At 47.3% G+C, this 576,716-nt stretch overlaps 2 protein-coding genes and 1 pseudogene across 7 annotated transcripts; 2 read left to right on the top strand and 1 right to left on the bottom strand.

The window, feature by feature from the left end:
* Positions 1 to 117,002: 117,002 nt before the first annotated feature.
* On the top strand, positions 117,003 to 425,056 carry LOC138447719 (zinc finger protein 271-like). Of its 6 annotated transcripts, XM_069604028.1 has the most exons (5): positions 117,003 to 117,143; positions 127,032 to 127,086; positions 152,673 to 153,777; positions 376,357 to 377,286; positions 412,284 to 425,056. In XM_069604028.1, the coding sequence occupies exons 3-5, from the start codon at positions 152,868 to 152,870 to the stop codon at positions 413,891 to 413,893; spliced, it is 3,450 nt and encodes a 1,149-aa protein (XP_069460129.1). In that variant the 5' UTR covers positions 117,003 to 117,143; positions 127,032 to 127,086; positions 152,673 to 152,867; the 3' UTR covers positions 413,894 to 425,056. The 6 variants fall into 6 exon arrangements, with proteins under 6 accessions (XP_069460129.1, XP_069460135.1, XP_069460160.1 ...); XM_069604034.1 differs by lacking the exon at positions 127,032 to 127,086 and having other exon boundaries at positions 117,003 to 117,052; XM_069604059.1 differs by lacking the exon at positions 127,032 to 127,086 and having other exon boundaries at positions 421,355 to 425,056.
* A 70,506-nt stretch (positions 425,057 to 495,562) lies between these two features.
* LOC138520301 (chymotrypsin A-like) lies at positions 495,563 to 548,086 on the bottom strand (annotated as a pseudogene).
* Positions 548,087 to 561,482: 13,396 nt separating this feature from the next.
* LOC138567748 (chymotrypsinogen 2-like) lies at positions 561,483 to 576,455 on the top strand. Its single transcript, XM_069646237.1, has 7 exons — positions 561,483 to 561,544; positions 568,843 to 568,946; positions 569,191 to 569,270; positions 570,635 to 570,713; positions 573,140 to 573,320; positions 575,155 to 575,288; positions 576,199 to 576,455. The coding sequence occupies exons 1-7, from the start codon at positions 561,493 to 561,495 to the stop codon at positions 576,358 to 576,360; spliced, it is 792 nt and encodes a 263-aa protein (XP_069502338.1). The 5' UTR covers positions 561,483 to 561,492; the 3' UTR covers positions 576,361 to 576,455.
* The last annotated feature ends 261 nt before the right edge of the window (positions 576,456 to 576,716 follow it).

The following is a 576,716-nucleotide window of genomic DNA, read 5'->3' as shown; positions in this document are numbered from 1 at the left end:
TTTGGCAGGGGACCCCGGTACTCCTTTGTCCCAACGTCCATTTAGTCCGTCCTCGAAAATTGATGTGTCATCATCGGGATAGCCCCACATCCCAGGCTCCAATTTGTAAATCCGAATACTTGTACTGCAAATAAAGTAAGAACCATCAGTCACGAGTTATATATTAATACCAGTTTATTCTCTTCAAGCGGACCCAGGTTCATCTATGTCTGAGAACAGCCATAGAGAAACTGGGCAATTTACATTGTGGCTTGCTTGTCTTATATACAGTTCTGATTAGCTGAAGTTGTCAATTTACAGACAATAAATAGTTGCTTCCTGCAATGTATACATTTTCTGTGAAAACTATACATATCTCATCCGTGCCATGTTCGAACAAATTAACCATTCACAAAGTTCAAACTGTTACCAGCGCAAGGAAACATTCTTGCGTACCTAATCTATGTTTGGATCGACCAAAGGTCACTGTGCATCTGTGGCTCAGCAGCTTATTTAAAATACCTCTTCCTGAAATTTACAGAACATGTCATGATTTTGTTAATTATTGGTACATATATTAGTAAGCCTGTGCAATTAGCTATGGGAAACGGGGGACGGGAAGGCATATATTATCTCTTATCTTACTCGTGCCTGGCTGTTCAAGGTCTGAGGCCTGCATGAAAACTGAGCTAATCATTGCTTGCAAAAACGTGTTTTTCTGAAGCTTAGCAGCTTTCAGTCTGCGATCATTCTAAGCTGTAAATTGGAAATACAAATATGGAGCCTGATACACAAAATGGCGTCGGATGGTGGGCAACAATGTGAGAGCTTAGACTAACAAAAAATGGATGCTGTTTCACAAACCCTACTTTTAGCCTAAGCTAACACATTTAGCTAAAACATTATCATACTCCTCTATATCAATGACCATAAATTGTTTGATCTCAACATCCTGCATAATCAGTGCATTAGTCACTTTGACAGGGGGACAGTGTTGAGGTTGTAAGTTTCCAGGGCCCCAGAACAGCAGTTACACAGCATGAAACCTAAAACTGGTAGACATTGTATGCAGCAGCAACAAAATAAAACAACCCCAACAAATATTGCAAGTGCCAATAATGTTTTCCAGCCCCAGGCTGTAAACAGATTCCAAGCCCAGGTCCCAATGTCCCACCTACGCTCATCAATGTGAATTTCGAATCCCAGTGTGTGTAACCTTTTGATAGCCTGAAACACAGTAGGGGAGGAGTCAGCTATGTATATGTAGCAAGCTGATCCGACCATTTTGCAAACTGCTCCTCTCTCAGCAAGCATGGTGTCTAGCACCATTCTATTTTGAAGGCCAACCAGTCCAATAGCTCTCTGTTCTAACATCATATTGAACAATATATTATTATTATTACGAAATGTGTAAAGCGCAGAACTAAGGCTCAAGGGCATCTAGGCACTAAGCGAAAGGGGAGGCCAGGCTCATACAGACTCATAAAGGCCAAAAAAACTCTAACAAAGAGGAAGAAAGAGATTAAACAAATGTGTCTTCAGGGCTTTCCCGAAGGGAAGATAATCCCCCCAGAGTTCTCAGGCTCAGCAGCAGGGCATGTCACAGGGTGGGCGCAAGAATGGAACAGGAGTGACCCCCTAGCCGCTTCTGCCGACATTTGGGAATCCTGAGAAACTGATGGGAATCAGACCGCAGGTTTCTCGTTGAGCAGTATCTCTCGTGCTTCTGTTTCAGAAAGTGGGGGCCGACTTTATGCACGGCTCGGTGGACAATACATATAACATTGAACTCAATATATGAGCCGCTACCGATAACCAGTGCAAATAATGTAACAAAACGTGGGAGGGAAACAACTGAGGTGCCTTACACGCCAGAGGAGCGGCAGCATTTTGGAGGACCTGCAGTCGCTGGATCTGATATTTGGGTTGTTGTAAATAAATACCATACAATAATCCAGCGAACCGATTATGGTCAATGTCACAAAGGTGGTCCGACTTTCAGGGCAGAAAAGGGTGAATTTTTCTTAAGGCCTTTAATTTTCCAAACCCAGCGCTACATATGGAGGAAATATGTGCCTCTCGTGACCCGTTAGGTAGTAATTTAACTCTGAGGCTTTTCACAGAGGAGCACAGGGATGGACACGGGCCAAGTGACTCCAGCCAGTACTATATCAGTGGTCTCATTAATTGTTTTCTCCAATACTCGGGCAAACCTTGTAATATCTCTAGAGTTTATTGCTGGGCCCCAGAAAATAACTATTGCTTTTGACACATCCCCTAATATTTGGCCAGGTGTGTCGTCATCGATGCCCCTCCTAGGGCGATGCTTTCAAATTTCTGCAGTTGATGTCAAGTAAACCCCTGGCTACAGTATCCCTAAGTAACATGTTCCCCTCCAGTTTTGGGTAACCATGGATACATTTGTTTCCCACAGACAAAGTAAATGGATACCCCAATGTATAAGGGCCTTGTCTCATTCACCAAAACCGCAGTGTGCATACAGTTGTCATATGTACCCATATACCGAGAACCTTCTTTTCTTAAACAAAATGGTACTGCATCAGGAATATTGTTGATGGTGTACGCTGGAGGAGTAGCTTCACTATTTCCCACTGGTGACATTTGAAATTATATCATTCATTGGTATGGCTTAGAATTTCTGTTTGTATGTTTGGTAGAGGAAGTGTTGGTAGTGCTCTTATTAGCAAAGACAGAGCATCCCAGAGGCAATAACACCTGTTGATGAAATGCATTTATATATGTCCCATCAAAGTTACCAGCGGTGCTTTCATTCCATCTACCAAAGAACATAGCCCTAAAGGAAGCATAGCAAGCAGTTGATAATGGGAGAGGATATATGTACCAACCTAAACCTTTCTCACTGTGTTGTGGGAGGTGAGAACATATCCAACAATTTGTCTTGTTTAGGAACGCATGAGTATCATTCATTATTCTGATGAGGGTGTTATTGAGATACCCTTCTATGTGCTCAAGATCAAGGAGACGAAGTGTATGGGAGTGCACATAAAAGGGAGACAGGGTAGTTGAGCTAACCGTGGGCAATAGTGAGCTAAGGGGTTGGGAGCTCTCCAAAAACCATAACACAGGTATTAATATGAGTACAATACATGCCACAATAGTTATAATTATACATGAGTCCCTTGTCGACCATAATCCGTTAGATCTGGTCTCTCCAGTGGCAATACTTTCAATGTCCTCGCTCCTATGTGCCCCAAACAGAGGCATAGTCTTTCAGTTTCTGTTAAGAAGCCTCACTGAAACAGACTCTACAAGTTCATTCGTGGGTGTCACCTGACCACGTGGCCAATCTTGCTTGTAGTCTTCCTTTCCCTGCCCCCCTCTACCTCTAGGCGTCTTTGGGGGATATTGAGGAAATATAGTTGGTTTCTTGTGGGTGCAGTATTTTACCACACTTTCCTACTCGCAAAAGGTCCTTCCCTAGCTATTTCCATGGTTGAAGTTTCTATTTGGACATGCCGGGCACAGAGAGATCCGCGAACAGGGTGTCAGTATCCGGGGGAGGGGAGGAGGTGAGCAATCCGGATGCTCAAACTCAGGATCAGTGTATTTACCGTCACTAAAAGGCATGCACTTGGGGACATACTCGTGTTCGGAATCTCCTACACCCTCCTTTACCCAATTGTCATAGGGAAAAGGCAAGGGCACTCATTTTAGGCATGCTGCATGGATCCAGTAGTTCTTTCCGTCCACTCGAACAGCCGCCTGAGTGGCTAGTTGCACCAGATAGGGTCCTTTCTAGCGAGCTGCAAGACTGGATTTTCTCTCGAAGTCTTTAATCAAAACGTAGTCCCCAGGTCGATTGCGGTGACCACAACCCACATATCTATCAGGCAGTGCTGCACGAACCTGTTGGTGAATCAAATGCACATTTTGAGTCAACTGGTCACAATAATCATCCAATAACGGGTATTCAATGTCAGACAGTTTCTTAAGTCTGGGTGCGTTCCATACGTTAGTATGTCTCCCCATCATTATCTCATAAGGAGAAAGGCCTGTTTTTTGCTTGAGCTGTGGTTTTCATGGAGCTAGGTATAGGGCATCGGGCCATTTCAGTTTACTGCGGGCACACACCTTCGCTAGCTTGTTCTTAAGGATTCCATTGTTATGTTCTACCAGCCCCGCACTCTGAGGGTGCCTGGACGAATGGAATTTCTTTTTGATCTGTATCCCATCACACACCTGTTGTAATATGGCAGCAATGAAATGAGGTCCGTTGTCGGACCATATTACTCTAGGTAACCCAAATCTAAGGAAGTACTCCTTGATCATGGCTTTTGCTGTCAACATAGCAGTATTTTCCTTCACAGGGAAGGCCTCGACCCATTTGCTAAATGCACATATTACTACTAACGCATATTTGTAATGTTGGCATCATTCCATTTCAATGAAATCAAAATGTATTACTTCGAATGGCGTGGAAGGTGGTCCAAAACTACCCTTAGGTGCTGGCATTCCCTTCCCAATGTTATGCTGCAGACAGATCATACAGTTTTGAACTAGTTCTGCATTTTTGGGAATGTTGTCATTTCTCCGTACTGGACCTAAATGTTTACAAATGCCTTTCACACTAATATGAGCTGGCCCATGTGCCATAGTAGATACAGCTGGTATATAAGCGTTGGGCAACATCCAGCTTTTTTTGTCATGATCAACCCAGCATCCCTCATCATCCAGTCCTGCTGGTCTAGAACCCCATTGTTCAATTTCATCTACTGTGGCCTCAGCCTGAATTTCTTTCACACTGCTAATGCCCTCTTCCATCATCCCACTCTCAGTGACCCACCTGGCAGGTCCCAATACATACATTCTTGATTGTGAATCGGTGGCAGTTTGCTTAGGTATTTTGTCTGCAAATGCATTTCCTTTCCCAATATCGTCAGTAATTCACTGGTGTGCTGTGCATTCCATTATGGCCAGTTGTTTAGGAAAAGCCAATGCTGACAATAGTTGGACTATCAAAGGACTGTGTTGAATCTTAGTAAAATTGGATGTTAAAAATCCCCCCTCAGCCCACAATCTCCCAAAGTTGTGAGCTACTCCAAAGGCGTACTGACTGTCAGTATAGATATTTACTTTGAGCCCCTGGGATATCTCACAATCTCTAGTCAAAGTGATTATTTCTGCAGCCTGGGCAGAATTATGAGGAATACTCCTGTTTTCGACAATAGTGTCTAAGGTGGTGATTACATAGGGAGCGGTAGAAGTGCCGTCTGGGAGTTTAAAACAAGAACCATCACACAATACTTCTCCATCCAGGGAACGGCAAGGGTGTGTCATTCAAATCAATCCTCCCTTTTGTGTCTTGTTCAGTGACATAGAGACAATCATGATTGAGTCACTAGTACTGTCCTCAATTAGAGGAGGTAAAAGCTAAGGCGGATTCAAAGAGCTGCATCTCTTAATTTTGATGTGGGGTGCAAATAGAATGAGCTTGTATCTCGTGAGCGGGGCAGATGTGAGATGCTGAGTTTGCGTTCTATTCAGCAGTACATCTACCGATTGAGGCACCATCACGGTTAAAGAGTGACCCAAAATCATGCCTTCACTTTGTTTTACTGAGGCTGCAGTAGCAGCTGCAGCCTTGACACATTTCGGCAAAGCACATGCAACAGTGTCTTACGTGGAGAAAAAATAGCAGCATGGCCTGTTCTTTCTCCCATGTTCCTGCATCAAAACAGCCAACGCGCAACCATCCTTTTCATGCACAAATAACACACATTTGTCAGCATAATTTGGTGTGACCAATACTGGCGTGGAGCATAAAGTAGTTTTGAGCAGATCAAAAGCATCCCGACAAACTGTATCACAAGGTAGAGGTAGAGCTACATCTTTATTTGTTAGTGCTAACAAAGGCTTAATTAAAAGGGAAACATTCGGAATCCATTGCCTGCAATAGAAGCCATCCAGATAAAAGCCCTAACCTGTATCTGAGTATTTGGTACCGCCATGTCAGAGATAGTTTGCACCCTTTCAGGGTGCAAGGCGCCTACCCTCCTTCGGAAGGAGGTAACCTAAATAGGCAACCTCCTGTTGACAACACTGGAATTTCTTTAAAGATGCTTTATGACAGTTGCCAGCTAGATGTTTCAGCAACAAAATGGTACCCTCCTTACAAGCGCTCTCTGAATCTGCAGCCATAAGCAGGTCATCTATGTATTGTATTAGCGTGCAAGAGGGAGGTAATTCAAGCACATCTAGTTGTTCCTTGATGGCCCTACTGTAAATACTAGGGCTTTCTGTGTACTCCTGCGGTATTCTAGTTAAAGTGAAGGAACGTCCTCCAAGGGTAAAGGCAAACAAATATCTGCTGTTTGGGTGTATGGGTATGCTAAAAAATGCATTTTTCAAGTCAATCACTGAAAAATGTGTAGCCTGCGCGGGACTCATGGTTAGACTGGTAGTGATGTCAGGAACAATGGGAAACTGTGACGAAGCAACCTTATTAATAACTCTCAAATCAATAACAAAATGGTAGGGTAATGCATGGTGCCCTTTCTTGTAAAGAGGGAAAATCGGGCCATTGCATGTGCTACCAGAAATTACTTCTATCACACCTTGATGTACGAGGTCAGAGACAATACTTTTAAGTGCTTGTTCTCCATCAACTGGAATCTTATTTTGGGGAATGCGAGGCAATGTGACACAGGTTTTTAAATCTATGCACACTGGTTCGACATCTAAAATTCCAACATCATTGTCATTAATTGCCCACAGATGTGTAGGTACTTGGTGCAGCTTACTGGGTAAGGGCAGAGCCATGATATGATGTGGTATGATAGGTTATTTATATCGCACTTAATATCTTGAGGTTTCTAAGGCGTCGACACAGGGCTCAAACCTGTGGCGCTCCGTGTCGTCTTGCTTCCAAGGCGAGCACGTTGCTCCTGAGCTATCTTCCCAAGACAATTGAGGGGTGGAATTCTGCTGGGGAGAAATGGCCAAGTAAACTCTGCCTGGAGAGCAGTAAATTACTGCGTGCATTTTTTTCAATAAATTCAGTCCCATCAGATTTTTACTGCAGTTGCTCGTTAACAGAAAGGGATATGAGTAAGTGAAAGACCCTAGAGAAATTGGCACCAGTTTGGAGACCGGGCTTACCACCAGAGTACCAGAGAAACCTACTGATACATTTTGTTGCCCTGACAGGGGGATGTCGGGGACCTTTAAGCGGTCAATAGAACATTTTTGAGCTCCGGTGTCCACTAGAAAAGTGTGCGCCCTATCCCCAACTTTCATTTGTACATAGGGTGCTTTCTTATCTATGGGGATAAGGGTGGGTTCCAGACCCTGCTTCGGGCTGTCCTAGTGAAATAAAATATTGACGGATGTATAATCCTCAGAAAAATAAGTGTGGGTAGTGTTGTCCAAAATGTTTGCGGCCCTAGTATTCCGTTGTCCATCTTGATTCCCTGCATTACTGTTGTATTGCTGGTTCTGGGAGAACTGACTTCTGTTTGGCCCCTGCATGCCATTGCTACATGCTCTCGACCTTCTACCGGACATCCCATTCGCTTTCTGCTGGAGGATCGGACACTGTGCCCTCCAATGGCCTTCTTGTTTACAATAGGCACACTGGTTCACATTCACAGTTCCCATGTGTGGGGTGAACTGTCCTCTAGGTTGGGCATTCCCTCCCCTTGGCCCCCATACAATTTGCTGCAAGAGCACCCTAGTTTTTAAATCAACATTTTTCTTTTCAATCTTCTCCTTCTCATTGTTCATTCTATTCTCATAATACTGGGCCATATGTAGGATTTTGGATTGTGACTTCTGAGGCAGTGATTTGAGACTGAATGTCGGGCAACAGTCCGCGTACAAATTTATCAACAATCTTTTCCCTGGTTCAGTACCCAAATCCTGGCCGCTGTAATATGAAAACACTTGCTAGAATCTATTAAAGTATTCTGTGGCCCCCTCTGTCTTCCTTTGCCTGCAGGAGGTCAATTTATCCCAAATAATCCTTTCCTCCAGCACCAATGATTTAAGTTTGTTCACAATTTGGTAGGTAATGTCAGTATGCATTGTGGAGATTTCTCTCTTGCCTTCCTTGTCCTGTTTGTCTGCACAAGGTCAGCCCATGTGTAACCAAATGAAGTTGCATCGTCTACGTTCTGACCTGTTTCCATAAATCTGATGCTAATAAGACAGGGAATAACAAGTCTATGTCCACTGGAGTGAAAACTTAGGAGTTCAAAACAGACTCAATGTCTTTATAAAATCCTGTGTGATTCTTTCTGATGTCGGGGATGGACTGTTTAAGAGGGTTAACTTCCTTCCTCGAGAAGAGGACATGTACAAATTGCGTGATATAATGCACAGCAATAGTCCTTGCAGGTACATTGCCATCGGCCGGTTCCACTTTATGCGGCTGTCACGCTCACCTGGTCTCCTCGGGGGTGTCGCTAGAAGATGCAGGAATTATGTCTGCCCTGGCGTTACACGGCTGGATGGAGAGACTTGCACACGACTTCTCCTTCCCTGTCACTTCCCCGAATGCTTTTGCCTACAAGGTCGAAATAGGAAGTTAGCACCATGATGAGCGGGCTTGAGTTCCCACCTCCCGTAACCTCCTAATGCCCCCTCTCTGCTTCAGCCTCACCTTGGTTTGTTAAGTGGTGGACTCTCCGTCCTGCGATCTCTTGCAGGGGCGCAATATGACAGTCTCTCCCTGGATCAAGTTCCTTCACTGATCCTGTGGGGGTGTAGCAGAGTCTTGAATTGCTTGACTCATCAGGTAAGTCTCTATACCAATAGATGCTTGGATAGTTGCTCAAATGTCTTTAATACCCATGTTTTAACCTTGTATTCGCCTCTCTTTCAGGCGCAGTCTTGAGCAGTTTTTAAATGAAGATTTGACTCGTCCTTCAACGCTGAGCAGATTCTATGCGGGTGAGTATAGCGTTCGTGAGTGGCGCCGAATGTCTCTATAATGGTTTCTTTCCGTGCGCGACTAACCTGCTGTGTTCTTTTCTTTCCTGCAAACAGGTGCAGCATGGCTCTGGAGCGGCGATTGGAGGAACCGCTGCAGAGGAATGCCAAGGGAAGCGGTCTCTGGGTGAGTATCAGCTGTTCTTGCAGCTTCTTTCTTTTCTGCAGGTGCAGCGAAATGAAGAGCAGCTGAAGGAGCGGCCGCTCGGATGGAATCCTTCAGGTAAGGTCGAAAGTTCAATATTAATTCCTGTTTCTTTCTTCTCTCCTTCTGTTCTCAGGTTCCGATGGATGGAAGTTCCAGAACCGGCGTGGCTGCTGGCATTCAGGTACTGGAGATAAGCAGACCCAGTGAGCGTTACGCTGCAGGAGTGCAGAATAACGCGAAGCATGTTCTGTCGGTAGGGTGTGGTTTAAATAGCATTGTAAGTAGTTCCAATAAAATAGTCCCTCCAGCCTGATTCTGCAATCACAGATAAAGTAGTCCCACGGCCACACCCAGGATAAGCCAGAGGATTCAGCCCCTTTTGACTGGGCTGTATGTAGTCCCATGTAGTGCACTACCAGATGGAAAATTATGAGCCTGGTGCCAACGGTGCCAGGACTGAGTCCAGAAAGTCCTTGGACTACCCTTTGGGACTTTGTAAGCCCTGATGGGTGTCAGTGACTGGGAAAGGCCCGCCAGCTCCAAGTGTTTTGGGGCATGCACCATGACAGCGGCACAAGAGTAGAGGGCACTTCCCTCATTGGTAACTGTGCAGTGGGATTCTCAAACCTATCGTTTAGGAGCAAAGCTAGGTCGAGTGACAGTGAAGTCGTCAGGGTGTCATCAACAAACGTGTGTTTGGATATTTTCATAGTATCGGCTGGACAACATGATTTTTTCTTAAGACATTTGTCTTGCAAATATTCAGCCATAACTTGCAACACCTTCCTTTGAATGGGTGGGGAATATTGAGTGAAAGTGTCATGGACCTCCATAGGGGAGAAAGAGGCATCTAAAATCCATATGAGAGTGTCTCTTATGATGACGCGCATTTCTTCGCTATTCCTAATGCATACGGGTAAAAATAAATTCTGGACATAGGATATAGCAAGTGTGTGACCCGTTTCTCTGTCTAATTTTAATTGGTGTAGCTGGTCTAGGTCCTGTTCAAGGAAAATTAGTTTAACATGTGTTCATGTATTTTCAGTGTATCTCGGGGTGTAGGTCAAAAAATTCAAATCCTGCAAATCCTAGGGGACCGCAGTGTCGGTAAGATCGCCCCAAATTTGGGTATTGTCCCATTTGTTCTAGAAATGCTTTCTGTTCAGGGATGTTTTCATGATCATTTATAGAGCTGGACGCGGCTGCTTCATCGCCTTCTTCTATATAAAGTTCTGCTAATTGTCTTAAGGCCTTACTTCGCTCAGGGGTACTGTACTACGAGTCACAGTTCTCTGGTCGCTGAGGGAACGTAAAGATGGTAGAAGAGGGTTACTTCAAGTGGCAGGAGATGTTGTTGGCGAGGACTCAGGTAACTCACGTGCGAGAGGGGGTGGTGGCCAATACGCAGAGCAGGTTTCGGGAGCTGGCAGCTGGGCTGGCACAGGCAGCAGTGGAACATAGGGAGGGGGTGGTGGTGCTGAAGGAGGTGCCCACCTTTCATTAAGCAGTTTGGCCATTAACTCATCAGATGTGTGCAAATCTTTTGATGGGTATATTTTCTGTACTTGTAATTGGAAGTTCCTATCCATGGCCCTAAGAGCCTCATCCTGTTTTTGCGGGTTATGTGCTAAAGCCTTTTCTGCTTGAGCAATGTGTCTCCAAGCACATTTCTCCCTACTTCTGAGGTGCTGTGTGGCTTCTTTACGCCAATCCAGAACAGCATCAAAATCAGCAGGTCTAGCTTTTCTGCAACAGCACTGACTCTAAGTGTTGTATTCTAGTCAGTTCAAAAGACCCTTCCTTCGGCCAATGAAGTTCTGCCACATGTCTGGTCTGGGGGTGCCAAATAGTATTAAAAACTATTGCCCCTAACCCAAACTTAATGTACATATCATTCGCTGGGGAAACCTCAGATGGCGCAGGCTGACCATATTTTAACCCATGGGACAGTTTTCTATTGCAGCAGAGCGCTGCCCAACATGTGTGCATCTTACTAAAACCAGGCATTTGTATTTTATCCAAAATGGTTTTTACCTGGTCAAATATTTAGCAAAATATTTTTATATCCAAATAGTTTGAAACAAACTCAACTGATTCAAAACAAAAAATAATCTCCCACCAAGCGAACCCCGTCGTGGCTGGTGGTCCTCTAATAAAGCAAAAACTCAGTTGCAGCTTGTAGTTCGGGACTCTCGCCATGATGACCTCTGGGTGAAGAGACGGACGTGAATCCACGAGTAGCAGTCTGCAAGAAACTCTGTCTCCAATTTAGCAGGGACCCCCGGTACTCCTTGGTCCCAGTGTCCATTTACTCCGTCCTCAAAAAACGATGGGTCATCATCGGGATAGCCCCTCGTCCTGGGCGCCAATTTGTAAATCCAAATACTGGTACTGCAAATAAAGTAAGAACAATCAATCACAAGTTATATATTAACAACAGTTTATTCACTTCAAGCGGACCCAGGTTCATCTATGTCTGAGAACAGCCATACAGAAACTAAGCAATTTACTTTGTGATTTGCTTGTCTTATATACAGTTCTGATTTGCTGAAGTTGTCAATTTACAGACAGTTTATGGCTTCCTGCAACATATACATTTCTGCAAAAAGCATACATATCTCATCCGTGCAATGTTCGCACAAATTAACCTTTCACAAAGTTCAGACTGTTGCCAGCACAAGGAGACATTCTTGCGTACCAAATCTATGTTTGGCTCGACCAAAGCTCACTGTGCAAATGTGGATCAGCAGCTTGCTTAAAATACCTCTTACTGGAATGTACAGAACATTTCAGGCTTTCATTAAATATTGGTACATATATTTGTAGGCCTAAGCAATTAGCTATGGGAGACAGGGAAGGCATATATTATCTCTTATCTTACTCGTGCCTGGCTGTTCAAGGTCTGAGGCCTACATGAACGCTGAGCTAATCATTGCTTGCAAAAACATGTTTTTCTGAAGTTTAGCAGTTTTCAGGCTGTGATCATTCTAAGCTGTAAATTGGAAACACAAAAATTGGGTCAGATACACAAAATGGCGATGGATGGTGGGCAACAATGTGAGAGTTTAGACTAACGAAAAATGTATGCTGTTTCAAATCCCTCCGCTGGGTTCACTATGGCTTTCCTCTCCTTCCCAAATCTTAATGTCTTTTTAAACAGTTCCCGTGGACATCCCTCTGCTGAGTTCACTTTTGTCAACACACTGTTTCTTGGGACTTGTCATGCGTGCCAGCTCCTGGAGGCAATGGCACAGATATGGGTGGAGCAGCCATTAAATATCCCATCATGTCTGTCCTTCATTGTAAGGTGGCGGTCTAGTCTTTTTCACGGCTCGGTTCGATGTGCGGGCTGCCGGGAAGCATTTAGTTTCCTCGCTCCCAGCATTCCGCGCATTGCAACGTCAGAGTTTTTGCTTGCCGATTGTTCCTGTGCCTTGTGACAGTGCTCTCATACTCTTTAGTACTTTGCACTCTCGGTGCTTCATACCGTTGGGCCACTTTCCACAGCGGTTTTGTCCTATTTCCCTCTCTCTCTTGCCTGCTCTCCATTACTTGGCCATGCGGTATTCCCTTTCCTTCTTCCCTCTCTCGGTTGCATATTGTTTGGTCCTCTCCGAGCCGTCTGCTCCTTTTTGCCTACCTTCCTGCTGTCTGTCTTCAGCGGTCATCAAACTACTTCCTGCTTTCCGCAACAAAGGACTTGTTTACCTTTTTCCCTTGCAAGCTATTGCCGGAGCCAAACATCCTGCTACACTGGAAACCGGAGATTGTCCTGATTCATGATACTGATGCTGGAATCATAACACCTGTTCCTGCTCTTCCACATACTCTTCCAATACCAGACGCATCGGACTTTGGGGTTTTTTGTAGCCTAAGGCTTTTCCCCCGTTTTTCTTACCTGCTTCGGTGGTGGAGTCACAGGTAGCTACAGCTTACAGGTGGCAACTGTGGCTTCACATCGAGGTAGGGTTCAATCACCCTCTTCACTTCAATATCGAGAACCCGTCGGATACAATACAGAGTCCAGTTCCACAGGTGAGGAGTCGGAGGAGGGTAGTGGGTCAGAAGAAATTGAAGTGTACTGTGATAGTTGTGACAGGACTTTAGACTTTGCCCCTCTTTATCGGCATCCCTCCTTCGGGTTCACTCTTGCCACTTCACATTTCCTTTTAAGCTGGATTAGATACCCCTATACTTTTCAAAGGTTTTCTTCTTGATGCAGGATTCACTTCCCTTGCTTTCTTAACAGCTTGTCGTTCAAAGACTTTCAATTGTACAGGAATTTTGCTGGACCTCCTGTATGACCACTTTGACCTGTCTTGGTGGCTCTCCTACAGCCTTCTGGTATCAGTAGTTTCAATCAACACAGAATCAACCAGAGTTTCTCGAGTCAGCACCCAAATGGTGCCGGTCTCCCCTGCAGCTGGTTTCCCCTTAACAATTTTACAGTTCTTTGAACTTTCTTTCAATATGCCACTTGGAGACTTTCATTGAACACAGTTCAGCTTCTTTATCATTTCACTCCTTGACCCACCGGCTGTGATGAACTGCTTTGGCTTTCTTTGTATCTTTGTACTTGTATTTGGGCAATTGTTCGCTGTCTTACGCTTCCTCCTACAGAGGCTCTGCTGGTCTGGGACGGAAAGGGCAAGGTTGCTTCACTCCTTGTCACCCTCTCGGTTTACGCTGCCTTTCTCCTTCTCTTGATCTGTCGGGTCTGTATAGCTGTCTTGTCGTGTGGTCTGCCTTGCTCATAGTGTGCTCTCGGGCTCCACCTTTCATCCCTGTGGGGAAGGGAAAGAGGCATCAGTTGTGTGTGATTCTGGTCAATTGCCTGACTTTGCCTGACCCTTGTATTGGGACATGTCAGGTAAACAGCTCTGGTGTTAGTCTGTTGTCTTTCGTGTTGTGCGAAAGTGTTCTTGTCGGAAAAGGGGGGCCACTGTTTCGAATGTCCTATGTGGTAGGATGGGGAAAAGGTATTGGAAGAAGGGGGATACTGCGTCTCACCTGTCGGTGTCCCACTCCCCAAGAATCCCCATCCAGGTGATCCTCCCTCACAGGTCCACCCCTAGGAACCTGATCCAATCAGAAATGGCTGTGTCCTGGCCACCTGGATTACAGATCCCTGGGGACTAGCTAGGGTGACACCTTCAGGTTTTTCACATACCCTTCTTCCATGCGATGCAGCCACATTTGTTTCACTGGGGAACGAGGGAAAGAAAATGCACTTTTCCCTGGTCTTACCCTTCCGGTATTCCACTGTGAAACAATAGGGTTGTAGGTCTAGAAACCATTGCATGACTCGAGGGTTGGACTCTTTGCGTTGGCTAATCTAAACTAGGGGTGAGTGGTCTGTAATGAGTGTGAACCTTCGTCACAATGGGTAATACCTAATATGGATAATGGCCCATTTGATGGCTAGGGCCTCTAGTTCTACCACTGAGTAATTTTGTTTGTGTGGGAACAACTTGCGACTGGTGTATAGTATGGGATGTTCTAGTCCGTCGCAAACGTGGGGCAGGACGGCTTCTAACCTTGTAAGGGAGACATCCGTTTGCAACACCAACTCCTTTGAGAAGTCAACTACTTTCAGGATTGGGTTCTGGCATAGTGTCTGTTTAGGATGCTAGCGCACACCTCGTCGTTGTCGTTCCAATTAACCTCCTGGTGATCGGCATTTTTATCTGTCAGGCGGGTCGTTTTGTCAGAAAAGTTAGGGATGACCCTGTGGTAGTATCCTATTAACCTGAGGAAAGCTCTAAGGTCTCTTTTGGTTTTAGGAGTTGGTGCATCTATGACAACTTTTACCTTTTCATGTTGGGGCTGTACATTCCCATTCCCTGCGAAGAAGCCAAGATATTTTATGGCTGACTGGGCCAATCTACATTTAGCTTGATTAGCAGTTAGGCTAGCATTTCTGAGGATCTTCATGATGGTATAAAGACGGAAGAGATGGTCCTCGCAGATCTCACTATAAATGACAATATCATCAATATAAGCTCCACAGAAATCAGAGTAGGGTTTTAGGATGTTATCCATAAGGTGTTGGAACGTAGCTGGCGCACCGTGTAGGCTGAAAGGAAGGACTTTAAACTGGAAGGCATTGAGAACGCTGTTTTTTCCTTGTCTGGCCCATGTACGGGTAATTGCCAGTACCCTTTTGTCAAATCTAATGTAGATAGAAAGGTGGCTGTCCCGAGTTTAACAATTAGATAATCACTGCGTGGCATGGGATAGGCATCAAAGTATGAAATGGCATTAACTTGACAGAGTCTATACAGAATCTCCAAGAATGGTCAGGGTTAGTGACCAACACGATAGGAGAGGATCATGGACTTGAGGAGGGCTCAATAATATTAGCTTTTAACATTTTGTTGACTTCCTCGATCACTATCGGTTTACGGGCTTCTGGTAGACAATATGGTTTTAAGTGAACCACTTTACCTTTCAGTGTTTGAATATAACGGTATGTAGCTTTCTCTCTTCTTGATTTTTCTGAGAATACATCTGGAAATGAGACCACTACATCTTTTAGATCTTCTCTCTGTTGGATAGATATCTCAGAAGGAATTAAGTCAAAGTCCTCTATGTCTGCGGGAACCAGGCAGGCTAGTACTTTGGCATGGGTGGTTGATGGTTCTCTTTCGACTCCTTCAGGAGGTTTATGTGATATAAGTGAACTTTCTGTTTTCTGTCTGGTTGTACTATTTTATATGTACAGGTTCCCATCTGTTCTATAATCTCATAAGGTCTGTGCCACTTGGAGACAAGTTTGTTTTCTGAGGTGGGTAGGAGGACCAGTACTTTCTGTCCTATAGAGAATGATCTTAACTCTACTTTTCTATCATAATGGCCTTTTGCTGGCTCTGGGCCTTTCCCTTATGAGTGCAAACTAAGTTTCGAACCGCATTCTAGTGGCGGTTTGTGAGATTGGAATGGGGTCCTCCTCTCCTTCTCCCCAGGTTTCCCAGAGCATGTCCAGGACATCTCTGGGTTCTCTTCCATAGAGTAACTGAAAGGGAGAAAAAGCTGTGGAAGCCTGGGGGTTTTCGTCACTGCAAATAGCGCTCATGGGATCATTTTGTCCCAGTCTTTCCCATCCTTATCTATCAATTTCCGTAAAATTTGTTTCAGGGTCTTATAGAATCTTTCTATAAAGACTATTGGTCTGGGGATGGTACACAGAAGTTCGCAAGGTGGTAATGTGGAGTAGCTCTTTGACTTCGGCCATAAGCTTACTCATAAAATTCGAACCCTGGTCGGTTAGTATTTCCTTGGGAAAGCAAACCCTAGAGAAATACGGTAGAAGATGTTTAAGGATCTGCGGAGTGGTGTTGTTTTCATTGTTAATTCCTCAGGATATCGGGTCGTACAATCCACGATCACCAGGACATATTTATTGCCAAATTTAGATGCCTCTAACGGTCCTATTATATCCATAGCCATTCTTGAAAAGGGGTTTTTTATGATCGGCAACAGGTTCAGAGGGGCAGGCAATGGGATGTGCGTGCTGGTCTTTTGGCAGATTTTGCACGTCTGGATGAAGTTTTTATATCGGCATGGATACCTGGCCAGTAAAACTTCCCACTTATGTGTGCTTGGGCTTTAACGTGTCCTAAATGGCCCCCGGTAAGGTGTGAATGCATGATTTCTAGCACAACCTTTTGGTGGCTCTTGGGTATCACCAACTGTGTTTTTACCAAACTTTCTGTGGAGGTTTCTCTTCTGAAAGGTAACCCTTTCTTTAGGAAGAAAACAGGACCTCCCTTCTCTATGCCTTCTTCTTCTTGAATTGCTTGTAAAAAAGCTTCAGCGGGAGCTGAGTCATTTCGCTGGGCAAAGGTTAGGTCGGGATAGATGGTGGGTTCTTCTCCTTTCCTTTCTTCGATGTAAGAGATTTATCTGCTTCCCCAAAGCCTAAGTTACCTCTTTCTGTTTTATCTGGTTTGCTTTCTTTAAACAGAGGAAATAGAGGTCTTTCCAAAATGCCCTCGGTAATTTTATCTCCCCGACGTACCGCAAAGGGGACTTCGACATGATTCTGTAAAAAAACCTTCACATCTCCCCGAAAGGACATATATCCTGAACTTCTCTGCTAAACCAGATTTTGGGGGTAATCGTATGTAGCACCCCAGAGGGGGTCTCAAAACCAAGTCCATAGGAATCGTTTCTCTTTTCCCAGGGGGGATAATAACTTCCCCGCTGCTACAGATATCAAACCCTATTAATTCCTTGGTTGTCGATGTAAGGGTTAGAGGGTCTCTCACTAAGTATTGAAATTGTAGGGTTCCCCAGTTAGTTTCAATTGAGTCACATCCCTCTCCTGACACCATATGTAAGGTACTCATGGTGGCAACAGTAAAGACAGACACAAGTGATCACAGCTCAAGGGTGTTTATTAAACTGTATGCAAGTTGGAAAAACACCTATTACGACTACGACTTTGGAGGCAGCCATGCCCTTAATAAGGGCATGGCTGCCTCCAAAATCGTGTCCTGGTCCGGGTTCCCTGAATGGGGAAATGGGTTAAACCCATTCTGCACATGTTGTAATGAGGCCCCTAATCTAAACCTAAATCTAAGATGGGAGCAAGCTTCAACCATCAAATTAAAATAAGGCAGTCCCTATGGCGTCTTGTCAAAATAAATGGCCTATACTAAAAAAAACGATTGCCAAATCCCTACAACTAAATGTAGAAAGAGTGTGGGATAGGGTTTCAAAAGAAAGAAGTGTTCACAAATAATATGTCAGGATGTGATTGCCAGCGGTCTCCCTTGCCCCCGTTTTGAGCACGGGATAAGGCGGGTTTCCTGAGTGCAACACACACTCGAGTCTTCCCCACACGAGTCGACAGTTCGGTATCAGCTATCAGGTTTTCAAGGGCCAAGTCTCTTTAGTTTCAAAAGTCTCTTGCCTTCGAGGGCCTGATGTCTCAGCAATAACAAAATAAAAGTTAGGGTCCTTTTGGTACTTAGGGTGTTAATTTCTCACCCTTGGGTCCCTGTCTTTCACGCTCTGAAACACTTTTGTACGAGCGCAATACATATAAAATATCAATATCAATTCCAAGCGCAGACACCTCTTGAATCGCAGCTTCCCTCTGCCGGGTTCACTATGGCTTTCCTCTCCTTCACAAATCTTCATGTCTTTTTAAACAGTTCCTGTGGACATCACTCTGCCAGGTTCACTTTTCTCAACACACTGTTTCTTGGGACTTTAGACTTTTGCCCCTCCTTATCGGCTTCCCTCCTTCGGATTCACTCTTGCCACTTCACATTTCTTTTTAGCGGGATTCGCTCCCCTTTTCTTTTCTCTTCTTGATATAGGATTCACTCCCCTTGCTTTCTTAACAGTTTGTCGGTCAAAGAGTTTCAATTGTACAGGGATTTCGCTAGACCTCCTGTATGACCACTTTGACCTGTCTTGGCAGCTCTCATACGGCCTTCTGGTATCTGTAGTTTCAATCAAAACTGGATCAACCAGAGTTTCTCGAGCCAGCACCGACTTCGTTCTGGTATCCTCTGCAGCTGGTTTCCCTTAACAATTTAACAGATCTTTGAACTTTCTTTCATTATGCTACTTGGCAACTTTCATTCAACACAGTTCGACTTCTTTATCCTTTCACTCCTTGAATCACCGGCTGTGATGAATCGCTTTGTCTTTCTTTTTATCTGGAGTCAAGGCCAGTACCATGGTAAAAGGAGTTAACCTTGCTCCGGCTTATCAGCAAAGACACGCTCAGAGTACTGTTGACATCTGCTGCAACACACTTGGGATAATGCTCACAGTCTTACGTTTCCTCCTACGAAGGTTTCGCGGGTCTGGGACGGAAAGGGTAAGGTTGCTTCACTCCTTGTCACCCTCTCAGTTTCTGCTGTTTTTCTCCTACTCTTGAACTGCCGGGTCTGAATAGATATCTTGTCATGTGGTCTGCCTTGCTCTTAGTGTGCTTTCATATTCCACCTTTTAATGCTGTGGGGAAGGCAAAGGGCCGTCAGGTATGTGTGATTCTGGTCAATTGCCTGACTTTGCCTGACCCTTGTATTGGGTAATGTCAGGTAAATGGCTCTGGTGTTAGTCCGTTGTCTTTCATATTGTGCAAATGTGTTTGTGTCGGAAAAAGGGGGGGCAGTGTTTTTGAATGTCGTACGTGGTAGGATGGGGAAAATGTATTGGAAGAAGGGGAATACCGTGTCTCACCCATCGGTGTCCCACTCCTACTCCCCAAAGACCCCCCCATCCAGGTGATATTCCCTCACTGGTCCACCCCCAGGAACTGGATCCAATAGCGATGGCCATGTCCTGGCCACCTGGATGACAGATCCCTGGGGACTAGCTAGGGTGACACCTTCAGGTTTCTAACACAAGACACTACCACCACAATGACTTTGTCCCCCTTGTGACTCTCCTCTGCAGGTTATGCAGAATACCCCTTGATGCCATGGCTGATGACCATCCTCAGGCAACCGCAACACCAGCACAAGCATGCCTACAACCATGCACACATCCGAACACGGTGCACCATAGAACACACTTTTGGGCTGCTGAAGGCAAGGTTCAGCTGCCTTAGTAGGTCTGGGGGTGCAAGATAGTCCTGGCCTGTGCCATGTTACATAACATGTGCATGAGGTGCAACATTCCCCTTCCCCCTCCCCCAGACATGGATATGCACCCAGTGGAGGTGGAGGACGACACTGACAGCGAGGATGAAATACCATTGACCCATCGCAGAGATACCATGGATGGGCGTGATGCACGCTATGAACTGATCAGCCACTACTTTTGAGTACATCACACATGCACATGCCTAGGCCATCAACCACAATCTACACCGTACACCGAATAAATCACACACTCACATGAAGAATGAATGTCCAGTCATGATTTCAATGCAACACCCAGTGTATTGATATGTATGAGTAGAAATAACAGGTGGACCAACACCCCACTCAAACTATCCCTCCCCACACCCTCTCCCCAACTATCCCTCCCCACCACCCCTCCCCACCTATATCACCCTACACCCCCTCCCTAACTATCCCTCCCGACACCCACTCTCCAACTATCCCTCCCCCTGCCTTGTGTCACGTTGTCCATGTTGTCTCAGCCCAAGACACACCCAGGGCATATGTTAGTGCTTGCCCTATTTATGGGCCCGATTGCCACCTGGTCTGCCCTTGTGTCGTGTGCCTGACAGGCACATCGACCTCCGGCTTGGGCTGCCACAGAGAGAACTGGTGGGTGTGGAGCTTGTGAATGGCGTGTGTGAAGGGTCACTGGCCCGTTGAGCCATGAGTACAGTAGCACGTCCAAGGGTGTGTGCAGTACGCCTCCCAGTGACCAGTTGCTTGCACGCTTTCCCCCATCAACTGGGCCTCAGTGCGTAGCAGGGCTGCCTCCCCAAGCATTAGGTGGGACTCCTCAAGGTGTTGCTTAACCAGGGCAGTTAATCCCTCCTGCCATTCTTCAATGCGGCGCAGACGGCCGTCCAAGTCCCTGACACTGGGGAAGGACGGATGTGGGAGGGCTTGAGAGGTTTGTGGGGCTGAAATTAGGCCACTCATAGATGGTATGGTCGGTGGTGTCCCCTGTGGTGTCTCCTGCATCGTCAGCATGGGCATGTGTATGTGGCTGCTGTGGTGGGTTAGTGTCTGTCCTACTGCTGTTGGCCATGCAGGAAATTGCACCGCCATGGGTGCTGCCAGGGTGGAGGGGGCAGCAGGTGTAGCCACAGCTGGTGCTGCTTGGGAGGAGGAGGCAGCACGTGTAGCCACAGTTGGCGCTGCCAGGGAGGAGGGGGCAGCTGGTGTTGCCACCACAGGTGCTGCCAGGGTAGAGGGGGCAGCAGGTGTAGCCACCACAGGTGCTGCCAGGGTGGAGGGGGCAGCAGGTGTAGCCACCACAAGTGGTGCCAGGGTAGGGGCAGCAGGTGTAGCCACCACAGGTGCTGCCAGGTGTGGAGGGACAGTTGTGACAGTCACAGTGGTTGCAGCAGTGTCCTGGGTGGTGGTGGTGGTCCGCGGAGTTGCCCGCCATCAGCGTCTGGTGACCCTTGAGGTGCCTGGTTGCACTGCATCACGGTCAGATGATATGCTTGAGGGTGGAAGAAAGGCCTGATGTTATGGATCAGTGTGGGTTCATGATGCACTGATACATGCAATGGCCCTCATTCCAACCCAGGTGGTAAGTTCCCTACTGCTAAAAGCAGGCGTTAAGGTGGAAATCAGGCGTTAAGGGTTAACGGCGCCGACGGCGCCGTTAAACCCTTAACGCCTGGGTTGGAATGAGGGCCAATGTGTTGGTTGTGAGGCGTGCTGTAGAGGGGACATGCCATTGAACATGGCATGATGCACACATGGTTCGGTAGTGTGGACTTAGCTGCAGGTTGAGGGATGTTAGTACATGATACACTGCTCTACTGGGACTACTGGCGTGGTGTCTTGGCATTTGCTGGGGATGGTGGTATGGGGCTCTTTCGGAGTTTGGGGTGTTGGGATGTGGAGGAGGGAGTGGGGGGGGGGGGGTTGGATGGGGTAAGGCTGGACCTCATGGCTGACCCAGTTGCAGGGCCAATATGTGTATTGGGGTCTTTGGTAGGTCTGGCAGGGACGTGTGGGTGGAGGTGAGCGACGACATTGTTGTGTCGTGGTGGCAGTGGTGGCACTCCAGGCATGCATGCAGTACGCTTTGGCAGGGTGCTGTGTGTTTGTGTGGGGGAAGATGCCGCTACACTTGGCAGTACAGGGTGCCAGTGCATTATTCAACATGCAATACAGGCATGGGTCACTGTGAGGGGGCCAGGGTTTATGGCCACAACAGCACCCTGGGTGTTGGTTCAGGTGTGGGTGTGTGTGCCTGCAGGGTGTATTCTGGGGCATGGGGACGGTGCAATTCCCATCTCAGTGATGTGGTGGTACGGTGGTGGGGGCAGGGTGGCCATGGGGGTTGTTCAGTATTTTGGGGCTACGTGTACTCACCGGCCTTGTCGAGTGTCCTGGCTCCGGCCTCTGCAAGGCCAACCCCTTCTATGGACTCCATGTGCAGCACACTGCTGCACCTCTCCTCCCAGGGCATGAGTCTGATTGGCGAGGAGGGTCCACCACCTGTGGTCATGTTTTGTCAGCGATGGGCTGACAGGTGGGTCCAGACCCTCAGGCGGAGGTCATCCCACCACTTGTGGCAATCCCTGACAGTGCGTGGGGTTGTCCCCACTGCTGACCCCTTCTGTGCCACTTCTTCCCATATGGACTTTTTCCGCAGCTGTGTTTGGCGGAGCTGGTCTGTTGAGAACAACTCCCCTGCATGTAGGATAATGGTCTTTGCAAACATTTTCAGCTCTGCCTCAGAGAATCGTGGCTTGCGGTCTCATGGATGAGAGTTGACATGGTCCACTATGGATTTCTGCAGTTAGGAGGGGTGGATGGTAACTGGATGCTGCGGATTGCAATGGATTGGGTTTCTATGATGGCAGCCGGACTGTTTCCTTTTCCGGCGATCACTTTATTTCTGGTCATGGTTATTCCGGTGCTGCCGGATCCGGGGCCGGGAATGGGCACACCTGACAACTCGTGATCATCCGCTATTTCCCGGGTTGCGGAAAATGGTGGGACCCGCATCACAGAAACTACAATTTCTTACAGCTAAACCTGTAATGAGGCTCTGTGTCTCTCTTGATACCATGCCTATCTCACAGCAGACAGATCTGCACCCAAACCACACTGTTGCAGGTGGCCTCCATTCCGTGCATTCATAACAAACAATACATACATGCCCAGGGCAGTAATGCTTGTTTGTGAACACTAGCAAACTGCAATGCGTTGTGTACCTGTTCTGCACACAGGGTCGGACAGGGGCATACAATTTTGTCGGTCAGAATGAAGAAGTGGCCCACCTTTGAAAATGGCAAATCATTTATTTTGTAACAGACTTTTTGAACAGTACCCAAATTAAAATTAATTACAAAGAATATTTATTCTGTAACAATGGCCAAAACGAAAAGCCAAATCATTTAGTAACTCTTGTAAATTGCCCACAATGTTCAAAAAAGTGGCACACTGTGATCAACAAAAGTGGCCCACACTAGCATTTTGCGTTTTTTTTTTTTTTTTATGGGATTGCCCTATATGCAAGTCCAACCCTGTATGCAACTCACCTAGGCACATCTGTGAAAGAATCCATTAATGTTGTAGGACCAGACGACTTCTTACCGTTAAAATGGAAGTAAATATTTTGCCATGGGCAAAACTTGAAATATTTCATTGTGTTTCACTGCACAGCTTGCCATTGAAAGCAGATAAAAATATTGGGCATTTTTGAGGCACATCTTCCATAAAGCAAAAGAAAGTGGTGGTTAGCAGTGAACACAGTATAAAGGATCTCATTGTTATTTGTCCTTGAATAAACTGTACTAACAATTTGAAGGATATAATGGGCATCATGACGAGCCGTTGGGTTGCTGCCAACCCTGTAACACCGAATCTGCCGCCTGACTTCCCGGTGCCACCAAGATATTACAAGTTCCGGTGGACCGGGAAGTCAGGCAGCAGATTTTTTTAGTCTCCATTCCCGTGGAGTCCTTTAGGACTCCACGGGAATGGGGACCCGGAAGCATCGGCACCATCACTGACGGTGCCAGTGCTTTAGTGACAAGTCTGCCTGCAGGGGCCGTTTGGCCTGGAAGGGTCAGACCTGTCGGGTGCAACAGCCCCTGCAGGCAGACTCGTAGTGTGGTTGTCCGGAAACAAGGGTGCCGGTAACCTTACCGGCACCATTGTTTCTGGACCTCCACACTCAGAATGAGGCCCTATGTGACGAATATCCAGACAGAATTAATATGATTCACTATAATGAAAGCGGACACAGGACAGTTACATTTGTATTACTGCGATCGGTGGTCCGAAGTGGTTGCTCACCATCACATAGAGAGAATGGAAAATCAAGACATAGGCCCTCTTTACGAGCATGGCGGTCTGGGAAGTACGGTACCGGTAAGCATGCCAGTACCGTACTTCCCGGACCACCATACTACGGGCTCTGCATGTGGGAACCGTTTCACCCACCAGGCTATTCCTGGCAGGTGTAAAGGCACCCGCGAGCAGAGCACGTCGGATGCACCGGCACATGCAGAGTTGTGCCGGTGCATCCAACGTCCCCATCCCCATTCAGCCCTATGGGGCAGAATGGGGATGAGGAGGCCCTTGATTCCGGCACACGAAAATGGGCAAGTACCGGGTGCGCCTAACTCGGCATGAACCGGTTCTTGCCCATTCACGGGTGCCGGAAAAAATGCAACTCCGGCGGCAGCCGTTATGTTTTTAACGGCACAGCTACCGCCAGAGTTGTAATGAGGGCCATAATGTCAGCATACAATTACATAAAATGTAGGCGAGTGAGGATGGCATATGTGCTGTATGCTTGATGATTAACGTTGTGACGTTTGAATGTTCAATTAAATGTAAAGAATAGACATGGTACATGTTAATTTTAACGTAAATTGATAGTTCATATATTTATTTACTGTGTATATTCTATTATAAACTGGGTACTGAAATATTATTTTTGCATTCCCAAATTCAATTAGCTGTATTCTACCGATGTGTGCCTGCCATGGTTTCAATCTTCCTGCTGATGGGTTCTTCGATTAAAATTGGACAATAATCGTCAATAATGCATTTTGATGACCATTATCTGGGACGACCGCAAGACACCAATGTGCCCTTTTGCGGTTGCAGTCATAAGGAGCAACATGGCAGCCTATAGTGTCTGAAAACATGCAGAAACGAAAGTGAGGCATTGGAAAGTTAATGTACTCTATTACTCACACTAACGGAATGCCATGTGCGTTGATCAAACATCGGTGATGGAACTTTCGAACTGTAATCCAACACTACAAATACTGGGATTAATCTATCGATGAATGGAATCGGCATTATAAGATCACTGTTAACAGTTATCCAAAAAATGCAAAGCATACGATGTTTGCTAGCTATAACCGCTATTGGCAGAAGTTATCAATGTTTTTGTGGACATAATCATCTCTTTTGAGCGTTATCTCAAAAATCAAAGTACTTGTCACATTGCTGACTTGCTGTTTTCTTCAAAATATATGTTTTGTTCTCCTAACAAAACTTTTGCATTTTGTGTAAATGTGTGTGTGTTTATGTTCCTGGTTCTGTGTTGGGTAACGTTATGACATGGGTGATGACAGGGTACGTTTGACTATGCTGCCCCTGAACATCATTAAAATAGGTGGAGCATATCATTTTGACTAGTGATGTCAGCTTTAGGGGTTGGTGATCTGAATTACTGCCGCAAGGGCACTTGAACTTAGTATGATGAATCAACGGATAAGATTAGCACAAGATGGCAGTACTCAACGCCTCGTTTTCACGTGTGTAAATGTGAGAAAAACTAAGGGACGGTACATTGGAATTTTCTTTACAATCGATCAATGTATGCTCAGAAATACATGCCCGATCAATTGGGCCAATAGAATTTCTGAGTGAACTTCCTCTTTAACCCCTCTGCCACTGGTTCATTTGCCAGCCTGCTATTTAAAGGCATGGTCTAGTAACATTTTTTATTGTCCCTACGGGTCGGCCATGTTTTTTTAAGCCTAAGTGGCTCGATTTTAGAAAACTTTCCTATGGACCTTACCCGAGTTTTCGTCCATTGAACCCACGCGAAAACAAGCACCAGGGAGCCGCCATTTTCTGATAATCCTATCTTTTCCCCGATCGCCCTGGCTGACCTGCTTTTGCGGCACTAAATCAATTCCCCCGCCCCTGAGCCTGACATTATCAAAACATTCATATTCCCCGCCTCTCCCCGTGACGTTACTGTGCTGCGTAGGCAAACGCGCCCAGTCGTCTTCTGCGCGACTCCACACAGAACCCGGAAACCAACACAGATCAACTCACAACACAGCGCGCCACAATTCGGAATATAAAACTGTACTTTAAAATGAAACAGCAACACGGTACTTTTGGTAAAGTACATTTATTTGACATTAAATGTTTAGAGAATATTCAGCAATTGACATATGAACTCCGGAAGCCATTTATTTTCTTTTATCTGTATCCGCAATAACTGGTCCGTTTCATCTTGAGTCACGCGCTGTTCCTTTATGGTACACAGGGTGTTCATTTTCGTAAAAAGAATCACTTTGGAAGCACGGTGAACCGCAAGGCTGTTCCATCAAGTAGGCACTAGGCCAGCGTAAAGGTTGATATGTTGCTTTAACCACTAGTACAGCGTAAGGGCATGTGGGCCCTTGGCGATCGTCCCATAATATGGTGATCGTGCTCCAGTTGTTGACACGAAGCTGCAGGTGTCTGCTGAAGAATCCATCCGCCGGTGTCTCAAACAGGTGGCAGTGGCAGAAAGGGATCAAATACCTGTTATGAAAACAAAAAAAATGATAATTAGTCTCGCTAGCCGAACTTCATTAATATTACTCATTTTATTTATTACGGCCGATCAGAAACTATTTGCTTGCAAGGATAGTTCAATGGAGTATGTTCGGCTCTAAAATCAATGCGAAAAGTAACGAAATAAATCGAGGCCAACACACAATGATAAACGACAGTTAGTCTACATGCGTGAGGAATGATATGATATATGATATGGCATTTGTAACGCGCCTATACTCAAGTGTTTCTAGGCGTGACGAGGCAGGTGGGGAACAAGGGCAGACAGACAACGATCCTACTAGGCCAGGAGTCTTTCTGATTACGCATGGGGAAGGGCTCTACATGGTTAGTTGAATACAAATTAAATAATAGGGCCAGCTGGTGGCAAGTGCAAGGTAAATGCCGGGAGAAGTGGCTGAAGGATACAGAGACAGTCTCGTAGTGCAGGGAAAAGTGGCTGGGCCAAGGACCGAGATCGGTGAGACCAGTGGACCTGCATGCCCATATGCCCACTACGAACAGTTTTACTTGCTTTTCCTAGCTCTTCATTCATTCATTTATTCATGCATTCATTCATTAAATCTTCATTCCGGTATAAAAGCGTGTAAAGATTTACTTACATTATATTTGAAATTTCCATTGTGTCTCTTCGTAATGCAGTCTGTTAAACGGACTGTGCTCTTGACAATGATTTTTCGTATACTGACCTAAAACTGAAACTCGGTCTAGTTTCTGAATTTTCTGCCTTATCGTCTCTTACGTTATTGCGCACTCCCTTCAAATGTAGTTCTTTCGGCATGGTCCCTGTCTCAAGGTCAAAAAACAATAGACCCTTATTCTTCCAGTGCGACTTGTGGGACTCATCTGGGCGCTGTCCTTCGCATTCTTTATTTGCAACATCACGTAGTATAGGCATCTGTGAGAACTTGAAGTTTAGAATCCGTCTATGTAGTGCGCCTCAATGTGCAAATGCGAACTGGCTTCGCTCCCAAATGCCACGGGCCGCTTGGCTGGCGCGTTCTAAGTGCCCCAATTTTGTCCCCGTTGTCTGCGAGCTTTGCAGCCCAAATTGAGACATTTAATTTTTGGCGGAAGGTCAGGGAAAGTATAAAGTACCGCAGGAGTTGAGTTAAAAGTGAGATTTATTGTTTGTTTGTTTTATTATTTGCAATACGCAAGCCTCCACTCCGTTAACAGTGCGCAGCATTTACATTTACATGAGATGAGACATGCGAAAAATATATACATACACATATATGAGGTGAATAGAGAGAATTCAAAGATGACACCCAGCTTGTTCGCCACCCATGATGGTGAAGGTAGGGGTTAGGGTTACAGGTACACTGTACAATAACATTTATTTACAAAAAGACAATCGTATTGCAATTATTTAAACCGGGATTTGTATTTCACAATCAGCTGTGCTTCGGGTGGGCATGGCACAGTCGCAATGTTCGGTGGCAATGGATCACTGCTCTGCACAGAAACGTCCAAAATTCCATATATGTGCTTCTCTAACACAGCAACAATAAGGCCTTTCACAAAGTCGAACTGCATTTCATCATAGACTGGTTTGATCACCCATTGCTTACTTCATTTTGAAAACACCTTAGTGTAGCGAGGCATCCTTACTTTACCCCTAGTCCTAGATTGTTCACGTCCGACATTGCTGTTATGGGCCAAGACCGCTAGTAGAGTGCGATGTTTCATGCCCCGAAAGCTAAAATGCAAGCGCTTTGGCCTGTACTTTAGGCACATATTGTGGAACACCTCCAAATCTCCTGTGTGACAGAATTCTGTCAGTCCTGTCAAATCTCTTGATAGAGTTTTGTCGAAAACAATCTTCTCAATGGCTTTGTGTGTCGGTGAAGATGGAATCAACCACTTCTTCTTCCGTGCCTCCTCTGGGGACAAAGGGCCATGTTCACATTGGTGCATCAGTGACCGCCATTTTTCAAGTAGTATTTCCACTGACCCCTCACAAGTTTTTGAGCTCCACCAAAGATGGTTGGTGATAGAATGTGACCACTGCAAAATACTTTCAAAACCTTTTTTTTTACCTGCAGCCGAGATTTTCTTATTGATTGATTTAGCAAGATGCCATACGTCAAATTGATGTTTAATATGTGGGAACTGCTCTCTCATTGTCTTGGCAATTGAAACGTGTCTATCCGTGGCTATGAGGTCGATGTGCATTCCCCTCGATTGTAGATATTCCACTGATTTTATAAAACCTAGTTTCTCCATGGCCACTGAGGATGTACATTGTGTTACCTGCACGACCACCGAACTCACAATTTTCTTACTATCCATGTCCTGAAAGTGGTAGGTGCAGTACTTGGCAGAAAATCCAGGGCTGTCGCACTGTCCATCGCCGGCTAGCCTGAATCGTTTGCCTTTGAATGTACTTGCTAGAGACAATTGTTCAATTTTCCAAGCATCACTAATGGCCGGAAACAGATAATCACGTTGGTATGTGTAGTACAGCGCTTTAGAAATGAAATGGAGTCCCACAAACTGAAAGAAAGCCTCTAACTTTCTAAAACTGGAGCCACTAAAAAGTGATGCAGCTGCACACAGTAGATTGCCTGCTGGCAGTTTCCCCAGCATCGGTTGTGCAGACCCTGAGAACCTATGATTTAATCTACAGGCGGCATTTATTTTGACGTTACTGCCTTTTATTTGACGAGTCACATTAATCAATGGCTTCCCACATACTTTCCCTCTAATGGAATGCACACATTTCAGCATACTTATAATTTCCATCAAACAACTGTCGAATACAATGTATTTGCTCTCTTTCATTAGACTGTCATCCTGCGTCAATGTTGTTTCGGCCTTTGACGTTGTGGAGATTTCAACACATTGGTAAGTAATATCGCTGATATCAAGTTCTGATGTGTCTATGGATGCTGCGCCTGGTTCATTCTCTGTCATTTCAACATCTATTACTTCGACATTGATGGGAGAACACAACAATGTCGACAGGTTTTTTGGTGGCAAATTTTTGGCGGGTGTAGATTGTGTAAATTGATCTGCAACTACTTCAGAGCTATCTTCAATACATTCAATAACATCTTCTTGTGGTGGTGCGGTCGCACTGTAGCTATGGCCCAATGCAACTTTGCTGTAGTCTCCAAACACAATTAATTCATGTTCTGGCCATTGGACATGAGCATCTCGAGCCTGAACACGCCTCGCCTCAATTAATAGTTCCTCCATAGTGTACACGGTCTGGCACGCCACATCTCTCATTCGCTTCACTGTCTGTGTGTGTATAGTTCTGACACCCACGGGTAACTGGAGGAGAGATTGGAAAAGGGATGTTCAGTTTAAACACAAGATGGAGTGTAGTAGAATTGACTGGAAAAAAACATAAAACAGTCCCCAGCACAAACATTTTTTTAAAGTTATGAACTGTTTGTAACTAACCTTTTTTTGTTTTTTTTTCTTTGCAACTTTTTTGACTGGACCTTCAACATCTGCACGCTGTAGCTCCGATTCGTTTCCGCATGTCCTCCCTTCCTCTTGCGCTGCAACGACTATATTTTCTGTATCCGCATTGACAGCACAGAATGAGGCTCCATCGTCTCCCTGAAACATAGTACTTTCATTACTATGGGCCTCATTACACGGAAGGCGGTAATCCAGGGTGCTATTAGCACCCTGGACCATGCCGGTAAATTACCGGCACCGCCTTGGCGGAAAGGGGATTTACCGCCCCATTCCAAGGTTGGAGGGGCGGTAAATCCCCCTTCCGCCATTGCCCTTCCCCATTCCCATTTCTGCCCCATAGGGCTCTATGGGAATGGGGAAGGCGCTAATTACGGCACCGCAATTTTGCGGTGCCGTAATTAGCTCCGAGGTCCCTTAGCGGGTTGGTTTTTAACGCCTGCAAGAAGCAGGCGTTAATTCCTCCAACCCGCAAAGGGACCTCGTAGTACGGCGGTAAGGGTTAACGGTCACCGTTGCCATTAACGGTGACCGTTAACCCTTACCGCCGTCCGTGTAATGAGGCCCCATGTATCAAAATATTGATAGCATAAAACACACGTGAGGACGAACACACAGGTACATCTCAATAGCCAAATACGATTTAAACATTGTGTGCAACAATGAAACGACAAGTATTCGACCAGTGATGATCTCTTTCGATGGAACTGTCAGTATCCATACCTCTGGCTCTGCATAGACTGCCATGAATGGTTGGATTGGAGAGGAGGCATCCGCATCTCCCTGAAACACAGTACTTGCATTAGTATGCTTTTCAATATTGGAAACACAACACACACTTGGGGTCGACGGCACAGGTACATATAAAGAGATAACCGCAAATGATGCATTGTCCAAAAGAATCAAGGAAAATCCAAATATGATCACATTTCATCGACTTATTTCAACGATTCCTTTACATCTGCATCATCTAAATGAGATGTTTTGATTGTGGTGGAAGCTTCGTCGTCTCCCTGAAACACAGCACTTGCGCTAATAGGGAAGAAAGTATAGCAAATGGAATCATGTTATATGATCACGCATGATGGAGCTGTCATTATCCATACCTCGTGCTGCTGAAGAATATCTATGGATGTTGCAAATGTAGTGCGCACTTCCGAAAGCTGTTGCGCCGATTCGTATACTTGAATGTCAGGCTCTGCATCAAGTGCAGGGGTTGGCGCTCCATCAACTGCCTGAAACATAGTACTTGCATTAGTGAGGATTACAATTGTGAAAACATAACACACACCTGGAGTCGACAGCACAGGTACATATCAACGGCTAACCACGAATGAAACATTGTGTAGAACAATCAAACAACAAGAATTCCAGCTCTGATGATGACGCTCGATGGAGCTGTCAGTATCCATACCTCCTGATGTTGAAAAACATCTAGAAATGTTGTAGATGTGGCGGACGCTTCAGCATCTCCCTGAAAGACAGTACTTTCATTAGTATGGATAACACTAATTATAACTGAAAAAAACACCAGTGGACGATAACTAAGGTGTATATCAATTGGAAAGCAGTAACCAAACATTCGGTAAAATAATTACACGATAGAATAAAACTATTACTTGACATGCATAAAACAAGTATGTAGCGGATTAGCCTAGTAAGATTACCTGATACGCGCTAGAAGTGGTTGATAACTGCGACCACGTCAAGGATGTAGAATGTTCTTGCTTCAGATTCAAGGGATAGTCAAGAAGTTGTAAAGGTCAATTAATGATTGATAATGAAATGCCAATATTAAAAATAGCCATGTAAGGCGACAGAATACTTGAAAAATGCTCAATACAGCACAGTTCCATGTTCCCATATATATACATTGCGTTTGTGGGTTATGAAATGGAAAAAGAATATATTGGTAAATGTCATTATTCAAAAAACTATACACTCATATCAATATCGAAATTATTACAAGGGATAGAACACCTACAATATCAATTAATCCGTTCGGATACCTACACACTACCGCAAGGCCTAAAGCTAAATCCGGACACTTGACTCACCGGTGGCGGAATGTGGACGAATAGAATGGGAATAGCGTTTTCGAGCAATTTCCGTGTCGTTGGCCGTTTATTCTTCTTTGTTACCCAAGATGTTGTGTACATGTCCAAGGAAAAGTGCCGGCTGCAGATGCGGTATCGATCACCCCTCTTGTCCTCTAAGACTTGTTGGACTCTACTTTCCAGCTCATCCAGTGGATATCCGCAATGTCTGACCCATTCTCTTATTCGATCAACAGTTTTCGGGAATACATGCATTGTAGTTCCTTCAGATTTCGCATGGGTCTTCGAAGGGCAACCGCTAATCGAACAGGCAGGCATTGTTGATAAATCTGAAAAGTAAATATCGACATTATTATACAATCTTCAAGAGTAAAGATTTGATACAAAAGTAAATGAATCATACAATATCAATGCAAGGTTTGTTTTGGTCGCAGGAACTATACCAGTTCATTATGTGCTGCTTAGTATTTGCATAAGTTGCAGAAATGTATAATTGATGTGACTGAAATCTGAACATGTGACTCGTCCGTTGGATGTTCTGTCTTGCACGAGAAGGAAACATGCTAACATTATTGACTGGACCCCCGAAGGATGCAATTCAATCACAATAGTCACAGATGAAAATAAATAGATCTATTGATAGCATAGCAATGGAAACTCAAGTCAATACCAATGAGACCAATGAACATAGCACTATTGTGTACTCTACTCGAAAATAGATAGAAATTTAAAAATCTGCGAAATATGACCAGGATACATGGCCTTACCTTGACCAACAAACAGTTGGATTCAGAAAGCAGAGCAGTATGTTGCGGGAGAATAGGTGGATGGCCACAGGTAGCGCACTGATGGGTATGCTCGAAGCGGTCACAGAAGTTCACGGATAGCACGACGACGAGCAGATTAGCATAGATTTCAGTGGTTCCCAGGTAGCACGTTCAAGAGTTGACTTGCAAAGCACAAAGATGTTCTCATGAGACATATCGAGTGGTTTTTAAAGTATTAGAAACTGGGGTGTGTTTGTGAATGAATGACGTATGTATGTCGTGGTATTAGGGGGGCGGCCTGCTTGAAGGGGAGGCCTGCCTGGAGACACAGGGTCTGAGGAGGCCATGTGACCGATGGCCCCTTGGCGTGGGACACCTTTTTTTTTTTTTAAACTTTTATTTTTTTGACAGAGGCAAAAGGCATACACACACATCCAAGCAATAACCACAAATTCGTTGCATATACAGGTGAATACAGAGCATATAGGCACAATTATGGTAACAGCGGTAGAATAATGACATATCACAGAGCACCAAGAAGCCGAACAGCAATAGGGACGTCAGGGGGATTCATCCACAGAGGAAGTGTCATTTAAGCGAATCAAGTAGCTGTTGAATGCAGTCCATTTGTTTCGAGGACGAGAGCGTACTGGGAGCATACCCAGAAACTCCTCCTCATAGTTTCGGGACCAGGTGAGTAAATTTAACCATTTCTGGAATGCGGGGGGGCTGGGGCTCTTCCAGCTCAGTAGGACACACTTTTTGGCTATGATACAACTCACATTTAAGAATTTAATAATGTCTCCCGCTCCCCCAGCCTGCCACACTCCAAACAAAACCCCCAATGGGTCAGGGTCTACCGCAGTGTCAGTGATCTCAGACAGTGTCTCTATGACTTTACTCCAGAATGTGGCCAGCTCCGGGCAGCTCCAAAACATATGCAAGTGGTCAGTGCCCTCCGCGCCGCAGCGAGGGCACAGCCGAGGATCGGAGCCAGCAAACCTAGACACTCTACCTGGAGTGTAATACAGCCTATTAAGCAGTTTATATTGTATGGTGCGGTAGCAGAAGTTTAGGGACACTTTGCTAGTATGGGAACACATCTTCTCCCACTGTTGGTCAGTAAGTACCAGTTCCATCTCGGTGGCCCAGCCATCACGGGCCCTGGACGGAAATGGAGAGGGCGAGGACAAAAGGAGCTTATATAATGAGGAGACCACCCCGCGGGCGCCACCCGAGTTGGCGATGTAAGCAATCGCAGGAGAGTCCAGAGGTTCGATGGGGAAGATAGGCCATAGATTTCGGAAGGCAGCGCAGAGTCTGTAGAACTGCAGGAGCTCCAGAACAGAACCAGAGTGCCCCGGCCTCCACGTCTGCGGTGTTATGAACTGTCCCTCTGGATAGAAATCGGTGAGGTCGCGGTATCCCAGGGCCTCCCAATGGCGCGCCAGGGCGGTGTCATGTGTGGGTTCCAGCCCGGGAAACCCCCAGACGGGGAGCCATTTGTAGTACGGACATTGCTCGTCGCAAGTTTTGAATATCTGGCCCCAAGCCTGTACCGTGGTCCGGACCGGATCAATGGGAGAGTCCGGTACATACTGCCGGTTGAGGATCAAGGACATGACATCAGTGCCTGCCGCTGCCAGAACCTCAAGTTTGACGTGGGGGCGAGGTGGGGGCCCAGGGTACCAGTAAGATGCGAACTGCACCTGTGAAGCAGTCCAATATCGCAGCAAGTCTGGGGCTGTGAAGCCCCCCCTGTCGTAGGGTAGTGGCATATCCGACCACTTTTTACGCACCGCACCAGAGTGCCACAGGAATTGGGCAAACAATTTATGCAGATTCGTAAAATATTTCCTACCCGGCCAGACAGGAACATTACCAAATATGTACAACAACTTGGGTAGCAGGATCATTTTTACCAGCGAGAGTCTGCCGGCTAGTGATAGTGGAAGGGTACGCCAGCGCATGACTTTAGCCTCGGCTTGCTCGGCTACTGCCTGGTAGTTGTCTGCTATCAGCGATTCTCTGGTGAGGGACACCTGGACTCCCAAGTACTTAATTCCATTCTGGCACCAACGGAGCGGGTACTCGGTGGTGGGCTGTATCGTGGAGCTAGTGAGGGGGAGGATCTCAGATTTCGTATAATTTATTGTGAACCCTGAGTATGTGCCTATGCGGGTGACGTCACGTAGGATCGGGTCCAGATGAACAGCTGGGTCTCTAATAAAGAGTAGCCCATCGTCCGCACACAGCGAGATGATCTCAGGGGAGTCCTTCAACCGCACCCCCCTCCGCGCATGCCGCTTCCTGACGTAGTTGGCCATCGGCTCGATTGCCAAGGCGAAGAAGATCGGGGAAAACGGGCAGCCTTGTCAGGTACCTCTAAAGAGAGGGAACAGACCGGACGTCTGAGAGTTAACTCGCACCCTGGCCACCGGGGAAGTGTACAGTAACCTAATGTATGCTATCATATTGGGCCCTACCCCCATATTTTCCAAGACCAACCATATGTATTTCCAAGACACCATGTCAAATGCCTTTTGGGCATCCAGTGTGACCGCAACCGCACTCGCCCCTTGGTCAATACGTGCCATGATGTTAAGCAGCCTCCTAATGTTGTGGGATGTTGATCTTCCGGGTACAAAGCCTGATTGATCCTCGTGGACCATGTACGACATGACCGGGAGGAAGCGGTTGGCAATCACTTTGGCGAAGATTTTGGTGTCCAAATTCATCAGTGAGAGGGGCCTATATGATCCACATTCGTTAGTGGGTTTACCGGGTTTGAGCAGGACTGTGATGGTGGCCTCGCGCAGCGAAGGGGGAAGAGTGCCCGCCCACCCGAAGTGACTCGTTCCAAACCTCAAGCAGCCTGGGAGCCAAGATGGCCACATGCTCCTGGTAAAACTCAGCTGTCAGCCCGTCGGGACCAGGTGCTTTTCCTTTAGGGAATTTAGATATAGCCTCAACTATTTCATCCAGAAGGATGGGGGAATCCAATCGGTCCCTGGTAGCGGAGGAGACGACAGTTATTGGTATCTGCTCAAGGAGGTCGCGCATTTGGGACTCACTGTGCTCGGGGGGTTGTGTGTACAGCTCTGAGTAGAAGTCCGTGAAGGCCTCCAGAATATGTTGGTCGGACCACCGTTCCGACCCCAGGCTGTCCTTGATACAAGTTATCTGGGTCTGGCCCCACTCACCCCTGGCCAACGTAGCCAGTGTCCTGCCAGGTCTGTCCCCCTCTCCATATCTACGAGCCGCCTGTGGGCGACTGAAGTATTGGACTTCCCTGGTGGCTTGTTCATTGAAAAATTGGAGTTCCTTGCTGATCTGTGATAGAGTCGGAGGGTCGATAGACGTAGGATGAGCGCTCTCAAGTTCGCGTAATTTGGCTTCAGAGCGGGCGAGGGCGGCCCTAATGGCCTTGAGGGTTCCCGCCTCCCTAGATATGGACATTCCCCTTATGAAGACTTTGAAAGCTTCCCACCGGACCCCTGTAGAGGTAGATTGAGGTGTATTAAATTCGAAGTAGGACTGAATGTCGGACAATATATCAGCCTTAAATACTATGTCCTGTAGGGCCAAAGACTTGAAACGCCAAGAGTTAATTGTAGGGGCGGGCACGCCCAAATCCATAGAGAGCCGGATCGGTGAGTGGTCCGACAGGGTGCGCGCCAATATTTGAGTTTCCAACACCCTCCCCAGCAAGGAACTGGACAGGAAGAACATATCAATTCTGGAGGAGCTGTCATGCACCGAGGAATAATGAGTATATTCCCGCGTCTGCGGGTGCATTTCCTGCCAGGGGTCACGAATGTCAAGAGCAATGGTGTGTGCAAGGATCTTACGCGCCGCATTGGAAAGGAGTCTGGGGGCCGAGCCAGTTCTGTCAAGTGTGGTATCTAAGATAAAGTTCATGTCCCCCCCCAAATGATCTGCACCCCTACATATCCCAACAATATGGAAGCAATCCGGTCAATAAAGTCGGGAGAGTCCACGTTGGGGCCATACGTATTAACCAGTAAATAGTCCCTGTTCGCTATTGCGCAGTGTAGAATAATGTACCTTCCCTCTGGATCGATGTAGCTCTTGTGGAGCACAAATTTAAGTGACCTGTGGATCATTGTCAATACCCCTCTGGCGCGGGTCGAATAAGCCGTGAAGTACCTGTGTGGACCCCATGCAGGTGCGATGCACCTAGCTAGCGAGCCCCCACAGTGTGTTTCTTGCAATAATAATATCTTGCAACCATGTCTGTTGGCATGGGCTATGATTTTCCGCGCCTTGGTGAAGTTACTTAAGCCCCGGATATTCCAGGACATCACTGTTGTGGACATTACGGGAGACTAAGGTACATTCCACAACCGCCGGAGAAACTTACACAGTGAATGAGGAGAGCTCCCACGAGGGCGCCCTGATGTTGTGCGCTTTGCCAATCCACCCCTGTCATTTACAATATTGTTACCCCAAGCCCCAAACATACCACCCCCCTCCCTCACTGCCCACCCACAACTTGCAGTGGAAATCACCCCCCCTGGATGCACGCGCCAACAACTAACCCGACCATCACCAGGAAGTAAGGGTCGGTGGGTGAAATCCAACAGGGATATGCCCTTTCCAGGGCCCAACTGGGGCCAACTAGCAGTAGCATCCAATAAAACATAAACATTGCAATTGCAGTGAGGTGCGCTGTTGCCGTGTGGACGGCCATTTAGACATTGCGTAAGACAGCATAAGCTGTCAAGTAATAGGTTCCTGCGGAATACGGAGTTTTTGTAGGGTCCCAACGCTGGTCTCCAACACCCAAGCCGGGCCACGGCCCGTAAGTATATTAAGGGTACCCAGACCACATGGTTGATGATAGAAAATTGCCATTGACCCGTGCACATTGACGGATTACCAGTCAGGTGAAGCAGTGACAAACTAAGCTACATCCGGTCAGTCAGCGGCGGCGCCGGATTGTGGAGTGGTATATGAGCCTCGATGAATTTTGTCGCTTCATCCGGGACAGTGAAAAAGTTTATTGTGAGTAATTTTGAGACGTGCCGGGAACAAAATGGCATACGGGACATTGCGCTCTCTAAGCAGTTTCTTAACCCCAAGGAATTGGCGCCGTTCCTGCTGCACCGCAACTGAAAAGTCCGGGAAGATCCTGATGGTGTTTGACTCATGGCGCAAGTCTCCCTTCTCGCGGGCCAGCCGGAGGATAAGGTCTCTATCCCGATAGTTGAGAATCCTGGCGATGATGGGCCTTGGGATATCCCCCGGCTTGGGCCGCGGAGACAGGGCCCTGTGCGCACGCTCGACAGTAAAGTACGGTGAGAGACTCGGGTTGCCCAGCAGATCCTTGAGTAGAGCTTCGACGGCGTCCTCCATGCGGCCCTTAAGTGTGTTCTCAGGGACCCCAATTATACGCAGGTTGTTCCTACGGGAGCGCGATTCTAGGTCGTCACACTTGGCTCTCACACTCTTCATATCGCGCGACAGGGAGGCGACGGTGTTCTGCAGCACGGCGTGGGACACCTTTTGAAGTGTACATGCAGTTTGGCACCTTGGCCTTTCGCGCCCCTGACAGCCCCCCATGCCAGCGCGCATCCACCGGCGTGAACCGCCTTTGATAGAGGGGGGTGGGATGGATGGGCCTGGGGCGTGCAGATAAGGCACAGGAAGACTGCTGAATGGAGACACACTTATGTGGATTGCAGGGGGCGGCCTGCCTCAGGGGAGGCCTGCCTGGAGACACAGGGTCTGAGGAGGCCATGTGACCGATGGCCCCTTGGCGTGGGACACCTTTTGAAGTGTACATGTAGTTTGGCACCTTGGCCGTTCGCGCCTGTCACAGCCCCCCATGCCAGCGCGCATCAGTATATCGTTGCTTATCATTAACAAATGCCACATACCGGAGATTCTTGTGAGCACAGACCCACACTTCAACCGGTGTATTATAGTGGTCAAGACTGTATAATCCAATGGTAAATGTTAGTATAGATATATGTGTGACTTTTATAGAGACATAACCTACTGAAAGACTTTGAACTAGTGTGTTTTAGTGCATGCATTATCGAGAATATGTTATGTTAGCTTAGATAGATAGTGACCACCCTGCTTCACAGCAACCAGACCTTCACCCATTCGGAGCACAGATGTCTGACGTCCATCCTTGAATGGAGACACACTTGATTCATTTAAAAAATCGAGACAAGCGTTGTTAAAATATATGTGGTGTTTTATTTTGTATCTTATTTTCATGACACAAAAATACAAGACTAGAAAGATTATACAGGTCAGGTTGCAGCACAGCGAGAGAAAATCCCCTGTACTGACCGCTGTCACTCGGGAACGTTTCTCTAATGGCACGAACGGCACAGGCGGGTATAACTCTTCGAACGCGGTGTCCAAGCTTCCTGTGAAGCCACCATGTAAAGGAACGATAGGCCACCAGCCTGTACCACCTGTGAAAAGGAATGAAACAAACTGTTTTTAAATTACCAAGATAAGTTTAATAAACGTTTGTTGTCAATGACAATTCTTGTAACTAATGGCATTTTACACGGACAAATGCTATCTAGACAATGCACACTATTCAACGACTTACATGCGTTACAATGATATGTAGATGTAATTTTGGATATAGTAGAAGACCATGAAATAGGAGTGGCATGACAAGCAGAGTATACTTACTCGTTACTCTGATTACGAGGACGAACAGTTGCTCGAAGTTCGTGCATAAGCACCATCATTATTCTCAACACGGCCCGTGTGAGGCAGGCTGCCCTGAAGTCTGGCAGCTCGGTGATGCATTGCGGTCGTGGCTCGACTTCCGAAATGTAGGCCAGGCATCCCGAGTTTTCTCGGCAGCAGCAGTTCTCGACTTCGGATGGCATTAGCTTGCACCGATTGCATGTGCACCAGGTGGAGACGCCGTCCATTCGACTAGGCCCAGGCTCTTCATCTGTTGATTCGTCCTGCCAACTGCCATCCAAATCCCCATCGTTTTCGCGTGCTTCCCTTTCCAGTAGTTCCTCCTCGGTATACTCGGGCTCGTACATGTAGGGCATTATTGTAGCCATTGTGTTTTATTAAACAAACTAAAATAATTTATAGCGGTGGTACTGGTATCTGTTCACACGGGCTACAAGCGGCGAAGGTAGCTGACCAGAGCACTGAAACGAGTCACAGAATACTCAAAGTAACACAGAGAGAGGAATGGAATCGAAAATCGGCAGCTGTGTGTTGTGAAACGGTCTGTTTATACTTATTGAGGAGAGAGGCATCCTGCCATTTCCATGGCGACACGTCATTAGCTGAAGCGCAGCGAATGTTGACACGAGACGTGCTTTGGAGTTGGGAAATGGGCAGTACGAGTCTGCTGATGACAGGCTCAGGGGCGGGGGAATTGATTTAGTGCCGCAAAAGCAGGTCAGCCAGGGCGATCGGGGAAAAGATAGGATTATCAGAAAATGGCGGCTCCCTGGTGCTTGTTTTCACGTGCGTTCAATGGACGAAAACTCGGGTAAGGTCCATAGGAAAGTTTTCTAAAATCGAGCCACTTAGGCTTAAAAAAACATGGCCGACCCGTAGGGACAATAAAATGTTTTACTAGACCATGCCTTTAACCTCTCACACAGGGTATTCTTCTCCCCGCTTACTCACCATTGTGCAACTCCTTGCTCTACTTGCACCAGCAGCATTCCAGTACTCCCTGTTGGCTCCCTGTGCTACACTTCCTTCACGTGGACAACTTCCACCACTCTCCTATCCCTTGCCGAATACCTAGATCTACCCGGGGACCTCACTGAGCTCACCATTGAAGCTCCCCATTCCCTGTCAGGGGACATGGGTCCACTCCCACCTCTGTAAGCATCTGCCCCTGTGGTGCACTCCTCCCATCTCCCCTCTGCTAGTCTGTTGCCCCCATACTCCCCTGTTCCAAAGCCAACTGCCCTGGTTTGTTCAGTGCTTCACTCCAACCTTCCTTACACTTCCCCTTTTTGCAAAGATCACCCTTTCTTGAGCATTATGGTGCAGGCAAACAATGCATCTGCAACCCCAAGTGAAACTGCCCTACCTCTCCCCATCATTGGGCCAACATCAGCCCTTGCAGCCCACTCTCAGCAGGTGGCCCACCAATCAGACCACAACCTCCCTCGGCTGACCTGGAGGGCTCCACTCCTGTTACCTCTTCGACATTCTCTAGCCTCTGCCTCTAGCCTATTCCGAAACAGTCTATAAAAATCCTGTGTACTCCCATTGCTTAAGAAACCTTCACTTGACCCGCTCTCCCCAAACAACTGTCGCCCAATTACCACAGTACTGTTTCTCCCCAAGATCTTAGATAGGGCAGCTTACTTACAAATTCAAGCTTAGGTTGAACCACACCACAACCTAGGAATTCGTCAATCAGCATTCCGCCCAGGACTTGGCACAGAATCGTCCCTCCTTGAAAAATGCAACTGGACTCCTTTAAAGATGAAGGCAAACCAGCCCTCATCCTTCTCCTGGACCTATCAGCTGCCTTTGACCTGGTAGACCGTGGTACTCTTTGCCACCATCTCACCACCTCCACCAACTTCCATGAGAGTCTTCTCAGACACAGATTGCGCATCCCCCATCCCCATACCCTGCGGGGTCCCACAAGGGTCCTGTGTCTCCCCCTCCTTATAGAATCTCTTTACCAAGCCTCTGTCCGACCTCCTACACTCGGTGCCGGCCTTAGTGGCGGCAGCGCCTGGGCAGAAAAAGAACAATTTGGCTCCAGAGCCCCCCACCCGCCAAATGTTTCTTTTCAGTGGTGGGAGAAGGCTGCGGCGCATTTAAGAAAAATAGGGTGCTGCGGCACCCTATTAAGATGATTATGTCCCCACTCCCGCACCGGAGCATGGAGTTAATCACTGGAATAAGGTGCTGATGCAAGCATCAGCGCCCTATTCTAATGAAAACCGCCCGCTCCTGCATCGCAGCCAGGAGGTAATTATCTCAATAGGGTGTCAGCACCCTATTGTTGTTAAATGCACCCGCTCCCTCAAACGTATTTAATTTCAAAAGGACCCTTCTCCCACCACGCCAGCTCGGGTAGCCCTTAAAAGGTTACCGCGAGCTGGCACGCTGGGGGGGTTAGTGGCGACCTGGGGGGCTATGGCGCCCCGGGTGGTCGCTCGGCCTGTCCTGCCCTAAGGTTGGGCCTGCCTAGACCAGACTGGTGTCTCCTATACTAACTATGCTGACTACACCCAAATCCTCCTGCCCCTATCCGGATACCACTCAACTTACTCCCTTACCATCCACAAAATCTATTCCATGATCCAAACCTGGATGGCAACTAACCACTTATGTCTGAATGACGAGAAAACAGAGATTCTGTTGCCTACCTTGCTCGAGAAACTCGGAGGGGAATTCACTTACTTCCTCATTGACAGTCTACGGATACCAATATCCACTTCTGTGAAGACACTTGGGGTACACTTGGATTCTACCCTCTCTTTCACCAATCAAGTGAATGCAATCGCCTCCTCGACGGCATACATGACGAAACACATCAACGGAGCCAGAAATGTCTTCTCCCCAGCAAGCTGCCTAACCATTGCAAGAGTAATCATTGTAGCAAGACTTGACTATTGTAATGTCCTTTGCGCCGGAACATCACAACACAATGTGAACAAACTCCAAGTCATCCAAAACAATGCTCTTCGAGCAGCTCTGAATATTTCCAAAAGAGACCATACCTAAGACACCAGAAAAAAAAAGTCCATTGGCTACCTATTAGGGAAAGGATCATTTTCAAAACTCTTTCCATCACACACAAATGCGTTTCCAACATGGCTCCACAATACTTATGCCAGAATATTGAAAGATCTACGTCTACCAGACCAGTAAGGACAATCTATGCTAACCATCCAAAAACAAAAAGGGCAAGAGGAGCAGGTTGAAGCTTCCCTTCAAATGCAACTAAACACTGGAACTCCCTACCGCCTGAACTGAGAGCAGAGACTTCCTACTGGCCTTTCCGTAAGGCGTTAAAAACCTGGCTTTTTGCCTAAACAAGACCTCCCGACCTCTAACCACAAACACAATTGAGTGTAACCGGTTTCAACAGCGCCCCGATGCCCTTGGGCTTGGGTACTTTACAAATTTAGAAAATAAATAGATAAATAAATCCTTACATCTTTGAGTGCCTTGAAGTGCTTATTTTGCTATTGAACAATGCCTCACTCATGATTTAAAGAGTATAGAGTGCCTCAATTTATAATAATATTGACCATTCATTTTTTTCAGACAACAGTAGTCTTCTGCCTTACTCATTGCAACTTATTGTAATTTCACTTCCCATGATGCCCTCAAGTGTCAAAGCCCAATGACACTCCTTGTAATAACGTTATTTGTCATATTACTTCTTATGATATGAATATTTATGCATATGTGGATATCTGCATGTCTTTTGCATAGCTGCCAAGCTGCTCTTTGTCATGCACAACACCTCAAGCCAGTCCTGGATTTTTGGCATTGCATGCTGGGATTTGTAGGCCCTTTCTTACAATGGGAAAAACAAAACTACAAGCCCCTGCAGGAAATGGCAATAACCAGGACCGGCTCGAGGTATCACACGTGACACAGGGCAACTTGGGAGCCATGCTTTTGCTGCACAGGGCCTCAGAAATACTGGTAACGGCCCTGTATGCTTCATTGTCCTACAGTTTTTTGGCATTTGCTTGTACTGTGCATGTGTTAAAATGCCATTTCACTCTAATATTACTCTAATCTTCAGAGGCAAAAGAGGGGCATGAATGACGCTGTATGCGCAAAGAAGACTGTTTTTAATGCAACCCTTTCTCTAAAGTCTCCTGCAAAACCATTTTGTGACACCCTAGATGTCATCATAATGGTAATTACTGTTTCCGATACTTGAACGATTCGACCTACAGTTGGTCTTAGTATGTTAACAAGTATGCAGTTGGTATCCAGTCATTTCATTGCAAAAATAAAACAGAGTGGTACATTTCAGAGTTCAGGATGGGGCTAGGGTGGGGTTAAAAGGCTAAAAAAAACAGGGAGCTTGGGGGGGACCCCGCAAACAAAAAAAACAAAAAAGAATTCAGTGTTTTTCAGTGTTTTATCCGCAATGAAATGTACCACTCTGTAATTGTTTGCGGTAAGATCACATATAACCTATGCAGTGTAGAGTGCCCATCCGCCTCCCTAAACAGAATGATCACCAGGGGACTGTGGGAGACTAGATAAACTTTATTCCAACTGCTTCCACCGAATCTCCCCCCACCCGTGGCTCCAGAGCAAGCCCGTTTCTAGGGGTAGGCAAACCGGGCAACCGCTCGGTGCACAGTTGGGGGAAAGGGCACAGCAGAGGTAGCCTGTTATTCTCCCACCTGGGAGAGCGGCTTCAGCCTTTGCATTTACACATGATTAACAGGCAGCAACACTACACAGGGGGAGCCCAGAGACACAAACCTGCCCAGCACATATCAATCTTCCCCATCTTCCCCACGTGATGCAACCAATTGCTGAATACTCTAAGAGTTTTATTTTTTTTAAAGGATCCCATCTTCCGAATTTGCATGTTTTTGTGAAACTAAACATACATAAACTGTCCCACAATTCTGGACAGTGTGTTAATGTGTGCAAAGCACTGGCAGGCAATAATGAGGGTTGGGGGTTTACTGTTGTTTGAAGCGGCTTTTTAGCTGGCCGGAGACTTCCTGCAGGAGTAAGCGGTTGTCGGGGCACATGTGGGATAACAAAGTAAATGGTCATGCGAAGGTATAAATATGAGGAGGGGATGATTCATTTAATGTCTTGTAGCAGTTGACTGGGATAATTTCCTTGATTGTGGGATGTTTAAGGGCATTTAAATGAGTGACTCCAGTTTCTTTTAAGAATTTTTTTCTGGTATGTTAATCGAGTTGAAACAAAAAAGACCAACTCCGAGAATGCATTAATCTTTTACAAATAAGTCAAGGGAATACAGGCTGAGGTGGCATGGAGTCACCTTAACAAACTATGATGTTCACTGGGAGGCAAACATTTCTGAGCAACTAGTGAAAAATAATCAATATTTTTACACATTATGTTTGTTGCTGCCCTTTAAGTTTTGGCAAAGGGACCAGGAGGTGGCAAAAGTGTGTATTGTTGTGTGTGTAGGTTGGTGTTGGATTTTGCTTGTGCCTGCAGCCCAAACCGATGGACGGATTGGTCGGCTTGGTCCCAAAAGCGTGCTTTTAAAAATTGGATGTAAATCCCTCCAGCAGTTTTGTTAAGCAATGGGCTAAAAGTACGTAAAATAAATTAGTGATGTCTGTTTCCTGATTCGGGGTCCATGGACGCCTCTGGACCAATAAGGGTCCGGCGTGATGTCCACAGACATCGTACGTGCCCACTGATTGGATGGTGAAAAACGTGAGCTGCTTCATATTATTGGAAACAGTCATCATGTTGGATCCGCAGACAGCCGCTGGTGTCTGTGGATAGCGTGGTGAGGGAAAAGTGTGGAAAACACAATTGGAGTTATTTGGTGGTTGAAAGAGGGTCTGGAAAGGGTGGGGGAGTAGAATAAAGTAGACATGGAGCTGTTTTATAGGTGAAAAAGGGTTTGCAGGTGCCACCAAGTCTGCGGACATAGCCGCTGACCACAGACAGCGCAGTGAGAAAAAAGGGTGGGATAGTGGAAAAAAGATGGAGCCATTTTTGTTGATGAAAAAAAGTGGTGCAGGTTTAATTCTATTTTGGTGATTGTGGCCAGTATAGGTATAAGGGCTGCCTGATGCTATTTAGTAGTCCGCAAATCTGCACGTGCCATCCAGGTCTTTTAAGGATGCCTAGCATGGAAAGGGGACTATGGCAACCATGGACAGTCGTGGATGTCCGCAGACATCGTGGGGATTAGCCAATCCGGTTCTGTGGTTGTGGTGTACAGGAAGATAGGGTAGCAGGTGTTTTCTTTGGTGGGTGCAGTGAAGATGTCTGTAGCTATGGCTATGAAGAAGCAGAGTGTTTGGATGGTGGGAGATTAATGGATGCATTACACAGAATTTTGTGGCATCTTTGATACTATTGGATTGGAAGAAGTGGAGGTTTTGTGGTATGCAGTTTGTAGGTTAAACTGGGCAACCTTATTGCCATTCTGTAAGAATATGGCTCACTTTAAACGTCCAGATATTATTGTTGTGCTTTGTGGAGGCAACGGTTTGGGCTATGTAAGTCCAGTATCTTTGCAGCTTGCGATAAAGAATATGATGAGAAGCCTAATGGAACTGTTTCCAGCTGCAAAGATTATTTTTTCTCAAATCAATCCAAGTCAAATATGGAGATGTTCACATTTGTTTTCTCCACCAATGGAAGAAGCTAGGCACCTTGTCAATAAAGGTGTATGGCCCTCATTCCGAGGTTGGTGCTAGTCATGGCGCTATTAGCGCCATGACTAGCACCAATACCGGTACCGCCACCGATGTGGTGGTATGGGGACTTACCGGTCCATTCTGCCCTTTGCGGGACCGGTAAATCCCCATTTGAAATGCCATTCCCCATTCCCATTTGAGCCCCCATAGGGCTCAATGGGAAGGCGGCAATAACGGTACCACAAATTGTGGTACCGTTATTGACCCCGGTATTCCTTTGCGGGTCCCGTTCTTAACGCCTGCTAAAACCAGGCGTTAAGGGAAGGACCCGCAAAAGGACCTCGGAATAGGGCGCAAAGGGATTACCGGCACCTGTGTCATTACCGGTGCCCGGTATCCCTTTGCACCCGGATCATAATGATCCCCTATGTGTTTTTCATATGGTTTAGAGATGGCATCTTTTGAGAATGAAAATGTGAAGTTGGATGGTGTAAATACTTTTCAGATTGATGGAGTGCATTTAAGTGATGTTGGCAATCAGATTTTTCTTTGGAATGTTAAAAATGCATTGAAAAGGTTCATGTTAAAAGGGAAGATGTGGTGTGTATACTAAAGCATTTCTTAGTAGGTGTAGAATATAAAAATGAGGAAAAAAAAGAAAAAAAAGAAATTGAACTCCCCCTCCCCAAAAAATGGCTCTTTTAAGAGCCACCGTTGTAAAATAAATGCTTTAAATTGAGTTTAAAGCTCCCACCCTCTTCAATTGGTCATGCTGTCCGCAAACCGTCATGAATATGGTTTTACTGTGAAGGTGGTGACACCGTTTCCGCAACCGCAAGTATGTGGAAGTAAGGTGTGATTACGGTTTGTCGGTCGCGTGCCCCAGGCCATTGCGGAAATGGTCACCGCCGTAACGGAAACACCCGCGGAGAAGGATGCACTGGGTACAATGGTAGAGGTACATCCGTTTCCGCCACGTTCGTACCGGATACGGAAATACCGGTGCCGGAAACACTGTGGTCGCGAAAACCGGAAAGAGAGCGGCGGCCATTACTGAAACCACAATCCACTGCAATCCTCAGTAACCACAAGGCCTACAGCTCCTGTGACTGCTGACTAACCACAACTGAGATGACAGCAAGTATTCCAGCCACCTGCCAGCGCAAACCATGCTTCAGTGAGGCGGAACTGACAGTGCTTGTGGAGCACATTGTGGACAATGCGGCGCTGCTGTTCAGTGCAGATAAAAGGTGCAGCACACAGCAGAAGCGAAAGGAGATCTGGTCAGCCGCTGCACAGATGTGCACAGCAGTTGATGTCACAGTGCGCACAGTGAAGGACTGCCACAAGCGGTGAGACGATCTGCGGCTACGTGTCCGTAACCTGATGGCAGCACACAGGCATCACAGCACTGGCACAGGAGGGGGACCACATTCCCCACTGAAGCTCCAGACCTGGGAGGAGAGGTGCAGCAGCATCATGCACCTTGAGGGGATTGAGGGAGTCGGTCAATCAGAGGTCGGAGCTGGCACACCCGGCGAGGCCGGTAAGTACACAGAGTGCAAAACCATGAGTGCAAATTATGAAAGACCACCCCCCCCAGCCAGGGCCTAGAGGCACACAACACATCCACCATTGACCCCCCCAGCCAGGGCCCAGAGGCACACAACACATCCACCATTGACCCCCCCCAAGCCAGGGCCCAGAGGCACACAACACATCCACCATTGACCCCCCACCCCCAGCCGGGGCCTAGAGGCACACAACACATCCACCATTGACCCCCGACCCCTAGCTGGGGCCTAGAGGCACACAACACATCCATCATTGACCCCACCCCACCAGCCACGGCCAGAGGCACACATCACATCCACCATTGATCCCCCCCAGCCAGGGGCTAGAGGCACACATCACATCCACCAATGACCCCACCACACCCAACACCCCCATGTGACAACACCCCCGGACAGGCAGATGGCATGCATCTGTGTGCAAGCTGTGATCTACACACCTGAGTGCATCACCCATCAATGTGTGGACTTGCAAGTGTATGAAGTATGAGGAGTGCGCTGCATGTGACTGCCCCATTCACATCCTGTCACACGACTAACAGCATGCCCTACATTACCCCACAGGCACATCAACCGACAGTGACTCAGCACAACAGCGAACGGCAAGGGGGACTGCACAAGGCCGTCGGACAAGGCCATCCCAGGATGCCACTGCCAGCACCTCCGCCACGGTGACGGTGCACGATGACACGGACACCACCATCCCCGCTGCGCCTGCAGTCCAGCATGTGGCAACGCCAAATGCACCTGCAGCCCCTCCCATTGCACCCACTAGTGCCTCTGGGCCAAACAGCGACAATGACGCAGCTAGAGTCGAAAGTACGCCAGGAGAACAGGGCGCAGACACACCTGAGAATGCCAATGATGGGGGCAATAACACACCAGAACAGCTGGCCACATTCAGCACCATGGGACTACACAGTCCGATGTGGTCCACCACACCTTCCATCCCGGAAATCTGTGCATGCCTACAGCGCATCGCGGAGCACCAGGCCAGTCTCACAAAACTTTTTCATCAACAGCTCCAGGAGGCAAGGCTGCAACCGGAGAGCACTGCCACCTCTGTGTGCCACCTCTCACGTGCGATCGGGCGGTTTGACACAACAAACATGGTGTTATCACGGCGGGTCAGGGAGGGCAACAACATTCTGTCCAACATTGCTGAGACATTGCTGTTTGCCCAGCAGGCTTTCATGGGTCGTGTGCCAGGAACAAACCCTGCTGTGGCCTCCACCATCAGCACACCCTCAAGTTCTGTGGCCAGCAGCCCTCATAGGAAGTCATCACGGCTGGCAGGTGCCTCTGGGAGGGACAACCATGGGCACAAGTGCAGATGAAAATAGGCTGTGCATTGCGGTACCATTGGTCCACAAGTTGTGATGGGGTCAGTTTGGGCCTGGTTGTTGGGTGGGAACCTTGGGGGAGGTGGGTGTGGTCTTTATTGGGATTTGTCAGTTTGGGCCTGGTTGGTGGGTCAGAATGTTGGGGAAGTGGGGGTGGTATTTAGTGGGGTTTGTCAGTTTGGGCCTGGTTGGTCGGTGGGAACGTTGGGGAGGTGGGTGGGCACGTGTGGTCTACATTGTAATCCCAATCCTGTTTCCCTTGTTAATCCAACAATATAGTGGTGTGCAAATGCAAATGACGAGGGAACATTCTCACTTTGTGTGCATTGAAATCATTTATTGTGGTGGTACAACATGAAGTGCTGAATGTGCATTTTGTGGTACATCAGAAGAAATTGTGTATGAGTGCTCTATGTGCATGTTGTCCATCAATGGCACCCTGGCCTGGTAGTGCACCCATCCCATCACCGTCTTCATCATCATCCTCATCATCATCATCCTCATCATCATCATCCTCATCTGCTTGCTCTATGTCCGGGGGCAGTGGAATGTTCCTGTATATGCACACGTTGTGCAGCATAGCACATGCTACCACTATTTTCCCTGTATTCACTGGGCTGTAATGCAAGGCACTCACATTCTCATGTTGCATTTGCATGTAGTGACACCCCATGGCTAGGGTGTACATGCAGATAGGCAGGGCTTATTTTTGCCTAACATGGCAGGGTGCAATAATCAAGTTGCCGCGGTGAGCTGTGTGGATTCTGGGGCTTGTCTTTGGTGCATGTCTATTCCCTCCCCCCCAATACACAGGGGTCATGCATTGGCGGTTCTGCTGGCCCAGCTGCCTGGGACACTCTGGGCCTTGACTATCCCCCCCCCAATACACAGGGGTCATGTACTGGCAGTTGTACTCACCCAACAGCCATGTGCTCTGTCCCGCATAACGTTCCATGTAGCGTGGCAATGTAGAATCCCGAAACACCATTGAGTCGTGCGTGGACCCCGGGAAATGTGCACATCAATACGTGATGACTTGTTGGGCATCACAGACCATCTGGACGTTCAGTGAGTGGAATTGCTTCCGATTTCGGGACACCACCTCAATTGCCTGTCTTACAGTAAACTCCATGTGTGTGCAATCTAATGCGCCTATGCAACTGGGCATGCCGGCAATGGCATGGAAGGCCACTTTGGTGGCAATGACCTGGGCAGAGGTACGGGGTAGGAAAATGTGCTCTGACGCATGGCGCAGCAGCGCCTCCAGTACCTGGATCAGTATCCTGGAAAAACAGGTTTTTGCTGGCTGCCTGCGGGGTGGTACCTGCTGCACATTGATGTTTTGGATGGCCACCGGGTTCCTGATTTGCCTCCTGCGTCTACGCCGCCTCATCCTCTGCCTCAGTGCTGCTTCAATGTACACTGCTGCTTGCAGGTTCCCTATCCCAATTGCTGCTAGGGTGGTGTTATGCTTGATCTAAAATGGCGCTGGTGCGCAATGCATTCTGGGAGCGCTCGGAGCCATGATGAATATTTACTTCATGCCGCAGTGAAAAGCTGCACACATTTTGCTGAGTGTTAGATTCACGGTGCTGAGAAAAACATGCTTTCCAAACCTGGTATGCGGTCACGGACATTTCTGCTGGGAAAGCTAACTTTGTTATGGTTTGCTACTGTTCTCCGTGGAGCGTGTTTTTAGAGAAGGGAGGCACTACACTTCTTGGGGGGAGCTTTCGATTGACCCAGCTGGCAACCGACGGCTGTTCCTCAACTGTGCAAGTGCAATTTCCAGAAGGTTCGAGAATTGACTGTCCTTTGTGGAGTGTGTATATATGCGGAAGCCCAGAGGTCGTCAGGTGAAACTTCAGCCGGAGAAGGACGCTTACGTCCGGCCCTCCTGTGAGCTGTGGTGCTCTCGGCCTGGCTGTTCCCAGGGTCTTCCAGCCGCTTCTGGGCGAGATGAGGAATCCTGTTACGCTCACAGTGATGTATTTCCTTTTGAATTCTTTACTTCTTCTGTGATTTATGTCCATATTATTTTTGTGAGTTATTTCTATGTATTTCTAAGCTTTGAATAAATAGCCGTATAAGAGCTGATCATCTTCTAAGAGTGCGTGGCTGTGAGTTATTGTGTCTGTCTATGTTCAAAGTATTTGCTCTATAATTGCATTGATGATTTATGTTTGTTCCGTGCACTTTGGGGAGAGCAATACAGGCGGCTGACAGCATGTTTTTGTTGGAAGGTGGCTTGGGTGTGGGTGTGGCCCTTTTGTAGGCTCCCAGTGGCCTATGATCTGCAGCTGGCCTCATTGTGCACAGCTGGGGCCTGTTTCAGCTCATCTGCCACTGTTTAACGCCATGTCCGCGGTGCCAGCGGTACCTGCACAGTGTTCACAGTGTTTCCGCCATGGTTATGGTGGTATTTCCATGTCCGTCCTACTCATAATGTTCCCGGTATTGCGCATTGCCGGTGATTGGGGCTGCGCTGCCGAGTCGTCCCGCTGTTTACGTGCATGGAGCTACCGGGTGCATTGACAACGTGGGCGCTGCTTTGCGGTGATGGTGTTTCCGGCATCACGAGTCAGAATGAGCCGGTCCGGTAAACGGTGCCGGTATGGGTTTACCGGCACTATTAAATCCGGACCGGCTAACTTGTAATGAGGCCCTATATGTTCAATCCGGGTATTTTAAGGATGCTTAGCATGGAAAGGGGACTACTGGTTTTGTGGGTGTGGTGTACAGGAAGACCTGGCAGCAAGAGTTATGTTTGTTGTGTGCAGTGATGATGGCTATGGCGTTGAAGAAGCAGAGTGTCAGGATGATGGCCAATTCGAGGGACCATTGGGTTAAGGTGTACTGTGAGCAGTGTGGATTACCGGAGAATCTTGGATTTCAAGAATTTGCTGTTTCTTGGTTCGGAGTTTGAGGAATAAAGTGAGTGGAAGTGCTCCCATTTCGTGAGGGTATGGTTACTTTAAAGCATTCAGACATCATTGTAATTCACTGTGGTGGCAATAGTTTGGGCTATGTAATTGAAATTGTATTACAGTTTCTAATGAAGCATATATTTTCATAGTTGATGGAACTGTTTCCACATTTGAAGATTGTTTTCTCTCGGATAGCTGAAAGAAAAATGTGGAAGTGTTCTAATTTATTTTGTCCACAAATTGAGAAAGAAAGGCGCAATGTAAACAAAGCTGAATGTGCTTTTTTGCAGGATGTTGGAATTGCATCTTTTCAAAATATCAAGTTTCATATTGTCAACATTTTTTGGGAAGAGATGGAGTGTATTTGACTGATGTTGGCAATCAGATTCTTCTTGAAAATGCTCAAAATGCATTGAAACAGTTTCTGTGAACATACAAAATATGTATTGAAGTATTTTTAGTACTTGCAGTAAACAAAAAGGAAAAGCAGAAGAAAAAATGTCAAGCTCTTTTTGTGAAAGTTAGAACAAATAAAAAGGTTTAGTAGAACATTTGTTACTTAAGTATATAAAACCAAATAATCCCAATAATATATAGAGGTCAGAAAGTAAAAAAAAAAGTTATTTTAAGAACCACCATTTTTTAACAAAAAAAAGGTTAATTGATTTAAATTCCCCAGCACCGCGCCTGGAATTTTTCAGGTGTCCACACACTATAATAGTGTCTGTGGATCTTACAGGCGGAAAAAGGTCCTCTGATTTTTTTTCTTCTATTTTTTAACTGTGAAAGGTGGCTCAAAAAGGAACCTTTTTTTGTCTTTGTGGCTTTTATGTTTTTTTTTAATTTGTTTTTGTTGGAGATGTGAGGAGGCAAAGTGGGGGAGGGATGGGGTAGCAACCACAGATACAGAGGGGCAGGTGGACAGGGGAAGATGTTGGGTGGCCCTTAAATATAAGGTAGGGGGCAGTGTTTCTCATGTTCCTTGACTGTGGCTTCGAAAGCACTTCGAAACGGGTCCCCCTGAAGAGCTGTGTGCCTTTCACTTGGTGGTTGTGGTGGTGGCCCCTGGGAAGGAGGGGCGGCCATGAGAGATGCCACTGTTAAACTTCTGGATTTCTGTTGGAAGTAGCTCTCCTGGAAGATGTTGCCTGCTGGTGTGTCTGATTATGAATGACTAAAAGTAGTGGGTGGGTTCCTTTAGAGGAACCGTCCACGGACTACCGATCCGAAAGTAAGCCTTGGAAAGTTGTACAAAGTTGACAGATCAAGTAAGAATGGGTCCAGGAACTCTGGAGGGGTAAACTTTGGAATTGAAATATTGTAGATTGGCTGAAAATGCAGTTTCAAACTGTCTGCGGTGATGGACACTGTCTATGGACACTCTTGTCACTTTGCACGGGCACGGTTTCATGATGACTTCTGGGGATGTGTGTGGCGACAGGTGTTTACAGACCGCTTTGAGTGGGAGACACCGGGTGCATGCACATGAATGTCCATAAACGGGTGTGCTGTTTGTGGAATAATTAAAAGTGCATTATGTGAGACCGGACATGTGTGGACACAGTGTGATGTGTGCAGACACTCTATTTCGTAAATGGACCCCTGAATAGTTGTGTAGTCTGCGATCTATTAAGTGTGGTTTAAAAAATAAAAAGGAATGTATCACTATCCAGAAGATATTTATATTATAGCAAATAATATAACAAATAAATGCATTTATCAAAGTGATGGGGTATCAGAACGAGAAACATAAATGTGAGAATTTGGAATTTATATAAACTGATGATCGGGTGAGGGAAGGATGTTTATATAATGAATGGTCATAATATTATTGTTTAAGTAGCTGAACCTACAGAACAAGTACTTTTGGGCAGCTTATAACTTTAGTGCCATTCGTCGAATGGTCACAGATCTTTGTAGACAGGCGCACGCTCATTGTTTGAAAATGTGAGGTGCGTCATCATTTTTGAAACGGTGGCCATATTGGATGGGCGGATCATGGGCTTTGTGCATGGACATTGCGGTGAGGAAGAGGAGTCTGGAAAATATATTTGGGGTTATTTTGTGGTTGAGAGAGGGCCTGGAAAGGGTGGTGGGGGTGCAACAAAAGATGATATACAGCTCTTTTTATAGGCTAAAAAGCTTCTGTAGGTGCTGAGGTATGTTCCATGAAATTTTCTGTTCGTGGACATTATTGGGATTGTGGCGGGTGGGTGAGTATTGTTATTTCAATGTGTATTGTCCATACTTGTTATATGGTTTAATTCTATTGTGCTGGTTGTAGCCAGTGGCCAGATTCTTGGGGGCATGGCCGCTGGCCAAATGCACTATAGTAATATGTGTATAGTTAGTATAGGTACTATAAGTAGAGTATATCGTATTTGTAATATGATGGAATGATATCATTGAAGTGTAAATGGTATTTATGATTGTAGTACAATTGAGGATAGTGATCGTCGATCTTTGCTTCGCCTTTCACACAGTCAACCATTCTATCCTTTTTAAATGTCTCCATGATACCTTTGGCATTACGGACCGGCACTGGACTGGCTGGCCTCTTCTGTCATTAACCGCCCTACGCAGCTGCAACTAGACTGTTTCTCCACCGCCACCTCACTCTCTACTTGCAGTCTTTCCCAGGATTGTAGGCTGGACAACTGCAACAGCCTCTTCCTCAACCACCCCCTTGGTTCCCTACACCCCCTTTTGCTAATCCAAAATAGGGCTGCAAGACTTATTCTTCGCCTTAAGCCCATGAATTGTATCTCTACAGCCCTAAAATCTTTACACTGGCTCCTGCTGGCCACAAGGATGAAATCGAAGAACCTGTGCATTATCCAGAAGGCTTTTTGGGGCCTGGGACCACGCTATTTACAACTTTGTCTCCCTAAATACTTCCCTGCTAGTGCCCTCCATTCCTGTAACTTGAATTCTTTGCTTGTTAAATGCGTGTTGAAACAGAGAGCGGGAGGCCGGTTTCGCTGTTCGGCTGGTGCCTCTATTTGGAACAGGTTCTCTGCCTCTCTTAGACTTCAGCCAGATTTCCTGAAGTTCTGGAACCTTCTCAAAACTTTGGTTTTCTCTTCCTCTTTCCCTCTCTCCCTTCCCTATAAACTCCTGCTACTGCCAGTGAACCTGTAGGCCTGGCCCCTCATAAACCTGACAGGTTGCAGGCCCTATACCTAGTCGACATCAGAACCCCACCTTTTCTTCAGCACTGTGCTTGCAGACCCACCCCCTGGCAGATGTGCACCCCGCTCTTGGGACTGCTCTGCCCCAGGACTTAGGCAGTGGCCTCCGACTTTAGTACTCCTTGGCACTTCCTTCCTGTGCTCCATTCAGCACCTGCTCATACCACCTCCCCCTTCTATTCATGCACTTCTCTCACTGCACAATGCATGTGTGCATTTATAGCAGCACTGCGTACAATGTTTTGGTATAAGTAAGGGAAATGTAGAATGAAAATATTTCTAGAACATTGGTAAGTGGCAGCTGGTGTGTAGATGTTTAATATGTTGATATGGTTACATGTAGATTTGTTGGAAGTGATTGCTGGATGGATGTGTGAGTGTTTAAAAGCAGGCAATGAGGGAGTGTTTTAAACATAAAAGTAAAAAGGGAAGAAGGGCTGTCCTCTGTGATGGTGTGCATCTGCCATTCAGGTCTTTTAATGATACATGGCCTAGAAAGGGCAGTGCGGAGACCGTGGATAGTTCTGAAGGTGTATGGATTATGGTCTTTATCGCTAGAGAAAAGTCGTTGTAACAGAAAATTGTTTCTGTCCTTTTTTCCTTTTTCTCCACTATACAATTGTCCATTATTCCCATTAGCATAGTACAAAATGGTAATGGAAATGTTATTGAGTCTAACTACTTGATTCAAAAATGTGAAGTAGATGCAATCTATGCGATTTTTTAACTGTGAGAGATGACTCCAAAAGGAACGTTTCTTTGTGTTTTTTTAATTCGTTTTTTTTTCAGGAGAAGTGAGTAAATAAAGTGGGGAGGGAAATGAGGGGAAGATGCATCAATGGTTCCATGTCATTTCATTGCAGGATGTTTTTTCGCAGGCTTTTTTACCACAGATTTCTTTTTTAAAAAAACTCATCAAATTTTTAATTGTTTTATTTTTGGGGGTGTTCCCCTGCCAACCCGCATCCCTTTAAATTTTTTATATATCCCCGAACACCCACACCCAATATATATTTTTCTAACCCCCCCAAAACAATTCAATGAGTTTTTTTGGCAAAATAATCACAGTAAAAAACACTGCGAAAAAAAACACCCCATGATTAAAGGACGTCGTTCCGCACCAATGCCAGATACAGAGGGGCAGTTGGACTGGGGAAGATGTTCTGTGTGCCTTAAATCTAAGGTAAGGGCGAGTGTTTCTCATGCTCCTTGACTGCAGCCTCAAAAGCACTTTGAAACTACCTCCCGCCCCTGCACAGTGGGGTGCTGCAGTATATACAGAGTACTGTTGTCTTGGAAAAAATTGGATCAACAGCCTCTTTTATGGCTTGCAAGGTAGCTGGTGGGGTCTTCTACCCCACAGAAGTAGCCTGTGTGTTGGCAGTATTGGTTGAGTAAGATGAGTTAGAGGAAGGCAGCCTACTACTTCTGGACAAAGGAACAGCCTTTCTCAGAGCATCCCGGAGATTGGATTTGGTGTGGCGGCACATGGAGGTAGTCCTGTAGGAGTACTGCCCAGGTTGTTCGTGACTGCACTCAGTGCATTTCACTTTGGTAGTATTAGCCTTCAGTACACCCCCAACGGTGGAAAAGAACCGCCACACCCATGATTCTCTCTGGGTGCTGGAGGTAGGCATTTTGTCTCTCATCTTCCTGGTCCTCTTGATTCTTTTCAGCATCATTGTGCTTTTTCTGTTGTCCAGGCCCTCCAGCTGGTGGTGATGTTGGTGGCATCTGAGGAGGAGGGTTGGCCATGGCTGATGCCATTTTTGAAGTAAATAGCAGTTGTGCTAATATTCTTCCAAGTATGTGCTCTCTCCTGGATTGCAGATGGAAAAATCAGTAAGAATAAGTGTAGCAGCTGAGCAAGGGTACATTTGCAGCTTAAAATTGCTAGATCAGCTGAAAATACAATTTCGATCTGTTGGCGAAGCACGGACCCGTTCGCAAAGCATGGACCCGTTCGTGAACACATCATCACGCCGCTCGTGGTCACGTGACACTGTCCGGAAAGTCCGCAAAGACGTCAGACGTTCGTGATAGTCGGCGAACATAAAATGGTGCAAAAAGTTGCAGAAAGTTCATAGAAGTATTACAAATGTTACTAGAAGGTGGGGAATGGCACAGTTTTAAGGTGAAACGTTCTAGATCGGCTGAAAATGCTGCTATATTGGGGTAAGTATAATATTAGGAAGTTGTAGCAAATTACAGTGCAACGGCAAAAACCTGTGAAATTCAGTGAACAAACTTTATTAAAGGGACGTTATGGTTACAAGTAAAACCGAAAGCCCCCAGAAATTCGCTAATTATGGTAAGCTAAGCAACCATAACTTGCGCCATCACCTTGCACTGGTAACACTAACACCCAGGACATCAAAGGTGAAATCACAAATGCCAAAGATGACATCACATATCTGGACCACTTGTTTTTGTTGACTGACAGTCAAAATATGACAATTGAAAAGGTGCTATATATGTACACGTGAACCTTCTTGTATGTTCTTAAAGTACTTTCCTTGGGGTTTCCTCTGAGCTCATGGTGCACATGTATTGAGCAATAAGCAGGCTTCAAACACACAATTCATTTGTATACATGATGATGAACTTTAATGTTATTGACATTTTCTGGTTATGTAATGACCGAGTGACACAGTTATCTTCCTCACAAGTGTCCCAGAAACACGCTTCATGCAAGGAATCGACCTATTTGGAAGAGAGGGGTAGAGGACGAGACGCAACGAAAGGTAATAAAAGGCCCAGGGAGGGGGGAGCCTCGGACTTGGCATGCTCGATGAGCTGTCGGGCGTGCATCCCTGGCATAAGCGTAGAGTAACTTGGCCACCTGTCTCTTTCCCAGTGATCCTAAAGTTACAACAAGGGACTCCCTCAATGCTCACGTCCCAGCGGGTGATTTCTAATTTATGAAACATGGACTTTCCCATTGGATTTTTAATGTCCCAAATCACCACAAAGCGTTGTTGAACTGTTGCCTTAGGTTTTAATGTTTTAACGCTGTGTCTTAAAATGTTGTAATCTTTTATCCTAATTTCTTTCACACTGGTCCACCCCATTTCTTCTCTTTTTCTTTTACTCTCCCAATTGTGAGCATGACCAAACGCAAGGCATATCAACCGATTTCACCTGGTGGGGGGAATAAAAGGGCACATAAATTGTTGGAGCCCATCAAAGATGTTAATATTTTAATAACAGAAATTGAGGGCCTTCTGCATGAAATTGAAGGCCCGGGAAGGGGTGTGTGTGTGGCTTGAGGCCATGGCGTTCGGAGCAGCTTCTTAGGAGCTCCTGGCTTGAGCCACGCAACTAACCAAAATACAGCGGTAAAACAGCTCATCTATACATATAAATTGAGCGAAGCGGCAAGCAAAATGCACAGCATGCATTGACATGCTTCTGACCTGCATGATGTCCTAAAGCGGGAGATCCCCACCACAAGAGCAGCTTGTTGTGCATCTAGCCGAATAAGCAAAATCAAGGCCATGAATCCACCTTCCTAATGCTTCGTGGTGCAAGCGTGGGGCCTGGCAATGAGATCCACCATCTAGGACCCTGCAGCTGAACATGTGACCTCACTACGTTAGCAGCCACGACCCTGGCGATCATGGAGAAGGAGCTGTGTCGGATCAACGCACCGAAATGAGGAATCCCCTCCAGATGATACAGAAGCCGCGTAAGAAGCTCCGGGGTCCCATCTGAAGCCCTGCAGCTACCTGCACGCCGCAAGAGCCATCCCTCATTTCCATCTATCTGGTGTCCGGGGAAGTCAGCCCCACTCCTGATGTGCCGCTGGCGAGTGACATGAAGGTAGGATTGCACACGCTGAGCAAACGAAGCGACGCAGGCTCCCTCTGGCCCCTCTGCTTCCTCACCTAGGGAAAGCGAGCTACACCATGCAGTGGCTCCGTTCCTACTGGGAAGTCACACACTCTCGCCCAGAAGCAATTTCAGTGGCCGGCCAGCCCCAGCACAGGCAATCCTAGCTTCACTACTCTCCTACTCAGCCTGCAAGCCCTGGGATACGTACGAGATAAGCTGCCTCTTTGCCTTGGCTCTCCTCTCAACCGCTTACACCATCAGAGGGTTGGATCCACCGAGCTCAACTGCCCCCCTCTCAGCTACTCCCCTCTTGCATTTGCACGAAGCACAGGGGACAGAGCAACGGAGGACACCCACAACCCCAAGTGAGGGACATAAAGCACACCCAACTGCAAGGAAGCCCAAGCAGGGCCAAGAAGGACAATAACAAATAGGGAAGCCTGAGCTCCACTAACACTCCTCAGCTCCACAGTAGATATTCCAGCAGGGAGGCCAGTACCAGCAAGACCCCCCCGGAGTGCTCCCAAAATCCCTTGTGGGAAAGAGTAACACGCACTCAAGTAAAGGCGACTACAGCACAGCCTCAGCATCCGCTTCTAGGAAGAAAAGCAAGCCAGCAGCTTCCCCTGCGTCTGCACGTCACACCTGAGCGGAGTGAAGTGTGCCACAAGCGCAGGGCTTAGCCTGCACAAGCAAAGAGGGCGGGGGAAGAATGGCAAAAACCCCAAAATCGGCAAAGTAAATGGACATATCCACGCTGCTGACATCTTCCTCCACAGAAAAAGCAAAGAGGGGGGAATGGAGCAAAGTCATGCCTACTGTGGTGAACCCAGAGTCTGTAAGTGGTCCCACTGCGCAAGCAGTGACAAAAACAGATCTTCAAGAACTGCTGGCGGCCATAACCAAAGAGTACCAAAAGGGCACTGAGGAGGTGATGAGCAGAATCACGACCCTCGACAAATGCATAGGTGAAATTGAACGCAGAACAGCGGAGATCGAAACACCCTATATGAGCAAAACTTCGAAATTGGATAGGAAGTAGACAGAATCTCGTGCTGGAGGCCAGATGTGAGGCCCTGGAACTCAAACAGGAAGATGCAGAGAACCGCTCCCGACACAACAACATCCGCCTAGGGGACATCCCAACAACAGTAACAGAAGCAGAACTGGAGCTCTTCACGCCGGACCTATTCTGCGTCATCCTAACTTTACCAGGTGAAGCCCCACTTGAACTTGACAGGGTGCACAGACTAGGTCGAAACAAGGCTCAACTAGTCCTCCGGACATATTAGTGAGAGTGCACTTCTACAAAATCAGGGAGGAAATAACACGAGAAGCAAGAAGCACAGCACGCATCCACTTCAGGGATGCCTCCATTTCCCAATACCAAGATCTAGCAGCGACCACACTTATGAAGAGGAAAGCCCTAAAGGCAATCACAGAATGGCTACAGGAGAATAAAATTACATACCAATGGGTGTTCCCTACTGCCCTGAACTTCTCCTGGGAGGGTAAGGCCTGGCTAACCCGCACCCCGAAGGAGGCTTTGAGATTCCTAAACCCGGAGGGGGATGAGGACAATACCGAAAAGGTAACAGCTTGCTACGAAGGAGCGCGTGAAATCCTGGACCCGAGTGGATCGATGACGCATGATCAAGGGGACTCCATCCAAAAACAAGCAAAACAACAAAGACTGAAAAGGGCGATGCCATTTGAACACACTGCTCCCCAGATCCAAAAGCTGCGAACTTAGAGCTCTGCCAAACCCATTGCTTTTTACTCATAAACCTGACGACCAGTGGCCAAGTTAGCTCCGTAGACCCACTAATAAGTCTCCTCACCAGAACATTACGCCAAAAACAGGACAACAAAAATAGAGGAGCCCAAGGGAAATAGTTGTGCCAAATACTATGCAAATCAGGAACTTAACGCCGGAAGCAAGTATGGAGTTTTACCCAAATTTGCAGGAGGTGCTATTGCCTCTTGGAATGTCGTTTGCGATAGCCCGGCCGGTTACCTTGTTGTTCGAGGGCTGGACTTGAAAACCTGGTTTATATGGGAGGGAGTGGGGGGTGGGAAGTTGGAGCGGGGGGAGTTTTGAGGAGGGGTCGGGAAGGAGGGGCAATAATCAACAGCTGCTCATCATGGGGGACTTAAAGACAACCATGAAAGGTAACTGCATACACACGCTAATCCATAAGCAAAGAACATTTGGGTCAATTAAGCAGGAGCACTCCAGATGACGGACTCAAGCAAAGACCTTGCTATGATAACATGGAACGTGCAAGGGCTGAACTTCCCAGGGAAACGAAAGTCAGTTGAACGCAGACTGTCCCAGCTCTCAGTGGACATTGGGCATCATTACAAGGTTGGCGCTCCGGTAATAACGATACCGGTAAGGCAATACCATTACCAGACCGGTGTATTACGACCCTAGATGCCGGTGCTACCGGCATCGACAGGGACCTGCTGTGGCACTAACACCTGCATGCCGCAATGAAGAGGATATTACGAGTCGCACAGACATGCACATATCGGCATCCAGATGCCAGTAAGAAGGGCCACCATGATGCCGGCAACACCGGCATCGCGGATAATCCGTTAATAGCAAACTGCTGTGTTCCCAACTGCCACAGATGCACACAATCAGCACAGGTGGAGGCAATGGAGTCAGGCACAGCACAAATGGAGCATTCGATTTGGTCAATCACCAAATATTATACAAGCATCTTCACTCTGCCGTCGACTTCTCTCCGTCAGCTACGGACTGGATCAAATCATTCCTGAGCAATAGATCTATGCGGGTCTTTTCTCAATCTGCAGCTGCAGATCCTTCCCCTATTCACTGCGGCATCCCCCAGGGCTCTTGCGTGTCGCCAACACTCTATAATGTTTTTACAAAACCGCTCTTTGATGTACTTGACTATCTTGGTGTCTCTTTTACTAATTACGCTGACGACACTCAGATACTCATTCCCATCCCTGGAGACTACTTGGTTGATACTAAGGCCCTGAATGACGTCTACCTGGTCATCCAAGCTTGGATGGCACAACACCAGTTATGCCTCAACGATGACAAGACTGAGCTCCTCATCTTGGGCACTACGCAACGCCTTAGTAAACTTGAGCCATCCTACCAATCGTTTATCATCGATGGTAACACCATCCAAGTTTCGAAAGACACTAAAACCTTAGGCGTCTACCTTGACGCCACCCTATCCCGACAAACAAATGCAGTCAGATCGGATTCAGCATACACCTGCAAACTCATTGTAGCCTGTCGGCCATTTCTGACCACCCCAAACATGGTCACACTGGCCAGAACCCTCATCATGGCCGACATTGACTATGGTAGCACCCTCTACCTAGGAACCAGCCAAGAGAATCTGAACAAATTGCAAATCTCCTAGAACAACGCCATTAGAGCGGCTCTAAACATCCCGCGAAACCACCACATCTCGGAATCTAGATCCAATCTACACTGGTTACCTGTCAAACAGAGAATTTCACTGAAAGCCTTAGGCCTTACCCACAAATGCCTAGCCAACCAAGACCCCCCGTATCTCTGCAGCCGGCTATCCCGCCACACGCCTATCCGCCCTCAAAGAACCGCCCAGACCCACTGTTTAACTATCCCTAGGTTCAAACTACAAAAAGCGGGTGGATCAAGCTTCCCCATCCTAGATTCCAAGCTTTGGAATGCCCTCCCCCTCACCAACAGATCAGAAGAATGCTTTAGTGCCTTCAAGTCCAAAACGAAAGCCTGGCTCTTCAATCAGCCTTGAAATTCGGATTTCTTATGTACCTGGAATCCCTTGTCCCAGTAAAACGCCTGCTCTAATCTCTACTCTGTAAATGATGTATATTGCTGTATGCTCTGAATACTTTGCACTGTATCTAAAGTTTGAATATATGTATGCGCGTTATGTAACCATGTCTAAAGTTGCGCCCTGATGCCTCCGGCCGGACGGTGCGCGTTACAAATAAAACAAATACAAAATACACACCCCTTCCAAGCACAAAATGATACCACTAGCAGTTGTCATACAAGGGGCTGGAGGACATGCCTGCACTGCCACTACTCCAGCAGGCACTAAACCAGGGGATGCAGGGGGGGCGCAGGAGAAGACGGATGGTGAGACTGGGCCAGCACATACCACCAGTGCGGGCAGTGGTACCCCACAGGCAGCCACCAATCCCTTGCATAAGGGCTAGTCCATTTGACTCAATCCCTGCACACATCCACACCCTGTACCGCCTGGACAGGGACACAATACGCACAATTGTGGATCTCATTCACGATGACCTGGTCAGCCTGATCAACATCCATTCCACCATCCCCGCTTTGCCGAAGGTAGTGTATGTGCTCCACCTCCTTGCAATGGTGATGCACAACTCCACGCTTCCCGGCTACATGGAATGTCACGCTGCATGAGGTGCTTGGCTTCTGGGTAAGTCCAACCACAGGGCCATGGGGGTTGTTGGGGGTGGGGAGGGACCACAAGCATACATAACCTGTCTGCTGGCTGGGCCATGGGGGTTGTTGTTGGGGTGCTGGACCATAAGCATACGTAACCTGTCTGCTGGCTGGGCCATGGAGGTTGTTGTTGACTGGGGGGGCCACAAGCATACGTAACCTGTCTGCTGGCTGGGCCATGGGGGTTGTTGTTGGGGGGGACTACAAGCATACGTAACCTGTCTGCTGACTGGCTCATGGGGGTTGTTGTTGGGGGGGGACACCGTCCTGGGTGCCAACCACTGTGACCCCAATTAATATGACGGGATGCATGAGATTGACAATGGATTGAGACATGCCATGACCGCACAGCCAAGTGTAAATGGTAGCTACAAACACAGCACCCACCACTGCACATGCACAAGGTACATCATCAGACCTCAACCACAGCTATCACAATGCACCAACCTGCAGTCACAATGCATTATTCAAATGAGTGCAGCAAAGTACAGCGCAGGTCATGCAGACATGACTGAGCCTAATCCAACTGCCTCTCAGGGAATCCCCTGTCACTGCCCCTGCCCGACTAGTACACCTCACACCACCATGCCATACACAGCACCTGAAGGGGCACCCAAAAATCCAATGGGACATGGTTGTACAGAATAGATTCCAGCAAGTGGTGAACACCACTGACACATGTGCGACTGCTGCAGGACCAATACACAGCACCTCACTTCCACCATGCCAGTTGATACCCAGCGCCATCACATAATTTTCTCCCTACACTGGCGGACCATACCACCAATTCCATTGTGCCATGGTCACATGGGTGAAGGCGGTGACGGACATGTACATGGCGTCATTATGTATATGGAAGCATGCTTGGCAAAACAACGTGTATAATGTTGCACATCATGGAAAACCATCATCCAGTGCCCTACATGCATACTGGATTTACCACTGCAACACAGCCTTCACATGTGAGCACATCATGGGCCTACTGGCATCATCTGTGTGAGTGCTGTATCGGGTGTCAAGGTCCTTACGACCTGTATGTTACCCATGCTCCCCTACCGTGGACCAACATCGAGTGCACCGACCTGAGTGTTGCTGTAATGAAATGGCAATAGCTGGCAGTGAAGATCCCTTGAATCTGACCATGACAATGTTCAGCCAGTGTACACAAGGAATGGCAAAAACCCTCACAATTAAAATAACAATTGCTCCCATACAGGTGATGCTGGCTATCCCCTGAAGCCGTGGCTCCTCACCTCTGTCAGGCATCCAGTCACCAGGCACGTAGAGGACTACAATTGTGCGCATGCACGCACTTGTGTGATGATTGAGCAGCCATTAGGGCTGTTGAAGGTACGGTTTCGCTGCCTCAGCAGGTCTGGTGGGGCACTCAGATACGGCCCTGGGCCCTGAAAAAGTGGGGAAGACATTATTGGTATGTGCCATGCTGCACAACATGTGCATCCGGCGCAATGTACCCCTGCCACCTGACATGGATGTAAATACACCGGAAGATGAGGAGAATGATGGGGAAGATGCTGCATTTTGGCCACAGCAGAATGTGCCTGAAGGACGTGCAGTACGCCAATGTTTGATTGAACAATATTACTAATTTACTCGTTAACACATGGCACTTTGAATGTTGGACACTGGGCACTGTTGACAAATAAATTGACACACACTCAATGATCAATGTCCAGTCATGGGTTCTTCATGTGCACACCATTTGTATTAAGGAATGTGAACTATGTACATAAAACAGGTATAAATGTGCACCAAACCCCTTTGTTGTTCTACAAAGTGCCCCTCACCCACCACCTCCATCCCTCAACTCCCACGCCCCCCACCCACCAGCCCATCCCTAAACTCCCCCACACATCCAGGTCCCTGCACCCAATACAAGTCCAACCAGATTCCCTCCTGCATGTATGTCCGGCTACTGACGGCCACTTTTGGATGGAGGCTGTTGCTCCTCTGGCCGGCGCATGCTGCATACCGACCTACGCACCGGGCTCGTCTGAGTCGAGCTTTCCGGGGTAGTGCTCGGCGTTGGTGGGGGTTGTGGCTCGGCCGGTGCAGCATGACATTGGGACATGGCGGCAGCCAACTGTGTGAGTGCCTGCGGCACAGATTCCATGCCCTCGCGCACCCATCTGGCCACGCGGTACAGAGCACGGGTGAGTGCCTGGTTGTTGTCACGGTGGGCCTGACGTGTGGCCTCCCCTTCTGCAAGGTATTGTTGCACCATATCGTGCATGGCCTGCTGCCGCTCCTCCATGCGGGTCATGTGGCCCTCTAGGTCCTGTATGTTGTTTCCAGCTGATGGTTGCACGGGAGGTGGAGTTGGACTCCTTTGAGGGCTGAAAACGTCTTCAGGCATCTCCTCCCCAGAGCTGCAACCACCAGACCCATGTCCCGGGGAGTGCTGTGGTGTGGGCGGCAGGGATGGTGTTTGCTCAATGTCCTCTGACATGCAGGGATGGTGTTTGCTCAATGTCCTCTTACATGCATTGGCCTGCTATGTCAGCCTCATTCTGTTGGCCGCCCTCTTGCGCGCTATGTAGGGCGGATTGTGCCGCCTCCCCTAGGTCACTTGTGGCCGCTGACTGCGGCCCCTCAGCATCGCTGCCCGATGGTGAACTCTCCTCGTGCACATGAGGTGGCTACAGTGGGGCAGGGATTGTGTTCTTCGTGGCCTTTGGGGCCGGTGTGCCTTGTGGCATGTGTGCCATGATGGCACCAGTTTTCCCTGTCGGGCACATTGCCAGGTGTCAGACCTGGCTGCTCCTCAGGTCCTGCGGCCTGTGAGACCTGTTTGCCAGGCTGCTGTGTCTTGGGGGTGGTGGTTCGCCTCGGGCCAGCCCTTGACGTGGAGGGGCTGGTGCCGTCGTCATCCCCTCTGCTCCTGCGTGCTGGTGTTTCCTTCGTTTTTGTGGTGGGCCCCGCATCGCAGTCTGATCCTGTGCCTGTGGGGGATGGAGAGGCCGGTCATGAGTCATGGGTGAAGGTACATCCTACATAATTGATGTCTGTACATTTTGGGTCCTGTGCATTGCCATGTGCATGTTGGAGGGGCGGACATGGTGCTTACAGGAGTTGGGGGTGGGGTGCAGTGTCTGGGCATTCGTCTAGTGCAGCCATGTTGTACATGCTGTCTGTTGGGTGGCCTACGCTTGTGTCATGGATTGCGTGCGGTAGGCATGCCTCAGGGTCTGCTTGCCATGTGCTGTGTTGTTGGGGCTCAGGTGTGCACTCGGTGGTGGAGATGTCAGCACCATGCAATGAGATGTCACAGTGGTGAGGCCTGCATCTCTACGGTGATGCATGTGTGTGTCCGCATGCAGATGTTGTTTGTGTTTGCAATTGGGGACTAATGTTGCAGAGTTGGACGAAAACTTCAAAAGACAACAAACCACCAAAGTAGGCAGTGAGCTTAAGAAAGCAAAAGCCTCTCTGGAAATGCACCTGGCAGACATATCAGCACGAGCACTAGCATACACCAGACAGTAGTACTATATAAACAGCAACAAGACAAACCGTCTGCTAGTACACAAATTTAAAAAATGACACACCCGTAATAATATTCATATTCTTCAAGGTCCAAATGGTAGGCCCTGCTTCACAGAGAGAGAAACTAGAGACAATGGTAGAGCACCACAGGGAAATTATGTCTGGAGCACAGCAAACAAGGCAGCACAGACCAGGTACCTGCAATCCACCCAAAAGGAAAATCCCCACCCTCAATTAGAGACCTTGGAGCTCCCAATAACTGCAAATGAAATAGCTGAAATAAAAAAAAAACCTTAAAAATACAGCCTTAGGAAAATATTTGCTTACATTCTAGCCCCCCAGCGTGCATCCCTATTCAACACATTCCTTAGCACATGTAGCATCACGCCCTCAATGGAGGAATTCTTAACAGTACTCATCCCAAAGCCAAGAAAGGGCCCCGAAAAATGTGCATCATACAGACCCATTACACTAATGAATAACGACACTAAGATATTCTCAAAGGTCTTAGCATGCAGACTAGCAATGGTCCTCCGAAAGCTGATCCACCCAGACCAAACGGGATTTATCCCAGGACGGAATACCCACGACAACATTAGACGCACCCTAAACATAATTGAAAACGCAAATAGAGTTGGGGCGGATCTAGCGGTTCTTTCACTTGACGCACACAAAGTGTTCGACATGCTAGACTGGGGATATGTAAAGGAAAAACGAGCCCACTTCGCTTTCGGCCTGAAGTTCGCGAAATGGACCACAGACAACTATCAACATCCTAACACGTCCATCAGAATAAACGGTATTAGATCTCCCAAAATCACCATTACCAGAAGCAAGCGGCAGGGATGCTCCATGTCGCCACTATTTGCCGGCAGAATCCGAAACAATCCACTAATACACGGGGTGGAGGTAAAGGCAATGTTTATAAAGCAGCCATGTATGCAGATGACGCCCTCCTTACCATGACCCAGGCCGACGAATTTATGAAAGCCCTGTGGCAAGAGATTGAAGCATTTGGCGAAGCATCAGGGTTCAAAGTTAATTACACAAAATCAATAGTACTAGGCGTTAACATTCCACAGAAGCTTAGGTAGACACTAGCAACTAAACATCCTATCCTGTGGGCTATATCCCATTTCAGCTACCTGGGAGTCCAGATCACAAATAAAATAAGCATGCATTTTGCATACTTTTTCCACCACAATATAGAGAATCGTGCAACAACCTGTAACACTGGCATAAACAAGAAGTTTCATGGATGGGGAGAATCACGGCTCTGAAAATGAACCTGGTAGCAAGATTAATCTATCACTGCCTAGCACTCCCAATATCCATCCCCAAAAAGGACCTGCAGAAGATGCAAACGAAAATCTTGAAATATGTATGGGGTGGGAAAAAACCACAAATAACTAAACGGGTAATGCTTCGGGGAACAAGTACGGGTGGCATTGGGGTTACAGACATCACCTGATATTGCCTTTCAGCACAGCTCTCGCAGGCTTTCATATGGCAATCGATCATCAACCAACCTCGCTGGAAGAAGCTAGAGGAGGACTGGAGCTGAGTCTCACTAGCATCGCTCCAACATATCACAATGCCCCGGGACCCCCCCAACTCTGGCCCACTAACAGCCACCAGAAACACTGTAGAAAGTTGGAGAAAGGAAGCTTGCAGATGGGGTTGCAACAGCACTGTGGAGCCCCTATCCCCAATCTGAAATAACCCAGACTTCTCCCCGGGAATACTTCCGAATGGATTCGACAAGTGGAGGGAGGGAGGCTTAAAGCAGATAGCAGACTTCTTCCCCAACTAACATTTGAGACTAATCACAGGACTGACAAGACTGACAATCCCATGGGACCCGGGGATAGTCCTGCTGGGGGGCACAGGGGAAGGGAAATTCCCACCTGCTCACAGTGGCAAAAATCTCCATAGCTAGAATGTGGAAACACCCTGAAGGCCCGGAAATCCCCATGTGGTGGACAGAATGATGCGACATAGCAACAGAAACAGGAGCAAATTCCATAATGTCTGGGTGACCTTCATAGATTATGCAGGGCACTTCCCGGGTGCGACCCGGGAACCTCCTGCCCTCCATTGGTTGGCGAAGCACGACTAAATGGCAACCGTGGAACTGGAGTGCTCACAAGGCACCCAATGAGCTAAAAACCCCAGAACAGAGAAGGAACCAGGTCTGCCACATTTCATATTGGCCCCAGCCCTGCAAACATTACAACAGAAACTATTGACTTCCTATTGCCCCAATGTTGAGTAACCATGTATATGTGTACAACTGCCCTTGTCTTGTCCCCCCGGATCCCTCCAACCTCATTTTATTTTCGTTTTCCCATGTTTCAACTCCTTTTTATGTTTTGTTTGTATGTTGAAAACCCTTAATAAAAAGATATGTTGAACAAAAAGAAATTGAGGACCCGAACACTAGGGAAAAAACAATCCCCCACCCCACATGTAATGCCACAGCGGCACCCAATTGCATACTCGCCGCAGATGATAGCGAGATTCTTACCAAAAGTATTGCCCCTGTCCTCAAGACCACACTCCAATTGCAGACACACAGCCTTAGGCTGCAAGAAAGACAAAAAGACCATATTGGTGCCTACAAAGTGGGTATATTTGATGGCTAGGAGGGAGAAATGACGCTTTTCCAATCATCACAATGGGTCAGAAAGGACCACAAGTGATTGAACTGCATACAGCCAACAGAGATCTCCTATCCCTACCTGGCCCATCAAGCCCCAATGAGAAAGGTGGCGTGCTGCCCACCCCCCAAGGGTCTGCCAAGATCCATCGAGAAGGGTGGTCCACCATCTACCAATAAGGGGAATGGTGATAACGTCCCCAGGCCACTCAGGGATGAGAAAGAAGGGGGGATAAAAATCATGGTCCCCACAACAAATCACTACCTGGTTCTGGGTGAAGACCCTCATGGGAAACAAAGCATGGACACCTCTAAACTCTCAGATAGGCCTATGAAGGCAGCAAAAAGATCACAGCAGACAACCCTAGGATTCAAGCATCACAGAATGGGGATAGAAAGGGGGACCCAAACAGAAAGCACTCAATTCAGATAACCCACTTGGGTGGGGGGAAACGATCGGGACCCGACTCGGTTTGCACTGTGGTCTATGGCCATATTGTACAAAAAGTTGGAAAAATGAATGAAGGAACATTTCAAATCACTTGCCTTGGACATAGCATTGATAAAGGAGACGATGCCAGCCTCCCCTACCACGGTGCCCCAGATTCCATCGACCCCACCGAGTGGTGATATATTAATCACCCTCTCATCTAGGCCCTGCCATGTAGCACCAAGGCCCTCTACGGCATCACAGTATAAAATGGGGAGCCAAGACAACAGTGAGGGGGAGCCCTGAAAAAGAAGAACGGCCTAGTCGGCACAACCAGGGTTTCAAACCTTGTCAAGGCATTGTCCCATTCCCAAAATAAACAGTTGCACATTAAATATCCCTCCGGCATGAAATCATTTTCCGTAAGTGTTTACATTACAGGGTTCGAAATTGCTGGGAGCTATTTAGCTCTTGCTTTTAGACTAGGAGAGCTTGGTTAGCTTGAAATCAACAACTACCAGGAGCTACGTCTTACAAACATACATATGTGGCCTTAATGTTTCAGTATTTGAGAATGAATTAGGACATCTCTAGTACACATGACACATGAAGGATCATAAATAATGTGCAAAAAGATAAAATGTGTCTCGTCTACCTTTTAGATTTGCAGTGCGATGTGGACTCTCTCCTGGTTCCCCAGCAGTAGCTCCTGCCTACTGGGTGATGCCAGGTAACCTGGAGCTGGTGTTAGCTTCTGCCCATTGAAGCCTACTTTCAAACCCTGCATTATATGTCCAGGAACTCGGACCATTAGGGTGCTATTGCCATCACTATGCCAATCCATTTTCTAGACACTAACATTCTATCACGAGGTACACTCACTATAATAGGTACTCTCACCAGGTTTTCCTGATAAAGGCTCATGGACCCACACCATTTGGCAGATATTGTTATACTTTGTTCAGGGATTCAGATCATATGATGAAGTCGTTTCAAGACACGCTTTATAACCTAAACTTAGTTAATATGGCTGAGAAATGTCGCCCTTTTTCATCACCGCCTAAATCTTTCAATTTCTTTCACACCCAGTGGCATCTCCAGTGATCAATATGGGGGAGGGGCAAACCCATGGCCACAAATAGAAAGGGTGCAGGGTGGTGCAATATCATATAAGGGTCAACAGGCCCAACTAGTTTAAGTAAAAATATATTTTATCAAGCCTGTTAAAAAAGTGACAGTTTAAAACGTCAGAGTAGGTTTAAGACAGTAAACGTTTTGCAATGAGTTAGTATGCACCCTAAAAAAAGTCAACTCATTTTCAACAGTTTCAATAAGTCCCTTAAAATAAATTCCATATGCATTTAGTGCTACAAGTTTTTTACTCTGTGCTTTTCTTTTAACACAATTCATCATTTGTTCCTCTAACTTTAAAATAATTAAATACACACTACATAACAAAAGCAATTAACAGTCCGCAAATACACCCCGCTCTTCCCCTTCATGATGTACCTTCATGGTTCACCCTACAGCACCCCGAATGGCACCCCAGCCAAACTTACATAGTTGAATTTTCAACAATATAACATTAATAAAAAAACATATTACAACTCCAGCATGACTGTTCAACTGTCTTCCTTAAAGTGCCCACTAAGGAGCTCATTTTCCATGGGGCGAAACATGAATGAAAGGCGTAAAGGTCTTGGGTAAGGCTGTAATGCCTTTCATTCATGTCACACCCCATTTTCAAGCATTTGTATGACAGAGAGTAGGGACGGAACAAAACTTGCATTTCCACCACCTCCCTTCATCTGTGCCATGCAAATGCTCCGGCAGTTGCGTGGGCATGTATTTTCATGCCGGTGCAAATGCCAGAGATCCCCATGGGTTCCACTGGCTGTCAGCATATTGTGACAAATCGACGGAATGTGTCCTTTCTCCCCAAGGGGGAGCCCCCTCCTGTGAAGCTAAGGAGGTGATCCTGCTCCGCAATACCCTGCCTAGGTGTAGAGGCAAGTGGTATCTCACTGGGAGAGAGACCCCCTTAGGGGACAAGGACTCGGGTTCCGGTGAGTAACTCCCTCAATTGGTACATACCATGGCCTACGTGAGATGTTTTACAACACCAGATTCCATTAAGAATAAAGACTGCAATGAGGCAGCTGTAATAATAAATCCTGGGAAAGACTGGGACGAAGAAAGTGCAATACCAGGAACTTTGAATTATCATTAATGCGACGAAGATAATCCTAATGGATATTGTTATCTGAGGAACAATGGACATGTCATTTTAAAACCCAACATCCAATCCACAAAAAGCTGGATGAATGTAACTCCAGTGGGTGATGAACAAGAATGAAAAGGAGAGAGAGAAACCCAAGCCCCCGAGCTATGTGACTCAAGACAGAGAGAAAGAGAACCATGTACGTCAGTTGGGGAAACCCCCTTGCCACGTACACCTTCTCAGAGAGAGAGAGATTCCGAAGTCTGCGAGTTTCAAACTCACGTAACTTTGCAAAGCGGTACATCGAAGTCAGGTCGAACTGAGAGCACGAGAAAGCAGATGGGTTAGTGTCCAACAAAAGGTGGTGGTGAGACCAGGTATGGTAATCCCTGGTGGACCAAGCATCCAGGCAACACCGCTGATACCACTAGCATCAGGAGACCAAAGCACCAAAGCGTGTACGGTCAGCCACAGAAGGACCGCAACGTCATGAAGAGATAGGCAAACACAAGGAGAGAGACAATGGAGCAGGAGAGACGTCCGTGAAATGAAAGAGGGTCTGGAAGAAAGGAAACTCCCACCGATATTCTCCTACCATGAGGAAGGTAAAGGGGAGAAGGGGAGAATGGGGGGCCTGGGCGACTCCCGGGAATCATTATATCAGCTAGTTAACTCGTCCCAGTAGAAAATCTGAAATAGTTTTCATCTTGAACCAAAGGAAGTCCAAGTATTATAATTACGTAGAACACACTGTTGAATACTTAAATGCTGAAAGAAAAGAACAATGGATGAAAATACCCTGGGAAATGAGGAAGATAACTCAACATCCTGTACAAAACCAATGTAAACTTGAAGAGGAAGCAAGATATGAAAAGACTCTAGAGAAAAAAGACAATTGAACCACAAAATATATAAAGGATACCAAAACTTAGTAAAAGGGTACACTGAGAACCATCGACAAGAAAGTAGAACTAATAAGAGAATCCCTAGAGGGATAAAGCAAGAGGAGAGAAAGCCAAGTAACCCAATTAAGGAATTGAATCATTTGATAGAAGAAGTTGCAAGAGACTATTCGCAAGTCGTATATTGAAAGACTGGCACTAGAAATACTCTCTGAAGAGTGGAGTCATCTTCAAGAGACTAATTACAAATCCTATATTAAAAGACTGGTACCAGAAGTACCGTTAGGAGAAGAGAGTCATTTTCCATAATGGAGTTAATTTTCATAGTGGTAGGGTCAGAAAAGGGTACTTTTGGACCGCAGACTTATTCTTTTTTGAACATTCACGACTGACTGATGAGCACCTTAGTTAATAACATTGGTAGGGAACACCCATAGTGTCACGCCTCTTAGAAAGCACTGGTCTTTATGCCACCGTTGGGTTCAGAGACACACAGCGTCCATTTTTACACCCAAGATGGCGGCTGCTACCACCCGCTACAGTCTAGCTGCTTGGCTCCCACACAGCGACTTGGCTCCACCCTCTCGACCAAGCACAGCATATCAACCTCACTTCACAACAAACAGACGCGTTGCTACTCCTACCTACCAACGCTACGTGAGTTCGGATCTAGGGTTTATTCCTATCTGTCCTTAATACGTTCTGTGTTTCTAACATCTCTTCCTGTCTGTCTCCCGTACCAGCTCCCGTTACTTCCAAGTGGTTGCACAAACTGCAGCACCCTTACCGTGGCGCTTCCACTCGCTGTTCGAACCCTTTCTCTCCCAAGGGAAACTTCCGGGTCGCCTTGGAACCTCAATCACGAGCATTCTTCGATCTCATTCGAGGTATGAAGCCGGGGCTGACTTTTTCTTATCTTCCTTCCACTGTAGCACTATCCTGACGTTGTTTCTCCCTTTATCGCAGTCAATCTTACACTTCTGCAAAAACGACGGGACTTCTATTTAAACTACAGTTCAATGGTCAGACCATTCCTACCACAGGTACTCCTTGTTCATTCTCTCTCTCTCTCTCTCTCTCCCGCTCAGCCCTAATTAAATCTATTTCTATATCACAGTGCAGTCTTCCGAGGTTTCCCAGAGACAGAGACTCCGCTGTCCCGTACTCTTTTCCTCTGGTCCGCAACAAGGTGTTTACCCTTACCTTCTCCTTCTTACATGATCCTACTCTACCAGCCACCATTACTTACTGTGTGTTGTCCACTTTCCTTGTAGTCTACAGTACGAGGTAACCTCACCTGGAATCCCCACTGCCACAAGACACCAGAAGCAGACGATCGACTGACACGCATGGTTTTCTTCCCCCCGAGGAACGGGAGAGGAGGGAGGGTTCAGTGGAATCCACACCAGCTTCGTCTTTCCCGAATCCCGGTCACAAGTGGGTGCGAATCCTCAGCTCGTTCGGTGAGTAAGCTCTAAGGTTTCTTTCCTTGTCATGACAACTGTTTAAACATATTGAATGGTACATTTCTAACACATAGTAATAGGGGAAGATAGGCTGTATCCTTTTTATTTTGAATAAATAAGATACACCATGTCTTCAATGTGTCCGTGCCCTCCTTCTGACTCGCAGAGAAATGGTGTCAGAGGTGGGATGTACACCAGCTGATAGAAGTTGGGGACCCATAAGTTTCACAAAAATAAGTTCCAAAGCCAAGAGTCCTACCGCAGCCACGGCAGAGTCCATCGGATCAGATCTGCAGAGTGCAGCAGAACTTGAGATACCACAAGGGAAAAGGTGTCTGTCACACTCACCTGTGTCTCTGCAGGAGTGATGGATGAGCCTCCCTTGACCCCGAGTTCTCACCTCCCCTGTTTCACCCGGAGGGATACCTGTCAAATACAAGATGTACACTCAGACCTGAATTCACCTGATTCCCCTGGGCCCTTCCCTTCTCTTTACTGTGTGCTGTGATGTCCCCTATAGGCTTACCTTGATTTTTAGTAGGGTATGCATTCCGTCCTGCTTTCGCTGGGGCGTGATTCACTCATAGGAATGATGCCAATGTCTGTTGGCTGAGTTCTGATGCCACATGCTGTTATATGCCTTCACAGCGAGGCAGAGTGTTCAATGCGCCAGTTTCTTCACTGGCTAGAAAGTCCTTTCCACAAGTGAACGTTGCGCGGAGGATGTTGAGTGTCCAGAATTGTCCGTATTGTCTTTATTTGCCACAGTATTTTTTGGGTGAGTAGCGCTTCGTGTAGGAGTCAGCCGCTGGTAGGTAAGCGCAGCGTCTTGGATTCAAGCACGCCTGGTAATGTCTCTCCTTTCCCTTGCAGGAGTGGATTATGTGGTATAGTGCCTTGAGTCTGGGTTCAGCGCTACTGGAGACTTGGGGACTGGTAAGTATGCACAGAGGCTTTGGTAAGTATGCACCGCGTTATTAGAGAGAGTGCAGTGAATAATGTCTCTTCTTTCTTTTGCAGGACTTTGAGCACTCGGACTACAGACCTGGATTCCAGCGTTGCGGGAAGATTCGGTGAGTATGCGCAGCATTACTGAAGTGTGCACGCTAACACAGTTCTTCTTTGTGCTTACAGGTGCCAGTGTACAAGTCCCCTCTTGACCGGAGAAAGCTGCGGCGTGGAGAAAGCACAGAGGTTCATCCAGAGCAGGTAAGCAGAAGCAGAATGATCCGGAGCAGGTAAGCAGAAGTAGGATGGTCCGGAACAGGTAAGCAGAAGCAGGATGATCCGGAGCAGGTAAGCAGAAGCTGGCTGATCCGGAGCAAGGCGAGTGTGTTGCTGATGCAGCTCACAGCAAGCAACACGAAGCACTGGAAGAATCTTGGGTGTGGCTTATATAGCCAGCCACAACCGAACACTAGAGAGCTCATGAATTGTCATGCACTTCCTGTTTGGGAACAGGAAGTGGAAAACAGGAAGTTACTACAAATACTAGGAAGGAATTAAAAGAAAGGTATCTGCTGGGGGTCTTTTGTGTGCCTATGCCAGGCCTGCCAATCCTCCACCCAACTTGCCCCAACTACCTGCCTGGTACCCGTGACAGTCTTCCCCCTCAAGACCCCTCCAATTGGTGTGTGTGTGTGGGTTTTGGTTTCTCAGGATGGTCCCGATGGAATTTTCGCACCAATCGGGGGGCATGCCCCTGTGTGCTGGGTTCCCATGATCTTTCCTGGGGTCCGTACCCCTTCCAGCCAATCAAGTAATACAGGGTCTTTCGTACTAGTTTGGAATCTAATATGTTCTTTACCTCATATTCTGGTGCTTCTTCACCCACTTATATGGGCGCGGGAGGTGTGGAAGTTCGGTTTCCTGGGTGTGCTGGTTTTAATAGTGACGCGTGAAATACGGGATTTATACGCATATTTTGAGGTAACACCAGTCTCATGGCTGCTGGATTAATCACTGTCTCAATTGTATACGGGCCAATGTATCTAGGCTGACATTTTTTGTGACCCTTTAGAGCGATGTGTCTAGTTGCCAGCCAGACCTAGTCTCCCACTTGATAATCTGGGGCTTTTCGTTGATGGCGATCAGCGTTTCTTTTCTGTGTTTCTTTGGCTTGCTGTATGTTGTTGCTGGCCTCTCTGGCTGCTTTCATGATGCTGGCATGCAGATTCTTTACTGCGGGCATCTCAATGTTTTCTGGCGGATCGTAGACCAATGTTCTGGGGTTTCGACCATATATGGTAAAGAAGGGTGTTGCTTGGGTTGATGAATGTGTTGAATTGTTGTAGGCATACTCTGCCATCCATAGTATTTCTGTCCACCTTTGGGCTTGTTTGGTGTAATAGACAGCGCAAATACTGTTCCATGGTCTGGTTCATGCACTCGGTTTGGCTGTCCATTTGAGGATGGTGACTAGAAGACAGACGGACTTCTACTCTTCCCAGGGCACAACATTTCTTCCAAAAACGAGATACAAATTGGCAGCCTCTGTCAGAAACAATTACGGTAGGGAATCCGTGTAACTTGACGATTCGGTCTAGAAAAACCTGCGCCAGAGTCTGCGCTGAGGGAATACCTTTTAGAGCTATGAAATGGGCCATTTTGGAGAAGAGGTCCACTACTACGAGGATGGTATTATAACCTGTGCTAGGAGGTAAGTCAGTGACAAAGTCCATTGATACTGTGTGCCAGGGCGCTGGCGGAATGGTGATTGGTTGAAGGAGGCTGGCTGGTTTTTGCCTTGATGTCTTGTATTGTGCACACACCTCACAGGTGCTTATGTAGGTGGCAATATCCTCTCGCCAAGTTGGCCACCAGTAAGATTTTCTTACTTTCTTCATGGTTTTGACTATACCTGGATGGGCTTCTAACAGCGAGTCGTGGTAGTCTGATATAATTGCTTGTTGCATATCCTTAGTTGGAACGTAGAGGCGTTTTTGGTAGTATGGTAGTTTGTCTTGAATGGTGAACTGATCTCCCTTTGTGTCCCAAGCCAGTAGGTCTTCTTCAGACATATTTTCTTTTATTGCTTCCTGCAGTGTGTTTAACTGAGATGGGCCGATGCAGAAGCCGAGAATTTTATGGCTGGGTATGATCTCCACCGGGTTAGGGACATTGTAGACTTCCTCTCCTGTGCCAATGTGGGATAATGCATCCGCCTTCCCGTTCTTAACTTTGGGGCGGTGGGTGATCACAAAGTCGTATTCCATTAAAGATAGGGCCCAACGGAGCTGCCTAGAAGACTGAGCTTTTGCTGAGCGTAAGTATTGCAAGTTCCGATGATCTGTTATTATTGTGATGGTGTGTTTTGCTCCTAGTAAGTAATGTCGCCATTCACTCGGTGCGCTCTGATTGCTAGGAGTCCTTTCTCAGAAATTGCATAGTTTAATTCTGCTGGGGAGAATTTCCTTGACCAAAAGGCAATGGGATGAAGGCATCCGGTTTCGGGATTTTGTTGAGACAATACAGCCCCTTATATGCTAATATGGCAACGCTTGAAGCGTCCGTTTCCACGATGAACGGTAAATCGGGCTGTGGGCGTTACAGTATTGGGGCTGAGGTAAATTTTCCCCTGAGGGCTCGGAAGGTTGCTTCCGCCGCTGGTGTCCATTCGAACTTTCGGTGTTTGTGCAGCATGGACGTAATTGGATGTACGATATGTGAGAATCCTGGTATGACGTTGATAGAAGTTTGCAAAACCTAGGAAACTCTGTACTCCCTTTACAGACGTGGGTGAGGACGAAGTGAGCATTGCCTCCACTTTTCTATTGTCCATCTTGATTCCCTACTGTGTCAGTACATATCCCAGAAACTCCACCTCGGTGACGTGGAAGGAGTATTTTTCTAGTATTGCGTACAGTTGGTTTTCATGCAGTTTGCGGAGTACTGCTTGTACCTGGGTTACGTGTTCTTGGGGAGTGGCTGAGTAAATCAGAATGTCATCGATGTAGACAACTGTGCAGACATCGAGGAGTTTCCGTAACACATCATTCATAAAATGCTGGAACGCAGCCGGGGCATTGCAAAGCCCAAAAGGCATGACCTGGTTTTCATACAAGCCATAGCTGGTACGGAACGCAGTCTTCCACTCATCCCCTTTCTTCATGCGTACCAGGTGATATGCACCGCGTAAGTCTAGCTTTGTGAAAATCTTCGCTTGTCCCACCTGGTCTATGAGTACTGGTATCAGAGTTAATGGGTACTTATTTTTGATGGTGACTTGATTTAGGGCCCGGTAATCAATACATGTTCTTAAGCCCCCCTCTTTCTTCGGTACGAAGGAGAGTGGGGAGGCGGCTGGTGACTCAGATGGCCTAATGAAGCCATTGGCCACGTATTGGTCCAAGCAGGTCCGTAGATGAGTGTTTTCTTCCTCGGTTAATGCATAAATGCGGCTGCATGGTACTTGTGCCCCTGGTTGCAGATCGATCTGGCAGTCATAAACTCGATGCGACGGTAGCGTATTAGCTTGCTCCTTTGCGAACACATTCTGGAACTCCTGGTATTCCGCTGGTAAGGTGCCCACCAAGCCTAAACCTGCTATCTTTTCCTGTGAAGCTAACAATGGGCTTCTTTGGATCCCTTTGTTGTCGTAGCAAGAGGCGCATTCCGTGGAAAAGTGTAAGGTTCGAGCTCGCCAATCTATCTTTGGGTTGTGCGCCTCTAGCCATGGTATCCCAAGAATCAGCTGAAATTGGGGTGCAGCGATAAGGTCGAATCTAATACTTTCCCTATGACCATCTTGGCAGATTAAGGTGAGGGTGGAAGTACACTGTGTTACTGGTCACGAAAGGAGTTGTGTGCCATCCACAGCTATAACGCTTTCAACAGTGTCCTTACGGTGGAATGCCAATCCCAAGGTCTGTGCAGTGTTTATGTCCAAGTAGTTCCCTATAGCCCCACTGTCTAGGAAAGCCTTGAGGGCATGCATTCGGGCTGGCTGTGAAGGATCTACAAGAACCACAGGAATGCTGAAATGTTCGATCTGAGTGCTCCGTTCCTGGCTCGACAGACCAACCTCTACATCTGTCGGGCTTTTGAGTTTTCCGCTTCAGTGTCTTCCCCTGTGTTATCTAGTAGCCCCATTGTCTTCCGTGGAGGTTTAACCATGCAGTTCCGGAGGAATTGACCAGATTGGCCGCAATATAAGCAAAGTTTTTCCTGATGCCTCCGTTCTCTGTCTGCTTTGGTGAGTGGTCCCCTGAGAACACCCAATTGCATGGGTTCTGAGTGTGTTTCTGAGGCCTTTTGATGGGACGCTTCTTTTGGTCGGACATATACTGGTCTATGTTCTGATCTTCTTCAGTGGCCTTGCGATCCTGTAACCGGTGGTCTAGTTGCATAGTTAGATCGATGTATTCACTACAATCTTCGGGACGATTAACTACTTGTGCCAAGACATCTTTTAATTCTCCTGTCAGTCATCGATAAAATAGCGTTATTCGTTTCTCTTCTGGCCAACCTGATTCGGCTATTAGACGATTGAATGTGGCGACATATGAAATAAGATCCTGACCACCCTGTCACAGAGAGAGTAGCTCATCATCCAGGGTCTGACCTTGAATCCGATGGGCTAATAGTTTTTCCTGTTCACGCTGAAAACCTGGGTAATTTCTCAGTAAAGGGTTGTCCCTAAGCACTAACGGGACAGATCAGTCTGCTGCGTGCCCTCCTAAATAGGAGAGGACGAAAGCTACTTTAGCTTGGTCGTTCTGAAAAGTATCTGGGTTACATATGAAGTGTAGGCGACATTGATTCATGAACGCTCCAAATGTCTTCGGACCCCCAGAAAAGCATTCCGGGGGTGCTAAAGGGATATTGCCTGGAAGCAATACCTGAACTGGTGTGACTACAGGTGCCACAGTAGGCTGCCCCTGAGGGACTTCACCTGGTCGGAGTGCTAGACCAGCTTTGGTGGGTAATGCTGTCTTGCCATGTCGTCTGTTTTGTCCCTGTTGACTACCAGTTTGCGCCTTAAGGCATTTTTCTCAGAGCAGGCTGCATGCACCTCGGCCCGTAGTTCGCCTAACAATAGGGAAAGCTGGTCTACCTCAGAGGTTTCCATTGCTCGGGCAGAGGTATTGAGGACGGCTTTGTGTTCTGTCACACTCACCTGTGTCTCTGCAGGAGCAATGGATGAGCCTCCCTTGACCCCAAGTTCTCACTTCCCCTGTTTCACCCAGAGGGATACCTGTCAAATACAAGATGTACACTGAGACCTGAATTCGCCTGATTCCCCTGGGCTCTTCCCTTCTCTTTACTGTGTGCTGTGATGTCCCCAAAGGGCTTACCTTGATTTTTAGTAGGGTGTGCACTCCATCCTGCATTTGCTGGGGCGCAATTCACTCATAGGAATTATGCCAATGTCTGTTGGCTGAGTTCTGATTCCACATGCTGTTATATGCCTTCACAGCGAGGTAGAGTGTTTCTTCACTGGCTAGAAAGTCCTTTCCACAAGTGAAAGTTGCGCGGAGGATGTTGAGTGTCCAGAATTGTCCGTATTGTCTTTATTTGCCATGGTATTTTTTGGGTGAGTAGCGCTGCGTGTAGAAGTCAGCCGCTGGTAGGTATGCGCAGCGTCTTAGATTCGAGCGCCTGGTAATGTCTCTCCTTTCCCTTGCAGGAGTGGATTATGTAGTATAGCGCCTCGAGTCTGGGTTCAGCGCTACTGGAGACTTGGTGGTCTGGTAAGTATGCACAGAGGCTTTGGTAAGTATGCACTGCGTTATTAGAGAGAGCGCAGTGAATAAAGTCTCCGCGTTATTGGAGAGAGCGCAATAAATAATGTCTCTTCTTTCTTTTGCAGGACTTTGAGAGCTCGGACTACAGACCTGGATTCCAGCATCGTGGGAAGATTCGGTGAGTACGCGCAGCGTTACTGAAGTGCGCACGCTAACGCAGTTCTTCTTTGTGCTTACAGGTGCTGGTGTAGAAGTCCCCTCTTGACCGGAGAAAGCTGCGGCGTGGAGAAAGCACAGAGGTTGATCCGGAGCAGGTAAGCAGAAGCAGAATAATCCGGAGCAGGTAAGCAGAAGTAGGATGATCCGGAGCAGGTAAGCAGAAGCAGGATGATCTGGAGCAGGTAAGCAGAAGCAGGATGATCCGGAGCAGGTAAGCAGAAGCTGGCTGATCCGGAGCACGGCGAGTGTGTTGCTGATGCAGCTCACAGTAAGCAACACGAAGCAATGGAAGAATCTTGGGTGTGGCTTATATAGCCAGCCACACCCGAACACTAGAGAGCTCATGATTTGGCAACAGGAAGTGGAAACCAGGAAGTTACTATAAATACTAGGAAGGAATTAAAAGAAAGGTATCTGCTATGGGTCTTTTGTGTGCCTATGCCACGCCTGCCAAGCCTCCACCCAACTTGCCCCAACTATCTACCTGGTACCCATGATAGCGTCTCATTCCCACAGGTTTAAAACTTGCCCCTCCCAAGGGAACTTATATTAGACTCACCTCTAAATCAGGACTAGCCTGGAGACATGGGTTAGATGTCGTGGCCAGAGTCATAGACCCTGGCTTTAGAGGAGGGGGACTTTAAAATTATTTGACATACTCATGGAAAAAAATCCTTATACTGTGAGAGAAGGGGAACAGGTTGCTCAATGCATTCTAGAGAAAGCATTGTTCCCAGTACCCCAAGAAGTGGCAGAACAAGAGGAGAACGAACGAGGTTCAAACAAGTTTGGGGAAGCTAACTTACCCATTGTAGAAACAAAACCTGAAGAACAAGAGGGCATTCCCTTACCTGATTTAGCCTTTATCCAGAGGACTGACCCTATCCCTACAGAAGCCTTTAACAAGGTCATTTTTGAAGATGCTGGACGGAATCAGGATAATCCTTTTCTTCTTCTTACAAAAGGAGCTATTGTATAGAGGCGATGTAACATCTGAGGCACATGCCAAACCCAACTGGTGGTACCCCGAAGTCATAGAACAACAGTGTTAGAGTTAGCCAACTCCCCTCTCACTGCAGCTCACCAAGGGATAGGAAAAACGCAGAATCAAATAGTACCAATGTTCTATTGGCTGGGTGTCATTGTTGACATTAAGAACTTCATCTAAACATGTTAAATCTGTCAGAAGACAAATAGTATTCCTGTGCCACCCACCCCTTTACAAGCCAAACATTGATGTTCCCTTTTCCAGGATTGCTATGGATATAGAAGGACCCTTTGAAACCTCAAAGCTGGGGAATCGCTTTATCCTTGTAAGCGGGTGGCATAATCAAGGATTACAAGGAGAAAAGAGTAATTCTCCATACTTGAGTTAATTTTCATATTATTAGGGTCAGAAAAGGGTTGTTTTAGACAGCGGACTTATTCATTTTGGAACATTCACAACTGACTGACGTGCACCTTAGTTAATATAGGTAGGGAACACTCATAATGATAGGTAAAGATAGGCCTTACCCTTTTTTATTTTTTATTAAATAAGATACACCGGGCCTCATTACACGGTAGGCGGTAACCATGACGCTATTAGCGCCATGGTTGCCGCTGGTATTTTACCGTGCCCGCCTTGGTGGATGGCGGAATTACCGCCCTACTCCAAGGTGAGCGGGGGTGGTAATTACCCATTCACCAAGGCCCTTCCCCATTCCCATTTTTGCCCCCATAGGGCATAATGGGAATGGGGAAGGTGCTAATTACGGTACCGCAAATTGCGGTACCGTAATTAGCACCAAGGTCCCTTTGCGGGTTCGTTTTTTAATGCCTGCTAAAAGCAGGCGTTAAAGTACCAACCCGCAAAAGGACCTCGTAATAAGGCGGAAAGGGTTAACGGTCACCGGTAGCATTACCGTTGACCGTTAACCCTTACCGCCTTCTGTGTAATGAGGCCCTCCATGTTTTAGTAAGTCTGTGTCCTCCTTCTCACTCCCCACAATATACAATTGAAATGAAATGCTGTCTGACATGCTAGCATGTCGGACAGTTTTTATTTTCAATTGTGAAGACTGCTTACAATGTGCGCATGGTAAGCAGTCTTCACAATGCAAATTAAATGCTGTCCGGCATGCGAGCATGTCAGACAGCATTTAATATCAATTGTGAGCGCTGCCTGCCATGTGAGCATGGCAAGCAGCACCCACAATTAAAAGTAAACACTGGCTGGCATGCATGCATGCCAGCCAGCATTTACTCACTTTGCACTACGGATTGCAAATCTGCCGGGCAAAAGGCGTTCTACACGTGTGTACACCACCTTTTGCCCTGCACGTTTGCACCCCGAAGTGCAAATGATGAAAATTTGGCAGTGGGGAGCCGCCTATGTTAAAGTGTTGATGTAACGACTCCCTACTGTCAAATTACATTAAGGAGCAAAATGTGCTCCAAATGGTTTTTTAACAAATAATCAACAGCAATATTTTAACCAGTTCTGTTCTGTTATTTCAAGTTTAACAATAATATGTTTTTATCTAGTGCTCATGCCAGACAACTCCAGTATTTTAGTTCTGTAGTAAGTATTACCTAAATTAATGGTAATGTGATATTATGTAAAGTGATCTTGTATAGCGCATCTCTGAAATTTGTGGTGGCCTTGTGACATGTGGCTCTACAAAACCAACAGAGGGGTGGGTATAAGGGAGAGGCAGGTAGTAAGCATGTGTAGTTGATGAGTGTGGGCCAGACGTACAAAGGTCCTGAGAGCTGGTATAGTTACATGTGGTTTGTGGCCTTGACACTTGGGTATATGTTCTATATAGAAAGAAACACTCAAGATGTATTTTATGACAGCACTGGGACACTGAGAGAGTCTCTGGCAGAGCACAGTATGTGATAGAGTTAAAGATGTAGACGGCTGTGTCACAAGTCTCTCCCCTTCCCACCTGTCTTTCCTGTTTGCTTGTGACCTTCTTAGATGGTTTCTTTCGCACGGTCCGGGATTTGTATAAACCCGTGTGCTGGTCTTCGGTTTCCAGCGTGAGGATAGTAATCCAACTCCAGGATACATTCAGATGTCCAGGACGGGAACCAGGAAGGAACAATGTCCGAGCTCGGAGGCACGGAACGCCGTGACCCGAGTGCAGGCGTAGATCCAGGAAGAAACTCAAAGGTAAGTTTGGGGGAAGGAAAGGAAAGGATTCAAGGAACCGGGAAACAGGATTCGGAAGTAAGCCCAGAGCGATCTCCGGCAACACACGTCCAACTACAGCGAGCGGTAGCATTGAGACGTGCAGAGCCGTGGGGGCGTGTCTGTTTAGTAGAACGTTCAGCATGGCGCGCAAAGACTGGCAAGCTGCGTTCCGTATCAAGCGGCCATGTTGGGAGGATCACGGCAGAGCCGCGGGGGCGTGTCTGTTTAGTAGAACGTTCAGCGTGGCGAGCAACGACTGGCAAGCTGCGTTCCGTATCAAGCGGCCAGTCCTCTATGGGTCAGGGACCTCGAAGTCCAGAATGGACGCAGGCGACGGTTCATGACAGTATGCCTCCTCTGAAGCCCAGCTCCTCCAGGTTTGCGGGATGGATAAAATGGTATCTTCGAATTAGCCTGGGGGCATTCATGTTTGACACGGGTTCCCAAGTGCGCTCACTGGGAGGATTCCCTTTCCACCCAACCAAATATTGTAGTTGACCACGTCGGTACCTAGAGTCACAAATTCTGGAGACCTCGTATTCGAGTTGGTCATTGACAATCACTGGGGTAGATCTTGGAGCAGTTCAAGAGGGCTGGACATATGGTTTTAACAGAGAAGTGTGGAAGACTGGAGGAATCCTTTTCCATGACTCTGGTAGTCGGAGTCGATAGTCCACTGGATTGACGATTTCTTTTATAGAAAAGGGCCCGTAATACTTGGGAGCCAATTTGGTTGGTCGTAGGTGACGAGGACGGAGTTTCGAGGATAACTAGACCTTATCGCCTCTTGAATAGGAAGGCCCAGGACTTCTTTTGGAGTCAGCATAATGTTTAACGTCCCTTTGGGCCTTTTCTAGGGGTTCCTTTGCTTCTTCGTGCACATTGATTAGTGTTTCAATCCAGGAATCAACCGCAGAAACTGGGGTAGGATGTGGAAGAATGGACGGTAGGACTGAAGGATGAAATGCTTGACTACAGAAGAAAGGACTGGTCTTGATAGCAGAATGATCCGAATTGTTGTATGCAAATTTGGCCACAGGTATTAAGAGTGGCCGATCATCCTGGACTTTTGTGGCGAAGCAACGAAGATATTGTTCCAGGGTTTGGTTTACTTGTTCGTTAGCTCCATTGGTCTATGGGTGATAACCCGAAGACAATGCACATTGGATTCCCAGTATATGACATAGCTGTTTCCAGAACTGGGATATGTACTGGGGTCCTCGGTCAGAAATGATTTTGGAAGGTAGCCCATGAAGCCGGGATATGTGTTCCAGGAAAATCCCAGCAAGTTCGGATGAGGATGGTAGTTTGTATAGAGGCGTAAAATGAGCCATATGAGTGAACAAATCAATGGTAATCATTATAGTTGTGTAGCCCCTGGAAGAAGGTAGTTCCATGATAACATCTGTGGCAATGATTTCCCAGGGTCTTGTTGGTAGTGCTGGTTGGAGCAGGAGACCTGCTGGTCTTTTATTGTCATATTTGTTCTGATTGCGGACTGCACAAGTCTGGACATGGATCTTGATATAATCCTTCATCCTTGGCCACCAAAACTGTCTTTGTATTAGATGGAGGGTGTTGGTGATGCCACAGTGTCCTGAATGGAAAGTATCATGACATAGGCTCATGATCTTTTGTCTCAGTCCAGGAGTAGAGATGACCAACCGATTATCCTTGAATAGATTTCCGTTTTTTGTTTTGAGATTCCATTGATTGTTTCTCTTAAACTCCTTCCAAGGTTCAGAGGACTGAGTTTGGATTCGAATATCCTCCAGGAGAGTAATTGCTTGAGCAACAAATATTGTGTTGGGAAACATCTTAGGAAAGGTATGATACTCAAGGGGTTCGTAATCAGGACGTCTGGATAAGGCATTGGCTATAATGTTATTTGTTCCAGGGAAATGATGGATTTGAAATTGGTATTGGGCAAAAAAGAAGGCCCAACCGGCTTGGCGACTGTTTCTACATTCTAGGGATTGTAGGACTTGAAGATTCCGATGGTCCGTGCGGACTTGTACCGGGTGTTTGGCTCCCAGAAGGAGATGACGCCAATCAGTGAAGGCTTGATGAATGGCTAACAATTCCTTCTCCAGGACGGAATAATGAGTTTCACTGGGAGTCAAGGTGCGGGAGAGATAGGCGATGGGGTGTTCTAACTTGTCACCAAGTTCCTGTTTCAGGACTGCCCCAATGGCATATTTAGAGGCATCAGTTTCAACAAGAAAAGGTCGATCAATGTCGGGTTGAGCTAGGATGGGAGCTTGTGTGAACTCCAACTTCAATGGTTGAAACGCTGAATCTTGGGCTGAGTTCCACTGAAAGGGGGCGTCTTTCTTTAATGATGAGACGATAGGGTGCACAATCTCAGAAAATGCTGGTATAAATATTCTGTAGAAGTTAGCAAGCCCCACGAAGGCTTGAATTTGCTTTACAGTGGTTGGACCAGGCCATGATAGAATGGAGTCAACCTTGGAAGAGTCCATTCCAATCCCCTTTGGGCTAAGAACGAATCTGAGATAGTGAACAGTAGATACATGGAAAAGACACTTCTCGGGTTTGGCCAGGAGCTTATGTTCACGTAGACATTGTAAGACTGCCCTTACGTGCTCTTCGTGTTTCAAATGGTCCTTGGAGTAGATCAATATGTCGTCTAGATATACTATGACGAAGAGGAACAGCATATCAGAAAACACCCGATCCATAAAACGTTGGAAGATTGCTGGGGCATTAGCAAGTCCAAAGGGCATGACCAAGTATTCAAAATGGCCGAAGGATGTTCTAAAGGCTGTTTTCTATTCGTCACCTTCTTTTATACGAATAAGATGATAAGCACCCCTGAGATCTAGTTTTGTGAAGATGACTGCACCTCTGACTGCTTCCAGGATGTCCGAGATGAGAGGCAATGGGTAACGGTCCATGAGAGTGCATTGGTTAAAGCCACGGTAATCCAGACATGGCCTAAGCTCCTTGGAATCCTTCTTGGGGATGAAAAAAAGGGAAGCGCCCGCCGGGGACGTGGATGGTTGAATAGTCCTATTTTCCAAGTTGGTATCCAGGTATTCCCAGAGGGCCCTTTTTTCAGGTTCTGACAAAATAAACATTCTTCCGAAAGGAATTACGGCTGAAAGTTCATTGTCGATGGCACAATCCTCAGGTCTGTGGGGTGGTAGAGCTTGAACAATGGCTGTTGAGAATACATCTGTGTAAGCTTGTTAGGCCCTGAGAATCCAGATGATGTTAGAGACGGTGACTGGATTTTGCTGAGTTTCTTCAGAGTCTTCAGAGGACTTTGGTAAGGTGTCTAGGGACAAACAGTGGGACATACAATGTTCTGAACCAAGAAACAAAGAGCCTGCTTCCCAATTGATGTAGGGGTTATGCTTCTGTAACCAGGGCATGCCTAGAACCATTGGATAGTGGGCAGATCTTACAATATCAAATTTAATCCTCTCTTGGTGGTGGTTTATAGAAAGAAGAATCTCTTTGGTTTGAAGGGTTATGGCTCCTGAAGGCAGGGGTCTCCCATCAATAGCTTCAACAGGTTGCATAGTCTCTCGTGTTTCGTGTGGAATGTTGTAGTGACCCAACCATGATCTATGAATATACCCAGGGCTCTGCAATCCACTAATGCCAGGATAGGGTAAGATTCTTTCTTGGAAGGCGATAGGAATACCTGTAGAATCACAAGGTTATTTTGTCCAGGAGAGTTCAAGGAAGGAATTGATGTGGAGCAGACACCTTTCTCCCGAAACTGTGCCCCATCTAGGATCGGGAGCTGGTGTTTCCCGAACGCCATGGAGGAGCGATAGGGCACTCTCTCACGAGGTGTTTATCGGAGGCGCAGTACATGCACAGACCAGTGTGAATCCGGCGCATCCTTTCTTGTGGGGTAATGGGTCCACGGAAGGCCCCCAGTTGCATGGGTTCTGGATCCGAGGTCGGAGAAGCTGCGGTCTCTGGTCTGTAAGGATGGTCTGTGGCAGCCTTTTGGAACGTTGACTTAGACTTCTTTTTCTCCACCTTTCTTTCCAGGATTCGAAAGTCGATTTGTAGGGAACGGTCCATGAGGGCCTGGAAGGAGCTTGGGCGAGCTACCCTGGCTAACTCGTCCTTTATTTCTTCATTCAGGCCTCTTCGAAAGAGGGTGAAGCTGGCTTCTTGGGACCAATTAGCTTCCTTCACAAGTTGTTTAAAGCGGGTCACATAGGTAAGCATATCCTGGGATCCTTGTTGAAATTCAAGTAGTCGTTCTTGAGCACTGTAAACCTGCTCTGGACGATCAAACATGGCTTTTAGGGCTTCCACGAACCATCATAATCATCCAGGAGGGCATCGCCAAAATTGACTAGGGGGGTTGCCCAGGTCAAGGTGTTACCAGTGAGGTTTCAGATCATAAACCTCACCTTTACTCTAGGGGTGGAAAAGTAGTAGGGCTTGAAGGTGAAGTGCACCAAACATGAGTCAAGGAAGGCATGAAGGTTCTTTGAAGAGCCATCATATTTGTCTACTACTCCTCCCAATAACACACTTTCCTTAGTTGCAGAGTCACGAGACAAGACTAGCTGCTTTAAAGCAGCATTCTCTGCCTTAAGGTTCTGGACTTCTGTGGTAAGTTCCTGCATACCTCGCATGAGGTCTTGAACCGCGGCTTCCATCTCTGTATCCGTATCATTTTTTAGGCGTCTCAATATGTCACAAGTCTCTCCCGTTCTCACCTGTCTTTCCTGTTTGCTTCCTTCTTAGATGATTTCTTTCGCACGGTCCGGGATTTGTATAAACCCGTGTGCTGGTCTTCAGTTTCCAGCGTGAGGATAGGAATCCAACTCCAGGATACATTCAGATGTCCAGGACGGGAACCAGGAAGGAACAATGTCTGAGCTCGGAGGCACGGAACACCGTGACCCGAGTGCAGGCGTAGATCCAGGAAGAAACTCGAAGGTAAGTTTGGGGGAAGGAAAGTAAACGATTCAAGGAACCGGGAAACAGGATTCGGAAGAAAGCCCAGAGCGAACTCCGGTAACACACGTCCAACTACAGCGAGCGGTAGCGTTGAGACATGCAGAGCCCGGGGGCGTGTCTGTTTAGTAGAACGTTGAGCGTGGCGCACAAAGACTGGCAAGCTGCGTTCCGTATCAAGCGGCCATGTTGGGAGGATCACGGCATTCAGTCCTCTATGGGTCAGGGACCACAAAGTCCAGAATGGACGCAGGCGACAGTTCATGACAGGCTGTGCTATGGGATGCCCCTCAAGGTTCCTGTGGTTGCGATGGTGCAAGCAGGCATAGATCTTCCATGTGTGTTATCTTCCTTTTGTTTAGTTTAAAGTTACTAGTAGATTGAAATGTTGAGGAAGTGGGAGGTGATTTGGGGTTCCTGGGGAGTCATTTTAGAATTTTAGAGTTATACTGAATCAGTAGACCTCAAACTGTTATTATCATCAATCTGGATGACGTGTTACAGTTCTTGGTTCCGTTTTATGATGACTGCAGGTAGGTGCCAGTGTCTTCTGTGTGTTGGGAAGAGTGACCTGGGTTCCAATCCCCAAGGTGTTCTTGATTTAAGTGTTGCACACTGGCATATTGCACATGTCAGCTGGGCTGACCCAAATGGGTTAGTCTCTATCTCATTTTTATTGTGGGGGTGGTATGACGATAAGTTGTTCTGTCAGATTTGTGATGGCTTTTATCTTGTTAAAATCTGAGTGGTCCAATCCTTGGGAGTTGCAGGACCGTGCTGGTTCATCTGCGTGGCTCTAGTGAGTCTTACAGCCACAACCTGCCATGGATAGAGGTTCGGAATTGTGCCCCGTATGGCCTGTAGAGGGTGTCATGCTAGTCTGAATGTTGCAATCTAGTGAATAGTCAGGTTTTTAAAGATTTTCTGAAGACTATGTGGTTGTCACCTGTGCCGAGTTCCCTGGGCACTGAGTTCCACAGGTTGGTTGATCAGAAATAGAAGGAGGATCTTGAAGCTACACAATGTATCAACTTCTGAAGGATGGAGAGCCATTCGAAGCTTTCAGAATTCATATGTGTGACTTTCGGTTGTACACAGATGTCTGTGGCGATTGTTTAACTTGTCTGAAATCATGATGCCAGGTATCCCTGGTTTATTATTATGGTATTTATTGAGCATAAACATAGCTTTGGAAGCAATGGCATGTTTTACAAGTCATAGGGTGAAGTACACAGCGAGGGAAGCAGATCACAAAGGAACAATACATGGAAGTGTGGAGCTAACAACGGGGGAATGAAGGGGCAGGCAACTTGGCAGCAAGCGACCTACAAGGTGGAAATAGGGGGGAGCTTATCACCCAGTCTCAGCTTAGATGGGGATTGGAGGGTGTGTGGGCCTAAGTGTCAGTGAGGACCCATTTCTTGAAGAGAATGGTCTTGAGATCCCTCCTAGTTTGTAAAAATCTGCCCACTCTACCTCTGCACTGCAATCCCTATATTTGCTCCCTATAAACAGTGAAGGGTCAGCATTCACACTTTGCTCTTGACAAACTTACAGGTTGTCACTGAAGTCCATCTTGGTAGGTAAAATGACGCTGGTATTATTCAAGCATAAATATTTATGAGCCTTATTCTTGTTTGAAGGTGGGTTAGCTGCATGGGAAAAAAGTTGACAAATATTGAAATTACAATAGGGGTGGATGAGGTGATTGAGGTTAGCAGGATTAGAGAGGGGGTGAGAAGAGGAAGGTATAAGTTTAGGTGTAGCCTCTTCTGCATGAGAGAAGCTTTCACTTCTGCTGCCCATGCACTCATTTGCCCTGAGCTGCACCCAACTTCCTTGTTTCTGTTGCGGGTGGGGGGGGGGTTGCAATAAACCTACCTAAGAGGCAATGAATATTATCCTTGGTTAGCTGGGTCCATCTAGCCCCAGACTAACCTTAAAGGTTTGTAGTTGTACGTTAGTGGGGGATGAAGTTGACTAGAGTGACGACATAACTACACATCACTAAAACACCTTTCTTCCAGCTCATTTTTAGTACTGGAAATATCATAACAGTCTGGAGGAATGGATATGGGATGTGATGACTCCTATGGAGTAATCACTGTGAAAAACCAGAGGGTGTTTCACTGCCCAGACCCCGGGGATCCCTTATTGAGGTGGCCAGGGCAAAGCCATTCGCCTTTGGATCCAGACCCTGAGGTGGACAAGTGCGGGAAGATCACCTGGGTGAGGGGTCCTCGGGGAGTGAGGGAGAGACCGCCGATGGTGAGAGGCGGTACCCCCCTTTCCCAATGCCCCTATACAATATGGGATGCTCCAACTTCCCAAACCCCCCTCCTTTCCTACACAAACACTGAGCCGAGGAAGAGGAGGTTTAAGTCTGATAGGATTACCACCTATGCAATACATTGGACATGTCCCTCTAACGAGATCAGGCAGGGCAGGCACTTGGCTTTAATCACGCACACCTAATACCTATTAACTCTCCCCACATGGTTAAAAGGTGGAACAAGGAGACAAACTTTGGACAAGGCGGTGCACGAGAAGGAGAAGTTCCTCCAGGGCTATGGCGAACCAGACGAAGGAGAGCGACAAACCGAGGGTTTAACCGAAGGGACAGGAAGCCAGAGACCCTCCCAGGGAGAGATTATTTCCGAAAGGCTGTGTGGATTGCACACAACAGCCCAGCTGGAAAGGAGAAAGAGTCTTCCGAGTGCTACAAGGTTACAAGCCACTCCCCCCAGGGATAAGAGATGTGGAACTGTAAGGACAAAGCAAGGAGACAGTTGTTGTTTATGATAATGTTTAATGTTTAATGTTAAGTTGAAGTGCATTATACTTTATATGTGTAAGGCACATTTGAGTGTCATGTGGAAGATATTACCAAAAATGCCAAAAAAACAAATTTAAAAATAAAATAAACAAGGTTACCAGCCACCATCCCAGGTTAATGGCAGAGTTGGGGAGGTGCAGAAGTGGCAGTGGTAACAACCTTGACTCCTACATCAAAGGCACGAAAGACAGAAAGCATCTTAACATAACCGGTGAGTTGAGGGAAGCAAAGAAAGCCGGTCTTTGTTTAATTAAAATGCTTGCGACAGTATTTGAGGGATGAAGGTTATGCGAGCACCGATAAGCTGCGAGAGAAAGTGAATACATTATTAAGAACTGTGAATACAAAATCCAAAGTAGCAGAGTGGTCTGGCGAAGTGAGAATGCCTAATCAAAAGTCTATGTGAAATGTATTAAAGCTGAAGAGGCAGCGGGAAGCGAGTGAAAGAAAGTAACCACAAAACCAAATGAAAGAAGAGTTTGAAAGACTTGATCTAGGAGCTGTTGATATTAAAGCAAGTTATGCATAGCAAGTACATTTTCCAACAGACATTGGAACTGAAGGAAAATATGTAAAGTGGAAGTAAAGAAAGAAAGGAGGGTGGGGGGTGGGAGGTGGGAGCAAAAATCCTCCCAGTTTCGAAAGTCTTCGACAGCGAAATCCAAAATATGAAAGGAGGTTTGAGCTCGACTGAGGGAAACCTATAGTGTGGAATGTGAAGAAAACTTGGGAAAGGGAACCCCACTAAGGAGAAAAGGTTTGAGCCCGTTTGAGGGGAACCTATAGTGAACTGTGACCATATACTAAACTTAGAAACCTTTTGTTGAAACTGTGTAGAAGCTTGAAGGGTGACCTGAACGTGGGTGATAGGAATCCGCGAGGATAAAGCTGTGAACTTGTGACTCAGACTTCAATGGCCAAGAAGGCTCTGGAGGGCAGAGCCTGCCACCTAACTGTGTTTGCAAGCCAAAGTGTGTTCATCCATCAAGTGTTCCATCTAACCACGTGCTATATAACGTGGGGACGAGAATTAATACTGATTTATATTGCTATTCTGACATTGATTTTTCCTTTTTTAGAAACATATCCCTATGTCACATTAGCTTATATTAGAGTGAGGGCAGGTGTTAGGTTTTTGTTTGTATAGGCCTTTATTGTTTGACTAAGACTTACTAGGACTGTTTCTTTATTATTTGATGGTCGAGATTACTCTCATCTTAGTCATAGGGCCAGACACAAGTTTTTCCAACCCCCTTGAATCTAACAGTAAAGGTTTTGAATCTTGTGTCAGTTTCTACTTGTGTCTGCTTGCCTCCCTCACATCACTAATCCCCAGCCTAAAATCTCCTCCCATGTGGCAAGGGGACGGCAGCCACTTCCTGATCCTGACACTGGGGGGGGAGGTGATGTGAGGGAGGATCTCATGGGAGGAGGTAGCTGTCAGGGAGTTTTACGCTCACCTGGTTCCCACAGGGGCATCGATCGGACAGATGCGGTCTCCACCAACGTGATGCATAGTGAACAGCTGCGGTCTCCACCAATGTGATGCATAGTGAAGAGATGACAGTCTGGACTGGCCCGCCTAATCCTGTCTGCTGGACTCGTAGAAGTATTCTCCTGCAAGTGGAGAAAGGGATTTGGCCACCCGTGGACTTTAGTGATGCCCCCCCCCCCAACTGTTCTCGTTCTCCCCACTAATCACCTCCGATATCCCCTCTTGGTAACCCCACCTTATGTTTTCAAATGATGAGCTCTCCATCCTGCATGGCATGCAGGGGCGCGTAGATACCAGTTACTTCACTGGTTTGAAGGTACTGCAGGAGTTCCGGAGGAATATTGACTCCAGTGTCTATAAAGTTCAAAGGGTTCAATATGTCCGATGTTCACTCTTGTTCCATTCCCCCGTTAGGTTGCAGCTGGGTCCAAAAGAATATTGCCTGGAGGCAGCTGATGGCATTCAGGTAAGAGTCTGTATTACCAAACAATGTCCGGTAAAAGTTGCATGAGTTTAACTTGCTGTTTTCTCTCCCTTTTATAGGTGCGGCATAGAAAGATGCAGCGAATTAAAGGATAATACCCCTGGTGGTAAAGCAGGTAAGCCTATGGTGGCAAAGAGATTGTCTTTGTCGGTTTTCTCGGCTCACCTTGTTATTCCTTTTGTTTTCCCCCCCAGGTGCTGGGTTTCGACGAAGAAAATGATGGAGGCAGCGCCGAGTTGAAAGATGCGGTGGACTGGTGATTATAATGCGGCGCTGCTGCTGGCGAAGCGACGCGTGCTGAAATAATGTCCTTTCCAGGCTCGGAGATGTGCTGGGTCCGGAATCAGGTAAAGAATCAAATAATGTCAGTGATCTAACCTCTTCTCCTTTCTTTTCCTTTTGTCTAGGAGCTCCGGATTTGAGGTGGGCGTGGCAGACGACTGGATGCTGACTTGCAGACACGGTGAGCGCTACGCTGCTGGATGCAGAATAACACGAAGCATGAGCTGTTGTTCGGGCGTGGTTTAAATAGCCTGCAAAGTAGTCCCAGGTAAGAAGATCCCCAGAACCACACCCGAGTAAAAAATAGTCCCTTTAATAAAATAGTCCCATCCAGGCCTCACGTTGGCTTGGACTCATTTGCAGCATGGTCTGCATAAGGTAAGTAAAGTATATGAGCCTGGCGCCTATGGCGCCAGGACTGATTTCTATGATGAGCCTGGCGCCTAAGGCGCCAGGACTGAATCCAAACAGCCCCCAGCCGGGGCTGTTGGGGTTTTAATGAGTATCTGGATGCCTGCTCCCGGGGCTGATGGACTCGATCCGGATGCCCGGGGGTAGGCATCATGACAGGGAGATGTGGTGATTTCCTCAGGAGAGATATGGTATTCTTCTCTTTCATTTGAGGAAGACTCTATAATTCCAAAATCCCTGATGGCCTATTGTCATTATACACATCGCTCCAACTGTAAAATCCCCAAACCCCTTCTTATCAAATACCCTAGACAGGATATTATTCATACCCCACAGGTACCTTAAATACACATCTCCTATTCATGATAATATTGTGTTAGGCAAGAATCCCAAACATATTCTTCTTAATAACTCTGTTAATCCTACGGATTCCAACTCCCATAGTGCCTCACGTACTGAGAAGAAGAAGTGGGACAAGGAGTTAATGTGGATTGAGAGAAGCACTAAGAACAACATGCAGACTAGTTGTTGTAGGATATATCGGCTGTACTGGACATTTAAAGATGTCTTTCACCAGCAATCAGAAGTTGTGTATGGAGTTGGAGAGAGAAGATGCAGTGCGGGCGAAGCGAAGGGCCGAGCAGCAGGAAAAAGCAGACATGCTGGGGCAGATCGCGCTGAAACAGGCAGGTGCTCCTGGGCTGCAATTCATCAGCCTTTGGCACCGGCATGGCAAGAGACCCAAAGGAACATGGCCGGCTCCAGGGAGAAGACACGAGGAAACCAGCAGCAGCGGAGATGAAGGCAGGAAGCAGCCACGTTACCCTTGAGTGAATGCGAGACTGAGAAAAGAGCTGGAAACAGGTCTGACAAGCAGGGAACGCCATTCTCGCAGTGAGACTTCACCAAAGCAGTGTGCAGGAGGTCGGAGACACAATGAAACACTGGTGAGATGGCCCAAAGATAGTAGGTACTCTGGGGCATACTGACAAGCACATAGACAGTTAAAAGTGACATTTGAATAGCGACCAAGTCAATTTAAAAGACTGAATTAGCTGGAGAAGAAGTGATTATAAGCAACTGAATGTTAATGAAGAAGCTGAAAGACAAGATTTACACAATCTTCACACATGAAGAATTCATATTGGGAAAGATGGAGCAAGCGTTGTCCTAAGCAAATCAGTGTTTATGGAGAAGTTGAGAAGTGCATCTTGAGCAAGTCTTCATATGTGAGAGATCCATATGGGGGAGCTTGAGGTAAGTGACATCTAAAGTCAAGGAAGTATAGACAGTATTAGAGTGCTACTGTGCTATGCTAGAAGAAAAAGAACAGTAAAGATAATATTGAAAGAAGACCTGATGAAGTGGACACATCAGGCAGAGGGCTTTTGGGAAGGTGGGGGGAAGATGCCTGGCAAGAGAGTACACCAGGGGATCAATGAAACCCAGAACGGGATGCATAGCAGGAGAGTATACCAGTGATTCCACCCAAAAGCTAGTTGAATAAAAGAGACACTTTGACATCCATAAAGCAGTTGTGTGGAAAAGACACTTTGCCATCCTTGAAACAACAGTTGTGTGAAAGAGACCATTTTACTAACTTTGAGAAACTGTTACTTGGAAGAGACATTGTAACCCTCTTTAAGGAAACATGAATTGTGTCATCCTTCATGAAGTAATCCAGGGGAAGGGAACCTTCCTCTGGATCTAAGGACTTCTCCTTTGGAGAAACCATTTTTGTTAGAATTCCTTATGTGTTTTCACCTTCTAACATTTTGAGTAAACACACGTCAGGGACACTTTTCCTTACACTTTTTAGTTGTGCATTTTAGTGTAAGGGTCAGATATGTTTAGGACACGAGGACAGTGGTTATAATTTTGATGACAAGACACAGACTGATCTTTAGTTTTAGTTTCCTAGGCAGGGAAACTCTCTTTAGGATAGGCACAGAGAAGCCTTTATCCAAACCTTTTTCTTTAATAAAGTTGTCTGATGTAGAAAATATTACCACTTTGTGTCTGCCTCTCATTTCTGACCCCTCACATGGAGCGCAGGACTAACGCGCTGCTGCCTCTTTACACGATGTATAATATGCAGAAAGAAAGCTCTTGAGTTGTGTCCTTAAGGGTTCCGATGTTCAAGTCCTTGCTTTCAGCACATTTCATTCAGTATTTTTGTCCAGCAATTGTATTTTTAGTTTCAGACTACAAAGACAAGTTTAAAAGTACCCCAATGCAATGAGATTAACTGGTTTATAACCTCACACCTGACATGCTAATTTGAGATATCATTAATCTTCCCACTGGTTTATACATGTGATAGTCACATGCTCTTAGTTGTTGTTTGAAGACATGCAGCTTGTTGTTATACATTATGTGCATACAAGCATGATACAACATACTTTTCATTAGAAGATGTCACTCATAGTTCAATCACAAATAGTATGCACTTAGCAAAAGACTAGGTGCTTTTAACTAAAATAGATACTACTTCCGGTGCAGTTTCAAATAATATATAGTTTTAGATGGCGTTTAGCAGAATAGATATCACCCCCACCTCAGATTCAAATAATCTACCGTCAAAAACAGTAAGTTTAACAGAAGAGATATCACTCATAGCTCACTTTCAAATGATAGGTAGTCAAAGGAAGTCTCTCTAGCAGATGAGATATTACGCATAGGCGCAGAGTATAGGGGAAATGGGGCAACCGTCCCTTGGTTCTTTAGCAAAAAGAGCAAGAACCTTACGTTGCTGCCGTAGAGATGTTTACAGTTTTCGGTTTCTGAATGTTGATACTAATTAAGACTGTGCACAGGATCAGTGTGGATGGAGATGAAACATAAAGTCATGCAACAAAACTGCACTGTTGGTAGTGTAGTAATTTCGAGCACAATCGGGGATCTATATCTAATGCTGACTTCTTCAAAGGTAGAGTGACACGTCCTTAAGTAGACATATACCACGGTAGCTCAGCTGGTTGAGTGACTGTTTTTGAGATGTTGTATGTGTAAAGCTGGCTGTAAATATTGTAGCTTTTTGAAATTCCTTATAAAAAATAGGTGCTGTTAAATGCACCATGCGGCCAGAGGATGGGTTGGGATGTACGTTATATTCAGAGCGGGGGGTGGGTGTCTGCCCCCATAATGAAAATCAAATGTTGTCATTCATGAACACACTGCTCAGTTTGATTGAGCTGTTTGACAAGCACATAACATCTTTAGAAGTATACCCTTTGATAAAACTAAAAGAAAGGGGCCAAAAATCACAGGGTATGTGTGTGGGCAGTCCAACAAAAAATAAACAAAGTGTTAAGAAAACTACACTTTAAAGAAAACTGGTGGATTTATCATCTTTGGACGTTTCTTCTTTGTTGTTTCCACACTTTTAGACAACAATACTTTGTCCAACATGCATGAAGCTTGCTTTTAACATAGATGGCCCCCACCTCAATGATAGTCATGGCCCATCTAATCCTGTGGTGTCTGTTGGGGGCCTGCCTCCGGTCACCGGGGTGGGCCTCAGCAGGCGTCGGGGACACCCAACGCAGATGCTCGGGCTGCGAGCATGCAGCAAGCCAAGACCAGGGATCACCCTGATCAGACCGGATCACCGGACAGCTACTTTCTGCTGGGGGCACTCAGCATGTGTCGGCCTCGGCCAGGGGGCACCCAGGCCGAGCCGACCAACACAGGCCACGATCACGTGGGTAAGGCCTCACAAAGAATTTCACACAGACACGAGTTGCCACTTCCTGGGGCTCTGTTGCACTGCCTTGTGCGTGCCAGCAGAGCCCCTTTCATGACGATGCCAATGGCGCTCTCTCGCAATCAAACACTAGACCCACACACAACATCCCTCCTTTATTATAACAAAAGAAAAATCACCCCCCACTGCAAACAGAGACCCTATACTGGGTCTAACTTGGTGCATTCTAGTCTGCGCACCCATCACTGCAAACACAGGGTGCATTCCAATCCGAGCACCACGTACTAATCAAAACCTTGAACTTTCAACACTGCAAACAAACAAGTGTGTTCCAGTCCGCACACCACGGGGCCCGACAGCGGGCTGTTTGAACTCTGAATATTCCAGGACCAAACTGACCAGTGGCGCTGCAGGACAAGAATACATTTTCTTCATCTTCCTCCTCTCCCGCATCATATTGCGTTCTCCGTCGGTCTTTCGCCACTTGGACCATAGCCACTCTGGGGGGTCTTTCTCCCCTTCGACTCACTCCCCCCCGATGTCCCCACCATGCTGGCTGGTGTCGGGGCGAGGCACACCAGTGCAAAGTGATCCACCTTCCTGCACCTCCCACAGATGCGTCCTTTCGCAGGGCAGTCCTGCGGGTGTGGAAGATTACACGAGACGCTCCATCATCGAAAGCAGCACCTGCAAGGAAAAACAGAAGACAAGGTTAGACATCGAAAAAACAGTCTGTTTAAGGTTGTGCTTAGCCATACTTCGCACTTTTCCTTAAACCATCACTTACCTGCTGTCGAACATTGGGGTAGCATCCATCTTCCATCCAGCCGCGGCCCGCGTCTCACAGATGCATTGAGGCCACATTTCCATCTAAGGGAAGAAAACAGAAGAGAGGCATTATTGCGGGCATAAATAGGAGCAACACATAAAGACATTAAACAGAACGAACAGCATCACAAGAGCTCAAGAAAGACTTACCAATCATAAGGAGAAGCATAGGACTGGACTAATCCTTATCACGGATCAGTGAAGAAACTAGATCCCATTCGACGCGCCCCTGCCAGAAGTAGCAGGACAGAGAGCTTATCTTCTATAATTCACAGGTGAGCTTTATGGGCCGGCGTATGCTCACAGAAACCGTACTCTGGGGTGGAGGGTTCGAGAGGTACAACAATCACAAATTGGCGCACTCACACACTGTTATCTCCACGCAGGAGCAGTATAACCACGTACCATCGCTCACAGCTTTTCTACTGAGGGAGAGGCCTGAGGGGGGTGATTCAAGTTCAGGGGGGGCTGCAGCCATGCCCCAACGCCTTCACAGAGACCAGGTGAGCATAACAGAACGCAAAGCCTCTAATACTCTCTGCCTGGGCGTTATAGAAACTTCAGAAACAGATCAGTTAGCCCTCTTACTAGGGGAATTACGGGCTGAAGTACATGCTTAACGATAGGAAGCCAATGCATTACGGAGGGATTTTATTGTAACTCGAGAAAGAACTGACAAATTGGCAAGACAAATGCTACAAGCACAAGAAGGACAGGTTCCACTGCCTGGAGTGACCCATTCTTCTCATTCTTCCACACCACAACAATCAACACTGGTTCAGATGGTTCTTGCAGGAGCAGTGCCTCTAGCCCCTCCCAAACGCTTCATCGGTGACCTAAACAAGTTTGCTGTATTTATAAACCAATGTCGCCTTCATTTCTTGTGCAGACCAGGAGCCTTTACTAATGACCAAGCCAAAGTGGCATTTGTACTCTCGTATTTAGGAGGTAGTGCGACGGATTGGTCTATACCTTTGGTAAATCAAGATGACCCTTTACTCCAGAACTTTGGAATTTCCAACATGAGATAGAAAAATTGTTTGCCCGTCATACTCAAGCACAAGCTCTGGACAACGAGTTGTTGTCACTCAGACAAGGGAGACACGATCTATTAACCTATATTGCAACCTTCAATCGTCTCATAGCTCAGACCAACTGGCCATAAGAGAAGAGGACTACACTCTTTTACCGAGGGTTACGTGGAGAACTTAATGATGTGTTGGCGCAAGTGCTGAATCCCCCTGAGAGGTGTGCGGACTACATAGACCTGACGGTGCAACTCGATCATAGGTTGCAGAATCGGAAAATGGATCAAGCTAGATCAGAGGGACGGTCAGTTTACGTACGGCCTTGTGAGAATCAGACTAAACCACATGAACAGTCTGAGCCAATGCAAATTGGTGGATTACGAAGTCCCCTTACCAAAGCAGAAAGGGAAAAAAGAAGACAACAGCAACTTTGCTTATATTGTGGACAAGCAGGTCACTTCCTCTGTGACTGCCTGGTAAAACCACCCAAGAAAACGGTTGGGGCAACAGACAAAACTGATGAAGAAGAAGAACAGAAATCGGGAAACGCCAATGCCCGGCAAGTGTAGGGGTCCCCTTGTCGAGCATGAAAAAGGAATCCGTACAGACCTCACATCTAGTCCTTCCAATACTTTTGGTGACTCACAAGCAACCAACAAAAATACATGCCTTGGAGGCATATATTGATTGTGGCGCTGTGGGTAACTACATTCACCAAGATTTTGCTCTCCGAATACGCCTTCCTCTCCGACAGAAGCAGAAATCGGAAAACGTCACTGCTGTGGATGGTTCTCAGCTATCATCCGGCCCGGTGACACAATACACCGAGAAAGTCAAGCTTCTGTGTCAGGACGGGCATCAAGAGGACATTACTTTTGATCTCATCGATGCACCTCAGTTGCAGATGATATTGGGAATGCCCTAGCTGGAGACCCACAATCGTAGGATCGACTGGCAAAAACGAGTTCTGACATTTCCTCATGATTGTGCTGATACATGTTACAAAAAAGATGGCACCAATCTGAAACCGAAAAAAGGAATCGTGTTGGGCCTCATCAGCTTCTTACTGCTTGAATAACAAGATTACCAGGATGTCTTCAAAAAAGAGCAAGCCAACGTTCTGCCCCCGCACAGACCCTATGATTGTCAAATAGATCTTGTACCCGGAGCCCAGATCCCTTGCAGCCGAATTTATGCTCTGAGAGAACAGGAAAATCAGCATCTTAGAACTTACCTGGATCAGTACTTGGTGAACGGTTTCATTTGCCCATCCAAGTCACCTGCCTCCTCGCCCTTATTCTTCATGCCTAAAAATGAGGGGGATTTAAGAACTTGCATTGACTATAGAGCCATCAATCAGATCACAGTAAAAAATCGATATCCTTTACCACTTATACCAGAGCTCCTGGAACAAGTGAAACATGCTCAAATCTACACAAAACTGGATGTAAGAGGAGCATACCATCCTGTAAGAGTAAAAGAGGGAGACAAGTGGAAAACGGCCTTCCGCACAAAGTACGGCCTCTTTGAATACCAGGTCATGACCTTCGGCTATGCAATGCCCCCGCGGCGTTCCAATTCTTTATGAATGATGTACTCCGTGAACTATTGGACGTTTGCGCTCTTGTTTACATTGACGACATTCTTATCTACTCAAATTCCATGGAAGAACATGTAGTCCATGTCTGGGCAGTCTTAGAGAAGCTTCGCCAACACCGATTGTATGCCAAGTTGAAAAAATGTTTTTTCCATGTAACCGAGGTCGAGTTTCTCGGTTTCATGCTCACACCACAAGGCGTACCTATGGATACACGAAAGGTGGATGCAATCCTCCAATGGCACTCACCAACATCCACGAAAGGAGTGCAAAGCGTGCTCATATTCGACAACTTTTACCGTATGTTTATACCTGGGTTTTCACAAATTGTACATCCAATTACCTCCTTGTTAAAGAGAAATCAAAAGTTCCATTGGTCGACAGAAACTGAAGAAGCCTTCCAGAAGTTGAAACTAGCATTCACTACAGCAAATTCAACTGGTGGTGTATGCATCCCACCCGACCCCCACGGAACAACGTTACTCTCATATCGAGAAAGAGATCATTTCCATACGGTGGGGTGCAGGCATTTTCTCCTGTACTTGTACAGACAGATGTTCAGAACATGCACAGATCACATGCCGCTAATTCCCATTTTCACAGCCTCTGCACCTCACCCCCGACAAGGATTGGGAAGTGGTTGTTGCAGTTACAACAATATGATTTTTACCGCATATACCAAGCAGGAACTGACAACCCCGCTGATTTCCTATCCAGACATCCCTGTGCTGCAACAGCGGCCATAGTAATGGAGTAAGCAGAGACAGAGGAGCACAACTGCCAAATTATACAAGCCATGAAACCAAATGCAGTCAGTCTGACTGACATTGTGGAAGCAATGATCCATGCTGTGACTTGGTGAAGAATGCAATACTGGCAGGGGGGTGGAATTCCTTTCTGCAGAATACCCACAACTGCACCAAAGGACTTCCTAGCCGGGGTATTTAGGGTTTGCCAAGAATTGACATCACAATCGAAGGTCTAGTAATGAGGGGCAAATGCATCCTACTACCACTCAGCTTGCAAGACAGGATCGTCACCCTCACACATAAAGGACATGAGTACATCGTCGGAATGAAGGTACAAATATGAAACAGAGTGTGGTTCCCACAAGTGGATGCCAAAGTGGAAGCAATTGTGTCGTTATATCTCCTGTGCCAAGCCACAGGCGCACCTCTGAGAGCTGAGCCAATCAAGTCAACCCCGAGGGGCACCTTGTGATGGGAGGCAGTAAGCATTGATTTCTGCTCCGTGGCCATCGATGATTATTCCCGCTATCTGGAAGTGGAGGTAATCTCATCAACAGTGGCGGAAGTAGTGCTACCGGCACTTGAGAAGATATTCATGACACACGGGCTACCCAGATCCATTAAAAAAAGTATTTGGACGACCTCCACATACACCCTCACCTCATCAGACCTCGATGGCCCCAAGCAAGGGGGGTGACAAGCAGTTCATGCGGACGATCCACAAAGTCCTCAGAGTCGTGAAAGCTCAAAACGCCCCATTGAAATTTGAACTATACTGTTTCCTTAGAAACTACAGGCTAACACTGCATGCATCAACAGACCCCATGCATGGCACCATGGTAAGCTTAAACTCGGCCATACTGCACCATTGCAGGTTATCATATCATGACTATCATAACAGACCAATGCTTCACACCTGTGAAGAGAATCAAAGCAAATTAACAGATGAGTGACAAACGACGAGCCAAGGAATCCCACCATAAAGTCGGGGATCAGGTGTTGGTCCTCCAGAACACATCAAGATCAAAACTAGCTAGCCCATTTGACACCACCCCCTGGACGGTAACCCGACGAAAAGGTACCATGATCAGCGCTGGGTGAGGCAGCGAGTTGATAACAAGGAATGCATCTTGATTCAAGAGAATCCCAACGACACTGTGGGGAGAGAACCAGGATCAAACAGAGGGTAGGGGAACCGAAGAAGAAACCATTGGAGTCTACCAAGGTCAAGAGTAAAGCATGGTACACACGCCAGCCCAGACAACTGGGATGAAGGAGCTTAGCGACCAGACCTAGCCCCAGAGGAAACCCAGGCGCCCAGTGCCCCCATGAGAAGGTGGCACAGCAGCACGACAGTTATCACCTGAAGGCGGCACCGAGGCCCCCACGAAAGTAAAATGACTAAGGGCCTTATCATGAGTTAGCCCTTAAATGCGGTGGTAATGGTATTACCGCAGCATTTAAGGGCTGAACCTATCACGAGTTGGGCGCTAAATGGGCTGTTTTACCTCCAGCCTTTCTCTGGAGGTGAAAATCCCGTTTTTCGGCTGTATCACTGCTGGCTGTATTAGCCCACATAATTAGCCCTGCAAATGCCCCTTGAATCCAATGGACCCAATGGGGAATGGGGCTTTACCATTAAAGGATAGTTCCGGGACTTTTTTTTTATTGTCCCTACGGTTCGGCCATGTGTTTTTAAGCATAAATCGGTAGATCGTAGAAAACTTTCCTATGGACCTTACCCGACTTTTCGTTCATTAACGCACTCGAAATCAGCCGCCATTTACTGATAATCCTATCATTTCCCCCCATCGACCTTGCTCACCTGCTTTTGCAGCACTAAATCAAATCCCCCGCCCCTGAGCCTGACATCAGCAGACGCGTACCGCCCATTTCCCAACGCCAAAGCACGTTTCGTGTCAACAATCGCTGCGCCTCAGCTAATGAAGTGTCGCCATGGAAATGGCAGGACGCCTCTTTCCTCAATAAGTATAAACACACCGTTTCACAACACACAGCAGCAGATTTTCGATTCCATTCCTCTCTCTGTGTTACTTTGAGTATTCTGTGACTCGTTTCTGTGCTCTGGTCAGCTACCTTCGCCGCTTCTAGGCCTTGTGAACACCTGTACCATCTCTGTAAATTATTTTACTTTCTTTACCACACAATGGCTACAATAATGCCGTATATGTACGAGCCCGAGTACACCGAGGAAGAACTACTGGAAAGGCAAGCACGCGAAAACGATGGGGATTCGGACGGCAGTTGGGAGGAACAGTCAAGGGATGAAGAGCCTGGACCATGTCGCATGGACGGCGTCTCCACCTGGTGCACGTGCAATCGGTGCGAGCTAATGCCAACTGAGGAGGAGAACTGCTGCTGCCGTGAAAATTCCGGGTGCTTGGCCTACATTTCGGAAGGCGAGCCAAGTCCGCAATGCATCACCGAGCTGCCAGAGTTCAGGGAAGCCTGCCTCTCACGGACCGTGTTGAGGATGATGATGGTGCTTATGCACAAACTTCGCGGCACTGTTCGTCCGCGTAATCCGAGTAACGAGTAAGTATACTCTGGTTTTGATGTCAGTGATGCCACTACTATTTCATGGTCGTCTCCCACATATAAAATTACATCTACATATCATTCGAATGCATGTAAATTGGTTCCATATTGTGCATTTTCTAGATAGAATTTTTTTCAAAGCAGAATGACATTTTTTACCTGAATCGACAGTGATAAGAAAGTTTTGTCATTTTAATACAGTTTGCATCTTTCTTTTTCACAGGTGGTACAGGCTGGTGGCCTATCGTTGCTTCACTTGGTGGCTTCACGGGAGGCTCGGACACCGCGTTCGGAGAGTAATACCTGCCTGTGCGGTACTTGCCATTAGACAACACATTTCCCCAGCGACAGTGGACAATACCGCGGATTTTCCCTGGATGTGCTGCAACCGGAACTTTACAATGTGTAATGTTTATTATTTATGTTCAATTGAAATTAAGATCTAAAATAAAACCCAACATATATTTTAACAATGGTTGTTTTGATTTTTTAAATGAATCTAGTGTGTCTCCATTGAATAGTCTTCCTGTGCCTTGTCTTGTCACACCACATGTCTCCGGCCAGCATCCTCCCTCACGCTGGCCGCCCACCTTCAATCCACATAACCGTTGAACCCATATGCAGCAGACATACATATGTTATTTTGCGGGTTGGCATCAAGCCTCCCGGCCTTGCCTCCTCCCCCAAAAATACTTACCACACCACTTTGTTCAAGCGTTGGCAATAAAAGGCCGTTGGATTTTATTGATACAAAACATGGTTATAGGTAAATAATCAATATAGTTGATCATAATAAATCATCCTTTTGGGCACCGGGTACAGAGATGACCCCCTCTGGCCCGTGCCGCCTTGCCACCACAGGCCAGCCTGCTGCTGACTAACTGCCTATGCATCCAGGGTCTCCAGGGTGAACTGCACCCATATATTCTCCTGGGAGGGTGAGGTATTTATAAACTCACCCCCCTGCCTTCCATGTACTAGATCCAGCAGCCTGCCTCTTACATGCAGTTAGATGGCCTCTCCTTGGTGAGGCCCTGCGGCAAACGAGTCTTGTCTGCATGACCACCGCCCCAATCCACCCCCCGCCCTATCAAAGGCAGTTCGCACCGGGGTACTTGTGCTGGCAAGTGGAGCTGTCAGGGAGCGATAAAGGCCAAGAGGTGCCAAAGACCATGTACACTTCAAAGTGGTCTATAGAGCATGGGTTGTTGTTCCCATGTCTACCTCCAGACCCCGTGTCTCCTGCCAAGCATCCCCCCTCACGCTGGACGCCCCCCTGCAATCCACATAAGTGTGTCTCCATTCAGGAGTCTTCCTGTGTCTTGTCTGCACGACCACCGCCCCAATCCACCCCCCCGCCCTATCAAAGGCAGTTCGCACCGGGGTACTTGTGCTGGCAAGTGGAGCTGTCAGGGAGCGATAAAGGCCAAGAGGTGCCAAAAACCATGTACACTTCAAAGTGGTCTATAGAGCATGGGTTGTTGTTCCCATGTCTACCTCCAGACCCCGTGTCTCCTGCCAAGCATCCCCCCTCACGCTGGACGCCCCCCTGCAAACCGCATAATGCCACGACATATACACGTCATTCATTCACAAACACACCCCTGTTTCGAATTCTTTATAACTCACTTCATATTTCTAATGAGAACTTCTTTGCGCTTTGCTAGTCAACCCGTGAAGGTGCTGGTTGTCTGCTCTTCGTCTCTGTGAACTTCCGTGACCACTTCGAGGAAACTCGTTAGTTTGCAACCTGTGAACTGCTCCCTGTTCGACGACAAGAAACTACTCTGATCCCTGCATCTAACTGTTTGTTCGTCAAGGTAAGACCATGTACCATAATCATTTTGCGTCCAATTTTTTAATTTATATCTATTTGCTAGTAGTCATCAAATGGCATCCATGTTTTCTTTTCGTTCAAGACAGTACATGCAAGGAACTAGTCACATGTTCTGAGTTTAGTCAAATTATTTTTCTATTTTTTTAAGGTTATTCAAATACTTATCCGCATGTGAATAACGTGTATAGTTCCAAGAACCAAAACGAACCTTGCATTGAACCTTTTATGTGTCATTTAATTTTTTAACACATTGGTATTCATAGAGAATTGTTGATCTTTACTTTTCAGAACTTTCCACAATGCCTGCCTGTTCCATTGGCGGTTGCCCTTCGAAGACCCATAATAAATCTGAAGGTACTATAATGCATGTTTTCCCTAAGACAATAGATCAGATAAGAGAATGGGTCCGATATTGCGGATATCCACCGTCTGAGCTTGAAAGTAGAGTCCTAGAAGTCTTTGCGGACAAGAGGGGTGATCGATACCGCATCTGCAGCAGGCACTTTAGCTCAGACATGTACTCCACATCATTGCTAATAAAGAAGAACACACCGCGAGCGAGGCGAAAATTGCTCCCAACCGCTATTCCCACTCTATTCGTCCACATCCCTCCACTGGTGAGTCAAGTTTACAGATTTAGCTCTCGGCCTTGCGGTAGTGTGTAGCATTAGCTAACAATAATTTCCCCGTTTATGTATCCACTCAATATGAAGACGGAAGATTCTCCATCCGTGTCGTTATTGCAGTCATCAGCCACTTCAAGCGCCTATCGGGTAATCTTACTTAGCTATTATGCCACTGACTTGTTTTAGGCATGTAAATCAATAGTTTTAATTTATCGTGTAATTATTTTACCTAATGGTACACCCTAGTACTCGTCCTCTAGTCTTTGTTTTCAGTTATAATTATTGTTATCCAAAATAATGCAAGTACTGTCTTTCAGGGAGATGCTGAGGAGTCCAACGCATTGACGACAACCGTTGATGTCACTCAGATGCTCGAGGTACGTTTCCGGACAGTTCCATCGATGTAGATCATCAGATCTTGCATTCTTGTAGCGTGATTGTTACACACAATGTTTCTTTCGTTTTTAGCCATTGATATGTCCTTCTGTCGTCGCCCTCCTATGTGTCTTCTTTTTTCTATATTGTGTTCATTACTAATGAAAGTCCTATGTTTCAGGGAGTCGATGGAGCATTAGTCCAAGAAGAAGGGGGAGCATGCAGTTACGGGTCGGCGCAACAGCTTGCAGAAGTGTGCACCACAGTTACATCGTCCCTTGATGTTCTTATGCATTTCGAGGTATGGATACTGACAGTTCGATCAAGCGAAATCATATGACGTGATTACATCCCCTATACTTCCTTCTTTATTAACGCAAGTACTATGTTTCAGGGAGATGACGGAGCTTCTTCTACAAGAACATCACCCCTAGTAGTTGATGCAGATCTCTGGGTGGTGACACTTCCAACGATCGAGCAAATGGAATCATATTTAGATATCCATTATTTATTTTAGACAACTGATCATTTGTGCAGGTCTATTTAGATGCACCGTTGACGCCTGCACAAAGTTTATGTTCTTTTTAACAAAATAGAAAACCATACTAATGCAATTACTGTGTTTCAGGGAGTTACTGAAGCATCATCTTCAATAATATCATCAATGGAAGTCTATGAGGAGCCCGAGGTATGGATCTTGACAGTTCCATCTAAGTAGATCAACAATGCGTGAATAATTGTCGTTTGAATGTTCTACACAAAGCGTTCATTCGTGTTTTGCTATTGAGATGTACGTGGGTATTGGTCCCCAAGTACATTTTGTGTTTTCAATATTATTATTATTATATACTAATGAAAGTTCTATGTTTCAGGGAGTCGATGGAGCGTCAGTGCGTGATGGATGTGCTTATCATGAAAATATAGTCGTTGCAGCGCAAGAGGAAGTGGAGACATGCACACACGAGTCGGAGCAACAGCGTCCTGATGTTGAAGTTCGAGGCAAGAAAGTTTCAAAGAAAAGAAAGCAAAAGAAGGTTAGTGTCCTGGTCACTATATTATGTTGTTTTTCACTGTTAATAGTTCAATACTGTAAGTTGTGTTTAAACTGAACATCCCTTTTCCAATCTGTCCTCTAGTTGCGAGTGGGTGTACGAACTAGATCTACACAGACAGTGAAGCGAACGAGAGATGTTGCTTGTCAAACCTTTTGGCAGGGACTTGAGACTGGAGATGCATCGTGCCAATGGGAAGAATATGAAGTGATTGACAACGGAGCTATGCCACCACCAGCCATTGATAGCGAATGTCCTCCTGGTAGTTCGGATGCAGTCGGAGATCAATTCACAGAATCCACACCCGCAAAAACTAAGACCGCGAGAAAGTTGAAGAAATTGTTTTATTCACCCATCGCCGGAGAAGGAACAGATGTTGCTATGGAAGAGAATGAAGTGGACGACAATGAAACACCATCAATATCACTGAACATAGCGGAAGACGATATCAGAGATTCTACCTTTCATGTGAGTGACATGTCCTCAACGTTACAGGCCGAACCAGCTGGGATGCAGAGTGACAGTATAAGGAAAGAGGCCAAATTCATTGTATTCGATAGTTGTTTGATTGATATTATTATTCGGATGAAATGTGGGCATTCGGTTGGTGGAGAAGTATGTGGGGAGCCATTGATTAATGTGACTCATGCAATTCGAGGCACTAACCTTAAAATACATGCCACCTGTACAAAATATCATCCTTTTTCATGGTCTGCACAACCCATGCTGGGGCAACTGCCAGCAGGCAATCTACTTTGTGCAGCGGATGCACTTTTTAGTGGTTCAAGTTTTAAAAAGTTAGAGTCTTTCTTTCAGTTTGTGGGAATCCATTTCATTGCGAAAACTCAGTTCTACAAATACCAAACCGATTATCTATTTCCAGCCATTAGCGAAGCTTGGAGAATGGAAGAAATGTCTATTGATAGTACATTCGCGGGCAAACGGTTCAGGCTAGCCGGTGATGGACAGTGCGACAGCCCAGGATTTTCAGCCAAGTACTGCACCTACCACTTTCAGGACATGGAAAGTAAGAAAATTGTGAGTTCGGTGGTCGTGCAGGTGTCACAAAGTACATCCTCAGTGGCCATGGAGAAAGTTGGCTTTGTAGCATCATTGCAAGAACTACAATCGCGGGGAATGGTGATGGACCACTAACCAACATTTCCACAATTGTGAACATGGCCATTTGTCCACAGAGGAGGCACGGAAGAAGAAGTGGTTGATTCCTTCATCACCCACTCACAAAGCCATTGAAAAGATTGTATTTGATAAAACTATGACAAGAGATTTGAGGGGACTCACGGAATTCTGCCACACAGGAGATTTGGAGGTGTTCCACAATATGTGCCTAAAGTACAGGCCAAAACGATTGCATTTTGGCATGGAGGGCATGATAAATCGGACTCTTCTAACGGTCTTGGCACATAACCATAATGTTGGCCGTCAACAAAGTAGGACGACCGGAACTTTAGGGACGCTTCGCTACAATAAGGCCTTCACTAAAAGAAGTAATCAATGGGTGATCAAACCAGTGTCTGAGGATATGCAATATGAGTTTATTGAGAGACTTATTGTAGATGTCCTAGATAGGCACATACATGGAGTTGTGAATGAACCTGTGCAGGGGACAACTGCATTGCCACCCAACATTGCCTCTGTTCCATGTCCACCTAAAGCAGAGCTCATTGAGAAATACACATCACGGTTTAAATGATTGTAATTTGATTGTCTGTTCTCTCGAGTCTCCTCATGTTGCAGGCCCATTGAATATGTGTATCTATGTAATGTGTAAATAAAAGTGATTGCTCAGTGTACATGCAATGTGTCTCTCCACCCTTGCCCCTCCCTTCACCGTGCAGTTGTGCGAACCACCCGGGTGTCACCTGTGACTTTGCTCTGGAGTCTCCTCATGTCGCAGGCCCATTGAATATGTGTAGCTATGTATTGTGTAAATAAAAGTGATTGCTCAGTGTACATGCAATGTGTCTATCCAACCTTGTTCATTTGCGCATTAAATTAAACCAAACAGTAATATAAATCCTTTTTCAAAAAATATAGAATGTCTCCGTATTTATGGTTCTCTGGGGCTGCAAATGCACGCAGACAAAATGCAAAGATGGAGTGTAAATTTCAAGTCCTGTGAGATGGCCTTACACTGAATGTAGCTAACTAGGAATGTGTGCTCGTTCAAAGTGAAGGTCAGCTGCTTTGATTTTTTGCTCGGATGCCGGAATGGCCCACGACTCAGTATAAGGTTCTATTGTTATTTGACCTTGACAGGCCGGGACCATCCCGAAAGACTTCTTTTTGGGGGTGTGGTGCAATAACGTAAACGATAATGAATATAATTTCAGAAACGAAAGCCATTTAATGTTCGTTCATTAGAAGAAATAAAGTCGGCATAGAAGGAGTGGTATTTCGGGGCTGCCCTACGCACAGACACAATGGAAAATGCAAATATAATGTAAGTAACTCTTTAGATGAGTTTATACGCAATTTAATTACTATACAGTAGCTTTAAAGACGGGTTAAGTTGTACTTGTTCGTTCTATGTGGCATATTGTTTTGTACAGTGCACTATCTTGAGGAGAACCATCTCCTTTTACGGAAGCACCTCAAAACCTTCCTCTTTGCTTCTGCTTTCTCTCTCCCTCTCCCCTGCTACAACTGGTCCACTGTCTGCGACCTCGGTCCTGGGCCCTTCCACTCTCCACCTGCACTGCCTCCCTGTCAACCCCTGCACTGGGGGACTGTCTCAGTATCCTACAGCCCCCCCTTGACGTATAATACCCAGTTGCACTGTCCTAGCTATGAAATAATTTCCAGACCTAATATATAAAATGAATAATTTTAATAAAGATCTGATGGTGAGACTAATTTCATTTTTTTTGTTTTTAAAACAGGTACATCCTTCATTATTGTATGTGTCACGAGTACCAGACACCGGCGGATGGCTTTTACAACCGCCAGTTGCTTCTCCGCGTGAACAACGTTACCACCCTGACCATTTTATGGGACGATCGCCAAGTACAAGTATGCCCTTACGCGGTACTAACGGCTAGATGCAACATACAGACCGTTGTGGTGGCCTAGTGCCTCGTTGTTGGAACAGCCATGCGATTATCAGTGCGACCGAAGAGCTTATTTTATCGTAAACCAACACCCTGTGTACTGCACATGAACATCGCTTGCCTCAAGACGAACTATTTTGGATCGAGAGCAAAGAAAAATGCAAATCGCTGAATATTCTCTAAACATTTGATGTCCAATAAATGTACTTTGCCAAATGTACAATCTTGCCGTTTGATTTTAAACCACAGTTTCATATTCCGAATTGTGGCGCTGTATTGTGAGATGATCTAAGACCCTGTGTACAGCAAAGGAACATCGCATGCCTCAAAATGAACTTTTTGGAACGTGAGCAAATAAAAATGCAAATCGCTGAATATTCTCTAAACATTTGATGTCAAATAAATGTACTTTACCAAATTTACAATCTTGCGGTTTGATTTAAAAGTACAGTTTCATATTCCGAATTGTGGCGCGCTGTGTTGTGAGCTGATCTGTGTTTGTTTCCGGGTTCTGTGTGGAGTCGCGTAGAAGACGCCTGGGCGCGTTTGCCTACGCAGCACAGTCACGTCACGGATAGAGGCGGGGAATATGAATGTTTTGATAAAGTCTGTTTCAGGGGCGGGGGATTTGATTTAGTGCCGCAAAAGCAGGTGAGCCAGGTCGATGGGGGGAAATGATAGGATTATCAGAAAATGGCGGCTGATTTCGAGTGCGTTAATGGACGAAAAGTCGGGTAAGGTCCATAGGAAAGGTTTCTACGATCTACCGATTTATGCTTAAAAACACATGGCCGAACCATAGGGACAATAAAAAAAAGTCCCGGAACTATCCTTTAACACCCACCCCGTGATCCGGCGGTAATACCGCCGGACCTATCGGTGCTAGGGCTATTACAGTCGGGCTGTATTACAGCCAGGATACAGCCCAACTGGTGATGAGGCCCTATGTGTGCTGATCTGGGACTATATGATATGATATGGCATTTATAACGTGCCTATACACAAGTGTTTCAAGGCGCGACGCGGCAAGGGATGGGGAACAGAGGAAGGACAGACAACGATCCTAATAGGCCAGGTGTCATTCAGATCGCGCAAGTGCAGGGGAAGGTGGGATGGGGAAAGTGCCGGGTGGGAGGGGAGTAGGGACAGTGCAGTACATGGGATAAATAGAATACATAATTAAACAATAAGAGTGAAGATAATGTGGAGATAATGTAATGGTCAGCAACAAGGGCTAATTTGTATATAGTTTGTCATGGGGAAAGGAGAGAGATGTTGTATCTATACCACCTAACCGTGCATGGCGGAACGTGGGATTAAACGGCGTGACATAAGGACTTCCGAGAGGAATCCGGCAGTTACACGCCAACACTAAACCTGGCTGGTGGTGTTTCTTTAGCACTACTGCAGACGCCATTGCTCCATGACCCCACACACACGGGGCAGGAGCCACTAGGAACTTAAGGGTCCAACTTCACATTTATGTTCACACCATGGGCGGCGTCAGGCATGGACTTGGGAGGGCTGAAGCCCCCCCACCCCACTTTGATGCAGCAGGCAACACTCTGCTGTGACGCCCAGCTAGGGCTCATACGGCAAGAACCTGTGACATTTGTCATCTGAGAGAGCGGTGTATTTAGCAAATATACCGCTCTCAGAAGTGAGAAAACAATCAGTGACGTGAACGTAGAGGCAGAGGACAAAAGCCTGGGTAGAGGCAGAGGACAAAAGGCTGCCCTGGCGATATCCGTAGGCACCCTACACACCAATGTTGTAGCTAAAGACTTAACTGCTGGCTCAACCTTTACATGGCCCATGCGTTCAATAATTAGCCTTAACTAAAAAGAAAGTGTATTTGTGTGCAGGCGGGGATTGCATGCATGCATGTATGAATGTATGTGTGCATGCCAGGGAGTGTGTAAGTGGGTGTTTGTATGCTAGGAGGTGTCTGCCAATGCACATATATGAATGAATGCAGTGTGAATGGTGTACATGGGTGTGACTGTGCGTGTTAATGAGAGCAGTGTAAATGTCTAGATGCAAATGTGAATGACAGATCAGCTGTGTGGGGGCGTGATTGGTGGGTGAATGTGTATGAATGTATCTATATCTCTGTGTGTGTGTGTATGTGTGTGTGTGCATGTGTGTGTATGCAAGCTCGGGCCTGGGGATGGGCATTGGAGCATGAACATTGTTTGACAAGAACATGGAATGTTTTACTGCCGTTTTTGGGCAAAGGAAAGCCAACTTGAGTGTTATTATGTTATGGTGGGATTGGAGTGGGGGTGGGGAGAGACCACAGTGGGGCTGGCCTGGCTGTGTCTTACTGTGGCATGGAATTTTGTACTTGCATTAAGGGCAAAGCCAACATTATGAGTGTTCTTACTTGGAGAGGGCTTATTTCCTTATTTTTACGTGGCATTTTTTTTACTGCTGTTAAGGGCAACGGCAACATAAACATTCCTATATGGGGGAATATAACATGATGAGTGCAATATAAGTGTTCTTATATGGGGGCTTTTTTGGGAAATGATAATATGCTATTTATATAGCACTTTCCCCAAAGCGCTGTACAGAGAACATATTTACCTAAAATGGCACGAAAGGCTGCGTTGACCTTGCCGGGATTTGAACCTTTGTATCACACTCAGATTGCAACAGCAAGCGCTCAGCCCGCTGAGCTATCTTACTAGCTAGCCAGCAACAGCAAGTTTTCTTACTGTGGCATTGCAGTTTATTACTGGTGTTAAGGCCAAAGGCAACATAAGTGTTCTTCCATTGGGGTAGGGGCATTCCTGTGGCATGACATTTATACTGCCGTTAGTGAGCAAATACAACATAAGAGTTCTTATATGAGAAGTGGGGTTTTGTGTAGCCAGTAAGGATTTGTTTTCTTACTGTGACATGTTTTTTTTTCATTGGCATTAAGGCAAAGCCAACAGGAGTATGTTCTTACATGGGGATACTGGCATGCCTTGGCAGAGCAGCATAAACATGTTTTGTTCCAGTATCGTTACTGGCATTATGGACAAAGAAAACATGGGTATTTTCCTTTGTGGGAATAGTGGCATATATAGGTGCACCAGAATGGACGTGTGGGGACAATCGATATGAAAATGCTTTTTACACTTGCAGAGTACTGGCATACAGTGGGCAAAGGCATTATGAAAGTGTTTGAAAATGCTCTTGTGCATTGTTGATGACTTGGGATCCAATAGACTTATTATGTCTTACCCTACAAAACCAATTGTAAACTATGTGGCTTTTTACCTGATTTATCACAGAAAGTGTACGGTAAAATGTACTAGTTTAACCAATTATTTAAAATCTTTTCTCAAGGGGACAACCCCCCTTGATTGGTTCGCCCTCCCTCGCTACACCCTGTCACTCCTGTGCATTTGGCTGGGGGCAGAACAAGTGCCCTTCCTTCTGTGGGTTCTTCTTGGTGTGGACCCTACTACATTAGCTCCAGGCCCCACGATTACACGATTGTGGCTACGGCTCTGATGAGTTTGGGGTGAAAGATGGATCTAATGGCCCAAAGGAAGGTGTAATATCTACGCAGCTTCGTGGGCTTGGGAAGCGGGTCAAGAGGACGGATCAATAGAGCAATAGGTTTAATGCCCAGTCTCACTTAAGAGTTTTCAAAACTGCCATCCAGCCCCTCCAAAATGTTGAGGCTGGCTCAGCCCCTGGTTCACACCCATCTTCTATTCTTTCCAAGGAGCATTTGGAACAGGGTCTGAAATCTATTTTCACCAACTGAAGAGAGTTATTGGCACTTGTTACACTTTCAATTGAAAGCAAAACTTTTCGAAAAATTGATTACTCAGCAGCAATAGACGCCTTTGCACCAGCAATATCTAGGAGAGTACCTTTACTTTAGAAGTTGAACATAAACATCGGATAATAAAAAATAATTTGTTTGTAATATTGTTGAATACGTTGTTTAATTATAGTTTTAAGTACAAGTTAAAAAATGGAATTTAATTTGCAACTACAATGAGTTTGCAGAGGGCATGGACCGCGCGATAGTAGTAAAGCGGCGTGTGTGGGGGGGGCGGTGGCGGTTGGGCCAACCATTACAGGGTTCAGAGGGGTTCGCACATTATGGTGTTTCGGAATGGGCGCAGTAATCTCTAGAAACTGCAGTGCTCCGAAGTAAGAGAAATCGAGGAATACAAATAAATGGTATTCAGAAAAATCCAGTTCAGGGTGTTTTAGACTCAAAGTGCAAAGAAGCCACAAAATCGGCAAACTCCGCACTTGGACTTACTCTGTGCCATGGTACAATCGTGCAGGCAGTCGAAGAGGTTATGATTATATACACTGTCATTGAGAAGGCAAGATCTACTTCCGGGGCAGGAAAGGTAGAGCGAGCACAGGCGGCAGTCAGGATTCTTCACTACGAGGTGTGTGGAAATGAGCACCACGGCCTCTGTTCATCTGCACAGCCGAATCGACCCAGGAGGGCTGAACTGGGTAGCCGCCCAAGGATTCCTGGTAAAACAGTTAATAGGGAAAGGTGGCATTGAGACCACAACCTTGCTTTCTCCCTTAATCCAAGCTGCTGATGATATATCTATGTAGGTAGGGCACAGCCAGTCACTGATATGAAGTCCATTTCCCTTGGCCTTTGACCCGCACCGCTCCTTCTCAGTTCTCCTCTTTGTACCCCACTCCGGTTTAGCCACGGATCCTATATCACAAAACCGACACACACAGCAGCAGCTGTCAGCTAGCCCAACATGACATGGCTCACTCCGCGACACGCCACCCGCGCAACTAAACCACAACACCCCCCTCAGTCACATCCCCTGCTTCCTTCCCCGGTCATGCTATATGTTATTGCCCCATCCTCGTAGTTCAGTAGTCTGCATTTGGAATTAAAAACTAGAGACACGCGTTTCGTGGACCAACTAAAAGCGTAATCATGCTAGACTAGAATTCGGTTTAATATTTTTTGTATCCCCAGCAAATAATGAGTTGACGTCTCTTGTTAATAGAAAATGACAACTCGTTTAAAGTACACTGGTTAGTACTTTCTAGGATTTAAATACCACTTTTAGAGATGTTGGGTTCGCTTCTGCTTTTTAAATCCAATTAGTCACTACTCGATGGGCTTTTAATACCCATTACATTGGGGCTTATTTGAGAACTTTACTGGTAAATTGTCCATGTTTAGTTATGTTATTATTATGGTATTTATTGTGCGTGGACCTAGCTTTGAGAAGCAATTGAGCGCTTTACAGAGGTATACAATACAAATGCATAATGGAGCGCTTTTCAGAGGTAACAGAACAGATATACAGTGGGTTGGGGGACAGCTGGTGGGCGGCATGTAGCGAGCAGGTGGTTCTGGATGGTTCCAGCAAAGCTGGATGGGGACTGAGGGTGAGAGAGGTCGGGGGGGGACGACGACTGCCTTTCCATCAGTTTTGCTTTTGCTTCCCCCTCCTCTCACCATGTTATGGGCCTCTCTGTGTCTGCTGTTGGCGGTCCCCAGTACCCCGCCTGGGTCGCACCGACCGCTCCCCGTTGGTGTGCAATCCCCTCAGGCTCCGGCCCTCAGTCTCTGGTGTGCGCTGCGTGGGGGGCGCCCCGGTTCCCCTCCAATGTCTTGAAGAGGGCTGGGGGGGAGGGGTGTGAAAATCCCCCTTCTGATGGGCTCCGGAGTATTGGCGACCAGTGGGGGGGCTCTGCAACCCCCGCGGCTGGGACCCCTCTCCCTGCGTCAGACCCGCGTCCTGCTCTTCATGCCCCCGGCAGGGGCACCTTGACCGTGATGGCCCCGGCAGCTCCCTGCACCCTGCTTCGTCTGCGTCTCCTCTCCCCACACCGGGGGGGAGGGGGCGTCCTCCTGCTCTTCTCTCCGTCTGAAGGTCCAGGACCTCCCCCCCCCCTCTCCGGGTGTCAGGGGTCCTACCGGCAGCAGCCCTGCATCTCTTTAGCTCCTGCTGGGTCTCAGCTCTGCGATTTCCTTGCTCCCACTGGCTGCCACTGTACCGGACCGCCAATGGCCACCAGGCGGATTTGGGCGCCAACCAGTCCGCATCCGTCCAGGAACAGAACTCCTATGGGCGCGCGCGCGCCCGCCCGAACACTTCTCGGATCCCCCCCCTCGTACTCGTCGAGGTCTCTGTGTCCCGCCTGTGCCATAAGGGTGGGAGAACCACTCTGCCCAATGCGTAGTTGTAGGTGCTTTATTTTCGCGGCCCGGCGGGAGACACTCCTACACACGTCTCCTCACTGCGGCCGCCATCTTGGAATCTCCCAATACTTTTCTTTTACAATTCATTTTTAATTATTATTATTATTTTTTTTTAAGTGTGACAGCTGCTGTCACACTTGCATTTCTGTTCCCCAAATGGGATAGAATTTTGTGTTTTTTTTATTGCATTTTACAGTGGCAGGACCCTTAAGGGCCAGTCACAGTGAAATGCACGGGGAGCCTGTAGACCATTGTCGGGAGAGCGCTTCCAACACAAACGTATTCAAGGCGGCTGGCCAGCGCATCATTTGCGCTACAGCTCAGCCCTGTGGAAATGCACAGCTCACCTTTGCGAATAAGATGGCTTGTTCATTTCCAAAAATGAGTTATCTAAAAACGTAACATCCTCTGCTCTATTTTTAAGATGCTCAATTTTTTGAGAATCTGGGCCAAAATCTACAGATTTCAAAAATCGAAAAATTGTCGCAACATGTGAGAGAAAGGAGAGAGAGAGAGGGTGAATGATATGTGAGCTGTGGAGTGGTAGGCAAGAAAGCACCTGGAGATCTGAGGGAGAGCAGTGGGTCAGAGGGGGAAGCATTGGGCAAGAATTAAGGACTGTATTCTGCGGGAGGAATTAGGAAGCATAAGGTGGGAGTTGGGAGTATAGTTTGGCAGGAACCGGGGAGCGCAAATTGTCACTTGGCAGTGTGACAGAGCATGCGAGTATGTGTATTACTGAGCATGAGGTTCGAAAATAGAAGTTGTGATGGGGAATTGGTGAGACGTGTGAGGTGTTGGGTGAGAGAGGTTTGTGTGTTTAGGAGATTGTAGAACATAGTAGGGTAACAAAAGCCGTGGAGGGAGGCCAGGAGAAAAGGCTGTCATCCCTCTTAGCAGCTCCGCTGCGAGGTATCACCAACATTGCAGTCGAGTCGTCGTCCACTCCTGCACTTATCCCGACCCTCCCACCCACCCGATGCGGATTTCATCAACATCAGCTGTTCGTCAACATCAGCTGTTCGTCAACATCAGCTGTTCGTCAACATCAGCTGTTCCTGGCCGGAAAAGCAGCAAAGGGAACCGTTCCCAAGCCAAAATGGCCATCGTGCCTGTGACCGACACAACACCAGCCTCCGGGATGCCGGATTTGCCCCGACACCTCGCCGCAACCTCCTCTCCTGCTTTAAAGGGAGAGGAGGCTCACCGCGAGGCAAAGCCGCGGAGGGAAGTCCAGGAGAAAAGGCCGTCATCCCTCTTAGCAGCTCTTCGCTGCTCGTCGGCGCCCATCGCAATCAGAGAGGTAAGGCTCAGAGCGCACATCCTCGCATGTCGCCTATACTCGTCCATATGTATGGCCAGCGCTGCTATGAGCCCCCCACCCACACATACCCAGCTCTTCTACCTGTCAGGATCCTCTGTCTCCGTGCACGCATCATGCCAGCTCTGATGAGATACTACGTTCGGCCCACTAACGTCCGCAACTTCAGAGTTGCCAGCAGATTTCCACGTGGAGCCACACGCCGGTACACTCATGTACGCAGATCACAGAACTCTCACAGAGTCGCACCCTCCACTGAACATTACTGTATAAAAAGGCTTACTTATAGTGCTTTAAAAGCCGAGACTCGAAAGCATAACAAGGAGGTTACTACTCACACTAGTTACCCTGCTTGCTATCATGGTTCTGCACTCCCTATGCCCATTGAACTGCCTGCACCTATTGATGTTGCCACTGTCCCTATGCCCATTGAACTGCCTGCACCTATTGTTGTTGCCACCGTGCCTATGCCCATTGAACTGCCTGCACCTATTGTTGTTGCCACCGTGCCTATGCCCATTGAACTGCCTGCACCTATTGTTGTTGCCACCGTGCCTATGCCCACTGAACTGCCTGCACCACACCCCACAACCCACCCCACAGCTCTCTGCCCATACCCTAAAGTGTGCACTAGTTAATGCTCGCTCTATTCCTGCGCATCCCCTCGACATTGACGATCTGATCACCAAAGACAATCTAGACATACTTGCAATAACGGAAACCTGGTTAAACGATAGCTCAGGACCAGCACTCTTCCTAGCCATCCCCGCAGACTATGCTATCTTCAGGAGAGACCGCACTAACCAGAGAGGAGGGGGCGTCGCCCTCATAGCCAAGAATTCCAAGCATTAGGGAATCACCAGGACACCAGGGACTAACTGGACTCAACTGTGATTACCTCCCACTTAAAAACAATGTGTCACACACCTGCACCATCAATATGCATATTGTATACCGACCACCTGGCCCCTGCACTGACTTCCAAGATTCCCTTGTCCACGCACTATTGGACAATATTAAAAAAAAAAGTCCCAAACCATCCTCCTAGGTGACCTTAACCTAGGCCTCAATGACCCTAAAGACCAGCATGCCAAAGCGCTTAACAAAGCCCTTACCAATCTCGGCTTCGCTCCCACCATTACTGAACCCACCCACATCAAAGGACACACCCTGGATTGGATTAGCCAGCACAATTGCTCCATCCTGGTCACCGCCAATACCCCCATCCCATGGTCCGACCACCACTATATACAATTTAACCTCACCACTAAAAAAAGACTCTGTACCCACTCAGACCCCCTTCCCAGCCGCACTCCCCAGGAGTTCACGTAGACTTATGGTAGAAAATCTGGCGCCGTTCCTAATGGTCCCCGCGCTACAAACGCCCACCTCCAACAACCCAGAAATTCTCGCAAGTACCTTCAAAAGTATCATCACCAAAGCCATAGACACCATTGCTCCCCTGACCCTCAAGAAAGCCAAGAAAATTAAGCACTCCAATTCTTGGTTCTCCAATGAGCTATTCAAGCAACGCTCAGAAAAAAGATCCGCCCTCTCTACCTGGAAAGCCAACCCGTCAGAAACAAATAGGGAGGCCTTCAAAATCATCTCCAGGTCATATATAAACAGTGTCATCAAAGCCAAAGCCCTTTCAGTTAGCACTAGGATCAATGACGCCAAATCCAACTCCAAAGAAATATTCTCCATCTTCAGACAACTGGAAAAACCCTCTACTCCTCCGCCCACGCTTATCAAGGATGCCAAATGGTGCAACAGCATTCAATCAGCAATGCTAGACAAACTCAACACCCTGCAGGCCAAAATGATTGGCCACCAAAAAATGCTAGAAAAGCTAATAGCTAGCCAGCATAGTAAAGTGCCTACCTCACCAGCACCAAAATCCTCTCCCCCATTTGAATTTAGAGACATCACTGAATCAGAGACCATTACCCTGCTTAAATCTATTAAACCCTCCAATTGCAAAGGTGATGCCTGCCCTGCACAACTTATCAAAGAATCCTCTCACGCCCTGGCTCCCTTCCTCACTGCCTTCATCAAAACCTCCTTCAGATCAGGCCTTGTCCCTAAAGTGGTTAACAACCACTGAACAAGTTATCATGCCTTGTTCTTCCGAGAGAGGGGCGCCTGCTGCCTTTGTGTAATAATACCGTCCAACTGGAGTCTAGTCAAATAAAAGGGCCTAAACTAAGAAACCTATTGCCAATCCTTACCGCTATGTTACAAAATAGTGTGGGATAGTGTTCCTAGGAAAAGAAAGAAGTGTTCACAAAATAGTCAGGATGTTATGGCTGGGTCTCCGTTTCCCCATGTTTTTAGCATGGGCAAGGCGGACCTCTCGAGCCCAGCACACTCCTGGGCTTCGCTGCCACAAGCTTACAGTTACTTTTCTCAATATCTGGGACTTCTGGACCCAAGTCTCTTCTCGTGCAAAGTCTCTTGCTTCAGAGGGCCTGATATGCCAAAACAAGTTCCTTCTGTTAACCTTTACTCGGGTGATTTACCCTTCACCCTTGCATCCTCCCCAGCCGAGCTGCGATCTTCTCTGTCATCAACCTCCCTCAGTCGGGCTCAGAGCAAACATTCACTGTGAACATCCCTCAGTCGGGTTCATACTTACAACAATGTTGCTCTCTTAACCTCTTCACAATTCTATTCTTGATGTCCCTCAGACGGGTTTACTATTGCCTTTCAATCACCATTTCCTTATGTGTAGTATTCACAAGTCTCAATGTCTTTTTAAACAACCCCCGCCTTTTAGTGAGGTCCCCCTCTTCCAGGCTCGGACCTTCCAAAGTTCTTGCCAATCTTAAACTGAGACTTCCAAAAGGAGATCTCGTCTCGCTGGGTCACTCTGGCAAGCACAGGTTTCACACAGTCCCAGTTCTTACAATGTTCACCTTAGCTGGGCGCAAGCGCTTGTTTCCCTATATCAAAACCTCTGCAATGTGTCAAAGACTTTCGATTGTACAAGGCATTTGGCTTGACCCTTGTATGACCACCTTAACACCTTATACCAGCCTTTCCTAAGGCCTCCCGGTACTTGTAGTTTCTTTACTCACAATGTTCAACACAGTCCCTTTCTTCAGGAAAGGGGTACCAGCCAGAGACTTCAGAGCGAACGCCCACGTGGCACCAGACCATTTGATCTCTGGTACCAAGTTTGTTCACAAAAGACTTCTTGTCTGTTTATCTTCTTAATGTTGCCACTGCAATCTTAAGCCTAACGCAGTCCGGTCAACTATCTGGTTCTTCCGACTCACTGGCTGCACTACACTCTTTGGCGGTTCCTTTGCCGCTGGAGTCAAGGACGGTACCACAATGGCAACCGTGTCTCCCCGTCCTGGCTATCAGTGCTGGAGGATTCCATGTACCGCTGACATCCGTCGCACCATTTGCCAGCTGCGATTCCCAGTCTTGGGTTTCTTTCATCAGATGCTTTGTGGGTCTGGGTCGAAAAGGGCAAGGGCAACTCCCTCCTTGACGTCCTTTCAGGTCTGGCCGCCTTTCTCCTCCGTTTGGACTTCCGTCCTGGAATGGCTGCTTCTTCGTGCATTTGGCCTTGCTCACAGTGTGCTCTTGTGCTCTGCCTTTTATCCCTATGGGGAAGGGAAAGGGTAGTTGGGTGTGTGTAGTTGTCGGCAGTTGCCTGACTCTGCCTGACCCTTGTGTTGGGACATGTCAGGTAAACGGGTTTTAGTCTGTTGTTATTCACGCTGTGATAAAGTGTTCATGCTGGAAAAGTGGGGGTGGAGGGCTAGAGTTTCTAAGTATCCTACTAGGCCCGGATGGGAAAATGTCCCACTTCCACTCGCCGAAGACCCCTCATCCAGGTGATCCTCCCGCACTGGTTTACCCCCAGGAACTGGTTCCAATATTGATGGCCATGTCCTGGCCACCTGGATGACAGATTCCTGGGGACTAGTGAGTGAGACACCTTTATGTTTCTCACACCCCGTAAATAGACTTTAAAAAAGGTCCAAGATCAACCACTCATTGTAGGACATTACCACTGCAAAGAGGTTTATCAGACAGTACACACTCATGCACCACAACTTCTGACACAAGTTCAGGTGGCACCAAGGTAAGCTTTCAGAGAGTGGAAAAGGCTATGAAACGGACTCTTCACCAAGTCTAGCATGAGAATTCAGCGGGCTGGTTGCAGACCCGATGGTTGATCCTTATGTTCTCACCACATTCCAGCTGGGTAGTGAAGATGATCCATTATAATTCTGGCTTGTCAAGCAGCCATCGTAGCCATCTGTACTTGTTGAATTAGCTATGGAAACTCTATAATCTGCCCCCCAAGCTAGTGTGCAGTGTGTGAATGGGTTTTTAACACTGATGGCACCATTCTCTGAGACCACAGGAGACACCATGAGCCAAGCTTATGTTCATAAAAACGAATGAGCATTTCTTCGCTAAAGGACTACAGGGGGAGGAAACAGCAGGCCCATCGATTTGAACACCACACAACTTATTCCTCAGATAATAATTTGATTTGTGTGGACCCAGCAACAGTCCTGCAGATGGAGGGCAATGGTGAAAGGTGTTGGAGACATTGACTGTGACTATAGTGTTTGGCTGCATTGCAAAAGCAAATATTTTGTTTTTACTTCATTCTCAATTTATTTACCAGCCAGTTGAACCACTAATGACTCTTTCTGCATTGTCCCTGTTTGTTTCCCCCTTTTTTACTACCTTCTTGGCCTGTCCTATAGCGTGCTCAACGTTTTTGAAATCCTGCCTGACCTACATGTCGAGTAAACTAGTGTACTCAACTTAAGTGGCTTGAACGCTACCCAGGAACATCTGGTTGCATGTTTGTTCTATAACAATAGCATGGTGATCATGCATGAAGAAACATTACCAGGAATGTTAATGTGCCTTTTCAATATTTGCCTCCTCTTGGACATGTTGGAACACAATTTCCTGTGGATTGCAGAGAGGTCAGGATCTGTGTTTTATGCAAAACAGCAGTGGCAGAGGCATGCAAAGGTGGCTACAGGCCACTACCTCCTGTTGGCTCAATATACACGCCTGAAGATTGATGAACAGGGCCATTCATGGATATAAATGAGCCAGGATTCAGCCACCTCCAAACTAAATGAACTTGAAGAGCAAAAATGTACAAATCTATTTTGAGGCACAAATGTGAATAACTTGAATGCCCCCTCCTCAGAGGAGGGTCTGGTTCTGTTGTGGCTGCAACAACCAGGGATGCCACAGGCATTTGGCTCCAAAGCAGCTACCCTATCTCCCCAGCACTCCACCACTGAGCTGCTATTACAAGGTACATTTACAAAATAGAATGAGTTCCATGGAGGCCCGGATAGCGTAGCCAAAAACAGCATCCCACAAGTTGCAATGTGGATATTGCGGTGGAGGTCGAATGTGGAGTATGGTGCCTTACTGACTGATGTAATGTAAGTTCTTGATTGTACCACACCAGTACTGTACTAGGCCACATGATCTTTTTTTTTGTGCTGACTACTTGCACCTGCATAGTGACTGCACCTCCAGAAGCAGGCAGAACCCCTTGGAACCCTGATAGCTCATATGTAGTATACTCTGTAAACATCTACCCAGGAGTTGCTCCAGATACCAGCATCCCAGACTGCTTTAACCAACCGGCTTGAATGGCAGGCTACCCACATTGACCACAGCATGTGCCTACACATGGCATCCCCCACTACCTTGGATCCCAGCTCTATTCTAACTCACAGGTCCAGCAAAACATGCAGTGTATGCCTGCATTCCTCCTCCCTCTTTCTCACCTGTCCTACCCAAATGGCACCACACTCAGAATTCTACCACCCCTAACAGGAGGCAGTGTGGTAATAAAGTTGCATATTACACAATCTGCCATCCCAGGACAGTCTCATGCTCCATCAAGCTGAAGTATGCCCCGCTCTGGACCTGATGGTTGGTGATGTCATGGGTAGGGAAGTCGTCTGACCCAAATTCACCCACTTGAGGAAATCCATACCTTACCCCCTCTGCACAGGCAGGCAATCTTGTAGTGGACCCACTCTCCTTCTCCAGAGCCATCTGGCGAGTGGCAATCTCTGGCTTGTCCATCTTTTGCTTTTCAGTCTCCTACATGGCACCACTGCTACCTCTTCTTACCTTTGTCCCCCTGCACCTCTGGCTACCTCTGCCTGCTGCTTCTACAGCACCATCTCCTCCTTGTTATGTCCAGGTTGAAGGTACTTGCTTGCCTTCTGCATGTACAGGTGTGAGCTTTTGGCTACCGCACTTTCCGCCATGTTGGTAGCAACATCCTCCTCCTCATCCTCGCCTCCCCTTCTTAATCCACCATCTACCCCACCTCCATGTCCTCCCTCACCAGCTCAACCTCTGTCTTCCTTGGGCTCGGTTTTTCACTGCTGACTGACTTCCTCAGTCTCTAACACAGATGTTGGAGTGGTCCAATCCTCATAATTTCTCGCACACATCCTCCACATAAAAGGGTAATATTCAAATGGATGTGTCCAATACAAATTGTCAAAACCTAATCTAATCTATCCTCCTGCTTAGCCTAGGCTTTCAACACAAATGTTAAACACAAATGTTCCCCTATTTGGCCCACCAAAGCAGTTCCCAAAATCGAATCTCAAAATGTACAGCTCAAAACTATAAAGTAAAACAAACAGGTTATTTTGGGAAGGCTCTTCTGGGTTTTATCCAGTTGCTTTACTTTGACAAGCTCTTTTAAGGCAGTCTCAGATGTGATGTTCTTCGGTTCCTTTTATCGGGCTCCTGCTCTTGGGCTTTCCTGCAGCCTTTGGTTTCTTCAATGTGCACTGATCTTCTAATCAATTCTCCTTGCGTATTTCAGGTCTCCTCCTTGCCATGGGTTGCATTGGCCGCTTTTAAGGATCAAGCGACACAAGGTGAGCCATAAAAGGAATTGATATCCTTTATTTGTTGAGCACATGTCCAGGTTCAGACCTCTGGGAGTATAACGCCGACCCCCAGATCCATTCTCTTGGAATCCTTCCTCCAATTGTCCATCTTCAAATGGCCTTCCATATCTATTGTTTAGTTCCAAACATCTGGGGAGCCTTGGCACCGTGGGATGCCCTTACTGGTTCCAGTGACCTCACATGGAACACCTAAATATATAATACAACACTGCTGCACTATAACCCACATCCCTCTTTTTACATAATGCAGCCCCCCCCCTTTTGGAATGTCTCCTTTTTTTTTTCTTTTCCCACAGCAATCTCACAGACTTAGATCCGTAGCAACTTCAGCATCTTAGAATCCTTACACTACAATTTGTGGTTCAACAAATCTCACTCACCCTTTGGGTATGTTCCCTTGCTTCTTTATGAATAACTTTGACCTACCTCAATCACACTTTCCATGGTGCAGTTGACTTTATCATATCTTTCCTTCATCCTTTCAGACTTCTCTTTTACCAACCCTCTCATCTTGCCTTCATCACAATACACATCTTCCCATCCCATCCAATGAAGGGTTGTCATTGAATACAGTTTACTTTTTCTTAGTACTTCAAAAGGAACTAGTGGTGTGTCAAGATAGTCGATATGCCCGTACCTTCTCCTCAATTTCTTGTTCCCAATCCTTACCATAGCTTTTTGCTGTCCTCACTGAGTACATGGGCGTCCTGTTAAATCTTTCAACAACGCTGTTGGTTTGGGCATGGTACAAAGACGTTTTCACATGACAACCACCTATGCGCTTTAGGTAAATGTCCATTTTATGGGATGTCAACTGCCTGCCATTATCGGATGACAATTTCTTTGTGAAGCCCTCCTATAGCATCTTGAAAATGTATAACTGCCTTATACACTTTGGTAACTTCTATCCATTTGGAAAATAGATCCATGATAACAAATACATATTTCTTCCTACCTTTCATGTCATGAAGAGGTCCGATATATCTATAGCAACACACGACCATGGCATCTCAGGAAGTTCTTGTGGTGTCCACGATTGTCCTTGTTCTGATTACTTTACTCTCCCTGCAATTCACACATACTCTCATTAGGTTTTGTACATCACCATCTATTCCTGTCTATCAGTAATCTCCAGACCTCACTTTTCATTTTAGTCATTCCAAATAACGTAGGGACATAACTCCAATATTGTGTCCCTAATTCCCTTTGGAGCTATTACTTTACCTCCTTTAATTACAAACTCAACCTCCAAACTCAATTAATCACAAATCCTATGATCTGATGAAAGTTCATAGTCTCCTTTATAATGTAGCCAATTGTTCATTATCATCTCCTTGAGTTTTCGTATGGTATCATCAACAACCTTCTAATCCCCCTCACTGATAATCTGACCTCTCACCAGAAATACTTGATCTCCTACATCCAGAATGTCCTTCTCATGCTCCTCTTTGTCATTCCTTTGGCTATATCTAGATAGGTAATCTGCTACCACAGTTCCGTTCCCGCAACATGCTCCACAGTCATCTCGTGGCCTTGCAGAGCCGTTACCCACTTCACTATTCTGTGGGAGGTCCCTTCTAATCCCTTGTTGTCAAAAATACCTACCAGTGGTTTGATCTGTTCTAACAACTGAAAGTCTTTGCCCTACCCCTACAGAAACGGTTTGAATTTTCTCACTGCTTAAACAGCACCCAGTGTCTTTTTTTCAATGGCTTTCTTGCTTCTTGCCCTTTTAGGGTCCATGAGGCATACGCAATAACCCTTTCACCTCACCTTTCCTGCAACAGCGCAGCCCCCTGTCCTCCTTACTACACAGTTATCCACATCAAATCATGACGGTGCAGGAGCCCTTACAATGGCATCTTTTATGTCCTTGAATTCGTTTTTCACAACTTTCCATCCATTTGTAGGATTCCCTTTCTTTACAGAGCTCCCTGATGTTTTTGCATCTGTCGGAAAGTTTAGGAAGGAATTGGGGGAATAGTATTCCATTAAACCCTGAAACAACATGACTTCATTTCTTCTGGGAACTGCACCATTCTATAGATTCTATATTTCCTTTCTGGGTTCTATTCACTTGTCACTTATATTCTGCGCTAGATAGTTAATTGAGTCTACTCTTAACCTGCACATTTCCTTTTTTAATTTGAATGTTGCACCTCTTATTATGCAAAGCACTTTCTCTAATCTCTCACTATGTTCTTTAAGATTTCTTCCCCCAATCAAAACGTGATCTTGAAAAAAAGACACACCCTGTAGTCCCCGAAAATATTTGAGCATAGCCCTCTAGAGTAATGAAAGACATAATTGCTCTTGGCTTGGGGTGTAGTCTAATCTGATGGTATGCAGAAGCTAAGTCTAACATGCTGAACACTTTGCCTACCCCACCAGACTCACCAATTTTCCTATATTAGGTAATGGAAAATGATCTACTACTACCACTTTGTTGATTTCCCCAAGTCGACGCAGAGCCTTATCTTATCCGTTGGCCTCCACAACACTACTATTGGGGATATCCACTAAGTGGCCTTTACTCCTTCTGAGTATTGCGGTGGATTGGTGAACAATTTATTAGTAGAAAACAAGCAACAGGATGACAACAAACCAACAACAGTACAAGACTTCGAAGCAAGTGACAACCCCCCCACACTCCACGCACTGTTCTCTGATACCTAAAGGAACACGTGTATTTCAATGGATGGGGAGGTCCAGACAGAGCAACGAATCGTACTGAAACAATGTTAGCAGGAAACAAAGCCCCGCTATACAAGTCTTTGATAGTAGCTGCGCTCCCACACGTTGAGACGGTGTTATCAAGAAGGGCCATTGGTTTTCAACAGGATCATGAAGTACCTTGAGGCTAATGGCCTTTGAGATCCACTTCAATCTGGCTTCTTCTACAAGCCTACAAATTAAATAAATCCTTTTGGACCTTTTTGCCACTTTAGACACTCAACCAAACCACTCTCCACGATATTGGAGTTTCCAAATGTGCTCTTGCCCCTACTTGGAAGATCAATCATTTAAAATCTCTTGGAACTCGCAAGCCTCTAGCCCCCACCCCTCTCCTTATTGATGCACCCAAAGGATCAGTCGTTGGACCTCTGCTCTTCACACTCTATACCTCTGCCCTAGGAAGACTTCTGAGCATTTGGCTTTCACAATCACCTTTTTGCTGACGACGCTCAAATATTTTTCTCTTTTCCCTTCTTCACCACAGCCATCGACTTAACATATTACGAACTGCCTCACTTCAATTCGTCACTGGATGGCTCTCTGCTGCCTCATGCTGAACTCTTCAAAAATGGAAATCTTTTCCCGGCTTCCAATGCCATCCATACCCTTTCCGAACTCCTGGCTCCCTTGCCCAAGGCTCACAATCAAGGGGTCTTCTTTGATGGTGACCTCCGACTTTAACTATTCACTGCCTCTGCTGCTCGCATGAACCTCCTCAACATTCTTACAACGCTACAAAAACTCTAATTTCTACTCTCGTTCTCAGCAAACCTGACTACTGCTCAATCCTATTCCTTGGTCTTGCACTCTTCTCCTTCCTCCCTTTTAGACATAGTCCTCATCTTTGTAACCCACATTCTCTACAACCTACCTAGATCTTCCCCCTACTTCTGCTTACTAACAGCATGCTGTTTAGGGTCTCCATGCACAATTGCTCTCATTTCAAATTCCGTCTCCTTGTCTACAAAGCGATCAACGGTCTTGCTCCTCTGTACCTGTCGGATTGTGCCTCAGTTTACTCGCCATCTCGTTCCCTCCTCTGCACTTAACCTCACTGTCCCATACCTTCTGTGTGCCACTTCCTTGCTTCTGCTCTTTCTACCTACTCGCCTGCACCATTGGAACCCACTGACCATAACAATCAGTCAGCCCATCTTGGATCTTTGGAAAGCTCAGCTTAAACTTCACTTGCTAAAGAGAGAGCTTTTTTTAGTGCAGTCACCTTCATCCTGCCCATCTGATCCCACCACTGCCTCCAGTGGCTCTTAATAATATAATTTTGTATATTTATATGTCACTCCTCTTTAGTTTGAAGCACATGCCTCCTTAGGTTGAGGTTGCCTTTTGTAAGTCACCTGTTTTCTTAAATATATTTCTTTGTTTGTTTTGCCCCTGGCATATGTCCCACTTTTTTACGCCATCGTAAACTGGCTCACCATTTGTTCTCATCCTTCTGCTATTTTACAGACGCACACTTCGTGGGAATGCCTTCACCATCTGTAAATGTGTTGTTGTAAGTAATGTCTTGACAAAATTGACATCCCTGTTCTTTAAATAAATACAAATGCGTACATACCAAAAACACTAGTTGGGACAAGAGAACCAAAAATTTGAAAAAGTAAATTGGTAGCATAAAAAATAAGTAAATGCCTAATTTTCCGATTCTTATAAAACTGACAGTGGTATACCTGTGCCGAAGCTACAATTTGACCCTGAGAGGAAAACTATGTACTAAACAAGCTTGAAAAAAAAGGAAGAGACGGAGGAGGGAAAAGATGGACATAGAAGGAGATTTAGAAGCAGGAAAAAAAAAAATCTGTTTTCTTGGGTTAAGATGAAGAAAATGATTATACATCGAAGAGATAACTGCAAGAAGACATGCTGTTACACGCTGATGAAGCTCGGAAGTAAAAGAAGGAAAAGAAAATGTGGGTATTGTAAGTGTGAAAGTGGTCCAAGAACCCAAACTCACTAAGTGAAGAAGTAGGCAGTTTCAACAGGTGGGGACCTAAAACAGAACCCTTTGTTGCACAGAGTGAAAGAGGTCTAGAATAGGAACATTGCCCCTTCAAAGAAGCTACAATTGAGCGATTTAGATAAATAAAATGACCATAAAATAGCTTAAAGTATTTTATTTTACTTCTTCTGGAAACACAAAGGATTTAAATGTTGTCGAGTCCACAGTGAAAAAATATGTTCCACTGTCTGTGCAAATTCTTGCTCACATTCGTGAGATATTTTAACCTATTTTATTTGTTCATCTTATGCCAGCATCCCTTCTTGACTGTGCTTTTTAATAGCCTTGGTTTGAGCCTATCCTTCTATTGCACGATGGCATCTTCTTCTCTTGCTAATACGTTGTTGCAAAGCGATGATTCTCATAATCAGGATGCCAATGAGGGCTTCGTAAAAGATTGAGGTCTAGGGGAAGAGGATGGCTCTTCTAGTGTCTCTCATCTCTGAGCAATCCATTAGGTTTGAGATGTACAGAAAGCTGGCTAACTGAGATTATAGCATTCTATATAGTGCAGTTATTTGCAAGGACGTAGTGGGAAAAGAAGGTATCGGAAACATTTAAGCAGTATTGTTAAACACAATTAAAAATGTCCATGACAATGTACAGTATTTGTAAAAAAAAAAAAATGTAGCTCCAGTGGATTTATTACAAAATGCAACACGTGCACTTTCTATTAAATGAAAGAAAATTGTCCACGTGCCTTGAGCTGCATCTGCACTCGGGAGCCTAATGGCAAACGGCATGGCTGGGTCTCCTTAAACTGATTTGCCGTAATCTTGCTCTGTACTTTCGAGGACCTTAATGACTGGTTCTTATCCTCTGCGCCGTAACAATGTTTATGGATCTCACAGATAGTAAAGAGCTGCCAGTGCCATATATATGGAGCATCGGCTGAAGGGGCAGTATGGCAGAGAGCAATTAATCTAATGAGAGACTGTTAATGGAACAATAAACGAAGTGAGAAGCAGTAGAGATTCAGACCAATAATAGATGGGAATGAAGGTAACACAAAGCAAAAAACAGTGGCTGTTTCTGCGAGACGGAAGCAAGAAGTGAAATGGAAAGAGCCATGACAGAATGTCTTGACATCAGGAATGGAGCAACCTAATAAGCAGGAGATAGTAAGATGGAGAGACCATAAAAGGACGAGAGATCGCTACAACAGGAAAGGGGTGATAGATTAGCTGCAGACCAACAGAAACTGGTCAACAGGCAGCAGCACAGACAAGGAATGCAGCAACAGGAAACAAGTCTACATGTGCTTCTGTCTTGTTAACTGCCTTACCTACAATTCTATTTGAAACCATGACCATAAACTAGCCTACATCTGTAGAAGTTCTTAATCAAATTGCTGTGCCTCAAGTTATCGTTTGCGAGAATGTTTTTGGTAAGGGAAATCCATCATTCGAAGCCAGATAAGTTTGCAATACAAAACATTTCCTTCCAATTTATTTTTTTTTCTTTTCTTTTGTGTGTGTGTGTGTGTAGTTTTAATTTCATACATGCATTCGATGTTATCAGGTACTTTGTACTCTCCAACGAAGGAGAAAACTAATGTTTACTTTCTTGAAATGGGGTTTACTCTCCAAATCTAAAAATAAATATCCCCACATCAAAATCCTATTTGAAGCACTGACTGGGTCGGATGTGAAACCAGTGGTTGTCCCTGACTGGACAACTACTGGCTGTTTGAATGGTGCAGATCCTTACCATTGGTTGGCTTAGACTTGCTTTCAGGTCTACTTTGGAGCAGCCTGTTGATGATCAGAGGACGACTTCTGCAGTTGACCAGCAACCTCTCCACTGACCGGCCCGGTGAAGTCCTGCTTCTCTGTCTGATCTCCAAAGACGCTATCTAGTCTCGATCCCTTCTCGAGGATCCAGCTCAACGGAGCATTCAGAAGTGTTCCTGTAACTGCCCTCGTACTGACCAGCTCCATCATAGGCTGCTGTGACAAATCAACTTCCGGGGCACCAGTGGTCCAGGGATGAATATCGGTTTCTAAACCATCAATCAACCCCACACCTCTAGTACACCAGAAGCGATCCAAACAGGTTGGAATGAAAGTAAATTATAAGACCACCTTGTCCAATTTTTGGTGATGTGGATGGAACGGCAGGCTTACCTCCACAAGGTCGTGGATCGTTGGTTACTTGCAACACAGTGAAAATACAATTATTACCAAATGATAAAAGGGACTTTCCAGTCAATGTTGTATGAAAATATGTACTTTATTATTACTATTACGGACAGCTCTAACACACTACAATTACAACCCACACTGTAAAGGAACACAGAGGACAGACCGTTTCACAAAGGAAAGGAAAGGCATGCACTCTGGATACTGACAGGAGGGTAGTTGGTAAAGCAATCAGTCTTACTGTTGAGGGTTATTTTTCCCAGCACCAAAGGGGCAACAGGTCTAAACTGTCTCTAGGACCAGTGAAGCAGAACCACAATGTACCTGGTGCTGAAGAAGTTCTTGGTGCGTGACAGCGTCGAGGCGGTTCCAGGGTGCTCCACAGCCCGTGAGACAGTTTAGTGATGGGGGACTGCTGCGGGTACCAGGCGACAGGCAATTTGGCAAGCGAGGCTGGACGGACGTCTGTAGGCTGTCCGGCGCAACAGTTTGGGGCCAAGAATCGTTGTCTCTGTGCTGGTTGGCGGATCTGGAATGCTGGTCGAGGCGTCTCGAACAGCTCCGGTGACTGTGGCGTGACCACAGTCAGTGGTGCAGCCGGATGCCGTTCGAGGACTCGACTGTCTCGAAATTGTCCTTAAAAAGATGGACGCTGGATGATTCTTGCTTCGAAGGGCTTGTGTCCTTTCAAGGCAGACGGCCCAAAGCTCAGGAGGGGGTTAGCAGGCAACAGGTTAGGAGGCAACAGCCTTGTCCTTTTGTCCAGAGTCTCTGGCACTTCCCACCTAGGAAGCTTGCTGTCAGAACCTAGCAGGGCACGCTTCTCCTGTGGATGGTCGAATCCCTCACAGCTACCTCGCCAGAGCCATCGCCATTCCGCTTTCGAGCCCAGAACTTCAGTGGGTGCCAGCTTGTGCCACAAGTCTCCTTCTCCCAAAATTCCAGCTTCCTATCTTCAAAGGAAACCTGTCCTGTAAACAAACTTCTGTCTGTGACAATGACTGAAAGGATGACTGATGTCGCCTGCAAACAGTGATCATCACTGGTAATCTCCTTCCTCCTTCCCTGGAAGTGTCCTGAAGAGGTCTGCATTGTTGGAATCCGCATTTATTCAGCGACTGGTATTGCATCTTGCATTTGCATCCGACTGGAAGAATCATCGAAGCTGCAACCTCAGGCCCCTCTCACTGAAACAAAGGACAGAAGAGCGAGCTCCCAGTGACCCACAGTCAACCCATCGGGATCCCTGGGAAAATCGGGGTAAGTAAGCATAGCAGAGCATGTTTCCCCTCCTCCCCTCATCCCCCGCCCCCACTTGTCCTCCATAGGATAACATTGGGAACAAAGCCCTTTGCCTCCTGTCTCTCTTACTTATGTTTGGTTGTCAAACCTGGGTCAAGTATCCTGCTCCTGGGTTGGGCGGGGAAGAAATGAAAGTGATCTGTCTTCTGGTAAATTGTTGTTAAACCTTTTAAATAAATTTAAACTATTCTGAATCACCACCCCAAGTCCTTTGCATCCTTTTAGGGAATACATACCTGTGAGAAACCTTGTGCTGGAACTAGGCACTAGGCCCCATACATCTTAGTGTTGAACTTCTAAAGAATAGGGAATTGAACTTGAGACTGGTTCTCATCATTTGGACTGGATCTGCATCACTTACCTGTTTCACATGGCTATTTAATGATGTATTGTTAATGGACACAGTGGTGATTGTATATATTTGTATAATTCCAAAGCCAAGTGCAATTCCTGGTATGACTCCGACCTATCTACACTCAAGCGTAAGTGTTGGGCGGCTGAGAGGAAATGGAGGGCTTCTTGTTCATCCTCTGATAAACTTGCCTGTCGCCTGCTACAAAGGCAATACCGACTCTGTCCTCACAAGAAGAAAGTCCACATTCAAGCCTGTGTCTCTGCGGCATCTAACAACTCTTTAAAATCTGCAAGGAGCTCGCCAACCCTGCTGCAGTCTCTACTGCTCCTGTTGCCTCCCAGGCTCTTTGCAGTGCCCTTGCCTCTCACTTTATGTCAAAAGCCCAGGACATCCTGTCCACCCTCTCCTCCCCTCCCCTACCCTCCTCTCCATCTGTGCTTGCTGACCCTCCTTCAGCCACCCCCTCTTCTTTCTCGTCCTTTCCTCTTTTCTCCCCTGATGAGGTCGCTAGACAAGCCCGATCTATGAAAGCCTGATCAAAACAGGTTCATCCCTGTTTCTCTAAAATCCTCAAGGACCACATTGATACCCTCGCTCTGGCCCTTGCTGATTTCTGCAACCCGCCTTTGCCTTGGGATCCTCCCTCCTCCCCTCTGAAGCACACCTTTGTGCATCTTCTTCTCAAGAAACCCACAGCTGATCCTTCTTGTCCGGCTAACTAGCGCCCAATTTCCATTACTCATTTTCTGGGCAAACTCCTGGAAAAGCTGGCCATCTCTTAGCTTAACCTTCATTTCGATTCTGTTGGCTGTATCCACGACCACCAGTCTGGTTTCAGTGCTGCCAGAAGCACGGAAACTGTTCTCCTGAACATCCGTGAAGATCTGGTCTCAAACCTTGACTTTCCCTCTGTCATCATCCTACTCGATCTCTCTTTTCTGCCTTCGACACGGTCAACCATACCATCCTGCTCAACCGTCTCTGTGATAAAGTGGGTATCACCGATCGGGCTCTGGCCTGGCTGACCTCTTAACTCTCTCATTGACCCTCCTAGGTCCAACTTGGGTTCTTCTTCTCATCTATCTCCCTCTCTACCTGTGGTGTTCCCCAGGGGTCTAACCTCTCGCACTGGATTTTCAACCAATACCTGGCAACTTTTGCCCACTGCATTGCCATTTTCTGTCCCAATTTCCAGTGCTATGCTGACAACACTCAACTCATTTTCAGGCTGCCCTCGGCCACCCCCTCTCCTTCTCTCATCTCTGATTTCCTAACTGCCATTTAAGATTGGTGTGCCTCCAACGATCTTTGTCTGAATGCCAGCAAGACGGAGATCCTTCTCATCGGCACAACTTCACCCTCCTTTCCCCTCACTCTCTGGCCTGCCTCCTTTGATCGCCCTCCTACCCCCACCTGCGAGCCTAAGAACCTCGGGGTCCTCTTTGACTCCACACTTTCCTTCTCCGCCCACATTTCTGATGTCTCTAAAAAGTCAAACTTCCTACAGCACCTCCGAAGAGGTACTCTGCCTTTCCTTTCCTTCCCCCAGAAGTTCACTGTCTCCCAGCCTCTGGTTCTCTCTAGCTTGGACTATTGTAACAGCCTCTTTCTAAATCTACCTGCCTCTACTCTCCGCCCTCTGCAACTAATCCAGAACAGGACTGTGAGACTTGTCCTTGGCCTCAAGCCCTGGGATTGTATCTCTCCAGGTCTGAAATCTCTCCCTTAGCTCCCAGTGGATGCAAGGATTACATCAAAACCCTCTGCATTGTCCACAAAGCTTTCTGGGGCCTGGGTCCAAAATTCCTTCAGCTATCCCTCTGCAAATACCTCCCCTCTGGAGCTCTTCGCTCCTCTACCTCCAACTGCCACAGGGTCAGTCGTTTTTCAAAGAAACAAGCTGGGGGTAGATATCTCTTCGGCTGGGGCCTCCTTCTGGAACAGTCTCCCTGCCACTCTGAAACTTGAGCAGAACCATCTCCAGTTCCGGTAGCGCCTCAATACCTTCCTCTTTGCTTCTGCCTTCGCCCCTCCCTCCTCTCCCCTGCTGATCTGTTCTCACTCGGCACCGTGCACCTGGCCTACCCCCTGTCTTCCGGGCCCAGGTACCTGCTCACCCTGCCACCCTCCTGCACTGGGGTCTGTATCTGTACCCATACAGCCCCCCCTTTTCTTCCTGCTCTTATCAGACATACCCTGTCTGCTGCCTTAAACCCAGCACTTGCCGGCTGCACTACCACGGTTTGTTGCCTTTTCTTTTTTATTTATTTATTATTTATTTGACAGAAGGATGACGATCAAGGAATATTAGTTTTTTTTTATTTAACAGGATCATGTAATGTGTATTCAGTTTTTTTGTTTGTTTTTAAACCAATAAAACATTTAAAAAAATATATATTTTTAATTATCTGTTTTTCCTTTGCTCCGCACTTTCCACTTCTCCCCCCCCCCCTTCCATGCACTTTTCCCCTCTCCCATGCACTTGCGCATTCTCAATGTCACTGGGCCTAGTAAGATCGCTGTTTTGTCTCCCCTGTCCCCCCTGCCTTGCCAAGTCGCGCTCTGAAACACTTGTGTACGAGCGCGATAGAAATCAATATCAAAATATTACTGAGTATTGTGTGATAATAGCACCTGCTAGTTTCATTTTTCAGTGTGTTCTAAAGGCCTAAATAACTGTATTTTCATAACTGACTAAGCAGAATTAATGCGTCTTTTTCTGTGCGGGCTCATTAAGGGCCACTGGCCACACTCGCTCTCCTGAGACTAAGCTTGACTGCTCTCCACTCTACCTTGATTGGGTTTTGGCTATACTATCAGAGCTCCCTGTTCACCATAACTAGGATGGCCTCCTAAAATCTGTCCACCAGGCCAGATCTTAGAAATCCATCTTAACAGGTTCACACCTTTTTAAATACAAAAGCAAGGCATCCAGGTTGAGCATTTTAATTAATGCTTTTTCAGTCCATGGGACAGCCTTGCTCAATGTTTTCTGGAAACCCTGCTACGCGAATATTGTTCCTTCTTGAAACATTTTCCTGTTCAGAACATTTGATAGCCAATTTCTCTGTGTGGATCTGCAACTCTTATTTGCTCAGCCATCTTTCTTGAATCGTCATCCATCGTGCCTAATTGACTCTCCACAGTGGTAACTCCCTCTGGAGATAGAGAGGGTTCATAGATCTTTGGGATCGAAACCAACGCTTGGGCAGAGGCCAAGGCATTTTATTATAACATTTCTAAGATTCCCTGTGAGAGAACTGATACTAAAAGAGCCTGTGAAGTGGGTGATTTGGCCTGCGGAGGTAATAAAATTATGATTTCTGGAGATCTGAGTAGGGATGTCCTAGAGAAGAGCCTTCAACACGGCAAAGGAGAAAGCAAGAAGGAAACATTTAAAATATTACATGGTGTATCCAGCTATTTTAAGAGTGATACTAAATGGCCAAGTGCACTCCTTTACAGATCATCGTGGTATAGAAGCGTTTTTTTCAGACTTGGATCTTGAACCTATGGAGGAGACGGCTGTGCAGAGAAGTGGATTAGCGGGAAAGAAGAAAAGATTATATGCTTTTAACAATCTGTAGAGGTTTGTTTATTATTTGTTCTTGCTTTGTTTATCTTATAATGGCAATTAAAATAATAAAAATATGTTCAGATTGTTATAATTTAATATAAGTAGCATTGGTGGTGCCGTTGAAACCGTTTCGGATGTGTATGCATTCGAAATATAACACGCAAGTAGGTTTCATTGAGTAGCGTACAGGACCTGATAATACTGAGCGCAACAAAGTATGACACGCTGACTTGTTGGAGTAGTAATATGTTTATCACTGTTTCTGTTAGAGTCCTAGCGTGCCTCAATATTTAATCATCTTGCTATGCTACGATTTGGGGTGAGAGGATATGCAACGTTAACAAAAGTGGGGTTCCTCAAAGAGTTTGCAACATCGATGGATCCTGCAAGACACAAATTGTGCGTTTCATCCTTGTTGCATGATCCCTTGCCTACATTTGGCAGGTATGTTCCGCGGCGAGTGAATGCTTGGTCGTTGAGCATCGATTTGTACGCGTCTGCTGCGGCTTGTGCTGCAACATCATGTTACTTCTGCTATACTGATCGGAGTCCTCTGGTGAGTGCTGCTTGGTTTATGGACTCAGTCCTCTGCAGCTCCTGTCGGTTACATACCTGCTGCAACAACTGATCGTTGCCGCTTACCCCCTCTCTGCGAGCAAAAGAGGCAGAGCGCAGAGCGTGAACCTATGGGCAATCCAAACTGGCATAAGGCCATGCCACTGCACTTAACTACTGTTGCCAAGTGGGGGCTTTAGAAACTGCCAAACACGTGTTGTGTTAATTGTACTTATTCACGAGTTGTGTTGCATGTTGGACATAAGGGGCTTATCTTGGTGTTGGTAAGTGCCAACCAACTGTTTGAAATTATTAACAGCAAGGCGACCCCAGGTTAGCTGCAGGGACCCACTACGCCATTCCTTGCACCATGCGGCCTCTGACCCCGCCCCGACCCCTCTCGAACCTGCTCCTGTCCCGTTCCCCATGGCTTCCCCCCTCCCTCCGCTGTTATTGGCCATTCGTACCTTGCTGTGGGCCTGGGCCTGCAGCTTCACCGGGGAGAATGCCATTACCAGCACAGCGACCCCAGGTGAGCTTCAGGGACCCACTACCCCATTCCTTGCACCATGCGGCCTCTGAACCCCTCCCCCGGCCACCTTGACCTGTTCTGATCCTGTTCCCCGTAGCTTCCCCTCCCTCTGCCCGCCTCCCGGACCTCCCTCCCCCTGTGATTGGCTGACTGTCTGGTCTTAATTGACCCAACCAAGGCAGCCCTCTGCCTGGCGGCCCTGCGGCTAAGGGCCCTAAGGCAAAGGGTGGCTCCTGCACTGGCGGCTCCAAGATGTCTGCCAGTGTCCGCAGGGGAAGCAAAGGAAGCCAGCAGCTAACAGACACCAACAAAACTAAGTGTGGCATGGGTGGGGGTAGAGCAGTCACTCTACTCCAGAAAGCCCTCACCACTCTGCCTACCCCTGCATAACGTTGACTATCATAAATGTTGCACTACACTATGCACTAAAATACTGTTATGTTATGCTGCTTGGCATTTGTATAGCGCTTTGTATATCATTAGTGGACTAGTCAAATAGTGCCAATGTTTACTAACCTATAGAGAACGGTCAAGATCAGCCTATGTCACCTTTGACAGGTGTAATAATCATTAGCATGCGCCACATCTAGATAGAATTTTGAATGTTAGCATATGCCACACTTAGTTGGAATCCTGAAAGTAGCCTGCGTCGCATCTAGATAGAATTGTGAATGTTAGCATGTTCACACAAAGAATTGTGAATGGTAGCATGTGCAAACATAGAGGGATCTCCTAAGCTTAGCATGCGCCACATCTAAATAGAATTGTAAATGTCAGCATATGCCGCACTTAGTTGGAATCGTCAACGTAGCCTATGTCGCATCTATATAGAGATGTTATTCAATGATTGATATACGACTCTCCTGCCAAGCCTAGACCAAGCGGGCAATCATGAATCAATACCCAACCCACTAACAATTTCACTCCTCTGCATGCACCTCTCAAACTCCAACCAAGCACAACCACAAGCCTTAAACGCAGCAAACCGCACAAACTTCATTACACTGCAACAACAAAACAAACCACACATAGACTTGCACAACAGCACACGATGACTACCAACCGAAAACACCCCAAGCCCAGCCAATGGACCAACTGGGCTGAGGCTGCCAACGGCACATCACTGCTATCTTGCACTTTTCCAGCTCATTCCCACTAACTCACCCCCCCTCCCTTTTTCAGAGCCCCCAGAGCGCCAGGGGACCGCTCCAGTGGTGATAGTGCACGGTACAAATATCCTTTAACATTAACAAAGCAGCGGTTGAACTGCATGCTTAAAATCTAAAATTGAATGCTATGATGTGCATTTAAACTTGAAGTGAGGTATGGGGAATCGGTTGACTGCTGCTATTTATTATAGTCACAGGGGTGAGTGTCAAACACATGTCATAGGAAAATGAGTATGAGTGAAATATATTACAAATATTCTGAGTATCAAACTCATTGGGTCACATACATATGAGCAGCCCTGTTGCAATTCAAGCAATGATCAAAATATAATAGTGTTGGTAGCCTACTTGTAGGGGCAAAGGATTGGCTGGTCTGGTTTCCTTGTGGCAGCTAAATCTTTAAAAGAAATTTGGCACATTCTTATCGCTAGGCCCCTTCCATAAACAAGGGTGACGCAAGTGATACTGCTACCCCTTGTGTGCCGGGTGGTGTGAATTAGTTTTACAATTGCCGTAGGGGGGACGATCATTGTATCTCTTGGTGAGCTTGATTTCTCTTGAAGACCAGATGGCCCTGTGAGGGCCATATACGGTTATGGAATGGTCCGCCTGCAACAACTCTCCAATCACCATGTCACACTGCCCTTTTCTCTTGTACTTGCTAACCCTGTCATGCCCAAAGGAACAGAAGATCCTATGATACCCGCGGCATAGGGTGGTGAATAAAAAGGGGGTACAAAGCAGAGGTGATTTACAGGCATGAGCGTGTGATGTTGTGTTAGTGTGAGTACCTCCGTCATTAACTAGGGGAAGGATAGACAAAAGTCAGTCTTATTTAATTGAGATGGTCATCCAACAACCACAGGGCCCCATTGGAGTTTGATACTGAGTTTGATCTAACGAACTAATATGTTTTAAAACGTGTAAATACCGTTGGCTAAACTCAATCCAGTGGCAACACTATCTGAGCTGGGTTGTCCATCTATTGCTGCTCTTGAGACATCCCTTGATCCTGTAGAGGTTGGATTTAAGAGTAGGAGTCATTGATGGAACTATGGGCAAGTAACAGTAATGAAAAGAGCAAATACCAATGTGATCATATACATATTGAAAGGGAGGGGGAAGTGGCTATAAGGAAGGTTACAGGAGGGGTGTTGGAGTGTGAATAAAGGAAATTAAGTGGGTGAAGAGGGGGGGAAGGATAACGAAGTGAGTGAGGGAGAGGTGACAAGCAGGTAGATCTGGTTGACGGCATACACTAAAGTTTCACCCAACGTATTAAGGTTTTGGCTGCTATGGTTTTCATAGGGTCAGCTCAGGAAGTTTGTGGGGATGTGTTGTTTTCGGCGTAACAACTATATGGCAGTGCAAAATTGGTTTATGCCATGTATAATTAAACTTTGTGGGATATTGTTTGGTTGGCATCTGTATGAGCGAGCATGAGCCTGTGTCCTAGCTGAATTTAAATATTGCTTGCGGATATGCTCTGTCAGCAACAAGATTGATGTTAAGAAGCAGATATATGCACCTCAGATGGAATTATTGATTAAGACGTCTTAATTCTGACAGGATTTAAATCACATGAAAAGCCCCAGCTCTTTAGTTTTAAGGCTATACTGTGAAAATAGTTTGAGAGCGCTAGTGATATTTAAAATAGAAATATGAAAGCAACAGGAAAGTTATGTTTATTTGCAACTGAATAATGTGAAATGTTATTTGGATAAGAGTTTTAATAGCTCATTGAGAAAGGCCCTTTCGATGTATAGTGGGCATGAACGATGATGACCGGAATTAGGGAAGCATGGTCAATGCATAAAAATATTGTAATAAGAGAGGGGGTAATTTCTTTTGTGGAATGTGATTCTGGAGGATATGGTTTGGTATGTCCTATTTATTGGGGAGATTGGTACTCGGTGGAGGCCTGGAAACCTACTCCGGGCTATAAGATTTTTAATATATCACTGTGTTTTGTGTCTTTTTGTTATCTTGTCTGATCAGCGTTTTGTTTATCTGTTTTGTCTACTATCTGGAATTCCAAATGACTGGTTTTATTTTGGCTCGGCGGGGGGGGGGGAATTAAAATTCTTGGATATGTCGCAATGTTAATCACATCTTCTGTACCCACTTGTGTTGGAATTGCATGGTGGTTAGGGTTAGGACTATAGGTTTAGTAAGAAGAGATTAAGGCAGAAGAGAACTGGGTAATGGATTGAGTAGGAAATGAGTGTGCTGACAACAATAACGTGGAACGTAAATGGTTTTTGTCCTCAAAAGCAGAGAAAGATGATGGCAAGCATCTGGAGGACAAAAGCAAATGAGGTGTTTTTACAAGAAACACATTCAACTGACGAGGTTAGGCAACTCCTGACTAACTCTAGATATCATAGGGAACTGTCCAACTGTTTCTCAACGAAATCAAGGGGAGTTAGCATTTTGTTTAGGAAAGGTTGCAAATTTAAGGTTAACAAGGTAACAATGGATGGAGAAGGTCGGATGATTTTTGTAGACCTCATAAACAGTGGGAGGACAATCACGCTAGGATACGTTTATGGGCCGTGTTCACCAGGGAAGGTCTTTTTTGACAAGATTTCAAGGCCACTGCCCCAAATGCATGGAGACACAATTTATTTTAGGAGGTGATTTTAACTGTATCCTCAATTACAGAATGGACCGGGTTAGTTCATGTAGGTACACAAATCTCGGTATATGTAAGCAGTTGGAGTTTTGTCTTCAGAAATGTGACCTGGTAGACCTATAGAGGATGATGCATCCGTCCTCAAGGGAATATACTTTTTACTCTGCATTGCACGACTCATTCTCCAGAATTGATTATATGTTGATCTCAAATAAATTAATAGATGAGACCCTCAGTGTGAATATCAGAGAGTGGGAGATCTCGCGCTTGTTGATCTTCATTTAAACATTGATAGAGGGGTACCTTCCTTTCAAAGATGGTGCCTAAAAATAGGGATACTAGAGGAAAAAAGTGCAGTAAAGGGTGTTCAGATACTTGTGCAAATGTTCTTTGTAGAGAATGAAGGATTTGCAGATTCAAAAATGGTGTGGGACAGCTTCAAGGCCACAGTGAGGGGAGAATTGATTAATAGAACGTCGTATCTTAAGAAGAAACATTTGGGTGAATTGAAAGCAATTTAACAACCCTATCTCACCTACAGCAAAAATATGCAAGATCAGGGAAAGCCAAGGATAGGTTAGAGATGACTCATGTTCAAGAAACTTTATCAAGTAATACCAATTTGTTGGCAGAGCGGGGGGCTCTTTTTCACGAGGCAGACATATTGGGAATGTGGAGACAAGAGTTGGTGGCTGTTAGCCAATAAATTGAATGGGATAGTGGAGAAATCATTTATTCAGGGCTTTGAGAATGAACTTGGCCAACTGATGTCGAGGAATGTCGATTTTTGTACGTGCTTTAAAAGATTTTATGACGCGCTCTATACGGAAGAAGTATCTTCCTCGCATTCTGATCTAGAGGATTTTTTTTTTTTAGTATATAGACATTGCTAAACTAAAGTTGGAGGGTGGCATGTCTCTGGAGATTGAAATTGATGTGAGTGTGTTGGCAATCAAGTAACTCGAGGTAGGGAAATCCCCAGGATTGGATGGCCTACTGGTAGAATTTTATAGAAAATTACGTACATTTCCTGGCTCTTATCTTATGTAGACTATTTAACTCTTTCATACAGAAGGGGGAGATATGTCAATCGATGAGCAAGGCCATGGTTACGCTTATCCCGAAGGAGGGGAGGGACAATAAAAAATGTGGTAACTACAAACCAATATCCTTGCTGAATGTAGACGTGAACATATTTGCTAAAATAATGGCAAATAGATTGGAAAAATGTATTAGGGAAAGTAATCCATGAGTCGCAGTTAGGGTTTATGAAAAATAGATTTGGGTATGACAATATAAGAACGCTTATTGACATAATGAGTCTGCGCCAAAGTGAAATCTCAAATACAACATTAATTTTCATGGACGCCTGAGAAAGCACTTGACAGAGTAAATTGGACCTTTTTGAAATTTACAATGCAAAAAAATTGGATTTGGGAGTAACTTCCTCAGGGTGTTCAATTGTCTTCAAGAGTGCAGGTAAAGCATGCATTTGGGTGAATAATGAATTATCTGATGTATTCAATTTAACGAGGGTAACGAGACAGGGCTACCCCTTATCACCATTCTTATTTAATATTGCTTTGGAGCCATAACTTTTATATGTAATGAGCAAGGAATCAGGGGTTTGAGGTTTGGGCTCAAAGAAGTTATGGTGCTATCTTATGCAGATGATATGGTGGTGATCCTCTCAAACTTAGAGGGAGGTAGTGTGATTCTGAAAAATGCATTTGAAAGCGTGGCTAATCTCTCGGGGCACAAGATTAATTGGGATAAGAAGGAAGTGTTTCTGCTTACCTTGACCTGCAGGAGAGATTTTTCTGATTGGAACTGTAAATGGTTCGAGGCACATGTAAGATATTTAGGATTCTATCTGATTTAAAGATATAAAGTAGATGATTTGTGGAAGTACTAAATAGAGATATAAGGAAATGGGAACAGCTGGATCTGGGGATTTGGGCAACGATCAATTCAATTAAGATTTCCCTCCTACCGAAAGTACTTTGTTATGCAATCCTTGCCTTTAAGCTTCTAAAAATAAATAAAAAGGTTTAAAGAAATCGAGTTTTTCAGAACTTCCTATGGGGTGAGAAGAAAAGAGACGGAAGACCCTGAGATTTGTCCTGTTACGTAGTACTAAAAAGGGGGTTTTTGGGTACCCGGATCTGGAAAAGTATTACAGGGTTCATATTGAAAAAGGCAGCACTTTATATGTCATCAGAGAATGAATGTGAGCAAGTTTGGCTGTCAATAGAAAGGGATAGATTATCTTGATTTTGAAGTTAAATAATATTTATTCAATAGAGAAATTACCTAGAGGAGCTTGCAAATTACCATCTATCGATGTGACTAGGGAAATTATTGTATGATGGTTGATTAATTCTAATGGGAATGTATATTTAAATTATAAGGCATCTATTTGGCTCAATCCTGGCCTAAAGATTGAAAATAAGACCTTAAATTGGCAAAGATGGATTTCTAAAGGGATTTTAAGCATAGGGGATATAGTGCGAGATGGGCGAATGCTAACGTTTGAGGAGCTGTAATAGGTTTTTCATTTAGCTAATAGAGAAAGGAAAAGGCTTATAGAACTGGAATCCCTTTTGAGTCGGAGGCAAGTATGTTATCTCTGCCGTTAGAGAAAGAGCCAACAGGTTATGCTATTTTTCTTACCTCTCCACGTACCTAAATCTTATGCCAATTAGTTGCTTCGTTGCTGAATGTTGGAAAAGGTTACTGGGAAAATGGGAGGAGGAATTGGGATGTAAAATTACAGAAAGGGAATGGGGACAAATGTGGCGGGTGGGATATAAGAGTAAGTTGAACCTTAAGTTAAGAATTATCCATCAAAAAAACCTTAGAACATCTGTATTGGACATCGGTGCCGCTGTGTAAGTTTGGGTTGATTGACAATGGTGTATGTTGGGGATGTGGAAAGGAGAAGGGGACACTTATTCTCATGTTGTGGTACTGCTCTTGAACATTGAAATTCTGGAGTGAAGTGTTGGATAGATTGGATGCGATATTATCGGTAAGCATCCCCAGGACACCTTTACAAGTACTGCTGTTAGCAGGTAAAGGGCGGTGTGAAATTGCTCGACAGTTTGAGCATTGGATTGACAAGGTGCTTGTGATGGCAGCAAAGCAGGTGTTGAGGGTGTGCAAGACAAGGAAAAAGCCGTACATTGAGAGCTGGGTGAATGATGTACTGGTATTGTCAGAGTTTGAGCGAGTTATGTTTCAGGGACAGGGTAGGGAGGAAAGCTATTTGAACCTGTGGACACCTTTTAGTGATGTTTGAATGGTTTAGGAGTATCTTCAGCTATATGGAGTTTGTGAAAAATGGCATTTCCCTCCCTTTTTTTAATTGTTTTTAATTCTTTTTTTTGGTTTTTGTGGTTGTCTGAATGTTTGTCCTGTGTTACTGTTTGATGTACAAGAATGTTTTGTTATTGTGACAACAATGTCTAGGAAGGAAGAATTTTGTCCTGATTGAAAGAATATATAATTGATTTAACGGGGTGAAGATTGATTTGATATAGTTGCCTATCTAGTGATGTATAGCAAACTGGTTATATTGTTCAAAGTGTTGACTGTTGTATTCTTCCACTTGTTTAGCTTGAAAATATTAAATAAAGATGATAAAAAGGAAAACGAGGTGTCTGGAGTGGGCTCAAACCCAGGAGGATGAATCGTGGCTATTGGGGGAGGACAGCCTCCTTTGGAAAGGTACCAAGAGTGGAGTGGAGAGATTTCTGCCAGTAATTCCTTTGAGGCATCCTCTAAGGCCAGGGGAATTCATAAATTCTGGCTGGCAGGGGTGGATTGTGCCTACAACCCGTGAAGCTGAGTGGTGAGTATCCACAAAGCAAGTATCAATACCAAGAAGGGAATCTGCTCGGTTGTTTGAAATACTGTAAGACCGTAAGTGAACTGAAGGAGGCCACAGGACGAGGCATCCCTGGAAGCCTAGGATTTGTATTTGGGAACTGGACATTGGTCTGGGAGACTTTATCCTTTCTTGTATGGAACCGTGCACTTGTTATCTCTTAAAACACTGTTCACCAGAGAGACTTCCTCTTATTTTCTATGTGTTTTGCCCTTTAGACCTTGTAGAATTTTCTCCAACCCCTATCCCACGACCTGGGGGCGAGTTTCACTCCTAGAACCGACACACTGTATCCTTACCAGGCATAAAAGCCTAGGAAATCGCTCGCCATATTGTTTTGTGTTTCCCTCCTAGTTTTCGGTATTCAGCAGAGTTGGCCATCCTTGGGTATTGTATGTCGCCTTTTAGCAGGGGTTACAATTTCAATTTGCAAGCTAATAGCCAGGCAGACCTCTTCATCAAGATCGAACTCCATGACCAAGCCAACATGGTGTTCCGCATGAGCTACAGACCACCTTCCTACAACCCGAACTTCATGACGAAACTGGCAGACTCCATCGCCATACTATCAACCTACCATGGCACCCTAGTCATACTGGGAGACTTCAACATCTGGTTTGAAAAAGAAACCTCAGTGAACTCACTCTGCGCACTCCTGGAAACACTCCACTTCAAGCAAATAGCAAATAGTAAATGGATCCACCCACAACGCCAGATATATCTTGGACGCAATCTCCTGCAGAGGACTATGCGCATCCGCACCACCTACACCAATGGTATGGATCAACCACTACCTGATCCAATTCTACATCAAACTCCAAAACAGCTTACTAGCCGGGAAGGAGATACTGCACGCCACCAAGAAAAGAAACTGGAAGAGCCTAGACCTGGAGTCCTTCACAGATTTGCTATTCGGGTCCTGGATTACCGAGGCCTTAGACCACCTAGCACCAGCAAAACCTTTCAAAAATCAGACGAAAAAATCTTGCTGCTAAATGGAGCTGAAAGAACTAAAAGGAAACAACCGCAAAATAGAAAAAAATATTAGAGAACACGCCAACTGACAAGACAAAATCGAATACCAAAGACAACTCGGACCATACAAATCAACAGTACTCAAAGCAACAACAAAAAAATACTACACTACAAGAATTGAGTTGGCAACCAACCCACAAAAATAATTCTTCAGAATGATCAAACTGATGTAAAAAGAAAACCTTCATCCTGCAACAAAGTCGTTCTCCTGACACGAGCACTATGTGGCAGCATCACCAACTACTCATGATAAAGAAGAGAAACAATCCAACAGACCATCAACACAAACCGCTCTAATAGAACCATAACCGCTGAAGCACAGACAAGTGGCAAAACACTGACTTCAGCAAGACTCTCTTGCCTCGAACCAATTACTGAAGAAATCTTCTCCATTATCAAGGACCCCAACCTCGCAGGATCTCCAGAGACCCTTTGCCCCCTCCCCCCTGGACAGCTTCAACCACTAAACCCCAGCGACACACTTCCGGCTCCTAAGGAGTCTGTCGCTTAAAACAGGAATTGTACCAACTTCCCTCAAATCGGCCTGCTTCAAGCCATTGTTAAAAAAAAAAAAAAGTAATCGGAAAGTGCAGAAGATCCAAGCAACTACAGGCATTTATCCAACTTGCCCTACCCAGCAAAAAACAGGTGTACCATGTACACAAAATCCTACTTAAAGAAGTTGAAACAAACAGAATACTCAACCACACGCAAGTTGGTTTCAAACCGATGAGAGGAACAGAATCCGCAGACAGCCCCACCCAATATGCCCTCCTACTACTGGACATATCTGCGGCATTCAGCACAATTAGCCACGCAACCCTAATAAAAGGACTGTTGGAATGTGGCATACAGGAATCCACCCTAAGGTGGCTTAACCTCATTCTTCACAAATCAAACTGAAAGAACCTACTTTTTTCCTTTCACATCAAATACCAAAAACATCTCCTGCAAAGTGCCACAGGGATCCAGCCTCCCCCACACACTCTTCAACAACTACATGTCCCCCCTGATGAAAATCATTGGATCCCACGGACTGACTGCCTAACTATGCAGATGAGGCACAACTGATTGTGAAGGGTCTCATAACCCTACGGAAAACCACTGACCTGCTGCAACTTTGACAGATCAAGCATTCAAGCGCTCATTCCAAAGGGTCGGTGCAAATTGAGCCTGACACCAATTGGACAAAAAGTTAGATAAAGAATGGCAAGGACATGCCTATAAAAGGCCCAAGCAAGCCACGGAATGGCCGTCTGTCCTTCAGGAACCAGTGGGTCACAAGAAAGTGGAGGGAGGGATCCAGACTCAAGGATGTCGGAAGAAATGTCTTTATCCAGACCACAGAAGCAGACTAAGGAATACTGGCAGACTGGGCTAGCTGCTGTGCTCAGGAAGCTGAAAAGTCAGAGGAGCTGGAAGGCCTGGGAATTCTTAAGAGATTTGGATTGCTTACAAGTGAGAAGGGCACCATATCTGCTAGAAGAACAATGGGCAAGAGATCCCTTGCAAGTTAACTGCGGCACTCTAATCCTCCTGGATAGATTACAAACAGTAAGCTGGGTTCTACATCTATGTTAAAGTTAATTGTTGTGAAGAAGCATGTAGGTGCTATTTCTCTTTTACTTTGAATCGAGCAAAGGCCTAGTCACTATATCTTTGATTTCCTGCTGGAGAATACAGAAGCAGGTGAGTGCTTTATCTCTGAGACTATATTAAGCATAGTGATCCTGAGGGAAACTAGTATCTCTAGTAGTAGAGGGAATCCTGATACCAGTTTATTTGGCCCAGCCTGATACATTTGTGCTTCGATCATTCCAAAAGAGTTTAGTTGGAGGTAAACACCTAGTCCCTCATACACCTTTATCCCAACCACCTCCTGATTTTTAATAAACCAACTTTGAAACTGCACTTCTTTTGTCATGTGTTTTTATTGGCCCCACACGCACCAGGTATATGTGGAGTGTTTAAGTTTATGACCGTTTTGGTTTCTGTCTGCGCTGCTAAAATCTAGCCATATTCTTGTGGAAACACTGTGAAGACTGTGTTTTAAGAACCTTTTCTAACTTTCTATTTGGCATGATTGTCTGTATAAATCAGTTCTACATTGAGTGCTATATCATTGCAATATTGTTTCAAGTCATATGCCACTATTTATAACAGTCTTGGCAGGTTTAAAGGTAGCCTAATACAGTTTAAAGATGGATAGAACTACCTGGAAGGCATTGTTAAGATCAGTAAAATGTACCTTTCTTTCTCTGTTCATTTCTTTGCCTGTTATTGTGTGATGACAATATTAACATTGTACTCTTCTAGTCATACTACACAAACACCGCAGACACTTGGAGTAATAATTATCTGTGCTTTTGCCCTAAATCTCCAGCCCATTTAGAAAGCAATGTGGAAGTGATGAAGTTGAGAAACTGAAAGATGAATTGTTTCTAACTGATAAAAATCAGGAATGCTTACTGTTTTTTTAAAAATTATTTAGTGCCACGATAAAGGTCAGTTTGTATTGCAAAGGGACCACGAGCTGCGGTCCTGTGCACACCCAGTCAAGGGCTGTCTTAGTCTTGCTCTGCTTGGGGAAAGGTCCTTGCCTCCCAGTTCCCACATAGTGTGTGGGGGAGTCCTTGAGGCTGGCCCGAATAGGGTTTGATGTTGAGTTAGCTTGGCTCTTCTTTGTGGGAGGGAGGTGGAATATTGGCATTCCAAGCAGAAGGGGGAGCTCTTCTATTGTCCCACCTGGGACAAAGGGAATATGTGGCCTTGTAAAGATTTGTGTTCTTGGAGTATTATTCTCCTTCAGCCCCCAACCCCCTTTTTCAATCCTTCTTCTCCAGCCCCTCTAAGGGCTTTTCATTGAGATTATATACTTCCTGGATTTCACACTTTACTTTTTTATTTTACCCTAACCTCTGGCCTCTAACCCCTAACTCCCCCCACCACCTAATCACTAGCTGTTTAGGCTATGAAAAACCACTATTAACATACAACTCAAGGGGGAAGGCACTCAAAGAAATCACTTATCAAAAGGCTCAAGGGGGAAAAACACTGAATAATTGCTGTTCCGCCCTTACATAGGCATCTTGTACCATGACAGCTCGGATGTGCTCAGCACAGGGGAGAGGTAACACTGGGCTGCGGGCTCCAATACTGGGTGTGCCCAAACCAGGGCTTGGTGGAGCTGAAAGCTATCCATGGCACCTGATTACTGCACAGTCTGGTAGAGTGGACAATTTAGTTTCTGGGAGGATGTCGCTGTCCTTTCATCAGTGGGGGTGAGTTGAATCAGAAAGGAGAGCCCTTTCCTGCTGTACTGCCTGGGACACAGGGCCATACTCCTTTTATATTCGCCCCAGATCTCTGAAGGATTGGAGTAGAAGTGGCTTGACGTCTTTTGCATGGCTCCACTAACAATTTAAGTTGCATAGGAGAGGGGGGAGGGAGGGGTTAAGGTAATTGCCGGTAGGAGACTAATACAATTAGCCTACATCAACCAACCATGAAGCATAGGAGAGTGAGTGAGTGAGGGAGGGAGGGAATAAAAGGGGATATATGTACTGCTGAAAGTGGGGATGGTGATTATAACTCTCCTTTATCTGCACAGGAGTCTGAAAGAACAGGAACCGCTGCTACCCAGAATACCTTACAAACCACAGGAGAGGGACCTGATGGAGCCCAGAAGAGAACCCTACAGCGCCAACTCCGTAAATCTGTTTGAATCTCCATATACTACTTCTTACACCCGTTGTTACAGATCAGAAGCAGAGCCGGAGGTCATATCGTAAAGACCTCACCATCCATGATGGAGCAGCTGCTGCAAAGCCTCGTTGAGGGACAGCGACTTCTCCAAGAACAAGCCCGGGCTGATCGGGAGCTAATGATTAAAGCGTATGAAGCGGCTCAAACCCAGCAAGCAGAGGCATTGGAAAAGGTGGCCATGGCTTTTTCTGAGGCCCGAATTAATCCTCCAGCCCCTGCCCATCATTTGGCCAAGTTTCAAGAGGGGGAGGATCCCGCAATTTTTTTTACGAACTTCGAGAGTGTGGCAACTCAAGCTGGCTGGCCGCAGGAGCAATGGGGTATTTACATTGCTCCATTATTGTCTGGCAAACTCCAAATAGCTTGTCAGTCAGCTAATCTGACTGGGGATACTCCTTACCTAAAGTTTAAAAAGTCCATTTTGGAAAGACTTGGCCTTAATCCTGAATTCTATCGGCTAAAGGCCAGGGCAGAGAAGCTGCAACCAGGTGATACCCCTCAGGCCCTGTATTCTAGAATCAAGGATGCCTGTGATCGTTGGTTGCAGCCTAATGAACAGTCCAAGCAAGGTATCATGGACTTGATATATCTTGAACAATTCATTGAAGCTTTACCACCCTGGATGCAGGTATGTATAAGAGAACATCCTGCTGTTTCCATACATGAAGCTGTCGACATGGCCACAGCCTATCAAAGAATTCAAGTGGGAAATCCATCCCCCCTTCTCAACCAGAAACCTGGTCCATCAACCCCACCCACTGGGGAAGGAAGAACAATACCTAAAGCACCTTTACAATCCCTGGTGTTTGGCGAGGAGAGAGGCCAACGATCGCATGAGGGCCACATTAAGCCTCAATGTTTTGAGTGTGGGCAATGGAACCACACTGCCATTTTCTGCCCGCATAAGCCAACAGAAGAGAAGGTGGAGAAAACGAACATCGAAGGAGCAGGTAATATCTGTGTACAAAATCCATAAAGCACAGCACTATTTATAATGTTATCTCTGAATGCAGATGGTGTGACTGTCCTTGCTGACCCAGAGGTTGATGAGAAAGTTCAATGCAAGGCACATAATATATATAACTGCAAGATCTAGAAGTGGGAATGTAATGTTTGTACCCTGTCAGTCCCTTCTGCACACACCACATGGTGATTACCCCATCCATTGATCATTTGAACTCTTTTTACTTAAAGGGCCATCCTCTTCCAAAGCCAACAGTCTCACTCAGGTGGTAGGGGAATAAACTCAATTTCTTTCAGTGGTTTTGGTAAGGATGATATGAGAACAAAGCAAGGCTATATATCAGTTGAGGGTAAACATTTTATTATTTTATTTGGAGATTTTGTGGAGCAGTACATTCCCGTTGCAGATCACTTTGTGAGAGGAGTTAGAATAGTTTGCAGAGGAGCTCAACTAATCCTAATGTCTTGGTCATACATCAGCTGCTGATAAGAATAGCTTTGGCTCTACGAGCAATGCTTGTAGGTTGGGGGATTGATGAGTAGACCTTTGGGTCCAAAGATCCTTATGACTTGCTTTGAATGGCTGGTGTCTAGGTGTTTGCTCATAACAGCAAAACATCCCATTGGTTATGGTTCCTCCAGTCTCTGTCATTTTGTGTTAGTCGACCACATCCACTGTAGTGCATTCATGAAGTAATGAGCTGATTGATAATTAAATGTATCTTCTTGCCAGGGATCCACATTGATGTAAAGTGCCACTGTGCTACGTCTTCAGTCTGTCGGAAATATGAATCTGCTGTAACCCTTTTTCAACTCAAACTGGTAGTTAGCATACCCCTGGCTGTTGCTCAAAGGAAGTACTATCAAAATCTGCACCTCAATATTTTGCAGATTAGCGTCTCAAGGGTTTGAGCTAGTGTCTTTCCACAAGGATAACTTGCTTTTTGGACTGGAGGTGAAGCACATAAAGCAAAGCAGCGGATGCTTTATTGCAGCAGGGAGAGTAGGGGGAGAGTGAAAAAAGCAGATTTAATGGTTACTTTTAAAAAGGTCTGTGCCTTTTGCCTGGTGCTTTCCTCTTTTTGTTATTTTTTTGAGAGCCATCTCTTTGGATGTTTGTATCTGGAAGCCTTTTGTTTTTAATTCCCATGGGATGACTGCAGGGGATCTAAATCGCTCAGCCTTTTCTACATTGTGATGCTGATATTGCCACAAATGGATCTTATTCAGAAAATAGCCCCTTTAGCACGTCTGATCTGCATTTGTTTAAAATTACCAGCAACTCTGCCTATATGTAGCCATCTAAGCTGCTAGTGCTTTTATTAACAATGTAGGTACTTATTCAGGATTGCATGCGCCCTTATTTTTTTGACTTTTCTGAGTTTCTCCTTAACAGAATTAAAATCTGTATTCTGCATGCCTCTTCATGATTACTTGTAAGGGATTGGGTAAATGAAGCCATGCTATAATCGATTTGAATAACAAAAACACAATATGTAAACTATCCCATACACACTAGACCAGATTGGACATATTACTACTCTTCCCACCGGCACCGCCATCTTTTTCTTCCCCCTAAACCACCCCCCCTCCGCACATATGCTCCTGTACACAAACCATGTGCCCCATTAAAGCTGGCCCTACTGTTATCGATGATCTGGACCATGATCAGCCACTTCAAAAAGAAGTAGAAGGAAATCAGTCTGATCCTTCTCTATCACAACACAAGACTCTCATATCAAGTACTTGGCCTTCTTCCAAAACTGCCAAAATGAATACAACTCTCTTGTTCTACAGATCGGGCACTTCTATTTGCGCCAAAACTCAGCCACACTTAATTTGCCACCTTCATCCCAAATGGCTGCAAACTGGCTATCACATCAACCACCATGTAACCCACATATATTACCATACTCATCTACAAGAATAATCAGATTATGCTTCATTAACCCAACAATAACCTGAATGCATTCGACAAATGTTTTAGCTGATTAAAGGAATTTGCACTCCGGCTGAAGGCCAAGTCACTCCTCCCACTGCTACAGAATGATCACATATTTACCTAACAGCTGCCCAAGTTAATGACCTCACACTTGCCCTATAACCTCCTCTGCAACACTTCCCTATCAGCCTGTCCTGAAGCCATCCCTGAATCTCCCATCAATAGTGATGTCAAGGTACCTTTTGCCTTGAGCCCACCATTTGTGAATCCATCAAACCCTCGGCAGTGACCCCTTCTTATAAGTACAGTATAATATGGCCCCAACCTTCCCTGTGGTAGCATCCCCAATATGCAAACCCAATTTGCCTCACTACCTCCTCTGCAAGGTAGGTCCCACTCTGCCTTTGCAACAGTGACCCTGGCGAGATTCATAAGCAAATCCTTATACCAGAATTGCAGGCACAGTCAAGACTCAAACCCTCTTACCACCACAGGAGATACCATATTGCCTAATTCAACTGGAAAAGCTAGTTCCTCTTTACGCACCCTTTTTCCATTCACCACCTACCAGGAACAAAATCTAACCTTGGACCTGCTCTTAAAAATGTATTTGGCATCTACAGTTGGATCACTGGCCACAGCCCTAAGCTCTCAGCTATTGGCCATTGCAAAAAATATATCATAGCAATGCTCCAAATATATTGCAATATCAGGCAGAGGGGTCCAGGGCCCAGAGATTTCTCTTTTGAGTACCACTTTATCAGTGTGGAAAGGTATAACAAGAATCTGATGGCACTAACAAGCATCATTTCAAAGTAACAGTTAAAAATGTTTTAGACCAGATAAATTGCGCTTATTCAAATTAAATTTTAATCCAGCAAATAAATCATATAAGTCCTTAAACCATAAAGAACACAAATCAAGAAAAAATGTTTTCTTGCGCGTCTTGTATTCCATTTTCTAATGTGCCCCATCGACACGTGTTTCGACTCATTCTGTCTTTATCAAGGCAAACAATGGCCTCGAAATTACTGTAATTATCACACATAACATCCCTAAACAAAATACATTTTACAGAATATATCCAAACACAAGGATGCAAATCCATCATGAAATGTACACAAGGTACATTATTGGTATTTCTCAATGTAAATCAAATAATAAAGAATCCAGACAGAAATACAAACAAGAAAACAAAAAACTAAAATTAACATTTAGCACATTTGTTTAAATGCATGTATCTATTTGACATATACATTCTCAAGATTAGTGGTCATGCGGTTTTGAGATCATGTTATACCCTATATAGTGGCATTTTAATAAAATGTGTGTCCCACAGTCTGGAACATAAGTACTTTGATATAAACAAGTCCAATCTCTCATTGAGTACAGCCACATGCCCCCACTCCTAATTATTCCAAAATAAGCGGTTAAATCCAGTGTGTGATGACCTAAAGCAGACAAAAAAGTGTGCCGCATTCCACCCAGTGTGCTGGTGGTGTGTATCTGTCCATGCAACATGCTACCCGCTGGTGCGTGATTTAGTTTAAACTCGCCGAAAGGGACTAGTGGTATTTGTCTTCCAATAGTACATTTTTCCAAATAAAAGTCCTCATACATGGAAGTGCTACTGTCTGTATGGATGAATGAGCTATAATTGGCTCATTTGAAGATTAGATCAACCAGTCAAATTGAAATACATAACTCACCAGTATCACTTACACCTTATGTTCACAGAATATAAAGATTATGTGGATTCCACTTCTTAAATATCATGAAGGCGTTGTGTTCTCAATCAAAATTCAAAGATCCATCTGCAAAAAACCTTTTGGATGGGTAAGCTCTTGTTAATGTAGGTAATCCATTATGTATGCACAATCTTTGTATCTTTGTGGTTATCATCTCCAACTAATGAGTCATTCAATGAGAAATCATATCCTTGCCAAATGTTTAGAATTACCACCCAAGCTTGTAGTAGCCATAAAGGTGTCCCTTACCATTTTTAAGTCTTTTCCTCTGAGAAAATTGAGGATGCCCTGTTAGGGTGCATCCTACTGGTGCCATTTTGGATGATCTATTTATGCCACGACTGACGGCATGCGTATGTGACGCGTGATGTCATAGCCGCAACACGAAAAAAGAAAAATCAACAAATGCCTGCCGCATTTTATTGTGGGCATACGATATTATATACAGTTTATAAAATAACGACTATTGTACGATGATCCACCATTGTCAGATGTATCCAAAAATACTGCAGAATAAGTCTGGCACAAGTACTACCATTGTTTGAAAAAGTGTCCCTGTTGCGTATTAAATAGTCTGTCTCTGTGCACTGTTAATATTGGTACATTCTACCCCTGAATTTACTCAAAGAGCGGTGGATCCTCTATTCAATTAATTAAATTGGATATTACCAACTCGCTAGTGTATATGAACAGAATTTGGATTGTAGTCTATTCCCCGTAATTGTCTTGCACAAATAAAACCCTTGAAAGTATCACGAAGCTGGTAATTAAGTCTCCACATTGGTGGTTACTCTTTGCAGTCCGGGATTGTGGCTGTACTCTTAGAGTGTATGTGCAAATCAATCCTGGCACGACCATAAAGTAACTGGATGACATATCTTTAATCCATGACGCCACCAATGTCCCGATAAAGATAAATTGATCAGTTTGTATATAATATTTGAACCAATTAACATATATTTCCTGGCTACACCTTCCCCTACTTAACCTGGTATCTACTGGCTCCAGTCCCAAACAAATAAAAAGTTATCATTTGAGTAGAATGTATATTATATAAAAACAAGGGTCATCATATGCACACTTGATGTACATTACAGTCTTGGTTTTACACATTATTAAAATGAGTCGGGTAGCTCACCCATGTCAGGGGTGCAACTGGAATATTGACACACTTATGTATCATGCCCATTAACATCAAGACCAAATACATAGTGCAATTAATACATGCATATATATTGGTATCACAGCTTGAACTTAAAATATTGAGTCACCTGTGTATCATGTCTACTATCACAATATGCAAATACTTTGATTCAGTTAACAAATACAGACTACAAAGGAGCATCTACAAAAACATACTGACCTCATGTTCTTTGAAAACCATGATGGTTCATTGTAGTTCACAGCTTATTGCCGATTACAATTGCCTGTGTAACAGTCATTGCCGAATACATATTGTGTCTTAAATACGTATATTGAACAAAGATCTAGCGAAACACATTAAGCTCATGTTCTTTATTGAGACACATGTGGTAGATTGTAGATTACAGATTCGTCTTGATTCCAGTTATCTGAGGGTAAGTTTCTGATCTCCAACCCTTTTACCACCCCTTGCTTTCTGTAATCCAATAAAATGTATGTCGGCTTTGTTCCCCATCTGGTGTATTTCTTGCTAGTGAGTGGCCAATGGTAACCTCTGGTCCTGACTGTTCCAAGCTAGAAAGATGTTTGCGTATGCTTACACTCAACTTTCTAATAGTACTGCCCACATATATTTTCTGATCGATACACATGATGGCATTTACTATATATTTTGACTGGCAGTTAATACAATTCTTAAACTTAATTTCTATTCCTCCTTTGCCTAATGAAATTCTCAGTATCCAGGTCTGCATACCTGCACATGCTACAGCTTCCACACTTAATAAAACCCCTGTGTGTAGATGTCAACCATTGGCTAACAGTTGGTAAAAACTTGGTTTTTAAAAATTATGGGCTCACCTTCCTCTTAATCATCGGAGGTCTAGTATATATAAACAATGGTTTCTCATCAATATATTGCTTAAGATATGTATCCAACATTCAAATGTGCCAATGTTTCTGAACCATTTTTATAGAGCAAGTTGCTTTCCCTTGAATACTTGGTTATAAAATGAACATTGGATTTTGGCTGTTTCTTTGTTGCCTGTGTGCGATTTATCATAACCTTTCTCTCAACATGTTGGATTTGATCATGTGTCTTTTGGACACATCTCCTTGAGTACCCTTGCTCACAAAACTTGTCGGTGAGTAGCTTACATTCCTCCTCATATACAGAGTAATTGCTGTAGTTTCTACGTGCCCTGTAGAATTCTCCCACAGGGATGTGGTCAATAGTGAATCTCTTATGGCAACTTGCAGCATGCAACATAGAATTCACCACTGTTGGTTTTCTAACGGTTCTCGTCTGCAATTTCCCATTAGCTACATATATTCTGAGATCCAAAAAGTCCATAGTTGTATCGTCAATGCTACCTGTGAACTCAATCCCAAATCTGTTGTTTGAGTAGTCTATAAACCCTTGAAAATTCTTCTTAGTGCCCTCCCAAATCAAGACGACTTCATCTATAAAAGGCTTCAACAGGTGGATGTTATGCCTGTGGGTATTGTCATTCTGCACATGCATGTTCTTAAAGCACCCCATGAATAAGTTAGCTAGCGAGGGGGCATATTTAACTCCCAACCCATTGCTACTCCTTTCTTCTGGAGATAATAGTCATTATTGAATAGAAAGTTGTTCTTTTCCTGAGTAAATCTAAGAAATTCTTTAATCATTACTATATGATCTCTGAGCGGCCGAGAAATCCTTAAATGTAAATTCTATTGATTCAATTGCTAAAGAGTGTTCAAATGACGTGTAAAGCGATTTTCTAATGTCTAACATTGCTAGCATGTATCCTGATCGCCACTCGATTCCCTCGAGAATTTGTAGTATCTGAGTTGAATCCCTGATGTAAGAGGATAAAGCATAAACCTGTTGTTTAATAGCGTTCTCAATGTATTCAGAAAGCCCCTCTGTGGCCTATCCAATGCCACTAATTATGGGGCACACTTCTGGGAGTCTCACATTTCTTGTGCACTTTAGGTAAGGAGAACATCGTTGTCATAGTTGGTTGCATTCTAGTAAGAAATATTTTCTCTTCATTTGTAAGGAGCCAACTCATGTGCCAAATCTTAGTTAATTTAGTCAACTCCTTCACAACTTCCTTTGTCGGGTTCCGTGTGAGTTTAGTGTAGCAACCCGGTGTCACTAGCTGGACTTCCCCCCGTGTGAATGTAGTCTTGTCTGTTAAGAACAACTACACTCTCGCCTTTGTCTGCTTCTTTAATAATTATTTGTTCATCCTTTGATAATCATTTCAAAGCATTTTCATGTATGCACAATTTCTTAAAGTTGGATATTTTTTTCAGCTGTTTTAGGGCACATATATTGAAAATAATCGGCATCGTGGTAAATGAATAATGCATTGGCTCTAATTTGTGAAACATTTTCCCTATTTGTGTAATCTAACTGTACATACAAGAAGGAAAACCGAACACATTTATCATTGGGGCCAATTCAAGATCAGAAACGAACGCATGTTGCATTTACGAATAACTGCACGTTCAGCTTGGCTCCTGCACACAGCTAGCTGGTGTTTTGGACATGCCTGGACCCACAGACCATGCATCCCAGAGTTGCTTGCTGATTTACCGGGAGGGACTCTCGCTGTGATACACTTCCACTGGGTCTAGTCAGCCCTGTTGATTTCCTGGTGCACAGAAATGCCCAAAACGGTGACGGTTTGGTTTGTACAACAACAGCATTTCAGGTTATGGGGCCCTTTTCAGACTTATCACTCGTAATAGTTGTCTGCACCATGTGAGTTCAGGGCTGGCCCCAGCTGTCCTCACTTGCCCATGTAGGATGGTGGGCACCGATTTCTATCTGGTTGTTGACTGGTAATAGCCGAGCTGCAAGATACTAGCATTTGCAGTCTGGCTTTCCTTCTGTGTGCAGACTGTCTTTGTGTATAGAAGGATTGCAGGTAGTTTCTGCTGGTCACTGAATAAGATTGGCCGGTCCTGCTTCCCCAGGTTTGAGGATTGAAGTTTAATGCGTTTGCTCTTTTCTTGTATTCATTGTATCATAATGGTGTTTTTTTTTATTCTTATTTCTACAACCTTTCTGACCTTTTTTTTTAAACGCATGTTAAAAAAAAATGTATCCGTTTAAAATATATATATTTATCCGCGATAAGAGGTTATGCAAATATACCGTGGTTGTTGTGGATTTAGTGGTGCATTATCCATCAGTAAACATTCAAGGCATAAATTAGTCTTGCAAAACTGATTAGTCGAGACTGCTAAATAAAAATATTTTGATTAGCAATTCAAGGTATATGATTAGCAAATTTGTATATCCTTACTTTCAATCGGGGCCAATGCAAGACATGTTTCACCTGTGCGGCAGCAGTGCCTATGGACCTCACAGGCTTGTTTCACCACTGGTGCTATAATTAGGATGCCTTCTGTTGGACATGTGACTGGACACTGCTACCTTTGCAAATTCAACAGGGCTTCCCATTAGTGCCTCGCAAATAGTCAACAATAGTCAACAATTCCCAGAGCTGCTTACGCCAACCACATCACTCTGCCTAAATTCAAGAGGACCAAAGCTGGAGGCTCTAGTTTCCCAGCCACAGCTCCCAAACACTGGAACCTCCTCCCTCCCACCCTATGTGATGATCTTTCCTATTGGACTTTCCGAAGAACTCTGAAAACACTACTGTTTGCCTGAATGCTTGACACAGGCCCTTACCTGTTCTGGTCTGATCTTTGAAACTACAGTAACATTTACTGAACAACTACTACACTGTGCTTATCCCAATGTCTGTACATTTCTGAGTAGCTGGTCATGCAACAGTGCCTTGAAGCTCTTGGGTTTAGTGTGCTATACAAATGTAAAAATAAACACACACATATCTATCGGCAGAGCCTTTAAATGGCACGCTCCTTATTAGTGGTGGTTCATTGATGAAACATTGTTTCTGACAAGTGTTGACTTTCCCAGTAGCAAGCTTGATTCTGTCAAACAATGACTAGAAGAAGGTGACCGTATCATACAATATATTTCATGTTTGTGTCTAAGTCTGAAACGTACATTTACCAAACTCCTAGGATGTTTCTAGCTTAAAATTACTTTGCATTCTTGTAGATTTCCATTCTAGAATTAGTAACTGAAGCTACAACCATAGTGTTTGTTCGCAACATGGATTTATATATTTTTCAGCATGGATGACAATTTTTTTGTAAGTTTTCTAAACATCTCTGCAATACAGAGTGTTATTTAAAACCAAAGTACTACTTATACCAACTAAAGCTGGGAAGATATTTGGTTATGGGCCTTATGTTGCAGACTGGTCTCAAATTGCGGCTTCACAATTAACAAACGTGTCTGATCTTTGGCAAATAATTTTATCTCACAGACGTGCCCACGAGCCGAGCCATTCAGTTAACATGTGTATGCTACACAAAAAAGGATAATGCCTCTTAATCTGAACAGAAATGTGTCTCTTGGCTTACTAATAAAAACGTTTTGTAATGTAACTTACCATCATCACATTTAGTATCCAAGGCTACATATGATGGTATCGATTCCAGCGATGTCAATACATATGCATATTATGGGAGGCTTCATGTATTGCACAGCAACTTAAATTATAAACCTGGAAACTTTCAGTGGAGAGGAAAGTTATGTTTGTCATGAGTTTAATGCCAGCATGCATTACAAGTTCCCATCACATGGCATGTGTATTCATTAAAAAAAGAATAGTCTACGCTTCGCATGCTTGGCTGGGACTATAGAACCTGTTAATAGATGGGTTAACTATAATGTTAGCTTTTGGTGCCGTCATTGAATTAAGATGGTCTCCAAATGGTAACATGTAAAATGCACACAGCAACACATACCATGGCACTGCAGCTTCGCATGAGCAATGCAGACTTTCACATGCACACAGACCTCCGCCTTACATGTGCACACCTAGCCTTTTATATGCAGCATAGCTTTTTAGGCACAAACAACTGTAGCCTTTCACATGCATGCACACGAAAAATGCACATGTGTACACTCCGCCTTTCACATCCTTTCAAATGCATGACAAAATAGCCTTTTGCATGCGCACATGAAGGCCTATCATGTTTAAGGCCATTGCAGTCTGAGTGGAATATAGAGCTTAGCAAAGGTGGACAGGCAAGAGAGGGGGATTAGACAATTGATGTAGGAAGCAAGATGTGTGAGAAAGGAATAGATGAAAGAAGAGCCTCTCAGAAGTGATGAGGGGAGATGGGCAAGAGAGAAAGTTATAGGGGCGGTGGATACAGGAGAGCAAAGTGAACATAAAAAAGGGGTACACCTTTTAAGGGTTTAAAATTAAGCAAACAAATGATGAAATAGAAAAATGCTGGGGTACAGAGGTGGAAGCAATGATGATCAGAGAGAAAGGGTTAACTTGTTTAGTGCCATCCTGCATCCCTCCTAATATTTACAGTGGAAGACAGACACACTCCCACATAGTCACTCTTATCTCCAGTTTCCATCAGCCAAAGTGCTCTTTAAAAGTGAACTCTTGGGTCAGCCTGGATCTCAGCTTTCCTTTGTATAGGCCCTGTAATGTCCTGGAGCTTGGTACAAAGAATAATAAACATGCTCACCTTCTCTGAAATTACATCGCAGTTAGTGCGACATGATTTATAAAATGAAAAGCAATTGATCATTCTTGTCCAGTGAATTGCGATGTGATACCGGTTATTTTATGCCTTGACATTAAACATCCTTGAGTAAGCTACTAGATTGCCTTCGTCCACCCATTTGCACAACAGCATGGGCAACCCTATTTGCAATGCAGTTTTCTTTATCTGGTTGGATTCCTGAAGGAGGTGTTAGCTGATTTTGAAAAATCATGAACACAACATACAGAAGGGTATGCTGATTTGAGCTCTCCATACCACTATCTATCATCCCCAGATGAATGGCCTCATTGAACAATTTAATTACATCCTAAAGTCCCTTCTAAAAAAGATGTTAATCGGCAAGGGTGGTATTGGTTAGAGCTCTTACATTTGTGGCCTTCTCTGCCATCTGGCTTTAGTCCATTCTGCTTGTTTTGGGAAGGCATTCCTGATATGGCATAGATATCCTGAAAGATGACAGAGAAACAACAACAAATGAGTAATGGTTCGCTCCTGAGTCCAAGCAAAAAGGAAGCAGGTGGTTAAAGGCAACAAGTCAGTAAATAACAGTTGTCTAAAAGCCCAACAGAAATCAAAATCCAATCACTATCAAGGATTCTGGCTTTTACAGGACAGTGACCAAGCTGTGGCCTTGTTACCAAGTAGCAACACTAAGCTTTGAGCTGAATGGAGGGTGCATATGTGATCTCAGAGTTACAAAATGATCAGAGGTTTTGAGTAGATCAGTCCGATAGTCGTAAAACCGAGGAACTACTCAACATCAATTACCTCAAATAGCGGAACAATCAACAGGAACCACATATGATTTGGACCTCAATCAAGACACGTCTTGATCTGAATCCTAATTCATCCACAGTGTGATGAATCCTGTGGAGTCCTCACCAAACCCCAGCCTAAAGTCTTCTCCCATGTGGCCAGGGAAAGGCAGCTGCTACTGTGAAGGAATCTTGGAGTAAGGCACAGACTCAAAGTTTAAAGTAATCACTGTTATTAACTTGAATGTCAGGAGTGAAAAACCTATCTTGCCCTATGCTATGGTGGGATTGCCCTACCAAAACCAAGGAAATTCACATTAAGGAATATGTCTGTGTCCAAAACCTTTACTTGCCCTCATAGCTAACCTCCTACAATGTGTAGGGATGTCCACAATCAACAAAAATAGTGTTCAGCATAAAGTTCAGAGCTTTGTCCAGCTTGCAGTTTTCTTGCAGCTCCCTTCGCCAAGTATAAAGTTGTTTTAACAAACGTTTCAGTATTGCCTTAAGTTCCAAAATGATATAGGATTATCCAGAACTTCTGGGTTCCCTTTCCCAAGTTCCAAAACCCGGTTCAAAACACAAAATATTCAGAAGCTCTGTCCTCCAGTCAATAAATAGTTCAAACCTCTGGGTTCCCTTCCCCAAGACTTACTTTCAATTATGTGTTGATTTTTTGATTTTTTCCCAATTTTCTTAACGTTCTGCACCACACTTGCACCCTCTGCATTTGGCTAGTCTTTGCACCAAAAAATTGTCTTCGTTGAAAATGGCAGTTCGTATTAATTTACTTTTTAAAGTTCGCCTCCAAAGTTCCATTCACTTTGGATTATTAGACACATTGGATTTGGTGGCTTTGTTAAAGTTCTGTTAATCTTTAAAGTTCAATATATTATTATTTGATTTATCACTTTATTGATTTGTAGATTCAACATTGCTTGCAATTTAAGTTTCATTCACTTTTGGATTTGGCATACGGTGTATTTATTTAAATAATAAAGCTTAATTTCTTTAAAATCTTCATAAGTAATCTTCTTTTAGTGAGGTATTCAGAATGTGAAGATATATTTGTTAAGCTTTATTTTCTGTTTGGCATTCAATAATGTTGAAGGGTTTTCATGTAAATTACGCTGTTATTTTCAATTCACTTTGTTTCGTATGCTTTGTAGTTTGCCTTTAAATATGCCCAGCACTCAGACTTTCGAAAATGTGCTTTCATGTGCATGCAACCAGTCCGCAACAAAACTCGTTCAAGGATTAACATGTCTTATTGCTTGCTGGTTTGCAAGGATTTGGATCGTAGACCTTTTAGAAAATGTGTATCACCATTCACGCAACCACTCCGATACACAATAGCCTTGCGCGTAAGATCAAACACTTGCATACTGGGTTTCTGTTTGCTTATAACTGGTTGCTTTTGATGCGAGTTCATGCAGCGCAGATCTCTCGGCTTCTGATCGTTGCCTCAGGGCTCCTCATCCTGTCCCTTATGCACTCCTGGGTCGGCTTCTGGCCCCAGGAGAATGAGTACTTCCAGCAATAGAAAAAGGGGCATCCTTGCGGCACGGCTCTCCTTTCAAGGCTCCTTCGGTTCCACAGAGCCCCACCTCCCAGGCTGCTCTTCTCTGAACCGTATGTCTGCTCCACATGGGCAGCTTCCTGCTGTGTCTCTTGGCCTCTCTGCTGCTGCTGTACTTTTACTGCCACTGCTCCTGTCACTGCTTCCTCTCACTCATTTGATGGGGCTTTTTATACACCTGCAGCCCCTTAACGGGCTGCAGGTGCGCATTTACAATACGCCTTGCCTGACCATCATTAAGGGGGCATGCAGGACCTCTACTGCTCTCAGCAGGCCTCTTCCTCTTCCAGTACAGTAATGGTAAAAGCAACTAGTCCTCTTTACTCCCGGTTGCCTCTTCCTCGTCATAGTACTTTTTGTTGTTGTTATATGAGGAAGTCAGGGGAGTCGGTTTATAATACTCCATGAAGACTGGGAAAGGGTTGGGCTGGTCATTAGTAGGAAAGGGGGATACAATGTCTCTCCCAAGGGCATCCCATTCCCAGTCCCCACATATACACTCCACCCAGGCGATCCTCTCTCGCTTTTCCACCCCCGGGCTTGGGATCCAAGAGCGATGGCCTTTTCCTGGCCACCTGAGCAGAGGATAAAAAAAAGAGTGGTTGGAGGCACAACAGAGTAAGTATTCTTCAGTACATACAAGAGTGAATACTTTTTAAAGAACAATAATTAAGCACAATTTCAGGGGCAGCAGGGCAAATCTCGAGTCCACTCGAGATCTGGACACTGGCTACCGGTTGGCTACCTGCGCAGAGGACCCACAGGGAATAGGGGGGGGGGGGGAGAATAACCTCAGTTTGCTCACACTACCTGATCCTATCCCTGGGGGTGGTATCCGGGGGAAGGGACCACATGGGAGGAGACAGCTATCAAGGGGAAGTGATGACACCACTAGGAGGGACACAGTATTCATCTTCTGAGGATGAAAATGAAATAATTGTCATTACCCTACCTTACCCTTGGCCCTCACTGGCAAGTCAGCCTTCCAGTTAGGGCCAGGTCAAAGGCCTTAAAACCTCATCCAAGACACTCTTGGAGTCAGTCCTGGCGCCAGGCTCATCACCATCATGTAGACCAACAGAATGGGACTATTTACTTGGGACTATTTAACTTGGGGGGGGTGGGGGTGAGGGAGTGGGGGGGAGGTTCCGCCAACATGGAGGCACACACATAGCTCAGTTACAATGAACTGAGCTATGCGGTCTAGTCTTTTGGGTGTGGCAGGCCTGGGACTACTTTACCTGGACTACTTTGCATGTGGCAGACCTGGGACTATTTTACCTGAAGCTATTTAAACCGCAAACTGCACCCAAACAGCAGAACATGCTTTGCTTCATTCTGCTGTGGGCAGCGTAACGCTCAACGTGTCCAGTTCTTTGATGCCAGATTACCTGAAACCAAGGACCTGCAGAGAGAGAAAGAACACTACAAAACTTACCTGGAACAGTATCCTGTCTTCAATCCATCGCCGACCACACAATTCTTACCTGGGTAGTCATCTCCTGGTCAGTATCATTGCTGGAACATTACGGCGCTCGGCGAGTAACATCGCGACCTGCAAGGAGAGAAAAGACACAGGTTAGCAATATAAAAGGCGAAACAGCGCTGCGCATCGCGCATTACTCGCCGGACAGCATCGCGCACACACCGCTTTCACCTACCAGCCCATGCTCGTCTTCAAACTGCATGACAACACCAAAATACCTTTCCATACCTAAAAGGAAAGAAGCAAGACATTATTATTCAAACTAAGAGGAACATAAGAACTGCATATAAAGACTGTAAAGCAGCAAACCTACAGAGTCACAGCAGGCCTGGATTCCCACAGGGGGGCTTGCACCAGTGAAGTAACATGGTCGCTGCTTGCCCCCCACATCTAAGCGCCTCTGCCACGAGGAGCAGGACGGAGAATCCACCTTTTACAATATTAAGACCTATCTTTAACCAGAGAACTTACGAAGGGACCGGGAGAGGGTTCGAGAGTGCAAATCATCCAACCAGGGCTGGGTGGCGTCCCCGTGGATACCAGGTGAGCGTAACAATAATTCCAAGATATTCAATGGCATGTTATTAATGTACCAATCCTTCAAATATAAATGTCCAAAGAGTCTTATAAAAAGTTTGCTAAACAAAACAGAGTTGGTGCCTCAAATGTTCAGGAATTAAAGATAAAAACCTTGAATTGTCATAATTCTGCCTTAGTGAGAAGTTCTCACTCTAATGTGGAAATGCAATTTCCACAATCTCCCCTTACTCTAATAACTCTCAGTTCATCGAACAGTTTAACATGTTTAAAAATAACAGTAAACCACTTAATGTTATAAATTCTGCTATGGACTTCAATTCCCATAATTCTAAAAGTACTGGGACCAAGAAAAGAAGGTCCGAGGTCATAAGGACTCACAGTGGTGAATATTCAAAGGTGTGGTCTAGTTGCTAAGCACCTGAGTGAGATATTTATAACCCAAGATGAGGCCCAGCTGGGGAATGAAGGATATGAAGATGAAGCAGAGGAAGAAGACCAATGAGCAGTGATGGCCATGCGGGAGGCACAGCCGGAGATGATGCAGCCATCCGAGGTGCAGGAGCAGCCGCGGAGAGAAGCCTGCCAGCAGGAGTCACCCCAAAAGGTGAAAGCAAGCAGAACTGCAGAGTACGTGCAGCAGAAAAAGTGGCGTACTAAGACGAAGCACAGCTGAAAAGGAGACTTGCTCCTAGAGCAGCGTGTGGCAGACTGGTGAGGACGCGGAAGATCAACTGAGCCATCAACACTCCCAAAGACCGGAGCGCAATTTACCAGAGGCTCACAGAAGCATAAGAGAAAGCAGAATGGATCCTGAAGGACCGCTGCGAAGCCTCATGGCATGAGGTAGCTGCCGCAGAGAACTGTTGTGTAGGCAGAGAGTGAATGCTGACCTTAGGGTGCTCCGTACTCGCAAGCTGTTACAAAGAAATAATTTTGAATAACTAACAATTGAGAAATCAAACAAAAACATATTTACTGAATGCCGAATAGTTAAAGGAAACAAAACTAAGTGGCAAAGAAGAATTATACAAGAGGGACGAGTTTATAACCACTACTACCCACAGCCAAGAGGCTGTCAAAAGACTTTGGAAGAGATATCCGTGTGCAAAGCCTCTCACCAATACTGCACTAGCCAAGATGCTACTGGCATACCATAGCAAAGCAACCACTATGAAAAGCTCATAACCAGTATTACCATCAGCCAAGAAGTTGTGAGAAAGCCTTATTAAAGCAACCAAAGCATAAGTCCCCTTTTCAGAGATATTCTTTTGGGAAAGATTGTATCTCCCATTGCCAACAGCCAAGTGACTGTAAAACCATTTGAAGGCGACAAGGGCACAGCTCTTCCTTTTGGGGATTTCAACCGGAGGAAGCTTGTAACCCAAACTGCTATCAGTAAAAAAGCTGTCTAGAAGTCACTGCTAGCCCTTTGGAGAATAATTCATGTACATTCCGTTCTCAGTTTAGAGACAACTGGAACACACAATGTCAAGACTATATGAAAAGGCAGTTATTGGCCAAACCTCCTCCCAATGGAGATTGGGGCGGAGAACATTAGAATACATATTTTCATCAATCTTGAAGTTAGTTGTAGGAGTTCTCTTCATGGCAGGTGAGTATACCAGGAAGGAAGATGATGGTTTGATATCTTTATGCCAGAAAGATACATGGAAAGAACATTGGTTGAATTAAGAGAATACATGTGCTGTATCATTTGTTTGACAAGCCGCAGCATCACAAGTTGCTTTTTGCTATCCTGACAAGTGTTTTATTTCAAAACTAAGTGTTTAGAAAGATTTAAGTGCTATTGTGACAAGAAGTGGTTTCTTTGAAGAAAGTGTTAAATAAATAATAACAGAATAATTGCATTTGGTTTTGAACCTGTGTTTTGCGGAAAAAAATCAATCCTCTTTCAAGAGGGATATTGTGAAAGATATTAGGCCTCATTCCAAGTGTGGCAGTCTGGAAACAGTGTGCAGGTAAGCTTCCTGGCACCCTTGTTTCCGGACGGCCACACTACGAGTCTGTCTGCAGGGGCCGTAGCGGCCAGCAGGTCTGACCCTGCCGGGCGTTTTGGCCCCGGTAGGCAGAGTCGTCACGGAAGCACTGACACTGTTAGCAACAGTGCCAGTGCTTCCATCTCCCCCCCCCCCTCCTATGGGACTACACGAGAATGGGGAATTACCAAATCTGCCACCTGACTTCACATGCTTCCAGGACTTATAATGTCCTGTGGCACAGGGAAGTCAGGCGGTGGATTCGGTGTTTCCGGTCGGCGGCAACCCGCCGGCGGATTACCGCCGACCTCGGAATGAGGCCCATTGACTTGCTTTAAGTTATCAACAAACTGTGGTGAAAAGGACATTTGTGGTATCTCTGAGAAAGACACAGTGGTTGAAAAAGACTTTTCTATTTCTTTGGACAGATCTTTGTTAAATCGAAACTGTAAGCTAAGTATTCCTTTCTTGTACCAAAAGTCAGCCTTACTTTCCTTGTATAATTTTATTGTATGTATTAGTGTGAGGGACAGATATTCTGGACACTAGGTCTAGGTTTCTTTAGTTTTAGTTGGCTAGGCAGGGTCTCTTTATTAGGGTAGGGAAAGTGAGGCATTTTTCAAACCCCTTTTGATTTTGAATAAATGGAAAACTTTGAGAAAACATGTTCATCTCGCATTTCTGACCCCTCACATAAGCCAGAACACCAACCCTCATTTTGAAAGTATCCTGGGACTTTGAAGGCTGGATAAAGCAGTTCTTTTATTCTCACCAACCAGTATGGTCATGAAAATAAAAATGAAAAAAGGGATCAGTCTTTTAACAAAGCCTGATTATCCAGTCCAAGAAGCTAAAAGTATGGGGCTTAAAGTATAGAGAATGTGCAATCCTGTACAGATGAATATATTTGACGAATCCTCCAGTGAATAGAAATCGCCAATTATGCGCAGACTGAAACCTGATTGAGATTTATGATTTAGCGTACATTTCTCGAAATGTACCATCTCTCAATGTCTGATATTGAGGGTTCATGACCCGATTGATTACCTGTGTCAGGCCACGTATATCAGTAGTCAATGTGACCCTTAATCATGCTCATGGAGAGTAGGCTGTGTTTTCTACACCTGAAAGCCTTTATCTGTTTGAAGGAATTAATGAGGTACGCCACAGAGCCCCAGACATGTTGTAATGGCTGGTAAACAGGATTCTCTGTTCATTCCAGTAGTAAGCTAGAGCCTTCCTAGTTGTATTGTGATCGCTGTTCTACCTGTGAGAAACACATCCATAATCTTCCAACACTTTGTTTGACTCGTCATCTAATTTACTTCAACCCAGGCAAATGCACTGTTGAGATGGATTTTCCTGTGGAAAGATTCTGGGTTGGGAACAACATACACAGCCTTTTAAAATAAGGCACTACACATTGAAAGTCCCTCCCTAGCTAGAAAAGATGGGGCTTAGTGCCCTTAGAGTCGCAAGTCCCAATACAACTCTTTTCAGAAGGCTATCCGTCTTTAAAGTGTTGGCAAAGCCAAAAGGCAGTTTGTAGGTGTTTCAAAAGTTGTAGAACAAATACAGGAGCATTCTTGGGAGACTCGCTCCCACTCCAACCACCTTAGGGGAAGCCCAGGAGAGGACTCTTGACCAGAACTTCGGCGATCGAAGGACATTATTCCTGTTAAACCCAGTTGAGGTAGGTGAGTAGGCACAGGTATGTTTACTCACCCCCTGTACTCTGATTCTCTATGGGACCACTGATGGGGTTCCTGAAATTACTGTGCCCCCATGTCCTGTTCCGGGGGTCTGGGGTCAGTGGTGCAGAGGTCCCTTTTGCCGTCTGGGAGTTAGGTCCAGCTAGTCGGCAGTACCAGGATCTGGTGAGACGGTTGCTGACACTGGAAAGCCCTGGAATGATGAAGAAAGGACCACCATGTTGGGGACCACCTCATAGGACCCCAGGACACAACACAGGCGAAGAGCAGTGATGACCACTAGAAGTAGACCCTTGTGGTGAAACAAGGAAGCTGGTCCTGCAAGCCCCCTCTTCACACTGGAGAGCTGCAACTGCTGGGGGGAGGCCTCTTGTTGCACAAGTCAATGGTTTCACAAGTCAACGGTCTGGTCTGTGGAGTCCCAGGTCTGAGATCGGAAATGGTGACTGATGCAGCAAAGTTGCTTATGTTGAACCTGGTCATCCTACATGAAGGTTCTGGCACAGTTGCAAATGCTTACAAGGGAAAGGTTCTTTAGCAGGGGTCAGAACTATTGTTCCCAGCAGTCCAACGGTTGGAGCACCGATTTAAGACCTTCTACAGATCAGCAAAGGAGCTGAGATGCACCTGAATGGTGGAAGAAGACAATGTGGGATGACTGCACAGAGGAGTTCTGGGTCTTCAGCAGGGTGCTCCTCTTTGTAAGGGTCTTGCTCCAATGGCGATCTGAAGAATGGGTGAAAGAAATCCTCCTTTTACCCAAGGTTCAAGCTAGAGACGCCCCAAGCCCACCAGTGGCAAGAATCTACACCAAAACTGGGAAGGGCTGTCCATTCATGAACAGCCTCCGGCGACTATATTTGCCCAGCAACGGACACACTTTGGCATGGATTTGGACGGGAAAGGGCTTATCATTTATGGCAAATCTAGCCCTTAGAGGTTTGGCAAGTCTGACCTAGAGAGACGAGAAAACATGGTTCCATACGTTTTATTGAAGAAAAAAAGGCCTCAACTATCCTTATAGCTACCATGACGGGTTTCCCTAACTTCATAGAAAACAACAAACTGTTGCTTGCCAGGATGTCTCGCACAAATTCTTTCTTCAGTCCAAATCTGGTCTATTCTATGCTCCAGCCCTACTACTAATAAACTAAGCAACATAATCTTAGCGTAAGTATGTTTTCTCCCACTCTACTTGGTTTCTGGTGGCTAGTTTCTGACCCAAACCAAAGTGAGTCTTTGGTTCCCTCTCTCTCACTCCCTCAGGCTATGGCCTGCTGTTACAGTTCAAAGTTGCGTCCTTTAAGTCTTCCTCTCTACTTAGAGAGAAGGTGGCTTGGGACCACCATGCAAGCATTCTTATTTCAAAAAGTTAATCTACACATTGGAGTAGTATCTGGTTCTCTAAACCTGTTTCTTGTTTGCTTTTTCAGATTTTATATAGAGTCTCTTGTTCACCCCTATTGGGTCTTTTAACCTTGTCTGGCATTTCACATCTTTTAGCCCGGTATGGAGTATCTGACCCTTTAGGTCGTCTGGACATACTATGGAGTTCACCTCCTCGTGAGGTATTCTTTGGCTCAACCCCTCGTGGGCTATCCAGCGTCTCTGGTTATGGTATGGCTGTAACCCCCTCGTGGGGTATTTTCTGAGTCACCTTCTCATGGGTTTTACGACCTCGCAGGTAATTTAGTTCTCGTGATGCATTCACTGCCCTTGTGGTTTATTCTTTGGGTCAACCCCTTGTGAGCTGTCTGGCCTCTCAGGCTGTCAAATTCTCTGGCTACATTCACCCCCTCGTGGGGTATTCTGAGGGTGAGACACAGATTTTCGCGGCAAGTGCACCCCGCTGCGACCTCCATCTCCTTGAGATTTCCCGGTGGCCTCACCACCTCCGGCACTTCTGATAACCACCACGTTCCTGGGCCAGCTCCTCCTGCTCACCTGGCTTATGGCAAGCGCAGAGGCTGCTTTCAAACAGCGGTTCCATGCATCTAACTTCTATGGGGGCTGACGGCCTGTTTACATGCTTGAGTGCGGCCCCTCCTCTTAATGCTCCCTGGCCCTGGTCTCGGGTTTGTGTGGCTTTTTGTGCTGTGGAGCTGAGAAGCGTCATGCCGGCAGTGGCCTTCACACGCTGCTGTGACAAGGGATTCATTCCACTGAGCGACTAGCCCGGAGCCCTCCACTGAGGTGGTTCTTCCCCTGAAGGGTTGGGATACTGCCTCTTGGCTCCTTGTGGGCCCATTGTGAATCTGAGGGGGCCTGCTGGAGTGCCCTGTTCGTTTGCTTGCAAAGATGTCTGGGTGCCTCCCCTCCCCTTGTGGTGGAGATAGCTGGGTCCTCGGCTGGGTTTTATTATGAGCTTAGCAAGTGGCAATATATTTGTGTGTAGTTTGACACTCTGCATAGACAAAACACTCTGGGCCTCATTCTAAGTTTGCCGGTCCAGAAACAGCTTTGCTGGTAAGCTTACCGGCACCGTTGTTTTCCGGACCGGCAATCTATGGGTTTGCCTGCCGGAGCCGCTGTGCCCGACAGGTCTCACCCTGCCGGGCATAGCAGTCACGGCAGGCAAAGCCTTCACGGAAGCACTAGCACCGTTATCAATGGTGCTGGTTCTTGGTATTATTTATAAAGGGCCTTTACACAGTCAGTGTTTCAAACCGCTCAAGGAGGGTGGGAATATGGAGGGGCACGGGGGAGAAACAGTCGCTCAGAACCCTTGAAATTCTGAGACGATAATAGTCGGCACAGGCAGAGTAAGTACGTAGAAAAGGTTTAACAGTCTGAGATACAGCAAATTGGCCTGACAACGATTCTGCAGTTTTACCAGTGCAATTATGGGGTGAAGACTAGGGAGGACAGGTCTATCTTCAGGCACAGTGCGTACAGATCGTGCAAGTGCACAGGCGGTCACGGGGAGGGGATGGTTGAAGTGCACCTGGTCGGTGGGGACTGGGATAAGTGCAGAGAGAACCACTCTCACAGGTTATTTCTCAATGCAGTGAGTGAGTGTGGGTGGGGTGTAGGGTCCCGAGGCAAGTGCGAAAGAGGACTGGCGGGGTGCCAAGCACCTGTGAGACACTGAGGTACACCAGGCAGGCAGTCAGTGAGCTGTAAGGAAAGAGGAAGGAGAGATTGAAAGAGCAGAGAACTAGTTTAGCAGGTTAGAGGGAGAGAGAAGGAAGAGAAGAGGAAGGTCTTGAGGAGTTTTCAGAACTGAAAATGATCAGGCTGAAGACGGAGGCCGGCAGGGAGGCTATTCCAGAGGGAAGCGCCTGCTGAGGCCAAGGATCTCCTTCCTAATCTCTGCTTGGAAAACTGGGTTACTCTCAGAAGGTTGGAGGTAGATGAGCGGAGGGCTCGTGAGGGACAGGATTTAGATGGGCAGTGTTGCAGGTAGGTAGGTCCCAGGCCCCAGGCCCCAGAAAGCCTTGTGAACCATGCATAGGGTATTCAACTTGATACTTGCAGCCACAGGGAACCAGTGAAGGGATTTCAATGCCAGAGAGATGTGGTCCCTGGGCTTGAGGCCAAGTATAAATCTTGCGGTTCTGTTCTGGATGAGTTGCAGAGGGCACAGGGCAGAAGAAGGGAGGTCGAGGAAGAGGCTGTTGCAATAGTCTAGCCTAGAGAGAACCAGCGCTCTGGAGACAGTGAGCCACCGGGGGAAAGTGAGAAAAGGTAGAGTACCTATGAGGAGGTGTCGCTGATAGTTGGATTTTTTAGAGATGTCCGAGATGTGAGTGGAGAAAGAGAGTGTGGAGTCAAAACTGACCCCAAGGTTTCTTGTCTCGCAAGTGGGTGCGGGTGCACGGCCAAGGGAGGCGGCCAGAGTGAAAGCGGGAGCAAGGGTCCCAATGCAAACGATGTCAGTCTTCCTGGCGTTGAGGCAGAGGTTGTTTGCAGCACACCATGACTGAATAGCAATCAGTCGGGTATGAGAGAGGAGGAGGCGGCTGAGGGATGCCTGAAAGATAGCTGCGTGTCATCCTCATAACACTGGAAGTTGGAGGTGAAAGTTCCCATCGCAATTGCCATGGCAGTCATATAGATGTTAATGAACCATGGAGATAGGTTAGATCCCTGGGGAACGCCACAGGATGAGAGCTATAGTTGAGAGCAAGGCTCCAAGCTCCACTTGGGATGGGCGGTCGGAGAAAAAGGAGGTTAACTACGCCAGAGTCTGACCTGTGATTCCGAGGGTGTTTGCGAAAAGATGTGCGATCAGGATATTGTGGTTGACTGTGTCAAAGGCAGAGGAGAGGTCAAGGAGAATGAGGACCGAGGGAGTGTTGGTGTCAAGATTTGAGAGTAGGTTTTCACGGGTGTTCAGAAGAGCAGTTTCTGTGCCTCTGGATGCTCTAAAGCCAGACTGACTGTTATGAAAGCAGCCAATAGATTCAGTGCGGAGGGTCAGCTGAGAGATAGCCAGCTTCTCTAGGAGTTTGCCCAGGAAAGAATTGATGGAGATAGGGCGGTAGTTTGCCGGAATGGAGGGGTTGGCAGAGGGTATTTTGAGCATAGGGTGTACAAGGGAGTGCTTAAGGGTAGTTGGGGGAGGGAGGGGTGGAACTCCAGTGGAAAAAGGTGAGATTGCAGCGATCAGCCAAGGCTGGAGCGAGGGAGTCAATATTGTCCACCTACTTGCATGAAGCCTTCATAGATGGGACTTGTCTGGTGACCTCATCAGGAGTCACGGGTGAGAGAGAAGAGAGGGGAAGTGGAGGGGGTGGGGGAAGGGAGGCTGCGGTGTTGTATGCTGTGGTGTGGAAGAGAGGATGGAAAGGATGTCTTGGGTTTTTGTGGTGAAGTGGGCAGCCATGGCCGGGGCAGAGGTCCTGGGTGGGTGTAACAGAAGAGGCTGCTACAGCATTGGCCAGTTCCTTGCAGACTTTGAAAAGTTCGGCCCTGTTTGTAGCCATGGAGATGCAGGTTTGGAGCGGATGCAAAGTCGATATTGCCATTTGAAGGAGGCGGCAGGCCATGGTACGCCCGACTCGTTCCATTTCCGCTCAGCTGCCCGACACTTGGGTTTAAGGGCAGCCAGGTCAGAGTTGTAGCAAATGTTGCACTTTTTGGAAGGCTTCAGTCGGACCCTCATGACAGGGGCAAGAGTGTCAAGAGTGTCGGAGATGGGGGGGCGTGGCCAACGGCGCGATGAGGACATAGGGTTTCATCGCTCCTGCAACCGATGCAGAAATCCTGCTGAAATTGCCAGATGCCGCCAACTACGGGGGGAAAAATTAACCCCTGCCGATAGCGGACTTCACCGGGTCCATCTGGACGGAGGGACGGAGGAAATCGGCAACCCGGTGCGGAGGAGGGCCGGGGAGAAATCCGGTCCCGAGTTCGCCGTGGTGCTCCCAAGATGGCTGCCTAGATACGCCGATCCCGTATTGGCGCCGGCAGTGTGTAGCGGCGTTGCCTTGGCCCTCAAGGGGCCCCGCTGAACATCCGCGGAGGGGAGCGTCCTTGTGCCCGGGGGCTGCTCTGGCTGCTGGCTGCGACCCCGCTGGGGGGGATCGAGCCGGAGCTGTCGGCGACGCTGCAGCGAACCTCTGGCGGCTGCCGACTGCAAGGAAGATCCTGCCCTGGCATCCGGGACTTTGTAACGGCTCCGACCGGAGCTCAAGACAGTGAGCGGAGGTTCTGCGGCTAGGAAGTCCCTGCTGGCACGTGTGTCCATTGCTGGCGGGGGCTGCCCCCACCTCCTGCTGGGACTTGGGAGGTCCTCGACGAACGGCTCTCCCATCCTCCGGCGGGGTTGGGACCGGGCGGGGCGCTGTGATTCCCCGGCCCTCGGACTCCACGACCTGAGGCACAGCTGAGACCTGAGACCTGGAGGGTCCAGAAGTACGGCGACAACCTGTTGTGGTGTCAATAACAATACAGACCCGCCGGGACAATCTTGGGAGATCCCTGAGCCCCCTTCTGAGGACACATCGACCTGCCTGGTGCCCCGTGGACTGCTCTACCTGAGACACATTATAACTTGTGCCGGTGAGGGATCGCCACGGTGCTGGCCCTCGACCAGGGTGACTGGAAGGGCCGTGACACCCGCAACACTGGCCCCATACCGTGCGCTTGGACTAATGCAATTGCTGCGGGTACCCGTAGAGAGGGTCCCATTACCCTTCTGATACGCAGGAGCGGGCCTTCGGGTCGGTGGATCGGCGAGTGCCCAGGTGAGACCGTGGAGGGACAGCCGGGTGTGCCCAGGCCCCGGCAGACATACGGCTGGCCGGACACGACGCCGCGGGCACTCCGGGGCTCCTGAGCACTGTGCTGCCCTGTGGACCCCGTGGCCTGAATGAGTGGTGGTGTATACCGCCACCTGTATAATCAACAAACTCGGCCCTTTCCCCTTCCTTCCCTCTGCTTACATCTTTGGTCCGGTGAAAGCAAACAAAAGCGAGAGAGCCCCAACGACAGGAGCCGGGCTTGGCGCTTCGGACCAACTACCACCTGAGTGCCCAGGGACGGTGGGCACACTGCAAACTACAACTCACCAGACACAGGAGACAACACAGCACAAGATCCACGCCAGGCCACGAGCAGAAACAGGCTTATTGAAAGTGCTCACAGGTCTCTGACATGGGAAAAGAAAAACCCAGGAAAACCGGAACACAAAGCAAAATCAACCAATTCACAACAACCACGTCAAATCCACCGGTGAAACAAGATCACAGGGAGGCAATGGAAGAGGAAAGAGAAGCTATATCCCTGAAAGACATTATGGCGGCAATCGCTGATTCACGTGCCTCCATGGAACAAAAAATAGATGGCATAAGTGTGGACGTTTCTTTATTACGCAATGATCTCCAAAAGTTAACGTCCCGTACTGGGGAAGCCGAACAGCGCATATCCGGGACAGAGGATGGACCGAGGAACCTGGAGCTGCAACTGAATAGAACCACAGCCCGCCTAAAGGTACTAGAAGCAAGAGTGGACGAAGGAGAAGGCAGATCACGGCGGAATAATGTGCGGATCCTAGGCCTGCCCGAAGAGGCTGAAGGTGACTGCATGGAATTGTTCCTCGAGCAATGGCTCATTGACTTGTTCGACAAGAAAAGATTCTCAAAGTTTTTCTCGATAGAAAGGGCCCATCGAGTGCCCCCCGGTCAACCACCGCCTGGGTCCCCGCCACGCACAGTGGTAGCAAAGTTTTTAAACGATAGAGACCGGGACACTTTACTACATATGGCACGTATCAAAGGCACAATAACACATAACAGCTCCAGGATTGCCTTCTTCCCAGACTATACAAGAGAAGTTCAGAAGGCAAGACAATCGTTTCAGCAAATCAAAAAACAGCTGCGCTCTTTGAACGTTAAATATGGGCTAATCTTCCCGACCCAACTGAAAATCTTCCATAAAGGAACAACGGTCCACTTCACCGACCCTAAAGAGGCTTGGAGATGGGCGGAATCACACATAGAGCGCGATTGGAGTCTGAACCGAAGGAACAGAAACGTGCACCTTGGCAACCCACCAGCCGGGAACTCCCCCCGGCCGACCTCCGATCCGGGATGACAACCTCCCGCTGGCCGAGGAGGAGGGCTAAGATAATCGAAACAACAGCAGCCATCTAGACAGCGGCATCGACTTGGTGTGGAACCAACTTCAGACGAGAACCAGGCATCAAGGTAACTGACATAGCTGAAAAGTTATACAGCGGCTGTTTCAGATGAACACACGCCCACCCCAGTTTCGTGGAAACAGTTGTAGAAGCTGTAGAAACAGTAAGAATTGTTAAGGGCAACTTGAGCGGACACTAGTTGAGCTTGGGTTGATGTTAGGGCGACAGGTACTTATGTTGGGGCGGAGTATGGGGAGGGAGCAAGGGAGTTTGAAGTTGTACTAGAAATTGTCTACACAGTTCATTGTTTTAGGTTGGCCCGTGGTTTCAATCGGGCTCAAATGTTTATGCACACTGTGGGTCAGGGTCTTGCTCCCTCCGGGGGTACTATGTTCAATGTTGCAAGACACACACATCAGAATCTTCTACTGCCAACTCCCAACCGGCATGATGGAGTCCATTAATAAAGATAATACGAAATCCATCAAGCTGATGACATGGAATGTGAACGGGCTGGGTAATAGCATTAAGAGACGCCTTGTATTACAGCATTTGAATCGACATACGCCAGATGTAGCATTCTTAACCGAAACACACTTAGCAGGAACTAACTGCAACCTCTTCAGGCATTCCAATTACTGAAAAGCATTATACGCTGGCTTCTCTATGGGGGCCCGTGGTGTATAAATCTTAATACACAAACGCCTGCCACTTGATCTTCTCACTGTCACACAAGATTCAGGGGTAGATATGTGCACATGACCGGGAATCTCTGGGAACACACGTGTACATGCTAGCCATCTACGCACCACCAACGTTACTTACCGCCCTAATTGAAGACCTAACTCCCATAATCACTGTAGAGCCCTCGAATTTGGTGATAGTGGGGGGAGACTTCAATGAAGTCATGAGTCTGGAACTCGACCGCACGCCTTTTCGTGCAAGAAATCCCTCCACTCGGACTAAACTCGCTACTTTCGTTGATGCAATGGGGCTAAAAGATGTGTGGAGACACTTCCACCCCAATACGAGAGAATACTCGTTCCTCTCGGGGGCACATGCCTCCATGTCACGGCTGGGCTATTTCTTTCTCCCAGCATCCGAACTACACCTAGCTAACGCTAGACAGCTTCTGCCCAGAGGCATATCAGACCACTCTCCGCTCATATTAGAACTTTGCACTAACAGACTGGTCCCTCCGCCCACTTGGAGACTAAATAGTTATTATCTGGGCTTCCCCGAACTAATAGAACAGGCCCAAAATGTTACAGAATCGTACTTTGAATTAAATGCAATGTCCGTGGGAAGCCCGATAACCGTATGGGAGGCATATAAACCGGTCCTAAGAGGGGAACTCATCTCCTGGATCTCCGCCCATAAAAAAAGCAGAGGTAATCACTCCGAGAAGCTGAGACGCGAGTGCAAAGGGCAGAGGCGGAACACCTATCCCAAAGCACACCAGTAACACACCGTGCATTACAACTAGCACAGAAACAGCTACACAATGTTGCTCTGGATAACGCTAAGCAGGCGCATGCGGCGATGCCTGCCAGAGTGTATGAAACTGGAGACAAAGCGGGTAAATTACTGGCATGGCTGGAGAAGCGAGACGAGGGGCTCAGGCACGTCAGAGTGATTAAGACACAGGAGGACATACTGAAAACGACAGACAGAGACATAGCGCAAGGGTTCGCATCCTACTATAGGGAGCTTTATAAAGCACCAACTACCTCCATGGATACCACAGCCCTATCCGGAATTACCCTCCCGGCACTAACACCCAACCAAAGTGCCCTGCTAGAGACTGACATCTCGGAGGAAGAGTTGTCCGCAGCCATGGCGGATCTCCAATCCGGTAAAACCCCGGGACCCAATGGCTTCCCCGTAGAGATGTGGAAGAAAATGGGACCTAACTTAATCACCCCACACTTACTAAAAATGTACGAAACCTGCCGGAGTGAGGGATCCCTCCCATTGGACCCGAGACTGGTTACTATAGTAGTAATACCCAAAGCAGATAAGCCCCCAGATAGATGCTGTTCTTACAGACCTATCTCCCTTATCAACACTGAAACCAAAATCCTAGCCAAAGCATTAGCCAACCGGCTTCAACAAATCATACCCTCTTTAATTCACCCGGATCAGTGTGGATTTATGCCGCAGAGATCCACCCGTATGAACATACATCGGCTGCATACAGCAATAGAAAATGCGGGCACTATTCGGGGCCCACTAGCCCTATTGGCTGTGGACTTCGAAAAAGCGTTCGATTCAATTAACTGGGAGGCGATCTGGGAAATAATGTATGGAATGGGATTTGGAGCCCAATTTATGAGCTGGGTTAAGCTACTCTATAAATCACGTTAGCAGTCACAAAAGTAAACGGTCACATATCAAAACCCTTTGAGATCGGAAAGGGAACCAGACAGGGATGCCCACTATCTGCTATGATATTTGCAATAGCAATCGAACCACTCGCGATAATATTGAGAGATAATGAAACTTGGCAGGGCTTCCGCTTGTCAGAAAACTGGGAAGACAAAGTGTCCCTGTACGCGGATGATTTGTTAATATATCTGCATGATCCAGTAAGGTCCTGCCCCATAGTGACTACCTTACTGCAGAAATACGGTGCTTTCAGTGGACTGCGGGTTAACTGGGCGAAATCCACCCTGTTCCCACTAACGCAGGTAGAGGGAGCAATACCACCCCGATGCCCCTATCAGGTGGTGAGGGAACAGTTTAAATATCTAGGTATACTAATAACAAATAACCTGAATGATTATACCCCCAGAAACTTGCAACCGCTGTTGACAAGGCTTATAGAGGACACCCGACACTGGTCGTCCCTTCCGTTGACACTATTTGGTAGAGCAGCCCTCTTCAAAATGATGTCCCTGCCCCGACTATTATATGTACTACAGAACGCCCCACTATATATTCCCCCCAAATATATTTAGAAAGATAGACCAATCACTCCGAAAGTTGCTGTGGAATAACGGCCACCCACGCATAGCCCTGGCCACGCTTCAAAGATCCGTTTGGGAAGGCGGAATAGGACTCCCCACCCCACCCCCCCCGAATGCAGACGTACTACTGGGCCAGCCAACTGACAATAGTAAATGACCAATTGCACGGGGACACAGCTGCGCCACGCAACAAATTACTAGAAGATGGCACTCCCGAGAGGACGGTCATGCAATATCTCTATGGGAGGAGAGCCCGAATCCTCACCTCCAACATGCGTACACACATAACGCAAATATGGGCAGAGGCACACAGGTTTGTGGGGTGGGGAGATAAGCTATCACAGGCCCAGCCAGTATGGAATAACAGAAACCTCCCGGGTGTATACACGCTTCCGAAATGGCCGAATTGGGGTCAGCAAGGAACATGCACATTGGGTGACATTGTGAGAGAAGGTAGCATAATTCCATTCATGGAACTGGCGGCCCGCCTCGCACTCCCCCAAACTGAACAATATCACTATATCCAACTACAGCATGCACTACAGGGCATTCTCCCTGAGGTGACCGCCCTACCGGAATACACCCCGATAGAAAGAAACCTCTTCCCTGAACCAATTACTCATAAAGTGACATCGACCCTGTGCAGTGCCATAACTTCTTTTGGCACGACAGAATTGCTGGCGTTACAAACCAAATGGGAGGCCGATGTGGGTGCAATATTACCGGAGGAATGGGTCATGGCGCTGATGTTCCCAAGGGAAGTAGCTATATCGTCAAGACTCAGACTGATCCAGTTAAAGATATTGCACAGAATATACTACCCTAGGGTTGCCCTCTACAAATGGGGAAAGATAAATGATCCGACTTGTTTGCGATGTGAAACAGAAGAGGGTTCCTTTTTTCCATATCTTGTGGGACTGTGCACGCATTCGACAATTTTGGGGGGCATGCTGTAATGAACTGTCTAGAGTCATGGGCAAGACGATCCCTATGGACCCTAAGCTTTTACTACCGGGAATGGACGATGAAATCGAGTTGTCAAGATACGAAAAACTGCTGTTCTCTACCACAACCGCTCTGATTAAACAAAATATTGCTCAAAAATGGGGGTCGGACCTGACACCGAGCTATGAACAATGGGTAACAGACGTCGATATATGTGTTGCAATGGAGCACAGGGTATACTCGGCCAGAGGATGCCCAGCCAAGGCGCAGAAAATATGGCAAAAATGGGAGGACGCCCACTGAAGCTCCCAACAGACAATTGGTCATCAGGACAAAGATGAGATAAATCGGGTGCCCCATGGCGCTCACAGAAAATGGGGAAAAAGGAGATGACCCCCGACGTCGGGGTGAATATATCCTGCTCCAAACTTCTGTGTATAATGAGGGATATGATTTATGATGTATGATTGTTTGCTTCTTTTCCAGGGCCTCTATCAGCAGTGTGCATGTACTGTATTGTTTTGTTTGTTTGTGTTTTAAAAATCAATAAAATATGTGATTAAAAAAAGAGTGTCGGAGATGGAGAGATTGAGGTTAGCGAGGGCTGTGTCAGGGTGGGAGTCGGCCGAAGGAATGGGTGGAGGAGAGTAGGTGGAGCTAAAGGCAGCCACTGTCACTTTTTACATGGGTCTGGTGACTTTGAAGCCGAGTGGCTGTGCCGGGTGTGTTGCTGCGAGAGGAGAGCTTCAAGTGTGTTGAGACAAGAGAGTGGTCCATCCAAGAGAGTGTCCCCATTCCCATAGAGTCCTTTAGAACTCTATGGAAATGGGGATCAACGTAATTGCTGGTGCCCGACTTCCCGGCCGCCAATAGCACTGGCACGGTTACTGCCGGACACGCAATGAGGCCCTCTGACTCACCTCTGTCTGCCCTACACGTGAAAGGAAATCTAACCATCTTGAATGCACCATAGACTTCAAACCTAAAACCTATCCCCCTATGGATCTGTGCCTCTGTCCAATTGGAGGCGATGCCTATTGACCAGTGGTGGCCCTGAATAGTCTGGAGAGGACACGGTCTGCACCTGACTTTCTGCAACTGTGTGCTGATAGGCCGCCTGGTGAGTTTGTTCTGCCTTGTGCAGTTCTGTGTCTCTCCCCCCCCCCTCTCCCTTTTGCATCTTTCTGCTCTCTCCTTGCCATGGTGCTTTCCATCTCTCCTATGTATTCGAACTGCTACTCTATCACCCATCCGATCTCTCTTGAAGGCTGGAAGGAAAAAGTTCAAAAGGATCTCCTGGTCTCCAATGCATGTCTGCCCATTGCCGAAACCTATGTCATTGCTTCCTTCAGGAGACTGTCACTGACCTTCTCTTTGTCGCTCCCTCTCCTGACCTATGGACTCTTCAGAGGGTCTCTGTCCTCTCTCCCTTCTAAACGTTGCCCATTAATGGTGGCACCAGATGGGAAGTACTCTTGCCAGGCTTCTCATCCTCTAAGTGCATCATTAATTTCTATCAGAATGGCACTGTCATGGCACAGGGCCCTCAGCCCAACCTTCTCCTTCTTGATGGGCGTCTTCTGTCTCTCATCAACTTCCTCTCTTCTCCCTCCTCTCCTCCTTCTGCCTCCCCTCTTGCCCCTTCTGCACCACCAACTGTGTACCATATCCTTGTACATCCTTGAACTTCAAAGGTGGCAACCAGCTGCACCTAGCTACCCTGAACTCTCGCTCTGCTGTTACACACTCTTCTGATCTCTCTCTCTCCTTTTTGAAGACTTTGACCTTGACCTTTTCACCATCACCAAGATGTGGTTCGCTGACAGCTCTGTCACGGCTTTTGACACACTCCCTGAGGGCTACAAGATCTTCTCTATGCCCAGACCTAACCGGTCTGGCGGGGGAGTTGCTTTCATCTTCCCTGAGTGGATCCCTGTTACTGTCATTCCCCTCAGACCTATTCTTCAATTGAATGCCTCGTCTGCAGGCTTGGTGTCTCTCCTACCCTCTCTTTGACACTCGCCACCATTTACAAGACCCCAAGTCCTGTCTCCCTCTTCCTCTTGGAGTGTTCTCACCTCACTCCTCTCTTCTTGCCGCCACCTCCAAATTTCTCCTCTGAGACTTCAATATCCACCTTAATTCTCCCGAGTCGGCCACTGGGCTCTTCCATAATCTGTTTTTTCCCTCACCATTCATCCCTCCTGTCCGACGCACTCTGCCGGAAATACCTTTGTGCCTTGGGTGCTATCGTTTCCTCAGATATCCCAATCGCCAACCCTCTCAATACACCTCTTTCCTTGTCGGACCATGCTCTTCTGTCTTCTCATCTGGATCTCTTATGTCCCCCGGCTAAGCCACTGCCTGTCTATTTCTCCGTCATTCGACCAATGAAGCGTGTCAGTTGCTGCCTTTGCCGCCATTTTCATTCCCCCACTGACTCCCACACTGACTCTGCCCTCGCTAATCTTCACCTCTCTATTATCAACACCCTGGACATCCTTGCCCCTGTTATGAGGATCCAAATGAAGCCTGCAACACCTGGTATAACTCAGAGCTAGCCTCCCTCAAATGCAAGTGCAGAGTGGCTGAGCAGAAGGGGCAGGCATCAGGCACATCCTCTGACAGACTGGCCTGCCGCCTGCTCCAAGGGCAATACAGACTCCATCTGATTGAAGAAGAGGGTCCATATCGAAACCTGCATCTCTGGGACCACTAACAACACTGGCAAACTATTTAAAATCTGCAAGGAACTCGCCAATCCTACTGCAGTCTCCACTTCTCCCCTGTCATCCCTTTGTACTTCATTGGCCTCCCACTTCTTAACAAAAACTCCGAACATTCTATCCGCACTCTCCTCTGCTCCTCTTCCTCCTCACCCCCATCTCCCAGGCCTCCATTGGTCTCCCTCTCCCCTTCCCTTCTAGTCTCCTTTTTCTTGCCTATAGCACCGCATGAGGTCTCTAGACAAGTCGGCTCTATGTAAGTCCCCTCCAAACAGGTGCTTCCCTGTTCCTCCAGAACTTTCAAGGACAACATTGTCTCCCTTGCGCCATCCCTGGCCAATTTCTGTAATCACTCCTTTGTCTCCTGCTCCTTTCCGCTACCCCTCAAGCGCTCCCTTGTGCATCCTCTACTCCAAAAGCCCTCTGCCAACCCCTCTTGCCCTGCTAACCTCCGGCCTGTCTCCATTACCCCCTTCCTGGGCAAACTCCTGGAGAAGCACTGATCCATCTGATCTGTTGGTTGTGTTCATGACCACCAGTCTTGCTTCAGAGCTGCCAGAGGCACACAAACTGCTCTACTGTACACCTGTGGAGGCTTGTTCTCAAATCCTGATTCCAACTTTCCTTCTGTTCTTATCCTTCTGGATCTTTCCGCTGCCTTCGATGCGGTCAATCATACCATCCTGACAAATCTGCTCTGTGACACGCTTGGCATCACAGGCCTGGCACTGGACTGGTTGACCTCCTTCCTCTCAGACTGTTCTTCCCAGGTCCTTTTCTTTCCCCTATCACTCTCGCCACCTGCAGTGTCTCTCAAGGCTCTAGCCTCTCGCTGTGGCTTTTCAACATCTACCTTGCCCCTTTTGACCCTGCTTATTTCCTCCTTCTCTGCTCACTTCCAGTGTTAAGCAGACGACGCACAGCTCTCCTTCAAGATTCCCTCTGCTGCCTCCTCTTCCTCCTCTCTTATTCCTGACTGTCTCCTCGAGACTCTTCTTTTCTCCCCTTCCTTCCCTCTGCCCCCTCCCCTGTTAACTTCTCCTTCTGCCACAGTGACTGTCTGCCTGGTTCCCCCTGAGTTCTACAATGTTCCAGCCCCCCCACCCAGTCCTCCCTTCCCCACACTTAGCATGTGGATCCGCACCACCGCAACCCCTGGCACTTGCCTTCCTGGCCTCCCCTGAGCACTGCACCTGTTCCTCTTTTTAACCTGCTTTCCCTTCCCACTCCAGCACTTCACTTAGTGCGTAGACCGGCACACCCCACGCCCCCCTCTCCCTCTCACTTCTTGTTCTGCATTTGCACAATCCGAATGTCACAAGGGCTATTAGGACCGTTTTTATATCTTTCTCCCATGTTCCTCCTCCCCTTTTTTTGTCTTGTGGTGCCTTGAAACCCCATTTGTTGTATAGGCACCTTACAAATATCCAATAAATAAAATAAAGACCCTTGTGGACTGTCTGGCTGCTCAGGCTGTCGAATTCCCCGGTTACATTCACCCCCTTTTTGGGCTTCTTTGGTGTCTCACCACCCACCTCTGGCATCTTCCCACCTTCCGTGTTCCTGTTCTCCTTGGACGGTGCTAGTAGGGGAAGGTGCGCTTCTCTGTTGGTTGCAGAACCATGATCCCCCTATTGTAGTCGATTTTGAAGGGAGGGATCATAAGGAGTAGTGCAGTGCCTGAACGCAGTTTCTATTGGGTTGGTAACGGGTGAATTTCTGTTGACTGTATTCTTGACTTGTGAAGGGCACAGTGGGTGATACAGGGAGAGGAGAGAAGGAGGAGAGCAGGAGGGGGGGAGGATAGCAGGAGGGGGGGAGGAGAGCAGGAGGGGGGAGGAGGAGGAGGAGGAGGAGGAGGAGGACTTTGGGATCTTAAAGCTGATTTGGGCATCGGCAGTGTAGTTCAAGCAGGTTAGGTTATGTGAGCGAAAAAGGGCAGGAAGGGGCACATGATGTTGAAGAGTACAGGAAATGGGGAGGCACCCTGTGTGACCCCGTTGGTGGCAGGGCGGGGGGGTGAGGTGTAGGGAGGGAGGACGACGACTTGGGGATCTGTCGGCGAGGAATGAAGAAATTCACCTTAGTGCCGTGTCCCTTATGCCGAGTGAGGGGGGGGGGTCTGTCGGTGACGATGTTGTGATCGATGGTATCTAAGGCCGCTGAGAGGTCGATGGGTATAAGTGCTGCACCACCTTCTGTGCTTGCAGTGCTTTGGAGGTCATCCCAGATGGAGACTAGGGATGATTCGGTTCCACAGAGGGGTCTGAAGCCGGACTGGGCGTGGTCAAGGAGGTGTTTGGTTTCAGTGAAGAAGCAAAGGTGGGAGTAGGCCCGTACGGTCAGTAAGTTTGGCTAAGAAGCAGTTGTTAGAAATGGTCTGTAATTAGAAGCAGGGGGTCAAGGGAGGAATTTCTGAGGAGGTGTTTTAATGTTTGATGTCTTAAAGGCTGCTTGTAATATTCCTGCATAGGTTGAAGTAAAGATTTCTGTGAGGAGGGTGTGAGGCCATGGATCTCTGAGATTGGGACGGGTGGCTGCTACCAAGCAGCTTAAGGAATTTGGGTCTAGAGATCGGAGAGAAGGAGGAGAAGATAGGGCAGAGGGTGGGAGGGATAGAGGGTGAGGTGTGGGTGCAGGTGATCGTGGTGGGAGTGCTGTTAGTTTCATGCCGGTGGTGCGGCTTCTTTCTACCAAAATGTTGTGGAAATGGTCCAATGGCATGAGAGTGCTTGGCTGATTTGGGGGGTGGGTAAGTGCAGCGGGGGGGGGGAGGTCCTTGAATTCAGAGATGATCTTGTGGAGTTCCTTGCTGCTTTTACAGGCGTTAGAGATTCTGTTCCAGTAGAAGGATTTTGTTGGGCCTTTCTGGATTTGTGCCTTGTAGACCTGGATCTGATGGCTGTAGGCAGCTCTATTAAGGGGAGAATGGACCGCCACCATCTGCATTCTAGTGTGTGGTTGAGTGTTTTGAGGGATTTGAGGAAAGGGGTGAACCTTCTAGGTGAAGGGCCTTGTCTGTGGGGGGGGGGGGGGGGAGAGAGATGTTCAGGGCTTCCAGGTTGTCCTGGAGGGGTCATGTTGTGGGGTTTTGTGGGGCATTCATCCATATGTTGAGATCTAGCATGGTGAGGGAGGGATGGGCTACCAGAGCATTAGCGAAGTTGAGTAAGAAGCTGTGGGTAAGAGAGGGGCTGATAACAAATTTCACTAGGAGAGATTCACAGTCTGTCTCTGTTCCATGGGAGTGTGATTTGTGGAGGATGGCGATCCCGCCTGCTCTGCTAGTTCTGTTGTGAGCGATTTGAGTGTGTAACATGGGTGGAATGCCTTCGGTCTGATGGTTCGGATGTCATCAGATACCCAGGCCTCTGTGACAAAATGATGTCTGCGTTTTCTGAGGAAATAAGGCCGTATATGTTGTGTCTGTTTTTGGTTACCGATATGCCGTTAATGAGGATGCAAGAGAGTAGGCTGGAAGAGCGTGGGTTGTTAGCCCCCAAAGAAGCGAGCAGAGGAAGTTCGGTAAGAGTGGTGAGGGATGGCATGCGAGGGAATCTCGTGATAGCCCAGCAGGGTGTGCAGTGTGAATAAGGGGGAAGGTAGGGAGGGGAGAGAGGAGGAGGTAGGGAATGGGGAAAGTGGGTATGTAGGGGAAGGCTGAGTGTCTTTGTTATGGTGGAAGGGGGAGGCTCAGAGCATTCTTTGAGCGTGTGAAAAGAGTGTTTGTGATGTGTGGTTTCTGGGGGGAGGGGGGTCTGCAGTGGTGGAAGGGAGAGTGTGCAAAGGAATTGCAGGTGTTGAGTTAGAGGAGAGTATGTGGGCCGGCAAAGGTGCAGGGTGGTGGCTCAGGTCACCAAGAGAGCTTTTTGATGAATGGAGGTGGAAAGGAGGAAAGGGTGTGACATCAGATGCTGGGTTGCTGATTTCCAGGGGTGTGCTGAGGGGGGGGGTTAGTGCCGGCTCTGTTGAAGAGGGATTTCACTGGACTGGGAGAGATGGAGGATGTCGTAATGGTGTAAGTTAAGGGTGCAGGCAGGGATCCGGGGCGGTGATAGGGTAATGTGTGCAGAGATGAGGTGGTCCGGGTGTTGCGGATTCTGTGTTGGAGGGGGATTCTTGGGTGCCTGTGGCGTGTGTGTGCCGGTTGGCGGTCTGCCGAGGAAGGGGTGTTGGCGAGGGAAACCCGATGGATGTTAAGAAGGAGGCGAGAGGGGGTCGGGGCAGGCGAGGGTTTGGAGAGGGCAGTGTGGGGAAGATTAGGGGAAGGTCGATTGGGGGAATCAGAGGGAGGTGTTTGAGGAGAGGAGTGCTCCCCCTGAGGACTGGATGTGTGGAGGGGAGGGGGGAGTGGCGGAGGGGTTGGGCGTGTTTCTGGTGCACATATGTGCCTCTCGGGTCTGGGAGTTAACTGTCATGATGTATAGACTGTTTCTTCTGCTCTGGTTGCTAAAAAGCGTTCATGGGGGGCCTGCAACACTATCGGTGCATTCAAAAGGAAACTAGGTTGGAGAAACGCAGCTAAAATGAAACCGTGGCTACACTCGGAATGCAGCTAGTTTCAATGCAGCACAGAAACATAGGTTCAGCACAGTGTCAGGATTCAAGTGTGCAGTGGCTACACTTAGAGCGCAACTAGAAGTAATGCAGTGGCAATAGTCAAAGCGCGGCTAAATGCAATACAGTGGCTATACGCAAAAATGCAGCTTTATTCAAAACAGTGGCTATATTAAATAATGCAGCAACTGGATTCAAAACAGTGACTTTACTAAAACATGTAACTAAATTCTAAAAGTGGCTTTACTCAAATATGCTGTTGGATTGAATACAAAGGCAAAGTTCAAGCACAACAAATTCTACAGAGAAGAAGTACTCAAACTGCAGCTATACTAAAAGCTGATGCAAAAATGAAAGTGCAGCTAGATTATTATGCAGTGGCTCTACTCCGATGCAGCTAAATTTAACACAGTGTCTATACTTGAAGTTCAACAAAGTGATGAAAAGCAAGTAGAGCAGCGATAGTAGTTAAAAACGTAGTAACTATATAGTTCAGGTAGTATACAGGACAGTGTCAAGTTTCGCACCTACAGCACTGGCTATGTAGACAAATGGTTGTCTCTTACATTGAAGTCGCCGATGGCTTTAGAGGCCTGGCTGGGGTGTCCCAGGCAAACAGGCGATGGAGGGTGCCCTAGGGAGGTGCCTTTTGCCTTGGCCCTTATCCAGCTGCCTGTGCAAGGCTGCCCTGGGAGAGCCTCTGAAGTTGAGAAGTACTAGCCACGTGCTCGAGGCACAGACTAATCCGAAGCAAGATGGGTGGGCAGGAGGGAGAGGAGGGAGAGGAGAAGGCGGGCCTGGGAAAAGGTGCTGGTGCACCGAGGGAAATGGAGAGAGACCATGGGATGAAAATGCCACAAAATCATAAAAATGCTTACCCAAGAGAGACGATTGCACTCCCAACAAGAGTGTAAATAAGCAGGAGCTCCGGGCACAGAGAGGAGGTCTCCAAGCCTCTTTCTTATTTTGGTCAAATGCTCGAGGCACGGACCAATCCGAAGCAAGGTGGGCGGGCAGGGTATATAGTGGAAGGCAGGCTGGAAAAGGTGCCTGTGCACTGACGGTAATGGAGAGAGAGACCATAGCCCCTAAGCCCTTGCCCAAGACACTTTAGCTTCATTTTGTACAGATTTTATCATTGTAATATTTGTTTTAAAGCAAGACCATTCTGTGTTGATCATATGTGAATGCACTTTAGCCCAACAAGGCTTTTATTTTCATTTATTAGTACACGGCGTGGGCGGGGGGGTGGGGCGGGTGGCAGCCTCTCAGCCAATGAGAAGGATCGAAACGGGGGAATTACCAGCAGTAATCCCCTGCTCCAATCCGCCGCACGGCTGGAGGCTGCCATCTTCCCCCGCTGGGGAACGAGGTAAGTGTGGTCCCCCTGCCCCTATCCCCTTCCCCCTCCCCCTATCCACAGCATTCCCTCCCCACCCCTTACCCCCACTTACCTTCTTTATAGTCCATTTCGGGAGCGGATGCACTGTGAACACTTCTGTCCCCAGCATGTCTGCTCCTGATCTGAGACAGGCCGTCATGTAGTCCCTTCTCTCCTTTCCAAGGTGGCAACTTTTTGTTTACTTTTTGTGATGGGCACCATGGAAAGAGAAAAGGGACAGTCCCTTTTCCCGTTTCCCTGGTGGCATTTTTTTGTTTACTTTTTTCAATGGCTGCCATGGAAAGGGAAATTGGACTTCGTTTTCCCTTCCCCGGTGGCCATTTTTAATTTATTTATTTATTTTGTTCCGAAATGCCAGAGCGTTTTGGAATAGAAAAAAAAATGCTTTTAGTATCCCGGTTTTAAGGGCCGGGGTACTAAGCAATAAACCGCTCACACGGGGGGGGCATTACCACTTCAGGTAATGCCCCGGGGCCTTCGTTAAGGGCTCGGGGTATTACCTGAAGTGATAATGGCCCCCTGCTCAGGGTTTATTGATTAAGTAAACCACCAGTTAGTTCTTATTGCAGGATTTATTGATCCAAAGTTTCTAGCTTTGATTGTTTATGTGCTGCCTTTTTGCACATACGTTTTGCGCAATGAGAGCTACAATACCCTAGTGTATTGTAATCCTCCCACTCATTTGTTTGGACCACAGGCGCGTTGTGCCTGGGACGTTTGAGCTCAGCCGGTTAGTGCCGGTTTGTGACGGAGTGAGACGAAACACCGCCGTTTGTAAAGTAAGTATTACTCCATCATCTGTTTTTTTTTTTTCTCCAGACCGCATACTTTTTCTCCAATACTTTATAACGCCCTTTCCATTGCAAAGTTGAACTTATTCACACAACATGGCACTTTCTGCAGCTCTTGTGCTGCTTTTAGCAGCTGAAAAAGCATCTTCGGAAGCCATTGTTCAAAAATAGTTAGATGAATTTAGGACAAGTATAACAGATCTAGACACTAATCGTCTTGCTCCTAATGCAGACACAGGAAAATCGTTTTTGGAAGGCACCCCAGGTACCGCCTATCAAGAAATTGATGTACCTAACCCACAAAGGAACAAAATCATACCAGATACATGTACATCTATCGTGGTAGAAAATAGTTCTGTGCCTTGTTTCAGTGGAAACAAACCAAGATAAACCTAGGGTAGCACTGGATAACCAACAGGTTGTTAATACAAATGATACCTGTGACCAAATGAAATCGCCACATAAAATAAAGAGCTCTTACCAATATTGTATTAAGTATGCATTTCTAAATACCAGATCTATAAATGTGCATGCATTGGACACACATGACTATATATTAGATAATGATCTGGATATGTTCTGCTTAACAGAAATTTGCTCCAAGAACCTTGTGGCCCTATAATGGAACTAGCTGTGCCAGATAAATATACATTCTTCATGCATAATCGTCCAAATATGAAAGGTGGGGTGGCGAAGGCGTGGCTATCATTATGAAAGAACAGTTACAATTTGATAAGGTCCAAATAACATGTGCAGGTTGTGAGATTTTACACCTTACGTTAAGATTAGATGCAACAAATTGCAATGCAATTTTATTTTATCAACCATCCAAGGACATGCCAGAATGCACCCATTAAATAATCCTGGAAGTACAAACTTGTTGTTTGAAGATTTTAATCGTTGGTTTTAGAACAAAGCAGAAAAGGATGTAATCTTGTTAGAACGCAATCTTAGAAATACAGATTTCTCTATTAGTAACAACGAGCCCACAAACTCTAAAGGCAAGATTCTGGATTGGGTTGCGTGCAGAAACCTGTAAGTAGATATTGGTGAGCCAAACACTTGCATTTGGTCAGACCCTTGTACTATCCAATTCCAAGTTCTTCATTTACAAAAACCAATAATAAAACCGGCACCTGTTAAGAAAATCCAAACCCGAAATTTTAAGACTATTACTCCATCAGACTTGAGTAAATGGATGACTCTAGTGATGGAAAATACCTTAGATGAAAGCGATCCTGAAACCTTCATGAAAATCTATAAATTGTACATGTACCAAATGCTGGATCAGATGGCTCCGCTCAGAACATCTGTTAGAGAAAAGGCCCAAAACAATGATTGTTTCAATAATGAACTAAAGGAATTAAGTAAGCTCAAAAGGAAAGCTGAATGCCTCTGACATAAAACAAATAAAGATTAATATGAACTAGCTTGAAAAGAACATAAGAAAATCTATAAATGTTTAATACTAGACACAAAGAAAGTTCTTTGAGCAGCAAATAACAAATGCTAAAAATGAAACCAAGCAACTTTTTCAGTATTCTAAAGAAACAACACGCCAACAAAAACTATTTTGCCCCGTCAACAGAGGACTGCAATAGAGCTCAAAAGGCCTTCTGTGACAAAGTTTTAAATGCTTTCGAGAAAATCATATTGTCATCTTCTAACGACTCAATTGATTTTCACATTTTAACCCCTTAAATGCCAAGGACGAGGTATCTCGTCCTTTTTTGGCAATTCTGTTGTGCGATCGCTGAAAGCAGGGAAAAGCTGTAACGCAGGCCGTCAGAATTCCAGGATCGTCGGGGGCGATTTCTCCGGCCTTGGGCACCTGTCTCCCATGTGGGTCGACATATCCAAGTCCCAGTGGCAGTTCTGGGTAGCCCCGGCAGGGTCCCCATTCTTCCCCAGAGGGAAAAGCTGTAACGTGGCCCAGCCAGAGCTCCAGGCTGGGCTTAGGGATGGTCGTCCCACATGGGAGACGGGTACCCATGGTCCAGGACATCTGACCCCCCGACCCCCGACTATCCTGGAGCATTGGCTGGGCTGCATTACAGAATGTACCCATGGGAAGGGAGGGGGACCCTGCCGGGGCTCCCTAGGACTGCCGCTGCGCTTGGGGATACTCAATCCACATGGGAGATGGGTGCCCAAGGCCAGTGACATCACCCCTGACCATCCTGGAGCTCTGGCTGGTCTGCATTACAGCTTCTCCCTTCGGGAAAGGACGGCGAATATGCCAGGCCTCCCTGGAACCACCGCTGCCTTGGGAACCTTCAACCCACATGGGAGTCAGCCGCCCATGGCCAAGGACATCACCCCTGACCATCCTGGAGCTCTGGCTGGTCTGCATTACAGAATTACGCTCCAGGAAGGGATGGGGAACCCTGCTGGGGCTCACTGTGACTGCTGTTATACTTGGGGATGGTAAACCCACATGGAAGACAACCACCCAAGGCCGGGCATGTCACCAACCCCCCCCCTCAACTAGCCCCCCTCCCCCAACTGATTCCCCCCCCCCACGACTATCCTGGAGCTCTCTCTGGCCTACAGTACAGCTTCTTCCTCTGGGAAAGGATGGAGACCCTGCTGGGGCTCCCTGGGACTACCGCTGTGCTTGGAGACGGTAGATCCACATAGGAAACAAATGCTCAAGGCTGGGGACATCACCCCTAACAATCCTGGAGTTCTGGCTGGGCTGCGTCATAGCTTTTCCCTCCGGGGAAGGATTGGCACACTGCCGGGCCTACCTGGTGGGGAAAAGCTGTAACGCAGCCCAGCCAGAACTCCAGGATGGTTGGGGGTGATGTCCCCAGCCTTGAGCATTTGTTTCCTATGTGGGTCTACCATCCCAAGCGCCCCAGCAGGGTCTGCATCCCATCCCGGAGGGAAATCCTATAACGCAGCCCAACCAGAGCTCCAGGATGGTCGGGGCTGTCTCCCATGTGGGCTTCCTGGGACTGCCATTGGACTTGTGGACAGTTGACACTTTTTATCTTTTCGGTGAGGTACTGTGTTCATACTGGGAATGTGGGAAGGTAGGGCATGTTTCAGTATTTCCTGGTGGGAAATGTCTGAAAATTGTGGGGGGGGGGGGGATTTCCCTCTAAATTTCGGATTTGCAGGGGATTGTGGGTAATACATTCTAAGGTGATCACCCAAGTCAGACCTCTGTGGATTCCCACAGCTGTCTTATTTTCAGAAATGCATGGGGTTCCCGGTTTTCCTTGGTGGCTGTGACACCCCAGGCCAAATCTGTAGGTTGTGCACAATAGCAAATTCCTGCAAAATCTGCTCCCCCGAAACACTTGGGGTTACCAGTGGTTTAGCCTTTTCCCTTTCCGCCCGGGTAGATGCACCCACACATGTGAGGTACCGTTTTCGTCGGACACTGTGCGAATGTGGGAAGGTAGGAGATGTGGTGTTGGCAGCGTGTTGTGGTGGTTTCCAGGTGGGAAATGTCTGAAAATTGGGGGGGAGGGGGTTTCCAAAATTTGTGGGTAATACATTCTAGTGCGATTTGCACTAGTCAGACCTCTGTGGATTCCCAAGGGAGTATTCTTTTCAGAAATGCATGGGGTTCCTTGTTTTCCTGCGTGGCTGGAAATCTGTAGGTTGTTCACGAAAGCAAATTCCTGCAAAAATCTGCTCTCCCGACACAATTGGGGTTACCAGTGGTTTAACCTTTTCCCTTTGCACCCAGGTAGGTGCACCCACACACGTCGGGTACCTTTTTTGTCGGGACACCTGTGGGAACACAGGACATGTGGTGTTGGCGGCGTGTTTCGGTGGTTTCCAGGTGGCAAATGTCTAAAAATTGTGCTTTTTCTCCTTCTAAATTTCGGACTTTGCCGGGGCTTGTGGGTAATAAATTCTAAGGCAATTCGCGCAAGTCAGACCTCTGTGGATTCCGACGGGTGTCGTCTTTTCAGAAATGCATGGGGATTCCCATTTTCCTTGGTGGCTGCGGCACCCCAAGCCCAAACCTGTGCTCTTTCAAAAAATGTATGCTTGCCATTCCTCACCACATTTGTTTTCTTTATTTACAGATGCTAGGTTTGTCTCTTTAGGCTCTCAGCATATACATCCTGTGTACCATGTCTCAGTTTTTTGCTTGTGGTATTGCTTGTTTTAGGAAACATTGCAAAAACTTTTGTCTAGGTTTCAGAAATCTATGCCATTTGTACCCTCCTCTTCCATTCAGTCCACACATGTCCTATTGGAAAAAAAGGGTAAAATCGCCTACCTCTCTCAAAACTGATGGTAACGTTATAAAAGTATGTATTTTTTTATTTTTTTTGGTTTCCACTCAACCTGTTCTTGAAAGCTTGGAAAATGAGTATTCAGAACAGCAAACCATTTGTTCCTAGCTCTTACAAGGAAAAAAAACACAGGCTTCTCTGTACATCATTGTATTGGCATTTTCTGAAAAACGCACAAGTTGCTCCCTTTTTGGTTCTTTTCTCTCACCCCCATACAGCAAACTAGGATTCGTTGGTGGTGTTATGACCGCCTACATGTGAGGAGAAAAGGGGCCAAATTTGGTAGAGAAATCACATGTAACAATAATGTTACAAGGGATTGAAATGGCGACAAACCGAAATCGCCAAAAAAGGGCTTGGCACTGGGAGGGAAAACCATTAGCAGTTAAGGGGTTAAAGAAAACATAGAGGAGGTGAAAACAGCTTTCTCATTTGGAAATATAAATTTAGTGGATCTGATAGAATCTTTGCACTCTATGCATCCAATCTCCTGTTTAGGAGACAGCCTTCCCTCCAAGCTTATGCTTGATCATAAGAACATCTTTGGCACGTTTCTGGTCCAATTATTTTTGTAATGTCTTTTTTCAGCACAAACCAGTACCTAAAAGCGTTAAAAAGTGACCCCTCGTTAAAAAAACAGACAAAAGCCCAGAAGATAGTGCCAATTTACATCCAATTACCAATACTTTATTCCTATTAAAAGTATTGGACAAAGTAGCTACCAGACAACTGCAGAATTTCTTGGAGCCAAATAAATTCCTCCTTTCTAAACAATCTGATTTTAGAACACAACACATCACTGAAAGTCCTCTAGTTAGATGTACAATCAAACATGTTGGATTTGATGGATTCCGGTAGATGTGGTATGCTGGTATTATTGGACCTATCAGCGGCCTTTGATTTATTGGATCATGATATACTATTAGCCGCCTTGGAGAGAGTTAGAAACTTCTCACCTAAAGCTACAGAGTGGATGTGTTCCTTCTGATGGATTGAGTATCTGCCATTCTTTGGGGGGGGGATATGACTTCGGACTGTATGCCCATTACATGTGGAGCGCCACAGGGAGCCTGCCTATCTCTAGTCCTTTTCAATTTATACATGAAACCGCTGTGTGACTTGTTAGAAGAGACAAACGTCACCTTTGCGAATTATGCTGACGATACCCCGCTGATGGTAGAACTGACTGGAGAGTACGTGCAGGATAGCTCCAAGCTAAATGCTGTTTTTGATAGTAATGCGATGGATGCAGAAGCACTGGATGTGTCTAAGCGATGCTAAAACGGAGCTGCTGATTTTCGGCTCCAACCACTTGAGATCTAAATTTGATCCGAAGTATGATAACTTTCAGTTAGACGAAAATATCATAAAAATACAATTAAAAGTAAAAACAATGGGCACTTACTTGGATTGCTCAGTCAGCTCGGAGGCCCAAGTAAATAAAGCTCTCAATATTACTTAACACTTCTAAGGAAAATCGGACCCCTGTATCGGATAAAAATTGAGAAACCCTGGCTAGAGCCACCAAACTATCTAGGATGGATTACTGTAACGCCCTGTTGGCCGGGGCTTCAAAGAGATCTGCAAGCTCTGCAAACAATGCAAAATAATTCATTCGAGGGGATTGGGTCCTCCGACGTATTCCATATCTATGACAGTAATCACCACAGCTGTGCTGCTTTGGAAAATCCTTCTGCTTCAATACGCTGTCCTCGAGGACCTCCGTCGAGCCGATGTCACCGGATGTTATAAGTAGGACGCACGACGCCCGTAGCCTCAGTTCCGTTTTTTCCGCAAACGGGTTCACTTCGGAGATCTCGGCGCGCCTCGATTCTACTGAATCCTGTTCTTTCGGTTCTTCGAACCTGTTTCTTCGTTGCTACTTGTAAGCATGATGTCTTCGGCTTCTTCCACCCTGTGGTCCGGTTTAAGAAGTGTCTGGTGTGCGGGTCAAAGATGTCGCTGACGGATACGGAGGACCATAATACAGACGACTGTGTCGACTGCCAATCGCTCACATCGAAGGCCTTGCGGGAGCGTAAGAAGAAGCTGTCGGTCGGTAAGGTGGCCAAGCCCCAGAAGTCGCGTTCCACTGGTCTTTCGACGGACGATTCGAGGGGCGACTCTCCGCATCGTCGTCGTGAGTCCAGGGGGTTCTCGGTCTGGGAGTCGGTCCCGCCATTCCTCTGCCTCTTCGAGGCATTCCAGGAAGCGCCGTCACAGGTCGCCTTCCCTGTCCTCTTCCAACGACTCTGCCCGTCGGCGGGTTGCTTGTCCCAACAAGCATTCCACTCCTGAGGAATGGGATTCCTTCCGAAAGGAGATGCTGGCGATTTTTCAATCGCAGGGCTCCGGTTCGTCCGCGCCGCCTGAGGATGCCGGTCATGGCCGTGCTAGAGACACCGCTCGTATGCCTTCGGGCTCGAGCAGTCGTCGTGACCACGGGGCGCCTTTGAGGTCCCGGTCGGACAAGGATGGTCGCTCTAGACATGCCTGTTCCAGGTCCCGGTCCTCGACGCCCTCGAGACAGCGTGAACCTGTGAAGTCTTTGAGGAAGACATCGGCAGCGCCAAGGTCGTCGACGGACTCTCTCGAGGCCCCGCCTCCGAGGAAGTCATCAGCGCCCAGGCTGTCGAGAGACACGCTCGGGGCTCTGCCCTCGAGGCCTGTGTCGAAGCTGTCGATGCCGCGCTCGTCGTCTACGCCTTTCGAGGTGGCTTTGTCGGGGATGCCTCGTGGTACAGGGGAACCCCCTAGAAAGGCTCGGACTAAAGCAAAACATATCTTTGTTCCTTTTTCGGCTCCCTCTTTCCAGCCTCTGGATTATAGTTCTGAGGTAGATGAGGGGTCTGAGGAAGGTGTGGTTCCTGCAGAGGTCCCTGATGACATTGTTTCTGGTCATAGCCAGCGTGAGGACCTGTGCCAGTCATTGCATGACGCCAGTGGGCTCGACACCTCTCCGGAGGTGGAATTTGGTAGGCCTGAGCCTGGCACGCATGCCGACTCCTCTTATCGGCGCCTGATGTCGAGGGTCATGGATTACCTGGGGTGGTCTGCCCCCCCCTGGGGATTTTCAGCAGGATGACCTGAGGAAATATCACCCAGCCAGTGACGACCCCTGCTACTTGACCACACACCCTACTCCAGAGAGTTTGGTGGTGCAGACGGCTACAGCCCCAGCAAAGCAGGCATCGTACCCTACCATCCCTCCTGATGGGGACGACATGCGTTTTGATGGCTGGGAGAAGAAGGTATTTTCTTCTGGTGGTATGGCGCTTCAGGCTGCCAACTCCGTTTGTGCCTTGTCTCGTTTCATGCACACTCTGTGGAACTGTATTTCCCTAGCGGCTGATCATATTCCCGAAGGGGAGGAACGGGGTGGTTCCCTTGCTATCGTGCAGGTTGGCAAGGATGCAATGTGTGAATCCGTTCAGTCGGGTTTGGACATGGTTGATTACGTCAGCTGGTCCATGGCGGCGAGCACCGTAATACGCAGGTTTGGGTGGTTGCGGAAGTCGGGTTTTGCTCCTGATGTGCTAGCCCGGCTCCTCAACATGCCCTTTGATGGTGACCATCTTTTTGGCAGAAAGGCTGACGAGAATCTTGAGAGGTTGCAGCAATGGAGAGGGACAGCAATGGAGGGGAGGTTCCTTTCGATATTACTCATCCTTTAGTAAATCGAGAGGGGCTACAAGTCAAAGGGGCAACCGTAGGAGTGCCAGAGGTGGAAAACAAGGTACTCGAGGTGCCAAGGCCGCGTGTGCAGTTGCCTCTTTGCCCTCAGGCACTGCTGCAGCCGCTTCAGCTCAGTCATGAGACCCATGCTTCTCCGGTTGGGGGAAGGCTGGCACAGCATCTGGTAGAATGGCGTGCCATTACTTCAGATGTGTGGGTTCTGGAGATCATAGCCCACGGCTACTGTCTTCCTTTCCAGCAGAGGCCTCACGACAATCCACCAGGGAACCTCTCTTTGAAGAGTCCGGACCCGCTCCTTGCGCAGGAAATTCAATCCATGCTGGAGAAAGGCGCCATAGAACTGGTGCCTGTAGCGGAGAGGAACAAGGGATGGTATTCCCCTTATTTTTTGATTGCGAAGTAAGACGGAGGATTGAGACCCGTCATGGACTTGCGCGGTTTGAACAAGCTCCTCAGGAAGGACAAGTTCAAGATGGTTACTCTTTCTCAAGTCCTCCAGGCCCTTCAACTTGAGGACTGGTTGGTGTCTCTCGACCTCAAGGACGCTTATTTTCATGCGCTGATCCATCCAAAGCACAAGAAGTACCTGAGGTTTGCGGTTGGCGACTCGCACTTTCAGTTTAGGGTCCTGCCGTTCGGATTGACCTCCGCCCCGAGGGTCTTCACCAAGCTCATGGTGGTTGTGGCAGCGCATCTCAGGAACAGGGGGATTCACATCTACCCCTACCTAGATGATTGGTTGATCAGGGCGCGCTCTCCCTAGCAAGTCCTGGATCATCTGTCAGTCACCTGCCAGTCCCTTCACAAGCTGGGCTTCTCCCTCAACTTAAAGAAGTCCCACTTGACGCCACACAGCAGCTCCAGTACATCGGAGCGGTGCTCGACACATCACTGGGGCAGAGTTTCCCTCCCAGGTAAGGGATTTTCACATTCAGCAGATGGTGCACAAGTTTCAACTTGCCCAGGCGCTCCCGGCGTTCGAGTTCTTGAGGTTGCTCGGCCTCGTGGCGTCCTGCATTCTTCTGGTGCCAGAGGCCAGGTTGCGGATGAGATCTCTGCAATGGGCCCTCAAGCTTCAATGGTCCCAGTCCTCCGGCAGGTTGTCGGACCCTGTTCAGGTGCCGCCCTCGTTCGCCCAGGACCTTGTGTGGTGGGCCGTCGAAGGCAATCTGATGAGGGGGGCTCCATTTTGGCTGCCCTGGCCGGAGGTGACGATCGTGACGGACGCATCCCTCACGGGATGGGGAGCTCATGCCAACGAGTTGACAGTGGTCGTTGGTCTCTGTCGGAGTCCAGACTCCATATCAATCTGTTGGAGCTGAGGGCCGTCAGGCTTGCCCTGAAGGCTTTTCTGCCGACTGTGCGAGGGAAGAATGTACTGATTCTGACGGACAACACAGTGTCCATGCACTACCTCAACAAAAAGGGTTGGGGGGGCAGGGTCACTTCCTCTGTGCAGGGAGGCGATGCAGCTCTGGTTCTGGGCCATCCAGCAGGAAATTTCAATCTCAGCAGTTCATCTGGCCGGAGACGAAAACGAGACGGCGGACGCTCTGAGCAGGCAGAGCGCAATCTCACGAGTGGGAGTTGGCTCAGGAGAGTCTCCTGGAGATCTTCGCCCTTTGGGGGACCCCTCAAGTGGATCTCTTCGACTCCAATGTCAACCGGAAGTGCGAAAGGTTCTGCTCGCAGGAATTTCCTCCAAGAGGAGCCTTGGGAGACGCTTTCGTGGTGGAGTGGTCCTTCCCACTGCTGTACGCGTTTCCTCCAGTCCCCGTCATCCTGCAAGTGCTGCGGAGGTTACAGAGGTTTGGTTCCCAGATGATCCTCATTGCTCCGGCATGGGCCCGGAGGACGTGGTACCCGGACCTTCTCGACTTGTCCATCTTCCCTCCATGTCATCTTCCCTACCAAGATGATCTGCTCTCGCGGGAGCGGGGTCAGGTTCTCCATCCAGAGGTCAGATCCCTCAACCTTCACGCTTGGCTTCTGAAAGGTTGAGGTATAAGGATTGGGACCTCCCTGAAGACGTGATGGAGGTGTTGCTTTCGGCCAGACAGCCGGCATTAAAGTCCCTGCACCGTTGCCGTTGGAGAAAGTTCTGCGACTGGTGCATAGTTAAGAATGTGGATCCTTTTGCATGTGACATTCCTGTGGTTCTGTCTTTTTTGCTTTCTTTAGCCCACAGGGGCTTGCAAGTGGGTACCATTAAAGGTTACCTGGCGGCACTGTCCGTATTTATGCGCTCGTCTGAGGAGTGTTCTTATTTTAAAATCCCTTTAATTTCTGTTTCTGAAAGGGTTCATTAATGTGTTCCCTCTGTCACCTTTCCAGGTGCCCGGGTGGGATTTGAATCTTGCTCTCAAGTTTCTAATGGGCCTTTACATTCTTGTCCTTTGAGACTGTTAACCCTGAAAACTGTGTTTTTAGTTGCGGTCACTTCCGCGCGCAGAGTGAGTGAGTTACAGGCACTGTCTGTTAAGCACCCTTCACTGTGTTTCATAAGGACAGGATTGTCCTTCGAGTTTGTCTTTCTTTTCTTCCGAAAGTTGTCGGATTTTCATTTGAGCCAGAAGGTCATTCTTCCGGCATTTTATCCTCCTCCGCATCCTGGTAAGGACGAGGAGAGGCTCCATAGGTTCGATCCTAGGAGGGCTTTAAGTTTCTACATTTCACGCATGTCCCGGGTCAGAGTGAACAATCAGCTCTTTATTGGTTACGCTCGAAGGCGTTTGGGACAAGCTGTGACTAAGCAGACTTTGTCTAGATGGATTATCTTGTCAATTTCTGAATGTTACCGCCTGGCGGGCAAGGACCCTCCAGTAGGCTTATGGGCCCATTCGACTAGGGGGTATGGCTGCCTCTACTGCCCTACAGAGGGGTGTTCCTATTCGTAACATCTGTGAAGCAGCCACTTGGGCTTCAGTCCATACATTTGTACGTCACTACTCCCTAGATTCAATCCATGGGCAGGATCTGGCCTTTGGCAAGGCGGTCCTTTACTCTGAATTTGATTGGGCATTCTAAAATGTGTATATTCTAAATTCTTTTCCCACCTCCTTACTTTGGTACTGCTTTGGGAGTAGTCTGTCATAGATATGGAATACGTCGGAGGACCCAATCCCCTCAAAGAACAAGTTACTCTCTTACCTGATAACGTTCTTTCGATGGGATGGTCCGACGACGTATTCCATATTGCTCCCTCCCTCCCTGCCTTCCCCGCTACAGAATTTCTTATGCGATTGCAGTTTACGTTTCCGCAAGGCTTTCTCTGGTCATACTGGCAGAAGATTGGTGCCACACGTTCTGGGAAACAACTACAACTGAGGCTACCGGCGTCATGCGTCCTACTTATAACATCCGGTGACGTTGGCTCGATTGAGGTCCTCGAGGACAGCGTATCAACGTCATCGACGCAGGACGCAGACGCAGAAAGATTTCCCGGAGCAGCACAGCTGTGGTGATTACTATCATAGATATGGAATACGTTGTCGGACCATCCCATCGAAAGAACGTTACCAGGTAAGAGAGTATCTTGTTCGCCTGTATCATAAAGCAAGTACCACGAGGAGAACATATCTCTGAACATCGAAGATCACTCCATTGGCTGCCAATCAGTGCCAGAATTCTGTTCAAGACCGTAGTCTATGTGCACAAAACAACGTATGGCTCTGCCCCAGACTACCTAAAAGAAAGTATCAATGTCTATTTGCCAACTCGAACATTGAGATCTAGTAATACAATGCTACTAACTTGCTCTCATCCCAACAAAATGAAAGCAAATGGAAAATCCTTTGTTTATAGGGCTCTTTTGCATGGAATGCTCTTCCACTTGACCTGGTCTTGAAAGCAACCTTTTATCTTTTCAAAAAAGTCTGAAAACCGACCTATTTGAATATACACTGGATAATCTTGCTCGGAATTCATGCCCTCTTGACTTCTTTTACCTTTTTGTTTCTGTCCTGCATATACATGTGACCACGCCCTGATGATTGTCGAGTTACTGGCGTGTAATAAAATAAAAAGAGATCAGAGGGTGAGAATACCACAAAATCAGAAAAATGCTTACCGTAGAAAGACGATCCACGCTCTCAGTAAGAGTGGAAAAATGTAATGTAGTGTAAGAAAAACTGAGAATTCGACAATGCAATGTAGAACAGTGTTCTCCTGCACTGTTAGCCATTTGGATTGATCAGTGGCCCAAAACAAATGAGCTTAGCAAGACAAGTGAAGAAAAAAAGGCTTCCCTTGCCTCCAAAAGTAAGGACGGGTACAAAACAGCAAAAGGTTGGCGGGTTACATAGATGTGTATAGAGGGAAAGCAGCAAAAAGAAAATCTGAACGTGCACCATATCCAGTAAACACTTCTGTGGGAATAGGTGGTTGGCGATGGGCAAACAGAGTATCATTAACCCTGGGTGGTGGAGATGGAGAAGGCATTGATACCCAGAACCAGAAAGGACTTATTCAGTATTGTTGATGGTTGCTTCCCCCCTCTCCCTAGAGGGGCCACAGCCTTGATATCTCTGCTTCTAAAAAGGAACTCTCACTATGGTTGTGAGGAATAAAGAATATTTGAAGATAGGAAGTGGACCATATGTGCAGGGTGCAAAATGTGCACTTTCCACTAGCCGTTGGCTAGTGAAATTTGACTCATGGCAAGTAAGAAATGGTATGATGTGTGTATGTTGTGAAGACATTGTGAAGCAAGAAGCAACCAGATTCAAAGTTCAAGATAAATGATTTATTAAATAAATAGTCAGGATGGTAGAAGGACTACCTTGCTCTTTGCTACGGTAGGATTTCCCTCCCTGGGCGAAACTAAGTAAAGTTGGAGTAAAAGAGTTCAACATAAGTCTGTCTGTGTCCAAAACCTATCCTTGCCCTCCCAACTGAAGCTAAACAATGTGTAGGGATGGCAATAATAAAAGGAATGATGATCAACATAACGTTCTGAGCTTCTTCCAGCTCCTGGTTTCCTTTTCAGCTTCTCTTCCCCCAAGTTAAAGAAAGTTCCACAAAAGTCTCAAGATTACCTTCCTAAGTTCAAGACAATATTTTTCCACACAATCCTCTGGGTTCCCTTCCCCAAGGTCAAGGCAGTGCAGTTCAAAAGAAAAGGGGTCTTGAGGTTCTGTGCTCAAGATGGCATTTATTAGGTCAAGTCTCAGGGTTCTCTTTCCCAAGCTTTCAACGTAGTAAATGATACTGGTCTCAGTCTTTCAATATTTAACACAACTCCAGGCCAACTTGACACTCCTTCTGGATTGCATTAACAGTTAATTCAGAGTGTGTCTCCTTGGTTTGTTTTACAATGTCTTTGGCTTTCACAAATCAGTGCTCCCTGGTCTAGGCTCAGTTGTCAGACCAGACGGTCCACCCATCGCAGGTCGCGCAACCAAGAACCCTAGGCTCTTCAGCCCACACAGGTTTTCCTGTATCTACCCCTTTGTACAAATTCACGTTCACTTTGCTTCTCTTTGGCAGCCTCTTGGCTTTATATGCAGGTTCACACTCTCCTGCCTTCTCCTGGTTAGCCTTTTGGCTTTGCCATCATGCGTCACACATCTTGTGCCATTCTTTGGCCTTGCCACATTGTTTCCATTCATAATGTTCACTTTGAGGTAGTCTTATGTCTTCCCCTCCTTTCTGTCACACTCTTTCACACTTGCACTCTTTTCCGTAGGTTGCTTTATAATGGGCACTTTCCCCTTTGGCTTTCATCAGCTATTAGTTTTGCGCATAAAGTTTCATTCAGACCTGTATTCAATATGTGTAATTTAGGGCTCGGACAAGATGATTAAGATCAGATCACTTAATGTAAGGGGGCCCAACTCCCACGCAAAAACGAAAAACAGCATGGCATTTTCTTACATAGGAAGGCCCCAATGCTTTCACGCTCCAAGAGATGCACCTATTGGGGCGGAATCAAGCTAGATTTTGACACAAATGGTACCCGCAGATCTACCAGGCCTCTGCCAAATCCAAAATAGGAGGGGTATTATAGGCCCTTTATAAGGGCTGTGTTTTTGAGGTGGAGAATCAACTCTTTAAGAAGGGGAGATATATTTGGATCGGGGAAGCTGAGCGAGTACTTTGACAATTCTTGTGGACCTTTTATACATGTTACCTACAACAAGAAACCTTAATTAGCCTTGCTTTTGGTAGGATAACCAGATTTGCCAAGGGAGAGATTATTAAGGTAGACTTCAATGTGGTACCAGACCCTGCATGGGATAGATCAAGCTGGAGTTTTGCCCATATCAGAGCTGCCCTGAGGACGATCAGAGACAGGCTGGAAGGGGTGGACTGGTGGACACTTGGAGGAAAGCTCGCTCTGACACAATTGACATTTTACTTCATTGTCCATCACTTTTACTCCAGGATAAACTTCGTACTGATGAGTACCCCCTTGCTGGGGACATTTATAGATGCACAAAAGAAGCGGCAGTGCACCCTGCTGGTCAACGAGGCACTGTTTAGCTCCTGGGTCAAACCCCTCTAGGTTGCCAAAAATGTAGTTGTGCACCTTATCATTTTTAAAAATGTCGTTTTATATAACTTGCAATGAACCCTGGGTACGCCCACTCATAAAGAAACCATTGCTTGACCCAACTAACCCACGGAACTATAGACCCATCGCCACAGTGCCTTTTTATTAAAGATCTTGGACCAAGCCGCATATCATGAAATACAAAAGTTCCTAGAAGCTAATAAACTTCTCGGACTCAGCCAACTGGATATGTCTAAATGGTGACAAAACAGAACTACTCCTAATTGGCTCCCCGGAAATCCTAAGGAAACTCAATGACCAATACAACGCCTTCACCATCGACAATGTTCGAATCTCTGTCTCCCAAACTGTAAAAATACTCGGAGTATACCCTGACTCTAACCGATCTATGTCAAGACTGGTCAGGGCCATAGTATCCGCAGCTGTCTACCACTCCGAACTACTTACCGCAGCCATACCCTTCCTCTCAGAGCAAAACTGCCTAACCATAGACAGAGCCATAATCGGATCCCTCCTTGATTATTGTAACGCCTTCCTTGCCGTCACTTCCACTAAAAACATTGAAAAACTCCAGGTTGTCCTAAACAACGCGCTCGGGGCGGCCATTGGCATCCCCAGAAGAGACCACATATCAGCCGCTAGGAAAAGAGCCCACTGGCTACCTATCAAAGAAAGGGTCATCTTCAAAACCCTGACCCTCACTCACAAATGCCTACACAACACAGCCCGCCTATATCTCTCTCAGAAAATCTCAAAACCACACACTGCCCAACCCACCCGAACTCCCTATACCAACCGAATTACAGTACCCAAGATCCCTGGAACATGCGCCAGAGGCTCCAGTTTCCCCTTCATTGATGCCTCCCATTGGAACTTGCTACCACCTCACCTCAGAGGAATAACATCCCACATAGCCTTCCGTAAAGCGATCAAGACCATGCTTTTCGTGAGAACTTACCATCAGTTCCTATGAACTTACCATCAGTTCCTATGACCGGGTGCTCATTGTCTGCTAACTGTAGCCATAATCAACCATGTAACTAAACAAACTATGTACTGTTTGCTTGCAACTGCTACGCCTTCTGTAACTAGTAGCTTTCTTTGTACCGTGTAACCATTACATTTCCTTGGACCAGCGCCTCGATGCCTCCGGGCTGTTAGTGCGCTTTATAAATTTTAAAAAAAGAATGGGAGTTTTTGAATTTTCACTTCATTCAATTTCAAGGGCCAATGGTCGCATGTTTTACATATTCATTGTGATGACAAATCCAAATTTCAACAGCAATTCCACATGTCACAGCCAACAGCAAAACTGTGGCCCTCATTAGAAGTATGGCGGTCCAGAAATAAGGGTGCTGCTAGCAACGTCCCGGCTCCCTTTCCGAACTGCTATACTACGAGAATGTCGGTAGAGTCCACGTATCCCCGGCAGGCCTGACCTGCCGGATTTTCAGGCCCCTACCAGCATGTCTCTCACTGAAGCATCGGCACCGTTCACAACGGTGCCGGTGCTTCAGTGACCCCATTTCCATGGATTCCTACTGGACTCGATGGAAATGGGGATTAAACGTTGCCGGCGCTGCTTGTGATATCCCTGTGGCACTGGGATAGCAGGCGACAGTAAGGGTGTTGCAGGGTTGCTGGTAACCCGCCACCTCCCGGTGGGTTTTACCAGCAACCCTGTAATGACCAAGTCTCATTGGCCAGTATGGTGCCCTGCTGTTTCTTTTGCACATAACATATCCCAGACCGGGAGAAACAATTGAGACACCAACTGAATGTGATGAAAACCGGTGTGCTTTTACCTTGAACTACTACAAAAATGTATAGATGCCCAAATCGGTACAATAATTTTGTCGACAATGCGCTAGTCCTACTCACAATACTCATTGAACTCTATCAAGATGTTGAGGAAACAGACCATTTTCTCACTATAAATATTCTGGGGGTTACTTCTGAAGCCAATGACTGGGACTCTTAACACGGTTCTCAAAGGCGAATGAATAGTCATGACAGCAGAGAAACAAAGATTAGCACATGTCACAGAAAATTAATTGTCAAAGGAGGTTCGAGATTGGGAAGCTGCTCATAAGGCCAATCTGACAGGCAAGTCCTCAGATAGCTGAGGGCATACAGAGGTCTTTTGGGGTTGTTTCAAATCAAAAAAGCTGAAAATTCCCTTCTAGATTACACTTCTGGCAATGCGACAGAAGGTCCTGGGTCTTAGAACACATAAATAGGATAAAAAATAGCTGGGGTAATCTAATAATGAAGAGTGACGGTATATGTGCGGAATTGCTGACATTTTGTTAAAGGCTATATGCTTCTGAGCCCACCTTCTGGCAGGGACCAATAGGCATATATAGCCTGATCTCACTTCCATAGTTGACACCTGCACAGAAAGGTGTTCTAGACAGCCCAACCTACCTTGACGAAGTGCAGGCCTCAGTCAAGTCACACAAAGTGCTGGGACAGCAACGGTTGATGGGTATGTTTCAGAGGGTTTACTGGACCTGCTTGGCCCCAAACTCATTAAACCTGTTCAACTCATTTACAAATTTGGGGTCTGTGTCCCAATCCATGGCAGACGCTAAGATTACGCTAATTCTAAAACCCAGGAAATGTGCATCCTACTACCCGATTGCACTCGTTCGCACGGAAGACTTACACCTATGTGGCTAGGGGACGACAGCTGCTACCTTATCTGACCCTGGAGTTGGTATTATGAGGGAGGATCATGTGGGAAGAGATGACTGCCTGGGGGGAGGTGGTGACCCATCAGGTGAGACTCATTATTCTTCCCTTTCCAGAGGGGAAGACCCCATAATCCTTACATTATTGATGACTTGTCACTACACTAGTTCCCCCATTGTAAAACCCCAAAACCCCTTTCTGCAAAACACTACAGACAGAATGCCATTCATACCTCATATGTACATAACACATAACACCTTAGGTTTTGTTTTAAATAGAAATCTTAAACAAAATCTCTCAAAGTCCCAGCAGTCTTATGGACTCCAACTCCCATAAAGCCTCAAGTACTGAGACGAAGAGGAAAAATGAGTTAATATGGATTGAAGAAAAAAACAGGCTAAACATGCAGACTAGTTGTTGCACTGAAGTATGAGCGTGCAGGACATTTCATAATGGTGTCTGTAATGCCAGAAAGGGAGGATAAGGACGCAGATCCGAGGGAGAAGGCAGTGGCACTGGAGTGAGCCGTGCTGGAGAAGGCAGGCACTTTCACACTGCCACTCGGAAGTATCACCTATTGGGGTTGGGAGAGGCCACAAGAGACACAGCAGGCAGTGTGGGAGAACCTCAGAGGATCCGGCAGCACCATAGCTAATGGGATTGCGGTAGTGCTGAGAAGCGGCAGTCCCACCGGCAGGTGAACACAGAGCTGGCATGAGGTCTGCAGAGCGGGAAACACCATCCCAGAATTAACGCTTCACCTCGGCAACATGCCATGGGTCGGGGATGCTACGAGACACAGGTGAGTCTGCCCAGACTTGTTGGGGACCCCCGGGGCACACCAACAGGCATGTGAGCAATTAAGAATTTCGTTTGAATACTGACCAAGTAGAATACAAAGACCGAATTTGCACAAATCCTCATGTATGAGCTGCCAGTACAGGGAATGTTGGAGCAAATATAACCAAACGTCAAGGAATCCTAATGAAGACGTTAAGACAGAACTTGAACAAGTCTCCATATATGAGATATCAATGTGGGGCAAGTTGGAACAAGTAGTGCCTCGAGCCAAAAGGGTATAGATCCAGTGAAGGAAAACAGTGTTATACTGAAGGACAGTACACTCTGAGAATTCTTGGTGGAAGAAGCACATCGGGCAGTGAACTTTTGGGGGGACGATACCTGGCAGAAGAGCATACCATGGGATCTGCGATACCCTAGAAGGGGATTCCTGGCAGGGGAGTATTACAGGCAATCCTTTTTGAAATACACAGAGGAATGAGACATTGTAGCAAGATACCTGGCAGGAGAGTATACCAGGGGATCTAAGAACCAGATGAAGGGAAGTCCTGGCAGTCAAAACACCAGGCAAGCTGAAGTTAAATAAGTTTGTGAAAATTGTGGAAAGATACCTGGCAGGAGAGTATACCAGGGGATCTGATGACCTACTACAGGACTAATGGCTGGGGAGTATACCAGAAAGTCAATTAAAGTCAGAGAAAGAAATGTACTTACTTTTGCAGAATACATCGTAAAATAAGTATACCAGAGACTTTTAAGAAAACAGACAAGTGGAAGTTGTGAAATTGAACAAAGATCTTTCCCTGTTAAAATCAAACTAGCTGGCGGAAGGGTATAAGCAGAGACCTAAAGAACTTGCAGGATGATTTCTGTTAGACCAGTACATTAGGTGGTCCGCTAACATACTAAAGAGGTTTACAAGAGAACTCTATATGGAAAATCTCATTGTCAATAATACCCCATTGGTTAATGAACTCAGTGCAAAGAAACCTAGAAAGCGCTGAATGGTGGACATCTTGTTTGCACAAAAACTTCCTGCAACAGGTATAAGGAATCAAAGAAGCTATTGCTTGGAAGAGATACCTTTGCCATCCTGAAGGGACTATTGTTTGAAAAAGACACTTTTGCCATTATACCTGAGAACTCCAGGAGAAGAGGAAACACCCCCTGGATCCAAGGATGTCTCCTTGGAAAATACTGTTTTGTTGGATTCACCTTTTCCCAAGCCTAAGTCATAGCTATTTCCTTTACACCCTTAGTTTATGTCTAGCGTGAGCATCAGATTATTATACTTTGGACATAAGGGCAGTTCATACAATTAACGACGAGGCACAGACTGATCCTTTGTTTTAGTTTCCTAGGTAGGGAAACTCTCTTTTGGATGGGGACAGAGAACTCTTTATCCAACCCTTTGATTTGAATAAAGATGTCTGACAGTGTACACATTACAACTTTGTGCCCGCCTCTCATTTCTGATCGCTCCCACCTACTACTACCAGATTGCACTCATTAGCACAGACGTGAAGATCTACAGCTTGGATTCAAACAGGATTTCCAGACTAATATCAGGAGAATTGCTCATTTAATAGAGAAAGTAAATCAAAGGGATTCCTGCCCTCTTGCGCTACCTCAATGAATAAAAGGCTTTCAACCTCATGGATGGGCGTGTTCTTTTTAGGAAAATGCAAGCAAATGCTTTTGTAGATGTGTTTATGAACGTGCTATGGGTTGGAGTCAATGGAATGTTCTCATGACTAGTCTCAAGGGTCTAATCGGGGATGGTCCCTTCCCCAATGCATTTTGTCCTTGCCATGGAACACTATGTGGCTAGAAGAAGACAACTAAATATTAGAGGGATCCCTTCTGGTGAAGAAGATCATAATGTGAACAGGGGCAACAATTAGTTGTAAGCTTTACAACCAGCCATAAGTCTCTTGCCACCTCGATTCTGTACATACACACAGCACACAATTTCTTACTCGCCAAGCATCAAATATCACTAACTAATGGCTAGTGGGGAGTGCAAATTTTGCACCCTGTGAACATGTTCACTGATGACCTTGCCATCACAGCCCCCCTCTCTTTCACTGCCATGTCTTTGGAGGAACTGGCCCAATACCAGGGAGTAGCAGGGCTTAATGTCCATATGAGAGAATCTGAACTGATACATCTACACACTCGGCTGACCCAGTGAAAAACACAAAGCAGCAATTACTGTTTCAATGGGGAAAACAGAAGATAAAGTATCAGAGGGTCTTCCTTATGAAATGTATGGACCCATTATGTGCAGCAAACTATTCAAGGGTTCTCAGAACGATTTCAGTTGTCCTGGATAGGTGGCGATCACTCGAGATTTTGTGGCATGGGAGGATGGGCTCTATCAAGTTGAACATTCTCCTCCTCCTCTTTGTCTTTTCCAGGCACTCTCAGTGGAAATCCCAAGATCCCTTTTCTCCCAACTGAATGAGATGATCTAGAACTACATATTGAGGGGGGAAAATGCCACAGCCCCCTAATAAGTTTCTAAAAGCATCTTGCAATGGGAGTGGGGGGAATTGGCTATACCATATTTTAACAAGAGCTACAATGCAGCTCAACTGCGAATCATTTTCAAGTGGTTTAAAAGGTGTGTGTGTGTGTGTGTGTGTGTGTGTGTGTGTGTGTGTGTGTGTGTGTGTGTGTGTTTGTGTTTGTGTTTGTTTTAGATCACATGCTGTGCATAGGCCGATGTCTATTGGAAGCTGCAGAGTATTACAGTTGTTGTTTTTGAAACCCGAAAAGGGACTTTGCCAGTAATACTATCCCTAGGTTGACGTCCCTGTACCCATGATCCCTCACGCATCGGGATCCCTCAGATTGTTTTTTCCCGGCATTCTAGACGGACGCGTATAGAGGAGTTCCTTTTGGCGTAAACCCATTGACTATTTATAATTAGCGATAATATTTCTTTCTATCCTTTCACTGACCTCCGAAACACCACGCCGGAGAAGACAGAAGAACTGCCAGTCGAAGACTACCGGGCCTCGGGCCAGAGAGTAAGGAGAGGGGGGGGGGGGGGGGGGCATTTTAGGAATGCATATACTCCCCTTCCTACACTTTGTTCGCCCAGCTTCCATAACCTAGAATTATGGAAAATACACCTTTTCAATTTTGTCCCAAGTGCAATCACAAAATAGTTTGTAACTTGTGTCTTCCAAGAGACCACGGCCCTAATTCATGGATTATTTGCGCCGAAATAAACGGGATTTGTGCGCCATTATGGCCGCAAATCCCCATTTTGTTAAACGGGGATTTGCGGGCAGAATGGCGCACAAATCCCGTTTTTCTTTTTTTTTTTCGGCGCAAATAATCCATGAATCACGGCCCACGTCGAAACGTTGAGCGTGCAGGCTCTTCAAGTCAAAGACGTTAAAGGACCGATCCAAGAAACGCTGGGCCCACTACGCCAGGCAACTCGAGGCCATGGACGTAGAGGGCGCCTTCAGCAATGGCAGCGATGCCGTCCTTTTGGACGGCGAGGGCGCCTCAGTAGCTGGAGCTACTCAAGCGCGGGCCCCGACCCCATAGGACAGGCCGGCGGCCATGTTGTGGGGACTACACCTGGCGGCGGTAGCGCTACAAAGACACACACCACTAAGCGCATAAGCCCAGGTCGAGACTCGACACATGGGTCGAGTGATCGACAACGTTCGACACCCAGGGAAAGGTCCACTGAGTCCCGGTCCACTGGGAAATCTTGCTCGAGATCGCCACACAAGGCCCAACCGTCGAAAGACGGCAAGGGTGTTGCACGCAAAACTCCCTCCGAAGGTCGATCGTCTGCGGACGAGGCCAAGGCCCTACCCGCATATGAAATTTGACGATTGCCGTCAGATAAGGTGGCAGGCCCCAAGAAGTGGGCCCCAGAGGGTGGGGAAACATCACAAAAAGACAACAACCCCTCATAGGGACAAGAGCCCTCCTAGGGAAAAGACACCAAAGAAGGAAAAGCCTGAACAATCCAGGCCCATAGAGAAACCTAAGGATTCTAGGCCTAAGGTGGTACCTCCCACTGATGCGGATTTAGGACTTTTCCCTCAATCTGTAGTGATCCCAAGTTCCAAAGAATGGTCTTCTCAAGATATTGACAGTGACCTTTATGGCCAATTCTTTCGAAAAGAACCCCGATGACCTTCAGAGCTGACCGGGAGAGTCATTGCATAAGGCACCGTTATTAAAAGACATGCATGGCTGCGCCAGTCAGGTTTTAGACCTGAAACACAAGCCACTTTAATAAACATGCCGGTTGAACCTAATGTGCTTTTCGGTAAGGCTGTAGAAGACACCCTTAAAACTGCAAAGGAAGAATATGACACGCTGAAATCTATCGGTCAACTCACCAACAAGCCTGCAGGACAAAGGGGTAATTGCAATTTTTGCATTTTTCGAGGCCAAAACTCTCAACGAGGATCCAGCAATAATCAAGGTCAAGGTTCCTCCTGGGGAAGTAATCCAAACCAATCCTCCCAGGGCTATCCCAGAGGCCAACGCAGAGGTCGTGGTCGGGTCAGAGACCCTGCTCGAAGTGGCTCACCACCTCAGAGCAAGTGACATTCTGCTTCATATTCATTGCAAAAACTTTGTTAAAGGGACATTATGGTTACAAGTAAAACCGAAAAACCTCAGAAAATCGGCAGTTATGGTAAGCTAAGCAACCATAACTCGCGCCACCACCGTGCACTTCTAAGACTAACACCCAGAACATCAAAGATTCCATCACAGATGACATCACATATCTGGCCCACTTGTTTTTGTTCACTGACATATATAGGCCAGGTGTTTTTTTTCACTAACAGTCAGAATATTAAAATTGAAATGGTGTTAAATGCCATATATCTAGACGTTAACCTTATCAGATGTTCTTAAAGTACGTTCCTTAGGGTTTAGTCTCATCTATAGTACACATACATGGGGAAATAAGCAGGCCTCAAACACACAATTCCTTTGTAAACATGAAGATACATTTTAATGTTATTAACATTTTCTGATGATGCTGTATCTTTCTTCCTTACTTTAGTTTCCCTATATGTGCCTCTGATTTTATGCATTGTGGTTCTTCATATGTACTAGCACAAGTGTAGTAAGTCTTGAATTGTTAGCTAGTTATTACACGTTTAACAATACTCAAAACTTACATATGGTAGCATTCATTATTGTACTTTCCAAAATTACAAGATTATAAATATTATACTTCTATGGTGCGTGCTGCAGCCATTGCCTATGTTTAATGTATGATTAGGTTCCTGTGTTAACAACACTCCAGTACAATGTTGTTTAGATGAGTACATTCTTTAATACATTAAGTAGTTCATGATGGGTCTCCCGATCACCCCTGACATCTTGTTACCAACATTATAAACACAACCCTTTGTAGGGACTTTTCATCAAAATGAATTTCACATGTGATGTCATCAGTGATGTAATCAATGACATTTGTGATGTCATTTTTGATGTCCTGGGCAATCTAAGTGATTTTACCGAACCCAAAGGTTCGACTTCTCAAAAGTTTTTTCTATACTTTACCCCATCCCCCCCCTATATATATGGGAAATTGGGGGTCGAACTTTTGGGGTTAGGTAAAATTGTTCGAAACCGTCCTGAGTGTTAGTCTTAGCATTGCACGGTGGTTGCGTGAGTTATGGTTGCTTAGCTTACCATAACTGGCGAGTTTCTGAGATTTTTCAGTTTTACGTGTAACCATAACGTCCCTTTTAACAAAGTTTTTTTCATTGAATTTTATAGGTTTTTATTAGTGCAACTTAACCATAACGTCCCTTTAGCAAAGTTCTGCAGCCATCTCCCATCCCATCCTCATCACCCCATACCTCCCCAGAGATTAACAGATAGGTTTAACAAGTGCAATGTTGTGTTATTTTCATATGTTTTTACCGCGATGTCCGCGTACACCGGCCGCTCTCCGCAAAGCCAAGAAGGCGGCCGTTTCCAAAATCAGACATACTTCACGCTTTTCACCATCCAGTCAGTGGGCGCGTCTGATGTCCGCGGACACCACGTTGCCGTCTAAGCCAGTCGGAGCCGAACAGGGAAATTGGTCCGCAGACCGAACCCAGATATCACTAATTTTTTTGGACCTACTTTGTGGTCGTTTCAAAAAAAAAAAAAAACGAATGGACGGATTTCCACCAAATTTACAAAAGGGACCAAGTCGCCGCTCCTGCCGCAAATTTGGTGAAAATCCGTCCAGCGGTTTGGGCTGTAGGCATGAGCAAAGTTTTTCTCCATTCAGTCTATGGAAAAAAAAAAATAACATTGGGACACCCGCCCTATAACTGTGCCCCCCCTTGAAAAAACCTCACCAAACTTTGCAAATATATTCAGAGCGGGCCATATACTTCTTTTGCAAAGTTTGGTGAGGATTCGTCCAGGGGGAGCGAAGTTATAAGCCGACGGAAAGTGCTCTTCCTATGGGTTTAGCAACTTAACCATAACTACACGGCTGCTACCGCGGGCTGTGTTTTATTATTTATTTTATTTTTTTTTAATATATATTTTCTGAGGCTTATGTTATGCATAGGCCGACATCTAGTGGTAGCTGCAGAGTATTACATTACTTGTTTTCGAAACCCGAAAAGGGACATCGGCTGGGCGTGCCAATAATACTATCCCTGGTGTGACGTCCACAGTACCCATGGTCCTTCACGCGTCGAGGTCCCTCAGATTTTTTTTTTTCCCCCCATCATAGTCCGACACAAGTTGCAAAGTTCCTTCTGGCTAATGCCTTTTTATTATCTAAGTTTAATTGTAGGCTTTCTCTTTCCTTTTGATCACTGTCGTCACCGCAAGATCTTCAGCGGCTTTCGAGGACGGAATCGTCGTCGACGATGACTGCATTATCGTTTTGACAGACTTTGACTGCGGCCTGCACAGGCCTCACCGGGCCTCTGCCCTTCACAGTATGGACAGTGGTGGGGGTCTTCTAGAGTATGCCTAATCTTTCCCCCTCATTTCCTTTCCATCCTGTGCTGCCATCACCCTGTATCATGGAAAATGCACCTTTTTAAATTGTGACCTTCCTGCAACAGGAAGTATCCCTGGAAAGACCCACACAAGATGTGTAATCACTGTCTTCCTAAAGACCACCCTGAAAAACAATGCAAATCCTGCAAATGGTTTCGGCCTAAAACATTAAAGGAAGTAAAACAAAACGCTGGGCACATCACGCTATGCAGGCCGAAGCTGCCATTGACGTGGAGTGAGCTTCCAGCGATGGCAGCGTTGGTGTCCTAAGTAACGCTGAGTGCGATCGGGACTCCATTAAGCATTAAAAGGGCGAGGCGGTCCTGTTAGAGTGACTACACCTGGCGGCTCAGGCACTGACGCTCTACGGCATACCAAACTCACACCCCACGGCCGACAGTCGACCGCATTGAAGCCAACGCTGTATCAAAGAGAAGTTCTTCCCAATCATCCCTGTCCTCTAGGCCATCGCGCTCGCCACATGACAGGCCCCCGAAACAACCGACGTCTGAGTTTGTTTCTGACACCGCGTCTAAAGCAGACCACCTTTCGGACGCAGAAGGATGTATGTCCAAAAACGCTTTGACGGCTCCTTCCACTACCTCCAAGATGAGAAACGCGTTCCGGAGACGCTCTTAAAGCCCAAGGCATCAAAATGTTCTAAATCTTCGGTGCCCCTACCGTCACTAGCCTCTACTTCCCATAGTAAAAGCCATTCTCTTCCCAAAGACACTCTTTCAGGGGCCATGCAACGCATACAGGCTGCACCAATAGAGGGTATCCCTAATACTCATCTACAGGACACCTCTGTTCCCTCAGTGTTTCCTAGTTCCACTTGATGGATTCCAGAGAGTGTTGACAGGTTAATGCAGCGAATGTTCTGCTTTGTGGACTTCTTTGACTGCCACCCTGATGCACGTACTAGCCTCAAAGGGCCCTCTCAAGGGGCTGCAGCTAAGGATCAACCAGCTGCCAAAAGACCACGTTTAGAGCCCAGCACCGCACAGGAAACCTCTCGGGATCTATATTTCATAGACACCTCAGGTTCTCAAGATCCTGTGTCGCAAGGGGACCAATACGATGCTGACCAATATTACGATGATGTCGGTCATCTAATCGCTGGACCATCGGGAGCAGCCAGTGGCTGACTCCCCGCTAGATAGCCAGCTACAGTACAATGGGCTCCTTCTCAAGGCTGCAGAACATTTTAGAACGGACACACAGGAGACGCAGGTGGATAAAGACTTTGTGTAAGACATTCTTGGGGACAAAAAGTCTGCAACACAATTCATTTTCCACCTGCAATCAGTATAGAGACGTATTCAGCCTTCCTTACTCACTCCTAACCTTGTGAGGGACGTTGGCCCCTGCATTGAAAAAACATTCTGACCGGCCCCTTCTGACCCTCTTTACATCAGGGGTCAATCAAAACGTGACTTTCTTGTTGTTACTACCACAAGGAAGAGGGCGGGTACACTCCTAGCCTCTGCGGAGGCCCCTACTGATCAGGAGAGCAAACAAATGTACACTCTGGGCAGAAAAGTGGCTTCCTCGGCTGCCTACCAGGCAAGAATTTCCAATAATGCCACCCTTTTGGCTAGCTACAATTGCCATACCAAGTACCACAGCAAACTGCAACAGTCCGAGAACCGTTTAAATCACAGCTCCTAAACATGGTGTCTGAGGATACGCAAGTGGCCAACTGCATCCTAAAGAACAACCTGGATGCCGCTGATAATGCAGGCTGGATAACAGCAGAAGGCACTTTAATTAAACGCCACACCTGGTTAAGACAATCTGTCTTCAAGCATGAAACGCAAGCCACCTTGCTAAACATGCCTATTGAGCCTAATGCCCTGTTTGGTAAAGCAGTCGAGGATGCCCTTAAAAGTGCAAAGGAGGAGTGCCATACCCTAAAATCCCTTGGCCAACTAACAAACAAGCCCTTTGTGCAAAGAGACACTTTTAACATAAGGCGGTTTCATGGGCAAAACTGACAACGCTCCTCTAATTACAATCAACAAGGCCAATCGTCGTCATGGGATTCCTCACAGGGACAATCCCACTCTCAGAACTTTCAAAGGGACCTTAAAAGGTCTAGAAGCAGAGGTAGGGCCTCCTCAGTCACAGGCCCCACCCCACCAAAACAATGGTGCCCCGGTCCAGGTCCCCTCCCATTTCACTCCAACAGGAGGTCACATTTCACAATTTACCCACGCATGAGAGGGGGATCACATCAGACAAGTGGGTACTATCCACCGTAGAGGGTGGGTATTGTATGGAGCTTATACAAAGACCACCCGCCCAACCCTCCGCCAAGACAAAAGAAAACGGCGCAAAGGGAACAGCGCATGTTGCTAGAGGAGGTCAAGTCTCTGCTGGAGAAGAACGCCATAGAAATTGTCCCAGCAAACCAAGTAAACAAGGGTATCTATTCAACACACTTCCTTGTGCCAAAGAAAGATCTAACAATACGCCCGGTCCTAGACCTGCGACTAGCAAACACATATGTCAAGCCACAAAAGTTTTGCATGACAACGCTGCAGGAAGTAATCCCCCTACTGAAACAAGGGGACTACATGGCCACATTGGATATAAAAGATGCGTACTTTCATATTTCAATGTTCCCAGCGCACATAAAATGCCTGCGCTTCAAAATAGTGAAACACTACCGGTTCAATGTGCTCCCATTCGGCATAGCCTTAGCTCCAAGGGTATTCACCAAAGTGCTGGCAGTAGTAGTGGCGTAGTTATGCAGAGAATCGATCCCAGTGTACCCTTATCTGTATGACTGGCTAATAACGGGGGAATCCCTGCAAATTTGCAAGCACAACACCCAGAGAACTATCAACCTTCTGTTCCAATTGGGGTTCTCTAGCAATGAGAAAAAAAATAAAGTTTCGCCCTCAACCAAACATCAATTTCTGGGAACTATCATAAGGACAAGGGATGGGCTAGTCTTCCCCTCAAGCGGAAGAGTTCAAAATATGCTGTTGAAAATACCTCCCTTCCTAGCGTTTCGCCAAATAACCTTGCGCAAGGTAATGAGCCTGTTTGGGATGATGGCTTCATGCTTTTATCTAGTTCCACATGCATGGTTGCGCATGCACCCAATGCAGGAGTGGTTACCGAAACAATGGTCTCAGGCAAGCGGTCAGTGTGACGATTGTGGTTGTTTTTCTAACCCTAGTACACGCTCTTTGCTGGTGGTCCAAGGAAAATGTGTTAAAAGGAAAACCCTTTCACAATCCACCAGTTCAAGCGATACTTGCTACAGACACCTCACTCTCCAGATGGCTAGCCCATTTCCTTCACCACACAGCTATGGACAGTGGACCCACACCACAGCCCAAAACCACATCAGCCTTCTGGAGCGACTAGCAGTACTCTAGGCACTACAAGCTTTCAACTGCATCCAGTAAGTCAGGGTTCCATGTGTTAATATCCCCGCAGAAATATTGCCATACAAATATATCGCCATAGTTTTGCGCCGATATTAAGGCATGGAACCTGCTGGGCACACCCCCGCAACCCACACTCCCAAAACCCCCAAAAATAATCCCCCCCCCCAAAAAATATCGCCAATGGCAGTTCCAGACAATATTTTTGGTGAGGATAATATGTAGTGATACCGTAAATCAGGCAGTACACGTCACCCGAGATGGCACTATTGCCATGTTTTACATAAACAAGCAGGGAGGATCACACTCTCCAAGTCTGTCTAGGCTATCCCAGGAAGTTGGAAGCGGGCACTGAAGCGGAACATGTTCCTAGTCTCTCAACACGTTCCAGAGGAACGCCATACTCTGGCGGAAACTCTGAGCAGAAACCCTCTACCCGAGTGGCAAATCAACAAATAAATTCACAACAAAATCTTCTTCCTATGGGGTTATGCTCCGTTAGACTTGTTCGCTACAAACCAAAACGCCCAATGCCTAGACTTTGCATCCAGGTTTCTCCAACCTCAATCAAAGGGGAACACCCTGTGGATAAGCTGGTCTGGGAAATGTGCCTACGTTTACTCCCCTCCGCCCCCCACATCTGCTCAAACTGCCGATGTGTGAACCAATCAAACTCCCGTGCTCCTACAACATGCTGTCCAAGCACGGGGGGGGGGGGACTATACTCCATCCTCATCATATGAAGTCATAGAGTTTGGACACTTAAAACTATCTCAAAGGTGTCTGGATATCCTAAAGGAGGCATCCCCATGCACTGCTACTTCAACAATTGGAAACGATTAGTGATATGGTGTCAATCAAAAGCCTTGCATCCAATTGAATGTTCTCCAGCAAACATTCTTCACTACATGCTTTACCTACCAGACTCTGGCCTAGTTTTTAACTCCATCAAGGTTCACCTACCGGCTCTGTCCGCGCACACCACTTCGCAAAACAATGTGTCTTGGTGGAAAGTTCTGTTATCAAGGCTTTCATGACGGGAGTAAAGAGACTTTACCCTCCCATTTCCAACCCTCCACCAGGTTGGGATCTTAATATGGTACTCTCAACACCCTTTGAGCTTATGCACAAGTCCATCCTCAAACACCTAACCTACAAAACCGCTTTCTTAGCAGCCATCACCTCCATAAAACAGGTCAGTGAGCTACAAGCATTGTCAGTACAAGACCCTTTCTTTGTTATCCAAAAGGACAAGGTATTACTTGGATCACATCCTAGGTTTTCACCTAAATTCATATCCAAGTTCCATGTGAACCAATCCATGTAACTATCCACTTTTTTCAAAAATCCATGTAACTCAGATAAAAAGTGCCTTCATACACTAGATGTAAGGAGGGCAGTTATGTACTATGTGAATAAGACAAAGTCTCTAAGAAAAATGTATCAGCTTTTTGTCTCCATAGACTATGGCATGGAGGGCAATCCCGTTTCTAAATACACCATCTCCAAATGGATAGTAAGTGCATACAACTTGGCTATTCTCTATCAAAAAAACCCTGCCTTTCACACCAGAGCTCACTCTACCAGAGGTACAGGAGCTACTTCAGCATTTATTGCAAACGTCCCTCTAATGCTATTTGCAAGGCAGCTACACGAAATTCCATACATACCGTTTCTCAGCATTACTGCATTGACACACATTATAAAGCCGATTCACAGGTGGGACAAGCAGTGATAAGATATATATCTGCTGCTGTACCTTCTCACAACCCACCTCCTTCTCTAGATAATGCTCGCTAGTTTGTGCATAGCATGTGATCTAGGCAGATCCACAAGCCTTGGAAGGGATACACTACTCATCGTAAGTGTATTTCCGATGCTAGTATCTGCTTAGATTCACATGCGTCCACTCTTCCTCCCCTCCTGTAGTCAAAGGTGCATAAATGTCTTTCTTGCTTTATCTCTATTTATCTGCTTTATTACATCTGTACACACGCTATACTTCATGCAACCTCATATCAGAAACAAAACAATCTGAAGGACCATCGACGCGTGAAGGCCCATGGGTACAGTGGACGTCACACTTGAGGTAGTATTACTGACACGTCCAGTCGACGTCCCTTTTCGGGTTTTGAAAAAAATAATGTAATACTCTGCGACTACCACTAGATATCGGCCTATGCATAGCTGTGAATCTAAGCAGATACAAGCATCAAAAATACGATTACGGTGAGTAATGTATCATAGAGTTGCGTGACTGGTACAGTAGTTAGAAATTGGGAACAGGTGGTGCTTTCCTCTTCCTCCTTAACTACTATCCTCTGGAACCCAGGCTTCACCCCATGTTTCTCTGTGCAGGCATTTGAACCGTGGACTTGGGAGGACTTCGGCTTATTGACGATTTGTTTATGGGAGGAGAGCCGCAATGCTTTCAGAGTTGTAATGTAGTTTCTCAACTGGGAGAACAGGTGAGGCTAGCATATTGTCAGCTGTGACACTGGATCACGCAACGCCATATTAGGCTAGTGGCTGCTAGAAGCCTCAGTGTTTGGAAAAAAGTTACAAATGACACACATGTATCAAACCCCTCTTCTCAGTGATACAGAAATACTGCAATTGACCGAGAGATGGCCGCACTAGGGCTTCATAGGAGCTGAGGAGCTTATGGCAGGAGATCCTGATCTACATGGGGGAGATCAAAGGATTTCCTATCCTTGAGGTTCCAGTGCTGCTTATTTTGGGGCTTAGAGTGGAGGCAATGTCAGAAATGGTGAATACTGACTGGAGACAACTAACCAACCACTCTGGCCCTCATGGCACAATTGGTAATTGTCTCTTGGTGGGAGGCCTACCATATACAATATGGATACAAATGTTATGGGATGTTGTGGCCGTTGAATCCTTGATGTGCTCTTTGCTACATCCAATCAGACTTTGTAAAGTTGTGGGGACTGGCAGTCTCTTTTCTGGCCAAGTACAGTGTGGCCCTCACCTGCCCACAGATACCGAGGGCGCAATCTGTTTCAACATGTCTACAAAATTGTGGGGGGGGGTTCTTGCGGCCACCATTAAATCACTTACTGTGTGTTGGGCCAACCTCCCACAGAAGTGTAGAAGTCGCTTTATGGACCTGAACTTTATCGAAATACGATAGTGTCATGTTCTGGAAGAGGGTACGGGGTGTTGGTGTTTTACTTTTCTTTTTAGATTATGGATTTAGGTCTTAATGCATTAGGTCTTAATGTATTAGTTTATGGAAGTGGGATGATTTGTAATTGAGAAAAGGGTTTAAAATCCCAATTTGATGCTTTTGATATGATCATTTGATTGGTGAAAAACATGCACTGCTGTTGGTAAACTAATTAAAAAAAAAAGACATTACAAAAATATCCTAAAATAAGCCGTATGACTGATTTTTATATTTTCATAAAATATATTTTATGATACCTTCCGGGGCGAGATCTTAAATAGCCGCCTTAACTGCCATTCCCCATTTTTATCCTCTAACCACGTCATTGTAATATCCAAGTAATGATGCCTACCATTTTGGGAATCATGAAACTGGGAAAAGAAAAATTTCGAATAGTATGCAGAGAATTGTGTGTTCATGGATCAGTTGTCCACAAGAGTTGCCCCAGATTCATCACTGATGAGATCTATAGGGGTTCTATCCTTTTCATGTCTGAGTAACCATGGAAAAAATGTCTCTGGTCTTTCAGCCTCTACCCATCATATAGCCATAATTGGATGTGACATAAGTATAATCTGTCAGCCAGGCACTGAAATTAATTGAGGGATGTTTCCATTCAGGCAATACACCAAAGTCATAGGTAGCGGAACACTTTTAATGACACCTGATTAATTTGCAAAGGAGATGTCCCAATGTATGCCTTAAAGGCTTCTCAATCTATACCGGAATCAACAAATGTTCTTGTTCAGTTCAAAGAGTTTCGCAATTCACTCGCTACTTTGTCCCTAAAGGCAAGGTCCTGGAGGGCCTCAGATTTGAAGTGCTAAATCTAGCGGCCCATAATAATCTAGTGTAATCTAGTGTAAGTAACACTGGAGAATGATCGCAGAGTGTGAATGGATATATTTCACATTTTATCACAGCAATTCAAGGGATACCAACCAGTTATCAAATCTAACATAACCATCGTTTGGGGCATAGCAAAGTGTGTATTGTCGATCATCTCCTCTGAACTCCAGGCATCTCTCAAGAAACAAATGTATGTACCCTGATTAATTATAGAAAGCCCTGTCCTCCTTGCAGAATCTATCTTGGGAAACCTCTAATATTGTATTAAAATTGCCACTGGGAAGTATATCATTCTGGGCATATTTGGCTCATACATCAAAGATGGATTCAAAGAATTGAGTAGTCTTGTTATTGGGTTTGTGTATATTAAGGTGATGGGTCTTGTGAGAAACCTGAAGGTGTTCTCACTCCTACTCCACTTAAATCCTCTGTGCAGGTGGCCAGGGAAATGCCATCACTATTGGATCCGTACCATGGAGGTGGAGTAGCGAGGGAGGATCACCTGGTGGAGGGTCCTTGCGGATTGGAAATGGGGTGCCCTTGGATGAGGCATGGTATCCTGCTTTCCCTACTGGCAACCACCGCAACCCTCGCCAAACTTATGTAGGCTATTGTAGGCCAGTTCCCCTCAAATCTTCACATATAACATTTGACAGTACTGAGACAAAGAATGATGAAAATTACCCATTTACACCACTCTGGTACAGGGACAAAGAAGATGCCTGTAGGGAACTGTGAGGGTCAGGCATGTCCCTGTAATTGTGGTCAGGCAGGACTAATCCGAGTTCAAAACCTGCAGCCCGTCAAGGAGATGCAGGTTTATAAAGGGAGACCAGCCCAGCAGTGCAACGCGTGACCGCTGAAGCAGCAGGAGACCCCTGAAAGGTGGCAGCCGTAGTGGCCCAATAGGAAGAACTAGGGCACCCTGCAGGAGTCCCAGTGGACTTGTGGCACCCTAAGTAAGTGAGCTTTTGTATCCCCCACAAGCCTTGGAGCCTCCAGACTAAAGCCCGCGTGCAGCCGGGTCTGAGAAGGAGCCCAAAATGCCAAGTACGCTGTCCGCATCCTGAGACCAGCACCAAAGATGCCGGTGTGAAACAGGGAGCGCACCGCGAACCAGCAGAGACTGCAACAATAGGTTTTCCTGACCTCCAACTTCAGGAGTTGACAGGAAGCCGTGGGAAACCACTGGGTGAGAGCGGAGAAGACTGGCAAGTGTCGTAGAGGTGCTCCAGCACCGAACAGACCACAATTGAGTAACGTTCCAGAAGAATACATAATCACTTGCCTATTGAATACTGAATTAAATGGAAATTCGATATGTGAAAATCCAATGCATATTGAATACCTAACTAAATGGGAACTAAGCATTATGATAAAAACCAGCAAGCATTGAATATCAAATTAAATAACAATGTACTATTTAAAGTGAACAACTATACATTGAATACCAAACTTAGCCAATTAAATCGCATACATTGAACTTGTGAATTTTAAACATATGTGGCACAACGAATCAATTAAAACCTGGAAGCCTAATATATTAAAAGCTCAGCGAAGCCAAGCATTGAACATTAATTAATGAATGCATTGTGACAAGGCTACAATTTGACAAGGGGGGGTGTGATACATGGTGGCAGAGCCACAAGGTGACCAAAGAGAAGCCAGAGGAGAATAAGAATATACCCTAAACCAAGAGCCCATTCAAAGTAATTAAGTGTCAGTGACATGGGGCTAAGGAGCTAAGTACCAAGTAACCTGGGTGTGAAGGCTCAGGAGCCCAGGGTCCTGGTTGCATGACCTGTGATGGGTGGACTGTGTGGCCTGACAACTGCACCTAGACCAGAGGACCCTGAATGGTGAAAGCTAAAGTCACCAGCCAAACGAAACCACTGCAGAAGAGCTGGCGAAGCAAGCCAGAAAGAGGGTCTGGCTGCCCCGGTGTTAGTTTAAGACTTCTAGAAAACTGAAAAGTATAATTAAAGACACTGAAGACTTAATAAACTACATTTGTTGTCTTGGGATTGGAGTCTCAAGACCCCTCTTGTTTTGAACTGCGTTACTTGAAACTTGAGAAAGGGAACCACAAGGACTGGTGTTGAACTATTTCACCTTAAACTGGAGAAAGGTAATCTTTGAGCCTTTTTTTTCATGGAACTTTCTTGTGCTTGGGGAAGGGGAGCGAAATGAAAGCTGGAAGAAGCTCAGAACTTTGAGTTAAACACAGTTTCTTTTGACTTTGACATCGCTACACATGGGTTAATTGTAGTTGGAGTGCAAGGATAGGTGTTGGACACAGACGTTTAAGTTGAACTCTTTGACTCACTGTCCCTATGTTCATTCAGGTAGGGAATTCCACCTTAGCGTAGGGCAAGTTAGGTTTTCAACCATCCTGAAATTTAAGTTGATATCTTTTTGTTTGAACTTGAAGTCTGTTGTCTGTGTCTAACTTTATGATGCCTTCACAATGTTTCTGAAAGAGAATCATGTACCAGGAGAAAGCTGACTTTGGGCTCAGCAATTACTCTTTCTATTTTAATACAGTCTAATTTGTGAAAACTAATAGCCACATTCCCTGGACTTGTGTGGGAATGAAGCATACATGCGATTAGCTCCTCAATCTTTAGATATTGTGGCATGTAAATGCTGTGATCAATTGGTCCCCTGTCGGAAAACATTGCATCGGTAAGAGGTTTTGCTAGACCTGGTCATTCAAGCCTCTGGAGTTCCATGGTACACATCAATTTATTGGTGGATATGTAGAGGATTAAAGCTTTGCTAGCATTAAAATAATAGGCCATATCAGTGTGTACAGGCGAAATCTTTCCCAGATCAACCAGGAGGGCTGTGGTGCATTCATCAAGTGATGTATGTTTAATATGAACACACTCGTCACCCCCTCGCCCACCTACAGTGGCCATTGCGAAGGCATCATGACGTAGATGCAGACAACTGAGTAACGTTTGGGCTATAAACATTTATTAAAAGCCGGATTGGAAAAAAATGCCTAACTTGCCCTATGCTAAGGTGGGATTTCCCTACCTAAATAAAACCAAGCATTGTCTGTGTCAGGAAGTCTTTAACATCTGTGTTCAAAACGTCCACTTGCCCTCGCTTCTATTGTATACAATGTGTAGGGATGTCGGCTCCAAAATAAGTAGTGTTTAAATAATAGTTCAGAGCTTCTTCAAGCTCTTAGTTTGTTAGGGGTTTCCCTTTCCCAAGTTCAAAATAGTTCAGGATGCAAAGGGGTACCCTTCCCCAAGCTTACAAGTGTTCCACCTTTTCAATGCAACACAATTGCCTGGGACACTTCCCAGCTCTTCTCATCTGGTTACTTTTCACCAATTCCGTATAGTTCAGTTTCTTAATGTCAAATCATACAGTATTTCCTTTTTATTCAAGCACAAGCTACTTTGTGAGTGACTTCAGTAGCTTTTCGATAGATGGGTGCACTCGGTCTAGGCACAGTTGTCTGACCTCACGTTCCACCCATTACAGGGCACGCCCCCGACACACCTTACTTGCTTCTTTCACATACTCTGCTGGTTCTTGCCAATGCTTGTTCATTCAAGTTACACAGTTCCCTATGCTCTTGTGGATCTTGCCAATGCTTGTTTTCTCCAAAGTACACACTTCCTTATATTGGGAAATTCCACAAACTGCTTTCAACCAGAACTGTTCTCAAAAACTGCTTGCATTCAATTTCAATTTCGTTCGGCATTCAAAAAACAGTTTCTTTAATTCAAATCAGCATTCATTAAATGCGTAAAATGTTTGCCTGCGGACCCGGTGTCCCCTTTCCCAGGTTGACTCTCCCTTTTCTGGCAGGTGTTCTGGCAGGGCTTCCAGCCACCACAAGCTCTCTCTCTCTCTTGCTCGTGTGGGGCCCCGCTCTGGTTCCCCAGAGGCTCTCAATGCTTTGCTTGCACCTCCGATGCTACTCTTGCAGCTTGGGCCTCACACTGCTGCTTTGCCTGGTTACGCCAGTTCCTTTTCCCCGGTCCGCTGCCGGCAACCAGCCTCCTTTTAGCATCTCTTCCCATTGCATACACTCTGCGTTGTGAAAGTGGTCTTGAGCACTCTGTCTGCCATGCCGCCTTTATGGGGAGATCTGCTCTTGCATGGCAGTCCTTAGACCTGCTTCCACAGCCGACTCAGCTGCCACAGCTGACTCCATTCTCAACATACTTCTTGCCTTCAAATCTCCCACCATGCTGATTGGTCCAAAAAGGACTAGATTGCTCATTGCCAATTCGGGAGTCCTACATTTCTCCTGCTGGACTCCTCCTCGTCCCAGTACCTAACTGGTGTTTGTATGCGTCAATAAAGAGAGGATGTATTTCTCTAGTTGGTCTCTTTCAGGTTATTGCAGGCTCTATTGTTGTCATCAGCCATCATGTTAATATGGAAGCTATGCTAGTACGCTTATCCTTTTCCTCCAAATTTTGGGTTCACTTACTGGTGGTCTATCGCCCTTCAGGCCGTGATGCTCTATTTCTGGATGTCTTTCTTGATTTTGCCGCAGATCTGCTTTTGAGACATACGCATCTTATTATTTTGGTGACTTTAATTAAGGTCAATGTGGTCGAGAACTTTAAGGTTCAAGACTTTGTCCTCCTATGAAAGAACTCTCCCTTTTCCAACAGGTTCATGAACAGACCCACTCTTTAGGTAATACCCTGGACCTGACCTTCTCATCAGATGCCAAGGTCACTCCTTTTGCATCCTTTCAAATCCTGTGGTGGGACCATTTCGTTGTTACCTTTACCTGGGGTGTTAAGGGTCCACCAGCTGCCCGTCAGCCAACTAGTTCAGCGTTGTGGATGGCGTTCAGTATCTCAATCTGATAATACCTCTCTTATACTTGCTCAACTTTCAGGGCTGCCCCCTGTGGATATGAGCTCTTTAGCTAGTACTCTGACCGCAGTGGCAGACCGCCTTGCTCCACTTAAGCCATCTAGGCTATCTTCCCGTCCCTCTTAGCAGTGGTTCACAGATGAGCTGCGTGCCCTTCGCCTACAACGAAAGTGGAGGCGTTCCTATACTTCCAGGGACAAGCTTGCCTTGTCCCTGATCACCTCCAACTATCTCCTTGCTATTTCAAGTGCTAAACATGTCCACTTTGCATCTCTTATTGAAACCTCTGTGAATCATTCCAGGAAGCTGTTTAAATTGGTTCGTAATCATTTGACTACTTAACCGGTCCCTGTTCCCTCCTCTCAGGCCCTCTGTAATTCCCTGTCTGAATTTTGTAGGGATAAAATCGGCTCTATTATATCGAATATTGCCATTGACAATCTTCCTTCTGAGGCTGATATTGGGGAATCTGAGGATCTGCCGGCTGCTTCTTGGCCCAATTCCTACTTTTTCTGTCTGAGGTGACCACTACTGTGAATAAGCTTAAGTCATCATCCTCCCCCTTTGATCCTATTCTGCTTCATCTCATTAAAGATATCCTTCCCTACGTTGCCTCCCTTAAACTGGCCTCTGTGATCCCACCTTTAAAGAAACACTTGCTGGAAACTATGATCCCTGCTAATTTCCGTGCTTTTTCTCTTTTACCTTTCCCGGTGAATGTTCTTGAATCTTTGGTCTGTACTCTACTCTCTACTTTTCTTGAGGAAGCTTCCTTTTTCCATCCTTCACATTCGGGGTTCCATCCAGGGCGCGAGACCAAGTGTCCTGGTCTCTGTCATGGATGACCTGTCACAGGCTCATGACGGAGGCAGCGTCAGTGCTCTGATTTTATTGGACCTGTCAGCCGCCTTTGATACCATCGGTCGTGGAGCAATGCTAGGCTGCCTGGCAGGGGCAGGCCTCGCGGGCACGGCCCTGGATTGGTTTTCTTCCTTTCTCTCCGACCGTTGTCAAATTCTATGGGAACCCCAGGGGTCCGCCATCTCCCCCGTCATATTCAACATCTACGTTCAGCCTCTGACCAAACTGATATTCTTTTGCAGCTTCCTCTGATATTCCTATGCTGATGACAAGCAGATCCTGGTTCGTCTGGATCCCTCCAACCCTGAGTCAGTTGCCAGATTCAGTGCCTGTCTGGAGGCCGTGGGAGAGTGGATGAATTCCAACTGGCTCAAGCTGAACGGGGATAAAACCGAGGTTCTGGTGGTGGGCCCTCTAGCTGCTGCCTGTTTGGATGCCGGCCTTCTGGGCCCCTTTCTTCAGCCAGTCTCAATTGTTAAGGGACCTTGGGGTTAAACTCACTGCATCCTTGTCCCTGGAATCGCAAGCCATCTCTGTGTGCCAGCAGGGCTATTTTCAGCAGAGGCTTGTGCCGGGTTATCCCCTATATTCCAGAGCATCTCTGGGCCTCTGTCATTTCTGCTCTGGTTACATCCTCTTTGGACTATTGTAATTCTTTGTATCTAGGCCAACCTGCTTATATACTTCATCACCTGCAAGTCCTCCAGAATGCTGCTGCGCGGCTAGCAACTTCTACCCCTCGTGGCTGTCACATTTCCCACATTCTCCGCCAACTTCATTGGCTGCCAGTTGCCGAACCTATTCAGTTCAAGGCCCTTTGCTTGGCCCATCGAGCTTTCTATGGCCAGGGGTTGGAATACCTCATGGTGAAATTTTCACCTTGCATCCCGAGCCAAGCTCTGTGGTCAGCTAACGCTTTTTTGCTTGCCGTTTGATTGGTCAGGTACAGGCGCATTGGTGGCCGCCTTTCTCAGTGGATGCGACAGTTCTCTGGAATTCTTTACCTCTGTCTCTCAGAGCTACTCCCATTGGTTTTTCGTAAAGCTTTGAAAATGTTTCTTTTCTAGGTTATTTCTTTACTGCTCTGTAGGGAGCGCCAAGATGCCCTTGGGCGAATGTTGCGCTATACAAAAAACCATTCCAATCCATGTCTCATTACCAAACTGGTGTTTTGTGGGGAATGTTTTAGGGGAGAAAGGGGGATGGGATTGACAATTGCCTATAAAGGCTTGGGGTGCATTGGACTGATGGTGAAAGGGGATTGGGGGAATACTGCATTTGAACGAAGGATGCCTCATCCCCGCTCTCCAAGTCTCCTCCACCCAGGTGATCCTCTCTCGCACATCCACCCCCAGGGTCAAGATCCGATGGCGACGGCCTTTCCCTGGCCACCTGGGAGGAGGATATAGACATGATCTTCCCAAGTCCTACTGTGTATCACAATGCCTTCTATATAGGGCCCACAGAAATCGGAGTAGGGTTGTAAGATTTTATCCATCAAACATTGAATGTTGCAGGGGCCCCATGTAGTCCAAATGGGAGGACTTTAAAGTAGAACAAACCTAGGGTTTGGCAAAGGCATTTTTTTCTTTGTCAGGACCGTACAATGGAACCTGCCAATAGCCTTTTGTAGAGTCTATGGTAGAGTGATAGACGTCGTTGCCAAGCCGATCAATCCGATCCTCAATACGGGGCATCGGGTAGGCATCAAAGGCAGAGATGACATTGACTTTCCTGAAGTCAATACAGAATCTCCATCTCCCATTGTTCAATAATATTAGCCTCAAGCATCTGCTTGGCTTCATGGCTGATGTTTGACTTCCTTGCCTCGGGTAGCCTACTATGCCCTCGGGTGCGGATATGGTGGTAGATTCCTTTCTCTCCCTGGCTCCTCTTTAAATACATCAAAAAATTGGAGGAGTAGGTCAGAAAGAGCTTGTTTCTGGTTATTACTAAGTTCAGGAGGGATAAGTGCCGTTCTATCAGAATCATCCGATAATAAACACAATAGAATGGTGGTAGTGGACTCTGTAGGGTTTCCTTTCCACTCTTTTAAATGGTTTATATGATAAATCTGTGTTTCCAGTTGGTCATGTTGGGAAATGTTGTAGTTATATGGTCCTGTCTAACACCTCATAAGGCCCATGCAATTTGGATATTTGTTTATTTTTGGAAGTTGGTAACACTAACACCATTTGTCCTATGTTAAGGCATCATGAAGTAGAGACAGACAAAAGATTGGATATCAAAAACTCTATCAACTTAAAAATCAGGATGGAGTAAGGCCTAACGTGCCTTATACCAAGGCGGGGATTTCCCTTCCTAAAGAAAACAAAGAATAGTCAGTGTAAGGAAGTCCAAATAAACAGTCTGTCTCACAAACCTATTATTGCCCTCACAACTAACTGCATACAATGTGTAGGGATGTCTGCATCAAAATAGTGTTCAAAAGAAAACTCAGAGCTTCTTCCAGCTTTTGGCTGGTAATCCGCTTCCCCTTCCCCAAGTTCACAACAGTTCTCAAGGTATCGGGGCTTCCTTCCTCAGGAGTTCAAATTTTCTGGCTTTTCAGAACACAATTCTTTGGGACACTCCCGTTGATAAGTCTGTTTCTTGACTTCAAAATCACATAGGCAGCTATTAAATAACACTAGCTTCTTTCTTGGTTTTTTCATTAGGTTTTTCATATATGGCCCTCTCGGTCTAGGTGCAGTTGTTGGACCACATAGTTCACCCATTACAGGACACACACCTAATTCCCCATCTTGTCGGTTTTTCATCAACAATTGTCCACTGCTTTCCTTTGACAGTGAATCTCGCCTCTTTCATCAGTGTCACGCTCATTTAACACTTTACCGTGGCTTAGTTGGCCACTGTGCACTTGGTTACACTTTCTGTATTCTTCTGGCTCTTGCCAATACAGGTTTGCTCTTAACCTGCAGTTCCTTGAACTCTCTTGACTTTTGTCCTTACTTGGTTTCTCCTTGTATACCCTTCTTAGCATTCTCTCGGCTTTGCCAATACTCGTATTTCCAACAATTCATTCAGTGGTATCTGTTACATGCACCACCTTGCTTTATCTTGGTTCGCTAATGCTCATAACTTGATTTTTCGAAGGGATTGTGTCCTCCGACCTATTCCTCATCTTAGATATCTCCTTCCAGCTCTGCTGGCCTCGGAAAATTTTTTCTCTAGAGGGCGCTGCGCGTCGATGTCCCTCGACAGCCGCCGTATCGACGTCGACGTCATCCTGCCGATAAAGGCCGCGCGCAGCGTCCGTTGCTCAGTTCCGTTTTTCCGCGCTTACTCAGTGCCTCGGAATACCGTTGCTCAGTTCTTAGTCAGATTAATCCTATTTACCTCGAGTTATTCGATCCGTACTCGATGGCTTCCTCGTCGGAACCGACAACTCCTCGATCCGGCTTCAAGAAATGTCGAGATTGTGGGAAAAAGATGTCGTTGACCGATCCTCACAGAATTTGTCTGTGGTGTTTGGGAGCTGAACACCATTGTTCGGAGTGCGAGGACTGTATGTCCATGACAGCTAAGGCCCTGAAGGAGCGTAGGGGGAAGCTGGAGAAAGGTAAGACTTTTAAAGCTTCTTCTTCGTCGACGAAGTCGAGACATTCGTCTCCTCGTCACCATTCGCGCTCCAGGTCTCGGAGTGGGTCTCATCACTCCTCGAGATCGAAGCACTCGAAGAGGAGACGTCGAAGATCCCCTTCTCCGTCTTCCTCTTCCTCTGTTTCGCCAAAAAGAATCCCTTGCCCCACGAAACATAGTTCCCGGGCTGAATGGGAGGAATTCCGAAAAAATATGATGAGCGTCTTCGAGAAAGCGGCCTCGACCCCCTCGAAGACTGCCGAGAGCGATGCTCTGGTTGAAAGACCCGAAGGTCAAAAACGCCGCGAGTCGCAGTACCCGGCGAAATAAACCTCTCGAGCGCGTCTCGAACCCTCGAGCAGGACTATGACCTCCAAACCTTCCTCGAAGGTTCCGTCGACGCCGTCGACGAGGGTTCCGTCGACGTCGATGTCTTCGACGCCGTTGTCGAAGGGACCTTCGACACACGGGTCTGTCGACTCGATGCCGGCTTCGACACCGGCGTCGACGCCAAGAAAAGTCACGGTTACCACACATCCAGTGACTATCCCCAGGCCCTCGACGTCGATGGCTTCGATATTGTCGAGTAGAATTCCAATTCTGTCGAGGTCTTCGAGGCCTCCGCCTCTGTTTTCGACGCCACGCTCGAAGCCTTCGGCGTCGACGACATCGACGTTTTCGAGGCCAATAATGACAAGTTCGGCACCCTCTGCCTTGGAAATGGGATTTACTCCCTTTTATGAGTTCAGAACAATTGAGAACTATATCCTCAATTTTAGAAGAGGGTGATTTGTCTGTACAGGAAGACACATTTGAGTTACAGGGACCTGTAACCCCAGTTAGAGAGGAATTTTCCTCTGAAGAGCGCAGATTAAAGGATCTTCATGATTCTTTACATGAGGCAAGTGGGTTAGACACTTACCCTGAGGTGGAGTTTGCTAAGCCAGACCCGGGGGAGCATGCTGAAACCCCCTACAGAGCCTTAATGGCCAGGATTACAGAGTTCATGGGGTGGTCTGCACCTTCACAATCTTTCCAACAAGATGACCTCACGGATATTCTTGACAAAGGCCCACAGGAGGATCCTGTGGTGCCTTTTCATAAAGCTCTTCAGAGAAAGATCATGACAAACTGGGAAACCCCAGATGTAGTACCAGCAGTAAATAAAAAACTGTCTACAAAGTACAGGGTATCTTCTACAGACCCAGAGTTTTTGTCTGAACACCCATCCCCAGAAAGTCTGGTGGTACAGGCAGCATCCTCTACTGATGTCAAGACGGCTTATCCTACCGTCCCACAGGACAGGGACGATAAAAAATATGATGCTATGGCAAAGAAAGTCTTTTCAGCATGTAGCATGGCGTTAAAATCTGTTAATGCTACTTGCACCCTTGCTAGGTTCAGCCATACACTTTGGGAGTGTGCTTCTACAGCGGCTGACTACATCCCTGAGGGAGAAGACAGGGATGCGTTCCTGAATATTATACAGGACGGTAAAGACGCTATGTGCGAATCCCTCCAGACGGGCATTGATTCGGCTGACGGTATCAGCAGAGCAATGGCGGCAAGTACATCAACCAGGAGATTCGCTTGGTTGAGAAAGTCGGGTTTTGCCCCAGATGTGCAAGCCAGGCTCTTGAACATGCCATTCGATGGCTCTTCTTTGTTTGGGAAAAAGGCGGATGACAGTTTAGAGAAACTGCAAACTTCAAAAGCAGCAGCAAAATCCCTAGGAGCTGCAATCCGTCAGACTCCTTTTCGTCCCACAGGAACCTCTGCGAGGGGCAAGTCCTTTCGCTTCTACTCCGCATTCGGAAGAGGTAGAGGACGACCGCTCAAAGGGGTCAAAGAAGATCTACCCGAGGTGGACGGGGTAGATATTCAAAAGCCGCAGCAACAGCAGGTGCCTCTTTACCATCGGCATCTGCATAAGCCGCCCCAAAACCACTCTGAGGACTTCCCTCACAGGACACCTGTAGGAGGCAGGTTGACTCAACATCTGGCGGTATGGCAGGCTATCACGTCAGATGCTTGGGCATTGGAAACAGTTGCCCAAGGTTACTGCCTGCCTTTCCTACGTATACCTCAGAGTCATCCACCGGGGATCAGCTCTCAGAAAGCTCCAGATCCGCTCCTCTTGCAGGAAATTTGGGACCTGCTAGAGAAAGGTGCCATAGAACCGGTACCTGTAGCGGAGAGGAACAAGGGCTGGTACTCCCCTTACTTTCTCATTCCAAAGAAAGACGGAGGAATGAGACCCATTTAGGACTTGCGAGAATTGAACAAATTCCTCAGAAAAGACAAATTCAAGATGGTCACTCTTTCTCAGATCCTCCAGGCCCTTCAGTTCCAGGACTGGTTGGTATCTCTGGACCTTCAGGACGCTTATTTCCATGTGCCTATCCATCTCAAACACAGGAAATACCTGAGGTTCGCAATTGGCAACTCTCACTATCAATTTTGAGTGCTGCCATTTGGGCTGACCTCCGCCCCGAGGGTCTTCACCAAGTTAATGTCGGTAGTGGCGGCAAGTCTAAGGAGGGAAGGGATTCACGTCTACCCCTACCTGGACGATTGGTTGATCAGGGCTGTTTCTCCGGAACAAGCTCAGATCCAGCTAAATCACGTGTGCCACTTCCTTCACAGACTGGGCTTCTCCCTCAATTTAAAGAAGTCACAAATGATACCATCGCAGAGACTCCAGTTCATAGGAGCGTTCCTGGATACTTCCCTGGGAAAAGCCTCGCCACCAGAGGTGAGGGCTCAAGATATTCTACAGATGGTTACCAAGTTCCAGCATGCCCAACGTCTCCGAGCCTTCGACTTTTTAAGGTTGCTAGGCCTCATGGCATCCTGCATTTTCCTAGTGCCAGAGGCTCGCCTGAGAATGAGATCCCTCCAGTGGGCACTGAGGACTTTCAGTGGTGGGCCTGTCAGGAGAACATTCTGAAAGGAGAACAGTTTTGGCAACCCTGGCCGGAGATAACAGTAGTCACGGATGCCTCACTCACGGGGTGGGGAGCCCACGCCAACGACTTGACCATCAGCGGTCGTTGGTCTCCATCGGAATCCAGACTACACATCAACCTGTTAGAGCTGAGAGCCATCAGACTTGCGCTGAAGGCGTTTCTGCCAGCTGTACAAGGGAAGAACGTCCTGATAATGACGGACAACACAGTGGCCATGCATTACCTCAACAAAAGAGGAGGCGTAGGATCACTACCCCTGTGCAGAGAGGCGATGCAGCTCTGGTTTTGGGCAATCCAAGAAGGAATCTCTCTATCGGCAGTTCACCTAGCCGGAGAGAAGAACTTGACAGCGGACGCTCTGAGCAGGCAGAACACAGTCTCCCACGAGTGGGAGCTAGCTCAGGAAGTCCTTCAAGAGATCTTCACCCTTTGGGGAACCCCTCAGGTAGATCTGTTCGCCACCAGCGTCAACAGGAAGTGCGACCTGTTCTGCTCAAGGGAATTTCCCCCGAGAGGAGCTCTGGGAGACGCGTTCATAGTGGACTGGGAGTTTCCGCTTCTGTACGCGTTCCCACCAGTCCCTGTCATTCCTCAAATGATCAGGAGGTTGAGAAGATTCCGGCGAACCATGATCCTAATTGCCCCGGATTGGGCCAGGAGAACGTGGTACCCGGACCTTCTAGACTTGTCCATCTGCCCTCCAATTCGACTTGCACTCAGAGAGAACCTACTCTCACAGAAGGGAGGTCAGGTTCTCCATCCAGACATCAAAACCCTCAACCTTCACGCTTGGCTTCTGAAAGGCTGAGGTACAAGGATTGGGACCTCCCTGATGATGTTATGGAGGTGTTGCTTTCGGCAAGAAGGCCAGCAACAAAATCTTTATACCGCTGCCGTTGGAACAGATTTTGCAGCTGGTGTAGAGAACAGAATATCAACCCTTTTTCATGTGGTACATCAATGGTTTTGTCCTTCCTACTATATTTGGCAAATTCAGGCCTTCAAGTTGGCACCATTAAGGGCTATCTCGCAGCGCTATCCATCTTTAAGCGTACTGCGGAAGAACCATCCTATTTCAAATTACCCTTGGTAATACAGTTTCTAAAGGGGTTAACCAATGTTTATCCCCCAAGACCATTCCAAGTTCCCCTATGGGATTTAAACTTAGTACTAACTTTCCTGATGGGTACACCTTTCGAACCTCTCCATTCTTGTTAGTTAAGATTCCTTACCCTTAAAACTGTTTTATTAATAGCACTTACATCTGCTAGAAGGGTGAGTGAATTACAAGCTCTTTCTTGTAAACCCCCTCATACTATATTTCACAAAGACAAAGTTGTCCTGCAAGTGAAGCCTAATTTCCTCCCAAAGGTGGTTTCTGAATTCCATATCACTCAGAAGATTACCCTACCATCTTTCTATCCTCCTCCTCACCCGGGGAAAGAGGAAGAGAGGTTACACAGGCTAGACCCTAGGAGGGCTTTAAGTTTTTACATTAGTAGACTAGCCAGGATAAGACAGGCAGACCAGCTGTTTGTAGGTTACACAGGTCACAAGCTGGGGTTACCAATAACTAAGCAGACCATTTCCAGATGGATCATTGTAGCCATTCTGGAATGTTATAAACTGGCAGGGAAGGAGCCCCCTCAAAACCTTAGGGCTCATTCGACCAGAGGTATTGCAGCTTCATCGGCCCTCAAAAGAGGCGTGCCGGTTAAAGACATATGTGCGGCCGCCACATGGTCGTCTGTCCATACCTTTACACGTTTTTACAATCTGGATTCCTCCTCCAGTCAAGAGACTAGGTTTGGAAGGGCTGTACTGCATTCTATTCATCAAAAGAAGACAGCGTGAAGTCAGTACTCCCTCCTCCGATAATAGAATACTGCTATGGGAGCCTATCTAAGATGAGGAATACGTCGGAGGACACAATCCCTTCGAAGAACAAGTTACTTCTTACCTTGTAACGTTCTTTCGATGGGATGTTCCTCCGACATATTCGGAGGACCATCCCATCCTACTCTCAAAAAGGAGGGGAGTGGGTGTTTCAGGATCATCTGGGTGCTTTTGGCTTTTGGATATAGTGTGGCATAATCGACTATTACCAAGATGTACTTGTTCCTTAACTTAGATGTTTCCAGGGGTCCTAAATTATCCTTGCTAATTCTAGAAAATGGCACTACAATGATTGGGAGTGGTTGTCTGCGTGGATTCCTGGCCAGTAGAATTTAAGTATTACTAACTGTGTCCTCGCCAGGCCCTCTGAAGTGGTGTCTCCCAAATACATCAACCTATGATTCAGAAAGAAAAAGGATCCTCCTTTCTCATGACCCTCTTGTTCGAGTATAATTTGTCACAAGGCTTCAGCCAACAATGGGTCTTTCCTTTGGGCAAAGGTGAGGTCAGGAAGGGTTTCTTCTTCTTTTCCTTCTTCTTTTTCTTTTTCTTCTTCCTCCTCCCTGACTTTTCTGGGCTCGGGTGTCATGTGGGTCATCAGCCTCCCCGAAGCCTCGGGTACCTCTGTCTGTTAATGCCTTCCCGGCCTCTTCCTGTATCCTAGGAAACCTTGCTCTTTCGAGTATCTCCTGTACAATTGTATCCCCCTGACAGATCTGGAAGGGATCTTTCCCATGACTCTGTAGTAACACCTTTACATCTCACCTGAAGTCTGGACCTATAACCACTGCTAACGCATCAATCCCAAACCTCCAAGCTAACCCTGACTTGGGAGGAAATCTGATGTAGGTATTTGGAGATGGAATCAAAACCAGATCAGTGGGTATTAGTCTTCTTTCTCCTGGGGAATGATTTCTTCCCTACTGCTGCAGATATCAAAACCAATAGAGCCTTCTGTGGCTACTGGGGGTATGACGATTTGGGACTCTGCTTATCAAACTTTAGGGTTCCCCAACTTGTCGGTTGAGCCGCATCCCCCTGCTGACACCATTTATGACATCATGAGGTAGACACAGAAAACCGAGTACAGTTTGGGCTAAATGCTTTTATTAAATCAATACAAGGTTGGAAAAAATGCCTAACGTGCCCTATGCTAAGGTGCGATTTCCCTACCCAAATAAAACTAAGGATGAAAAAAAGGGGGTGGCGAGGCGCGCACTCCAGTTCCCAGTCAAAATATACCTAAAACAAAAAATAGCTGGGTTAAATCCCACACAAATGAACATGTATTAACAGAGCTGAATCCCCTCCGCTGCAGTTCATTTTCTCTGTTGGTCTTCTCCTCCTAGCGCTTTCTTGTCACAATCAGGCAGGCTGTACTTATATTCAGGTGTTACTAATTAGTTGCTCTTTCAGTCTCTTAAGGATTCTGGTAGCTGTAGTGTTAATATGTTACCAAATCAGGTGACCAGGAACCAACACCCCTCCTAATGCTCAAGTCTTTCCCAAATTTGGGGGAGGGGAGAAAACCATCAATATGGCTCTCTAAAGTGGGGCACAGTAACCCCGGTGCTGCTGCCTCTGGAGTCCGGGACTCCCACAACATTGTAAGAAAAAAAGGGGATGGTGAGGTGTGCACTCCAGTTACCAGTCAAAATATACCTGATACAAAAAAAAATGTTTTTCTAAAACTAAGGATGGTTTGTTTCAGGAAGTCCGAAACAAATCTATGTGTCCAAAACCTATACTGTCCTCACATCTAATTGCATGTAATGTGTAGGGATGTCTGCTCCAAAATAAGTAGTGTTCAAGTAAAAGTTCGTAGCTTCTTCCAGCTCCTGGTTTGTTACGAGTTTCCCTTCCCCAAGTTCAAAATAGTTCTCAATGCAAACAGGTTCCCTTCCCCAAGCTTTCTTGTCTTCCACCTTTTCAAAACAACACAATTACTTGGACACTGCCAAGCTCCTCTCATCTGGTTGCGTTTCACCAATTTCATATAGTTTAGCTCCTAAATGTCAAATCATATAAGATTTCCTCTTTATTCAAACACAAACTTCTTTGCGAGTGCCTACAATGACTTTTCCATAGATGGGTGCAATCGGTCTAGGTGCAGTTGTCGGGCCTGCACGGTCCACCCACTACAGGTCATGCAACCCACACAGCTTACTTGCTTCTTTCACATGCTGTGCTCACTCTTGCCAATGCTTGTTCATTCAAGTTACAAAGTTCCTTCTGCTCTTGTGGCTCTTGCCAATGTTTGTGTTCTCCAAAGTCCACAGTTCCTTACATCGAGAAGTTCCACAAACTTGCTCTGAACCAGATTGGTTCTCAAAAAGTGCTTCAATTCAATTACATTTGGTTCGGTATTATAAAAACAGTTCCTTTCATTCAAATCGCATTCATTAAATGTCGACCCGGTGTCCCCCTTTCCAGCTTGACTCACCGGTTGGAGCTTACGGCATTCTTGCAGGGCTTCCAGCTGCCACAAGCTCTCTTGCTCATGCAGCGCCCGCTCTGTTCCCCAGCGGCTCTCGTGACTTTGCTTGCAACTCAGGTCTCACACTACTGCTGCTCTGCCTTATTACACCGGATCCTTTTCCATGGTCCACCGCCGGCAACCAGCTTCCTTTTAGCCATGCTTCCCGCTGCGTACACGCTGCATCTTCCAAGGGGTCTTCAGCACTCGTCTGCCATGCCGCCTTCGAGGTGAGGTCTGCTCTTGCACCGCAGTCATTGGACCTGCTTCCACAGCCGACTGCTGCCACTGCTGACTTGGCTGCCACAGCTGACTCCATTCTCACCGTACTTCCTGCTTTTAAATCTCCTGACATACTGATTGGTCCAAAAAGGATTAGACCACTCATTGCTGATGTGGGAGGCCTGTATTGCTCTTGCTGGCCTCCTACTCGTCCCAGTGCCTAGCTGGTGTTTGTATGTGTCAATAAAGCGAGGATGTATTTCTCTAGTTGGTCTCTTCCTCGTCTCAGTACAAAACTGGTGTTTTGTGGGGAATGTGTTAGGGGTGATATGGGGAAGGAATTGGCAATAGCCTTTCAGGGACATTGGACTCATGGTGAAAGGGGAATGGGGGGATACTGTGTCTCACCCAAGGGTGCCTCATCCCTGCGCCCCAAGTCTCCTGCACCCAGGTGATCCTCCCTTGCATATACCCCCCCGCCCCTTAGGTTCAGGATCCGATGGCGACAGCCTTTCCCTGGCTACCTGGGAGGAGGATATAGGGGGGAAAAGAAGTGAGGATTTCCCTCGGATTCCTCCCACCTTCCAACCTAGAAATTAAACTATCCATCCCACTCAAGAAACTTAACATCCCATATTCATCATAGTAAAACCTTGTGCATCTTGTTCAGGGGTATCTTGGGAACCAATACTACCAAACATCAAACATGCATGAAATAGCACTCCTGTAGGAGAGCTGCAGCATCCTACTTTAGTGCTGTTGAGGATGGGACGTGGAGAGTGACAAGCGAGCCAAGAAACCCTTGCAAACAACAAGTATGATCCCTCACAGGAGATCTATGAGTAGGGAGATTTCTAATGAGTCATGTCCTTCAATTGGATTGGTGAAAAATAAATATATATTTTTATTATGAAGTATATTCAACTTTACTGGATATGGCATCTGTTAACGTATGTTCTTATTCCAGAGTACTTTCTCAAGCCCCAGAAAGGTATTTCAGGGAGATTGAACTGTCGGGCAATATTTGGTTTCTGGCATTCTAATAATGTAATTCCCTTTTTCTCTGGCTGGTCTCTGTACTTGAAGATGCATGCAATAACAGGCCTTAGTGGTTGTCCAGGTGCTGGATGGGGGACCTGGAATTGGTGAGTGGGCTCTACAAGAAGGTCATTAGAAATATTGGTTTGCCAAGGATATCTGGGAGAGAGGTGAGGTGTTTCTCCAGAAACTGTTTAATGGAAATCTTTTGTCACTGATTCTGGTAGGTCCAAAATACAGAGGATCCATCTAAAACAGGATTCCAAGTCCTCCGTTTTTTCGACTTTACCAGAGAAATCTCCTTCAGACCTGTCCCTTAAGCAGATATATTGCAAATCATATCTTCTGCGTCTCCTATCCTCTTCTCAGCACCCCCACTATGCCACAAAGCTGCTCAGTTTTGTGCTGCGACGCCTCGACCCTTGAGGTTTAGAGTGGACATCTTCAGGTCCACATTGTTAGCTGTATTTCACAGTTCCAGCAATATGTCTTTCAATTCAAAATATTGGCTTGAGGTTTCACCTCTCAAGGACTCAGCAACAGTGTCTTTCATGCTGGCGGTGATAGATGATTTATTTGTGAACGTATACAGTTGGATTTCTTTTTAGCTTTGCTTGCTAGTAGCTTGCTGCACACCCAGATCAAACACAGTTAGACAAAACTGTTTCTCTGCCAGTGTTTGGCCATCAGATTAGCCATTGGCCCTGAAAGGAGGCATGCACCAGGGCAATTTGAACATCTAGAATATGTGACTACGGGGCAAATCCGATCGGACAAGGGCGCAGTTGACCAGACTATTAGAACAAGCAGTGATGAGGCTACTAATCGGAGGAGGTGTATTGATGCGGAGGTGTCAGTCTGCCTTTCATCATTCGTCAAGTTTCTGTTGGCAATATTAACTGGTATACCTTTTATTTGTATTTGTAGAGCACACTAAGCCCACGGGCATCGAGGTGCTGAGAACCTGGAGAATAAGAGGGTTTAAAGGGTTACAGTGAAGCCTCCCAACAAGGATATTCATAGCTACGGTACATGATTACACAGATAGATACTTGGCCACCCAAAGAGTGACTACAGGTACAGGCAGGTTACACAAACAGGCTGGTTTTGATGGCCTTGCGAAAGGAAGCATGGGAGTCAATTTGCCTGATGTGGGGTGGAAGGGCGTGGTGGCAGCCACGGCAGGAAAGCTAGAACCACCAGAGCGCACTCTGTGTGTTCTGGGTACGATTAACGTGTTGGACTATGCAGATATAGAAGGTCTGGAAGCAGCAGGCTTGGAGAATTTATTGGCAAGGTATGGGGGGGCTAGGTCGTGGAGGCACTTGTGGGTCATGGCAAGAGTTTTGATGTCGCTGGGTACCTCATTCCGATGGCAGATAAAATCAAGAGTAGGCAACCCTTTGGTGGGTGAAGGCATTAAGACCACACCAAATATTCCAAACTAAAATAAGCCCCACACAAACGGTAGATACATGACTACTATGGGAGCAGTGTCTGGTTTCTTTCCCCGCTACCTAGATATGGCTACACTCCAATCTAACCCCTATAAACCGGGTATTTAGACATGACACTCTGCCAACTCTTCGGAGCACAGGCTGAAAACCAGCTCATTTTAGGAAGTAGTAACAGCTGACTGGGCATTTGCTAACTGCTTGGACCACAGCGGTCTAGTCTCAATGGACATGCCTAGGTATTCCCACAAAAGATTAGTGTTTAGAGTCTGTGAGGGATCAGTAGTAAACCTCGGAACACAGCGCCATTTTTGGTGATTTTCAAGGACTTTTATTAAAGAAAAATGAGTGGTTTGGGAAATCCTACCTGTCCCTAACTCTTAGGGGTTTCCATGCCTCAAAACGTCTGTGTCAGGATGTCTAAATCAAGAGTTCTCTGTCCTGTGTCCAAAATCCTAAGCGGACCCTCGCACACTAAACTTGGTAACGTGACAGGGGAGTGTCTTTGAAAAGAAGCTGTTGATGTACAGCTCAAAGTTCTGAACAGAAAAACTTGAAGGAGAAGAAAAGTAAAAACAAGGTTCCAGCAGAGAAGGCATCTTCCTTTCCCCCATAGTCTTTCTGGTTATTCACAATGTTATTTGTCTATGATCCCCAAGGAGGAGGGTTCTTCTCTTGGGCTTTCTCCGTTTTCACACATTTTCACAACGTCACTTAGATATATTTCACAGATCTTTCTTTGGCTCTGTGATATGTTGTTACCGAAAAAAGGGGTATGGCTCTTCCCTTATGATACACAAAGAAAACAAGGTGGGGGCATCTCTTCCCCAGTTCTTTCAACTTTCCACAATATCAAAAAAAGTGGGGTCTCTGCCCAGATTCTCCAGTTCCTGGTTTGCTCTCCATTTGTTCTTTGCTTACTTGGGTGCGAGAATTGCAGTGTGCCTGGTTTACTCTCCTGCTAGGGCCTTTTACTGCTTTACTTGGCTGCTATTCCCAGACTCGCTGCGTGCCTGGTTTACTCTCCTGCAGGGGCTTTTTCAATCCATTTAATATTTGCCAGAAAATGCTAGGTTTCCTCTCTCTACTGGCATTTGCTCATTCTTTTATACAAGTAATTGTACTTCTTATATTTTGGGTCATCGACCCTTCTCCAGTTAAGCTTAATGTCCCAATTCCCCTGCAAGGGCTTCTGTTTGCTGCTAATGGTATGCTGCATTTAGCCTGAATCGCCAGGTAACCCATTCTCCTTCTCTGGGCTTACCAGTCATCATTGGCAGCGTTGGCATCCCTCACGTCTCTCTGGTTTCTTTGCGCTCCGTTTGCTGTATGCAAACAGCATCTCACCAGCCTCTCTGTGCTCGCTTCGCCTTCGCTCTGCGGTTCCTGCTGCTCCTCCTGGCAACACAGTGAACACTTCTTGGCTCAACCTCTCTGGATGCTGTCGTTTTCTGTTTCCTTGATTTGGACTACCTCGCTTCCGCCTATGTCCCAATCGGCATTGGGAGGCTCTGATCTCTCTTGTTGCTCAGGTGTTCTGCTTTTGAATGTCCTGGCACTTGTTGGTAACTTCCAATGACTAGACCTAGACGTAGGTTTGCCGCTCTTGATGATCTTCATTACGCCACTCCTTTTCCTCGTCTCAGAGTGGTGAAAAGGGGGGGAGGGAGTACAAAAGTCCCAGTACTGATTGTTTCAGCGTTGTTGAAGTGAGAAGAACAGATATAAGATTGGTGGTCAACAATTATTGGAGGTTCTTCATCCACATCACAATAGGTCATATAAGAATGGTGAGAATGTAACTGAGTACTATGTAGAAATATGGGTAAAGACTTTTCCTAATCCCCTGGTCTCAACTGCCCAAGGATTGTCCTCCCCCATGTGGTCCTCCCACAGATAGCCACCCCGAGGGTTAGAATCAGGTAGCTTCTGCCTTTCTCAAGCCACATGAGGGCGGATTTCCCTTGGAGAACCAGTGACGATTTCCCTAGATTTGTCCTAGGTCCCAGAAGATTGTACCATTGAGTAGATGGGAGCACCTTCACGGTGCAATCCTGTTAAACATTCAATACTCGGGCGAGCAGGCAGGTTGTTTCACCTTAAAACAAATTGCAGCCTCCAGTTGCGCTGAAGAAACTGTGTGGGCCAGTGACAGTCACGGTGCATGCAGGAGCAGTTTCATTGAAGCACCCTGTGTCTGCATATACCACAACAGCCTCCAGTGTCGAGAAAAGATAGTTGTCTTTTTAGGCCAGTAGCTCAGTTTCCCCAGGAACCACTGTTTTCCCAGCAGTACTATGACTATGATCAGATTCGCCCAACGATCCATAATCAATCCAGCCATGGGCCCCATATTCAGCTATCAAGGATTTATTGCCGGCTTGCAAGAGCCAGTATCAGGAGTTCTTCAATTAGGGAGCCATGATGTTTGCTGCTGAACCACAAAAAAAAGGGAGATTGTGATAGGAATTTCTACAGAGGAGTCCCAAATGTAAGGAAATCAAAGTGGCTAGACCAGAATGAGGGAGAATGCCTAGACCAAGTGACCAGGAGGAGAAAAAGTAAGCGAAGAAATGCAGCCTTGGTGTTAAAAAGACCTTCGATTATGCAGAAGGGCAGACATGGACCTCGAGATTGATACAGGAACACACAATCTTGGGTTGGTTAAGCTATATATAAAATAGCACAATTTTCTGGAGCATAAGCCTTGCCTTTGGGCTACTTTGCATACCCTCAATGTCTTGCTCATGAGGCTCTGAACTGGAGGTGAACTTCCACTGATGGCTATTAATTGACGCTGTGGCATGTGCCGCTTGTTTTCTTTTTTTAAAACAGTTTTATTAATTTTACAACAAACACATAACTTGCACTCCCGACATTTACCATTACATGTGTATCAGTCTGCATTACATGTTTCTCTCCATAATGTCTCCCCTCCCTCCCACCCATAAACTCGAGCACTCCCCCCTCATACCTCTGGCTTCTGTTCTTCGGGATCGGTTCTCCTCCTGGTTCTCGGGCAGGTCCTCGTCACTGGAGTCACTTTGGATGCACTCATGTAGCGAGGCTATCATTTGTCTCCATTCTATCAATGGTCCCACTTCTTCTCCTTCCCCCTTGCTGGCCGCCTCATACCATGCCATTGTCTCTGCATCTGCCCATTTAAGGAGGTCTTCCCACTACCTCTCCACTCTAGGTCTGTGAGCGGCTTTCCAGCTCATGGCGATTCTCCTCCTGCCCAGGATGTATGCCAGGTCTTTAAGTTTACATACATGTTTTAAGTTACGTGGCCTGGTGAATCCCTCTAGCATGCATGCCCATATGGATTCTGCGTCTAATTTAATCCCCTTCTCAGACAGCTTGAGTTTAATTTTCCCCCAAAACTTCCCCACCTCTGGGCATGCCCAGAACATGTGGATCATCCCGTCTCTCTCTTCCCCACACTTGGGACATTTTTGTGCCTCTGCATTTCCAAATTTTGCTATCATTCGGGGGGGGTCATATATGCTCTCTGGGTGACATACAGTTGGATTTGTTGCAATCTGGCATCCCTCAACACCTTCTTGTGATATATTTGAGCCCTCTCCCATTGTCCGTCTTGCATAGCTTCACCTGCTTCCTCCTCCCAGTCTCGCCTAAGTTCGAGCAGCTCTTTCCCCACTCTCGACATAACTAATTCGTATATGCTGGATATCTCATGCCCCCATTCCGAGATGTCATACATTGTTTCAGTGGCCATATCCGGTTGCTCCGCTAGCGCTATTTCGGACCATGTTCCTTTCACTCTTTTGTCTATTCTATTATATGTGATAATGCTGTCCTATCTGTACCCCAGTTCCGTCCACTAATGTTCGGAAATCCATGGCTTCTCCCTCCTGCCAGACGTCCCCCGAGGGTGGCTAGGCCCACTGGCTGCCAGTATTTCCGGATCATTTTCCTTAATTGGACATCTGCTCCGCATAGCGCCGCAAGTGGCGCCTGCGGGGAGCACGGGGTCGGGCCTCCCATGAGCCGGCACGCCTTGTGCCAAACCTCCCAGCCCAGTGACAACAATCTCGGTCTCGCCCGCATCTCTGGTTTAGATAGCCATATTAGTTCTCGTAAGAAGTATGGGGCGCTCTCTTCCTTCAGCAGCCTGGGCTCTGCCGTCTCGTCCTCCGCCAGCCACCCGGCTACATATTGTAGTTGCGCCGCCAGGTAGTATATCTCGAAATTTGGTTAGTTTATCCCCCCTCTGTCGTATGCATTTTGTAGTTTCCGCACGGCCACTCTGTTTCTTGCGTTGTGCCACAGAAAGCCCCTGCACAGGCTATGCAGCCTAGTAAAAAAGCGCTTGGGCACCATGTTTGGAATGTTAGTAAAATAAATGCAGTAGCCTGGGCAGGACCACCATCTTCAGCAGGGCCGCCCTCCCTACCATAGCCAGGGGTAGTTTGGCCCAGAATTCCATGCTATTCTTTACTCCCTCCATTGCTTTCACTGTGTTGTATTTGTGCTCCACCACCACTGTATTATAAATGTTAATCCCCAGTTATCTGAACGTTTCGGTTTGCCAGGCTATCTGCAGGTCCGTTCACGCCTTTGTATCTGCCCAGGGGAAAAACAATAGATTTTTTGGGGTTGACCGTTATCCCGGAGAAGACCGCATAGCGTTCCATCACTTCTAAAATGTATTGCAGGTTCTCCTCTGGGTAACGCAGGTATATGAGCATATCGTCTGCATATATTGATATTAGATGCAGTCCCCCTTTGATTTGCACCCCTATCTCGCTATACTGTTGTCTGAGGTAGATGGCTAGTGGCTCGAGTGCAAGTATGTACAGCATTGGTGACCACGTGCAGCCCTGCCTCGTGCCTCTGCTTAGTTGCCAACTCTCAGATATGATCTTCCCCGTTCATACCCTGGCGGTGGGGGAACTGTATAGCATTTTCACCCATCGCAAGTATCCAGGTCCCATCCCGAATCCCTTTAGCGCCATCAGCCATGGCCATCGGACTGAGTCAAATGCCTTGACTGCATCCAGTGAGACTACTGCTATTTCGCCTGAGACCACCTGTGTCTGCTCTATGACGTGGTGGAGCCTCCTATGGTTATCGGATACCCGGGACATATCCTGTTTGGTCTGGGTGTTTTAGTTTATGTATTATCGGCTTAAGTCTGTTTGCGAGTATTGCCATAAGGATCTTGCTGTCTTGGTTCAGCATGGACAATGGCCTGTACGACCCGCAGTCCCTGCTGGGCTTACCTGCCTTAAGGAGGGGTATGATCACCGACTCCCTCGGGCATTCAGGCAGCCTCCCTTTCTCATATGCCTCATTCAGCATGGTCAGCATCGGAGGAAGGATCTCCTGTCTGTATGTTTTATAAAACTCGCTGGGGAGCCCATCCGCACCGGGGGCCTTACACGTGGGTAGATGCCTCACCACTGCCTCTAGCTCCTCCAGCGTAACTGGGGCTTCTAAGTTCTCTCTGTCTTCTGCTTTTAATTGGGGCAATCCTATGTCTTCCAGGACCTCTTGTGTTTTTCTCTCCAAGTCCTCTCCCACATCTGCATAGAGGTGTTTTGTAAAATTCAAAGAATCTCTCATTCACCATTTCTTGGGTATTCCATACCTGTCCCACCTCTCCCACTATCTCTCTAATTGCAGGCCTTTGTTCCTCATTTTTATATAGCCATGCTATCAGCCCCTCTGGTTTGTCCCCACCTGCATGTTGTCGTTCGATATACTTCTTGTAATTCAGGTTGCTAAGCCTGTCCCATAGCTCTCCGCCCGCAAATTGCAGCTGGCTCGCCCCTTCCGCCTGTTCCTGCGAGGTCCCCTGTTTCTCCATTATTATTTCCAATCTCTTTTCAATATCCTGCAACTCCCGCTCTATGTCCCTCTTAAGCCCTCTAGATTTGGAAATGGTCGCCCCCCTGATTACCACCTTGAAGGCCTCCCACAGAGTCCCTTCTGATTCCACGCTCCCTGTGTTATGTTCAAAATAACTCTTTGCGTAGGTCCTCTGGGAATGTGGCGTCTCTCAGGGCCTCGGCTCTAAGTCTCCATGTGGGGATTCTGGCTCTTGGGGGCTGATGCTGCCATTCCAGCACCAGAGGGGAATGGTCCGATAATATCCTGGCTTTGTACTCTGAGCCCACCACCTCCCTAGCCACTCCGGGGGTGGTGAACATATAATCTAACCTTGTGTACAGATCATGTGGGGCTGCGTAGTGGGAATATTGTCTTGCTGTTGGGTGCTGCTGCCTCCTTGTGTCTTCAAGCCCGAAATCCATCAGGAGGGCCCTCTGTGCCCTTGCTGCGGGTGTGGGTCTATCAAATTTCGTGTCCAATCTGTCTAGTTTAGGGTCTAGCGTACAGTAAAAATCCCCCCCATATAATCATCTCGCTCGCGAGGGGACTGAGTGTCCTGTATAGCGTTTTATATTGGGGGCGTATGTATTTATGATGTTTATTTCCCTATTTTCCAAGAGCCCCCGGAGCGCCACCATCCTCCCATCTGGCTCCACGATAAAGTATCTGCAGAGGCACCTGAGGTGCGATCCATATGATCACCCCCCTAGCATATGCTGAGTAAGTGGCACCGACGGTAGTGCCCTTCCACTTTTTCTTGATAACCTCCTGTTTCTCCTTTGTGAGGTGGGTCTCTTGCAACAGGGCTATATCTATTCTTTGCCTCCTTAAGTACATCATCACTTTGTTTCTCTTCAGGTAGGTGTTAAGCCACCTGACATTCAGGTTATCAATCGAAGGTCACGCATCGCCGTTCTGGTCTAATCTACTTTACCCGCCTTCCGATATTTCCAACACGAGAATGCTCATCTTGGATTGCGCACAGAGGTGCGTAGGTACATGCTTGTTCCTTAACCACTATCACTCAGGCGCTCCTGCATTTGGTCCTGTCCAGTCTACACCCATACCAAGCACCCAGCGAGGGTTACCGCTCTACTGGTAACCGGACTAACCTGTCCAAGGGGGTGTGAGGTTGGGTGCTCTTATCCCTTTTATGCCTTCCCGTATGCTGCCTTCCCATTATCTAGCACAAATATAATCCAGTCCCATTGTTACATCTTTATACAGCACCTCACTAGCCGGATCAGTGTGTCATTTCTCTGCACTGCTTTCTTTCTGATCTTCCCTTTCTTCCGGGCAATTTTGGGCGTCCAACCAGTCAGAGGCCGCTTCTGGGGTCTGTCCGTCCAGCGATCTGTTCTTGTGGAAAACCTTAGGTCTCGCTGGGTACATCAACATGTACCTATGACCCGATTCCCATAGCCTCCTCTTTACTGCGCCAAAGTTGAGCCTCCTTTGTTGTACCTGGAGAGTATAGTTGGGGTATGCTGTTATCGAGGCGGATGCCCTCTGGATTGTGCCTACCTTTACGAATGTGTTCCAGTATCTTTTCTCTGTCGGGTTAGTTTAATATTTTGGCAATGATGGGTCTCGAGAGGGTGGGGGGGGTGGGAAGGCTCCTGGGGAGGTCTCCTCGGGAGGTCTCCTTGCCAGGGCTCTGTGTGCCCTCTCCACAGCGAACCTCTGGGTCAGTGTGCCCCCATCTATCTCTTGCAGTGACATGGATTCCACATACTCTGTGGGGTTCGCTCCCTCCTCTCCTTCGGGAAGCCCCACAATGCGTATATTGTTCCTTCATGCTCTTCCCTCTGCTTCTTCAGCTCTGCTCTCCAGGTTGCCCACTTGCTGTCGCAACGCGTGGATCTCTGAGGTGTGTGAGGCGCAGGCCGCCTTATTGGCCTCTGCTCCCTTTTCCAGTTCTCCTGTGCGGTCCGCTATTGCTCTTACATCTTGTCTGAGGAGGTTCAGATCTATTTGCACTGCGTCTATTTTTGTTTCCAGCTCCACCTTCAGTGTGGTCCTGGCGGCCTCCAATTACATCTCCCATGTCGCTTTCAGGTCTGCAATAGCCTCCAGGATGTGCCGATCATCCCTTGCTGGTGATACGTCCTGTCGAGTGCTTCCGTCCTTGCTTCTAATGCACTCCGTTGATTGCAGGGTCTTGGTGTAGTTGTCCATCGTGGGCTGTTTCCCCTTAGTTTTGTTGAGCTTGGTCGCCAGGTCTAGTGCTCCGCTGGGCAAACAAGCCTCCTGCTCCGGACGCTGCGGTTGTGATGCCACCGTCAGGGGACCAACCTTGTGAGTATGGGCAGGCAGGTAGTCCACTTCCAGAGCAGTGATCTTCTTCGAGTGCGTGCAGCCTAGTGCCCCCAAGGGCAGTCTCGCTGCCTCGCAGTATCCGGAGTGGGTGGTGTCAAGCTGTTTGGCATCCCCTGCGCCACCTCCTCTCGCTTCAGTTGGTGTCCGCCCCGGTGGTGTCACTCTGTGGGGCAACCCAGTGCAGTGCCCATGTGATCTGCATGCGTCCGGCCTCTCCCCTCCCTGTCTGCATGGGAGGGGGCTCTGGACCGTATAGGCGCAGGGTCTGTCCGTCCAATGATCCCAGCCCGGTTGGCCCAGATTGTGGCATGTCTGGCCGTGCTTCAGTCCCCCAGTTCCTTCCGCCTTCTGGTCCTTTTGGACTACTCGAGCTTCCTGGCTGCCAACTCCTGATGGGCTTCCTTGCGCCAGCTCCTGCGTGCCCGCAGCCAGTGCTACAGTGTCACTAGTCCTGCTTGCCTTTGCCTGTCATAGTAGCCCATTGTGGGGGTTGAATATTCCCTAACGGGCTAGAGTGTTGCTGCACTCGGCCCTTGTGTAGCACTGTCGGTGATGACCCGGGGGCGCCATCTGTCGAGAGAGACATCCCCTCTTCTACTACTTCTGTGGTGACCCGCACCGCTGGGATGCCCGGGGCCGCACCAGAGGCACCTCAAATCTCGCCCCGCTCTCCAGCAGGGGGGTCTCCTCGGGCCCCGTGCAACGCCTCAGACTGGGGCCCCGTGTCCTGTGTTGCGCAGGTAGTCCGCGGCCCACCTTTGCCTCGGCTGGCCGCTGGTAATGCCCCACGCCGCTCCTCCCTCTGGTGTCCGCTTCTCCCTCCGGCGTCCGCTCGCCCTACCAGGCATGGCAGCAAGCTTCCTGGACGCCCCCAGCCAAAGTCAGGGGACACGTGCGGCGAGCAGCAGAGTCCCGACAGCGTCCCGGTCCGCACACTCCTGGGAGGTCTGGCTGCAGGGGGGGTGGGCCGCTTCTGCCGCCCTCACAATGGCATCGCCTGCCTCCGCCACCCCCTCCCCTGTCGACGTTCCGGGCATGAAAGTGTCACAGGTGCCCGCTCACCATCCTTCGTGCGCGCTGCCTCTGTCGTGCAGTGCAGTCCCGGTGCGGGAGTCTTCCTTCTCGTCGGGTCCTTAGTTTGTAGCTGCAGGGCACCTCCACAACCTCACCACCGTGCCCCACTCCCAGAGCCTTTGTTAGGGGGCACAGCGGCCATTTTAAGTGGCGCTCCTCGGGTCCGCCAAAAGTGGAATCCCAGAATATCTTCTCCAATCATATACCATCTATGTTCTTGATGCATGCTTTGCGCGCCGCTTGTCTTCCCCTGCACAGTCCTACGTTTTGGGCCAGGATTTTGCGGCAGGGAAGGCAGGTTTCAGCAGGATGTATGCCGGATCATCAGGAGCTCCGGAGTCCCCTAGCCGCCTACATGGCCGGCTAGCCACGCCGCCACTGTGCTGCTTGGTTCTATTGGATTATTCTACTTTCAGATTTCAGGTGAAGGGTTTTTTCCAAGCCCTTTCAAAGCCACCAGGTTGTACCAGCCAAACACCTTAAATTTCTGCATACCTGTGTGGATTGAGGTATCTGGGAGACCCTTACCTGGCTTAATCCACACACAAGTTTTAAAAAGGGTATCTTGTAGACTGTTAAAAGCCCACAAAGGTAGAGTGGACATTTCTTCTTTAAAAAAAAGGCATTGGTAGTCCAATTTGAGTAGTGGAATTTGAGACAATATGCAAGGGGGCGTGGCTTGCAGCCGATGGAGTAGGTTGCCTCTATAGACTGCTCCTGCCCGATTCTGGAGGAGCCGTATAATTAGCAAGTGCAAAACCATAGAGGTTGGCTGGAAACAAGCAAAGACGTGGGGAACACTGCTAGAGTGTCCTGCTGCAGAGCAGTGAATGAAATCAGCGACGTGAAGGGCTGCTGCATCCGACAGCAACGGTCAACTGGAGGCGCCTGTGTCAAAAATGGCAGCAGTCAGGACGGAGTGAAGGAGGAAAGAATGCTGAAACTGGGAGTCTGCGTGGAGTCTGTGATACTTTTGCAGAGCAGCGGGGGGACGAGGTCGCTGAGGCGAGCTACAGAAGGAAGCTGACGCAGCAGCAGTGCAGCGGGGGGACGAGGTCGCTGTGGTGAGCAACTGAAGAGCTCCTACAGAGGGCGATGGTCGCCAGAGACCTGGAGCGCCAGGCCCGAAGAAGCGGTTGGAGGAGGAGCACTGCCGGACCCACCCCACCATTGCCGACCGGGATCTGCACAATCAGGCAAGTGCAGCGCTACGCCCTCCGACGGTCTCAATGCTATGTGGGGAGGAGGGGGGGGCGGTGGGTGCAAGTTTACACATCGGTCGGCCCGGGCCATGCAGCAGTGGAAAGGGGTGGAATCTTAAGCCCCCGGCACGAAGACCAGCACCGCAGGGGCTTTGCAGTCATAGACTATGGACAATGTGGAATCCTCAAGTTAAGAGGACCAGATGGGACCCAGGCCGCATGGCGAAAGAATGGAATGCAGCACTCGGGCTTCCAGAGCACTGAGGTTTCCTCAAGCATAGAGGATTGGTAAAGGCCCTTAGCATAAGGAACCGGGCCGTGCGGTGAAAGTGAAGCACAGCTTTTCAGACCCCCAGGCGACTGGGTCTGGCCCCAGGCTATATTCTGCCATAATATTAGTGGTACAAGCAGTAACACACTGGTAACTCTCCTCCCACAGCACATTGACTGGGGCACAGCAGCCGCGCTGAGTGCAACATCAGGACAGGCGTAGATGAATTTCGAATGGATTGTGTCCTCCAACGTATTTCACATCTTTGACATGTAATGTCCACAGCTGTGGTGCTTTGGAAATGTTTCGGCAGAGGGCATCCTGCGTCAATGGTGTCGGGCCGATGTTCCTCGAAGGCCTCCGTCGTGGGTGACGTCATCGGATGTTATAAGTAGCACGCACGGTGCCCGTAGCCTCAGTTCCATTTTTTTCTGCAAACGTGTTTGCTTCAAGAACTCGGCGCGCCTCGTGTTATCTACTTCGATAATGTCTTCTTCTTATACCCCGCCGACCCTGCGGTTTGGCTTCAAAAAGTGCTGGGACTGTGTAAGTCCATGATGTCCATCACGGACCCGCACCATATCTGCTTGTGCTGTCTGGGCGAGAGCCACGACACGGACGACTGCTCGAAGTGCCAGTCATTGACTGCCAAGGCCTTGTGTGAACGTAAGGGGAAGTTGCAGGTAGTTCGGGTATCCAAACTTTGTAAATCCCCAAAAACTTCTGTTCTTTCCACCGACGACTCGAGGGGTGACGCTCCCCATCGGAGGGAGTCCAGGGGATCTTGGTCCCGGAGTGGTTCTCGCCACTCGTCATCCTCATTGAGGCGCTCCCGGAAGCGGTGTCACTGGTCGCCTTCCTTGTCTGATGATGGCTCAGTGAGGAAAGTGGCTTGCCCCACTAAATCCTGTACTCCGGAGGAATGGAAGACATTAAGGGGGGAAAATGCTGACGATTTTTCAATCTCAGGGCACTGTTCCTTCGGTTGAAGGTGGCAGCAAACTGTCTCGGTCCAATGCTCGCACGCCTTCGGGCCCAGGTAGTCGGCGCGATAAACATCAGCAACCGTCGAGATGCCATTCGGACAAAGCTCCGGTAGATCGCCAGAGACGTGCCAGATCCAGGTCTTCGTCCCCCACAAAACCGTTGACGTCTGGGAAGGTGTTGAGGAAGGCATCGAAACCGTCGGCACAGTGTCCGAGTGTGGCTGTCCGGGCCTTGCCCTCGGTCAGGCCCTCAGAACCTTCGGTGCCTGTGTCGATGCCAAAGCCGTCGGCGCCCTCGACGTCATCGGGGCCTAAAGGTCAAAATGTGCCTGTGGAGGCCCCTGGGGCTGTGGATCCTCTGAGAAAGGCTCTCTCTAAGACTTTGAGGCCTATTCTTGACTCCAGGTCTGCTCCTGTACCTAGGAAGGAGTTCTTTCATTCTCTACAGAACATATGAGGCTGAGGAGAGGTCTGATGTGGAGTTGGAGCCTTTTGATATTCCTGGTGAAACTCCTGAAGCTGCTGACATGGTCTTTTCTGAGGACAGTCATATGGAGGATCTGTATCAGTCTTTACATGATGCTAGTGGCCTGGACACATTTCCTGAAATGGAGTTTGGTAGGCCAGAGCCTGGGTCTCCTGCTGAATCCTCCTATAGGAGGTTGATGTCGAGAGTTACGGACTACCTGGGGTGGTCCGGCCCTCCAGTTGAATTCAATCAGGATGACCTGACTGACATTTTAGATCAAGGTCCGTCCACTGACCCAGTGTTGCCTTTTTACATGGCATTGCAGAAAAGGGTGACTGCTACTTGCAACACCCCAGAGGCTCCTCCGGCGGTCAACAAGTTGTTGACTAAGAAATACTGCCCATCCAGTAGCGACCCCAGCTACCTATCCACACACCCCACTCCTGAGAGTTTGGTGGTTTCAGCGGCCACGTCCACCTCGAGGCAGGCAGCGTACTCTACCATCTCTCCAGATAGGGACGACAAGCGCTTCGATGGATGGTCACGCAAGGGATTTTTGGCTGGGAGTATGGCATTGAAATCGGCCAACTCCACCTGTGCCTTAGCAACATTTTCACCCACTCTGTGGAATTCCCTCTCTGGCAGCAGAGCATTTTCCCGAAGGGGAAGAAAGAGATGGGTTTCTTGCTGTTATGCAGGATGGCAAGGATGCCATGTGTGAATCCCTTCAGTGTGGGTTGGACACGGCTGATAGTGTCAGCCAGTCCATGGCTGCGAGCACTGTGATGCGCAGGTTTGCGTGGTTGCGGAAGTCGGGGTTTGCACCGAATGTGCAGGCCAGTCTTCTCAACTTGCCCTTTGATGGTTCTCATTTGTTTGGCAGCAAGGCTGACGAGAGCCTTGAGAGGTTGCAGACCTCCAAAGCAGCTGCTAAATCTTTGGGCGCAGCTGTGCATCAACCTACGCCTTTACATCCTAGGGAACAGCAGTGGAGGAGTGGTTCCTTTCGTTACTACTCCTCTTTTGGTAGAGCGAGAGGAGCGGCCAGTCAAAAGGGCCACCATAAAGTTCTTTGTGGTGGACGGGTAAGAGGTGCCAGAGCCGCTGAAGCAGCTGCCTCTTAGCCTTCAGGCGCTGCCACAGCTGCTCCAAAAAGCTAGGATGCCAGGTCTCGTTGTTCGAGGGTTGGGCACAGACTGTTTCAGCATCTCGAAGAGTGGCAATCCATTACTTCAGATGCGTGGGTTCTGGAAACAATAGCCCACGACTGCTGCCTACCCTTCCTAACGCTGCCTCACGACAATCCACCGGGGAAACTCTCTTTGAAGATTCTGGATCCGCTGTTTGTGCAGGAAATCTTGAACCTGCTGGAGAAAGGCGCTATAGAGAACTAGTTGCTGTGGCGAAGAGAAACAAGGGCTGGTATTCCCCATATTTTTTTATCAAGAAAGACTGAGGACTGAGACCCATCTTAGACTTGCGTTGCTTGAACAAGTTCCTCAGGAAGGACAAGTTCAAGATGGTCAGTCTTTCTCAGGTCTTTCAGGCCCTTCGATTTCAGGATTGGTTGGTGTCATTGGACCTACAGAATGCTTATTTTCATGTGCCGATCCATCTTAAGCACAGAAGATACCTGAGGTTCGCAGTTGGCAGCTTGCACTTTGTTTCGGGTCCTGCCATTCGGGTTGACCTCTACCCTGAGGGTCTTCACCAAGCTCGTGGTGGTGGCAGCATTTCTCGGGAGTGGGGAGGTTTATATCTACCCCTACCTGGATGACTGGCTGATCCGAGCACATTCTCCCGATCAAGCCTTGGATCATGTCAGCCTCACCTGCCACTCCCTTCACAAGCTGGGCTTTTCCTTCAATTTCAAGAAGTCGTATATGACACCTTCCCAACAGCTCCAGTACATCGGGGCTGTGTTGGACACATCCTTGGGTAAGTGCTCGCCACCCAAGTTGAGGGCTCATCACGTTGTTCAGATGGTTAACAAATTTCAACATGCACAGAGTCTCCCGGCTTTCGAATTCTTAAGGTTGCTCGGCCTGATGGCATCCTGCATTTTTCTGGTACTGGAGGCCAGACTGAGGATGAGATCCCTTCAATGGACTAAACACCAAAAAACACTTGCACACCAATTTTCAATCAGAATTCTACAAAGCATGGGTAGTAGTCCTTCTTAAAGTAGGTTAGTGATATTTAAGGGGCAGGGGAGAAAGGCTCAACCTTGGTATCTAGGCCGGAGTACAATAGAGAACAAGAAGAAATCCAAAATTTGGAGAACTGCGATCCCTGCACACTTTCAAAAAGGCCAAAGGCCTAAATGGATTAAATGAAAAAATAAATTTCAAAAAAATTACTCAGCAATGCAATTTAGTGTCTCTTTAGGATTCAGAGTTTCAGTGTGTAAAGGTTCAAGAAAGAAGGAAACATTCCAGAAGTCGGTTTCTTTAGAGAAAGATGGTCTTCTCTTATTTATTGATTTTTTTTCTAGTTGCCCAACGCGTTTCGAGATATCATTCTCTCTTCATCAGGGGCTTATGTTTCAAAATCAAATGTCACAAGCATCTACAAAAAACATATATAGAAAATAAATCATATTCAATCATTTTATCCAAAACATTTTTTTACACCTAAATGGTAGAAAAAACTCATTATGCCTCAAACAGTTTAACTTGTCCAAGCAGAGCTTAATTTTAAACAGTGTTTCTATTTTCAAAACCTAGGATTATTACAAAATGACACCAGGAATGTCGGCTTGAGGTGAATGCAAGAAGTGGCCACACCTGAGCAACGAGAACGCATCTGGGCGGATGTTTGTAGTTTGGGATGTTGGGAGTGTTTTGTTTGGGGGTTGGGGCTTGGCAGTATGTTATTTGATGGAGATTGGTAATGTTGCACTTTTGCTTGAGACACCTTATAAGGAAAAGGTAATGTGAGGGGCTTGAACGCCTATGTGAAAAGGAATAGTGTCCACTCATACCTCAAGAGATGTAAAGTGGGTGTTGCCAGGCTCCAGGAGACGCACCTCACGGCTGAGAAACAAACACTGCTGGCAAGCAAATTGGTGGGGACGGGTATTAGGTTCCACATACTCTGCTTATGCACGGTGGTCCTGATATAGATCGCACCCTCAGTACCCTTTAAGGTCACTCATGTTAAAACGGATAATGAGGGCAGAACGGTGGTAGTACAGGGCCTTCTTGAACAGGTGGACACTCGTTTGGTCAATACTTATGCCCCCAACAATGGAGCAGCTTTGTTGTTCCAAACCCTATACCCCAGGCTAGGTCCTCATAGGAATAGTAACATAATATGGGCAGGCGACTTCAACTGCACTCAACTGCACTCTAAACCCTCTCCTTGATGGATCACATACTAAAGGTGTCCGGTCAAATGTTCGACACCAAAATGGTCAAATGACCAAAGGGTCGAGTCAAAATGACCGAAAACCAAATGGTTGAATTTTTTTTTTTAAATATATATATATTTTTTGGGGGTTTTCGGATAGTAAAAATAAGTGTTTTTTTTTCTTTTTGCACCAAAAACAGGGGTTTGGGGGGGAACCCACCAAAAAAAAAAAAAAAAAATTCAACCATTTAGTTTTCGACATTTTGACTCGACCCTTTTGTCATTCGATCATTTTGATTCGAACATTTGACCTAGAACGGATACTAAATACTAGACCTTTGCCACCTGCTAAGGTGCTTCAAAAACTTATAGATTCCTTTGCCCTAGTGGACACCTGGAGAGCCCTGCATATGGATACCAGACACTACTCTCATTACTCGGCACCACATGCAGTGCATACAAGAATAGACTACTTCTCGTGGGAAGAGAGAGACTTCATCTCTTCAAGAACCTTAACATCCGTTCCTATTGAGATATCTGATTTATGAATGTAATTGTTTTGATATAGTGGCACAATGTTAGTTTGTTCAAAGACAATTTATTACTAAGTCGGCCATTAATCCAGTGGCGACCCCACTTTCAAACTGTATTACACTGTAAGAAAACATGTCCTTTATATGCAATTTATGTTCCTCACTCCAACAATGTGAGATGTAGTGTGAGATGAGTTTCTTTATGTACAAATCAGTAAAATTTTCCTTTTTGGAACTTAATATATTTATGGTGAAAATTAATTGACAGTTAAATTGTCTTATTTGTGCCCTGAATTTTGCCCTTGAATGTCTTCGAAGGACCTTTTCTCTATACCTTTGTGTGATCTTGTAGCTAAGATCTGACTGGGAGCACCAACATCTTCTGGAATTTAATCAGAGTAGTTGAACCCTCTCATCCACTGAGTGCACCTCTACCTCATATCCTGTATATCACAAAAGGGTGAACGCAAGGCTGCAGCTTATACAGTTGTTGGTGACACACAGGGCATATATGACTCCTTTGAGGATCCCACAGTTCCCAGGCGCGACAGTACAGGCATGTACTGGCAGAGGGTGGTGGATGGATTACATAGAGAGGGGCTGAATCTAGATGTGCTCTCCCTGTGAGCATGCTTGTTGGACGGTTTTTCATGCTCTAAAGGCACACGATATGCCCATAAAATGAAAGATTTGGCGTGCATTTTAGCCAAACTTAGAATAGCTATGGCATGGAAATCCCCCAGAGGCCTGGCAGTGGAGGATTGGTGGTGGGACCTGAAGCGGTGGGCGGTAGTGGAAACTGTGGCATGGAAACGAGCTGTGGGGGGTTGCCAAGGCGAGGCCACAGCTGGCATCGCAGAATGGGAGACCTTGTTGCACACTTTGTTGGCGGCAGCAGTTACGGAAGGAGGGGCGGTGGATCAAGTTTAATAACAGAGTGAGGTGCCTCACGTGATAGAAGATATTCTTAGTAGACATGGTACCAGGGTTTTTTTGCGAGTGGGAAGGGAAGGGATTTAGAGGAGGGGGAGGTTCAGGGTAGTGTTTAGAGAAATGTTTAAAGTAGTCAGACGTTGGCATTGTTTGTTGATATGTTGCTGTTTTTGTATAAGTCAAAACAAATAAAACAAAATAAATACAAGGGTGCAAGTCTTTGTAAATGGCCAGGTCCTCTAGAATGTCAGCTCCAGATCGGTGCTAGACAAGGCTGCCCGCTGTCTTCGCTCTATGGCATATCCCCGTAGCCTTTACTGAGGTCCCTTTGCCAAAATGGTGTAAAAAGGACCATTCATAGGGACAAATGCTGTAAAGTACTAGCCTGCGCAGATGACCTCTTAGTGGTAATGGATTTCAATGTCTCGAAAGCAGTACTTTTGGAAAACATCTATGCAGAAGAGGATGCATTGGTTCATGAAGTGAATGCAGACAAATCAAAATGGTGCTCATTTCCAGTACTTGCCACCAAGGCCACTTAGGTGGTTGTAGTTTTGGGTGGTTTAAGGATGGGTTAGGAACCCTGAGATTTGATCTTGAACACAAGGTGTTAAAACGCAACTTTCTAGAGATGCTGAACAGGTGAAGGCAGGCCTGGTCAGGTGGTCTGTATTTAAATTTGGTCTATGAGCGAAGGTGAACATCATAAAGATGAATGTCCTCCTGACGGTGCTTTTACATACATGTTCAGGTGTCTGCTACAAAGGTAGCAGGAACCTTCTGAAAATCTTACACAGAGAACTGGGATAAGGGAAGAAGGGCCAAATTCTTATGGACAAAGGTGAGAGTTGACGATGCAGGGCTAAGTTGGGGGTGCAGAAAATGTAATTGAATTGGAGATTGTGGGTCTTCTGTGGCATTACCTCTATGGACCAATAGTGATAGGTCTGAGGTATGGTGAGATTTTAGTTCTTTTAAGTATCAACATAGCAGAGGGCAGGTGAGGCATTATGACGCAGTCAGGGGCTGCTTAGAGATGGGCTCTGCACTGGGCTTAGGTCTAGAGCAGGGATGTCCATCCCTGCTCTCCCTCCTTGGTTTGGAAAACGGTATTTGGTGCACTTTTATAGGGTGCTGTTAGTGACAGAGGAAACAATATTCAGGGAAGGATCGTGTGGAGAGAAAGGCCTGGGAGCAGGACGATCTGGAGAATATACTGGGAATAAACCTTCGGTTCATCATGGACCAATTGCTGGTCTACATCCAGCTGAGAACCATTTTTTGAAAACGTTGGACACCATGTTTGAGCAAGGACTGAAGCACATGACTTGGTGAGGCGCCAATTTTGCCACTATCCTATGCCTTTGGAGTTGCTGAAGGGCTGTGGAGTTCAGGGAAGACCTAAATCATAGTTACAATATATTCCATCTTTTCAGGACCAGCCGTGACCCTTTTGTGGGATGAGGGCATCCAAAGGATGGGCTTGGGCATGAGGACATTTTATAACCTATTCAATAGTCATTGGGAATAAGCTAATATTAAGGGTTTTGAACGGGAAGACTTGTCCAGTGATAAGGGATTGCTATGTGGGCATGTTACAGCTATCTACACACGGAAAAGTGATGTTCAACAGAAGGGCTGATAATACATTTGAGAAGATTTGGGGTCTATTTCCGAGTGCGTTGAATGGCTGCTTCATGTGTGTCAGAGGTAGCTGAAATTAACTCTGATAGATGGTGATGTGGGAGTGCCGAGTCTGTTTTTTACTCTTCTTTTCTGCCTTGCTTTCATACTCTCTAGCCTAGACGTTGTGAATCAATTAGAATGTTGCCTCCATCCCACTATTTGGGAACAGAACATTTGAGTTTGGTTTGTGGTTAGCATTGTTTTTGTTTTTGACCTCTTATTGACTGATCTCATGTTGTTCTGTTATATATTTCTCTAAACCAAAATAAAAGAATTCCATAGTAGCACAATTGCCATGATACATGGGCATTTGGCTGCCAAATCAATAAAAAGACTACAGGATGGTGCAGCCAAAAATGTAACGTTATAGCTGCTACCAATATACTCATCAACACAATTTGGAGTGAGAAATCGCAACCAAGGGAAAATGGGGTGATGGTGTCATGGCCACCATAGCTCGCCTTTTCCTGCCCGGGGGGTTCGTTGAAAGGACAGTGGGGGACTTGGGGTGCACTAGTATCATCAAAGGCAGCAACAAATGATAACCCCTAGCATGCCCAGCCAGATTGAAGTACTTGCTTCATCCCGGGTCCCGGGAGATTACCCTAGAGATTGGAAATTTCCACAAGATCTTCTTAGCAGGAGCCTATAAATGACGCTGCTCGCAGAGCCTGCGTGCCAGTTGTTTTAAGGAGCTATCTGAAAGAGCATCCTGACTTCATCTACTTCTTTCCGCATGGAAACTTTTAGGGAATAAGATACCAGGACATTGGAACAATTAAATACTTGCAGGAACAGATTTGAAGAGGATCTGGAACCGCTTTCCTGAACATTATCCACACCACCTATTTTACATTTAGTGGGAAGTACTCTGATGGTGGTGGCTACAGCAGAAGACCAAGGTGTTAACCTGATACCAACATCATCCAGCACAATTCCAGGTATCCTGGACTACTGTAGGAATTTTGAGTGGAGGTGGTGGGGGGGATTTTAGGTGGGGAAGGATTGTTTGTTGGGTAGAACATTGAAGGTTTCTTGCTTCTCGTTTCAGGCCATCCCTGAGAATTCATGGGGGAGAAATGCTCACCAAACATAGCCATCAATCCTACGATACAGATGCCACTTCCCCATCACAACTCCCTGTCCCTTTTTGGACACTACTGAGGCTGTAACAACCAGTTGCAAGTGGATCTGATAAGGAACTATCATCAGTACACCAGAGGGATCACAACAACGCTCCTGGGAGGTTGCTGACCAGGCAGGTCGCTGCGGCGTGACTGACCTACAAATAGCCTCCACTGGGGCCAGGGACTACCTGACAGTTACGGTTCATACTTCAGGCCACTAGTGTAGATACCAATACCCTTAGGCAGGATGTGGTAGCAAAGAGGGAAACTACCTCTGAACCCAGTTACTGCTGGTCCTCTGATACTGAATGTTGCCATACCTAGTCAACCACCTCTGGTGCCAATTCAGAAATTGACACCTAGCCCAGTTCTGTTTGCCCCATCACAAAGATGTATATGTGACCCTCTGAAATGCGCACAGTTCGAAAATCAATGTGAATTTTACTTCAAGTGCCGAAACAAGTATTCCAGAATTTTTCAACTAAGGTAGCATTTATGCTGTCGTCCCTGGAGGGAATTGCCACCACATGGTCATTCCCACTGATCAAGAGCCAAGACCAAATATTTAGAGACTCTAGGGCAGTGGCCACCAAATGTTTGAATTCCAAGATCACCTTTTCATTCAAAACTAGAGATATTTTCATATTAAAAACAATCGCCATATATTTCTGTCTGTATGCATAAACAGTGACAGACTTAATTGAAATGCATGACACACAAGAGAGTAAGTGCAACAACAGTATTACCAAACTAAGCTCACTAACTGGCTCAAAAACACACACACCATCACACACACACCAACACACACACACCAACACACATTACACACACTTATATACATTACACACTACACACACCCCACTGTACACACACACCTGTTACTCAATGTGATGGATGTGACTGTACACAATCTGCAAGTTTGTTTTAGTCTGGCTCGTAGTTTGACATGGCAAATCTAATGCAGTCTGCATCAGTAAGGCGCGAACGGTATTTGGGCTTGATTATTTTCATCTGGGTAAAAGCCATCTCACAGAGGTGTGTAGATCCAAAGAAGGCCTTTACCTTAATCGTGCAGGTTGGAAGGAGTGCATACTTCTCTCTGCTCACAAGCCCCCAAAAGTCCTTGTCTCTCGATCTAATCGCTGGTTGAATTCATTCATTAGCTTGTTAATATGGGTACAGAATTTTTCAGAGACCAAAGCGTTTTTGTCTTTGGTGTTTTGTAAGGTTTGGGAAATGTCTGCCCCCTGTACCTTATCAGGATATTCCACAAACCCAGTTTCACCTTCAATGCATTCACTACCTTATGATGTGGACAAAGTCTTGGTCTTTACCTTGGAACTCACAGTTGAGCTTGTTCAGCTTTGCTGTTAGATCTGTAAGAAACCCCGAATCCAAAAACCATACATTAGCTGACAACAGCTCATAATCTTCATTTCGCGATTCTAGAAATGATATCTCCAGCAGCAAATCAACAAAACACTGAGCACCTTTCCGCGACCCAACAACCGCACATCTGCGTGGAGAATCAGATCTCCATATGCAGAATCAAGTTCATCTAACAATGACTTGAATAATCAGTGTTGAAGTGCCTTTGTGCGTATTGAGTTAACAATGTTTTATGACCACGGTCATCACTTTGGATAAGTCAAATACTTTACCAGCTAGTGCTTGTTGGTGGATAACACTGTGGTAATTCACAAACGGCGGGAAATCAGGATCTTCTTTACACAGTGTGCAAAATCCTGAAGGCGCACCACGCATTGCTGGTGCCCCATCAGTTGTTAAGGACACAAATTTCTGAATTGCAATGTTTTTGTCACGCAAGTATTTTTTGAATTCGTTGTTAAACATCCTGGCCCCTTGTTCTCTCTTTCATTGGAATCAGTGTGAGAAAGTCATCCTTTGTTGTGGAATCCTGGAAAGCCATCCGAACAAACACAATCAGCTGGGCTGTGTCTGTAAAATCTATGGACTAGTCAAATTCACATAGCGTCAAGTCTTCAAACACTTGTTGGGAAATATCCTCAGACAGAATCAAAACTCTTCTGGCTACAATAGATGCTCTGAGAGGCAAATCCTGTATTGCTGCTTTAATGTCTTCTTTGTTTTTGAAGTCATTGAATAAAGTTTTGGCGGTGCCAGTCATAGCTTCTTTGAACAACTCACTGTCAGTAAAAATAAATTGTGCTTAACAATGATGTGGCAAACACGGAACAATGCTTCTGTTGCAGCCTTGGTTTTAGCTGTAGGCTTCGTAAGAATTGTCTGCTGTGCTTTTAATAGGCCTTTCAGTTCCTCCACCCGCTTTCTTCGTAGGTCGCTTTCAGGTGGGTAGGTGTCTTTGAATTTCGGATGAGCACTGCTATGATGGCACTCCAAAATGACCTCTCTTAGATAAGGTTATAGCCTGCTGACATATCGGGCATATTGTCTTTCCCTTCACTGTGGTGAACAGAAATTCATGTTCCCATTCCACATGGAAATTATGTTTTGCTCGCTTTTTCAGAGGTTTCTCGACCATGTTGCTTGTCAAGCAGCTAGCAATCTAGTTAACTAACATCTGTGATTGTGCTCTACAATACAAGTGCTATTAGGCACGTTGCTAGAAACTACCTTCTGATTTGGCGTGATTATATTTCCCTCGCAGACTACCCCACTCACAGCCAATTACAGAAGTAATAGTGATTATAATTAAATCAGTTAGGGGGGGGAGGAATATTTTTTTACAAAACGCCTTGCGACATACTAGAAATGGCTTGAAGATCGAGCCGTTGATCGCGATCGACTGTTTGGTGACCAATGCTCTAGGGAATTTAAGGAAGACATGAACAATCCTTTTGCCAGAAAGCATTATGCTCAAGTACTGGACAGTGAACCTCTGTGGTTGAAGCAAGGAAATCTAGATGATCATGCATATATCGTCACCTTCAACAGGCTAGTTGTGGAAACTGGGTTGTGTGAAGAGAAGCAGGCACCTCTCTTGTACTGAGTTCTGCGGGCAAAGTTAAGACGTCTTGGCCCAAGTGGTCAATCCACCGGAAACATGCACAGAGTACATTGAGTTGGTGCAGCTAGATCACGACTGGTGGAATGAATGATCACTCAGGAGAAGTTAATCGCCCTATGGTAAATTGGCCTAAAACCTTGCAACAAACCAGCCTACCAGTTCAAGGAACTTGCTTACTAATGTAGATTGGAAGACTCTGAGGCTCATTACCATGAGAAGAAAGAGAAAAGGGGGGAGCACATCCTTTTTGTCTCTGTTGTGGGTGACAAAGACACTTTATTAGGGAATGCCCATTGTGACCAAAGTGGTTGGGGGCAACTGAAAATGTGTTGGAATTCTTTTGGTTAATAGAAAACTAATTCACCCAGTGATTATGGAGGCCAAAATGTCATTGCTTGCCCAGGAGAGCCTACCCTCATAACTAATAAAGTGCACAGACAATCAAATGGCAGGTAGTACTAACCACAGTCACAGGAAAGCCTCAGCGATGGTGTTTGACTGCGGGCAAAAGGTAATTAAATGGACCAGACCTATGCAAACAGTCTGTGAGTCACGTTCATCGCCATGGATACACTACAAGACTAATTTGCCATTCATGGAACCAGTTTAACTTCAATCCTAGTTGGGTAATCCACTGACGGCCACATGGAGTGGATGACCTTTGACTTCATTGATTCTCCACATTTCAAGGTAATTCTGGTAATACCATGGCTTGCTGTGAATGATCTGCAAATCTCTTGGAAGGGCCGGACCCTTTGGTTTACCTCGAACTGTTTCATAGTTGGTCATCCACAAGAACATTGCTTATTAGGCCCTGGCGATTCAGAACATCCTGAACTGTGAACAATAGATAATCTTCCAAAATAATATTCAAACTTTGTTAATGTTTTCAGTAAAGATATAGCGAATATGTTGCCGCCGCATCAGCCAGATGATTGTTAGATTGACCTTGTGCCTGGAGCACAGGTACCATGCAGCCGTGTCTAAGCTCAGACCTAACCAGAAGACATTTATGTACGTATCTGCAATAGTGCTTTACCAACAATTTTATTCAGCCCTCCGGGTCACTGGGAGCTTTTCCTCTCTTCTTCATGTCAAAGAAGGAGGGAGATTTACCTACCTGTATAGATTATAGGGCACTAAATAAGATCACAATGAAAAATGGGTACCCCATACCACTGATAGCAGTGCTTCTGAATCAGTTGAAGGAATTTTGTCAAAGTAGATCTAAGAGGTGCATTTTACCTTTTTCCTGTGAAGATCAGGGAGGAGTAGAAGACTGCCTTTCGGAACAAGTCCAACTTGTTTGAGTACCAGGTGATGCTGTTCTGACTATGTAATGCCCCAACAGCATTCCAGTATTTTATAAATGAGAGGCTCCGAGAGCTGTTGGACATCTGTGTCATGCTATTTATCAATGACATACAAGTGTATTCCAAAACCTGAGAGGAACATGTACAACATACCCAAGCAGTCCTTGCCTAGCTCTAGAAATGTAGGCTTTTTGGAAAACAGGGAAAATTTAGCTTTCACACGCCAAGGGTTCCTTGGCTTTGTTCTAACACTCATGGTAACCATGGATCCGAAAAAGGTGGAAGCACTAGAACGTTGGACGTCTTCTACCTCAGTGAAGGAAAGAAGTTTTTTCGGCTGTTCACATTTCTAGCAGTGTTTTTATCTCGGATTTCTCCACAATTGCAGGCCCCATAACTGACCTCCTAGGGAAAAGGAAGACATTTGCCTGGACCTCATACATGTAACCGGCATCCTCATCATGGATCCTGAAGCATGCTAAGCTGGAGAAACATTTAATAATAAAAGCTCTGATACGCTTATTCTAGGCCCCAGGAGTTAATGCAAAAACAATGTCTGTTGCATTTTGACTTAACCGCATATATAAACCAAATTTCAAATTACTAAAACATACACATTATATTCATAGAAAAGTCAAAAGGTTTGAGAAAACATAAACTCATCAATTTATACATCAACAATTCCTACTCTGGCAGCAGAGCAATGTGCAAGCAATGCATGAAAAGTGCATAAGGTGTATCAGGGTTAGTAATAAAGTGCAGAGCATATGATAAAACACATTATAAACACATTTTCTATTTTTCACTAGAGACAGAAAAAATCTCATCACTCCACTTTTTTGTCCAGATTGCCATTTGTTTGTGGTAACAAAGATGCTACCACTGTTTTTTATAAGGGACTAGGAACAAATCTCATCACTAAAACAAGGGGTGATGCAACAAAGGTTCTCCCTGCCGGTATTTAGACAAATATCCTGCATACATAGGATGGAAATGTGAAAGAAGGTTGTTGACACAACGTTCTTTAGCCCATCTATGGAGATATGCCCATCCCAACATGTTCTTCTCAGATGAACCCGACATGCTTCATCAGGAAAAAAACTTTTTTATACACAGATTATTTTCTCCAAACTACACTTTAGCATTCTGTGAACATCCACTTTGTGGGAGGAAACAAAAAGATCTATGTGCCGTGAAACAACACATTTACTCGAAACCAAATGCCTCTGATCTGTGTTCACAAATCCTTATTGGGGCCTGGCATATCGTCACCATCTTAACGGAACCTGCAGTTCGTGAAAGTCACCAGGGCAATTGCGGCTTGTCAGTTAGGTGAATGCTATTCTTCGCTGAATTTGACTTCATAATCAGCTACAGGCTTGGAGTTAAGAATGGGAAGGCAGATATTCTCTTAAGACTGAATATGGACATAGAAGATGCTAAGGCAGCAGAACTCATTGCCTTTGTCGGGTTTCTTTGGAACATTAGATGAAGCCAGTTCCCTCTTTGTATGCCATATGGGAACATTTTACAGCACAAACCCTGTAAGAGTGAGCAACACAAGACCGGGCAGATCCTACCAGAACGCACTCAATTTTATATGAAGTCACTTTACTTACCAACCAAGGAGCTACAGTTATTAGCCACCCAACAGCAAATTGATACCCTGCTAGCTGTGCACCTCAAGTACCAACATAGTGTTACTCAATTGTTGGTAGCCATTAATGTCCACAAGGTTTATTACAACCATTCTCTATTCCACCAGCTCTGTGGCACGCGGTTTCTTCAGACTTCATCACAGACCAGTGCTCTAGCAACTTGAAGCATCTCTTGTCCTAGATGGAATTACCAATAAAGATCTCAGACCAAATAACCGGACAGAATCAAATAATATGGCAAAGTACTACTTTATTCTAATTTTAAAAAAGCAGGGTACACTGACAAACATCGGACTGATGTTTGCGCCACACAGACTTGATTACACAGAGGTTTTATAACCCAATATGCGTCATTTATGACATCCTACGTGGAAAAATGTAAAAGCTAATTGCGGGAAGGGATTGGTTAAGGGAACATGTCTACTTTATAGAAAGTATACGGGTTAGTACTTCATTGGTGGTCTCTTATCTGTAAGACACACCTCAGACTACCTCTAAATACGTATAATGCGGATTATAGCAAACAAAATGGCAGTTGATTGGTCTGTGCAACATTGTATAGCAGGTTGCCCCATAGACCCACTGATTTGGTTGGCATACCATCCAACCCTGGACTTTCGGATCGCTAGCAGCATGTAAAGAAATCGAAACCCAGGTGATTGAGTGACATCAGATTGCTCACCACTTACCGAATTAGTCCATCATCTCTCATCAGTTTGACCATAAGCCAAAGTTTCCCGTCTTTAGTTGACCTTGCCATTGCTCTCTGTTCTAGGACAATCGAGGGAGTATGAGCACATAATTTTTTATCTTTAACCGCAGCTTAATCAAAAGCCCTTGTTTTCGTCTTCTGCATCACGTGTGAGGAGATTGCAAATGTGTCAGTTTTGACCACCTATTTATGGTCTTAGGTGAAAAAATAGCTTTCACCAGACCGAAAGATCGATTTAGAAACACAGAATAAAATCGATAATTTGGTCTTTCTAAATCGATCCTAAAACCCCTCTCGCCAACACTTTATCTCCACGTGGAAGCAAGGTAAGTGTTTGGGTGTGTGCATCTGTGTACATGTATGTGAGGGAGAGGTGTGTGAATGTATGTAGTGGGAATGGGAGGGGGTGTTGGCGCGAGTTACAAAAATAAATGTAATGAATGGTGTGAGTGTGACAGGAAAGTGTGGTGTGGGACAGGAGTTGGAGGGTGCGTGAAAGGAGGACTCGTGCGGGGAAAGGGCTGAAAACTGCCAAATACCATAAAAACCAAGGGTTGGGCCCAACGTGATGGTACATCATTTTGAAAACGCCACCAAAAACAACCGAAATAAATCCGTAATTTTGGTGTTTGAGTTTCAAAATGCAGTAATCTCACATAGAACCCTATTTACTGCTATTTGACTCAATTTAGCTGGGTGTTATTGCCCCTTTGGCCTCTAGAGACTTGCTTACTCCATCTTGTATGAGCCCCATTCACTGTTAATTGTCCAATACTTAGCTCTTGCACATGCTTTCCTCTTCGTTAATCTAAGAGAATGTGTCTCGCGTTCATGGCTTTATCGGTCTGCCTCCCTTTGTGCTTTGCAGTTATTTCTTGAAATCGCATCCTTGATCCCAGGCCAATATTTGTCAGCATCGCCTCACTCTTCAGCCTGATCTCTTTCTGCGGTAGTTGGAATGGACCTTCACACGAGCCAGTGTCCATTTTCCAATCAGGGCCGTCCTAGCCATGTTATATTTTCCACTATAGCAAGCTTCTGTACGTCTCCTCTACCTTGTGTTACTGCGTATTTACACTTATTGGTCCACAGGTTACTTCATCTTCATTTTGCATACATGATTACTTTATCATTTTGTACATGTTTCTCTTGCAGCTTCAGTTACATCATCATCATTATTAAGTATTTTCATATTGTTTCAGCATGTTCTCGTATATCTTCTTCATGACATCACTCTGCCCTTGTCAGATGTCACCCAACGTTCCATGATGTCTAATGGTGCATGCAGACATCCATCCAATCTCTCAATGTGAGGGTATATTTGGTATGGTTACCTGAGTGCATATCATCTCTCATACACCTGATGTGGTATAGGGAGAACACTCGGGGGTCCCACATGCAGCTCTTATTCTTCTGTTCCAATATGACGGCAGTGAGGGGGGGTGCGAGTTAGGGTGTATGCATCTACCTGCTCCTCAACAGACCTACCAAAGAACAAGGGCTATACTGTGATTCTAGTGGTAGCTGACCAGTTCACCAAGATGACTCCCTTCCTTCACCTCAAGAAACTTCCATCTGCATCAGAGCTAGCAATAACCTTCCTAGAACCCATAGTCCGCCTGCACGGTGTACCCTCAGGGCTAATCTCTGATCGACAAAACCAATTCTTATCCCGCTTTTGGAAGGATTTCTATTCCACATTAGGAGTACACAAATTTGTCCACAGCATACCACCCACAAACAGATTGTAAGACAGAGAGAACTAACCAAGCCCTAGAACAATACTTGCACCATCGAGTTTCTCAACAAAGCCAAGATTGGGTGGATCCCATTTGGGCAGCTGAATTTTCCTGCATCAATTCAAATCCTGGCTCAACAGGGTACTTCCCTTTCTTTTGTTTATGGAGTTTCCACCCAACAGCCACCAAATTTGATGAAAGATAATCTGGTCCTGTACCTGCAGTAGACAAGAACCATGCACACCTCCGGGTGGTCCTATGTCCGCTCAAAGTGAATATAGAGAAAGCCAAGGCAATTGTAAGAAACAGGCCGCTGACTTCTGGAACCAATAGCACCAGGAGATAATGTTTGGCACTCCACCAAGAACCTACACTTGAAGGGACTCCACAGATTACATCCTCATTACTTCAATCCATTTGTAGTAATAAAGAGGTTGGCTACGGTAGCTGTCCAATTAACCTTGTCTATATCACTCAGCACACACCCAGTTTTTCATATTTCCTTGATTAAAGACACAACCTGACATATGACCTTGAACTGTTCTACTACCAGACCTAATTCAGGGACAGCCACAATACAAAGTCAAACAGGCGTAGATTACAAGAGTGCTGGGGTGAGTTTGCTACCTCCAAATCTGGAAACATTACGGCCCAGAGTTCCTTTCCTGGGAACTTGCTTCCTTATTACTGTCTTTACTTCAAACACCCAGAAAAGCCAAGGGCATGATACGGAAGTATTCACCTGGGTGGTGAAGGGGGGTTGTTACTGTCATGGCCACCTTAGCTGACTAATTCATGCCTCTGGGTTTGGTGAGTGGAAAGTGGGGGGCTAAGGAGCACCAGTATCACCAAAGCAGGCAACAAACTACAAATCTACCGAAAGAGAAGATTCCAGAAGACGTGAAGCCAATATGAAAACTAACCTAACATGATGATGAAACGGACCCAATGGAACATAACCTGCACCCGAATTACAATAATGTACGTCATCAACAAGACCACCAGAAGACGCAACCAAAGACCAAACCGGCCACAATAAAGGAACCAACACACTGCAACCCTAATCAACGCCAGATCTATGTCCAAACGCACAACAGTGATCTATGATCTACTTTGCGAGGGGGGAGGTAGACATCCTATTTATCACGGAAACCTGGCTAGCTCAAAACTACAAAGTCATACTAAACAGCCGTCTGTCTGACAACTCTAAGTCCATAAAGGCAAACGGGAAAGGAAAGAGAGGAGGAGGACTTGGTGTGGCATACAAGGAACATCTACAAATAAGAAGAGCCGATCCGCTGAACATCCCGAACTACAAATCCCTTGTCTTGCACCTGACCTCAGACCTGCAAACAAACCTTACATTTATACTCGTCTACAGTCCCATGACCTACAACGTAGACCCTTTTGTAGAAGTTGTCACTAACATGTCCATTAAACAGGACCACCTGATTATTCTCGGCGACATCATCATGTAGTTGGAAGAAAAGAACGCAAACTTGCAGAAAGCACCAACTAAACAACTTGAGACAATGCAACTATGACAAATGGTGAAAGGAGTCAAGCACACAGTGGGCCACATCCTAGTTGTGATCTTCCCCAATATAAATCTGATCACAACGGCACCACCAATTCAAAGACTTTGGAGAAGCCACCTAATTTTACCCTTTTTGGTCCAAATACCATCAAAAGCATCCAAAAAGCCCTGAAATAACCCACAGATCTGGAAAAGAAACTGGAGAATTGTCAAAAGAAGTGACCTGGAGGACAAACTAGAATCTTCAAAAGCATTGATCACCACCCTGAACACAACTGACATAGATGAAAGAACAGACCTAATCCTGAACTGGATAAAAGCAACAATAGATAACATCTCACTGGGAAAAACCCACCACCCCATCGAAATAATTGGTGGCTAAATGGTTCACATCCTACCTCCAAATCAATGGAAAAAAACAAACCGGAAACTAGAACACGAATGGAGGAAAAACTGCAACCAAGACAAAAGAAGAGCATATCAAAGTCTGATCATACAAGGCAGAAATTCTCAAAGCAAAAAAGAATATTCCAATGAACGGATCATGAAAGACTACAATACTCAGAGAATTGTTCAACATCATAAACAAGATAAGAAACCCTCTCGGGTGCAATAAAATACCAATCCCTTGCAAAAACTATGCAGCGATCTCGCAGATCACCTTAAGAATAAAATCCTCAACCTACAACGGGTCATGGAAAGTAGACCAACCCACCCGACCGCTCACCTTAACCAACCAACCAACCGCCGACCCACAGACAAGGTTGAAGCTCTTTCCCTAAATCACAAGGGAAAAAATCAGCCTGGTGAACAAAAGCAACAAGGTAGGCACCCCTGCTGATCCTGGTCCACCAGACATCTACAAAGCGATCCTTGCAAAGTGAAGACCATCAGAATACTACCTAAACCTTTTCAACGTGTCACTTTCAATGGGAAATGTACTGCAAGTCTTCAAATCGGCCTACATTAAACCGCTCCTCAAAGATACAGCGGGCAGTATTGAAGACCTCTCAAAATACAGACCCATCTCAAACATTGCATACCTGGCAAAACTAATAGAGACCTATGTTTTAAAAACAAATACTGGAATATGTCCAACAACCAGCTATTAGATAAAGCACAAGTAGGCTTTAGACCCATAAGAGAAACGGGAGATGGCACTACTCTCTATATGGAATGACCTAAAGACCAATGCAGATTCCAAAATAAAATCTCCACTGATACTACTCGATCTCCCGGCAGCCTTTGTCAACCAGAACACCCTTATCAAAAGACTTGAAAAAGTAGGGACCAGCAAAACGGCACTCCTTTGGATTAAATGGTTCCTGTGTGGAAGAACTGAAACAATATGGCTAAAACCATTCAAATCCGCCCCGCGGAACACCACTTGTGTGGAGTGTGTAAGGAACTCATGGTGGCAACAGTAAAGATGGACACAAGTGATCACAGTTCAAGAGTTTTTATTAAACGGTGAATGCATGGTGGAAAAAACGCCTAACCTAAACCCAACTGACAAGGGGTACAATTCACTTCCCATGGTCTTCCAATACTTCTTGCATTCATTAATCTTCATGTATTTTTAAGCAGTTCTTCGTGCTTTGCCCCCGATTGTCGGCTTCCCTCTGCCACGTTCAGTTTTGCCAGTTTTTTACAATGAGTTCACTTTGGGACTTTAGACTTGGTCCCTTCTCAGTAGCATCCCCCCACCAGGTTCACACTTGCCAACCTTTAAACGCACAGTTCATATACTGATTTCGCGGTATACACGCATTTCGCCGAATGAAATGTCATCGTGGGACATTTCATCGCCGGAATTCTCATCGCCAGAAACCCTTTTTTTTTTAAATAAATCGTTTTTGGGGGGTGTTTTGTGCGGGTTGGGGTATGATTATTAAAGTAGGGGGGGGCTGGGGTGGGAACCCCTGGGAACCCCCCCCAGAAATAAAAATAAAAAAATACAGGGTTTCTGGCGATGAGATTTCGGCGGCGAAATGTCCCACGGTGACATTTCATTTGGCGCAATCGGATTTTACAAGACCGCTGTATGACCATTTTTACCTCTCTTCACCTCTTCCCAAGGCCTTCTGGTTATGGTAGTCTCTACCATAGGATAATCGCCCAGAGTTTCTTGCATAGCTTTCTTCTCCTTCGAGTCAAAGTTGGAACCTCCGAGACAAGCGTCTCTCCCCAACTTGGTAATCGGCAGAGGAGGGTCTTGTGTACCATTGGCATCTGTTGCCGTACACGCTGGCTATTGTTCTCAGCCTTAGATTTCCATCTGCAGCGGTTTCATTGGCCTTGGTCAGAAGGGGCAAGGTCGCTTCTCTCCTTGTAACCCCCTGGGTATGCGCCATCTTTCGCCTCCTTTTGAACAGCCGTGCTGAGTTAGCTCTGGCATTGTGCAGTCTGCCTTGCTCTCTTGCTCAGCCTTTTATCCCTGTGGGGGAAAGTCGAGCGCTCTCAGGTGTGTGTGATTTTGGTAAATTGCCTGACTTTGCCTGACCCTTAGGTTGGGACATGTCAGGTGAACAGCTTTAGAAATAGTCTGTCTTCTGTGTTGTGCGAAGGTGTTCGTGTCGGGAAGGAGGGTGGCGGGGATCATAGTGTTCGAGCATCCTACGGGTATAGAAAGGACGAGGTGTTATATGGGATTATAGTTCTCATGCTAGGGGTTTGGGTACATTTCGGAAGTGAGAGATTTGTAGGGTATGTGGAACAAACAAGAATGACCAGGATTATTGTTGGAAAATAAACATGGGGAATTGTGGGAGTTGTGGTTTTTAAGGGTGACAGGGTTTGGGCTCCTAGGGGATTTGCCAGAAATGGAGGGGTAGTTTCATTTTGGTAAGGGAAATTCTTTGGGTGGAAGAGTTGTAGATGTGGAACAACCTATAAAGGATTTGAGGATCTTATTCTCCTCCCCTTCCTCTGTGTAATACAGTGTCGCACCTGGGGCTTTCTCCCGAGTACAACCTCAGGCTCCCCTACCCAGGTTATCCTCCCTCGCTTGTCCACCTCCAGGGTTGGGGTCTGAGAGCGCCAGCCCTCCACTGGCCACCTGAATAAGGGATTCCTGAGGTCTACTTGGGAGTATACCCTCAAGTTTCTCACAAGTGCCGCTATTGTTCTACATCTACTTGATGTGCTCACTAGAAAACACTTTGAATCTGCACACCTGACAAGTGAAACGAAATCTAATTTGTGCCAGGTTCCCCTTTACTTTTAAAATTTGTGACTGCACAGAGCACGGCATGTTTGGCTGCAAATGCTTCTGGCTGCATAGCAAAGAGAGGGATTCCCAGGCTATTTCACATGTCAGGTGTGCACATTCAAAGTGTTTTCCATTGTGCATGTCTTTTGTTACTGAATCCTTCTGAATTATCTTTGTTTTTACAGGGCATCCACTGGTATTTAGTTCTGTTAATTCCCAAAATGTATGTTGCAGTTGAAATATTAGAAACTGATTATTGTTTATTTTAGGATTCTGTCCCACTGTCAGGCAAAAATGTTATAACTGAAAAGTGATTGTGGACACACGACACTGAGGCACTGGGTGTCATCAATCAAAATAAAACACTAACTCGTATTCTGCAGCTCTGAAGCTGCTGTCACTGTGTCCGGGCTCTGAGGCAGCAGCCTGTCGAGCTGTAAATAAACTTGATCATATAAAAATAGCAGTAGGATTAAACGCCTAAATCTGTAGGTGGTAAGAATGCCTAAAAAGCAGTAGCTTGCCACCTAAATCGGTAGGGTTGGCAAGTATGTGAACATAGCGGAATATGAAGCCTCTGCCCCATTTCTGGTGCTGGTTTTTGCTGACAACGTGGAACAACATGATGTTTTGAGATGTGTGTTGGGGAAATTGATTGAGTCTGACTTGACAGTACAGCGGAGTAATTGGTTTGTGTGAGGTAGAATATTTGGGGCACAGTGTCTCGGCGCGAGAGATTTCTCCCAAGCACAGTTTGGTGGAGAGTATTAGTAATACTCCATCCCCACGTGATGAGGATCAATTAAGGTCATTTATGGGAATGGTGGAGTTCTATCATAAATTTGTTGATCATTTAGCGCTTATTTCGACGCCATTAAGGGAATATTTAAAGAAGGTAGTTACCTTCCTGGGGGGGGAGGGGAAGGGTCCATTTGTGAGTGGTCGAAGGACGGTGTTGACGGTGGATGCCAATTTGCTGGGGCTGGGGGGGTGTCTTTGTTGTAATTGGACTCCGGAAAGGAAAAGTATGTGATTGCATTTGCTTCCAGACCATTAAGGGGTGCAGAGAAGAATCATTCAGTGGTGGAAAGGGAGGCATTACCAGTGTTTTGGGCTGTTATGCACTTTACATTTTTCCTGTGGGGCCAACGATTTATGGTTAAGACGGACCACAGACCATTGGTGCAAATGTTAGCTGGAGGGAATTGGGTCAAGGGGTCGCCCAGGATTTCGAAATGGATGTTAGGTTTACAGAACTATGATTTCCAGATGTGTTCTGTTCCTGGCAAGGAAATGTGGTGGCAGACTTTCTCTCGCGACTGCCAGTGGAAGGGGGCAGTGGAATTGAGGGGAAAGTGCAGGAAGATGAGATGGTTGTGGCCAATATTGAGCGAGGGGCTTTAAGTGAAGAGGCTTGGATGGTAGCTGGGAGAGGGGACTTCGTACTTGGTAAAGTGAAGGAGTGGACTGTGGAAGGTTGGCCCTGTAAGGATGCAATGGAGAAGAAATGTGATCGATTCTATGAGGTTAGCAATGAGTTGTGTTTATCGAGGGCTGGGGGGAGGCTCAAGAGGGGGCAAAAGTGATTCCCCCTGAGGGGATCAGGGACAAGCTAATTGAGATTGCTCATCAGGGATATTGTGGTATGAATAATACCAAAAGGGTGTTAAGACAAAGTTACTGGTGGCCAGCTATGGATAGCAATGTGTATAAGGTCAGGAAATGTGATGCAAGTGACAAAGGTAATGTAGTGAAGGAGACACCACTTTGTACAGTGCGTAGATTTGATGGGTCCCATCCAAGGTTTGGGGGATGGTATCAGATTTGTTGTGGTTTTGGTGGATTATCATTCGAAGTGGGTGGAGTGGAAAGGATTAAGAGGCCACGACAGCAGTGTTAGTAACATATTTTGAGGAAGTATTTTTCCGGTAAGGGTTTCCCACAGAAATTGTGACTGATAATGGTGTGCAGTTTTGCTTTGATACCGTGAGGACATTTTTGTTACGGTTTGGCATTAGGCACACATGCACTGTGTTGTATCATCCCAGGGCCAATGGTCTGGTAGAGCGAGTAAATAGATTCCTGAAAGGAGGTATTCAACTGGCTTTGCGGTCAGTGCTGCCATGGGATAATGTTTTGAGAGAGATGTGTGGAGATATTGTCTTTCACCTCACTCAGTTACAAGTGTGTCTCCTTTTATCTTGTTAAAAAGAAGGCAACGTAGGACCAAACTATGCCCAGGTTGGGTGGGTTTGGCTTGCAGTGTGAATGTGGATCGCAAGGCAGTGATGAGATTAGTGGAGGAGGCTCAGTGTAAATACAAGAGAACATTTGTTGAGACCTCCAAGATAAAGGAAAACGGGATTGGGTGGTCGGTGACTGGGTGTTTATAAAGAATCCCATATATGGTCTCACATGTTTGTAAAGTACATTTTTGAGTCCAAAAAGGATTGCGGCAGTGGGGGGAGAGTGTGGCAATTGTGGATGGTGGAGAAGTGTGGTCGAAAGGTAGGTTGGCGTTGAGCAAGGAACAAGGTCAAGAAGGGGGGGGTGATGTTGAAGGTGGTACGGTGATGGAGGGTGGTGTTGTGAGCATTGAATGTGATGGTGGAAGTAGTATAGTGGTGGATGTGGAACGTGTTGGTGTAAGAATCAGGAGATTTCCTGTCAAGTTTAAAGATTGCCTTTGCACTTAATTGTGCTCCTTCGGAGCTGTTAATTCATGCTTTACTTCTTGGGGTTTGTGCTTTGTTAGTGGGCTGATTTGGGAGGGGGGTATTTTGTCTTGTTTACTGTTAAGGGGGAGATGTGTTGTGTTCTACTTTGGGTGTGTTTCAGAACCATGGTGGTGCTTGAACACAGGGCAGTTGGTGTGAGAGCTCGGGCTGGGTGCCTGCTGTGTTCCGTGCTTAGTTAAACATTTTAACCATACCTCTGTGTGTCCGTGTCATCCTCGTATCACATTTCATTGTTAGCACCTGTATTTGAAAGCTTACATTTTAAGGCAATTGAAGTTATGATTGGATGTTAGTAGGTGTATGGGGAGTGATTTGAAAGGGTAGAGGGGGACATGCGATCTCATTCTCACAACAGTTCTTAAGAGTGTCGTCACATCGCCGCATTTTAGGTCAGCAGCGGTCATAACCTACTTGAACCCTGTGTATTTATACTTGCACGATTCTGAAGATGCATGTGGCTGCACGCTCGTGAAGAAAGCTTTCGGTGACTGCTCTTCAATTCCTTGACCCACTGCGATACATGCCCATGGTCTAGGACGCCCCCTAGTGGTTCTGTCTGATATTCCATAGTAGGAGGTGGTCAAGGGATCTGATATCCGAGTCTACTGCACTGGCGGTCTAAGAGTTCATATCGCCCGACCTCCTGCCTTCCTGGTTACCCAAGTGCAGCCACCGGCAGCTGCTCTGGACATTTCACCAGTCCATCGTTTTCAGCCCTCTCTGCCATTACAGAGCATCATGAGCAAATCGGTGCTGCCCCGATGGGTAGCAACTTCTGGTTTTCGCTACGGGCAGAACCACATTTTGATTTTCGTTATGGGGCAATAATTCCCATACCCAGAAAAGGGAGGCAGTTGTACCCTTCTACAGAACCAAACCGATTGTACTGAACATGTTTAGCAGCAGGGACTGGAACAAGCCATAGCATTTGCAGGCAAGTCTAAACATCTCTGCAGTAGTGCCTAACCTGCTGAGTTATCTTTGCAGCTTTCTGCGTTATGATTCCCTACTCCTCCCATGGCCGTAAACCGCTTTGGCATGCCTTCCACCCACCCCTCAATTAAGGATGAGATGACAGTGAGGCAGCCTTACCACTTTGAAAGGAGCAGTACAAACGAATTAATCAAGATGCATGCTGACACTTCACGGAGCCGGAGCCCAGCAGGAGGGGAGTTCTGCCAGCCCCTAGTGATTTAGAAGAGCATGCCAAAGAACCCACATTTTAGTTCGGACTATTAGGTGTCTGCTATAAACCGAAATTATTGCAGTGGAGTACAGATTGGGAGACACATTCCAAACTATTGCCATTACCAATGCTTGTTTGGTATGTGCAGAAGGGGTGGGACGACACAGTAGTGGCTGGTTTCTTAAAGGGTCACTTTTCATCCTATCTGCGGGATTTCGGATAGTGGATTGCTTAAAAAAAAAAGTCCTAACATTTCCCTTCGATGACCGCCTCCTGTGTGCTCTTGCACTGCTTCTCCTGCTTGTGGCCTGTGCCTCCCTCTGTGCTTACTCTTTAATTTTGCTCTGTAACGCTCCTTCTACCTTTACTTTTTTTCTACACGCACTCACGTCCCAGTAACACAAAAGCTTTTAACCATACAAAAGCCTGAATTCTATGGCAGGACAGGAGGCTTCATATTATGTATTATAATCTTTACTTCTGAAACCACAGCAGCAAAGAAAAACTTTTACAAACAAAGTTTAAATAACAGAACTAAATACAGTTCACAGTCAATGTAAGGGCAGCTCCCCAATCCAACATGGAGGACAGGTCGTGCCCTGCAGGTGACCAATGGGCATGGACCCTCCTCTATAAATATCCTTTACTTTAATCCAAACTCCTCTTTCTTTGCTGCTGACACCACAGCTAAGTTACTCCTAATTTAGTTGTGCCTTGCATGTTAGTCAGTAGTAGGCCTTGATCGTATATTAGCCTTATATTGTGTAAATGTATTTTGTAATATATATTATGGTACCTTTTTTATTTTGTAAGGGAAGTTTTTCTGGTGTGGTAGTGTATCGAGGCTGCGTGCGGCCGTTGCTTTTTTATTAATGGTGTTAGCGCTCGCGTGGGAACCTCTGGGTATTGAGCGTGTTTTAAATATTTATTGATATCTTTTTAAAAGGGAATTTAGATCGATGCGCACCAGTCTTTCGGAAGCTTCTGCTTCAGACCCGGCGCGCACGGGGCTCAAAGATTTGCACACCTCTTCAGCGCGCATGGGCGCTATTATGTTTAATATATATATATAATTTTTTTTTGAAATTTGCGATTTTAAATTGATATTTTTAGTTTGTTTGGCGATGACCCGCCTGCTCAAGAGCCTGATGCGCTGCCAGTCTGCAGCTTTCTTTTAAGCGCTGCGCATGGCGTGTACTGCTGGTTGATGCACCCTGCTATGGTGAGCAGTTTGAGGTGCACTTGCTCAGTGTATTCCTCTCCTAAAGAATATTTTAAGCTCAATTTTCTTAACGGCAGTAGCCCGTATGGCTCAGTAAGCATCAGCTTTTATATAAGGGTCCAAGGTTCGGCCCCTGTTAGGGCGTAATCCCACTTCCTAGGAAAGGATTACTTTGTTTATTTATTTTTTATTTATTTAGTACTTCAAAGAAAATAGTGTTTGTCCCCATAGATTAGTTATTTACAGGACAACTCAGTCCGTCCACTTCCTTAAGCATTTCTCCTCCCCAAGAAGAAGTCTGGGATTAGCGTGAGCTGTTCCACAGTTCCAGTCTGTTCCTCATTGGCCTGCTGGCTTAAATTTTCTCCGTTACTGCTCCCTCAGTGCCTCTTTTCTTTGCAGATATTTGGAGGGTTCTACTCTACTTGCCTTCATAATGTGCTAAAAAATCTTAGACCTCCTCACTCCCACAGCCCCCTTCCTTCCTCTTTGGATCAAGCAGTCTTGGTATCCTATCTTTGCTCAGGAAAGGGAAAGACCCCCAAGAAGGGGTAGATGAGGACTGGAAGGGTGGTAACTGTGTTTTGAATTTTATTACCCAGTTTCGACTGGCGGAAGAGGGAAATAACCAATAATTTCCCTATTGACGTGCAAGGACTGCAGGGGTTGAGGTACAGATGGGGTTTGCCTGCTCGGCAACACCAATTCCTCCATCCTTTAGAGCGGCGTGCTTTCCCTCAGTCTTTGTCCCAAGATGGCATTAAACAAAGACAATATTAAAAATCTTTGCGGTGGCACGGTCTGCTCAAGGCAACTCTTCAGTCTTGTAAGCAAGACTACGTTGAGCAACCCAGGTTCGGACCCTAATACAGTGTTTAGAAAACACTTGTTGGTATTGGGGGGGAAAGATCACCAAAAAGGCAACATTCTAGACACCGACCTATAACATTTCCTCCCAAGGCTTTGCCTGTCCCCGCAAATACATCTAGCGGTGTATGCAATCTCTCCTCTACTCGAGGAGTACAAACCCAATTTTTTGTCCTCAGGGGAGTTTTGTTTCTCTTCCAAGCCACCATTTTGAAGGGATGGTGGTCCCAGTATCCCTTCACAGCCTTTCAATTGCTGAGCACGAGAATTATCCCAAGGCCCCTGCCCCACCCACTCTTACCCCCCGCCAACCCTTTTCGTTTGCATAATAAAGTTGCACCTCTGGGAGGATCACCTGTCGGTTTCAGTTTTTTTCACATTAGCAGGGTTTTTCTTGTTCATGAGCAGTGCAGAGCTCGCACTAGGCATTTTGCCTCCCGTCGCTTTGCCAATTTCTTGGTATTTCACCAGGTTAGCTGAGCCGCTGCTGGCTCGCTTCAGGTCCTAAGAGGTCCGGATGATATACTTGTTTTGGTCAAGTACTCTGTTTCCAGTCTCCAGTGGAGTTAGTAGGGGCCCCTTCTACAGGGCTCGGGTTTGGTTATAAGTGCAAGAGTTTACATTGAAATGGCGTAAGGTGTTCATTTTCTGCGCTTCAATGTGGACCCCAGGCTTTGCATCCTTCTCCTTCTCCTTCTGGTTTGCAGGTTTTGTCTTCGATAAGTGGAAGAAGTTTTTTCTCCTCCTCTAGGAAGGGAGGATCTCCCTCATAAGGTTAGAGGGGACTGGGAGTGGGGTTCGTCCTCATCCAAGTTATTCCGACCCTCTCTATCATAGAGCGTTACAGCGCCTCCACATTATAATCCCTGCAAGTGCGATTACTCGAGGACAGGGAGACACTTCGTTACTGATTGAGTCGCTTAGCTGCCTGTATGGCTGGTAGACTTTTTTGGTTCCCTCTGGAGATTGTTCTGGAATAAGATGCCAGCACAGTTCAGATTTACTCAGATGGAGGTTAGTCCTCCTCCGGTAAGCAACTTCGTATTAACTGCTTACTGCTCAGTTTCTTTAACGGTCACAAGACTATGGAATTTAATGTGTCCTCTTTTGGTTGGTCTGTTTCCTCTGGGGATATATCGACCATGGGGGAGGGAATAAGGCCCAGGCTCCTAGCACATTTAGCAGGGGAGTTCAAGTGTCACTATGATGGGAGCGACTGGATATAAAACACGTTTTCTCTTTGCAAGTTCTGTCTCTTAAGGGTCAGGTGTATGTGAATATCTCCCTATGGTCATGTTAATAGAGTCCTTGTTCAAGGGCTCAGGATGGCGACAGTGCCAACGTCTGTTGTTTCTCCTTATTTGACCTTTTCAGTTTTTTCTCATCTTCTGGAATTGGTGGTGCTTTGGGTTTGTTTCTCTCCTCCCGGGGCTTCTCTCTGACTTGTCAGGTCCCTCCAACTGGTCATTAAGGGTCTCTGTCTTTATGGCTTGGCGCATTTAGCTCTTCCTGGTGTTTTCAAGGATTTTACGGGAATATCTTTGTCATCAGTGTCCCCTGGTTGGACTCTTCTTATTCCGGATACTATTTAACAGCTAACTGCTGGGTTTCAAGTGTGTGGCTCAACTCTTCCATCCTGCTTCTGCCTCCAGAAGACAGAATACATTTCTGGTAAATTGGTTTAGAAAGGTTTACTGGAATACAGGTGTTACAAATGACATGGGGCAGTTGTGTTGTTAAGGGCAGGCCGCGGGGTAGACACTTCTGGGTGCACAGGGCCCTCATGTATATTTACATTTAAGGTCCACCTAGGATAGGTTTTGTCCTATGACCTGTTAATAAAGTGTCCCCCTTTTTTCTCCCGCTTTGGCCTTCTAATGAAGATTTGTCTTTCCAACAATGTTTCTCAGGGTAGCCATGTGATATATCTTGTTTTTTCTAATACGATTTTCTTTTATCAACACATGAGATCGGGTCAACAAAGCGTTCACCCCTCGCGGGGTAGCTTTCTTTTTCTCCAGGAGGACTAAGTGTTTAACTTACTATTGCTATCTAGGTTTGCCAGGGGATGGTATGACATTAAGGGGGTAATTCATAGAATTCAGCGCACAAGTGGCGCACGCGGCTGGCGCACAGTGTGCGCGTGCGAATCCCTGCGGCAGCCGCGTGTGCTAAAATCCATTTCCGCGCACAGCGTATTCATGGATTCCAGCCACCAAAACCAGCCGTGGCGCACAGTGGCGCAGCGCCAGTTACGCCCCCAAGAACGCCTCTCGCGCAGGGAAAAGCCATCAATATACCCAATCCAGCGCAAAGGGCTGCGCTAACCCTGTACCAGCACGGCAAGCAGGCTACGTGTATCACTGGGGTGCGCGGGAAGTACCTCATGCGATTGGCCCCGTGCGAGCAGGGTATGCGTATTTCAGGGGTGCGCGGGAATTTCCACACGCGATTGGTCAGTGCGAGCAGGGTACGCGTATCTCAGGGGTGCGCAGGAAGTGCCACACGCGATTTCAGCAGTGTACGTGTATTTCAGGGATGCGCGGGAATTTCCACACGCGATTGGGGGTACGCATATCTCAGGGGTGCGCAGGAAGTGCCACGCGTGATTTCAGCAGGGTACGAGTATCTCAGGGGTGCGCGGGAATTTCCACACGCGATTGGGGGTACGCGTATCTCAGGGGTGCGCGGGAAGTGCCACACTCGATTTACGTAGGGGACGCGTATCTCAGGGGTGCGCGGGAATTTCCACACGCGATTGGGCCCGTGCGAGCAGGGTACGCGTATCTCAGGGGTGCGCAGGAAGTGCCACACGCGATTTCAGCAGGGTACGTGTATTCCAGGGGTGCGCGGGAAGTTCCACACGCGATTCCATCAGGGTACGTGTATTACAGGGGTGCGCGGGGAGCACCACACGTGAATTGCACGTGTGGGTCCTCCCAGGTGTTCCCTCTACACCCTCCACGGCCCCTGCAGGTGGCTCACACCACAGGGGCCTACCCTGCACATGTCCTGCAGGCACACCATCCACCATGGCCTTGACCCCCAGCCAACCCACATGTCAACTTGCACTACTGCCCACCAACGCATGTCCCCCTGCACCCCCAGTCACCAGGGGCACCCTCCACCAGGCCCCCACCCATGTCTCCCACCACCCCCAGCCACCAGGGGCACCCTCCACCAGGCCCCCACCCACGTCTCCCACCACCCCCACCCCCCAGCACTGTGGGGCACCTGCCAGCAGGCCCCCACCCATGTCCAACTCATGTTCCCCACCACCCCCACACCCCAGCACTGTGGGGCACCTGCCAGCAGGCCTCCACCCATGTCCAACTCATGTTCCCCACCACCCCCACCCCCCAGCACTGTGGGGCACCTGCCAGCAGGCCCCCACCCATGTCCAACGCATGTTCCCCACCACCCCCACCCCCCAGCAGTGTAGGGACACCCACCACCAGGCCCCCCAACCATGTCTCCCACCCCCCAGCCACCAGGGGCAGCCTCCACCAGGCCCCCACCCATGTCTCCCACCACCCAAACCCCCCAGTCACCAGGGGCAGCCTCCACCAGGCCCCCACCCATGTCTCCCACCACCCCCACCCCCCAGCAGTGCAGGGGCACCCACCACCAGGCCCCCACCCATGTCTCCCACCACCCCCACCCCCCAGCAGTGCAGGGGCAGCCTCCACCAGGCCCCCACCCATGTCTCCCAGCACCCCCACCCCCCAGCACTGTGGGGCACCTGCCAGCAGGCCCCACCCATGTCCAACTCATGTTCCCCACCCCCCAGCACTGTGGGGCACCTGCCAGCAGGCCCCACCCATGTCCAGCGCATGTTCACCACCACCCCCACCCCCAGCAGTGCAGGGGCAGCCACCACCAGGCCCCCACCCATGTCTCCCAGCACCCCCACCCCCCAGCCACCAGGGGCAGCCTCCACCAGGCCCCCACCCATGTCTCCCACCACCCCCACCCCCCCAGTCACCAGGGGCAGCCTCCACCAGGCCCCCACCCATGTCTCCCACCACCCCCACCCCCCAGCACTGTGGGGCACCTGCCAGCAGGCCCCACCCATGTCCAGCGCATGTTCCCCACCCCCCAGCAGTGCAGGGGCAGCCTCCACCAGGCCCCCACCCATGTCTCCCAGCACCCCCAGCCACCAGGGGCAGCCTCCACCAGGCCCCCACCCATGTCTCCCAGCACCCCCACCCCCCCAGCACTGTGGGGCACCTGCCAGCAGGCCCCCACCCATGTCCAACTCATGTTCCCCACCACCCCCACCCCCCAGCACCGTGGGGCACCTACCAGCAGGCCCCTACCCATGTCCAACGCATGTTCCCCACCACCCCCACCCCCCGGCAGTGCAGGGGCAGCCACCACCAGGCCCCCACCCATGTCTCCCAGCACCCCCACCCCCCCAGCCACCAGGGGCAGCCTCCACCAGGCCCCCACCCATGTCTCCCATCACCCCCACCCCCCCAGTCACCAGGGACAGCCTCCACCAGGCCCCCACCCATGTCTCCCACCACCCCCACCCACCAGCACTGTGGGGCACCTGCCAGCAGGCCCCACCCATGTCCAACGCATGTTCCCCACCACCCCCAACCCCCAGCAGTGCAGGGGCAGCCTCCACCAGGCCCCCACCCATGGCTCACACCACCCCCACCCACCAGGGGCAGCCTCCACCAGGCCCCCACCCATGTCTCCCACCACCCTCACCCCCCCGGTCACCAGGGGCAGCCTCCACCAGGCCCCCACCCATGTCTCCCACCACCCCCACCCCCCAGCAGTGCAGGGGCACCCACCACCATGCCCCCACCCATGTCTCCCAGCACCCCCAGCCACCAGGGGCAGCCTCCACCAGGCCCCCACCCATGTCTCCCAGCACCCCCACCCCCCAGCACCGTGGGGCACCTGCCAGCAGGCCCCCACCCATGTCCAACTCATGTTCCCCACCACCCCCACCCCAGCACCGTGGGGCACCTGCCAGCAGGCCCCCACCCATGTCCAACTCATGTTCCCCACCACCCCCACCCCCCAGCACTGTGGGGCACCTGCCAGCAGGCCCCCACCCATGTCCAACTCATGTTCCCCACCACCCCCACCCCCCAGCACTGTGGGGCACCTGCCAGCAGGCCCCCACCCATGTCCAACGCGTGTTCCCCATCACCCCCACCCCCCAGCAGTGCAGGGGCAGCCACCACCAGGCCCCCACCCATGTCTCCCAGCACCCCCACTCCCCAGCCACCAGGGGCAGCCTCCACCAGGCCCCCACCCATGTCTCCCAGCACCACCACCCCCCCAGTCATCAGGGGCAGCCTCCACCAGGCCCCCACCCATGTCTCCCACCACCCCCACCCCCCCAGTCACCAGGGGCAGCCTCCACCAGGCCCCCCCACCCATGTTTCCCACCACCCCCACCCCCCAGTCACCAGGGGCAGCCTCCACCAGGCCCCCAACCATGTCTCCCACCACCCCCACCCCCCAGCAGTGCAGGGGCACCCACCACCAGGCCCCCACCCATGTCTCCCAGCACCCCCACCCCCCAGCCACCAGGGGCAGCCTCCACTAGGCCCCCACCCATGTCTCCCAGCACCCCCACTCCCCAGGGGCAGCCTCCACCAGGCCCCCACCCATGTCTCCCACCACCCCCACCCCCCTAGTCACCAGGGGCAGCCTCCACCAGGCCCCCACCCATGTCTCACACCACCCCCACCCCCTAGCCACCAGGGGCAGCCTCCACCAGGCCCCCACCCATGTCTCCCACCTCCCCCACCCCCCAGTCACCAGGGGCAGCCTCCACCAGGCCCCCACCCATGTCTCCCACCACCCCCACTCCCCAGCAGTGCAGGGGCACCCACCACCAGGCCCCCACCCATGTCTCCCACCACCCCCACCCCCCAGTCACCAGGGGCAGCCTCCACCACGCCCCCACCCATGTCTCCCACCACCCCCACCCCCCAGCACTGTGGGGCACCTGCCAGCAGGCCCCACCCATGTCCAACGCATGTTCCCCACCACCCCCACTCCCCAGCAGTGCAGGGGCAGCCTCCACCAGGCCCCCACCCATGTCTCACACCACCCCCACCCCCCAGCCACCAGGGGCAGCTTCCACCAGGCCCCCACCCATGTCTCCCACCACCCCCACCCCCCCAGTCACCCGGGGCAGCCTCCACCAGGCCCCCACCCATGTCTCCCACCACCCCCACCCCCCAGCAGTGCAGGGGCACCCACCACCAGGCCCCCACCCATGTCTCCCAGCACCCCCACCCCTCAGCCACCAGGGGCAGCCTCCACCAGGCCCCCACCCATGTCTCCCAGCACCCCCACCCCCCAGCACTGTGGGGCACCTGCCAGCAGGCCCCCACCCATGTCCAACTCATGTTCCCCACCCCCCAGCACCGTGGGGCACCTGCCAGCAGGCCCCCACCCATGTCCAACTCATGTTCCCCAGCCAACATGTCATCACAATCTAGATCCCTGGTCCCTATGGTCAGCCTCCAAATGCAAAACACCCACCCGAGTATTGCATCCACCCACTCATAATTTGCAATTACATCACAGAACACCAATTGCAAGTTCCGAAACAAACACATTTCCCTCACATACACCCAATGGGTGTCAGTGAATCTCAAAACACATATCATGAAATGCATGAAACCAATGAGATACCACACATTGAAGTTCACCAAAAAAATATGTATTAAAGGAAACATAAATAGAATAGAAAATGAAGAAACAGAAATGTGAATGTACAAAAATGAAAAGAAGCATGTCCGTTAAAAAAAGCAAAACCAAAAATAAAATTCCAAAGTAATGTTGTCCAAAGTCAATGTCCACAAAACAAAATCCAATGGGAAATAAAAAAGAAAGCCATTGCTCCATGGTTAAAAAGTGAAAAAAAATACAATCCAACTGTGAACTATGTACATGGGAACAAGCCAGGGTCCATTATCCCAACAAAATAAAGGAAACCTATCTAACTACACTAACTAATAAAATAAACTATATACAAAAATGTGGCCAATGTCCGAAAGGTCCAAATAAAATAAAATCAAAAATGAAACCTAACACTACCTACATAACTATGTACAAGGGCAGCGGGCTAGTTTCACGGCTCACTTGTGGATGTCCCGGGCCAGGGCATCATCGAACTCCTCCTCAATGTCCCGGAGGCGGTCCTCCTCCATGGCCCCGAGGGTCCGCAGGGCCGTCGACGTCTCTACCTCCAAACCCCTGCGGATTGCCTCGAGGCACTCGGCCCGCCTCAGGGCCCTCCGCATGGAGTTCTCCGCCCTGACCATTGTGAGCCGTGCCTCTTCCGCCCGCTGCCGCTCCGCATCTATGGCGTGGCCCAACCGCTGCCACACGGAGGACACTCTCTGTCCTGGGTCCTCCTGCCCTCCGGCCGATGCCTGCCCCTCCGATGTGGAAGGCCCCGAGCCTTCATGGCTCCCACCACGTTGCTGCTGCTGCTGTGCCTCTGCCCGTGCACTGCCTCCTGCTGCCTGCACATCCTCCGCCGGCTGGGGTGCAGTCGTTGATGTGGCCACCCCTGCTGGACGTCCGACTCCCGACTGTGGCAGGGATGCCTCCTCCACCAGCCTGGCCGCACCGTCAGAGGCAGCTCCACAGGGCACCCAGGTGACTGATGGGTGGGAAGATGGCACAGAGGACGACTGGCGCGTAGGGGGTCCAGTTGAGGAGGGGGTCGGAGCAAGCCCCATCAGACGGAGGAATCCGGCCTGGGTGACCTGTCCCAGCAGGCTGACGTGGTCAACCAGCCATTCGAGATGACTTGCAGTCTCTTCATGAAAAGACTGCAGGTCACCTTGCATGGCCCGTTGACGCAACGCCACACCAGCCAGGACAGGCTCAACCCGGACCTGGATAGCCACGTCCGCAGGCAGAGGAAGGCCAGTTGACGTGAGCTCATCCCCTTCCTGAAAACGGGTCTGGACGTAGGCATCCCTGCTGGTGCAAGATGATGCAGGGACAGGATCAGGGACAGGATTGCACACAGGCACCTCCGCGGCGGCCTGTGCTTCCTCCTGTCCCTGGTCCTGCACTGCACCACTAGCACCAGTGGGATCCCCACCTCCAGACCCCGTCTCTGGTGCTTGCACGGCCTCCTCCTCCACCAAACCCCCCACCAACCTGGATGACTCCGTGCCATCTTCCCCTATTGGGCCCTGTGGGGGGTCCCAGCTGCCCCTTCTGCTGCCGAGGAGTCCAACTCCAACCTCCGCCTCTTGGACCTCCCCCCGGCAGCTGCGGCCTGGGACGCGGCAACGGACTCCTCACTCCCCGACGAGATGACAACATGGGAGGGGAGCCAGGCCTTGCGTCTCTGGCTGGCGGTGGGATCCCCGCCGCTGTGCTCCACAGCACCTTCTCCGCCCTCTTCATCAGTTGACGCTGCAGACAGGGAGAAACAAAACACAGGCATCAGGGCACTGTACAATGGACACATACATGACAGTTGTACATGAGTGGCATTGGCAAACCTCAGACATGTCATCACAATCCCCAACACGCATGTCATTACAACTCGCACACATGAGTCATACCACAGCCATATCGCAACTGCCACCACCATCCATACACATACAACAGCATGAGCAGCCAAAGGTGAGCCAGACATCACATGCAACACAGAAAGTGCACCACACATGTACACACACCACCACACTTGCATGCATGTGTACACCTCTGCCAAGTGTCGCAGTGTTCAGACGGGCATCCATGTCGCATCTGCCAATCAGGCTTCCACATACCGCTGTCACATGCATCCATGTTGCATCACTGTTGCACCCTTGTCAAATACACACACATGCACATGTACACAGTGCTGATACATGCAGCCAAAAACAACATACATGCGTGACATCACGGACATGTCTACTGACATACACATTCATCCAAACATGTGTGCCCACACAACTGCATTTGGCATGCAAGCCTACACACACAAGCACCATCCATGTCTCACACATTACAGCCCTCGCATGTGTCAGCCCCACGGCCCTGTACACCCCCACCCATACTCGACCCCATACAAACAGATGTGCAACCTGCACACTACTGAATAATCACCACACGCACTGCTCACAATCAGGATGCATGTACACTCGCCGCTCGACTCCAGACGGGTCTGCTTCTCAAGGACCTGGACGTGGAGCGCTGGGGATATGCGTTCCAGGACCCTCATCTGTTCTTCCGACAAGTGGCCCCGGCGCCCCTTGGCATCCGCTGCCTTCAAGAGGCGCCGGGCCTTGTTCAGGGTCTTGGACCTGAAGTCCTCCCAGCGCTTCTTGACATGTTGTAAGTCGCGGACTGCCACCCCCTCCGCGTTGATGGCAGTCACGATGTCAGTCCAGATCCGAGTCTGTCCTTCCTTGTCGGCGCGGGAACTTCCGAAGAGGGCATCATACTGCCCCAGGACGTGCTCTACCAGGACACCAACTTCGGTGGCACTGAAGCTGGTGCCCCTCTGCCTCTCTGGCCGGGGGTTGTCAGTGGTCCCAGATGGTGTTTGCCCCGACATGGCAACCCCAGAGGCAGGAGTGGGTGGGCAACTGGGTCCTGGGGCTGGGCTGTGGAGCGATGGAATCCCAGTCGGGAGTCTTCGGTTCCAGCAGGGGTGGTCACAGCAACAGCACCCCTTGCTGATGTGCAGGCAGCAAATGGCAGGGCACGTGGGCAGCAGGCAGTCAGGCAGCAGCAGATGGCAGGTGGGAGCGTGCTCGGGGCTCTGGGGGGCAGTAGTTCGACCTTCTGGGCAGGAGAGTGGTCTTCCGTGTGCTTACGCGTGGCCAGCTTGATACGGAGTTATTTGGCACGTGAAAAATCTGCACGTCAGCGTGTAATTCGAGGAAAGGGCCCATGCGCGTAAGCGTGCGTGGAAACTGCATGTCCGCGTGTAATACGAGGAAAGGGCCCATGCGCGTAAGCGTGTGTGAAAAACTGCACGTCCGCATGTAATACGAGGAAAGGGCCCATGCGCGTAAGTGACGTGACGCGCGCGTGCGTTTCCCTCAGCACAGGTTAAAGGTGAGCGGGCCCAACAGTTCGCTGTACGTGCCTTTCGTGGAGACCGACGTGTGTTGCTGCTTCCTGTTGTTTCGCACGCCATCACAACTTCACAGCTATCAAGGATGTATCTCTTCTTTTGGCGGGGGTATTGGCTCCGCGTGTTTTTCTGCATTGCGCTAGTCAGACGGTGAGTCGCACACGCTCTTTTTCCCACTGCGGGTGCCCCTGTGTATCGCACCCATTTTCGATGTCATAGTAGCCTGAGTGTCCCACGCGTACGCGTTACTGGGTGCCACCGCGTACTGCGGGAGGTTGAATCCACGCACGTAGGCTGCAGGGTTGCGTGCACGGTTTTACTGCAGTTTTGGGGTGCCTGAGCGTTGCGTGACCCGTCACCACATCACCGGGGTCACATACAGCCTTGCAGGTGCAGGGGGCTGTTAACATCTTGCTTCCCACCCCCTTCATCCCAATTGCCCAGGTCAATTGTGGTGTACACCTCCCATTGGCACCACTCCATCTGTGCCAGCACTACTACATCTGTGCCATGGTTGGGAGGCCACCAAAGGTGAGGGGCGCCTCAGCTGGGCGTACTCCTCATGGCGGGCGTGGTCGGGGACGTGACCGTGGTGACCAGGGAGTAGGGGGACTCCAGGGTGTCCAGGGCAGCCACAGAGGGGGAAGAGGCAGGGGTGCGCCACTTGGGCACAATGTTGTGCCATGTGTCGGTGCAGCCATGCCACCACCCCCTGTGGTTCCGGGGGATGCAGCTCCTGCATCTGGCACTGGCACCCATATGACCCGGCAGTCCGTTCCATCGACTGCCACGGGCCCAAGGGTAGTGGTAGCTGCAGGTGCAGCTGTGGACACCGCCACCCAGGCTCAGGGTCTGCCAGCGCAGGCTGCGTTGGCACTTGAAGAGCCCTTGGTAGATCTCCAACAGGCCAGGGGGGAAACCATAGGGGCAGGCCGGGCTGCTCAGACCAAGACACGTGTCCCTGGGGCAGTCATGTCATCTGCTGCCCCGAACATCCGGGTGTTGGCAAGTGCAGGGGCAGATGCACCCAACAGCACCCCGGTTGTGAGTCTGCCAACCAGGACCGTTGCGGTCAATGACCCTGCCACAGCTGATGTTGCTGCGCAGGGTCCATTAGTGGGCACCCAGCTGCCACTGACACAAGTCAGGCCTTTGGTCATCCCTCCACCTGCCACTCCCTTGGCTCAATCCACCGAACCCACTGGCCATACTGGTCAGGGCGGCATTAGCCAGCCAGGGTCTGCGCCACAGTCCAAGAGGAGGAAGGTTGCACCTGCAGCACAGGCTGGGACCCCACACACAGCCACGACCTCCTGCACGTCGAGGAAGAAGCCTTTCTGTAAGCAGGAACTGGACTTCCTCGTGGACTACGTGCGGGGCCACAGCCGTGACATGCTAGTGGGTGCCAATAAGCAGACTACGGCTGCCCAACTTGACGCCCACTGGGAGCATGTTGCGGAACATGTCAGTTCATTCGGCCATGAGGTGCGCACGGCGCAGGAGTGCAAAAAGCGTTGGAATGACATCAAGCGCAGCACTAAGGCCAAGCGTGCCTCAAATTACAACTTGATTCTGGTGACTGGCGGTGGGCCTGCACCAGAGGAGGAAGAACTCACTCCGCATGAGGCTCTCGTTGCGGAGTTCATACCACCTGAATTGGTAGAAGGAGTGGGAGAGATGCTGGACTTTGATGCCCAGTCCAGTGAGTGTTGATGCTTGTTTGTTGAGGACGTGTGTGTTTCACTTGTGGGATGTGTTGTGCATGATTGCTGCTACATGTGACGTGTACATGGTTCTGATGTGTAAGTAATGCAATGCTACCGTCATGCATGTCTCCTCTGCCTGCATGTGGGACTCCATGTAGGCATGCTCCCTTGCCCCTCCTCCGCCACTTTGCACCCCAGTTCCACCTTTGCACTGGTCTGCTTCAATCTTGCCAATGTGTACTTTCTTGTTCATGTGTCCTGTGTAGATGCTAACTTCCAGCGTAGAATCTGCCAGACATATGCCGTGTGGTACAGCCTTAGTACTCGATGCAGGGTATCTCACTTGTACTGTGCATGGGTCAGATGTCCCGCAGGGACATGAGTGCCCATTCATGCTCCATGTGCATTGCACGCATGCCACTATGTGTCCTTGACTGGATGATCACTGTAATATAAGTCCTTGGTTACATACATTGCCTGCCATCTCATCAGCCTTCCCATGTCAACTGTGGCTCAGTCCTGCGTTCCACACATGTTTAGGCTCTGACAATCTGTGTGGCTCACAGGCCTCAGCCTGTTCAATGGCCAATGACTCTGTCCAACTCTTGTTGTGTCTTCACACGTGGGCAGCCTCCGGAGTTTCCATCATGTGTCCTGCCCACTGTCCCAGCATCATTTGCAGTGTTGTAATTTGAATCACATTAAGCTGTTGATGCCAGTCAACACTGCCTGTCAATACACAGGTGTATGGTCAGCCTTTTGATACCATGCTAGGCATCCCTGCTTTGGTACTGGGGTGGAGGGGTGCTTGGCTTCTAGACATGGTACACATTGAATGCACAATGCACGTGATGTCTGAAGTTGACATTGCACTGCCTTCACATTTCCTGGCACACACCATGTAGTGCTTGTACATGTAGGTAGTGAGTGGCGTACACATTTTCTGCACTGCATAGACCCACTTCCATGGAAACTGCCACCTTTCAACAGGTCTGATCACAGAAGCTATTCGAAGTAGACCCAGCATGCATGCCAGGTCATATGTTGTGTGTCACATGTCTGCCGGATGCCTTTGCTGTCGGTGTGTGTGTGTGTCGTGTGCTTCTGACATGTGTATTGACCTTTTTCTCTCTATTTTTCAGGTGATGACGCATTGGAGGCGGAGGATGGTGTTGTCATGCCAGACACAGGGTTGGTAACACCACATCAACTCGGCACTAGTGGGGGTCGTGGGGTGCTAGGCCACGAAAACCCCCAAGTGCTGCAGTCCATCTTGTCTCTGGCTGCCTATGAGTCCAGCCTTGATGACGACTCTGACGTCCATGTTGAGTTGGATGAGCATCAAGTCCATGTGTCAGGGGTGAGTGATTCTGATGTGGACACTCCTCTGTCTGCGACACCTGCACTGAGGGATCAGACAGTCTTGGTTCCTACACCCGTGGTGGATCGGGACGCAGGGTCACCCTCCACACCAGTCACTGATGTGCCTGGGACATCACGTCGACGGGGGCATGTAGTCGTGCAGCCGCAGGCGGTGCCAACACAGCGAGGACCCTTGGGTCCCGCAGGGGTCAAGCCCGGCAACGCGGTCGCCGCGCGCAACCACTGTATACTGAGTGGGAGCAAGACATGACTGCCAATTCCGAACGGCAGGGGGCAGCAATGGAGAACATCGCTGAGAGCATGGAGCGTGTGGCCCGATCTGTGCTCCCCACTGCTAGGCAGGTGCTTCTCCAGCAGCAGGCGGCACGGTCCACGGCCCGCTCGCTCAGGCTGGGCATGGCGGCCTCAGACAGGGCACGCCAGGCTGAAATGTCGTCTCTGCGTCAAGCAATTGCTGCTCACGCAGAGGCGCACATGGATGCCCTGAGGGAGGAGTATGCTTCCCTCAGATCCACTCTGGGTGTCCTTATGATGTCCCAGAGGCAGCAGGCAGAGGAGAGGTTTGCACAGCTTGAGCGTACCATCTCGGCTGAGCTACAGGCTTGTCGGGAGGTGCAGCGGTTGTCCAGCCAGGCCTTGCAGGAGGAACTCTGTGTTACACGTGCTACCTTGCAAGAGGAAGCACGTGTATCACGTGAGGTTCTGCATGCAGACCTACGTCACATCGCCACACAGAATCAGGCTCACCCGTCCGGCAGGCTTGCTGCCGACGAGGGGCAAGCTGCGGCTAGGCGTGGCCAAGCTACTGTGCCACATCCTCCTTTCCAGGATGAGCCAGACTCGGACGACCATCTATCTCCCACATAGGTCGTGCTGTGCAGGCGTTGAGCCCATGGAGGATTTTTTTTTGGCTCAGCATCATCGCATGTGGATGTTGAGCAGCACCCTGTACCTCCCCCCTACTGGGTGCCTCCCCTCCCCCCCGGGTTGTATGTGGCCATTTATGATTTTTCTTTTAGTTAAGTTTCTGTTTGATAGTTAGTTTAAATAGGTAATGTAGGTTTTCCATAGTTAGTGTAATTAGTTAATAGTTGAGTTAGTTTAAAATTGCTAGTCTATTGTGCTTTCATGTGATGGTGCGGTGCTTTGTGGCTTTTGAAGGCATCCACTGTCTGTTCCAGCTGGGCCCTTCATGGTTGTCTTGTGTATGTGTTTGCTGCTTGGGGTCCTTGACTCACATATGCCACTCCTGCCTCCCTTATCCATGGGCTCGCAAGGATGGTTCGGTGTTACAGCATTTTACACAAGGGCTTTGGACTGTCATATCTGTGGCATGTCTGGTGCTGTGTGACTTGTGTTGACACCCCTAGTGGGGATGATTTAGGTGTCATTGTCCACTGTTCAGCTTTTGCTAGATGGGGTGTGTCATGATTAATGTGGACATTGATTGCTATGCATTGTGTAGTATGTTTCATATCTTTCCTGTACATGTGCTTGTTGCAATTCATGCTGTAGATAGTGTTCCACACTTTGGAGGTGAAAGACAGACTGATGGTGTGATTTGTGATGTGACTCTCTGACAAGGTCAAGTAATGAGATGCCTGATGAGACACACACAGATGACTTTGAAGCATTAATCATGTGTTTCATGCCCTTTCTGCAGGGGGATGAGCCTCCAGAGCACCTTTGCCAGCAGACATGGCCCATTGGACGACGGAATTCTGGACCCGTTTGTTGGTGCCCACATGCACATGTGTGCACAAGCAGAGGCACAGTGATTGCAGACCCACATCCTAGAACTGCTGACATGTTCCAAGGAACTCCAGGCAAGGTGAGCATCACAGGGGGGCCACTACACAGCAAAGCTTGCACCAGGCGAGTTGCACATGCAGGCTTAGTCACAGCACTGAGGTTGAGCTTAGACGAATATTAGTGTTGAAGCACACAATGCAGCTCAGATGTGTTTGTGGACTGATGGCTGTTGATAGTAGGGTTGTCTGGGACACATGCAGGGGCAGTGGCACATACCCTCCGGTACACCAAGGTCCATTGAGGCACTTGTATCAACCATGTAGCCTTCCGAGACATGGAAAGGGGCAGCTCACAGGGACATACAGCAAGGGACATACTCTGGTGCAGTGCATGTCTTTTCCACGTACTTCATGAGTACTGCCAACTTTGTTTCGGTCATGGTGGTACGCAACTTGCTCTGTAGTCATGGCTTGCTATATGGGTCTGCTTACCCAGGGAACATTGCATGTTGTGTGAATTGTGACACATTGGTGTTCCATTTGCCACGCACCCACCAGCGGCTGCCTTACTGCATTGACTGTGTATGACCCGTCACAGGGGTGATGTTATATATGGGTACGAAGCATCAACCACAGATTGTCTGTTTATAGAGTAGTTTGTTGCTATGGGGCATGTTTGGTGTTGTGTTTTTGTGTAATTGGCATGTACAGGTTGTTGACTGTGGCTCTCTTTGCAGCATTGCAGTGCTCCTGTAACCGGACCTGAGAGTGCGCAGGCAGGAGGCCAGCACTCAAAACCAGAGCTAAGTGTCTTGTTGTTTTTCTCACGAACTGCTCTGCATAGGCTTGCTGGGGAGTGTACTGATGCATGGATGTATGTGTGGTTCAATTTGGTATGTTTTTTCTCCCTAATCACCCGTGATCCTATGCAATTTTGAAACCTGTACCCTCTACCCGGTGTTCCTGCTTCCCGTGCCTATCCAAGCAACGTTCCCTGACCCTCTTTCCCCACTGGGGTTGCAGATGCCTGTGTAAGCCCCAAACTTGCAGGCGCCAAAACCCTAGAGGGGGTGGTTGGTTCATACCACTCCTGAGCCTGGACTACAGAAGGCCATGAGAATGATGTCCAAGTTTGTTTGGATTGTGTATGTGTTCATGCAGGTTGTACATTTTCGTGCATTCCCTAGTTTCATGTGTCATTCCTCCTCCCCTCTCCTGCCACTCATTCCAGTCATCCAGTGTGTCAACACCTGTCCCGACTGCATATCCCTGAACCTCATTCCCCACCAGGGTCTGAGAGGCCTGTGTGAGTTTGACCTTGCAGGCACCCGGGACATGGTGGGGGTGGTTGTTTCGTGACACTCCCGCGCCTGTACAGGGGACCTGTGACAGTACACATCCATTCATGGTGCATCATCCTATGTCATGTACCACACATGTCTCACATCCTGTCGTGACATTGTTTTGCTGTGCTACCTTGGTTGTTGCATCATTGTGGTAGTACTTGGCCTTTGTGAGATACTGCTACGTCAAGTCATCTACTGGAGGGTGTTCGGGTTCATTTTTATGCCTTGGATTTTGTGATTTTGGAAATGAGTGTGGATTCTGAGGGTTCAGGCATCTTTTTACACACAAGGTGGGAGATGGTGACAAAGGGTAAAGGTGATCCTGTGGCCAGGTGGAATTGAGGTTTGGAGGCTCCATGACCCAGGTGCAGTTGTTCAGTGGGTCATGGTCATTTGTGAGGGGGGGGTTGTTGTTGATAGTTGCCTTGCCCTGCAGTGTGATGGGAACTCTGACATAGTAATGGTGGTATCCTATGTATATGTTGTGTTCTGCTGATCAATGCCTGTTCATGTGTTGTGTTTTCCTTTCAGGTGCGAGGGGATAGTTGTGGTTTGACATGCTGGGGTGTACACATGGTGGATGTTCACATGTGATGTGTAGGGAACACTGACGGTCACTTGAGTGCACATACATATGTGGAGTGCATGTCCTTGCAGAACCACACACTTGCACTCTGATGCACTACATGTACTCCCATCCTTGCATATCCACGTGTACACTGTTTGCCTTCTGGTGCCCACTGTGTCCCGGCAGCACATGTTCTGTGACCAATCATGGATCCAGTACATGCCTAATTTGATGTTTGACGTGGTCTGTCACTTAGATGTGATGCTCAGGGTGTGCATCACACACAATGGCTTTTCACTGTGCTGTGCGCTGAGCAGTGTGATGCAGGAGTAGGACACTGCACACATGAGCTGCAGTGTTGATTTTGCAATGCATAATGTGCATGTAGACAGGCATTCATTGTGATGTTACGTCTACGACTGTTGTAATGCATTTGGAAATGACTTATTTTGGGTGGGAGATTTTGTTGGTCTGTCATTTCATCTGATTCCGGGTCAGGCAGCAGTGTCCGATGCCACTGTACATTTAGGACATGGCAATGTGTACCTTATTGTTACTGCATTGGTGTATGGGTATTGCTTGCCATGTCATGTTGATGTTTGGGAGGGTTTGAGTGACATGACAGTGATGGCCATGGCCTGTTTTGCAGGTGTGTGTGATGCACACCTTGCATGTCCGGGTCATCCGCTTCTCAGAGCAACTAGCTGGGGGTAGATTTCTCTCCGCAGCAGGGCCCTCCCCCTGGAACAGACCTACGGCCTGACTTGAACTTGAGGGGAACCATCTCCAGTTCTGGAAGCACCTCAAGACCTTCCTCTTTGCTTCTGCTTACTGTCTGCCTCTCCCTTGCAGAATTCTCCACTGGAACTGCACAGGAGCTGCAACTGGGCCACTCTCACCGACCTCGGTCCCTGGCCCAGCCACTCTCCACTTGCACTGCCTCCCTGGCAACCCCTGTACTGCAGTACTGTCTCTCTATCCCTACAGCCCTCCCTTCCCAGCACTTGTCTGTACTTATCTTTGTAGTTGCCACCAGGCGACCTATGTATTATTTTTTTGGGCTACTTCCCCTGTACTGGACTCCCTAACCCCATACCCCCCCCCACCCTTCCCCCATTCCCCCTACCCCTGCACTTGCACGATCTCAATGACACCTGGCCTAGTAGTACCGTTCTCTGTGTTCCCTTGTTCCACCCTCCCTGCCTCATTGCGCCTTGGAATACTTGTGTATGGCCCATATCATGTCATATGTCATATGTGTGCCTTTTGGTCACACAGGATAGCTTGTGTTTAAGTAGCTAGGGATGCAGACGATGTGGCACTTCCATGGCAACTATCTCAGGGTGGTAGGGTTGTGACAGTTGACTGTCTCTTTGTCATCATCGATTGTCACCTGGTATGTGCCAGGCCTGTGTGCACTCCGCAGGGGTGGGAGTTTAGGTGAAAAATGTGGCCACAAGCTGGGTCCGGGCTTCCTCGCCACGTGCCCTGTCCCCTCCCATGGGCAGCGCCTGTGCCTGTGGTTGGGGATGTGGGGGCACCACCATGTCCACCGGGACGCCCTGCCGTGTTGCAACATTGTGCAGGACACATGCTGCCACAATGATCCTGCACACTACTGGTGGTGCATAGAGTAGTTGCCCACCAGAGCGGTCAAGGGAGCGGAAACGTGACTTGAGCACTCCGAATGTGCGCTCCACTATGCCCCTGGTTGCAATATGGGCGGCGTTGTATCTTACCTGGGGTGGTGTGGTGGGGTTCCGGATTGGTATCATCATGTGGTTGCTTAGAGGGTAGGCACTGTCCCCTGGGGAGGTGATAATAGTTGAGATTATTAGGGTTTGGATATTTGTCTGTGTGTGACTTGCATGCATGTGCAAGGGCATTTGTACTGACCTAGGAGCCATGTGTCGCCATGCTGCCCAGCTTCCAGGGCCCGGCTCAGGGCGGACATTCTGTATATGAAACTGTCATGGGTGGAGCCAGGGTAGTTTGCATAGACAGAGGTGATGATTCCCTTTGCATCACATACCACCTGTACATTGATGGAATGCCAGTGCTTGCGGTTTCGGTAGATGTGCTCAATGGCCCTAGGTAGACATAGGGCCACATGGGTGCAATCTATGGCACCGAGCACTTTGGGGAAGTGTGCCACCCTGAAAAAATCCAGGACAACGGCCTGCCTTTCTGCGGGTGTTCTGGGCATGTATATGTGCCTGCGGACTGAGGGGCGCGCTGTCATGATTGCCAGTACCTGGTGTAGGCAGCGTGACTGCGTGGCCTGTGAGACCCCCCCCACTATGGCAGTGGTCCGCTGAAATGACCCAGTGGCCAAAAAATGCAGGACATTGAGCAGCTTCTCCAAGGGGCTCAATGCTTGGGAGCAAAGGGTGGGGGATGTGAGGTCATCTTCCCACTCCCTGACCAGGTCTAGGATGATATGGGGTGGAAACCTATACCTGCCATAGACCTGGTCGTCGGGCATCCCAAAAAGGCTTGTCAGTGGTGCGAAAATGCGTGCCCTGGCTATTCTCCTCCTCCTGCGGTGTCCCACGATCAGTGCAGCGACAAATGGGGCATTCATCGTAGCTGTATATACGCGTTTGTTGTTTGCCCGCACTTTTATGCTGTGCGCAGGGACGGCTCCGCCTGCCTTCGTGTGGGCGGACGCGTTGACGCCTGTGCACGTCTTTTGCCGTGCGCGGGTTTCCCGTATTCGGATACGGTCCGAGTGTCATCGCGTGTGATCGGAGGGGAGTGAGCGTACACTCAACTGGCCTGGGTACGTGTGTTTCGGGGTGCGCGGGAAATTCCACACGCGATTAGCCTGGGTACGTGTGTTCCGGTGTGCCGGGAACTTTCACACGCGATTGGTGGAAATCCACATGTGTTCTGTCATCACGTGCAATGAGGGAAACACCTGCTCACGTCACAGACGCGCTCACGCGCTATGGGCCTTTGGTCCAATGAAATCGCATATGCGTGCTGCCGTGCATACGCGCTAAGGGCCTTTCCTCGTATTACACGCGGACGTGCAGATTTCCACGCGCGCTTACGCGCATGGGCCCATTCCTCGTATTACACGCGGACGTGCCGTTTTTCACACGCGCTGAAATGCCCATGTACATCTGTACGCGTCACGTCACAGGGGCGCTTGCGCTTGAGGGGCCTACTGTCCAATGAAAATGCGTATGCGTGCAGACGCGCTTACGCGCTAAGGGCCTTTCCTCAAATTACACGCTGACGTACAGATTTTTCACGTGCCAAATCACTCCGTATCAAGCTGGCCACGCGTAAGCACACGGAAGACCACTCTCCTGCCCGGAAGGCCGAACTACTGCCCCCCAGAGCCCTGAGCACGCTCCCACCTGCTGCTGCTGCCTGTCTGCCTGCTGCCCACGTGCCCTGCCATTTGCTGCCTGCACATCAGCCAGGGGTGCTGTTGCTGTGACCACCCCTCCTGGAACCGAAGACTCCCGACTGGGATTCCATCGCTCCACAGCCCAGCCCCAGGACCCAGTCGCCCACCCACTCCTGCCTCTGGGGTTGTCATGTCGGTGCAAACATCTGGAACCACTGACAACCCCTGGCCAGAGAGGCAGAGGGGCACCAGCTTCAGTGCCACCGAAGTTGGTGTCCTGGTAGAGCAAGTCCTGGGGCAGTATGATGCCCTCTTCGGAAGTTCCCGCGCCGACAAGGAAGGACTGACTCGGATCTGGACTGACATCGTGACTGCCATCAACGCGGAGGGGGTGGCAGTCCGCGACTTACAACATGTCAAGAAGCGCTGGGAGGACTTCAGGTCCAGGACCCTGAACAAGGCCCGGCGCCTCTTGAAGGCAGCGGATGCCAAGGGGCGCCGGGGCCACTTGTCGGAAGAACAGAAGAGGGTCCTGGAACGCATATCCCCAGCGCTCCACGTCCAGGTCCTTGAGAAGCAGACCCGTCTGGAGTCGAGCGGTGAGTGTACACGCATCCTGATTGTGAGCAGTGCGTGTGGTAATTATTCAGTAGTGTGCAGGTTGCACATCTGTTTGTATGGGGTCAAGTATGGGTAGGGGTGTACAGGGCCGTGGGGCTGACACATGCGAGGGCTGTAATGTGTGAGACATGGATGGTGCTTGTGTGTGTAGGCTTGCATGCCAAATGCAGTTGTGTGGGCACACATGTTTGGATGAATGTGTATGTCAGTAGACATGTCCGTGATGTCACGCATGTATGTTGTTTTTGGCTGCATGTATCAGCACTGTGTACATGTGCATGTGTGTGTATTTGACAAGGGTGCAACAGTGATGCAACATGGATGCATGTGACAGCGGTATGTGGAAGCCTGACTGGCAGATGTGACATGGATGCCCGTCTGAACACTGCGACACTTGGCAGAGGTGTACACATGCATGCAAGTGTGGTGGTGTGTGTACATGTGTGGTGCACTTCCTGTGTTGCATGTGATGTCTGGCTTACCTTTTGGCTGCTCATGCTTTTGTATGTGTATGGATGGTGGTGGCAGTTGCGATATGGCTGTGGTATGGCTCATGTGTGCGAGTTGTAATGACATGTGTGTTGGGGATTGTGATGACATGTCTGAGGTTTACCAATGCCACTCATGTACAACTGTCGTGTGTATGTGTCCATTGTACAGTGCCCTGATGCCTGTGTTCTGTTTCTCCCTGTCTGCAGCGTCAACTGATGAAGAAGGCGGAGAAGGTGCTGTGGAGCACAGCGGCGGGGATCCCACTGCCAGCCGGAGACGCAAGGCCCGGCTCCCCTCCCATGTTGTCATCTCGTCGGGGAGTCCGGTGCCGCGTCCCAGGCCGCAGCTGCCGGGGGGAGGTCCAAGAGGCGGAGGTTGGAGTTGGACTCCTCGGCAGCAGAAGGGGCAGCTGGGACCCCACAGGGCCCAACAGGGGAAGATGGCACGGAGTCATCCAGGTTGGTGGGGGGTTTGATGGAGGAGGAGGCCATGCAAGCACCAGAGACGTCTGGAGGGGTCTGGAGGTGGGGATCCCACTGGTGCTAGTGGTGCAGTGCAGGACCAGGGACAGGAGGCAGCACAGGCCACCGCAGAGGTGCCTGTGTGCAATCCTGTCCCTGCATCATCTTGCACCAGCAGGGATGCCTACGTCCAGACCCGTTTTCAGGCAGGGGGTGAGCTCACGTCAACTGGCCTTCCTCTGCCTGCGGACGTGGCTATCCAGGTCCGGGTTGAGCCTGTCCTGGCTGGTGTGGCGTTGTGTCAACGGGCCATGCGAGGTGACCTGCAGTCTTTTCATGAAGAGACTGCACGTCATCTCGAATGGCTCGTTGACCACGTCAGCCTGCTGGGACAGGTCACCCAGGCCGGATTCCTCCGTCTGATGGGGCTTACTCCGACCCCCTCTTCAACTGGACCCCCTACGCGCCAGTCGTCCTCTGTGCCATCTTCCCACCCATCAGTCACCTGGGTGCCCTGTGGAGCTGCCTCTGACGGTGCGGCCAGGCTGGTGGAGGAGGCATCCCTGCCACAGTCGGGAGTCGGACGTCCAGCAGGGGTGGCCACATCTACGACAGCACCCCAGCCGGCGGAGGATGTGCAGGCAGCAGGAGGCAGTGCACGGGCAGAGGCACAGCAGCAGCAGCAACGTGGTGGGAGCCATGAAGGCTCGGGGTCTTCAACATCGGAGGGGCAGGCATCGGCCGGAGGGCAGGAGGACCCAGGACAGAGAGCGTCTTCCGTGTGGCAGCGGTTGGGCCACACCATAGATGCGGAGCGGCAGCGGGCGGAAGAGGCATGGCTCACAATGGTCAGGGCGGAGAACTCCATGCGGAGGGCCCTGAGGCGGGCCGAGTGCCTCGAGGCAATCCGCAGGGGTTTGGAGGTGGAGACGTCGACGGCCCTGCGGACCCTCGGGGCCATGGAGGAGGACCGCCTCCGGGACATTGAGGAGGAGTTCGATGATGCCCTGGCCCGGGACATCCACAAGTGAGCCGTGAAACTAGCACGCTGCCCTTGTACATAGTTATGTAGGTAGTGTTAGGTTTCATTTTTGTTTTTATTTTATTTGGACCTTTCGGACATTGGCCACATTTTTGTATATAGTTTATTTTATTAGTTAGTGTAGTTAGATAGGTTTCCTTTATTTTGTTGGGATAATGGACCCTGGCTTGTTCCCATGTACATAGTTCACAGTTGGATTGTATTTTTTTTTCACTTTTTAACCATGGAGCAATGGCTTTCTTTTTTATTTCCCATTGGATTTGGTTTTGTGGACATTGATTTTGGACAACATTACTTTGGAATTTTATTTTTGGTTTTGCTTTTTTTAACGGACATGCTTCTTTTCATTTTTGTACATTCACGTTTCTGTTTCTTCATTTTTTATTCTATTTATGTTTCCTTTAATACATATTTTTTTTGGTGAACTTCAATGTGTGGTATCTCATTGGTTTCATGCATTTCATGATATGTGTTTTGAGATTCACTGACACCCATTGGGTGTATGTGAGGGAAATGTGTTTGTTTCGGAACTTGCAATTGGTGTTCTGTGATGTAATTGCAAATTATGAGTGGGTGGATGCAATACTCGGGTGGGTGTTTTGCATTTAGAGGCTGACCATAGGGACCAGGGATCTAGATTGTGATGACATGTTGGCTGGGGAACATGAGTTGCACATGGGTGGGGGCCTGCTGGCAGGTGCCCCACAGTGCTGGGGGTGGGGGTGATGGGGAACATGGGTGGGGGCCTGCTGGCAGGTGCCCCACAGTGCTGGGGGGTGGGGGTGGTGGGGAACATGAGTTGGACATGGGTGGGGGCCTGCTGGCAGGTGCCCCACAGTGCCGGGGGGGTGGGGGTGGTGGGGAACATGAGTTGGACATGGGTGGGGGCCTGCTGGCAGGTGCCCCACAGTGCTGGGCGGTGGGGGTGGTGGGAGACATGGGTGGGGGCCTGCTGGCAGGTGCCCCACAGTGCTGGGGGTGGGGGTGGTAGGGAACATGAGTTGGACATGGGTGGGGGCCTGCTGGCAGGTGCCCCACAGTGCTGGGGGTGGGGGTGGTGGGGAACATGAGTTGGACATGGGTGGGGGCATGCTGGCAGGTGCCCCACAGTGCTGGGGGGTGGGGGTGGTGGGGAACATGAGTTGGACATGGGTGGGGGCCTGCTGGCAGGTGCACCACAGTGCTGGGGGGTGGGGGTGGTGGTGGGTGCCCCTGCACTGCTGGGGGTGGGGGTGGGGGTGGTGGGGAACATGAGTTGGACATGGGTGGGGGCCTGCTGGCAGGTGCCCCACAGTGCTGGTGGTGGGGGTGGTGGGGAACATGAGTTGGACATGGGTGGGGGCCTGCTGGCAGGTGCCCCACAGTGCTGGGGGGGTGGGGGTGGTGGGGAACATGAGTTGGACATGGGTGGGGGCCTGCTGGCAGGTGCCCCACAGTGCTGGGGGGTGGGGGTGGTGGGAGACATGGGTGGGGGCCTGGTGGAGGCTGCCCCTGCACTGCTGGGGGGTGGGGGTGGTGGGAGACATGGGTGGGGGCCTGGTGGAGGCTGCCCCTGGTGGCTGGGTGGTGGGGGTGGTGGGGGTGCTGGGAGACATGGGTGGGGGCCTGGTGGAGGCTGCCCCTGCACTGCTGGGGGGTGGGGGGGTGGGAGACATGGGTGGGGGCCTGGTGGAGGCTGCCCCTGGTGGAGGCTGCCCCTGGTGGCTGGGGGGTGGGGTGGTGGGAGACATGGGTGGGGCCTGCTGGCAGGTGCCCCACAGTGCTGGGGGGTGGGGGTGGTGGGGAACATGAGTTGGACATGGGTGGGGGCCTGCTGGCAGGTGCCCCACAGTGCTGGGGGGTGGGGGTGGTGGGGAACATGAGTTGGACATGGGTGGGGGCCTGGTGGAGGCTGCCCCTGGTGGCTGGGGGGTGGGGGTGCTGGGAGACATGGGTGGGGGCCTGGTGGAGGCTGCCCCTGCACTGCTGGGGGGTGGGGGTGGTGGGAGACATGGGTGGGGGCCTGGTGGAGGCTGCCCCTGGTGGCTGGGGGGTGGGGGTGCTGGGAGACATGGGTGGGGGCCTGGTGGTGGGTGCCCCTGGTGGCTGGGGGTGCAGGGGGACATGCGTTGGTGGACATTAGTGCAAGTTAACATGTGGGTTGGCTGGTGGGCATGGCCATGGTGGATGGGGTGCCTGCAGGACATGTGCTGGGTAGGCCCCTGTGGTGTGTGCCACCTGCAGGGGCCGTGGAGGGTGTAGAGGGTACACCTGGGAGGACCCACACGTGCAATTTACGTGTGGTGCTCCCGGCGCACCCCTGGAATACACGTACCCCGCTCAATCGCGTGTGTAACTTCCCGCGCACCCCCGAAATACACGTACCCCGCTCAATCGCGTGTGTGACTTCCCGCGCACCCCCGAAATACACGTACCCCGCTCAATCGCGTGTGTAACTTCCCGCGCGCCCCCGAAATACACGTACCCCGCTCAATCGCGTGTGTAACTTCCCGCGCGCCCCCGAAATACACGTACCCCGCTCAATCGCGTGTGTAACTTCCCGCGCGCCCCCGAAATACACGTACCCCGCTCAATCGCGTGTGTAACTTCCCGCGCGCCCCCGAAATACACGTACCCCGCTCAATCGCGTGTGTAACTTCCCGCGCGCCCCCGAAATACACGTACCCCGCTCAATCGCGTGTGTAACTTCCCGCGCGCCCCCGAAATACACGTACCCCGCTCAATCGCGTGTGTAACTTCCCGCGCGCCCCCGAAATACACGTACCCCGCTCAGTCGCGTGTGTAACTTCCCACGCGCCCCCGAAATACACGTAGCCCGCTCGCACAGGCCCAGTTGCTGTATGTTGCCACTTTTGTGATGCGCTGGGACTCTACCGCCTGCCTTCGTGTGGCGGACGTGTTTCAGCTTGTGCGTGTCTTTGGCTGTGCGTGGCTTTGCCCTATTCGATTCCATGAATACGTGTGGTTCGAGTGCGTGTGGGCGTTCCGTCTGCTTCCCTGCAGTACATCCCCAGTTACGCCCTTATTTTCGCGCGTTGTTCCCCATTCCGCGCGTTACGCCCCGTGTCCCGCCCACTTTCTGGTGTATGCGCCGAGGTTGTGCGCTTTCACTGTGCGCGTCGCGCACGCCTTTCGGGATGTTGCAGTGACTTGTGCGCCATGCACGGGTTTGGCGCACATCCCGAGGTGTACATGCGCAGGGACTTCCATGAATCGCACGCGTGCGCCTGTTTTTTTCCGCTTGCGCCTGCTTGCGCGAAGATTTTTGGCGCACGTTTGTTCCATGAATCGGCCCCTAAGTGTTTTAAATGTTTTGTGTTGAAAACAGGAGTTATTACTCCTAATGCCTTTTTCTTGTTATTCCTATAGAAAGACCTTTTGTCTGGTATCCCTTTTCCCCACCTTTTTAACCTGGTGGATTTGGCGTCTTGTGAGGAATACTGGAGTTGTCACATCTTCCTCATTTTTTTGCAGCTAAGACTGATATTCCATCAAGGACAGTTCCTGCGGGGGCTTAGCCTAGAGAAACATTTTTGGAATCAGTTGATTGGTCAAAATAGAACTTTTAATGGTAATGTTAAAGGACATTTGTACGGCGTACTATCACCACCTGGCCCACTGGCGACTCTGAAACAAAGAGGAGAAAGGGGGGTGGGGTGAGTTAGTGGGAGGAAGCTGGACAAGTGCAAGAGAGCAGTGATGTGCTGTTGGCAGCCTCAGCCCGGTGGGTCCGTTGGCTGGGCCTGGGGTGTTTGCGGCAGATAGTCGTTGTGTACTGTTGTGTGTCTGTGTTTTTGTTTTGTTGTTGCAATGTAGTGAAGTTTGTGCGGTTTGTGGTGCTGTAGGTTTGTGGTTGTTTGGTTTGGAGTTTAAGAGGAGTATGCAGAGGGAGAAGCTGTTAGTGGATTGGTTAGTTGGCATTTCTGTCTTGAAGTGAGGCGATGGGTTAGCGTACCAGAAAGGGTGTGGGGAGATTTCAGCGCCTCTGTCCTGATCTGGGCTTGTCCAGTATTCGCAGTCCCTTTCCCTTCTGTCCTCCACTTCCATCAACTACCTTCATTAGCTTACCTGGCTTTCTTTTCCACTCATACGGCCAGTGTATCTGATAAAGTCCACAGCTCAGTTTGAATGTGGTGATTGCTAAATTCTCTAACAGTGTGACACCTGGTAGCACTTATGGGCCGAGTGAGGATGTTGGCTGGGATTGTTGATTCTGTCTTAATGGGTGTCGCTCTTGTTCTCTTTGACTTGGTGTTACCTGTCTAGTCGTGGTGGGAGTTTCTTGGTCGGTTCTAGGTGTTGTCAGTGTCCTCTTAAGTTAATTCATTCTTTACTTTCTGTTTCGGTTTTCAGTTTGAGTCTGTGGTGTTGAAGAGCCAGGTTTTTAGTAATTTCCATAATTTTCAGTGGTCTTTGGTGTTTATCGCTTTTGGGATGTTGTTCCAGGTTTTTGCAGCTAGGTGGTAGAAGGAGGTGCCTCCAAGTTTTTTCTTAAGGTATTGTTTTAGTTCCATGAAAAAACAGGGTTATGTCCTGACAGGCATGAGCCTCATGGCTTAGTAGACATTCATATTGATTATTGGTAGTCTCCTCAATATAGACGACATTACACAGGGAGTCTATATATTCCTCAACTGCTGGAATGTCCTGAAATTAACTCTTATTCACTGAAGAGCTCCTAGATATGCATTTGTTATTAACATATCTCCCTATGTCCTTGTTTTTGGTGCCTTGAAATCTAAGGGCCTAAAGACTCTCGATGCTATTGAGTGATTTCAAAAATAACTTATTTCTCCAGCATGGGGTCTGGCATGGATTCACATGCTCATGAATATTCCCCGTCGTCAGGCTGGGAATCCTCGGTAAAGAAAAAACCAGTATCAGTTTCGTTTCTGATCTGTCTTTCGTAGTAATAACCAATCACTGGTCTCTGCGTCATACTGACCACAGCCAATGACTGCCCTCTACCTAAGCACCGCCTCTGGCAGCCATCTTCAGATTTTTACCGCACGTTCATGTGTTGGGATCCTCGTGCTATTGCTCTCGAGCGTTAGTGCTATTTTTTCGCGCTTTTTCACAAAAACTTCGATTCTTTCGGTCAAAAGAGCCTCAAGCTCCACCGATCCTACATCCGATCAACGGGGACCCGTGTCGGATTCATCTGTGCCCCTCAAGGGTGAAGATTTCGTCGAGCTACACTTCGGAGGACTCCAGAAGCTTCTCAGGCCCGGTCTCGGAGATGGCCCAGGAGAAGGGAAGCTCGACGCCCGGAAAGCTGTTCAGGGCCTGCCCTGGATGCCAGCTGCAGAACGTCTTCAAGGAGGACGAACACTCTTTCTGCCTTTACTGCCTTCATGGGGACAAGACGCACGTGGAGAAGGACTGTGCGTTTTGCGGCAACATGTCGGAACGGACCATGAAGGACCGCCATCAACGTCTCGCCAGCTGGCTGGAGGGTAAGAGCCCGTCTGGCGAGAAGAAGAAGAAATCTGAGCGGTCTTCTAAGACCTTTGAGGGCGCCCCGGCGACGGGGGCCCAACATAAGGCCAAGCACCGCGAGTCCGCTGGCACCGGGAGCGCCGAACGGTCGGGCTCTACGGGCGCCAGGCAGGGCGCACCCTCCCCGGCACCATCAACCACGAGCCAACGCTCTGGGTCGGGTAAGAGGAAGGCCGAGCACCCGGCGAAACTCCTGGAGAGACCCCGGTCGAGCTCTAAGGCAGAGGAGGAGCGTGGCAGTGCCCCCTCCCTCAAGGATAAGGCGGTGAGCGCACCTAAGGTGGTGAAGGCCTTGATCCATTCGACCAAGCCCTCTATCGAAACGGTCGCGGCGGCCCTGGCCCAGCCTGTGGAGGCTGCACCAGTGGTGGCGGCCTCGGGGCCCAGAATCTCCCTGCCTCCTCGGAGGGAGTCTTCTTTCGTGCCCATCGATAGGACCCCCGTGAAACCCTCCGTGGGGAAGAAGGGGGGGCAGGGCGTCGTCGTAGATTCGGCCTCAACCTCAGAAGAGGAACTGATCGAGGTCTTAAGCCACGGCCTAGGCGTGGAACAAGACCAGCCCGTCGGAATGGGCCCCGACGCAGGTGACGACGACGACATCGTCGAGGATACCGACGGGGCCCCTGCTCGCCCGTCGGATTCCCCTCTGCCAGCGCCGCAAGACAACTCAGCGGCCATTTTGTTGGCTATACAGTCCTTATGCTCCGAGATAAGGACGAGACTACCGTTACCGACGGAGGAACCTCTCCCGTCGGGGGATCCAGAACCGGGACCTTCTGGTGTTCCCCCTACCAAGAAAAGAAGGATCCATCCACCGCCTCCTTTTCAACCGTCGCGCCCCGTCCAGCCCTCCTCCCCGTCCACCCGAGGGGATGATACGGGGACTGACACGGCAGCGACGGGTACGGACGACGAGGCATACGACGAGGATTTTCCGTCGTCGCCTCCCACCAGGGCTTCTCCGCCCGACGAGGTTGGATCGTTCCACTCAATGATCGCCAGGGCATCCGAGCTTTTCCAACTCTGCCCTGAGGAGAAGAAAAAGGAAGGCTTCCTTTACCAACGGCGCGAGGCCAAGAGGAAGACGGTCCTCGCAGTGCCTCTGTTGGACGACATTTGGGATGAGGGCCTTTCCCTCCTCAAGAACCCTTCCACGACGCCAGCGAAAAGAGACCGGTACGAGAAAAAGTACCGGGTCCCGGACTCGGCCCCCCTATGCCTCCGGGCGCAGCCTACCCCGGACTCCGTCGTCTCCGCGGCAGCCAGGAAGAAAGCGGGGGGGGGTGCGGCCTCCACGTCGACTTCCCCGCCGGACGGCGAGGGAAAGAAATTGGATGCCATGGGACGCAGAGTCATCTCGTCGGCGGCGACGACGATTAAAGCGGCCAACGCCTTGGCTATCGTGGCCCGCTACGACAGGGAACTCTGGTACAAGATAGCTCCCCTGCTGGATTTTCTGCCGGACGACAAGAGGGCGGAGGCCCTTGAGATCCTGCAGGAAGGTGAGGTGGCCTCGGACCACGCCATCACCGTGGCGACGGACATCGCCGACACTGGGTTCCGCCAGATGGGCAACGGCGTTTGCCTTCGACGTCGCGGATGGCTCAAGGCTACGGACTTTCGGCAGGACGTCCAGACCAGGGTCCTGGACATGCCCTTCGACGGGAACAACCTGTTTGGGAAGACAGTGGACGATTCCCTTCAGGCCATCAAGGCGGATACTGAGACGGCCCGGGCCCTTGGAGTACTGCAGCAACGGCGGACGCCCTTTCGGAGCGGTGGAGGCAAGGGCGCCTCCAAAGGTTCCGGCGGCGGTTTCGCTTCCTACCGTCAAGCGGCCCGCTCGTCGTCGCAAGAGGCCTACAGAGGACGAGGCAAGTCTGGCGGACCCCGCCGTCGTCGCCAAGGAGGCCAAGGCGGCAAGGCCGCGTCCAAGCAGGATTGAACCGGCCGTGGGGTCGGGCCCCCACCGAAGCACCCCGGTGGGAGGCCGGCTGGCGGGCTTCGTCAGCGTGTGGGAGTCCATCTCCACCGACCGTTGGGTGCTGGACGCCCTGGCCCGGGGCCACGCGCTCGAGTTTCAAAGAAGGTGCCCGCGCGTCCCCCCCGTGGCCAGGAAAGAACTTCACGTCCCTCAACTTCTCCTGGAGGTAAAGGCGATGCTCAGAAAGGGCGCCATCGAACTCGTCCCAAAGAGGCTTCGGGGCTCCGGAGTCTACTCGCGTTACTTCCTCGTGAAGAAGAAGACGGGAGGATGGCGCCCCATCCTGGACCTGCGACGCCTGAACAAGTTCATCAAGGCGCAGAAGTTCCGGATGGTCACCCTCCAGCACGTCCTGGGTCAGCTGGAGGAAGGAGACTTCCTATCGTCGTTGGATTTGGAGGATGCCTACTTCCACATTCCCATCCTAAAGGGGCACCGAAAATTCCTCAGATTCGTGGTCCAAGGGCGTCATTACCAGTTCAAAGCCCTTCCCTTCGGACTACGGTCGGCACCCAGGGTTTTCACCAAGTGCCTCGCACCGGTGGCGGCGCAGCTGCGCCGCGAGGGGATTCACGTCTACCCCTACCTGGACGACTGGCTCATCCGCGCCAAGACGAGGGAGCTCGCCGTGGTCCACACGGCAAGGACCGTCCAACTCCTCACGGACCTGGGATTCTCCGTGAACTACGCCAAATCCCACCTGGTGCCCGCGCAAGTCGCACTGTTTCTGGGAGCGAGGCTCGACACAGTGTCCCTTCTGGCCTCCCCGTCGGAGGAGAGGACCAGGACCATCTTGGGCAAGGTGCAACGGATGTTGGTGGCCGACGCGGCCAAAGTGAGGTCCATCAAGTCCCTCCTCGGGATGATGTCTTCCTGCATCTACCTCATTCCCATGTGCAGGCTCCGGATGCGCCCGTTGCAAGAGTTCCTGGATGCGCGCTGGATCCAGACGACGGGCAGCTTCGAGGAAAGGATCAAGCTCGACGAGAGTTTCCGACGAGCGATACGGTGGTGGGGCACCCGCGCGCATCTGACGGCGGGCATGGGCTTCCAGACCCCAGCCCACCAGGTGACTGTGACCACGGATGCCTCCCTAGAAGGGTGGGGAGCGCACACCGAAAATCTGCACGCAAGGGGACTCTGGCTCCCGACGGAGAAGTCCCTGCATATCAACGTCCTGGAGCTCCGTGCAGTGTTTTGGGCCCTCAGGTCCTTCCTTCCGTCCCTCAAGGGCAAGGTGGTGAGGATCTTCACCGACAACACCACCACCATGTTTTACATCAGGAAACAGGGCGGAACCAGGTCCCCAGCGCTGTCCAAGGAGGCGCAGGACCTGTGGCATTGGGCCGTCGCCCAAGGGATTCTTCTGGTGCCGTTTCATCTGGCAGGGATAAAAAACACCATCGCCGACTCACTCAGCAGGGAGCTGCGCTCGTGCCACGAGTGGGAACTACGGCAGGATCTGGTGGATCGCCTCTTCCGACGGTGGGGCACACCCCAGATCGACCTGTTCGCGACGGCGACGAACACCAAGTGCCGGAGGTTCGCCAGCAGGTTTCCCCAGACGAGGAGCATGGGCGATGCTTTCTCGTTCCCCTGGGAGGGCCTGTTCCTCTACGCGTTCCCTCCCTTGCCTCTGCTAATCCGGCTCGTCAACCAGCTCAAGAGGTCACGGTGCAGGATGATCCTCGTCGCACCTGCGTGGCCGAGGCAGATATGGTTCCCGGACCTTCTGGACTTGTCGGCGTCCCCGCCAATCAAGCTGCCGGCGGACGCGGATCTACTCTCCAGGGAAGGAGGCGCCATCCTCCACCACGACCCGAAGTCGCTGAACTTGCAGGCCTGGCTCCTGCAGCGCTAGAGTTTGGAGGATACGACATACCGGCCGATTGCAGAGAGGTTCTTGCAAAGGCCAGGGCGTCCTCGACTCTTAAATGCTACGGACACAAATGGAAGAGGTTCTCTGTCTGGTGCCACGCACAGAAGATTAACCCTCTACGGATTACGGCTCCCCAAGTGCTGCCGTACCTGCTGACGCTGGCCAAAGCTGGTCTGGCACACGCGTCCATCAAGATTCATCTTGCTGCGATCTCCCGTTACACCAGAACCACGGGCCGGACGTCCTTGTGGTCTCATCGTCTGGTGAAAGAGTTCATGAAGGGACTGTTCAGATCGTTCCCGCCGGTGAAGGCTCCGGCCCCGGCGTGGGAGCTCAACGTGGTGCTGACCAAACTCATGGGACCTCCGTTCGAGCCTCTGCACTCGGCCCCGTTGAAGTTTCTATCGTGGAAAACAGCTTTTCTCGTGGCCATCACCTCCGCACGACGAGTGGGAGAGATCCAGGCCCTTTCCTGCAAGGCCCCGTACTTGACTTTCCACGACACGAGGGTAGTGCTCAGGACGCACCCCTCCTTCATGCCCAAGGTACCGTCGGACTTTCATCTCAACGAACCCTTGGTGTTACCTGTGTTCTTCCCGTCGCCTTCGTCGCCGGCTGAGAGGACTTTGCACTCGCTGGATGTAGCTAGAGCGCTGAAGTTCTACGTGGACCGCACGAAAGGTTTTCGGAAGACGTCACAACTCTTTGTGAACTTTGGACCTGTCAATCAGGGGAAGGCTCTCTCGAAGGCTTCCATCTCCAGATGGCTCTCCGGCTGTATCATGTACTGTCACCGGTTGGCAAACCGACCGCTGCCTGGCCGTCCGAGAGCCCATTCCACCAGAGCGATCGCAGCTACCACGGCGTTCCTATCTGGTGTGCCCCTGCTGGACATATGCAGGGCTGCTACGTGGAGGTCGACGCACACCTTCACGAAATTCTACTGCGTCGACCGGGATTCCAGGGAGGAGTCCAGGGTCGGCCAAGCAGTGCTGCGCAACCTGTTCGCCTGAGGTGAGCCTGGTGAGGAGGTAAGATGCTTAATGTTGAGTTGATGTGATGCTTAATGTTGAGCCTTTGCCACCTCCCGTGGTTGTGCATGTGTGTACTGCTATGTATTCTTTATTCATGAGCATGTGAATCCATGCCAGACCCCATGCTGGAGAAGGAACAAGTTACTTACCTGTAACTGTTGTTCTCCAGCATGGGTCTGGCATGGATTCACATGCGAACCCTCCCGCCTACCCCTCTGCGGCTCTTCACTTGGTCATACTGCCACTTCACGTGCTTCCAAATCTGAAGATGGCTGCCAGAGGCGGTGCTTAGGTAGAGGGCAGTCATTGGCTGTGGTCAGTATGACGCAGAGACCAGTGATTGGTTATTACTACGAAAGACAGATCAGAAACGAAACTGATACTGGTTTTTTCTTTACCGAGGATTCCCAGCCTGACGACGGGGAATATTCATGAGCATGTGAATCCATGCCAGACCCATGCTGGAGAACAACAGTTACAGGTAAGTAACTTGTTCCTTATTAATACTACACAAGGTTTGTACATTTCAGACATCAATTAAACATTACATACAATACAAATATAAGAAAAAGATTCAAAGAAACACAATATATACAATTTGGACATTACAATAACAAATCCAGTACACAATTTACATGCAAAATAATAGTTCAATAATTCTAGAGTACTAGACAGAAAGTTGTGTCTAGTTAGTAAATACAGTAATTCAAGAGTAATAGACAACAAAATTGTGTCCAGTTAGAATTCCAAAGCGCAAAAAGATTTGCATCCGCTTGGGTGTAAACTATCCCAAGTGTTAACTGAGTAGTGTTTTCAATTGCAGTTATTTTTCAATTTTAACTCAACTGGGTTTTTCAAAACAGTTTTTTCTTTATTAGGTGACTAAACTAGGGGTCTACGTGTGACACCGGAAGGAATCTTGATTGGTGTCGCACTCGTACGTGACTGGATCAATGGGTACGGGTGATCTACGTTTCGGCGGAGTAAGAAGTCCCGCCTTCCTCAGAACCAGTGGTAGTCGTGACCCCTGAGATGAAAAATACAGAAACCAAATGATGCTCACGGAAACAAAAACAATGTGCAGCACATAATGGTGCGACTTCCGTGACTCATTGGGCATGCAAATCTGTCCCAAGCAAGGTAGTCAGCCTTAGTAATATTCATAAACTGAGACCACTTTGTGGCATGTCAGATGTGCTCCCCCTTATGTGTAACTAAGGATTAGGTAGCCTACATTCATTGAAATTAAAAGAAGAAAGGAAAATAGAGAGGATTACTAGTAGTGACTCTTCAGGGGATACCCCGTACTAAATAGGGGAGCAACAAATATACAGATCCAGCGGACAAAGGCCTTTTTTAGTGAGAGGCCAATTCCATGGACTTCCAGGAGAATCTTACAGTCCAGAATCGGAGCCATGACCAGGCAGGAGACGACAACGCCAGTGGAGGAGGAGCTTCTTCCAATAGATGAGACTGTTAGACCTGTGATCCAAGCAACATCAGGGGGACAGTCAGAACCTGATATTCCCATTTTGAATCTCTCGGGTATAGAGTTATGCCCTATCCAGATGACGATACTAGGCATGGGTCTTTCATTCGTCCCTACGAACTGTATGGACTGTTTCATGACAGAGACAAAGATGAAAACATTTTTTAGAAAAATCTGTTTAAGACACTATTTCCTGGATAAAGATTAACAGAATATTCACGATACGAGCCTTAGGATCCCTTCTACCTTTACCCCCACGGACAATCAAGTGGCAAGTGAAATCTTGCTATTTGAGAAATGTGTCATGAGTGACCTCAAAAGACTCAAAGGCAAAACAAAAAACACCAGGAATAATCTTTCTAATAATGAGAAAAAAAGCACTGGCAGAGCTAACATTGGATCCCAGATTAGTGATAAAACCAGTGGATAAGGGAGGGGGCATAGTAGTCTTTTCCCAGACAGCATACAACAGAATGGTGCTGGATCTCCTGCAAGACAGAGTTACCGACCATTAAGAAAGGACCCGTCACCAACTATTCAAGAGCTCATTCGAGAATCTACACAATATGGAGCAGATAGAGGGTGGATCTCACCGGAGGAACTGGAATTTCTTAATAACTCCGAAAAAAGAACTCCCTCTTTCTATGCGCTTCTGAAACTACACAAGCAACCCACTAGACCTTCAGGGTGTGGGTCACTGTTAGAGCCCCTATGCAAATTTGTTGATCTATTTCTGCAACCAGTCAGTCAAAAAACAAGAACATATCTCAAAGACACCACTGCGACCATCAACATTTTTGAAGGCCTTAGTTTTGATAATGAGAAGGAACTCCTGGAGACAATGGACATACAGGCATTATATACCAACATACCGCAGGATGAAGCAATACACTACTCAATACACTACTATATACACTACTCAACAAAGAGTCCCAGCTGCATTTATTGTAGAACTGATGTCCATTGCCCTACAGAAGAATTTCTTCAAATATGCCGATCAATTTGACCTCCAAATCGGATGTACTGCTATGGGGGCTGCATTTGCGCCTAGTCTGGCTATAATGTTTATGGCCGATTTTGAGGACAATTTTGTACTCAATGACACTAACCCTTTCAATACGCAGTTGAACAAATGGTACAGATATATAGACGATGTTATATTCATTTGGGAAGAAAACATCAAATCACTAGGAGACTTTTTGATATACCTGAACAGTCTACATAATACTATTACCTTTACCATGGAGTATGACCATAATTCCATCAATTTTTTGGATCTACAAATTACAACCAATATGGGCCACCTGTCGTGCTCACCACACAAGAAAACCACAGACCGGAACACCATGCTACACTTCTCCAGCTTCCATCCCAGGGCCTTGAAGGAGAATTTGCTCTATAGTCAGTTGCTGAAACTAAGACGGAACTGTACCGAAGTGACGGACTACTACATACATGCCAACAAATTAGCAGAAGACTTGAGAGAGCAGGGATATCCCAAGAAGTTGGTAAAGAATGCCCTTCAAAGGCCCAGGTTCACAACAAGGGAAAGTCTTTTGACACCCAAGACTAACAACTCAGCACAAGACAGAATTTCTTGTGTTACCACATACAGTACAGAATCCTTTGCAGTAAAAAAGGCCCTAATGAAATACTGGCCCATGATCTCTACTTGCCTACCTAACTTAGGGAGGCCTTTGGTCACCTTTAGAAGATCAAGAGACCAGTTGGTCCATGCCAGATCCGACCAAAGGACGAACATAAGCCAGAGAATATTACGTTCTGTTGTGGGACATTTCCCTTGTGGTAATTGCAGGGCGTGCAAATTTACGAGTAAAACACAGTTTCAAATTGGTACAAAAAACTGGGACATAAGATTAATGTCCAACTGTAAAACAAGCAACGTGATTTACTGTATTGAATGCCCTTGTGGACTAAGGTACATAGGCCAAACCACCCGTGCCATCTCCATCAGGATCGGAGAACATCGTTCAAGGATCAAGTGTAGAAATCACGCAGCTCCAATGGTACCACACTTTTTAAAACTACAACACTCCCCAGATTATCTCAAATGGTGGGTGATTGATGTGGTCAAAAGCAGCATGAATATACAAAAAACATTGCTATGTAATGAGGCCAGATGGATTTACTGGCTGGAGACCTTGGACAGAACCAAGGGTCTGAATGAGGAGTTACCATTGAGGTTTATTTGAGGGCTATTGTTCGCTTTCTGTCTTATAGCTACTGATGGATTGCTTTGCATTTATTAGTAACACTGATCTGCAGTTCCACTTACAACATCTTAACAATCATGGCGCTAGAGAGCTTCATAGTCAAGCTCCTGCATCATCTCTAATGCCGGAGAGGTTCTCCATGACACCCACAAGCTAACTTGACAAGTAACTCGCACAGCTGGGAAGCAGAGGAACAACGTTTGTACTTTTTCATGTATTCCAGGTAAAGAACTCTGCGTTTACATTAGCATCTTTTTCCTAGACATGGGGACCAGGGACGTACAGTGTACGTGACAATGCACTCTTTGCAAACTAGATAGGGTCGAGTCACTGCACAATAATATGTACGTGACTATACTTTTTTTATAACTAGATGGGATCTGTTAAGTTCCGAGGAGGTTCGGAACTTCAAGTAATCTGAAGCATTCAAATAAATCAGATTCACGCAATGAGACGCGGGAGCCGGGGTAATACGATGTGCTTTCTTTTATTGTCGGCGCCGAACTGGCTTCGGAGGCGGTAGCCCCGCCTCTTCCCTTTCTCGTGGCTGCGCCACAACCTTTTCCCAAACAAAGAGAACGGACACAAACAGTAACGGTGAACAAACGTGTCCATAGAAATAGGACACAACAAATAGAACACAACATCTCCCCCCCACTTAAATGAGGAGCGCACATTATTTCATTTCTTCTATCCACCGAGTGGGTCGGCGAATAGTTCTTTTGGACGGGCTTCTCCGTGGTGTCTTCTCCCAATGCACGGTTGTGTCGCTGTCGTCCGCATCTCGTGCTTCCATCTGGTACTCTGACTCCACGTCTGATGATTCATAGTCAGTCCTCGAGCGATCAGTGATCGGTTCGGAGTGTCCCTCAAAGTTCTTGAAAAATGACGAGCTTCTCGTAATGGTCCCTTTGGGACTGGCTGCTGTTATCATGGAGCCGTTGACGTGCGTCACTTCTAACGGTTCAGGTCTGAACGCCGGGGTGTCCTTGGTGTTTTGTTCTTGCCTTACCAACACCACGTCGCCCACTTGAATGTGACAAGGCTTGGCCTGTCTCTTTTGATCCGTGTATGCTTTGGTCATTTCTTTGCTCCGCTTGTCTCTTTTGATGGCGTCACCGACGGCGGTTGGCGACGGTTGGACATGGGGATTGTGGGGCAGTTGCGTTCGTATGATGCGCCCGAACATTAACGTGGACGGACACACCCCTGTGGTGCTGTGTGGAGTGTTCCGGTACTCACGTAGGAGGGTGCAGATGGCTTGCATGAATGAACGATTTGTGATAGCGCATACTTGGAGGGTTCTCTTGAGAGAGCTCATGAACTTCTCAGCCATTCCGTTTGCTTGTGGCCACAGTGGTGATTGTTCTATGCTGGAAGCCAAGGTGTTCCGCGAACATTGCGAAGTCATGACCACTGAATGGTGGGCCATTGTCTGACTTTACTATCGATGGTATGCCATAATCAGCAAAGGTCTTGTCCAAGGCAGGTATAACCGCTTGGGCACTTGTTGAGTGAATGAGATGTACCTCCGGGAACCGTGACATTTCGACCACAATTACCAGCACGTATTTCCCGTTTGCCAGGGGTCCAAACATGTCTACGGCCACTCGATCCCACACTTGCGGAGGCATCTCTGATGGTTGTAGGGGTGCTGGGAATGTTCGGGGCCCCACCGCTTGGCAGGTGAGGCAGTTGCCTAGGATCTGTTCCACTTGTTCATCCAGTTTCGGGAACCAGACCTTTGTTCTCAGTTGTCTCTTGGTGGACACTATTCCGCGGTGGCCAGCGTGAGCTATGTCCAGTATTTGTTTCTGCAGGCTGGTGGGGATTACAATTCGGTTCTCTTTGAGAAGCAAACCTTCTGGAGATACGGATAATGTGTGACGTATCAGTTTGAAAACACGAAGTTGAGCCTTTTCTGCTTCTGTCAGTTCTTTGACATGCCACCGGCCCGTTCGCAGGCACTCTTTTATAATGGGCATCAGCTTGTCTGCAGATGTGGCTTCCACGAGTTGAGCGATGGAGACATGCTTTGGGAGTGCATTGTTGACTAAGTTAATGTATTGGTTTGCTTTTATGGATTGTCGTTCCACTTGAGCTGGTAGTGGGTATCTGGAGAGAAAAACAGCAGGGCTGTTCTCTTTCCCTGGACGATGTATGATCTTGAAAGAATATTCTTGTAGACGCAGACCCCATCTGGCAATTCGGGGTGGCATTTTGGCAGTGGGTTTGCCATATATCGTGGTCAGCGCTTGGTGATCGGTCACGACAGTGAATGGGCGGCCATATAGGAAGAGATGGTAGTGCTCACACGCCCATACAACTGTGAGACTTTCCTTTTCAGGTTGCGAGTACGCGCATTCCGCCTTTGATAGACTCCGACTGGCATAGGCTACTATTCGCTTGGGTGCATTGGGTGGTGCTCCCAGTCTGGATTGAGCTAGAATGGCACCCAGGCCTACGGGACTGGCGTCCACTGTGAGTTCCGTGTCGTAATCAGGGTCGTAGTAGGCCATGCAAGACGCGGACGATATGCGTCGTTTGATTTCCTGGAATGCTTTTTCGCATTCTGCTGTCCACTCAAATTCCTGGTCTTTGCCGGTGAGAACCCTTAACGGGGTGCTCACTGACGCAAAGTCTTGAATATATCTCGTGCAATAATTTGCCATGCCCAGGAATGATCGTATGCCCGATGATGAAGTGGGAGTGGGGGCATCCACCAGGGCTTGTACCTTCTCTGGATCTGGACGCATGCCCTTGTTTGAGAATATGTGTCCAAAGAACTTGAGTGTGGTCTTGTTAATTTCACATTTTTCCGGGTTGAGCGTGAGATTGGCATTTTCTAGCGCCATGCAAACCCTTCTTAGCGTGTCATCGTGGCTTTCTTGGGACGTGCCGAAAATGAGAATATCATCACTGTAATTCAAACAGTGTGGAATGTGTTTAATTATTTGATGTATTTCATTCTGAAAAATCTCGGCCGCAGATGACACACCGAAACTTAGTCTCTTGTATCTGAAGAGTCCTAGATGGGTTGAGAAAGTGGTTATATATCGTGATGACGGGTGCAGTTCAAGTTGATGGTAGCCTTTGTTCAGGTCGAGCTTCGAGAAGATGGTGGCCCCATGTAGAAGGTGTATCATGTCAGTCATACGTGGAGCTAGATGTCCTTCTCTTTCAATGGCTACATTTGGAGCACGCATGTCTACGCAGATGCGTATCTTGGAGGTGCCATCTTTCTTGGGTACCGGTACTATTGGTGAGACCCATGGAGTCGGACCTGACGCTGGTTCGATTATGCCTTGTTGGAGTAGTGAGTGAATTTCATCTTCAACTTGCTGTTGTATATTGAGGGGAATGCCCCGATAATGTTGAGCAATGGGTTTTACCTGCTGATTGATGTGTAGTTTGATTTGCTTGTCCTTTAAGCACCCTAGTCCTTTGAAGAGTGACTGAAATATCTTCTGTATCATGTCTTTGGCGCTGGATGTGTATGCAGACATGATCTGATACATGATGCTAATTAGACCCATTTGTATCGCTGTGCGGAAGCTTAGGATGCTTCCCCCCGGAACTTCACCTTTGATTACATATATTTTTACTTTCTGGCTCTGCTCCTTGTAGTGACAGTGTGCGTTGAACATTCCGGTACAGTCTAGCGGTCTGTTGGACCCGTAGGGGTATATTAGCGTGTCGGCTTTCCTTAAGTCTTTCTTGATTTCCAACGATTTGTATATTATGTCATTGATGACATTCACAGTGGCGCCTGTGTCTATCAGAAATTCTAGGTTTTGGCCATTCAATTGGAGTAGCAGGGTCGGACTGTATTCAGCCGCTGTGGCATTTCCGATGGCATGTACGTATGCTCGTTTTCTTTCTCCACTGGATGAAGATGACCTGATTGTCTGTCTGTCCTGAGGCGAATCATCCACATATCTGATCCTCTGTCTTGTTCTGTGGTGTGGGGAGTGACGTCTGCTCTCTCGGTGATTAGACGTTTCTCTCTCTCTCCTTTCTTCTCGCCTCCTCGAGGATGGCGCGTATTCCTTGGCTGAACTGTGAGAGCGCCTCCTCCCATGCGTGGAGCCTCGATGTGAGTATTTGCGCGGGCTTTCCCGCCTGGAACGTCCACCTTCTTGTCTCCCGGCTTCCCTTGTGCTTCCTGAGCCTTGGAGGAATTTGATGTTCTTGCAGACGGACTGGAAGTGGTTTCCCCCCCCCGCATTTATCACACTGATGTCCAATCGCAGGACATGGGCCTACATGGGGAAAGCGGAAACCACATCGATAGCATTTCTTTTGTTCTGACGGGCCAACAGGCGTGCGGATGGGGCAGAGAGAGGCTGACTTGGCATTTTGCATAATGGAGATATTGCCTAGAGACTCAGTTTGTAGGGTTAGTGCAGCGTCTGCTCTTGCAATTTGAAGGATCTCTTCCAGCGTCCTGCTTTTTTGTAGCAATTTTCTGCGAAAGTCAGGGGACCCGCACCCTGCGATGGCTTGTGATTTTAGTGCCTCTTCAGTGGAATATTTGTCGAAGTCGCAGTACTTGGCTCTTTTCCTTAGCCTCATGATAAAATTATCCATGCTTTCATCTTTGTCTTGCGTCGTTGTGTGGAACACGTGTCTCTCGTAGTCGACGTTCCGTAAGGGTGCGAAATACACATTTAATGAGTCAATTATGCCTTGAAAAGAGTTAGTGTTGGCCTCAGGCATTTCGAACACGATGTCCCGGACCACGGGACCCAGGGAGTGAAGCAGGATGCCTCTCAAACGGCGTTCTTCTCTCACACCCGAGGCATCGATGTAAATGTGGAGTTCTTTTAGCCAGCGAGCCCATCTGGGTGCCAGGCTGTTGGTATCAGTCATGTCAAAGTGAGGGACTGCTTGTAGCTGCAGAGATTCAGAGGAATTGTCCTCTCCATTACTGCCTGCTCTCTGAGTGGAGCTGGCTTGGGGGCTCTGTAGGCCGCTGTCAGTATTGTCTGCCGACATGTTGGTGGATATGGCTGGGCTGCGCTGCTCGTGACTGTGTGCGGTGGAGCTGCGCTGCTGTGGCACTCTACTCACTGGAGTGGCGTGTGCTGAGGGTCCACCTCCACTTCCTTCATCAGCACGACCTCGCCGGCTGAACGTAGGGGCTAGCGGTGACCTGGTCTGCATGGGGCGTCATGAACAGCAGGTGGCCCTTAATTATTGGGCTGTGTAGCTTCCTTCCTGGTGCGTGTGTGAGTTGGCGGGAGCTTTCCCTCCACCGCCACTACTGCATGGCGTGGCGCCGACGAAACGAAATGAAAAGCCGCCGTGCCTGAGGCTGCGGCGTTGCTTCGCTGCCCACACGCGACGCTGGAGCTGCCTGCGGGTGGGCGTGGGCGGGTCGATGATGTGCTGCAGAGCCTGAAGCTACGGCGTTGCTCCGCGGCCCACACGCGACGCTGGAACTGCCGGCGGGTGGGTGTGAGTGCGTCGTCCTCGTCGCCAATGTTAAGTTCCGAGGAGGTTCGGAACTTCAAGTAATCTGAAGCATTCAAATAAATCAGATTCACGCAATGAGACGCGGGAGCCGGGGTAATACGATGTGCTTTCCTTTATTGTCGGCGCCGAACTGGCGTCGGAGGCGGTAGCCCCGCCTCTTCCCTTTCTCGTGGCTGCGCCACAACCTTTTCCCAAAGAAAGAGAACGGACACAAACAGTAACGGTGAACAAACATGTCCATAGAAATAGGACACAACAAATAGAACACAACAGGATCCAGCCATCTCACGTTCCAAGACGCCAGTTTTTTTAAGTTGTTGACGAACGAAACCAAGGCGCCGTAGGTGCTTCTTTTTCCGTTCAAGCTGCAGCTACAGCCTCACTCACGGCGGCCGCTTGATACAAACGATTAGGACAGCTTCCATTGCATTTATGAGGTACATGACACCCTATTTTCTTTTTCTCTTTAATGTACCAATTCATGTTAGACTATTATTTTGTGCCCGCATGGATTCTAACATGCCCTGTGCTTTTTTTATTTTTTGTTTATTTGCAATAGAGGCGCTCTTTGATACACATGATCACGCTAGTGCGCTTGGCACTATCAAGCTTTCAGGATTCTATCCACAGATGGCCTTCTTTTTTTCCAGAACATCTTTGTAAGTGTTCACTTGCGATTAAGACAAGTTTATGCATGACACCTGCGAGGATTCCTCTGGGATGTGCATGCACATATGGTGGTCTGTTCTTCCTCTCTCTGGTCTCCATTAGACCCATTATAGTCCGATGTAACTCAGTTTCCACTAGACTCTTTGGCTCAGTGGCTCACTTTCTGCCAGAGATATATATAAACAACTCTTTAGGCACAAACCTCTGTTTTTTTCACATTTTGTGCTCCACATTTCCTGCTTCTCTATTTTTCTTTCTTCTTTTAATTTCAATGAATGTAGGCTACCTAATCCTTAGTTACACCTAAGGGGGAGCGCATCTGACATTCCACACAGAGATCTCAGTTTGTGAATATTACTACGGCTGACTGCCTTGCTTGGGACAGATTTGCATGCCCATTGAGTCACGGAAGCTGCACCATTATGTGCTGCACATTGTTTTTGTTTCCGTGAGCATCATTTGGTTTCTGTCTTTTTTATCTCATGGGTCACGACTACCACTGGTTCTGAGGAAGGCGGGACTTCTTACTCCGCCGAAACGTAGATCACCCGTACCCATTGATCCAGTCACGTACGAGTGCAACACCAATCAAGATTCCTTCCGGTGTCACACGTAGACCCCTAGTTTAATCACCTAATAAAGAAGAAAACTGTTTTGAAAAATCCAGTTGAGTTAAAATTGAAAAATAACTGCAATTGAGAACACTACTCAGTTAACACTTGGGATAGTTTGCACCCAAGCGGATGCAGATCTTTTTGTACTTTGGAATTCTAACTGGACACAATTTTGTTGTCTATTACTCTAGAATGATTGAACTATTATTTTGCATGTAAATTGTGTACTGGATTTTTTATTGTAATGTCCAAATTGTATATATTGTGTTTCTTTGGATCTTTTTCTTATATTTGTATTGTATGTAATGTTTAATTGTTGTCTGAAATTTACAAACCTTGTGTAGTAGTAATAAATAAGTTATTTTTGAAATCCCTCAATAGCATTGAGAGTCTTTAGGCCCTTAATTTTCAAGGGAACAAAAACGAGGGCATAGGGAGATATGTTAATAACAAATGCATATCGAGGAGCTCTTCAGTCAATAAGAGTTAATTTCAGGACATTCCAGCAGTTGAGGAATATATAGACTCCCTGTGTAATGTCCTCTATATTGAGGAGACTACCAATAATCAATATGAATGCCTACTAAGCCATGAGGCTCATGCCTGTCAGGACATAACCCTGTTTTTTCATTCTTTATCCCAGTCCTTGACAGAGTAGGGAACTACCCTCCAGTAGATCATCATAGTTTTAGTTCCAGGCGGGTTTCGTTGCTTGACCTGAGGAGTCTCGTTGGCTTGTAGATTGTTTTAATTTTTTTGTAAGAATTCTGCTCCTTGTCCACTGATTGCCATATGCGTTCTGCTCATTGTTTTGAAGGTGATGCAATGTTTTACTGGGAGCCAGAGTAATGTTTTTAAGGCAGAAGAGATGTGATCTCTTCTGGATAATTTGAGGAGTAGTCTGGCTGCTGTATTTTGGATCTGTTGTAGTTTCTTCGGGAGGTATTCTGGTATTCCTAGGTATCGGCTGTTTGCATAGTCGATTCTTGACATGATGAGGGCGACGATTGTGAGTGTTTTGTGCATAAAGAAGAGGAACGGTAGGATTCTTCTTGTTGTGTGGAGGAGGAAAAAGCCTTTCTTGACTGTTGCATTTATTTGTGATTCTAAGATTAGGGTGTTGTCCATCAGGACTCCCAGATTTTTTACTACTTTCCGGGATGGCGGTTTCGTTCTCTTGGTCTTTGGATATGATCATGATTTCTGTCTTTCCTGGGTTGATTTTCAGGTTGTTAGCATTCATCCAGTTGAAGACTTCTTTTAGACACTCGATTAGGGTTGAGTGATCGGCTTGGGTGTCTTCGATTTTTGTATATGATTTGAGTATCATCTGCATAGTTGTAGCATGTAATTTTGTATTTTTTGAAGATTCTGATAACTGGAGTCTGGTAGATGTTGAAGTACAGTGGTGATAGTGAGGATCCTTGTGGCACTCCACAGTCGTTAACTCATGGGGTGGATTTGAAGGGTTTAATCCATACGGTTTCTGTTCTGTCTGCTAGGAATGATTTGGTCCATAGTAGTGCTATGTCTGTTATGCCTATGGGCCCAATTACAAATCGCCCAGTATGGAAACAACGGTGGCGGTAAACCCGCCGCTAGCGTTGTTTCCATGCCGTGCGATCACAACTCCTGCTGTTTTAACACCGCCCGCCTGCAGGCGGACAAGGAAACACCGGCAGCATTACGAGATGCTGCCGGTGTTTCAATGATCCCCATTCCCATTGAGTCCCAAAGGACTCAATGGGAATGGGGATTAACACCATTCCGCCTCCGTGATTCCCGGGAAACCGGGGTTGTAATGCCCCAGTAATTCTGGGAATCATGGAGGCGGAATGGTAATAAGAGTCCGGCGGTAACCAGGTGGTTTTACCGCTGCGGTTACCGCCGGACTCGTAATGAGGCCCTATGTCTTCTAGTCTTTTGGTTAGGGTGTCATGTGTCGAGGCTACAGAGAGGTCGAGCAGGATGGGGGACTGGGTTGTGTTTCAATCTGCGTTAGTTTTTAGGTCAATCCAGATGGATAGTAGTGCTGTTTCTGTTCCTCTTGCGGGTCTGAAGCCGACTTACGCTTGGTCTAGCAGGTGGTGTTTTTCTACGTGTTCTTGGGTTAGTTTGTATACGTAGGTTTCTAGGAGTTTTGCTGGGTAGGGAATGTTTGAGATCGGCTTGTAGTTGGAGAGGTCTTCTATGTCGCCACTTGTGTTTTTTAAAAAGTGGTTTGATATATGCTGATTTGAAGGTCCTTGTTACAGTTCCTGTTGCTAGAGATAGATTTCGAAGGTTTCTGTAATATTCTGCTGGCGTTCCTTGTGCGAGGATTGATTTGTAGATGTCTGGGGGACAGGGATCCATGGATGATCCTGCTTTCTTACTATGTTTTACTAACAAGTTGAATGCCTCTGCTGATATTTCGGGAAAGTTTCAGAAATTTTAAAACATTTTTTCTCCTGTCTATTGTATTGTCACGATTGTATTAATAATGTTCTAATTAATTCGATTCAAGGGCTTCAAACTTGCATAATATGAAGCTTCCTGTCATGCCATATAATGGCTAATCTCCCTTACTAACTGTTGTAAAGCCTTCATGCTAGACATCCAGAGTGCACGTCTGAATCACAGACCAGCTGTAGTCTAGGTTTGGTTCCAGGTAGGCTTTATTCACATATGTACAATCGGCCAGCTCCTTTATAAGTTAATGTTATACCTTCCCATGTACTGATAAGAGTAACTGGAGTATTGTACAGATTGTACAGATTGTACATATGTGAATAAAGCCTACCTGGAACCAAACCTAGACTATAGCTGGTCTGTGATTCAGAAGTGCACTCTGGATGTCTAGCATGAAGGCTTTACAACACTAACATGAGAGTGGGTTTAGATTCTATCAAAGACAGGAGGCGAGTATTAGCCCACCCCCCCTGCAGAAAGAGGAGTTGGGATTAAAGTAAAGGACATTTATAGAGGAGGGTCCTTGGCACTCCTTGCCCATTGGTCACCAGCAGAGCATGACCTGTCCTCCATGTTGGATTGGGGAGCTCCCCTCATTGACTGTGAATTGTATTTAGTTCTGTTATTTTAAAAACTTTTTTGTTTGTAAAAGTCTTTCTTTGCTGCTGTGGCAAGTTAATCTTTAGGGCGCCTGGCGGGGTCCTGATATACCCAGGTAGGTACAGGTGCTGTGGTTTCAGAAGTAAAGATTATAATGCATAGTACTCTCCTCCTGTCTTTAATAGAATCTAAACCCCCTCTCACGTTAGTGAGGGGGATTAGCCACTCTTGTCAATGTCATCTACTTAAAGTAGTAGCCGTCCCCTTGCTTGCAAGGAATGACTCTTTACCATACTGCACAGTCTGAACATACTTGCCAACTCTACAGATTTAGGCAGTAGGCTACTGCTTTTTAAGGTGTCCTACCGCCTACAGATTTCAGTGACGGATCCTACTGCTTTTTAGAGTGGCAAGTACTTTAAGGCAGGCTGCAGGACAAAGCATGCAACACATTAGTCTTTCTATACAGTGGACTGGTAGGTGATTACTTTGATTGGGCTCAGACCAATCCACTGACCTGACAGCTACTTGACTCTGTCCTACACTCTTACCGGGACAACCCTTAGGTGAACCCCAAGTGAAGGGAATTGGCAGGGTGTAACACCATCACACAGCATCTGCCTATCAGACTGAGGTGGGGTATCAGTCGCCATATAATTCGGTGTTCAACTTGCAATAAATATGTACTGCCCGGGCTGCTGCTACAGAGCAGTGGCAAACTTTGCTTACCAGCTCTGTGTGATTACCTTCTGTGAAGTAAGGTAATTGAATTTGGTGTTAAGTTACCATTCAGAATTATACATTTTTAACATTTCAACATCTTTCAATGTTGTGCTGTTTAAGGGGTTGTGTATTTTAGAATGCTTCAATGGTGCCAACAATGCATGTTTTGTATTTTCCTATGATGTCATTGTTATAGGAATTATTATTTTTGAAACTTGAAAAATCCTACATCTTTTTGGTCACAGAATGTTGGCAACTATGCAGTCACATACGTGACTACGAGATGTTGTTCAGCTGTGCTTTCTCTAGGTACTACATACATGTGCCAGGGGACATTTGTATTGTTTGGAGTGGTTACTGTATCGATCTCTTAAAAGCCTCGTCCTTATTTGTTTATAGTTTTCATCATGTGAAAATATTCACCCTCCAATGAAATCGAGAGGACAAATATTATTTTCCCCAGTGTTGGATAGTGCCGCGTGTTGGCATTTATATTTTATATTAGGCTATTCGTAGCATGTAAATAGCGGTTCGTTTCTATGAGGTGTTTTTTTTGTATTCGTTCTTGGTCTATCCAGTTTATAATCCTAATGATGTATTCGCCAGCTGGTTGGTTGTTAGTGTGGAAGGCTGGTGTGTGAAGTTCAGACCTGTTTCCAGCCCTGTTACTTCCCTCATAGTCCTAATCTGTGACCCTGGCGGTTGGCTCAGAGTTCGTTACGGATACGGCAGCGCAGCGCAGTGATTGAGCGAGCGGCATGCACTTCCGGAGCGGCAGGAGCAGGGCGAGCACAGGCAGTAGTCTCGCCTGTTCTTTTGTGTGGGGCTGTCTGGGGCCTACCTCTGTGCCCATTGGCCTGTGATCCTGTGCTGTTCTTTGTTTATTTATTCCCAGATGGCAGAGCCTGGTGAGCAGCGGACGGCTCCTGGTAAGCGCGCCAATGTGGGAGGGTATTCACTGGATTATCGGCCCTGAATCCATGCCTCTTGTATTGTTCCCGCCATTATGCACCCAAAAGAGAAATGTACTGATAATCTCTATTCTGGCCGCACCCAGTGTCCCCCCCCCCCCAACCCTCCTTCAGCTGACAGTAACCCGCTTTTTGCCGGCGAGCTCTTGTTTCATAGGCTCTTGCTAGCGCCGCTCGACTCCGGACCCTTTAAGCTCATCGGACGTACCCCTCACTCTCTTCTCTGCGGCTGCTTCCAAACCCACAACCAGTGACACATAGCCCCTTTACTTTGCGGCACAGTCCATTACTGCAGGTGATTTTCTACAACCTAGCTAACACTACTCGATCCATTCTCGCGTGTTATCTCATGCGCTGCCCCCTGTGTTTTGCCAGTCTAAGGCACGTTTGTTTCTTTTGATAAGCACACTGTCGTGGCTTCACATAAGACTCAACACAGTGATAGGACTTAATCACCTCACATAAATCTTGCATAACCTGTAGCAGTTTGGTCGCAGCTATAAAAATCTCTCTGGACACATACAGCACTTTCTTCACTGCTGTGAAGATCTATCATTAAGTTTCTAAGTCGGTAGTTTCTTTATGTATGTAGGTAAAATCAATTTGGGTTAAACCAGGAGGAGCGCCAGGGAGCGTCTGCATCTCTCCTTAGTTGCTCTTTTATCGGGCCTTACCCCCCAATGCGCATTGCAGTCTTGTGGTGGTCACAGCAGACACTGTGATCTCGTGAGGCTGTGTTCCCAAATACCTCCTTTTGTCGAGCAGCTTGGTACTACTCCATTATGAGGTCATTGTACCTCATCAGTCTTAGTCTCTCACATCAGGGATGATTCTCGCCAGGCAACCGTCCTGGTGATGTAGTCTCTGCTCCAAATTTTCCTCTGGCCTGTGGTAAAATGCCCCCTTTGCACCTTCCTCTCCTCTTGTGAAATGTCTCCAGTGCAGCTCTCCTCTCGGATCTCCTCCAAACTACTCTCTTCTCCCGGTTTCATGTTCTCTGTATGGTTCTGGGTCCGCTGGCGCTAGTTTTACTACTTCAGTTATGGATGATTCTCTACACTTGGTGGAAGGGGGTGGAGTGCCGTCCCCTGAAAATGGCAACTCTTTCAAGATTCCACTTTTTCCCATCTCTGGTGCATAAGTGATTAGTGCCTTTTTGTACTTATTCTACTGGTTGACTGTATCTGGATCCTTTTTCTTGGTCCTTTTGTGGCAATCTTATCTTCACTGTGTCTCCCTTCATTGACCTCTGTTCTCGGAGCTGCCCTGCAAGTGTCACTTTGTGTTTTCATCTGGTCTTTGCTCTTTTGGATCCTCCAGACCGCATCTTCCATGTTGACAGTGTCATCTTGCCTCACTTTTGATAAACAGGGTGGCACCAATCTGGAATCAGCCGTCCTCCCCCTCAGAAGTTGAAAGGGAGACACATTTATGATGGCGTTGTGGCTTAGACGGTGGGCAGCTAGGTTAACTGTTTTGTAAGGGTCCATCCCTGAGGCTGACGCTAGCTGTAGGACCCCTTTTATAAACCTGTTTTTCCTTTGGACTAATCTATAGAGTAGCCTTGATTTGCTTGATAGTATGAATTTGTAGAAACGTCTCCATTTCCGTCTATCAGCTGAATGCCATTGTCGGTTACTATTTGTTTTTGGTAGGCCTTCCCTCTGGAATACTGTTTTCCAAACTTCTATAACCGTGGCTGTGCTAGTGTTGGGTACAAATTCAGCCTCTAACCATTTGGACAGGTAGTGTATGATTACTACTCCATATCTGTGGTGGGGATCGCCACAGGGATCAACAGCGCTTGCCGCACTTTGAGTTTCTTGTCGTTTATGCATTCATGGCATCTTTCTATCATTACCCTGATGTCTTGGTCCATGCACAGCCACCAGTATGCTTCTCGCGCTCTCCGCCTAGTTGTAACCTTTCAGTTAAACCTTTCAAATCCATCACCATTGAGGGCCACAGTATCCCTGTTGCCCCCATGGTAAAAACATTGGGCTCTACTTGAATGCCACGCTCAACATGTCACAACAGGTCAACCCCATTACCTCAACCTCAGCCTACGACACAAATCTTAACACCAGTAGGCCAAGCCGTTCCTTTCTACAGAAAATCACTTTACTATCACCCGAGCGCTCCAAGTGGAATTACTGTAACTCACTACTTTGTGGCACCTCAGGAAAAAACCTAAAAGAACTACAAGTTACACAGAACAATGCCCTCTGGGCGGCTAAGGAACTGTGTAAACACACCCACATTTTTCGTAGGCCTGGAGATCTCTTCATTGGCTCCCAGTCAGAGAGAGAATACAATTCAAGACACTCCATCACCCAACGGTGCTTATCCATCCATGCGCCAACATCCCTCACCCAGAAGCCGAAAAGACAAGTCCCCACGAGATCTGTGTTCTGCCTACAAACATTGCCTGACTAAACCAAGATACATCCAGAGGCTCCAGCTTCCCAGTCTGTGTGGCTACTATTTTGGAACAGACCTCCCATGACCCATCCACTTGCGTGCTGAACCATCCTACCATGTGTTCATAAAGAAACTTCAAACGTATCTGTTCAACTAACGATTGCACTACCTCTCTACTCTCTCACTTCCTCTGTATTGTAATTAGCGCCTAGATGCCTTATAGGGTATGCACACTGCTATGAATGTATAAATAAATAAATAAATATTGCAGCCTAAATGACCAGAGTGCACCCTGCACAGGATCACTTTCCTCATCCGTAGAAGCACTGGTTCTAAATCCCATCTCATCACCAGACCATTGGCTTTGTAAATGTCTTCACTTTCCAGTGGGGTCTGTGAGAGGTCAGAAATATGAAGCGGACAACTGTGTGAAGGTTTTTCAAAAGATGCCATTTTATTAACTCAAAAGGTTGGATAAACGCCTCACTAGCCCTACCCTGACGAGGCTTTCCCTGCCTAAAATGAACTAAAGGAAACCCTCTAACAAAAGTTTTCTGTCCCTCACAATTGTACAAATACCAGCTCAATAAAACAATATATGGCAAATCATAAGCAAGAAATATAACCGTTAAATTCTCATCATGATAATAGCTTATCCTTACAATCTGGGTGAATTCCCCTTCCCCAGATTTAAGCAGGGTTTTGGTTAGCAGTTCCAAGAGGATAAAGGGAATCCTGTCTAATAACAAAAAGTTCCAAATTGATCATTCAAAGTTTCAACTTGAATCACACCAAATGTTCATACATGTTCAATAAAGGGTTCCTCTTTGCACTTGTACCTGAGGTCTTGAAACACTTCTTTTCATTAGCAAATAATTTTGTACTTCATAAGTTTCAACCAAAATGGTCTTTGTCGGGATATTTCTGCACCCATTTATAAACACCACTTAACAACATTTGCTTTAGTGACAATAATTTGTCAGGCTGCTTCTTTATTGTTCCACAAAACAACTTGGTGGTTGTGTAACTGCTTCTTCAGGAAGTTTAACCATACCACAGTACTTCAATTGACTTCCACCTGGTCTACACGCCTGAACGGCCTACTACGACAAATGTTCTCGAGTACTCTTCTGCCAGAACAGAACAAATTGTTTAAAAGTCTTCTGGCCTGGTGTATTCTCCTGCCAGGCCAGAGCAACTACTAGCTACAAATATTTCTGTCGTAACGGACAACTTCACTTAGAATAATTTAGCAATGTCTCTTGCTTCACATTATCACATATAAAAATGTCTTCAAGGTAAATAAGAACCACACTAGTGCTGTTGATTACACGTAGGTGATTGCCACATGCAATACATGTTATGCTCCTCTCCTCCTGAACATCTTCTATCAGAACGGCAGCCTTCCTGCCACTCTTGTTTCTCCCCTTGCTGCACTAAACAAATGCTGATAATGGTAATGTTTTACTTTCACATTTCTTTAGCAGTGGCAATGTAGTTTTAAGTCGTCACTTCTTATGACTTCCTTTACATATGGGCAACAGTATTTGCAAACCATGAAATCCTCAATTTACTTCTTTTAGCTTGGTCAATACTGGTTGTTCACAAATTGCCTTGATATTATTCTCTTTGGGCTTTGGCAATTGTAGTTTTTAATTTCCTTTCAGTTTATTGCCCTGTCTTTTTGTTGACTTTTTATGTAACCTACTATGTGATAATCACACCCTTCTGGTTTGATTATAAAATGTTTGCTCTGCCGTGTGCTCCCTTTTAAATCAGACTGGTCTTCAACTGAATAATTAACATGCTTTACATTAGTTAGGTATTCAAAAAGCCTCTTCTTTCGAATTTGTTTGTTTATTGCATTTCTCTGAATCAAATCACTGTACTTGGTCAGCGGGCGGTTACAGAGCGCTCTGGGGTCACAATGTAACAGTGAACTCAGTTTCTGGCATGCACGTCAGTTTGCCTCGCTGCCTCCAGGACTTCTGCTTCAGTTTCCATGCGCGTCTTGGCAACTTCTTCGCTGCTTCCTGCGTCTGTCAATTTCAGAGCCCTCCTGGATCCCACAGCTATCCGGTGCTCGTCTGACAGTCGGGAAAACTTTCAAATGGTGCGTTCTCTGCTGCACTACCTCTGCAACTGCATTCTCGAACATTGGAGATCCTCTCAGGACCGGCATTCGTTTCACCCACCCCAATGGGCCCAAGGTCTCTGCTCTTCAGTAACGTCAGCTTCTGCTGCCATGTGGAGTTTACAAAACTACTCCACCTTCTGCGATCACTCCTCCTTCCAAATGGCCTGCAGCCAGGGAGGCCTTCTATGCCTCCCAGTCTCCCTCAGGTGTGGGTCATTATTCTTAATTGACTGAAAATGGCAGTCCTGTGCCTCTGCAGTCCTCTTCTTCATCCCAGTACCTTGGAAATTGTGGCATTTGAAGTCCTCAACATAAAATTCATAGTTTTCAATGAAATTGTCATCACGAAGTTCCTCCTTAAACATATTCTCCAAAGGAGTACCATAAGAATTCCATGAAACATTTGGCTGTACAGACAATTTGTTTTTCAGGGTTTAAATTGGTAACATTTACAGACTCTTCCTTATTTCCCTAGGTCTCATAAGGGCTTTAATGTCTATGACTGTCAGTGACTTTAAAAGTGCTTTTCTTACTCCCAATACACGCTTGGTTATAACTGTCTTCACCCACATTCCTTACAGTTTGAGGGGATACATGCTCTTTTTGGCAACCAGCCCGTCTATATTCCGGAATCACTGATAAACTCTACCTTGAGAAAACAAGTACTGTGTCTCATCTGACGAAGTCCGCCGGTTCCCCTGGGGCCCTGCTCATCCCAGGTGATCCTCCCGGCTAATACCGCCCCCCACCCCCCAGGGTCCGGATTAGGAAGTGTCTGCCTTTCCCTGGCCACCTGGGAGGAGACCTAAAGTATGGTTTTTGTGAAGACTCTGTAGGATTCATCACAGGTCTCAATCCTTCTGGAACAGCCGTTTCACCGGGCCACCCACTCTGAGCCCATTCAGCAACTCTGCTCACAGTTGGATCACTCGCTAACTCTTCCAACCAATGATTTCTGCCCATCTCGAGGAATTTACGGCTTTGAAGGTCAGTTAAAGGCCCTAGCGCACATTTGTCCTTGAGGGACGTGGTGGCTGATCCGCTGTGGTCTGGCAGACCACAAATGTAGGCTGCTTGCGCATTCTTCCAACCCGCTATGTGCATTATGTTGTAGGTGTATTCTTGCAGTTTAGAGACTATGCGGGCCAGTCTCGTAGTGGACTTCTTTATGCCCCCTGGTCTTAACAGGTGAATCAAGGGTTTGTGATCTGTGACCAAGTGAAACCATGTGTCCCATACATAAGTCCTAAAGTACGCCACCGCCCAGGCACATGCAAGCATTTCCTTCTCCACAGTGGAATAATCTGTTTCTGTGTCTTAAAGTGCTTTGGATGCAAACACAACCACTTGCTCCACATCACCTCTCTTCTGGGTTAGATCGTAGTCCATAGGCACTGGCATCAGTGGTTATGTATGTGTGCCACAATGGATTGAACAGCTTCAGAAATGGAGTATTCACTGTTCTCCTTTTGACTTCCTCAATGGCTGCTTTATGCTCTTGACGCCATTTGTCATTAGCCCCTTCTCTTAGTGGGGCTGTAGTCTCCGAGAACTGTGGTACAAATTTTGCATAGTATTCCGCTAATCCAAGGAAGGAACATAGCTCATCCTTCGTATTTGGTGCTGAGGCTTTAACAATAACCTGTAGGGGATTCCACTTGGAACTGACGCCATCCGTTGAAATTTTGTACCCTAGTTATTTTACTTCACTTGCTTTAGTTAAGCACTTTTTATATCTCAGGCATACTCCTGCTTCTCGAAGTATTTCCAGTACCATCCTGAGGACTGCATGTTCTGTTTAGATGAGAATGTTGTCCTGTAAGTAAGACACGCTACCCACATTGCGCTTCAAGGAAATCATCATCATCCTCTGAAATGCTGATGCAGTTGATAACCCAAAGGGCATCTGGATGTATTGATAGTTGCCAAACAGGGTGATGAAAGCTGTGAGTGGTCTGGTTTCTTTGTGTAAACTCATCTGGTGATAAGCGTCTCATGTCCAGTTTTGAGAACAATTTAGCTTCTTTCATCCTGAGGATTAGTTTGTTGATACTTGGTAATGGGTAGCTTTCTGTTATTACTGCAGGGTTCAGACTGCGTAGGTTGATACATACACTGATGTCGTTCAACTGCTGTTTCTTAATGAGTACCATAGTTCTCAACCAATCGAAGGCCTCCACTGTCTCGATGGTGTCATCTGCTCAAGTTGGGCTTGTAACGCGTTTCTGGCAGTTGCGGGTGCGAGTCTCACTTAGTGTTTGATCGGGACAGCGTTTGGCTTCAGACTTATTTTTGCGCACGTCGTTTTTATTTTGCCTGGCATTTCAGAGAACAAGGTGGAAAGGAGTCTTTCGACAATGATGCTCCCCCTGTTTTGATAAAGAGGACCTGATCATTGGTGCTGGGCTCCAGCCTTATGTTCAGTTTGTGCTAGCTGTCCCACCCCAGGACTGCCAGACCTTCTTCAGAAAAGTAGATTCTGTTCATGGTCTGTCTGCCCTTGAACTCGATGCCCACATTGATGTTCCCCAACAGTTTCACCCAAGCGCCACCAAACACTGTGGGCCTGTGTTTGGTCTTTTTCACCTCTACTTCACACTGCCCCACTGTGTTCTTGTATGTTTGGATGGGCACAATGGTTAAATCGGAGCCAGAGTTGGCCATCACTTGTCTTGTTGCCATCCACTTTTAATATGCAATGTGGCTTCTCTCTCCTCACCCTCCAACTGTTGACCATGAGGACTGTTCGTCTATCTTCTTCGCCCTCATCGTCTCAACTCTGATCCGCCTCGCCGTCTATGTAGGTGACTTTCTTTTCCCTCCATTTGCAGTCTATTGCAATGTGGCCATATCTTCTGCAGTTCCAGCATTCGTTTCTCCTGGCGGGAAAGACTGTCATTCGCCAGGTGTTGCGTGCTGGCACATCTGTGGCACTTCAAAGGTTCGCGCTTACCTCCCTTCTCATCATGGAACTCCATTCTGGGCTTGGCCACGTTGCCCTTTCTATAGCACTGCATGCACATCAGCGGCCGGCGCTGTTACCACCATTTCTTTGCACCTGCACAAAGTCTCTTCCTCCGCTCCAACGATCTGGATGGCGTTATCCAAGTACAGCTCCTTTTCAAGAATGAATATATCCTGCGCTTTCCTGCAGTTGGTATGTACAACTAACATGTCACAGATCATGTTTTCGGTATTGTCGCCAAACCCGCACAGCGCAGCCAACTCTCTCATTCTGGGGACGTAGTCCTCGACTGCCTCCCCGCTCTCCTGTTTCGTAGTGTAAAACTTCAATCGGTGTGGACGTTGTTCTCTCCATTTGAGAACCTTTTAACGATTCTGCACTCGGCCTCTTTGAACACATCGCACCCTGGCTTCAAGCCAGCAAATATTCTCGGTCCTTCGACTCCCATTGCATTGAACAACATGGCCTTCTTCCTTCCTGCTGTATAATCCATGCCCACCCACGACCTCCAGATACGTATGAAATAGTGGTTCCCATTGTCCATTGTGGCCGTGGTATTGCAGGTCTACCTGGGTATTTTAGAAAGGCTGGGAGACGCTTTGCGTCCTGCATCTCGGGATTGTTGGGTTCCTTCCGTGGTCCTCTTCACCAGTTATCTAATGGCCTCACATAAGACTCAACACAGTGATTGATGTAATGTATTTAATCACTGCATATAAATCTAGCATAACCTGTAACAGTTAGGTCACAGCTATCATAGTCTCTCTTGACACTCACAGCAGTTGCTTCACTGCTGTGAAGATCTATCCTTAAGCTTCAGTGTCTATAGTTTCTTTATGTGTATGTAGGTAAATTCAGTGTGGCCTTCAACCAGGAGGAGCGTCGGGGAGCGTCTGCTTCTCCCCTCGGTAGCTTTCTTTTCAGACCTTATGCTTAGATTACTTGTCGATGTCTACCACTTTCCATGAGTGGTTTTTATTTCTTTTACGCTACGGGGAGGTAATTATTTCGTATGTAGGCATTGTGACACTGATTCATTTCGTTTGTGGGCTCAGATAGGTATGGGTTTGTGTGCGAGTTGAAGATTTTGGTGAGTCCAGCGAGGAGCCCAACCCTTGGGGGGGAAAAAAAAGCATGGAACTAAGTGGTGCATTTGGACCCTTCAGGCTAGTCGGTTTTAGAAACGAGCCAGCAATGATAGCCAGGGTACAATCTTTACCTAGCCCACCAGAGATCGTCAGCACACTTGCGGTGCATTGTAATAACCATCCCCTCTCTGATCAGAGTTGTTGCACTTGTTGATGGTTTGTAGAGAATATGTGCGATCGTTCAATGGACCAGTAATTTGGTTAATTTTGTCTTTTTCTTGTCTTATAGTCATTTATATAGCGTATTTTACCATTACTGTAGTCTCAACACGCTCATGATAGGAACACCTTTGGGTACCACAGTCCAGAGTATGGGACATTCTCATAGAGGTTTAGAATGCATGTGTACATTTGGCCAAGATTAGAACTTAGGTGGGCTGGCTAGGCTTCAATGAGAAACCCAAGAGGTCAGGCACGTGCCTGGGTGCTGATGGAGGTCACAAGCGGGTGCAAGTGCTAGAGACACGTTATGTCCCAGGAGGATAGCTCAGCGGCAAGGTGCTCGCCTTGGAAACAAGACGACACAAAGCAACACAGGTTCGAACCCCGGGTCCGCGCTTAGAAACCTCCAGGTATTTAGCGCATTATAAATACGCAACTAAGAGACATATTCCTGTAACAGCGCCTCGATGACCCCGGGATGTGTGAGCGCTTTAAAAATGTAAATAAATAAAATGTGTCCAGCTAGACCAAATTTGTCATAGTGTAGCTGCATTCTAATATGTGCAGATGGATAGCCGTGCATCTGGCAGGTGTCCACCGAAGTGGTGTGTTATACGTACCCTAAGCTCAGTTGCAGCTTATATTTGATATCGCTCTTTGATCCGATCATCTGTGTGAAAAGAAAAGGTAACCCTCGTAGGCTCTTCTAGGCACTATTAACAGGCTTCCGTCAAGGTATTCTAAGCTCACTAGACCAGCTATCTTAGTATATCTTCTAGGCGTGACAGACAGGCTTACATCATATCTTGAGCTCATGGGATTCTCTAAACCCAATAGATAGGCTTCCCTTCTAATGTTACTATATATCTTCTAAGTTCGATATTGGGCTACTATTCGGCATCTTCTATGTGCAACATCAAGGATACTTGCATATATCTTTGTGTTATAATGGCTAACCTATAGATCATATAAGTACAATGAATAGGTTATGATCCTAGGTCTTTGAGAACAATGGACAGGCCAACATATAAAATGCAGCACAAGTGCCTACTCCCAAGTGGGTAAACTATATGTTACGAGTCCAGTAACTGCCAGAGAAATGCAACTTTTCCTTAAAAGCTAACGGAAAAAGGATTTATATGGGATAAAGTACCTGCTAACCTACGCAAGGACAGTGTAAGTCACGTGGGGTTCCATGTACAAATCGAGGAAGGAGGCCGAAGGAAGAGTTCCTTTTATGGTCGCGGAACTCTAGTTGCAGTATCTATTTTATTTCCTATAACACATGACCTATTAATAGATCATTCCATAATCAATGTAGAATCTGGATGAAAAAAAAACTAGTAGGCAGCTTGTAATGTGTTGCTGGTTCTTTTTGTTCGCAGTTTCAATAAATGTATTTTTAATCTTTTCTTGGTTTAAATTGAATGATAATATGGTAATGCAAACCGCGCCCTAACACTACCATAAGCAGTTCATTATCAATTGATGGCTGTGCAGTGTCCCAAAAAGCAATTTTAGAAGAAAGGAATTTTAAAAGCTAGACACACCTTTTAGTTGAGCGCTGCAGTGACAGCTGGAATTCTGTTCTGAACTATCTCAAGCAGCAGGCATTGTGATGTCACAATAACTGATTACTGCAATCAGTAGTGAACTCATTTTCCTACTACAGGTCAGTAGTGATGTTACAACTAACCTGTAATAATAACATTATTTACAGGCTTTTGCACAGGTATTCCAGCCTGCCACGTATTATAACATGGGCCGGCAGGATAGCTCGGGGCCAGTGCGTTTGTCTTGGAAACAAGACAACACAACAGCTCAACAAAAGTTCGAACCCCGGTCCCGTGCTTAGAGGTCGGTCTGCGGTACTGAGCGCGTTACCAAAGATTCATTCATTAATAATTTAATAAAGGTAACCTCTCTTTTAGATTGTGTTTTTTTTTGTTTGTTTTTTAAAATAAGTGCATTTGTCGCCTAGCTAACTTAACTGCTTAACCACCATTCAAACGTACAGACATTTCAGCTACATATAAATTGTTATCGGTTTCAACCGTTGTCCAAAGGGTCTTATTTGCATTGCAGTCACATCATTGCTTCAGCAAGCAAGGCGAAACATCAAAGGATAAGTTACAGTATGAATTCCAGCAGCCAAATTCAAAGCGCCTAAAACAATATCTCCCCCGCAAACTAGCTGTGCATAAAATGAAATCCTCACCCAGGGTTTCAAATGCTAATCCACCCAGTCGGCATATTCTCTTTAACCTAGGAATTTTCTTTTAGAAGACATCTAACCACAAATTAACCATTCCAAATTGTAGCAACTTGTTTCATAACACGCGAGTTCTACGTCCCATTATATAGTGTTTGGGTTCTTAAAATGAATGTCCCAATAGGCTTATTCCAGCTTGTTTTATGAGGGCATTTTTTTTTAAAGAATGGGGAGTTCAATAACCCTCTAACTTGATCAGGCTGTGATTTTGACATTGTAGACTTCTCTAAAAAAAAAAAAGTACAATCCCAAATGTGGATACCAAGTAAAGCAGGCGTATGCTTGCCCATGCTCTATAATTTCCACCTACTCTGATTATTTGGAATAGGTTATAGCTGAGCAGCTTTCAAACCATGACAATGTGCAATTGTTTCTACGCCTAATTTAATCTGTTTCCACCTAGGCTGCGTCTTCATCCAGCGTCCTAGTCAATCAATGGGTTCAGAATCCAAGCCAATTGTAGCTTCGACAGACACAGCCATTTTCTCTCCCCTCATGTCATACTTACCTTTCACATGCTGTTGCCGGCCCTCACCTGCCTCATGGCCTCCATGAAAAGTGAGAAGGGACTAGCAGTAGGTCCTTCACCAATTTCATGGTGGCCATCCTTTTGAGCCTTCATAGAGTTGAAACATCGTTGCCATTGTAACACTTAAAGCTGCAACTAGCCTTTTCTGATTCTCTTCTTCTAAAATGGTATTCTGTTACACTTTAAAACAATTTGACAAGGAACTGTGTATGGCAGTATGTTTCATTTGTGCACTGTGGAGTTTTTCACAGAAGGTCAATATTCTATCTGTAAGTTATTGCTCATTTTAAACCACAACACTGCTTTTAAATGCATTGTATTAAACTGCTTTACATATTTTTTGCAACATACTACAAGCTTCTTATTGGGTTGATTTGATTAGATTTCTTACATGGCGCTAACGATCGGACGGGGGAATCCAAGCACACGTCCAACAATAGATGGCCATTCGGTTTTAGTCGGAGGACAAGAGGTCTAACCGACTCTGGAGAATCAGGGCTGTTGTCAGAACAGCCAGGTCTTCATCTCTTTCACAATGTATCGCTCGAACAGTAAAGGAGGCTTCCATGGCAAAACCCTGGGTACGTCAATTTGGAATTTGCTTTGATATATTTTGGGGATCTTTTGGGTGTATATTTTAAACAATGTTTAAAGTATCCTGGCACCAGCCCTACAGGTAAGGGGTGCATTGGCTGCTTTTACTCCCTAGAAATAGCTCCATACTCCCAACAAATCAAAATGTAGAGTAAACATACTCCAAACAAAAAATAGGACACCGGCACATAGGATCTTGTGCTCCTGCTTTCATCCACATAGCTCCATGGTTATGTTTGGAGCAGAAGTGCACGTAGTACCACAGGAAGAAACTAATATTTCTCCCTGATTGGAAGATGTAAACTTGTATCTTTTTGTAATTTGTATGTGTAAGTGGCGCAAAGGAATAATTATTACAAAAACATTTCTATTTTCCAGGTAGAAAAATGTCCTTGCTTATAAAATACTCCCATTGGGTATTTGACTTACTCAAATCATTTCACTCCCAACTTTAAAAAATAGGGAGTAAAATACTCCCACTTCACTCTTATCTGGAGCGCTACGGCTGGCACATTCCAGTAGATAGGTTTGTGGGCAAAGTTGAGGCTTTAAGCTCGACTCTGGATCGCACTGGTAAGCAATACAGATTTCGTGAAATGGGAGCCATATGGTGAGGTCTATGGGTGTTGGTGAGAATTCTTGCAGGGGAGTTGATCAGAATCTGTAGGCAATTGATTACAGATTTGATGTTCCAATATTCTATTCTTGAGCCTATAATGGCTTGGCTACGAATCCACGATGCTCCTGTGATAGAAAAGATTTAACTTTGTCAGACCAGCATGTGATGAACTGTTTTGCATACTATCTGTTTTGCATGTTTTGCCGAGGTTAGCTTGGAGTCATATGTTACTTCCAGATGCTCAGTGGTGTTGCCTTGGATATTCAAAAACCTGAAGGAGGCCGTCGCTGTTTGTAAAGTTATTCTAATTAAGAAGAGAAGGGTTTCAGTCTTGACAGGGTTTAAACAAGCTCTGTCATCCATTTTTCAAAATATAGTAGATCTTTTCTAGGATAATCATTCTGTCTGTGGAGAATGAAGACCAGATGTGTGTAAACAGTGTAGTTTTCAGAGATAGACATGTCCCTTGGGCAACCCCAAACTCCAACTGGGTAACCCTGTACTGGTGGGATCCCAGGCACACACTATCGACTCTTGTTTAACATTTTTTTTAAATCCATTTTACCACCTTGTGTGACAGCAGAGCCACTGCAACCAATCAAGAGGGTGGGGTGATCCAGGGTTTCAAAGGGTTCACATAAATCCAGCAGTAGGAGCCTTCCGCCCGAGACCGTTACCCAAGTGTGCAAGAGGCTTTCCTTTATAGCCAACAAAACCAATTCAGTGCTGCGTTTTGATCTGAACCTTGATCGGGAATCTACCAACAATTTGTTTTTTTTCCCAGATCAGATTGCAGTTGGTTGTTGGCGATTTTATCTAAAAATGTAAACAAGAAGGGAAAAGGTGCAATCTGTGTATAGGTAGAATATTAAAGGCGATCTAGGGACAGCTTTTCAGTGTTTTTTAAACAATGAGGTAATCCAAATGTACTTTAATTTGATGGAAATTATATTGTGGGGAAAAGAGATGAATTAATTGAGAAATGAAAAAAGCCATCAGTTCAATACATTGTTTGGCTAAAAGGTAGAGGCGCCCCAGGGCAGTACGTATGATTCCTTTTTTTAACCACCATTTCTGGTGAGACCATCGAGAATGAAAAGGAGAAGTCTCTTTAAGTTTAAATCCAATAATTAATTTAAATGGTGTATGTCTTTTTTTTCTTTCGCCCAACAGATCATAAATTCTTCATATGCAGGGTTTGAAATTGCTTGGAGCTATTTAGCTCCTGGGTAAAGCCCAGAAAATCTTGGTTGGCTTGAAACCAGCTACCAGGAGCTACATTTGGCTCCACAGGCGGACTGATGCCATACAAATATATCAACATGACAGCAACCCTGTGCATTTGGGAATGTATATAAATGAGCATTCGGATATGTCCAGACATTTAAAGCATAATGGATCACATATTTATTTTATTTATTTACATTTGTATAGCGCCTAGCGGCCCTGGTATAATTGACAAAATGTTTTATGGTTTTCATCTCATGTAGGAGTTACATTTACACCATGCTATATAATAGCTACTGGTTCCCAGCGGTAGCTCCTGCTTACTGGGCAATCTCATTTACCCAGAAGCTGCTTCTTTGCTGCTGCTAATCACATCCTTATTTCGATCCCTGCAATATGTATCGATAACTGACAGATCTGTTGCTTCTGTGAGGGGTCAGAAATGAGAGGCGGACACAAGGTTGTAATATTCTGTCAGACATTTTAATGAACGCAGCATGGGTTGGAATAATGCCTCTCTAACCCTATCCTAAAGAAAGGTTCCCGGCATAGGAAACTAAAACTAAGAATCAGTCTGTCAAGTAGTTGTTAACTTAGAAAATGTCCTTGCATCCAAAACATTCCAAACTGACCCTCACACTAGAAACAAACAATTCTGGGGTATCATATCTCAAACATTCCCTGTTATCCTCTTTGGTGGGTGGTTCCCATAAGGCCTCATACACCATATTTTCCACAATCTTGCCCCTATTGATTTTATAGGCTTTGAGGAGAGATATAAAATAATCCTCAATTCTTCATCCACAAGTAAGAAGGGGTAGCATTTTTAACTTTGCCGCTTTACAGGGTAAAACGTACAGGGAGGGACAAGCTGATCGTGAAATCTAATCGTAAATGCAGAGAAACTATTATTTTGTCTTTCCCAGGTAGCAGACAATTTTGGGGACGAAATAGATGGTAGATATTGCCCACCATGGTTTTCCTAGCTGGTAAAATAGCTTGGTTGGATAATAACTGTAAGACAACCCCTACCTTAGAATGCAAGAGAGTAAAGGCCTCATGGTCTTTTCCCAAAGATCTGAATTTATTGGCAGTAAAGTGAATAGGCCTTGTTTTTTTTCCAGTTACCGATGTGAAGTAAATGGATCCTATCTCAGTTCCTTGGGGATATGATCCATTAGTGGGAGAGGTATTACTGTTCCACTCATCTCCAGATGTAACAAATGTGGGGCTAGTGTTTACTCATGTGGGATTCCCAGTTTGTGTCTACGGAATCCGATCCCACTTCTGACGCCATATGTTAGGGGTCAGAAATGAGAGGTGGACATGAGGTTGTAATATTCTCAGAGTCCAATATTTTAATTAACCCAAAATGGGTTCGGAATAGCACCTCTCTAACCCTATCCCAAAGAAAGGAAACTACAGCCAAGAATCCTTCTGTTTCAAGTAGTTGGCAACTTAGAAACCGTCCTTGTTTCCAAAACATTCTAAACTGACCCTCACACTAGAAACAATTAAGGGCACAAGGAAATATCTCTGACTTATATTCAGTGTAAATTGTTCATAATCAAAACATACGGATACTTTCAAAGGTGCTTTCCAAGGAGAAACCCTTGAATCCAGAGGATGGGTCTCTGCCCCTGGATTAAGTGCCAAGAGTGTCTCTTTATCCAATAATTCCTTGAGGATTTTACACTGGATTCGGAAAGTTCTTGTCCAACCAATACATTATATAATACCCAACAATGTGTTTGTAGCAAAAGTGTTTCTCTTGAGCAACAATTTCTTTATATTGGATTCACAAGGTTCTTGTTCAGTAAACTTGAAGGATTGGTTAGAGTACTCCCCTACCAGAGATCCTTTTATGGGCTTTCTAAACTTTGTGATATACTCTCAGTCCAGGTATTCTTCCAAAATATTAGAGCCCTGATACAACTTTAAAAGCCTGGTGCATTTACATGTCAAAACCTCTTTCATATACTTTCCAGACTCCCTGGTGTACTTCCCTGCCAGGTATTTTGTATCACTGTTAAACCTTTTTACTACTCTGGTGGATTGCCTGCTAAACTTCCTTGCCAGGAATCCTCCCTGGGATCTTCAGATCGCCTGGTGTACTTCCCCACCAAGTATCTTCCCAAAGTTTTCAAAAATGCCTAGTAGATTTAGCTGCTAGGACTTAAAACATCTTCTTTGGATTCCTGATCTACTCCTTTATCAGGAATCCTTTCATGGGCCTGTGCTTTAGCACCTTGAAGTGTCACATGTGCTAGATGGAATTACCAGTAAAGATGTTGGACCCAAATAGCCTGACAGACTCAAAGAATATGGCAAAGCACTACCTTATTATCAACATGAAATAAAGTAGGGCAATCTGGCGAACAACACCACTTGCACCCAATTGTAATCATACAAAGGTTTTATACCTCACTGTACATCAGCATGTTGCTACATAGACCCTCTGATTGGTTGGCATGCTTTCCTTACCTTGGACTTCGGCTTGTTAGCATGTAAGCAAAATGGACCCCAGGTGCCGAGAGCAACGCCGGACTACTCCCCACTTTCCCAATTATTCCATCCCTCATCGGTCCAGCACTAACCCAAGACTTCTCCTTTGTAGTTAACCTTGCAGTCTGTTCTTTATCCTGGGACTTTTAAGGGAGTGTAGTTACACCATTATCTTTGCCAAGAGCTTAATGAATAGACCTTGTTTTTGACTTCTGAGTCACGTTTGAGGAGACTGCTAATTTGTCAATTTCAGGCCTTTTACTGCTATTTGATTAAATTATACTGGGTGTCATTAGCCTTCTCGGCCTCTAGAGACTTGCTCACTCCACCTTGCATAGACTTTTTGCATCTCGATTTGTCCAATACTTGGCTCTTGCAGATGTTTTCCTCTTTGCTTTATCTAAGAGCAATGGGTCTTGCGTACATGGCTTATTCTTTTGACTCACCTTGTGCTTTTCTATTATTCCTAGAAGTAGCATCCTTGATCCCAGGCCAATAGACTCCTCTTTATTCTTCACATAAAGCTGTTTTTCAACACATCCAGACTCTGCAGCCTTGGTCTGTCGCTGAGGTAGCTTGGTTTTAATACAAATCTGATCATCATGGCAGCTCTAGTCATGTTATGTTTTCGTCTGCAGCAAGCTTCTGTATGTCTCGTCTACCTTGCGTTTCTGTGCATATACACTTTTTCATCAGCAGGTTGCTTTGTCTTCTTTGCATATATGATTTCGAATGGATTGTGTCCTCCAACACATTCCACATCTTTGATATGTAATGTCCACAGCTTTGCACTGCCGAAACTTTTTCGGCAGAGAGCGTCCTGCGTCAATGGCGTCAGGTCCATGGCCCTCAAAGGCCTCCGTCGAGCGCGACGTCACAGGATGTTATAAATGGGACGCACGGCGCCCGTAGCCTCAGTTCAATTCTTTTTCCGTGAACGAACTTCATGGACTATGCGCGCCTCGTGTGTTTTCTTCATTAAAGATGTCTTTCTCTTCGACCCCTCCGACTCCGCGGTCTGGCTTTAAGACCTGCCGGGACTCCAATTAGAAGATGTCACTCACCGACCCCCACTACATTTGTTTGTGGTGCCTGGGCGAATCGCACAACACTGACGACTGCTCGAAATGCCAGTCGCTGACTGCCAAGGCCTTGCGGAAGGGGGAAGCTCCAGGTAGGTAGAGGCTCTAAGCCTGTTAAGTCCCTGACTTCCAAGTCCAAGGGGGTTTCCACTGACGACACGAGGGGCGACTCTCCGCGTCGGAAGGATTCCCGGGGATCTTGGTCCCGGAGTGGTTCCTGCCACTTGTCTTCCTCATCCCGGCACTCGAGGAAGCACCGTCACTGGTCGCCTTCCCCGTCCTCCTTGAAGGATGGTCCCTCGAGGAAGGTTACGTGCCCTATGAAGTCCTCGACTCCGGAGGAATGGGCGGCGTTTAAGAAATCCATGATGGCAATTTTTCAATCACAGGTCCGGTCGCGCCTTCTGACGAAGCCACCCATGATCGGTCTCGTTCCGTAGCTCGCATGCCTTCGGGCTCGGTTTTGAGACGCGACACACTTCGGGAGCCGTCGAGGTCCCGTACGGACAAGGAATCGAAAGATCGCAAGAGACGTGTCTCTAGGTCTCGGTCCTCGTCCCCAGTGAGACCATAGCAACCTATTGAGGGATTGGGGCCAGCGTCGACTGTGCTGTGCATTCGGACATCAACGCCTTGCTGTCATATCAGCCCACAGCGCCGTCGGCACCTGTGTCGACGCCAAAGCCTTCGGCGATCACGATGTCGAGGTTGTCGACGCTATTGATGTCAAAGCCTTTGGCGCTATCGGTGCCTTTCGGGATTCTTTCTCGAAATTTGTCATGGGAGTACCCGGATATTGTGGATCCTCGTAGGAAGGCTACGTCGAAGTCTGTGAGGCCGGTTTTGGCCTCCAGGCCCTCCTCTGTCCCCAGACCTGGGTTTCAACTCCCTCCTGAATGATATTCATGAAGAGGAAAGGTCTGAGGTTGAGGGACCTGGGGACCTTGATGATGATCCACCTTTTTCTGGAGACAGTCAGTTGGAGGAGTTGAGGCAGACCCTCCATGATGGCAGTAGGCTAGACACTTCCCCAGAAGTGGAGTTTGGTAGACCTGAACCTGGGGCTCATGCAGAGTCTTCTAATAGGAGACTCATGGCGCGAGTCTCTGAGTATCTGGGCTGGTCTAGTCCTCCTAAAGACTTTGTGCAGGATGATCTGATGGACATCTTGGATCAAGATGTCCTCTAACCCTGTTTTGCCATTTCATCTTACCTTGCAGAAAAGGGTGGCAGCTGCTTGGCGGTCCCTGGAATCTCTTCCGGCCGTTAAGTCTTCGACCAAGAAATACCACCCTTCCGTTAGCGACCTCAGCTAAAGATCTACTCACACCACTCCCGACAGTTTGTTGGTTCAGGCGACTACGGCCACCTCGAGGCAGGCGGCGTACCCTATCTTGTCCAGCATGGGGTCTGGCATGGATTCACATGCTCATGAATATTCCCCGTCGTCAGGCTGGGAATCCTCGGTAAAGAAAAAACCAGTATCAGTTTCGTTTCTGATCTGTCTTTCGTAGTAGTAAGCCTTAATCCATCCGGCCAAGGCCTCTATCGAGACAGTCGCGGCGGCCCTGGCTCAGCCTGTGGAGGCGACTTCGGGGTTCAGAGTCTCCCTGCCACCGCGGAGGGGGTCCTCTTTTATGCCCATCGACAGGACCCCCGTGAAACCTCCGACGGAGAAGAAAAAGGGGGGACAGGAGGTCGCCGTGGATTCGGCCTCAACCTCTGAGGAAGAACTGATCGAGGTCTTAAGCCACGGCGTAGGCGTGGAAGAAGACCAACTCGTCGGGAGGGATCCCGACGCAGGAGACGACGACATCGTCGAGGGTACCGACGGGGCCCCTGACCGCCCGTCGGATTCCCCTCTGCCAGTGCCGCAAGACAACTCGGCGGCCATTTTGTTGGCTATACAGTCCTTAGGCACAGAGATAAGGACGAGACTGCCGTTACCAGTGGAGGAACCACTCCCGTCGGGGGACCCGGAACCAGGCCCTTCGGGCAGCCCCCCTCCTAAGAAAAGAAGGATTCACCCTCCACCTCCTTTTCAGCCGTCGCGCCCCGTTCAGCCCTCCTCCCCGTCCACGATGGGGAGCGCACACCGAAAATCTACACGCGAGAGGCCTTTGGCTCCCGACGGAGAAGTCCCTCCATATCAACGTCCTGGAGCTCCGTGCAGTGTTCTGGGCCCTCAGGTCCTTCCTTCCGTCCCTCAAGGGCAAGGTGGTGAGGATCTTCACTGACAACACCACCACCATGTTTTACATCAGGAAACAGGGCGGAACCAGGTCCCCAGCACTGTCCAAGGAGGCGCAGGACCTGTGGCATTGGGCCGTCACCCAAAGGATGTTTCTGGTGCCGTTTCATCTGGCAGGGATAAAAAACACCATCGCCGACTCACTCAGCAGGGAGCTGCGCTCGTGCCACGAGTGGGAACTACGGCAGGATCTAGTGGATCGCCTCTTCCGACGGTGGGGCACACCTCAGATCGACCTGTTCGCGACGGCGACGAACTCCAAGTGCCGGAGGTTCGCCAGCAGGTTTCCCCAGCCGAGGAGCATGGGCGATGCTTTCTCGTTCCCCTGGGAAGGCCTGTTCCTATACGCGTTCCCTCCACTGCCACTGCTGATCCGGCTCATCAACCAGCTCAAGAGGTCACGGTGCAGGATGATCCTCGTCGCACCTGCGTGGCCGAGGCAGATATGGTTCCCGGACCTTCTGGACTTGTCAGCGTCCCAGTCAATCAAGCTGCCAGTGGACGCGGATCTGCTCTCCAGGGAAGGAGGCGCCATCCTCCACCACGACCCGAAGTCGCTGAACTTGCAGGCCTGGCTCCTGCAGCGCTAGAGTTTGGAGGATACGACATACCGGCCGACTGCAGAGAGGTTCTTGCAAAGGCCAGGGCGTCCTTGACTCTTAAATGCTACGGACACAAATGGAAGAGGTTCTCTGTCTGGTGCCACGCACAGAAGATTAACCCTCTAAGGATTACGGCTCCCCAAGTACTGCCGTACCTGTTGACGCGGGCCAAGGCTGGACTGGCACACGCGTCCATCAAGATTCATCTTGCTGCGATCTCCCGATACACCAGAACCACGGGGCGGACGTCCTTGTGGTCTCATCGTCTGGTGAAAGAGTTCATGAAGGGACTGTTCAGATCGTTCCCGCCGGTGAAGGCTGCGGCCCCAGCGTGGGAGCTCAACGTGGTGCTGACCAAGCTCATGGGACCTCCGTTCGAGCCTCTGCACTCGGCCCTGTTGAAGTTCCTGTCATGGAAAACAGCGTTTCTTGTGGCCATCACCTCCGCACGACGAGTGGGAGAGATCCAGGCCCTATCTTGCAAGCCACCATACTTGACTTTTCACGACACGAGGGTGGTGCTCAGGACGCACCCCTCCTTCATGCCCAAGGTGCCGTCGGAATTCCACCTCAACGAACCCTTGGTGTTGCCTATGTTTTTCCCGTCGCCTTCGTCGCCGGCTGAGAGGACTTTGCACTCGCTTGATGTGGCTAGAGCGCTGAAGTTCTACGTGGACCGCACAAAGTGTTTTCGGAAGACGTCACAACTCTTTGTGAACTTTGGACCTGTCAATCAGGGGAAGGCTCTCTCGAAGGCTTCCATTTCCAGATGGCTCTCCGGCTGTATCATGTACTGTCATCGGTTGGAAAACCGACCGCTGCCTGGCCGTCCGAGAGCCCATTCCACCAGAGCGATCGCAGCTACCACGGCGTTCCTATCTGGTGTGCCCCTGCTGGACATATGCAGGGCTGCTACGTGGAGGTCGACGCACACCTTCACGAAATTCTACTGCGTCGATCGGGATTCCAGGGAGGAGTCCAGGGTCGGCCAAGCAGTGCTGCGCAACCTGTTCGCCTGAGGTGAGCCTGGTGAGGAGGTAAGATTGCTTAATGTTGAGTTTGATGTAATGCTTAATGTTGAGCCTTTGCCACCTCCCGTGGTTGTGCATGTGTGTACTGCTATGTATTCTTTATTCATGAGCATGTGAATCCATGCCAGACCCCATGCTGGAGAAGGAACAAGTTACTTACCTGTAACTGTTGTTCTCCAGCATGGGTCTGGCATGGATTCACATGCGAACCCTCCCGCCTACCCCTCTGCGGCTCTTCACTTGGTCATACTGCCACTTCACGTGCTTCCAAATCTGAAGATGGCTGCCAGAGGCGGGGCTTAGGTAGAGGGCAGTCATTGGCTGTGGTCAGTATGACGCAGAGACCAGTGATTGGTTACTACTACGAAAGACAGATCAGAAACGAAACTGATACTCGTTTTTTCTTTACCGAGGATTCCCAGCCTGACGACGGGGAATATTCATGAGCATGTGAATCCATGCCAGACCCATGCTGGAGAACAACAGTTACAGGTAAGTAACTTGTTCCATCCCTCTGGATAGGGACGACAAGCGATTCAACGGTTGGGCCCGGAAGGTATTTTCTGCTGGGAGCATGCCCTGAAATCGGCCAACCCCAGGTGTGCCTTGGCAAGGTTTTACACACTATGCAATTGTTTCTTTGGCGGCTGAGCATATTCCTGAGGGGGAAGTAAGGGATGGGGGTTCCTTGCTCTCATGCAGGACGCAAGGGTGCCATGTGCGAGTCCCATCAGTCGGGTTTGGATACGTCCGACAGTGTTAGCCGATCCATGGCTGCGAGCACCGTTCTATGCAGATTTGCGTAGTTGCGGAAGTCTGGGTTTGCTCCGGATGTGCAGGCCCGTCTTCTCAACTTGCCCTTTGATGGCACACATTTGTTTGGCAGCAAGGCTGACGAGAGCCTTGAGGTTGCAGACCTCAAAAGCTGCAGTCAAATCTTTAAGCGCTGCTGTGCGCCAACCTCTGCATTTTTGTCCTAGGGGACAGCAGTTGAGGGGGGGGGTTCCTTTTGTTACTAGTCCTTTGGTAGAACGAGAGGGGCCGCTAGTCAAAGTGGACAGCGAAAGAGTACCTGTGGTGGTCGGGGAAATCCTGGTACCAAAGCCGCTCAGGCAGCTCCCTTTTTGCCTTCAGGCACTGCCGAAGCTGCTTCCAAACAGTCATGAGGCCATGTCCCATGGTTCGCTGGTTGGGGGCAGACTGTCTCAGTATCTCGAAGAATGGCGTGCCATTACTTCAAATGCTTGGGTCTGGATACCATCGCCCACGGCTACTGCCTTCCCTTCCTTCAGCGGCCTCACGACAATCCACCGGGGAAACTTTCTTTGAAGCTTCCGGATCCGCTCCTTGCGCAGGAAATTTTGAGCCTGCTGGAGAAAGGCGCTATAGAATTGGTGCCTGTAGCGGAAAGGAACAAGGGATGGCATTCCCCTTATTTTTGTATCCCAAAGATAGACTGGGGTTTGAGACCCATCATGGATTTGCGTTGGCTGAACAAACTTCTCAGGAAAGACAAGTTAAAGATGGTCACTCTTTCTCAAGTCCTCCAGGCCCTTCAACTTCAGGATTGGTTGGTGTCTCTGGACCTCAAGGATGCTTACTTCCATGTGCCGATCGGTCCAGCGCACAGGAAGTACCTGAGGTTTGCGGCTGGCGACTCGCATTTTCAGTTTCGGGTCCTGGCGTTCGGATTGACCCCCCCCCCCCTCCGAGGGTCTTCACCAAGCTAATGGTGGTGGTGGCAGCGTACCTCAGGCGAGGGGGGGATTCACGTCTATCCCTACCTGTACGACTGGCTGATCAGGGCACGCTCTCCCGAGCTAGCGTTGGATCATCTCATTGTCACCTGCCGCACCCTTCACAGGCTGGGCTTCTCCCTGAAAGTCGCACCTGACACCTTCCCAACAGCTCCAGTACATCGGGCTGTATTGGACACGTCCTTGGAAGTAATCACCTCCCAAGGTAAGGGCTCATCACATTGTGCAGATGGTGGACAAGTTTCAACATGCCCAGAGTCTCCCGGCATTCAAATTCTTAAGGTTGCTTGGCCTCAAGGCATCCTGCATTTTTCTGGTTCCAAAAGCACGGCTGCGGATGAGATCCCTGCAGCGGGTGCTCAAGATGCAGTGGTCGCAGTTCTCCGGCAAGATGTCGAATTCCGTTCAGATTCCACTCTCGGTCTCCTAGGATCTTCTGTGGTGGGCCAATGAAGGGAACCATGATGAAGGGGGAACAATTTTGGCAACCGTGGCCGTAGGTAATGGTAGTGACAGAAGCTTCCCTCACAGGACGGGGCGCTCATGTCAAAGACTTGACCACAAGCGGTCGTTGGTCTCCGTCGGAGTCCAGACTCCACTTCAATCTGTCAGAGCTGAGGGCCTTTAGGCTAGCCCTGAAGGCTTTTCTGCCCTCTGTACGGGGGAAAAGTGTCCTAATCATGACGGACAACACAGTGGCTATGCATTACCTCAACAAAAAGGGGGGGGGGGTAGGGTCACTTCCGTTATGCAGAGAGGCAATGCAGCTCTGGTTCTGGGCCATCCAGCAGGAAATTTCGATCTCGGCAGTTCATCTGGCCGAAGACGAAAATGTGGCGGCGGACGCACGAGCAGGCAGAGCACGGTCTCCCACGAGTGGGAGTTGGCTCAGGACGTCCTTCAGGAGATCTTCGCCCTTTGGGGAACCCTGCAAGAGGATCTCTTTGCCCCCAGTATCAACCGGAAGTGCGAGAGATTCTGCTCAAGGGAATTTCCTCGAAGAGGAGCCTTTAGGAGACACGCTCATGGTGGATTGGTCATTCCCACTGCTGTACGCGTTTCCTCCAGTCCCTGTCATTCCTCAAGTGTTGCAGAGGTTCGGTTCCCACATGATCCTCATTGCTCCGGATTGAGCCAGGAGAGCGTGGTACCCAGACCTTCTGGAAATGTCCATCTGCCCTCCACGCCATCTTCCCCACCGAGAGGATCTGCTCTCGCACAAGGGGAACATGGGGGGCGGGGAGGGAGGAGAATCAGGTTCTCCATCCAGAGGTCAAGACTCTCAACCTTCACGCTTTGTATCTGAAAGGTTGAGGTATAAGGATTGGGACCTCCCGGATGAAGTGATGGAGGTGTTGCTTTCGGCCAGGCGGCCTGCAACCAAATCCCTATGACTTTGCCGTTGGCATAAATTCTGTGACTGGTGCACGGATCCCATCATCCTTTTCAGTGCTCCATTCCTATGGTTTTGTCTTTCTTGCTTTCTTGGCCTTCAAGTGGGGTACCATTTAAAGGTTACCTGGCGGCGCTGTCTATCTTTAAGCGCTCGTCTGAAGAATGTTCTTATTTTAAGATTCCTTTGATTTCCCAGTTTCTTAAAGGACTGACTAATGTATTTCCACCGTTACCCTTCCTGGTGCCAGTTTGGGATTTGAATTTGGTTTTGAAATGTCTCATGGGTGCTCCGTTTGAACCTTTGCAGTCTTGTCCTTTGAGGTTACTGTCCTTCAAGTATGTGTTCTTGGTTGTGGTTACTTACACTCGCAGAGTGAGTGAATTTCAGGCATTTTCATCGAAGCCACCCTTTACTGTGTTTCACAAGGACCGGGTTGTACTGCGAGTACGTCCCCCTTTTCTACCTAAGGTAGTCTCTGAATATCATTTGAGTCAAAAGGTGGTTCTTCCATCTTTCTACCCTCCTCCTCATCCTGTTAAGGATGAGGAGCGTCTCCATAGGTTGGATCCTAGGAGAGCTCTTAGCTTTTACATTTCTAGGATGTCCAGGGTCAGAGTGGACGATCAACTCTTTGTAGGATATGCTGGACACTGATTGGGCCAGGCTGTTACTAAACAGACCTTGTCCAGGTGGATTACCTTTACCATTCCGGAGTGTTACCGGTTGGCGGGTCAAGACCCTCCTGATGGGTTGAGAGCTCATTCCACTAGGGGTGTGGCTACTTCCACCGCCCTCCAGTGGGGTGTTCCTATTAGGAATATTTGTGATGCCGCTACTTGGGCTTCCGTTCATACATTTGTAAAACATTATTCCCTGGATACTATCCATGGTCAGGAAATGGCCTTTGGGAAGGCGGTTCTTTGTTCCACAATCTAATTGGGTACTCTAAATTCTTTTGCCTCCTCCATTTACTGGTACTGCTTTGGGAGTTTGTCAAAGATGTGGAAGGTGTTGGAGGATGATCATTCAGAAGGAACGGCCATTGGCAGCAAACAGAACTATACCCATAAATACACCTTTAGAGCAACTTGAGGCTGCCACAAAAGCTAGTGTGCCCAATTTAAAGGCATTACATACCCGATGTATCCAATGGTCAGCATCCCAACATGCTCCAGATGTAAAGTATCATTATAAGGCAGAATTGCAAAGAATGAGTGGATTGACGTGGACACAGAGCCAGACACCGCACTGCCTGACGTGCCATTTTCTTTTTCTTTTCTCTCCTCCCAAATAATTTACTGTGCTGGCTCTGCTATACCAGCAGTGGGGACACATTCCAAATATGCTGCTGCATGTTCAGCAGTGGTAGGACACTTTACACATGCAGAAGCATTTGTACACACTGATATTGCAACAAAGCACATGGGAAACATGTCTGCCCAGACTGCTGAATTGCATGGATTGCTGTTTGAATTGCGCCAAGCAGCCTCTGGGAAGCCCATGCTAGCCGTCTCAGATTCAGATTACGTTGTCAGGGCTTATAACACTGATTTGCATGATGAATTCAAAATGACTTTAGAGACATTAGGTAACTCTGGTATCAAGTTTGGGACCTTAAACAGACTTATCCTTTGTTATGGGTGATGCACACAAGAGCACATTGGCAATGCATTGGCAGATAAATATGTCAAAGAGCACACAGTGAGAAAAACGATAGCAGCCATAACTCGCTCGGCAACTGCAATGGATGAGGAAATAAAAGAAGCTTGTTTAGGTATTGTACCTAGGCTGACAGGTTTCCCAAGTAATTACATTTATGACATTGAGAATAATAAAGCTGTAGTCAACAATTTCTATGAAAAAAGAGGATCCTATTGTTTGCACCCAAGCATGCTGGACTTGCATCTACCTATTTTGGGATTAGTGGAACTGCACAGCTACTCCTTGACCGGTGTTGGTGGCCAGGATTAAGACAACAGGTTAAAGTATACATAGTGAACTGTGACACATGTCTGAAGACAACTGTGGACCACAGCAAAAAACCTAAAGAGGCACCTTTTAAGAAAGGCAACCTCGCCTTTTGAGATTCCATATCTGGATCATATAGGTCCACTACCAGCAATAAATACGTACACATATATTCTAGTAATAGTGGATTCTTGCACTAGCTTCACCTGGATGATTCATCAAAAGAGAGCAGACTGCAAATTAGTCATACAGGCACTCAGGGGTGTAGTAGCCATGACAGCAACTCAAACGTTGCATGCTGATAATGGTGCAGCTTTTGCAGGGTGGGCCCTGAGAAAGGCATTGGAGGCGTCGGGAACAGAGCTGCACTATTCCATCCTTTCCATCCTGAGGCGAACGGGATTATAGAAAGAGACAATCGTGCCTGACAAAGTGCATCCTTTCAATCGGGGGTAACTGGGTGGACCACGTGCCTCTAGTGATCAGAAGTTTAAGTAATTTACCACGCCAGTCTCTATAAAACGGTAAGACTCCATTTGAACTCTTGTTTGGGAGAAAGATGTTTATGCTTGCCCTGCACGCTCTCCCCAACCACCTCTCTAGGCAAGAGCAACTGCTGGCGACAACGCTGCTGGGGGAATCCCTCCAGGTGGAAGCTGCTGAGGCCAGCCCTGAGACCACTCTCAAAGCAGGAGATTGGGTCCTGGAGAAGATTCATGGTAAGATTCCGTTTGGCCCATCTTACAGACCAGCAGTGCAAGTAATCGCAGTGAAAGGTCCCAGAACTGCTGTCCTGCCCGCAATAGCAAGAGGTAGCAGGCAAGTTTCTGTGGATCACCTGAAACCCGCTCCAGATGGTTACTGCAATGTTTGCATGCAATCCTCTTCCAGTTGAGCCCGAAGAAGAAGAGATGGAGATCCCACAAATGTTGATTGGCGTTCAAGATGAGGAAGAATATGCCACTCTTGACTACAATTCCACAATTCGGGGAAGTACTGTAGGTCTGCCAATTTGGAAACAGAAAGCCTTTCTTGTTGCTAAAGTAATGAAACAATTCTTTCGGGCAGACTTTCTGAAAGGGTTTTATATAATGCTGGCAGTATGTTTCCTCCTACTGTGGCTGAGCCTCAGTGTGTTTTTCGTCTCACTGACTTCGTGGCATTTTATGAGCAAGGTTTCCACTCCACCTGCAAGCAAAGATGTTGTTCTTAAGCCTTTAAGTTAGAGAAAAGAGAGCTCCAAGAGCCAATCACTCCAGCCTCAATACAAATGTTTCCTCTAACCATGGGTCAGGTGTGGATGCCATCGTTTAAGCCAAGCAGCTGCAAGTTTACACTTTTTCTGGGATTGATGATTCCAGACTGTTTGCACCTAGTAATCCTGTGTCCAGAACATACAGGGAACTGTTAAGAACTAGACTTCAGACATTTGTGCAAAATGCGTTGTTTGATGTGTGTTTGATGTTTAGCATCTCCATGAAATGGGGTCCCATGTGTGTTATGTGCGATATTACAATGCCTTTTTACTTGTCAAGCCTGAGCCCATCCTGTGGCCCAAATGCACTTTCTTTGCCTTTTCAAACAGTCCTGAATTCCACGCACAGTTCCCATATATTTCACTGAGACCATACCAAGCAGGGAATTACATGTTTGAAAATCAGTATAAATTCCCTCAAGAGCCCCATGTTGCAGATTCAGTCATTTTTGAGAATACTTTTCAAACATGACTGAACAAATATGGCGGGAAACTGTCCCTCCTATTGTCTACTTGTGATCAACAGATATTGCATATTAAAGGTGTTAACACGCTTGCCATGGCTTGTAGATTCCCACATTTGATGTATTTTTTAAATTATTCTCCGTTCCAGACCACTTGCAGTAATAGGAACTTGAGCTTCGACCCATCGTCCTATAGAGAAGAAAAAGAACGCAATGGCACTAAGCATGTTACTTATCCTTCGGGGAGACCTGTGTTATGGGCGGTTCAAGCAAATTAATGCAATAAAAGAAAAGCAGGAACCAGTGTAGACCCATATAGGGCTTGGAATTCCCATAACACTTCCTTGACATAAGCTATATCCATAGGTAAGCTGTGCCAAGGAATGCTTTCGCAGTATCAACTGAGTGAGGTGATACAATTTCTAGATAACATCATACAATAAGAGAATTTGACAGCTATCGTGTAGTCAGCTACTGGTCTGAGGTGCACACGGAGTGGGCATGTCAGGAGAACAGCTACTTCCTTCCCCTCTGACCCTAGAGTACCTTGTGAGGTGAGACTAGCTTCCATAACTGGTAGAACTTGCACTTGGTCATAGGCAATAATGCAAATCTTGCAGACTCCTGATTAAGCGCTAGAGCAGGGTTTCTATGCGCTAAGAGATGTCATTATAGATGTAGTGGGATTGGTTCAAAATGACTTCTCTGTGATTAGAAGCTGCAGTAAGTCTTTCTGTGGTAACAGATTTTCTGGACACTCTTAGCAGAGGGGTCCCAGATTGGAATGTAATTTCATGGCCAGAAAAAATAAATGTACTTAACATGTCCAAGGTTGCAATACTCCAGGCTCTACATTCTTGTTGCTTAGTGTACTTGCAAAGAGTTTTGAAGCTTCATCTGCCTGGGCACCAGGTTTCACTAATTGGATTTTGCATGGTGTGTTCAATTTTCCCATTCAAACACCTTCCATGGTATGTCAGAAACTGCGTTCCTGGGGTAATGGCACCTGGATCAGGGAAGATTATGTTGTGCTGTATTCACATGCATGTGTGTCACCTTCAAGTCCTGAAATGACACTGTCTCATTACGTGAAGGCAGAGGCTCTACACGCATAGGTTGTGCTCATGGTGCGTCAGTAAATTTCTGCGACAGTAACACTAAATGCACACTTTATGTTGCACCAATTGCGTTTTTTCACAGTCATGTACACAGCCTATCTAATGGTTCATATCTGGTACATTTCAATGAGTCCTGTTGTCATGTTCCAATGGGGGTTCCGACCCTGGTTACCGTGAGTACACAAGTTGAGTGCTGTGGGTTTATTCTGAATCCACCTAGTCCATCCCAATTTAAATCCCTACACTGGCCCAGTTTGAAGTTACGCCAATTAGAAAATCCAAAATTGAGCTTGCACATGGCACGACTGCTAAACATGTATCTAAAGGTGTGCAGCAGTGAGTCTTATCTTGAGGTACACTACGCTGTGGTCAGACAGATTGCATCTCTACTAGCCTCTGAGGATAGAATGGAAGAGTCCATGAGGATAGAATGGAAGAGTCCATGCACTTGTTAATTGCCAGCTCAGTTGAGTGGACACAATGCTGGTTTTTCTGTGGTTCCAGTGGCTGCCACAAAAACTCTTCTAAAAGGGCTCGCCACCATGGACACGTTCATTAGAACACTGACTTATTCGCTGAGTGCGTGGGGTTGTGGACTGCTAATAATATTTGGAACTTGTCTCGTGTGTTGATGCAGAAACGGAGTCATGGAGAGTCGCAACATGCAATGCCTTGAAGCAACTCGCTTTTGTTTCGGAGCTGATCTATGCAGGCGCCTGGGGTACCAGCAATGTGCGCAATTTCGAAAACATTTAATTTTGTCATTGATCAGGAAGAATTAAAACAAAAAAGCTCCATACTTTTTAGGAACTGCGCCACATATGATTTTGAAGGTAAAAAAAATATTCATAACAAATAGATATTTATTGAATTGCCCTATGTAGATAACACATGTTTCGACACACAGGTGTCTTTTTCAAATCAGGGCTAATATTGAATGACATGATAAAGCAATAATTTGTGATCATAGGTAATGCATCAATCAACATTGATCAGTCATTGAACATTCATTGTCAGGAAGAGAAAAAAAAACAAAATACATTTGGATGTTTGTCATAAAAGGAGGGGTGTAGGGGGAGGAGGTTTAAGGTAAATATAAAGACCAAAAAAAGAGAAAAAATAAAATAGAAATATAAACAAAACCAGAAAATCATGTTAGTCAAATATGTATATAAAACTATATTGTGTTCATGTAGTGTTTGAAATAGGGTATACAGATTTCTTACCTATCATCCATATCAAAGGTTTTTCAATTCAGTATGGCTACATGATAGTCACGGGTTTAATCCCCCTGTATAGAGTCAGATTAAAGATCAGCATTAGCTGCCAACGGGCGCACTGTTTAGGCTTTCCCATGATAATCAGAACACCCAATATAATATCGCATCTCAGAGCTGATTATATAAATGTCACTGGTTACATGGATGTAATTAGAATAACATATATAAAAACATATATGGACTACTTATTAATCATGTAGCTGCTTACGGCATACGTACCAAATAAGTGTATGTGCGGATGACAAAAAATCAGCAATAAGCACAATTTCTTATAATTCCCGGTTGCTTATGCGGGACACAATTATTATTGTAACTAAGAATATCCGTGTAGGAGAACCAAGGGGCCGCACATCAAACGCGCGGCACTCGAGGGCACCGCGGGTGCGAACGCACAATCAATGCACGGATCTTCCCCTTCGAAACCCCCATTACGTTAGGTATTGTATAGAAAAAAGCACAGGTTAGGTCCGTTGCTAAATATCAGCTCGGGAGAGGTTGGTGTCTCACCTTCGGCTATCTCACAATCTCCTGCCGTCTGAAGCCGCATCTGCAGCCCTGCATCGTGTGTGTATTAGGTTGCCGTAGCAACTGACAGTCCTTCTTTGATTTCCATCAAGTGTTATCTCCTTAGTTTGGTCAACATGGGCGCCATCTTAGAGCTGAGTCCCCTGCACTGTAAAATATATACCATGCAGGATAATAGCTTGAGGTCTCGATTACCAATATGAACGGGGTTTGTCAAAAAGCGATTTAGACAAATACCATCATATGAATTCATGGGTAAGGCCTAAAGCAGAGAGCCATTAACAAATTCTGATTACATTTTCTGATTATATTCTAATTCTATGCAATGGTATTTAATGTCTTCTACATATACTTACCATGACCATACCATATGTATCGTAAGGTAAGTGGCGAACTGTGTGCATGACAGTACTGCGCTGAGTTATTAAATCAGTCAAGCCAAACCAGGCATCTTCGCCATAGTGTTCATAATTAATGACTAGCAAACGAAGAAAAATTCGCAAATTGTAAGCACAAATTAACATGTCACAAGAATACCCATGGTGTGGGGATAAAGTCCTCGTATACACACATCAGTGAATTGAAACATGTTTGCAGCTCCTATCTCTAGCTTCTTTTCAACATCCGTGCTATCGGAAAACATGGTTTAAAGTGGTTCAAGTCAGTAAATGCATAAAATTTACAAATGACAAGTGTATATATCATAATTTATAGAAAGTAGTTCATCTCGTGTTCTTGATTCAATCCAAACTCAGTTGCTCTGAACCGGCAGATGAGACGGGCTTCCAGTTGACGAAGGAGGACTTCTCTGTTTCCTCCTATTTCTCCCAGGCGGGCCTGTTTGAGGCCAATGAATCGCAGATGGGTTTTGTCTTCCTTTTGGTGTTCCTTGTGCCAATGTTGGGCCAGCGGCACAGTTGTAACCAATTTATCCATTCCATGCGAATGTTCTCTGATTCTGAATCTAAGTTCACGTATGGTACTCCCAATGTATAACCGTTTGCATATACATATTATAAAATATACAATAGATTTACTTTGGCAGTTGATAATATCTTTGATTACAGTAGTTGTTCCCCTTATGTCCGTAAAAGCATCTGTGTCAGGGTGCGCATATTTACACATGCTGCAACATCCACATTTCATGAATCCATTTGGTGCACTGGGTAACCAGTGGATTGGTCGTGGCATGGATACTTGTGGGAGTAGGGATGGGCTTAAGCTTGATTTCAGTGTTTTTGCCTTTTTGAAAATTAGTTTGGGTTCATCATCAATGTGGTCTGCGGGATGTTCATCCAATTTGAGTAGATGCCAATTTCTCCAATATTTTCCTTATTTCAAAATTATTATGTGAAAAGGTTGTGATAAAGCTAACTTTTTGCTGTTTTTCTTCACATTGCTGTATCCTGGGAGTTAGTATTGCATCTCTCTGTATTATCTTCACTTTATCAAAAGCAGAATTTATGCAGTTTTTGTTGTAGCCTCTACGAGAAAATCTGTTTAAGTAGCTCACAGTCTTCAAGAAAATCAGTATTATTGGTGCAATTCCTACGAGCTCTCACGAATTCTCCTTTTGGAATATTAGTGATTACTGATTTCTGATGGCAACTTGTGGCGTAGTGGGTGGAGTTAGCTTCTGTTGGCTTACGGAAGGTTTTGATGAACAGTTTCTCTTCCTTCACATAGATTGTGAGATCAAGGAAATCTAGACTGGTACTGCTGTATGGTCCTGCAAGGAAAATCCCTTCATCGTTTGCGTTTAAACAATCCTTGAAGTCTGTAAGTTCCTGTTCAGTTCCATTCCAAATTAATAAAATATCATCGATAAACCTAGTCCACATCACAATCTTGTTTTGTGCTTCTTGGTCTGTGCACACATACTTGTCCTCGAACATACTCATGAAAAGATTGGCAAGTGCTGGTGCATACTTAACGCCCATAGCGACTCCCTGCTTTTGTTTGAAATATCTCTTGTCAAATAAAAAGATATTATTCTCCAGAGTTATGGTCAACATCTCTTTTAACAAAGTTGCATAGTGATAATGCGAGGCTGTTTCCCCACGGAATGTGTACTCAAGAGTTTTAATGGTTGAGTCATGTTTAATTGATGTATATAGAGCACAAACATCCCAGGTGACCAGTTTGTATGTATCGGCCCATCTGATAGTCTGTATCTTCTGAATAACATCTGTTGAATCTTTACAGAATGCTTTAGTAGTAGATACCCGCGAGTTAAGCATGTTGTCAATGTATTCGCTGATTTCTCTGTGGCCCAGCCAATGCCGCTAACAATCGGCCTTCCTTCCGGTATTTTGTCGAAGCTTTTGTGAACTTTAGGTAAAAAATAAATGGTGTGGACCACAGGATAAGGAACAGATATGTATTCTCTTTCTTCTTCTGTAATGAGGCCTTTCCTTTCCCATGTTTGAATCTGCTCTTTTAGTAGGGTCTTAATTTCCATTGTAGGATTGATCAGGAAGAAGTGTACGGTAGTGTCTATTGCCAGATGCAGGGTGTGTGCCAAGGAATCACTTATTGCCAAGATCGTGGGGGGGGGTCAGAATCTCATCATCCAGACTTGCATTGTGGCATACCAGACTTGCCAAAACGTTGTCCATGCACAGAGACATGTGTGGCACCCGGAGATTATTTTCCTCGAGTGTTCTACTGTGATTTCATTGAAATCTCCCTCCTCCCCGAACCTCCGGAAGCCACACCTAGCCATGAGGATATGCCAAGGAAAAGGAAACCGCTCAGAGAACAAAGAAAGTGATGACTATGTCCAGATGGCTTCTGTGAGACCAATACCCCAGCAAAGGAAACAGCTGAGCCTCCAGTCGCAGAGCCTGATTCAAGCCAGACACAAGATGATAAATGCCTACTCGCAAACCCTGAATACCCGGGAGCTTACACAGGTGAGACAAGTGATGGATACCTCTGGTTCTAGGAGTGCATGGCATAAGGAGCCGATGCCCATGCCCTTGCAGAAAGATGACATGCACATTGTGTTCCCTTCACCACTTTGCTTCCTGGCACACATCAAAAGAAGGTTGGCAGCCAATTCTGAGTTCAGAAAGCCTGAAATCCCGCGAAATCTGCCTCTGCGGGCTTCACAGTCAGGGTCCACAGAACTGAAAATATACTGCATTATACATCAAGGTACAAGTTTGGGAACACAGCATGCGTACATATCGGATGACCTCCACTTGCAAATCACTGTGGCACTCACATATTGGTTTTACTTCAAAAGGACACCGATTTAAACTGTGGACGGTTTATACATGTGATCACATGCTCAAGATCACACAGTCTAAGGTGCATTGGGTCAGAAAGGCAGGAGCCAAGCTATTCTGGTTGTTAATTGCTAATTGATTCTCAAAGGATCCCTTGTCTTACCTTGAAACTATTGCCAGTAAAGAGCTTGAATTAACCTAAATACCTCTCATTAAACACATGCATTCATTCATGAATCAATGGCTAAGTCCAGTTACAATATATTGGACTCATCCTGAATACCTAACTGTTTGAAGTGTGATGCAGTAATTTTTTTGATTTTGTGTAGCACCTACAATAGGTTTCTAGGTGCTCATGTATTTATCAAGCAACTCCTTTACTTTTGTATGCAGTAATTAATTGCTAGAACGTGTATGCTTACATTTATTTTTGTTGCCACCGACATAGGCAGCCTATTTTGCAAATGTAGCTCCTAGAAGGTTTAATGACGACTTCACAGTGCTCCAAATCTTTGATTTGTGTCTTGAGGGGGGTGTTGTGAAAGGTCATGAAAACAAGCCTAAGCGAAGACATCCTTTCATATATCGGGCAAGCTGTAGCTAGTGAAACGATAACAAACGTAAATGGCAGCTGTTTTCCACATCATTCAGGCCTGCAGCCATTGATAGCCGAAGAATGGTCCTCAAACATATACAGCACATGCTTTAGACAGAAAGCGAGTGCACACGATTGCTGGACGAATGTGTTTCGCCTTAACCAAAGTCCAGGAAGTTGTGCCTTCCTGTTCTAGCAGATGAGCAAAACCACAAACGGTAGCTTCCCGTGTTCGAGCGTTGACTTCAGACCATTGAGTGTTAACATCTGATAAGGGGTCAAGGATAGGAAGTAGGCAGACACACATAGCACGTCTGCGAGACTAAGAAGAGGCAAAAGACATACCTATCTCTTCGCTAAGCCAAAGCCCATGGAATACTATAGAAGCAGTGAGCAAGTACATAACCCACTTAAAATGAAGTTGTACATAGGAGACCATGTTTCAACAAGCACAGTGACATTCTGAGCTGCAGGGCTTAATTTCCCGATAGCGGATATGATACGCACATGGGCAGGGAAACCATGTTCCTTCTTGCATGTTCCTTCTTGCATATAAGGCGAAAGAAAGAAGATGGGGTGAATTTTCCCATCGAGCAGCAGACTCACTGATTCATCGAGGTCAGCGGGGCTGGGGAAGAGTCAAAGCAGACAAGTCCAGAGCAGCAGCAGGAAGGAGATAGCCAGGCCCAGCTAAGCAAAACTCTTAAAACCCCAGAAGGCGCTGTTTCATTTGAAGCACATTCTGCTCTAAAAACGTGAGTGAAGGATGGGGACTTGCTGGGTGCATTGAGACTGACAACGTATAGCATAGCTCAGCTCCCAAGTTACTCATGCTGTTAAACTAAAACGACCACTTGTCCTATTTTTCATCCATTCAAACATGCTCTGCTCACATAGCAATTTTGTTCATTGGTGTGATGTTCTATTATTTATTTGTTTTTGTGTTGCCTTGTGTGATGAGGATCAGAGCCCTCAAACCGGAGGGGTCATATTAAAAACATTATAATGATAACTCCTGTGTTGAGTGTATTATTCAGAGTAATGTGTCAGAATGGTATCCCTTTGAGTCCACGACCGTCACAATTCCTGGCTGTATATGGTTAAGCATGTTGATAGACACACAAACCTAGGCAGGCCCGTCATGTAGCGCGGAGACAAGCCTAGGGTGAATGTCGGTACAAAACTACTGATGGCAATGTGTCCCTTTTCACAGCCTCAAACAAGGTGGAGATAAGGAGCTTGTGGTGAAGCCTAACTCGTAGGTAATCTTGTCAGCTCTTCCTTTACTTCCAGTCATTCTGTCCGTATTGTCAGACCATCCTTGCTTGAATCCTCACCCACTGCTCCTTGTGCTTATGTGAAATCATTCTGGCCCTGCTGCCCATAGGTCGGACTCCCCTCTGCTGTTCTAGAAACTAAAGTGGCCCCATGCCTTTCTACCTCAACTCTTCTTGGGATTTATTGGGTCACCTCCAGCCAGGGGTGTTGCCAGGTCTGGAAAAGATCAGGGGCTAAACTAATGTTGGGGACTGGCGAGACTTGGGGCTAGGTAGCATTTTGGTTGTAGCACCTGAGCTTCTATCCGGGGCAACAACCAAAAGACCCGGGGCTATAGCCCCCTCAGACCCCACTAGCAACGCCTCTGCCTCCAGCCATAATCTTTGTTTTGGGCAGTTTGATTGTCTTGCTTCCCCTTGGTACTTTCCTGAGCTGCCGGTGATCCCAGGTAGATACAAATGAGTGTCCCTCCTGCTGTTGTCATTGTTGTAATTTTTTCTGCCTGTGTTTTTTTCTTCCTGCATGTTGTCCTCATTGCAATTGCCTAGTCTGTGTGCTGCCTGAAACTGGAGCTCCAGTCACACTGACTGAGACTTCTGACCTCTGTGTGGCCAGACCCAATTCTGTCACCCAAATTTACCTATCCACCCATTGTTCCTGAACTGAATCTGCTGTAGCCCCGCAAGTACTACTCCTCTCCTACCTGAGTACTAAATGTGTAGTTGAATGCCCCATTCAGGGTCTCCTGGCTTAAAGTGCAGTGGTATTGGTCTGCCCCCATTCACCTCTCTGCCTCTGTACTAGTAAACCTGGGCTCACTCTGCAACCCACTCTTGCTGGCCTACTGGTACCCAAACCTTGGGTTCGATCTCTTCTGTGCGGGCCCGTTGGACTCCTCAGCATGCTGGTAGTCCCTCACGCTGCACTTGTGGGTAGTAATAGTTACCCATTTTTTACCAGTAACCGCTGTAGGGCTATTGAGTTTGTTCTGTCGATTCCTATGGGATAATCTTTGGGAACTTTGGAAATTCTCGGATAGTGATAAAAGGAGTTACTTATTTTTCCCTGGCCCACCTCGGGCTCTTGAGATTCATGGACAGTTGGTATATTTATAAAAGTTCCATATGAGTTTATTATTTGTTTTCATTTTTTGTTTTTAGAAGAAATCAATGTTTCTTACTTGTTGGCTACTTTTGATAATGCTAAGTGTTGCTCAGTTTTCAGGGGTGAACCTGGTCTTTCATTGACCCAGGACACTGTAACTTGGTACTTGCCTACATTACTGTGATAACTATTATGGTCTGCCAAATTGTTTACCCTGTCCCTCTGTCCTTTCACCTACATTCTAAAGAGCACATATTTGTCACTTTTGACCACCTAGACTAGGTTTCGAAGGTAGCAGAGCACATTTGTTCAGCTCATGATTTGTTTTATATACTTATTGTTTTGTTTTGTGTATGTCTCTTAATTTGACATGGTTTTAGGCTTTATTTAATTGTTTACAGTACATTGTGTGGTGGTTATTGTTGTACCTGTAAACTAGTCTACTCCCCTTTGAAGAATACAGCCAGATCCCTCTGCCTATGCTACCCTTAATAGTTTAGTAAAACTTGGTTGACACCCTTTTATTTCACTGAGGATGGTTTGTCTTGCACCCCTCCCCAGGGGTGTAGAAAAACGTCCCTAACAGAAATACTTAATCCTAGAGCATTTAGCAATTTTCACTCCATGGCTCCCTTGCGTTTCTGGGCAAGGATAAAAGTGGCTTCTCTGCCAACTCAAGACTGTTATTAGTTGCCCTTGTGTATGCTGCCTCACAGAATTGGCTAATTTCCATTTGTTGAAGCACTTCATAGGTGTTCTTTTCAGGATTATTGTGTTAGGGGGACTTCTAGGCAGGCAGAGCCATGCTAGGAATCCACAGACACCCAGCTCACGGAAGGCCCTAATTCCTTCCCTTGTCCCAAAGATGTCGAGGTCCACACAAGTAGCAAAGGGGTACTGTGGTTCTATTACAGCCAACAAAACACACAGGGGTCGTATACACGGAGGAAGGTCCAGGCACATCTCACTGCATTCTGGCTTGCAGGCCAGTTTTCATGACATGAGACGCCACATTCTGCGTCGCACATTAGGCTTCCTCCCAAAGCTTAACGCCACTATGTATAGGCCCCTGAGTGGTAGTTCCATTATAGGAACCTATAGAGCGGTGATATTGGTGGATGCAGCTGTGTCAGGTGGTGTGCTTGGATCATCCCCCAAAATTGTTACTCAAAAAAATGTTACATTGGGTAAGCCCTGTGATTGGTCAGTAGCCCCGCCATCTGCCCCTAGACTCAAGGGTCCTGATTGGACAGGCCACGGGCCTCCAAGCCTGGGACAAACTCTGTTGCAAGCCGGCAAGACATCTGTTGGTGATACCTGGATACTGTGCATCAGTGAGGTGCAACTATGTGTAAGCGTTCCACAATAGTGTGCAGAAGACTAATGCCATGAGAGCGTTCCTTTGCCATTGTACAAGGTAGCCGGAGAGTAGCTAGTTTGTTGCGAACTGCTGTCTAATCGTGGGACGACTGCTCTTTCCCAGCTTCCGAGCCTTGGCCCAGTAACAGCTTGGCCGAATCCTGTGGTTGGAGACCACTCTTCAGTTCTCAATTGCTTTGAATTAGTCTGTATTTTCCAGGGAATATTATCTGCTGCGGCCGGTGTCACCTTGGCTTTCTGTGTGGAATGTTGTTCGCAACGTTGTCTTGGCTGCCGTTGCTCCTTCCGTGGCTGTTCTGCTTGCACAGCATCTTGTGGCTTGATATTTCTCTGAGACGATCATGGCCGCCTGTTTTTTCCGAAGGCCTGCTCTGGCCTCTGTTATTTATTCTCCATAGTGTCCATAGGTTAGTGTGCGTAATGGCCAGTCGGGTCCCTTGAGTGCTCCTGTCCTTCCATAGGGTTATTTGCATGTAGACATCGGCAAGCATGTACACATCTCTATTGGCTTCTTGCGTTTCTGCATTGCTGTAGCAAGCCTAATGACAAAATAATAAACGTGCCAACAGTATCTATATGTCACTTTCCTCTACATGAAGAACACCCGCGTACACCCCTATGAGTTAGATTGGGTGTGTGAGTGTCCCGGATGTGCGTATTGCACATGTGCTTGCTGTCTAACGTAGCTATGGCTTCTCTGTATATTTAGTCGGTTCTGTCCATGCAATCGTCTCCAGCTCTGTCTTGCCTCTCCTCGTCCACTCTAGGTAGAGTTCGTATTCCTGCAGGGGTGTATGGGCTGCTGGCAGGGTAACGTTCGGAGTAGTTGTCCATGGTGGGAGGGGATTGGTGTGAGCTCATAGGATTGGTGGCAATGATGTCATTGGTGCTTATTCTGGTTGGCGGGGGGGGGTCTTTCAGGACGGAAGGCAGTTTCGGATCTTCCCTCTTCAGTTACCTCAACCGTATTAGATTAATCAGCACACACACAGACTGCAATGGCTTTTTTTCTGGACCAACTGCATTTAATTGTACGGTTTCAGGAAGAATATTCCCATGCAGACAAACCACTGTCAAATGTTCATAAAAAGACCAAAGATATAATAAAGAACACTGAAAACATAAAACCGAGTTAACCAGGGTGAAAAATGTGCACAGTGATATTTGTCTCTTGGCGGTATTATTATTATGGTATTTGATTGAGCACGGACCTAGCTTCGGGACGCAACAAAGCTCTTTACAGAGGGATACAACAGTACTAATGCATAAGAGTGCTTTTCAGAGGTACCGTGAGGGGTGACGTGATGGCCTAGGTGTTGGGGACAGAAGAGGTGGGTCTTGAGTTATTTTCGGACTTGTAGGAGCGTGGGGATGAGTCTGATGCTGACGGGCAGGTGGTTTCTTAGTCATGGAGCATAGGCAGAGAAGGCTTGATTTCTGGTCCTTTTCTTTTTGTAGCGGCAGATTTCAAGTCTGCACATTTCCTGGCTTCTGGTGGTGCGCTGTCTGCCAGAGATGCTGTGTTTCTCAGCGAGGTAGATGGGTGACTTGAGGGCGACTGCCTTATAGATGATGCAGCAAGACTTGAAGGTGATTCGTGTGTGCAGTGGGAGCAAGTGAAGGTCGATGAGGGCCAGGTTGATGTGGTTGTATCTGCATAGACCCTTGATGAGGTGTGCAGCCACGTGTAGGGCACTTCTCAGGAGCACAAGGGAGGACGATGGGATGCTTCCAGGAGTGCATTGCCCCCATCCAGATGGGATAGGACCAATCCTTGAACAGTGGACCTAAAGCTGTCCGGAGGGAGCGCTTGACTTTCTGCAGGAGGTAGAGCTGATTCCAAGTTGTCTGAGTTTTTAGTTTTTTTAGCTATATGTGTCTTGAAGGACAGGTTTATTGTTGATATGGAACCCAAGGGACTTGGTGCAGGTTTTCAGTGTTGTTGGTGAGGAGTAGGAATTCGGTCTTGGAGGGGCTGTGCTTCAAGTATGCACTGGATCAGCGAGAGGCAGGTTTTGAGCATATGGATCTCCTTGATTGAGTCGATCTTGAGGTATAGCTGTGTATTGGTGGATGTGGGTGTTGTGTGTGGCTAGGAGAGCTCCCAGCAGCTCCATGTATAGATGGAAGATCACTGAGCAGAGGATGCAACCCAGTGGGACTCCACAGGTGACGGGTAGCATTGGCGATCTAGAGGAGCCCATCACTGCTGGTGGTTGGCGCGGTAGGACTTGAACCAGCATAGGGCAAGGTTGCTGATCCCCATGCACGATGTAGGGTGTCCATAAGTGCCTGGTAGTCTACTGTGTCGAAAGCGGCTTAGAGGTTGAGTAGAACCAGGAGGCTGTTGTTCCCCTTGTCAAGGATGTTTAGGGCGCCGTCAACCACCTGTATGGTTGCTTTCTCTGTGCTGCATCTCGGCCTGAACCCGGATTGGTAGGTTAGATGAAGATTGTTGGTGTAGATGTGTTGCGGTTGTGTGGCTAACGCTTTAGCGATGATCGAAGGGAAGATGGGTGATGTGGCGATAGTTACCTAGGTTGTCTGGATCCAGAGTGGCTTTCTTTAGTAGAGGGAGGATTTGTCTTGTCTTTAGGGTCGATGGGACGGTGCCTTGATTTAGGGAGCTGTTGATGATCTACAAGTAGAGAAGGTGAGCTTCTGCGGGTCGGGTCTTTAGGATGGATAATGGAAGGATGTTGTCTGTATATGATGTGGCTTTGAGGGCGCCCATGGTTTCTACCAGGCTTTCTGTCGAAAGTGTCGTGAATGTTGTCCAGGGTGTGGAGATTTCACGAGGAGGGACATGAGGTGGGTCTGTGGATGCAGAGCTGGTGTCTATGTACTGGCAAATCTTGCTGATTTTGTCGATGAAGGTGTTGATGGAAGTGGATCTTTCAACGGTGTGTGGTATGGCAGGGTCGGGTAGCAGGTTGACTCTGTGCTTGACTGCTTTGAAGAGGGCTCTGCTTTTGCTGTCGGCTTCTTCTGTGGTATTCTGATAGCAGGAGCCCTTAGCTGTGTTGATTAGTTGTCGGAGGGTTTCTCCGAGTTCCTTGAGGAGCGCCAGGTTGGATGCGATCCTAGATCGGTATCAGGTTTCCTTTGGTTTCCTGAGCTGAAGTTTAGTTGTTGCTTGTACCAGAGTGCTGGCAGCTTCGGTTTGCAGTTGCGTTGTTTCAGAGGCGCGTGTCGGTCGATAGAGACTGAGAGGCTGGCGTTAAGTACTTGTAAGGTGGAGGTTGGTGAGGTCTTCCGTGAGGGCTTCTACGAGGAAGTTCTTGAAGGACATGAAGGTTTATCTGATGGGGTTCTGCTGGGAGTGCTTGACTGGGGCGGTGTGCAAGATGTTGAAAGGCATGGCTAGGTGGTCAGACCAGTCAACGGAGAGGAGAGCTGTAGTGAAGGGAGGACAGTGCAGTGATGATTAGGTTGAAGATGTTACTTGCTCATTGGTTGGGTCTTTCGTGTGCTGTGTGAGGCTGACTGTGTCGAGAAGGCCAAGGAGAGCTTCCTTAATCGGTTTGGTGGTCTTGTTGCTTGGCAAGTTGAAGTTGCCTAGGAAGATGTTGATGGCGTGCTTGAGGGACATGGTCGTGACTAGATCGGTGAAGTCTCTGATCCCATTGCATTTACTGGCAGATCAGTCCTCATCTTAAACTTTTAGAATTTTCATTAACTCACCTTGGAGGCACAGTGAAGTTGAAAGTTGAATGTCTATCTTTCAAGGCAGTAAAAGCGGGATATTTGACCCTTAACCTGAAGGTTAAGAGCTCTTCGAGGTGTGATACTTCTAACTGCACGAAACCGGCTCCATGTGTTAATATCCCCGCAAAAATATCGCAATACAAAATTATCACCATATTTTTGTGGCGATGTTGACCTATGGACCCTGCGGGGACACCCCCGCATTATTTTAAAATGTGCTGGGGACACTCCCGCAGCCCCCGCTCCCACAAATTAACCCCAAAAAATATCGCCTATGGCGAGACAAACGGCCATATTTACGGCGATATTTTTGGTGGGGATATTTTGTAGGGATACCCACGAAACCCTGAATCACCCTTTCTCAGAGCGATCTTTGGCTACTCATTGTGCACTGATGTGTATTTGTGAACGTTTTTCAAGAAAGGATATACCGTTTTTGTACATATATAATTTGCATAGTTAAGGCTGTACTTTACCAGAATATTACTATATCACATTACCCCCCCATATATATAACTGGTGGAAGGGGGGGGTGTTAAAAAATAATTAGAATTAGAATTTCGGCCGTTGGAATTATGAGGGCGACTGGGCAATTTCCCTTTTAGGTCATGATTGATGTATATTGGCAGAACTCTTTGCTGCCTTCCAGCCCTGCAATATGAAGATGCACATTTGCCATAAGTGGGGTGCAAAGAAGTGTATGTGTGTCTTTCAATATTGGAACAGCAGATTGTCTTGCAAGTCATTATTGATGTACATTGGTAGAGCTGTATGCAAGTATTTCATTGTTTTAATCTGAAGGCGGGCTCTCATAGGTCTTGAATAAGGTACATTGACAGACCTGTACCAGCAACGGAATAGGTAACCGGCAGGCAGTTTGTGTGATGTACTGTAGTAGAACTGTAGAATTATGTTCAGTGTTGCTATACTAGCAAAGAGTAGAGCAATCTGTAATTGCTGTGCTTTTTCAGAGATATCCTTTTTTTTTTTGCTGAATTGTTAGGAGTTACAGCTAATTCTAGGTTTACTTGGTAAGTTTGGAGTGTTTTGCATTGGCAGAGCTGCATTTGTATTTACTTAGGTTGATAACTTTATCAGCAAAATTCTCATATCGTGGGCATGAAATGTGCTGTGTTTGACGTATTGTGGGAACATTTTATATAGACCTTGCTAAATTTGTTTTTGTATTTTGTTTTTACCTTTTTTTTTCTTTTTTTTTAGGGTTTGTTTCTGTGAGGCCTGCCGTCATAGTGAGGATTAAAGAAGAGGAGCATTCTGTTTATGACCTCCAGTGCAAGGATGGGACACAAAGCATTACACAGGAGATCGGACCATCTGACAGGGACTCCCAGTTTCCGGAAATTAGACAGAGGATGCAAGAGATGCAACCTGTTAAGGCCCCCCAGGGTTCTGCAAAAAGAAAGATGAAATACACAAGGGGTCTGCGCGGCAGAAACTGTCAGGGACCCATGCAATGGGACATCGTGGTAGAGAAGAGGGACCAGTCTGTTGGACACCACCTTGGCTCAGAAGAGACTGTGTTGGTTAAACGAGAGTGGTCTATGGGAGTATGCCAAAGCTCAGAGGAAAGGGAAGCGATGAAACGTAATGAGGAGGCAGAGACGCCTGTTGAAGACTGCCATGGTTCTACAGAGAGAAAGATGAAAAGTAAACTGGGATCACATGCCAGAAACTGCCAGAGCTCCAAGGAGGAGAGCATGAAAGAGGACAACCAGTCTGTTAGACTCCACCAGGTCTCAAATGAGTCTGTGGTGGTTAAAGAAGAAGTTGAGCCATCTGTCGGAGTCTGCACGTTTTTAGAGGCGAGAGCAGTGATTAAAGATGAGAAAAGGCAGGTTACCAACCACCTGTGCTCAGACGATAGCAAGGTAATTGAGGAGGAGATTCAACAATCGGTTATAGACCCTAAGGAATCTGGGGAGATAGATGCAATTAAAGAGGAGGAGCCACTCCTTGGGAATGTCCAGGAAGAACCCAATAGCATCAAACTAATCAAATCGCCTTTTGAAAGCCAACAGGACTTTGAGGTAAATGGCGGAATAAAAGAAGAGGAGGAAGGTCTGCCTACAGTGTGTGATATGACAGCCAGCGACTTGACAGAAAGAAGAGATGTTGAAAACCCCACTGCAGGTGAGCAGTTAATTTGTAGAAAACAGTAGATGATATTGGGGTGATATGCCCAGAGGCGGTGTGCCGACCCTATCAGTAACGGCAGGGTCAGCCTGCCACCAAGGGGCATATCGCCATTAGCAACGATGTAGTTTTGTACGTGGGTGCTAATGGTTTCATTATTTTTTTTAAAGAAAGAAACTTACCTCCCTGCATGCCCCGGTGACGTGCCATTGTTTCCCCTGCATCCGTTGTCAATGTTGATGGCCCGTGCCATTATCAGCAGTGAAACTGACTTGGGGACAACCTGGCGCGACGCCAGGCTGTGCGGCAAGGTACGTTTCTTTCTTTTTAAAACGTATTAGACACTCTTGGCACCAGCATAGGGAAACTACCCAGGTGCTAAGAGAGGAGGAAGGTGGAGAGGTGCTGGCTTAGCAGCAACCAGTCTGCTAGGGATGTAGGCTTGTACCATACAAAACAGCCGGGCAGCCTGATTAGCCAGCACCCCCTTCCAGGGTGCTAATGAGGCGATATTAACCAAGACAACGGGCCAACCCTGTTGGTAACGGCCCACTGCCCAAGTTAAGGGCCTCAGTGAAGCGATGGTCCCTTAACAAGGGTGCCAATGGTGTTACCGAGGGTTGGCCTGTGGCCGAGGTTAATATTGCCATTCGCACCCATGTAGTTCTCTACACGAGGGCTAATGGTGTATTTCTATTTAAAAAGAAACTTGCGATTGGTGTGCGGCTTGGCGCCGTCCAGTGCTTCTGTCAGGGAAGTCCTTTTCCATTTGACGTTATTGGCATGGAAAACTAACTTGGCTGACAGCAGCACTGTCCAGGCCGCGAAACAAAGGTAAGTTTCTTTTTTTTTTTTGTCAAAGAAAGAAAAAGACACCATTGGCACCTGTGTAAAACTGCATGGGTGCTAAGTGGTGAAGGGTTGTGGGGAAAGGAAGAGGGCGCTTGCTGCCCAGACTGCTCGAAACGTGGGCTTGTACCATACAATACAGCCTGCGTTCCAAGCCTCCTGATTGGCAGCGCCCCCTTCCAGGGTGCTAATGAAGTTTCATGCAGTGCATGCATTCATATTTATGCAGGATGTAATCGCAACTGTGAATGTCACTAAGCAAAGATAGCCTCTTGTTTGTGAAAGACCTTTCTGTTGCTCCATCCTATGAATCTTACTGGTTACTTCTGCAAAGGGGCATTTCTAAACTCATCATCATCTCGCATCCCACCCTCCTACCTCTCTGAATCAATTTCCCCAGGGAATAGATACATAGCTAAAACAGATGTTTACAGCGGCCTTGTGACTGTCTGTCACCATGGTAACTGCCCTTCATCCAACTAAATGTCGAATTAGCGAGTTCCTCCACAAATAAAAGGTTCTCGGGGGCAGGTGAGCTGAGCATGGAGAGATGGCAGTGATACAGAGGAAATCAGTAGAATACAAAGCGAAAGGAAGTAGGGTGGGGATTCATTGTGCAGCCATCACATTTTCCTCAAGCTTTGAAAATGTAGGGTGGCGGAAACATTTTGGATGTCTAGTGTAGCCCCTGGATTCACAACTTACTCTTGGGGTAGTGGGCTTACCACACACCTTCAATGTAACCCTTGAATTTGCAATTTCTCCAGCATTGGATCTTTCATGGATTCACATGCTTAGAATATTCCCCGTCGTCAGACTGGGAACCCTCGGTACACATATAGAGTCGTTTCCAATAGGAAAAAACTTCAGACACTTGTGTGTCCTATCCCCGTCTACGTCCTCTCCGGGGCCGCCCACGCACGCCCCGTTGGACGCAATGGTATACAAGCCACGCCCCCGCGGGACCCGTCAGATTTCAACCGTCTCCAAAGATAGTGGGATCTCCTCGCGTAGTCTCTACTGCTAGATTTTGTCGAATTGTCAAACTCCTGTGAGTTTGTTAATTTTATCGGAATGTCGGGAAAACCTCTATTTCGCCCGTGTGCCACGTGCGGATTGAAGCAGGTTTACGAGGGGGACGGCCATTTAGACTGTATTTATTGCCTCCACCCTCACCACTCGGGAGACCAGTGTGAAATATGTAAAGGTTTTTCCCAAAAAACCCTGAAGGATCGAAATCGACGGCTGGTATCCTGGTTAAATGACGGTGCGGGAGCGTACCCTCAGTCAGAGGTGGGCTCTGTGCGCAGCGTAGCCTTGGCGAAAACATCAGGAGCCCCTCGACGCTCAACTTCGTCGGAACCTCCGGCTAAGAAGTCACGACCTGCGGAAAAGGACATTCCACGAAGTCACTAAGGACTCTTCTAAAGACTCTGCAAGAAAGACATCTTCGTCAACTTCGTCGAAGAAAGGAAAGGAGAGGCCTAAATCCTCCTCGGGCGATCAACACAGATCAGCCACGAGTAGAGATTCGGATAAACGCAGGGAGAGCGCTGTGAAGGCGGGACCGCCTAAACCACCTGCAGGCCCAACGTCGACGACGATGAACCAGTCGGTGTCCTCACTGAGCTGACGCAGTCGATTTCACCCGTCATCACCCCAGCGACGACCTCGGCGACGATGTCCTCGTCGACGGAAGTTCTGGCCTGGAGACCAGAAGTATTTGATATGGGGTTGCCTGACACATTGCTACAGGAACAGGCAGCGTCAATTGCCTCGAAAGATGACGACGGCTTCAGAATTGTGAGCCCGGAGGACCTCGGTCTACGAGCCAGGTTTCCATCAGGAGCAACCTGCTCTCAGGTGTTTATCCAACCTCCAAGCTCTCAGGCGACCCTGTCCATGGAGGTACTGTCCTCCTTACACTCGCTGCTGAAATCGCTGGACGAAAGGCTTCCACCTGTACCGTCGACACCCCCCGTCGACGAGCCCGGCCCTTCACACCGCCCGACCAGATCGATCGGGGTTCCAACTACTCCAGCAGTCCAGGAGGAAGGTGAGCTTTCGGACTCCCTATCTGACCACGGGTCAGCGTCAGATATATCCCTCTCACCATCTAGGGATCCATCCTGGGTGTCGGATGTGGAAATGGAAACACCAAAGAGTCCCACTCACCCGTCACCACCGGACGATATAGGTGCCTTTCATTCTATGATGGAAAAAGCGTGCAAGGAGTTTGGCCTGGTCCAACAGGAGGAGAAAAAGGACTGTTTTCTTTTTGACCATATGGGCAAGAGTAGACGCTCAATATTCTCAATACCCATTTTAGACCATGTCTGGAAAGAAGGTGTTCAAACCATGCGTCACCCATTTTCTGAGCCGGCTTTCAAAGGCCGCATTGAAAAGAAATTTAAAGTACCAGACTCTACACTGAAGTGTCTTTCGGCTCAACCTACACCGGACTCGGTGGTGTCGTCGGCGGCGACGAGAAAAGCAAAGGCCCAACATAAATGCTCTACCCCTCCAGATAATGAGGCGAGGCGCCAAGACGTATTTGGTAAGAAGGTTCTTTCTGTGGGGGCCTCAACGGTGAAAGCAGCTAACTCCTGGCGATTGTGACAAGATATGACAGGGAGATGTGGCACAGACTGGCACCTATCCTGGACCACCTCCCGGAAGAACATAGAAGAACGGCGATGTCCCTGGTTCGAGAAGGCGAAGAAGCATCGAATCATGCTATTAACATAGCGGTGGAACTGGCAGATTCGGGTTTTAAACAAATAAATAACGGAGTTGTTCTAAGACGCCAGGCTTGGCTTAAGTGCACCAACTTCAGACCCGAAGTACAGTATAAAGTTTTGGACATGCCCTTCGAAGGTGATCTTCTTTTCGGAGAAAAGGTGGACGAGGCCTTGAAGGGCATGAAGGAGGACTCAGATACAGCACGCTCGTTGGGTTCTCTCCAGAGTGGTAAGCCCTTTCGTTCTTTTCGTCCCTTTAGAGGAGCATCTGGAAACTCAAGATTCTCAGCAACCAGGGATAGATCTTTTGGTAGATCAGCGTATCCTTCCCAAGGATATAGACGTGCCGCTCAGACCTCAAGCCGGCGCAGAAACTTCCAGTCTTCCAAGAGACGACCAACTTATTCGTCGTCGACGAGCAAACAGAAAGACCAGCAATGACGGGAAGCGTACCGTTCTGGGAGGAAGAGTGTCAAGCTGCATCGAGGAATGGGAGACCATCACAACAGATCAGTGGGTTTTTGACACTGTGAGGTACGGACATTCCCTACTATTCAAATGCAAACCTCCAAAATGTCCACCAATACACCTATCCCAGCCACATCTAAACATCTTGCGGCAGGAAGTAACACTCATGTTACAGAAAGGCGCCATCGAATTAGTCCCTGCATCGCAGAAAGGCCTAGGGGTATACTCACGGTGTTTTGTGGTAAAGAAGCCAAACGGAAAATGGCGCCCTATTCTCGACCTGCGAGACCTCAACAAGACCCTACAGAGTCAAAAATTCAAAATGCTTACACTGCAGGAGGTGATCAGATCCGTCCAAAGGGACGATTTTTTGGCGTCACTAGATCTACAGGACGCGTACTTCCACATTCCGGTGTGTCAAAAACACAGGAGGTTTCTGAGGTTCATGGTAGGTCAGACACACTACCAATTTGCAGTGCTCCCATTTGGTCTAAAGTCCTCCCCAAGAACGTTTACAAAATGTTTGGCACCTGTGGCAGCCTGGCTGCGAAAGGGAGGGCATCATGTATACCCGTACCTCGACGACTGGCTTGTGAGGGGATCCTCCCCAGCGTCGACCAACGACAGCGTACAAGCCACCTTACAACTTCTGCAACGACTGGGGTTCGCAGTGAACTTCGAAAAGTCTTCTCTAAAGCCCTCAAGGAGCTTTAAGTATTTGGGAGCTCAATTCGAAACCCACTCGGGAATAGTGAAACTGTCCCTAGACAAAATATTGAAGATCGAACAACTGACGAGTCAACTTCGCCTACAGAACACATTTTCCGTGAGAAAATATGTGGCAATCCTGGGTTCCATGGCTTCGTGCATCCACCTAGTAGCAAACTGCCGATTGTTCATGAGGCCTCTACAGGAGTTCCTGTCGGACAGATGGAAGCAGGCCACGGGCCGGTGGTCAGACAGGATAACCGTCGACGACGAGGGTGTCATCAGATCCCTCCAATGGTGGAAAATCTTTCACAACCTGGACAGAGGGGTTCCTCTACAAGAGCTGGAATTTCAGAACACCATCATCACGGACGCCTCCCTGACGGGCTGGGGAGCACACATGAACGATCATCAAACCCAGGGCAGATGGTCTTCGACCGAATCGCACCTACACATCAACGTGCTGGAACTGAGGGCAGTGAGATGGGCCTTGAAATCATTCCTTCCACATATCAAAGGATCAAAAGTAAGAGTGCTGACAGACAACACGACAGCCATGTTCTACTTGATAAAGCAAGGCGGCACCAGATCCAGGACCCTTTCGGCGGAAGCTCAAAAGATCTGGCACTGGGCGTTGAAACACAACATATCCTTAGTGGCTTACCAACTCCCGGGTGTGAAGAATGTGCAAGCGGATTCCCTGAGCAGGACAATGGCACAAATACACGAGTGGGAGCTGGACACCGGTCAGCTACAAATAATCTTTGAAAGGTGGGGGACCCCCTCAATCGACCTCTTCGCAACGAAAGAAAACAGGAAATGCGAACAGTTCGCGAGCGGATGGCCTCAAAAAGGATCCCTGGGGGAAGCGTTCTCGTTTCCTTGGACGGACAAATTCCTGTACGCTTTCCCTCCGCTCCCCCTTATACGGAGGACAATCCAGGGGATTCGCAGGTACAAATGCCGGGTCATTCTAGTGGCACCGTGCACTTGGCGGCCATTTCAAGGTTTACGATTGGCCGAGACAACCATGGTTTTCCGACCTCCTACATCTGTCGTTGGAACAGCCTATAACTCTCCAGAAAGTGCCGAACCTACTGTCCAGGGACAAGGGAACGGTGTGGCACCACAATCCGGACAGCCTCAACTTAACAGCATGGCTCCTGACTTTTCAGAGTTTGGCAGCTTGAAAGTCTCGTCGGATTGCCGGAGAATTCTGCAGGCGGCTAGGGCCCCTTCGACTAACAAATCATACATATGCAAATGGCGAAGGTTCTGTACGTGGTGTCAAACACAGCACGAAATTCAGCCTTTAGAAGTAACCCCTGAACAAATTCTTCCGTATCTTCTTCACCTAGCTGAGAGTGGGCTGTCATCATCGTCCATCAAAGTGCACTTGGCGGCCATTTCAAGGTTTACGAGGAGGAGACAGTCTTCACCATTATTCAGTGGCAGACTGGTGAAACATTTAATGAGGGGTCTCTTTAGAACTTTCCCCCTTACGAAACGGTTCCCACCGTCGTGGAGTTTAAATGTGGTGTTGGCTGCCTTAATGAAGCCTCCATTTGAGCCAATGTCCTCTTCATCCATGCAGTTCCTATCTTGGAAACTGGCTTTCTTAATTGCCATTACATCGGCTAGAAGAATGTCGGAATTACAGGCATTGGTCATAGATCCTCCATATATGAGATTCTTTAAGGACAAAGTAATTTTATCAACTAACCCTACTTTCATCCCGAAAGTACCGACAGTCTATCACAAGCACTCGACCCTGGTCCTTCCTACTTTCTTTGCGTCCCCGTCGTCGACGGCGGAAAAAGCCCTTCATACTCTGGACGTCAAAAGGGCGTTAAAATTTTACCTGCAAAGGACGCAAGATATCGGAACTACCAGACAGTTGTTCATTGCCTACGGTCCGTCAACGAGAGGAAGGGCAATCTCCAAGCAAGGCCTGGCTCGTTGGGTCTTTTCGGCAATTACTTTTAGTCACTCCAAGGCTGGGAGACCCCTACAAGGACGCCCTAGAGCCCATTCCACGAGATCGACAGCCTCCTCCGCGGCTCTATGGGCAGGAATTCCTCTGACAGACATCTGCCAGGCGGCGGCATGGTCTGTCCCACACACGTTTACACGCCATTACTGCCTGGAAAGGCAGCACGCGGATGAGGTACAGATGGGACGGGCAGTGCTAAGCCATCTGTTTCAATGAGGTAAGCCAAGTACGGTGAAACTGTTGTCGCTTACTTTGCCTATTATATATATGTGTATATATATATATATATATATATATATATATATATATATATATATATATATATATATATATATGGGTGGATAATTGTGTATAGATGCATAACTATGTATTATGGAAATGCTTATATCAGAAAATAAGTTGCGGCTTACATACATATTTGAACTGGGGGTGTTTTTTGTCTTTGTGAATGTAAATTACATTGCACTCTCACCTCCTTCTTCGATGATACTGCTATACAATCTATTCTAAGCATGTGAATCCATGAAAGATCCAATGCTGGAGAAGGGAGTAGTTTCTTACCTGTAACTCCATTTCTCCAGCGTTGGTATCTTTCATGGATTCACATGCGCCCACCGGCCTCCCCGGAATGCAATGTGCAAGATGTGTATGTAAGCCGCCCCCCAACCCCTCCTTTTCTCTTTGGAGGGGCCGAAATCTGACGGGACCCGCGGGGGCGTGGCTTGTATACCATTGCGTCCAACGGGGCGTGCGTGGGCGGCCCCGGAGAGGACGTAGACGGGGATAGGACACACAAGTGTCGGAAGTTTTTTCCTATTGGAAACGACTATATGTGTACCGAGGGTTCCCAGTCTGACGATGGGGAATATTCTAAGCATGTGAATCCATGAAAGATACCAACGCTGGAGAAATGGAGTTACAGGTAAGAAACTACTCCCTTCTCCCTCCACCTGAGGCATGAACAAGCAACGTTTTGTGAACCTCATTTTATTGGGAACATGTGGGTAGTATCAGGAAGGCTTAGTGCAATGCGCCTGCTCGGAATACTCCTCTCCCCGTTTGGCAAAGGGCAAACTCAATATGTTAATGATGACCATGTGGAATATGTGAAAGCAGTGGGCAACAAAGAAACTGAATAAATACATTATAAGACTTTGAAACAGCTGTAAAAATTGGTGGACATCATATTATGAAGCCAGCATGCTTTTCAGCTGCCATAGTATGAATATGGGCAGACTAGATGACTAGTGGTCTTTCCTGCTGCCATTATCTAAGAGTTTGTGAATATATTTAAACAGTGTAAGCGGGCCCAGGCCTAAAGGTGCAGAGCTGTTCTTCGCCTGCTACAGGACTGGGAAGTGTGGGAATGGATGTTTTGATGCATATAATGCAGAATATTACAGTATGAATTGATTTGGGGAAGACATTTGTTCCCATAATGCAAACAGTTTGAGCTAAAGTGAGCACCTTTAGCCTTGAAAATATATTTCCTTTCCCAAAACATGGATTTGAGTGCATAAGGAAGACCACCTAGATGCTTGCTTCTACTCAGTGCTGTGATCCATGTTGTGTTGTTTGGCTGGAAGACAAGAATAGGATATTTTTTTCACACGAGCTGCCCTTGTAGTAACATATGCCAGTGTTGCTGAATGTGGCTTGTCATGGGCCATAGCATGTTGGAGTCCTCCTAATTGGTTCCTGGTCTGTAGCAACTCTGCAGAATGTGTTTGTTGTAGGGATCTTAGGTGGTGCTGTGACGTGTGTGTCTTGTGTTACCATCCTCTAGTTTGTGTGTGTTGCCATCCTGTTGTGTGCTGCTATCCGGGGTGTGTGTGCCGCCGCGTTCGGTATATGTGTGCCGCCGCGATCAGTATGTGTGTGCGCTGCCATGCTCAGTGTGCGTGCGCACCTCCACTGCTTGGTTATCCTGCTGCCACTGTGTTTGCTGCCATGTTGTGTTTGTGCTCTGCCATGTTGTGTTTGTGCTCTGCCATGTTGTGTTTGTGCTCTACCATGTTGTGTGTGCGCGCATGTGCTCTGCTATGTTGTGTGCAGGGTCGGACTGGGACAAGAAATAGGCCCGGACACCCCCAAAAAAATGGCCCACCCCTCTCAAAAAAGTGGCCCACCCTTCGCCTCAAAAAAAGTGGCCCTCAAACCATCATCCGTGAATCGCGTCAATTCACGACTTTACAGAAAATGGTACTCATGGAGGGTTCATGTGTCTGTTACATTACAACACATTACCACTGTAACACATTTTCATGCTGCCTGCCTCTTGTCCCAGTTCTGCCCCACCCATGTCACTCTTGCTGAAAACTGCTATCCCTGCTCGAATTCCACCTCATGGCTGCCATTGTATTGCCCATATCAAATTCTATCGCAGGGAGAATGAGATGAATTATTAAATTTGAGTGTAATAACATGTTGGCATACAATGACTTGGATTCACCTAGTAGTAGTTAACATTGATGTGTGCAGGGTGGTTGGGATTGACCTAAAATAAGCATGCACTGGCAAAGCCAAGAGTTTTGGCATGGAATAGGCATTTGGCAGGCATTGCCGTAATGGTACTACCTGGGCATTTGATGTCAGTGCCTGGCAAATGCCTCACCAATACACAAGCCAGCACTGTTGGCTTTGGCACTGCTTGTTTTTAGCAGGACTTCAGATCAAGGAACAATTGCAAGGACAAACATTTTACTTATAAATAGCTAAAGGCACACCTGGTTAAGACATTTTTTTTACAACAGGGGCTCTTTTACAGCAGAAATTGAGTCATTAACTCTCAGCAGACTGCTTAGATAACACTAGCCGGCCAACGTTTGATGTTACTGCTTGATAGAGCTAGCTCAGATCCCAGGATTGAGTTTGGTGGGAATATACATTAGCATGGTTTTGTGCAATCAATGGGTGAGTACAGGCCATTATGCGCTGTACCAGAAAATGCAGATCATACAACGCATTACGCATGCAGCTTTCCCACACCCACCCCAGGCACTAATGGGGCACTATTACTCTCCTGGAATGCAACACCCTTGCCACTGAGAGAGAAACTCAGACAGCAGCAGTCGGGGTGGGCAGTACAAAAAAGAGAATTAACAATTCACCTTTGGTTTTGAATCTTCTCTGCTGGCAGGGATCTAAAGTAATGCGCTGGAAATTCGGTGGCTTAAATGTCTAACATTAGCGACAGCCCTGCAGTAATGAAACAAGTGCTTGGCGTCAAGACACATTCATAATGGTGTATTTGTTTATCACAGTGCTATGAAGCAAAACCAGTTGGAGATGTGTGCTATGCAAATGCCAACTAACATATCAACGGTACACAGAGGTAGAGCAACAACTCACCAGGTCCCTATTAATAAAGGTAGTTAGCATTTGCTGTGCATTATTAAACCAGCAAGCGTACATTTTTTTGCACTGCTGCAAACATTTGCATTGCAAGCAACTGTGTAACGTTCTTGTAATATGTGCATCGAAGTGCAGAATAAAGATCACTAAATACACAGTCCTGCAATGTGAAGCATGATAACTATTGGGCATGCAAATGCATGTCAAATGATGCTTCTATAACACACGGATCACATGGCTAGAATTAGCGAATCTCTTAAATGATGTGAACATGGTTTCTGTCACATGGCGCACATGACAGTGTCTATCGAGGACAGGCTATTTCCATACACATCAATTGGGCCTAGTTTACTGTGCCTTCTCCTAACCACCATCACTCACAGAGAAGCGCAGTGGCAACGTTACATTTTCTACTCTGTGTGGGGCGGCGAGAGACATTCCAATAAGCAGGCACTTGGGCAGGGCAAACTTTGGAGGAGTGGCCCACTTTCTAAATACTACAGCAAAAAAAAGGTGTTCTTCCTGCAGCTGGCCGAGGGTAGATGCGCTCGAAACCGGGTGGCATGTTGCATCCTCACATATAGTGCCCAAGGCAAGACACACCATTGGTAGGCAGGATAGCAATAAGGGATCAATAGAACATTGCAGTTTCGGGCTACCATGGTCGCCCAGCAGGTTGAGCGACTGTTGCTGAGAGGTTATATGTTGGGAAATTGGTTAATTCTATGACTTTTGATATTAGAACAAGGGGGTATATTAAAAAGAAAAATGCGTTGTCACAGTCCAGGGGATGGGTTGGGTAGGCACCAGCAGCTTGCTTATATTCTGGGTGGAGGTGGGGGGCGGGGGGTTCTCGTCAGCATAACAGAGGCAACTTTTTTATGGTATGAAGCATTGAGTTGACAAGCAGCATATGAAACATCCGAGAGTATCAAGTTGACACTATCGGATGGATCACCCTGATATGCCTTGCACTGCACAATCACATAGCCTATAGGGTGGCTTAAAGGCAGTGTGACTGCTACTGGCAACTTGGCAAGGGGCATGAGCTTGCGAGATCGGGGCACGCACGGCACAGAGGGCTTATGGGGGTATCTGCTGACTCGATAGCGCACGTTGGGCGCCTCACTGGCACTACCCGCGCAAAGGGCGGTGCTGCTCTGCACCACACACCAACCCTACAGTTCAAAGCATGGGTCCCGTCCAATTACTTTTGCACACCATATGCATAGCACACTTCATTCATGGCCTGACAATATATACAAATGCAGGTTATAACAATAAAATGCTCTACGTTAATAATTGCCACTGGACGCTGACGAGGGAGACTCTCGGGTCAGAGTAGATGTCTGGATGGCTCACGTTCTGCAACATTAAGGTGGTGACTTGCTTTTTCTTAACTCCCAGCCCATCCATCCATACTTTCCTACCAGGAGGTGTGGGGCCAAACTCAGAGGGTGGGAGTCGAGTTCGCAGTCACGCAGATCTGTACATTCTGATGTGATGAGCAGCAGAGATCCCTGGACCATGGGCTGGGCAAGAATAATCGGGGCGCTCTCTGGGGAGGGTTGGAAGGAGGCGGGAGACTAGCGCAATGTGTTTAAGTGGGCGTGGTGATGATAATGTCTGCAGTGCAGCATTGCACATTTATTTTATGATAAACTCGAAGAAATGTTGGTAGATCAGGCCGCCTGCCTATTCACGCGGGATCTAATAAGGAAAAACATGTTAACAGGAACGGCAGGATTGTGTGGCATGGCAGCCTGACTAATTGAATCATTTTCCTTGGACGTTCACTCAACTGTGCAATAAAGGAGCTTAAATGTCCCCAACCCATGGAAAGAAACTATGAGGGTCAGGTGCAGAGCAGATCGCATGCAGAGGACAGATGTGGGTTACAATTACAAACAAAGGGCTGGTTCCTGGCTGGCAATGTATTGCTTCAGGGGGCAGACGCACATGGGGTCAGAGATCATGGGGGCACGATTATCTTACCTAGTAGTGCCAATCCAGACTGCCTCAGGGGGTCTCTCTCCCTCTCTCTACTGCTGTTGCTGGCTGCCTGTGTGCCTGGGGGCCGGGCCAACCTGAGCGGAGGCTGCACTGCACCTCGGACTCAGAGGTGGAGGAGCAAGTGCTGAGCCGGGCGGCTGTCAGGCGGACCGGTAGAGACTGTGCCTGGCTCTGGCTGCCAGGCCAGCCACACTGCGGTGCCCTGTGTGCCCACTACCAGTGGTGCTGCCTAGTCCTTCTGCTGCACACTGCCCAAGGGCCAAGGCCTGCTGCTGCTGTGCTGGACGGCGGGTGTCACAATCATGACTCGTGTCTTGTGGGTGGTCTTCTGGCTCTGTCTGAGAGAGAGAGTCACGTGGTAGTCCACTTGGCGTTGCGTTGGCGGCACAGAGTCTACTCAGCCGTCAGCCGCATCCCTAGCCCCCAGGCACAAGTTGCTTTCAACTTTGTAAAGTGCAAAGTTGAAAGCAACTTGTTATTATATGGCATGAACTTCTTGGTGGGGGAAGGGGGCAGCCCACCCCCAGGGCAGCTCCCAGCCCAGCAGCAGGCACAGGAAGCAGCCAAGCCAAGCCAGTAGATGTTAAATATGTAACACTTGAAGCGGGGCAGCCAGCCAGCCCGAGGCGAGTACGGCATCCCCGGAGTTAAGTGGCTGCAGCCTGAGGCTGCCTGCCACGCCTTAGTCGCGGCCGCCGCCGCCCCCTGCAGTGGCGGCATGGCCGCCGGCCTGGTGGCCCAGGCCCACCGACGCCGTGGCGTGAATGAATTATGCACATGCTTGCATCTGCATCTGCATGCATCATAAATTATGATGCATGCATGATGCAGATACAAATCATCAAAGCAAGGTAACATCTAGTGTTACCTTGCTGCTATGATGATTGTGCTGCAGAGTCAGACAGTGCTGCCGGCGCGCGGCGCCTCCCCCTCCTGGCTCCCTGCCATGCCCTGCTGCGCAGCCCAGCCCTGATCCCAGGTGGCTCAACTACCCCTCCCCCTCCAATTCCCCCTCCCCCCCCCCCCATCCCCATCTGACTTCCCGCCGGCCGCGAATACTCGCAACGCGAGCTCCACACGGCGCAGCTCAGCAGCGCACACACACTAGGCCGGGGCCGCTGGCCCGGCATGCCAAAAAAAAAAAAACGGCCCCAGAGGTGGCTGCCGGAAAACCGGCCCCAGGGGACCCCAAAGTTGATCGGCCACGGGCCGAAAGACCGAAAGGGCCAGTCCGACCTTGGTTGTGTGTGTGCACGCGTATGGTCAGCCATGTTGTGCATGTGCGCTCTACCATGTTGTATGTGTGCGCTCGGCCATGTGTGTGAGCGTGCTCTGCCATGTGTGTGGGTGCGTGCGCTCTGCTGTGTGTCTGTGTGCGTGTATGTTTGCTGCCATGGTCTGTGTGTGCACTGCCATGTTCTGTGTGTTGCCATGTAGTGCATGTGCTCTGCCTTTTTGTGTGCTCTGCCTTTTTGTGCATGTGCACTGCCGTGTTCTGTGTTCCCATGTTGTGTGTGTGTGTGTGTGTGTGTGTGTGTGTGTGTGTGTGTGTGTGTGTGTGTGTGCGCAAGCACTGCCATCTGTTGGTTGTATCTGTGTTTGTGTGTGTGTGTGATGAAATAACATCTGCCCTGAAGGAGTAAAAGGGTGAGCAATGGCTGAAGCAGTTACTCAGCCCTCAAACTGCTACACATTAGGAGTGATCCCATTCATAAAGGTAAAACCGGCACACTTCAGAGATATACCTCCCTTTGTCTTTTTGAGGTAAGGTGGGGCAAGGGAAGGCTCTACAGTTGAGGGATGTGAATGATCCAGTTGCAACCCAAACAGCAAAGTTACAACAGTCCAAAATAAAGGTAATGTCCAATCCAGGTTCTATAGAAATGTATATACTTCAATTAAAAACACCATCTGCAAAAATAACTACATTGAAAAACAGTAGACAAAACCCACCCCTGAGGAAAGAGCACAGATAGGAAAGATAGCAAGATGCAACATTCTGATTGATTAATCGTGGGTGGAAGGCAAGTAAACACTGTTCTTTAAAAGGATATGTTCTTGTGTGCAAAAGGGGATTACAGGTGTTCTAGCCAATCTCTAGGACACCAAGGTGGACCAATGGGAAAGTTGACAGTGAATAATACTTTTATGATGGTTTCATTGCATTGAACCAAGCTTCTCGGTACTGTTTGTGTGGTTCGAGTCAGGCTCCAATGTGTCAGTTGCGTAGTTCCAGGCTGCGAGCAGGTGTCGAGATGAAGTTTGTTGTGGTTCAAAGAAGTGTGAATCATAAGGGCCACCATGGTTGGTTTGACGGCAACAATGCTGATGACTGGATGTGCAATTGAGACTGGCAGTCTGATGTGGCATTGAGTGTCGCAGCTCGATGAAGCCACCAGGGTTGGTTTGACTGACTAATGATTGACAGCGACGATGCAGGTGATTCGAACGGTGGCTCAAGGCAGGATTCAGCAAAGTGCAGATGGTGAGGGCCACCAGGGTCAGTTCAATGATGATGGTGCTGGTGACTGGATGCCCAGTCAGTCGGGTGGCTCCGGTGTGGCGTTCGAATGTCGCGGTTCAAAGGATCTCCCATGGTCTGGTCGACTGTCACTGAAGATCGGCAACAAACATAAGAGGTGGTTCGAAGGTGTTGGGTACAACCATGGGCTTCAACTCCATGCCAGCACAACAACTGTGAGAAACCAGAGGGCTCTCACCCGCTAATCCCCACTGTGCACGCTCTCTTGGCCAGGGAACGGCAATTGCCTTTGGATCCAGACCTTGGGGGTGGACCAGTGCAGGAGGATCACTTGGGTCTTATCTTAACTATACTTATAAAGCGCATTGTTCGCCCAAAGGCATCATGGCGCTACAACTGCAGAGGTGGGAGCCAGCCATGTGAATTAAAAGTCCTAAACAAGAAAGGTTTTAAGAGACCGCCAAAAGGGAAGCTGGGGCCTCAATGTCACGCAGACAAAAAGGGAGCGAATTCCATACTTTTGCTGCAGCCACTGAGTAGGCCCGGCCACCGACCCAAGAGTCTAACCCTAGGGGGTTGAACAGTTTTCAAAGATTGAGAGCGAAGAGACCTGCAGGGTTTATAGGGGCAAAACTTCAATTAAAGATATTCTGCTCCTGTTTTATAGAAGGTTTTGTGAACCAGACACACAGACTTAAATTTAATGCGCTGTTTGACTTGAAGCCAATGGAGCTGGCGAAGAAGCAGCGTCATATGGGCGCCAAATGGGGGGTGGAGCACTGCTCTAGCTGCCATATTGTGCAACAACTCCAGACGATGGAGCAGATGTTGCGGGACAGCTAAATACAAGGCATTACAGTAGTCGATTTTGCTAATTACCAAGGATGATACCACTGGAGCATGGCATTTAGATGGAATACAAGTAAGGACTTTCCGTAGGGACCGCAATTTAAAATGAGCCTTCTGACAGGAAAAGGAGACCTGTTCAGCCATGTATAGCGCGGCCGCAATGTTTACCCCTAGGTCCTTCACTGATAAGACGGGAGAGGGAAAAGGACCAAGGCTCACAGGCCAGAACTCGGGTGTCCAAAACAAGGAGGAGGTAGCTGTGCCAACCACCAGCACCTCCGTTTTCTCACCGTTCAGTTTGAGCCAATGCAAAGCCATCCAATCGGCAACTGCCTTTAAGCAACTCCTCGGATGACCAGCCGTCTCATGCTGAGTTAGATCAAGACGCACACTAATTTGCGTATCGTCAGCATAGGAGTAGCACAAAAAATCATGTGTGTAGATTATGGCGAGAAGAAGCTGAATATACATATTAAACACAGTAGGAGATTGCGAGGAGCCTTGAGGGACTCCACACAGCAGTGGGAGTGAAAAGGAGGTAGAGACCGATTGTGAGCGCCCTGCCAAAAAAGAAGAAAACCAGGCCAAAACTTGACCAGAAAAGGGTGCAGGGTCTTCGGGGAGGGGGGTTCAGACAGCAGATGGGGAGACACGGTATTTCCGCCCATTTTTGTTGATCTACCCCATCCTATTTTGTAGGATTTTCCAAGTCCCCCCGTCTCCCCTCCTTTTGTTTTTTACATAAACACTGGGCCAAGGATTATGGTGACTGAGAGTATCAAGACTAACTCGCTCACATTGTACTGGATATGCCCCGTTAATCAGGTCAGACGAAGTCAGTCACTTTACACTAAGTGCATACACCTGATACCAGTTAGCTCTCCTCACACAAATAAAAGGCAACACCTACAGACACACTCTGAGCAAGGCGGAACACGAGTACGAGCAGAACTTTCGGGACAAAGGCACACCTACTGGAGCAGAGCAACGGACCAAGGGACAAGGGCAGCGGGCTAATAACCCCGGGGGTTCCCTACTGGAGGTCGTTGCCTCTGACAGACCGCGAGAGACAAGTGGAGAAGGCCAGATCCCACAAGTGAAGATTGCATTTTGTTTCAAGGACGCCAGCGACCCTCCAGGGTGAACGGCAGAGTTGGGGAGGTGAGGCCAAGACTGTGTTACTAACCTTGACTCATGAATTGGAAATGGCAAAACAAGAACGTGCATACAGCCGGTGAGTTGACAAGCTCCCTGAGAGACCAGTGTGTGTTACAGCGAATGAAGTAGCAACACGATATCACAAGTGAAGGCTGCACACTTGTGGATGAGATGCAAAGAAGGGCAGACTTGTGAATGAACTTTGAAGTAAAAGGCAGCTGTGAGATCAACGATACAATGTAACCGAGTGGTCCAGCGAAAGGAAGTAGCCCATTCGAAAGTCTCAGTGAAAGGTACATTGTTTGAAGTTATAAAGCAAACAAACGGCAATAGTGAATTAAGCGAGAGTAAATGTTCATGTCGAAGTGGTCTTTTGGTGGGCCGTAAAGAGAGCCACGCACATTTGAAAGTCTACGACATACGAAAGGGGTCCGAGCCTGATTGAGGGAGACCCAAATACAATAAGATTGGGGAAGGGAGTCCCCCCCCCCTATCCTCCTCCCCCCCGGCAAGTCTGTGTTGAACTGTGATAAGCTTGGGGAAGGGAGCCCCGGCAAGTTTGTGTTGAACTGTGACGAGAGAGGACTGAGCACGACAGAGGGGGACCTTGTGAACCTTACGTTGGAATACAATTTTGAAAGTCAAGAAAGAGACTTTAACATGGAACGCCACGATTTGGAATTGCTTAGAGTGTTAGAACACGAGCTTGTCTGTGTCATCCTGCCTACAAGGACAGCCTTACTCTGTGAGGTTTAACGGAAGGAGTAGAGCTGGTTCAACTACCTTCATTCTTTTGAACTTGAACACTGATTTTTCCTTTGAATATTTTACACCTTTTGTACAAGAGATGGGGCAGGGATTAGTATTTTGTTAGGATAGGCCATTTTGATTTGACAGACTTCACTAGGACAGTTTTATCGTTCGATGGTCGAGACTACTCCCATCTTAGTTATAAGGCAAAATAGGAGTTTCTCCGACCCTGACCTATTCAATAAAGGTTTTACAAATTGTATCCATTTGTCAGTGTCATACTTGTGATACCATGGCTTCCCTACACAATGCACTTAGCTGGTGCGGTGCACCGGCAAACTGGTTTGAGATGCAGAACAGTTGCTCAAAGCTTGGTCGAGTGCCAAAGGTTGCACCCGATGGTCCTGGTAGTTTGACTGGGTTGAAAGAGCTCAAATCATGGCTTGAAGCAGTTTGATGGCAAAAACACAGGTCTACTGGTTGTCTTGACTCTCAGATTGCTGAGAGTCCCAATCCAGCGACTCGAGAGTCCTTGATCTCAGGCTCCCACCACGGAGGAGGCTGGCACACACTTCCAGGTGTCCTGCAACACAGTGAGGCCCTGGGCAGCAGTGTGCCTGGCAGAGATGCAGGTCTTGTTCCAGCAATAGGTCATCCCCAATATGCCCTGTGGATGGTTGGGGAGCAGATATCTTGGATACTCAGTCAACACCTCCAGGTGAGGGCTTCGGAAAGAAAACTCTTCCAACAGAGATCCATTGATCTTTTGCTCAGGTTGCTGCTCAGGAGTGAATCGAAGGAGTGGGAGTCCCCCTTCTTTTAAAAACAAAGGTGTACAGGTGATTGGTTAAATGCAAGCCTGCTTTAATGGTCCAATCCCTGCCCTTGGAGCAAGTGAACATTGCTTGCTGACATCACACCCAAAGAGCTTTGTGCTACAGGAAGTGGAGGGGACAGGAAGGAAAGATCGAGGCAGAGAGAAACAAGATGGAGGAACCTTCACCTGGCTATAAAGTACTCCCTCTGTCTACACTAACCCTGCCCCATTCCATTCTCAAAAGAATACAAGTCCATTTTGGTATGAAGCACCCTGATGTGAGTCTATTCCTTTGCTTCCTTTTCACATGAAAGCTTCCTGTGCAGTGGCGATCTCTCTGGGAAGGTTACTTGCCCTCCCAAAGGAACAAAAAGAGGCAACCCCGAAGGCTACTGTTTTGATGGCCGCAGCAGGACAGCGTGAATATGGGGACTACACCGAATGCTTTCACAGCTGAGCTGGGCTCAGAGGGCTGACGTATGCAATACCAATTTGATATGGCTGTAATAATTATGAGAAATACCATCCGCTATACCCTAACAAAGTTAAGGCTTCTATTAAAAGTTTAATGTCTCACCAGGGCAGTAGACCTATAATTATAGGGTGTTGGAACACAGGTGAATACCTTAAGTGCAGCCCCTCTGCTGCAGAGGCTTGGCTGTCAATGCAGCTGTCAAATGAGCACGTGTCCTCTTAACCTGCTCTGTGCTACTGGTAGAGCAATCGCTACGGATTAGGCTAGTGATCCAGCAGAGCAGAGGTGTACATTATCCTTTTAGCGTAGAGCTTATGAAATGGGAATCTGATTAGCCGATGGCCCTTCATGGGATGGACTTACCCATATCATTTTTATCAGTTTAATCAAAATATAAAAAGCCAGGACTGCTACACCAACAGCAGATGGCAATCTGCCACAGTGCTGCCATCTGTTGTGTGTGTCCTTTCATCTGTTGCATGTGTGTACTGCCCTCCAGTGCGGACATCTTGGTGTGTATGCCATCTGAGTCACAAGCCTCAAAAGACACGTTACCCAGTAATTGCCTTTCGAAGGGATTGGGTCCTCGACGTATTCCATATCTATGACAGGTAATCACCACAGCTGTGCTGCTTCGGAAAATATTCGGTGTCTGCGTCCTGCGTCGATGACGTTGATACGCTGTCCTCGAGGGCCTCTGTCGAGCCGATGTCACCGGATGTTATAAGTAGGACGCATGACGCCCGTAGCCTCAGTTCTGTTTTTTCCACGAACGTGTTTGCTTCAGAGATATCGGTGCATCTCGGTTCTTCTGAGTTCTATTCTTTCGGTTCTTCGAACCTGTTCGTTTGTGTAGATTTCCATGATGTCTTCGTCTTCTTCTACCCCGCGTCCGTGTTTCAAGAAGTGTCGGGACTGCGGTTCAAAGATGTTGCTGACGGACCTGCACGACGCCTGCCTCTGGTGCCTCGGTGAGGACCACGCCATGGACGATTGTGACGAGTGCCAGTTTACATCGAAGGCCTTGTGGGAGCGTAAGAAGAAGCTTTCTGTCGGTAAGGTGTCCAATCCCCGGAAGTCGAAATCCACCGGGCTTTCGACTGACGATTCGAGGGGCGACTCTCCGCATCGTCGGTGTAAGTCCAGGGGGTCTCGGTCCCGGAGTGGGTCCCGCCATTCCTCTGCCTCTTTGAGGCACTCGCGCAAGTGCCGTCACTGGCCGCCTTCCTCGTCCAAGGACTCTGCCTGTCGACGGGTTGCTTGTCCCAACAAGCATTCCACTCCTGTGGAATGAGATTCATTTCGTAAGGAGATGATGGTGATTTTTCAGTCGCAGGGCTCCGTTCCGTCCGTGCCGTCGAAAGACCCCGGCAGGGAACATGCTAGAGACACCGTTCGCACGCCTTCGGGCTCGAGCGGTCGTCACGATCACCAGGCACCTTCGAGCTCCCGGTCAGACATGGTGGTTCGCTCTAGCCATGCCTGCTCCATGTCCCGGTCCACGACGCCCTTTAGACCATCGAAGCCTGTGAGGTCTTCGAAGAAGACATCGGCGCCAAGGTCGTCGAAGGACTCTCTCTCGAGGCTACGCCTCCAAGGAAGCCATCGGCGGCCAGGCTGTCTAAGGACACGCTCGGGGCTCCGCCCTTGAGGCCTGTGTCGATGCCGTCGGCGCCACGCTCGACGTCGACGCTGATTCTGTCGACGCCTTTCGAGGAGGCTTTATCGGAGGTGCCCCATAAACTGGTGGAAACTCAGAGAAAAGCCCTGCAGAAGTCAGTGCGGCCTGTATTTGAGCCTTTTTCTGTGCCCTCATCCAGGGATTTATTCTAGCCTCTGGATTACATCTCTGAGGTGGATGAAAGTTCTGATGAAGGTATGGTTCCTGAAGAGGTTCCTGACAAACTCATGTCTGGTCATAGCCAACTAGAAGACCTGCGTCAGTCCTTGCACAACGCCAGTGGTCTGGACACCTCTCCGGAGGTTGAGTTCGGTAGGCCTGAGCCTGGCACGCACGCCGAGTCCTCGTACTGGTGCCTTATGTCGAGGGTGATGGAATACTTGGGGTGGTCTGCGCCACCAGTGGATTTTCTGCAGGGTGACCTGACGGATATCCTTGACCAAGGTCCATCAACTGACCCGGTAATGCCATTCCATATGGCCGTGCAAAGAAGGGTGGTAGTGGCTTGGGCTGCTCCGGAAAGTCTCCTGGTAGTGAGCAAGTCTTTGCCGAAAAAAAATGCCGTCCAGCCAGTAGCGACCCCAACTACTTGACTATGCACCCTACTCCGGAGAGTTTGGTGGTGCAGGCGGCTACGGCCCCGGCAAAAAAGGCGTCGTACCCTACTGTCCCTCCTGATAGGGACGACAAACATTTTGATGGCTGGCCGAAGAAAGTGTTTTCTTCAGGGGGTATGGCGTTACAGGCAGCCAACTCCGTGTGTGCCTTAGCACGCTTCACTCATACTCTGTGGAATTGTCTCTTTGGCGGTTGAACATATTCCCTAACGAACGGGATGGCTTTCTTGCTCTTGTTCAGGATGGCAAGGATGCCATGTGTGAATCCGTTCAGTCGGGTCTGGACATGACAGATTGCATCAGCCGGGCCAATGGCGGCGAGCACCGTAATGCACAGATTTGCGTGGTTGCGGAAGTCGGGGTTTGCTCCTGATGTACAAACCCGGCTTCTCAACATGCCCTTTGATGGTGAACATCTTTTTGGCATCAAGGCTGACGAAACCCTTGAGAGGTTGCAGACCTCCAAAGCTGCAGCGAAGTCATTGAGCCAACCTCCGCCTTTTCGTCCTAGGGGACAGCAATGGAGGGGAGGTTCCTTTCGACATTACTCATCCTTTGGTAGATCGAGAGGAGCTGCAAGTCAAAGAGGCCAGCGTAGGAGTACCAGAGATGGAAAACAAGGTACTCGAGGTGCCAAGGCCGCTCGGGCAGTTGCCTCTTTACCGTCAGGCAATGCTGCAGCCGCTTCAGCTCAGTCATGAGGCCATGTCTCATGGTTCGCCGGTTGGGGGGAAAGCTGGCGCAGCATCTTGTAGAATGGCGTGCCATTACTTCAGATGTGTGGGTTCTGGAGATCATAGCCTACGGCTACTGTCTTCCTTTCCGGCAGAGGCCTCACGACAATCCACTAGGGAATCTTTTTGAAGAGTTTGGATCCGCTCCTTGCGCAGGAAATAAAATCCCTGCTGGAGAAAGGTGCCATAGAACTGGTGCCTGTAGCGGAGAGGAACAAGGGATGGTATTCCCCTTATTTTTTGATTTCGAAGAAAGACTGAGGATTGAGACCCATCATGGACTTGCGTGGTTTGAACAAGCTCCTCAGGAAGGACAAGTTCAAGATGGTTCCTCTCTCTCAAGTCCTCCAGGCCCTTCAACTTTAGGACTGGTTGGTGTCTCTCGACCTCAAGGACGCTTACTTTCATGTGCCGATCCATCCTAAGCACAAGAAGTACCTGAAGTTCGCGGTTGGCGACTAGTTTCGGGTCCTGCCGTTCAGATTGACCTCTGCCCAGAGGGTTTTCACCAAGCTCATGGTGGTGGTGGCAGCGTATCTCATTAAAGGGGGGGGGGGGATTCACGTCTACCTCTACCTGGACGATTGGTTGATTAGGGCGTGTTCTCCCGAGCAAGTCCTGGATCATCTGTCAGTCACCTGCCACTCCCTTCACAAGCTGGGCTTCTCCCTCAACCTAAAGAAGTCCCACTTGACGCCAACGCAGCGGCTCCAGTACATCGGTGCAGTGCTCGACACGTCCCTGGCACGGCATCCCCAGATGAGGGCTCTTCACATTCAGCAGATGGTGCACAAGTTTCAACATGCCCAGAGTCTCCCGGCGTTCGAGGTCTTGAGGTTGCTTGGCCTCATGGCATCCTGCATTCTTCTGGTGCCAGAGGCCAGGTTGCGGATGAGATCTCGGCAAGGGCTCTCAAGATGCAGTGGTCGCAGTCCTCAGGCAGGACGTCGGACGCCGTTCAGGTGCCGCCCTCGTTGGTGGTGGAGTGGTCCTTCCCACTGCTGTAAGCGTTTTCTCCAGTCCCAGTCATCCCACAAGTGCTGCGGAGGTTACGGAGGTTTGGTTCCCGGATGATCCTCATTGCTCCGGCATGGGCCCGGAGAACGTGGTACCCGCACCTTCTCGACTTGTCCATCTGCCCTCCACGCTGTCTTCCCTACCGAGACGATTAGCACCCCGGTCTAACGGGCCAGGTTACTAATGGCGATAAGCCCCTCATCGGCAGGCCATTACTGAATATGGTAATGCCCCCGGGGCCTTCGCTACGCTCGGGTCTGTAACTATGGGCAGCATTATAGCCTGTAACCTTATGCGCTAATGGCCGGCCGGCTTGGGGCTTCTTGCCTGAGTAATCAACCACTGCCTCCATCCAGAACACTGCACAATAAAGTGACATGTTGATTAAGTCCTATGGTCTCCTACAACAAAGGATAAATGTGCGTCCATTCTATTAAAACTTGTCACACTTCTCTCTCCTCCACTGGAAGCTATCCTAGTATGGCTAATGTGGGTATATTCTTTGTTATATTGCCCTCTGGTTTCCCCAACTTTCATTCAGCAAACAGACAACTGTAGACTGTGAGTCCTCTATCAGTGGGCTCAGTATTACCAGGTCTCTTGAGTACTCATAAAAGTACTGTGGCGCATTGGACAGCGTCCTCACGGAGTCCCAGGAAGGAAGCCACTCTTACATGGCCAGGGAAGGGCAGAAGCTTCCTGACACCAACGTTGGGGGTGGCTATCAGTGGGAGGACCACATGGGAGGGGATAAGCTACAGGGAGATGGAAAAAGACTTTAGTCAAGGCAACCCTACAGTCCACACTTTTGGTAATAGCCATTTGCCTTTGCAACACTCCTACATGGCTTATTGTGATATAGACACTGACTTTCCAGGTTTTTCCAGCTCAGAACCTCATTTATTTCCTCCCGCCCACCCTTTTTTGGTACTCCGATGTGGAAGAAGGATGGAGTAATGAGGTTGACTAGACACAGGAAGCTAACGCTGCGTTCTAGTCATTGGAAGCTGCAGAGAAAGCGATTTTAAAAGGTAATTTAAAAGGATCATAGGTTAACCAAATGAGGAACGAGAGAGCCAGAGACTGGAGAGGCCCCTGGCTGGTGCTGTCATGATGCCTGCCCCCAGAGCACCGGGACAGGCCCAGCACCCCCGGAAGCAGGCATCATGCCCTCGGGGGAAAAAACCCAGCGGCCCCTAATAGGGGCTCTTTGGACTTTGTCCTGGCGCCTTTGGTGCCAGGCTCATATTGGACATCAGTCCTGGCGCCAAAGGCGCCAGGCTCATAAAAGAAGGTGTTTGGTGCACTTACCTGATGCAGACCATGCTGCATAAAGCCTCAAGCCAAATAAGGCTTAGGAGGGACTACTTTATTAAAGGAACTATTTTACTTGGGTGGGGACCGTGGAAGAATACTTACCTGGGACTTCTTCCAAGGCTATTTAAACCACACCCGGACTGCCGCACGTGCTTCACGTTGTTCTGCATCTAGCAGCTGGACGCTCACCGTGTCTGCTCCTGCATCCTGACTTCTGCCACGCCTGCCAGCATCCTGAATCCCCTGCAAAGGAAGGGCACAAGAGAACAGAAGAAGGAAAAGGCCTTACCTGCTAAATCTGCATCCCAGAGACATTTCGCCGACGATCCTGAAAAGGAAGACATTTATTTTTAAAAGCACATCGCATCGATCGCTGCCGCGCCTCATTCTACTCACCTTACAGGGCGCTTCCATGTTCTGCAGCGACCATCCGGATCCGCAGTCGCGCCCCAGCGCCTAGGAGAAAAAGACAATAACGAAGGTGAGAGAAAGAAGGGAAAAGGGAAGCTAAATCTCCATGTTAAGACTTACCTGCTGGGTCATTCCCTTTTCATTTTTGCTCCGCGCCGCATCCAGGCATTTTCGGACCCCGGCCCCTAAGGGGAAAAAGACATCAGCGTTAATGAGCGAATGAAAAGACATTACAAAGACGCTCATTAAAGACTTACCTGATTTCCACAAGGATTTCACCTCTCATCTCGGGTCGGTGCCTGTTCCCCGGCATTCCGTACCCCGGCCCCTATGGGGAAAAAGACACTAGCATTAGAACATTAATGCATGGACACAAGGGGAACCACTTATCAAAAACTTACCTGGAAGCCAAGCAAGTTTGGTTCTCACCAATCCGAAAATCCAGTGAAGTAACTGGATACCAACGCGCCCCTGCATCAGAAGCAGGATGGAGAGCTTGTCCTTCCAGACCCTAAGGTGAGATGCCACGGGGAAGCACAGAAGGGTTTTGAGGAGGGTGAGAGGGGTAAGTGGGAGGCCGACGCATTACCCCGCAGACAGCTAATCCCCTATTTCCACCTACAGAAGGATACTTCTGCGAGCCAGACAAGCAAGATTTGGGGGTCCGGTCCAGTCTGTCTTCCGAGTCCTGTGCATCACTTTAGAAGAGGTCACAGCAGCTCAAACCAGGCCGGCGCCTCCGTGGGAGTCAGGTGAGCGTTACAGGTTCGGACACTGTGGAGGATGCCGAGAGCAAGCAGACTGCAGGTTGCAGTGCAGAGGCCAACGGACATGGTAAGAAAAGAAAGTATTGTTTTAAAAGCTTGAACGCTGCCTTTCGTCTCATTAGCCAATAACTGGAGACTGGGGGTCATACTGCACCCATCCAATGATGGTCTTCTCCCTAATTCCTGCACCTGGCGGGCATCTTCAGATTGTTACTGCACGTTTCAGAGCAGGGAGTCCTCTGTTTTTGCTCTACGAGCTACTTTTCAGATTTGTCGACTTTTCGACAAGAAAATATCTAATTTTTGTGAAAAGTCTTATCCGCCGACATGTAGTCTGTACCGGTGACGACGCTCTGTTATCGGTTAAGTTCGACATCTGCATTGTCGGATCTTCGTGTCAACTTGGAAAGGCTTAGTGAGGCCTACTTCTTGACTCGCCATGTCGAAGGAAGGCAAGAGGAGTCTGTTCAGGTTCTGCTCCCGGTGTTGCTTAAGGAACATTTACGTGGAAGATAGGCACACAGGTGCCTCTATTGTCTACAGCCTGACCATGAAGAAGACTAATGCGACATCTGCCAAAGCTTTCCTGCCAAGACCAATAGGGACCACTATTGACGGTTGGTGGCATGGCTAAAGGAAGACCAGGCCTCTGGCATGCTTGGGCTGAGCCCAGATTGGGTAGAACTCTGGAGCGCGCTCCCTCTGGTCCAATTTGAGACTCTTCGGCTTTGGGTCCTAGTTCGGGGCACATACGCTTGCCTGTCCACAGTGAGTTTGCTGGTGGATGTGTCATCGGTGAGACCATCAAAACTTGGCCCTTCGTCAAAGGATAAGCTGAGGAAGCATTCCCAAAAGGAGACTACTTCAGAATCTTCATCCACACCCACGTCCAGGATTACACCGATGGCCACATCTTTGGCCATGACTTTGTCGACCAAAACCCGGTCAATTGCTGCAGTGGCCACATCCTCGTCGCTGGCCACCCCATCGACGACTGCCCTGCCGACTGGCAGGAATCAAACGACGACCAAGATGTCAGTGAGGGGTTTTTCTGCCTCTCAGGCCTACGACCGCTCCAACCGCGACTACTGCTTTGTCGACTACATCTACCAAGTCATTAAAAGCACCAGTCATATCCTCGGCTGTGAGGAACTCTGCAAGACCGAAGGATTTGTTACGACCGGCGGGTTACCTTCGAAAGCAAGTGGTAGGCCAGAGAGCGAGCGCTCAAGTGGTTCCTTGGCCATCTACACAAGCTTTGAGGAGGAAGCATGACAGGAATGCCTGAACACGGGTATGAACAGCTCGATTGACATGGGATCGCCAAGACGCAACAGCTCAGTGAGGTGTTCTAGTCCTCCAGCGGTGCCAGTGGCCCTTCCTCAAGCCTTGAGGGATATGTCCCATGATATCTTCACTGTGCTAAGTTCTCTGGCCTCAGAGATGCAACAGAAGCTGCCACTGATAGCGGGCCTGTGAGGGAACCGCCCTCCAAGACCTGCTCACGGGCATCGCTCGGTCACCCCGAGATGACCACCATCACTGCTGACCCGTTCCGACACCAGGGGAAACGCAGCAGACTGATGCTGTGACAGACACTGATACTAGTACCCCGAGCACGGATGAGTTTGACGACTTCATTCCTGCTGATGGGAACCCTATATGATGCCCTCAGAGCCCCCTCATATGAGGTTGGGTCGTTCCACTACATGATAGCAAGGGCATCTACCCTCTTTAACTTAGTACCTGAGGAAAAGAAAAAGGAAGGGTTTCTATACCAGATGCAGGTATCGGCCAGGAAGACTATATTATCTGTATTGACGAGGTATGGGAGCAAAGCCTCGCTCTTATGAAAACCCTGAGCTCCGCACCAGAGAAGCGAAACAGGCTCAAGAAGAAATACAGGGTGCCAGACTCCGCCCCAAGTGTCTTCGATCACAGCAGTCTCCGGATTCTGTGATCTCGGCCGCAGCAAGCAAACAGTCTGGAAACCTGTCCTCCAAGTCTATGGTGCCACCAGACCAGGAGAGGAATTAAACGGAATGCTTTTTGGAAAAAACATAATATATACCACTGCTTCTACCGTCAAAGCTGCTAACACTGTAGCCATCCTTGCCCCGGTATGATAGAGAGTTATGGTTCAAGATGGGCCCACTCCTAGATTTCTTGCCAGATGACAAGAGGGCAGAAGCTCTCGCTCTTTTCCAGGAAGGAGAGGTGGCCTTTGACCATGCCATCACAGTGGCCATGGATGTCGCAGACTCGTGTTTCCGCCAGATGGGTAATGGCATGGTGCTCAGGTGGCAAAGCTGGCTGAAGGCGACCAACTTTAGACCAGATTTCCAGGCCAAGGTTGTGGATATGTCCTTCGACAAGGACAACCACTTTTGGAAGGTGGTTGATGAGACGCTGCCGGCAATAAAGATGGACACAGAGACGGCAAGATCCCTAGGGACCCTGCAACAGCATTGGTCCTCTTCCTTTCGGTCCTCCAGGGGGAACTTTGGAAGATCTGTCAGAGAATATGACTCTACCTCCTACCGTCAGCCCTCCCACTCCACAACGCAGGAAGCATACAGGGGCCGGTTGCAAGATTTTGGAAGTGGCTCTCGGCGTCACTGACCCCGCAAGGCAAGAAACAAACAACCAAGCAAACCTGACTCGGTCCAGGGCACAGGCCCCCTCTTTCACACCCCAGCGGGAAGTCGTCTGTCAAGTTTTGTCAACACGTGGGAGGACATCACCACTGGTGAATGGGTGCTAGACATTCTTCGGCTGGGGCACACCCTGGAGTTTGAGAAATGATTGGCCCCTGTTGCGGCTCATCTGCGCCTCAAAGGCATACACGTTTACCCATACCTGGACAACTGGCTCATCCGGTCACGTTCTCAAGACCTGGCGCTAGGACACACAGAAGCAGCCATAAACCTACTAACAGATCTCAGATTCTCCATCAATTATTCGAAATCTTGCACCATGCCATCGCAGGACGCCCTGTTTTTGGGGGCCCACCTAGACACAGTGGCGTCCTTGGCGTTTCCCTCCGGGGACAGGGTGAGAGCCATCCTGGGCAAGGTGAATCGGCTATCCGCAATGGAATCTGCAACCAATCAAATCACTAATGGTCTTTCGCATCCATCTGATCCAGTTCTGCAGGCTGCAGATGAGGCGTTCACAGGAGTTTCTAGACGCCCGATGGCACCAGGTCACAGGGAAATGGACAGACCAGTTTGCCTTCAACCCGGAGTTCAGACAATCCATCAGATGGTGGGAGCACGCTCACACCTTGTTCGGGGTTCCCCATTCCAGACTCCACCCTTCCAAGCTACGGTCACCACGGATGACTCTGGACGGATGGGGGGTGCACACCGGTCAGTATCACGCCAGGGGCCTCTGGCTGCCGGAGGAAAAGAATCTGCACATCTATATGCTGGAGCTTCGGGACATGTTCTGGGCCCTCAAGTTATTCCTGCCTCTTCTAAAAGGTCTAGTAGTGAGGATCTTCACAGACAATACCACCACAATGTTCTACATCTGGAAGCAGGGCAGGACCTGATCCCCTGCCCTCTCATTGGAAGCCCAGACCCTGTGGCACTGGGTGATTCTTCAAGATATGTTTCTCATTCCTTTCCACCTGGCAGACATCAAGAACACTATAGCCAATACCCTCAGCATGGAGCTACAGTCCGATCATGAATGGGAGAAGCAGCAGGACCAAGTGTCCTACCTATTCCAACAATGGGGCAGTCCTGAGATCGATCTGTTTGCCACATGTAAGGGAGGCATGGTATCACAAATATGACGCAGACACAAGACACAAGAGTTATACATTTTAAAAATCTTTATTAGATTCTTGGGGTTTGGAGAAACTCTATTTTGCCCTACAGCTATGACGGGAGTAGTCTCTACCATCCAATAATAAAGAAAACCCAGTCCGAGTCCATTTTTGTTAAATCAAAATGGCCTATACTAACAAAAGCTAATAGCTGCCCTATTTCGCATACAAAAAGTGTGTAAAGGGGAATATGTATGCAAAGGAAAATCAGTGTTATAACATGAAGGATCAAGATAGCTGAGTTGGCTGCCCTCCCCACGTTGGACAGCACGGAGAAAGGCACCCCCCCTCCCCGGCCGATAGACAGGATGACACTCTGGCTCAGGTTCTCAAAACAAAGGCAGTTCAAAACGTGGATCGAGGCCTGCCTGGTCTTCCAAGTTAAAGTCACTTATTCCAGCGTTCCAAAAGTTTTCAGGGTGTAACAAAATGTTCACGTAGTTCTCCCTCTGTCATGTAGTTCTCCCTCTGTCGGGCTCGGACCTTGCAATCACAGCACTTCCCCAAGCTTAATACACTTTCTTTAAGGGTTCGCTTCCCCTAACTTATCACACTTCCGGTCTCCCTCAGTCGTGCTCGGACCTTTAAGGATGTCGAAGACTTTCAAATGTGCGAGCCTTTTACCATAGACCTCCGAAGGACCACTTTGACTTTCTCTTCAACACATACTCTTATGTTACTCGCCCCAGTGTCTCTTCGTCTTGGTAGTAAGCACAACAGTTCAAAGAAATCTTTCTCTTAAAGCATTCACCTTTTCACTTCCCCTTTTGCTGGGATTAATCTTGTCCATTATGCATTTCAGATTTCGTTCACTTTGCCACTTTATAACAAAAAATTCACATTTTGCGGAAACATTCGAGTGGGCTACTTCCTTTTGCCGGACCACTCCGCTACTCTGTATCAACTGCTTCAGTTATCAGCCACTTAAAAGTTCATCCCTGATTAGCTTTCTTTCGCGTCTCATCAGCATGTGCATGTGCGCACACTTCACTTGTGAGATACACTGTTGCGGCTTCAATCTTTATTTGACACAAACTGGCCTTTCACCGGTTGAGCGCGTTCCTTTCTGGTCTCTGCGGCTTTCATTTCCGAGTCAAGGTTAATACCACAGGCTTAGCCTCACCCAAACTCTGTTGTTCACCCAGGAGGGTTGCTGGCATCCTTGAAACACAATACAGGTTTCTTCTTGTCTGCGATTTGGTTTTCTTTGCGTCTCCCTCAGTTTCTTGGAAGCAATGACCTTCTGTAGGGATTTTAAGGGTTTCCCTACCCTTTGCTTTAGACCCTTGATCGGTCGTCCTGCTCCAATAAGTTTGCCTTTGCCCCGGAAGTTCTGCTCCTTCTCATGTTCCACCTAGCTCAGAGTGTGTCTCTATGTTCCTCCTTTTATCCATGTGGGGAGAGCTAATGGGTATCAGATGTATGTGATTAAAGTCAAGTGTCTGACTTTGCCTGACCCGATTAGCAGGAAAAGTGCAATGAGATATGTAAGTGTTAGCCTCTTTACTATGTCGCCCTCTTCCTCGGCCCAGTGTTTGTATAGAAGGGGGTGGGGGGTGAGTTGGGATGTTGAAGGATCCTATAAAATAGGACAGGGCATGGGTACGGAAAAGGGGGGGAATACCACGGTTCTCACCATCGGTTACCTCACCCCCATTCCCTGAAACCCCTCACCCAGGTGATCCTCCCGCACTGGTCCACCCTCAGGTTCTGGATCCAAAGGCGATGGGAAAGAGAGATCCCCAGGGACTAGAAATTTAGACACCCTGTGGTTTCTCATACACAGCAGTGAACTCCAAATGCAAACAGTTCGTCAGCAGATTTCCCCAGCCAGGGAGCATGGGGGACACCTTCTCGCTCAGCTCGGAAGGTTGGTTCCTGTACGTTGTACGATTCTGCTTCTGCTGCGTGTCATTGACACTTTGAAACTATGCAATGCTGAATGATTCTCATCGCCCCAGCGTGGCCTCGTCAAATCCGGTAACCAGACATGCTCAGACTGTCCGTGGCCCTGGGCATCAGGCTGCCTCCTCTTTCCGACCTGCTCTCCAGAGAATGCAGGACCATTCTGCATCACAACCCGGTGTCATTGAACCTCACAGCCTGGCTCCTGCAGCCTTGGAGTTTGGCCACTATGACCTTCCTGCAGAATGTAAAACTGTTCTTGCCAAGGCCAGGGCATCATCTACTCTGGCGTGGCATGGCCACAAGTGGAAGCTAATCGCGGTGTGGTGCAGGTCACAAGACATTACACCTCTGCGGGTCACTGCTCTTCAACTTTTGCCGTACCTACTGTCGCTTGTCAAGGCTGGATTTGCACACGTCTCCATCATGGTGCACCTGGCAGCTATCTCTCGATACACCCGCTCACCACGCAGGCCATCCTTGTGGTCCCCCAGACTTGTCAAGAAATTTATGTAAGGTCTCTTTAGGTCTTTCCCTCCAGTAAAAGCCACTGCCCCTGCGTGAGAGCTCAACGTCGTCCTCACCAGGCTTGTGGGGCCTCCATTTGAGCAGTTGCATCAAGCCCCTCTGAAGTTTCTTTGTTGGAAGACAGCGTTTCCGGTAGCTATCACCTCGGCCAGGCGGGTCGGGGGGCTCAAAGCTCTTTCCTGCAAATGCCCAAACGTGTCTTTTTCAGGCTGCTGGGGTGGTTCCTCGTATTCACCCGTCCTTCGTGCCTAAAGTTCCATCGGAGTTTCACCTTAACGAGCCAGTGTTGCTTCCAGTCTTCTTCTGAAATCCTGCCTCAGCTGCTGAACAGGCACTGCAAACGCTGGATGTGGCCAATACCTTGAACTTCTATGTGACCCGCACTGCAGGGTTCTGGAAGACTTCACAACTCTTTGAACTTTGGTCCTGTGAATCAAGGAAAGGCCCTCTCTAAGGCCTCCATATGCAGGTGGATCTCTGGCTGCATCATGCACTGTCCTCATCTGGCCAACAGACCACTCCCGGGTCAGCCTAGAGCTCATTCCACCAGAGCCATCGCTGCTACGACAGCATTTCTGTCTGGGATTCCCCTGCCGGACATTTGCAGGGCTGCTACATGGAAGTGTACGCACACCTTCACGTGTGTATGAGCGCAACACAAATAAAATATCCCATCATATATCACAAGGTTCTACTATGTCGACTGGGATTCCAGGGAGGAGTCCAGAGTCGGCCAAGCTGGGTTGCGCAACCTGTTTGCTTGAGGTGAGTTTGTTCCAGGGGTAAGTGTTGTACTTCTGTTGAGTCTTGCCACCTCCCGTAGTTGTGTATGTGTTTACTGCTGTATAATCGTATGCATGAGCATGTGAATCCACGCCAGACCCCATGCTGGAGAAGGAACCAGTTATTTACCTGTAATTGTTGTTCTCCAGCATGGGTCTGGTATGGATTCACATGCTAACCCTCCCTCCTTCCCCACTGGGGCTCTTCTGGGTTCATATTGGTACCTCACATGCTTCGAATCAGAGAATGGCCTCCAGGGGCGGGACTTGGGGAGGTGATTGTCATTGGATGGGTGCACTATGACCCCCGTCTCCAGTGATTGGATAATGAGACGATAGGCAATGTTCAAGCTTTTAAAGCAATATTGCTTTCTTTTCTTACCGAGGATTCCTGGCCTGCCAACAGGGAATATTCATGAGCATGTGAATCCATACCAGACCTATAATGGAGAACAGTTACAGGTAAGTAACTTGTTCCTAATCCATCAGTGGAGGACAAGCTGGAGAAGTGAAAAGGGGAAGAATCATTTGCCTAAAGATTGTGGGCCTCATTACACGGAAGGCGGTAAGGGTTAACAGTCCCTGGTAAGGGTACCGGTGACCGTTAACCCTTACCGCCTTACTACGAGGTCCCTTTGCGGGACCCGACCTTAACGCCTGGTGTAGACCAGCCGTTAAAGTTCGGTCCCGTAAAGGGATCTTGGTGCTAATTACGGTACCGCAATTTGTGGTACCGTAATTAGCTCATTCCCCATTCCCATTATGCCTTATGGGGCAAATATGGGAATGGGGAAGGGCCATGGAGAAAGGGGGAATTACCACCCCGCCAACCTTGGAATGGGGTGGTAATTCCCCTTTTCTCCGTGGTGGTACCGGCGGCAACCATGGTGCTAATAGCACCATGGTTTACCGCCTTCCGTGTAATGAGGCCCTGTGACTTTATTTTTAAGAGGAACGGAAAGTCTGTGGAGAACCAGGCAAAATATAGGGGAAGGGAAAGACCAGTTTCCCCTTGCAGAACTTTACTTATTTTCTTTGCTACGCTTCAGCAATTGATGTCCCCATTCACATATTGTATTTAGTTTAGCATGTAAGGATCAGTGTAGGGTTTTTGGACATGGGACAGAGGATGCTTTATTTTTACCATCCTGACAAGGACACTCCTTAGTCGTGTTGAGGCAGGGACCCCCCCCCCCCCCTCTTAGGGCTAGGGACCGATAGGACTACTCCAACCCCCTTTTTACTCTTGACCCCTTGCAGTACTAATTACAAATACCTGATTTTGAACTTTAAATACTGCCAACAACATTTTGCACTGCTAACTGACCGGGTAAATTACTTGTTCAATATGGACAGTTGTTTATTCTTTTCATGACCTTTTTTGTCTAAATACCAAACTACCATCCCAGCATTCACTATCACCCAACCTTATGTTATATTTCCCTTGTTTTGTTTTGACTTTCTCCCTCTTGGCCTTTTCCTGCTTAACACCCCCCCCCAATCTTCTGCACCCCCTCGTGCCCCTCCCCGTTTCCTTTCCACCCCACAGACTACGGTCTGGTTTTACGGACAAGGTTGATGCTTTAAGACCACTACGTTGGTGATGTGTGCAGTACAAAAGTCAATTGGCATAACGGTCTAAATACTCTCACCAAAGATAGCAAACAAAAGACAGCTAGTAGGCTTGGCCCCTCATCACCCACCCAACTCAATAGATGTTTTGGAACAATTTTACCAGCAGAGCGTTGTCATAGGAAGGAGTGGCAACATTGCTTGATCTGAAGAGAAACCTCCATAAATTACTAGGTACAAAGAAGTTTGGCTTACAAACGAATATGATTTAGAGTTAAAATATTTTCCTTGCCTAAAAATACCCCAATTGGGAATGGCAATTATTTTTTTTGCTCCCTACAATACGTAATTTTACTCCAAATTTTAAAAAAAGCGCAATAAGTGCTCCCAGGTCAAAATCTTATTTGGAGACTGGCTGCCAGGGATAGATTGATATTTAAACATCAGGTTATGACTTGTTGGACAGAGTCCATCCCATACCGGAGTGTCACATTGTGAAGTCCCGAGGTGCATTGAGTTTGGATCTCTCAGATAAGAATTAAGTCTCATATTTGTCTTCACTGCTTTATTACCAGTAGTTAAGCTAATGAGAATTGAGTGTCTTCATGTCTTTATTACCCAAATCTATAGTGTACATTTTAATGACTACAGAATCACGAAGAGCTGAAACGGCCATATAAATATTTTAACTTGTGATCTAAAGGTTGAGTTTCGAACTCTACAGTGAGTACTTGGCCCTTTGAACTTTCATAGTCACTGAGAGCACTCTAACAGGCAGACTTAAAGCAACCTTCGTGTTTCCCTATCCATGTTATGGTATTTTATTATTTCTTGGCTCTATTAGAGGAGGCCTGTATGATCAAGATGATCTCCCTTGTCTCTTAATGAAAAGTCAATATTTGTTGACCTATCAGTTAACGGCTATACTTTTTCAATTTGGAAGTGAAATCCCTGTTTAACTTAAATTGTGTCCCTTCTGGTAGCATACCTGACATTCTGAGTAATAAATACATTTGAGAACTAGGTTACAGGTAAGTAATCTTTCTTTAAGACTTATCTGTATCAAGTTATGAATATGTTCAAAGAAGCAGATTGCAAAACTAATATTTATGAAATGTATGCTTTTTTTATTCAATTCATGAATAATGTCTGGACTCCTTAAATCCAACAGAGACTAGACCGAGGAAGAAATTAAATAAGAAGAGGAAGGAAGTACCAAAGACATTTTTGTCAAAAGTTAAAACAGAATTTCTTGAGGTTTCGGAGCACAGAGAAGTTGAAAAAACAACGAAAAAGTCACAAAGAAAAAAGAAAAGCCCAGCAAGATATGGGTCTGAGGGTATCTGCCAATTTGAAGATTTTATTGATTCACCAGATTCATTTGAGACACAAACGCCAACGCAAGCAGTAACGTACACACAGGACCAACTAATGCACATATGCAATGAATTTGGGGCTAGTTTTAGCGAGAGCTCAAGTCTGACAGAGCATGAAAACATTCACACTTCAGAGAAACTACCTAATGACCTTGAAGACGGTTTCATACCCGCTTCAGAAATAATCACACATCGCATAGTACACAAAGATGGGAAAATATTCATGTGCAATGAATGTGGGAAAAGTTTTAATCTGTCATCAAACTTTTACAGACACCAACGAATTCACACAGGGGAGAGACCATACGTCTGTGGTATTTGTGGGAAGAGCTTCAAAGCATCATCGCACCTGAACTCTCACAAGCAAGTGCACACTGGAGAGAAACCATATTCATGTAATGAATGTGGAAAACGGTTTGGCCATTCCTCACATTTACTTTATCATAAGAGGACACACACGGGTGAAAGGCCATTTACCTGTGGTGAATGTGGTAAAAGTTTCATCAGACCAGCCCTCCTGATTGCTCATAAACGAATACACACAGGCGAGAAGCCCTTCCCATGCAAAGAATGTGGGAAGAGTTTTAGACGTTCTTCACACCGGCACACCCATCAAGTAACTCATACAGGAGAGAAAATATATACATGTAATTATTGTGGTAGGAAATTCAATAGGTCATCATCCTTGTGCACTCATCGGAGAATACACACCGGAGAGAAACCTTATACTTGCACCGAGTGTGGAAAGACTTTTAGGCACTCATCACATTTAGTCTCACATCAGCGCGTTCACTCTGGAGATAAACCATATAAATGTAGTGTATGTGGGAAAGATTTTGCTCGATCACAAAGCTTGGTTATTCATATGCGAACACATACCGGAGAAAAACCATATTCTTGCAAAGAATGTGGGAAAAGCTTTTGCCGCTCGTCGGATCTTTCAGAGCATCGGCGAGTGCACACAGGAGAAAAACCTTATACATGTAACGAATGTGGTAAAAGCTTTGGCCGGTTATCAACATTAATTCCACATCGACAGGTACACAGGGTACAGAGAGCATACGCGTGTACTCAATGTGATAAGAGTTTTTGTCATTTATCCAAACTAATCATTCACCAACAGGTGCACACTGGTGAGAAACCGTACACCTGTGAATGTGGAAAAAGTTTTTGCCGTGAAATCAATCTGCAAATGCACAAGCGAACTCACACAGGAGAGAGACCATTTGTCTGTAAAGACTGCGGAAAAGGTTTTCTCCGTTCACCTGACCTCATCACACACCAGAGGACACACACAGGAGAGAAGCCATTCTCATGCTTTGAATGTGGGAAATGTTTCACCCGGTCAACAACTCTTACAGGACATCATCAGAGGTTGCATGGGCGAAAAATCATTAAAATGTAGTTATTGTGACGGCACCTTCCCTCTGCTCATCACACACCACAATCAAGAACCTACACAAGAGAAGCTTTGAGCTTGTGATGAAACGTTGGAATTTTTATCATTGTTGGCTTTTTTGTTATCCCCAAAAAAACATGCTGCAACATAAAGAGGTAACAATGCTTTCTGTAACGGAAAACATGTGGAGGACCTAATGAAAAGGGATGAACTACGAGAAAGCTAAAGTGAGGCTTATGTAGACCATGGAAGTACTGGATACTTGGAACATTCTGTATCTTCTACAGAAACCGGGATCAGTACATGAATGCTACACACATGTGGTAAAGTGAACATTGGCTGCAGTAGAATGCTTGGTTATTTAGGAACTCAGCCAAGCTGAATGATTTCAGTTTGCATTGACCTGAACTACCAGCAAAGGCAGATTTAGAAAGCACCACACATAAAATAATGCTGCTGTTTACAAAAAATCTGGACCACCTTGAATCAAATTCGAAACCGTTTAAGAAGCTAGGCTAGAACGGAGTTTGTATGTGTAACATGCTTAAATTGACTAAAATAACTCATTTTACTTGCTCACCTTCACAGTGTATGACCTGGAGACATCCACCGGAAGGAGAAATGCTGTGCTCATTTTAGCCTTTCTGCTTTTAGATTTTACATAACTGTTCCAGTGGGCAGAGGCCTTAGTGCTGAGGAAGTACATAGTGTTATCCTGTGAATGGTTTATCAGTTTATTCCAACTATATGCATCTCCAGGTTTTTAACATATGCATATTTAATGCTTGTGTTTGCTTTTCATCAGAACACTCGAAGCTGCAATGATTGGGTGAACAGAATTACAATCAGTAACTGGCAGGAATTGGGCCTGCCACTTCTCATGCCCTTTTTCACAGATTAACCACACAGCATTTTTCAGGATTCTCAGTTTTAAGAGGAAGCTGTCCTATTTTAAAGTTTGTCTTTACATGTTCTAATTGAGCAAGCAACGTTTTAGAAGATAAGTGCACATTCAGACTTTTCACGAAGGTCCTACCAGCGTTTCTACAGTGAAGCGAGTAGGCTGCACTTGCATAATATTGTACTAATCACACATTTAAGTGGGTTATTATTCTAGGGATAGCAACGTGTCCAGTGATCAAAGGAAAGTGTCGGACTGGTTATTTTAAAATATAGAGTTTATAAATCATACTGTTTGAAAAAAGTAACAGAAAAGAGTACAATGCAGAAAGTTGGGAACCATGATGTCGGCATTAAAAATACCTTACTACCAAATAATAAACTTAAAAAGTGATATTGTTCGACTGTCAGCATTTTTCTGACAGTTGAAGTAGACTATTAATGGTTTCTTGTCGATCTACAATAGGGACGGAGGGCATAACCTAAGTAAGCTGGCCATATCTGTCTCCTTGTGCTCTTCAAAAACATTAAATAATTCAAAAACATGTGAATTATTGCCAGCAGAAATTGGTCTGTCTATAGTGCACTACCAGAAAACGAATCCTGGCAGTCCTGGGTCAAATAGGATTTGCCAATTCGGTCCCTGGTCAGTCCATTGCTCTACTCATCAGAGCAGTTTAGGTGACGTTCCTTTGGTTCCTAATGTGAACAGTACAAACAGTCTCTCCCCAACCAGTGTTAAAAATGTCCCCTTAGGTGTTGTGAATTCAAGGATCCGAAAATATGGTTTCTGGCAATAAGAATGTACAACAGCAGGAGGAGATTTTCCTGATGTGCTGACGATATCTTCATCAAGATCCAAAGTACAAGAAGACTCTAAGGTAATACGTAGGAGGCTAGGGACTGGCTTCATGTCTAGATGGCAGGGCTTTGTGGCACAGAAAGGCACCAGAGAGGCTAATATATTATCCTTGTGTTAAAGCATTGCACTACAGATAGTATTTTTCACAAAGCCTGCCATGACAAGTCAACAAATCCGTACAGCTATCAGTAGAACAATTTGAGGGATTGCAGAATTCCTATCGAGGACTGCCCATCTGTCTGATCCCACCCTATGGATAGTCCAGCGCCGACCTGCTACTCAAGCCCCCTGAACAAGAGTACCAACAGCAACCTCAAACATATGATTCTGCTTTGTTGGATGTCATCATTGGGAAGTAGCAGAAGAGCAGGGTCTCTCTAGCCAATTGAGCAAAGCAGGTATAGAGGAAGCAGTAGCATTGCAAGCTTCTCTCGCACTCGGAGAACATGGCCATCACAGGTAACAGTGCAAGCGCCACTTAAACAGGAGATACATCGCGGTGCATAAGCAGTGCATCCATCACTCGCATTGAAGAGGCAGCTTGTTAGCTTTCTTTCCATATGTCCCTCCAAATGTCTCTTCCATCTACCCTCTTTGTTTTTTTCAGACTCTCCTCTTCTTTCCTAGATCTCCCACCAGATCGATACCAGGCAGGTGTAACCCACCAAGCTCTTTTTTTATTCTTTGTAATGTGGTGGTTATAGATTCTTTCCATTACCAATACAGGAATACAGGTCCAGGAATGCAAAGTAAAAACAGGACTGACTGGTCTACCCCTGCCTAACATTGGTATAGTTGAAAGTTAGGTTTTCCTCATCTTACCTCTCCTCTATTCACTGCGTCTTTGTCTTTCACTCCCTGCTTCTTTTCACTCGCATTTTCTTATTCACTCTGCCACTGCCAGTCATTTTTCTCCCCATTCGTCTGTTTCTCCTCCTGTCTACCCTTCATTTCTGTCTGCCCTTTGCCCCACTGTCTCTCTTCTACCGTTTTATTATTTTCCCTCCCTTTCACTCACACCCTACCTAACTTTGGTTCTTTCTTCTCTTTCTCCTGATTTTCTCAAACACTACCTGTTGGTTTTTGTTTATATTTCCCCTTTCTTCCTCTCATTATACATGACTCTCCTCTTTATGCCTCGGATTTCTTTCACACTCTTTATACTAGCGGTCTCCTAAAGCCCTCAGTGTAGTTGTTATTTTGTCTTACTTTCTCATCTCTCTTTTTCCTTACTTGCTCTCTGTGCTCCCTCTGCTGCCATCAACCCCCAAGATCCTATTCCTGTTGCTACATCTACTGCAATGTCTCACTTTGTCTCTGTCTTGTTTCTTTCTCTTTCCATCTCCCCTCTTTCTCCGTTCACATTTCTCACAACCCAGCTCAAAAGGGACTGTACGATGCAGGCCCCTCTTTTTTTCCCAGTAGGAGTCTGAGGCCCAGACAAACTCTTTGTTTAATTGGCACTGATCACCTGCTGTGCTGTTTAACCTGGGGATCTTGCACCTCATTGATATGCCTTTAGACCCCACTGTTTGAAGACCACTCCTCTAAACGGTACTTTTGCACACCAGGTATCTTTATAAAGCATTTACAGAGCAAACCCCCACAATGTAACCAGTATCTCTTCTTTACTTTGTTAAAGCAAATTGTGATGCCCCACATTTAAGATGCAAAATTAGGCAGGTAGATCTGCATCACTGAAAGAAAAAGCAGCATGGACTGAGTGGGAAGAAAATGTATTATCGGACTATATTATTTTCATGCTACTGTGAGTACATTTGTATACACATTTCATTTAAAAAAGCCTTCTGCCTGCCCGAGGTAGACATATTCTGGTATGCCTGATATGATTTCCTTGTTGATCGTGGTGTGCTTATTAGCTTATGTAATAAGGACGATTAAGGTTAGCACAAAAACATTCTAATAAAGATAATGTCTTATTAAATATCAGCATCTAGCAAAGGACGATTTTGTACAACCTGACACCTGTTAGTTGCTAAGCAATTTTGTATTACTTTACATTACGCATTTCTAAGACTAAACTGCTTCGCTTGAACAGACTGTGGTGATTGATAGTAGTGCATCTGTTCATTAGTAACATTTGATTAAAACACAAAGCAAACTAATGGTTGCAATAACTGCCTTCACTTTTGGTCAACAAATAACTAAAGAAATATATCCAATGAAAGAACAAGAAAATGCATGCCTATGGAGTCACAGGTGATAGAAAAAAGCCACCCTGAATGATGAGGCAATTGGGAGCCAGTAAAAAATGTGCAATTCCAAATGCAGTTCTTCCTCGTTCTTTGTCTACTTCATAAATTGATTCTGTATCCGTGTACAATATGCATCTCACTCGGAAAAAAGTTGTGCGGTGTAAAAAATGTAAACAAAAGAATAAAAGGGACAGAGCATCAACGATTATTAAAGGGAGGCCATCAAGTGGTTTTTTCAGGCAGAGAAGTGAAAACAAGTATGTGAAGAGAAGGTAGGTAATATAAGGGAGAGAAAATACTCGATCTAAAAATGTAAACATTCGTGTCAGTCTTAAAGGAAAATGTATTATTTTGCTACAAAGTTAGAGGTGCTTACAGATATAAAGTATTCCTAAAACATTTACTGAAGCATCAACAGTAGATTTAAAATAGGGTGGTTTGAAGCTAGATTTCAGAGGCCAATCCGAAAATCCTCCAATTGACCAAAAAAACGCATAGTTGCAGGGCATCAATGTCTACAAATTTGTTGTTTTTGTGTCTTAATAAATGCTCATTCAAATCTTCGCCTAGCATGAACAACACTATCGAAGCAAGGGAGGCCATAGTCTCCTTAACCTGTGGAAGAAGTAGTGGCGGGTGGGATCATGCCACCCCCTGCTCGCTAGACAGAATGCCAACACATTTGAAAATGGCAGGACACCACCGCCTTTGCACGTCTGCATAACATGCCCACCTGGTAGGCATTCGTTTTCCCATGCAGGCATTCCACCGATGCTGGCCATCTGACGCGTACAGGAGTTGTTTGTGGTGTAATGGGATGGTGGGATTTGGCAAGGGGAGGATGGTGTTCGGCATGGCCATGTGCAGATGGAATCTGTAAGGGTCAGTGAAGGTAGAAGAGCTCATGACCTGGTACAGACCGAAAGCTAATGGGAAGTGTCAGGCTATCTGTGATTTCATAACCCCTTTGCTGTTTTTGATACAGATGATGAGTTTTGCGGCAGATAACCTGTTACTCTACATTGCTACACACAAAGGTCTTTTGTGGGAGTTTCCAAAAATCAACAGCATCAGGACATCTTGTGAGGTTGTCTTTCGCTTACGTTCTTGCTGCAAGGCAAAAAAACAGACCCGCTTCTTAGGGAGCCAGAATTTCTAAAGGCCCTGCTCCCTCAAGACCCTATTGCCTCTGGAAAAACAAAGCATTTGCCTTTCTCAGCGTCCTTAAAGAAAGAGAGTAATTAAAACTGGATTCTGTGTGGAAAAAGATATTTGCATCTGGAAGCTCAGGGTTTCTGATGGTTTGTGCTTACTATCCAGGTATATGTTATGTTACTCTACTTTTCTACTGCTCCAAATCACCACTTTAGTTTCAGAGAGTCTGACCCTTGTTTGTGGTGGATTTTTGCCCCTACCCGTGGAACTTCAGACCTTAGTTTGCTGGGGGGATAGTGCATAAAAGTGAGGAGGAATGCAAGGGCGGGGAAGTAGAAAGAGGTTATTTGGGTCAATTTACTAATGGGATCTGTTTTGTGTAAGGATTAATTGGAGCCAGTCCATCATATATGGATTGCCATATTCCACACTTTGGTTGATTGTTTGTGTTACAGGGGAGAATAAACAAAGGATGAGTCACAAAGTTTGGAAAACAAATAACTGTTTTATTCACACATTAACCACTTGTCATTGTTCAGAAATAATAACTCCAGGGTCCCAAAGCTATTGGCAGAAAGCCCCACTATAGGAGGGGATCAAGGTGGGTGGAAATGTGACACTGGGTCTGAAGGGAGTACTGTGCTCAGGTTTCTCCTGCTCTCTTTCAGAGGATCACTTTCCTCCCTAGTAAATAGCTTTCTTCAACTGGTTTCATCAGGTCTTGGATTGAATTGAAACATACCTTTAGGTGCTAAGAGTTAATATTTAAAATACAAAAGGCGAAAAACCTTGGAAAGCCATGTCTGGATGGGGGGGGTGCTTAGAAGCCAGCAACGAGTGCTCCTAGGCTCAAAGGACACACACACAGTCTCCTTAGTCCCAAAGTCCTGCTCCTATTCTAATTAACATAATTCCAGGTGTCCACACTGAGGAAAGAATTTAGATAACTCGGTCATGCTGGTTTTAAGTGCCCTGGGGCAATTCTTTATTTGGTCTTTGGGAAATAATTAGACGACACTTGAACACATAATCTATTTGTTAGAAAAATGTAAGTAACACATACATTTTATTATTAAATGTTAATTCTCCAATTATTTGTAGTGACTATACTGATATCCTCAGTGATCTCATGTACATTCAATTTGACAGAAAAGAATGACTATTTTCAATATATTAAAATACATATACACATAATAAAGATACAGCAAACTGTATCAAAATGTTCTTGCTTCTTTTAATAGTATGTGCATTGTTGACTTATCAAGCATGGCCCCTTTTACTAGTATCCAGCCTCTAAATGAATCTAGGTCAGTGGCTTCCCAGGAATGTTTCCTTCCTCGGCAAGGAAGTGCATTCTTTTGTTCAGTTTGATGCCCTTTTTTGGTGACCTTATCACGACAGTTGGATCAATGTACATCTTTTGGGAAGCCCCCTGGTTAATCGGTAGCCCTGAGCAATCTGATTTATGGATTTCCTCTTCCACTACCTTATGAAACAACCAAAATGACACTAAGGATTGAAAAGTGAGAGAGCAATTTTACCTATTTCCAAAACCTGTGGTTGTCTATTTTGTAACAGTTCTATTTTTGGTTATGGCGATCTAAGAGCTAGATCTTAGAACGGAAGCCTCCATGTTCGTTCCTTGAGAGGTACATCAGGTTTTTAGGCTAACTACTGACTATGTACATGGCTCCCATTTAGATTACGCTGTATTGAAATTTATTTATTTTTTTTTATTTTTTTTTAAATCCTGGAAAACGGTGGATTGGACTTTCGTGGACTCGACTTCGAAGAGCCTGCCTTGGCGATGAGCTTAATCCCACTTTGCATCGTTGTCTTGCCTTTTGATTTATCCACCCTCTTCCCCGCCCTTTTGCATCCTCCTTTTCGCAACTCTACTGTACAAATAAAGTATTGGCAGAGCTAATAAGTCAGGCTTTGTAAATGTAGACCATACTTTGCTTTTCCTAATGACCGTCTAGTTTTTTACAGGAGGAAATAATACTGTAAACTTAATTTTCTACTTAACCAGCTCTATTATTGTCTTTTCAATGCCTGCCTAGTTTTGGTTCGTATATTTTTTTCACGTTTAACATCTCAACTATCTGGCTGTTTTCAGATGTTTTAAGACCACTGAAATAAAGTGCACAGTTATAAGGGAAAAAAAGACTCTTAGGAATAACTTATTTTATTGGTTTTCTATTCATCACAACCAGCCAGAACTTTAAGGTTAAAAGGTGTTACTGCGAATTGGAGGTAATTTTTTTACCTCCCCTAAGCCTTTGAGAATATTTAGAATGCAGACATTAACTACTGGTATTGATTCCATTGCAGACAATCTGACCAGAACCAGTGAGGGTAACAAAAGAAAGCATTTCTCTACATTCAAGAAACAGCAAAGCAGTTTCCCCTAAGCCTTTGAGAATATGCAGAATGTAGGCATTAACTACTGGTATTGATTGCATTGCAGACATTCTGACCAGAATCCGTGAGGATAACGAAAGAAAGCATTTCTCTACATTCAAGAAACAGCAATGCAGTTTCCCTCAAGATGCCTTTCAACAAATGACTCCAACCTAATTTAACGCACCAAAGGGAAAGCTAGAATACGGAACAATGATTTTACTTTTGTCAAGAAAACCGGTTTACTCTATTATTGCACCTAAACCAAGCTCATGTTAAAACTGTTCCAGTTCAGCGAAATGTACATTCAAAATGCTTATTGTATATAGAGACAACCTAGTTATTTAAGTTTTACTTAATCAGCACAATTATGAAAACCTTATTGTTTTTACTACTTACTATGAGCTAGTAGCCTTATAAACCTCGAGGAGGGGTCATTTCCACTTGTGATAAGGACCGTTCCCCCAATTTTAGGGACCAATGCAAGCAAGTCATATATATTTACTTACTTACTTGAAGCATGGCGTGTAATTTTATTAAATGGGACCGCCCCTCAGCCGTTTGGAGTGGGCTTGAACCTTTTACCCTTTTATCAATAGTTTCACGTGCATTTAAAGGCGTCAGTCTGACTGTGTTGGTTTATTGGCCAGTTGGGTGGGAATACATTTGGTGTCTGCATAGCATATACTTGCAAAGTAACTGAGAGCACTGTAGCCGTGTTTGCATGCTCTATTTAGAAGCTGACATGCCCTTTCAAGTAAACCTCAACTGGAAGTCCTTCTAGCCCCATCGGTAGCCTGCATGGAAACCCCTTTCTGTCACCATTTCTAATTTCAGTGAATTGCTCCATCTCAGTATTCTGTTACTTTTAAATTCAATGAAAAGGCTAAACGGCAATTTCATGAACCAATGGAAGGGCATGTTAAAAAGGGGAAGCAAGTGAGCATGGCCATGCAAGGGCTGTATTTGTTCTTTTCATCTGGGAGATGTCTGGTTTCAGATGCCTCTCACATAGTAATGAACATATTTGTTTTATTCTGAAATGTCATGGGAGTTCCCTCCTTGCGAGCCTAAAAAGTCATTTATTTTAGAAATGATTTTAACATATTTGGAAAATCTTAATCTTGCCTGTCACTTTCTATGTAATTAGAGATTTTGTTCATGTCTTTTATTTGATAATGTATGTCTGTTTTTGGAAGGTGCGCCCCATTATCGGAATTGTTGTTCAACCAATGCACGTGGTATGATTGAAAGAAAGATTCTGATCTCTTCAGGTGTTCACAAAAGTGTTTTGATGGATATGGCATTGCAGCGCGTCTCGGTCATTGGTGAAACCCTTAAGCATGGATGGACCTCTTTAAAAATTGGCTGCTGTGTCCCTGAAAAATGTCTTCAGTAAAGTCTGACTTTTTGTAAGAACCTGTGAAACAGACTGCTGAAACAGATATGCGAGACTCAGGCAAGATATACGAAATACCCTAAATCCTGAATCTAAGAGTGTAGTTAATGAATTTGGGGCTGCCATTCAAGAAATTCTGTTTCAGAACATTTCGTAGGTATTTGAGGCTGCAGGGTGTAAGAGATAGGTGACTGGAGGGAGGAAGTGTTCAATCGACGGATATAATAGCAATGACCATAATTGTGTTACAAGATAGTTCGATGACCTAATGCCAATGCTATATATGACTTGTGTTAACTGCAGGACAACTCAGAAAGCTGTGGTTCATAAAGTACAGATTTGTAACTGAACCCCTATAAACGAGAATTATATTTTATTTCCACACACGTTTTGTGTGTGGTTAGCTTGGAACAAAGGGAGGGAGAAGCAGTCTAATGCAGGTAAAACTGTTCAGAACATAAAAGGTAAAAAACAAAAGGTACTTGTAGTAGAAACTGAATATTATCAGTGTATCTACCCTCTGAGCACCTGGTCTTAGACTGGGTTTGTGAATCAGAACACATAGCAAATCAGAAGTGCTGCAGTGAATTCTTAATCATATAATTTTATGCAGTGTTCCTTTCAAGCTTAAATTGTAATACCAGGGCATTCTTTGTGATTCAAGTCACTAAAAGAACCAGTTGGACACAAATTGAAAATGTTAAGAAACGGTCGATGCAAATATATAGGTGACTGTGAAATAGCTGTTTCATACATAAAAGGGCTTTAGATGGTGATATATTGTACTTGTTCGAACAAACTCCGAGACCTTCACAGGCTTTTTGAAAGAAAATTTGAGAAATTTGCATTTCCACAATAGAAATATAGGGTTGAGCTTACACTGCTTGTATATATGGTTGTAAATTTTATATATTCAGTCTAATTTGGCAGTTAAGCAGTGCATATATATATTTTTTTAAAAGAGGTTGTTATACAGTCAACCCCTATGCAATGATTTTTTTAATACGTTTTATAGGAACTTGTATAGAGCAGGCATCCCGAGGGGTGATCCCTTGACTGCAGCTGGCAATAAGACAGAGAAGGATACCAGCACCATAAAAAGTTAACACGATGTGGAAAAAGTTGATAAAATCCACGTTTATAGTCTGCAGCATGTCGGCTTCTAGTGACCCCAAAATTGATGTTTCCGTCCCTGCAACTGTGAAGCGCTGCCTCCCTTGCCTTCTCTGATTCTCAGCCCATAGCCTACCTCGCCTCTATACAACGCACACACAGAAGCTCTGTTCCTGATTGACTTTTATTGTACTAATCCTTTTTTCTAAACATTCGTCCTTTGCTAGGTGCTTTGTGAACCAATGTGCACCCATTTTAGCACAATCAAATTCGGGCCCAGCTTGGCCATCACATTTCATGCAGATTGGTTCATTTTTAGCATTGGTATGTGATGTAATCTGTTTTCTAACTTTGACTATGTGACCACTTGAGAAGTGGATACATAATAGTATAATATGTTAACATGTGTATATAAATACTTTTAAAACACACGCAGACATGCATTGCCTCAAGTTAAAGTGGTTATTTCTGCAAATCTATCAAGTTTGATCAGAAGGCCATATTTTCTGTTTATGCACTTCAAACTTGTGAACCCTTCTCGACTAGCTCGACCACAGACTTGTGCAGAATGTGGAGATTGACAGGCTGCTGCACACATCGATTTTTTTCCTTGAAAGTAATACTATTTTTTTAACTCTTCGCCCAATAGTAATAGGATCCCACTTTCGTTCCTTAGCATAAAACAATCAAAATATGTATATCCCCACCAGCAATAAAACATGCATAAATGTTCTTTCGCAGAAAAAGACATGCTTGTTTTGTCAATGTACTTTTGTGGAAGACCCTTTAAACTGCTAAGTGTTGGAAACACATCTGAGTATGGTATGTGAATTGACCCCTGCTCTAAAGCAAATAATTTTTTTCAGATGTCATGCTTGTTGTTGAAATCTAGCATCCAGGGCGTAGAATTCACCATTTCTAAATAAGGACCCCTCCTTTTCCTTCACTACTTGGAACCATGTATGCAAGCCCTTTTTTGTTGTAGGCTATTTATTTTATCACATAGTATCGTTTGTATCAATAACCAGATGATGTATTCTATTACATTAAACATGCCATTTGTTGATGGTTCATATTTTTACGGTTATGTCAACAAATAAAAATACAATATCCTTTTTTAATTTTTTTTTGTGATGTTATCTGTTTCTTATCAAAACCCGAATATTTCATGGATGAGAGACATTGTGGCTTGTTACGAGTTTGTTCGTATCTGAGCAGTAAATACTCTCAGATACCACCAAGCTGTATTACCGCTACCGCCATTTGGTCCGGTGGTGTTACCACCGGATTACAAGTGGTGGTGGCAGTGTAAGTGCCTATTTTGTTTTAGTCCGTAGTACTCTATGGGGGACTTTTGGTGGAATTACTGCAGCTGTAATTCCACCGCAGTAATTTGGCAGAAAGCTGGTGAATTTACTTACAGCTCATAGCTGGAGGCGAATCCACCAACGTTAGGCCAAACTCATAGTTGTGTGGTCCGGTAATGCGGCCGTATACGGTAATACAGCTGCATTTTACCCGCACCGCCCCACTGGTTATGTGGCCCATGGTTTTTAGATGTTCTTCAAAACGTTACACATTTTTGCATTTCTACTGAAGCTTAGAGTAGTGGAATTTGGTAATACTTGTCCCAAAATGAGCAAAATATATTGCTTTCCCGTTTTCTCTCGTTTTTGGAACAGTTCATACATCAAATGGTTTTGCAGCCCTTTAATATTTTAGTGGATTCTGTTGAATGACCTGTGTAATAGTTATGTGCAAATCTAATGGGTAGGAGCCTCGAATGTGTTTGTGACCTATAAATGTCGATATGTGATTTGTGAATACACTTAAGTCGGAGGAGTTCCTTCAGCAGGTTGAATCAGCGGTTATGACGTGTCTGTGACTAAAATATTCCATGCAGCTTTCGGTTCAAATCCTGATGCCAGCGTTACATGTGCATATTGTTTTTCATTTTCATCCATTGAATTCCTAATTTATTTATGCCTTTTTAAAACTTGTTCGTTTTTTTTCTGTACATTTATCTGTGTTTTCGGTTACCTAGAATTTTTTTAAATGTTGGTCACGGGGAGCTATTTCTCTGTGATCACTCACTCTCGCCTACATGCGCTCTCCCTTACTCAACTTTACTTTTTGTACCAACATGCTTTTACCCTCTTTTTTTCTCCCCGCCCCAGATTACTTTTGACCGGGAGTCTCATCATAACTTGGCAACTGTTAATTAGATGACGCGAGTAGGTTTGCTGGTCCGTCTATTCAATTATATTTGGTACCCAACCACATCACACAAAGCACATTATATTTGCACAATTAATTACCACATTTTTCTGAGCATTCATATCTAAAAGGCTGGGATTTTATCATTCTCAGGACTTCCATGGCCTCTCCAAATAAGGGGCATAATTGACTAAGTGTTTCGAAGTTACATGCCTGTGGCAATTAATGCAATTGGTATTAAGGACACCTGAGACAGATAGCAGTGTCAAAAAACGCATCCTGAGAACCACTCTCTTCAAATTAGCACCATGTTGTTGTAATGACTTGCATTTCTTGTACTGTTCCTGTGTCATTTGCTGTGGGCACATTGTCAAAATAGAATATATCTCTTTCAAACCTGCTAGACCATGGCAAATTGGTCTGGCATCAACTTGGGAATCAGTTTCTGAACCCTGTTCTCCATATTTGCATCTATAAAGAGTTTTTGAATTGGGCTTTTTTGTTAGCTGTCTTTTTTTAAAATTTGTATTTCTTTTTTTAAAATGTACTCTTTCCCTTTGGGGGGTCTTACCTCATGCCCTGACCTTGTGCATCATCCAGCCCCACACTCTTATTCACATTCTTAACAGTTGCCTCCATTCCCCTTTTGTGTTTTGGGGCCTTTTCAAAATTCCAATTTTGGAATCCTAGATGTTTTGCTATTTTTTTGTATTTTTTTGTTTGTTTCCTAGTAATCATTTTCTTACTGCATTTAGGGCCGTAAAAGTCACTAAAAACTTTGGTTGTATAATATCAACTAATGATGCATCTCTCCGATTACATAGCACAAATCACAAAAAGGACATTTTAATGTGTTCCTTCTCCCCACAGATTCCTCATCTTTTCAAATGTCATTCAGGCACAAACCGGTTCGGAAAGGTGTCTCTGAGGTACCAGGTGGCCTCGGGCAACTCTGCAAAAATGTCACTGTGTCATAGGGATACTTGCGGCAGGCGGGTCGTCCTTGCTACATGTATGTAGTCACGGGAGTCCTCTAATCCTAGTTCATTTTTTCTGAGGTTACGGACACTAGTTTTTTGATGAACTATTTAATCTTTTTCATACTGGATCATGTCTCTTCCCACTCACCCCCCACGCCCCCACACACGTTCCAGGTTAGGGTTGAAGCCCTGCAACACATTTTGGAGACAGATGTTGGTTTCAAACTCTCGTCGACGCTGTGTGTGATGCTTGCGATTGATCCATAATACAGAAGATTATGGTCCTTGATGACCTAAAGACCCCACGGTCACATAGGAGAGGGAAAAAGAAATCAGACAAAGGTCCAGGAGTGAGCTTGGCTACTTCTATTAAGAGCCAGAGTCCCTACCACAGTTCTCTTTGGGTTTGATTTTACCAATTGGGCCTTTGCTGGGTCTCTTTTCAGCTGCTAATAGCCTATAACACATGTGTGTTGCCTACTTTTTTGTGCGAACATGCTTCCATGCAGCCCCATCATTTTCTCAGAAGGGCTCTCAATGGTCCAGGCCTCCCTTGTTTTAGTGTGCACTTAAATATTTTGGTTTGCCTGCGGACGTTTTTAGAGTTCCTGACTTGACTGTTTGCTCTGGACCCCAATCAAGTGGTCGTCCTAGTTTTATTTTTATTTTTCTGTTATAGTCGTGATTTTACTAGAACACAGTACTTGGTAAGCAGTAATATTTCTTGATCATGACTTTATACCGTTGGTTTTTCTCAACTATGCTTGCCTTTCAATTATCAATAGGTTAAAACTAATTCTTGTCACTGTACACACCTTATCAAATGTTTCTAAATGTTGGCACACATTGTATACTTTCTTTAACAAATGGGTCTCTGTACTAACGAGATCTTATGTAACATTAATTGGGTTTCTGGCACATTTGATGGCTATCATGCCTTTTGCAGCGTGATTAACACTTGTTGGTAAATTATGTTAAGAAGCCAGGTAGGGCCAACATACAGGGTAATTCATAGATTTTCACCCAAAAGTGGTGCACGCGGCTGGCGCACAGGGTGCGCGTGCGAATGTCTGCGCCAGGCGCGTGCGCTAAAATCGATTTCCGGGCACAGTGTATTCATGGATTTTAGCCTCCAAAACCAGCCGTGGTGCAGCGACCCTGCAGCAGCGCCAGTTACGCCCCTAAGAATGCCCTCGCGCAAGGAAAAGCTATCAAAATTCCCAATTCAGCGCAAAGGGCTGCGCTAACCCTGGACCAGTTTCCAGGGCTGCCAAACAGCAAACGCCAAGTGGGGAACGTGTATTACTGGGGTGCGCGGGAAGTTTCACACGCGATTTCAGCAGGGTACGTGTATTACGGGGTTCGCAGGAACTTTCACACGCGAAAGGTCCTGTGCGAGTGGGGTATGTGTATAACGGGGGTGCGCAGGAAGTTTCACACGCGATTGGCCTGGGTATGTGTATTTCAGGGGTGCGCGGGAAGTTTCACACGCGATTGGCCTGGCTACGTGTATTTCAGGGGTGCGCGGGAAGTTTCACACGCGAAAGGGCCTGTGCGAGTGGGGTACATGTATTACAGGGGTGCGTGGGAAGTTTCACACGCGATTCGGCCGAGTACATGTATTACTGGGGTTCGCGGGAAGTTTCACACGCGATTTCAGCAGGGTATGTGTATTACGGGGTTTGCAGGAACTTTCACGCGCGAAAGGGCCTGTGCGAGTGGGGAACGTGTATTACGGGGGTGCGCGGGAAGTTTCTCACGCAATTGGCCTAGGTACGTGTATTTCAGGGGTGCGCAGGAAGTTTCACACGTGAAAGGGCCTGGGTACGTGTATTTCAGGGGTGCACGGGAAGTTTCACATGCGATTGGCCTGGCTATGTGTATTTCAGGGGTCGCGGGAAGTTTCACACGCGATTGGCCTGGGTACGTGTATTTCAGGGGTGCGCGGGAAGTTTCACACGCGATTGGCCTGGGTACATGTATTTTGGGGGTGCGCGGGAAGTTTCACACGCGATTGGGTTGGGTATGTGTATTTCAGAGGTGCGCGGGAAGTTTCACACGCGATTGGCCTGGGGACGTGTATTTCAGGGGTGCGCGGGAAGTTTCACACGCGATTGGCTGGGTACGTGTATTTCAGAGGTGCGCGGGAAGTGTCACACGTGATTGGCCTGGGTACGTGTATTTTAGGGGTGCGCGGGAAGTTTCACACGCGATTGGGCTGGGTACGTGTATTACTGGGCTGCGCATGAAGTTTCACATGCGATTTTGCTGTCAGAGCGGGAACGTGTATTTCGGGGGTGCGCGGGGAGTCCTACACGTGAATTGGCAGTGTGGGTCCTCCCAGGTGTCCCCTCTACCCCCTCCACGGCCCCTGCAGGCAGCCCACACCACAGGGGACTTCCCTGCACCCCTGGTCATGTCCCGCAGGCAGCCCATCCACCATGGGCATGCCCCCCAGCCAAGCCACATGTCACGTTGCAATATGATCACCAACTCATGTCTCCTAGCAGTGAGGGGCACCTGCCAGCAGACCCACACCCCCCAGCAGTGCAGGGCACCTGCCAGCAGGCCCCCACTCATGTCCCCCTGCACCCCCACCCCCCCAGCAGTCAGGGGCACCTGCCAGCAGGCCCCCACACATGTCCCCCTGCAACCCCACCCCCCAGCAGTGCAGGGCACCTGCCAGCAGGCCCCCACTCATGACCCCCAGCAAACCCACCCCCCAGCAGTGCAGGGCACCTGCCAGCAGGCCCCGACTCATGTCCCCCTGCACCCCCACCCCCCAGCAGTGCAGGGCACCTGCCAGCAGGCCCCCACTCATGTCCCCCTGCACCCCCCACCCCCCAGAAGTGCAGGGCACCTGCCAGCAGGCCCCCACATATGTCCTCCAGCACCCCCAACTCCCAGCAGTCAGGGGCACCTGCCAGCAGGCCCCCACACGTCCCCCCTGCACCCCCACCCCCAGCAGTCAGGGGCACCTGCCAGCAGGCCCCCACACATGCCCCCCCAACAGGTCATCACACTCCAGACCCATGCACCTCATGGCTACCCAAATCCCACCCCAGTCCAAACGCCCCACATTGAATTCCCATTGAAAGGAAACCTACAAAAACCCTACCTAATGAAGAACTATATACAAAAAGGTGGGGCATTGTCCAAGCACCCCAAATGAAATGAAAACCAAAAGGAACCCTAACACTAATTAATTATATACAATGGCAGTGGGCTAGTCCGACGGCTCACTTCCCGATTACCCGGGCCAGGGCATCATCTAACTCCTGCTCGATGTCCCGGAGGCGGTCCTCTTCTAAGGCCCAGAGGGTTCGCAGGGACGATGACATCCGGACCTTCAGGTCCCTGCAAATTGCCTCGAGGCACTCGGCCCGCCTCAGAGCCCTTTGCATGGAGTTCTCCGCCCTGACCATCGTGAGCTGTGCCTCTTCCGCCCGCTGCCGCTCTGCATCTATAGCATGGCCTAACAGCTGCCACACGGAAGACACTTCCGGTCCTGGGTCCTCCTGCCCTCCGGCCGATGCCTGCCCCTCCGATGTCAAAGGCACCAAGCCATCATGGCTCCCACCTTGCTGCTGTGCCTGTGCCCTGGCTCCTGCTGCCTACACATCCTCCTCCGGCTGGGGTGCAGTTGTTGAGTAGGCCACCCCTGCTGGACGTCTGACTCCCGACTGTGGCAGGGATGTGTCCTCCACCAGCCTGGCCGCACGGTCAGAGGCAGCTCCACAGGGTCCCCAGGTGATACATGGGTGGGAAGATGACACAGAGGACGACTGGCGCATAGGGGGTTCAGGTGAGGAGGGGGTCGAAGCAAGGTTCAGCAAACGGAGGAATCTGGCCTGGGTGACCTGTCCCAGTAAGCTGACGTGGTCAACGAGCCATTCGAGATGATGTGCAGTCTCCCCATGAAAAGACTGCAGGTCATCTCGCATGTCCTGTTGACACAACCCCACCCAGGACAGGCTCAACCCGGTCCCGGATAGCCACGTCTGCAGGGAGAGGACAGCCAGTTGTTTTAAGTGGATCCCCTCCCTGAAAACGGGTCTGGATGTAGGCATCTCTGCTGGTGCGGGATGATGCAATCACAGGATCGGGGACAGGATTACACACAGGCACCTCCGCGGCGGCCTGTGCTGCCTCCTGTACCTGCCCCTGCACTGCACCACTGGCACCAGTGGAATCCTCACCTCCAGACCCCGTCTCTGTCCCTTGCGCGGCCTCCTCCTCCACCAAACCCCCCACCAACCTGGATGACTCCGTGCCATCTTCCTTCGTCGGACCATGTGGGGTCTCAGCTGCCCCTTCTGCTGCCGAGGAGTCCAACTCCAACCTCCACCTCTTGGACCTACCCTCGGCAGCTGCGGCCTGGGACGCGGCACCGGACTCCTCACTCCCTGATGAGATCACAACCTGGGAGGGGAGCCGGGCCTTGCGTCTTTGGCTGGTGGTGTGATCCCCGCCGCTGTGCTCCACAGCACCCTCTCCACCCTCTTCATCAGTTGACGCTGCAGACAGGGAGAGATAAGAGGCAGGCATCAGGACACTGTACAATGGACTGATACATACATGCCAGTTGCACAGGAGTGGCAGTGTCAAACTTCAGACCTGCCATCACAATCCCCAACACACATGGCATGTCAACTCACACACATGAGCAATTCCACAGCCATATGGCAACAGCCAGCCCCATCCATACACATACAACAGCATGAGCAGCCAAAGGTGAGCCAGACATCACATGAAACACAGGGAGTGCACTAGACATGCACACACGCCACCACACTTACATGCATGTGTACACCGCCACCAACTGTCGCAGTGATGAGATCGGCATCCATGTCACATCTGGCAATCAGTCTTCTGCATATCAGTGTCCCAAGCATCCATGTTGCATCACTGTTGCACCCTTGTGAAATACACACACATGCACATGTACACGGTGCAGATACATGCAGCTGGAACCGACATCCATGTGTGACACCACAACCATGCAAACTTACATACACAGTCCTTCAAGCATGTGTGCTCACACATCTGCATTTGGCATGCAAGCTTACACACACATGCACCATCCATGTGTCTCACACATGAGAGGACTCGCATGTGTTAGCCTCACTGCCCTGTACATACACATCCATACATGGCCCTACAAAACCACATGTGCAACCTGCACACTACTGGCACACCACCACACGCACAGCTTACAATCAGTATGCATGTACACTTACCGCTCGACTCCAGACGGGTCTACCTTTCAAGAACCTGGACGTGGAGCGCTGGGGATATGCGTTCCAGGACCCTCATTTGATGTTCCGACAGGTGGCCCCGGCGCCCCTTAGCATCCGCTGCCTTCAAGAGGCTCCCAGCCTTGTTGAGGGTCCTGGACCTGAAGTCCTCCCAGTGCCTCTTGACATGTTGGAATTTTCGGACTGCCACCCCCTCCGCATTGATGGCAGTCACGATGTCCGTCCAGATCCTGGTCCGTCCTTCCTTGTCGGCGCGCAAACTTCTGAAGAGGGCATCATACTGCCCCAGGACTTGCTCCACCAGGACACCAACTTGGGTGGCAGTGAAGCTGGTGGCCCTCTGCCTCTCTGGCTGGGGGTTGTTGTGGTCTCAGTTGGTGGTGTGCCCGACATGGCAACCCCAGAGGCAGGCGCGTGGGTGGGCAACTGGGTCCTGGGGCTGGGCTGTGGAGCGATGGTATCCCAGTCGGGAGTCTTCAGTTCCAGCAGGGGTGGTCACAGCAACTGCACCCCTGCAGATGGCTGATGTGCAGGCAGCAAATAGCAGGGCACATGGGCAGCAGGCAGGCAGGCAGGCAGCAGCAGATGGCAGGTGGGAGCGTGCTCGGGGCTCTTGGGGGCAGGAAAATGGCCTTCAGGGCAGGAGCGTGGTCTTCCCTTTGTTTTCGCGTGGCTAGCTTGATACGGAGTGATTTGGCACGTGAAAAAATTGCACGTCGGCGTGTAATTCGAGGAAAGGCCCTTAGCGCGTGAGCGCGTCGGCGCACACACGCGATTCCATTGGACCAAAGGCCCTTAGCGCGTAGGCGCGTAAGTTATATTATGTGATGACAGAGCACACGTGGAAAAACTGCACGTCCGAGTGTCATCGCGTGTAATTGGAGGATTGCGCCCGCGTACACGCGTATCTTACGTGTACATGTGGGCCGGTTTAAAAGCTGTGTGTAGGACGCCATTTCCTTGTACGTGCTTTTCGTGGAGAGTGAGTGGGTGAAATCTGTATTTCTTGTCGGTTCACACGCGATTACTTCACAGCGTTTCTAGTTCGTACTCCCTGTTACCTCTGACAGCTCTTTTCTGATTTTTTGGTTGGGCCTGTTTCCTCAAACAGTGTTCACTTCTCCTTTTGTCCTGTCTCCTCAGACAGCGTACAATTCTTCTTTTGGCGGGGGGTTGCCAACGCGCACACGCGTGTATTTTTCACGTTCTTTTTCCAGGCAGACAGTGAGTTCCGCACGTACTTAGCAACTGTGCTTGCCCCGCGTGTCGCGTTCCCCTTCAGAGGTCATTGTAGGCTGCGTGTATTACGCGTACGCTTATTTTTTTGTTTCTGGGTGCCACAGTGTAGTGCGAGTTCATTTTTTCACGCACGTGGTCTATGAGGGGTTGCGTGTATGTTTATTTTTGATTTTGGGTTGCCTGTGCGTTGCGTGACCCGTCATCTTCCCCAGGGGTCACAGACAGCCTTGTTAGAGCACTAGGGTACGAATTCCATCTGGTATCCTACCCCTTTGACCCCCAATTGCCCAGGACAATAGTTTACTGCAACTCCCATACGCACAACAACATCAGTGCCGTGGCTGGGAGGCGACCAAGCGGTAAGGGAGTCAAAGGTGGCCAACCCTCAAAAGGTGGGCGTGGGGGGCGCGGTAGGGGAACGTGGCCGGGATTTGCAGGGTGCCCCTATGCCCACATGTGTGGAGGAACAAACGGGGACACCCATGCCCTCTCCCCCCCCATGGTTGAGGGAAAAGTGGCCGACACCATCCAAGCTCAGCCCCTGTTAGACCAGCCCATTGTGGCACCTGACCTGGCACAGGATGACTCCCTGGCTGACTTTCCGGTCAGCAAGTCTAGGCCACGTGTGGCGGTGCAAGTTGTCACCAACCCACGTGGAACTGGGGCAGCTATGTCATCTGCTGCCCCAAGTATGCAAGGTGGGGAGGCTGCAGGGGAAGCTGCAGCTCCATCCGCCCCAGCTCTGACTCTCCCAGCTAGGACAGTGTCAGTCCCAGTCCATCAAACTGACGTTCTCCCTGCCAACATTACCCAGCATCCAGTGCCTGCATCAAGAACTATGGTCATTGTGCATTCCCACACTCCTATTACCCAGTCCACCGGTGATTCTGCCACTACTGACCAGAGCGGCGTATGCCACTCTGGCTCTGCTCCACCTTTAAAGAAGAGGAAGAAGGGTGCTCTGGCACGACAGGCTGAGACCCCAGACACGGCTACACACTCCGGCACGTCAAGGAAGCCTTGCTTTGATGACGCGGAACTTGATGCACTTGTGCACTATGTGTCGGCACATAGCCACAAAATGTTGGTGACTGCAGGGTGCAAGACCACACCTGGTCAACGTAAGGCACACTGGCAGACCATCGCCGACCGCATAAGTGCCCTTGGATTTGTGAGGCGCTCAGCTGATGATTGCTACAAGCGGTAGAATGGCCTGAAATGCAGAGCAAAGAAGAAGCTCGCCTCAAATCATGCTGCTACTCTGGTGACTGGCGGTGGGTCTCCACAAGAGGACAACAAACTCACTGAACATGAGTCTGTTGCTGGGGCCTTCGTCACAGAGGAACAGATCCAAGATGTGGGAGGACTACTTGATTATGAAACATTGTCCGGTGTGTGCCCATGCATGTGTGTAATGCATGTGTATGTTGTTTGGGTGACTGGTTCTGATTGAGTGCAGGTGAGGGTGTGTGTGCGCCTGAGTGGTATGGGTCACCCATGTGCTTCATCCAAAACATTCAGCAGCCTTGGATTTGGGTGTGACAGTATCCCTTCTGCCCACATTAGTAATTTGGCTCAACATTACGGCAGTTGCCCTTGAAGTGGCATCTTGCAACAACATTGTTTGTATTTTTCAGTGTTCGTTCAGGCTGATTGTTTCAATTCTCCCACTTTGGCTACGCATTCCTCAGCCCTATTGTCACATTTGTGACATGCTTCTGTCATTGATGAACCCCACATTGGACCACATGTGTTACCTTGTTAGATGAATGATTTGACCATTCAGGCTAATGGAGTATTGGCCTGATCACATGAATTTTTGGGGCCTGTTTGAATGTGGAACATGATGGTTGTTTCCGGTCATGTTGAAGTGACAAACCATTGGTGTATACATCGGCCTTCAATCACTGTATTTTTGGACACTGGATGTGTTGCAGTGTGTGGCACATGCCTATTTTGTCATCAAACTATGTAGCATTTTTCATCTCATCATGTCCATCTCACATGGATGGCTGACAGTATTCATTCACTGACATATGGATGTACTTGTGGAATGTACCATGGCTATGGTACATGCCATCTGTGTGATGGCATGTGTCATGTATGTGTATTGGACATGCAACTCACAGGCCAATGTGCGATGGCAGTGCTACCCAGCATGCAGCAAATGTGTTGTTCTTCCATGTAGGTGTCATCAGTGTCTGCCTTTTGGGTCCCCTTCAAACTCAGTGACAGTGCATGCATGGGAGGGTTATAGTCATGTGGGACATGTGTAAATCATGTAGTGGTTCTGTAGCTTGTCAGGCCTATTTGTGTGCTATGGTGCTAATGCCTGTTTCCATTTTTTGTCTTTCATGTTTTTGCAGGGGATGACGCACTTGATGCTGTTGAGGTTGAGGAGATGGTGCAGACCCAGGAGGAATCTTAGGCACGACCGGGCACCAGTGGGGGACGTGGTGTGGTGGTGGGTGAGAACCCAATCTTGCTGCAGAACATTCTATCGAGGGGTGCCTCTGGGTGCACCTCCCCAGACCTCTATTCAGGTTTTGATTCGGATGATGAGACCTATGTGGCGTCGCAGGTAAGTGTTTTTGGCAGGGATTCTGTTCTGTCCAACCCATCTGTACCAGGGGTAGAACCCTCTATGGGGATGTCATTGTTGGTAAGTCCGCCTTTGGCGGTTACGGATGCAGAGTCACACTCCACAACATCTGATCCTGTTCCAGGGCCAGCAGATCAGAGGGGGAATGCAGTCCTGCAGCCTCAGGCAGTGCCGGCACAGCAAGGTGCAGATCGCCTTGCCCCACACAGGTGTGGTGCCCGCCGACGCGGTGGCCGTACGCCACCAGGCAATACCGCATGGGAACAATCCATTTATGGTATGGCAACCCAACAGGCAGCATCAGTTGAGATGATGGCTCAAGCAATGGAGAGGGTTGCCACTTCCATTGTCCCCCCTGACAGGCAGATGGAGCTACTACAGCAGGCAACAGACTCCATTTGCCAATCACACAGGGAGGACATGTTGGCGTACAACAGGGACAGACGGGCGGCACTGGAGACTCTACGCCAATCGATATCAATAGAGTCCCAGGGCCACAGGGAAGCCCTGAGGGTAGAACTCATCACCTCAGGGAGACTCTTGTTGACCTTGAGGCTTCCACTAACTTGAGGACAGAACAGCAGCTGGAGCAGATGCAGGCAACTCGGGAGGAGATCCGTGCATCACGTCAGGTGCTGCATGGGGATCTCCGCACTATAATCCTCCAAAACGAGACCCTCCACACCCGCATGCTTGCTGCCATGGAGGACCATACCAGGGCTTTGCGTGGGCTGCCTCCCATTGCAGCACCACCTCCTGTGGCAGCAGCAGAGGGTGATGATAGCGACAGCAACAGTTCTCCCACATTGGCATAGCCGTGCAGGCCATGAGCCCATGGAGGTGTTTTTTTTTCCCCAACATCCACACAGGTGGGTGTTGGTGCGCACCCTATCCTCGGACCTCCTGGGTGGCCTTCCCCTAGCCCCCACATGGCCATTTTTGATTTTGGGTTTTTTTTTTCTTTTTTCTTTTTTTTGCAGTGTGTTGCCTTGTGTGGCTCCCATGGGCATCCACTGTATTCTGGCTGTGCACATGCAGGCTTGTCCTGAGTTTGGGTTAGATGCTTGGGTTCGTGAGACACACACCCCTCCTGCTTCCCGTTTCCATGGGCTTGCAAAGGGTGTGCCCAAGTGACATTGACTTACACGGTGACGTAGGACTCCCATGAGCTTTGTCGGCAGTCTGTAGTCAATACTGTGTATACATTCCTAGTGGATATTGTTGTTGAATTGTACACTGCATGGTGTATTGCTTTGTGCTTGTGCATCCATGTCTTTCGCCTAATTTGCAGGTTGATTCCTCATGTCTTCACAAGGCCGTCTACTTTGGAGATGGAGTTCATATTGTAAGCAGTGCGCTTGGACATTTGCGTGGCAGCAGCACTGTACAGTTGGAAGTGGCCGATGTGCTGGCATGATCAGGTTGTAAGACTACCACTACTTTAACTTAGTACTGCCATGTTTATGCTGTGTTTGAGGTTGTGTAGCTGCATTGAATTGTTGGTAAGTATTTGGTCATGTGTGTTCTACATTACTGGGAGCATATTGTGTGTGGGCAGTTTCCATTGACGACACTGTACTTTGACACTTGTGTGATGTTTTGGGGATTGCTTTGTTTGCTCTCACATAGCATGACATGCCATGGTGTGTTGGGTGGTGGTGCTGGGGAGGGGTTGGGTGACATGGCACTGTTGTCATGTTGTATTTTGCAAGGGGGTAATGGTTTTTGCAGTATAGAAGTGTGTCTTTTGATGACACACAAGTGGTGGTGTTTGTGTAAGTAGGGCACACAATGTAACACTTCCAGGTGACCAATCTCAGGCTGGTATGGTTGTGACAGTTGACTGTCCCTTATGTCATCATCATTGTCAGCTGGCATGTGTCGGGGCTGTGTGCACTCCACAGGGGTGTGATTTTAGGTGAAGTAACTATCCACCAGCTGTGTACGGGCTGCCTCACCCCGTGCCCTTTACCCTCCCATGCGCAGCAGCCGTGCTTGTGGTTGGGGATGTGGGGGCACCACCATGTCCACCGGCAGGCCCCGGCGTGTTGCAGTGTTGTGCAGGACACATGCTGCCACTATGATCCTGCACACTACTGGGGGAGCGTATAACAGCTGCCCGCCAGAATGGCCAAGGGAGCGAAAGCGTGACTTGCGTACTCCGAATGTGTGCTCCACTATGCCCCGGGTTGCAATATGGGCTGTGTTGTGTCTTACCTCGGGTGGCGTGGTGGGGTTCCGAATTGGTGTCATCATATGGGTGCTCAGATGGTAGGCACTGTCCCCTGGGGAGGTGGTGATGGGTATCATTAGTGGGGTTGTGACATTGCTCAGTATCTGACATGCATGCATGTACTGTGGCATTTATACTCACCGAGCAGCCATGTATCGCCATGCCGCCCAGCTTCTACGTCCCGGTTTAGGGTTGACATTCTGTAAATGAAACTGTCGTGGGTGGACCCTGGATAGTTGACATATACTGAGGTGATGATTCCCTTGGCATCACATACTACCTGGACGTTGATGGAATGCCAGTGCTTGCGGTTTCTGTAGATGTGCTCTGATGCCCTGGGGGACGTAGAGCCACATGGGTGCAGTCAATGGCACCTAGCACTTTGGGGAAGTGTGCCACCCCGTAAAAATCCTGGACGACAGCCTGCCTTTCTGCAGGTGTTCTGGGCAGGTACATGTGCCTGCGGTCTGATGGGCGTGCAGTCATCATGGCCAACACCTGGTGTAGGCAGCCTGACTGCGTGGCCTGTGACAGCCCCCACTCCCCACTATAGCAGTTGTCCGTTGAAATGATCCAGTGGCCAAGAAGTGCACAGTACATTGAGGACCTTCTGCAGGGGGCTGAGTGCTTGGAAGCACAGGATGGGTGATGTGAGGTCATCCTCCCACTCACTGACCAGGTTGAGTATTATGCGAGGTGGAAACCTGTACCTCCCATACACCTGGTCATCCGGCATCCCAAAAAGGCTGGTTCTGGGTATAAAAATTCTGGGCCTGACTATCATCATCCTCCTCCTCCTGCGGTATCCCACGACCACTGCTGCTAGGAACGGTATATTCATCTTGGCGCCTGTGCTGGTTTGTTGTTTGCGCGCACTTTTATGCTGCGCGGGTCCACATACACCTGCTTCCTGCTGGCGTACGTGTTTCCAGATTAGCGCGTCTTTTTTGGCGCACGCATTAGCCCCGTTTGATTCCATGAATACGTGTTTTGAACGTGCGTGTGGGCGTTCCGCGCACTTGCCTCCTGTACTTCCCCCATGACGCCCACATTTTCACAAGTTGTTCCCCATTCCGCGTGTCACGCCCCCTGTTCCTCCTACATTTGTTGTTGTGCGCCGCGCTATGTGCGATTTCGCTGTGCGATTAGCGCACACTGTTTGGAGATGTGTGCGCCACGCAGAATTTTGGCGCACATCCTGGAATTTCCTCGCGCGCGGACTTCCATGAATCGATGTGCGCGGGTTTCGCTGCGATTTTCACACTGGCACTGCGATTCACACGCTTGCGCGGAGAATTTCAGCGCACATTAATTCCATGAATCGGCTCCATAATCTTTGTTTTGTAGCACACAAATACTAAATCTTGAATTTAAGCAAATATTTCTATTTTCGTGTCCCATCCACCCTACTTTTAATGAAAAAAACACAATTGTTTACAATGAGGTTTGATCACATTTGCACCCTAATCAGGGGGGCGCTGTGGTGCACCGATGAAAATGGCCGCCTGAGAGCTGAGCTCTGCAAACAATAGATCCTGGTGAAAGAATCCTGAGGATCCATTGTTGTGCAGAAACATATGCCCAGTTTTCTGAAGACCGCCTGCAACAGCCATCAGCCATTCAAGTTTGGGTGCAATCCGCATCGATGAACATCCGAAGCGTTAGCTGGTGAGCCGGGATGGCCCGGACAGCTCGAAGCGGACTGCGTGCCAAAACTGCTGTGCCTGACAAGAAGATAAGGGTCAAGCGGGCAGACACACGCTGTGTGGTGGTCTCGTCCCCACAGGGTGACACTGCTGCACCCAACGGAACTTGCCTCCAGCAGACGGCCCAACCATCAGGAGACAGCACAAGGGCTGACACTTCATCCACTGAAGGTACGTGCTGGCGCCATCCTGCATGGGGACACCTGATGAGCTGCGGAGCGGCCCGAGCCGGAGACCCCAAGCACAAAAGGCTATTCATTGGGGGGCATGGGGACGGCCGCGCACATACTGACATCCAGCTGGGAATGGCTGCAGACTGTGCGCGCGCCACAGTAATTCGCAGGCTACCAGCACATGCTTGGAGAGACATTAGTGGACCGGAGGGCAGACCGGCTCCGTGACAACGTGCACTTGGGCTGCCCTGTGGAGACTGCGAAACAAAGCATGCTGTGCAACTGGCGGGCAGGGTGGATAAGACAGCGGGCAACTATATAAACAACAACACTGGACCGCCCCGCAGGTCTAAAGCCACACAAGTACAAGAATCGGCGCATTGCCGGTCCAGTAACTGGCCACTTGCTATATCAGCACATGGCCACCACCCCAACAAGGAAGGCGGGTGACCCCCACTTCATCAAGGCACGCGCAGGGCGAGACGCTTAGCATACAATACAGGAAGCCAGACATGAATAACTGGAATGCCTCCGTGCACGCTTGAGCACACATTAATACCCCTGCAATGTGACTAAGTCATGGAACTGCACCACACAGCCCCAAAACATCGGAGTGGCTGCTTGGGGGAGCCCTCCATATCAAGTCACCACTACTATAGTACTGGGGAGAGGGCTCGCCCCCCACAACATTAGGGGCATCAATAAGCAAACAGAGCTTGGAAGACACAATGCTCCAACCCGCCACGCCCTGGCGAGACCACAGCAAGCATAACCTGTGACAAGTTAGCATCACATAATATATTGCCGTGGGGATAACGGCTCACCCCTGCACCTGCAGATCCAGGGCACAGGAGGGGCGTCCGGAGGACACTCATCAGGCTAGGACACAGCAGCTAAAGTACTGTGATGAGGCTCGGATCTCATAACATTAAAGCTCCTAATGAGAGTGCTGCGTGAGGAGGTTGGCGAAATCCTACAAGGTGTCCCCTGGTGACCGGACAGGGAGTGCAACCCTTGACAAACACACACTTCACACCGTAAGAAGGATAGCTGGCCTGCCAAGGCCGATTATGGCTTGTGCTAATAACAATAAGAAGGGCCCCATGGACGCCTATACCAATCAGAGCATGGCAGAGGGCCTCATCAGAACAAGAGACATTGAGGATATTAAGAAGAGTTTAAAGGCTGTGACAGTAAAATGCGATGAGCTGGAGTCTAGGTCCTGCCGTAATAGCATTCGAGTGGTGGGCATGATGGAGAGCTCCACAAACGTGCCGATGGAAGTGTTCCTGGAGGAGGCACTCTGCACAATTTTCCCAGAGGTGCAATTCTCACAGCAATTCCTCCTCGAGAGGGCCCACAGATCATTAGCCCTGCTGGCTAAACTAGGGGCCCCGCCACGCATTGCTTGCCTGCTCAACTACTGCGATTGGGATCTTATTCTTCACCGATCACATTTGCACCCTAATCCATTACTATTGTAATTAATGAAATATTAGGTGATACTGCATTAAGCATTCTCACCAGCTATAACAAACCCAAAGTACTTGGCCTCGGAACAATTGGTCAAAATATCTTTTTTTAACTTTTTTCAGAATGCACCTTGAAAATGCTTGTGTGTAAAATCCACATCTGCATGTACCTTATTTTCATAGAACAACAAAATAAAATTAAAACCCTGTCTAAATTATATTGTTGCAGTTATGACCTACTCCTATCAAGAACCTAAGAATTCTTAAAGTATTTTATTTTTACAGCAAAGGAATTTTTGAGGCGCTAAATTCTGAACAATCGCATGCTACCTGGGCAGGCGTAGGTTTGTACTACCAAAACACCAAAGCCAAAGCCAACAATTAAAGCAGAGCCCTCTTCAACGGCATCAAGCACTGCATCAACTCTATGCTCGACCCACTCGTAGTGCACTCTATCGAAAATTCCACTGCCATCAACTCTTTCTTCTTGAACAAGAACAACATGATCCACCTACACATAGACACCAGCGCCGCAACTGACAGCACACTACACATCCCATCTCGCAAAAACCACAGCTACCTGGATAACTTTCAAGACTCTAAATATGGAAGATATCCCTGCCACCTTAGCATCCCTCAAGGCCACATTGTATGCGGATGACATTCTCCCTGCCTCCATACTCAAGGCCCTTCCGCCTGAAGCAGTCCTCCCTTACCTGACAGTCAACAGCTCCCTAACACGAGGCACCTTCCCCTCGACACTCAAGACCGGACAAATCCTCCCGCTTAAGAAACCAATACTGGACCCTGATGATCTCACCAACTACCGTTCCATTAGCCTTTTTTTCCCTTTCTACTCAAGATCCTTGATAAAACAGTAGCCACACAACTCCTCCAACACATCGAAGCCAATAACCTCCTTCAGACCCAGATGCAGCACGGAAAAGGCTACCATCAAGGTGATCGACGATGCCCTTAAAACCCCCAATAATGGCCATCCTTTCCTCCTAGTTCTCCTTCACCTCTCAGCAGCATTTGGCACAGTAGACTACCAGACACTCAATGACAATCCACATCACTGCATGGGGGTCAGCGAGATCATCCTCGGCTGGTTGAAAGCCTACTTTGAGAACCACCAACAGTCAGTAGAAATTGATTCTTCCAGAACACCAACTCTACCCATCAACTGTGGAGTTAGACAAGGATCTGTCATGTCCCCTGTGGTCTTCAATATTTACATGGAACTCTCCTCTCACAACATTCACATTGACTAATATGCAAATGACATGCAGATCTATCTCAAGATATCGTCCATCTAAGATATCCACAGGCTCAAGGCCTGCCTCACATTGAGCCAGTCCTGGATGTCCAGTACTTATCTGAAGCACTCTTTCCATTGCCCCCGGAGGAGCCGGAGCTCCCCCCCACTGCAGGAGCAGTGGTGTGCCTGGAGGCACACACGGACCACAAGGTAGTGTTACGCTCACCTGGTATCCACATGGACACCACCCAGCTGGGTTACTCGATGGTATGCTTCTCAGCTCTGCCCTGATGTGGTCTGCGGGGAAGGTTCTGCCTTGTGGTAGAATTAGGCGTGCTCTCCGTCCTGCCTTCTTTGCAGGGGCGCGTTGTCTTTCATGGGCGAGTGCGGTCCAGTTACTTCACTGACGCCGGCCCGTTTGATATTGTTCAGGTATGTCTTTATTGCTGTTCTTTAGTTTTGTTGCTATCCTACATGCCTTTCTTTGTTTAAAATGCCTTTTTTTCTCCCTTAGGTATGCAGAGCTTCAGCGCGGCAAACTGGCTTGGGTTAGCCCCGCTGGTAAATGATGGCGCATTAAGAGCGCTATGATGCGGTAAGTAAGCGCTATGCGCAGCGCTGCAAAGTCTTGCCTTTGCTAATCTGTTTTTTCCTTCCTTGTAGGTCGCAGTGTTCTTCAGCGCGAGTGGAATGTCCGGAGTGGTGCTAGCCAAGAGGCGACCAGCCAGGTAAGCCTTTTGAGCAGTTTGTAATTTGTAAATGTCTCTACAGCTTTCTTTAATGTTGCTTCTATCTTCCTCTTTCAGGTCGTTCTGTCCGGGAGGCGTGCAGATTCGAGGAAGCTGTTCTCAGTAGCTGAGAGTTTTTAAAGATGAAGACTGCAGGTAAGATGCTGCTGCTAATGATGTTCCTTTTGTCTCCTTGCAGGTTCTGCTTCTCTGAGGTTCGAGGGAATAGCTGGACACGGTGAGCGTCACGTTGCAAGCGGCAAAGTAACACAAAGCATGTTCCGCAGTCAGGGTGTGGTTTATATAGCCCAGGTAAAGTAGTACCAGGGAAAGTAGGACCAGGCCTGCCACACCAAAAACACTAGACCGCATAGCTTGTAGCTTGGTTCTTAGTAACCAAGCTATGTGGATGCCTCCATGTTTGCTGAAAATACAATACAGTAGTTCCCAAGCACATAGTTGTTCATGGTGTATGAGCCTGGCGCCAGGACTGGCCCCATGAGGGCTTTGAAGAGGATGCCAGGCTCTAGAGGCCCGAGACCTGACTCCACCTGGCCAATGGGTTTGCCATAGGGGGTTTTGGGCGAGGGTCGTGACAGGTAGGCCGTTGTCCGACCTTAGCTGCATTAATACCTGTGCTGTCTTTCAACTCGAAATTTGCTTTTTCACCCATGGACCCCTGCCACAATTAGTTTTATTGTGTGGCGCCTGATAAAGGTGTATGTATGCTACCTATCGCTGACCTCCTTGGTGAATGACTCACACACTGACCTCCTTGGTGAATGACTCACACACTGTATGCTCTGCACCCTGCATTATTGCAGCAACCAAAACTGTCTCTTGCTTGTACTTTTGCTGCTACGTTGTTGTGGCTATGTCTATCATACCTAGTCCAAAGTGACCTACAACAGACCTTTGCATCTAACCTACGCTTCCCTCATAACTGCTGCTTGAGTGAACTTTCGTGATCTCCACCCGACACACACCGCTATTTGGGCTGATGTCATATGCTGCTATTTGTTCTGTTGCACCTAGCCATAGACGGCTCTATATTGATTGTTGCATTTAGCCTACGCTAGATCTACGGATTTGTTGCTCTAGTCCTAGGTGACTTACTCTGATCTGTACCATGCCATATGCTGCTATCTGTGCCGCTGACATATACCGCTATTAGTGTCACTGACACATGCTGCCATTTGTGTTATTGCACCCAGCCTTAGATGGCTCTATTGATTGTCGCATTTAGCCTACACTGATCTACATATCTACTAATCTTCTATCAGTGTTACTGACATATGCTGCCATTTGTGCTATTGCACCCAGCCTTAGATGGCTCTATATTGATTGTTGCATTTAGCCCACACTGATCTACATATCTGCTGCTCTAGTCCTAGATAACGCACTGTGATCTGCACCCTGACACATGCTGCTATTTGTGTTGCTGTACATAGCCTAAGGTGGCTTTATATTGACTATTGTAACTAGCCTACCCTGATCTACATAATTACTGCGCTAGTCTAGACCTACCATGACCTAGCCTTAGGTGGCTCTACACTGGATCGCTACATTTAGCACATTACGTCATCACCTGACCTCTGCACCAACCTTCTAGACTTCGCTATGCTGCTGCACCTCTGCACTATATACCATCTCACTGCATTGTGGGTCCCAGATACACTACCAACCACATCCCTCCCATCACGGCCTTACTCCTTACCTAAGACTCATGTGGATTACCCCTCAACCATGTCTCTAGCACTGAACCTAGTCACCAAGACACTGGCCTCTCATACCACTGCACCCATTTCACCGCCTACACCGAAACACTGCCCCACCCAACAGCCCAACCTCCTGCACGACACCAACCCATACCTTAACGCTCCCACACTTTGCCACTAAACCAACGCCTCATCAACCTTGCCCGTTACATCTGAGAAACATCAGATTAAGATCTAGATTCCTGCATGTACCCAAACTTCAACACATCACACACATGCCCACAAACGCCAGACCTATCCAAACTGCTCATGCACAACCATACAACCTTAAGACATTGCCAAAAAAGCTAGTGAAGGGTGCTCTCATAAATGCGATGTCCCTCCCGGCCCATGCCCTTGACATCGTTGATCTCATTACCACACAAAACCTAGACTTTATTGCCATTACAGAAACGTGGTTACACGCAGCCTCAGGACCCTTACTGGCACTTGCCATTCCTAATGGATACTCCATTATCAGAAATGACCGCAATTCTAACCTCTCCAAAGGAGGAGTCGCCGCTATTATCCACAAAGATGACATCACTATTAGACCGATTCCCAATACACAATTCAGCTCGGCTGAGTCCCTCTCAGTCAAACGCTCTCTCTATCTCACAACAGTACAGCTACTATACACCTCATTTACAGACCTCCTGGTCCACATGCTACCATCCCAAACGACATCTCAACCATTCTGGCTGACAACACTAAGCCGAACTCAAGCCTTACTTCTCGGTGACCTTAATCTTGGACTATTAGATCCCAATGACTCTCACGCCAGCGAGATTGCCAGCAATATCACAAACGTAGGTTTCTCGCACCGCATTCTCAAACCTGCCCACTCCAAAGGGAGGACACTCGACTGGACCAGCTACTAATCCGCACACCAAACTGATTATTGCACCATCCATCCCTACTAGAAACAAAAAGGACATTTCGAGGGGATTGGGTCCTCCGACGTATTCCATATCTATGACATGTAATCACCACAGCTGTGCTGCTTCGGAAACTTTTTTCTGTGTCCTGCGTCGATGCGTCGTCGTCGAGGACCTCCTCCGACGTCATCCGATGTGATAAGTAGGACACACGACGCCCGTAGCCTCAGTTCCGTTTTTTCCGCGAACGTGTTGCTTCATGAATCTCGGTTAACGCCTCGACTCTTTGGAGTTCTGTTCTTCCCGGTTCTTCGAACCTGTTCGTTTTTGTGAAAATCCTTCGTGTGAAGATGTCTTCTACTTCATCTTCGACCCCGCGTCTGGGCTTCAAGAAGTGTGGGGAGTGTGGGTCCAAGATGTCGGTGACAGACTCGCACAACGCCTGCCTCTGGTGTCTCGGGGAGGCCCACGACACGGATGACTGTATCGACTGCCAGTCGCTCACGTCCAAAGCCTTACGCAAACGTAAGAAGAAGTTGTCGGTAGGTCGGGTGTTCAAGCCCCGGAAGTCGAAGTCTGCGGGGCTTTTGACGGATGATTCGAGAGGTGACTCTCCGCGTCATCGTCGGAAGTCTCGTGGGTCTCCTTCTAGGAGTCGGTCTTGCCACTCCTCAGCCTCTTCGAGGCATTCTCGGAAGCGCCGACACCGGTCGTCTTCCAGGTCCTCTTTGGAGGACTCTGCCCGGCACGTCGCTTACCCCACCAGCTTGCGACGCCGGAGGAATGGGCTTCCTTCGGGAAGAAAATGCTGGCGATTCTCGAGTCGCAGGGTACTAAGTTGTCCGCGCCCCCGAGTGGGGTCGCTCGTGAGAGGTCGGGAGACACCGCTCGCAAGAGTGGTCGGCACGAGTCACGGGAGAGGTCCCGTTCGGACAAGGAGACTCGTTCTCGACGTACCCGTTCCAGGTCCCGGTCCTCGACGCATTTGAGACCATGTGCACCTGTGAGGTCTTCGAGGAAGACATCGACGTCTGAGGCGTCGAGGGCGTTGACAGGCTTTCTCGAGGCTCCGGCTCCGAGGAAGTCATCGAAGCCGTCGACACTCAGGTCGTCGAAGGACACGCTCGGGGCTCCGGCTTCGAGGGCTGTGTCGACGCCGCCGATGCTGGCGGCGCTGCATCTGACGTCGACGCCGATTTACTCGACGCCGATCCTCTCGGCGCCGATGCCGGTTCTCTCGACGCCAGCGTCGATCCGCTCGACGCCATAGACGCCTTTCGTGTCGGAGGTACCCAGTGGCATGGGGGAACCCCCTAGGAAGGCTCTGGTTAAGAGCAAGCACTCTCGGGTGCCTTCTTTTCACCACCTGGAATATATTTCAGAGGCGGATGAGGATTCTGATGGCCTGGTTCCTAGTTTACATTCTTGCCCTTTGAGGCTGTTAACTCTGAAAACTGTGTTTTTAGTTGCGGTTACTTCCGCTCGCAGAGTGAGTGAGTTACAGGCACTTTCAGTTAAGCCACCCTTCACTGTATTTCACAAGGACAGGGTTGTCCTTGGAGTTCGTCCTTCTTTTCTTCCGAAGGTAGTGATGGAATTTCATTTGGCCCAGAAGGTTGTTTTTCCGGCATTCTATCCTCCTCTGCATCCTGGTAAGGAAGAGGAGAGGCTCCATAGGCTTGATCCTAGGAGAGCTTTAAGCTTTTATGTTTCACGCATGTCCCGGGTCAGAGCGGACAATCAACTCTTTATTGGTTACGCTGGAAAGCGTTTGGGGAAAGCTGTGACGAAACAGACTTTGTCTCGCTGGATTATTTTGGCCATCTCGGAGTGTTACCGCTTGGTGGGTAAGGACCCACCGGCTGGCTTGCGGGCCCATTCTACCAGGGGTATGGCTGCATCTACTGCCCTGCAGAGGGGTGTTCCTATTCGAAACATCTGTGATGCAGCCACCTGGGCTTCAGTACATACATTTGTACGTCACTATTCCCTCGATTCCATCCGAGGACAGGATCTGGCATTTGGCAAGGCGGTCCTTTGCTCTGCTATTTGATTGGCTATTCTAAATTTTGATTCTAAATTCTTTACCTCCTTGCTCTGGTACTGCTTTAGGAGTCTGTCATAGATATGGAATACGTCGGAGGACCCAATCCCCTCGAAGAACAAGTTACTTTCTTACCTGGTAACGTTCTTTCGATGGGATGGTCCGACGACGTATTCCATATCGCTCCCGCCCTGCCTTCCCCGCTGCAGAATTTCTTTTGCGATTGCACCTTACGTTCCGCAAGGCTTTGTGTCTGACTGGCAGTTGACTAATGTCACACGTTCTGGGGGAAAAAACTACAACTGAGGCTACGGGCGTCGTGCGTCCTACTTATCACATCGGATGACGTCGGACGTCGGAGGAGGTCCTCGACGACGGCGCATCGACGTCATCGACGCAGGACGCAGACGCCGAAAAAAGTTTCCGAAGCAGCACAGCTGTGGTGATTACATGTCATAGATATGGAATACGTCGTCGGACCATCCCATCGAAAGAACGTTACCAGGTAAGAAAGTAACTTGTTCTTCTAAGGGCAACTTCTCCCTCTGATCTTGCCCATACTTAATAATCAGGTTCTCTCACCTAACGACCCTACGGTCTTGGTGGACATCTTCAACCAAACTATGCTCAAAACTATTAATACCATAGCACCTCTTAAAATCAATTAACCTAAACAGTGTGCCCACCTCCACTCCTGGTTCACTCCATACCTTGGAACACGTCACAAAGAAAAGAGGTGTGCCGAAGCACTATGGAAAAGCCTTCCTTCTGGGACTAAGAAAGATCACCTCTTTTTAGCAACTCTTAATTACAAGGAAGCAGTTCTACAAGCCAGAAAAGAGACGTACAACCAACGTATCTCCCAGGCAGAATCTAACACGAAGGAATTATTCAAAATTCTCAAGGAATTAGAATCCCCCTCCTCCACCCCCGATATTTCTAATAAGGACAGCACATGGTGTGAAAACATTCAAAAAGCTCTCTTCGCCAAAATATCCACCTTGCAGGCTAAAATTAATACTAAGCAAAAATGCCTACAAACAACTTTGCCAACAAAACCTAGGAATAATAAATACAGAATCCCCACATTCTCGCACACCCTCTGTAGCGTTGCCCCGCTTACTGTTACGGAGGTAGAAAGCATCATTAGTAAATTGAAACCTTCCAATTATCAAGGTGACTCCTGTCCCGCCCCGATCATCAAGGAATCGGCTCATGAACTTGCCCCGTTCATCACCGCCTTTATCAATTCCTCATTTCACTCTGGCATTGTCCCGGACAACCTCAAGGATGCATGGGTCATCCCTCTACTCAAAAAACACTCGCTGGACCCAAGTATCCCTACCAATTACAGGCTGATCACCACTGTCCCCTTCTTACTGAAAATTCTGGATAGGGCAGCGTACCTACAGATTCAAAAATACCTAGAAAATAATCTGTTTGGCACAAGACAATCTGGATTCCACCCTAAGCACGGGACGGAAACAGCCTTATTAGATCTTAACTCAAATTGAGCACCTAAAAGATAACAGCAAATTGGCCCTACTACTACTTTATCTATCGGCGGCGTTTGATCTTGTTAACCATCAAATCCTCTGTCGACACTTGAAATCAGCTGTCCACTTCTCTGCAAAAGCCACCAAACGGATCAGTTCCTTTCTGGACAACAGGCAGATGAGGGTATTCTCACCCACTGCCTCAGCAGTGCCCACTCCTGTGCCTTGTGGCATCCCTCAGCGCTCTTGCACCTCACCAACGCTCTATAACGTCTTCACTAAACCTCTCTTTTACGTACTTGATTATCTGGGTGTCACATATACTAATTATGCTGACGACACCCAGATACTCATCCCTATCACTGGTGGCTAAACTAAGGACGCAAAAACCTTGAATGACGTTTATCAAGTCATCCAAGCCTGGATGGCCCAGCATGAGTTTTGTCTCAACGATGATAAGACTGAGCTCCTCATCCTGGGCTCCCAACGACGACTGAATAGACTTGACCCTGCTTTTATAACGTTGATGGTAATTCTATTAAAGTCTCCTCGGACACCAAAACTCTACCCCGATTCCACTTTATCACTCAATAGACAAACTAACACAGTTGTCTCGGCATCCGCTTACACTTGTAAGCTCATTACTGCATGCCGCCCTTTCCTAACTGCACAGAATTGCACTATCTTGGTTAGGACATTGTTTATGGCCAAACTGGATTACTGCAATGCCTTATATTTAGGGACCAGCCAACGTAACCTGAACAAACTACAAGTTACCCAAAATAATGCCATCAGAGCGGCCATAAACATCACCAGATCTTCACACATCTCTGAAATAAGGAGAAGTTTACACTGGCTCTCAGTAACACAAAGAATTTCTCTAAAAACGTTTGAACAATCAGGCCCCCACCTATCTTGCCTCTCGCTTCTCTCTATACACGCCCACCCGACTACTTAGATCAGCGCAAGCACACTGCCTGACCATGCCTGGATACAAACTGCAGAAAGGTGGGGGGAAACTGTTTCCCTGTTGTTAAGACGGATTTCTGAACTCTGTCCTGGTGGCGCAGAAGTTCAGAAGGCCAACCTAATTACTTGGAAAAGGGTAACCTCTGTACGAGCCAGACCAATCAAGGTAGCGATCGCGGCGGTCAAGACTAGGTCTCAAGAGGGGGTGAGGGTGACTGAAAGCCCGCAATGAGCACACAAAGCAAGAGCGCTTACAAACTACTCCAAACAGTTGTTATATCAAAAATATATACACATTTATTTTAAGGCCTTTAAAACAACGACCGTAGCGAGAAAATCACAATATCACAATATTAAGCCAACACATACCATATCAACACAATATATATACAAATACGACAGTCTCAAGCATTAGAGGCACGAAATGTGTAGTCCACCTGCAAGGGAAGGAAAACAGGCAGTGCGATAATGCTTTAGACTCAGTTCACCTTCAGAGGCACCTAACTAGATGGAAGTCCGAGCCCTGCGAAGAGTGGAGCCTTGTGCTCAAAGTACCTGCACACGCTGGTGCCAACGGGCAAAAGGAGAAGCTCTTTGGAGGAAGTTAGGCAGTTCGGGTTAGTGCACAACAGAAGAAGAACAGGTTCCGCGACTCAAGCGCAGCCTCCACAGCGAGCAGAAGCAGAGCGCGAGTACGGACAAAAGGGTGCTGTTTTTACACAGCGGGGAAAAGCAATGGGCTACTGCAGGAGGGCGATCCTAGCTATACTACTCACCGGTCCCCGATGCAAGCAGACCCAGGCTTCTCCACGTTAGTTTCAGCAGCTGGCAGGTTCAGAAGAGCCGGGAATGCCTCGTCGTCGTGTAGAGAAAAAAGACGTCCCAATCGAAGAAACCTGCACAGTTTTGTCACCACCGCAGGGCAACGGAATGGCCGTGTGTATCCGAGCCAAATGTACACTACTCACTTCAGACTTGGGAACGCCAAGTGTACTAAGCGTGTGAGAGTGACCAGGACTCGAAATACAACACAACCTGGCGGCGGTTACAGAGAAGGACTCCCGTGTAAGCTGGTCAGTCAACTGGATGGCCCAGAGACGCTTCCGAAGGCTTACTGGCAGGAGATGATGAAGTCGCCGAGAACAGCTGTTCCTGCTATTCCAAAGGTCGAAGCACCAGTACAGGCCTTCTGGTTCGATCAAAGGAGGAAATGGTTTCACAGGACGACAGCAGTGCAAAGGAGGAGTCCTTCAGCGGGTCACCAGCGATTCCTCGGTCCAGCCTCTTGGTTGCAGGATACTTGGCTCCTGTATTCCTTCGTTCGTGAGAACTCAGGAGATCGACATGGTAGTGGTGTTTCCAGCCCCCTCTTATCCACGGTTCCCTTCGCGCCAAAACGGAGGGGAGCCAATGGGAGATCCGCTCATCAACACACACACCATACGTGGACCAATCACGGACCACGGTGGTCCCAGGCATTCACACCACCCTAGACTCTCTGGCACCCAGGATGTGTATTGGGACCAGACATCCCAGCTCACACCCTGGAGGCACACAAAAGACATGTAGAAGCCCGCGAAAGCAACCACGTTTCGCGGGAAAGTACATGCCCAAATAAGGAAGGCCCCGGGTCGCTCGACCTGGGGAAGGTGAAGGGAGCAAGACGGTCAGTGGACAGGACAAAGGAGCCTCGTGGTCTGGCCATTTTGGGAGCCAGGCCACCATTTTGGGTTCAGTGCGAAAAACGCGCTCAGAAAGCCAAAAGGAGCTCAAAATACACAAAACGATCGCTGCCACCATTCCAATCCCTGAATGACTTCCACCGTTCAAATACAATCCTAAACGAGTATCTAGGGCCTGTAGAAGGCTAGAGACCCAAGAGAGCTGTAACTTAGCTTACAGTGCCCTCTTGTGTCATGTTGCACAAAAGCCGCAACATGATAAAAGAAACTACGGGAAACAGCGTTCCCCGGTACTGACTGTCTTAAGGGCATGTCAGTTTCCCCATAAGAAAAGGAGCGAAAGCCCAGAGGAGTGCAGCAGAAGGCTGCACTTCTCTGGCAAAGTCAAGAACAAGGTGAAAAACAACAGCAAAAAGTTTAGGGGTTGCCACATGGAAGGAAAATTACCTACAATTACGAAATCTTTCCTAACACTCGCCCCTCCCAGACTATGGACAGGGGGAACTAATCCACCCCTGGATGAGTCTCTTGTTCAGGTCGGTTAAACATTCTGGACAACCCATCAGCATTGCTATGTTGGACACCTGGCCTATGCTCAATAGTGAAGTCGAAGCCTTGTAGACTTATGGACCACCTAAGCAACTTTGGATTCTCCCCCTTCATGTTCATTAGCCACTTTAACGGCTTATGGTCAGTTTGCACAGTGAAGTGGGTCCCATAGAGGTAGGGCCTCAGCTTCCTTAGGGCCCACACAACAGATAAACATTCTTTCTCTACCGTGGACCATCTGAGCTCTCTGTCCTTAAGCTGGCGACTAATAAAACCAATAGGGTGTTCCTTACCCTTCTCATCTACTTGTGATAGTACAGCTCCTATCCCAGTGTCAGAGGCGTCCGTCTGCACGATAAAAGGTCTTTGATAATCCGGGGCCCTGAGGACAGGGGCCTGGCACAAGGAGTCTTTTAAGCCATTGAAGGTCTTCTCACACTCGTCGGTCCAAGTTAAATTCTTGGGTTTCTTCGGAGTTGTGAGGGCAGTCAGAGGGGCAGCTATGGTGCCATAGTCTGCCACAAAATTGCGGTAATACCCCGTGAGTCCTAAGAAGGCCCTCACTTGGGTTTGCGTAGTGGGGGTAGGCCAGTCTTGTACTGCTTGTACTTTACTGGGTAGAGGCTGTATCCTCCCTCCACCTACTTCATGTCCAAGGTAAACCACTGAGCCTTGTCCAATCTGGCATTTACTAGCCTTTATGATCAAGTGGGCTTTCTGAAGAGCCTGGAGCACAATCCCGAGGTGTTTCACATGGTCTTCCCAGGTGGCACTGAAAACTGCTATATCGTCCAGATATGCAAGACAGAATTCGTCCAACCCATTCAACACATGATTCACAAGCCTCTGGAAAGTGGCAGGTGCATTCTTCAATCCGAACGGCATTACCCGGAATTGGTAAAGGCCGTCTGGAGTAGAAAATGCTGTCTTCTCCTTGGCATGTTCTGCTAAAGCTATTTGCCAATAGCCAGCAGTGAGGTCCAATGTGCTGAGGTACTTGGAGGCACCCAAAGTATCCACCAGCTCATCTGTTCGAGGCAAGGGGTGGGCATCTGTCTTGGTGACAGCTTTCAGAGCCCTGTAATCCACGCAGAACCTCAATTCAGAAGTGCCTGCCTTTGGAACCAAAACCACAGGGCTGGACCAAGGACTACTAGAGGGTTCAATCACCCCAAGGTCTAACATCTTGTTGACCTCGGTCTTAATATAAGACCGTGCTTTGTCTGACATCCTGTATCCCCTACTTTTGGTAGGTACACTGTCTCCTGTGTCAATGTTATGTTTTCACCAAGGTGTCAAACCAGGCGACTGTGAAAACAGGGGGGAAAACTGCCTAAGCAAACTTTTCACCTCAGCCTGCTGATCAGAAGTCAGGTGAGGGGCCACTCGGACACCCTCAAAGGAGCTATCTGAAGGACCGCTTTGGAACAGGTCGGGGAGAGGTTCAGACTCCTCTTCCTCAACGTCTGACGCCAGTAGCAGTGCTGCGATTTCGACTCTTGGGACGAAAGCCTTCAGCCTATTTACGTGAAACACTTTTGGAGCCTGTCCAGGCCTTCCAAGGTCCACTGAATAGTTAACCTCACCCAGGGGCTCCACCAGTGGGTAAGGGCCTGACCATTTGTCCTGTAAAGCTCGAGGCCTTATGGGATTCATGATCAGGACTTGCTGACCAAGTGTAAAGTTGATGAGGGAAGCTTTCTGGTCGTACCAATGTTTCACCAGCGCTTGCCCTGCCTTCAATTTATCACTAGCCAAGCCCATCAGAAGTACCATCCGTTTTCTGAGCCCTAGCACATAATCAACTACATTGGTAGTAACAGGGGGAGTGGGCATCTCCCATCCCTCTTTGACGATGGCTAAGGGTCCCCGTACGGGATGACCGAACAGAAGTTCCCATTTTCTTCTCTGAGGCTCCTCCAGAGCCCCAATCATGCTCTTTAACGTCCTGTTAAAACGCCCCCCAGACCATTGGTCTGGGGGTGGTATGCAGAAGAGAACCTGTAGGTGACCCTACATTCTATCCACATAGCCTGCCTATACTTCGACATAAAGTTGCTGCCATCATCCGGCACAACTTCTTTAGGGAAGCCAACCCTAGTAAACATGCCGAGTAAAGCTTCTGCAACTGGCTTGGCAGTTACAGTTGTAAATGGGACGGCCTCAGGATACCGGGTTGCATGGTCGACCAGCACCAGGATAAATCTATTGCCTGAGGATGTTTGCGGGTCAAGGGGACCAACGATGTCGATCCCTACCCTGTCAAATGGTACCCCCACAACTGGGAGCGGTACCAACGGAGCTTGGATTGTCGTGCCACCTTACCAGACAACTGGCAGGCGGCACAACTCCTGCAGTGACTTTCTACTTGCTCCCCCATCTAGGGCCAGTAGAAGTGCATGGATAACCTTTGCTTGGTCCTCTTCATACCAAGGTGACCAGCAAGGGGAACGTCATGCACCAACTGCAGGAGGAAGGGCCTAATAGCAAGGGGAACCACCAACCTCCTATGGTCTCCTTCTGTAGACTCGGTGGGCTCACTATACAGGAGTCCACCTTCCTGGTAAATCCTATGCATCCCAGGAGGTTCACCCTCAAGCTGGGAGCAGGCCTGTCTCCTTAGGCCTTCCAGAGATGGGCACTCACGTTGGCCTTTTCTGAATTCGTCCCTATCAGGACCTCCTTCAACTAACAAGTCTTTTAGTTCAGGATGATCGTTGGGGTCGAATACTTCAGGCATCACCACTTCCTCGTCAGGCCCGGGCGATTGACCAACTTCCTCCACCGCAGTGGTAGGCGAGCTCGGGGGAATATTCTCTTTCCCTCGTCGTGACTTGTTGACTCCTTTCGCCTTGGGTTTCCCCTTTGGCTGGGGCGGCGTATTGGACTTGGCCAATGCTGCCCGTGCTTGAGACCGTGTGTAGGGTCTTTCGGCAGTGTCTCCTACGAGCCCTAAAGCTCTGAGATCATTACCCAACAAGACCTTTCCCGGGACGTTTCTCTGAATGCTCACTGGAATCCTGACTGCTGTACCATTTAAAGTAAGATTTACAGGTATTACTGGAAACATACGGAGGGGGCCGTCAGCCAACTTAGTGGGCATCAGAGTAGCTCTGGCAACTTCCTCTGAGTCTACCAAGGTAGAATCCACTACAGTGCGACTGCACCCACTATCCCTAAGAGCTGGAGTATCCACTCCATTGATCAGCACACTGTCTTTAAAGTAGTGCTTGGTATTATCCGGAATCCTAGCATAAGCCTCTGTGACTTTAGGCTCCCAGGAACCCAGGGACACTAAAACTACCTCAGCCTCTATCCCGCTGGGAAATGAGTCTGAGGAGAAGGATGCTCCTGTAATCTCTTCTTCCTCGTAGGAGGAGAAGGCCAGATTAGCGGAGTGGACCCCCAAAGGTCTAACCTTACAACGGGGATCCCCCTTCACGTGGTCAGTTGCTCCACAAGAAAACCAAGCCCCAGTGGGTCTGTTTACGTAGGGAGGCTTATTGTAACCAGAGTTCTGTTTCGGAGGCTGACCTCCACTACCCTGTGAGTTCTCTTGTGTCCTACCCTTGTTTTTCTTTTTGTGGCCCTTATGGGAAGAAGATTTAGCAGATTCCCCACCCTCCATATCTTTGGACTTTTTCCCTTCCTCCTGCTTACCAGGATGAGTTTTGTCCTTATGGGACACTCGATGTGACACCCATAAGTCTGCTGCAATGGGCAGCTTCTTAGGATCTATCTCCTTCGAATCAGCCAAATGCTGCTTAAGCTCCGGGGAAGAAGAAGCAAAAATGTGTTCCAGCATGACAAGATTTATCATGCCTTCGAAGGTAGAAACCTTATAACCTTCGACCCAGCCAGTTAAGTTTTTCAAAGATTCAGCGACATAAGATACCCAAGTACCACCTTCCTTTTCCTTATACTCTCAAACGCTTTAAATATTGGGCCGGAGTCTTCCCAAACTTTAAAATGAGAGTTTGCTTTAACATTGCGAAATCAGCTCGCTCAGCCTTCGACATTTCCATAATGGCACTACAGCCAGAATGGGGCAGTTTACTGAGCAACCACGCAATCTTATCAGCATCGTCAACTTCTTGAACCTCGCATGCATACTCAAACGCATTCAGCCAGTCCATAATGTCATTCCTTTCTTCATACACACTGAGCAGATCTTTCGGAAACCGTGGATGAGAGGAAGCTCCAGACCCATGTCCAGGACCCTTGGACCCATTTGCAAACTGAAGCTTGGCCAGTTCCAACTGGTGATCCCTGTCTTTTTGTTTTTCTGCCTGTTCGATTTCAAGCTCCTGCTGCCTAAACCGCAGCTCTTGCTTCTTGAATTCAATCATAGCCTCCCCATCAGCACTGGCAGAGGAAACATTAGACATCTCGTCCTCCCTGTCCTCGTGGTCGCGATGGATCAGTGCGGCGGCAGAACCGTCGGTTCTACCAGTGAGAGCAGCCCCACCACCTTCCGCACTGTCCTCAGAAGTTATAGCGTGAAGCTGCGCTTCTTGCCACGCCACGATTCTTTGGATCATTTCCAATTTAGTGCCTTGAGAGGAAACACCTCTCTCTGCACACATCTTCTTCAATGTTTCTGATTTGGAAGCATTTAAAGTTAACAAGGTATTTGTTTCCATACTGTTAGATAGGACTATGGCCTTTTTAAAGTTATGCTACAACAATTCACTACGTATACTGGTTGGAATAACCTGAAATGCCCTAGTTCGTGCGCAACCCTGGATACCTTCAGTCGTATCCCACCGCTGTACACCAATTTGTTAAGACGGATTTCTGAACTCTGTCTTGGTGGCGCAGAAGTTCAGAAGGCCAACCTAATTACTTGAAACAGGGTAACCTCTGGACGAGCCAGACCAATCAAGGTAGCGACCGCGGCGGTCAAGAGTAGGTCTCAAGAGGGGTGAGGGTGACTGAAAGCCCGCAATGAGCACACAAAGCAAGAGCGCTTACAAACTACTCCAAACAGTTGTTATATCAAAAATATATACACATTTATTTTAAGGCCTTTTAAAACAACGACCGTAGCGAGAAAATCACAATATCACAATATTAAGCCAACACATACCATATCAACACAATATATATACAAATACGACAGTCTCAAGCATTAGAGGCACGAAATGTGTAGTCCACCTGCAAGGGAAGGAAAACAGGCAGTGCGATAATGCTTTAGACTCAGTTCGCCTTCAGAGGCACCTAACTAGATGGAAGTCCGAGCCCTGCGAAGAGTGGAGCCTTGTGCTCAAAGTACCTGCACACGCTGGTGCCAACGGGCAAAAGGAGAAGCTCTTCGGAGGAAGTCAGGCAGTTCGGGTTAGTGCACAACAGAAGAAGAACAGGTTCCGCGACTCAAGCGCAGCCTCCACAGCGAGCAGAAGCAGAGCGCGAATACGGACAAAAGGGTGCTGTTTTTACACAGCGGGGAAAAGCAATGGGCTACTGCAGGAGGGTGACCAGATCCTAGCTATACTACTCACCGGTCCCCGATGCAAGCAGACCCAGGCTTCTCCACGTTAGTTACAGCAGCTGGCAGGTTCAGAAGAGCCGGGAATGCCTCGTCGTCGGGTAGAGAAAAAAGACGTCCCAATCGAAGAAACCTGCACAGTTTTGTCACCACCGCAGGGCAACGGAGCGGCCGTGTGTATCCGAGCCAAATGTACACTACTCACTTCAGACTTGGGAACGCCAAGTGTACTAAGCGTGTGAGAGTGACCAGGACTCGAAATACAACACAACCTGGTGGCGGTTACAGAGCAGGACTCCCGTGTAAGCTGGTCAGTCAACTGGATGGCCCAGAGACGCTTCCGAAGGCTTACTGGCAGGAGATGATGAAGTCGCCGAGAATAGCTGTTCCTGCTATTCCAAAGGTCGAAGCACCAGTACAGGCCTTCTGGTTCGATCAAAGGAGGAAAGGGTTTCACAGGACGACAGCAGTGCAAAGGAGGAGTCCTTCAGCGGGTCACCAGCGATTCCTCGGTCCAGCCTCTTGGTTGCAGGATACTTGGCTCCTGTATTCCTTCGTTCGTGAGAACTCAGGAGATCGACATGGTAGTGGTGTTTCCAGCCCCCTCTTATCCACGGTTCCCTTCGCGGCAAAACGGAGGGGAGCCAATGGGAGATCCGCTCATCAACACACACCCCATACGTGGACCAATCACGGACCACGGTGGTCCCAGGCATTCACACCACCCTAGACTCTCTGGCACCCAGGATGTGTATTGGGACCAGACATGCCAGCCCACACCCTGGAGGCACACAAAAGACATGTAGAAGCCCGCGAAAGCAACCACGTTTCGCGGGAAAGTACATGCCCAAATAAGGAAGGCCCCGGGTCGCTCGACCTGGGGAAGGTGAAGGGAGCAAGACGGTCAGTGCACAGGACAAAGGAGCCTCGTGGTCTGGCCATTTTGGGAGCCAGGCCACCATTTTGGGTTCAGTGCGAAAAACGCGCTCAGAACGCCAAAAGGAGCTCAAAATACACAAAACGATCGCTGCCACCATTCCAATCCCTGAATGACTTGCACCGATCAAATACAATCCTAAACAAGTATCTAGGGCCTGTAGAAGGCTAGAGACCCAAGAGAGCTGTAACTTAGCTTACAGTGCCCTCTTGTGTCATGTTGCACAAAAGCCGCAACATGATAAAAGAAACTACGGGAAACAGCGTTCCCCGGTACTGACTGTCTTAAGGGCATGTCAGTTTCCCCATAAGAAAAGGAGCGAAAGCCCAGAGGAGTGCAGCAGAAGGCTGCACTTCTCTGGCAAAGTCAAGAACAAGGTGAAAAACAACAGCAAAAAGTTTAGGGGTTGCCACATGGAAGGAAAATTACCTACAAATACGAAATCTTTCCTAACACCTGTCCTTGCTTCCAAACTCTGGAACTCAATTCCTATAACTATCAGAGCAGAACATTCTCCTACCCTTTTCAAACAACGAACCAAATTGTGGCTAGCTACTAGTGTGGCCTAATGGCTAAATCTCACTACAGGTCACCTTCCGATGCATCTGCTAAACTGTAGATAGTGCGCATAGCACATTGTAAATTATGCATAACACCACCACTGCAAAGGTACTTATTCTTGTATATTATATTGTATACTATGTATAACTTTTCTGTATGTATATACGACACTACTACCCAAATTGTAAGAATTACTGTATTGTACTTTCCTGGTCAAGATATGCGCCCGGTTGCCCTTGGGCCTGGCTGCACTATATAAATAAATAAAATACAAATACAAGCTCAACCCCTCCAAGACTGAATTTCTAATGCTGACCAACAACACTGAACACCACTGACTTCCAGACCTGGCTCTCTGCTATGAACCTCAAGGGATTCACACCCCAGCTGGCCCCCTGTGCCAAGTCCCTTGGGTTCAACATCGACGGACACCAAGTTCAAACAGCACATAGCAAGGAAGGCACAAACGCACTGGTACCAACTTTCTCTCCTGCAGAAAATCAAGCCCTTCATCCCAGAAAACAACTTCAGATCCACTGTCCAAGCCTTGGTCCTCCTCCCTGGATGGCGGCAATGCCCTTTTGGGGGCTACAGTAGCACCCCTGAAATGTGTCCTGCATGCTGAAGCAAGACTCATTGAAGGACTCTTCAAATTTGACCACTTCACCTGAACCACATTGAACTGCACTGGCTCCCACTGCAAGCCTCTTCAAATCTTGTTTCATCATCTACAAGGCTGTCATCCTGAAGTCCCCAAGCTACCTCACTGAGAAACTCTGCTTCTCCAGAGGCCTGCAATCCACCAGAAGTAAGGAAATGTGCAGACATTAATTATGACAGTGCAGGAAGGAAAGAATCAGAAGACAGACCTTCTGTGTCTACCCTCCAAGACTCTGGAACCTCCTCCCCTTCAACATCAGACTTGCCCCATCTCTTCTACTGTTCAGGAAAGAGCTAAAGACCTTCCTCTTCAAGGAATGGCTCCTCCTTAACACCTAGATCCACACACCCTACACTTCCCACCCTACTTGAGAATTGGTGATCCGCTCCCCAATGTCTTCTGACATTCTCCCAATTACCCACCCTCCACTGATAGCTCCCCACTCCTTTTTGCTCCCCTTTCCTCACTGTGTTCTTCCCCCCCTATGATTGTAAAGCGCTCCGTTGCTTCCCAAAGCTAGGTCCGTGCTTAATAAATACCCCAATAATAATGTACCAAAAGCATCTGCAAATCATATAATCCCTGTTTAGGAAACTCATAAAATTACCATTCCTTTCATACACTGTGCATCATTACAAAAAAGTCAAGAAGGTGGTTACTACCGTACAATTGTTTTTATTTTCGCACTCCTATACGATCAAGTTGGATCACATGGTCAACCCTATCAAAGAAAGAAATGATCACATAGGGGGTTTCAATGCAGGGGTCTAGATCTACATTCAGGGTATGGTATATCGGTAATGATGGGGACTACAACCCTTGATAGAGAGAATATCCTGTAATTAACCTTAGAAAGCTCCTGTCTCAATTGGGCATTCTTCATGCAACACACGTTTCATATCCTGGTCAGTCTAGTGCTAACGACCTCAATGTGGATCTTCATGTAACAGAAAAGAAAGGGGACATTTTCCACAGACATCATAGCAGAACTCGATCTAAAGTAAAATAAAACCATTTATCTAATGGGAATGATCTTTTAAGTTTGTTATTAAATACTAATTAGGATAAATATATATATATAAAATATGCACAACACACACCTTGAGTCATGATGCACAAAAAGCACACGCAGGATGCAACATACATTCTTTCGGGGACAATATTTCAACAGGCACCTACTTGAGGATTCACTAAGATGCAGTCAAAGCTGTCATGAGGAATAAGTATTTTCCATATGTAGTGCGGAAAAAAACTTTTGAGCCACAGCACAATGGTTAATATAGAGAGGCAATTTAGGTCGATTGAAGATGAGCATAAGGTTACCTCTTCTGGAGTGACTTTTAAGAAACTGACAAACGTGAGAGCTCAATTCGGCACTCAATGACCAATACATTAGAAGCAACCGTACTTAAAGAGAGTCAGAGATTCTTTGCATAGGGGCAGAAATCAGGACCTGTTTTAGCCAACACATTATAACTGAAATTAATAATGGAGTGCACATACAGAAGATCAGAGCAGAGAACAGGCTTGAACACCAAAGGGAGGAAGATGCGCGAAAAAAGCTGCATACTCAGCTGGACATGTAACTCTCATTAGCACCTTAAATACCTGAAGGAGCTTTGCTCCCTACCTGTTCATTAATACAGAGAGGAACTGGGGGATAAGTGGACCATAATGCCTGAAGAGGTCTGATCAGCCATTAAAAGTCTTAAGCCCTAGAAAAGTCCACGTCCTGATGGCTTCATTGGAGTAGCCTATAAAATCAGGGCCTTGAAGCTTGTCGGGCATCAGACTGACCTTTTGCATGCACTTTCAGAAGTGGGTTCAGTAATGAAAATGATGGAAGAAACCTACATATCTTTGATTCCTAAACCGAGTAATGATGAATCCTTAAGAATGATATCGACCAATAGTCTTGATAAATCAAAATGCAGATAGGTATAAGATTTCTCCCTTATCTAATTGAGCCCAACTTATCCGAGTTCATTCCCAAGCGGAGCTCCTTTCATAATATATGGAAAATGTTGCATTTAATTGATAAGATGCATAAATCCATGGATGCAAATGTATTCTTGGTACACGACCAGGTATATTGAGGCTATCTGTCGTGTGTACTTCAGAGATTTTGATTCCCATTAGGTAGACTGACAAAACAGGAGTGTCCCCGTTCCCTTTCATTGTTTGCTTGGGTCATGCTGCTGTTTGTTTCTCACATCATGGAAAACAAAGCTGTCACGTGAATTTCTTGGGCGAACGACGAGCATCAAATCAATCTCTTCGAAGATGTTATTCTAACACTCACTTTAAAAGTTGCTATTCCAGTAGGTGCCCTCTGAAGTTGCGAGCTTCTCTGCAAACTCGGGTTGTAAAGCTATTTCAACTAAAAAAGAGATTCTCAATTTGAATTTCTTAACACAAAGTGGGTTTGCTGAAACAATCTTTTGTTTTCCTGTGTCACAGTTGCTTAGATATTTGAATATGTCACTAACATTTGCCGCACCAAACCTGAAGATACTATCCAGCAGGGTTTGAATAAATGGGAGGGGCTCAAATTTACTTCCTTGTTGCTATTTTTCTTTCAGTCTACTAGTCCTGATCCCCACGTTAGATTTAATGCATAGCCATGATGTAATTATGAACTTTGGAGAAATGGCAAAAATTGGAAAAAGCGTAGACTTAAGAACAGTACTGTATACGCCAGAGGTAAAGAGAGGCCTGGGGTGCCCAATATCACAAATTACTAGTTCGCTTTACAGCTAAGGGTTGATCTTTATGGGACAGTCTGCTGCGACACCCTGCATTCGGATGCAGCCTTCACTTCAACCAAAGTTCTGGCTGTGTCCTTTAAAAGAAATCAAACCGGACATTGACGCATCCTGCAGGATCACACACACCTTGCCAGAAACCAGCACCTCAACCACCAACACAACTCTAAACCGATTCCAACCTATAAGCTAGGAAACTTTCGTTAACCTATTAAAGGATGCCAACATGAACGGATCTCCCAGTGACCCATGTCTGCCGAAATATTCAGAAATCTTTTTTTTTTGTTTTTTTTAACACCCAGGGTTACTGCTTTGGCAACCCGGGGTGCTAATAGCATTAATCCCCTGTTCCAAGGGCTGAAGCATCTGAAATAAGATCACGGTAAGTATTGTGTGCCATAACATAATCGGGTATTTGTAAAAGACTCCTAACACGTGGGATGAATTGCTTACTTGTAACTGTAGATACTCAGTGTTGCTGTTTTTTTTTATAGCTGAACATATGCATGCCTCCTTCCCTTGGAGGCTGAGGTAAATTCATGCAGTGTGACCGTGTCAAGATTCAAAGTGAAACTGTAGGCTTAAAAATGTACGCTTGCAGCACCAGGGGTAGGCCAGTTGCCCAGCTGTGCATGAGCTCATAAAGGAGCAGTAGCCTGCTGGGGGAGGCGGAGTGTAAAATGAAGACCATAATGAAGATGTTCCGGGGGATCACAAGCAGAGGGGTAGAAATATTCTAAAGTATCAGTATATCAAAGACCCCATTACTGGTCATCTGCACTTACAGGTGAGTAAATAAATCTTCAGGGGCGCAAAGAGCAACCAGGCTCACTTTTGAGCACCCCACCCTGAGAAGGTTAAAGCACTCGAAGCAGTCCTGATACAAATTAGCACTCTTCGTGTGCTCTTGGATGACAACTTAGAGCTAGGTTTATACTAACTTCTATGTTTGTTTGTTTGTTTGTTTATTTATTTGTAGTGCGCGCCGGACCCAGAGGTATCGGGGCGCAGTTGAAAGAGGACTTACAGCTTAGTTGCACAGGTTATGGCAGGTTACCTTCATGTTACAGAATAAAGGTAAGCAGCACAGGCATCAAGGCATGTGAGTGTAGACATCAAAGCGTATTCTAGAGAGTTATGCATCTTTAACAATGCGATGAAATTACAATGCAGAGGTAGGTTAGTATGGTAGACAGAAAGTGGGTTACAGATCTTTCTCTATGAGCCATTTAATAGTATTCTTTCTGAATTTGGTAAATGTTTGGTCAGATCTGAGTGTGTGCGGCAGGGAGTTCCTCAATTGAGCTGCCCTGACAGGGAAGCTAGATCCTCCAATGGTGGACAGTTTGAATCTTGGCACTTGACAGTTGGGGTTGGCTATTCTAGGAGGTCCGATAGTTTTTTCTGATGAATCGTTCTGATAAGTACAGAGGGACTTTGTTAAGGCATTTGTGGATGAGGGAGGCTGATTTGAGGTTGATTTTTTTTTTTCTTGGGTGGAGAGCCATTTGTGTTTCCTTCTTATTTCAGAGATGTGTGCTCTTCTGGGGATGCTTAAGGCAGCCCTGAGAGCATTATTTTATAGCACTTGTATTCTATTAATGGTTTGTTTGTTTGCTCCTATGTAGAGAGTGTTACAATAATCACGTTTTGATAGGATGAGGGCTCTAGAGAGGCTTAAGCAGCTGTCCACTGACAGGAATTGTTTTCCTGCTCTAATTCATTTACATGTGTGGGCCGTTGTTGAGGCCATCGAGTTTACCTGTTTAGTGAGGGATAGGGTTGAGTCAAGATAAAAGTCTAGAGTTTTTACTTCTCTGGCTACCTCAATAGTGTTCCCATCAATGATGAATGCCGAATAAATAGGGTTAAATTTTGCGATGCGAGTTGCGGTGCCCAGGATGATGAGCTCTGCTTTGTCATCGTTCAGACACAGGCCATGGTTGGTCATCCATGCATGAACGATGCTGTAGACTGTTCACCAAAGCCAGATCTTCCCCTGAGTGGTAAGAGAATCTGGGTATCGTCTGCATAATTGGTATATGTGATACCCAGATTGTCAAGATCGTCAAAGAGTGGCTTGGTGAAGATATTATAAAGTGTTGGGGAGACACAAGATCCCAAGTGATGGGTATCGGGTCTGCTGCGACCGATAGTGAGAAGACCCTCATAGTTCTGTCGCTAAAGGAGGACTGTATCCGAACTATGGCTTCCTTAGAAAAGTGGGCTGCTGAGTCCAGGTGACTGCACAGGACTTCATGGTCCACCAAGTCAAAGGACTCTGAGAGGTCTAATAGAAGGAGAAGTGCTAGTTTTCCCTCATCTCTCAGTGCGTCTATTTGGGCTTTTAAATCGATAAGGGCTGTCTCAGTGCCATGTTGTGGCCAGAAACCAGATTGGCGGGCACCTAGTAGTAGATTTGCCTCAAGGAAGTTCTGAATTTGAGTGTGTGCTACCTTATCTAGGATTTTTAATAGAAATGGAACTGTGGTGATGGGCCTGTAATTGGTGGGCATATTCGGGTCCAATGTTTGTTTTTTCAGGAGAGGGAGTACCCAGGATTCTTTAAGATTGCGCAGGATGGTGCCAGTTGTGAAGGAGGCGTTAATCAGTTTAGTGATGAAGGGGGCTAAATCTCTGGCCGCGTCCTTGATGAGTTGTGCTGGGCATTGGTCACCTTTGCAGTTAGAAGGTTTAAGCGCAAGAATCGTTTTCTCTACCTCAATAAATGAGACCTTAGAGAAGTTAAATTGGGTATGTTCTACGGGTTTAGGCTTCTGTGTTTTGTTAGGAGGAGCTTGGGTTTGAGCTGAGAGTAAGGCCTTCTTAAGAGCGATTTTATTTTGGAGTTTGGCCACTTAGTTGGTGAGTGCCAATTGTATGTCAGTACACCAGGTTTAATCTTTAATAGAGTCATCCTGTACTGCAATTGGGGTTTCCAGTTCTTTTAGAATAGAGAAGAGCTCCTTCATACTGGAGTTGGCTTGAGAAATCCTATGGTTATTTGTTTCTTGTTTGGCTGTGATGATGTCCTTTTTATATTGCGTTGAGGTTCGTATTAGATTAGTATTATTTTCTAGAGTGGGATGTAGATTCCAGGCCGTTTCACATTTTCTTTTCTGTAGTCTAAGGTTTTTTAAGTGAGGTGTAAACCAGGAATTGAGATGCTTTTTGGGCTTGCTATTCCTGAGTTTAAGCGGAGCAATACTGTCAAGAGCAGTTGCCATGGCATTATTATAGTCTTCCATTAGTAAGCCGGGTCTGTGTGGTCTGGTAGGGAGTTGAGATTAGGTAGGATCTAAGGTAGGATATTGTCCGCTGTAATGTTTTTCCTATTTCTGGGGAGGAGTAGGTGCAGAAGGTCTTTTAGTATTGAGAGTGAAGGCAATTAGATAGTGGTCCGTCCATATTTGGGGAGAGACGGAGGTGATGGAGAGGTTACAATTGTGGCTGGCAATCCAGTCGAGAGTTCTCCCTTTTATATGAGTAGCAGTATTCACTTTTGAGTGAAGCCTAATTCTGTCAGGATGTTGGCTACGGAGGTAGCCTGGTTATCGTTGGTATCATCATATTCTAAGTTATAATCTCCTAGCACTATGGTTTGTGAAGAGTTTTTTAACTTCTCTGAGATAATAGTAGTGATGTCTTCAGTAAAGGAACTGATTGGGCCAGGGGGTCTGTAGAGGAGATGGATGTTTAACGTTTGGGAATTGGCGGTGGGTAATTTTGATGGCTAGTGGCTCGCAGGAATTTAGGTTAGGAGTAGAGGTAATTCTCATAGAGAGATTGGTTTTAGCAATAATTGCTAATCCTCCACCTCGTGAGTCTAGTCTGTCTGATCTAAGGATGGTGTAGTTGTCTGGGACTGCTAGCATAAGTGCTGGGCCTGCTGCCTCATGGAGGCAGGTTTCCGTGATCGCTATAAAGTCAAGGTCGTTTTCTAGAATGGTCTCTGCTATGTCTGTGGCATGGGCGACTAAAGATCTTAAAGCACATTTGATGTCAGGTTCTGCCTGTGGTATTAGTCGTGAATTACGAGTGGCGGGTGGGTTGTCGGGGGTCTTGTTTCTTTTAGCGTGAAGCTTGGGGGTGTGAAGTGTCTTAGGGCTGTGAGGTGAGGTGATCTCCATTGGGTGATGTATTTTAGGTCGGAGGTGGTCTAAGTTAACATTATATTTGTTAAGAGGTTCGAAGATTTTGGGTAGACGTGAGTGAAGTCTGAGGTTTCTCTGTGCTATGTTGCACGAGGATTTAAGAGTAGCTTGCATAGACTGGGTTCCTGTGTTCACTAGGATGGTACAGAGGACATGATGATATAGACAGTAATAATAAGGGAGACTATCAAATTGATGATGGAAGCTGGATAGACTCGGGGTGGCAAGTAGGGGTGCATAGTGATTTGCGAATTGGGCAGGTCAGGCTACAGCGTGCTGCTGAATGTAGTAGTCAGAGGGGTGAGCAGCATTAGATACAGCAGTCAATGGTGGGCTGCCTAAGGCTAAGTGCGACTCTAGGTACACAGTCTATAATGGGCCTAATCGCCACCATTGTAGGTTCACATTGCCTCCGCTTGTCTGTGGAATGGTGTGCTGTGCCCCCATTATGGTTTCCAAACTTTATTCTGCTAGAGGAAAGCTAATGTGCAAGGCGAATATACGAAAATGGGAAATCGTGAAAAACAAGCTATAAGCGGAGGAAGGGTGGAATTTAAAGGGCGGAAAATGATTTTTGATAACATTGGGTGTATAGCAGACCTGTTCTGTGAAGCAGAGTTTAGCAAAAGGATATGTTATTCAATGTTGATAGTTCAGTTGTGTTCCCAAGGCAAATTTGGACAATTTAATTTAGTAGACCATGTAATATTTGATGCATTAAAATAATTGTCCCCTGTCATCTCTGTTAGTGGTAAGCTAGGTAAAACTCCAGTGTGCTAATTCTGTTAGTGCCAAACCTGAGCCAACAGTGCCAATAGACTGTAGAAAGGTGAATGCTGTCGGTGACAAAGGCTAAGGCAATGAACTAATCGGATGAATATGATAAACTGAAGAAACCTGGCACCTTGATGTCAAAAAGGTTAAGGGCTTTTTCTGCCATGTTGGCATAGGATACGTCAGTTGCCTTACTTAGGAGTAGAATATCCTACATTAGTTAAGAGTACCTATCTATATTGTAAAAATGTACCCTGCACTTTCTGGATGTATAACAAGCCGGGTAGGTAAGGTGAGAAGGGGCCAGACGTCTCTCCTTTATACAATGATAAGCACCCTTTTGTGTGTGATAAAGTAAGTCTTTTGGCTAGAGGTCGGTCAGGCATTAAAGCCTGGTGGTGTTAGCATGACTATGTTTAAGTTATGCACAGGGAAACGGGAGAGCACGTGTCCTAATTGCGACCGAAGCCCTGAATGTCAACAAAGTGCCAGGTTCTCTAGAACGGAAAGCTGGGAGGAACAAGGGCACTTTATTATTATTTATTTAAACTTTCTTTTGTAAAGCACTTAGTTCAGATCATTATTTAGACAGGCATCAAACAACCGGGCCCTACCATGGCTCTGTCCTGCCTGTCCCTTAGCACCACAGCCTCGGTAGGACTATGTTCCAGTGAGTTCTATCCTGACCTATAACCAGTATCCTGCCAAGACCTACCCTGTAACCCACCTTAAACCACATCCAAGAACCCGAAAATGGGCTCTCTGACACACAGTGCTGAGCCTAAGAATAATGCCCCTTTGATCGTGCAATCATAACTTACTCAGGTCCAATCTGTGAATCTACTGCTGAGTCCCACTACTGCGAAACGTGGGGACGATCACTGCCAGCTCATTCAGACCCAGAAGGTAACCAGGAACAGTAGGCTCTGAAGAGTACACCAGACACTCGCCTCTCCTAGCACTATGTTCACTCTCCACTTTACACCAGCAAACAATACAGTGCAACTCTAGCCCTCGATCAATTTCAGCCTAGCTTCACACATAGGAACAATTCTCAATGAACACCTCAACAACCTGTTAGAATGCAGCTATTCCCTATGAAGAAATCGGCTTAGCGGCACACATAAACATCCTACACAGGCCTAATGCCGCCAGAATGCAGTCTCAAAGACCAACCACCTGACTGCACACATTCCACTGATCTCTCACTACCACAGCACCTAGTGTTAGGATGCAGCCACCATCACGCAAATCACACTGGCTGCGTTCAACCTACAAGTGCTTGAGATCATACCAATAGGGCGCTATATAAATGCCAAATAACAGAATTGTATCCCTAAACATGGGAATAGTACTGAAATCCGTCAAATCCTCCTACGTCAAATCCTCCTACATCAAACCTCTCCAAAAAAGATGAGACAAGAAAAGCAGATGACCCTGCTAACTACAGACCTATATAAAACCTACCCAGTTTAAATCTTGAAGAACCAGGTGTACAGAAAACTACTCAATCATGTGGTAAGCAACAGACTACTTGACCAATCCTAGGTTGATTTCAGACCCATTAGAGGAACCAAAGTGGCACTCTTCTCCATATGGGGCGACCTAAAGTTTAATGCAGACAACACCCAATTGGCTTTCATACTACTGAACATATGGGCTGCCTTCTATATAATGAAGCACACAAATCTAATCAAGAGACTCAAAGAATCCGGTATTCAAAGCTCTGCACTACAATGGCTGAAATCTTTCCTCACCGACCAAACCTACCTACCACCGTTTACATCAAACACAAAAATATCACCTGAAGCGACACCACAAGGATCAAGCCTCTCCCCACTCCTCTCCAACATTTATATGACCCCCAAATGAATCAGATTCAAATCCACAAACGTACAACCTACAACTATGCAGATAACACCAAACTCAAGATAACTACTATCTATGACCCTGACAACACCCTCAATAAATACCTCGCAGATATAAACACCTGGATGGCAAACAACAATCTTAAACTAACCCCAAACAAAACAGAAGTTATGATCACCCCACGAGAAGACAATCTAATGCAGACTTCTCTCCCCTGGGCCCAAGCATGGGAACTCAAACTGAGACGTCACCAGTGATGACAGAAATCTGGGAATTCTCATGGAGAGCGGTTTCACTTTGGAACCATAAGTCCCTGAAATAACAAAAAAAAAGTTTCTGCCACCTCCAATTAATCAAAGGGATGCTCACCAACCGATGAGCACAACATTTCTGAAACTTTTGGATTTGCTTAGAATCACATGCTGTGCATAAAGTCTGACTGCTAGTGGAAGTCGCAGAGTATTGAATCTTTCCTTCGAAGAGCGAAGTCGACATGGCCGTGACTAACACTATTCCTGACGTGTAGTGTACCTCAAATTCCTCGTGCGTCGAGGTCCCTCAGATTGTTTTTTTCCACCAGCCTGGTTGGTCGGCTATGCGGAGCTTGCCAGAGTTTTATATTGCTAATTTTGTCCCCACGACCTATGGTTGTCTAGTCTCCTGACTAATCTTCTCGTCGACTGCCTCGTGGGGCTCCTGCTGCTGATGACATCTGCACTGCTTGAGGATTGTCGACCACGTGGCCTCAGCGTTCCGGCCAGGTCCTTACAGTAGGGAGAGTGGGGCCCTGGGTTTATTTATGAGAATGTATTTCCTTTACCCTTCTCTTTCTCTTCTTGGTCTGGCTACCGCTGCCCTCTGCTATGGAGAGAATGCCCTTTAAATTTTCCCCGTTGTGTAACTGCAAGTTTCTTTGGAAGGACACCCATTGCTGATGCAATCAGTGTCTTCCTCGAGACCAAGTGCTCATGCAAGGCCTGTAAGCTCTTTCGACCGAAAACGTGGAAAGACAAGTGGACTAAACTGTGGGGAGCCCACGCTATGCAGGCTGAAGGCCTTTTCCCCTGTTGGTGTTGTCGCTTCGGATGGCAAGGAATCCGTCGGCAGCCATGGCTCCAAATTGGAATCCATTGACCTCTCAGTTGAGCCTGCAGGTTCCCAAATGCCCGTCCCCAGCCTAGGCTACCGGCTCTGTTATGGGTAGATCCCACCCCGGCGACAAGGGCACCCACACACTACGGATACAAAAGCCCACAACCCATAAGGCCTCTTTGACGGAGTCGTCAAAGAAGTGTACAACGCCAACAGGACAGCCAAAAACTTCGGCACCTTCCGAACCTTGTGGTTTGGCACCCAACCGCTTATGCGGAATGTGACTGGGCATCCCTCTATAATGGGCGTTCACCGTAAAAAACATACCGTTGTCGACACGCTGTCCAAGAGCGCACAAGCAAGTAAGGCCTCGGTGGAGTCACAGACCGTGACTGTGCCTTCAGGCACATCAAGACTTTTGATACAACTGCCGAGAATTCACGATAGCCTTGCGGCTATCATTTCGGCAGCCACAGAGCACAATGGAACCCCCTTTCATTGAGAGCAGTATTCTGAAGCCCCCCAGCCTCTCTCTCAGGCCTTGGTGGGAAAATCTCCCCCTCCTGGGGAACCCTTTGCATCTCCAGGCCCTTCTGCCTCCTACCTATGGACTAGGGAGAGGTTTGAGCAATACATGGACAAAATGGCCCAGTTTATTGACTTTTCAGACAGGTACATTATACCCAAAAGACCCAGGGAAGACTCTTGCCCCATTCCTCTCAAACTGCAGAAATTACCCATCTCTGCACGTGTTCACCGGGAGGATATCTTTGATGTCCCAGAGGACCCAACACAGGAGGACACTTATGAAGACCTTAATCCTTTTGCACAGGACACTGCTGATCAAGACCCAGACTGGGATCAGGATCAGGCGGAGGATGAGGGCCCTTGGCTATCACCAACGTATACCCCTGACCCGGACAACATTTGCCTAGATCCCCCTTTTCCTCCACAGAGGGATTCATCACCTGTTGACAACCAGATGTTGTTTAATGCTGTTTTAAAAAGAGCAGCCGATCATTTCCAAATTGCAACACATGAGGCAGCTCCAGACTTAAGACTTCGTGGAGGATAGCCTTAAGGAGAAGGTTCCAAATAGTCAAGCCACCCCCCTAGTAAACTCTATAAAGAGGCGCCTGGCCCCCTCCTTGCTGTCCCAGTCTCTCACGTGGCCGGTCAACCCTTGGGTCAAAAAATTATTCCACCCATCTCCTTCCCAACCCATTCTATATAAGGGGTCATGCTACACCAGATTTCTTGGTGGTCACTACCACCTGGAAGAGGGCGGGGGTTCCACTGTCTTTGGCGGACGCCCCTCCGGAGAAAGACTGCAAAAAGCTTTATGCGCTGGGTAAATGGGTAACTGCCTCTGCGGCATACTCCACAAGGATTGCAAATAATATCATTCTCCTTGCAAGTTACAGTGATGTCCATTGGGGCCTAGTTCAGAATGGTCTCCAAGAGGTTCTAGAGCCCACCAGATCGCGGCTGTTGCCGGTAGTGGCTGAAGGCAGACAAGTCACCCATAACATATTGAACACTCTTGACGCTGCTGAGACCGCTGGACGCACCGTAGCCCAGGGGACCTTACTTAAAAGACATGCCTGGTTAAAAAACACCGGTTTTAAACCTGAAACTCAGGCTTCTTTGATCAACAAGCCAGTGGAAGACTTCAACCTTTTTGGGAAGGCTGTTGATGACACCCTGGAGACAGCAAAGAAAGAACACGAAACACTAAAGTGGCTTAGCCAGATCACAGATAAACCCTTCCACCAGCGTGGAGGCTCTTCACGCTGGTCCTTTCATGGACAATATTTTTCCCCCTCTCACCAAGGACAATACTGCTCAGGGAATACCCCTTGGTCCTACGGCCAAGGCTCACCTAGTAACAGCCAATAACATAGAGGCCCATGTAGGGGCAAGGGTAGAGGCAGAAACTCTACTCCTAGAGGCTCCCCAGCCTCCACCTCAAAGTGACTTGCCGGTTCAGGTCCCCTCCCATGCTTCCTTGTCGGTGTCGCTTGTCATTCATCCACGCCTGGGAGGGGGATCACTTCAGACCAGTGGGTATTAAAGACCGTTGCCCACGGTACTGCATCCAGTTTCACCGACCACCTTGATACCACCCACCGAGACGCAGACGTCTGTCGCCAGCACACCTGCTTATCCTGCTGGAAGTAGTTCAGGTCCTGCTGGACTGGGTGCCATAGAAATCATCCCCCTTCTCCAGGTAAACAAGAGTATTTATTCAGTGTACTTCCTTGTACCCAAAATGGATCTCACCATACGCCCTGTTCTAGACCTGCGCCCAACAAACAAATATGTCAAACCTCAAAGGTTCAGGATGACAACACTGAAGGAGGTAATCCCACTGCTGCAGCTGGGGATTACATGGCCACAATGGACATGAAAAATGCATACTTTCATATTTCAATATTGCCAGCGCAAGAAAGTACCTCAGGTTCATGATAGAGGACACCCACTATCAGTTCAAGATTCTCCTCTTCGGCATTGCCTCAGCACCATGGGTATTCACGAATGTACTGGTGGTAGTAGCTGCTCACCTGCACAGGCAGACTATCCTTACCTCAATGATTGGCTCATAACGGGGGATTCGTACGGAACATGACAAAAAAATACCCAGAAGACCATAGATCTCCTCTTCAACCTAGGTTTCTCTATCAATGAGAAAAAATCCAGTCTAGACCACAATCAAGTCAAACAATTTCTGGGGGGCTCTAATCCGGAACAAAGACGGCCTTGTCTTTCTCTCCAACAAGAGGGTTCAAAACATGCTGTTCCAGATCCCTCACTATGTAGCCACTCACCAGTTCCTCACGCTCATCTGCGCATGTGCCCCATGCAAGAGTGGCTCTCGAGCCAATGGTGTCAGGCCAGCTGCCAGTCAGACGATCTAGTGGTTGTCTTGGCAGCCCTTGTTCAGTCTTTGCAGTGGTGGTCAAGGGAAATTCTTCTGCAGGGGGAAAACCTTCACCACCCCCGCAGTAGAAGCCACTCGCACCACAGACGCATCTGACAGAGTGGGGGGCAAATATCCTTCAACAGGCGGTGCACGGCATGTGGTCCCCAGTGGTAGCATCCAATCACATTAACCTGTTGGAACTGCTAGCAGTGTTCAAGGCCCTGAAGGCCTTCCAGACACACCTCTAGGGGAAGAAAGTTCTAGTCCTCACAGACACTACGGCCGTGTATTACTTAAGCAAACAAGGGGGCCCTCACTCTTTAGGGCTGTCCAAACTGTCCCAAAACATATGGAAGTGGGCTCTCAATAACAACATGTTCCTCCTTTCACAACATGTTCCAGGGCAACTCAATCTTCTGGTGGACGTACTCAGCAGAGACTTCCCCTAACCGAAGAGCACGAATGGCGGCTACAGGAAGACATTGTACTCAACGTCTTTGCAGAATGGGGCTTCCCAGAGATTGACTTATTCACCAATCTAGAGAACGCCCAATGCCCAGATTATGCCTCCAGGTACCCTCCGAACCGCTCCAAGGGGCACGTTCTTTCCATAACATGGTCCAGGAAATTTGTCTACGCTTTTCCCTTGCTCAACAGAATAGTGCACATGATGCACCAAGAACCAGTCAGGATGATTCTGGTGGCCCCTGTGTGGGCCCGCCAGCCTTGGTTCTCCCATCTCATGGCAATGTCAGTATACCCTCCCGGGAAGCTGCCGTGCCCGTACAACATGCTGTCTCGAGACCAGGTGGGAACACTACATCCATGCCCTCAAACTCTCAATTTAGCTGCCTGGCTCCTGAGGCCATAGAGTTCATGCACCTCCAGCTCCCTCAAAGATGCATGGACATACTCAGAGGCATGGACACCAGGCATTGCTACTCCAGCAAATGGAAGCGCTTTGTCATCTGTTGTAATGGCAAGGGCATCCATCCTATTGAATGCTCACCTAAAGATATCGTCCTCTACCTAACTCACCTGTTAGATTCAGGACTGGTTTTCAGTTCTCTTAAAGTCCAATTAGCCACGCTTTTGGCATACACCACGTCCCAGAGAAAGGTTTTATGGTGGAAAATTTCTGTGATCGAAGCCTTTATGGAAGGGGTAAAAATACGTCATCCCCCTATTTTCAACCCAGCTACCAGGTGGGACCTGAATGTTGTTCTTACCAGACTAATGGGACCTCCCTTTGAACCCATGCACAAGGCTAGCCTTAAAGCACTCGCCTACAAGACCGCCTTTCTGGTGGCTATCGCCTCTATAAGGTGAGTTAGTGAACTGCAGGTCCTTTCAGTTCAGGACCCATTTGTCATGATTCACAAAGACAAGGTGGTTTTGCGCACACACCCTCGCTTTGCACCCAAATTTATCTTTAAGTTCCATGTAAACCAGTCCATAGAACCACCCACCTTTTTCCAGAACCCCACTTATGTGGCGGAAAGAAGCCTCCACACACTGGCTGCAAGGAGAGTGGTTATTTACGATCTGGAAAAAACAAATTCACTAAGAAAAACAAACCAGTTCTTCATCTCAGTGGCAGCTGGTAGAGAAGGGGATCCTGTCTCTAAATGAGCTATTTCTAAGTAAACTGCATCACGCTGTTACACTCTTGCCAAGAGAGATCTACCTTTCACGCCAAAAGCACACACTACTCGCGGCACAGGGGCTACCATAGCATTCATTGCAAATGTTCCTCTTGATTCCATTTGCAAAGCAGCAACCTGGATTTCTGTACACACCTTTACACAACAGCACTGTCTAGATGCACAATCTAGGTTTGATTCTCAGGTGGTACTGCTTGTCTGTGTACAACATGTGATTCTAAGCAGATCCACAAGCATCAGAAGACGTGCATTACTCACTGTAATAGCGTTTCTGATGACTATATTTGCTTAGATTCGCATGCGCCCACCCTTCCTCCCCTCATGGAGTAGAAGGAACATAGACCTCTTACACCTCTCTTCTGTACTCGATCAGGCTGACTATAAGGCTCCCTCACTGCAGAAATAACACAACCAGAGGGACCGCGACGTGTGAGGGATTTTGGGTACACTACACTTCACGTTAGGGATAGTGTTACAGTCATGCCCATGTCAACGTCCCCTTTTGATCTTCGAAAGAAGCAATACTCCACGTTTTCCACCTAGATGTTGGACTATATACACAGCATGTGAATCTAAGCAGATACAATCATCAAAAATGCTATTACGGTGAGTAATGCATTTCTCATTTTATCGCTCTCTCCCTCACTAACCAACCCACTTTACTTTGCAGAGCCACTTGAGTGCCTGGAGACCATGGAAAAGGCAACTGCGCACATTATGATTGAACATAACATAGTGAATTCTATAACCAACCTTCCCTTAGATGTATGGGACGAGGTGTCTAAAAGGGTATGGGTAAGTCATGCCCATCTTCTTTTAACTTTTTTTTTTTGTTAGACCCCTGACTTGGCACCTAGATTTGAGTTCCACACTTCCATCGGTTGCATAAAGGATGGGTGACGCAATTTGAAGGAGGTGTTTAGAAGAGGGAGAATTGGAAGTTTGATGGAATGTAAGGCTAACTCGGATATTTAAGTGAACACAAGATTCTTGTACTGGCATCTCAGACATATTGTGATCAAAACACCCAAAATAGACACTGGAAGTAGACTTCCCACAGAATTAGAAAAGATTCTTCAAAAGGGTTCATATCAGCCCTTTACGAAGTTAAATTAAACTTGTGGAGACCTGGACCTGATCTGAAGGTGGATGGAAAATGGAGAAACATTTGATTATACCTATTGGGGATGGTTATAGCTAACATTTACAAAACCTCAGTGTTCAAGTGTCAGAACTTCAGTATCAAATAATCTATTTCTGGTACTATACTCTGGTTCTACTGATTCTACTGATTCCATGTTGGAGGGTTGTGGAATGCTGGAATCCTTCCCACTCGTCTATTTACAGTGCCCCCGCTTATGGAAACCTTTTTGGGGAAATTTGGTCTAGCGTCAGTGAAATCCTTTGCTATCTTATCTCTGGAGAGTTCTGAGTTTTAATAACGTTGAGTGCCATATATTAAGGATGAGGAGATCCACGATTGGGAGGGGCCCTAATCCATAATTTGATTATGGTGTAGATTCGCTTTGGGATAAGAAGGAACCACCATCAACTATAGCATGGCTGTCTAGTTGCTAGTCTGGTAAATCAATGGAAGACCAACTCACATTCAACATGGCTCTGTAGGAAGCTTCATGGTGCCTTGGCTCCATTTCTACAACTAGCAACAAAAGGCATTGTGTCTTCATTTCCCGGCTTTGAACTGGTTCAACATTGGATATTAAACTGTGTGATGATACAAAGAAATGCTCTTTCTCCATCTAATAGGCTGCTAAGGACAGTGGGTGGGGGAAATAGTGTTATGCAAAGGCTTTTTGTTTAAAAGCAAACACAAGATTTTGATGGGATACATTTTCACAGTGGCCCAAAATGTTGATACAATGAAGCTGCAAGATTGGTTCAGTTTTTAAGATCTGCAGGGAGAATATTTCTTTTATTGTCGAGATTAAAAATGAAACCTTTCACCATAATAAAATGTACAAACTTTCCACATTTTCAAAACTTTACAACAATGTTGAATCATTTCATGAAGAGGCTTCCTGAGGTCAAATGTTAAGTTGCAGTATAAACTTAATGCTAGATAGATCGTCACTATGGCCCAATTTCATGTAGATTATGGTCATAAGCACGGCATAGGAAGAGTATTTTCCCGTCCTAAACCGCCAAAAACGTCAGAAGTGCTTTTGATGTTCATTGTGGGTAGCACTCGTTACCAGCTTGCAATGATGCCCTGTGGCCTTACCTCGGCCTCAGAATGCTCAAAAAGGGAATGGCGGCGACGGCTGCCCTTCCTCACAGTCTAAGGGGCATTTTTTGTTGATTTGTATAGTGCCCGTTGCGAAATAAGTTACTTTGTGATGCTCTGAGATAGTGCTGGGGTGGACCCAGATGAGAGGAAACAAAAAACGGCTTATTCACAGGTCATTGCAGATTCAGATTAGAGAGTGGATAGGGAAAGGGAGTGGCAGGTCGTAAAGCAAGGGCAAAAAAAGTACTGTAAGGAAGTGCAAGGGGGTAAGGGCTCAATCAGGGCCAGGGCAAAACCCACAGCATTGCATGAAACGGTGGGCTATGAGACAAGGGTGCCAGGCAAAAAAACACGGCGTGCTAGAGAGTATGGGCACGTTGCAGGCAGTGCTGTGGAGGATGAGGCCCGGAAGAACAAATGTGGGTGGAAGTGCTTGTTTAATTAGGAATGTTTTAAGTTTTTTCCTAAAAAGTGACTAGGGTGTGTATTCCATAGGCAGGCTCCTCCAGCACGTACACATCTTTCCCTCTGTGCTTCTTCCTGCCTTCCTGCAGGATGCTGTAGACAACTTTTGACTGCCCAGGATCTTAGCGTTCTTGATGAGAGGTACCTTTAGACCTTGTGGATCAGGCATATTGTCCTGAACAGTGGCGGCTGGTGATTTGTTTTTTTTAAATGGATGGGCATAAATAACAATTGTTTGCTTTGAATATGTGGGAGTGACTGAGCATAGCGAAACCTCCTTAACCAAAGGTTGTAGTCTGAGGTGGGGGCCTTCTCCCCACCCGTGAGCCTTTTTAAAATAACAAGTTAAATGGGTGCATCTTACTAGCACGTTTTCTGTGAAAAATTGGGTAAAAAGCGGCAGTTTGTAAGTGGTTATGTATGGAGCACTGTTGTATCATGGAGGAAGTGTGGAACGTGGACGGAGGGCTAATGGAATCTGGATTTTGTGCATCTTCTTGGTTTGGCTTGGGTTGGTGGAGTTAGGAGGCTAGGGCTGCTGCTACGCTCTAACTTATATGAATATATGGATTTAATTCTTATCCTGCTGACTCGTGCGTCTTCATAATAATGGCGACAAACTTCTAGTAAGTAGCTGCCCCCAGCACCCGTCATTGTGCTGTGCAGTGCCTGCTTGTGCAGGGCCCTCCACAACCGTTTGTCACAGCAGTTCATCTCCCTGAAGTTCTCCGCTCTCGCAGGAGAGTGCCCCTGGCAACAATATGGGCCGGAGAGAGCTGAGCAGAATAACTTGCCTGGCAACTGTGGTCAGAGCACGCGGATGCGTGCACATGCCGTTCGCGGTTTGCTGACAGCGAAGACGGACTTTAGTTCTCTGCGGTCCCATGTAAACGGAGAGATGCGGTGGAAAACGGTGCACGCTGTAGGACGCTGATTGGAGATCAGAGCAACTGGGCACCCTAGCGTGATGTTGATGCGAAGATCGCACAAAGTGTGAAGTGTTGCAATTCCACTGGTTCATGTGGGAGAACGTTATTTACTCAAGACCAGGTCAGTTTTACACAGGCCAGGGGAGGTCTCGCAGCTAACCTAGAATCTAAAATAGAAGTGCAATATGGGTGCAAGTGAAGGAGAGCAATGGTCGTGCAGAGTGTGCTTGGGCCTCCCATTTTTATGGCATCACCTGGCCCGTGCAAGGTGAAGTGGGCATAATGGAAGAACGGGTTTGTGCACTATGTTAGAGCAGCATGTGGAACGTACTTTCCTATTGATAAAATGTCCCTTCTTATGAACTTTGTGGGATATGAGGCTCGAGTATTTGAGACATTAACCGACTTTCTGGACTCATCAGATACTGACACATTTAATAACTAGATATCACATTGACAAAATTGGATGTACATTTCAACCCGAAGAAGAGCACAAATCTGGAAAAATACAACTTTGGTGTTTATCAGGACAGTGGTTAGAGTGTGGAGGTATGTATCACTGCCTTGTGCCATTTGGTGCTGTCATACAGGTTTAGACACTCGTTGGATGAGCACATTCACGACCGGTTCATGATACACTGTAGTAACAATAGGATTTATGAGGAATTGTGGATGAAGGACGATCAAACTTTCATCAGTATTTCAAAAAGAGTTGTGCGCTTGATCACATGTGTTGACAAAAGCTGAAGGTAAAGAAGAGGTTCCGGACGTGCTAAAGGTTGTCAGATGAGAAGGGGAAAGGGAAGAGCAAGGTTAGCGACGAGTCGGCAAAAACGGCTTTGTTAGTCTAAATGTGATCGGCATAGCCAGAGAAGTGCTAACCGCAAAGAGCGGTAATGCTACCAGTGTGGAAGCAAGAACCTGTTGGCAGGTGCCCTGGTATGCTCGGGAAGAAAAGTGAATTCTTCCACATGTAAGAGGTGGGGGCACTTTGTTAATTGCTGGAAATTCTTCCAATGGGGGGCTTTAAGAAAAATGTGTTATGGGTAGCTGGTGAGGGATCCAACTCTTCAGAGGATGATGGGCAACATAATGTTGATATGGTTATGGTGAACATGGTGTGAGGCCAGGTTATTGATGATTGTGAGAGCCCAGAAGCTGAGGTTTGTGTAAATGGGAAGCGAATGAAGATGATGGCAGGTTTGGGAGCAAAGGTGTCTCATGTCAATAAAGGTATTTGAGGAGGTTGTGGTTTTGGAGGATGACATTTTATAATTCTTCCTGACATCAGGCATGGGGGATACAACTTGGATAGGATTGAGCTAGTGGGTTACTTTGTGGCTGATTTGCAGTTTAAAGGAAGGAGAGTGGGGGGTGCAAGGTGTGTGTGGCCAAGAAGGGATGTGTTTGGGATGGCATGAGCAGAAGAAATTATTGATACATTTAGATCCCACTATGAGAGGACAGGTTCTTCATGTGGGGCAGAATGGTATGATTAGAGATGTGGAGAGTTATTGAAGTTTTTCTGTGCAGGGTGTGGGGAAAATGAATGGGATGAGATAGCAGATTGTTCTGAAGGAGGGAAATGTGCCAGTTGTGTCCTGTTCCATGAGTCTTACGGGGAAGGAGTGAAAGAAGAATTCAATCAATTGTGCAGTATGAAAATAATTGAAAGGATGAGTAGTGTGCAATGGGTTTTGCCTTCGGTTGTTGTCAAGAAACAAAATGGAAGATTGCGCCTGTGCATAGATCTCAGGCAGCTCCATAAATGTGTGGTGTTTGAGAGACATCCCTTAGGAAAAGGGAAGTTGTTATAAAAATTATATCTAGCATCAGCTTATCACAGGTGGAACTAGAACAGGAATCTCAGAACTGAATGGCTTTTGTCTTCCATGAAGGCATCTTTCAATTCTGCAGAATGATGTTCGGTTTAGTATCGTGTCGTCGATATTTCACAAAGTAATGTACAAGCTGTTTGCTTTCAGGACGATAGTTTGACATGTGGGTAATCTTTGGAAGAACATGAGAGAATATTGGGAACATCTTGGAGGAAAAAGGAATATCGTTGAGGATGGAAAAGTGTCTGTGCAATATTTGGGACACGAGATAAGGCTGCTGGTGTCAGGCCAAAGAGAGTGATGGTTGATGGTATCAGTAAGGTGTTACAGCCGCAAACAAAAAGAGTTGCTATAATTTTTGGGAATTATAGTTTTACCTAAAAGTTCTAAAGAAAATTAAGGCCAATTTTGTGAATTGGATGAAGATCCCAGTTATACCAGAATGATGGTGCAAACATCTTAAAGGTTTTGGCAACAAAAAATACAGCTAGAATTTGGGTTATTATAAACCAGTCCACAGAATGGTCGCAAACAACTATTCAGTCCTCTGCTGTTAGTGTACCAAAATGGGTAGACCGCTTTAGCGAATTGTATGCCATCCCTAAAGGTAGTGTAAGTCTAGAACCTCTTAAGATCCCGAAGAAGTTTCACCTTACGTTTCACCAAGATGACATCATATTTCTGATTAAAACGGCCAGTAACTCAAAAGCAGCGGGTCCGGATGGCTTGTCAAATTACATACTTAAATGCCATCCTGTCATCTGGGTATCAATATTGAATAACATCTTTATAGCCACAAATCGCACCCAATCCCTCCCAAAATCTTGGACACATGCAATTACAGTTCCAATTTACAAAAAAGGAGATTCAGTCACCAACGAGCTATCGCCCAATTTCACTTCTAGATGTGCCAGGCAAAATTTACTGTTTACTCCTTAAGGAACTAAATGATTGGATCATCAAGAAACATCTGAAGGATCCATATCAGTCAGGATTTGTTATGGGGTTGGGTACCATACCAAATATACTTACCCTGAATATGATTCAAATGCAATGTGCTGCCCGAAAACAATCACTTTATTAAGGTTTCATCGATTTTCGAGCCGCATTCGACTCTATCGACCGGGTTCTCTTGTATAATAAACTAAGGAAATATGTTTGCCCAGTCTCTTTACTAACATTGATCATGCTATTTCATTTGGAAACATCTATTTGGAAACGTTGATCCATCCTCAACGATATTCCTTTTTCCTCCAAGATGTTCCCAATATTCTCTCATGTTCTTCCAAAGATTACCCACATGTCAAACTATCGTCCTGAAAGCAAACAGCTTGTACATTACTTTGTGAAATATCGACGACACGATACTAAACCGAACATCATTCTGCAGAATTGAAAGATGCCTTCATGGAAGACAAAAGCCATTCAGTTCTGAGATTCCTGTTCTAGTTCCACCTGTGATAAGCTGATGCTAGATATAATTTTTATAACAACTTCCCTTTTCCTAAGGGATGTCTCTCAAACACCACACATTTATGGAGCTGCCTGAGATCTATGCACAGGCGCAATCTTCCATTTTGTTTCTTGACAACAACCGAAGGCAAAACCCATTGCACACTACTCATCCTTTCAATTATTTTCATACTGCACAATTGATTGAATTCTTCTTTCACTCCTTCCCCGTAAGACTCATGGAACAGGACACAACTGGCACATTTCCCTCCTTCAGAACAATCTGCTATCTCATCCCATTCATTTTCCCCACACCCTGCACAGAAAAACTTCAATAACTCTCCACATCTCTAATCAAACCATTCTGCCCCACATGAAGAACCTGTCCTCTCATAGTGGGATCTAAATGTATCAATAATTTCTTCTGCTCATGCCATCCCAAACACATCCCTTCTTGGCCACACACACCTTGCACCCCCCACTCTCCTTCCTTTAAACTGCAAATCAGCCACAAAGTAACCCACTAGCTCAATCCTATCCAAGTTGTATCCCCCATGCCTGATGTCAGGAAGAATTATAAAATGTCATCCTCCAAAACCACAACCTCCTCAAATACCTTTATTGACATGAGACACCTTTGCTCCCAAACCTGCCATCATCTTCATTCGCTTCCCATTTACACAAACCTCAGCTTCTGGGCTCTCACAATCATCAATAACCTGGCCTCACACCATGTTCACCATAACCATATCAACATTATGTTGCCCATCATCCTCTGAAGAGTTGGATCCCTCACCAGCTACCCATAACACATTTTTCTTAAAGCCCCCCATTGGAAGAATTTCCAGCAATTAACAAAGTGCCCCCACCTCTTACATGTGGAAGAATTCACTTTTCTTCCCGAGCATACCAGGGCACCTGCCAACAGGTTCTTGCTTCCACACTGGTAGCATTACCGCTCTTTGCGGTTAGCACTTCTCTGGCTATGCCGATCACATTTAGACTAACAAAGCCGTTTTTGTCAAAGAGTAACCTTTGATGGCAAATTATCTCCCCAATTATTACTCAGAGAGGCTTAAAACAGGGTTGTATCCTCGCTTCTTTCTTGTTCAACTTCTTTATATTGGACATGGGGAGGTGCTTTGTTAATTCAAGGGGCGATCCTCCAAGACTGGGAAGTCAGAAAATCGTATATCTTTTATATGCAGACGATTTAGTCTTGCTCTCACTAACACCAATAGGCTTGCAAAAGATGTTACATGAACTGGGAATTTATGCCAAGAACAACAACTTGTTGGTGAACACTAATAAAACCCAAGGTGTAGTTTGTCACAATAACCACATGTCCAAGAAGAGGAGGTACAAATGGTACCTGCAGGGAAGTGAGTTAAGAGTCGTCTCTCAATACAAATATCTAGGGGTGACTTTTTCAAATGTAAATAATAGCAAATTACACATTTTAGAATCAAAGAGTAAACTGCAGTCATTAATCTCGCAAGCAAAAATACTTGAGTAAAAATTTGGTAAATATTCATTTTAACACATTATGACATTCTATCAAATGAAAGTAGTACCGATCTTACTCTATGGCATGGAAGCCATCTTTCCGAGAAAGTGGAAATATTGGGAGGCTATGGAATCCAAATTTTGGAAACAAATTATGCATCTACCAAATTGCGCTCCCTTACCTATGATATGCTATGAACTGGGGCTATTACCCCTGCATTCCCAGGTAGTATGGAAAATGTGTGCATTACTAGGAAAATGTGTACTAGGCTTGGATACGCCCAATATTATGGGGGTCTCAGCTCATTATTTGATGTCATCTAAACACAATTTCCCCAATAAATGGTGTGAATACACATTGAACGCACTAGCTGATGCTGCAGTAACCTTGGATTTACTCATCACCAAACCCGAGTGAGCAAAAGTTAAAATCTATCAGTGCGAATGGATAGACGATCAAACCAGGTGTCCAACTTACAAAGACTTTGATGTATTTCTCTTTGGGAACAAGAGATATAGAGACATTTTGGCCTATCTCATTAAATGTCCTTCGCTGCACATACACAGACAATGTATGCGGTTTAGGTTTAATCTATGGCACACACGTGAAGTGTTGTCAAGGAGAAGACGAAATCCACCAAATCAAAATCATTGTCAGCATTGTCTTGATGAAAGTAAAAAAGAAACCATAAAACACCTGATTGTGGAGTGCTCAGATCTAAACGTGATTCGCAAAAGGTGTTTTAAAAATGTCTTCTTTCAGAACAGCCATCTAGACCGTGATCAGATATGGCAATTGATTTTTTTTGAGCTGAAGTTTGGCAGTGAAAGTAGCAATAGTTCACTATCTAGAAGCAGTATTGCTGGAAATAGAGAGTTGATGCATAGGAGTTAATGTAAATCAACCTTGTAATAGTCCATGGAATGTTTTAAGGTAATGAGGTAATGTAATGTATTGCAATTCTGTTAATTTACATTCAATTTTATTCCTTTTCTCGTATGAGAACATCTTAACCTCTTCTTTTTAAATGAGTGATTAACAATTCAATCATAGCCATTTGGCAATTGTTGTTAGTTAGCTCTTTTTCTGTAAATCATTGGGAAATCATTTGTAAACCATTTGAAAAGTTGACTATGTCGACTAACCAAAGAAAAAAAAGAAAAAAGCCCTTACCCTACCTAAGGTCACCATCATGTTACTGAGGGTCTCCCTTGGTTTACAGGTGTCTCTTTCCCACCAACATTAGTTGCTGTCAGTCAGTAAAAATGACGCAACAGTGATTCTCAGAGCTTTGTTGTCTCCCAGAAAGATGTCCAGGCTGTGCTACTCTTCAACTCAAACTACTTATGTCGTAAAGTATTGCCCAGTTTATGCTACTGAAAAATGTCAGATTTGTCATCTAAAAGAAGCTCTTTAGTCCCTGAAATGTGACTTTGGTTCAGCTATTATTGGTTACCCTGTTTTGCTTTCCGGCCACTACTGCCCTCTCCACACCCCGCCCTTCCACCCATCACCCCTTTTGCCCTATGCTCTGAAGTGGGTTTGTGTACGACATGTTATAAAAACCCAGGAAATAAACGAACCTTTAACACTCCCGCTCCACACATCATACTTGCCCCTTCACTCGTGCCTTTCAGAAACATGAAAATGCATTTCTTCCTCAAATATCATCTGGCATCAATAAGGAACCACCAACATCCTCTGTCCTCTGCAGTCAACGACAAAGACCCTGTCCTTTCCCATCTTAAAATACACAATCTTAACTTGTTCCCTCCTGCCTATTCACATGGTCCTGCTGGATGCCTCTTATCCAAATGATTTGTTCAGCGGACGATGGCGCTTTGGCTATACCTGCATTAATGTGTTCTAATCAGCCAGTACTAACATGTCTGAACAGGTTTACCGCAACAATAGCAGTAGTTATAGGGGCCCCATTTCATTCCCATGTTAAATTTTGGCAGGTGGGAACACCCCCTAGTTCCGGTCTTAGTCCCGACCCTTTGATATTTTTTTTTAATATCGATTTGATATACAATTGATATCAAAATCTCTATCAGAATTATATAAACTTAATATAAAGTGTTTTGTTTTGATGTGGTTTGATATAAAGCCACTATACTTTTTATATAAAAATGATGCTAATATAAAGTTTATATCAAAATGATATTTTAACATCAAATGTGTGTAAAATGGGAGCGCATGTGTGTGCTGTTGCTGGGCGGAGGTCAAAGTGAATTGTGAAGAGGTTTACAGCGAGTGTTAGGGTTGGGTGACGTGGCGATGACGCTGGAGTGGGCAGTGCTGCGTGTGTGAGAGTTTGATAGGGCTGGAATATGAGTTTAGGCGCCCTAACTGCCATCACGATGTGCTAAGAGTTTCATGAATATAAATCTAGGTGCACTAAATGCCATCACGCCTTCATAAAGATTTTATATAAAGTTGTACTACATTTGATAAGAACTTCAATCATTTTATATCAAAGTTATATATGTTTTATATTGTTTTTATGTCAAATCGGCAGGCATTTGATAGGATTTGTAATAAGGTTTATTTATTGGCATTTTTAAAGCGCTCACGCAACCCGGGGGCATCGAGGCGCTCTTACAGGAATTGTTTGTTAGTTGTGTAATTGTTTTTTTCTCCAGCATGGGGTCTGGCATGGATTCACATGCTCATGAATATTCCCCGTCGTCAGGCTGGGAATCCTCGGTAAAGAAAAAATCAGTATCAGTTTAGTTTCTGATCTGTCTTTCCTAGTAGTAACCAATCACTGATCTCTGCGTCATACTGACCACCGCCAATGACTGCCCTCTATCTAAGCCCCGCCTCTGGCAGCCATCTTCAGATTTTTACCGCACGTTCAAGTGTTGGGAGTCCTCGTGCTTAGCTCTCGAGCTTTTACTGCGTGTTTCGCGCTTTTTCAAGTGAATTTTCAAATTTTTTCGGTTAATCGAGCCTCAAGCTCCACCGTTTCTACTCCCGTTAACGGCTACCCGTTGCAGGATTTTCCTACGCCCCTCAAGGGTGAAGATTTCGTCGAATCAACTTCTTGGAGGATTCCAGAAGATTCGCGGGCCTACTTCGAGATGGCCCAGGATGCGAGTTCGTCGCCCGGACCCAAGCTGTTTCGCAGCTGCCCTGGATGCGGGCTGCAGAATGTGTTTAAGGAAGACGAACATTTGCGATGCCTCTACTGTCTTCATGGGGACAAGACTCATGTAGAGAAGGACTGCCAGTTCTGCAAGAACTTGTCTGAGCGGACCATGAGGGACCGTCGTCCCCCCCTCTCGCAAGCTGGTTGGAGAAGGGCTCGACGGGTGAGAAGAAGAAGAAAGCGTCCGAGCGGGCTTCTAAGTCCTGTGCGGGCGCCCCGGCGACGGGGGTCCAACACCAGGCCAAGCGCCGTGAGTCCGCTGGCTTCGGGAGCACCGAAAGGTCGGGCTCTTCAGTCACCAGGCAGGGCGCACCTTCCCCGGCACCGTCAACCACGAGCCAACGCTCCGGATCGGGGAACAGAAAGTCCGAGACCCCGGGTAAGCTTCGGGAGAAGCCCCGTCCGATCTCGGAAGAGGGGGAGCGAGGCGTCGCCCCTCCCCCGAAGGAGAAGGCCCGGGACGCACCTAAGGTGGTGAACGCCCCTACCCAGCAGGCGAAGGCCTCTATCGAGGCTATCGCGGCGACTCTTGCCAAGCCGGCAGAGACACCGCCAGTGGAGACTGCCTCCGGGACTAGAGTTTCCCTGCCGCCAAGGAGGGAATCCCCTTTTCAGCCCATCGTCGTGGCCGCCATGATGGAAGAAGCGAGGGGGGGCACGGTGCCATCCTCGAGCTCGGAGTCAGCCTCGGAGGAGGAACTGACCGAGGCCGTGAGGAACCTCGAAGTTCAATTCGAGAAGGTTCGATCCCATCAGGAAGATCCTCGGGAGATAACCGAGGAAGACGACGATGGTGAGGAAGAGCGGCCTTCCCTTCCGGCGCAGCCGGATCCTAGGCCTCAGGATGGCTCGCCGGCCATTTTGTCTGCCATCCAGTCCTTATGCTCTCAGATAAAGACGAGACTCCCACGGCCCAGGCCGGAGGACCCGCAACCTGGCCCGTCGGGAAGTCCTCAGAACAAACGACGCCCCCGTAAGGCCTACAGTTCCCTCCTCATCCTCCCACGAGTCGGGAGATGACGGTGCGTTGGGCTCGACGACGGGTTCTGTGGGCGACGGCGACGGAACGGGTCTCTCGTCTCCCGTCGCGCGGGCCTCGCTGCCCGACGAGATTGGCTCATTCCACGCCATGATCGCCAGGGCATCCGAATTGTTCCAGCTCTGCCCGGAGGAGCAGAAAAAGGAAGGTTTCCTCTATCAGCGCCGGGAGGCCAAGAGGAAGACGGTCATCGCGGTGCCCCTAATCGATGACATCTGGGAGGAGGGCCTGTCGGTTCTCAAAAACCCCTCCACGGCACCAGCCAAGCGGGACCGGTACGAGAAGAAGTACCGGGTCCCCGAAACCGCTCCCCTGTGCCTCAGGGCCCAGCCAACGCCAGACTCGGTCGTCTCGGTGGCGGCGAAGAAGAAAGCGGCGGGGTCAGGAGCCTCGACGTCGAATTCCCCGCCGGACGGCGAGGTAAAGAAGTTAGACGCCATGGGGCGGCGGGTCATTTCGTTGGCGGCCACGACGATCAAAGCGGCCAACGCCCTGGCGATCGTGGCCCGTTACGACAGGGAGCTCTGGTTTAAACTGGCCCCCATATTGGACTTCCTGCCGGACGACAAGAGGTCCGAGGCCCTGGAAATACTGCAAGAGGGCGAGGTGGCCTCGGACCACGCCATAACGGTGGCAACCGATATTGCCGATACCGGGTTCCGCCAGCTGGGCAACGGTGTTTGCCTACGACGACGGGGTTGGCTCCGGGCAACCAACTTCCGTCAGGACGTCCAGACCAGGGTGTTGGACATGCCGTTCGACGGCAGCAACTTGTTCAGGAAGGCGGTGGACGAGTCCCTCCAAGACATAAAAACGGACACGGAGACGGCCCGCGCCCTAGGAGCCCTTCAGCAACGACGGCCCTTTCGGAGCTCCGGAGGCAGACAGGGTGCCTCCAAGGGATCCAGCGGTGGCTCGTCGTCCTACCGCCAGGCGGCACGCTCCTCGTCTCAGGAGGCCTACAGGGGTCGCGGCAAGCAGGGAGCGCCTCGCTGCCGTCGGCAAGGTGGCCAGGGCGGCAAGGCCACCACCTCCAAGCAGGACTGAACCGGCCGTGGTCTCGGGCCCCCGCCGAAGCATCCCGGTGGGAGGCCAGCTGACGAATTTTGTCGGCGTGTGGAAGTCCATCTCCACCGACCGTTGGGTGCTGGATACCCTGGCAAGAGGACACTCTATCGAATTCCTGAAGAAGTGCCCTCACGTTCCACCTGTGGCCAGGAAGGAAAATCACGTCCCGCAACTGCTGTTGGAAGTACGGGCGATGCTCAGGAAAGGCGCCATCGAGCTTGTCCCGAAGAGGCTCCGGGGTGTACTCAAGGTACTTCCTCGTCAGGAAGAAGACGGGCGACTGGCGCCCCATCCTGGACCTTCGTCGTTTGAACAAATACATCAGATCACAAAAGTTCAGGATGGTCACCCTCCAGCACGTACTGGGACAGCTGGAGGAAGGCGACTTTCTATCGTTGTTGGACCTGGAGGATGCATAATTCCACGTTCCCATCCTCAAAAGTCACCGAAAGTTCCTCAGGTTCGTCGCCCAGGGACGCCACTACTAATTCAGAGCACTGCCGTTCGGATTGAAGTCGGCCCTCAGGGTCTTTACCAAGTGCCTAGCACCAGTGGCAGCGTGGCTGCGCCTACAGGGGATTCACAAACACACTGCGAGTACCGTCCAGCTACTCACAAACCTGGGATTTGCATAAACTACCCGAAGTCCCACCTGGTGCCGTCGCAGGTGGCCCTGTTTCTGGGAGCGAAGCTCGATACAGTGAGGCGCCTGGCGGCCCCGTCGGAAGAACGGACGAAGACCATTCTAGGCAAAGTGCAGCGCCTGCTAGCCATGGACGTGGCCAGGGTGAGGTCCATCAAGTCCCTCCTAGGGATGATGTCCTCTTGCATCTACCTGGTGCGCCTCTGCAGACTACGGATGCGCCCTCTTTAAGAATTTCTCGACGCCCGTTGGATACAGGCGACGGGCACCTTCGAAGACAGGGTCCCCCTCAAGAGGTGTTCCGGCGGGCGATTCAGTGGTGGGGCGTTCGAGCGCACCTCACGGCGGGCAAGGACTTTCAGATGCCGGCGTACCAGGAGACGGTGACGACGGACGCCTCCCTGGAAGGTTGGGGCGCCCACACCGGAGATCTCCACGCAAGAGGCCTCTGGCTCCCGGATGAGAGGCTCCTGCACATCAACATCCTGGAACTCCGAGCCGTGTTCTGGGCTCTCAAATCGTTCCTCCCGTCGCTCCAGGGCAAGGTGGTGCGGATCTTCACGGACAACACCACGACAATGTTTTACATACGGAAGCAGGGATGCACCAGATCCCCAGCCCTATCCAAGGAGGCACAGGATCTGTGGCACTGGGCGGTCGCCCAGGGGTGGTTCCCTTCCACCTGGCAGGAGAAAGCAACACCATCGCCGACTCGCTCAGCAGGGAGCTGCGCGCATGTCACGAGTGGGTACTCCGCCAGGATCAGGTGGATCAACTCTTCCGACGATGGGGCAAACCCCAAATCGACCTGTTCGCAACAGCGACGAACTCGAAGTGCAAGAGGTTCGCCAGCAGGTTTCCCCAGCCGAGAAGCATGGGCAATGCGTTCTCGTTCCCCTGGGACGGCCTATACCTGTATGCGTTCCCTCCGTTGCCGTTGCTGCTTCGACTCATCAGCTAGCTCAAGAGGTCCCGGTGCAGGATGATCCTCGTCGCACCGGCGTGGCCGAGGCAGATCTGGTTCCCGGACCTTCTGGACTTGTCAACGTCCCCTCCCATCAAGCTGTCGGCGGACGCAGACCTTTTCTCCAGAGAAGGAGGCGCCATCTTCCACCACGACCCGGCGTCGCTGAACCTGCAGGCTTGGCTCCTGGAGCGCTAGAGTTTGGAGGCTACGATATACCGGCCGATTGCAGAGAGGTTCTTGCAAAGGCCAGGGCGTCCTCGACTCTCAAATGCTACGGTCATAAGCGGAAGAGGTTCTCTATCTGGTGCCGAGCACAGAAGATCAACCCCCTACGGATTACGGCCCCTCAAGTTCTGCCGTTCCTGCTATCGCTGGCAAAGGCTGGGCTAGCCCATGCCTCCATTAAGATTCATCTGGCGGCGATCTCCAGATATACCAGAACCACAGGACGGACATCCCTGTGGTCCCATCGACTGGTAAAAGAGTTTATGAAAGGACTGTTCCGGTCGTTCCCGCCGGTGAAGTCCCCGGCCCGGGCGTGGGAACTTAACGTGGTGCTGACCAGGCTCATGGGACCCCCATTCGAGCCGATGCACTCCGCACCTATGAAGTTTGTGTCGTGGAAGACTGCGTTCCTGGTGGCCATTACCTCCGCACGACGAGTGGGAGAGATCCAGGCCCTATCCTGCAAAGCACCGTACTTGACTTTCCATGCCTCGAGGGTGGTGCTTAGGACGCACCCCTCCTTTATGCCCAAGGTGCTGTCGGACTTCCATCTTAACGAGCCCTTGGTGTTACCTGTTTTCTTCCCCTCTCCTTCGTCGCCGGCCGAGAGGACTTTGCACTCGCTGGATGTGGCTAGAGCGCTGAAGTTCTACGTGGACCGCACGAAGAGTTTCCAGAGGATATCACAGCTGTTCGTGAACTTTGGACCTGTGAATCAAGGGAAGGCTCTCTCAAAGTCTTCTATTTCCAGATGGCTCTCCGGCTGCATCATGCACTGTCACCGGTTGGCTAACCGACCGCTGCCAGGCCGTCCGAGAGCCCATTCGACCAGAGCGATCGCTGCTACTACGGCGTTCTTATCTGGTGTGCCCCTGCTGGACATCTGCAGGGCTGCTACGTGGAGGTCGACGCACACCTTCACGAGATTCTACTGCGTCGATCGGGATTCCAGGGAGGAGTCCAGGGTCGGCCAAGCAGTGCTGCGCAACCTGTTCGCTTAAGGTGAGCCTGGTGAGGAGGTAAGAGATGCTTAATGTTGAGTTTTTTGTATTGCTTAATGTTGAGCCTTTTACCACCCCCCGTGGTTGTGCATGTGTGTACTGCTATTTAATCTTATATTCATGAGCATGTGAATCCATGTCAGACCCCATGCTGGAGAAGGAACAAGTTACTTACCTGTAACTGTTGTTATCCCGCATGGGTCTGGCATGGATTCACATGCGAACCCTCCCGCCTACCCCTCTGCGGCTCTTCACTTGGTCATACTCCCACTTCACGTGCTACCAAATCTGAAGATGGCTGCCAGAGGCGGGGCTTAGGTAGAGGGCAGTCATTGGCGGTGGTCAGTATGACGCAGAGATCAGTGATTGGTTACTACTAGGAAAGACAGATCAGAAACGAAACTGATACTGATTTTTTCTTTACCGAGGATTCCCAGCCTGACGACGGGGAATATTCATGAGCATGTGAATCCATGCCAGACCCATGCTGGAGAACAACAGTTACAGGTAAGTAACTTGTTCCTTTTGTCTTAGTTGAGTATTTATAGCGTGCTTAAATAGGTGTCTAAGCGCGTACCCGGGGATTGAACCTGCGTTGCTTTGTGTCGTCTTGCTTCCAATGTGAACACGTTGCAGCTGAGCTATCCTCCCAGGACGGGGATATTTGATATTATTTTTGTATAAAGTCGCGGCATTTGATAAGATTTGTAATAAGGTTTATATATCTTTATATATAGTTGATATTATTTTTATATAATGGCAGCGTACATTGGTAAGCCTGTTAAGAATGTTTAAATAGAATAGATATAATTTAAGAATTTTTGATATAAAATGGATAAGACCCCTGCTGTGGGGTTATAGAGGTGTATATACATTTGAGATAGCTTTACCAGCCACGAACATCAAACATTGATATCGCCATGCATATACAAAGGCACAGCTTGTTGGTTTTGTCAAGGCATTTTAACACTGAGAGCTTGAAACGAATTGGCAACAAGACCAAACCTCACCAGCAAATTTGGACTATGCAAATGTACTGACTAGGACATTTTAAAACATGCAAGCAAAATACAAACCGGCTACTATCTGACCATTTTTGAGCACCGCTGAAATCAAAGTCTGATACACGGCTGTGGGTATGCAGGCTGTGAAATAGTTTGTGAAATAGCCAAACACTTCTGCCCTTCAAGGGGATTCAGAAGGAAAAAAAAGGTTCCACGAACCGCGCTGCTTTTTAAGTATTTGTAAAAAGCTTGATTTAAATAAATGCAGTTGTGCCGAGCTGAAAGGCACTGCTCTGCCCCCCCGCACCGCCAACTTGGAGTTGCCCAAGTCCGATCTATGAAAGTCTTGTCAAAACAGGTTCTCCCCTGCTGATCCAGAACCATCAAGGACCACATCGACACACTTGCTCCAGCCTTTTCCCTCCCCCTTAAGCACTCCCTTGTGCTCCCCTTCTAAAGAAGCAAAAAGCCGATCCTTCCTCTCCAGCTAACTATTGCCCTATCTCCACCACTCCTTTCCTGGGCAAACTCTTGGAAAAACTTGCCATCTCCCAGCTAATGGTTCCCTTCCCCTAGATTTCTGTTCACTGTGCTTTATACTTTCATAAGGCATAACATTTGGCTATGCAGTTCTGTAGGTTTGCTAATTAAATTGGCACTTATGTAGCAAAGCTAGCTATTTAATTTACCCTGTACAATGAAAGTACAGCTCACCCTGCATTCCTATCTTGTCCTCAGGGCTCTCTCCACCCCCTTGATCCCTGTTCACTGCAACGTCAGTTGGGCTAATGGAGACAGAGTGCAGCAGTAATACTCTGCTTTATTCTTAAAAGCACCAAAGACTTGTACCCCACCCACACTGCCCACTCCCAACTAGCAGTGGAATGTCCCACCCCTTTTTCCCCCCCAATACCTTAACCATCATGGGCCAACGGCTGGGGCCACCGGACACCACACCACAACTCAAAGGCTGGCCCGCCTTGCAGACTTCAGAGGGAGGTTCCTGTAAGGCGAACTTAACACAGCAACCAAACTGATTTGTTAAATGGGCCAGCATATCTATCACTCGCCAGCAGGGTTGTAGGAATAACAATAGTAGGCTTGCAGGGGCAACCACAATTGTAAGCTGCCGGAGCCCTACCTTTCAGATATACTGAATCTGTTAGTTGCCTCCACGACCACCAGACTGGCTTCAGAGCTGCCAGAAGCATGGAAACTGCTCTCCTGGACACCCGTGAAGACCTGCTCTCCAATCATGACTCCACTCTCCCTTCTGCCCTCATTCTCCTCGATCTATCCATCGCCCCACTTAGGCCCTCCTCCCGCTCAAATTCCATCCTCTCACCGCTTTCCTCACAACAAGGGTGTGCGGTCTAGCATCCTTTTAAGAGAAAGATATATAATTATGCTAACAAAATATTTTTATGTTTCTAATTTATCTCAGTAACACAATAATTACCTAGTTTGTCATGAGAAGAATGTTTAGTATTGTCTGACTATATATATATATATATATATATATGTTTATAAGGTTATGTTTGTTGTATAACCCTGAAACGTGGTACCTTTTGCTATCTCATGTACAGTGTGCTGATGCCCAGAGCCGGCCTTAGGGCAGGACGGGCCAGGCGCTTGCCCGGCATGCCCTGCCATTAGACCCCAGCCATGCCAGCTCGGGGGAGTCTTTCAAGGTTTCCCCTGAGCTGGCTTGGTAGGAGAAAGCAGAGCAGGCGCCCTATTGAAGTTAAATGTGCTCCGCTCTGCAGAGTGCATCCAATAACCATAGGGCCTACTGAAAATGTGGCGCTCCCCTCCCCCTGCGGCATGACTAAGGGGGGGGGTGGGTGCCAAATTTTTGATTTGCTGCCTGGGGGGTAGGCTTCTAAGGCCGGCCCTGCTGATGCCTGTTTGAGCCTGACCTACACTTTAGAAAAACTATGTAAATATAAAAACATTCATTCTTTTCCTGTTTCAGGTGAATTCGGTGTTGGTCTAACCATCCTATCGAGACATGCAGTAAGAGACTTAAAAATATCCTTTTTCCAAATGTTTTCTACAAGAGCGTCCACGTATCTTGTAGCCTTTAGTTGCCGTGGGATTTTGCACTCTACAAATGCATTGAATGTAAACTTTCGGGACGTACCGCTGGCATTGGTCAGACCCCATCCCGTGGTGACGGAGCGCAGGCCTCAGTTGAATGCGTCATTGGTCGCAGCCAGGCACACGGGACCTACACGGGAGTTCAGAGTCGCGGGGGAGGAGAGCTTCACGAGGGTGATGTCGTTGTTGATGGTCTGTGAGTTGTAGTTCGGGTGCCTGAAAACCTACACATATCACGTGGAATTTCAAAGAAGAGGGAAGAAGATTCCTGTTAAATACAGTTCACTACATAGGAAGTACTAGGCAATTTCAGAAAGCTGTTTTCTTCATAATTTGTACGTTTTGTTCATTATATGACATTCAGTCTCTTAACTGTAAAAATGAAAGCCACAGATTCCCATTTGTGATTCGTGTATAGAGGAACCCTGCTTCACGTTTAAAATCCCAATTTCAAATTTCCATCATTTTGGAGATTTTTTAAGCCAGTTTTAGAGAATACTTTATTTTATTTCATTTCAATTGCCATGGCTCGGAGCTCCAACAACCGTTTCTGCCTCTGCAAAGGACCTAGGAGTTGGTATTGATAATCGTCTATTTTTTAGCCCATAGATTCAGGATCTTCTACATAGGTTTCACTTACAATGCCACATCCTTACGCGCATTCCCCCCCCCCTCCTGCCTCAGAAAGTTGGAGTTGCATTTGCAATGGTCCTGTCTCTCCTTGACTGTTGGAACAGCCTTCTGCTGGGCCTGCCAAAAAATCTAACCCTGCCGCCTCAGAGGATTCAGAACAAGGGGGCCAGACTAACTTTTGACTTTAAGCCTGGGGAGGAGATCACGGCAGTTCTTTTTTCTCTGAAGTGTCTCTTGATTAGAGCATGTAGTAGTTTCAAAGTCCACTGCTTCATGCACAGGACCGGAAAAAGAATGCAGGGACTGAAAGCCACAGAATCTTCCTTGGATGAACTTCCATCGAAATGTATGAGCCAACATATCCTGTTGCTGGCTGAAGATCTAGATAATATATCAACGAGTCTTTCCAAAGTGGCATCTACCCATTAAAACTAAAGGAAGCACAGGTCACCCCATTACTTAAGAAGGCTCATTTAGATCCAGTAGAGCTGGTACATTTCTAGCCAATATCTAACCTGCCCTTCCCAAGCAAAAATTATGGAAGGTTAGGCAACCATTTAGTTGTCACAATACCTTGAAAAGGGTGCAGTTGTAGCCTAAGCACAATCTAGCTTCTGGACCCTGCATAGCACAGAGACAACCGTACAGTACGTAAGGGAATAGCTATTGGAACTCAGAGAGGCACCCGGCTGCACTGATCCTTCTTGACCTCTCAGCTGCGTTCAGTACGATCAATCATGACATCTTAATTAAACGCCTCAAACCCGTGGTCAACGTGTCAGGGTCAGTTCTAGCCTGCGTAAAAACTTTCCTGAGTGATAGGAAACAGAGAGTATAGCTGGGAAATGATATCTCACCCAGCTGTCATCTCGCATGTAGGGTCCCACAAGGATCAGCCCTGTCTCCCCTCTTATTTAATGTAGACATGTACCCCATTCCCCAGATAATAGAAAGATGGGGTTTTCAATGTCAGCTATATGCTGACGACACCCACATTTTGGTTGACCTCTGAGAGGATTCTAAGGGAGAACGTGGTAGGTAATGGGGTGGAACACGTCTGCACGGAGAGTCCCTAATAACTTTTTTACATGCACATTTTAAACCTTACCTGTGGGGCTCCATTGGGTTGACAGATCACGCAGCTAATGTTTTAATAAAATATTTGTGTGCGGTAACAGATAGCATTTTCATTCTATGTAAGTTCTGTGTCGCAGACACGGTGACCCTGAGTTAGTATCTACTGTGTTGAGAGTAAGGGGCATAGACTGTGTCGTGCGAGGAGGACCTACAGCCATTACAAAGGGATCACCAGTGTTCCCAATTCCAGATATTAGTTGATCCTAGATTACGCGCCTCTCTTGCATTCTATTGCGCTATTTACAGACTTGTATCTATTATGCGGGAAGCGTAATTGCAAGGGCCAGGATGCGGACTAATGTGAGTTAACATGCCAGGACTGACTGGAGATCGCCCTATCGACACGTGACATCTTGAGTTCTCTGCATGGCTTTAAATCGTCATCTTTGATGTCTTGGGTTATTGACACTTTGTACTTCTCTCTAGATTTGGGTTCTGTTGACTTAACACACAGTGAATCTGTGCACGCAGTTTTAGTGACACATTATGCAGAAGGACCCATTTCAACATGTAAGCCTAATGCTTGCTACCACTGGCTTTTTGGTTATTTTTAAGGGCTTCTCCTCCTAGTATTAGCATGAGCTGTTTGTTGGGGGGTTTCTACACTAGAAGCACTGGGCACACGGGGCATGGCTTGCCCAATACTGCTCTAGTCCTCAACATAGAACACCAAGGAACTGACCTGCACACGGTATACAGGTACTTCTGACTGCACACATCTACAAAGCTAGCTCGCATTGGCCCTACCTCCCCACTGACCTAACCCACCTCTCACTTTCAGATCCCCTAGAGGGCATGGAGAGCAAGCAACTGCCGGCTGGCAGTCAATCACGGCATAAATACCTGTAACGTAACTGAAGAAGGTTGACCAATCAGTCAATTCGGCTTTCAACCACGCTCCCAACCCCACCTTGCGACCATTACCTCGTTGTCCCTCTCCTTCATCATTGCCCTAAAAAGGACAACAGCTGGCAAACATTTTCTTTTTAGAAAACAAAATTGAACTAATCCTGCGCTACGCAAATAGGCAGTCCTTCCCTTTACACCTGATGCTTTACCTGTATCGTGATAGACGCTACTATGGTAAGTATGCCTTCCGCCAGCCTCTGTGAAGCCTGCTGCCGTGGCCCTCTGTGGCTGAGACATATAAAACAACCAGCACAGCAGATATTCTGTATTTTATTTGTTTGTATTTTTTATTATTTGTAACGTGCAGCCGGGCAGAATAAACCGCATCGGGCTGGGGAACCTACGATGAGGATCTTGGTCTTTTCGCCATTAAGGCATAAGCCGAACCAGATTGCTCAGACCCAACGCTAGTACTCACTTACTCATCCCCCGATGTAAGAACGCATCCCGTTTTGGATGCGAGAGTAGATATTGTTTGAGATCCGAGTCCTCTTCTAGGTTGCCGGTGATTGGGATGAGCATATGAATATCATCTGCACAGTTCTAATAGATTACACCCATGTCATCTAATGCAGCGAAGAGAAGTTGTGTATAAGCATTATAAAGAGTGGGGGACAGGCATAATCCTTGTGGTACACCTATGGGGACTGATATAGGATAAGCTGCCTCCTCGCCAATGGCTACTCTGGACGTGCGTTCAAATAAGAAAGATTGAATACATGCGGTTGCATCGTGTGAAAACTGAAAGTTTTCTGATAATGTTAGATATAGTTTGCCATGGCCCACTAGGTTGAAAGCTGCGGACAGGTCAAGTAGTAGGAGGATTCATAGGTTCCCTGAGTCTCTGATGGCATCCATCTGGTTTATTAGGTCAAGTAGCGCTGTCTCTGTACTGTGTTCGCGTTTATTTTATTTTTTATTTTATTATTTGTTACACACCCAGTCCCTAGGGTATCACAGCGTGGTTACAGACAGCTTGGCATTGAATAAAACATTTATACAGTGAACAGAATATGAAGATCCAGAAAACATGCAATACATTCATAGACAAATTACAATTTATAGTCGTGTTAGAAGGAGAAGAGGAGAGGTCTAGTGGATTGCTAGTATTGGTTAAAAAGCCATGTTTTTAGCTTCTTCTTAAAGCCTATGAGCGAGGTCTCTTTCTTGATGAGGAGGGGGAGGGTCTTCCAATGTTTAGGTGCTAGCACCAGGAAGCTGCTGCCACCCGCTTTAGTGGTTTTATAGCGCGGAGGCACCAGGAGAAGATTGTCGTTAGATCTCAGTGATCTAATGAATTATTTTTTCTGCATGGCTTTGTTGAGGTAGGGAGGGGCTCTTTTAGCAAGGCATTTGTAGGTAATGCAGAGTGTTTTAAAGATGATTCTAGCCTTAATGGGTAACCAATGGGCGTCCTTTCTAGACTTGGTGATATGATCGAACTTTCTTATCCCGAATGCTGCCCTCAAGACTTTATTTTGCATGAGCTGCAGTTTGGTGAGATGAGATTGGATATGGAGGTACCTAGCAGGAGCACATTACAATAGTCCAATTTAGATAATACCAAAGCCCTAGCCAGGGTGAGGCAGTTAGTAGGGGTCAGAAATTGTCGACTTAGAGCGATAGGTTTGGAGGTATACGCCGTGGAAGAGGATAGTGTGGTAACATGCTTGGTCATGGTAAGATTAGCGTCTAGGTATACTACTAGAGTTTTAACTTGATTTAGTACCAGGATCAGAGTACCATCAATATTGATGGGAGTAGTCTGGATGGAGGGCAGCTATTTTGGTGAGGGATACTACAGTGAGTACTTCAGTCTTCTCATCGTTAAGACAAAGACTATTCAAAGCCATCCAATTTTGGATGATGGCGTATATTTTATTAATGGTAGCAGTATCCTGGTCATAGTTACCTGAAATGGATATGGGGATCTGGGTGTCATCTGCAAAGTTAGCGTAGATGACACCCATATCGTCTAACACCGAGAAGAGGAGCTTTGTGTAGGCATTGTATAGAGTAGGAGAAAGGCAGGAGCCTTGGGGGTACTCCGATGGGGACTGGGATGGGATCAGCTGCTTCTTTGTCTATGGTGACTCTGGAGGTGCAATCTGATAGGAAAGATCTTACCCACGATGTAGCATCACTGGAGAAGTTGCAGTCCTTGGTGAGTGACAAACACAGCTTCTTATGGTCAACAAGGTCAAATGCCTCAGAGAGGTCTAACAGCAAGAGTATGCAGAGTTTTCCTGGATCTCTGATAGTGTCCATCTGGATTTTAAGGTCCAGGAGCGCAGTTTCTGTGCTGTGGTTAGGCCTGATTGTCTAGTTCCAAGTAGTTGGTGCTGTTCCAGGTGAGTTTGGATTTGCGTGTATGCTATCTTGTCTATGATTTTAAGTAAGAAGGGGACCGTAGTTATTGGTCGGTAGTTGGTTGGTATTGTGGGGTCTAATGACGTTTTTTTGAGAAGTGGGGTGACCCAGGCTTCTTTGATGCTGGCGTGAACTGTATTAGTATTAAAGGAGGAGTTGACAAAATTAATGATTGTCGATAAGAGGGATGCTGCGCATGTTTTAACTAGTTTAGCTGGGACACTATCCCCTTTACAATTGGAAGCTTTAAGCTTGAGGATGGTGTCAAGCACTAGTTCTTGAGTGACAGGGGCGAAGTGGAATGGGAGACTTGCGTTGTCATTGGGAATGAAAATTGGATTAGATGAGGATATTTTTTTGTCGGCTAGGAGCAATTCTTTAGCCGAGATTTTATTTTGTAGCGAGGCGATTTTAGAGGCCAGGGCATTTTGTGTGGTAGTGCACCATTCTGTGCTAGAGTTGACGGGCGTTGCGGTGGGAACAGGATTTTCTAATTCTCTGAGAATGATGAAGAGTTCTTTGGAGTCTGATCCTGCATTAGTAATACGCGAGATATAGGAGTTCGCTTTATGGGATATGATGGCTGTTTTACAGATTCTGTTTGCATCCTTCAAGGCTTTGGCAGAGTCTGGGGTGGGATGTTTATTGTGGATGTGTTCAAGAGAGCGTTTTGTCCTTCTTAGCGAGACCAACTCTTCATTGAACCAGAAATTGTTTTTTTTGTTATTGCGTCCCATTTTGGTAGTAATGGGAGCTACTTCATCAATAGCAAGGGTGAGGCATTTGTGATAGTACTCGGCAATGACGCTTGAGTCTTTGCTAATAACTACATCCTCTTCTAGTATTTTATTCAGTATAGGGGAGAAGTTATCTGCAGTGACCTTCTGGTGGTTTCTAGTTTCATAACTTTCCATTATTTTAGCCTTAGGTGGGCGGGGCTCATGGCTCGAGAGGGTGAATTCTAGGCAGGAGTGGTCTGTCCAACTGAGAGGGGTAATAGAATCTATGGTGAGATTGGTGTTGAGAGAAAGCATCCAATCCAGTGTTCTCCCCTTAATGTGGGTGGGTGCATTTACCAGTTGGGTGAAATTCATGTCTTTCAGTGCTGAGTGAAGGGCTGTGGCTTTGGAGTCAAGTGGGTCATTGTAGCCTGGGTTCAAGTCTCCTAGGATGATGCATTTGGTGTTGGGTTTGATAAAGGGTGTCAGTAGTAATGGAATATCTATTTCTGGGTGACTGTTAGAACTGGGTGATCTGTAGATGGCTACGATGTTGATCGTAGTATTCTCATTCATGGCGAGTTTACCTAGTAGTAGTTCATACCCTGCAATCTCTTCAGTGGGACTTGATCTAAAGTGTAGGTCACTCTTGGCTATGATGGCTACGCCACCCCCTGTGGTAAAAGTTCTGTCAGCTCTGAGGATGGTGTAGTCAGGTGGGATAGCTAAGGCTAGCAGTGGTCCAGAGGCTGGGTGAAGCCAGGATTCTGTGATAACTAGTAGATCTAAATTTTGTTCAATGATAAGGTCATGGATTTCGGTAGCATGAGCTCCTAGAGATCGTGCGTTAATGAGAGCGTCTTTGAATCTAATGGGTGCTTTGGAATCATGTGCCAAGGTCAACTTAGGCTTCTGTGAGTATAGGTCACTGGTTCTATTAGTACTGGAGACCGATGGTGGGTTGGGTTTTTTGTTGTGCCAGGAGTCTTTCACTAGTTTGGAGGTAGTAGTGGTGACCGTTGGAATAAGGTGGAGTAGTTTGGTGCGTGCTCTTAGGCGAAGCAATCTATCATTACCTTCGATGGGGTAGGATTTGGGGGCTGACGTAGATTTGAGGGTGAGCGAGTGGTCAATGGTGGTGTCCATAGGGGGAGGCTCTCTGCCAGAGGTTGAGGTGGTAATATTAGAACTAAGGGAGTGATGTAAATAAGTGGGAAAGGGTGCAGTAGTTGGGAGGAAGGGTGTTGGGCAAGGTATGGGAAAGTATCTAGGGCAGGCCAGTCTAGAAAGGCCATTTTCAAGGGCGAGGAAGCAGTCACCTAAACAAGGAGTGCTATTGTGAACTAAGCAAAACGGGAACATGATGATAACTGCACAATTTAGTATAACTAATCTAAATATAGAGTGGTGCATGTGGTACACATTAAGTATGGTAGGCATGGGGCTTAGAACATGGGTCATTGCTTGCTTAAATAAGTTAGCGCCGAGATACAATGTGCTACCAGGATTAGGGTAGTGCGTAATGTTTTGGAGTTCCAAACCAATCAGTTACCAAACGGCTAGGGGGCTGCAGAGTGGTAGGCTATCAGTATCTCTATATGGCTAAGTAGATAGTCAGCACCTGTGGTAGTTGTATGGAGTAGACACACTATGAGGTGGTGGTCTAGAAAGCCGGATTGTCTGTCACCTAGTAGGGGATTGTTTTCTAGGTGTGTTTGGACTTGGGCATAAGCAATTTTGTCAATTATTTTAAGGAGGAAGGGGACTGTGGTGATGGGTCTGTAGTAAGTGGGAAAAGTGGGGTCCAAAGCGGGTTTTTCAATAGGGGCATGACCAAGGCTTCTTTGATGTCTGATGGGATGGAATTGGTACTGGACGATGTGTTTATGAAACTGGTGATAATAGGTGCTAACGTAGGAACACATGTCTTAACTAGTTTGCCGGCAAAGCTGTCTCCTTTGCAATTAGATGGTTTGAGGGAAGCAATTGACTTGAGTACTTGGTCTAGGGTGCGTGGGGTGAAGCTGAACTGTGTTACTGATTCTTTGATGTTAGTCAGAACTGTTGGGGCGGTCTCAGCCGTGTGGACCGGTAGTTTTCTTTTCGTTCCGATTTTGTCTTTGAGGGGCCTGATTTTGGTGGCTAGGGCATTCTGTATAGTGGTACACCATACCTTGCTAGCGATAGCTGGGCTAGGAGGAAGAATGGGTGTTTCCAATTCTCTAAGGATTGAGAACAGTTCTTTACTGTTGGACGCTGCATTGGTAATACATAAATTCATGGTACTTGCGTTATGGGTAATATATATGCGCGTTTATATCCATGTCAAATTAGCTGGAGCTCTTTTATGGACTCATTGGATGGGATTTTTCTAGTTAGATGTTCTAGTGCTCTTTTATTTCTTCTGAGTTCGATCAGCATGTCATTGAACCCGGCGCTGCTTCGTTTAGATCTGGGTAGTTTAGACTTAGGTGGAGCTACTTCGTGTATTGTAGTTTTCAAACAGGAGTGATAGAAGCGGGATATGCTGTTTGGGTTGGTATTTATTATGGGCTGGGCATCGAGCAGTATATTAAGGACTGGGGTTAGGTTTTCTGGTGTGAGCTTGCGTGAGTTTTCTCACCGAGATAGGAATGGGTGGTGGAGATGGAGCATCTTGTTATAGATCAGTGAAGAGGAATGGGGCAACTGGCTAGTACTCTCAATTCATGGAGTCCTACTCTTCTTCGTCACAGTCCTCAGACTTTGCCCCTAGCGTATTGCTTGACACGCGCACACAGATGGTGTAAAAGGAAGGGGTGACTATTCCTGGCTCGCCTCAATTTATGTTTGCTGGGTGGTGTCCGTTCAGAGTGCTCAGACTAATGCAGTAGAACTGCGCCAAGGCAGGGTCGGGCTCTGAGCAGTGAAGATAACAGTAGGTAAGTTGGGCATGCACGCTCTGCCAAAAAGTTTCATCATGGTAGTAAGAGTGGGCATTTGCACAGCGGTAGTGCATAGCAAAAATGGCAATGCCCAAAGACGCAGATAGCAGGTGTTGCTATTTCCCCCAGTGCACTCAATTTATGACCCTCAGACGGAGGAAAGGCTGAGTTTCCTAATTCAGAATTAGAACCTGTGTCACTTTGCCTTTGCTTGCCTAGAGATCTCTGCATGAAAAGACCTACACAACAGTGGTGTACTCTTACCTTTGCAATGCTCTTCACTTGTATGGGCTCAGTTTGTGGTCAAACTCACCCAGGATCACACGGTGAGTTGTCATGGGAATAAAACGAGAAGAAACGAATTGTCATGACACCAGTAGCACAAAAGTTACCTCTGGCTACTCAGCATTTTGTACAGCGTTTTGAATTCCACATCCGAAGATCCTCAGCCGTGCAGCGCTTGCCCATCAGGGAGTGCAGGACAGAGCGTGGTTTTCCCGTGACACAAAGGCAGGTGGTGGGTAACAATGCCATCCCCAACCCGCAATGAGATGCAGCATTTGCAATTGGCTGACTTAATTCTGGACTCCCACTGAGGATATTGGGGACAGGAGCTTCTGCTCGCGTCAACTTGCATGAGTCTTCCCGCCCAAACCGTTCCCAGCTCATACCTGACATTGCAGTGGGCGGCGGTGATGACCCATTGGCTGTTGACGAGTGACCGACCACAGAAATGGAAGCTGGTGCTGTCCTGAGGAGGGTGACAAAGGAGGTGAGGATGAGAACACTCGTCAGTCTTTTTTTTTAACAACTTTATTTATATTTGCACACAGGTTATACACATACGTTTATGACAATTATTTAACGATCATACGACTTACTCCAATCGATCTTCCTCTATAGTTGGGCACTCTCGTTCTATTAAGTCTGCCAAGTATTGTTTATACCTAGCCCATATATTCCTGGGCTTGGAGGAGGGTAGCACTGAGTCGATGTACAGTTCCTCATTATCGTTAGCCCACATCATATCTTTATCCCAGTCTTCTTTGGTCGGGGGTTGGACATTCTTCCACCTCATCAGTATGGCCCTTTTGGCTATCAATAGACTCAGATTTAACAATCTACGCCATGTTGGGTTCATTTTCCCCACTGCCCCTAACATGCATATTCGCGGAGACCATTCCATTGGTTGATCTGCCATCATGTTGAGTGCTACGCAAACCTCTGACCAATATCTCCTCAGTTCAGTACAGTCCTATAACATGTGAAATATGTTAGCATTTTCACTGTGGCATCTTGGGCAGATGCCAGGCATGGTGGGGTATATTTTCTTAAGCTTCGTCGGGGAGTAATGTGTCCTATGTATTATCTTATACTGAATCAGCTTAAATCTCGAATTGCATGATATCTGCTTTGTTAGTGAGCATATCTGAGCCCAATCTTGGTCTTCTATTGTTTGCCCCAGATCTTGCTACCACCTGCCCTTGGCTGCGTGGATCACCATCGGTCGTGTCTGTACTATCATTTTATACAAAGCAGAAGCTGTTATTTTCTGGGTCCCCCCTATGTATATATGTAGCCAAGTGCCATGTTGACTGCAGGTTCATTCGGGAATGATGGAAACATATGGCGTGTAGTGGCTGCCACTTGGTCGTATTGTTGCTTATGTGCATTTGTGTTTCCCACCATGTCTTTAATGTCGTCCCAGGGAATGAAGTGTTTTTCAGGGAATAGCTGTCCCCATTGTGTAACGCCTCCCGTGGTCCATTGCATTGCTATTTCACTTCCATTTTGTAAAGGTGTCTGCAGGTCGCCCCAAATAGGCATGCTTGGATGGTATAGTTTACTGGCCTCGAAGATGTCTGTGATTTTGGACCATGCTGTGATCGTGACCTTAGTCGGGTCTATCGTGATGTAGTGTTTGGGAGTGGGCCTAGTCAACCTTTGTAGTGCCAACCCCGCCTCGCGTTCACTTGCGGAGGGGGATGGGTGGCCTGGGTTGATGAAGGATGTGGCCCAACCCGCAGCGTAGTGCGCCTGCGCCGCGAGGTAGTATAATTCCATGTCAGGTGCCACCAGCCCTCCTCTGAGATACGTGTCAGATAGGACCCTCCAGCTTAACCTAGTGTGTCCACCCCAAAGCTATGCAGGCACTGTTGACTTTGGAAAGCACAGCACGTCAGGGCCACACTGGTACTGTACTAAAAAGGTAGAAGAGTTTTGGGAGTATTATCATTTTAATCAGCGCTATCCTCCCCATTAGTTAAATGGGTAGGGCGCTCCATCGCTTCATTTTGAAGCATAGTGTTTCTGCCAAAGTGCTGTAATTCAAGGAGCGGGATAGTTGAGCAGTCCTAGCTATATGAGCACCTAGGTATATGATGTGGACCGGGCTCCATATGAGGCCATGCAGGTTTCGTGGCTGGACTGTGCGGTCAGTCAGCGGGAATATCTCCGACTTGTTGGGGTTGAGGCGTAAGCCTGAGTATTCACCGAACTTCCCCACTTCAGCCAAGACCCTACCGAGTGTGTGGTCGGGATTCTTTAGGTATAGTAGGATGTCGTCTGCATATAGCGTTATGATTTGTAGTTTACCATCATTCCGAATCCCAAATGTACTATACCGCGATCTAAGTATGTCTGCAAGTGGTTCTATGACTAAAGCAAAGAGGAGCGGGGACAGCGGGAAGCCCTGCCTTGTGCCTCTCAACAGTTCTAGTTTGTCTGTAAATGTTCCGTTTATTCTGATCCTTGCATGGGGTCTTGTGTATAGTAATTTGATCCACTTTATGAATTGTGGGCCGAACCCATAGTTGCGCAACACCTCGAAAAGAAAGGGCCAGGAGACTGTGTCAAATGCTTTCCGCATGTCTAAGGAGACCGCTATTCCTTGGGTCTCGGGGAGAATTGTGGCAATGATTTGGTGGCATCGTCGTATATTGGTAGCTGTGGACCTGCCCATTATAAACCCTGCTTGATCCTCATGAACCATATATGGCATCAATGGTGTGAGTCTGAGAGCTAAAATCTTCGCTAGGATCTTACGTCTGTGTTGATTAAGGATAATGGTCTATATGACCCGCATTCCTTGGGGGTTTCCCTGACTTAAGCAGGAGTGTGATTATTGCCTCTCTTGTGGTCTCTGGGAGCTCCCCTTTCAGTAGTGCCTCCATCCACACGGCGTATAATCTAGGTGCTAATAGTTGACTAAATTCTTTATAGAACTCGGCTCCCAGCCCATCCGTGCCTGGGGATTTTCCATTGGGGAGCGCTTTTATTGCCTCTATAATTTCAGCTTCAGTGATGGGTTCCTCCAGTGTTTCTCTAGTGGCCTCTCCTATGAGGGTTGTGGGCACTTGGGAGAGATAGGCCCTCATTAGAAGTCAGGCGTTAAGGGCTTAACGGCGCCGTCGGCGCCGTTAACCCTTAACGCCTGATTCACACTTTAACGCCTGCTTTTTGCAGGCATTAAAGTCCAAGGCGCTAAGCGACCTTGGTGCTAATTACGGCACCGTAATTTACGGTGCCGTAATTAGCGCCTTCCCCATCCCCATTATGCCCTATGGGTCAAAAATGGGAATGGGGAAGGGCAAATGGTGAATGGGGAATTACCGCCCCACTCACCTTGGAATGGGGTGGTAATTCCGCCATCCACCATGCCGGACTCCGGCATGGACCATGGTGCTAACAGCACCATGGTCCAGCGCCGGACTTGTAATGAGGGCCATACTGTTCTATTTCGGGTTCTGTAACAGTACTCTGTGGGGAGTATAAATCTTCGTAGAATGTGTAAAATGTATCTTTGAATTTCATCAGGTCAGTGGTTACTGTACCCTCCGCAGTGAGTATGCAGGGGATGGTCGTAGGGTCCCTTTCACCATGCACGGTCCTAGCCAGTAACCTCCCAGGATGTTCCCTCTCCCCATATCGCCGCACCGCAGCAGGCCTATCAAAGTATCTGACCTCCTGATCTGCCGCCTCCTTGGATTCCTCAAGCTTGGTCTTGATTTCCGAGCTGAGCTGAGGCGACGAAGTGAGCGCATATTGGGATTGCAGAGCTGCTAACTGTGTCTCTAATCGGGTTAATCTACCCCTGATGTCTTTCAGGATTCCTCCTTTTATGGATATCGAGTGACCTCTGACGCATACTTTAAACACTTGCCATAAAATAGCTTGTGTTGATACCGAATTTTCATTTATATCGAAATATTCTTATATGTACTGTTCCATTGAATTTTTGTAAACCAGGTCCCCTACCGCTGCAGGTTTAAATCTCCATGGTGGATGGTCATTTGGCCTATCGGGGATTCTCAATATTAATTGTATCGGGGAATGGTCTGAGTATGTCCTAGGGTGAATGCGGGAATCAGTGACCCATGTATAGGCGCGTTACAAATATCATATCATATCATATCATATCATGCTGCCCGTGTCTATTAGCCATAGGTCTATTCTGGAATGCATGTCGTGGACCGAGGAGTAGTATGTGTATTCCCTCTTGTCCAGACAAGAGGGAATACACATACTACTCCTCGGTAAGGTTCTCCATGCATCCCTCAGATTCAGGTCCGACATATGTGCGAGTATTGACTGCGCAGCTTTGGTTAATGTTCTGGAATGAGCCGATGTGCGATTGAGTTGTGAATTCAAAATGGTGTTGAAGTCCCCCCCCCCGCAAATCACTTGAGCTGTTGACAAGCTCGCTAATTTTTCGAAGATCGAAGAGTAGAAATCTGGCTGGTCAGTGTTTGGGCCATATATATTAAGAAAGACTATTTCTTTACCATAGAGATTACCATGAAGCAATACATATCTCCCTACTGGATCACATTTGACTTTAATGAATTGAAATGGTAACGTCTTATGAAGTAGTATTGCAACACCCCTAGCCCGTCTAGAGTACGTTGTGAAGTATTGAAAAGTCCCCACACTCTTCAGTCTTAATAGGCCTTTTGGCTTCCATGTTTTTCTTGGTTGATCCCCTAAAAAGACCACATTCCATACCCGCACGCCCCACATACCCTGTTGAAAAGGCATTGTGGCACAATCGCCGCATTCTATCAGCCCTGCCAGCATCAAGGCAATGGATAGAACACGCAAAGCCTCATTTCACAGAGAACTATACAGCCCCAATACAAACAGTGAGCTGTGTGCATGCTAAAGATGACAACATACACTGATCTGCCCATTATTACCCTCTATCGGAGTAAGCAGCTGGCCGGTAAAAATACTGTCTATTTCAGGCACCTGGGGAAGATGAGCTGTGCTGGGAAGAGAGACAGGCCCAGCCACGCAGGTACAGCAGTGGCCCGGTCAGTATCTCTGGATGGGTGGGGATGATGTCTGTGCAGAGTGGCGTAGAGGAATCAGTGTGCTAATGCAAATGCCTGCAAGCACTGGGCATGCACATACACCGCTGAGGGACCCTGACTTTGAGTTTGGGGGAAGCACGTGGCATCGCAGAATTGGCTAGCAGAGGAGGACGGCACAGACGGACAGTAAGCCTGGGTGAGGCTGGGGAATCTTGGCAACCCAGTAACATTTTTACATAACTTCTCACATTTAATTTGATGAGTTCAAGCTGGGATTCGGTAGATTTAAGTACTGGTTTTCTAATAAATGCTGTGTGGCAGATCTATGGAGCTAAGCCCTGGAACAAGGGAATGTGTTGATATTGATCAAGTAAATGGTATCAGGTAATAATATCCCCAACAAAATTATATTTACATATATATGGCCATTTGGTTTGCCATAGGCGATATTTTTGTTGGGGATATTATGTGGGAACAGGGGTTGCGGGTGTGTCCCCCGCAGGGTCCATGTGTGAATTTCGCAGCAAAAATATGGCGATATTTTTGCATCGCGATATTTTTGGGGCGGAATTATCACAAGTAAATGCAGTTTTGTGCAACTATGACCTCAAACCTGTCAAGACAGCAAGCCACTCCAACTGCAGGGGCCAGCTGTGTGGTTCACACACATTCCTCTAGCCCCCTCTGCTCCCCAACAGATTCTCGCAGACCCAGAAAATCCTTTTTGGTGCTTGATCCCCTGCCTCTGCCTGGCGATCACCTTGTCCAGATACACAGAGCCCCACGCGTTAGGGGTACCCCTAAATGACCTTCATAAGGATATTTTAAGGTACCACCCTTTTGGGTGGGGACTAATTTCCACTCTCCTGGATTCCAACCACCCTCTGAGGCCCAGATCCCGCAGAACTCTAGGGACAGCTAAGAGTAAATTGGTTCTGCTAATGTATGTACCTCCCAGCTGCAGTTGTTTACTGGGGTGTGTTTATAACGCACTTAATACCCAGAGGTTTCTAAGCGCAGACCCAGGGATCAAACCTGTAGGCAAGCACATTGCCCCTGAGCTGTCCTCCCGAGACCTTGGAACCAACGCTCTTAAGTGATATGCGTCTGAGTGGTGTGAGTGCTCTACCTGGCCTGGGTGAGGTCAATGATCTAGGCCCAGGCTGGTTTCAGTGATGTAGGCTGTATTGGTGATGTGGGCCTTGAGAGATGCCTGTACCGTGAGCCCCGAATGGCGCACATGATAGGGACTTAGAGGGGTGTCCATGTGGTGGGCCCTCCTCGGTGTCCGTGATAATGATGTTGCTCTGTGTCAGTGAAGTGACCATTGGCAGGTGTAACTTATCTGAGCCCTGACTGGATCAGTTATGCAGTTCATTGGATGCCATCTCACTAGTCAACATGTGCCCTGGGAGGATCTATGGCCCAAGACCGTTTATGTAAATGCCAACCAGCAGCTTTCATGTTTGTTGGGGGCTTCCTCTCTTTCACCCTCCCCATCTTTACCCGTGCCCTCTTCCGTCCTGTGTAGGGAAGAGCAAGACTGCCACCGGTGGTGTTTTTGGCCGCCAGTATTTTAATCTCGGTCTTCAGACTGTTTAGCAGCGCTCTGGAGAGCATCCAGGTAGCCTTACCTGTGGGGACACTTGCCAAGGCCAAGAACCGGATACGGCCTGTTCACCATTCACAATGCGCGCATAGCCAGAGACGACGGGCTTGATGGCGGGGACCCCGCAGCCTGAAAGGGAAGGATTAAGGGTTAGTGGAAGAAGTCATGAACGCAAGAGTGGACCAAAGACTCCAGGCCTCTTCATGGCTCTCAATGGGAGGATCAAGCAAAGAGCTCCGGCCGAACAGGCTAGCGACTCGCGAGCTGGAACCCCTGGCAGTGTTTCATGTAGGGGACCACCTTGATCATTATGGGGTTTCACGCGCACCCACTTATTGTTCCTCCTCACCATACATCTATTACTTTGCTCCTCGCGGCGTGTTTCAACCTGCAGCTGGTTTGTATAAACCGATGTGACTCTCAACTCTGTAACCCAGTTTGAACATGAGTCTTTCGCCAGGGCCCCTAGGATTATGTGGCATAGTGCGACCGTTTCTGTGCCAGGGTTAGAGAACCTATGCGGGTCACTTCTGACTAATTGTGTAGCAGGCTATCTATCACCACTTGGTAGGAGGAAGGTCCTGCTTTTTACACTTCCTTTATTCTAGAGCCTAATTGCGTTCTTTATGCACCATGCATTGAAATTAGGCAAACAACATGGCAAGCGGATGGTAAAAATGAATGTTTTTAAGATATTCTTTTAGGTATTTAGTTGACTGATATCCATTCGCCTCTGTTGGTAGTCTGTTGCTCTGCCTCCTGCATGTCATTTCGTTATCCCCTCTTTAGTTGTCATTGCTGCCTCGCTTTAGGTAGAAGGCTTATTACCATTGCTTCTCACCTGTGTATCAACTTTGGTCATTTCAATGAAAGAAAAACCTTAAGAGTGTAATCAGACACCAGTAAGTGTGCCGTAGAGTTAATATGTCGGGCTTAGCTGCAACCCTGGCCGCGCTGGAAGCTGCCTGCCCGCCCGCTTGCCCATTGCGGTGCCAACCAAAGAAATCCAACCACATCTAGAAATTCTGCATCTTTTGTGGCCATCTCCACATTGGAATCCAAGCAGGAGTCTAGAAAGCAAAGCTTCCCTTGCTGGGCGCCCGGCCTCTGGAACCCAATACCCACAGGCAATGAGGATGGCTCCCTCCCACTTGGCCTCTCTGTCACCTGCTCTCCAGCAAGGAAATGCATATCCTGATCTTCAAGGGAACGCCCACACTGATGACGATAGGTCCCTGACTTAGACACACAGCTCCCTGTTCTCTTCTAGTATGTTACCTCCATCCTCTGCGTGTACAGCACGCCGGTGCTTTCTAGCTCGGTTTGTCCCCAGTGTTGGCTTCTCTGGGTCAGAAGGGCAAATCCTACCTCTAGAATGTTTTGAATGCTCGATGCTTCAACTGCTAAATGCGCTTTGATCAGTTTGTGTTGCAGACTGGTCGCAGGGAGGAGCGTTACTGAACTCTGGAAAATAACCCACCGGCGCTCTGCCCGATCCCTGAGGGATTTGTACTGTCCCATTGCCAAGCCAGTAAGCCTAATTAAAGTTGACATCTTCCGGGCCGGGAAGCCGACCCCCAATGTTTGAAATGTGGGGAGAGGGTGGGTTCCTTCTTCCACGTGTTTATGGAAGTGCCCCAAGTTGCAATTATTTTGGGAACGGGTAAAGAACCGCCTATCCAGCGTGGTTAGCGAACCAATACCTGCGTACCCTGAAGTGACGCACTCACATGTTTGGGGGTACTTGGGGTTCAACAGTCAGGAAAAATATCTGATCAGGATGGCTATGATGATGGGTAAAACAATTCTGGCAGTGGACCGGGGTAAATCGACCCCACCTAGCAGACATGAGTGGGTGGATCACTGTGCGGAACTGGAGAAAAGGGTGTATAGTGATTGAGTATGTCCCCACAGATTCAAAAAAGGAAGGGCCCGGTGGATGGAAGCGGAGTGAACTGCACTTCAGGAGGAGTCAACTGGAAGTGGGAGGGGTGTATTGGCTGGCTGGCGGGCTGGGGGTAGGGGTTTGCAGGGAGTGGGAGGTGGAGAGGGAGCCAATGGGAGGAGGGAAAGGTTTGGGGGGAGGCACTGAGAAACCTTTTATTGTTGTTGCTTAATAAGCACATGATGAAAATAATAAAAATGGGTTTATATAAAAAACAAAAGCAGACATCTTCCCTGAGTGCAGCCTTTGGTTTCAGCGCCTGGCAGACTGTTGGGCATGTTGTGCAGAAGAGCATGCAGCTCTGCTCTGCCCTTACTGCATATTAGCCCCTAAAGCCCTTTCCTCAGACTGATGCTGGCCCACCTGCTGGTGTAAACTACCAGGCTCTGGAAAATCATGCTGAGCCATAGAAAGCTTGATTTGGCAATATTGCCTGGCACCAACAATTATTTATACTTTTATAACGGCGGAAATTAATGTGTTCTATGTTCATGAAATGTTTTCTATATTTCCGAAATAAAATAATATTTGTGCATAGCTTTAATCCAATGAATATAATTAAGGTAATATGGATTAGTGTTACCTGTGAGGTATTTTCGACTCCGGGGCATTTTTTTTTTTTTTTTTTGCATAATTATTGAGGGATAGCAATGGGTGTTTCTCTCTGGTCTCTGCTTGGGTATAATTGAGCCATAGAAAGTACAATCACCTCTTGCCTCTCTGGACATAATACCCAACAAACCAGGAGGCCGTAGGCAGCATGCCCCTTAGCAAAAATGGCACTCTTCATGGCAAAGGCTGCATCTCAATGGTGCCACCGTTAGCCCCCATTGTAGTTCAAGAGCACTACACCACACATAACAGGCTTGCCCTGTTGCATGTCACCCCCTGTAGGGAGATATGGTATCTCCCAGTGTGTTTGTCTTAGTCACATGGTTCCCCATGTGACCAAGTTAATAAAAAGTACGAGCTGTTTCCAGCTCGTCAGTCACTCCATTCGAGGTTCCGGTGTTGTTCCTGTTTTGCACCATGCTGGTGCCACACTGCGTAATCTGGGCCCAGGGACGGGGCCCAGCACGAGGACGGTGCCCCTGCTGGGCAACTCCGTCCTATGGGAATCATACAGCCACGTGACCATGGCTGGTGGTGCGGCCCCGGCCTGGGTGCCCCTAGAGCCGGGGCCGCAGTGTGCTGGGTGACGTCAGCCACGTGGTCCGCCCAGTGATCTGGAGCGAGTGGGGTGACCCCCACTCCATTGTTTGCGGCGTGATCGCCGCCCAGCAGGACTGTGTCGGGTGCTCCCGACATGCAGATGGGGCCTGCCCGGTGGTCCAACAATGCTCACAAGGGCTGGAGCCCACGGCGGCTCCAGCCGCTGGAGGTATGGAGGTGCTGGGGGTGGCCAAGGGCCCGGATGCCTGAACCCGGGCCGCCTGTGCCCCCAGGATGGTGTGCGGTGTTGGCCGCACGTAAATGGAGGCGGCGGAGAAGAGCTGCCTGTGGGGAGCGAGATTGGCCCACGGCATCGGCCGCAACGGGAGGGGAGCGGCGCCTGCTGTAGTAGCTGCAGCCTTTCTCCCCCGTGAGGAGAGCTGCAAAGGCGGCGGTGGCTGCAGATGGGGGAGACTGAGTCCCCGCCCCCACCACAACAGGCCGCCCCCACCCCCCACCACCAGGGCCTGCGAGGGCAGAAATGTGCTCCGGAAACCAGCGGAGAAAGAAAAAAAAACAGAGGCAATGGAGCCCTGCGACGGGCCCGAAATGAAACAAAGAAAAGGGGCGGAGCCTGGAGGTCCGCAGTCAACAACGCCCGGGCCGTGGCGGTTGAAAAGAAGGGGAGAGGGATATTTTAACCCATTGTGGTACCCTCCTGAAAAAGTGACGTGTCTCCAGCGGGCAACAAAGAGAAGGGGAGTGGCCTGCCAGGCCGGGGCGAATAACAGAGGAACACTGTGCTACTGGCCCGCAGACAGGGCCCAAATAAAAGCCCCAGAACAACTAGTTGGCTGCAAAGAGGAGAAGAAGTGCGCTGGCCCCACAAGTCCTGCCCTCCAGTGGTGATCTGCTGTGGTGCTCCATCCCGGAGCAGAAAAGTAAAAAAAGGGCGACGGCCCCGCTGCAAGGAGAACTGCGATGCCCCGGCCCGCACTGCAATGAAGAGACGTTGCCCCTCCCCCCCATTGAGAGGAGGGACATGTCCCACGTCGTGGCCCGTGGGGGGGGGGATGTGAGATGCTGCCCCCAGAAAATATGAAGCGGCTACAGCGCAATGAAGAAAAGGTGAAGGATGGCGGCTGTCGTTGCATGGGAAAAAAAAAGAACAGCAACCTGGAGGTGATGCCCGCGGTTGTCCATCACGAACTCCGGTCTGCCGCGGCAGTGAAAACGAAACAGCACGCTCCAGGCCAGGGTGCCTACAAAATAAAAATGTGTGGGTGCGCTCGATGTCGGGGCCACCCATCGGCCCGAAGTGGTCCACGGGCCTGGTGGTGACGAGGCCTGCAGTGCTCCATGTGGGAGCCAAAGAAATGAGGAGAAGCGAAGCACCATAGAACTGCACATGGTCCTGTGTACAGCATACCCAGGCCTCAGGCAAGACAGCCTATGCAGCATGGCACAGGCCAAGGACTGCACTTTCCACCCAGAGAGGGCTGCGTCCATTGCCCAGCAACTGGGTAGCGGCTCCCCACCGGAGTGCTTGTGCGCCCTCAATCAAAGACCAGCTAGCGGGGCCACATTGAGTGACTACAGTGATAGGCGCAGACTCCGGCCGCTGTGTTGCCAGTGCCCCCACTACAGGCGCCCCCCCCAAGACTGTGGACTTGGACGATGTGGCCCCTGGACCTCCCCAGGTGTGGCTTTGCCGGCCTCTGTGACTGTGGTGTGACTGTCCTAAATGAACATTGGTGGGGAGGGGAGTCAAACCGGTTTCCTGCAACTCCCCGGGGTGCACCAGATGAACACTGCAGACATCCCCATGAAGGCTGGGATCCGGCATGCCTGGACTCTTGCTCAAAATGGCCCAGTCAGTGGACATTGTAAAGTGGTGAACGGCCAGATATCGGGAGTGCTTTATGTGGTGCCAGGGTCCCTCGTTGGTGCCGTTCAGTGATATGAGACCCACTCACCCAGGTTAATAAAGGGTGCATGTTTGTGGGAGTTATGGTTTGTAGAGTTAGTGTGTGAATTATGTCATGGTGTTCCATTTATTTTGTTGTTATGAAAAAGGAGGAGTGTTGCATATCACCACCTGTAGGGAGACATGGTATCTCCCAGTGTGTTTGTCTTGGTCACATGGTTGCCCATGTGACCAAGTTAATTAAAAGTACAAGCTGTTTCCGGCTCGTCAGTCACTCCATCCGAGGCTCCGGTGTTGTTCTTGTTTCGCACCATGCTGGTGCCACACCGCGTGATCTGGGCCCAGGGACGGGGCCCAGCATGAGGATGGTGCCCCTGCTGGGCAACTCCGTCCTATGGGAATCATACCGCCATGTGACCATGGCTGGTGGTGCGACCCCGGCCTGGGTGCCCCCACAGCCGGGGCCGCAGTGTGCTGGGTGACCTCAGCCACGTGGTCCGCCCAGTGATCTGGAGCGAGTGGGGTGACCCCCACTCCATTGTTTGCGGCGTAATCGCCGCCCAGCAGGACTGTGTCGGGTGCTCCCGACATGCAGATGGGGCCTGCCTGGTGGTCCAGGGCAGGCCCCCAACATGCCCCAACCAGCATGCAAACTCTTTCACCAAACCACCGCCTGGTCAAAACCTGCGATGGGTGGATTCAGTGACCATCACAGCAAAAAACAGCCTAGTAACTACTGAGAGATGACCCCTGACAATCACCTCACCACATGCGGGGCATAAGACTCTCGGCAGACCCAGGGCACAGTCAGATATTAGAAGCCTTTAAATAAAAGCTACAAATCCACTCATTCAAATTGGGATGCAAATAACCAAATTGGCCCACTATCAGCTATGTTTAACCTACGAGGCGGCTACATCGGAGGCATGCGGCACTGTGCAGAATAATTTAAACTAAGACAAATGTGGGTATGTGTAGTAAACAAAACTGTAAAAGGAAATTCTATGAGCAATGTATAGGTCATCACTTGACAGATACGCAGTAAGTGCTGGATTTGAAATACTTGTGTACGAGCACGATATAAATAAAATATCATTTCATTTAATTTCATAGAGGTAGGCCAGGGCCTTACATGGCAAAACAAGACCAGAGCCAGACCTTCCCCCGCACCTGGACTAAGAGATATAGAAGAGTTAGGCGGTCATAGCCTGCAATTCAGCGCCTAAATGTCTTACTAGTCACTACATTGTACTGAGCTTCGGCCGTAATGGCGCTCTGGCCCCATGTTAACCTTCTTTCCTGGCCTATGCATGGAATTGGGGCAGCAAAGCACTTCAGGGGGTGGTGTGGGTGGGAGGGTGTGCGGCAATCCTTACACAAGTGTGATTGTATTCATGGGCGGAACCCAGGTGAAGACTTGATCTAAGGAGGAACTGTGCTGATCACTTACTTAAATATGGCCGTGGTTTGTTGTGATTTACTGGTCTTCTGGAAGCCATTTCGATCTGCAACTTCCTGCCATCCCGGAAGGAATTACAGTACACATCGTCTCCTTTAAAGAGGGGACGATCTTGCAGCCATCTTGCTGATTCTAGTGTGATGCTTTCATCACGGGCGTCCGCTGAACTATCAGCCTTTGGGCCTCATTACACGGAAGGCGGTAAGCCATGGCGCTATTAGCGCCATGGCTGCCGCCGGTACCTTACCGGGTCCGCCTTGGTGGATGGCGGAATTAGCGCCATATTCCAAGGTGTGTGGGTGCGCTAATTCCGCCATCCACCATTGCCCCTTCACCATTGCCAGTCAGCCCCATAGGGCTCCATGTTAATGGTGAAGGTGCTAATTACGGTACCGCAAATTGCGGTACCGTAATTAGCACCAAGGTCCCTTTGCGGGTCCCGTACTTAACGCCTGTAAAAACCAGGCGTTAAGGGAGGATCCGCAAAGCGACCTCGTAGTAAGGCGGTAAGGGTTTACCGGTACCGGTAAACCTTTACCGCCTTCTGTGTAATGAGGCCCTATGTGTTTTTGTTCCCCAACATACAGTGAGAAAAACAATGTTATGTTTCGATTTATCAGTATCTTTATACATCGGAGCAAACATCATCTAACGATAATTTAATGTCTTATTTGTCTCACTCAAAGAGAAACATCGCCGCGCATAAGCAACCCCACTGAATGGCGGACCGTCACTCTCAGGGGCAGAAGATGGCCGCCGCCCACCATCCCCACTGCCTGCGGGCCAAACGTTAAACCGTATTTTCAAAGAGCTCACCCTGCGCCTTCTGTCCCCTTTCCAATAGACATTCTCCAAACAGCAACTGCTGTGTCCTTTTTGAAGTATCACTTACACAAAAGTAAGGCTGTGCCCTCTAGTTCCGTCAAAATCGGATACCAATAAGTTGCCTCGTTAGTCATCCTATTTTTATTCAAAAGTTTTTCTCTCCATTACATAGTTATGCAGACAAAACAATATGCATTGTGGTGCATCGCTTTATTTTAACATATTCTATAAAGTTACAGTGGATCATAACAACATCCTAATAGGCTTCCTTAAAATATAGCACATCCACCAATAATTTAAATGTCCCAGCTCATCCTAGAGGGACACATCAGCCTTCACAGGTGACCGTGTTTTCCCCACATTCCACCAACATTTGCCAGTGCAAGGATCCAGCATCCATCGACTCAAGCACCTGCCTGTCCTTTATCGGAGCCTGGATGTCAAGTGCCTGCCGGAAACTCAACTGGACAAAGATCAAATCCATTATCCTAGGAAACTCCACCAAGCGAGCCCAAGTACAGAAATGGCTGACTGATATGAAGCACGACAGTTTCACACCCCAGCTGTTCCCCAGTGTAAAATCTCCCGACTGTGACCTTTCACCCAAAACACACATTGCCAAGAACATCTACGAGCGTGGAATCGGCATGTGCTCCTTTGCAAAGTAAAGCCATTCATCCTTGACCTTGCCCTGGATTTCAGATCAGTTGCCCAAGTCTTTGGTGTTTCCCACTTAGGTCGGCGCAACACCCTACTTGAAGGAGTCCCAGATGGCGCCTTGGTCCCTCTGAAAGCCTTCCATCATGCTGCACTAGGCCTCATCCCAGGCTAGGAAAATCAACCGCATTGCCCCCATCCTCAAGGACCTGCACTGGCTTCCGCTGCAGGCATGCATCTTGTGCAAGACTGTCTGCATCACCTACAAAGCACTTACAACCAAAACACTACTGTACCTAGCTGAGAAACTCATCATTTTCATCAGAGGCCAACACACTTCAAGGTGCTATAACATCACCAGAGTGGAAACAAGTGCAAAAGGTAAATAACTAGAACATAGGTCTTATCCTCTTAGGCACCCTGTCTCTGGACAGGTTTCCAATGCAGAGAAGACTGGTCTCCTCCATCCTTCACTGGAGGAAAGACCAGAAGATCCTACTCTTCAAAGAACATCTCCAATCGCTCATCCTCACCTCTCCCGCCTGGAGCTCCCCGCCTGCCCTACTCCTGCACCCGACCTGCAGCCTCCAGAGTGCATCCCCAATATACGCTGCTCCTTTGATTCTGAGCTATTTTTGTACTTTATTAATCCCATACATACATGGGATTTATATGCATACATGCATGTCATCTCTGCTCCCTTCCAAGATTTAAGAACAGTGTTCCCTTCAAAAGTGTGTTTGCTACCCTGAATTAAGAGGGGGCTCTCATCACGACCCCTGGTACCTTTTGAGGTCTGCGTTGCTCCTATAGCTTTTGCGCCCAAAAGGACTATTGCCGCCCTCTGGTTGAATTGGACTAGATGTTGTAAACTATGGTTCGAGAGGCTTGGAGGAATACATAATACTATTTTCTTTGGTTCTATTGGGATCTTAATTATTTTGAGATCAATGTTTTGGCTACTATTCCTTCTCTGGGTTGATAAGGTCTTGTATGTGTTGACCCACAGGATGGTATCCTGTGCACAGCTCAAACCGTATTCTTTAAATTATTACTGTAGAACACTCTGACCGCAACACCGTACTGATACTGTTCTTTCATGTTGGAAATCTGTGTGGGATGGCCGCTTTAACAGAATACATCCTACGGATGAGATAGGTTTGATCCCCAATTCATTCAGAAAATTTCATGTTTCGTGTATGAGCCCCGTGGTTGGCAGCGAAAGCACATGACGGAATTATCCTCTCCCCGTGGAGAGCAACTACAGAAAGACTAAGGGTGGGACCAATATCGAAACATGATAATTTCCAGAAATATTAAGATTCCTCCTTGTAGTATATGGTGTCCCTGACGAAAGGCAGGAGTGAGACCACGATCCATTGTGCGAGACTCGATCTCAACGCTAGAGGCCTGAGCTGCCTGGAGTGCCTCCTGTATCTCTTTAATTAATTCTCATTAATTAGCTCCAACCAGGTGTGTTATCATTGCTGCCCTCTAACACCCAACGTTTATCCCCTCCCACTCCAGCTAGATCACCCTCACAAGAGAGAGAACTCAACCTCTGGAGATCTATCTCTTCTTTCAATCGAAATGGGTCAAGCAAATGAAATATAAGAACCCCTCTGATGGGACATCAGAGGGATGGGGATGACAGAAAATCACGGCCAATCGTGACTCATCGAGGCGCCGACAGTGGTATGAATGTACGGGAGGACGGGCCGGGGCTCCCCCAGTTTGCAGAATAGTAAGTGGTTCTCGGTGGAGTGGATAGGGAACGGCTTGGCCGGGCACAGAGAAGGAGCTGCATCTCCTTCCACTGGCTTTACATTGCCGATGATCAGACCCAAGAGGTTCCGGCTAGGTGCTTAGAGATATTGTAAGAGAATCTAGGGGAGCAGAAAAGAGATCCCAATGAATGGTAGGGCCTGTGAACGATGACATCATCTCCCCCCGGGAGAACCAGAGAAGTTCCCTGAGAGAAGGTGTGATGGGTGCTTCTGTGTGACAATGTGAAAAGTGTTTTGCACACAGCTCCCATTGAATAGGTCTTATAAGTCTCCCTCCCACGCTACCCATGCTATCCATTTTACCCATGCTACCCATTCTACCCATGCCGTTAGGGTTTTACAACTCAGTGATGCTCCCCTTGAGGATGATAAATTGAGTTTTATCATGCACTCCATGACTCCAATGCAGAGTTGAGACTAGCTGAGACAGAATACAAGGGATCACTGTTGAAAGAGACATTGCAGTCGCTGCCCGGTGCCCGCCATGCTTCCAGCTACTGACACGAGTCTGAATAGGACGCAATCATTTTTCCAAAGGGTCCGAGTGACAGGACCTCTGTTCGAACAAAGAGTGTATTCTCTTGCCCTGCTGCCAGCCAAGAGCCCTTCCCACAGGGATGTGCTGAGGGCATTGGAGCTCTTCACTGCCGCTCTCCATTGGATATAATGTGTTGGCACTTACCAGAGGCGGCACTGACAAAGGCGGCACAGGCAAGGAGCAAGAGGAATGCCATGGTGCTTCTAATGTTTTTCAGCTGTTTGAGGATCTACATGAAAGCTTTTATATCCTGTCCACCATCTGGAGCCGGCAGCATCTGTAGACCTTCGGTGGAGATCGGAAAATGTGCACAAGGCTGTGCTCTGCTATCTGCAGACCTTGGCGAGAGAGATAAGCGTGCCGGCTGCACTGCATTGGATTGAGGTGTAGCAGAACGTGGCGTAGAATATTTCCACAGATGCACACCTCCTGGTGACCAAAGACTGACGAGCCGGCTCCTGAAGTCAGGTGCAGGGTTCCCTATGGAGGGGGATCCTGAAATGTTCACTCGAGTGCATCCAGCTGAGGACTCTGTCTATCATAGGAAATTGATTGTGCAGGACTGGAACTCTCACAAGATGCACCCACAAGAGTCAACCCAAGAGCAGCAGAATGAAGCTTTTGCAAACTTGGCAAATTCGGATTTCTGACATACAACCTCTCCCAAATGTTGGAAGTGAGCTGAGGGAGGTGAGCGTGAGGGCTTTGCTACTTCTGTTTTCTTGGGCATGTGTCCACCATGCCCAGGCTCACCATGTAGTGAGTCATTTCCGGTCATCGCCCGCTTGCACAGAGAACACCTCCACTCCAGCTATCTCTCCTCTTGGCTCTGCGCCCCATAGAATGCAGTGGAGTCCCACGATAGATGTGATCCAATTGTAAACATTGGCCCTCTACTTTGTCCTTCTCAGGCCTTCCTGTGCCTCCTATGTAGCCCTCATCCCAACTATCTACCCGACTTGGCTTCTCCTGGCACTACTGAATGTTCTGTCATATTCCTCCAGTGGCAGGAGGCGCTATACACCACCAAGATAACATAACATGTGTGCTGGCCTTCTCCAGTGAAATGATGTACCGTATGAATACCTACCGCCTAATGAATCAGTGATCCATGTACACTGCAATAAACAAACAGATCGTTCCCGGTGTGCCGGGAACCCACACATGCTCTCATTGGCCGCGGCGTGTCCTGCACTATCGAATTCATTTATTTGTGCATATTTGCTCTGATTCTTTTTTTTAATGCACAGTTACCGGCTCATTGCACAATGCAAAGCATTTCCTTCCCAAAATAGGGTAGCCTATTTTCAAGGCATATGTCGATGCGTGAAACGTGCCTCTATTATGATGGTTGATGTTATGCCTCAATGTACCATATATTTGCATGTCCCTTTCAGCAGATACTTGTTTAGCGATAAGGGTGAGCTGCGTTCAATGTGAGAAACCTGTTGCTGTGAGGCACCACACTGTTTTTGGAAGCCACTAACTGACAGGCACAACATATATTTGCAAAGCATGCCACGGGAGCCATGTTTGAGCAAGATGAGCGATTGTTATGTTTCACATAGTCGCTGAATTGGGATGCTGCATGCAGTTGCGTTCCACACAATGTGGGTGCCCCCCTGTAAGCCGTAATGAGTACACGGTGTCCCCCACCCACAAGCTCGGCAACAAAGTACGGGCCGCGTCACACTCCATGCCAGCACATGCAATGCACATGATGAATCTATGTGATCACTGCGCCGCCCGTAACTGCGCAGACGAAAATGTCGACACCAATTGCAGCGCTGCACAGTGATCAAATAGATCACTGTGCCTGCATCCCTCGGCCTGCATTTCCCTTACCGACCCCCACCACCCCACTTACCTTTACAGTGTCACACTTCTCTGTGTGCCGCCTAAACCCTGCTATCCCTGCAGCGTCAGTTCCTCCCACTAACGTGGGTTAGAGGTGATGCCGCTGGGTGCTTTTCTTTTCTTTCTTGTCCCCACCATGGTAAGCGGGGACACCCTCGGAACCCTCACTCTGCTTGGGCGCAGTAACTGTCGCCCTCATTTTGTGCGCCCCCAAAGTCGCAGTTACTACGTGGGCGCATAAATGAGGGCGACATTTTGGTACGTTTCCCACATGAGGATTACGTTGCTGCAGGGGCACGCAGCATGCTGGACTAGGTGAAACATGAAACCTTAAATCTTTTACCTAGTGGAGAAACAGGGGGGTTGTGCTGGGCTCCTGAACCCTGAAACCCAAATGTACCAGCCCACTACTCTGTGCATGGCCAGTAATAATATGAACAGTAATGATACCATAATAAGCATTGGCAATGCCAACAGTTATGGCTTTTGTATAGGAATGGGAAAGGCATTTGCCAGGCACTGCTGTAGTAGTATTAACTGGCCATCAATGGTAGCAGCTGTAAAATGGCGTGAGTACCTGGGAATATAGCAGCAGTGCCTGCAAATACCTAATACTTATACACAAGCAAAACTGTTGGCTTTTCCAATACTTATTTTTAACAAGACTTCAGTGAAGGAAAGGCATGTTGCTCATACATCGAGTGGTTGAAGGTAGACCGGTTTAAGACATTTTTATTACATCAGTAGCACATTTACAGCTTCCATTAAGTCATTAACTCTCAGAAGACTGCTTTGAAAAAACACTGTCAGGCACTTCAAGCACAAAGTCTGATGGTACAACTTGATAAAGGTAGCTCAAAGCGATTCAAGGAGGATGTGTTTTGGGCGGGGAAGGGCAGGAAGTGGGTGGAAATGGTTATAAGGATTAGCATGGCCTTGGGCTGTCAATTGGTGGGTAAATAACCAGACAACACTTACAGGATTTGTGCGCCTCCTCATATGCCATTTCTCCCTAGCTGTACTCCAATGCAATATTTTAGGGTATGGTGGCACTTCGGTGCCAACTAATAGCCAAAACTAAAAATTGTCATGCTTGCTCTGCCAGTATACACCATTATCCTCATGTACTCATATTCTTGTGTTAGCTTTGCCCTTAATAGCAGCACAACTCTCCTGCCACAGGAAGAAAATATGTTATTGCTACTTCACAAATGCTTGCCCAGCCCCTGCAGTACCATGTTGCCTTTCCCTCAATGCCAGAAATACATGCAATGCTACAGTAAGCAACCGTTTCCGCCTCTACCCACCATGTTAGAACACTCATCATGTCGACCTTGCCCTGAACACGACAAAGCATGCAATGCCACAGTAAGAAAACATTTACTTGCTGACTGCACATGTGCCCCCAAACTCCCCATGTAAGAACACACATCATATTGGCCTTGCCCCTATGTCACAGAAAATGCCCAATATACCTACCCCTTTGTTCTATGACCCCCGCACCCTAAACCCTCCTCCCTGAAATAGCATTCATTGAGTTGGCTTTGCCCAAAAATGTGAGAAAGCATCCATGCCCCTTATCTGGGCCGCAGCCTTACATGCACACATTCATACCCATTTACCCACCAGCCACTCAGTGGTCAAACAGTTTGTGAGTATAGGGGAGACCATGGAAGGCTTGATTAATGGCATGTCTACTGATCTTTTTTTTGCAAAAATGATTTAACTCTAATTTCTTTTGATTGAAATCAGGGGGAGATGATCTGCACCCTCCCCTTGCTGGCCCTACACGACCCCCACCAAAATTGCCTAACACCAACTCACCATCTACATTTTTCTGAGGAAATTCGAGCAAAAGAATTTGAGAAAAAAAGATTTGAGTTGTTTCTGTGCTATGAGGTGAGCATGACTTACAATGGCCTCATATGCAGGACCACCACCTCATCTGCAGTGCAGCCACCTCAGGTGCAGAGCCCAGGCCTAATCGCTTGTTGTGTCATTTGGGTAAATCTGAAACATCAAATACAAGCAGTCTTTCTTTTTTTCAGATGCTTGGTTTGCTGAAGCACAACTTCTTAAAATGGTTAGTTTCTTGAGTTATATACTTTTAGTTTTTATATACCCCTAATCACGCCTTGAGAAGCAATGTTATATTGCATTTCATGATAAAAATAAAAAGAGAACAAGATATTTTGGCCCCGTTTCCTAGAGAAAGCAAGTCTCCACGAAACCCAGAAGGAATAGGAATCATAGGGTGGGCAGCAGGTCCTGTAGTCCTTAAGGTGGGATCTTGCTACGCTGCTCATTTATTCGTAAGTCACATATAGGTCTGAGCACACAACCACTGTTGACGATTTGTGTAATGTTTAGCTGATAAAATCAGCATGATTTGCAGCTGTCTGCCAGTGGCCACCAGAGCCTGGTGGCCCCAGTTTTCGGGATGCAAATTCATGTTGGAGGAACGCAGATCTTTGAGCTTGGCTCTGCGTCCTACAATCATACTGTCCCAGCTCTTTGGGATTGGGCAGAAAGCTCCCCAGTAGAAGACACCCACATTACACACCTCTTCTTCAATTAGGGGATGCCCAAATGGAGAAGCTATTACACAATCCTTTGTGAGGGAGGTATGGTATCACAAGTAGACATTGACAAAAGAGCTGCACGTTTCAAAACCTTTATTGATGGTCTAAAAGGGGTTGTAAAACTCCTATCTTGCCCTATAACTATGATGGGAGTATTCTCAACCATCAAACAAAAGGAAAATACAGTCCTAGTCAGTCCTAGTCAGTCCTTAGTCAAAATAAAATGGCCTATACTAACAAACCTAATGCCTGCCCTCTTTCTAATATAATAAATATGTAAAGGGAATGTGTAATGCAAAAAGGAAAATCAGTGTTCAAAATAAATGTCAGTATGGCTGAGTAAACTCCCTTCCCTGCGTTTTGTAGCACAGGGTAAGGTGGCACACTTGGACCTTGTGGCACACTGTGGCTTCGGACACATGGACGCAGTTTGTATTGTGGACGAGGGCCCACTTGGCCCTCTGCAGAAAGTCACTGGTTTATGGGCTGGGCCTCTTGGCTGTCTCTCATTCCAGCCCAGGTCACCTTTTAGCTTGTAATACAGTTCAACCAAAGTTGCTTTCCTTCCGGTTACCACAATTCAGTACAGGTTTCCCTCCACAGGGCTCAAACCTTTCAATCGCAATTTGTGGGGTTCCCTTCCCCAAGCTTCAATCACTCCTTCATAGGCTTCCCTCCATCGGGGTCAAGCCTCCTTTCAGTTTCATTGCGCTGTCGAAGACTTTCGAAACTGCAACGCTTTTGTTCTTTCCTTGGCATGACCACTTTAACCTTCTTTGCTCAAATGTCACTTTTTCTCTCGTACACCAAGGCCTCTTGGTAAATGTATTTTCGAGCACAGTACTTATTTCAAAGTTCAAAGATATCTCTCACATCCAGGTTTCCCTCTGCCGGGATCAAACCTAACAACAGTTCATATCTTGCATCTCAGTTTCTTTCTTTTCCCACCGCTTCTACGGCATCAGACATTTCACAGAGACTTTCAATTGGCAATTTTCATTCGCCGGACCACTCTGTTACCTTGTATCTTTAATTTACAGTTCTTTACAATGCTTTGCTTTCTCTCGCGTCTTATCGGAACACACACAACCTTCATTCGTTGGATACTGTTGCGGTCAAGTTTCATTTAACCACAGACCAGACTTTCATTTCTTTCATCAACTCACCGGCTGTGTTCATTCTTTTTCGTCTTTCGCATCTTTGATCCTGAAGTCAAGGCTGATACCACAATTGCCGCTGCACATCCCCAACTCTGCCGTTCACCTGGCAGGGTGGCTGGTATCCTTGAAACACAAAAGAGGCGTATCTGTTTTCTCTGGCTGGGCTTCCTTGTTCAATCTTCAAGGCCCTTCGGAGGTAACGATCTCTCGCTGGGGTGTCCACGGTTTCTCCATACCTCGGTTCCATCCCTTGGCCTGTCGCTCTGCTCCATCTGGTTCGCCACTGCGCTGCAAGAACTGCTCTTTCTCGTGCATCAGAGTGTGTCTTAGTGTTCCCCCTTTTAAACATGTGGGGAGAGCCAATAGGTAGCAGGTGTTTGTATTTAAGATCAAGGGTCTGACCCTGCCTGATCTTATTAGTGGGACATGTCCAATGTATTGCATGGGTGGTACTCCATTAAGTCTCAGACCTCCTCTTCCTCGGCTCACTGTTTGTGTTGGAAAGGGGGGGGTCTGGAAGTTGGAATATCCTATCAAATAGGATGGGACAGGGGTATTTGGAAAGAGGCGATACCATGTCTCGCCATTGTGCGTTCCTCCCCCACTCCCCGAGGACCCCTGACCCAGGTGATCCTCACGCACTTGCACACCCCCAGGGATTGGATCCAAAGGCGATGGCCGTGTCCGAGCCACCTGAGTAACAGAGTTTAGGCAGTGAAGCACCGTCTGTTTTTTCACACTTTTGAGGAACCTAGTGTAGCAGTAGGGGGTGCATAGTAGTAACATTGAATGTGGTAAAGCAGTGGGGTAGAATGATTCTACTGGTTAATATGTATCTGCCATCCGACACTAGTATTGTCAATCTGATTTAAAAGTGTCACTAGTTTAGCATCGTTATGCCCACCAACAACACGATACATATAGAACAGAAATGCAGAACTGATGGCACAGCTGCTCAAAAAATGAACGTTGGAGGAAAACTTTGATATACCACAATCGCAATGAATTATTTTAGAGGCAGTCAGCAGGGGACCCAAAGTAGTCCAGTTCGTGGTGGGTAACCTCCACCTTTTCATATGTTTTGGCCTATAACTCCCATTAGTGAATGGTGTGAGATCATGGGAGGCAGAGGCAACAGCATCTGGATGGCTCAAAGTTTCCCATCACTCTGCTGCAGCATATACTGTTCCAAGTCAATGAGAGGTGCAAGGCCGATATCTCTGCTTCTCCAATTTATACATCAGGGAAGAGGGCTTAAGTCATTGACTATCCGCTGATATGTTGTTCTAAGTTGTTTAGAACTGCTGGGAAAACTTGTTCTAAGGAAGGAGTTTGCCACAATTTGAAGCAGTTGCTAAAGAACTGCTACCGAGGTTGGCTTCAGTGCAAAACTCACAGATGCTGTACTTTGGGGCTTCTTGGGATATTAGTAATCAAGAATGCAGAGCCACCAAAAGCATCTGAATTTAGCAACGAAAAATAAGAATGTGCCAACAGTGTCCATCTATTTCTTACTTAAGTAACAGGCCAGAGCTCATTTATTGGCAAATGGGGCAGCTGACTAAAGCCACTAAATATCAACTTACCTCAGAGACAGCTAAATACGTTCCACCTGGAGAGGTGGGACTCCCAACCCCCTGTCCTTCCCCAACCAATGGACCTCCCACTTTTGGACAGTGCCATGTGACCCAGGTGGAGTTGCTACTGTTGACGTATGGATGTCGAGCGTGTGCACCCCTCCCCAATGTGGTTACATGCTAAAATGGATGACATCTATAAAAAGAGGGAAAGAGTGAGGCCTGGGGCTATTGGGTCTGACGTCTTCTTATGGCACCCTGAGTGGCGGGCAAGGCTAATGGTCTCATCAAGAGAAGCGTCCCAACTTCTTAGCACTAGTGCTTGATTGTTCCTCTGAGTAAGAAGAGCTTTGTGCTGACCCATATTGTTATTGTTGAATATAATTTCTTCAATGGCTGTAGGACAGATCAGGAGATTGGGCTAAACCCGCAGAATCATCCCACAGAAACACGCAAGCTTTTCTGAAGGTTCTAGTGCAATTGACCACTGACTATACCTCAATGCCAACATGAAAACCTACACTCCAATAACAAATAGACAGCAGTGGAATCTTCACTACCGGCGCTAATGGAACCAATTGAAACTTTCAAATCCCTTTCCGGTGATATAATAAACTGGTTAAAGTCAGAGTGTATGTCTGCTTACAGGTCATGTAGCCCACGACAGTTATCATGTAGCCCACGACAGTTAAGCAGATTGGGTTTCCATTGGTGCCCAGAGGAGATGAAATACTTAGAATTTGGCTGACCAAGGACGTGAGCCATATGAGGAGGGGGAACATGAGATGTATGTCATCAAGCTTAAAGATGGATCTGGATAGATGGTTATATCTTTGTGGGGAAAGGTTAATGCAATTGAAATGTCATCTACACCCTGGACCAATTATATTCTAAGCACGATCCAACTTCCTCTGGGCAAAGACAGCTTGACTCAGAGGCTTGTTGGGATGTGGGCATAGGGTGGGCTCCTTTGACTGCATGATGTGGGAGTGTAGTACGGTGAGAGCATTTTGGAATGAAGTGACTGACAAAGTTCTGGTTTTGAATACTGATTTTGATTTTACAACTATTATCTTGGGGGAGGATGACCTCCTGGATGATCTGTCAGATCCTCGAAATGCTGGGTTTTTTCGGAGCTTCCCTGTGTGCCAACAAAACAATACAGAGAGACTGAAAGAATGATACATTTCCTTCAAATGCTGTATGGGTCGAAGACCTCTGTAAAATGTCCTTGTTAGAGAGAGTCATAGTCCGCAAACTAAAGAAAAATGCTCTTCATGAAGAAACTTGGGGGAGGTTGCTGAACATGTTGTAAAGGCTTCATCTCAATGTTTCTGGTCCTATATATTGTATTGTGATGTGTTTGGGGAGTTGGGGGGTTATTTGTACCTAAGGTGTGTTGATTTCTCAATTTGTTCAATAAAAATGTGAATACAAAAAGAAAAAAGAATACACATCTATATGTGGCTTTTCTAGATTTGGCTGTGTTAATAGAATCTAGTGTGGGCCAAACGTGGCAAGATAGGTGTTCCTGGGCTACGGCTGGAGCTAGTCCAACTAGTCTGGAACTTTAGTCAGTGTATCCTGCAGCAGAGAAGTAGTCCACAACAGATAGTTTCCATCTCGGGCAAGCGCGTGCTTTGGCACCATTACCTTTCATCCTCTTTTACACAGACTACAAGACAGAGGGCTCAGTAAAGTCAGATTAGGCCAGACAAGCAGAATCCACATTTACGTAAAAATTAGCAAACACAAAACTGGAGAATGTGGGTACTGTAGAGGAACAGAAACTGTACAGTACTATCTGCTGGCATGTTCAGAGTATGGCATTCAAAGAATAGTGCCGATGGAAGAATTGCAGGCAATGGTGCTTGAGAGTGCATCAGTAAAGGATAGATTGAAAGAGGGGGCAATGGTAAGCTAAATTGGAAACATCAGGTTCTTTAGTATCTCATGGAGTATATTTCAAATACAGAAAAGTTGGGAAAGTTGTAATAATGGCCTAAAGTAGCAAGTAGAGGGTGTACACCATCAATCGCTTGGACTGAAGTTGCCCAATGAAATCTTAAGAAGAAGATTTCGATGCTGATGTACCCAGTTCCGGTATTAATAGATCCAGCTAAAGGTATCTGCTTTAGGCAGACAATACTGCATGATAGAAATTGACACCAAGAACCCTCCAATGAGGTATTAGACTGTCGATAACATGTTTTAATTTGACTCGATCTAAATTAGGCAATGACTAGAAATGTTCTCTTAAGGGGGGCAGCCACAGCTACACTTGGCATTTAGATAAATAGTTGAAGTGATGAAGGCCTAGCCAGACCTTTGGAAGCCTTTAGGTGGAATCTTCAGCTGGCATCCTCCTACTCAAAGAACAATTACGATTGCTTGCCTGATGATAGGAGGGGTGGTTCGGTTTTTATTATATATGTCAAGTGGTCCAAGCTGAAAAAGATTGGAGTACCCCAGGGACCTGCTTCATGGATAGTACAGTTTACTTGCCTTGCCAGGAGACTTCTGGACATCGAGGGGGTGTGACGCCTCCTGGATTTCCACAAGGTTGGGCTCATTGTGGGGGAGAGAGCGAGACAGAATAGATGAAGTTGCTCTACGTTCTCACACTAGGCATGCATTTTGCTGGTCATCGAGGCAGGCTGAGGTGGATGGACCAAGAGAGCATATATGTTTCAAAGTGGTGGCACTGTTGAATCACTCTTTCAGGAATAACAATCATTCTTGTGTACATTATTCCTCTCATTAATTGCTCACGCGTTAGTTCCCACATCTTACTCTGGCATCTAGTGGAACTGTAAGAAGGCTTTTGTGTTTAAATCCACTGCCTTGCGTAACATATTTTCAAAGCTCATAAGTTTATTGTACTTGTGTCATGTTCCTAAAATGGCTGCTAGGTAAGGTGTGCTGCAACATCGCTACTGTGGCAAGGAAAGGGATCCGCTCAATACATTTTTCATGGACTGCATGTCATTCACTTTGCATGTATGCTGGATGTAGCACTGCACCCCACATCATACAGTTGAGTCCAGCTGTCACACACTCACCACCATATGCATGTACATTGCAAGTAAAGTGTAGCAGAACTCTTAACTGTAGACAGTTGCCCTAGGGATTGTGATGAATCCTGCAGAGTCATCCTAGAATCCCAGCCTAGCGCCTCCTCCCATGTGGTCAGGGGAAGGCAGATGCTACCTGATCCTAGCCCTGGGGGTGTTATCAGGTGGGAGGATCACATTGGAGGAGAAGGCTGTCATGGGAATGTGGTGACTCCGTCGGGAGGGACTCAGTATTCCTCCACTTCTGAGGAAGAGGTTTTATTAATGCCTGAATATTTAATGGCATGTTGACACTGTAGGACCTCCCCTTCCAGATTTACCCAAGGTACCAAGTATAAGAACCTTCCTTGTAAACATGAAGATGATATATAGAAGAGTCAAGGAGTTAATGTTAGTATTGAAGTAATAAACCTAAAAGAGAACCTATAATTCCATTAAAATCTTAATTTAAATATATATCACATAAACCCCTAAACAAAGTGGATTAAAAAGAGATATTGAAGAAGCTAGGAACATTATGGACTTCAAGTCCCATTATGCTCTTAGTACTGAGACGAGGAAGAGAGGCACAGAGTCACTACACTATAGTGAGCGGTCAAGTTTTTCTAATGACCCACACCTGAGCAGGACTTTTAAATATTAAAAGCCCTGTCAGGTGCAGGTCAGTAAAAAAAAAGTAGCAGCAGGAGCAACTGGAGCCTCAGAAGTAGCAGAAGAAAGCAGAGGTCGGCGCCGCCACTTTGCCGATATTGTGATGCCGTACAAAATGTTTGTCGCAGGTCGTAGTGCCATGGAGATGCAGAGGATGCACAGCGGGAAGCAGTGTTGAGACCAGCTGTCCTCAAGGAGAGACTCACTCTCAATGCTCTACATTTTGCTTCAGTGTGAGGACTTCACCAGAGCACATTTGGAGCCGTGTGAACACCAGTGAGAGACAGCACTGGCAGCAAGAAAATTAGGGTAACTGTCATACAAGAAGGGAAAACCTGACAAGAAGCAAAGTGTAACAAATGGGTCCGGAGGAGACGCCAAGATAAACTGGTGAGTTGGCCTGAGCTATTTAACCCCAGGGTGCTGCAAAATAGACCGATTCTCAAGAAAGCACTTTTTGAATACTGGACATTTAAAAGAAAGCAGATTTAACGTAATTACCCAAAAGGGAGAGGGTGAACAAAAGGATATTGTAACCCACATCTCACAAGCCAAAAGGTGGTCATTGTTAAACAACGTGAATGTGACTTGCCTGACAGGAGAGACCCAATAAGAGAACATTGTAACCTGCATTGACCAAGTCAAAGAAGGGCAAATGTAAAACAAAGGGTATACAGTGTTCCCAAAGAAGGGCATTCAAATAAGGGACATTATTACCACCATTGCCAAAGCCAAGAAATATCAAGGCAGATTGAATGTAGCAGTCACAGGAGTTGTAAATCACATTGTAAATAGGCAATAAATAGGTTGAGTGGAAAGAAATAAGAGAAAGCAGGAGAAAAGCCCTCCTTGTAGAAAGGTTCAAGGGGAAGAAAATGATAACCTGCATTGCCAATGGCAAATACATTCATGTAAGAATCATTGTCCTTCTGTACAGCATGTGTATGAAAGAAGTTATAAGCCAATGGTGTTAAAAGCCCAAAGACATATCCCAGAAGCTGTTTTTGGTTTAACTTTCCCCATTGAAGAGTCAAGTGTGGAAAGTTGTGAGCAAACATTACCACTGAACATGAATAGTAATAGTAGTAGGAGTTTTATCCTGGCATGCGAGTGGACCAGGAAGAAGAGAAATTGAAGTATTTTAAATGTGGTATAAGGTTGTAACTGATTGTGATGGAAACAAATTGGCAATTACACTCCTGTGTTTGATGAACTGTTGTGTAATCATCCTGATTGAAGTAGAACTTATGAATTATCCATCCTGGTCAAGGTGTTAGTTGTGAAGAAGCATAATTGGATGAAAATTGAATGGTCCCCTGAGAAAAGATTCTCTTTGTCATGAACTTTTCAAATTGATTTATGAAGAAAATAAAATAGTTTTTGAATTGCCAAGTGGAAGCTTTAACAATTGTTCTAAGAGAGAGAAAACTCTTTTTTTTAAACTGAGAAGTCACTTTGCCAATTGAAGGATATATTGGAGATAACAAACGGTCTATTCCACCTGTAGTGGAAGTGGGTAAAAGAAAATAACTTTCCTGAAATTAACTTTGATTTAAAATATCCTGAATGGATCCAGGGGAAAGGGATCCAACCCTGATCATAAGAGTTTCTGTTTTATTTATATCTGAATATATAATGAGTTACAAAGCTGAAACTGCCAAATGGTTTCTGTATGATTTTGTTGTATGTAATAGTGTGTGGGACAGACATTTTTGCGGACACTAGCTCATTTTCTTTTGGTCTTGGTTTTGTTAGGTTAGGTAAAGATAGGCGTTTGTCTTGCCTCTTTATTATTTAAATAAATGGGGACTTGTGAGGAAACTCCACATATGTGTCCGTCTCCCATGTCTGACTCCTCACAGGATTCATACACTTTTTATTCCCAGTACATACCTCTTGCTGCACTGCACAGCTTAGCATATAGCTGAGTTGCAAGAAAAAATGTGATCCAGCTTTCATAGTCTTTCCTCTTCAATACACTTTTTGTATATATCTATCTACTCTTGGGCTTCCAACGTCTCCAAGCTAGACATCGCTGCTTTTGATCCATTGCTTAAACTACAATGTGTGCTGCATTGCATTGCTCCTTTCTCTCGTCTTTTCAGCCCATGGTCTGTTGAGAGTCCATGCTTCCTACAGTGCTTTGAGTACATTGCATCTGCCAATACAGGAGGCACTATACAAATACAAGATAACAAAGCCTATATAGGGCAGGCATGCTAGAACAATGTTAACATGTTTCTTCAATGAACATCTGTTCATCGATGCTATAAGGAGGTCAACTTGGGGTCAAGTAAATTGTGCACAATTGGAACCACTACAAAACTATTTAGGAAGAAAGTTCTGGGCATTCAAGATCCAGATGTGGTTTCACAACTTGTACACAGTCCGGGCTAGTTCTGTATTACCTGTACAAGTATTTGTGAAGGAATTTGAATATGGATGTTGTTAATGGCGAAAAAGAAATTCTCTGACCACTGAGGAAGGAGACATTCTTTATGCTCAAGCATTTTGCTAAGGAGCGAGGGAAACCGGGTATGTCGGAGCACAGCAAATGGTTACAGGTTGCTGATATACAGCCCTCTTTATGTAATTCCATACAAATTAAGAAACCATGGTTGGCAGAAACACCCAAATGCCCAGGATTTAGAAAGTGAATTTATTACATATTATGCTGATTTACCACATGTGATTCACGAAAGAAGGGGATGAATCTTTACTTCGTTTTTACAAATAAATTCATTTTCATTGGCATGTCAACATAAAACCGGTCAAGAATTTTAGAACAATAACCCCCTTCTAAATCATCTTCCTCCCCTACAATCATCTTCAACACTTTTGTATCTCACATACCCGCATCCCCAAGTACCATAAACAATTGCTTCAGAAGTTCCAAGACACAAGTAACAATTTGGCAAGATCTCGTTATGTTTCATTTTGCACCCCCTATACTTATAAATCCCATTTTCAAACTCCATACTCCTGTGCAGCCCCATACCCCAATCCGAGATTGTGGGTATATCCTCCACTCCCGTTTCTACGCAATGGTCAGGTTAGCAATGACCAGTGCTAGGGCAATAATTGTATGTTGTATAATGCCTAGAGGGCTAATTTTGGGTCTGGATTCCGCAGCCATTCCAATATCCTAGAAATCTTTCCAAAAATGTCCCACCTATAGGACTGCAGAAATGGACATGACCACCCTATGTGATAAAAAGCACCCAATCCATTTTTACATTGTAAGCAGTATGCATCCACTCTCCGCCCCATTCTATGAAGACGCAATGGATAATAATAGAGCCTATGTAACACTTTTAATTGAAGCTGTTGTAGCCTGACACTTATTAACACCTCCTTTGTGGCATACAGTGCCTCACCTCTGCATTCTTCAAAGCCATGACGTCCTTCTCCCACCTTGTCCTCAAATTAGTCATTGGTGTCACGGTGTTATTACAGATTAACACAAAAACCACATTCAACTTGTCCATGGTAATTTCAGATACAACAGCATTGCGCTCAAACAGGGAAGAATCTGTGAGTGCAAATGATCCTTTCAGCTGGACGCACAATGCGTGTTTGGGTTGTGGACACTGAGAAACTCTATAACCGACCGAAATTCTGTCTTTTCCAAACATTTCAGGTTCCTCCCTGAATTAGGTTGTCTGCTCAGGATTTAAAACCTGGCATTTTCCTCAGTTCTTGTAATGTAGCATTCTCCCACCACGGGACAACAAGTCCTACTCGTTCCTTCCAACCCAACTTATTGGTGAGTTTCCAGAAGGTGTGAATTACTGATTTGTCTGCAGGAGGGAGCTAACTATCTGCCCAGCAATGATAGGGGACGCCTCGTCCAGCATTTGAAATCACCCACCATGAACCTCTCGAGTAATGATGCCCATTTCCTTTGTGGAAACTCTTTCCTAGACCTCGCTTTTTGTCTCCTTAAATATGTAACAAGGGTTGTGATATATTCAGTGAGCAACTAACCAAGTCTGTAGGGTTCTCCCTTCAAACTGCAAAACCTAATAGCTTTTATCAATTGACCCTAAATCTGCTATGATCTCCAAAATCCTTATTGATATCCATCACCTTTGGCATGGATTAATCAGGATTACTTATATATAACAAAAGCTCATCAGCATATAGTAAGAGTCGGTCATCTGGTCCAACCAGCCAGTGGAAGCTAGAGAGCACCGGATCCCGCCCGAGCCACTCTGCTAATGGTTGAATTGTCAATGAGAAAGGAAAGGCAATAAGTGGGTAACCTTGCCTAGTTCCTCTGCCCAAGGGAAACTGTTCAGAAATAGAACCATTGACTTTAACCTTGGCCAATGGAGCCCTATATAACAAGTAGACCCAGCTAAGAAGGCCCAGCCCAAAACCCATTTTCTCTATTATCGCCCAAGGGAAGGCCCATACAATAGTCAAAATCTTACATGTGCCATGAGAAAGCAGTACCACCGGAGGGTCTGGGAGTTCCCCAACCAGAGCTTGCACGCTAACTAACCTTTTCATGTTGAACTTCCTGGCAAAAAAAAACAAATTGATCTGGATGTTTTAATGGTGAAATGGTCCCTGAATGATGATTAGTGAGGGTATTTACTAATATTTTAGTTCCAGAAATGTATCTCCTTTTTTTTTAACCAATGATCAATATTAAGGCTATGGGAAGGATACCCTTTTCTCTACTTAAGCGCTAAGTACCAGTTCCAGGGGCTGGAACAGGTAATAACAACCCGGGGGACAAGTTAAAGGACCAAGCGTAGCCCTTGGAATGGGTGCTTAATGCTAAGAACATTTCATTTTCATTCAATGTACGGGATGCCGCGCGCTTCCCGTTCATTGAATGAATATACTGGCACAAGATAGCCACCATGGATCTTGAGCCCCTCTTCCATTTCCATGGTGGCCATGGAGCGGCAGCAGCCACGCGGTGTCTGTGATTTCCGAAGAAAAGAGGTAAGTAGGCTGGGGTGGGGGGAATGGGTAAATTAAAAGAAAAGGGAAGGTGTGGGGAAGATTGCAATGTGGGGCGGTGGAAGCAGCCTTCAAGTTCCATGGAACGTGGGCATGGACTGGTAGATTCAGCCCATCATCCAAGGAACCTGATTGGCTGCTGCCTGCCCCAGGTGCAAATATAATATGGAACCATTTGGTTTATCTACAATTTGAGAGCCAGGATACTTAAATTGGTTCACCTTTTAAGTACTTCCCTTGTATAGACCATTTAAAGCATGCATTCTTTCTCGAGATACAGAATTGAATTATCTTGGTCTTATCTGTATTTAACACAAGCTCATTGTCTAGTAAATATCCATAAAAAGAATAAATAGCTTGTGGAGTCCTCTGGGCATGCGATCAAACAGCAGGTTATAATCAGCATAAGCTTCCATTGTATGTGTTGGTTCCTGTTGTGAGGACCCCAAACCGATACTTTAGCTAGTATGATAGTAGTGATCACTCCGAGACTCAGTCTGTCTCCTTCTCCTTTTATTGCATCTGAATAACTGCCAACCGTATTTCCCTCGCCTCCCCTTCCCCCAGCCCCATTCCATTCTTCCCTCGACCCCATTCCATACTCCGTTCAGCTGCATTCTATATTCCACTCATCCACAACAACCCCCCTTACTTATCATCTAAGTTCATATCACATATATATTCAGCATATTCACATCTACATCTGTTCAATTAGACGTGTGGGCTTGCGGACAACCCTCTGAGGCCGGCCAGTTGAAGATGCCTCATGGACTTCCTCACTCTGTGGCACTATTGGGAAATGTTTAGAACTTTCATGCAAGCCTGTGGGATATTCAGAACTTTCCGGCGGCCCACCACACAGTTTCCTCATTTTCAGCCACATCCTGTAACTCTTCATCAGGATCATTCTGAAACATCCTGCGAAAGAACGAGGCGTTTCTAGTTATTTCACCATCATCCCCTAAAGCTGTAATCATAGGTTCTTTGACCGCCGTGACTACTAGGGGCTTTGGTTTGTATCTGGTATCCATTTTCCTTCGTTGTCTCTGCAGAACTAGCACAGTCTCACCCACTGGTATCTGGTGTTCTTCAGCTCGCCTCTTACGATCTGTCCACTCTTTAGCTCTCTTTCTTTTCTCATTCTCTCTTTCTCTGATCTCTTCATGTTCAAGAGCAGTATAGTCTTCAAGTTGTGGAAGCCCGGTCACTTCTTAACATTTGTGAAATTGCTTGTGGCATGGACATAAGTTCTGTAGCAGCCTTCTGACGTATTCGCTTTATTGTGGCCATGAATCGTTTGACCATGCCATTGGCTTGCGGCCACACAGGTGTAATCTTTTGATGTCTGAAACCCAAATGTGTTGCAAACCTTTTGAACTCCTGTCCTTGGAAAGGAGGACCATTGTCAGTTTTAACTGTATTAGGAATACCCCACTCACTGAATAACTCATATATTACTGTCACCACATGGTGGAATGCCATGGGTACCACATGTTTGACTAGTGGAAACCGGGAGTATTCATCTATCGCTAACAACAAATTATCTCCTTCTTCAAATGGCCCGTAGGAATCGACTGCTACTCTCTGCCATCAGGCCTTGGTACTATCTGAAGTGGGCACAGGGTTTTACTTGATGCAGTCATTTGACAAGCCACGAAGCGTTTCGGTGCATCTTCCACTATCATATCCATGTGCGGAAACCACACTTGATTTCTCAGGATCTTTTTTGTATTGGCAACTCCTCGATGTCCCTCATGCGCTATCATAACAAGAGCCTTTCTCAGACTTTTTGGAGCCACCAGTCGACCCCCCCACCCCCGAGCAGTGTCCCCTGATCTGTTGCGGTCAAGTCACTTCATATTCTTGCTAATATCTGTAAATCCCTTCTATTCGCCTCTCCGTTTTCATATTGTTCCGTGTCTATGCATCTCCGTCTGCTGGACTTGGTAAGCTGAATGGCCGCTTGGATGGTGGGATCAGCTTTACTCTTTTCTGCAAACAGCTCTTTTGTGATGGCTGGGGGAAGGGCATTGAGGGACAAATATGCTATGTATGCTTTCGCCTCCAGTTGCATCGCAGCCTTAGGTGTCCCCTCAGGATGGCGAGACAGATAGTGCGCAGAATTAACCTCCTTCCTTGGCTTATGAACTATGGTGTAATCATATTCTTGCAGGCAAATACCCCACCGCTCTATGCGAGGAGGCATTTAAATTTTGGGATTTCAAAAGAGTGACAGAAGAGCCTGGTGATCTGTGATAAGGACAAATGGTGTGCCGATGACAAAGTGGTGACATTTCTCACACGCCCATACTGCAGCGAGGCTTTCTCGTTCAGCCTGTGAATATACCTGCTCAATAGTATTCAAGGCTATGCTGTCATATGCCACAATGTGTCTGACAGACCTCCTCCCTCCAGGATCCGTCTGAGCCAGAATGGCACCTAGGCCAACTGGACTGGCATCTACTGTAACCTCAGTATCCCAATCAGGGTTAATGTATGCAAGTTGGCGATCACTGGTCACTTCACTCTTGATTGTATCAAAGGCTGCTTGACAGGTTCCATCCCATGCGAATGCAGAGTCTTTCCTAAGCAGTCTGAGCGGGTCGGTCAGCATTGCGTAATTTGGGAGATAACGGGCACAAAAACCTGCCATTCCTAAGAAAGACTGCAGTTCTGTTACATCTTGTGGGGCCTTCAGACCCATAATGGCATTGACTTTATCTGGATCTGCTCTGATGCCCTTGTCAGAAAATATGTGCCCAAAGAAACGTAGACTGTGTTTATTGATGGTACACTTTGGGCCATTTAGTTATGTTATGTTACTTTGCATTTATATAGCGCCTTATGTACCATTGGTATGGTCTCAAGGCACTGGTAGGTTGAACGCTCTCGGGAACCAAAGTCCAGGTCAGTAGAGAGAGTAGAGAGAGTCAAAAGGTGCGTGTGAGCACTGATATGTGTGCAGCTGATGTGGCAATCGTGTGATAGCTGCTTCTTTGCTGTAGGTGTGGAGGCTGAGAGATCAAGAGTATGTGTTCGTTCTGGCAGGTTGTTATCCAGACGGATTTGGCTGCGTTAGGCCTGAGGAGAAACGCCTAGGCTGGAGGGTGTGTGATGGGGAGTATGAGGCAAATGATGGAATGAGAACAGCTATACCGAATGGTGTCATAGTATTGCTGTGTTCTATTTGAGTGGTGGTGTAAAGAAGAGAGTAAGTGTGGAGATGTGAATATGTTGGTTTACCTTAGGTGCTTGAGACCGAGCCCACTCCAATAGTTCCATGTACCTAATCCGTTCCATGTACTCCGACTGTTCCATGCATTACGACTGTGTCAAGCATTCAAAACCGTTCCTTTCAATGCTTTTTCAAACATTCAATGCCCTCCAAACCATTCCATGTAAGTCACGTCATTCTATGCATCCAATCTGTTCCATGCACTCCAATCCGTTTCATGCACTCCAGTCCGTTCCACGCATTCCAGTCCATTCCATGCACTTGCACTGTTCCGTGCACTCACATCTGTTCCATGCACTCAACTTCTTTCCAAGCACTCCAGTCCGTTCCAAGCACTCCAATCTGTTCCAAGCACTTCAACCATTTTATGCACTCCAACCATTTTATGCACTGCTCCTTTCATTCGTTCTACCCCACGTTATCCTTTCTCCATGCATCATCCACCCACATACGTCATCTTCACACGTTCCGTCCAATCCACTTCACCTGTTTCACCCACTTCACCCCTTTCACCCACTTCACCGGTTCCATCCACTTCACCGGTTCCACCCACTTCACCCGTTCATCTACCTACTTCATCCGTTCTACCATTTCACCCGTTCCACCCACTTCACCCATTCTACATCAGTTCACCCGTTCCATCCACATATTCCACCCGTTTCTTCCACATATTCCACCCGTTCCTTCCATATACTTCACCCGTTCCATCCACAAGCTTCACCCGTTCCAACCACATGCTTCATCCGTTCCATCCACATACTTCACGCGTCCCATCCACATACTTCACTTTTTTCAGCTATATACTTCATCCGTTCCACCCAGTTCATCCGTTTAACCCAGTTCACCCATTTAGGGTGAGACCATTGTCCTGCAAGATAGTACAAACCTTTCTCAGTGCCCCATCATGTTGATCTTGAGTAGTGCCAAATATTAGAATGTCATCACTATAATTAAAGGCATTTATGACAGTTGCAATGACTCGCCTTACTGTTTCCTGAAATATTTCAGCTGCTGAAGATATGCCAAAGTTAAGACGCTTGTATTGAAAAAGACCTTCATGGGTAGTGAATGTAGTGATGGGCCTGGAGGCAGGATCAATCACTAGTTCATGGTATCCTTGATTTAAATCTAGCTTTGAGAATCTGGTGGCTTGGTTGAGTCTGTGTTACGCTCACCTGGTATCCACAGGGACGCCACCCAGCCGGGTTACTCGCTGGTATGCTTCTCAGCTTTGCCCTGATGTGGTCTGCGGGGAAGGTTCTGCCTGAATATACAGGAGGACTGTGTTCAAGACTGACCAACTGGGGTAAGTATCCTCCCTCCACCCCCGTATGATTTCAGTCCCTCTGACGCCCTCTCCTCACCTTGTGGTAGAATTAGGCGTGCTCTCCGTCCTGCCTTCTTTACAGGAGCTTGCTGTGTATTATGGGCGAGTGCGGTCCAGTTACTTCACTGGCACCGGCCCGTTTGATATGGTTCAGGTAGGTGTTATTGCTGTTCTTTAGTTTTGTTGCTATCCTACATGCCTTTCTTTTTTAAAATGTCTCTTTTTTCTCCCTTAGGTATGCGGAGCTTCAGCGCGGCGAACTGGCTTGGTTGAGCCCCGCTGGTGAATGATGGTGGATTAAGAGCTCTATGATGCGGTAAGTAAGCGCTATGTGCAGCGCTGCGAAGTCTTGCCTTTGCTAACCTGTGTTTTCCTTTTTTGTAGGTCATGGTGTTCTTCAGCGCGAGTGGAATGTCCGGAGTGGTGCCAGCCGAGAGGCGACCAGCCAGGTAAGCCTTTTGAGCAGTTCGTAATTTGTAAATGTCTCTATTGCTTTCTTTAATGTTGCCTCTATCTTCCTCTTTCAGGTCGTTCTGTCGGGAGGCATGCAGATTCGAGGAAGCTGTTCTCAGTAGCTGCGAGTGTTTAAAGATGAAGACTGCAGGTAAGATGCTGCTGCTAATGATGTTCCTTTTGTCTCCTTGCAGGTTCTGCTTCTCCGAGGTTCGAGGGAATAGCTGGACACGGTGAGCGTCATGTTGCAAGCTGCAAAGTAACGCAAAGCTTGTTGTCTTGCTTGGGTGTGGTTTAAATAGCCCCAACAAAATAGTCCCGGTAAAGTAGTCCCTAGGCTACCACACCCAAAACACTAGACCGCATAGCTTGGTTCTTAGGTACCAAGCTATGTGGATGCCTCCATGTTGGCTGACAATACAATAAAGTAGTTCCCAAGCACATTGTTTTTCATGGTGTATGAGCCTGGCGCCATAGGCGCCAGGACTGGGCCCATGAGGGCTTTTGAAGAGGATGCCAGGCTCTAGAGGCCCGAGTCCTGACTCCACATGGCCAATGGGTTTGCCAGAGGGGGTTTTGGGCGAGGGTCATGACAGCATTCCCCCCTAAGGCCCCTTCCATGGTGTTTCTTCTGTCTGGCCCAGGTTTGGTTGGGAAGTTCCGATGGAATTTCCTGATTAGACGTGGTGCGTGGATATTCTCACTGGGCTCCCAGGATCTATCTTGTGGTCCAAATCCTTTCCAATCGACGAGATGATATAGCTTGGTCCTAGAGTATTTAGAGTCCAAGATATCTTTGACTTCGAATTCTGGTTCTCCGTCAACAAGTATGGGCTTAGGTGGTGTCCCAATCCGTGTGCCGGGTTGCATTGGTTTCAGGAGGGGCACATGGAATACCGGGTGGATGTGTAAATTAGGTGGTAAATCCAGTTTCACGGCTGCTGGGTTGATAATTGCTTTAATGGTATAGGGTCCTAAGAATCTGGGATGAAAGGTCCGGGTTCCCTTGATGGGTACGAATTTAGCAGCTAACCAAACTTTGTCTCCTACTTGATAATCAGGGGCCTTTTTCCGGTGTTGGTCGGCGAATTTCTTTTGTTTTTCTTTGGCATGAATAAGGTGTTCCTTTGCCCTTTTGAAAGCCTGAGTAATGGTTGTGTGTAGAGTCTTTACCGCTGGCATTTCCAAGCTGGCTGGAAGGTCTAGTTCAGAGGTACCTGGATGTCTGCCATAAAGGGTACAGAAGGGCGTTTGTCCCGTGCTTGAATGCAAAGAATTGTTATATGCATATTCGGCTATCCATAGTAGGTCTTTGCAATTCCTTTGTTCGTAGTGCAGCATGCACTGTAAATATTGCTCGAGTGTCTGATTGGTTCTCTCGGTTTGGCCGCCTGTTTGGGGATGGTAACTGATAGATAGGCAAACGTCGATCTGTGCTATTGCACAACATTTTTTCCAGAAGTTTGAAACAAACTGGCTGCCTCGATCAGAGACCAGAACTGAAGGGAAGCCATGTAGCTTAACCACGCCCTCCAGGAACACTTTTGCTAAAGTGGCTGCGTTTGGGAGGCCTTTGAGAGGAATAAAATGGGCCGTCTTCGAGAATAAGTCCACAACTACAGGGATGGTGTTGAACCCTTGGCTTGGAGGTAGATAGATCAGTGATGAAGTCAAGGGAAAGAGTGTGCCATGGAACTGGAGGAATGTCCAATGGTTGTATGAGACCAGATGGTTTTTGTTTCTGTGATTTATTTTGTGCGCAGACACCACAGGACTGAATATACTGAATGATGTCCTTACGCCAGGTAGGCCACCAAAAGTTCTCTTTCACCTTAGCTAGGGTTTTGGCGATCCCAGGATTCCCTTCGATCAGTGAATCGCGATAGTTTGAAATAATATGCTGTTGTAATTCCTTCTTGGGTACATATAGGCGATCCCTAAAAAAGGGTAGATGGTCCTTGATGGTATATTGTTCTTCTTGAGTTTGCAATGCGATGTAGGCATCAGGATTCATTGTCCATTGGATTTCTTTTCATAGTTCTGCTTAGGTTAAGGCTGTCATGATACCCAAGAGTTTGTCTTCAGGTATAATAGGTACTGGGTCTCGAGTTGTATATACTATTTCATCTATGCCCATGCGAGATAAGGCATCCGCCTTTCCGTTTCTGACTCCTGGTCGAAATGTGATTACATAATCATATTTGGCTATGAAAAGGGCCCACCGTAATTGGCACGAGGACTGGGCCTTGGCTGTTTTGAGATATTGCAGGTTTCGGTGGTCTGTGATGACTGTAGTGGTGTGTCTGGCCCCCAGAAGGTAGGGCCTCCAGGCTTTAAAGGCGGATTTGATAGCCAGGAGTTCCTTGTCCATGATGGCATAATTAATCTTTGGAGGTAAGAACATTTTCGACCAGAAGGCCACAGGATGGAGCTGGCCGGTTTCCGGGTCTCTCTGTGAAAGGACAGCCCCCATTGCGAGACTGGGTGCATCAGTTTCAACGACATAAGGGAGGTCTGGACGAGGATGTCGCAGGATTGGAGCGGAGGTAAACCTTCGTTTAAGTTCCTGAAAGGCTTCTTCTGCTTCTTCGGTCCAAGTAAACTTTTTATTGTTTTTTCGTAATAGTACTGTGATTGGGTGCACAACCTGAGAGAAGTCTGGGATGAACCGGCGGTAGAAGTTCGCAAAGCCCAGCATGTTTTGTACCCCTTTCAGAGACGTCGGAGAAGGCCATTTTAGAATGGCATCTACCTTGTGCACGTCCATTCTGATGCCTCCTGGAGTAAGGATAAAACCAAGAAATTCTACTTCGGTGACGTGAAAAAAGCATCTTTCAAGCTTTGCAAACAAGCGATGTTGACGGAGCTTGGTGAGGACTGAACGAACGTGCCTGACATGATCTTGTTCCGAGCCTGAGTATACTAAGATGTCGTCTATGTACACTAAGGCGCACACATCAATTCACTCCCTTAAGACGTCATTCATGAAATATTGGAATGCCGCAGGAGCGTTGCATAACCCGAAGGGCATGACTTGATATTCAAACAAGCCGTACTTAGTATGGAAGGCGGTTTTCCATTCATCTCCTTTTGTGACTCGGACCAGGTGGTACGCTCCTCGAAGCTCCAATTTGGTATAAATCTGGGCATCTTTAACTTGGTCTAGCATCTCAGAGATAAGTGGCAAGGGGTAGCGGTTCTTCATAGTGATCTGGTTCAATCCGCGGTAGTCAATACAGGTTCTCAAGTCTCCTTCCTTTTTCGGTACGAAGAACAAAGGACTGGCTGCGGGGGACTTCAAAGGACGGATAAATCCGTTTGCAAGGTACTGGTCAAAATAGGATTTCAAATTAAGGTTTTCTGGTTCTGTGAGAGCGTAGATCCTGCTGCAAGGGTTTTGTGCACCAGGAACAAGGTCGATCTGACAGTCATAGGGCCTGTGCGGTGGCAATGTATTGGCTTGGTCCTTTCCGAAAACATCCTGGAAATCATGGTATTCACTTGGCAAGGTATTAGTTGCTCCCAGGGTTGATACTTTCGCTCCGGGAGTCATGGGGATACAGACCTTGGGTTTCTCCTCTTGGTAATAGCAGGCAGGGGAGCAGTCACCGGGGAAGGTTAATTTTTGTGCCCGCCTGTCTATCAAAGGTTTGTGAGCAACCAACCATGGCATCCCTAGTATTAGCCTGAACTGAGGTGCCTTGATGAGATCGAATGAAATAGACTCCCGATGTCCGTCCTGGCACAGCAAGGTTACCCTGGCTGTGCACTGGCTTACTGGTTCGGAAGCGATTTCTGTTCCATCCACAGTGGTTACCTTGTCCTTAGTTGGCTTACAACACAAAGGAAGCCCCATCTCTGCTGGCAGTTCTTGATCAATATAATTTCCAACTGCTCCGCTATCGATGTATGCTTCAATGGCATGCTTTCTTGATGACTATTGGTGGTTAATTAAGATCACTGGTATTGCAAAGTGCGAGGTCAGCAACTCTTTCTTCTCACTGGACAAACTGACCTCTACGTTTGTCGAGCTTGGTAGTTTTCAGATTCCTTAGCTTCATCCTTCTCTGTGGCCCCAACTGTTCATCTTGGGGGTTTTACTGGACAGTCCTTCAGGAAATGTCCTGGTTTCCCACAATACAAACAAAGCTGTTGTTGTCTTCTTTTGTCCCGCTCTTGTTTTGTTAATGGTACACGGGGTGTGTTTTCCCTGGGTCCGTCTTAGACCGGTCTGCCTTTCGGTCCTGCAACCGGTGGTCTAGCTGCACGACCAGATTTATGAATTCTGCACAGTCTCTGGGTGGATCAACCACCTGGGCTAAGACGTCCTTTAATTTGCCTCGTAAGCCTCAATGGAATAACATGGTTCTTTTGTTTTCTGGTCACCTAGCTTCGGCAACCAGTCTGTTGAAGGTAGCAATGTATGTTAACAAGTCCTGATTCCCCTGTCGGAGGGGCAAGAGTTCATTGTCTACTGCTTGTTCCTGGGTATGGCGAGCAAAAAGTTTTTCCATTTCTCTCTGGAACCCCCCAAAGTCATGTAATAGAGGATTGTCATGGGTTACCAACGGCACCGACCAATCTGCTGCACTACCACTCAGGTATGATAAGACAAAAGCTACCCGAGCTTGGAAATGCTCCAGACCTACAAAGAAAATGAAGGCGGCTCTGATTGATGAATGCCGCATACTTCTGTGGGTTGCCTGAGAACCTTTCTGGTGGTGCCAGGGGCACTGTTCCAGGTAACGTGATCTGTACCGGAGTGGGTGGTATTGTCATGATTCCTACCCCTGGGCATCCGGACCAGGTCCATCTGTCCCGGGAGCAAGCATCCAGATACTTGGGAAAAACCCAGCAGCCCCGGCTAGGGGCTATCTGGGTACAGTCCTTGCACCGTAGGCGCCAGGCTCATAGAAGGGGTCAGACCTGGCACCATAGGCGCCAGGCTCATTTGCTTTCACTTACCTCATGCAGACCATGCTGCTCAGAATTTAAGCCAATGTGAGGTCTGAAGGGGGACTACTTTATTTCAGGGACTATTTTCTTACTCGGGTGTGGTCTTGGGAACTTCTTACCTGGGACTACTTTGAAGGCTATTTAAACCATGCCCGAAGAGCAGGTCATGCTTCACGTTATTCTGCATCCTGCAGCGTAACGCTCACCGTGCCTGCAAGCCAGTATCCAGTCTTCTGCCATGCCCGCCTCGAGTCTGGAGTTCCTAGAAAAAAGGGAGAAAGAAGGAAAAAGGTTAGAACAAGAACAATACTTATTTCCTCACCTGATTCTGGATCCATCGCGCCTTTGAATGAGAAGAAAGACATTATTTGATGCGCGTCGCATCGCCTGCTGCAGCGCCGCGCTATACTCACCAGCCTTCGCAGCACCTCCACGATCCACCTCTGTCTTTATCATTTCTTCGCCAAACTCCGGCACCTTAGAGGAATAAAGAGCAGCAAGGTGAGCGGAGAGAATAATAAGGCAATATTAGTCACCACAATAGACTTACCTGATTTTACCGCCGGAGGCATTCTTCTTCTCCACGGGCCGGCGCAGCATCCATTCATTTTCGCCAAACTCCGGCATCTAAGGGGAACAAAAGGACAGCCAGGTGAGCCGAAAGAACAAACCAAGGGAATCTCTTTCACCATAATAGACTTACCTGATTTTACCGCCGGAGGTATTATTCCTCAAAACGCCATAATTTCTCACTCTGCACCTGTAATAAGAGAGAAAGCAACAGATTACATACAGGTGTCATTTACCGGACAGTGTTGGATAATACAGACTCTCACCTGAACTTTAACAGCCGCACGAGGCAATCATCTCTAGGGTCAAGCTGCAAGGAATCGGACAAGAGTGAAAGTCAGACATTTTGAACTCTTACTTACGGCTCCTCGCCAGGAACCTCAGAGTCAATATTGTTCTGGAACTCTCCAATTCCTTCGGACCAGTGAAGTAACTGGTTATCCACGCGCCCCTGCATTCTACGCAGGATGGAGAGCTCATCCTTTAAAAATCTAAGGTGAGAATATAAAAAGAGATATCGGAGGTGATTTGAGGGGAGAACAGTGGGGGGGGGGGTTTATCACTCAAATCCACGGGTGGCTAATTCCCTTTCTCCACTTTCAGAATACTTCTTCCGGTCAAGCAGACAAGATTAGGTGGACCAGTCCAGTCTGTCATCTCTGCACTACTCGTCACGTGGGTGGAAACCGCAGCTGTCCAGTTCCGATCGACGCCCCTCTGGGAGCCAGGTGAGCGTAACAGAATGCAAAGCCTACCCACAAATTCCCACCAGGGAGTTATGGAGACCTCCGAAACTGACCAACTGGCCCAATTACCAGGGGAACTAAGGGCTGAAGTACATTCTGCCTGCCAAGAAACAAATGCGCTCAGGAGAGAACTGATTTTGTCAAAGGAGCGAACTGATGACCTTGCTAGGCAATTGCTGCAAAGCCAGGCTGGACAAACACCCCTGCCTGGGCTAGGGGGAAACCCAACTCCTGTTTCATCAACCAAACCTGTGCAAGTAATCCTACCAGGAACTATTCCTTTAGCTCCGCCCGAATGCTTTGTTGGGGACCCCAAAAGGTTTGCCGTGTTTATGAATCAATGCCGCCTGCACTTTTTATGCAGACCTGGAGCCTTTCCAATTGATCAAGCCAAAGTAGCCTTCGTACTATCATATCTCAGTGGTAGCGCAGCCGATTGGGCGATTCCTCTAGTCAACCAGGACGACCCTCTTCTTCGTGACTTTCAGTGTTTTCAATTGAGCATGGAAAGACAATTAGCCCAACATTCAGAGGGACAGGCCCTGGATAACGAACTTTTGTCCCTGCGACAGGGTAACCAGGATCTACTAACCTTTATCGCTACCTTCAATAGGTTGGTGGTGGAAACAGGATGGCCCGAGGTAAAGCGAATTACATTATTCCATCGTGGACTGCAAGGAGAACTCAAAGATGTTTTGGCTCAAGTTGTGAACCCACCTCAAGATTGTGCTGAATATATAGACTTAGTGGTCCAGCTAGATCACCGACTTCAGAATAGAAAGGCGGATCCAGTTAAGTTTGAGAATCGAGTGTTGGTTAAACCAAACGTTACCCCCAAAGGAACTGATGCACCGGAACCCATGCAGATCGGGGGTTGTTAGGGGACCTTTAACTCAGAAGGAAAGAGAAAAGAGACGACAGTTGCACTTGTGTCTGTACTGTGGAACCTCGGGACATTTTCTACGGGATTGCCCAGTAAAACTACCCAAAAAGGTGGTAGGAGCTGCGGACAAGAGTCAAACAGAGTCTGATCCGGGAAACGACCACGCCCGACAAGCGTAGAGGTCCGCTTGCCAAGCTTAAAGAAGGACATTCAGACCTCGCACCTAATCCTGCCAATGGTCCTCATTGATCCTAGGCAGCCATCACGTATGGACGCAGTAAGAGCGTACATAGATAGCGTCGCCATAGGAAACTATATGGATCAAGATCTGGCTTCAAGGATGAACCTATCTCTTTGCAAAATAACCACTACAGATGTCATCACTACCGTCGATGGAACTGAAATTGCCTCTGGGCCAGTAACTCATTCAACTACAGAGATGACACTGTTGGGTCAAGATGGGCATCGAGAAAGCATTGTGTTTGATTTAATCAAGGCTCCACAATTCCAAATAATTCTGGGAATGCCATGGTTGGAAACACATAATCTTTGTATAGAATGGCGAGAGAAGAGAATGACCTTCCCAGATTGTGCGCACACCTTTTACCAAAAAAAAAACCTTGAACAAAAGACTGGCCCCAGTCACTAACCCACCTGTTCAGTTACCTCAGGAATATTAAGAATATCTGGATGTTTTTCAGAAAGAACAGGCAAACACTTTACCACCTCACAGATCTTACGATTGGCAGATCGATCTTGTACCCGGTGCACAACCCCCATGCAGCAGGATCTATGCCCTTACGGAGCCTGAAAACCTTCACCTACGACAATACCTGGATCAATACCTTGCTAATGGCTTCATTCCCCCATCCAAGTCTCCTGCATCCTCAGCTCTGTTCTTCGTACCTAAAAAGGAAGGTGACCTTAGAACATGTATAGATTACCGCGCATTAAACCAAATTACGGTAAAAAACCGATACCCTTTGCCTCTGATCCCCGAATTACTGGACCAAGTTAAGGATGCTTGTATTTATACGAAGTTAGATCTCCGAGGGGCATATCATCTGGTACGCGTGAAGAAAGGCGATGAATGGAAGACTGCCTTTCGCACCAAGTACGGATTATTTGAATATCAGGTGATGTCTTTCGGGTTGTGCAATGCACCGGCAGCCTTCCAGTATTTTATGAACGATGTTTTTCGCAAACTCATTGACATCTGTGTTGTTGTTTACATAGACGACATTCTAGTGTACTCCTCCTCAAGATCAGACCATGTTAAGCACGTTCGAGCCGTCCTTGAAAAATTGCGCCAGCACAAGTTGTATGCAAAGTTGGAAAAATGTGTCTTTCATTCCACAGAAGTTGAATTTCAGGATGTATCTTGACCCCAAAAGGAGTTCAAATGGACTCTCGAAAATTGGACGCCATTCTCAAATGGTCATCACCCAGTTCAGTTAAAGGAGTTCAAAGCATGCTTGGCGTCGCTAATTTCTACCGGAGATTTATCCCTGAATTCTCTCATATTGTACATCCCATCACAGCACTTTTGAAAAAGAACAAGCGCTTCTTGTGGGCTGAAGAAGCTGAAAAGGCCTTCCAAGATCTAAAACTGAAATTCACGTCTACACCTGTTTTAAAGCATCCTCGCCCCGAGCTTCCATACGTAGTTGAAATGGATGCATCCAGTTTAGCCATGGGAGCTGTCCTGTCTCAGAAGGATCCGGAAACTGGTCAACTTCATCCAGTAGCATTCTGGTCAAGAAAATTCTCAGCACCCAAATTAAACTATGCGGTTACCGATAAAGAGTTATTGGCCATCAAATCTGCTTTCAAGGCTTGACGGCATTATCTTCTCGGCACCAGGCATAACATCACTGTAATCACCGATCACAGGAATTTGCAATATTTGAAGACAGCCAAGGCCCAATCATCACGTCAATTTAGGTGGGCATTATTCTTTGCAGAATTCGATTTTGTGATCACTTACCGACCAGGTTGTAAAAATGGCAAGGCCGATGCCCTATCCCAAATAGGAATGGGAGAAGTATACTCGAACCCGGAACCTGTACCTATAATTTCAGAAGAAAGGATCCTTGGCATAACTACTCTACAAACTCTAGAAGACATTCATTCAAAAATCAAGCAATGTTTTAATCCAGCAGCCCTACAGGACTGGGTAAAGAAAGGCCAAGATTATTCATTTATCAATGATCTACCGTACTATCAAGGTCGTCTATTCATACCACACAAGGAGCTTCAGGAATTAGTCATCTCCAACTATCATGATATGCTGATTGAAGGACATCCAGGGGTCGCAATAACTGAAGCTAAAATTAAGAGGCTATTTTGGTGGCCCACCTGGCGAAAAGACGTTAAATCATTTGTGCTATCTTGTGGAATCTGTGCCCAAAACAAAAGCCAGAAGAAGAAACCAGCTGGTCTTTTACAACCTTTGGGTGTTCCACCTACGCCATGGCACACTTTGTCTCTTGACTTTATTACTGATCTGCCTCCATGTAGTGGATTTAACACCATTCTAGTTGTAGTAGATCTTTTTTCCAAGATGGCCCACTTTATTCTTTTAAAGGGATTACCGTCCGCTGCAATTTTAGCCAAGGAATTTCTTGAAAATATTGTTCGACTACATGGATTCCCTTCCGTATTGGTCACAGACCGAGGTAGTCAATTCATCTCACAATTTTGGAAAAAATGCTGCCAACTGGCGCAAATCGACGTGAGGTTATCTACCAGTCACCATCCCCAGACTGATGGTCAAACAGAGAGGACTAACCAGACTCTTGATCAATACCTACGTTGCATGCTACACCAAACCAAAGGTAATTGGAAGGATATTTTGTGGATTTCTGAATACGCATACAACAATTCTGTACACTCCAGAAGTGAACAAAGCCCCTTTTTTACCATGTATGGGCATCACCCTCGAACCTCTGAACTCGATTTGCCCCAACACCTAGAAATGCCCGCGGTGAATCATTTGCACTCTACTATTACACAAGCCTTCAAGGAAGCAACAGAGCATTTAAAAAGGGCAAAAGAGAAATACAAAAGAAATGCTGACCAACATAGGAGTGATGCTCCACAATACCAGATTGGGGATCAAGTCTGGCTGGCTACTAAACACATACCCCTGAAAGGAACTCAGACTTTTAACCCTAGATATTTGGGACCTTACACCATTAAGGCCATCATCAACCCGGTGGCCTTTAAATTGGAACTACCTTCTAACATGCGAATTCACCCCGTCTTTCATGTTTCACTCCTGAAACCTTTCCAACCCGGGACAAGATTAACCAATCCATCTGATCCTATCCTAATTGATGGGGAACCCGAATTTGAAGTTAAAAATATCCTGGACTCTAAGATAGTTAACTCAAGACTTTTTTATTTAATTGACTGGAAAGGTTACGGACCACAAGAAAGATCCTGGGAACCTAGTGACCACGTTCATGCACCCCGACTGGTGAAAAAATTCCATCGGGACTTCCCAGACAAACCAGGGTCAAGAGGAAGAACGACCTTGGGAGGGGCCTGGGGGGGAGGGAGTGCTTTCATGATTCCTACCACCGGGCATCCGAACCAGGTCCATCTGTCCCGGGAGCAGGCATCCAGATACTTGGGAAAAACCCAGCAGCCCCGGCTAGGGGCTATCTGGGTACAGTCCTGGCGCCGTAGGCGCCAGGCTCATAGAAAGGGTCAGTCTTGGCACCATAGGCGCCAGGCTCATTTGCTTTCACTTACCTCATGCAGACCATGCTGCTCAGCATTCAAGCCAATGTGAGGTCTGAAGGGGGACTACTTTATTTCAGGGACTATTTTCTTACTCGGGTGTGGTCTTGGGAACTTCTTACCTGGGATTACTTTGAAGGCTATTTAAACCATGCCCAAAGAGCAGCTCACGCTTCGCGTTATTCTGTATCCTGCAGCGTAACGCTCACCCTGCCTGCAAGCCAGCATCCAGTCTTCTGCCATGCCTGCCTCGAGTCTGGAGCTCCTAGAAAAAAGGGAGAAAGAAGGAAAAAGTTTAGAACAAGAACAATACTTATTTCCTCACCTGATTCTGGATCCATCGCACCTTCGAATTAGAAGAAAGACATTATTTGATGCGAGTCGCATCGCCTGCTGCAGCGCCGCGCTATACTCACTAGCCTTCGCAGCACCTCCACGATCAACCTCTGTCTTCATCATTTCTTCGCCAAACTCTGGCATCTAAGGGGAACAAAAGGACAGCCAGGTGAGCCGAAAGAACAAACCAAGGGAATCTCTTTCACCATAATAGACTTACCTGATTTTACCGCCGGAGGTATTATTCCTCAAAACGCCATAATTTCTCACTCTGCACTTGTAATAAGGGAGAAAGCAACAGAATACATACAGGTGTCATTTACCGGACAGTGTTGGATAGTACAGACTCTTACCTGAACTTTACCAGCCGCACGAGGCAATCTTCTCTAGGGTCAAGCTGCAAGCTGCAAGGAATCGGACAAGAGTGAAAGTCAGACATTTTGAACTCTTACAAACTATATACTTGCGGCTCCTCGCCAGGAACCTCAGAATCAATATTGTTCTGGAACTCTCCAATTCCTTCGGACCAGTGAAGTAACTGGTTATCCACGCGCCCCTGCATTCTAAGCAGGATGGAGAGCTCATCCATTAAAAATATAAGGTGAGAATATAAAAAGAGACATCAGAGGTGATTAGAGGGGAGAAGAGTGGGGGGGGGGGTTTATCACTCAAATCCACGGGTGGCTAATTCCCTTTCTCCACTTTCAGGAGAATACTTCTTCGGGTCAAGCATACGAGATTAGGTGGGCCAGTCCAGTCTGTCATCTCTGCACTACGCGTCACGTGGGTGGAAACCGCAGCTGTCCAGTTCCGATCGACTCCCCTGTGGGAGCCAGGTGAGCGTAACAGGTGTGGCAGGGTTTTGCATCGTTGGATTGCTTCCAGGTAGAGGCATCTGTCCTGCCTGTGATTGCAAGTATTGCCTGCTAATCTCTTCAGTGCTTTCTTTGGTCACTATTAGGTCTCTCTGGAGGGCATTAGTCTCTTGTCGGGTAGAATGAACCTCAGCACGAAGCTCTCCTAGTAATTGGGCCAATTGGTCCATTTCTGATGCCTCCATGGTGCCCAGGTGGTTTTGTTATGGTAGTCTTCGCATTCTGTTATGCTCACCTGGTATCCACAGGGACGCCACCCAGCCGGGTTACTCGCTGGTATGCTTCTCAGCTTTGCCCTGATGTGGTCTGCGGGGAAGGTTCTGCCTGAAAATACAGGAGGACTGTGTTCAAGACTGACCGACTGGGGTAAGTATCCTCCCTCCACCCCCGTATGATTTCAGTCCCTCTGGCGCCCTCTCCTCACCTTGTGGTAGAATTAGGCGTGCTCTCCGTCCTGCCTTCTTTGCAGGGGCGCGTTGTCTTTTGTGGGCAAGTGCGGTCCAGTTACTTCACTGACGCCGGCCCGTTTGATATTGTTCAGGTAGGTCTTATTGCTGTTCTTTAGTTTTGTTGCTATCCTGCATGCCTTTCTTTGTTTAAAATGTCTCTTTTTTCTCCCTTAGGTATGCAGAGCTTCAGCGCGGCAAACTGGCTTGGTTGAGCCCCGCTGGTAAATGATGGCGCATTAAGAGCGCTATGATGCGGTAAGTAAGCGCTATGCGCAGCGCTGCGAAGTCTTGCCTTTGCTAACCGGTGTTTTCCTTCCTTGTAGGTCGCGGTGTTCTTCAGAGCGAGTGGAATGTCCGGAGTGGTGCCAGCCGAGAGGCGACCAGCCAGGTAAGCCTTTTGAGCAGTACGTAATTTGTAAATGTCTCTACTGCTTTCTTTAATGTTGCCTCTATCTTCCTCTTTCAGGTCGTTCTGTCCGGGAGGCGTGCAGATTCGAGGAAGCTGTTCTCATTAGCTGCGAGTGTTTGAAGATGAAGACTGCAGGTAAGATGCTGCTGCTAATGATGTTCCTTTTGTCTCCTTGCAGGTTCTGCTTCTCCGAGGTTAGAGGGAATAGCAGGACACAGTGAGCGTCACGTTGCAAACTGCAAAGTAACGCGAAACGTGTTGTCTTGCTCGGGTGTGGTTTAAATAGCCCCAACAAAATAGTCCTGGTAAAGTAGTCCCTAGGCTACTACACCCAAAACACTAGACCGCATAGCTTGGTTCTTAGGAACCAAGCTATGTGGATGCCTCCATGTTGGCTGACAGTACAATAAAGTAGTTCCCAAGCACATTGTTTTTCATGGTGTATGAGCCTGGCGCCATAGGCCATAGGCGCCAGGACTGGCCCCATGAGGGCTTTTGAAGAGGATGCTAGGCTCTAAAGGCCCGAGTCCTGACTCCACATGGCCAATGTGTTTGCCAGAGGGGGTTTTGGGCGAGGGCCGTGACAGTCTGATTATCATATCTTGAATATTAGGCCCAGGATGTCTTTCCCTTTGTATCGCAGTATTAGGAATTTGAATATCTACACAGAGACGAAGGTGCCCATCCGCCTTGGGTACCACCACCAAAGGAGATACCCATGGAGTGGGACCATCAACTTGTTTGATGATGTCATTTTTGAGTTATTGTGGTAACTCATGGGAAACCCTTGCCTGTAGGTGAAATCCTATCCGTCGGGGATTTTGCGGGACAGGACGAACAGTAGGGTCAATGTGTAGATGTATGACATTGTCCTTCAGCATGCCGACACCTTGAAACAGCTTTGGGAATGTATTCTTTAATCCATCAATATCTAGTTCCCCTTTTGACAGAGCTTGTACCTCATGAGTTTGTGGAGGAAATCCTTGTATTATTTCAGATCGGTCATAGTGAACATCAATAATGTGTAATTCAGTAAAGGTCTTGCAGCTGAGAAGGCATCTTCCTGCTACTGGGCAGTTTATGACATGCATACTGGCAGAGACGCATCATCCTCTGTGAACTAGATGACACCAAAATCGTCGTTGGAAGCTAGGGGCTGGACTGCACCCCATTGAAAGATCTGGGCTTGTGACAGTTGGAAAGGATACATGCTCTCTATGCTCTCGTAGGTCTTCTCACTCATCACGTTCACAGTAGCTCCCGTGTCAATAAGAAATAGTGTATGCTGTCTACCTATATGCACTGTCACCTTCAGGGTGACACTATCATCAGAGGTATCATAAATAAGTCTCACATATTCCCTACTGAACCTATCATATTCCTGCTATTGATCCACATTTAAGTGTTCTTCAATTGGTGGAGTTTCATAAGGATCTCTCAAGAGTGTCTCTCTTTCTTGCTCCTGACCCTCTTCTTGATATGGTCGTAGATTCTGATCATGTTCTTGAGTTGCACGTTCAGTCGTCCCCATTTGCATGTTTTCCATTGCCCTGATAAATCCTGGCTGTGCTTGATATATTGTTGCAGTCCTATTAAAGTTGGGCCACATGGCGTCTCTCTTCTGATATGCTTTGGTGTTGGAGGTGCTTTGCGTGTCATATCTCCTGCTTGGTATTGTCTGTATATTAGGCTTGTATGCCAGTAGCAACTGGGCTCTCTCTCTACACATGATCTGAAAGTGATTTTCTTGGCCACACCGCATGCACATCTGCCCAAGGGCTGGGCATTGGCCTTTATGTGAAAATTCAAATCCAGATCGATATCATTGTGTTTCTCATGGATTTCTACGACCGTTATTCCAAGTATCTTGGCGAGACGATATGCCTGAGCATCTTGGTTGGCCTTGCATGTTTGGTCCTAAAGCGGCAAAGCTGTCCAGCTTTTTTGGATTTTCAATATTAGCTGCCTGCGTATCAGCTCTCTCATATACTCTTGCTAGTTCTAGGACATCCTTTTGGGGAAGAGGCTTCTTTCGAAGATGCTTCCGAAATTGTGATGATATGCATCCTTCAATTACTCTCAATCTTATTGCCTCATCATCGTCGAAACTTGCAAATTCGCAGTATGTTACTTTCCTTTGTAGCCGTAGAACAAATTTTGCAATAGTTTCATGTGACGCCTGCATGCATTGGTTAAATATGTAGAGCTCATAGTCTCAATTGGGAGGGATCACCAGTCGTCCGCGTATGGCAGCAATTAAAGTTTGATAGGTTCCTCTTTCTTGGGTTGTATGGCCTTAATGACATTTTTCACTTCTTTTCCTACTAAATTTCTGAATATGTCTATCTTGTTTGGGGCATCTTGATTTCCTATTGCCCTCAGAAATTCCTCAAACTCATCTACCCATTCTTGCCAACGCTGCCCCTGATCATCCTGTGGCTCGAGGCTGAATGGGTTTGGATGGTGCAGGTATCTAACAGGATTTGTAGGCGTCCAGGCATGTTTTGGTTTGGGTTTGCATCCCCACTTGCATTACCAGAAGACATGGTTGCTTGTCTCTCTATGACTTGAGGCCAGTCTCTTTCTGTATTTCTTGGATTTGCGTTTGCGTGTATTTTGTTATTTTGACATGTGGAGTGAATGTTAATATCTGCCTGGGGTGTTGTTTCACAGACGGAGGCTTTTGTTGAGACTTTTTTATTCATTTATCACCCTGTAGCTTGTATTAATCATGTGCTTTGTCGCTGCACATTTTGTTATTATTTGTTTTCTCTGATTGCACCGTTAGGATTGTGCAATCCTTGATTGCTTGAGTTGCTTTTGGTGAATCTGTGTTGTAATAGTGTGTCAGGGCTTGTTTACTTTACAAACTCAGTGTTGTAACGGCATAAATGTCTTTTTCGTATTGCATTATTATGAAAACGTTCATAATGCCATTAACTGAAACAAATATGGCTGCACGTTTTTATGTTCTTCGGTTCTTTCCTCTAAGGTTAAAATTATGTGCTGCGTCCTGACCTCAGTCATGTAATCTGGAATCTTGGTTCCCACGCGCTGGTGAGTAGCACAGCTTTTAACTATTTCAAAAATGCCAGTGCAGCAGCGTATTACCAATGTTTATGACTATATACACTGCAGCATACTGTTGTAAAAGTCATAGACAAAAACACAGCGTAGTGTAGTCTTTTTTTTGTGGCTTATTTTCTTCTGCGGGTTTGGCTGCACAGCGCGTTTTACCATCCTTAGAGTTGCTGCTTCTTTCCTTGCTCAGCAGCATCCGCAACCTCCTTCTTGTGTTATCTTTGTTCCGCTGTAATTGTCTGCCAGCGGCTCGTTCTTCAGACAGCTTCTCAGTTGTCATTCTCAGCTTCTTCCAACAGCTTCCCTCTTCACCCCGTTTCGTTTGTGTCTTTTCTTGAATCTTGATCATGACCTCCTCCTGAGGTCACTCGCTTCACCCTCCAATATTCTTTCTTTCACCTCCGGTCAGCCACCTCCACAGGCTGCGTTCCTTTAGCCCCCTCCTCAGGCTACCAATATTTCTCCGGCCTCGTAGCTCAAATTATCATTTCGCTTTCCTTGCCAGGTGTGTGAGTCATCTTATCATCACCAGTTGTTGTGGGGACCCCAAACCGATACTTTAGCTAGTATGATAGTAGTGATCACTCCGAGACTCAGTCTGTCTTCTTATCCTTTTATTGCAACTTAATAACTGCCAACCGTATTTCCCTTGCTGCCCCTTCCTCCCAGCCCCATTCCATTCTTCCCTCGCGACCCCATTCCATATTCCATTGAGCCACATTCTATATTCCACTCATCCACAACAGTTCCCTAGCTACAGTGGAAATGTTCTAATAATAGCGAATGCTGAGCTCATATGAGAGATACAGAGGTTCAAAAGACAGGGAGCCAACACACACCATAATACCACAAACATCCACCCATGTTTAAAGTGCATAGAACAGAGATAGAACGACGCAGCACCCTGAGTAATGAAACAGGGGTAAAAGGCAATCAAAACCCTGTGTTCATTAAAGGGTTTGTCTTTTGTGAGCACCTGTCTTCACCTCACAACTGGAAGACTTTGGAAAGGTCTGGTCTCTCAACAGGGTCCAAATGAATTCTTTTCGAAGTGTTAAATTCCAGAGATGAATCAAAGAAGGAGTGGGAGACTTCCCCTTTTATATGCAAAAGCCCACAGGCTATAGAACAAATTCAAGCTTGCTATATTGGATCCAATCCCTGTCCTCGAGACAGGTGGTCTTTTCCTTCAGGCATCATACCCAAAGTGTTTTGTGCTAAAGGAAGTGGAGGAGATAGGAAGGGAAGAGAGGTACAGACAGAAACAAGACAGTGGAACCCTTCCACCCCTATGATGAACTCCCTCTGTCTTCCTTAACACTCCCCCCGCCCACAACATCAAAGGCCCTTTTGGTATGCCACACTATGGTGTGAGGCTAGTCCTTTTGTGTATGGTGTGCCCTTTAATTCCCGTTTCCCAAGACAGATCCTGCCGTGGGTCTGTCTTGCTGGAGAGTGGTGTTACCTGATCTCACAAAGGATCAAACAGAGGCAGCCCACAGGGCTACTGTCCTGGATTCAGCAGAGACAGTCCTTCTGGGGGGTAGGGGAGGGATACACACAGCCTGTCCACAGCTGGCCTGGGCTCACATTGTTGACATGTTTATGATACTAATCGGATGTGGCTTTAGTAATTATGACAAATACTATCCACCATACTCTGAACTCAGGTATGGCTTATATTTAAAGAGTACAACTGCCATCGGGTTAGTAATTCTCATAATGATGTGGTTTTGTGGCAGAGGTGCAGTGACATGACTGTCCCTCTGCTCCTGCTCGGTGCCAGTGGAGAGCAGGTGTTGCAGATTAGGAGACGGATGCAGTGGCAGGGGTATATTCTCCGCGTTTGGCAAGGAGTTTATGAAGGGGGTCTGATAAACAGGCCACCCTTTCTGAGATGAAATCAACCACATAATTGTATTATTTAATAATCAAAATCAAAAAAGCCAGGGCTTCTACACCCTTGACAAATGGCAAATCCTCACACCATGAAATAAAATAAAGTCTAGCATAACATGACTTTTAATAATAATCTTTTTGACATCAAAATGACAGTCATTTCCATTTTTATCACCCCATTTTGACCACTTGCCCTTACCTTCTGTTACCAACAGCATTTACTTTTATACACAGTCTGTTCTTGACTAGGCAAACTTTGGTTCAGGCGTATAGAGATACCCAGGTTGATAAGCCATCAAACTTCCAGGATTACCCAAGCACACTCCTGAGCCCTTCATGCATCCAGCATTACATTGATACTGTTATTTTTCCCAAACTGCCATGGAAACACAACCCGATTATCACAACACTAGGAGATCTGCTTCTCCCCAGGTTGCAGAACCATGGCCCACCTAAAAGGATTGGTACGCACCCATGCAATCCCAAAATATGCTCCCCACACCCTGCTGCGCCCCTCCATCCCTGCATTTGTAGCACCTGTTTCCGCTTTTCCATCCTCTTTCCTTCCCCCTCTCATGTTATTTCTTCCAGCAGACTAAGGTCTGGATGCCCCTGCCGGGGCACAGTATGGCACTCTGCAGACAAGTCTATGTGCTCTGAACCTACTATGCTGGTGATTTGGCACAATATAAAATCCTGTTAACGTAAAATGTGTTACTGCTACTGCAAAAAGAGTGCCAGTGTCCCATGATTGGAAGCTGGTGGAGTCCAGCATGAAGCGTAACGTAAATGACCACCGAAATAAAAATTAACAAAAATAAGTCTGAGCGCCCACCTCAGGGCTGCAGACCTCCTTATCTCCCAAGGTCTCCAGATTGCACACCCTGCATGTTCCATTCCCAGGCCTCTTGCCCAACCCTTATCACATCAGTTAAGGGAGCTAAAAAATGGAGCGACGTCCTGATTGGCTGCTGGATGGTATAAAACAGCTCCAGGATTCCTTGGCAGAATCCCACTTGAGACCGACCTGAAAGAGCAATGGCGTTCCTCTGGCTGCTGTCCTGCCTCGCCTTCGTTGGCGCTACCTACGGTAAGCTCCCCTGACCCGTCACCCCAGGAATAGCTCCATCCAGGAGAAGCAGATTCTCGGAACATCTCCAGGGGCGCCCAGGAAGAGATTATGGGGCAGCAGAAGGATCACGTGCGATACCCTGATGCCACGTGGCGTGTCCCTGCCCAGGCTTACCAGAGGCCCAGACAGCCATTGGGCAAAACCCACCAGACATTCCCCAGCATTCTGTTGGAGAATAGGTCTGTCTCCACAGAGTAGACATGGACCATGGCTCTTAGCCCAGCGACCCTTTAGAAAGGGGCCCAGATGTGTGCAGCACATACCCCTGCGCAGCTCATAAAATGCACCCGCAGCTTCTCCTGTATCTCCCACACATGCAGCTCACAAGGTTATTTTTCTGTACATCCCTTTTCAGTGTTAAGTGCATCTCTGGCGGTGGTCTTCAACGGTCAAAAAAGTAAGAGCTCCAGTGATCATCATTACTATCGGAGTGTAGGGCAATGAGGGCAGAGGGCAGTCTGCCCTCCTTCAAAGTAAGCAGAGCCACTGGGCACCAACACAATGGGAACCCATCACCTGTGGAACAAGGCTCTCGTTGACTCTCCGCATGTGGGAGAGATCGCTTTTAAAAGCAGAGAACGGCACACTAGGCTGCCACCTGCATGTACCCAATAAATGTCACTCGAGGTTACATTCCACCACGAGGGGCAGGGCTGGGCCAGAGTTAGCTTTATCATTTAATGCTCAGGTGTATCTCCGACACGGAAAAAGCAAGAAGAAGGACTTGAGGACAAAACATCCATGCAAGTGGGCAATGAAGCCGCTGCTGTTCCAGTGAGGAAGGGATGTCCTGCTGCCAGAGGCATAATCCGCTTCAATATCACAGGGGGCAACCGGTCTCCAGAATCAGTGAACAGTACCAGCAGCTAGCGTTCTCCAGGCACTGGTTTATAAGGCGTTGCCAGTACCATGTGTGGGTGCACCAGTCCGGTTGTGGCTGGCGTTGTTCCAGTGCCATTGGACAGGGTTATTCTGGTACCATTAGGAAGGGATTTACAATTCCAGCAAGTGGCATATTTGCATTGATATAGGATTCGGTTACTCTAGTACCAATGGGAAGGATTGTCCTAGTACTGGTTGGTATGTCTAATCCATTAGCAGTTGTTTAGGCCTGCATCGTGGTCCACACAGAGGGGTGCTAAAAGACAAAATGGCCAGGAGTAGGGCCTATATAATCCTTTAGTACTCCCATGGCTACCACACTGGTACATTAATCTTGTAGAAAGGACTGCATCCCTGGAAATGCCACACCTAAATTGCAGGTGCCAGCAGGCTACCTCACAAAAGACATGTAGGTTTATGGAGCCACCCTTGGACCAATATGGCGTGCTTAAAAAACACTGCTGGTCTGGCAGCCATATGGGCTACTTGAACAGAACATCACAAAAGAGTTGCAGTGACCGGGGGACTTTGCCCAAGGTCCCTCTGATTACAGAAATAGTCAAGAAAAAACATTAGACCACCTCTCACCAACCTTTATGACATCCTTGGTCCTTTGTTGGATATTTCATTTGAAGAATGGACCCTCGGGTTATGCTGCCTGGCTTTAGAAAAGCACATTACGTGTCACTATTGCTGGATGCATAGCCTTTGATAAACCGCATAACACTAATAACGCAGCTCAAGTTTATCAGTCTGGCACACTTGCGTATTACACTGCACCAATCTCCCTGGGGCTCATTCTGACTCACTGCAAAGATTGCTGTGGTTTATGGTATTCACAGGTCACCCTGCCCCTTTTCACACACCCTGAATCCCCATACATTTGATTGACCCTCAATATTTTTACATACATTTTATGTACCCCCAAAACTGTTGATATTAATTTGATAAGAGCCTGAATATGGGCTATAAATAGATGTATTGAACCCTATACATATAATACAACCCCAAACATTTTAATTGAACCGCAAAAATGTTTAGATACATTTTATATTAATTTGAAATAAATTTGATATAAATTGAATACGACCACCATTGTAGTGTATAAATAGATGATGCAATGAACCCCCCTATACATTTGATTGTACCCAAAGTGTTGGGGGTATGAAATGAGCTGCATTGGATTGATTGCTGGGGTAGGAAATGTGTTGCACTTAGATGGATTTTTGGGGTAGGAAATGTGACGCACTAAAATGGATTTCTGGGGGTAGGAGATGTGTTGCACTTGGATGGATTGTTGGGGGTGGGAAAGGTGTTGCACCGAGATGGATTTTCAGGGGGGATGAGAATGGTGTTGCACTCTTTCGCTAGCCTGTCCATTTATACAGATGTTTATGATGATATCCCGTCCCCAGGGCTCTGAAGATCATAGGGAGAACCAGCCAAACGCGCCCTGAAGTCCTTTGAGGACAGACTGTTTATTACACCTCAAAGATGTATTAGGATTGCCCATTCTAAGCTTAATGGTCTGTCAGGATAGCTTCCCCCTGCCACCGGCCTTGGTACTAGTGGTAATTTGTGAAGGGTGGTCTATGTCACTGTCTAAATTTCTAAGTACTTATAAACGCACCACTCCGGTGGACACCAGCCACAGGCATGGTCCCTGGACACATCAGAATACAACAACGTCTATGACAATTTCGGTCTCGCTAGTCACATAATTGTTTTGCCTACTTACACTATATTACGCCTCAACACCTCTGCCATCAGTATGCAGCGATTACCCATGACAAATTCGGGCCAGCTCGACACATAACAAATCTCTTGCACTCACGCTCTCTCCTGACCTCACTCAACAGCCACTCACAAGCCTGACCTTGTGGGATGCTTTTTATGGGAGCCCAGCCAGCCCACCTAAGCCCTAAAGTGGATGAATGTGCCCACACATTCTAGACTTACTCCGTGATTTCCCACATTTTGGACTAAGGCGCCCGGGGGCATTGCCACCACTAGCGCATAGAGACGCTAATAATGGTAAAAGGTGCTAAATATATGTCAACTACAATATGTTAGCACTGCTGAGTAGGGCTAGTCTGATGCCAGCAGTTGGGGTTGCACCACAAAAGTTAACAGGATTGAGCCTATATCAGTGGGTAAGCCTGCTCTAGTACCTGTTGACAGTAGTGTCCCTGCTTCAGTGGGTCGGGGAGTCCCTGCAAGCCACATGAGTATGACAGTTAGTGCTGTCCGTGTTTAAGTATGGATGGCCTCTGTGGTACTAGAGTGCAGTCCCAGTACTGGTGGGGAGAGTTGTCCCTCTACAAGTGGGTAGTGTTGTTTCAGCTTTATTAGGCCTGACTTTAAGGTGGGGGCTCCTGTAGTTTATATCAGTTTACATTCAAAGAAATGCCAACCACCAGGGAATGGTCACATGGCGCAGGGGGGCATTCTGCAAGTGAGTAATGAGCCATGCCCGATTGCAACATGTTCTTATTCACTTTTGGGATAGACCATTCATGATGCATTTGTTCTCGTGAAGTACCTTCCAAAATAAAGAAAAACATGTCAGTGATTGCTTTGCATCTTTGAGAGATGCCTATATTTAGCTAGAAAATTGAAGTTGCCTTTATAGGATAACATTTTTATTATTATTAGCTTTTTGAAGAACAATTGCAGCCTCAGCATGATCTTCCTGCGAAAATGTGGGTGCACATATGTTCCACTTCTGTTTAACCGTGGAGTAAACATCCCCCAGTAAAAGAGAGCATGGGGTATCTGGGCGCAGATGGTCAAGCAATGGTTTCCTGCTGCGCACCCTGTCTCTGGATCACACTGGCTTCCTCCACCCTCTGCTGCAGGGGGTACCTGAAGAGGCTCCTCGGCAAGGAACATCTCATCAATCCATGGTTGCTCCACTCAGCCCTACTTCTCGGCAGCTTCTCCCTCCCCACCCGTAACCCCCCTTCACCCCTCTATGCATCCCCAATGGCCCAGCGAGAGTGGGGCTGTACCCATCACAGGCCTAGAGGCAGCTCTCACATTTCTGCTGCATATTACAGTGGATGATTTGACCAGCTAAACCAATTGGCCAAAATGCCAGGTTTAGCGGAAGTGATATCACACACTCCGTGACATCACAGGAATGGACACGACATGTCCTTTCAGCAAACTGAGGTGACTGGAGGCAAAGTCAAATGGCCCTTGACATGATGAAGTGGCATCACTGATTATTTAAAAAAAACTACAATAAACCTGAACTAATAAAGAACAAATAGTTACTGAAACCGGCTAAATTCCTTTTAAATTGCCAGCCATATTTGAACTAGTTTGCTGTTTTGAAATGCCGTGGGTGCAGTCATGACAGGCCACGCGTACACACCACCGAACCAGTCTCAGGAGGATAGCTGAGGGAAAAGCTTGGAAGCAAGACAACATGGAGCAACATAGGTTCGATCGCGAGTCCGGGCTCAGAAACCTCTGGATATTAAGCACGTTATAAATAACCTACCGAACCATCATGGGCATAGGTGCGCTGTCTCTATATGCCACGACAGCCTCATGGGCCAAGTTTCTGCCATCTTATGCCAGTACTGTCCTTGCCTGCCAGCTGTATTCATCATATGTGAAGTACAGCCTCCAATGCGAGGCTGCTGCCATTGCACTCCAGCCGCAGCCCCCTGAAGCCCCTCTATCTCGGATCATCTGTAAGGTTTATCCTTACAGGCTGTGGCAGAGCCGGCATATGCCAAGCACAGCCTCAATGCCCCAGTAATGCCATGTTGTGCCCGAATACTGCCCGCGTTTCCCAGGTAAGCAGAGTGATCATAAGTTGCAGATGTTCAGGCGCTGCCAACATGACTCTTAAAACGCCCACTCCTGTGCCCACAAGATATTATTAAGTGCTTCAACAGCTGGGGAATAAGGCCAGGAGCGAACTGCTCTACATGGTCGCCAAACGCTTGCATGTTATTTTGGGGGAATGCAAGAACTGGGATACTGTTTGTATTGTATTTTATTATCGCCATTTACATAGTGCCATTTTCCCATGTGTATGGCCTCAATGCGCTTTGTGGTTGGAACGCCTTCGGGGACCGAAGTCCAGGGATCAGAAAGTTCTAAGAGGAGGCTTAAGATGCGTATGTGCGTTTGGCCAAGATTAGGATTTAGGAGGACAGCCCAAGAGGTCAGGCACGTGGGCGGGTGCTGTGGGAGGCCACGACAGAGCGCCAGGGCAGGAGACTCGATATCTATACATCGAGACCTACTTTTGACATAGGTTGTGGCTGTATTCTAACGGCAGAGGCGTTGAGGGAAGTCTTGCTGAAAACACACAAGGACCTCAGTTTCCATCTGTATCTGTGCAGCTTCCATCTTTGTGGAATGCAGCTTCAGGCATCTGCAGGTCCAGTAAATGAATCTTAGGTCCATAGTAGATAACATATCCATAGGGACTAGGAGGGTTACAAGGACTGATTACTGCTTTAGTGGTCTTATCGTTTGGGTCAGAGGCAATGTGATTTGTGATTTGATTTTTTTTTTTGTTGATTTTTTACATTTGTAAAGCGCACCAAACGAAATAAACCGTATATCGGCGCAGATGACACAGATAAAGGTAGCAACAAAGTTGAAAAGGATCCCAGATGAAATAGGGACAACTACCTAAAATGGAAAGTCTTCAGTGCCTGGCGAAATTGATGAAGTGAGCTCATGGTTCTTAGGGATTGCGGCAACGAATTCCACAGCCTGGGACCAAAGACAGAGAATCTTCTGTCACCTCTGATTCTAAAAGCTGAGTAAGGAATGGTTAAAAGATGTCTATCACAAGATCGCAGTTGTCTCATGGGTTGGTATGGCCGTATTAGCTCTTGTAAATACAGGGGAGCCAGGCCATTGACACATTTATAGACAATACAGGCTGTCTTAAATTTTATGCGATCTTCGACTGGTAGGCAATGCAACTTTTGGCGAAAAGGTGAGACATGATCAGTTTTCTTCAGTCTAAATATCAGTCTGATGGCCGCATTTTGCGCCCTCTGAAGCCGCTGAAGCTGTTTAGTAGGAATGCCCAACAATTGACTATTACAATAGTCCAAGTGGGCACTAGTAAGAGCTCCTACCACAGAGGCATGACCTTTGGTTGGTATGTAGGGGAGTGCTTGACGTAGCATTCAAAGAATGAAATGTACTGCTTTTGTCTTAGCTCCCACCTGGGCTTCACAGCCCAGGTCTTCTTGCCACATACAACCCAATTTTTTTACTTTTGATACAAATTTTAAACTCTTGCCCAGAAGTGATGGAATAGGCAACTTCTTAGCTGCCAACAACTGATTTTTTGGTCCAAATAGAATCAATTCAGTTTTAGCAGCATTAAGTTGCAAGTAATTCTTGGACATCCAGCTGCCTATTTCCTCCAGGCAAAGCCCCAGTTTGTTAAAAGCTTCCTGAAAGTTGCCAATTCGTATGAAGATCTGGGTGTCATCGGCATATGAGTGAAAATTCAACCCATAGCGTCTCAGAATCTCAAGTAGTGGCCGAATATACAGTGGCGATAGGGAGGATCCCTGCGGGACCCCACAGCTCAACCAAATAAGGTCTGACAGAAACTCCCCCACTCTCCCCCGCTGTTGACGGTTGGTCAGAAAAGACCTAAACCACCTCAGTGCTAAATCAGATACTCTTCCAACCTCCTGCAGGCGGTCCAGAAGAATTTGATGATTCACTGTATCAAAGGCCGCGGACAGATCCAGCATGACCAGGAGGGTAAGCTCCCCTTGGTCCGCAGCCTTTAACAGTTCGTCCTGTACTACCAACAAGGCAGTCTCAGTTCCATATTTTGGACGAAAACCAGACTGAAATTTGTCCAACAATAATTCGTGTTTGACAAATTTCTGAAGCTCGGGGTCTGGCAGAAACCCCGAAATGTGAACCCAGCCCTACAAAGAATTTGGTTATAATTGAACTCTTGTTGCTATCCCGGAAGGGAGCGATGCAATTTAGATTTCCTTTGTGCAGGTGATGCAGTAAATATTCCAGCATGAGTTTGGCATCTCAAGTGTACTTGCTGCCTTCACATTTTCTTAGGTGTAACTGACTGTGGAAACATACTGGGTGTCATGTATGAATATACTGTCTCTAGCCATTGGTCCCATTATTTGATGCTTTCAATTCATCCTGACGCCCCCTTTGAAAGAAGAAGCCCCTGCGACCTCTAGCCCAGGGGTTGCCAGGGTGCTGCCAGGGGCCAAAGTGAGTTTACGGGGCTATCATCTTGCACCATATTTTTCACAGTTTTCTAACTCACTGCAACATTGAAATTGTTGGTGATTGCCAAATTACAGCGGCTGACGTTGATCAATTGTCTTTCTTGACTCCAGGCTGCGGTGTTCCTGCCATCAAGCCGGTTCTCACCGGCTATGCCAGAATTGTGAACGGCGAGGACGCTGTGCCCGGATCATGGCCCTGGCAAGTGTCACTGCAGGTAAGCACCAACACACTCAGTGATTCTAGTGCGTGCTTCTAGGCAGCAGTCTAGGGTGCCACCAGCATGGAAGCATGAGATGATGCTTGCAATATGCACTTTATAAGAAAAATAACTATCTCAGTTAATCTCCAGAATTAGAAACCCAGGACTTTACTAAGCACAGAATGACGTACGCGGGTGGGAGGTCTTGACTATGTCTGATCACCGATGCGCATTGCTAACCATCTCCTCTTCCCCGTAGGACAGCACCGGATTCCACTTCTGCGGTGGTTCCCTGATCAGCGAGGAATGGGTGGTGACCGCAGCACACTGCAATGTCCGGTAAGTGAACTCTTATCCCTATTAGTATCCGCTCCAGATCAGACTGCGCTCCTTCACTGATCCCACAACAGGTGTCAATTGTAGGACGCAAATGAGCTGGTGGGTCACCCAACAATGATATGATATGATATGATATGATAGGTTATTTATAACGCTCTCAATACCCAGAGGTTTCTAAGCGCGGACCCAGGATTTGAACCTGTATTGCTCCGTGTCGTCTTGCTTCCAAGGTGAGTACGTTGCTGCCGAGCTATCCTCCCGGGACAATGTGAGCAGAGACCTTGCCCTACAATATGTGCACTTCCTGGGAGGGATTACCCAGTAACGTTGTGGGCCAGGTGCCTTCCAGGGCTCTTGCTGCAATTCCGTACTCTACGATTGCCATCTTGACCCAATGAAATCTCACAATGCAAATATTAACATATTTCCGCATGAGGACCGATGAATGGGTAGCATTTGCATAGAGAGATTCCCTCTAGCTGGCAGACGGGGCAATGCCAGAGTTTGCAGGATGAGCCCTACGCCTGAAATATGTCAGGGGATTTTAGATAGAGTTGATTGGCTGCAGCCTGCCATAGAAGCCCACGAGTTGCCCCTAATGATAGAAAAGGTAAAGACCGTCATGAAAAGGAATTACATTCGCCCAGGAGCTCCTACAGCATAGCCGAGCGCCCAAGACGGCATCACCAGGGCAAGCGATGAGCTAGCCGACCATGGGTCATAGCCATGCTTCAGGATACAGGTAAGAAGGTCTTCTCCTTTCATGGTGCTTAACCCCAAGGTACCGCATACTATTCAATCTCTCAGCGTAGAAGGCACCCTCTTCAAGGTGATCAGTATTACAGTGCCCCCCTCCCCTCTTACACCACTCCAATACAGTCTCACTTGGATGCCAGGTAAACAAACTGTGGCCATATTGAAGTCCACAATCTTTTTCAGGGATCCATTGAAACGAAATCTTCCCTAAAATGTCAACAGCAGGCAATCACTTCACACATGCATCAAAGTAAGCTTGTTGTGACAGTAAATCAGTTGTCAAGCTTGATAAGCAGGGATTGGGTCATGTGCTTGCTTTTTCACTTTATTTGTTTTTTGGGCACCACTTGCTCACACTCTGCCCATGGCAGGCTCGACCATTCAAAGACTCCTCATTTTCCTGTGCTGAGCTAGGACCAGCCAGTTCCATTTTGTTTTTGTTCCCTGCTTTGAAGCGCTGTGTCAGGGGAGACTGTGGAAGGCTGTGCAGAAATTGGCGCATGCTTTCTTCATGACCTTCCTCTCCCTTTGGGACACATGGCTGGATGGTTGTTACAGGTCGAAAGGTCACTTTTCTCTAACTCACCCTTTCTGCGATTCATCTACAGAACCAGCCACCGCGTTATTCTGGGGGAATTCGATCACGGCTCTCCAAGTGAGGACATCCAAGTCATGACCATTGCTAAGGTAAGGGCTTGTGGTCATCCGATCTCCACTTCCGGAGCTGCCGGTCCTCTGGTTCTGGTATTGGGCGCGTATGAGCGAGGCGTGGCTCCAGGCCTCTTTTGCCCATAGAAGATCCCCATTGAGCATGTACCCTTAGATCTCTTCCCTGGAAGGGTCGACCACCAGCATTTGCGCTCTTGCCCGCATCCAACTGCCCCCCATCCGAGCCAGGTTTCCTGTCCTCCGTCCTGCCCCGCCAAGGCACAACTGGGTAATCTGGAGACGGACTGTGGCCAAGACAACATTTATTAGAGAAAGCAAGAAATGCCCAGCAGGGTATGGAGACATCGCGAGCACTGGGAGTAGCGCTCAAGTCAAAGGTACACACTGGTGGATGGAATACACCCCACTTATTTCATAGGGCACCTTGATACGCTCATTTCTGGTGACGTCACATTCAATTGGTATGTTAATGAGTCCCACACTTTTATTTGTAGGACTTGACTCCTGGTTGGGAGGAATGTCTGGCTTGTGCGGTCCCTTGCTTGGCAAGCATAGAGTTTGTGCATAGTCAGAAGGCTCAGCAGCACCTTAGTAGAGGCTTGTTTTGTTTGGCTAATATAGGGTTATTGTTGGAACACATAAAAGGACAGTGTGAAAATAAAATGCAAAGCGTGCAATGCACATGGTGGCATGTGTTTAGTGGGCAGCATGTGCAATGCATGCATTTACTGCACAGTTAATGCAGTGCATGCATTTACTACACAGTTAATGCAGTGCATGCATTTACTGCACAGTTAATGCAATGCATGTATTTGCTTCACAAAGCATCATAGTAAGGAAGGCAGAGAGGGCAGGCAGAGGGGTGGAATCAGGAAACAGGAAGCAGGAAACAGGAAGCAGGAAACAGGAAGCGGGACATGACACGTTGCCGGCCAAGGTGAATTGGAGAGGGTAGAGGGCTGTGGGGAAGCGTGAGAGCAGGACTGAGTAAGGGGAATGGAGTGTGAGTTGGGGGGAGTGGCATGCGATGGTGACCAAGAGTAGCGGGCGGTTAAGGGCGAGAGAGGGAGAGTTTGGATGTGGAATCACAGGCGGGATGGGGTAAGGGAGGGGGACCCCCTTCCTGAGAGTAGCGGGAACACCAGAGGTTTAGGGAATGGGTGTGAGAGGGGAAAGACAAGTGGGTGTAGGGGTAAAGGGAGAGGCCCCTTCAAGCAAGGGATTGTTGTGGCACAAGAACGACACGGATGAAAAGGCAGAGAGGGGAAGACTGGTGTGGCAAACAATGGCATGCTAAAGACATGGCATCCAGCACATTTAGGGGGTCATGGTAACACAAGATGGAAGGAGCTACTGAATTGGGATCTGGAGCAAAAATGGAAAAACACACCAGGCTTGTCCAATCACTTTAGAAAAGAAGTTATAAGATAGTTTTCCAGGGAATGCAACACGCGGCACTGCTAGCCCCAGTCCCTTTGTGCACCAATAGTTCCAGCTCTTGAAAGGTGTTCTGTTGCCCTCTAGTTGGTTAGGTTCGTACTTTTCACATATACAAAAAAAGAGAAGGTATTTCAGCTTCAGGATGACATTAAATAGTTGTAATCTAGAGCTTCCAATTAGCTGTGGGATGAAAGACCCTGCAAATAACTTCAATACATGTTTGATAGATTGAGACTAATTCTTGCTTTGCTGCGGCTGATGTCCTGAAGCAGCAAACAGACCACTAAATCAGTAAAGGGATTGTTGATGACATTGAGCTGGTGCCACGAAGCCATCCAGACACCGAGATACTCATTCAGGTGGACTTGGCATTAGAATGTCCACGATTTGCCCCGAGGTTCCGCAATCCGCAATGCCAACATCTGGATGCAAGTGGCTGGCTTTCCCGAGCAGCCTTCTTGGCAAGCCCCAAAACCTCGCTGCACGTGGTCTATGCAGAGGTGATTGGTTCACCGTGATATAGACATCCAGATGAAAAATGCTCTCTTCCCCATCCTTCAGAAATGCATCTGTGTCATGTCTGCCACTGGAGGAGAAGGTGACTTCTTTTGTATGAGGATAGTTCGGGCCCTAAAGATGGAAATGTAAAGTTGTATTGTCTTTTTTTTTCGTTTTTTGTTTATTGTGTTTAATTATAACAGAACTACAACCCCCCCCCTTCCTAGCCCAGGATTGACACAACTATTTAATTGGAAAAACCATAGAGTGTTCAAGATATTCCCTGTACGCGTAGCCTTTGAGGGCTGTATTGTTCAAAATGGTTGACCATTCTGTCGTAAGCCTGCTTTGTGCTCCTTGAATTGTGTACGTTACCCGCTCCATCGATACAAATTCTCACCATTTCTGAGTCCAGTCTAGTATTTGCGGTGGATCTACCGATCTCTTTGTTAATACATCTTTCTAAATCTTTGTGTTCTCCCTCTCCCGTTGTCTCCCTGCTGCAGGTGTTCAAGCACCCCAAGTTCAGCATGTTCACCATCAAGAACGACATCACCCTCCTGAAGCTGGCCTCTCCTGCCACGCTCAATGCCCGCGTGTCCCCGGTGTGCATGGCAGACGTAACTGACAACTTCAGCGGCGGCATGAGATGCGTGACCACCGGATGGGGCTTGACCGATTCCAGCGGTACGGCTGAGTATTGACTCCATGGGTCTGGGGTCAGGGACGGGCCTCAATATGCGAGTTTGGGTTCCAGGACCGAAGAGTAAGAGGCCACTTCACATGACTCCATATTAGGCCACTCTGACACCATGTGAATGCCAGCAGCGTCATTCCTTTCACCCCACTAAACAGAGGACTCCGCGGAATGGGTTTAGATAGGCGGGCAGGGGGGAGCCTGTTAAGGTATTGGGGAAGTGTCCCTATAAATAAATAAAAAAGGGAACTCCACCAGCTTTGATAGTTGTTGGTGGCATTCGCATGCAAGCATGATCACAAAGAACCCATGATTCTTCAAAAACAGATTTTGTGCTGGCCAGGCCCCCAGTAAAAGGCACTGAGGGGTGTGTAGGTTTCCAAGGAGAATGATCCTCTCTTCCTGTATATCGGAGTGATGTTTGATTTTTAATGTTGTTACTTATAACATTGAGGTATTCAGCTGAAACAAAACTCCTTGACAGATGAGATGTCCCCGTTCCACCACTGCCGCTGCGAAGGGTAACATTTTCCACCTCGTCCTAGAAAGAAGAGCTATTTCCTTTCCTCTGGTATCTGCCAGGGCCCCCACATTAAACACTGCCACGATAATGCCCTTTGCCATCACCAAGTATCTGGTGACCATCATTTGCCACAAACAGTGACAGACCAACTTTCCTCCTCTAGGCTGTGGACACCATCTCCCCTGTCTCGAAGGCAGTGAGAGTTCCTACCTCTGAGGTCAATCCATTACGAGGGCTTCTAGTTTCAGAAGTCTGAGACTCCTTCAGGATTTATTTTGGCATATATGCCATTTGGCAAAGAAGGTTATGCACTGTTGCATCAGCTCAGTATAGCACTAGCCAGAGCTGGAGGTGAATCCTCTGACTTTCCCCCAAAAGCCGTGATTGGGCGGGCCGGTAATGTGGCTGTAATGCTTTTACCGCTGCATTTTTACTGCACCGCCCAACTCCTGATGAGGCCCTCAGTGCCCGCCTCCAATGGCATACATGCAACACTTATGGTTTCCCTTGTAGACAGGCCCATATTGATCTTCTGCACATATGTGCAAGTCCTACAGCCATGTCTCTTCTGCTCATTAACGCTTACTTCCAAATGGACACAGGTAGTGTGATGGACAGGCAGCTGCAGTTTCCTCAGCTGCCACAAGGGGCATCAGTGGAACAACCCATGAAGGGACCTACTTGTCTGAGACCATTGGCCTCTCAGTCCCTAAGACCGAGTATATTTACTGAGTACACTGCTGCTGCACTGGAACCCGATTAACAAATGCGTCATGTCAAAGACTGGATGAAAGGCCATCTTCCCACAACAATGAATGGCTGAAGTGCTTAGAGTGCTGATATAACACGAGGCGCTATGGAGAGGCATGAATCCTCCCACATCTATGCCTGAGGATTACAGGGTGTGTTTGCAGACATATCTGAATGCAAAATTCAACACCCGAGCTAAGAGAACTCAATCTCTGACGTGCAACCAACCACTGCAAGTTGGTTAATGACTCTAATTTAAGAAATATACATATCCCTGACAATGCCTCTAATGTATAAGTGACACAGTCTGATTGCTTTCCTTATTACTAGGTGCTCAGGTATAATAAATGTTGATGTCAAGTGATGTGATACATGGTGATACAAATTACAAAGTGTTAAATAAAAAATAAAAAGGCCCAACCCTTCGCTGACACCCCACTCCCTGCATAGAAATGCTTCCACTAGGGTTGAGTGCTTTTCAGGAACTTCCACGGCTCGTAGAACCTTCAGAGATACCCGGCAATCTTGGTGATGTTTCTGTACTTTTGCAGCCAGCAAAACTCCAGAGAAGCTGCAACAGGTGGCCCTCCCGCTCCTGACCAACACTGAATGCAAGAACTACTGGGGCAACAAGATCGCTGATGTCATGGTCTGCGCTGGAGCTGCCGGGGCTTCCTCCTGCATGGTGATCCATCTTTCAATCCATTTACCATGCTCGCTTGATGGTTGTGAGGTTTCCATTTACCATGCTCGCTCGATGGTTGTGAGGTGTCCATTTACCTAGATAGCTGGATGGTTGTGAGGTGTCCATTTACCATGCTCGCTTGATGGTTGTGAGGTGTCCATTTACCATGCTTGCTTGATAGTTGTGAGGTGTCCATTTACCATGCTTGCTCGATGGTTGAGAGGTGTTCATTTACCATGCTCGCTTGATAGTTGTGAGGTGGCCATTCACCGAGATAGCTGGATCATTGTAAGGTGTCCATTCACCTAGCTCGCTTGATGGTTGGGAGGTGCCTATTTACCTAACTTACTGGATGGTTGTGAGGTGGCCATTTACCATGCTTGCTTGATGGTTGTGAGTTGTCCATTTACCTAGTTAGCTGGATGGTTGTGAGGTGTCCATTTACCTAATTTACTTGATGGTTGTGAGGCGTCCATTTACCTAACTTGCTTGATGGTTGTGAGTTGTCCATTTACCTAGATAGCTGGATGGTTGTGAGGTGTCCATTTACCTAGCTCACTGGATGGTTGGGAGGTGCCTATTTACCTAGCCTACTGGATGGTTGGGAAGTGTCCATTTACCTAGCTCACTGGATAGTTGGAAGGTTTCCATTTACCATGCTCGCTTGATGGTTGTGAGGTTTCCATTTACCTGGCTCACTGGATTCATGGTTTCTTTTATGGGTAGTTTGGTAACCATTTTAACAAAGTGATTGCCAGAAGGGTGTACTAGCTTGGCCGCTGGGTTACTGTGGGCAATCTACAACAGTAGAAGGATAGAATGCAGTGGGGGCACCCCTAGTCCTGATTGTGGCTGTGCAGGGTGTGCCAACACTGATCCACTCAACTCTGTTGTTTCTCCCCCCATTCAGGGTGACTCTGGCGGCCCTCTCGTGTGCCAGCAGAATGGTGCATGGACCCTGGTGGGCATCGTCTCCTGGGGAAGTGGCACCTGCTCCCCTCAGACCCCTGGAGTGTACGCTCGTGTCACCGAGCTCAGGGCTTGGGCTGATGAGATCATCGCTGCCAACTGAATCCCGCAACACGCGACTTCTGGAAGACACGCCAGGAATGTGCTCGTGGATACCTAGGCGATACAGCAAAATGTTAAATAAATAAGTGAAACTTACTTCTGGTGTCCCTATTCATTTATTAAAGATTATGCAGAACTTTCTCCAAAGACCAATTTAAATCACTCTGATAGTATAACAGATAAAAAATAAACTGACATTAAAATCCAAAGACAGAGGTCATCCATATGACTGTTAGAGAAATCACAGTAAAATGAGATACGCTGGTGGGTTTTGGGGTGAAACCAAAGAGCATACTAGGGTGCTAGGGGATCATGAAAGCGGCAGAAACCGGCACCCGTGATCCCTCTCCGTACTCA

The sequence above is a fragment of the Ambystoma mexicanum genome, chromosome 1p, assembly GCF_040938575.1.
Source record: "Ambystoma mexicanum isolate Mex_15411 chromosome 1p, UKY_AmexF1_1, whole genome shotgun sequence".
Taxonomy (NCBI): Eukaryota; Metazoa; Chordata; class Amphibia; order Caudata; family Ambystomatidae; genus Ambystoma; species Ambystoma mexicanum.
The sequence above is the reverse complement of the archived record's forward strand: the minus strand, read 5'-3'. Positions and strand labels throughout refer to the sequence as shown.

What these genes read in the sequence shown, in the direction of transcription:
- LOC138447719 (XM_069604034.1), top strand. Translation starts at nt 152,868, where the DNA reads ATGATGGAGCAGCTGCTGCAAAGCCTCGTTGAGGGACAGCGACTTCTC. An exon ending in AACGAACATCGAAGGAGCAG is followed by an intron (nt 153,778 to 376,356) that starts GTAATATCTGTG and finishes CTTTTTTTTTAG; the next exon opens with GGTTTGTTTCTGTGAGGCCT. An exon ending in TGTTGAAAACCCCACTGCAG is followed by an intron (nt 377,287 to 412,283) that starts GTGAGCAGTTAA and finishes TAAATCCAACAG; the next exon opens with AGACTAGACCGAGGAAGAAA.
- LOC138567748 (XM_069646237.1), top strand. Translation starts at nt 561,493, where the DNA reads ATGGCGTTCCTCTGGCTGCTGTCCTGCCTCGCCTTCGTTGGCGCTACC. An exon ending in CCTGGCAAGTGTCACTGCAG is followed by an intron (nt 568,947 to 569,190) that starts GTAAGCACCAAC and finishes TCTTCCCCGTAG; the next exon opens with GACAGCACCGGATTCCACTT. An exon ending in GGGCTTGACCGATTCCAGCG is followed by an intron (nt 573,321 to 575,154) that starts GTACGGCTGAGT and finishes GTACTTTTGCAG; the next exon opens with CCAGCAAAACTCCAGAGAAG.